Genomic DNA, 576,716 nt, shown 5'->3' on the forward strand with positions numbered 1-576,716 from the left:
ATGCATCCCACCTGGGCTGGTGATCTGTTTCACCATAGATAGTATACATGCTGTTCTTTTGAAACATCCCACCCTCACCTTCTCCCACAGAGTTCAAAAGTCTGTTCTGTATTTCTGTGTCTCTTTTTCTGTTTTGCATATAGGGTTATCATTACCATCTTTCTAAATTCCATATATATGTTGTTAGTATGCTGTAATGTTCTTTATCTTTCTGGCTTACTTCACTCTGTATAATGGGCTCCAGTTTCATCCATCTCATTAGGACTGGTTCAAATGAATTCTTTTTAACGGCTGAGTAATATTCCATGGTGTATATGTACCACAGCTTCCTTATCCATTCATCTGCTGATGGGCATCTAGGTTGCTTCCATGTCCTGGCTATTATAAACAGTGCTGTGATGAACATTGGGGTGCACGTGTCTCTTTCAGATCTGGTTTCCTCAGTGTGTATGCCCAGGAGTGGGATTGCTGGGTCATATGGCAGTTCTATTTCCAGTTTTTTAAGGAATCTCCACACTGTTCTCCATAGTGGCTGTACTAGTTTGCATTCCCACCAACAGTGTAAGAGGGTTCCCTTTTCTCCACACCCTCTCCAGCATTTATTGCTTGTAGACTTTTGGATAGCAGCCATCCTGACTGGCGTGTAATGGTACCTCATTGTGGTTTTGATTTGCATTTCTCTGATAATGAGTGATGTTGAGCATCTTTTCATGTGTTTGTTAGCCATCTGTATGTCTTCTTTGGAGAAATGTCTGTTTAGTTCTTTGGCCCATTTTTTGATTGGGTCATTTATTTTTCTGGAATTGAGCTGCAGGAGTTGCTTGTATATTTTTGAGATTAATCCTTTGTCTGTTTCTTCATTTGCTATTATTTTCTCCCAATCTGAGGGCTGTCTTTTCACCTTACTTATAGTTTCCTTTGTAGTGCAAAAGCTGTTAAGTTTCATTAGGTCCCATTTGTTTAGTTTTGCTTTTATTTCCAATATTCTGGGAGGTGGGTCATAGAGGATCTTGCTGTGATTTATGTCGGAGAGTGTTTTGCCTATGTTCTCCTCTAGGAGTTTTATAGTTTCTGGTCTTACATTTAGATCTTTAATCCATTTTGAGTTTATTTTTGTGTATGGTGTTAGAAAGTGTTCTAGTTTCATTCTTTTACAAGTGGTTGACCAGTTTTCCCAGCACCACTTGTTAAAGAGGTTGTCTTTTTTCCATTGTACATCCTTGCCTCCTTTGTCAAAGATAAGGTGTCCATAGGTTCGTGGATTTATCTCTGGGCTTTCTATTCTGTTCCATTGATCTATATTTCTGTCTTTGTGCCAGTACCATACTGTCTTGATGACTGTGGCTTTGTAGTAGAGTCTGAAGTCAGGCAGGTTGATTCCTCCAGTTCCATTCTTCTTTCTCAAGATTACTTTGGCTATTCGAGGTTTTTTGTATTTCCATACAAATTGTGAAATTCTTTGGTCTAGTTCTGTGAAAAATACCGTTGGTAGCTTGATAGCGATTGCATTGAATCTATAGATTGCTTTGGGTAGAATAGCCATTTGACAATATTGATTCTTCCAATCCATGAACACGGTATGTTTCTCCATCTGTTTGTGTCCTCTTTGATTTCTTTCATCAGTGTTTTATAGTTTTCTATGTATAGGTCTTTTGTTTCTTTAGGTAGATATACTCCTAAGTATTTTATTCTTTTGTTGCAATGGTGAAGGGTATTGTTTCCTTAATTTCTCTTTCTGTTTTTTCATTGTAGTATATAGGAAGTGCAAGGGATTTCTGTGTGTTAATTTTATATCCTGCAACTTACTACTATCGTTTGATTAGCTCTAGTAATTTTCTGGTAGAGTCTTTAGGTTTTCTATGTAGAGGATCATGTCATCTGCAAACAGTGAGAGTTTCACTTCTTCTTTTCCTATGTGGATTCCTTTTACTTCTTTTTCTGCTCTGATTGCTGTGGCCAAAACTTCCAACACTATGTTGAATAGTAGTGGTGAGAGTGGGCACCCTTGTCTTGTTCCTGATTTCAGGGGAAATGCTTTCAATTTTCACCATTGAGGGTGATCCTTGCTGTGGGTTCATATATAGCTTTTATTATGTTGAGGTACGTTCCTTCTATTCCTGCTTTTTGGAGAGTTTTTAATCATAAATGAGTGTTGAATGTTGTCAAAGGCTTTCTCTGCATCTATTGAGATAATCATATGATTTTTATCTTTCAATTTGTTAATGTGGTGTATTACATTGATTGATTTGCGGATATTGAAGAATCCTTGCATTCCTGGGATAAAGCCCACTTGATCGTGGTGTATGATTTTTTTAATATGTTGTTGGAATCTGTTTGCTAGAATTTTGTTAAGGATTTTTGCATCTATGTTCATCAGTGATATTGGCCTGTAGTTTTCTTTTTTTGTGGCATCTTTGTCAGGTTTTGGAATTAGGGTGATGGTTGGCCTCATAGAATGTAGAAGTTTACCTCCTTCTGCAATTTTCTGGAAGAGTTTGAGTAAGATAGGTGTTAGCTCTTCTCTAAATTTTTGGTAGAATTCAGCTGTGAAGCCATCTGGTCCTGGGCTTTTGTTTGCTGGAAGATTTCTGATTACAGTTTCGATTCCCTTGCTTGTGATGGGTCTGTTAAGATCTTCTATTTCTTCCTGGTTCAGTTTTAGAAAGTTATACTTTTCTAAGAATTTGTCCATTTCTTCCAAGTTGTCCATTTTTATTGGCATAGAGGTGCTGGTAGTAGTCTCTTATGATCCTTTGTATTTCAGTGTTGTCTGTTGTGATCTCTCCATTTTCATTTCTAATCGTCCTTTGTTTCTTTAATGATCTTGCTAATGGGTTTGTCTTCAATTTTGTTTTTATTTTTTCAAAAAACCAGCTTTTACTTGTTGATTTTTGCTATGCTCTTTAAGTTTTCTATTGCATTTATGTTTCTGCCCTAATTTTTAAGATTTCTTTCCTTCTGCTAACCCTGGGGTTCTTCATTTATTCCTTCTCTAATTGCTTTAGGTGTAGAGTTAGGTTATTTATTTGGCTTTTTTCTTGTTTCTTGATGTAAGCCTGTAATGCTATGAACCTTCCCCTTAGCACTGCTTTTACAGTGTCCCATAGGTTTTGGGTTGTTGTGTTTTCATTTTCATTCATTTCTATACACATTTTGATTTCTTTTTTGGTTTCTTCTATGATTGGTTGGTTATTCAGAAGCGTGTTATTTAGCCTCCATATGTTTGAATTTTTAACAATTTTTTCCCTGTAATTGAGATCTAATCTTACTGCACTGTGGTCAGAAAAGATGACTGGAATGATTTCAATTTTTTTTGAATTTTCCAAGACCAGATTTATGGCCCAGGATGTGATCTATTCTGGAGAAGGTTCCGTGTGCACTTGAGAAAAAGGTGAAGTTGATTGTTTTGGGGTGAAATGTCCTATAGATATCAATTAGGTCTAGCTGGTCCATTGTGTCATTTAAAGTTTGTGTTTCCTTGTTAATTTTCTGTTTAGTTGATCTATCCATAGTTGTGAGTGGGGTATTAAAGTCTCCCACTATTATTGTGTTACTATTAATTTCCTCTTTCATACTCGTTAGTGTTTGCCGTACATATTGCGGTGCTACTATGTTGGGTGCATATATATTTATAATTGTTATATCTTCTTCTTGGATTGATCCTTTGATCATTATTAGTGTCCTTCCTTTGGTCTCTTTCACAGCTTTTTATTTTGAAAAGTCCTATTTTATCTGATATGAGTTATTGGCGACTTCTGCTTATCTTTTGGTCTCCATTTCATGAAATATTTTTTCACAGCCCTTCACTTTTAGTCCTGTATGTGTTCTCTTGTTTTGAGGTGGGTCTCCTTGTAGACAGCATTATATGTTGGGTCTTGTTTTTTGTAATCCATTCAGCCCATCTTGTCTTTTGGTTGGGGGCATTCAACCCCATTTACATTTAGGTAATTATTGATAGGTGTGGTCCCGTTGCCATTTACTTTGTTGTTTTGGGTTCACGTTTATACAACCTTTCTGCATTTCCTGTCTAGAGAAGATCCTTTAGCATTTGTTGAAGAGCTGGTTTGGTGGTGCTGAATTCTCTCAGCTTTTGCTTATCTGTAAAGCTTTTGAGTTCTCCTTCATATCTGAATGAGATCCTTGCTGGATACAGTAATCTAGGTTGTAGGTTATTCTCTTTCATTACTTTCAGGACGTCCTGCCATTCCCTTCTGGCCTGGAGGGTTTCTATTGATAGGTCAGCTGTTATCCTTATGGGAATCCCTTTGTGTGTTATTTGTTGTTTTTCCCTTGCTGCTTTTAATATTTGTTCTTTGTGTTTGATCTTTGTTAGTTTGATTAATATATGTCTTGGGGTGTTTCGCCTTGGGTTTATCCTGTTTGGGACTCTCTGGGTTTCTTGGACTTGAGTGGCTATTTCCTTCCCCATTTTAGGGAAGTTTTCAGCTATTATCTCCTCGAGTATTTTCTCATGGCCTTTCTTTTTGTCTTCTTCTTCTGGGACTCCTATGATTCAAATGTTGGGGTGTTTCACATTGTCCCAGAGGTCCCTGAGGTTGTCCTCATTTCTTTTGATCCTTTTTTCTTTTTTCCTCTCTGCTTCATTTATTTCCACCATTTTATCTTCTACCTCACTTATCCTATCTTCTGCCTCCGTTATTCTACTCTTGGTTCCCTCCAAAGTGTTTTTGATCTCATTCATTGCATTGTTCATTTTTAATTGACTCTTTTTTATTCTTCTAGGTCTTTATTAAACAATTCTTGTATCTTTTCAATCTTTGTCTCCAGGCTATTTATCTGTAACTCCATTTTGTTTTCAAGATTTTGGATCATTTTTATTATCATTATTCTAAATTCTTTTTCAGGTAGATTCCCTATCTCCTCCTCTTTTGTTTGACTTGGTGGGCATTTTCATGTTCCTTTACCTGTTGGGTATTTCTCTGCCTTTTCATCTTGTTTAGATTGCTGTGTCTGGAATGGGCTTTCTGTATTCTGGAGGTCTGTGGTTCCTTTTTATTGTGGATTGTGGACGGATTTACCGCAGTGGGTGGGTTTAGAGTGATTGGCTTGTCCAAGGTTTTCCCGGTTAGGAAGCCTTGCGTCAGGTACTGGTGCGTGAACTTGATTTCTTCTTTTTGGAGAGCGATGGAGTGCCCAGTAATGAGTTTTGAGATGGGTCTATGTGTTAGGTGTGACCTTGGGCAGCCTGTATGTTGACATTCGGGGCTATGTTCCTGTGTTGCTGGAGAATTTGCGTGGTATGTCTTGCTCTAAAACTTACTGGCTCTTGGGTGGTGGTTGGTTTCAGTGTAGGTATGGATCTTTTGGACGGTCACTTATTGCTTAAAGTTCCATGTAGTCAGGAGTTTTCTGGTGTTCTCAGGTTTTGGGCTTAAGTTTCCTGCCTCTGGATTTCAGTTTTATTCTTCCTGTAGTCTCAGGACTTCTCCAACTATACAGCACTGATAATAAAACTTCTAGGTTAATGGCGAAAAGATTCTCCCCTGTTAGGGACACCCAGAGAGGTTCGCAGAGTTACATGAACAGGAGAAAAGGGAGGAGGGAGATAGAGATGAGCAGGAGGAGAAAAAGGGGGACTCAAGAGGAGAGAGACAGATCTACGCAGCTGTCTGTTCCCAGAGTGTTCTCCGTATCTCAGACACCTACAAGGATTCACAGAATTGGATTGGGAAGAGAAGGGGAAAGGAGGAAATAGAGGTGTTCTGAGGTAGAAAAAAGAGAGTCAAGATTGGGAGAGAATAATCTTCGGTTTAAAGATAGGGCTTCTTTTTTTTTTTGGTAAGGTTATAGTGTAGTGAAAATGAAAATGAAGAGTAGTAGAGGAGTACTAGAGGACTTTAAAAGAAATAAGAGAAAAAGAAAAATAGAAAATAAAAGAGAAAACGGAAAGGAAAAAAAGAAGAAAAAAGAAAAAAAGAAAAAGAAAAAAAAAAAAGAAAGAAAAAAAAAAATTTTTTTTTTCCCCTAATTAAAAAAATCGTAAAAATCTATGTAAATGAAAGTTAAGGAGTAATGGGGGAGTAATAGGGAATTTTAAAGGAAAATAAAAGAGAAAAAATAAAAAAGAAAAATATAAAAAGAAAAAAAAAATTTTTTTTTTTTTCCTTACTTAGAAAAAAAAAGTAAAAATATATCTAGGAGTTTCTCTGGAGCTGCTGCGGTCAGTGTGGGTTCGGCTCAGTTTCAGATAGCTCCTCGTTCCAGCTTACACTTCTCGATATCTACAGGGCCCTTCCGGTGAAGTCGGTGTTTTCTACAGGGATTTTAATCTGTTGCACCAGTCCCTTCTGAAGCGGTTCCCTTTGTTTATTTGGCTTCTGTTTGCCGGTCTCTTCAGAGCCTCATTTCCGCCCTGACACAGGCGGGCGGAGGTGGGCTCTTACTCAGTTAGCTAGTTCCGTTGCGCTGCGGGGCGGGGCTGACGCTGCGGGGAGGGGCTGACGCTGCGGGGCGGGGCTGACGCTGCGAGGAGGGGCTGGCCCTGCGGGGGCGGGCTGGCGCTGCCGGGAGGGGCTGACGCTGCTTTCTCCGTCTGCGCTGCTCAGGCTCCCGGCTGTTCTATATGGAGCGCGCCCCGCGCTGCGCCAGGTTCCAGCCCTCGGGTGTTACACAAAAGTGCGGAAGGAAAAGCTGCGCCTGCTTTCTGTGCCTTCCCCGTCAGAGCGGTCCAGGCAGCGAGGGGCTTGATGGGCGCACTATCCCCAGGTGTGGCACACTCACTCCCTTCCGCGGACCCAGTCTCAGTTTCCGCTGACGCCAGTCGGGTGCGCGCGCCTTCCGCCCTCTGCGTCCCCAGCCCCAGTCCCCGCCCGCGCCCTGTGTCTCGCCGCGACCTTCCCCTCCCCCCTGCCTCCTGCCTCCGGCGGGGCTGGGCGGGTCCGCAGCCTGCGACCTCTTCTTGGGACTTTCTCCGTCCCTTTATTCTGCGAACGGCCGGCAGTGTGTTCCGGCCGGTTAATTTTCTCTCTTTTGGTCTCCCACAGTTCAAGTTGGCACCTCACAGAAGCTCCCTCCGATTGTCCTCAGGGCCCTCAGGCCCGGACCCTAGCCCAAGCAAGGCCGCCTAAGACTCCCTTCCCGGGACGGGTCTCCGTCCTTAGCTCTTTTGTCTCACTTTTTATCTTTTATATTTTGTCCTACCTCCTTTCGAAGACAATGGTCTGCTTTTCTGGGCGCCTGATGACCTCAGCTAGCGATCAGAAGTTGTTTTGTGAGGTTTGCTCTGCATTCAGTTATTCTTTTGATGAATTTGTAGGAGAGAAAGTGGTCTCCCCGTCCTACTCCTCCGCCATCTTGGCTCCTCCCCTACTAGATGTTTTATGTAAGTCTCATGGTATCAAAAAGAAAAAAAATCTCTAATAGAATCACAAAATAATGAGAAAGAGATCAAAGCATAATGCAACAATGACAACAAAACCATAAAATCAAAAGGAAGACATCAATAGAGGTAGAAAAGATCAAGGGGGCTACAAAACAGTGAAAATAATAAAATGGCAATATTGTCATCTACCATAATCATATTAAATGTAATTAAGTCTAATTATCCAATAAAAGACACACAATGAATAATGGATTGAAAAAAATAACTATAACATTCTGCTGTTTACAAGAGATTCACTTTAGCTCAAGGACACACATAGGCTGAAAGCAAAGGTAGAGAAACAGGCTCTCCATGTGAATGTTAATCAAAAGAGAGAAGTAACTACAGTTAGACAAAACAGATTTCCTTTCAAAATTTGCCACAATAGACAAAGAAGGTCAGTACCTAATGATAAAGAGGTCAATTCATCAAGAGTACATGATAATTATAACCATATATGCACTCAATATTGGAGCACTTGAATAGACAAAGCAAATATTAACAGAAGGGACTAATATACAGAAACACTAATAGTGCCAATAGATAACAATTGATGGACAATCCAGAAAGAAAATCAATAAGGAAACTGCAAATTTGAACAACTCTATAACCAATTATGTATGTGACAGACATTTTCAGAACATTCTAACCAATGATAGAAGAATACACATTCTTAATCAGTACACATGGAACATTCTCCAGGATAGGGAATATGTTAGTTCACAAAACAAGCCTTAACAAATTAAAGAAGACTGAAATCATATCAAGTATCTTTTCTGAACATAACGGTATGAAACTATAAATCAATAACAGGAGGAACCCTGAAAAATTTACAAAGGTGAAATTAAACAACACTCTTGAACAATCAATGAGTTAAAGAAGAAATGAAAAGGCAAATATAAAACTATCTTGAGACAAATGGAAGTGAAGTCACAGAAAGCAAAACTTATGGGATATGGCAAAAAAAAAATGTTCTAAGAGGAAAGTTTATCTTGATAAGTGCTTACACTAAAAAAACCTCAAATAATCAACTAACTTTACACATCAAGAAAATAGAGAAAAAGCAAACTAAGCCCAAAGTTAGCAGAAGGAAGGAAATATTAAAAAAAAAAAAAAAAAGGAATAGCAAATAGATCAGTGAAGATAGCTGGCTTTTTGAAGAGATGAACAAAATTGACAAATCATTAGTTACATAAACCAAGCATAAGACAAAGAGGATTCTAAGAAACAAAATTATAAATTAAAGAGGAGATATTACAACTGATACCACAAGAATACAAAGGATCAGAAGAGACTACTATGAAGAATAATAAGCCAACAAAATGGATAACCTAGAAAAAAATGGATAAATTCCTAGAAACATACAACCTACCAAGACTGAATCATGATAAAATATAAAGTCAGAACAGGTCAATTACTAGTAGGAGATCAAAGCAGTAATCAAAAAACTTCCAACAAAGAAAAGCCTGGGACCAGACGGCTTCTTGAGTGAATTCGGCCAAACATTTAAAGAAAAATTAGTGCCAATCCTTCTCAAACTCCTCCAAAAAGAACTGAAGAGGAGGGAACAGTTTCAAACTGATTTTACAAAGCAAGCATCACCCTCATGATAAAGCCAGATAAGGGTATTACAAGAAACAAAAATTGCAGATCAATATCCCTGGTGAGACCTGGCATGCCGCACGCAGTCCATAGGGTCACAGAGTGTCGGACACGCCTGAGTGACTGAACTGAACTGAACTGATCCCTGATGAACCTAGATACAAAACCCCCCAACAAATACATGTAAATCAAATACAACAACACATTAAAATTGTCCTATGCTATTGTTAAGTGGAATTTAATCCTGGGATGTAAAGGTGGCTTCATAAATACAAATCATATAGTGTGATAAACTACATTAATAGAATAAAGGATGAAAATGATATTAATATGTAAATAGATACAAAAACATTATAAACTTCACACTGTTTTTAAACTATATGACAGAACTATAGTAACCAGAATAGTATAGTACTGGCATTAGAAACAGAAGAGTAACCACCTGAACAGAATAGAGAGCCCCAAAGTACACCAACACTTGTATGGCCAGCTAATCTTTTACAAGAACAACAAACACACATAATTAGGAAACATTTATTAAATTATTACTAAATTTATTTAAGTCTCTTCATTAAATGGTGTTGGAAAAATTGGATTATACATATACAACAGAATGAAACTGAATCTTTCTCTTACATTGCAGACAAAAATTCACTCAAAATGGATGAAAGATTTAAGACCTAAAATTGTAAAAATTCTAGAAGAAAACATAGGAAAAATACTCCTTGACATTGTTCTAGGCAGTGATTTTTTTTAAGGTATGACATTAAAAACACAGACAGCAAAAGCAAAAATTAAAAAATGGGACTTAAAACAAAAGCTACAGATATGGAGAGCTGACTGTAAAGTTATATTTGATTTTTGACTACACAGAGGCTTGGCAACCCCAATCTCTGTGTTGTTCAATGGTCAATTTTATATACAATTTTCATTTGTCAATTATACCTTAAAAAAGCCAAAAGAACAGAAAGAAAGAGTACAAATCAAGAGTTTATTCTTGTGAAGTATATAGTCATAGTGAGAGTCCATGACCAGTACTAGAAAAATAAAACATCTGACGACAGCTTGGACTTAGCCCAAAGTCCAAGAGATCAATGCTCTTGCATTAAGACCAGGTTGGTTGTCAAAATATATGCATAGCAACAGGTGTCTGTATATGAAAAATGCCTTTCTACTAATACATGGAAAGCAAATCTAGCAGAATTTGTTTTGTTTTACCATGACAATGTAATACATAAAATGAAGATCTTAATCATGGAAAATAATAATAGAAGCCTATTTAGGATTATAAAAATAATAAAAGTAATCTAATTTAAAGATGAAAATAAGAAGAATGATCTCTATTTAGTCACATTAGTAAAAGTTCCTCAAACAAGAAACTGCCAAATTTCAGGTTAATTCAATGGAAGATGACCTTTCAGTTACTTAAATTCAAAATGAGAATAGTAACATCAGTGAGTGGTTCTCTTCCATTATGTAATTCCTTTTTTTTTTTAAAAAACATTATAGAGACTCTTTACTATTAGACAAAACATTACATAATTCTTGACTCATGCCTCCTGTTATCTAGTAGCTCAGCCATCTCTCAAGGGCTCTGAGTTCAGTGATGGGTCTTATGCAAGTAGAAAGAGAAATGAGAAGATACATCTCCTTCCACTGGTGATAGTTAGTCTCATGTCCTCCCCTACATGGAGGATGGAAGAAGAAAATAGATTTTTCCTGGACATCTGCTGAAAATTTTATCATCTTGAGTCATAAGAAAAGACTTACTCTTCTGAAGATGTGACAGGATTAACTATAGCATTCATATCTCTTTCAAAAAAAAAGGAGCAAGAATTTTTTTAAAGCACCTACTATGTACCTGATACTGTAATCAACATGGTGAAGAATACATAATACACAGGATATGGACAATTAACTAATAATGCTACATTACCAACAATAAGTGAAATAGTAACAGTTAGTCCAAGATAAATGTAGTCAGTTTCAAATTCTGTGGTCAGGGCAAGTAAGGAACTAAGAAAAGCACTTCATAGAACTTGAAGCATAAATAGCATGTAGACAGGTATAGAAGGAGAAAAAAGAAATTTGACCATACAGGAGAAAGGGAAAACCATGAATCATAGTTCAGTGCTTCTAAAAATCACCTTTGTTAATCATAATTGAAATATTTTATGAGGTTTTCATATATGACACGCTTTATAAATGAGAGAAGGCTTTTAGCCAATTGGTAATAAAAAACTGAATTAATTAAAATTTACAAGATCTTTCAGAGAATTCCAAACACTGTATTTTACTCATCTATTTTGAAAAAGATTGGTCTAATTGGTACAGTTTCATCATTTCATCCCATGGGGATAAAGAATGCTTTACTATGGTATAGTATTTATTTCAATGGCTTTTCAATTTTTGTATCCATTTCATTTAATGTTTAGAAAGAACTTGATATCAAAGAAAAATCATAGCACAAATCACAACTGTCAACTCTTATAGTTTTAGGCTTTAAATGACTAAGATAAATTACTCCATCATTGAATAAATCATTACTAATCATAATTTGTGTATGTTCTTGGACTGTGCAATTTGAGACTGGCGGCTCTTCAGCCTGCCCAGAACTAATTGCTATAAATGTGCCAGATGTTGTAAAAATCTGGACACATTTGTGATAAAGCCGAATGGTGCAAATTCGGTATGAAGCAAGAAGTGCATGATTTAAGGGTGTAATCTATATTTCTGACATTACAGGTCAAAGAAATATAGTAAGTATAGAGAGCCTTTATTAATATTGTAAAAGGTTATTTCCCTCTGTACTAAAAGCCAGTTTTTTTTCTTTTATGTCTTGATCCTAATAGATTGAGGTTTGGCTATAAATTTCTATGCTCCCACAAAGGGCATCAGTCTGTGGAAAAATAAGAAATCAAGGTTTAAATTAGAAAACTGTTCTTTTTATTTCAGGTATTAACAGAGACCTCTACACGGTTATACACAAAAATGCATAATAAACTAGAATGTTTCTATTCTTTAAGAGTCCTAAGTCTATTACAACAGAAATAGCACATTAGGACAAAGGGAAAAATAAAACAAAACCAAAACCCAATGCCTTGGCACTTTCTGATTCATTTAGATTTGAGTTGCATATCCCTACATTAAATAATAAGCAAACATTACTTAGAGGTTATGAGTATCAATATTTCCATTTTCTGAGCATTGTTATGGTAATAAAGCCTTTTAGTCAAGGAAAATATGAAGCCATAAAACTTAATGCTCTATTTGAGGAGCAATTATAGCAAATTATAAGCAACTGGGTTGTACAGAACTGCTATGAATAAAATTTTAAAGTATGATAATATACTGTAAGCATTTATATAGCTGATACTATCCATTTATTTTAAGTGTCAGTCTTTTTAAAGATAATTACCAAAAAAAAAGCTGGATTTCTGAAATAATTATCATGTTGATTACTTAGAAGGGTAGGCTTCAAATGAATTTTAGATTAAGAATTTTCAATAGAGTTTGGGTATAAAATACCATATATTCTGTTCCATCTCATTTAATGCAATAGAGACTTTGTGGCATGCTTCATAGTAATATTGTGGGTGTACGTTGTATGTGTATGCATTTACTTTCACAAGACAATTGTATATTTGCTATTAACTATTTTTGACTAAAAGTTGCAGACACTATAGAATTTTAAGCATTTTACTAATTATATTCTCCAAATTAAAATCAATAGGGTATCTATTAAATGACTAGATTCTTGTATATATGAGCTATTATATATACTTTATAAAATTCACTTCAATGGATGTTTTCCTATGTATGCTTTCATCAAACCATAAAATGTTCAAACCAATATGTAACCAAACATACATATATATTACACAATACACAAATTAGTCATATACCATAAATAAACATTGATTATCATCTATATATTAAAACCAATTCCTAAGCTTAATACTGATTCAGTAATTTGAAAAATATTTAAGTTTAACTGTCATTTAATTCTTTTCATGCTATTTTTGCTGCACATAATATTAAAGAACTTTAATATCATTGCAACTTTTAATTACACAGTATATATTTACAATTTATTAGATATATAATATACTTGTTTCCCTACTAGTGTTTTTTAAAAGATATTTTCTCTTTTCTTCTATTCATATAGATTATTAAGGATGATTTGCAGTTAAGAATGAGATATGTTGGCTAGTTATTCCTTTTACTTGATCTTTTAGCACAGCTGTGAGAATATTTTTGCAATAGGAAAATTTAAAAATTATAATGTACTTAAAGGCACAGTGAATCATTCTAAATCTCTAGAGTATTCTGTAGGGTCTTTGGTATTCTAAAATGCATATTAATACATCTTTGTTGATTGCAGAAATGTACAATGAAATACAAGAATGTACCAGACTATAACATAGACATATAACTGAGTGCCTGCCTTCCTTATTTGTTATCACCTTCTCTGAGATATCTCAAGTCCACAGACATTGTTAAAATTGTAGGCCTAAGTAGTAAGTTCATTTGTATAACCTGACATACTGGCAAACTCTGATCAGCTCAGAGACAGGCACTAATGTCCTGTCCCCCTAACTGTCTGCTTGTGAGTTAATTCATTTCACTTAACAATGAAAAAAGAGAAGTTGACTCTGCATTGAGGGAGTACTGTCTCTGAACTGGGGCTTGCCTGGTGGCTTAAATGGTAAAGAGTCCACGTGGAATGCAGAAGACCTGGGTTCAATCCCTGGGTCAGAAATAATCCCCTGGAGAAAGGAATGCCTGCCCACTTCAGTATTCTTGCCTGGGAAACCCCATGGACAGAGGAGCCTGGTGGGATACAGTCTATGAGAGAATACAGTCTCTGAGCAGCATTCTCTCTTGGGATGGGATAAGAGTCAGGGCTATGAAGCCTAGAAACACAAAATAGCCAACATAGTGTTAGAGAAAAAAAAAATGTAAGTAGGTTAAATTTTTATTCAGGAAGCAGGCATACCCCTCTGCCTCATACACACACTCAAAGAAAAACTAAACTGAGCAATCTTTACAAATAAGAACTGGGAAAATACTTCCATTTTTAAATTTTATATTCAGGTTTAAGTCTCCAGGAGGTATGTTTTATTTTCCTTTTGTTTGTTAATAGATATCTAAGAAATTAAATTTTGTTTTCTCAATTACTACTTTTTTACTATAAGTTATTTTTAGTAAGTTTCTTTAAGTTGCAATCACAAGTCCCTGACATAGGAAGAAAAAGACCAAAAATAATAAGAACTAAGACTATAGAATTCTAAGATTTTTATTAAGTTGAAATTCTAAACAAGTTCAAAGAACTACTAACCATATATCCATAGCTTCAAAGTATGGATATGGACTTCCCTGAAATACGCTTCCTGTCCTATGAACCTGTGGTCTAGGTACCTGAAGGCATTTAAGAACTCTTCAGAAAGCATTCAGGGCTTCCCTGGTGGCTCAGCTGGTAAAGAATCTGCCTGCAGTGCAGGAGACCTGAGTTTGCTCCCTGGGTTGGGGAGATCACCTGGAGGTAGGAACCGGCTACCCACTCCAGCAGGCCACGGTGCAGAGAATCGGACACAGCTGAGCGACTTTCACTTTCACAGAAAGAATTCACTCTTGGGTGCTCTCTTCCAGCAATATATAATACACTGTGGTCTAGCCCTTCAGGCAACTAATTTTTTCTTCATAGACTCAGTATTTTCTAGAGTAAGTCTTTGAGTGCTCAGCAGTCACGAGTTCAGCTAAGATAAGTGGAGAATTTCATACCTTAATAAAGGCAGTAACAAAGGAAAACTAGCAGGTACAAAAAGAGACAAAAGTGAGTGTGAGAGAAGGAGCAAACAAGGATCGAGACTCGAGAAAAGGAGGAGAGAAGATCACAAGGGAACAGCAGCGGAGTTTCACGCGTCCACTTCTCCTATAACTTGAGGAGGAACTGCCATATTTTCGAGTCAGTCTCCATAGCAACCAGGCCCTTGTTCACTAAGTACATTTATTCTAGAAGTTTCTGTACCCTGCCCACCCCCAGTTGAATGAGTTCTAAGGAATGAAAATAAACAGCCCTTCAGATCCCAGCTCCTTCACCCCCAGCCCCACCACCCACTCATTCCCAGAGACTTCATTCTGTTGCTCAGGCATTTTATCTTTTCTCTAAAAATCTCTGACCAACCCACATTCCTTGTATGAATCATTGTTTTTCTAGGAAAACCAATATGTAAAGAGTTCAGTTATTGAGAAATAGAAAACAAATTTTGTCTTAACTATGAAATGATTATTTTACATAAGACTTTCAGAATTATTTTTTATATTGCTGTGTAAAGTGTGTGGAATTACCTTTTATAAGAATATACCATAAGATTATGATTAATTCAGAAAAGCTTCTTACATTGAGCTCTTTCATAATATTCTCTTTAGATAGAGCACATAACCAAAGGTCCACTGAATTAATTAAAAATAAACCAAAACCTAAACAAAAGTAGCATCTAGCGGTCTAGACTGTCTATTGAAAAAAGGATCCATCTGGCTTCCTGTTTCATAGCATATCTCCTAAATCCTCTCAGTGTACACACTCTTACTCATCCCCTAAGGCAACTGTACACATTTTATTGGGCAGACCAGTGTTATTAAATGTCTATGTTGATGAGTGTGCCAGGTCACACATTTCTAGTTTGTAGGGATAAAGTTTTCACACAGTACCAAAGCAACCATATCAGGTATTTCAGTCTCAATATCTTCTGTAAAATGGGGACAATTAATTACCCAATAGGGTACTGTAAAGATTTAACGTATATGAGGGTACTTCCCAAGTATAGTTAATATTCTATTAATACTTATTAATATAGATAAGCATTCAGTTAAGAGTAACTCTTACCATTTTTATAGCATATTGTTTCATTTTCATCCATCATACCTGGGTCATTAAGACAGGGATACATTTAGTTAGCAATATCTGAGTCAAACTAGGACTAAGTCATAACCAACCTCTTCCAGATGACTTCAATATGCAGTTAATCATTTGGGTTCTTGAATGATCGTTAAGCCCTTAGAGTTCAGATTTTCAGCTTCTGGTGGAACAATGAGTGAACCTTTGCTCATATCTGATGCTATCTCCTTAACACTGATCAAAGTCTGTCACTTCCATTATGTGTTTCGGCCACCAAGCTAGAATGTTCTTAATTCTTCCTTGTCTTTGCGTGGGAACCCACTAGAACTGTGCACGTGGTTTTACTGTCTACCTTAAGAGACCTACTAAATAATGAACGGACGCGTTTCTTCCATGGCAAGTAATTATTTAATTCTTTGTTGCCTGGAGATAGAAATGGGGAAGAGAAATGAAGATAGTGAATCTAAAATGTGCTAAAGCATCCCAAGATGCCAGTTTTCTATTAGTCTGTCATCTTGACATAACAACTTATACTGGTTATTAACCTGAAGAGACAGGCATTTAAATCTTAACGATCACAATGGAGGAATATACACTATTTTGATGCCATTATTTATATTTCATTTCTAGCCCTTCTTTTGATTCTCACTTATAAGGGGACCAGATTATAATGGTTAAGGTTAATGAGACAATTAACTTTATACATGATACCAATCACACAGATTGTTTTACTGTAATTAACCATGGTGACTTCTAGCAGAGTTCTTTGTACTCATAAATATAATTTTTTCAGGAGTTTTTCAAGGCTTAAGGAAATTATTTTGAAAGTTTCAAAACATATTAAGAAGCCAGATGTAGAAATATTTAATTAAGTTTGGCTATGGGAAATGCAATGAGCATGAATCATGTGAAATGTAAGCTTGTGGTAGTCAGCAGTATATCAGTTTCAAAATAGATAGATACAGGCATTCATGTGAGAGCTTTTAGTGGGCTTCTCAAACCTCCCGTTTGACCTTTTCTTAAGTCAGGTTTTCAAATGTGCCTGTTTTCTGACTGATGTATTCAAAATGCTCCTTTTCTGCTGACAGTGTCCAATTTTGTTGTTTTATGGGGATGCAGCTTGAGAAATCTGCAGACATGACCAGCAGCTCGTGTACAAAAATGGATTTCAGAAATTGAAGAGCTGTAATGTTTCTGGTGTTTTCTCCTCTCACAGTGAAGCTTGTCAGCAACTCATGCAAATGCATCTCATAATTTTCCAGACTCAGACCTTTAAAGGTATATGCACTGGCTAAGATTTCACTTGCTTTGGTGGGACTTCCCCTTTTTACATATCCCTGGGATTTTAAGTGACTTCCTTCAGGTGCTCAAAGAGAGTAAAGAATCACTTTGACAAAGTAATAGGACATCAAGTGGAGGCAAACAATTGCTTAGCTGAAAAATAAGTTATTTTTTTTACCGTTAAACATCTCTAGAGGTTCTTATTTCTATCATGCTGTCAGTGTTGAACAAAGCAATAATTATTTTGCTTTCTTATAATCTTATGAAATTCCATATTTCATTTAATGTTTTTGGAGAATTTCAGTGCTTTCTTCTTTCTGTTTATTTTTTCCTAGAATGACACAATGACACACCTCTGTACACTAGTGTCCTAATTAGTTTACTTCCTGACATAATTTTAATTAGCTTTAGGATATGTCTGGCTGAGTTTTTCTCATTGACAATTGCTCTTGCTTTTTTGAGAAAGAAAATGGTGATATTTATGCTACAACCTCATTTACTTTTTAAAATTCCCTATATCATGCACAAAAAGAGAATGCTTTCCTTTTCAGTAACAGGAGGCAGAAGTTACAGTAAAATAAACAATGGATTTCTTCCCTGATCAGGCCCTTTTTGACATCTGGACCCTGGATGGCAGTCTAAAAGTGTTTGTGGACAGAGGCAATCACTCATTGCATCCCCGTCAGAACTGGGAATTCCTAGCAGTCTGCCGACCGAAGCAATACATACGTGGATGGCCTAGAGGGAGCTGAGCTTGTTTTTTGGGGTTTGTTTTCCTGTTTGTTCAGCTTTTGTTTTTTAATGCAGGAATATAACCCTATGAAGATTTTCTTTTATTATTTTACATGCCTTTTCTACTGTAGTTTTCCTGTTCTCCTAAATTAGAAACACAGTTCTCATTCTATTCAGCAATTATTGAGTTTCCCTGGTGGTTTACTGTATATGAATCATTTGTAAGATGCTGAACATTCAATATATCCACAGTCTCTCATTCCCAAATTACCTGAAAGATATAAAGTAGTAGTTTGGGATTTAAAATCTGTGTTAAAACCCCTTTCCTCCCTTTTATCAGCTGCTAAATTTCTATTTGAATCAGTTATTGAAAACCAACATGCAATCTCTAGCTCCCACTTCTGTTTTTTAAGCACAGAATGGTTAGAGTTGAAATACTGGAAGCAGAAATATTTGGTCTGTCATATGTAACTGAGATAACTATATTCATTTTTAAAAATGTAACTAGTATATTAACTCTTTGTGACCCCATGGACTTTACAGTCCGTGGAATTCTCCAGGTCAGAATACTGAAGTGGGTAGCCTTTCCCTTCTCCAAGGATCTTCCCAACCCAGGGATCAAACCCAGGTCTCCTGCATTGCAGACAGATTCTTTACAACTGAGCCACAAGGGAAGCCCCGAGTATATTAACAACAACAATAACTTCTGATATGGTTTCTATCTGCTCCTTCAGTTTCTGACTCTGAATTCCAAACTTGATTTGAGCCAAATCAAGGGCCAGATTAAGAAAGCATGCCTCAGGAATTTTCAAACAACAGCTATTTGAAATATAATTTTATTTGCCATAAGGAAAGGATACCACATTGTAAAGCAGTGGTGGTATTCCAGATGAACGAAGACACTAGTGATGAGAGATTTAATGTGTTTCAGGAAAAGATATTTATGTCTTCACAGAAAGCTATTAAATAATTTAATAAACAACTAATGCCTAAAAACACAGGGTCTGGGATCTGCCAAATGAAGCTTGGCTCTATCCTCAGACTTGCCTCTTGTTACCTATGTGATCACAGAAAAATTACTTAATCTCTAGGCTCCAGTTGCATCATTTAAGCAATAGGTATGATTATAGCATCTACTTGAATATGGCTGTAAGAATTAAAGAAGCGAAAGCATACAAAAAATTTAGTATAGTGTGTTAACAAAATGACCCCTTATAGACATTACTATTTGTATTATCATCATCATTGCCGTCGTTAAGGCATTCAGATTTGGCTAAAGTTGGATTTGTATGGGATTGTATCAACCTGATTGTGTTCCATTTGTATGAATTACACTTTTTTGTCCATGGCATTATTGAGGGTCACTTTTTGACTTTTTATTATAGCAGGAACTTTTTACAGATCTCTTGATTATTTTGATTGATTCAAGATCATGACACAAAGGAGAGTTCCTGTAGTTGTCAGTCATTGAACAATGCCAGTCAGTCATCCTTCTCATGTCTTAAATCTTAAAAGAAAAAAAATGAACTTTTCTCTTTCAGGGTTCTGTGAAATTCACTTGACATCTCAAAAGCTGAGAAAATTTGTCTTTTCTTCCCTCTCCATTTCGAACATAAAATTAATGACTTTGCAGCTAAACTGGTAAGAGCACTATCACTTAATGTCTCAGACAAAATAAGGGATGAGGGGGTGGGAGTGGGGACAGGGGCACATGTGGGTTCTCAGGCTCCTAAATAGCAAAGCTCTTCATACATGGCTTTACCTTGTCAAGAATTTCAGTGCCTCCGGCTGGAATACTGACACACCTCAAGGTAGATCCCACGTGTTCTCACATAATCAAAAGCACTTGGTGCCATAATGTGTAAATGAGGTTGGCACCCAGGAGTTGCCCCCTGTGAAAATGTCCTCCAGACAGACTGTTCCAACAGCCTGGTGATCCCCGTCCCTGATAATGATGTGGTTGTCCCCAGCCTGCCGCTGAAGGCAGTCCTCTGCAAGGTCACTCAGCAGTGTATTTTGTTTCTCATGTGTTTGCTGTAGCTTTTAAACACAGACCAATTATAGTTACCTGAAATGCCCATGTCTTTCTAAGGTTACCTAACAGAAGCTGCTAAATATCCTTTTACAAAGCCAAGGGAAGGTGGGTGAATCTTACCACAAGTAAGGAATCTATTTAAAACCAGATTCAGGGTTGTCTTTGTTTTTCTGCCTCAAGGCACCATAAAAGGGAGAAAATCGTGGATTGTCCTCCTTATTCTCCTCCCCTCTTTCTTTCTCCCCTTCCCTTCTCTCTCCTCTTTTCTTTGTTGAAATTATTAATAGCATTAAGTGAGATTCTGTATGTGATAACACCTAGCATGCAAAATATACTGAATGAATAATTAATAAACTGTCCTAAAGAAAAGCTCAACTCACATATCACTATGTACTCTGATCAATTAGTTCTCACCGCAGAAATTCTTCTCAGTTTTACACATACATATTTTTTCCTTTTTTCTTTTCCTTTTTTGATAACTGCTTTTCCATATACAAAATTAGACATGGTTATAGTGGATGTCCAAAAAAATTACATCACTTTCCTGAGGACATCAGCATATACAAAGTGGGCTGGGCTGCTAATGTTGCTAAAAAACAAAACAATAAGGGCTTACACCTTACTCATCTGCAAAATCACCTCACTCATAAAGGAATTGTTTGCCTTTTATAATCTCTTCTTGATTTTAAAAATATGTTTAGTGGGTTTGTATGGTTGTATAGGGAGAACAGCATATACTTTGGGAATAAGTAACCTGGATTTGAATTCCAACCATATCTACCATTTATTAGGTACATAACCTTGAAAATGTTAATCTCTCTTGCATATTTTTTTTCTTTTAGAACATATAGAAAATATACCCAGCCCACAGGATTAATGTGATACATTTGTGTGTGTATATATGCTCATCTTTATGATGATTTTAATGAACACAAACCTTAGAGCCTCTATTTGAAATCAGATACCTAACTACCTAGAACATTTATGTCCCACGTGACATTTTGCTGCCTCAAAAAAGTACAAATAGAGCTAGATGACAATGATATTACTATTTTTTAGATATGCATTTATATATTTAAGTGTTTCTGTTTGCACATTTCCTCTGTGATGATGTGATTTTCACTTCTGGATTGTTAGTAAAAATATATAACATCATGTTGAACTCCATTCAATTATGAAAATGTATTTTGAAGGATATCACAATTTCAGTATTGCAGTGGAGAAAAATAAAATATCTAGAATAAATAAGTTATATACTTCTACACAAAAATTTTAACAAGTTTTCCCATTTGATTTGTTTGTACAAGAAAGGAAGATTGTTTTACTGTATAAAGTCAATACCATACATTTCTAGTAGAGTCATACTATATGTTGGTTTAATTTCTTCAATATTAGTAAAGGTGTTGTGCAAGCATGACTGCTCAATCATGTCCAATTTTACGAGGCCATGGACTGTAGCCCACCAGACTCCTCTGTTCATGGAGATTTCTAGCCAAGAATACTAGAGTGGGTTGCCATTTCTACTCCAGGGGGATCTTCCAACCTAGGGATTGAATTCCCATCTCCTGCACTGGCAGGCAGGTTCTTTATCATTGTTCCAGCTGGGTAGCCCAGTGAAGGTTATCAGATGTGGAATAAACTGGTACTTGGGTTTGATCACCAGCTTAATATACTTAAGTATTTGGCAGAGAATCAGCTTCAAAGAGTTGACTATGATTAGACAGAAAAGGAAGCAGAAATAAGAAGAGCCTGAACAATTGGAAGAAACTAAGAGTGTATAAGGTGAACCTTACAAGCAGGTGAACCATCACACAGGGCTTCCACAAGCATTTCACACACAAAACATCACACTCCATCTCAGCCCCAAAGCAACTCCCTAACACTTCTCAACACAGCCTTCCAGGAAGCAGGACCTTTCAACTCCTATTATGCCTCTAGATAAAATTTACCTAGCACCACGATTCTCCAGCATGTGGCCTTTCTGTAGGTCATTACACTGATAAGGGAATGGAAAGAATACGGTGCTTTGGGTAAGTGAGCTGAAGGTTTAGTCCCATATGATTTCCCTTGGAAAATTCACCTCAACCTTCTAAACCTGGTATCGCGCTCCTTCCCACAAAGGGTTGTTGGAGAGATCACATAAGATAATTCATGTGAACATGCTCTCTAAACTCTAAATGCCAGCAGGTTCTCCTGTAAGTATTAAAATCCACATTTCCAGCTCTCATTTTCAGGGATTCTGGTTTGGTATGCCTGAGGTAGGGCTGTAGAATTTTCTTTTTTTTTTTTTTTTTGTATTGAAAGCTTTTATTTTTTTTTTAATTTATTTTTTTTTTTTGTCATACATTGATATGAATCAGCCATAGATTTACACGTATTCCCCATCCCGATCCCCCCTCCCACCTCCCTCTCCACCCGATTTTCATTTTAGGATTTTCCTAGGTGATTCCAGTGAGCAACCTAAGAATGCACTACCTCAAGACTTTGCATACAGATATGAAGATAAACTATGATGATAATAAACATCAGGATCATAGGATGGTGGTGATGGTCATGCCAAAAGTGGAAGACACCTTAATGTGAATTTGGACCAAAGTTCCCTAGATATAAGTACATTTCTAATCAAATTAAATTTCTAAAAAGCTTTACCTGTATAAAAATAACCTTCCGTCTTTGAACTTACATTCCCTTGCATAATTCAAATTCCTTCAGTGCTGAGGGTAAGTGCTTGGGCATCCAGAGATGAAAGACAGAATTCTGTAGGTAAAATTACTCTCACAAAGGCTACATCAATGCCAACGGAATACTGTGCTACACGTCTGCCCCAAAACCCTGCCACTCCTCCTTTGAACTGAGCTGAAAATCAGGTCCTGACATTGAAACAGCACAGAGATCCTGAATGAGATTCATAATTGTTTTTTCACTCTTGATGAACAGATTGTAGGACAGGAGAGAAAAAATTAACTCTGAGATATACTCTCCTTCTCATCCCATCATTGCTATCCTTATGCAAAATGCATCATCTTTGAAGTCTGAACTTACTCTTCTATGAAAGGGCGAGAACAACCATTATTTTGGAAGGTTGTTGAGAAAATTAAAGATAAAAAGTATTTGTATGTTTCTGTATAATACCTTACCCTGATCCTAGTATGAGTATTTGTTGAACTAATATCAAGATTTTTCCTTTCCACTTGTTAATTGCATAGGAGTAAGACAAAGAAAGCAGTCATACTTACTGAAAGATGATGGTATTGAGTATAGTAACTGTAGGATGACTTTGGAGTTGGCTGATCTGTTGGCCACATTTGAGTCTCACATTGGGGGCACATGGTTTTTTCCAAAGAATGTCCCCTGGTACATGCAGAGGCCATGGGAACATTCAAACTGTTTTTTGGTTTTCTTTTTCTTTTTTTCATGGGAAGTCAAAACATGGGGGCAGATGGTCATCCAGAAGTCACATGATTTTACTTTTGAGAAATGAGGTGAAGAGAGGTTCTTAAAAGTGAGAAATAAATAGGAAGTTCTCAGCAGGTCATCTTAGACATTTGTGCAAATATATCTTCACTTCATTGGGGAAAGTGGTCCCAGATTCCAGTATAACAATTTCAAAACACTATGATTCACTTCAAGTCAACAACCCTTACCATTTGTATCACCCCTCACTTTTCAAGAAAGTGATCTACTGTTCTTTCTCTTTTAGATTATATCTAGTACTCAGGAAGGACTGTTTTCTGCCTTACATTATGATTCCAGTAATTCTGATCTGTTCTCCACAGGCTTCTGTTCACTCAGTGTGTCCATAATCTTATAAAACTCATCAGGCAACCTTCTACAATCATCTCCAGCCACAACACACACTTCAGGTACTAAGTAAGTTTTCATTTCAGTCGCTCAGTCATGTCTGACTCTTTGCGACTCCATGGACTGCAGCATGCCAGGCCTCCCTGTCAATCACCAACTCCCAAAGTCTACTCAAACTCATGTCCATTGAGTTGGTGATGCCATCCAACCATCTCATCCTCTGTCCTCCCCTTCTCTTCCTGCCTTCAATCTTTCCCAGCAACAGGGTCTTTTCAAATGAGTCAGCTCTTCACATCAGATGGCCAAAGTTTTGGAGTTTCAGCTTCAACATTAGTCCTTCCAATGAACATTCAGGACTGATTTCCTTTAGGATGGACTGGTGGGATCCCCTTGCAGTTCAAGGGACTCTCAAGAGTCTTCTCCAACACCACAGCTCAAAAGCATCAATTCTTTGGCGCTCAGCTGTCTTTATAGTCCAACTCTCATGTCCATACATGACCAGTGGAAAAACCATAGCCTTGACTAGATGGACGTTTGTTGGCAAAGTAATGTCTCTGCTTTTTAATATGCTATCTAGGTTGGTCATAACTTTCCTTCCAAGGAGTAAGCATCTTTTTATTTCATGGCTGCAGTCACCATCTGCAGCGATTTTGGAGCCCCCCAAAATAAAGTCTGCCACTGTTTCTCCATCTATTTGCCATGAAGTGACAGGACTGGATGCTGTGATCTTTGTTTTCTGAATGTTGAGCTTTAAGCCAACTTTTTTACTCTCCTCTTTCACTTTAATCAAGAGGCTCTTTAGTTCTTCTTCACTTTCTGCCATAAGGGTGATGTCATCTGCATATCTGAGGTTATTGATATTTCTCCTGGCAATCTTGATTCCCGCTTGTGCTTCACCCAGCCCAGCATTTCTCATGATGTACTCTGCATATAAGTTAAATATGCACAGTGACCATATATAACCTTAACATACTCCTTTTTCTATTTGGAACCAGTCTGTTTTTCCATGTCCAGTTCTAACTGTTACTTCCTGACCTGCATACAGATTTCTCAAAAGGCAGGTCAGGTGGTCTGGTATTCCCATCTCTTTCAGAATTTTCCATAGTTTATTGTGATCCACATAGTCAAAGGCTTTGGCATAGTCAATAAAGCAGAAATAGATGTTTTTCTGGAACTCTTTTGCTCTTTTGATGATCCAGTAGATGTTGGCAATTTGATCTCTGGTTCCTCTGCCTTTTCTAAAACCTAAGTAATTTGCCAAAGACATCACAATTCACACTCTCACACACTTAGGTCCTCACAATTGTGTTTCATCTACTGTGAATGAAATTCCAATTATTTTCTTGTCAGTAAACATCTATTTATTGGTGTCACATTCTTTTATTATCCCTGATTTGAAACATTTCAATTCCATTCAGATTCCATTAGTCATCAGATTTGTGTACGTGTGTTTCCATAGCAATTTCCCCCACCCATAGTTTTATCAGCACTTCACCCCATTTAATTACCCTCTACCACACATGTTCTTCTCACCATACTTTAAGCATATAGAGTTCTAGGGCTGTGTGTTATACCGCTGTATACCCCTTGAGCCTAGCACTGTGCTTGATGCAGAGCAGATCACCAGCTAATATTTGCTGAATGAATTACAGAGATGAGTGTGGATGGGTTCAAAGAAGTCTGAACCTCAACAGGGTTCTAGAAACTATCCATAATCCATAGTGCAAGTGGGTCTCTGAGCCAGAAACAGAAACAGCATTGACTTTGATTTGCTGCTTTTTTTTTTTTTTAGAGGGGGTCTTCACTTTGCATTTAAGGTCCTTTGGCTGCATAGCAATTTGCACATGGCTCTCCAGATGTGATGGGACTTCTGAACTGAAGGCCAACAGCCCGGCTGAAGGACCTCACAGCTTTCTATCAAGCAAACAGAGGATACCTCTCTTTGCAACATTCTCAGGGAGGTCTTGATTGCTCCTGCAAAATCAGTTTGTACATGCAAATAAAAAATGATACTAAAATAAGCATTTTTTTTAATGAAAATAAAATAACGTGACAGAACATGATTAAAAACCCAGAAGTTCATGTAGAGGGCTGAATTGCACCATATGGCTTCCAGTTCTGTACCTAGACCCAATGGGGTATGCTATGAAAGTCATTTAGGTGATGGCCTGTTGTGCCCAGTTATAGAAAGGCATATGGTATATTATCCCACATCTTTGCCTCTCTCGAAGTTCTGTTTTTTGGTACAAAGGAGCCTTCGGCAGGAATTTCTTGTTATAGTTCTGTTTGGCTGTTTTCTTTACTATTCACATCTGAAGAATTAAAGTTGAGATGCTTGACTCAGTTTTTATGACAACTACGGTTTTAAAATGGAAAAAGAAAAAAAAAACTGGTTTTTGAGGACTTTGGAATTGGCAATTATAACTGAATATTTCTGATGAGTATTCACCTCACCTCTCCATTAGGGAAAGGGCGTGGCAAATAGAAAGAGACCCAGATCATGTTGAGTAGGAAAGAAAAAATCTAGTCACATAGAGTGGATAATTTCTGTGCATTTAATCCTATTATATGAATGCTGTATAATTAATCTAACTATACTTTACTCTCACACTATGTTGAATAAAGACTGATTTTTTTCTCATGTCATTTATCACCTTCTGTCAGAGCTTCTCCCACTTGTATGTAAACTCTACAAGAGAAGGTATTTGTGTAAGTTTTAATCAATAAATTATCTCATGCACCTAGGAAACTGTCATATACCATAATCGATGCTTGATAAATATTTGTGGAATAAGTAAGTTGTCTTTACTTTGCAAGATGAAGAAACTGATCATCATAAAGGTTAGATAACCACATCCATGATACAGAGCAAGGTAGTCATGAAATTTTAATCTTCACGTGTAATTGCCAAGACTTATTCTTTACCCTAGCATGTTGGAACACATGGAAAATATCTGGTTTGCTTCCAAGTACATCACTTACTAGCTTTTTAATCTAGGGGAATAACTTATTCTTTTGGAATCTGCAAAATGAAGAAATGTAAGCAGATAAAATAGTCATTTAGCTATAGATTATATATAGAGATGGGCATAATTATGCAAACACACACTATATATTTTTCTTCACTTAATATTTATAACAACTCTAAAATGTAGATAAGTTAGGTATAATTATGTCCATTCACATATGTATCTGTAAATCTATATGCTTAAAAACATAAAAAACAAATGAATTAATGAATGTAAAACTCAATGTACTTGATTACCATACAGTTATGGAATCTGAATTGTTTACTGAATGAGATTAACTTTTGGTTTCAGTCTGTCAAATCCCTGTCTCTGACACATATTAGAAATGTAGACTTGAACTTACTATATAAATATCTCTGAACCTCAGTTCTTCCTATACTAAATAGGAATTATGGAGTCTCCTTCATACAGGTGATAGGTTAATCAGATTTTTTAAAAAACTTAAATTGCTTAGCACTGTACATGAAATGCAGTAAATATGCCATAATATTTATCCCTTTTTATTCTATGTGACTCAGGTATTGTTCTTTTTTAAAAAAAAATATAACAGCCCTCATTTCAAAATCAGTGTGACTGACTAAATCCATATGAAGTGATCTAATTCTACCTTTAGATTTGTATTAACTCATAATTATCATTTATGCTGCTGGGAGACCAATCTATTCTGTTTACCAGTTGTTAGATAATTTTTATATTTTTTCATTTGATTAGAATTCCAGGCAGTAAGGACATGTTTGGTAAATTTTCAGTCATCAAAATAAAATCAATTTTCATACTGAAGCAATACTCAAAAAATGACAAATGATAAGAACAATAGATAATTTTCAAGTATCAATATTTAGCCATAAGTTGAAATAAAAGCTTCTGGTTGTGTTTTATGGACACATGTTGCTGACACAATATATTTTCTTTCCTTTTAAATGAAAATCTATGTAATTTGGTGTATGTGCATGTGTTGTATAATTTTAAAATATTTTTTATATAAACCTTTTAACTTCTTTTTCTTCAATCTAACAGAAGTAATGGTCAGCTTTGAAAAAAAATTACCTGCCAAAGGGAAGCAAAAATGCTGAGCATGTTGAAATGCAGACAGTGTTGTTAAATGTACTTGTGTCTGTCTTTTTTAACTTGAAGAAAAGGTAATTTTTAATGAAAGCTGAATAAACTTAAATATGTCCCCAATGTTAAGTTCTTGGTAGGTCTTAACTGTTCTAAAAATGGCCTCTAAGTGACATTTTTGCCCCACTTGTCAATTTTTTCTTTAGATGGTTTCAGCGGTTTAAGAGTTGAGATAGTGCCGCTAGGCACTTTTCAGCAAGTTTGAAGATTTTAACGTCTCTGCTTTGCTGTTTTATTTCATCCTCAGGATTTCTAAAAGTATGAGACAGGAAAGATGTGGTTTGACCATTTGAATGGAGAAACACACTGAGGATACTTATGATCAGAAAGAATACTGTGTACTAATACAACATACAATGCTTACAAAATAACAATACATTAACATTTATCAAGTGGTTAAATAGAAATTTGAATATACAAGAAGTTAGCATCCTACAAATGGAAGCATAGTTTTTGTGACACCATGATGCATGAACCACCAAAACCTTTCATCATTGTAGGCAGAGAACCAAATGTTGGCTGCTCCATGGGTGAAATCTTGGCAATTAGTTGTAGTTGCAAACACATAACTGCAGGTGCAACCCAGCCAGTTAGTCAACAATCTGTTAATGTTTGATGCATACCGCACTAAGTACTTTAGCAATTAGAGACCTGATATAACAATTAATTAAGGTCCTAAATTAAGTCAAGTAAGAAATGTCATTACACTCAAAGATTCAAAAACTAAATATTGCTAAAAAAAATTTAATGGAGACGCCAACAAAAGTAACTTCTCAATTAACACATAGTGCATGTGTGTTAGTCACCCAGTCATGTCCAACTCTTTGTGACCCCCTGGACTGTAGCCCACCAGGCTCCTCTGTCCATGGAATTTTCCAGGGAAGGCTACTGGAGTGGGTAGCCATTTATTTCTCCAGGGGATCATCCCAATCCAGGGATTGAAACTGGGTCTCCTGCATTTCTGGCAGATTCTTTACCATCTGAATCACCAGGGAAGTCCATTAATATGCAGGGAACTTTGTGAACAGTTGACCTATTTTGCAAACTTTATCAATCGAGTTAAATATATGTTGTAAAATTTTTCTGAGTTAGCACCATCATGAATCCTTGAAATAAAGATAAATTCTTGATCACCTAGAGGAATGTCAAGCTCAATCCTTACAATCTTTTGTCATCTATAAATTAAGGAATTTCTCAGTTTTTCACACTTACCCCATCTAACAACACAAAACTGTAATGCTCTTTGAGTGACCTTAGCAAACATTGTTCTCTGCATTTCTAAAGCAGAATAGCTATGAATACACTGAATCTAGAGGAAAGTTTACCTCCCTTCAAGTTACCTTCTACACCATGCCAACTCTTCTGTCTTATAAGATTGTAGAACAATGTCCCTTCACTGGGTTTCCTAATTCCTCAGTTATCTGCCCACTTTCAAACAGGATCTCTGCTTTCTACTTCTACCACCCAGTCAGAGAGGTGTTTAGCTATATTTGAAGGCGTTTCCTTCTATATTCTGAATGGTACAGCACTAGAGCAATAGATCTTTCTCTTACACACACTGTCTCCCACAGTGTGACCTCACTGGGCTCAAGCGTGCTTACTGCCAGGAGCAGGAATGGAGAAGGACAAAGGGCACTGAAAACAGGAAACGCGCATGCAAAATCATGGAGCATCTTTAGAAATAGCCTCCATAATTAAACAAACAAAAAAATTGTCATAGCTAGTGATAAATTCCATTCCCCATCCTGAGCCGTTACTGGGGGGTAAAATGCTAAGATCATAGGGTCTTATGATCAAGGATCTCTTTTAAAAACCAAGGGTTTAGCAAAGACCTAGAATGAAATTGCCTGTGAATCAAGAAGAAATATTCAAGAAATCACAGAGTAACAGATTGTTCTGGTCACCTCACCTTCAACCTATTATTGATGGAGGGATTTCCATGCTAGATTTATGGGGATGGCTGAACATATGGCACCTGACACTGGAGAGATGAGATAAACAGCAGCTTATGAGGCACATACACTCACAGTCAGAGGGAGAGGGACTCTGCTCCATGCAAGGGCCGTGTGGAGGCTGCCCTCCGGAACAGAGTAAGCAACCAGGGACTGTAGGCGATAGCTCTGTAGTTAAAAGAGGGTGAGGTGAATCCCAGTTCTTGGGAGAGGATGTAATTGGCTTGTTTGAATAATTCCACAGGCTGGCAGGGAACTGAAGCCCATTAGGCAGGGACAAGCAGCGCTCTGCCTGATCCTCTGATAAAGATAGTTGTTTGGCAAGGGGACCTTATTCACAGGAACACAGTGGATAGAGGAGCTTGGGGCTATGCTATTTGAGGCTGTCAGATTTTAACAGATATCAAAGAAGCAATTTATACTGAATCCTAGTTTTAAGCCTTACACTATACAGATAGTGTGTGTATATAAGCCTTAGACTATATAGATAGCAACTGTGTCAGTACAAAAGAACAATCATAAAAAATTTATTCATGGTAGGGACTGTGACAATATCAGATGAGTTAGTTGGTCAGAGGAGGATGCTTTTAACTTCTTGAATCATCTCTAAAGCTTTGCAGTTGTAAAATGGTCATGTTTGGGACTTTGTGACTGGAAACTGAACTGCTGTGTTTACCATGTTCTAAGAGGACTGAGTGAAGTGAAGAAAGTGAAAGTCACTCAGTTGTGTCCGACTCTTTGTGACTGGATGGACTATACAGTCCATGGGATTCTCCAGGCCAGAATGCTGGAATGGGTAAGTTGTTCCTTTCTCCGGGGGATGTTCCCAACCCAGGGATAAGTAAAGAATGGTTAAATCCACACTAGAATCACTAGTGAGCCTCACTTTGCACTTGGGAGAGTTTAATTTAGATTCCTTATCAGATAAATAACCTGTTTCATGTGTGTCTTACTTCCTTTATTTTTATGATGGCAGTAGAACTTGTGTGCTGCCATTCCACTGACATTAAAATTGTCTTTCCATTGGCACTATAACGGCTCAGGCCTGACACAGTAATGGCTCCTGTGGGGCCATTATAAGACTACGTCTATGAAAGGAGATGAGATACTTCACTGACATTGTAACAGCTCCTGTACTTGCAAACAGATGGTGATGGCTTCTCCAGGGCTTCTGCGAGAGCATTGGAAGCACAAGCGGTACCTGTACTGCAGCAGAGCTTGCACTGATACTTCTGTAAACTGTTTTTTTCAAATACTTGCACCTAAGTCTTACCTCCAGATATTGATTTACTTAGTCTACAGTTGAGCCAAGTTTCCTGTAGTTATTTTGTTTGTTTTGTGTGTGTGTGTGTGATAAAAATAGGCCCTAGACATGAAGCTGAATGCAAAACAGACAAAAGGCAAGAATAAGAGAAAATAGATACTGAATCATCCGTGAAATGAAAGTTTCAAGAAAGTCTCAATGAGGCTAAAGATGGTCATAACAGAAACACTAAAAAGTGCGTCTCAAATTTAATATGCATACAAATTACCCAAGGATATTGTTAAAATGAAGACTCTGATTCATGACCTCTGGGTGTGACCTGATATTCTGCTATATTTCAAATAGCAAGGCAGCAGAAAATATATACTTGAAAGAAGAAAGGTGTGACTAGGAAACCTAAGGTTTGAATTAGTAGTTTAAAGGTAAAGTGGTTTCAGTTTATGGCAATTTTCAAATATGACCTTAAGTGAGAAAAATGAGTAGGACTTGATACAACATGAAGACACTTATTCCACTTTCAGATTCCTAAATGAGAAGTTTTCAACACTGTAAAACAGAAACATTTCCTCCCATTTAGTTTTTGCTTCTAGTGTCATGGGCAACTGAAGATGGTTGGGGTGAATTAATGTGCTTAGAAACATCTAGCCCAGAAGTATGCTATTAGAGCCCAGACTGTGGTTTGCATACACATTTGTCCATTCTTGCATTAGAACATGGACAATCCTAATTTTTGCCTCATAACATTCATGTTAAGAAGGTACAATCTGTTTGTAGGATATATATTAACTTTAAAATGCACTCCAATATACATTAGGTACAGAAACATACTGTTTAATTCCTCTTATATGAGGTACCTAGAATTTGTTGCTGTTGTTCAGTTGATCAGTTGTGTCTGATTCTTTGCGACCCCATGGACTGCAGCACACCAGGCTTCCCTGTCCATCACCAACTCCCCGAGCTTCCTCAAACTCATTTCCATTGAGTTGGTGATACCATCCAAACATCTTGTCCTGTTGGCCCTTCTCTTCCTGCCTTCAATCTTTCCCAGCATCAGGGTCTTTGCTAATGAAACAGCTCTTTGCATCAGGTGGCCAAAGTACTGGAGCTTGAGCTTCAGCATCAGTCCTTCCAATGAATATTCAGGACTGATTTCCTTTAGGATGGACTGGTTGGATCTCCTTGCAGTCCAAGGGACTCTCAAGATCTTCTCCAACACCACAGCTCAAAAGCATCAATTCTTCGGCATTCAGCTTCCTTTATGGTCCAATTCTCACATCCATAAATGACTACTGGAAACGCCATAGCTTTGATTATATGACCTTTGTTGGCAAAGTAATGTCTCTGCTTTTTAATGTGCTGTCTAGGTTGGTCATAACTTTCCTTCCAAGGAGCATCTTTTAATTTCACGGCTGCAGTCAACATCTGCAGTGATTTTGGAGCCCAAGAAAATAAAGTCAGCCACTGTTTCCAGTGTTTTCCCACCTATCTGACATGAAGTGACAGGACCGGATGCCATGATCTTAGTTTTTTGAATGTTGAGTTTTAGCAGTAATACTAATAACATTAGTACCTAGAATAGTCAAATTCATAAAGTCAGATAGTACATTGGTAGATGCCAGGGGCTATGGAGGTTGGGAGGGGGCATGGGGAGTTAGTGTTTAATGGGGACAGTTTCAGTTTAGGAAGTGAAAAATTCAGGGGATGGATGATGGTTGAGAGCTGCATGACAATGTGAACGTAATTAGTGCCATGAACCATACAGTTATATGTGGTTAAAATAGTGTCCTTCATATTTTATCACAATAAAAAATTAATTAAAAAAAGAATAAGATGTCACAGAAAACAAAAGGTATATTGCTTGGCCAAAAATATGTGCTCAACAAAACATTTCTTCTGCTCACTTCCTTTGTTCACTGATCTTTTTTATATACATGGGAAGGAGAGGTCACCCAGACCTCCTGAATTTTCATTCAGAATGGTGACTACATGTAAATGAGCCTAAGGTTCCAGATGTTGATATGAATTGGTATCTGCAGTTGCAGAACAACACACACTTACCATCTAAATTATAACAACAATTACAGCCGTTGACAGGCAGTTTGGTGAAATCATTGTGTAATAATTTCCATTATTTACAGTTGAGTGGTCGTTAGAAAATGATAAAGAGAAGAGCTATGTTTGTTAAACAAAGCGGAGCTTTATTTCATTCTCCATGCAAACTAGCAAGCTAAAATAAAATACCCTGCAAGATTTGGTTTTTAAATAAATCCTGAATGCAATGTATGTTGAATTTCTTCAATATATTTCCCAGTAATAAATAAATGATATATTTATTTAAAATTGTGAAGATCTCTATATGTTGGCCTACTCTCTTCAACAATTTATATCCAAAGTCCAACATGCTTTTCCATGTGAAAATGAACAAGAAATGTTCACTTACTGATTAGACACTGTTGGCTTGATGTCTAGATACGAGGTATATCATGGTCAGCTCGTCATGGGTCTTCTATAGATAACAAAGGCTCATACATTAAAAGACTTAGCAAGAGCTATTTGGGAGTCCAATATGGGACTTTCATTAAGGATAACTGAAATGGAGACAACCGCTTTCTCTAAATCATTTTACTATAATAATTTCAAAGCTACTCAATGGAACCTACAGGGGCTACCTTTTTTTTCTTTCTTTTTTTTTTTAATATATATTGGGCTTCCCTTAAGGAAATTCCTTTCAATCTAATTATCAAATGGTGGGAATTGAGACAGATGGGAATCTGAATAGTTGTTGTGCTCCTTATTAACTATTTAGCCTTGAAAAATAAACTTTCTGAGACTCAATTTCTTCACTGGTGTAATGTATATAAAGATTTGTTGTGATAGTATTATTACATATACTGTATTTAAATGACTACATATGGTACATGCTTCAACATGTTTTATTGTTTTTGCTTTTTCCCATTCTCCAGATCCTACCTATGACTTGGGATCATTTTTCAAGTTTGGGTGTCCCAGAGGGATATTGAGAGCCATTGGTTGGCAGAAATGAGGTCCAAGGTTCTGCCATCTGTTGCTGACACAATCACAAAATCAAGGACTATTCCCTCATAATGACACCCATGAAAAGAGATATATTTGTAACAAATTAAAAGAAAATATTGTTAGGATATAAAAGTATTTATGAAAATAGAACAAAAAACCATAATTCTTAAATTGTCAATAGTGGGGGAAATAGGGACAGGGAAGACAGAAAATGTATAAAGGGGAAATTTGTTGTTCAGTCGCTCAGTCATGTCCGACTCTTTGCAACCTCATGGACTGCAGCACACCAGGTGAAATAAGCCTGGCTAATTCACAATCAGAAAAAAAAGTTCAATTTTACTTTTTTATCCAAAATTGTTGAGGAGTCCCTAATATATGCCACATACCATTATAGATATCTGGGGTCCAATGAAGAATTAAACATAATTATTCTCATCAAACATGACAACCTCTTATAAAACATAAACACATAAGTAATTGTAATCTCAAAGATTTTGGGCAAGGGATACATTTATGAAATTATAAATACAATTCCAACATCACTTGGTTGAACCAGTAATTTTGTAATAATTGCAAGACTGGCAGTGTACTCTAGAATGGGTGCTCTCCTAGGTTGGGTCTTTGCTTACTAAGCATCATTAGACTGCTCAAGGCCTCACTCTGCCTTTTAAATGCATCAGGTTACCTCCCAAGTCCCCCAAGCTATTCCAGAACCTAAGAAAGGTACAGTGGGAGACACTGACCAAGTGCTTCAAGCCCTTCATTTTCAGACAGTCCTCCACACTTGCCAGAGGAACTGCTGGTTTCTCTGGTTTCTCTCCCCCGCCCCCAACTCTTCCACGGGTTTTTGATGCCTTAAAGGTATGAATTGTGTGTGTGTGTGATTTACCCAGCATTTTCTAGTTGTGCAAAGAAAGCAGAGAATCACTTCTCTGCTACACACTAATACACCTGATCTGGAAATAAAAGTCCTCTTTCACTTTTAAAAATGGAGGGACTTCCCTGGTGGTCCAGTGGCTAAGACTTCACACTGCCAATGCAGGAGTGCTGGGTTTGACCCCTGATCGGGAAACTAGATCCCACATGTTGCAACTAAGAGTTCATATGCTGCAACTAAAGATCCTGCATGTCACCATAAACATCAAAAATCCTGTGTGCCGCAACTAAGACCCAGCATAGCCAAACAAATAAATCAAAATGGAAATATTCAGAGTGGGAAACAACAGCAAAGATATAAAATACAAGGCTGGAGAGTGAGAGAGAGAGAGGCTATCAATATCAAAAGTAAGTCTACAGGGGTTGATGTGTTTGTTACTCAGATAAGAATATTGGAAATACTATTATTTTTCTTCCCATGATCATTTCAGCAAGTTGGAATACTTGGAGCGAAGGCAGATGGACACTGAGGAACTGATATGCCTGTGATCTTAAGTCAAATATCCTTCCTGACACTTGGACTTCTCACTTGTAAAACAGGGTAAATAATCTTTATGTTTTCTCTTGCAGAGACTACATTGATGCCCGGAAGCAAATTAGATGGCCATCACCTCTCTTAAGTTACTATGCCTTAATAAGCACATACATCCTGTGGGAGCATATTTTAAGTTGCTCTGGGATTTGCACCACTACAGTAAGTCAGAATAGATGTTTCTGCGGTATGTAATAACTGACTAACACCCAGGTTGTTCCTTTGTGTGTTTCGGTCTCTAAGTCTTCACACTACCTTGTATCATGATATCAAAATTGGCACATTTTTGCAGGAGAAAAAAATTAACTCTAAGAATTTGGTAAAGAAGCCCCTTTTAGTGAAAGAAATGCATTCTCAGCTAAGAATTAACTTTAAATGTAAGCAAAAGGGAAACAAAATTATCTTAACACAAATAATTCCTATGAATCTACTGTGTTTTCAAAAGTGTTTTTTAGAATTATATAACCATTACAAGATAAAAACAAGAAACACTTTACTTTCCTGATGTCAGTTGATCTGTACCTTTCTTTGTTTTTATCTCCATTTTACAGAAAGAACAAGAAGAGGATGACATGACCAGAATGTGGCAGAAACATTCAAATCCAGACTTTAGTCTCACTCCACTTCTAAAACGTAAAATCCTCATTCTTTAAGCAGGCATAAGTGCAGATCTTTCACTTTTTTTTTTTTTTTGTATTTTATATGTTGAAGCAGACATTATATGCTTCAATAAAGTATTAAAAAGTTTGGATAATATTTTAAAATCTTAAATGGTCATATATTAACTCAATTATATAATCAATTGCTTGTACTCTTCCTCAGGGAATGACAACCCACTCCAGTATTCTTGCCTGGAGAATCCCATGGACAGAGGAACCTGACAGGCTACAGTCCATGGGGTCACAAAGAGTCAGACATAACTGAGGGACTAACACTTTCACATTCCTATAACAAGTTTCTTGCAGTTGTAGCTAAAATGGACAATCTTATACCATGTGTTTCCCAAATAATGCAATGCCTTGAGCTTTTCCCCATGTAGCTGCATAGTCTTTACTCCTATCATTAGAATTTATACAATAAATCTTTCAAAAGACGTGCTTTAATTTGCTTAACTCATCCTCTCTTCCTGTACTTTAATGCTGCTGTTCATGATTTCAAAGCAATTTAAAAATACATGTCACAAATAAAGCACAGGCTAGAATCTTGGAAAAGACAATAATAGATCAAAGGGAATGAAAATTGACATGGCTCCTGAGAAATTATTTTAAAATTTCATCCCAAATTGAACAAAATAACTTACAATTTTGGCCTTCCCTGGTGGTTCAAACAAGGATCCACCTGCTTGTAGGAGACCTGGATTTGATGCTGGGTCAGGAAGAGGCCCCGTAGAAGAAACTGGCAACCCACTCCAGCATTCTTGCCTAGAGAATTCCATGGACAGAGGAACCTGGCAGGCTACAGTCCATGGGGTCATGAAGTGTCAGACATAAATGAGCGACTAACACTTTCACTTTCACTTATAATTTTGCCAGTAACATTTGTAAATCTCTTTTCAGGTTATAATAGTAGTGTAATAGCAAATTTAGAGGTTTAATATAATAACAATCATATTATTTCTCAAGGTTTCTGTGGGTGAGAATTTTAAGAAGAGCTTGACTGGAATGTTTTGGCTGAACTTTCCTATATAGTTGAAGTCAGATTGTGGCTGGAGCTGAAAGAGCAAAGAAGCCATGGTACTGGGCCTGACTGAGCATTTCTTTTTCTTCTTAGGCATCTTTATAGCTTGGGCTTCCTCATAGCATGGTAGCCTCAAGGCAGTCAGCATGCTTACAGTGTAGCTGCAGGCTCCAAAACTGAGTATTCCAGCAAGCAGTGAATAGACTCCAAGTCAAATGGGCTCATAAGTACACACACTACTGATACAAATGAGTTACAAGCCAGCCCAAATACAGAGGAAGGAGAAGAAGCAGGTTCTACCTCTTGATGAGAGCGTGTCAAAGATCTGGAAGAGCATGTGGAGTCCGAGGTGTTATTAAAACTTTGCCCCTAATGGTCACTGGTATCAATCAGGAAAGAATAAATACTGTCTTAAAATACATACTATTTTAAAACCCTTTCAGGTGCTCAGATTGGAAAACATTTTTAACAAATGGAATTCAGAAAAATTGTCTTTTAATGAAAGAGCATTGTTCCAATTCTAATGAAGACCCCTGAGAAATCTCATATCATTACCTCTAAAAAGTGAATGAATCCCTTGCTTTTCACATCTGTTTGTTGTTGCTTGTCGTTTAGTCACTAAGATGTGTCTGACTCTTTTGTGACCCCATGGACTGTGGCCTGCCAGGTTCCTCTGTCCATGGGACTTCCCAGGCAAGAATATGGGAGAGTGTTGTCATTTCCTTCTCCAAGGGATCTTCCTGACTCATTGAACCCACGTCTCCTGCATTGGCAGGTGGATTCTTTACTACTGAGCCACCAGCGAAGCTCATTTTATTCTAAGTGAGTAAACTTATAGGGGAGAAACAAACAAGAAACCATCACACACTGGCTCTTAAGTGGTTTGGCCTTGAAGTGATCCAAGCTAGCTCGGATTATGGTTTCATCACATGGCCCCATTCCAATGCCTTTCTATATTAGGTATGCAGAAAGAAGGGAATTCTAATTGTTGCTGGGTACCAGTGCAGGAGATATAGGAGATATAGGTTTGATCCTTGGGTCAGGAAGATCCCCTGGAGAAGGAGATGGCAACCCATTCCAGTATTCTTGCCTGGAAAATTCCATGGACAGAGGAACCTGGCGGGCTACAAGCCATGGAATTGCAAAAGAGTTGGACACAACTTAGCGACTAAGCACACACACTAGTCTATCACAGATGTGGTGGATCATTTTTCAGTCATGAAATAAAAGTAATAATCTTCTATAATAAAGGTGTTCATAATCCAGTGTTATAAATATAACAATATTTTCTAAGATTACTTTATACCTTTTAATTAGTATGAAACTATGCTGCTTTGGATTTGTGACTCAACAAATATTCCCTCTTCTTTCCTTCTATAGTAAGCAAGGTTTACTATCCTGACCCATTAATTTCAAACACAGGAAATGACTTGAGTTTGATCTCTGGGTCAGGAAGATCCCCTGGAGAAGGAAATGGCAATCCAATCCAGTATTCCTACCTGGGAAATCCCAGGGACAAGGGAGTCTGGCAGGCTACAGTTTATGGGGTCACAAAGAGTCAGACACGACTGAACAACTTACTTATTTACTTACTAAGATTTCTAAAACCAGCCTGCAGTGTGAAGTAGTACTACCCCTGTGAGTCCATCTTAGAGAAGCCAAATCATCACTGACCTGCAGAGTAATGAGTATAATGCAAATATGTGTTTTTATAGGCCACTAGGTGAGGGGTCACTTGTAATGCAGTTATTTTATATCAATAGCCAATTAATACAACATCCAGACCTGAGCATCATTTTTGCTATTGTCCACAGATGCCATTTTCCCCTATCAACAGAACTGATTCAGTTTATTAATTAAACAAACATCAGGGATGTACAACGCAGGCTCACATGTAGGGGGAAAATTGACATGGATAGTGTCAAGGTTTTTATGGCCACTTTTTGTATTTACCAAAACAGGGATAAAGATGTACAATCTTCCCATTAAAAAGCTATGTCAGTGTGCCAGTTGGCTGAAGGCCATGATTTAAGGGAATAGTAATGAATGAGGCAGAAGTAAATGGCCACCATCTGGGTAAAGCTCAAGTGAGCTTGTTTGGACAAGGCTCCAGGGTCAAGTAAATGAAGCGGACTTTAATTTCAAGATGCAGCTCTGAGTGAATAATTCTCTACCCCTGCAAGACACTGCAGGTGTGGGAAGCTGGCAATATGTTTTCAAATGGGGTGGGATGCAGTTGTGTCTTGAAGGTGCTGGCAGTTGTCATGTCTGAAGAACCACGTGAAGTGGCCCCTGGGCCAGGATCAAGAAATGGGGAAGTATTATTAGAGCTTGCTTGAACCAAAAGAAACAGCATGGGGGTTACATTAGAAAACGTGTGTTTCTACAGGGCTTATTAGAACATGCTGATTTCTTTTTCCTCTGCAACCTGGATTACTAAGGGTGATGCTTTATTGAAACACCTGAATTGCTAGGGTTTTGTTGCTAAGTGCTTAAATTGGTGGAGAAAACATAGCTAAACATAAGGATCCTGGTGATTAATGTTTCCCTCTTGAGCAACTGGGCTCTATGCATTCTGAAACAACTTAGGTTGCTAGAATAAACTGAATAATTTTAAAAAGGAGGCAGACATTGTGTTTAAAAAAAGAATCAAGAGGGGAAAATTGGGTCCTACCCTATGCTAGAATTCATATCTGGAGCATTTGACTTTGTGATTTCTGATTGTGTCCTACTGTGTGGTCCAGGCAGACTAATAATCTGTTCAGAAAAAAAAGAAAAAAAAAACAGTAAATGGCTTAAAAGAAAACATCTGTGTCCCCCACATAGTCCATGTATGTGTGTGTATACATATACATACACAATAGTGGCTAACTAGACTGCACATAGGGGGATAGATAATAAATGATTAATACATAGCAGCTAATAATGTGATTTACCACACTCCAAATTTCAGGAAACTATTTCCAAAATTTGACAATATAGATAAAGTAAGCACTTGGTGAGGAATAATGCATTTCTTTTGTCTACAGCAGGAGATGTCTTTCTATGAGAGTAGGTGGGATGAGGGCTGTTGATAAGGGCAGTCCCCCCTGCAATCCTTGAGTGGGAGGGATCAGGGAGCTACCAGGTCAGTTACCAAATTTGGAGGAAGCAAGGGCAAACCTACACAGTTTGTCTACAACCCAGGCAGATGAGGCACACAGGAGGAGGGTGACAAATATTTATCAAGCAAAAATATTTGATACAGGAATACATGAAAGGCCTGAACATACTATTTAAATAAATGAGATTACATTAATAAGCTTTCCCAATGTGTCCAAGCATGTCTTTGTGGAACCTTTCTCCCTACCTTGCTGGTACTGTCTGACTCCCTCAGAGCATCTTGCACTGGATTAGGATTTTGTGTGGAGCTATGTCTTGATCTCTGGAATCAGAGTTCCTACCAGGCAGAAGTCATGTTTCATTCTTCTCTGCCTTCTCAATGATTTAGCACAATGCTTTGCTATACTGTATGTACTTAGGGCATGCTTGTGGGTTTGAAGAGAATGAAACCTATCAGTACTTAATGACATTAAACAGGATTTACAGAGTTATCACATTAGAGGACAGCAGTCACTGCAGCCAGTGTGAGCATGGATAGGGAGAAAGAAGCCCATGTTGGTGCTTGGGATCTGTGCAAATTGGTTTACTCTCTTCTGGAAAAATTGGCAATGTATGTTATGACATACAGGGGTGTCACATGTGGTAAAGAATGTCTCAGTGGTAAAGAATCTGTCTGCCAATGCAGGAGAAGCAGGAGACACGGGTTCGATCACTGGGTCAGGAAGATCCCCTGGAGTAGGAAATGGCAACCACTCCACTATTCTTGCCTAGAAAATTACAGGGACAGAGGAGCCTCGTGGGCTACAGTCCTTGGGATCACAGAATAGGACATGACTGGAGTGCCTGAGCACGCATGCATTTTGACAAATGAAAATAGGCAGGTCCATTAGACTAGTGATACTGCCTCTTGGAGCATATCCTAAGGAAATCATCCAAAGAAGAAAAAAAAAGTTGTGCAAAGAAGTAGCCACTGAATATACCTTCCAAAAATAGAAGTATGAACTAATTGCATTACTTTAACTGGGGAGGGTAAGAAACATTAAAAACAAATAGTGAAGTATATACAAACCATGGGAAATATTTGACTTATACTATTAAATGAAAAACCATGAGTTAAATAGTATGCAAACAAAACTTTTAATTATGTAAAATTGTGAAATACATAATGAATGAAGGCAGTATGTTACAGGCAAAATTTGTGAGATGAAGTATTTTATTGACAACGTTTTTGCTATGATTTCTAAATTGTGTGGAACTGACAGTTTCACTATGATACAAATAATTCAATATAGATTAAGATATATTTAGTATTTTCCACATACTACTAAGCACTCTGCTAACTCTGGTGCTTCTGTCCTGAAGTAGCTTATTCTATAATAAGGAATTGATACATGTCAAAATAAGACAACATATTAATTATTATGTACTATAGTTTTGCACAGGTTCAGCTTAGGGGTGAAGATAGATTCTAAAGACAGGTGGAAGGATGGAGGTGATAAATAGAATGAAATCTCCAAAGAGACAGCAAATGAACTGAGTCTAAAAAGATGAATAATTTTTCAAGGGAGACAGAAGTTAGGGGTTGTGTTCCAGGCAGAGGAACTACAGTTTGGAGGCAGAAATATAATAATGAATTCAGGTAGAGTATGGAAGATGCTATGGCAATGCTATGGCAGGAATATGTCTTGGGTCACAGAGTTAATCTTAGAGATAATGTGAAGTCAGTGAAGTGCTCTGAAAGGGGGGATGCTCTATACTCCTTTATGAGTTGGTCATTCAGGTGTGGCCACAAGAGGAGGGGTTCAGGTACAAAGTTAACCATCCTCACAGGTCTTGAAGACAGGAGGCACACGCCACGCCACACAGGAACACATGGAGAAGACTCCTGAGTATCTTTAGGAAGCAGAAAACAGGGCCTAGGAAAATGCTTTAGATGAAAGTTTTTTTTTTTTTTTTTTCTTACTGAAGTTTCCGTGGGAAAGGCAAGGGAAGAGACGGTAAACTGTTTAGGATTGGCTATGTTTGAACAGTCTCAGCAAGAGAGGAGGCCCCTAACTGCCAGGCATCTGGTTCTGTGATGACTAAGGCAGAAGACCATGGCCTCTATCTGGGTGTGTGGACCAGACAGAAGGGGTAAGACTCTGCACTGGTTAGTTTGCATATCAAAGACATTCTAGAATGGGTTCTTTGCTCTGAGAACTGGCTTGCTCAGGCAGAGACAGTCTCTACTCGGCCAAAAAGATTTAGTCATCAAAACATCATAATATGCAGGAAATTAAATATTTACAATACAGAGAATAAATAGATTTAGACAATAAAGGAGAAAAAAGAAGGCATATTCTTCTAACTTATTGATAAACAATGAATCTGAATTCCTGTTCTCAGATTTCTCTGTATGACATGATCATTGACTCTGTACCTAAGACTCAAATGACACTGGCTACTTTTTTTTCCATTTATTTTTATTAGTTGGAGGCTAATTACTTTACAATATTGTAGTGGTTTTTGCCGTACATTGACATGAATCAGCCATGGATTTACATGTGTCCCCCATCCTGATCCCCCCTCCCACTGGCACTTGTTTAATGTCACTAAAAGGAATAGTTTCCACCTTCTCTTTAAAAGTAAAATATATTTTTTCATGTTTTAAAACTAATCCTGGATGTAAAGGAAATTGTCCTTTTTAACAGAAAAGAAAGGGGGTAATATGTAGTTCCAATAGACTGTACTTTGTATTTAACATCTGCATTTGGATGTCAATTACATGAACCAATCATTTAACAATCCACTGAAAATCAGTCTCAATGAATAATGATTTAAAAACATACGGACTCCAGGAGAAATGGCCTGAGCTTTGCTCTACTGAGTCAAAGGGCTCAAAGAACATTGAATACAAGTTGAGAATTTATCCTCAGGGAATTAAACCAACATTGTTGTATTCTACTGACATTATTTCATATCTTCTTCAAACAACACACAGAGAGAACATTTTAAGCTCTCATTTTCCAAACAGGAAAACTGCATTTCAGAGGGGGTAAACTTTCTGAATTGTATTCTAAACTCCTTAAACTATCAGTACGGAGAATACTCTAGTGCATCTGTGCCTTGAATATCAAGAGTATATTAATGGCACTGTCATTGGAGATGCATACACAATTCAGATCATTGAAGAGACAAAAAAATTATGAGGTGCATGTATTGCTCCAGCATCTGGGGAAAAGGAGATGAATCAAACCTCTGCTTGGGATCTCCCCCAGGGGCCCAAGGGTAAAGAATCTGCCTTCCAGTGCAGGGGACATGGGTTGGATCCCTCTTCAGGGAACTAAGATCTCCCCCATGCTGCAGAGCAATTAAAGCCCACATGTTACAACTAGAGAAGCCTGCACGCTTCAAGGAAGACCCAGCATAGCAAAAATAAAAAGAAAGAAGAAAGAAAATTATTTTAAAAAAAACCCAAAAAACTGTGCTTGTAGACTTCTTGGTCTAATGAAGTGACTGATATGTAAATGAATGGTTGAAATATCTTGATGAGGATAACTGAAATAATGTCATACCAACTTTGATACAGTTATTTATGATGGACCAATACTGTCCAGATAAGAGAGTCATGATTTCTGCTTGAAAGATGGAGAGAGATCAGAACACATTTGAAGAGGAAGTCATACCCAACTAGATTCATCCATAGTCTCTGTAATATCAATTAGCACTGCTGATATATATGGCCTTAATGAGTACCATGCACTTAGCCTCTTTCTCTTTGTCAACATTAGTCAAGTGAAAATATCACCTTCTATGATGAAAAGGTGGTCCCTTTACTGAGTGAGATTAGTTCATATGAGCTGACAATCCGTCACTCTGCATCCATTTCAGGAATGACTAGAAATTATTCTGTTGGGAGAAGCTTGGATGAAGAATTGGTTTGGGGATGCTGGTGCCTGCCCCTCACAACCAGGCATCCCTTTTCAAATCTGGGTTGCCATAACAACCAGATAGCACTTTTGGTCCTAAACACAACAGACTCCTTTATAGTGATGATTATTATTAGTCAGTTTGCACTCCAGGCAGAAATTTGATTTACTTTCCCTAAGGAAACCCACCATATGACATGCAAAATGTCAGAGAGAGAATAACACAAACTGAAAGTATGGACGTACTGTGAAATAAAGCATGTGTGGGAAAATATACCTTGTGAGCCCTTTATTATTTTTAAATGAAAAGTTGTCAGATTATTCAGCCTGAAGTGTGATGTTAACTGTGTCATGCTTGTGAGCTACATAATAGTTATTGTGAAGGCAGAGCTTGTAGATTATCTATTATAGGTGATTGATAAAATATGACACCTGAAAACTTTGAATGTGCATGAGTTTTTGACACTATTCTGCAGGCCTAGAGATTGAACCTAAGAATATATTAAAAATGAGGTGTTTTCTGTAGTACACCAGTCAGAATGAAACATATACCTTCGTTCCTTTGCAACAATTTAAGAATGGGAGAAAGCAATTTCACTCCCAGAATACAAGTGATCACAGTGACTATGAATAAGGTGTCCTGTCCCAACTGTGCTGCTTATGAAAAGTACAATTAAAGCAGTTTCCTTTGCACTCAAACTTAGCCAAACCATGATTTTAACCTTTAATGAGGTCTGACCTTCAGGCCAACCCAGTAGAAGAAAACTTTTGGGATCTCTTGTGTGCAAAAAACAACAACAACAAAAAAAAAAAACACACAAAAAAACTTTCATCTGCAGTACAAGCCAACTATTTCTTTGTGGCATGTTTATCAGTAATGTGCCCCTGCCCAGCAAAATTGTGTCCTTGAACCAGGGATATAAAATGATACTATTAAGGAGCCAAGCCAAGTCTGGTCAAAGAAAGCCATTTATTTTCACTGACCCAGCTGGTCAAGTGAATTTAGGTTCAGCAGCTTGGCTCACTTGAGAATCAAGCACTGCCATCATGCCTGTAATTACAGCATGAAAGTGATTTCCAGAAATGAACGTCGAAAAGGAAACAGACTTTCCCTAGCAATGTTATACTTCAGGACAGGATAGTTGGCAAGGTGAATAGGAGACATGTATTTTCATGTGATTCATATACTAAAAACACTGTCTATTTGTATCCATCAGATTTTTATATAACAAACCACCCCACACATTGACATGATGAACATTAATTATTTATCCAAAAATTTGTGAATTGACTAGGTGATTCAGTTCCCCGGTGGCTCAGATGGTAAAGAATCTGTCTGCAGTGCTGGTGACCCAGGTTTGATCCCTGGATTCAGAAGATCCCCTGGTGAAGAGAATACCTACCCCCTCCAGTATTCTTGCCTGGAGAATCCCATGGAAAGAGGAGCACGGTGGGGCTACACTCCATGGGGTCGCAGAGTCGAACACAACTGACTGACTAACAGTATACTTTCATTTTCTTCTAGTGTAGGCTAGCTGATCTGGGGCTGGATAATCTAAAACTGTTGTGCTTAAATATCTGGGGCTTCAACTGGAACTGCTTGGATGGCTAAGATGGATGGAGCCTTTCTCCATGTGGTTTATCATCCAGCAGGTAGCTGAGTAGACTTTCTTCATATGGTCTTTGAAGGGCTCCCAGCATTAAGACTGGACAAGTTCCAATGCAGAGCAATTTCCAACTTCTCCCTAAATCATGTTTACTACTATTACACTGGTAAATACAAGTCATATCACCAAGTCAAAATTGGAAGGATGGAGAAATATACAACTTTTTGATGAGTGGTCCAGCGAAGAATCTGTGACCTTTTTAAAAATGTATTTCAGCCTTCTTAGAGAAGGAAATAGCAACCCACTCCAGTATTCTTGCCTGGAAAATCCCATGGATGGAGGAACCTGGTAGGCTACAGTCTATGGGGGCAAAGAGTCAGACACGACTGAGCGACTTCACTTTCACCATACTTGAGGATTACAGAATTACTGATGTGTTTTAGCATATATTACTTTAGATTTCCATACAATTTTTTTTCCTTAAAAAGAAGGTAAATGTTTCCAAATGCACTTAAAAGATGAAAACAGTAGCAACAAGTTGATCAAGTTAGACACATAATTATAGCTGCTTCTATAAAATCTCAAGTCATGATTTGAAACGTGTGCAACTGAGTAGTAGAATTAATTGGGTTTACCATCTCTTTGTTTGGTTTTATTGTTCTCTGTGATATAAAATATTTCTATGGTTTGATCTATGTCTACCACAACCAGCTGTTTTGGCAGGATGTGAAAATATTTAGAACGAAAAATTCTCTTGCCCCAATATGAGAATATCAACAAATATTTACTATTATTTTCATCAAGCTATTGTATTCATAAAGAGATTTAAGATTATGTATTAGGAGGTTGTAGGATTTTTTTTTAAAAGGTCACCTAGTGTTTAACAATCATTTGCTGTTTCTTTGATTCAGTATATAAAAATGATTCAACTACAAAGTTCCAGGTCAGAATCTCTGATGAGATTGTATTTAGAATATGGCAGGGCTGGATTCATTTCAAAAGGTACTCATCTGACATGTCTGGAACTTGCACTAGGAAACTTAAGCAGCTGGGAGCTAAAACAACTTGGGGTCCTTCAGCATTTCTTTCTCTGTATGTTTTCTTTATAGACTCTCTCCAGCATGGTACCATTAGAGTGGCTAGATTTCTTATAGGAAATTTCAGGGATCCAAATGGATGTGTCCCAATAGAAAGACAGATGGAAAGTACATCATCTCTTCTAATCTAACATTGCCATTGTCACAGCATCACTTTCTGTATGTTCTATTAATAAAAGCAGTTGCAGAAGTCCAACCAATTTTAAGGGGCAAAGACATAGACCCCAAACCTTGATGGGGGAGTGACACTGTTCTGGAAGGTCATTTTAGACTGAAAATTTTAGTCAATTTTGGTAAAATATGATCTAACACATCTAGGGAAACTTTAAAATTTGCAGCATGAATCTTCAATATTATCCATTTTAACTTTTCTTGAACAAAGCTCTGGTAATGTTATTATGCAGTTTCACTTTTATGGAGTATTTCAAGGTTACCATTGAAGTTACTTTTGTAAACTTTTGTTTACTTCAGTTTCAGTTAACAGAAGAGCCCTAAAAGGGTCTTACCTTATCTGGTAAATAATCCTAGAAAGCAGAAGGGAGGGATTGCAGGTAAATTGGAAAAGAGGTAAAACCAATGCAAAGATGCATGACCATTTTGGTAGGTGACAAGCGCTTTCAAACTTCCCAGAAAATTCTGAGAAGACTTATGGACTCCATGTCAGAGTTGTGGGTTTAGATGACTAAAGGATGGAACATGTATCCATTGGCATTGGTGAAATGTGATGCCAGGTCACTAGTTCCCCTGCATTTCCAGCTTTCTCATATATGAGTGTCTAGTGCACCCCACAAAGGGCATTCAGAGACATGCCAGAATGGAAAATGAGAGCTGTGTGAAGCAGGTTTGCAGTGAAGTACTTTGGGTTGCACTCAAACTGAACTGGTGGAAGACTGCTCAGAATCAGTCATGGCAGGAAGAGGTAAGGCTGAGATAGTTTATAATCTTGCATGAGAAATATATGATACACATTTATTAAAGCTAAAGAGAATCAAATGCTGAGGATTTATTTTGTGCTGGCTATCGTCCCGAGCACTAGGGTACAGAGATTAAAAGGTACATATAGTTGATCATTTGCATACTCTAGTTTGAAATCTTCATGTCAACAAATTATCACAGCACAACAAAATAGGTGCTATGAGAGAAGGATACAATATGTTATTGGTGCCCAAGAGAAACAGAAAATAACCGTATCAAAAGCATGTAAACTAGAAAAGCTTTTGTGAAGTGTTGATGATTGACTAAATTTTCAACAAACAGAAAGATTTCTCTAAGTGGGAAATGGGAATATAAGGGGTCAACATTTCAAGAGAACATTAAAATAGGAACAAGTCATGGAGATTACATGTGAAACAGCAATTTCTGAAATTCTGATAAACCTCTTGACACATTTATGTATGAGTAAATTGAGACAATGGAATTAGTCATTTGGTTAGGGTTACACCCTTTTTCGTTTTACAGTTCAGATGAAAATTCAGAAATCCTATGTGCTAACCCAGCTTTTTTTTTTTTTCCCTATTTTGTTACCAAATGGTAATTTTCAATCACTTATTTTTCCTTTCCATAAGTGCTTAGGTTCATTAACAAACTGAATCAACCTTGTTTTTGGTTTCCTTCTTACCAGAGGAATTAGAAAACTTAATCAAAATTTACAGTGAACACTTTTTAAAGTGATCATTTAGAAAATCAATTCTCCCTATGTAGAAGCATGGAACACAGTTAAATTTTTAACTTAGAAAGTTTGTGTAAACCAGGTTGTAAAAACCCTGGATAAAGTAGTGAACTCAGACACATCTAAATTGATGCTTCTAACACAGGGGTTGGAAGGCACCAAGATGACAAAATCAAGAGAGCTTGGTAGAGACCAGAACTGGAGAATAGCAGTTGGCATGTAAGGACAAAGGTGTGGGCAGGAAGAAATTGGCTTCTGAAGCAGTCAACACTTTAGGAAAAACCATGGAGGATAGTTTTCACAAGTACCTTAGGTATTTCACAAGTATTTCTCAAGTATCTTAAGCAAGTATGCCAGAGAAAGGGCATGTTAAAGTTTTAGGAATAGATTCTTTCATTGTCTGATATTGCTTGGCAATTTTCCAGGAAGTCAGCTACTGCTGGGTCAAACGTGCTTTCTTTCCTAACCCTTCTTCCTTCTCCTTTTTTGGGTTAATGGATAGTTCACCTCTACAAGGGGCTCTGGAATGGACATGGGGCAGACTTTTTTTTTTTTTTTTTCCTGAGCTGCAAGTCTAGAGAGGCATTTCAAAACACTGGGATCACTGTTACCAGAATAAAAGCCCAGATGAATCATGACTCTTCTGGGAGTGAGGCATAACGGGGAGTCTTTCAGCAATTTTAATCCTTTTAAAACATTTATGATCCTTGGAAAAGGAAAGATTGCTAAGCAGGGAAGGACTTTGACTCGGGTACTGCAGAAGTAGGACTTTAGTGGTTATTAGTGACTTTGTTATATAACAGAAGGGAAGAAAGGAGGAGCAAACTGAACTATGCTACTAAGTATAAAAGGGCATTCAATGATCCATGAAGCACATGAGTGCAACTAGAGAATTACTGCTCTTTGGGGTGATTAGAGGAGAGAAGCTGTCCTATGCAGTAGAACAGCAATGATGAAGGCAGAATAAACATGAAAATGTGCTTATCTCTTCTGGATCTCCTTGGTAAAGTTTGTTTTCTGTTATTCTGAAGTAAGGAGCACCTTAATATTACATCAGCCATCTCAACCCACGAAGCCATAACTAACATCAGATTGGAGAAGCCAAGTGTGCTCGGTTCTCTGTAGCACAGCCCACCCGTTCTGAGCTTCTACAGTGTCAATGCAAAAGCACGAGTGGCTAGTATACTTCTTCCAGGCATTTTGCTTGAGACTGAGATTAAAAGAAAAAACAATGTGTGACATAGTCCCTACACTTGCATAACTATCTATTATATGAGGCCTGAATTTTCCATTCAAAAGAGCGTGTTGAGAAAACCAGTCAGACTTTTCTAGAAGAAGTTAGAGAAATGAGGATGATACTACTTCTTACTGAAGGTAAGTTATAGGCTTAATGTGTTATTAGTGTGTCCACATAAATTAAGTTAGGAAGGGCATCTAAGGCAGAGAAAAGAGCATGAACTGATGCATGGAGCCAGGAAAGAGACTGAAACATACGGGGTCTGTAAGTGCTACAAGTGATACAACACTGAGACTTTAAAGCATGTGGTAGGACAGCAGTCCCCGACCTTCTTGGCACCAGGGATTGGCTTTGTGGAGGACAGTTTTTCCACGGCCTGAGGTCAGGGGAGATGGTTTCAGGATGATTCAAGCACATTACACTTATTGTGCATTTTGTCTCTATTTTTATTATATCAGCTCCCCCTCAGATTATAAGGCACTAGATCCTCAAGGTTGGAGACCCCAGGGGTAAGATATAGGAGGGGTCAAAAGGTGAAAGACTTGCTGGCTCTTCCAAAATCTTGGATTTCAGGATTCTAGTCTATAAATTCTGTGTGTCCAAGTCTTGCATTTTGGATGTGCCAATTCAGTCTTCATGTCTAGAGCAAGGAGGAATAACTAGAAATCTCCTATAATGATCCACGTGAACAATTAGGATATGATATAAGGACATAAAAGTGAATGGCTTTTAGAAGTAGGTAAGAGGATGACTTGCCAATATGTAGTAGCTGATATAATTTAAAAGATGAAGGATAGCTGAATGCCCAGGACTATGCTTGTGACAAGGATATTAAGTGAACACTAGAGTCTGCAGGGCTGGCAAGACATGACAGTCAGACCAGAGGATCAATCACAGAGCAGCAAGAGTTGCTAGCATGGCGATGTGGCAACAGCTAAGAACCAAATTTGATGATGTCAATGAGTACCTGCATGGAAAGATGGTAACTAAGGGCTAGACAGGCCATGTGATCTCTTCAGGCCATATTCACTTCCTGTCCCAAACCCACAAAATATGTCCAGCTACTCTGAGACATTTGAGGGGATAAAACAATACATACAAATAAAACCCCAAATTGGTTTTCTTGATCTAGAAATGACCTTAAGTGTCTGCTTCCTGATAGAAAAGGAGCAAAAATGTTTTAAGCTAACTTAAAATTACAAATTAGTGTCTCCCACAGTGTCCAAAAAAACTGAGTTTCAGATTATTAAATTTAGGAAACTAAACAGTGAATCACTGATATTTCAGAACTCTGGGCAAGACATTACAAGGAAAGAGAAGGGGCATTGGGGTGCATCCTCTGTGTGTTTCAGGTTTGACCATCTTCAGTGTTTGGCTTATTCTGACCCGCAGAATCAGTACGGAGAGTGTTCTCCAGGCCCCAACCCATAGCAAAGCATCCACTCTTTCTGACAATGGGTCAGAGTTTCCTGCCTTTAAACTTGCTTCATTGTGAGTCTTAAACTCACCTGAGATTAGAATTACTGAAGCTACTCTTCACACACCCAAAACAGCACCTGCAGGCATCACTTAAAACCCACAGGGCACTTGAACTTGAATCAAAGAATTGCTGCAGGCTGTCCTTTCTTCATCCACATGAATGTCCTTCTGAATCATCTCTCTTACCTCCCAGACAAATCTCCTATTCTCCCTTTCTCCTCTCACGTAACTTGGTTTTAATTTGGTAACTAAACTTTCTTTCTTTGCCTCGTTCTCACCTGGCAATACTCGGGCAGTTCCATGAGTGAAAGACAACATATGCTAAGATTATGGCAGAGCACGGCCTTCTCACACCCCTTAATATGTCCTTCTTGCTTTTGCAAATCATAGAAGAAATTTTCCTTTTAATACAGAATTTTTATGACATGACTGGATACACAAGCATCAATTTAAAATGGGATTACAATTCCTATAAAACTAGCATATGAATAGGAGGAAATATTTGGCTTCCAGTCCTAATTAGACTATGAGAGAACACAGTGACCAGCTATGTGACCTTCAGCAATTAACTTAGGTTCTCTAGTATTTGATTTACTTATCTTTAAAGATGGACTAACACAGGATTTCTTGACTTTGACACTATTGGAATTTGGAGCCAGGAAAGTCTTTATAAAGTGAGGGGCAGGTAGGTGGTGTTCTCTTTATTGTAAGAAGTTCTGATAACCAAAATCATCTCCAGGCATTGCCAAATATCCCCTGGGGAGAGGGTAGGGTGTGAAAAACTGCCCCCAGTACAGAGCCAGACACTGATTAAAGGTACCCATTCCACAAAGTCCTTGAGATATTGAATGAGATAATGTATTAATCTAATGTGCTATTAAATTCTAACAGTTTTGGTACTTCCCTAATGGTCCAGTGGCTAAGACCCCATGCTCCCAATGCAGGGGGCGGGAGGGGGGGGCGGCGGGTTTTGATCCCTGGTCAAGGAACTAGATTCCAGACGCTGCAAGTAAGAGTTTGCATGCCACAACTAAATATTTCGTGTGCTGCAACTGAAGACCTGGCACAGTCAAATAGACAAATTAAAATAAATACATTTTAAATTTTTTAAAAATCTGAGTTTTCATAATCTGGGAGTTGGTTTTAAGATGCTCAAGAATTTGATCATGTTTAAAACTAGCTGTTCATATAGTTCAAGCTATTTGATCATTACAAGAGATATTGGTAATAATGATATTTAAGGATGCAGATCAAAGAGCTACCCAAATGTGAATTTAAGCACACTATGACCTTTGCCAATGCTATGAGCAGAGGGCAAACCAAAAACTTGCACTATCCTGAGTGATGTCTCAGCACTCGTCTGAGAAGGATGCACTTGATCAAATATTTTATACTTTTACAAATGCATAGCCTTCAAAATCAGGCACTAGTCAGCTTTTATGTTTCAACAATAGGAACAGATTTTAAATGAGCAGTCTTGTAATATTACTCAGTAAAACAAATGCTGGAAGTCTGCGCTTTTAAACTTGTCATTCCCATTTAAAAATACTGCAGCTGAAATAGCTAAGCGACTTGAACAAAACCAAAATCCTATAAGGAATTTATTTCAAGAGAAATTATATTTTAGTTTCCTTCCACCTATTTTTATAAATTACTCTTCCCGTCTAAACTCATTAGTGTTTCTCCATCTCTCTCCTCCTTTTCTTCCATCCCTCTTTCTCTCTCTCTCTTTGTGGCCTTTAACCCATGCTCATATTTGCTACTCTGCCTTTTTGCAGCTGTATGTCTGTGAAGAAGTTACCATATGAAATCTCAGATTATTCATCTACAATGTGCAGACTTTAGTGTCTTCACTGAAATATAGTTGTGAGGGCTGAATGTGAAACAAAATATTTATGCTGAATAAAACACTATATATTTTTGAAATGTTAATTTCTTTCCTCCTCTCATTCTTTTTTCTCCTGGTCTCTGAACTTGTAAGAATAACTTGCCTGTTATTTCTCCAGGTAAGTGAGAAGGTACCTTTTCATAATTTATCTGTAGCTCTCTTTCCTAGATTCACCTAAGAGTTATGCGGCTCTGAAGGTAGGGAGACTTATCCACTACAAAGGAAATTTATAACAATATGGATTGGAATTTCCACTGAGGAAAATTATTTTAATCCATGTTTAGGGCAGCAATGCTTCACAGTTAGTTGGGCTTCCCTAGCAATAGAACCTGAGATAGAGACTTCTATCAGAGCACTCTGGTGGGAAGTGTGGTTTCACAGACCAGGAGGAAATGTAGCCAGAAGGAGGGAAAGACATTCCAATAAACTTCCTAGGGAGCAAAATTCATTTCTGGACCATCTTTTCTCTTGATAGGTGGGGTACAGAAGCTCCTTTTGCCCTTTGATGGAAGTTTTACACAATGCTATTGTGTTTATTAGCACATGTATGAGTACCTAAGAGGGTCCTGAGACATTACACAGTGCAGCAGCAACACAGATGTTAAGACACTTATGGACTTGATTGGAGGCCCTGGCACTGCCCACTTTAGCAACAGCGGGCATGAGAAAGAGGTGAGACCAAGAGAATCTTTGATGTGTATAAGTAGTGTTCATCACAGTGTCGATGTCAAGACTTACTTGTCAGTATATCAGTACAACCTGTAGATGCTTCGGTTCTAACATATGGAGTGCTACAATATACTCCGGGATTAATGCAGTAACCAAGAGAGAGAGAGCTTTTGATCTATCTTACAATCTAGGAAAAGGCAATAGCTAATATTCAGTGCTAATGGGGTTTGACAATGGCGGCTCAGTGTTCTTCATTCTGTTGCTGATCACTGTGCAAACAGATCATAAATGTCTAAATATAATTATTATTTACAGTAGATGTTTCTTGGGGCATCACCTTGGAAAAGAAGTAGTAGGTACAAAATTGAGTAGAAAAAGAAGCCTAAGAAGCAATAATCAAGGGGAGGGGGAAAGCCATACCAAGCAATGGATGCTTTTGTAGCTTGGTTCTAGCTGATGTCTGACTAGAGATTCAGAAATTTTTTCCATATGTGAGCTTTTTCTTCTGCTAGTAGATCACTTTTTTTTTTTGAGATGACCTCAGGTCCTGTGCCTGAGTCACAGTTTTGTGTGGTTTATCACTAAAAGAATCACTTCAGCCTAAGCCTGGAGACTCCTGTCCACAACTGGGAACCTTCTTTCGGTGGTCATTTACAGTCGCTTTGCAAAGTAATCACTGCACCAACTGTGCAGTTCACTACTTGGTCTGCTGCATCCTCATGATGTGTTATGAACCTGGTCTTTTTTCTTTACTATCTGGTTAGAGAAACAGCTTTCTTGACTGTGCTACTTATAAGACTGAGATTCTGTAAACGTTCAACTACCTTGCCTCTCCTATGCAGCCTCAATTACTTTCAGAACGATGGTAATGCAGGCCAAAACTGATAGCGAATTTACTTTGAATTAGGCCTTTCATAGGCCTTGTCTCATTCATTCTTCACAACCAAAATATGCCAGGTACATACCATCATTTCCACTATTCCCCTGAGGAGTAAAGTGACATAGATAAAATGACTAATCACTGGTCACACAGCCAGAACACATGAGGCTAGGACTTTGTTGTGTTGACCCAAGGGCCATATTGCCAATTACATGGAAGTATACTTCCTGAGTAACTAGTGGAATTATGTTTTAACACAGTCCTGGGAATGTTTTCCCAGATTATAAAGCCACATTTTATCTCTCCTTCTCTCTTTACATTGTTGAAACAACCCCAAGGATTAGAATAATATTCTATCCACTCCCACTAATCCATCTCCTCCATAACTTATAGGTTATTTAACTGTTATGCTGCTTTGCATATGGCCAAATGTGATGTGAGAAAGGATTATTGAACACTTGGAAATAAAATAATAGGTTGATTACATGTTCTTTCAGGGTCATGGTAGGTATGTTTTAACAGGCCTGTACAAGGATTGTTCAATTTCCTAGAAGAACATACTTTTATTTGACTTATCTGCTTGTTAAAATATTTTGGCCACCTGATGTGAAGAACTGACTCATTGGAAAAGACCCTGATGCTGGGGAAGACTGAGGGCAGGAGGAGAAGGCGACGGCAGAGGAAGAGATGGTTGGATGGCATCACCAATTCCATGGACATGGGTTTGGGTGGACTCCGGGAGTTGGTGATGGACAGGGAGGCCTGGCGGGCTGCAGTCCATGGGGTTGCAAAGCGTCGGACACGACTGAGCGACTGAACTGAACTGAACTGATCTTGATTAGAGTTCAGATACTATAAAGTTACATGTTAATTTATAGACATCCATGTAGAAGAAAAACCAACCCAAATACAATAATGTTTTTCCCCAAAGGACCAGAAGTAGCTTTGTGTTTAACTTATTTGTGTTAATTTATTCTAACATATTTTTATTTTTCTTAAATATTTTTGCTGAACTCGTAGGTAAACTTTTTCCTTAAATTCTGTGAGAGCCTTCTTTACTATTTTACTAGTCACTTCATTTATTAGTGAGTTGAATAAAATCTCTGAACTGTGTTAATTTCAATATGTATAATAACCATAATCATTTTTTTTAACCTTTGGAAAACTCAACCTTAGCAGTGTTTACTTTAGCATTCCTTTTTCATTTATTTGTTTAGGCATACAATCATTCATGTTTACAAGCATTTTTTATTAGTCTTGTGCTTGGTTTTGTAATACCAGACTTGAGTGTTTAGAATATAGCAGTGAACAAAACAGAGTTAAGTCTCAGCTTCCATTGAGCCAAGGTTGCTCACATGACCTGGAAGATGATATAAAACATGTGATGACACTCATTTAGAGCTGTGGGTCTCAACATTGACTAAATATCACTTTGGAAACAATAAACTTAATAATCATGTTATTTTGGGTGACACCATAAGAATTCTAGTTCTATAAGTCTTTTATGGGAGCCAATTATCTTTACTTTAACATGAACCTTAGGCAATTCTGATGCACTTGGTCTTAGGAAATGTATTTTGAGGAAAAAAATCTGGATGTTCACATATTTGAACATTTGCACTCCTCTATTCTGTTCAAAAGCAAATTATCAATTCACAACAAGAAAAGGAAGGAAGGGAAGTAAAGAAAAGGCAGAAGGGAGGGAAGGAAGTCAGTCATGACAGGGAATATGAATTCAAGGATTTTGTTTTTGTTTTTTTCTCCCAAATATTTAGAAATGTAACCTTGGGTAAGTTACATTTCATTTCATCTCTGGGCTTCAGCTATGTCATTCTTAATGAACAGATTAGGCTAATGTTTATTCTAATTTTAAATTCTAGGGACAAGGCAAAAAGTTAAACATAGAAATATCATTTCATGATCCAATATTCGTTATGCATAAGTTAATTTATTAATATTAGAGTTCATTAGTGAATACCAGAATTAATTAATGCAACAGAGATTACGAACTTGTACCAAATTTTGTTTGGTTTTGTTTTATAAGATACGCAACAAATCAGATCATCTACCAGTTAACATTTTATTGCTGATCTTTCTTGCAGTACTGCCTAATGAAAAACAGCTAATTAATATGCTTTTAATAATTTACTGAACCATATCACTGGCACTTAAAAGCAACACTCACAAATAGCTGGAACCATGAGGCATGGGCATGCCTGTGACTTCCAATATTCAGGGAAGATTGTGAATTACATATAGCACCTAATGAATTATTTATAATGGTAAGAAATGAGCTGAAACATGCATACCAGCCATGGGGAAGAGTGAACTGTGACAGCACTTGAAGCAACGGGCAGAATCTGGCTGCCAAGCCTACATGTGACTTTGGAGTTCTTTGTAGGCAATATGTGGCTTATTCAGGCTTCAGTCTTTTATCAAAAAAAAAAATTAAGATAGCCCTTTTCAATTTCCTCTGGGTCTGTATGGTCACTATTTTCTGGAAAAGAATACCATTTTGCCCAATGTTCTCCACTAATTTTATCCATCGTGTATCTTTATCTCAATGTATATTTGATGTGATTCATTCTTGAATTGACAAATGGGAAACTAAAACATGTTTGTGTTGGAACTCTGGATAAAATTTTTTAAGCATAATTATTACTTTTTACCCTATAAAATTATGTACAAAGGATATCTAAAATAGAAAATATCATATCTACTGTAAACTCTTCCATTAGATCAAACACACACTGAGGACAGAAACTAAGATTTGCCTTTGTGTTCTCCCATAACACCTTGCACTTGCTCTTTTCTGCAGTGCACACATTACCCAGCAAATTTACTGAACACATTGAGAAGATATGCCTGGCACTTATCTAAACAATAAAGATACAGAAGTACATAGGCAGAAGAAATTCCTCCTTTGATGCGGTTATTATTGTGGGGGCACAGAGTAAATGTCTATTGAATAGCAGGAGCAATTCTATTAATAACAAAAGATTTTAGCTCTGTCCTGAGAACTAAAGGAAACTCCAAATATCCTATTCCTTTCACAGTCCTTAGGACGTGACTAAATACTCCTTCTTTTTTTGTTCATAACAAATGTTTTAAGTGCATTTACCCATTCTCATATGTATTTTAAAAATAAATCTAAAACATTCTTCAAATAAGTATCTGTGCATGTATCTATGTATATGTATGTATTCTACTGCCAGTGCCCAGGCCACAGTGCCATGGGATGGGAATATAATTGAAAAATCAGTGAGATACAGCTCCTATTCTCAAAGTAGGGACATATATTTGGAAGATGTGATCTCAAAAGAGCAAATGGCAGTGTAACAGCCTAGGGGCAAAATCATAATAGGGAGCACAGCCAGGATATTAGATTTCACTTTCAAACGATTTCAATGTATCAGTCTTCAGGGGTCAGGGGAGATCGTAAAGCACCTTGTGAACCATACAAGGGCCATGTTAGAGTTACTTGAGGACCCTGCATAATTTGCATAAGGGAATGGCAAAATCACATTATTTTTGGAGAATTACTGGTATGCAACATTTCCTGGTGGGCAATAGGTGGGGAAGATAGAGGTAGAGTATCCAGTTAGCAGCCCATTTTAATTGGACCAGTGAGAGATGATGTTCACCAGCACAAGAAAAGTTCAGTGGAGAGAAATAGGGAGATAGAGCCAGAGATAATTTTTTTAATATGGTAAAATATCCATAACATAAAATCAACCATTTTAACCATGTTTGGGTATATAGTTCAGTGGCATTAAGAAATCAAAATAGTTATACAACCATTGTGCTAAATTGCTTCAGTCATGTCTGACTCTTCGTGACCCCATGGACTGTAGCCTGCCAGGCTCCTCTAACCATGGAATTTGCCAGGCAAGAACACTGGAGTGGATTGCCATGCCCTCTTCCAGGGGATCTTCCCAACCCAGGAATTGAGCCCGTATCTCTTTCATCTCCTGCCTTGGCAGGTGGGTTCTTTACCACTAGTGCCACCGGGGGGGCCTGTACAATCATTACCACCTGTTATCTCCAGAAAATGTTCATCTTCCCAAACTGAAACTCTATATCCATTAAATCATAACTCCCTATTCTTGCTTCCTTCTGCTCTTGACAACCATCATTCCACTTTCTGTCTGTATGACTACTCTAGGAACCTCACATTGCAGGAATCATATAGTTTTTATCTCCTGTGTCTTGTTTATCTCATTTAGCATAGCATGTTCAAGAACTACTCATCTTGTACCATGGGTCAGAATTTCATAAGCCAGAAAATATTTCCAAGTTCAGTCAATAGGAATTGACTATTGATCCAATATGGAGATTGAAGAAGAAAAGAAAGAAAAAAAAAATAAACAACTGCATGGCTTCAGAATCTAGGAGATAAATAGTGTCATTCAAAGAGCTAGGAAACAAGGGAAACAGAAGAGGTTGGTTTCAGAGCTAGAAGAGCTGTATTCAAATGTGTTAATATCATAGATTGATTATTATTCTATTTAATAGTCTCATCATCTTATATTACTATAGTACAGATATACTGTGATAGTTTCCAGAATTTGCTGGAATAAAAACACTGCCTATGGTTGCAGTTACACAAGACTTTTAGTATTTATCTCATTGTGGACTAAAATCTTTGCCTAAAATTCCTCTTTACATTTTTCTGGTAACTGACATGGTCTCCTGATACATAACCTGGAATGGACTAGTCACTGCATATCATATCTCAGCCCAGAAAGCTTAGGAGAAGGCAAGCACATGACCAGGGCAGAGAAGTCAGGTTTTCCTCTGGGAGTTTTCTAATATTGCTGAGTGAGAAAAGCTGTCTTGACACATGAGTTCTAGATCTGGTTGTGTTCAGTCTTGGCTTGTCAGCTGTCATGTTACATGCTATCAGAAGGCCTGACCACAGTAAGACACAGCGTGAAACCTCAGCATGTCAGTAACAGAAGAAAAACAAAGAGGAAGAAGAAGAAGATTAAAACCTACAAGACATTAATGAAAGAAATCAGTGCAAAAGACTACACAAATAAATGGAAAGATATTCTATGCTTGTGAATTAGAAACAATATTTTTTAAATGTCCATACTACCTAAACCCATCTATAGATTCAATGTAATCTCTATCAAAATTGCAATGGCATTTTTCACAAAAATAAAGTGAATAATTCTAATATTTGTGCAGAACCATAAAAGACTTCAAATAGACTTGGGAAAGAACAACAAAACTGGAGAGGCATCACAGTCCCTGATTTCAAACAATATTACAGAGCTACAGTAATTAAAACAGTGTGGTACTGACACAAAAACAGACACATAGATCAATGGAACAGAACAGAGAGACTACACACCCACACATAAATGGCCAACAAATTTACAACCAAAGAGCTAAGAATATGAAATGGGGAGAGGACAGTCTCTTCAATAAATGGCATTGGGAAAATTGGACAGTCACATGAGAAAGAATGAAACTGAACCTTTATTACCACATACATAAATTAACACAGAAGGAATTGAAGACTTGAATGTAAGACCTGAGAACATAAAACTTCTAGAAGAAAACATAGGTAGTAAGCCCCTTGACATTAGGACTTGTTAATAATCATTTTTATCTGACACCAAAAGCAAAAGCAACAACAACAAAAAATAAGTAGGTGAAACTGAAATCAAACTAAACAAAAACAAAAACAAATCTTCTGTATGACAAAGAAAATCTTCAACAAAATAAAACAGTAACCTACTGAATGGGAGAAAAATTTTCGAATAATATATCTGATAAGGAGCTAATATTCAAAGTATATAAATAATTCATACAACTCAAGAAACAAAGCAAAACAAAAATCCCATTTTAAAAATGGGCAGAAGATCTGAATAGTCATTTTTCCAAAGAAGACATATAGATGGCCAACAGACACATGAAAAGATGTTCTACATCATTAACCATAGGGAAATGCAAATCAAAACCACAATAAGATAATCATCTCACAACTGTTATAATAGCTATTAGAAAAAAGACTAGAAATAACAAGTGTTGGAGAGGATGTGGAGAAAAGGGAAACTTTGTGCACTGTTGGTGAGATTATAAATTGATAGAGCACTATGGAAGGATGCATGAAAATTCCTTAAAGCATTAAAAATCAAACTATAATATGACCTAGCGATTATACTTCTGGGCTTTTATTCAAAGAAAATGAAAAAAAAAAAACTTCCATAAAAATAATATATGTTCCCATGTGTTCATTGCAGAATTACCATTACCAAGACATAGAAGCAAACTAAGTATTCATCAAAGTATGAATGGATAAACAAATAGCAGGTGTGTGTGTATTTATAAATACATACACACACACACACACACACACACACATACAATCATATGCAATGCAATATTATTCAGTCATAAAAAGAAACTTGCCATTTGGAACAACATGGATAGATGCAGGGGGCTTAATGATAGGTGAAATAAGTCAGACAGAGAAAGATAAATACCATATGATCTCTCTTATGTGTGAAATATAAACAGAGAGATAGAGAGATTAAAAATAAAAAGTCATAGATACAGAGATCTCGGATTGGTAGTTGCCAGAGGCTGTGAGGGGTGAAAATGGGGGAATAGAGGAACTGTTTTGCTTTAACAACAACAACAAAAAAAAGGCGGGGGGGGGGGAAGCAACAGCTGGCATTGCATGACATATGACTCCCTGATTTCAGGCTTTCCTGAGCTAACTCCCTTCCAACAATTATGATGATTAGCTGTTGTCATTTAAAGTCAATAACTGACATGTTTTTCATTTCACTGTTGGAAGCTGAATTACTGTAGCTTTCATCCTGTGTGCTCAGGTCAAATTTTTGTGCCCCCACTCCCTGTGCTTTGAACAAGATCCCTGGCAACCTAGTCATTCCAAGCTCTACTGTTTCCCCACATCCTTGCTCACCCTGAATCTCATTAAGAATTACTTGAAACTATCCAAAAACCCAACACTCAATCATGCCTCTGAAGTCTAGCTTTTCGTATTTGTTCTCCAGAAGGCCCTTTTTTTACTTTGGTGCCAAAACACCTACTTTTTATTAAAGTCATAGCTCAAGTATCACTTTCCCCAGGATTTCCACCTTCAAGATGAGCTAAGTTCTAGCCCTATGACCTCCCACAGATCCCTGAACTCAGCTTGTTATATTTAATGTTGACTAATAAGTTTTTGTCTGACGTACCCTATTCTGAATTTAACTCTGTGAGAGCTTCCATTCATCTCTTAAGAGTCAGCTTCACAATGATCACAATTATGGCCTATCTTTTGGCTGACTTTTAGAGAAGTTGACCTTGCTCAACTTGGTGTAGACTTAGGCTAGATTATCACATCTTCCTCTATTACATAGTCAAAAATGCATTTTTATGTTTCTGCAGCCCCATGACCTAGCACAAAATCTGGTACACAGTGGATATTCGAGGAATGCTGTCTAGACTGAATTTCAGGGTTGACATACCATATGCATATGCAAGTGACCAATTAGGTATAATTTTTCCCCACATATTTTTGAAATCTGCCTGTATTCATCATTCCACTTGAAAACAATGGTTCCCTAAACATGTAATAAAATCTCTGAATCACTCCTTCCAAGATTTGCTTGCTGCGACAGCTGCAGAACTCAAAACTCTATGACAACACTTCATGGCCATGATTCCACCTGGAATTTCCTCCTTCATAAAAATGCAAACCAATAGGGCCTGGTTTCTCTATGCCCTGTGAATGGTAGAAATAATCAGCATCTGGAAGCATCTTGCGTCTGTAAAGGAAAGTTTTCTTGGTCCCTAGAGACTCACTGTTTGAATAGAGAACTGTAATCACAAAAGTCCTTCTATAAATATGTGAACACAAAATATTCATATATTAGGAATTATTTTCAGATAAATTACATACAGAGGTGTTAGTGGCTCCAAAAAAAAGTGTAAGAGGGTATTTTGCAACCAAGCTGATGTCCCTAAGATGACTTCTACTCTGCTTTTAAAGTTCTCTCTGGAGTAGATTAAAGCAACAAATAAATAACCTAATTGACAAATGTGTATTTATGACAATGTGAACAAGCCCTGGAAGATTTAGCTATGCCATACCACTGAAATAGGAAGTAAATGATGCTTCTGTGGTGTCATACACAGATTCTAGGGTCTACACACTTTTGCAGCTGCACATATCAGAGTAATTTCTGTATCAGTGAAAATTGATTCTAGTTGTGTTTTTCAATAAAGAACTCAAAGGGCTGAAAAATGTGCCTAGTATACTTCCATTTGTTTAATAAAAAAAGAGAAGGAAAAGCATATGAGCTTGTAGGTGTTTTTCTCTGAAAGACACTTAAGAAAACAAAAATTTGGACTGCCTCCAGGTAGGGAAACTGGTTATCTGGAGTAGAGATAGGAGGCAATTTTTTCCTATATAACATTTTGTGTTTTGTGAATTTTGATCCATGATGACATATTGGTTACCCATTCAAAAATAAAACAACAACATATCTGGCTAAAAGAATGATGCCTGAACCAAGTCATTTGGGGATTTGTTTTCAAAGTAGCCAGAACACTTACATCTCCCCTGGGATCGATCCTATTTATTTCTCTTCCTCTTAGATGCCACCTGTGAATTCTCTTCTACTGATTAACACTAGATGGACTTATATGATGCCTGCTGCCTTTGAAGTTTGTTTCTGTCATAAACCTTCCCCCTGCTATTAATAATATGGGCATAATCAAAACACCAGCACCAGAATTTTTCAGAGGCCAATTAGGTAAATGCTGCTGCTGCTGCTGCTGCTGCTAAGTTGCTTCAGTTGTGTCCGACTCTGTGTGACCCCATAGACGGCAGCCCACCAGGCTCCCCTTCCCTGGGATTCTCCAGGCAAGAACACTGGAGTGGGTTGCATTTCCTTCTGCAATGAGTGAAAGTGAAGCCGCTCAGTTGTGTCTGACTCTTACTGACTCCATGGACTGCAGCCTACCAGGCTCCTCCGTCCATGGGATTTTCCAGGCAAGAGTACTGGAGTGGGTTGCCATTGCCTTCTCCGAATTAGGCAAATATTTCCTTCTAAAAATTTGAGCCTTACTGACAAAAGGAAAAAAAAAGAGAAAATCTACAGTTGATCTAATGAGGCATCCAATATAGACTGAGTGCCTACTGGGCATGGCTAAGTAATTTACATTTACGGTGGGAGTTATGTTATACTTACTTTGAAAACAGATCAATAACAGATAGAAGGGAGAAAATAAGCATGTTTTAAACCACTACATCTGAGACTTTTAGACAGATGCTTTCATATATTAATTCATTTAGTCCCCTCAAACCCATGTGAGAGAGCTATTTTTATTATTCTTGTCTTATAATTGAGAAGACAGGAGATATTAAGCAACTCATTCATGCATCCAGTCTCTCTGACTCCAAGGCTCTTTCTACTAAACACCCACAGAACTATAAAAAATGGTGTAAAAATAGTAAAAATCAGAAAGCTCATTTCTTTATTTCTGCCTTGTTAGACTAATCCTATTCAGCAAAATGTCACCTCAAATGTAAGATATATTTTATAAAATGCTTTAATGTGTTTATTCATCACTTAAGGGTACATTGGGGAGACTGGAAGCTTGATCTTTATTTTGCAGCTAACAGATGTTGTAACTCAGAAACATGTAATTGAGTACTTTGGGGCAATTATTTTAAAATATAATGCTCACCTTGCCAATAACTTTCCATGTGGTTCCCTGAAATTAAGACACATTTCATGTTGACTCATCAAAGGGCCCCATGACCCCTCCTTTGAGACAATCCTATCTTAAAAAGGACAGTTTTAATTCGCCAACCTAGAACAAAGAGGAAGAATGTCAGGCCTCCTACATATTCAGAACCGTCTGTCACCAGATCTGGAGCAGCTTCCTGAGGCTTTTAAAGCATCTCTCCTATGTTTCCCTTCCCTTACATCCAGGTGTGATTATTGCATCATAAAGCTTTTTTCTCCTTTCCAGAAATTCCAGGATTCTACAGTACATCTGTATCAGGTGAAGAGTTTAATAGATGGTTAAAATCACCAGGGCAATTACTCAGTTTCTCCAAATTTGCCATTCTCTAACACACCTTTCCACCTGCAATTTCCTCTACCAAGCATGCTGCTACTTAGCCTACCCACCCCATCAAATCCTCTTAATCTTCATTTACTCTTCAAGATCCATTTCATCATTGCCTTCTCTAGGGGACATCCCTGACTCCACACCACACCCCGGCCACAGTTATGTATCTCCGCATGTGATCTTGTTGAACAGTATGAAAAAACCCTCTCATAATAGCTATTTCCTTCATTTGTTTCCTACCTCTCCACCTCTAGACTAATGTTATTCACAAATTGCTGTACATATACACACGGCTCAAACTATGCTGTTAAAAATAAAATAATAATCTATGGGGACTTCCCTGGTAGTCAGTGGTTAAGAATCTGCCTTGCAATGCAAGGGATTCAGGGAATTGGTCAGGGAACTAAGATTGCACATACTACAAAGCAACTAAGCCAGTGAGCCACAACTAGAGTCTGTTCACCACACACGAAAAGATCCTCTGTGCCACAACTAAGCTACAGTTCAGTTCAGTTCAGTTGTTCACTCATGTCTGACTCTTTGCGACCCCATGGACTGCAGCATGCCAGGCCTCCCTGTCCATCACCAACTCCCAGAGTTTACTCAAACTCGTGTTCATTAAGTCCGTGATGCCATCCAACCATCTCATCCTCTGTCATCCCCTTCTCTTCCCGCCTCCAATCTTCCCAGCATCAGGGTCTTTTCAAATGAGTCAGTTCTTCGCATCAGGTGGCCAAAGTACTGGAGTCTCAGCTTCAGCATCAATCCTTCCAATGAACACCCAGGACTGATCTCCTTTAGGATGGACTGGTTGGATCTCCTTGCAGTCCAAGGGACTCTCAAGAGTCTTCTCCAACACCACAGTTCAAAAGCATCAATTCTTCGGTATTCAGCCTTCTTTATACTCCAATTCTCACATCCATACATGACTACTGGGAAAACCATAGCCTTGACTAGATGGACCTTTGTTGGCAAAGTAATGTCTCTGCTTTTTAATATGCTGTCTAGGTTGATCACAACTTTTCTTCCAAGAAGTGTCTTTTAATTTCATGGCTGAAGTCACCATCTTCAGTGATTTTGGAGCCCCCCAAAATAAAATCTGTCACTGTTTCCACTGTTTCTCCATCTATTTGCCATGAAGTGATGGGACCAGATGCCATGGTCTTAGTTTTCTGAATGTTAGGCTTTAAGCCAACTTTTTAACTCTCCTTTTTCACTTTCATCAAGGGGCTCTTTAGTTCTGCATAGTTCTGCTCTTTAGTGTCGTCTGCATATCTGAGGTTATTGATATTTCTCCCAGCAATCTTGATTCCAGCTTGTGCTTCATCCAGTCCAGCATTTCTCATGATGTACTCTGTATATAAGTTAAATAAGCTAAGCTCCAACAGGCCCAAATACATAAATATTAAAAAAAAGTATCATTCAATGGTTGAACACATACTTGGTGAGCGAATGAAAATATATTACTTTTTATGAGAGCAACAGAGATGAATTGAGCTTTTACTGTGTACAGACCACTATAATGGGTGCAATGCGGGGCACGGACCCACAGTCTCTGCACAGAACGAAGTCATGAGCATAAGCTGTAGAACCGTATAGTCCTTCCCCACCACTCACACACTCTAAGATGTATGGAACATTCATAAAGTCCATTATACAGCAGTTCCTATCAGGAAAGAGAGGAAAATAATAGTACTCTAACTTCATATGGTTATCTTGTGCATTTAATGATAAATGTGTATTAGTTATTTATTAATGGAGCTAAAATACAGCAAGCACTTAAGAACCCTACCATCCATTTGGGAAGAAGACAAGAGCAAAGTTTAAAAAACAATTATTTTCCTTTGGATCATCTACACTCTCCAATTTAAGGCCAAAGCTCTCCTAGTGGTGGCAGTGGGAAGGAGGGGACAGGGTAGTGGAGGCTGGTCTGTCAGATCCATTCTGCTACTATGCTAACCTTTTGTCCTGATAATAACAACTGCTCTTCATACTCTTTTTAGATGGATGATCATGGTGTGTCTCTTTGCTCCTGAAGGAGTCTAGGTCTCTGGGTAAAGGTTATTATATTTTTAATATTTTATTTTTATTTTTTTAATTGGAGCATAACTGCTTTGCAATGCTGCATTAGTTTCTGCTTTACAACAACGTGAATCAGCTCTAAGCACACCTATATCCCCTCCTTCCTGAGCCTCCCTCCCACCACTCCCTCCTCCTGTCCCTCTAGGTCATCAAAGAGACCAAGCTGAGCTTCCTGTGCTATTCAGCAGCTCCCCACCAGCTATCTATGCTCTCTCCATTTGTCCCCCTCACTTTCCCCACATCCACATGTCCACTCTCTACACTCTCTGCCCTGGAAATAGGTTCATCCATACCATTTTTCTAGATTCCATATCTATGTATTAATATACTTTGTTTTTATCTTTCTGACTTACTTCCCTCTGTATGACAGACTCTAGGTTCATACACATCACCGCAAATGATCCAGTCTCTTTCCTTTTTATGACTGACTAATGTTCCATTGTCTATATGTACCACACATTTTTTTATCCATTCTTCTGCTGATGGACGTTTAGGTGGCTTCCATGCCCTGGCTATTGCAAAGAGTACTGCAATGAACACTGGGGTACATGTGTCTTTTTGAACTACCGTATGACCCAGTGATGCCATTACTGGGCATATACTTTGAGAAAAGACATTACTGACTGTTCATACAGCTTAAGTCCTCAAGGTATCTCAGAAAGACACTTAGGAAACTATACCCAAGGCCCTCACTGACATCATCTTTTCTTTCCTGGGAAAGAAATGGCACCTGGGTTAATTGTAGCCCAAATCCACCTTGATTGGGTATTGCAAGAGCTTAACTGGATATTCAGGGAGTACATCCTAATTTTTTCTTATATACAAATCCATGATTATCTTGTGCCTTTAAAAAACACAAGGTAATAGCCAGCATTTTCTCCACACTCACTTGCCCTACATCAGTGATACTACAACATATCTTGGGTCCAAAGAATCATCTTTTTAAATAGCACATTATATGCAACTTGAAAACCATGTGCTTAATCTATATTCCCTACCGTGAAAATGTGCTTTAAAAATAATATGATTCAATAATATACTGAATCTCTTGTTTCACACAGTTGCATTCAAAGTTCCAGCATCTCAGTGGTAACTGGGGACTCCTAAGTTCTATGGCCTCAAAGTAAAGAAAGTGAATAATGAAACACAAAATACATAAAGATTATAAAGCAATGGATGTGAATTTTCACTTTCTCAATGAACTAAAATATTTTATTAAATCTACACAGCATTTGTTACCTGTATCATTTATTATTATTTTTTTTAGCAAACCTCACTTTAGATATGGGATCTTATATGAATGAACATATAGACAACATGATGATCAAAAAGAAAATATAAATGCAACATTATTTTTTAAAATTAAATATTGTTATTCATTGTTCAGTTGCCCCAGTTGTGTCTGACTCTTTGCAACCCCATGGACTGCAGCATGCCAGGCCTCCCTGTCCCTCACTATCTCTCGAAGTTTACTGAAGTTCACGTTCATTGCATCAGTGATGCCATCCAGCCATCTCATCCTCTGGTGCTCTCTTCTCCTTCTGTCCTCAATCATTCTCAGCATCAGGTACTTTTCCAATGAGTTAGCTGTTCACATTAGGTGACCAGAATACTGGAGTTGTAGCTTCAGCATCAGTCCTTCCAACGGGGGTTCAGGACTGATTTCCCCTAAGAGTGACTGGTTTGATCTCTTTGCTTTTCAAGGGATTCACAGGAGTCACCTCTAGCACATGTAGTTCGAAGGTATCAATTCTTTGGCATTCTACCTTATTTACAGTCCAGCTCTCAACAACCATGTGTACCCACTGGAAAAACCATAGCCTAGACTATATAAACCTTTGTTGGCAGAGTAATCTCTTCTCTTCAGAACACTGTATAGATTTATCATAGCTTTCCTGACAAGAAGCAAATGTCTTCTGATTTCATGGCTGAAGTCACCATCCACAGTGATTTTAGAGCCAAAGAAGAGGAAATCTGTCACTACTTCCACCTTTTCTCTCTGTATTTGCCATGAAATAATGGGGCCAGATGCCATGATCTTAGTTTTTTTTTTTTTAATTTAGTTTTAAACCTCATTTTAGATGTGGGCTCTTATGAATGAATATATAGACAACATGATTATCAAAAAGAAAGTATAAATATTATTTTATTTATATATAATACATATATATATTATATATAATATATATTATTATCAAAAAGAAAGTATAAACATTATTTTTTAAATTTGATATACATCATGGTTTTAAGTTGATGCCACTTCCTAAAAGAGCTGATGATTTATCATAAGAATATGCCCAGTTTGGTAAAAGGAATTCAATGTAGCCTAATTAGTTCTAGTTTATTTTTCCACTGGAGAGATGTATTTACTTTGCAGATATTTTTGAGTATAATTGCCAAAGTGGTTACGAGAGTTTAGATGAACACCAGCTCTCACCACTGTATAACCCAAACTTTCCAGCAGCGCAAACCAAATTGTCAGTTCAGGTGGGTGTACTAGCATTAAGTTTTGGATCCTTTTCACACATACATTTTCAGCTTTATAATGTACGAGTAATCAGTTGGAATAAAAAAATGCAGAAAAGTTTCTAAGCTATTTAGAGTTATGGCTTGTAGCCTGCATTTCATAATCATTATAAACATCTTTTAGTTCACAGGACAATATGTTATGCTTCAGGTACTCAGAGTGAAAATGAGTCAATACTTTTATTATGGTCGTCATCTTCTAAAATAAATGTGCTGCTCCTATAAACATAAAATAAGTTAGTATGAGGAAACTTAAAGGAAATGGATATTCTTAATTTATCAGTTTATTAATTATCTTAGGACAAGATTTTTCAAGCTTGTTTAAATACTAATTTAATTCACATTTAAATTGACTTAGCTTGGCCAGAAAAGACATATATTTTAGGTAACAAACAGAATTTTTATGTCAAAGTTGATCATTCCCACCTGCAATGAATGAAAATTCCTGCTGTTCACAACCCTCACCAGAATTTTGTGTAGTAAATATTCTGGATTTTTGCCATTCTAATAGGTAGAATGCTTTCATTTCATTTTCATATATTTAAATATAATTTTCTAAAAGTTAGAAGATATATGGACTGCTAAAATTTGATTTCACCTGTAATTTCTGTTGTAAAGGAAACAATAAAAGATTTATCCATCCATTCATTAAATAAACATCAATGAGCATCATTTATGTAATACATTTATGTATTAGGATACTGGATTAAACATCCCAGAAATGTTCCTGCAGTTACAGAAAGCTTTATTAAAGGAAGAGATTCAGAAAATAAATGTATAAAACAAATGAATCAAGTATTTAATTTCAGAGAGGTGAAAGTGATATGCAGACAATAAAACAGGGTAATAGAAGCATCTGGTATAGGGGGCAGACACTATGCCTATCTCTGGAAAGGTCTTGCTAAGGACATATTTATTGTAACTAGTTATGAACATGTCTGAGGAAAAGCTTCTTGTGCAGAGTGTAGAAGTGCAAGCACAACTGGGTTGAAAGGACCTTTGCTCTCTTCAGACCAGCACAAATACCAGAGTTCCTATCCTAGTTAGAGTCAAATAGCTTTAGCGTCCAATTAAAATAATGAGATTTGGAACCAAGGAGTCAAAAATCATCCCAAAACTTTATACTTGAAATCCCCAACCACCAAGAAGCAACAGTCTTTCACTATCAGAGTCAATACAATATACAGAGATGCCTATAAATGTTCCAAGGCTAACAAACACACAACAGAAACATGTTTTAACACTTGATAGGTGAAAATATCAAACCATTTATCCAGCTGTGTGTTTAACACATTTTTTGGACGCCTATAATGTGAAAGGCACTTTTTTTCTAGGCAGTGGGGCAACAGGACTGGAAGCTAAAAATTTAAACAGATAAAATTTCCTTTTCCCCATGGAACTCAAATTCTTCTATGCTGGGGCAAACATTAAATAACACAGTGAACTAGAATATGTTGTATGGTAGTAAGTGATAGAAAAATGAAGCAGAAAAGGGGCATACATTGTAGGCTTTTAACTTTTAAACAGGTATTTCAGGAAAGGTATTCTGAGAGGTTCTCTTAACAAGATGTGAATTCAGTGATACATGCAAAGAGCATTCTTGAAAAAAGGGACTGAAAGTGGAAGGTCTTGAGGAAGGAGGAGACCTGGTTTTAATGAACATGCACATACATGACAGACATACAAAAATCCATGCCTACATACATACAAAAGGGAACAAATATAAAATAAATACAAGCATCTTAAGAAATAGTGTGTATTCAGTTCCAGACCACCACAATAAAGAAAGCCACAATTTTTTTTCCTCAGTGTAAGTAGTTATGTTTACACTATAGTCTATTAAATGTGCAAAGCATTATGTCTAAAAAAACAATGTACATATCTTAATTTTAAAATACTGTATTGGGGAAAGGTTCAAAATAGAGGACATACATGTATATTTTTGACTGAGTGGCATTGTTGTAGGACAGAAACTAATATGGCTTTGTAAAGCAATTATCCTCCAAATAAAAAGCAAAATAAAAACAGGAAAAAAAAAAACTCTATTGCTAAAAAAAATGCTAACCATCATCTGAGCTTTCAGTGAGTCATAGTAACACCAAAGATCACTGATTACAGACCATAACAAATAATAATGAAAAGGTTTGAAATATTGTGAGAATTACTGAAATGTAACACAGAGACACAAAATGAGCAAGTGCTGTTGGAAAAAAATGGCACTGATAGACTTACTTTATATAGGACTGACAGAAACCTTTGATATGGAAAAAACCAATGTTCGTGAAGAGCAATAAAGCAAAGCACCATAAAATGAGATATGTTGTGTCTCTATACACTGACACAAACATACACACATACATACTTGCATATGCAGACACATAAAACATGGTCAGTCAAGTTGGAACAGGAAAAAAAAAAAGGAGTATTTGTAGAGCATGTCATATAGGAAATGAATGGGTGATACTTTTGGAGGACTTTACAAGCTATTTAAGGAATTTAGCTTTTACACTGAATGAGATGGGGAATTAATGGAAGTCTTGGAGCAAAGAATGACAAATTCTGACTTGTGTCTTTAAAGTTCTCCTCTGTATTACTTGAAAGCGCAGCCATCATAATTAAATTAAATAGATGTGACATGACAGAAAACATGCAGTCCAGAATGACACCTTAGCATTGGGCCTAAGCAACAAGAAGATAGTATTTGCCAGTGACCAAATAAAGTAGTCTATGGGAGGGATACGTAGTATGAGAAGACAAAGAATTTCGTTTTCTCCATACCAAGTTTGAGACCTGACCAAAAGACATCCACATCTACATGATGAAAAGAAAATAGCAAAAACAAATATGGAGAGAGGTAGGCAAGGGGATATCAATTGCCAGTATGCTTGACTCTCAAAATTTTTCAACTTTTTCTCAAAACAATTTTCAAATTAGGGTTTCAAAGCTAATGCTGAGCAAAATAGCAGTAAATGTAAAAGAACATGTATAATTTAATTATGCATTTACCTTAAACAGGAATCAACTCAGTTGGAAATACGAAATTTCTTGTTTGTTGAAAAAATATTCTTTTTATTTATGTCAAAAAACAGACATAACAGACATATCTTTTCTTTTGAAAGGGTTTTTGAGGAAAGAGTTAGGCATTTGGTGATGCTGATGTCAATTTTAATCACTTCATCTCTGACATACAAATTTCAGGGACTGGCTTTGCATGTCAAGTTCTTTTCCTTATGTTTGCATTCAAAGATTTTATAGCAGAAGCATGAAATCCCTCAAAGTTCCAAATCAAGTCAATAGAAGTTATGTGGAAAATAAGCATCTGACACTTAAGTAAAACGTAATCAGTTTCCAAAAGCATGCTCCTTTACTGACTGAGGAAGACCAACAATTGAATACTGAATAAAGGTGTAATAAACATTTCCATTACATTGTGATTGCTGTTTATTGCTGTCTGCACTGTTCAGGAGAGGGATATATACTACAAAACAGGAAGATCCCCAATATCCATAAGGATCCCAAAAAGAAACAAATGGTATAGACAACTGACATTAAGGTAGTTTCAAAAAGGTGATGTTTACAAATTTGTAGGTAGATTTTGTGATTCCCAGGTAACCCAGTGATAAAGAATCCACTGGCCAATGCAGGAGATGTGAGTTCAATCCCTGGGTCAGTAAGATCCCCTGGAGAAGGAAATGTCAACCCATTTCAGTATTCTTGCCTAGAAAATCCCATGGACAGAGGAGCCTGGCAGGCTACAGTCCACAGGGTCGCAAAGAGTTGGACACGACTTAGTGACTAAACAGGAGGTTTCAGAAAAGCAAAGAAGGGCAGAACGATATCCCAGAACTTGTGAAAAGAAAGAAGGTGATTCTAGACTGAATGGTAAGGGAAGAGAGCATTTAATGGAAGAAGAAAGACTCGATTGTATAGAGGACAGTCGACTTGGGGCAGTAGCCTTTGACAAGAGGATACTGACAAGTCAAAGTGACTGATTAGTGTGGGAACTGAGAAAGCCAACATCCTGGTACCATTTCCTCCCTCCTCCTTATCTCCTCCTTATGCCGTGAACTGCCCAACCTCAACTTGAAGCCAGAGGGCAAGGATGACCATAAAGCAGTGCACGCAGTTTTGTTTCGTGGGGCACAGAATAAGATGAAGGGCAAAAAGAGATATGGAAGAGCAATGGGAAATATCCAGTGAAGCTTCTCCCTAATGGAGCATCAGATCTTTAATGATTTAATGCAGAAAAAGCCACAAACCCTACATGCAGCTGGACAGATTCTCAAATCTTTTCTCAGGTTAACATCAATGTAGCCACCTACCAGTTCTATTACCCATACTCTTTTTTGCAGTGGTCCAGTCAGTTGTGCACTTTTATTCACGAGTCAATTAGTCAATAGAAGAAGATATTTAAGGTATAGGGAATGAACATGTCTAAAATTCAACTTGAACAGAGCTGGAGATCTAGCTGCTATAGTCTAAGACAATGAGTAACTGAAAAGTGGAAGTACTCTTCATGGTATGTCAATGAGTTTTGCCACATGATCCTTAAATTTGAAAGGCTAAAATTTCAATTTCCATTGCAACACTTTGTACCATTGGATCTGTCTCTCTACCTGATACCCTTCGATGATGTCATTTTCTGCTCCCTGCACGGTCCCTTCATTCACTTGTGATGTCTTAGTGAATGATGATTGTAGTTTAGTGGTTTCTCGGCAGGTTGAGGATTTTGGTGAGAAACACCACATATAATTTTAATTGGCTTGCCTACACCCAAATAGCGTAACCATGAGGGCTTCTCCTTTGTTTCTACAAGCCTCTGTCAGTGAATCAGAATGGGATTCTTCATCCTGCCATTTTTGGGAAAATGAGAGAACAAAGAGCAATCCAGAGTATATAGACTTTGCTCAAGCCTCCTCTCAATAAATTCCAAGGGAACGATACCATGCAGAACCTCTTTTAAGTCTGGACCATTCTTACAGTTTGGAGAGTTGGAAGGTGTCAGTCTCAAAAGTAGGTACAGTGCACGGGAGGATATTGGTCAGGAGGGCTGGTGCTGTACCTTAGTTTTCCATGATTTGGCTGAGATACATCATCTATTCCCATAGCTTCTAGGCAATCTGGGAGAGTATTTCAAAATTTAAGTATGCTCCTTTTGGTGTGTGGAAGTCAGCTTAAAGAGAAGAAGGAAAAATCAAGGGAAAGGGAGGTGAATTGCAGAACATTCTCTCAGGGATAAAAGGGAAGATGGTGGTTTCACAGAGCAATCATGATAGTAAAAGGTGGAAAGGAAGTTTAGACAAGAGAAAGAGATTCTCTAGGTCAGAGGAATCTCTGTATGTTGCTTGGACCAAGAGGGCATACTAGACAAGGCTAACAGCAATGGATGGATGCAAACTTAAGACAAACCATAATCAAGACTGTTCTACCTTCCAAGTTCCCTAGAACTTAGAATCAACACAGCATCTGGGATGAACCAACACAGTGGTAGGATGAAGTAAGATTTTAGACACACTTAGAATCAAGACAGTAGTGGGAAGAAGTAAGATTTTAGACAGTTTTAACTTTAATGTGACTGAGTTGCAGATCTGAATTGCTATCCATTGAAGAGAAGGAAGGGAAAAGAAACCAAATTTTACCAAGATAGATACAATTTTCTCTCATTTGGTAAACTATAATTCAGGGCCAGAAATTCAAATGAGTTCAAGAAAGAAACAATGACATTTGTGATTTCACACATGGAAGTTTGTAACTATAGTTAAATCTATTCCCATGTTCAGTCTATCCTTTGAATGTAGAAAATAGTTACGGCGGCCAATAAGAAAGAATGGATTTTCATGATAAAGCCTTAGCCTCTGAGCTTTTCTCTCCTTTACAAAATATAATTATAAGACTATATATGTTGCTATCCCAGAATGGAATATGTTTTCCACTCATGTATCAGAAAGTTACTATTCTTGCCAAAGTTAGAAGATAGAAATTAACTTCCAATGGTGACAGAACACAAAAGACTAAAACAGTTCATATTTGTATCACATAGACATTAGGATTACATGCAAAGAGGCAGCATCCTCAAAGAAAGACAAGAAAAGCTATTTCTGAGTTGAAGAGTAATTAGGGATAGAGATTTCTTCACTCTTGGAAGAAATGTTTCCTTAAAATTACAACCAATAATAAAAAGTGGAAAAGAATACTACACTATGAATTTGAGAATTTTTAAGGCCAAACTGAGAATAAGAATTGTGATTTGAGGAAATGTCTCATATGGACTAATGAGGAACTGCATAGAGCTATAGGGCAAACTGTTGACAAGCAGATGTTCATTGGTGAATCAAAGAAATATAAAAGGAATAGACTAGACTAGAATGTGAGTCAGTTCATTGAAATGCATTTACACAGCTATTTGATGAAGTGGAAATCAATTTTTATTATACATAATTATATTAGATTAACTGCATGTTACAATATGTCTCATTTCATGATGTGGATGCAGTGATTTATATATGGTTTTCATAATATCTTAGTTAAGAAATTGATCACATGTATCAAACTTTGTCCTGGAGAGGAATCTATAAGATTCTAAGAACCCAGCCTTTTCACAATCAACATGAAAAGATTTGACTCCTAGGAGTCTCTTTGGGACAAGTGGGAATGTTGTTGATATTCTGGCATGTCTATCCATTTTCAATCACTTCTTATCTCTTCTATGCTCCATGCTTAGTTGCTTAGTTATGTTTGACTCTGCAACTCTTTGGAATATAGCTTTCCAGGCTCCTCTGTCCATGGGACTTTTCAGGCAAGAATACTGGAGTGGGCGGCCATTTCCTCCTCCAGGGGATCTTTCTGACCCAGGGATCGAAACTGCATCTCCTGTGTGTCCTGCATTAAGGGTGGATTCTTTACCTGACAAGCTATTGGAGAATCCCCTCTTATCTCCTAGACATATCTAATTGGATTTGGAAAAATATGATACACCTAAGGAATTTTGGCTTGAGATGGTCCAAAATCTTCTCCTCTTTTGTAGGTGCTAAATCAGCCAAGTATAACTCTCTGTTGAAAAATGTGTACCTCAAGTGCATGCATAGAAGATGGGTCACTTGAGTCTAGTGAGTCTAGTGGCAATGGTACTGAGCTATTGAACTCTCTACTTTTGAGATCTGCTGATCATTGTAGTCTTAATACTTCTCCTGGAATAAATGGATGACTGGGAAAATGACATCACACACAAGCCCTTTTTTTCTGTGCACCAATACAATTTATCCCCACTACCAAATAAAATGTAAGTACTTGTTTTCCTTGCTATGAGACCTACCCTGGTTGATGTCTAGATCAGGTCAACATCACTTGATTATCAGTTTCCAACTCTGGTGCCTACAGAGTTAAAACTTAGTTAAAACTAAGTGAGGAGCCCACCTAACAAAATATTGAGTAAGCAAATGCTGTACATTTACACAAGCACTGTTTCAGTTAATATGAATAAAACATAGTGCAACCACAGGGATTACTAGGATGACACAATACTACTGAATAAAGTCAACAACCATGTTGATTCAAGGAGGGCAACACCCAATACACAGAAACACATGAATACAAACACAGACAAAGACACTCATACACAAATTCCTTCCATATCTGACATTATCTTTGAATCTCATTTGGACAGTAAATAGGATAAATAATTGCCTTTCCCAATAACTTTTTCCCAAAATACTACCCACTTCACTCACTGCCAGCTATGCCTGTTTCATTTTTTTATGTATGTATAACTGCTTTTTTTAAATATCACAGTATCCCAATTTTTTTTTTTTTTTTTCATTTTTCATCCCGGTGTAGTATCTCCAAAGTGAGTGATTGACTTTTTAAAACATTTTATTTATTTTTTATTGAAGGATAATTGCTTTATAGAATTTTTCTGTTTTCTGTCAAACCTCAACATGAATCAGCCATAGGTATACATATATTCCCTCCCTTTGGGCCTCCCTCCCATCTCCCACCCCATCCCACTACTCTCTGTTCATACAGAGCCCCTGTTTGAGTTTTCTGAGCCATAAAGCAAATTCCTGTTGGCTATCTATTTTAGATATGGTAATGTGAGTTTCCATAATATTCTTTCCTTACATGTCACCCTCTCTTCCCCTCTCCCCATGTCCATAAGTCTATTATCTATGTCTGTTTCTCCATTCTTGCCCTGTAAATAAATTCTTCATTACCATTTTTCTAGATTCTGTATATATGCATTAGAATATCATATTTATCTTTCTCTTTCTGACTTCCTTCACTTTGTATAATAGGTTCTAGGTTCATCCACCTCACTAGAACTGACTCAAATGTGTTCCTTTTTATGGCTGAGTAATATTCCACTGTGTATATGTACCACAACTTCTTTATCCATTCATCTGTCGATGGGCATCTAGGTTGAATCCACATTCTAGCTATTGTAAACGGTGCTGCAATGAACAATGGAATACATGAGTCTCTTTCAATTTTGGTTTCCTCAGGGGATATACCTAGGAGTGGGATTGCTGGGTCATATGGGTTTTCTTTTTTAAGGAATCTCCATTCCATCTTTCTTAGTGACTGTATCAATTTAATTTCCCACCAACAGTGCAAGAGCATTCCATTTACTCAACACCCTCTCCAGAATTTATTGTTTGTAGACTTTTTGATGATGGCCATTCTGACCAGTGTGAGGTAATATCTCATTGTAGTTTTGATTTGTATTTCTCTAATAATGAGCAACTTAGTATTAGAGACTTTATTTTTGGGGGCTCCAAAATCACTGTAGGTGGTGATTTTAGCCATGAAATTAAAAGATGCTTGCTCCTCAGGAGGAAAGCTATAACCAACCTAGACAGCATATTAAAAAGCAGAGACATTACTTTGCCAACAAAGGTCTATCTAGTCAAATCTATCGATGTGACAGTGGGACTATAAAGAAAGCTGAGTGCCGAAGAATTGATGCTTTTGAACTGTGGTGTTGGAGAAGACTCTTGAGAGTCCCTTGGACTGCAAGGAGATCCAACCAGTCAATCCTACAGGAAGCCAGTCCTGAATATTCATTAGAAGGATGGATGCTGAAGCTGAAACTCCAATACTTTGGCCACCTGACGTGAAGATCTGACTCACTAGAAAAGACCCTGATGCTGGGAAAGATTGAAGACGTGAGGAGAAGGGGACGACAGAGGATGAGATGGTTGGATATCATCACTGACTCCATGGACATGAATTTGAGTAAACTCCAGAATTTGGTAATGATCGGGAAGCCTGGCTTGCTGCAGTCCATGGGATCACAAAGAGTCAGACATGACTGAGCGACTGAACTGAACTGAATAATGAGTGATGTTGAGCATCTTTTCATGTGTTTGTTAGTCATCTGTATGTCTTCTTTGGAGAAATGTCTGTTTAGGTCTTTTTCACACTTTTTGATTGAGTTGTTTGTTTTTCTAGTATTGAGTTGTATGAGCTGTTTGTGTATTTATAAATTAATCCTTTGTCAGTTGTTTCATTTTCTAGTATCTTCTCCCATTCTGAGGGTTGTCTTTTCACTTTGCTTATAGTTTCCTTTGCTGTGCAAAAGCTTTTAAGTTTATAATCAGGTCCCACTTGTTTACCTTCTTTTTTCCCCCATTATTCTAGAAGGTGGGTCATAGAGGATCTTGATTTGATTTACGTCATCTAGTGATCTGCCTATGTTTCCCCCTAATAAGAGGTTTAGTTTCTGGTGTTACATTTAGGTCTTTAATCCATGATGTTTATCTTTGTGTATCATGTTAGGAAGAGTTCTAATTTCATTCTTTTACATGGAGCTGTCCAGTTTTCCCAGCACCACTTATTGAAGAGGCTGTCTCTGCCCCATTGTATATTCTTGCCTCCTTTGTCGAAAATAAGGTACCCATAGGTGCATGGGTTTATTTCTGGGCTTCCTATCTTGTTCTATTGGTCTATATTTCTTTTTTGTGCCAGTACCATACTGTCTTGATGACTGTAGCTTTGTAATATAACCTGAAGTCAGGAGGGTTGATTCTTCCAGGTCCATTCTTCTTTCTTATGACTGCTTTGGCCATTTGGGGTCTTTTGAGTTTGCATATGAATTGTGAAATTTTTTTGTTCTAGTTCTGTGAAAAATTCCATTGGTAATTTGATAGGGATCACATTGAATCTGTATATTGCATTTAGTAGTACAGTCATTTTCACCATATTGATTCTTCCTACCCAGGAACATGGAATATCTCTTCATCTGTGTATGTCATCTTTGATTTCTTTCATCAGCATCTTATAATTTTCTGTGTAGAGTTCTTTTGTCTCCTTAGGTAGGTTTATTCCTAGATATTTAATTCTTTTTGTTGCAATGGTGAATGGGATTGATTCTTTAATTTCTTTTTCTGATTTTTCATTGTTAGTATGTAGAAATGAAAGTGATCTCTGTGTATTGATTTTGTTTCTGCAACTTTGCTAAATTCACTGATTAGCTCTAGTAATTTTCTGATACTATTTACAGTATGTCATCTGCAAACAGTGAGAGATTTACTTCTTCTTTTACAATCTGGATTCCTTTTATTTATTTTTCTTCTCTGATTGTTGTAGCTAGGACTTCCACAACTATGTTGAATAGTGGTGAAAGTGGACACCCTTGCCCTGTTCCTGATCTTAGGGGGAATGCTTTCAGTTTTTCACCAGTGAGAATAATGTTTGCTGTAGGTTTATCATATATGGCCTTTACTACGTTGAAGTAGGTTCCTTCTATGCCCACTTTTTGAAGACTTTTAATCATAAATGGGTGTTGAATTTTGTCAAAGGCTTTTCTGCATCTATTGAGATTACCATATGATTTTATCTTTCAACTTGTTAATATGGTGTATCACATTGATTGATTTGTGTATATTGAAGAATCCTTGCATCCCTGGAATAAACCCAACTTGATCATGTATATGAGCTTTTTGATGTGTTCCTGAATTCTGTTTGCTAAAGTTTTGTTGAGGATTTTTGCCTATATGTTTATCAGTGATATTGGCCTGTAGTTTTCTTTTTGTGTTGTCTTTGTCTGATTTTGATATCAGGGTGATTGTGGCCTTATAGAATGAGTTTGGAAGTGTTCCTGCCTCTGCAATTTTTTAAAAAGAGTTCTAAAAGGATAGGGTTAGCTCTTCTCTAAATGTTTGATAGAATTCTCCTGTGAAGCCATGTAGTCCTGGGCTTTTGTTTCTGGGGAGATTTTTAATCACAGCTTCACTTTTAGTGCTTGTTATTGGGTTGTTTGTAATTTCTATTTCTTCCTGGTTCATTCTTGGAAGATTGAACTTTTCTAACAATCTGTCTGTTTCTTCCAGACTATCTTTTTCATTGCCATACAGTTGTTCATAATAATCTCTTATAATCATTTGTATTTCTGCATTGGCTATTAAAACCTCTGCTTTTTCATTTCTAATTTTGTTGATTTGATTCTTCTTTTTTCTTCATGAGTCTAGCCAAAGGTTTGTCAATTTTGTTTATCTTCTTATAGAACCAGTTTTTAGTTTTATTGATCTTTACTATTGTTTCTTTCATTTCTTTTTCATTTGTTTCTGCTTGGATCTTCATGATTTCTTTTCTTCTACTAATTTTAGTGTTTGCTTTTTTTGTTGTTCTTCTTCTTCCAGTTGTTTCAGGTGTAAAGTTAGGATGTCTATTCGATGTTTTTCTTTTTACTTGAGGTAGGATTGTATTGCTATTAACTTCTCTGTTAGAACTGCTTTTGCTGTATTCTATAGGTTTTGAGCTGTCATGATTTCACTATCATTTGTTTCCAGAAAATCTTTGATTTCCCTTTTGATTTCTTCAGGAACCTGTTGGTTATTTAGAAACATGTTGTTTAATCTCCATGTGTTTGTGTTTCTTAAAGTTTTTTTCTTGTAATTGATATCTAGTTTCATAGCATTGTGGTCAGAGAAGATGCTTGATACAATTTCAATTTTCTTAAATTTACTGAGATATGATCTGTGACACAAGATGTGGTCTATCCTGGAGAGTGTTCCATGTGCAGTTGAAAAGAAGGTCTATTCTTCTGCATTTGGATGGAATGTCTTGAAGATATCAATGAGATCCATCCCATTTAATGTATCATTTAAGACATGTGCTTCCTTGTTTTCTGTTTTGATGATTTGTCCTTTGTTCTGAGTGGGGTATTAAAGTCCCCTACTATTATTGTGTCACTGTCAATTTCTCCTTTTATGTCTGTTAGTATTTGTCTTATGTATAGAGGTGCCTCTATGTTGGGTGCATAGATATATACAATTGCTATGTCTTCCTCTTGGATTCACCACTTGATCATTTGTAGTGTCCCTCCTTTTCTCTTGTAATCTTCTTTATTATAAGGTCTATTTTCTCTGATATGAGGATTGCTACTCCAGCTTTTTTTTGCTTCCCATTTGCATGGAATATATTTTTCCATCTTCTCACTTTCAGTCTATATGTGCCTTGAAGTCTGAAGTGGGTTTCTTGTAGACAGCATAAATATTGGTCTTGTTTTTGCATCCATTCAGCCAGTCTGTGTCTTTTGGTTGGAGCATTTAATTCATTTACATTTAAAGTAATTATTGATGTGTGTGTGTGTGTGTGTGTGTGTGTGTGTGTGTGAGTGTGTGTGTGTGTGGTTATGGCCATTTTCTAATTGTTTGGGTTGATTCTGTAGATCTTTTTTCTTCTGTTGTATTTCTTGACTATATAAATCCCTTTAGCATTTGTTTTAAAGCTGGTTTGGTAGTACTGAATTCTCTTAACTTTTGCTTGTCTGAAAAGCTTTTTATAGCTTCATCAATTTTGAATGAGATTCTTGCCAGGTTTGGGTTCTTGGTTGTAGATTTTTCCCTTTCAGTACTTTAAATATATACTGTCATTCCCTTCTGGCCTGCAGAGTCTCTGCTGAAAGATCAGCTGTTATGGGGTTTCCCTTATATGTTACTTGTTGCTTCTCCCTTGTTGATTTTAATATCCTTTCTTTGCGTTTAGTCTTTGTTAGTTTTATTAGTATGTCTCTTGGCGTGTTTCTCCTTGGGTTTATCCTGTATGGGACTCTTTGTGCCTCTTGGACTCTATTGACTATTTCCTTTACCATGTTAGGGAAATTTTCAACTATAATTTCTTCATAAATTTTCTCATACCCTTTCTTTCTCTCTTCTTCTTCTAGGACCTCTATAATTTGAACATTGGTGTATTTGATATTGTCCCAGAGGTCTCTGAGATTGTCCTCAGTTCTTTTCATTCTTTTCACTTTATTTTGCTCCTCAGAAATTATTTCCACCATTTTATCTTCCAGTTCACTGATTTGTTCTTCTGCTTCAGATATTCTGCTACTGATTGCTTCTAGAGTATTTTTAATTCAGTAATTGTGTTGTTTGTCTCTGTATGCTTATTCTTTAATTCTTTTAGGCCTTTGCTAATTGATTCTTGCATTTTCTCCATTTTGTTTCACGGTTTTTGTTCATCTTTACTGTCATTATTCTGAATTCGTTTTCAGGCAGTTTCCTATTTCCTCTTCATTTATTTGGACTTCTGTGTTTCTAGTTTGTTCCTTCATTTGTGTAGTATTTCTCTGCCTTTTCATTATTTTTTTAAAGCTTATTATGTTTGAGGTCTCCTTTTCCTAGGCTTCAGTGAAAGTTGAATTCTTTCTTCCTTTTTGTTTCTGCCCTCCTAAGTTTGGTCCAGTGGTTTGTGTGAGCTTCCTATACAGTGAGATTTGTGGTGAGTTTTTTTGTTTGTTTGTTTGTTTTTCCTCTGGTGGGCAAGGCTGAGTGAGATGATAATCCTGTCTATTGATGATTGGGTTTGTATTTTTGTTTTGTTTGCCATTTAAATGAGAAGTCCTACCCAGGGTGCTACGGGTGGTTGGGTGATGCGAGGTCTTGTATTCAAGTGGTTTCCTTTGTGTGAGTTCTCACTATTTGACACTCCTTAGGGTTAGTTCTCTGGTATTCTAGGGTCTTGGGAGTCAGTATTCCCACTCCAAAGGCTCTGGGCTAGATTTCTGGTCAGGAACAGATTCTACAAGTGGTTTATTATGGCATTAAGTTAGATTAAAACAAATATCCAGAAACTAGAAACCAAAGATGAACCACAGATAAATGCCAGTTACAAAATCAAATAATACTTAAAATAATGGTATATACACATATATGTATATACCCATGAGCAAAGTGAAAACAGTCCAACAAAAATAAAATACAGTAGATTGACCCAGCAAACAGAGGAAATCAAAAATTATATTTACTATTTAAGATAAAAACTAACTAAAGCACAAACTGGAAAACAATACTAAAGCAAGGTGCCAAGTAGGGAATAAAGCAATGAAAACAAAACTAACAAATATGGTGAGAGGGGAGGGAAAAAACTAAAGAAAGAAAGAATAGATATGCAAAGTTAAATAGAGGCAGATGAAGAAGATGAATATTCATTAAAGATTAACTGCAAGGGGAAAAGAGCAGTAGGAGAGACAAAAAAAATACATATTGAAAAAATATAATAGGTTTAAAAAAATTAAAAATCCAAATTATTAAACTGAGAAAAGAAAAAATAATGCAAGAAGAAAGAAAAAGAAGAAAAAAAGAAAAACTCCACAGAACTGCAAAAGGCCAACACAGAGGTAGAGATTTATAACAATAAAAAGTGCGACTGAACATACACATATACATATACACCTGTAAGCAAAATCAAAACAGTCCAGCAAAAATAATGTACAATATACTGACCCAGTAAACAAAAGAAACCAAAAATTATATCTACCAGAACAAAACTAACTAAAGTACAAACTGGAAAACAACACTAAAGCAAAGTGCCAATTGGGGAATAAAGCAATGAAAATAAAACTAACAAATATGCTGAGAGGAAAGGAGAAAAAGAAAAGAAAGAAAGAATGGATATGCAAAATTAAATAAAGGTAGATAAAGAAGATTTATATACGTTAAAGATTAACTGCAAGGGGAAAAGAACAGTAGGGAAAGCAAACAAAAAATAAATGTAGAAAAAATAATAATAGGCTTTAAAAATTAATATTAAAAAAGCAGAAAAGAAAAAATAGGAAAACTCCACAGAATTGCAAAAGCCCAACATAGAGGCAGAAGTTAATAACAATGAAAAATGTGACTGAGGGGAAAAAAAAGTTCAAAAGCTTAACTGGATTTCTTAGCGCCAATAAAATTGACAACTACAGCACAGGGGGAAAAAAGAAAAAAAAAAAATCCAAAAGAATCCACATAAGAAGTCAATACGTGTTTTTCTTGAGTCACTGCTGTCAGAGTCCTTTCCCTCACTGGGAGACACAGTCCAACTTACCGCCCTAGGATGCCCTCCACCACTGTGCTGATCTCTGGACCTGCTGTGGGGGCAGCTCAGATTCTAATCTGGTCCTACTTCTGTATGTTCTTGCCTCCAATATCCACAGCTATCAGAGCTGGTGCATTTTCTTTTGTCAAAGCTCTCGATGGCCTTTTATATATTCCATAGACACAGAGTCTGCTTAGGTGATCATGTGGATTTATTCTGCAGCTTGTACAGCTGATGGGAAAGCTTTGGGTCTTCTTTCTCAGCCACACTGCCCCTGGGTTCAATTGTGGTTTTATTTCCATCTCTACAAGTGGGTTGTCTACTGGGGTTTGCTCCTGAGGCTGCCCTGGAGGACTTGGGTTTGCCCCTGTGAGGGCCAGGGGTGGAGGTGGTGCAGCTGCTTGGGCCACAGGGGTTCTGGCAGCACCAGGTACTCAGGGGGGTTGGTGGCTAGGGCAGCAGGAAATATAGTGCTCTAGAAGGTATGGCAACCAGTATTGTCCAGTACGCTCCAGTATTCTTGCCTGAAGAACCTCCGTCCCTGACAGAGAAGCCTGGCAGGCCACAGTCCACAGAGTCGCAAAGTCATACACAACCAAAGAGACCCTGCATGCATAGATGCAAGAGTTTTTTGCCTATGGCAACAAAAAATGTGTTGCCACCAGTGAGATTCGAGGTGAAGGCAGCGCAGCTGCTTGGCTTGAGAGGACCCTGGCGGCACCAAGCGTTCAGGGACATGGACTGCCTCTGCCGCAGGAGTCACGGCCCTATCAGAGTGTGTTTTTGAGTGTCCTGTAGCTGACGATCAGAAGGCCTCTTTGGCCAGTCTTCACCCGTTCAGGCACTTAGGGAGCTACCTTGCCTGGGGTCCTTCTCTGTTGTTCGGCAGGTCAGGCACATAGAGGGGTCCCCTGACTGGGGTCCTACTCTGTAGATCCGAGCATCAGGCATTTGATGGGCCAACCTCTCTAGTGTTCAGCTGCCGATGCTGGTGTGTGGGGAGAGAGAAGCTATGGTGATGGCTCCACCCCCTACACATGACTCAGCAGTATCACCTTGCTTCCATGGCTGCCTGGCTTTCCTCCACTGGCATTTCCCACCACAGTCTCCTCCCTCACATCCCCTCAATCCATCTCTCCACAGTCAACAGCAGCCCTCACCCTGGGATCACTCCACAATTCCTTAATTCCAGCTCCCAGCTGCTGTATCTTCCAGGAGACCAGCATTCCTGTCTGGGGTATGTATGGCTGCTATGAGGACTGTCTAATTCTCATTCCATTGAGGCTGCCACAGATCAGCTGTGTAACTCTCAGCCTTAAATGTTTCTCCTCTGACCCAGACAGTTGCCCTGATGCGGGGATCAGTCCCTGCTTCAGTTCCCCCACCTGCCGAGGGCAGGTCCAGTCCTACTAACACTCCTGTTTCTCCCCCTAGTTCCTTCATCCTACTGAGTTTTGCATGGTTTATATATTCTTTTCCAGTGTTCAGGTACTCCTGTCTACTCTCAGCTGGTATTCTGCAAGCACTTCTGTGTCTGAAGGTATATTCCTGATGTATCCATGGAGAGAGATGTACTCCATGTCCACCTACTCCTCTGCCATCTTGTTCTCTTGATTAACTTTTAAAACATTCTAACAGTACTCAAATGAGTTAGAATTACTCTGGTGACATGCATTTCCAGTACTGGTTTTCAACTTTGGGGGTAATAACTTCAGGATAGCCTCAGCCCTATGTTCCCAGGACTGATATTCACCTTCCAAATGATTTATCAGATAATACTCTTACACAAATGTAAGTTCTACCCGAAAGGAATTCTAATGTATTATGATAAATATGCATATATATATATGTTAAAGTATATCTATGTGTGAATACACATATATTCACTCATTTACATATACACACATATTGTGTATGTATATATGTGTATGTGTGTATATACATATATATATACATTTTTCTTTACAAAGTTGCTATATGGAATATCATAGGATATATCAAATCTGAAGTCATGGTTAAATCGTTGGTAAAAACAAAAAAGTCTATGTTTTAAGTAGACTTTTTCAGGTTCACGGCAAAATTAAACAGAAAGCATAGAGTTCTTATACAAACCCCTACCTTCCTTCACAAGTCACCTCCCCCACCATCAGCACCCTATACCAAAGTGGTAAATTTGTACCAATCCACAAACCTATATTAATCTTATCCAGATATTTTCACTGTAAGCATCTTTGCTGTAGACATCTTTGTCCAAGCATTTTTGCCTAAAGCATTTTCACTTCTTAACTAATTGACTATAAGGCAATTTTGCCATATCACCAGCCCAGGTGGGATGCATGAAACAAGTGCTCGGGCCTGGTGCACTGGGAAGACTCAGAGGAATCGGGTGGAGAGGGAGGTGGGAGGGGGGATCGGGATGGCGAACACAGTACTCCATGGCTGATTCATGTCAATGTATGACAAAACCCTCCCCCCAAAAAAAATCTTTATTGGTAGTTGAAAAAAAAAAAAGATAAAATAATGAAAAATAAAAGAGGGACATTAAAAGAACATAATGAAACATGAGAAATGAATACAAAATTAAAGACTTGATTGAAAAATGCACAATATTTGAATACATCTAAAACATGCATAGACTCATGATAATACTACACAAGCATCTGGATTTATTCTGAGGGTTGTACCTAAGCACTTCTCTTTGAAGTCTTTTGTTCCTAGCATTATTCCTTTTTTTTTTTTTTTTTCTGCTTGTTACTTTGTCTCCTCATTCAGCATCATGTTTTTTTTTTTTTTTTTTGCTAAAATGTCTTCCTTCATTAAGGGAGATATCAGTTTCTAATTACTAGGATGCTTATTTGTAACTGAGCTTTGCCTTGCATTGTGAAAGCCATTTACACTGTTGTTTATTCTTGGCACCTTTTCACCTGTCTATTAGTAGACATTCCAAAGTATTTGTTAAGTGAAAGACGCTCAGTTGTGTCTGACTATTTGTGACCCCCTGGACTACACAGTCCATGGAATTCTCTAGGCCAGAATACTGGAATGGGTAGCCTTTCCCTTCTTCAGGGGATCTTCCCAACCCAGAGATCAAACTCAGGTCTCCCGCACTGCAGGCAGATTCTTTACCAGCTGAGCCACAAGGGAAGCCCAAGAATACTGGAGTGAGTAGCCTACCATTCTCCAGCAGATCTTCCTGACCCAGGAATCAAACTGGAGTATCCTGCATTGCAGGCGGATTCTTTACCAACAGAGCTATCAGGGCCAAAAAGCTTCAGGGTTTCCTGGTAGCTCAGTGGGTAAAGAATCTGCCTTCAATGCATTAGATGCAGGAGATGCAGGTTTGATCCCTGGGTCAGGAAAATCCCCTGGAGAAGGAAATGGCAATCCACTCCAGTATTCTTCCTGGGAAATCCCATGGATAGGAGCCTAGCAGGCTGCAGTCCATAGGATCATAAACAGTCAGACACGACTGAAGCAACAGAGCCAAAAGCTTCATTCGGGTTTTTCTTTAACATGGGAAACATCCAAACAAACGTTTTGGTCAACTCAGTACCATAGGATATGTCAATTCTATGCCTTCAAACACAAAATAGTGTGTTTCAAAAGAAGGAACCAAGTCTTGGGGGCAAATCATAACCATCAATAAATTCATCCAATAGAAGAAATGCTAACACTGTAATGCATTTAATTTTTGCATTAAATTCAGCTTCTGTTTCATAGAGCAACTTTTCTCTGATATCAGTGATTCTCTGTGTGTGTGTATGTGTTTGCCATATAAAACAAATAGCCAGTTATAGTTGTATTTGCGTATATATTAGAAAAATCATGTGATTCCCTGGCTGTCCAAGCTCTGTGCTTTCACTGCCAAAGGCATGATTCAATCTCTGGCTGGGGAACTAAGATTCCCAAAGTCATTTGATGTGACCAAAAGAAAAAAGCACTGATACTTCCTTTCTGAAATTTTATCATTAAAGATTCAAGATCTAATGTTGAACTTAAGTTATTAATATTTATGATACAAAAATCTGCTGTAAGTCCCTTCAGATTTCCCCATAATTAAAACAGACAAGAAATGCTGCTCTTTCTCATCAATCTATGTTACATATGTAAGTGGTAGAATATTATCTGGATTACTATTACATGTTCCATCACACTCCTAGTCCTTGTATTTCATCAAACCATCTAAACCAGATTCTGTACCAAGAATCAAAATTTCATTTACATGTTCTCCACTACTGAATAGAAAAAAAAAAAAGTTGCACCATTTTAAAGAATATACACTCATCAGGAATCATGTAACCACTACTTTATAGGGCATATATGGGACTTGATTCTTTTTTTGCCCCCTATTTCTAACTTGCATGATAAATTTGGTCAAGACACCATTAGAGAACTAATTGTTATATCTACATTAGCTAAAAACTCAATAATTAATGCTCTGGAAGACTGTTGTGAATTACTAGCCTCCTCTTTTACATTTACTATACCTTGGTAAACTTTTGGTTTTGCTAAGTGAAATAACTGTGTTTCCTGAAGGATTTGTAAATCATATGTTATCATTTGCTAGTATAGTATACAATCTTGCTTTACGCTCTCTTAATTGACACTTCCAGTAAGTTTTATCACAATATTTTCTATGAAGTCAACATATGGAGTTATTATTATCCAGTTTTCAGACCACCTTGTCTACTTGTCATTGTATAGAACATTATGAAGGCTAAGATCTATGTAAAATATAAACAGGAGTATTGTGACAATGGAGAAATAAAGTCAAACTGTCAACCAGTTGAAACCTCACTGTCAAAATTGACTGTCAACCAGTTATTTTACCTTTTAGTACAAAAGTGACTTTCAGGCAATTAGTTATGCAGTGAAAATGTTTGCAGTGAAATGCTTGCAGCAAAGATGTCTATGGCAGAGATGCTTACAGCAAAAGTACCTAGTACCTTTGTTAACACATCATTCCCACTTAAATTCCATAACTTACACTAGGGTTCACCCTTGATGTTGTGTATAGGCTTTCATCAGTGTGTGTACATATATTCCTTGACCTACTAGGGAATTAAGTCCAGATTAAAAAAAAAATGAGAGAGAAAGAGTACATGAGAACATGACATTTAAGTAAGGATGTTTGAAAAGCAGTAAGGATAACGTTGGAAATACATTGTAGGATAAAATTATCATGACTAGTGAATGTCAAGTGGAACATTTTCATGGATGATGGGAAAATGTGGGTTGTCAATTTAATTGCTCTGAGCTACATACGGTACCTTACACATGTTCAGAAGGGCAGAGAAAGCAAGAATAATAAATTAACTTATATTTACTTTATTTCCCTAATGAGCACTTCATTTCCATTTCTCCTGATTCATTTTGTGAAGAAGCATTTTGCTATCTCCACTCAGTTCATTTCAGTCACTCAGTTGTGTCTGATTCTTTGCGACCCCATGGACTGCAGCCCACCAGGCTTCCCTGTCCATCACCAATTCCCAGAGCTTACTCAAACTTATGTCCATTGAGCATGATGCCATCCAAGCATCTCATCCTCTGTCATCCCCTTCTCCTCCTGTCTTCCATCTTTCCCAGCATCAGGGTCTTTTCCAATGAGTCGGTTCTTCACATCAGGTCATCACATTATTAAAAACAAGGCTTCCCTTGTGGCTCAGCTGGTAAAGAATCCACCTGCAATGCAGGAAACCTGGGTTCGATCCCTGGGTTGGGAAGATCCCCTGGAGAAAGGAAAGGCTACCCACTCCGGTATTTTGGCCTAGAGAATTCCATGGACTGAATAGGCCATGGGATGCAAAGAGTTGGACATAACTGAGTGACTTTCATCATTCATCACTGTTCTCATATGTCTTTGGCTTTGTCTTAAAATCAGACTTGTTTACTCATACTAAACCCTTTATGGGATTTATCAATGTTCAAGACATTAAATATAATTTAATCTTCTGTATATTGGGTATTTTCCTCAACTGTAGTCTGTTATTTTATTAGGGAATTTAATAGAAATATGAAACTGTACTTAGGCTGTATTTGGTATCTACTTCTATTATATTCTCCATATTCAATATGTTTTTGTCAGATTCCACAATCTAAAATACTCTCTGCAGGTAATTCTTAATACTAAGAAAACTTCCCAAGAAATTTAATCAGCAAATAGACTATGTCTAGAAAAGTAAGTAATTTTTTAAATGAATAAATCAGAAACATTATACTTGACATTGCTCCATTTATACATATAACACATTAATTTTTTTATCTTATACTGAGACACAATATGTTATGGTGCTTTTAACTTTTATAGATTTCAGAATTTATATCTGAAATATTATTTAAATAATCTGTATTTCAAAAGTTTAATTATAAAAATATTCCTAGACTTGTCAATAATCTTTGACTTAAGAAACTTTGCAAAATAAATACCTTAGTTTCCACATTTGCATTTTTATATTATTTAAGTAAATCCAAAGAAAATAAAACATAATTTTTAAAAATTTTGCAGTTTTCTGTTGGGAGGGTATAAAATGTTCTAAATCCAAACTAAATCCTGGTACTTTGTTCAGAGTGCACTTTTTATTTATCTAAGAATATAATATTGGTTATCAAATTGTGCTTGCAGAGATAAAGCTATCTTTATTAAATATCAAAGTATTAAAAATGGCTGATTGCTTTCTGGGCAATTGCATTATTTTCTCTGGGACTTCAAAAATTGTCTTGAGATTGGAGTGTGTCTCTGTTGAACAATAACTACAGATAGCAATGTTTTCATTTATTGCTGAAATAGAACATTCTTACATTTCATTGTTTGGTTATTACATGAGGAAAAACACATCTTTTCTCCTCAACTGCAGCTTTCCTTTCATGCTTAAATAATAAACTTTACTTAGACTTAATCTTATAAACCTTTCTGTAGGGATATGACTATTCCAACCATAAATGTGCTGCAGTCAAGTAAATAGTTTCAATTCTTTCAGGTTTAAAATATTTATTAATTGATTAATGTGTTCTGTGATGCTAATTAATCAAATTTTAAAGTATCCTTAAGGAGAATTCTGTAGCAGAGATAACAGAAAACCATAGCAAATGAAACAAATACTATCATACAGGTATGCACATTTAATATGGAACTATTTGGAGGGTTCACTTAAGTCTATTTGTTAGCAAGAGCTATAAAATAGAAACGCTTTACTAAGCTTTAGGTAGAAAAATAGCAAAAGTGTTTGCCAGTGCTTCTCATGAGTGCAGAAAACCAGGAAGCTTTGCTGATGTGTTCATAGAGCTCAGTATCCCAAGACATGAAGAGATGGAAAAGAGAAAACAATCTGGAGAAGTAAATGGAGAAAATCCAGTACTATAAATTTCTCTAAAACATTCTTCAAGTTTACCTTACACATTTGTGAATGTATTTTCTTCCATATAAAATTTAGAGTTACTGTATCCAAGTTTTCTCAAAATTTGTGCCAGCTTTTTTTTTATTAGAATTGCATTTAATTTACAGTTTAGTTTGGATAAATCTAAAGTTTATATTAAGTTGAACCATCTATGAACATGGTATATCTTGTTATACATTTGATTCTACCTTTTTGTTATTAATTTTTCTAATTGGGTCAATATGAATCCCTGTATTCATCCACTATAAAATCTTATGTAATATTTTATATTTTGTATGGTCTTCATACACCTATATTTTCCTTAGCTGCTGTTTCCTTGGATTTATTCTCCATCTTTCTGTAGTAGGTATAACTTCCTTTTAAAGTTGATGCAGGTCCTCAGCCCAAAGATCAACCAGTTCACATTTCCTTTACTCTCTCACCAAGGACTGCTACATCAAGGAAACCTTCCAGAGGCTTCAGTGCAGACTCTACACTTCTACTGGAGGGGGCATGAGTTCAGTCTGTAGTTGGGGGACTAAGATCTTGTTTGTTGTATGGCCAAAAAAAAAGAAAGAAAGAAAGAAAGAAAACTTTCCAGAACTGGTATGTTTCAAGAGTCACTTTTGCTGGATATTTTCTCAGCTAATTTTCTACATGTTCACAGATCTGTAGTGTCCAACAGGTAAAATGCTTGCCTTCACATATAATTAACAAGTCTCTTTCCCATCTGGGTTTCATAACTGACATAGTTTTAATACCTAATATCCTAATGTAATATCTGGAACTAATGTTTCCTGCTCACTCATGTTGGAAGACCTCTTGTACTCTTGTCCTCAAGGCAACTCTCTACTACACACACATTGAGAGCAAGCTGCTCTTTGTATCCTCAACTTTTCTTAAATTCTGCATAAAAGTGTAGGATATGTAAATTTCTTGCTTCAGAATAATATCTAGCATGGTGTTTTCATGGGAAATGAGGAAGGGAGGCACTAAATCCATACTAGTTTGTCTAGTAAATATTTATGTTTCTTGAGGAGGCTGTGTTCTAAAATAAGGGAAAACATTGCACTTCACAAGCCATTCTTTGAGCAAACTATCAAAGTAGGCTTAGTTTGCCTGAAAGTGCAGATGAACAAAAATACAAAAGCAAAGTGGAGGAAAAACTCATCAGAAGGGTGTTCCAGAAACAGTGATTTGGGTAATATGAGTCTAATTATGCACCACCTCTTCCAGATCTGTCTCCAGACTCTCCACAAATAAACATATGCATATACCAAAGCGCTAATGAGATAGTGAGCTTGCATCTCAGGAGAGTACTTCAAGTTTAACCTACTTGACATGGTAATGGGATCAAGCTTACGTTCTTAACTGAATGCACTTTCACTTTGCAATAATTAGCCTTTCATATATTCCAGTAAACTTAAAAAGCTTCAGTAAAGATATCTCAAATACTCATATAAGTAGAGTGTTCTTTTCATTGGATTTAATCAAGACTCTTGTATTTATAGATGCATTTGGCAAAGCATAGATTTTATTTTTGGACTTGTTTACCAGTGCTCTTTCTCCTAATATTTACTGTGTGATCTTGAGTAAGGCAGCACTGTTCTAATTGCAAGACGGTAATAATCTTACCTATAATGAGTTTCTCTATTGGAGATTCACTGGCATAGAGTTGACACTCAATCCATTGTGGCTTTTTTGTTGTTGTTTGTTGTTGTTGTTGTTGTTCTTTCTATACTGTTCTCCAGAGTTCTAACATAGCATGCTTCAATAAGATATAAAATATGTGCATAGCTGGTAGAAAGACACTTTCAAGATACAGTTTCGTTGATACATATCATTTCCACATGTACAAGAAAATAGTTTTAACCAAACAGTTGCAAAGGGCATGTGGGTGGTGCTTATCAGTGGCGGTTCATCTAGTAGAGGGGAGAATATGGTTTTTATAGCATGTCTAGTAGTGATTGCTGTAGCCCACCCAGATAATCTCCTTCACTGTTGTTTACCTGAGACAGTAGACTTTTTTCTGTCTCTCAGTATCCTGAATATTGCAAAAAAAAATCCCCCAGATTTTGCATTTTTGTTTTACTACCATGATTCAGAAATTCCATGTTTAGGGCTTCATTGGAGAGAGCTCAGTGTATTTCACCGGGTCAACCTTCTTGAAATCTCAAACTGATGGGCCCTGTGGACTCCCTGTCTTGAACAGAAACACCATTTGGCCAGTCACACACACAAAAATCTTCATATTTTTCCAAAGACAAAAACAATTATGAATAGGTGAATAATTTATTTCAAGTTTACCTTATTACCCCTTGCAAAACTCCTTAACATTTCATCACTATGATTACCAGGGGGTGGTGCTCTGGGCCTCTTTTCTTATAAAGGGGTATTTCTTTTAAATTTTTCTTTTAACTTTTCTCTCTGCTCCTTGTGTGTTCCCACCTAATTCTTTGCTGGTTTGCCATTCTAAGCATCCAGTTCAGTTCAGCTCAGTCACTCAGTCATGTCCAACTCTTTGCGACCCCATGGACTGCAGCATGCCAGGCCTCCCTGTCTATCACCAACTCCTGGAGTTTACCCAAACTCATGTCCATTGAGTCGGTGATGCCATCCAACCATCTCATCCTCTGTTGGCCCCTTCTCTTCCCTCCTTCAATCTTTCCCAGCATCAGGGTCTTTTCAAATGAGTCAGTTCTTTGCATGAGGTGGCCAAAGTATTGGAGTTCCAGCTTCAACATCAGTCCTTCCAATGAACACCCAGGACTGATCTCCTTTAGGATGGACTGGTTGGATCTCCTTGCAGTCCAAGGGACTCTCAAGAGTATTCTCCAACACCACAGTTCAAAAGCATCCATTCTTTGGCCCTCAGCTTTCTTTATAGTCCAACTCTCACATCCAATCATGACTACTGGAAAAACCATAACCTTGACTAGGTGGAAATTTGTTGACGAAGTAATGTCTCTGCTTTTTAATATGCTGTCTAGGTTGGTCATAACTTTCGTTCCAAGGAGTAAGCATCTTTTAATTTCATGACTGTAGTCACCGTACTTCTTCTCAAATTGTGTTACTTGTAACAGAACCAGACAGATATAAGCTACATCAAAACATAATTATTTGACTTTCTGAGGGAAAATTATTGTCAGTGTTATATATGACAAAGTGATGTCTTTTTTTTAAGAAAGACTAAACCTATATTTAGTCATGGGAATACCAAATAGCAATATGCATATTTATGTGAAATATAAAAATCCTATTTTATTTGTTAAAAATATTTGATGGCACATATATTTTCCAAAAATAACAGGTGAAAAATTTTAAACTTTACTTAAGGGAGAAATGTCCATTCTGACCAGATCTTCTTTGATGTATTCCATCTTACTCTTAGGAGAGCTTGTTTGGGCCTGAATGTTTCCTTCTCTATTATTATTAAATGTATGCTTTTATTACTACTATTAACATTTTTATTACTGCTACTACAGAGTTGTACTAAAAACTACAAGCATTCTCTAGTTTAATTTTCCCAGTAATGCTTAATAAGTATATTTATTATTATTTACATTTACTAGAAAACAAAAATAAAACTTAGGAAGGTAATGTAACTCAAAGTATCGGAGTTTATAACTTTACACTACTTTTTAAAGTAGAAAAATGAATATTAGTCATTAAAAAGAATACATTTGAATCAGTTCTAATGAGATGGATAAAACTGGAGCCCATTATACACAGTGAAGTAAGCCAGAAAGATAAACACCAATACAGCATACTAACACATATATATGGAATTTAGAAAGATGGTAACAATAATCCTATATGCAAAACAGAAAAAGAGACACAGATGTATGGAACAGACTTTTGGACTCTATGGGAGAAGGCGAGGGTGGAATGATCTGAGAGAACAGCATTGAAACATGTATATTATCAAGGGTGAAACAGATCACCAGCCCAGGTTGGATGCATGAGACAAGTGCTCGGGCCTGGTGCACTGGGAAGACCCAGAGGGATCGGGTGGAGAGGGAGGTGGGAGGGGGGGATCAGGATGGGGAACACATGTAAATCTATGGCTGATTCATGTCAATGTATAGCAAAAACCACTACAATATTGTAAAGTAATTAGCCTCCAACTAATAAAAATAAATGGGGAAAAAAATTTTAAAATTTTAAAAAATTAAAAAAAAAAAAGAAAGTAGGCTTTAGGATCAAGCCAAGTATCTTAATCAATAAAAATGGGGTAATAATACTCTACCTCTTATTAATGATTTTAAAAATGGAAAAAAGTATGTAAAGCATCTAGGACACTGCTTGTAATATAAACTACTGAGGTAATTTGTTAGCTTTCCTTCTTCCAATAAAACAGTAACAAACTTAAAAAAAATAAGCCACAAGTATGTAATATAAAGCATACGGAATATGGTCAATAATACTGTAATAACTCTGTATGGGGACAGATGTTACTAGACTTATCATGGTGATCATTTCATAATGTATGCAAAAGCCAAATCACTTATGCAGTACATCTGAAACTGACATAATATTACCCACCAACTATATTTCAATCAGTCAGTGTTACTCACATATAAAAAATAAAAATAAATAATATGAAACGAAAAAAAAAAATAAAGTAGAAAAATGAGGAATCAAATAGAAGTCTCTAGGATTCTAAAACATAATTTATTAAGAGTTATATTAGATACGTAGTTGCTATATAACACGAAGAGCTCAACCTGATCCTCTGTGACAATTTGGGGGGGTGGGGGCAGGGATGGGGTGGGAGGCAGAAGGGAGGCTCAAGAAAGAGGGGACAAATGCATACCTATGGCAGATTCATGTTGATATATGGCAGAAACCAACACAACACTGTAAAGAAATGATCCTCCAATTAATAATAAATAATTTAAAAATTTTTAAAGAGTAACATTAGGGTATAACATTGTTATCAACTATACTTCAACAAAAATTTTAAAAGAGTTCCATTACACTATCTCTCAGTACCTTTTCACGAGCCTTAACTATTAAATTAGACAGTTTAAAATTAGTTTATTTTACAGTCATAAGTTAGACAGGCCTCTCCTCACAAATTCCATTTTTTACATGAAAAAGATATTTTAGAAATATCTGTCTTTAAATTTGCACATTAAGAGAGTTGTTCTGAAGTCTCTCAGGTGTTTCAATTGAAATATGACAACAAAAATGAAACAAAAAGTATGACAAAAATTCCTCAGCAACACTATGTTCTGAACTTTAAACGATAAAATGACAATTAATAAATTAATATTTAATTCCAACTAGCATTCTAAATTATATATTGCATCTTTTTTTAAAAAGTAGTTTCTTCACCAGTGTTTAGTACAAAAAATTTTTTTAGTTGTTGCTTTCTAGAGATAAGAACTGATCAGCTGTATTAAATACCATAGAAAGATCAGTTAGGATGAGACTGACTATCAAGACATGGGACAATTTCAACAGGGTCATGATAGCTGATTCCAGATTGGTGAGTGACTAGAACTGAGAAAGTGGTGACAATTAGTGTCTATGATTATTTGATACTGAAGGAAGAAGGGAGGTGATGTGTAATATCTTATGGTCACGGGCAAGTGATTGTAACATCAGGGAAGGCTTGATTGTGCTCGTAAGCAAGGAGGACATTCCCTAGAAGCAATCAGAACCCAGATACATGGAGAAAAACACAGGAGCAGCAAAGAAGCATCTAGAAGGTATCCCAGAGAGGGAAACTGGGTATAGTTTAGAAGCATAATGAAAGAAATATAAAGAGGCATTCCTCACCTCCACCTTGAAAGCAGAAGAAAAATCAGCTTGTGAGTATTGAAAGAAGTCCAAACTGAGAAACCACCAGTGAAACAGACACATGCATAAGCTTACATGTAATTAATCGCAATCACTTTACACGTGAACACTTTACAGTGTTTTACAAGGTTCACTGGATCCTTACAATACCCCTTTGAGGTGGGTAGGGCAGAAACAATTACTGTCCCTCTAACTGTTGAGAAACTAAGGTATTATTGGGCTTCCTAGGTGGCACTAGAGGTAAACAACTCGCCTGCCAATGCAGGAGACATTAGAGATGTGGGTTCAATTCCTGGGTCAGGAAGGTCCCCTGGAGGATCCCACTCCAGTATTTTCTCCTGGAGAATTCCGTGGATAGAGGAGCCTATGGTCCATAGGGTTGCAAAGATCTGGACATGAAGGAAGCCACTTAGCATGGATGCAAGGAACCGCCTAAAGAACATAGATGCTGAAGTAGAATAATATTCCCAGTTTAGGTAAAACTCCTGGTTCCATGTCGAACACAATATACCCCTAACTTGCATGCCCCATTAGGGACATACTGACACTAGACCAAGTCACAGCAAGATGTATGTCCTACTTAGGCAAAGTCCTTAATGTTCTCTGAATGGTTCACGAAAGTCACTTCCATAATAGATGGCATTTCAGCTTTCTCTCTGGCCACATAAATGAATAAGGTGTGATAATGACTTTCTCATTATTTTAGGAACATATTTGCATTTGTAATGATAAAGCTCCTACCAGGCACCAAAACCGTAGAGACAACTGTCTGAATTAATTATATTTGTTTGGCTGATTAGATAAAAAATGCAAACATAAACCACACATTAAACTACTTTAAGATTATTTAATCCTTCACCTGAAAGGGAAATGGGCCTCTGAAGTTGTTCTTTCAATCTCAGAAAATAGATCATTAAATCAAGCAGCTGAAAAAGTCCTTTAAAAATTATGCTCCCTTCCCCCACTAAAATTCTTGCATTTTCTCAAGTGCCTGAAATAAGCATATCAATCTACATAATATCAGGTTTTGTTTACTAATTTGCAGTTACCCTAGATTAGCCTGCTCAGTTTTCATGAGCCATGAAAATTCCCACGCCTCTACGGGAAGTGATGGCTTTAACAGGGTCCATTTAGTAGAGAGCAACTTTGAAGTGGGGATAAGTGCAGCTAAAAATCATCCCCCTGAAGTTCTCAAAGTATACAATTAGCCTTGCAAATATGTTCTGAGCACACCAACTCTTTAATGACCCCTGAGTCCTTAGTAAACAGGGTAGTACCACCAACCTCCTCCTTTATGCACCAGTTGCCAGGTCATCTTCAGTTTCCTAAGTACCAGAAAGAAGTCCAAAAATGACCAATACCTTGTCACTGCTTGGAAACTTTTGCATAAGTTGACTTGCTTATCAATGAAGAACAACTCCCAGAGTGGGAGCAGTGGTCCAAAGCCTTATCATGTCTCCTTTACAACACCTCTGGTACTTGGCTGGCAGTCCAGTGGCTAAGACTCCATGCTCCCACTGCAGGAGGCATGGTTTAATCCCTTGTTGGGGAACTAAGATCCCAAATGCCGCAGGACATGGCCAAAAAAATCACAGTATCTTCCATTCCCTCACCCACCATACTTTATTCTAAAGTAAAAGTCAAATTTATCTTTTTCCTGCTTAAAACCTTTCAAGGGCTTCTGTCACCTATAGGATAAGAATCCAGAATTCTCAATACAGCTCCAATCCAGCTCCCAACTCCATCCACTATTTTCTCCTCTTATCTAGCATTAAAAAATCATTACCAATCTATCTATTGAACATCACATTGGATTTCTATACAGGTGCCATTTTCCATGTTTATAGTACCATAGATACAAATTTCATACCAGTTCTTAAAATATGTAATGATCACTTTCCACTGGGCTTAAAGTCATTAAATCTTCCAAGACTGGAGTGGGTGAGGGAGGAGGGAGTGGTGTATGTGCATGTGTGCATATTTTCTTGGGATATATTTGAACATTAATTAGCAATAAATTAAATTCTGAGTAACATTTTTTTGAGAAAAAAAGGGAAGGCTCTAATTGGGGCCTTCCCTTTTAACTAAAAAAAATGTTACTCAGAATTCAATTATTATTAACTAATTAAATGATTAATAAGGATATACCATTTTAAGAAAGTGAAAGAGTCAGCACCATTGCTAAGAAATTCCCCTCTGTAGACCAACACAGGTCATACTAGGCTCTACTGCAGAAGTGGTTCAGCGATAACAAGAGTAGGATAGGGTAAAAAGTCAGAATAAGGTCAGTCTCAGTTACTGTAGTTAGTAGAAAGAGTGATATGACATCCACAACTACCTCATTTATAGAGTCATAAACCTGGTTAACAGAATATGGTGTCCCTAGGGGCAACATAGATGGCAACCATCATGGCTGTATAATAGAAATATATCTTTACCAAAAAAATAAAAAAGTCAAGGAAAGGAGGATGAAACAGGAAATGGCTGCTGCTCCAATAGAAATTCATGATTCTTTTCCCAGTTTCTCCAGCTGAACCAGTTTTTGTAACTGGGATTAACTGAAAAGAAAAAAAATATATATATATATATATATATGAGAGGAAGTGTCCTACAGTAAGACTGTATGATGATAATTCAGCATGCCATCCCCCAAAGAAATCTGCTGCCATTTTCCTAAGTAATTATCCACTAGGAAAAGGTAAATAATTGAATAATTTGAGGATTGTTGAATATAGGGTACAAAACAATATTGATATGTGGCTACCTGAAGCAGCATCATGTCTTATCAGTTTGATGTGGGCATATGAGGACCACGCAACAGATGGAGTCCTAGCCAAGGAAGGACTGGTTAAGTGGGTATAGTGGGTCCATGTACCCATTTGATGGATATTTCTCTGATTCTTGAGTGTATAATTAGAATAGATATCACTTGTCATTAGCACAACAACCACACTGCTTCCTTGAATGGTGTGTTGAGAGCTATCATCATAGTGGGGAAGGCCAATTAGAAGCCTCTAAAATTGCCTCCCCTTCTCAATGGGGAATGAAGATTGAAACAGTATAATATGCTAGGGGAAAAGACAGAAATTCAGGTTACCATTAAGAACCTAACAGATGAAGGAGATGTGCATTTTGTTGTATCTCTATTTAAATCACTAGCCTGGCCTCTTCACATCATTGGGAGATGACAGTGGACTAATACAATATATTGATCATGCCATGATAATCAGACCAAAGAGCAAGAAATGGTGAACATATTGGAGGCTTTATTATAATATATACATACTAGTTGGTATTACTGGAGAAGGAAATGGCAACCCACTAAACCCTGTGATGATTCACATTCTTTAAAAAATTAGGTATGCTACGATCTGGAGCATACCTGGACATACTCTCCAAAATAAAAATATTGCATCTTGCTTCTCCCATCATGAATAAGGAAGCCCAGTGTTTAAAAACCTTTTAAGTTTTACTATATAGCTTATCTCATATCTGAGAAAACTGCTTCAAGCCATGTACTGGGTCCAGGAAAGGCTAATAGATTTGAGTTGGGTCTAGAGCAGGAAAAAGCTCTTCAGCAGGTTAAGGTTATAACTCTGTACCTTGGACTGTTTCTTCTCTCAGGCCTTATGTTATTACAGACATCAGTGCTGAAAGATAAAGATGCTAAAAGGAACCTACAGGATAGACCCATTGAGAGAATCACAATACAGACTCCTAGGGTTCTGAGGCAAATTTATCCCATTTGTAGTACAAAAGGATAGACTTTTTGAAAATCAACTGTAAATATTCATTCTACTGGCTATGGGAAGAGACAGAACACCAGATCACACATCAGTTACCATAAAACTAGAAGTATCCATCATATGCTGGGTATGTCATATCTACCAAGGAGACTTGTCCAGCAGCAAGTCATCATAGGATAGAAGCAGTAATCTGAGGTAAACAGCAAGAAGGACCAAGGCACAAATGAGTGATACACACACACACAGAAGCAGACAGTCTAGGTCCCATCCCCCTATGACACATCCTCCATCATTGCAATAACTCCCTAAATTCATACTATGCCCATGTAGGATATGCCTTATGAATGACTGATGAATGTCCACTCACTGCTTAGGTAATTTAATATAAGGCAAAAATGGATGACTGCTGCCCTATGTATAGTCCTAGGGAAACCTCAAGAGTGTTGAGAGGTATCCTCCCAAGGGCTGGAAATTTGTGTGAAGTAACTGATGATTCACTTTGTATGAATTCAGAGGTAGTCTGGGATTATAATGGGCTTCCCCAGTGGCTTAGCTGGTAAAGAATCCCTCTGCCAATGCAGGAGATGTAAGAGACACGGGTTCGATCCCTCGGTCGGGAAGATTCTCTGGAGAAGAAAATGGCAATCCACTCCAGTAATCTTGCCTGGAAAATTCCATGGACAAAAGAGCCTGGTGGGCTTCAGTCCATGGAGTCACAGAGTCAGACATGATTGACCATGCATGAATACGTATAATGGGATTAGAATACATACAGACTTGTGCTGTGGTGAATAACTTGGAATACTGGTCAGAAGTCTGGAAGGAAAAAAAATAGGAAGAGACCGAAGAGGATTAGTATAGAGGGATGGAACTAGAATTCATTTTATGCTATGAATGAGCAGAAAACAAGCTACTGTGGTATTATATGTTATTATCTATCAGAGCACCCACTACAAAGAGACCTTAGTATGCATGATAGTTCACTGTTATTATATTGGGTTGACAAAAAAGTTCAGTTGGATTTCTCCAAACCATCTTATGGAAAAACTTGAATAACTTCTTGGCCAACCCAATATATTTTATGGGTTTTTGGCAAATGATAGATATCCATCATTATGGTAGCATACAGAGTATTTTAACCACCTTAAAAATACTTTGTTTTATCTTCATCTTCCACTTCCACCCCTTCAAGCGCTGGCCACCCTTTTAACGTCTCCATAGTTTTGCCTTTTCCATAACGTCATACTGTTAGACTCATCAAGTATTTAGCCTTTTCAGACTGGCTTCTTTCAGTCAGTAAAATGTATTTAAGGTTTTTCCATGTCTTTTCAAGACTTGGTAGCTCATTTCTTTTCAGTGCTGAATGGTTAGCTTTTCACTGTCTGGATTATCAGAGTTTAATATTCCCTGTCTGATAATTCTAGCACTCCTGTCATGCCTTGCTCTAGTTCTTGCTCTATCTCTTCAAATTGTGGGGGTTTTGTTGTTGTTGTTGTTTGCCTTTTGGTATGCCTTCTAATTTTTTTTTGCTGATAGCTGGTCATAAAGTACCAAGTAAATGGGATTGCTGTAAATAGGCCTTTAGTAACATAATAGTGAGGTATGGGGAAGGGAAGGGTTATATACTCCTATGATTAGGTCTTAGTCTTTAAGTCAGATTATCCCTCTGGAAAATGAACTTCACGAGTTTTGTTTTTCTTTTTTTTCCCCTCCCCTTAGGGAGAAAGGATGGCTAGAGTAGGCTGGAGTCAGTATTTTTTTCCCTTCTCCCAGGTCATTTAGGCTTTGATAATACCTAACATCAGGTTCTGGTTAACCAGTTTCCCCTCAGGGTAGGCCTTGATAAAAATAGAGAACAGTGGTGTATTTCAAAATGGTTCCTTTCCCCTTTCTTGCTGCCAGAAGCCCAAGGGGATTTCTCTCTGATATTTAGTAGGGGAATCTGTTTGAGTTCCTGGATGAATAGCTCACAGTATTGTAGGGCCTCCCCTATGAGAGAGTCCCCCTGGAGCTTTTATCTCTCAGACTTGTCTGAGCCTCCAGCAATTCATCAATTATAGTTCAGGGTTTCCTACCAGGCTCTGATTCCTGTAGCAGTTTTCACTGTTGGCTCTCTGCTCTATAAACTGGGAATCCCTGTATTTTCCTGTCTCTTCAATCTTGGGGCCTGCGGTTTACCTCATGTCTTCTTCTCCCTTATAGACCCAAGGAGAGTTGTTGTTTCTTTTAGTCTGTTTAGCTTTCTACTTGTTGGGATGGCATGGCAACTACGAAGTCCTTTGCATGCAAGACTGGAAGACTTGCAACAATAAAAGGGGCAACAGTTCATTTTGGTACATATTTTAGATATGAGTTTAACCTTTCTGCTTTAAGGACTGCAGTCAATACCACTAACTGAGGAGCATATAAAGTGTCTGATCCACTGACATATCCTTTGATATATAATTGAGTCAAAAAGGATCCACTTTACAGTAAAAGAGGTAAGAGAGTGAACATATGACCATTATTAGATCCATGGCTCATTTTTCATACTACATAGGCTGAAGCTGCTTTAGATAAGAGTGATGAAATGGTCCATGAAAGACTCAACAGAATGGCCAGCTCAGGAGTGATACTTTTATACAATTTCCCAGGTATCAGAGTATACGTTAAATCAGGGGTCCCTAAACTCCAGGATCTAATGCCTGGTGATCTGAGGTGAAGCTGATATAATAATAGTAGAAATAAAGTGCACAATAACTGTAATGGGCTTGAATCATCCTGAAACCATCACCTCTGCCCCTAGTACATGGAAAAGTTGTCTTCTACAACACAGGTCCCTGGTGCCACAAAAGGGTGGGCACCACTGCTTGAAATCGATAACCTTTAGAAATTGACGTGCATGTCCTCTTCCTCAAAAGCAAGAATGCACAAGTCTGGGAACTGAAGGGTGAAAGCATGAGTGGCCCCATTTACCAACAATTCCAGTGACCTACTGGGGGAATGGGCTCCGTAGTGTTAGACGTCCTTGCTTCCAAATTGAGCATGACTCTGCCAGGAGACACTGTAGGAGTCCTGATGGATGATAAGCTACCTGGAAACTTCTGGAGTCTTCTGTCAAGGAACCAGCAGGAAAGGCTAACTCTGATCATCAGGAGGCAGTAGGGTTGTTGTTACACAATGGTAACAGAAATTACACTCAGGGTACCCACTTCAGTGTCTGAGTCCTCCCTTGACATAAAAATTATGATGTTAAGTAGACAAGTGCAGAGAGATCAGTCAGAGAAAGGGCACAGACCCCTCAAAAAGACAGTCTTCAGCTTTAACACAAGCTGCTACAATTCCAAGAACTGGCCTCAAGGAAATGGGAACAAACTGACCTTGGAACTGAAGATTAACTGTACAATCAAGATCATGCTGATAAGACCATGGAGATCAATTTCAAGATGACTGTCAGAGCTGACAGTGCTGTTTCGGCATGTAGCCCTCTCCCTCGGCCTATAAAAGCTCTTGCCCATGGATTGTTGGGGGTAGGAGGAAGTTGACCTTTGCACAAGTGTCCATCGTTCCTTCCCTCTGCCCCTGGGTTTCCCAGCATCAGAAATCAGAATGAAAGAAAGGAAGGAAAGAAGGGAGGAAAGAAGGAAGAGGGTCTTGGTCACAACAGCAGGTAAACTTCTACTACCTACAGAGATAATAACCAAGGGTAAGAAAAATAGAAAATAGATGATAGAGGAGAGAGATAAGTATCAATTGTGGTCATTAGATGAGTTGTAGCAGGACATCTATTCACCTCGAAAACTCCTCTAAACTTCCCTGGGAAGATAGGGCCATCAGAGTCCTAAATGAGTTGCTCCCAAAACTAGATTCTCTAAGAAGTGGATCTAAGTAACGCTAGGATGGATCATGGCAAATCTTAGTTCTCCTTTCCCATGTCAATTTAAATATTGTTTCCTAAATGAAACCATCACACACCACTCCATCTATACCCAGTCTACTGGAAATTTTATGTTAGATCCCTGGGTTTTTCATTCATAGTAGTTTTCATAGTCTGTAGGTATTTCTTGTTTATTTGTATTATCTGCCTCTTGCACTACACTGTAAGGTTCAAAATTATATACCAGGAATTAAGTTTGTAGTAACTACATGTGTATTTACATTGTATCCCAGCCTATGTTTTTTTTTTTTTTCAATTAGTATTTAGAATTTTATATGTAAGATCATCATGAAAAGTGAAAGTGTTAGTCACTTAGTTGTGTCTGGCTCTTTGTAACCCCATGGACTGTAGCCCACCAGGCTCCTCTGGCCGTTGATTTCTCCAGGCAAAAACACTGGAGTGGGTTGTTGTTTCCTACTCCAGGGGATCTTCCTGAACCAGGGACTGAACCCAGGTCTCCTGCACTGCAGGCAGATTTTTTTACTGTCTGAGCCACCAGGGAAACCCATAGGCCATAATTAAATCCACCCTGCTCCCAGAAAAATTTATTGTTGGCAATACATCCTTCTTTGACTAATTCTTATACAAAATGGCTGTGAGAATGTGGCCCATAAAAGGATTTGATCTAATCTTTTCACATAAACCACATGGGTAAACACATCTCCTCCCCTTGTGTTGCTAATGCCATAACATACATGCTCTCCAGGCACACCACAAAAGAGATCTGAGGATATGGATCTCAGATGGTGACAAGTCCATCAGACTCTGATATTAACTTTTGTTTAGATCTATGATTGCTCCAGACCTGGAAACTTGCCACTCAGTATGACCTCTATCTATTCTTTTATTTTGTGGTTCCTTTGCCAAGGCAGATGATATTCATGCAATTCCTGGTTGGCTCCTGACCATTGCAAGATTACTTGATGTTCAAGTACATAATACAAAGTGGTGACTTAATATTGTACAAGAATATAAGGGTAAAGAAAATGCCTGTCCTGTTACTGTGTTGTTAAAACATCTTTCCAACATCTCCTTCAGCTGAAAACCAAAGTTAACTCTTGAAAATAAAATATTTCTTGGGCAAATAGTACAATGAATCATCTCGGGTTTACAAAGCTAGACGGTGTGTGTGTGTGTGTTGTGCACACACTGGGTAGTTGAATAAATCTCTTAGTCTGCTCCAGCATGACACTGTAGGACAGAGAGTAAGATCAAGAAATGGCGCAGAATCCTGTGCTAAAGATGAGATGGGAAGTCAAGCTGAACAACTAGAACAGGTGCTTCCATGGAAGCAGAACTAATGGAAGAGACAGACGAGAAACAAACAAACAAAAAAATGTAATAAGAACTTTCACTCAATTAGAGCACAAAGAGAAGCTTCTGGAATTAAAGAACTGAATGGAATTGAAGCTCTTCCACAGAACTGTAAATGCCCTAAGGGACAAAGGATAAACTGTTGCATTGTGTTTGTAAGCCCAGTTCTCAACACAGTATCTGACATAGGAAATACTCAGTAAATGAACTGAATGGCAATGATTTCTCGAGTGAAACCTGTAAGTGGCAGCCCCCAAGCCACAGAGGAACCTGAATACAGCCTGCTCCTATTGCACCTGAAAAGAATCAGGCATATGGCTTTGAACAGCTTACTTTTACAATGACTCCTTCTTTTATAAGACACTTGGCCTTTTGTGAGTGGAGCTACAGCTGTCTCTGAAAATGGCAACATCTGATCCTAAGGCCTAGAATATAAAGCACTTGAAAATGTCACTCATTTAAGGTTACCCTCTGATGCTAAGAGCTTAGGGGAAAAAAAAATAGGCAGATCTGGTGAAGGAAAAGAGCAGTCAAACAACCATTTTTATGAATCATGAAGAACAGGAATATTTGCTTTATGCCAGAGACTTTTGGCGGGGGGAGAGTTCTAAATAGGTTGATCATTTTAGAAAATACATGGTCAGCTGAAGAACAACACTTATGATAGAATTGTTTATCTCTTTCTAAAAGAAATGTAACCAGGGGACTGTGTGATAGATGACTGTTTATGACTCTAAAACATGGTAGGACCAGAATCACTGAAGGTTGTATTAGAGGTGATTTCATAGATAGAAATATGATTAGGGTGATGATCCCTCATCAGACTATCTTGTAAGGTTCAAATTCCCACTCCATTCCTTTTTAATAATATAGCCTCATTTGTAAAATGGGATTGCCGTGGCACATACCTCACTGAGTTATTTGGTGAATTAATGCTGCATATAAAGCCTAGACAAATGATAAAAAAAATAATCATTCCAACCAAGTCAAAACTTCATTTTACTGATTAGCATCTTGAAGCCCATCCATTAGAACATTTCTGAAGCATCTTGAATGCTTTATGTGTCATATAACTGGGAAGGGGGAGAATAATGGTGGAAATAAGAGCATAACCTTTGCCTTGATTAGAATCATATAGTTTTGCGATAAAGCCTGATTACAAAGACTTAGAGATATCTACTCTGAATGGAAGGAAAAGCAAATAGCAAGGGATATCCAGAAGTAAATGCTTAATTCTGCCTGGAGTGGTCAGGAAGAATTTTCTGAGGCAGGAGGAATATGATCTGTGGCCTGATACGTGAGTAGGGATTTGCTTCATTATAATGATGGAGAGGAGATTCTGGCCAGAAAGAAAAGCCTGGCATAAAAGATGCACAGTCATCTCTCAGTATCCAATAGGGGAATGGTTCCAGGACGTGTAGATACCAAAATCTATGGATGCTCAAGTCCCTCATAGAAAATGACACAGTACAGTTGGCATTCTGTATGTGCAGGTCCTAAATCTGCAGGTACGGATTGCCAATGTGAAGACACATTCTGGCCCTCATTTTCGCAGATTGTGTGAGGATGCACCAGAAAGTTCTGCAGAGCTTCCTGTTCTGGGTCTTCTGTGCAAGGATGGAGTCCTTACATTCCGCTCACTAAGTATATTTAACTTTTCATACTGAAGTGATCTCAGATTATCAAAAGCAGTGCAGAAATAGTACCAAGCTTCTAAAAATACATTTCAGATACTTCTCTCAAATGTTAATGTATTATACATTCATAGTCAATATGAAATTATCAAGTTATTAGTGACTGAGCTAAATTTTTAGAATCTGAGTTTTGCATATTTTAGGTGTGTGACTCACTATAGTCTATTATCTCTATAAACTTGGGGATAACTTCTTTGGATGTCTAAATTATATGCTGTTTGGGTAACAAATGTAAAACATTTCCTGGACTACAAAAAGCTTGTAATCAATTGTTGAATGAATGTTATAAAGAAATGGTTGTCCCTGTGACTAATTAATCATAGTGAAGATGCCTCCTTATTGCCTTGGTGGTAATAATAAACATGTCTAACTCACAGAAAGATAAAACTTGTTCAATATCAACATGAAAAAACACAGGACTTTTTGACATGTATCTGGTTGAAGAATTGATGCTTTCAAATTTTGGTGGTGGAGATTTTTGAGGGTCTCTTGGACTGCAAGGAGATCAAGCCAGTCTATCCAAAAGGAAGCCAACCCTGAATATTCATTGGAAAGACTGATGCTCAAGTTGGAAGCTCTGATGCTTTGGTCATCTGATGAGAAGAGGCAACTCATTGGAAAAGACCCTGATGCTGGGAAAGACTGAGGGCAGGAAGTGAAGGGGGTGACAGAGGATGAGATATTTGGATGGCATCACTGACTCAATGGACATGAATTTGAGCAAACTGTGGGAGATTATGAAGGACAGCAATGTCTGGTGGGCTGCAGTCCATGGAGTCACAAAGAGTCCAACACGGCTTAGCGACTAAACAATAACTGGTTCTCAAACCAGCTGATTGAGAATACTAGTCTTAGGCTTCACATAGTATTTCCTTCTCTAGGAATCATTGGATTTTTTTTAATTTGGCTCATACCTTGTAAGTATAAATTCTGATTCAGGTTTGTTTTTTTCACACTAAGTGTATGACATGGTTTTTTAAATAGTCCCCAGTAATGCCCACTTCCTGGCATTCAACTCATATGGTTCTTCTCACCCTCCTAGTATTTGCTGGATCTAGCAAATTTCTTCAGTCAAGTAGAATGTATCCAAAGTAATGAGCTGTCACTTCTGAGGCAAAAGAAGGGCCAATTTTTTCTCTCTTTTAGGATGGCTATGTTCTCCTGCCCTGACACTTGGAGCACCAAGTTCTCCAGCATTTGGACTCTGGGAATTATACCATCAGTTCCCTAGGTTTTCAGGCCTTTGACTTGGACTGAATTATATGACTGGCTTTCCTGGTTCTCCAGCTTAAAGATAGTAGAGAGTGGGCTTCAAGCCTCCATTAACTGTGTGAGCCAATTTCTATTATAAATTTCTTCTTATCAGTATCTACCCATCCATCCATCTTCTATTGGTTCTGTTTCTCTGAACTCCCATAAAGGTATTGTTTACAAAATGCTTTTGATGTTTAGAACCTCACAAAAGCATAAAACCTGCAATGCAAAATAAAAGACCAGGTAACAATCTGACATCATTTAGTATGGTAAGGTAAAAATGCTGTTTTGTTTCCAGTCACAGAACTTTAACTGGCAACTTACACATATGACCAGTCACGAAAACTAAAAACATGGAACTGTGCAGGGTGTCACTGAGGAGGAAGGAGCGGACAGAGGCCTTCTTAGTATCCTCTGTCCCCAAAGGTCTCCTAACAGCAGTTCGCATGACTGATTTACTTGAATACCAAACCTCTCAATATTTTCTCAAAACCAAGAGAAAATTTAGATTTCATTTGTTTGTATTTCATTTGAGTGAAATACTCTACAAGATGTATTGACCACTTTGGAAAAAATGCAGATTCTGAAATTTTATGGGCTTCCCTGGTAGCTCAGTGGGTAAAGAATCCACCTGTAATGCAGGAGAGCCCGATTCAATTCCCGGGTTGAGAGGATCCGCTGGAGAAGGGACAGGCTACCCACTTCAGTGTTCTTGGGTTTCCCTGGTGACTCAGACAGTAAAGAATCCACCTGCAATGCAGGAGACCTGGGTTCGATCCCTGGGTTGGGAAGATTCTCCAGAGAAGGAAATGGTTACCCACTCCAGTATTCTTACCTGGAGAATTCCATGGACAGAGGAGCCTGCAGGCTACAGTCTATGAGGTTGCAAAGCGTCGGACATGACTGAGCGACTTTCACTGAAATTTTAAAGGCTAGCTTGATTTTCCACTTGGCAAAAATGATTTAGGAGTAGCTAGCATTATTCAAGCTACCCAGATTCCCAAAGTTCCTGTAGAATGACATATTTCCTCCCTACCCTCTGTTCTTGATAACACACTTGCTTCTCCATCTCTCCTGCACACCAGGAACCACTACTTAGAGGAAAAATTGGAACACAGCAAACTTCTTTTGAATCTTGGACCATGGCACACTATTTCTGGGAGAGAGAATTCCCAAGATGCTTGGAATCTGAGCATGACGTATGTTCGGCATTTGAGCTTTGTGTTTAATAGCTGGGCAATTTGCACTTTTGGGGAGATAGTACATTTTCCTTTTCTAACCAGTGTCTGTGACTTTTGCCTTGTCTATTGAGTTGGCCAAAAGGTTCACTTGGGTTTTTCTATAAGATATTATAGGAAAAACCAGAATGAACCTTTTGGTCAACCCATACTTTGTAAAGAAACCTCTTTCTGCTTCCATCTGCTCTATCAACCTATAACCAATGACCAGCAGCATTTGGATGAATGGCTTGCCCTGAGATGAAAGATATTACTCCAAAATTATTCTAGAAATTCTGACTTACAAATAAGAATATCCACAGTGGAGTCCTTATTCTTTTTTTTTCTTAAGATATATTTGAGACTCTACATTTCCAGGTCCCCTCTTCCAAGTTGTAGCACGAAAAGTTTGAGTTTATAAGAAATACATTTTTTTGAGAATATGGTGATATTCTCACACGGGAATTATTTTTAGTTTCTGTTAGTTCAGGAATGGTCCAGATTTGCAAAGTGTCTGAAAGACAGTGGTAATAGAAATTCTGTATTTCTAAATCCATTGTTAAAATTACCAGTGGATCTGAACAACCAGATACTTTAGGATGAATTTAGTTTATTTGATACCTGCCACTAGAATTTAAATATCAGTTTCAAAACACTTTTAGAACTAGTAAATTAGCACATTAGGTGAGGTGATTCCTTTCAGCAACTTTTAAGTAAGAATAAAAAGAATCTCAGTATATTATGGTCTGTGGTTTTGAAAAAAATGCTTACATTTCATTATCATACTATTCACTCTCCTTTGCATTTATGAATATTCTAGGAGAAACAGGGCAGAAGTTGGACTTTTAAAAAACTTGATCTTTATTTACATTCAATTTGAATAAGCTTCTATTTAAACAGAGAAAGTAGGTTCCCAATTTTAAAACACTAATGAATAAGAAAAATGAAGATAATGCTATGTTTATTCTATCTGGTGCTAATGTGGAATGCTATTGGAGGTGTTTCTTTGTCATTTTAATCCCAGGAGGCTTTTTTTTTTTTTAGACAATCTCTGCCACCTGTATTCTGTTTGAGATATAATCATTCAATGTCTACAAACAAGTGATAACATTATAATGCATTTCTGTCCCCTTTCATTCTTTCCAAGAGTGACAAATATACTTTTTCTCATATCCAAGAGCTCAGGCTGGGCACCAGTGGACTCATTACCATGCCATTAATAAACAGAAGCCTCCTGAGAGTCTAGCTTTCTCAAGCCCGTCTTTTATATCTTCTATTGGATTTTCCCAACAAAAACCTCGTTGGTTGGTATTTTTCATTTTCACATTCCCTTTATAAAAATGAAATGATAGAAACAAAGTCCTGAGATTAGATTGGTGATACTGAAATGTTTCTGACAGCCAGCAACAATGCTGCCAACCTGAAACGAGATGCTTGCATTATTTATGAACATTAAATGTCACCACTTTCCCCTTCATCAGATAATTTCAGGAGACAGAACCATTTCTGTGGAGGGGGAGAGAGTATTTGTGCATGTGCATTCTCCTCCTTCTCTCCCCTCCCCACACCAGCCCTTCCATCTATCACCCTGGCTTTGTGTCAAATTCTCCTCCCTGGGAAGAAAACAGGTGCACCTGATCATGTTTCAAGTTTCACTACAAGTCTCAGATCAGGTCCCTTGATAGGGATGTCAAGTGTGTTCTAAACCAAAGGGGACTCTCAGCAATGTGAAGTCATTAGGAAGTCAACTGATTTTTTCTTTTTTAAATTTTGTTTTCCATGCTTCCTTAAGAAGTCAATTATCAGAGGGAAATTAGCAGGAGTTGAAAGGAAAAGACACTGTCCCTCTGGCTCCCTGATTTATTTATTGATAGATGGCTGGGAAGGAGGGACTCAGTTAATGAGGGGAATGAACAAGATCCATGTCCTTGGGATTATCAATGTGAGGCAACGGAAGACAGCTACACAGGAATATTTAGCTAACATTTAGCAGGGAGTCTGAGTCTATTCAAAGCTCCAGTAGCTAAGCAGTGATGTATGGATTATTTCATATCAAACTGGCTTTTGTACTCTCATCCACCCAAGTTATTTAATAACCAAGCACCCAGGAACAGGGATCTTTGGGGGGAAGTTTTCACTTAGCGTCTGTCCTTAGGGTTTCAAACGAATCCTAGAGATTTTGTAGTTTAACCATCTGATTATAGATCAGGTGTCTGAGGTCCAAAGAGGTTTCTCTTAGGTTAATGTTCTCACATTTCTGGAGAGCAGAAAAGCGGCTGTCAACAAAGTCTGTCTCTGGTCAAACACTCTTTCAATTCAACTAGAAGTTAAAACATCAACAGTTACTCCTTCACCTACTGCACAGAAGGAGAGCTGTGCTTCTGCTATCACTGAGAATTATATGCATGTTCCAAAGATAGTCATCATAAGCTATTGGGAGTAGGATGGCTCCAAAACCAGGGGAACCAATGGTGTAAATTCCAGTCTGAAGTCAGGAGACCTATATCCCAGTCCTAGCAGGAAGGCAGGCAGGTAGCAAATCCTTCTTTCCTCTGCTATTTATTCTACTCAGAACCTCAGTGAATTAGATGATGCCCACCCACACTGGGGAGGCCAATCTACTTTACTGAATCCAATTAAAATGCTGATCTCATCTAGAAACATCCTCACAGACACATTCACAAATAATGTTTAAGCTGGGCACCCTGTGGCCCAGTCAAATTGACATGTAAAATAAACCTTCACAGTCATTCACCCTAGTCCCGATATTTCCTCCAGGTCCTAGGTTTCATCTTAGGAAGGCAATGTCCATATCTTTCATCTTGTGTGCCATAGAAATTAGAAAATCATAAAGACTATTATGAACAATTATACTGAAGAACATATCCAACAATTTAGAAGTGGATAAATTTCTAAAAACATACAGCCTAGCAGGACTGAATCAAGAAATATAAAAACAATAACAATTACGGATTTTGAATCAGTAATCAAAATCTCCCAACAAAAGAGGTCCAGAATTAGATAGTTTCAAAGATGAATTCTACCAACATTCAAATAAGAACATCAATTTTATTGAGCTCTTCCAAAATATACAATAAGAGGGAGCACTTCCAAACTCATTTTGAGGCTACCATTACCTTGGCACCAGGACAAGACAAACACTATAAGAAAAGAAACAAATAGAACTGTATCTTTGCTAAATACGGACGTGGAAATCATCAAAAAGATATTAAAAAACAAATTTAGCAGTACATTAAAAGGACTATACACTATGATCAAGGGGGATTTATCCCTAGATTGCAAGGATAGTTCATCACACACAAATCAAATCAACGTGTTATATTGATGGAAGGATTAAAAAAAAACACACACACACACAATTATCTCAACAGATGCAGTAAAGCACTTGACCAAATTCAATACCCTTTCATGATAAAAAAAAAACTCAACAAATTAATATAGAAGGAACTTGCCTGAAGACAAATAAAGGCTATATATGGAAAATCCAAGGCTTCCCAGGTGGTGGAGTGGTAAAGAATCCTCCTGCCAAAGGAGGATGACATGAACGTTAGATCCCTGGATCAAGAAGATCCCCTGGAGAAGGAAATGGCAACCTACTCCAGTATTATTTCCCGGGAAATCCCATGGACAGAGGAGCCTGGAGGGCTATAGTCCATGAGATCACAAAGAGTTGGACATGACTGAGCGCCTGAGCATAGCACAGCACACGGAAACCCCAAAGCAACATATTCAGCAGTAAAACACAGAGGTTTTTCTCTAAGATCTAGAACAAGGCAAAGATGCCCACTCTTGATGCTTCTGTTCAAAACAGTACTGAAATTATTCCATTTAATCCTGATAAAACTCCTAGAGTTAGGTAGTATTATTATGCCTAATTTTACAGATAAGTAAAAGAAAACATAATTAGGATGCATTTCTTTAGTACATATACCTGATAGATGTTTGAGAGAGGATTCAGTTTCAGGAAGTTCTAATTTTTGCACATTCCTATCCAACAAGACAATACTTTTTCAAAAAGTCACGATGCTGGACACAGTGTTTGATAATTAATCAATAACTCAGAAGTTATCATGTGTGAGACTTTGTGCAATTTTTCCTAGGAAGAAGCATTTAAATGAGCAAACGTCTAACCTCTGAAGAAGACTTTTTTTTTTTAATATAGCAAAACATGTGGGCACTGAGATAAGTATATTTAATGATAGCCTGTGTGTGTGTGTGATATTTATTTACCAACAGCTAAACACATCAAGTTTTAAGCTGTGGTCTCATCAGTTCTCATAAGCTAAACACCATCAGGCCAGGTCAGGCCAAGTGTTTCTCTTCATTCAACTCCAGGAATGAGACAGGAGTAGGTCTGAATCTGGCCTGATGTTTCAATAGATAAAATTGTTTTATGTGTTTTAGGGGTGAATAGGCTAACAGCAATTATATTCTGCCTCAGATTGTTTGAATACTATGTTCTTCAGCCTATAGTAATTTCTTCTACCCCTATACTTAGTGTTGGTCAATGCCCAATAATTGCATTGCACTTGGGCTGTTCTCACTACCTATTGTGTCTCACCTCTCTGCAGCTGAGCACGAAGTGAAAATGATCACATGTGGGCATGACAAGTAACAACAGCACTAAGCCTCAGAACTAGACTGAATGTCAATGCCTCTTGGACAATGTACTGCTGAGATTTGTGAACTGTGAAGAGCTGAAAGACATAAGTTAATTAGTAGGTTGTTTCACTTAAGCTACTAATTTTTTTATATTTTTTAATGTCTCCTATACCTTAGGCTGACTGCATGCACTTTGGGGAAAGAGATATAATTCATGCCTAGCCAATCAAGTTACTTTTTTCATGGAAGGGGAAGATGCCCCAAAGTAACTAGTGAGATACATTTCTGGGAATTTTGTTGAAGTCAAGAGACAGAAAATACCTTTTTTCCTCCACTGGAGTGGATGATGTAAAAAGGGAGCAACTGGTGAGTACCATGTCATCCCATTTGAGAGCCTTATTTGAAAGGGAAGCCAAAATAAGTGGATAATCTTTGGAATATCTTTATTTTTGAATGTTTTGTTGTTGTTGTTGTTTTTCCTTTTTTAATCAGCTAGTATTAAGTTTGGTTTTCTGTTTCGTTTAACTAGAAAAATACCGAGCCATATAACTGCTATTTCCATAAGAATATTTTACTTTGCATTATCACCTATCTTATACAGTGAGACACAATCAATTGGAAAAGAAACACAAACAGTACACCTTCTTCCTGATATGATTTGTTGTGTGTCAGTTTTTTTGGGCATTGGAAATGACTTTTTGAGAGCTTTAAATGAAAGGGATTCAAACATTTTTAGTTCCCAACCCAAGATAGACATCCATCTCGAAAAAAGAAAAGGGTGTACTCCTATTGACTATTTTCTCCTCCTATCTGATACTTATTCAATGAAGAGGTATACCAAGCAAAGACCACTGGTTTAATGAGCTTGACTGAAATCACTCCCCATATAGTATCATTTTTACTACCAATGGTTATCATATTTTAAGCACTTGCCATATTCCAGGAACTATGAAAAGCACCTTACATATAATATTCTCATTGAATCTTCAAAATAACAGATGTGACAAATCCTATTAATATATATTAGCATTCTACTTTAATGAAATAAATATCAGAGCAGCTGAAGACTTTTCCAAAAATCACAAGCTAACAAGTGGAAGGCTGTGAATGTAATTCAGCTCTGACTTTATAAAACAGATTGCATGTTTATAGCCATCTTTATATAGAGTACACAGAGCTTTTTAACTTCCATTAGCTCATTTAAATTACATAAAAAACCCTCAGGTTTATTCATAGAAGAGAAAATTATTCAATGCATATTTTCATACAGAATTATTTTCCCCTAATTCCATGGGCATGCTTTTTTTTCTTTCCCCCAATTCACTCTCCTCTTCCTGTGCTCTTTAGGTTTATAAAGATGGATTTCCCAGTGACATACAGACAACTTATCCTTAAGATGCCCAGTTCATACTTTATATGTGTTATCTGCATAAGAAGAGAATTGCTTTCCTTCCTCATATTAGTAGATAATTTATGACTCAATGCAAACCATAATGAAGCATATTAAGTGTCAAACTCATCCCATGTTCTATTGACAGACACAAACAAAAAACAAAAAAGGAAGGTATATAAACAAGGTCTATCATCATTTTATCAATATTCACACTGAAACAAAGGAGGTACAATGATTACGGTAATATAAATAGTTAACTACAGCTGTAAAACCCATGCAAAAAAGGCTTAGGTGAAACAAAGAAATTAACTTACCCTGGCTTACTACCAGTTGTATCCCGTTTCCTTCATACAAGGACAATAATCCCTTTGATTAACTCTATTAACATGCCTAGCTCCAGTCTCTTACCTTCCTTCAGCATATAAAAGAAGGCTGGATCCACAGCCAGGATGTTCATCAAGATTCTTGCCCAGCACTAGCATCTGTATGGAAAATTATATGCATTAGAACCAAAATAGATTTGGATTCTGCTTCTGCTTCAATTTTTCATCTTATTCCAAGTATCAAGGATCACTTTCTAAATTGAAGGAAAAAAAAATTGTATCCCATTTGTGCAAAGATTATTTAAATTTTACAGTGAGAAGAATAAAAGGATGAGAGAGACTGACTCATCATTATCACCAAACCTTCTGCCTTCTATACTAATATGCTGTTTTGTTTTAAATTTCTATTGCTCTATATTGGGTACAGATTAGTTTAATTTTTTATTAGAACTGGATGCATTCTGAGTATTTAATAGGTGATAGCCAGGCACTTACATAGTAGGAATTAAAAAGATGATTATTAAATAAATGAATAGAGAACTCATATTGTTATACAACCTTTAGAAGATTTATATATAGTAAGAAGATTAACTGAAGGGAATTCCCTGGTGGTCCAGTGGTTAGGCCTTGACACTTTGACTATGGGGCGGGGATTCAATCCCTGGTCAGGGAACTGATATCCTGCAAGCCAAGCTGTGCAGCAAAAAAAAAGAAAGAAAGAAAGAAAAAAAAAGTGAACTGGAAGATTTATTCACATGGTTTTGGGAACTTTTGTTGTCATTTAGTCACTCAGCTGTGTCTGTCTCTTTGCAACCCCATGGACTGCAGCCTGCCAGGTTCCTCTGTCCATGGGATTTTACAAGTAAGAATACTGGAGTGGGTTGCTGTTTACTTCTCCAGGGGATCTTCTGGACCCAGGGATCGAACCCACATCTCCTGCAAGTCTCCTGCATTGGCAGACAGATTCTTTACTATTGAGCCTCCAGGGAACTTGGTATTGTATTAACAAATGATGGAAGGGAATTACTGAACCGTTAACCCTTTCAGAAATTATTTGTTTCCATTTATTTTATTAAAGAAGCAGGGCAAAATTGGAGACAAAAATAAGTTCCGATCACCAGTCTTTAAGCCATTTCACACACAAAAAATAATTATTATATTATTAACTAAGCATGCCTGTTAGTGATAACTTAAAGTGTCCTCCATTTGTGAATTACCTTGTTAGATTTTCTTTCTCAATATCTGAGACAGGCACAATGAACCAGGTGCTAGGAAAAGATTTAGTGTTTACACATAATCCTGTGAAAATTGTGGCCACAGATTTTGGCCTAATCTGCTTCCTGGGTGGCTCAGAGGTAAAAAAAATCCGCCTGCAACTCAGGAGCGGTAGGAGATGCAGGTTTGATGCTTGGTTGGGAAGATCCCCTGGCATAGGCAATGCCTACCCACTCCCAATATTCTTGCCTGGAGAATCCCATGGACAGAGGAGCCTGGCAGGCTACAGTCCATAGGGTTGCAAAGAGTCGGACACAACTGAAGCGACTTAGCATACATATTTGTTTCTTATAACTCTGAATCTACTTATGTACTGATAAAACGAGCGAAATTCTGTTAATAAGCAATTAGTGAATAAAAAGTGTTACACAGTGGGAAACTATACAACAGTGAAGACAAGGAAGTCACCATATGGGTGAACCTATCCAATTATGTATTAAGCAAAAGAAATGAGAAACATAGACTATTACCATAATGGGGTTCATCTTGCCCCGACGCACAACAGGCAATAGGCCAAAACGCGGAGAGACCGAAGTTCGTGGCAAACAGGGGGCTTATTCACAAGGCAGCCAAGACAGGAGGCAAGAAGAACAAAGGTCAAACTCATCTTTCGGAAGGTAAGGGGGTGGGGTATTTATGGACTAAAGAAGCAAGGTGGCCTGAGGCATGAGGAACGCGGGCAGGTGAGGAGAGATGATTGGAAGCAAGGAAAAAGCGCCTCAGTCGTTATTCTGCACCGGTGTAACTGAGCTACCCGCCGCTGCAGGTTCGAGGAAAAAAAAAAAAAAAAAAGCCAAAACTCGCGCATGCCCAGTTGGAAGGGCTGCGGTCCTATCCGGTCTAAACCGGCTCCGCTCAGATTAGACACACCTGACCTGTAGCACCTGGAAAACGGCTCTGGCAGTCATCTTGTTTGGGCCGCCTGCTGCTTGAAGAATATGTGAGTTTTTATAGCCAAACTTAAAAATGACCTACATTAGTGAAGGCAGTTGCAGGTATAATGAACTTAACTGATGATTACCCACAGTTTCAAGAGTATGTCTAAATTCCTTTAATTTATATTATGTTCAGCAATAGTCCTTTCACTTATATAATGTTCAACAATAGTCTGTGGTAGTGGAGGTCAGGTACCTTTGGGTCTAAGGGGCAGTGACTGAGGTCCTGGGAATGCGTTTCTTCATTAGGTGCTGCTCACATGTGCCTCTGTGCTCAGTCGCGTCCCTGTGACGGCGTGGACTGGAGCCCACTAGGCTCCTCTGTCCGTGGGATTTTCCAGGCAAGAGTACTTAAGTGAGTTGCCATTTCCTTCTCCAGGGGACCTTCTCAACTCAGATCCAGGCTGTACAGCTTGTGTCTCCTGCATTGGCAGGTGGATTCTTTACCGCTGAGTCACCTGGGAAGCCTGCTTTTTACATAAGTGTCTTCACTTTTTGCGGAGAAGGCGATGGCAACCCACTCCAGTACTCTTGCCTGAAAAATCCCATGGACGGAGGAGCCTGGTGGGCTGCAGTCCATGGGGTCGCGAGACAGACATGACCGAGCGACTTCACTTTCACTTTTCGCTTTCATGCATTGGAGAAGGAAATGGCAACGCACTCCAGTGTTCTTGCCTGGAGAATCCCAGGGTCGGCAGAGCCTGGTGGGCTGTCGTCTATGGGGTCGCACAGAGTCGGACGTGACTGAAGCGATTTAGCAGCAGCAGCAGCAGCTTCACTTTATGAAGCAGCTGTTCCTCTGTTCACTTAAAACTTGCAGGGGTTTTTTTTTTTTTTTCTTTTAATATGTAGGATATAGTTAAATAAAATGTTATTAAAATTTAAAAAATAGTAAAGAAAACAAGATTAATAATCAGCTCAGTCGCTCAGTCGTATCCGACTCTGAGAGGCGGTGGACTGCAGCATGCCAGGCTTTCCTGTCCATAACCAATTACCGGACCTTGCTCAAACTCATGTCCAACAGTGATGCCATCCAACCATCTCATCCTCTGTCGTCCCCTTCTCCTCCTGCCTTCAAAATTTCCCAGCATCAGGGTCTTTTCCAGTGAGTCAGTTCTTCACATCCAAAGTATTGGAGTTTCAGCTTCAGTATCAGTCTTTTCCAGTGAATATTTAGGACTGACCTCCTTTAGGATGGACTGGTTGGATCTCCTTGCAGTCCAAGGGACTCTCAACAGTCTTCTCCAACACCACTGTTCAAAAGCATCAGTTCCTTGGCTCTCAGCTTTCTTTATATTCCAACTGTCACATCCATATATGACTACTGGAAAAACCATAGCTTTTACTAGACAGATCTTTGTTGGCAAAGTAACGTCTCTGCTTTTTAATATGTTGTCTAGGTTGGTCATAGCTTTTCTTCCAAGGAGCAAACGTCTTTTAATTTCATAATAGGCCAAAACAATTTTCCATGTTCAAAATATGGGAAAAATAGATTCTAGGGAAAAAAATTAACACAAAGCTTTTGTACAAACTTAAATGTTTCTATCCTGATGAAATATAGAATATATATTTGGAATAAACATTTTTCCCCCAACATATGCAAGTGACATTTTTTTGAATGGGGAAAATGCCTTATTCTAATGGAGTTTATTATAATTTTGATGCTACCAGGTAACATGTGTCACTCAAAAAAAGAATATTTAATAATTATTATTTTTGTCTGTAGTACTAATTAAAAAAGAATAAAAGTGGTGATGTATGATAGCTGGGTCACAATTGATTAGCTGTTTTAATTTTTTAAAATTCTCCAAAAATTTTCTTAGGTTGAAATGGCTATTTATTCTTTTCACGTAAGTTCACAGTTGTTTTCACTTTTATTTTTCTGATAGTATTTAAATCTGAATATTAAGGAGAGTGTCTAATGCAAGTTAAGAGCTAAAAATAGTTAAATGTGTTAAGAACTACCTTAAATAATGAGTGTTGTTAAATAAAAGTCTAAAAGTATATAAACTTTTATAATTTATTTCAACTTGAAATATGTTTTGGTTATATGATGTTTTATTTTTAGTCATTCTTATCTATAATCTTTAAATTCCCAGGAATGTCAAAAGGAAGCAGATGTTGATGTGTGCAGATTGATCCATTGACCTGTGTGCTGGATAGGTGTCCTGTCTCTATCCTACCATTTGAAGGAAATCCCAAAGTTGAATAATCAAGTGACTAGAAAAGTTCCAGAAAAAGAAGAATTTCTCTTCTAACTAGGACAGTGCTTCTCAAAGTAAGTCCTGGGAAACATTCATACTGAGAGAAGTTCATTAGAGCTTTAAGAAGAGAAAAATGATTTTGTGCCAAAAATAAATTTGGGAAGTATTGGGGTAAATGATCTTTTCTTTCTCCAAATAATTTATATACATGGAAAATTACATCCAACAAATGTTAAATACACTTTATATTCAAATGTTGACATGAAATATTTACCACTTGTAAGTTGGACCATGAAGAATTCTGAGTAAAATCCAAGTGTTCTTTTTCTGACAAATTGTATTACATTAGAATTAAATAGCTATATTTATTTAGATACTTAATTAAATTATATAGTTTAATTATATAAAAACTCCCATTTATTTCAAAATTAAGTGATGCATTTTAAAAAATTCCAGAGGTCAAACAAGAAATCCAAGGGAAATGAGAAAATATTTCAGAATGAGGGCAATGAAAACACTTTAATATTTGTGAATGGAGCTAGGGCAGAGATTATAGGGATATTTATAGCTTTCAATGTTTACATAACAAAAGGAGAATTAAATTAATAGATATAAGAACAGAAATCAATGAAACATAGAAATGACAATAAAGCAAAGCCACAATCCACATACAAAGCTTAAAATTAATAAATGCCTATCAAGACAAATCAAGAACCAAAAAAAGAGATAGCCAATTACTGATAATAGGTTTTAAAGAGTTGGTATCACTACAGATCTTGCAGACAGTATAAAGATAATAAGAAAATATTAATATTTTATATAATACTTGAACATCTTGGATAAAATGGGAGAATTCCTTAAAAATAAAAACTTATAAAAGTGGTTCAAATAGAGAATATTTTAATAGCTTTCTATACAATAATATTTTTGAATTAATTATTAAAAAGTTGCACAGAAACAAAACCTCCAGTCTCGAATGCTTTTACTGGCAGATTATATAAAACATTTAAGGAGCAAATAATGCCAAAGTTAGACAAAATAGCTTTTTTTTAAATGCAGGAGGTAGAATATTACCAAATTGTTTCATGAAGTGAGCATAACTCTGAAATTAAAACCTCACAAATATATTGCAAGAAAAAAAATTATAGAAAAATGCCTTAAAATCTTAGAAACAAATAGCCTTAAAATGATTAGCAATTCATATAAAAGAATAATAAATTATGACTGTGGGTGGCAGAATAATGTCTTCTCAAAGATATAAACTGGTAATTCCTGTAAACTGCAGAGTCAGGTTGGGGAGTTCTCTGGTGGCTCAGGCAGTGAAGAATTTGCCTGCAGTGCAGGAGACCTGGATTTGACCCCTGGACAGGGAAGATCCCCTAGAGAAGGGAATGGCTACCACTCCAGTGTTCTTGTCTGCAGAATCTCAGGGACAGAGGAGCCTGGCGGGCTACAGTCCATAAGGTCACAAAGAGTTGGACACAGCAGAGCAACAACGCATGCACACAGGGTTAGGTTTACGTGGCAAAGAGAAATTAAGGTAGTGACTGTTTGCTAATCTGATAACCTTAAAACCAGGAGATTATGTTGATTACCTGCCTGAGTTCTACTCTCAATTCCTTACCAATATATGCAGTGTCAGACATCATATATTAACAAACTATTCTTGAACTTTGTGAACTGATTTTATTTCTGCAAGCCTAGCCTCATGAATTAGTAGAAACATGAGAAGGTAAAAAATAGAAATAACAAATCATTGTAATACATGTCGACTTTAAAAGTGCACAACATGAGAGTTGTGAGTTAAATCTTTTTGGGGGGCAAAATGAGGACTATAGCTCTGGAGACAGCTTTTCAGATAGCTCTGAGAAAATGCTACAAAGAGGCAGGGGAGAAGGTCAGTATATATGTAACTTTGGTTAAAGGGGAGTACATGCAATCAAACATATACTTTTTGCATAAGATTACTGCTAATCACAAGGAGCAGTCATCACCATGAAGGATTTTAGTGCTTTTATAGATTGAGGAGATATAAGAATGGGCTCAGAAAATTGGTTCCTGAAAATATCTAGTTATCTGAAGACCTATCTTGCCAGTTTTTTGCAGAGCACAGAATTCCTCAGTTCTTCTCTCCACCCTGAACTCCTTTCAGGGAGTTTTGAAAATTAGCAGCTGAAGCAGCCCATGATTTAATCCTTGTAGAGGTAGCTGGCAATGCCAATGGCACATGCCAATTTGTAGTTGACATATATAAGATCTTAAAATTAATGAAGAAAACTTAAGTAAATATGGGGCCTCGTTACAATAGATTGGACATTATCTAATATTATATATACTACCAAGAAGGTTATAATAAATATCAAAATGTTTGTGGTATAAAATTAAATGATAAAAAGGCGAACATGTATTATGATCACAACAGATCAAATGATCATAAAACATATCACAAAGGAACATTTCAAGAATTTGTGAAAAACAGAATTTATTCCTTTGCCAATGGAGCTCTGAGCCATTTTAAATATCTGTACCAGTTTATATAATCTTCCTATTTTCTTTAAACAGATATAGTAATTTTAAGATTAAAGTAAGTAATTTAGGAAAATATTTTTTTGAAATGAAGAAACAAAGGCTAAAATTGGGATTCCTTTTGCTGAATATGAATAAACATAGATACAATAAAATAGAGCAGAAGAGAATTCTGAGGTGTCCTAAATTTCATCTCTTACTTAAAAATAGGACAATGAAACAAGAATTTTGACTTGCCCTAAATTTCATCTTTATTTCTGCTAAGTCAGCTTTTACAAGGCAGAAGGTGGAATTTTTGACATATGATTGGCACTTATAAAAGTTACTGCCCACCAATGTATAATTGAAATTAGCTCTTGGAGAGTTATTTTCCCCTCTCAAACTATAAGTATGTAGAGAATTTTCTGTGAATGTGGCAGGGAAAAGTGGGGGCAGTGGGATGCATGGAGAGAAGCATTCCAGAGGGTCCTCAGATTTTTGCCATCAGCTTTATCTTGGGTAACAGAATGAAAAGAAGGAAGAAAAGATTAAAACAAAAACATAACTCTATGTCCTGCTTTTTCTTTATTAACAAAAGAAGTTGCTTTCAAAACTTTCTTTGAACAAAATCAATCTAGGCCCTCCATTTTCATGTTTACTAGTAAGTCAAATTTTAATTTAAATACAATATATATGTATACTTATTTTCAACAGATTTTTTCATGCAGAAGTCATTGATTAAAATAACTGATAGCAAATAAGATCAACCTAAAGAATCTTGACAAGCTCATGTAAATATTTTTAATCTAATAGATAACTTTATTCTGCATAATTTGAAAAGGATAGTCATAAAAGATTCATTTAAATTGATCAAGTTTGATGTGGATAGCTGAAAAACTTTGAAATACCAAATCAAAGTAATTTTACTAAACAGACACTAACAGGTTCATTGGTTCAAAGAAATGAAACACTACTCTATTTTTTGTAGCTTAAAACTTTAGTTAATTTAAAAAATGAGCAGCACAAAATCCACATTACTGATATTTTTACCATATGTGTTTTGCTATGCTTCTAGGAATATAGCATATGTAATCTCATACAGACCTTACCATGACTTTTTAAGGTAGAAACTCACCTTGTGAAAGATGGAACAGAGGTTGGAAAAAAATGAACATAGTAAGTGGCAAGGTGTATCATAGACCTCTAATCTATTGTGCATAGAAAAAAATGGTTTATTGTATATAGAAAAATGTCTGAAATAATTGTAGCTAAATGACTATTTTAGAAATGTATGCATTGATTTTTTTTAATTCTCTGTTCAAAAACTTGGCCACTTACATGTAACAGTATCTATGTTAGAAAAGTAGATTTGGTGTAAGAAGTAAGCTAAAGAAATGAATCTCTTAAGCATTGGCCCTTTGGCACGACTAATTCTGTTTTCTCAGTAATATCTGATAAGGTACCTTACTCATTCATTTGGTCACTAGAAAGATATGATAGTAATATAGCTCCAAAAAGCCACCTTGCACATGCAGAATAATATAACATAAAGAAACCATGTATTTTTTTCTTTTTCCTTTATAATTGATACGCATATATTACTAGAATTAGGAGCATTTTATTAGGTATTTTGTTTCATAGTAATGTTTATTTAATGCATTAAGAAAGAAAATGTTAAAGCTTCCATCTTAAGGAGAACTACACTCTATCATCTACAAGAGTCTGAGAAAATGATTAAATATATAAATTCTCTACTGGATTGTAAGATCCAAATAAGAAAGATTATTCATCATTATCATATTTTCACATAGCACAGTGCTTGAACATTATTAGGCCCTTAATAAACTTGAATAAGTGGACAGCTTGGTGTTCATGTCAAAGTTACTCCTTGCAGTGTGGAGTAAGTGCTAAGGATTGAAATTTTCCTCTTAACACAAAACTGTCATGTTCCTGTGATGTCTAGTCTTTGGGTTTATTTCTGAACACTGAAGCCAACTTTCAGTTTGCATCAAGCAGGTTCAGACAAAAATACCAGCCTCTTCTATCAAATAGTATTGGTGACTAGGGCTTCCCTGGTGTCTCAGAGGGTGAAGAATCTGCCTACAATGCAAAAGATGCGTATTCGATCCCTGGGTTGGGAAAATCCCCTGGAGAAAGGGAATGGCCACCTGCTCCACTCCAGTATCCTTGCCTGGAATTCCATGGACAGGGGAGCCTGGGGAACTACAGTCCATGGAGGTGCAAAGAAAGAGTCAGACAAAACTGAGTGGCTAACACTTTCACTTTATCATAAGTGACTGAATTGATAGAGGTGGTGTCGAAGATCAATAACTATTGAATGAAGATAGCTGGACAATTACTTCACAAAAGAACATTTATTTCCTTATAATAAAATTTAGATATATAAATTTCTCTGTATCAATCACTTTTCTGAACAACTTTCTAGCCTAATTTACAGACATGTGATGGATAATGGGGTTGTTTGCTTGTTTTAGGAGAATATGCAAACTTTGCTCCAAGATGTCTAAGATATTAGAAAGTAAATTTACCAAAAATTTTCTTCTAATTATTTTTGTCAAAATCTGTCTTCTACTTATAAACTATATCTTGAAAATGAAAGTGTTAGTTGCTCAGTCATGTCCCACTCTTTGCGACCTCATGGACTGTAGTCCATCAGGCCCCTCTGTCCTTGGAATTCTTCAGGCAAAAATACTGGAGTGAGTTGCCATTTACTTTTCTGGAGCATCTTCCAGACCCAGGAATCGAACACAGGTTTTCCACATTGCAGGCAGATTCTTTATCATCTGAGCAATAACTCAAAGGTATTTAAATCAGTTTCTACTCTTTAAGAATTCAAACCTTCATATACTGCTGGTGGAAGTGGAGGATGGTACTGCCCCTTTGGAGAACTGTTTGCGGTTTCTTGAAAGTGAAATGCAGAGTTTCATATGACCCAAAAGTTCCACTCCAAGGTTTTTAAGAGAGATAAAACATGTTCACACCATGACACAAACCATCCAAGTACTAACCAGGCCCGACCCTGCTTAGCTTCCGAGATCAGACGAGATCGGGCGCGTTCAGGGTGGTATGGCCGTAGACAGACCAAACGAACAAACAAAAATAAATTATTATAACTAAAAAAGCAAGACCCTTCCTCCCAAAAGACCCCATTTGATTTGATTTTAGGATTCTCTCATGTATTTGCCCAGACATTTGCATCAAGAGCAGTGTTGTGGGGCCTCCGTCCTGTTTGACATAGTTACTTGCCCATCTTCACTTAATGATGGTCATAAAAATCTATGAATCAGAGCAAATGGTCTATGTCCCTCCCCTGCCCCAGTCCTTACAGCACTTGCTAGGGGCTCATTGATTACTGTGGGAACATTTGCTAAGGGTCTGTGGCTTGGGTTTTCAGAAAAAAACTTCTCGAAGGAGTTTTGTTTCTCTTTGTTTTCCCAGTTAAAATGGTATTTAAAAAATGCTTCAGACATGATCTTGCCTTTGAAATAGAATTCTCTGAAGTTGTGTTTAATATCTCAATGTGTGGCTTTTAGAAGCTTTCAGACCCTGTGTCTTTAAACATCCTAAAATCATCTTTACAGGTACTGGCCTTGTAATATTGAAAGGAAGGTAGGTCTGTACTTTTGTAATGGAAATGCACACCCAAGCTTATTCATTAAGGACGATAGATTAAGTACACATAGGACATAAGTGCCTCTGACAGCGTTCCTGTTCAGATGCCAGCTAGGAATTTGGTACTCATTTGCGTTGTGATTCATTGGCCATAGGGGTCTATCACACACAGAGATGATGAAACATTAGAGCCAGGAGGAGCTGTAGAGGGGTAGAAATTTGCACATCAGTAGTTAGCAAAGTAAATGGATCTTCTTTCCTTTTCATAACAACCTCTTTTACTTTATTTTTGTGCCTCCATTCCTGCTGTGTTGTTGGGGGTAGAAAAGGAGATTTTAACTTGCTAATTGAAAGTGCTCTAGGTATTTCTGATTGTAAAATGTGTTTTTTTTTCAAGTAACTCACTTTCTTATGTATGTGTGTGTTAGTTACTCAGTCGTGTCCAACTGTTCGTGACCCCATGGACTATAGCCCACCAGGCTTTTCTGTCCATGGAATTCTCCAAGCAAGTATACTGGAGTGGGTTGCCGTTCCCTTCTCCAGGGGATCTTCCCAAGCCAGGGATCGAACCTGGGTCTCCTGCATTGCAGGCGGATTCTTTACTGTCTGAACCACTCTCTTATGGGTAAATGCTAAAATCTTCAATTTTCTTCTCTGTCTGAAGATAATGTCTGAGTGTATAAAGATGGAGAGCATCAGTGGTGTTTAAAAGGGCATTTGGAGGCAATGCAGATATTAAACTGGGACATAAATAGACATAGGCTGATTCTGTGGATGACTTGGCTGGGACAGTCCCTGTTAATGCCTCTTGTCCTGGTGTAATTATTAATAGTGACTGTTTCACTCCCAAAATGTCTCTGTTTAGACCATATACACGAAGACACCAGAAGAAGCCAGTTATAGAGATAACCTTCTGTGTGTGTCAGAGCAACCACTTTGTGTCAAGCCTTATATTCTGAAATTTAATACATATATTAATATTTCCTTTAGTTTATTCATTAGTTCAACTGACATCTGAGCATTTTTTACATGCAAGCCACTCTTCTGGGCTCTAGGAGATTTGCACTGAACCAAACATCCAGTCTCTGGCATGAAAACCTATGTATCAGTGTCACTGGTTCGTGGTTCACAATTGTTGACTACAGTAAGTTGATGTCAACTACAAATTGGCACTTGACAAGAGCGTTGCCAGTGACCGAACAAGGGCGTTTGCCATCTGTCTCTGTGGAGATGAGCCCTGTGCTCCTGCAGCTGTTGACCGTCAGCACCCCGCTGAGGGAGTTCAGGGCGGAGTGAGGCACTCTGCAGTCTGGTGGGACAGGGCTTTAGGTAGTTGGAAATTTTCATTATCAGATTTTATGATCCCAACCCTTTCATGTCCTCATATCTAGAAAAGCACTAAATCTCTTCATGATGACATGAGATCCTCGTGACTAGCAGAAAACCTCTTGTAAAGTAAGCACTTGATTGCATTGAACTCCCCCTTCACCGAAATCTTATATATTGATCTTCCCCAACTGCCTCCTTTGGCAGTCTTCCAGAGATATCTGAGGTGCTGCCTCCTTGGTTACTGTCCTCATTTTACCCCCAGTAAAACCTAACTCACGACTCTCACATTGTGCATCTTTTTTAGTCAACATGAACAACGTGGGACAGTGTGAGTTAAGTTTTATTGGGGCAAAATGAGCACTGTAGCCCTGGAAACAGCATTTTAGATAGCTCCGAGGAACTGCTCCAAAGAGGTAGGCACATACTGAGGTCAGTATGCATATGAATTTAGTGAAGGAGGCTGTGTGTCATCATGCACACATTTTGGCAGAGGTTTGCTGCTAGTTGTGGGGAATGGATGTCACTGTTAAAGAGCTTTAGTGCTTTTCTGGATTGTGAGGAGATATAAAAATTCAGGCTTAAAAAAACTTCTGAAAATATCTGTCTGAAGCCCCATTCTGCCAGTTTTTCCCCGAGCACAGACTGCCTCATTTCTTACCTTTACCCTAAACTCCTTTCAGGGTGTGTTAAAAGTCAGCAGCTGCAGTGGCTAGTGACTTAATCCTTGTAGAGGCAGATGAAAGTGCCAATTTTTAGTTGGCACATTAAATGATTTATTTTAGAGATGATGAAACAAGGCCTCCAAAAAAAGCGAGTTATCCAAAAAGTCAAGTAATAGGTCATTGAGAAATCCTTAATCAAAATCCCAGTTGCACAAAAACACCTTAATTTTCTGTAACAGGGGTGAGCAAACTGCTGTCTATGAGCCAGATCTGCCCACTGTCCGCTTTTGTCAATAAAGTTTTGTTGGAACATGGCCAGACCCATTCATTTCTGTACTGTTTACAGCTGCTTTTGTCATACAATAGCAGATTTGGGTAGTTGAAGCAGACACCATATGGCATGCAAAGCCCAAAATATCTACCATCCAGCCCTTTACAGAAAACATTCGCCAACCTCTGTTCCATTCCTATTCCTGACAATCTCATTCCAGAAGGAAAAACCTGACAGAGTAGGCTTGGCTATTTACCACCTGTGTCGCCTCTCTGAGATTTAATTCCCTTAGTTGTAAAATGGGGATAATAATTACTGCATTGTTAACAGTGAAGATTAAATTAGCTAATGTATGTTAAACACAGAGCTAGTAAAAAAAGAGAAAGTGGTTATTAACACTTCTAGCTGGATAACTGCTTGGTGAGCTCTCTTCTGTGAAGGATGAAAGTATAAGATGAAATTTTGTTTCTCCTGTTTCTGTGCCCTAACAACCAATGGTTTCCTGGGAGTTTTTGCACATAATTTTCTAATGTGAGGGATACACACAGCACTCAGGAGTAAACAATGAGTCTGGGCTTTAGTGCCGTCTCAGCTCAGCAAGAAACATCTTTTCTTATAAATTTGTAGATCACTGCTATGAGACTTCCACGTTGTGGACTGACTTAATGAGAAAAGAGGAATGAGGAGCAATTACATTTCCATTAAGTGGACAACATTACCCTTGATATGGCTGCTGGAACTGAAGCATCCTTCTCTCCCTCAGGTGTAGTCTTAGAAGAACAGAACTGATTGATTCATTAAATATGTGTTTGTTTTTGCCTCTGAAATCAGCTGTCTCAAAAGATTATTCCACGGTCACTAAAGGACTAAATTCTAACTTACAGTGGAATTGGTAAGTCTGCACAGAGGCCGTGAGAAGTTTCAAGAGAGGTTGGCTCTTGGTACCCATGAAATATCAGCAGATTCCAAAAAGGTGTCTGGAAATTCCCAGTGGGATCCACAGACCATTTGTAATGTGGGAACTGAAAGAAGCAAAGCTATAGACTGCTACAATTTGGTGTGATTCCACCTTAAGAAAAATAAACAGCCACATCATCACAGTAATCAAATTAGCTAATACTTATCTAACACTTTCTATGTACGAATGTCTATGCTATGCTAAGGATTTTATTAACTTTATCTCATTTAGTACTCTCAACCATCTTTAAGATTCAGGCATTACCTTTATATCACCCATCATGAAATTGAGTCAGGAAAGGTTAACTAGTTTGTATTGGATTGCGCAGCTGCTGAACTAGACACACCGCATCTTCCTGTTTACAGAGAACAGTCTTTGTCCATACTTGCACCTCATTTGCAGAGTTGTATTCATGCCTATTTAAGGTTCCTCTGTGACACCTCTGACGGTACTAAGTTTTTTACTTCATCCAGAAATCTACTGACCTTACACCTAATGATTCTCTCAACCACATTAACTAAATGAACATGGGTTTACTCAGGTTTACAAAGAAAGAAACAAACAAAAAACCCAGAAACCAAAACCCATTTTCTGTTGGGGTCATCTCTGGTTTACTGTTCCTATTCTTTCTGTTAATCTTCTGTGCTAATATAACATTTTTTTTCCAAACCTGTTAGTTACTTGCATAAAATTCCTCAGGCTGTTAGTAAACTATGAATAACAGCAAATATTTATTGTACAATAACCCTGTTTTAGGCATGTGGCAAAAGTCTGCCATATAGTATCTCATTTAAGCTTTATAACAATCTTGTGAGATATTATCGTTTCCATTTTCCACCCAAAGAAATATTCAGAGAGATTAATTTGATCAAATTCATATCACTCCTAAAAGTGGAGCTAGTATTCATACCAAGACCTATGTAATTCCAGAAGCTGTATTCTTTTAAACACTTCTCTCTAGATCACTTTAAGAGCCTATTTTTCATTAGTCATTTAAGGATACACCGTCATACACTAATATGCTCTGAAATATGCTACTAATCACTTATTTCTTGTCTCTCTCTGGTGTCCTTCCAGCTTTCTGTCTGCTGTTGTTCTCATTCTGAGTGTACTGTTATGGTTAGCTAGACTCTTCACCTCTGTGTATCATCCTGCCCAGGTGTAGTTAACTGGGCCTTTTGATTTAGTTCCCTCTGGAGGTGGAAATGCTAATTCCCACAGTATATCTACATCTAAAACACCTCCTTTATCATGTTGAAATAAGTACTTCTGTGTAACACCATTTACTGTCCACCCGGCTGCTATTAGACAGTAATTTTTCCTTTTATATTTCCCCTTGTTGAGTGACTCCTCAAGCAAGTTCTCCCCAAAGTAGAGAAGCAATGAAAGACACTGAAACTTATTCATCCATTACTGCAACAGGAAGGAACTATTTTAAAATAGAGAAAAAGAAACAGAAGCAGATCAAGGATGTCAGAGTTTGTGTAACACCTTCATATAGACATAAGAACTGGAATTAAAAAGATCTGGATTTGTATCCTGACTCTCTTACTTAGGGACCATTTGATCTCGGAGAATCAGTCATCATTTGTTATTGTTCCATCACTCAGTCTTGTCTGACTCTTTGCAACACCATGAACTACAGCACACAGTTTTCACTGTCCTTCACTATCCCCTGAAGTTTGCTCAATCTCATGTCCATTGCATCAGTGATGCTCTCCAACCATCGCATCTCTGTCGTCCCCTGCCCTCAGTCTTTCCCAGCATCAGGGTCTCTTTTCCAATGAGTCAGCTCTTCGCATCAGGTGGCCAAAGTATTGGAGCTTCAGCAGCAGTATCAGTCCTCCCAGTGAATATTCAGGGTTGATTTCCTTTCTGATTGACTGGTTTGATCTCCTTTCAGTACAAGGGACTCTCAAGAGTCTTCTCCAGCACCACAGTTTGAAAACATTAATTCTTCAGAGCTCAACCTTCTTTATGGTCCAGCTCACATTCCATACATGACAACTGGTAAAATCATAGCTTTGACTATACAGACCTTTGTTGGCAAAGTGATGTCTCTGCTTTTTAATATGCTGTCTAGGTTTGTCATAATTAGTGAGTCCTAATACTATCTGAGAATATATCCCCTGCACACTTCACTGAGGTGTTTATCCAGTCTGGACTTGCTGAACGCATACTAAGGGCCACAGTTCTTGTGAAGATTGGCTGGCACAGTTGGTATAAGAATCAAAATTTAACATGAATCACCTTGTTGATGTTCAGTCGCTAGTCGTGTCCGACTGTAACCCTGTGGTCTGCAGCATATCAGGCCTCTCTGTCCCTCACCATCTCCCAAAGTTTGCCCAAGTTCATGTCCATTTTATCGGTGATGCCATCCAGCCTTTGCATCCTCTGATGCCCTCTTTGCCTTACCTCTTCACCTAAACCAACACAAAAGCTAAATGCCATCCATCAATCAGTCTAAGAGGTCCTGAGGGATTCTATTCAACTTTTTATTATTAGTCCCATTTGTTTTGAAGAAACTTCTCCAGGTAAGAATTCTCATGGACTCTTTTAAATCCAGGGTAGGCTGGAGAGCCAAAGATTTCTGAGAATATAGTCATAATACCTGGTCTGATAAAACCTCATTTTGTGAATTAATTTAAAAGTTAAATGCCAGAAGGCATAATATAGTCACCACAGCTGGTTAAATATGTAACAAATTACCTTAATTATGGATTAGAATGCAAACAATCAGAAACTGCTAAAAAAAATATGGAATATATGGTCTTAATATGAGCAGTCCAATCGATTGGGAGTTTGTGAAATATTCCATGAGAGGAAGAGACTGCTAATAGAGAGTGGAAAATATATTTTAAACCCTCATTGTGATATTCATGCAAAATGATGCCCTGGTACTGACATTGCCTTGGGGAGAACTGATCTCCACTCACAACTCACATATACCTCTAAGGCAATCTTTGGGGAGACTGATTTCCCATCCTTAACACTTGGCTTTGCACTTCCAGGTAAGCTGCTTTCAAATCAGTTCAGAAAACACCTGTTTTGAATGGTTTTGATTTCAAGTACTTCTTGACTTCATCCTTACTTACTCCATGTAGTTATAAAAATCAGGACAAGAGGGGCACTTTGACACTACTGAGACCAAAGCTTTTATGGGACAGTAAAGAAACAGAAGTTAAAGTATGTTAAGTGACACAAAGCTTGTCCAGGAAGAGAGTCTAGAAAAGCTGTGAATGTGTAATGAAAAACGGTAGCTACTATTTCTTGGACACCTATTATATTGCCAGCACAGGACTGGGTGTTGCAAATATATTATCTCATTTGGTTAGCACAGTGAGTCCAAGAGTAGTTATTGCTACTTTGATTTATGAGAGGAGGGAATTAAAGCTTGGAGAATTTTAAAGCATGGAGAATTGAAGTAACTTCCTCAAATAACAAATAATTTATCTGTAATTTAACATACATGCTTTACTTCTGAACACATCTTCTTTCAGTTCTACTGTTTGCTTCCCTTTTCACATTTATTTTGTAGAAAACAAACAAAAACCTAACTAAACAAAATCATGCCATGAGAACAATAGTCTTAAGAAGTTCAGTATCAAAAACCACCATAAACAAATAAATTGAGCTCTTTCTCCTTATTAGCTAGTTATTGTGATAATAGCATGCAATTTTGATATAATAACTTGATAACCCAAAGGAAGGGAAACATCCGTTAGGATTCTTGTTTTGTTTTTCATTAAAAAGAAACAATATAAGTGTTGAGAAAATTTAACCCTCACTTCGGCAACTTGATTGATGCTTTCTGGAAATACAATTGACTGTATACCTTAGCAAGTTACTGGAAGTTTTGCTCTATTATACGAGACACTGAGGGGGAAAAAAAGAGTTGTACTGTTCCATATTTATTCAGCCATGATTAATATAGTGTTGAATAATAATTTTTAATTTCCATTTCTTGAATATATTTATTAATTTACCTCCTGCCAATATATGGCTCTGGTTGCCACTATTTAGAATTTATTCCTGTTCTTCCTAAGTATCATTTGCATAATGGAATGACGAGGTCCATTCACCAGCAGTTGGTTGTGGGGTGTTGGACAGAGCAACTGGGTTGTAATTAGTGGCATCTGGCCTCCGGTTTCATTAGCATGCAAATAGAAATACCAGAGGCCAGGACAGCCTGGCGATTTCACAACAGTTACTATAATGCATATCTGCTTTTATAAGCATATCAGTGGGATTGCTTTTTCTAAAAGAATAAAATATGTATGTCTGAATCAAGTTGATGGTCTGTCTTTGCATCCTGGAATCTTAAAAAATATATTTTTCATCAAAAGAGAAAACAGGACTATAATATGTCAATCTCAACCTTTCCTTTCCATTTTTAGGCTATTAAAAATGTAATCCAAGCTCTTGTTTCTGCCTGGTCTGCCTCCATTTCCCCAGTGAAATCTTTTCTCATCTCATCTTCTTTATTTTCCCTAATTAAGCTACCTGGTTTCATCTTTATAAAACATGGCACTTTTTTTTCTTTTCATGGCAACATATTACTCAAGAAATAACAATGCTCTCTATTCTCTGTTTCACTGTGTTCAGACTCTTGTCCTTGGTCTTCATGGTTCTGTTATAATTTGGGGTCATTGATGCTGCTGCTGATGGATGGATTGTAATTGGAACAAACCCTGTTGGAAGCTTGGTATGTACAAAGGATTGTTTTATTGTTCTTTGATCTTCTCAGCAATTCAATAAATTGGAACTACTAAAGTCTTTATTTTCAGATTAAGAAGAAAAAAAAACAGAAACCAATAAAAATGAGGTTCTGAAAGGTACTGTAGCTTTACTGAAGCTGTTCAGTAAGTGTTGCACTCAAAATTTGAATCCAAGCCTCACTGTAGAATCCTGTTCTCTTAGATACTTTTCTTTCTTTAAAAAAATATATATATTTACTGATTTATTTGGCTGAGCCAGGTCTTAGTTGCAGCATGCAGGATCTTCCATCTTTGTTGCAAACCGTAGTATCTTTAGTTGCAGCATGTGGGATCTGGTTCCCTGACCAAGGATTGAACCCCAGCCCCCTGCATTGGGAACACTGAATCTTAGCCATTGGACCTCCAGGGAAGGCCCTGTTAGCTGCTTTTCTCTACCCCTTTCCACAACAGATGAGCATTTGGTCTGGAAAGCAATTTGGGCTCTTAAGGTACTTCAAACTACAGAATTTTATCATTACAGAAACATTCTAAGTCTCACAATTTGAAAAATTTGTCAAAGAGACAATGTTGGATATTTTATTTATGTGTAACTAGACATTTATTTGTATGTCAATGTGATTTTACTCGTCATCTTGTGGACTGAGATCACTGTTTGCCGAAGTGTGAAGTGTAGAATCTCTGTTTCATGGATTGTCTGTGGGTATTATATGACAGTGGTGTTTCTTGGTCTATTAAGTTTGGAGATACATGGGTTAAATTACATTAGCAAGTTTTCCCTAGAGTAGAATTTCTAAAAACCTTTTAATATGTTAATGTGAATATACCTAACTTCAAGGGAGACTGAGAATACTGAGTTTGTTTTATTTATTTTTTTACCTTGACTATATGAAATTCTATTTGCCAGCAAGGAAACAGTTGCAGAGGTTGCAGGTTAAGGGCTAAAGAGTAAGCAATATCCTGTTTTAAGTATGAGGCCCTGGACAATGTATTAAAATGTAGCCCTGTATTTCTCAAAGACCTTTGGAATCACTTACTGAATCATATATTATTTACCATTTGATTCATAGAAGTCTTGAAATGCAGGAGAATAAAACATGTCTCAAGTTATTAGTGTAAAGATTAAGGAAGATAATGTATGCAAAGTATATAGCTCAGTACCTAACATAGAGTGAATACTCCATAAAGGTTTAATTTAAATATGAGCCAATTTCCAGAACTTTATATTGTGTTCTTTTTCTTATTTCATACAAGTAATTTCAAAATACTAAAATTAGATTGACAAGGAGAAAAATACCCACTACCGTCATCCTTAATAATCATCTGTAATCAGCAGTGAATTAATAGCAGTGGCCTCTCACTGTTGCTATCAATTACACACATTATTAATGGATTGACAAAAATCTGCCAAGGCATAGATTGTTAACAGGAATTGACACCTCAGTTATTGCTAGTGTCAGACATTAATTTTGGAGGGTGCAGCTATGCCACATTAAAATGCATGTTGTGATGGTTTATATTGTGGGAGAGAAGACTCTTGCTGGAAAGTGGTTTGGAATGCAGTTGAAGGGAAGATATAAAGCAGATGTCTGAGACAAGAGACATGGAAAGGAGATCATTCCCAAACAATGGTTATTCACGCATGCCAACAGCTGTCATACAGCAAAGATTCTGGGCCGTTAATCTGGACCCTCCTAAGTTGGTTAAATAAGATCTAGAACAATCTGAATATTGTAGCTGTTTAAAAATTTTAAGTATTAAATTTTAGAAAAACAAAACAAAACTAAGTTTTTCTTTGTTTAATTCTCAGAGTAAGCTTCTGGGGAAATTGAAGATGAGAAAACTGAGATTGAGTATTTTAAATGACCCTAGCTAAGTTGCACTGGTTGGAAAACAGCTGAGAGTTGAACACATCTTTCAGAAGTGCAGATATTTTTCACTGCACTGTATTATTTCCCTAGAGCTCTTAAGGTTTGGGAGGAATTGATGGTGATATCGGGTGGCAGAAAGAATAGTAATGGAACTTGTGAAATGGTGCATCATCAGGTCATCGTTCTCAGTTGCTCAGTTGTATCCGACATGACTTTAGCCGCCAGTCTCCTCTGTCCCGGGGATTTTCCAGGCAAGAATACTGGAGTGCATAGGAAATGGCTAAAACACAGCTCCCTAGTGCACTCCTGGAGGCGAAGTGCAAGTCTGCCTTCATCCAGCATAATGGGATGACAACTCCATTTCCCTCCCCAGGGAAGTCAGTGATACTGGCTCCACTTTCCATCATAGTTTTACCTGCCAGTCTGGTCTGTTTGATGTGTTGTGATAGCAGCCAGTATTGATACAGAATTGCCTGTGGTGATTGTTCTGACCAGCAGTGGCTGCGTTCTTGCTCTGGTCTCAGCTTGTACCATTATCAGATAGGGTCTTCTTGGAGCTAGAGACGGCCTTGAGTTTTGCACTGGGCTGAGTTCAGAGATGTGAGAAGCTGAGAGCATAGCTTTCACCTGTGTGCATTTGGGAATACCTCTGAGAAAATAAGGGCTTCTCTCATAGCTCAGTTGGTAAATCATCTGCCTGCAATGCAGGAGACCCTGGTTCGATTCCTGGGTCAGAAAGATCCCCTGGAGAAGGAAATGGCAACCCACTCCAGTATTCCTGCCTGGAGAATCCCATGGACAGAGGAGCCTGCCGGCCTACAGTCCATGGGATCACAAGAGTCGGACATGACTTAGCAACTAAACCACCACCACCTGAGAAAATAAATACTTGTAGTCTTTGTAAATATCTTAAAGGAAGTAATTTTTCATCCTCAGTGAGTAATAAAACAACATAAAAAAGCAGGGAGAGTAAAATATTTATTTCACATTGAAAAGATGAAAAAGAATCCCAGTACTTGTTCTGTATATTAACATAAGCAGACAAGGCCATAGAATACTCTTCCCACTCATCCAGTATTCATACTTTAATACATAAGATTCCTGAGAGTCTCAGTTATTATTCTGGATTCTCATCTTTGACCTATTTAAATGCATCTTTTTTAATATAATTCTTGGATAATTTCAGCCTTTCATAATTTGTCTGCTTTTTGTACAAAATATTTATGTGGAATGTTGGATTTCTTGTTACTTGTTTTTCACCATTTGCAAATGTAAAATTTGTGTGCACAACACTGCTAGAATATATTATTTCAAGCACAGTGTTATATATGCATTACCTCCTCATTCTCATACTCATCTGTTAGCCTGCCAGGGCTGCCAAAATAAAGTACCACAGACTGGCCAACTTAAATTACATAAATTTATTTTCTTATAGTTCTGGAAACTGAAAGTCAAAGATTGAGCTGTTAGTAGGTTTGGTTTCTCCAAACCTTTTCCTTGGTTTGCAGGTGGCCATCTTGCTGTATCTTCAAATGGCCTTTTCTCTGTACACATGCATCTCTGGTGTTTCTTCCTCTTCTGATAAGGACACCAGTCATAATGGATTAGTGCCCTATCTTAGAACCTCATTTAACCCTAATTACTTCTTTAAAGGTCTTATTTTGAGACTTTCCTGGTGATTCAGTGGCTAATGCTTCAGGCTTCCAATGCAGGAGGCCTAGCTCCATGCCTGGTCAAGAAGCTAGATCCCACATACTGAGAATGAGAGTTCTCATGCCACAACTAAAACAAAAAAGCTTACACATGCTGAAACTAAGACCAGGCACAGCTATATAAATAAGTAAATAAAATGCCTTATCTCCAAATAGTCACATTGGGAGTCAGAACTTCAATGTGTGAATTCTAGGGGGGCACAATTTAGTCTGTAACATCATCCAAGGAGATAGAATTTATCCCCATCTTACAAAGTGATAATAGTTTATCCTCATCTTCAGGAAGAAGGAACTGAGGTTTGGACAGAATGTCTTGCCAAATTGGCAACTAGACTTAGGCCAGAAAACCAAGCACGTATTCTGTGTGAGAATCTGTGCATCAGAATCAACTAGAGGAGTACACCTAGGGCTTAGGGGCTGAGTTTAATGTGCAGGGGCCAGTGATAGGACTAAAATAATGTGGAGTAAGGATTTTGAGATCCCTAAGTGCTAAAACTCCACCTATCTAGAGCTATAACTGATTCTTATTGCATACGTGATCAGTTGCTCAGTCAGTCCAACTCTTTTGCGACCCCATGGACTGTAACCCACCAGGCTCCTCTGTCCATGGAAGTTTCCAAGCAAGAATACCGGAGTGGGTTGCCATTTCCTCCTCTGGTGGATCTTCCCAACGTAGGGACCAAACCTGCGTCTCCTTGCATCTCCTGCATTGGAAGGTAGGTTCTTTGCCACTGTGCCACCTGGGAAGTCCTATGATTTTTATGAATAGACATTTATTGAATGAGTGCATGCCAGGCAATGGGCTAAGTGCTGCTGTGAGTTGTCGCATACACATACACACACACGCACACAATGAGAGAAAAGTCCTATTATTGTTCTCATTTCTCTGTTGACATTCTAGAGGTTAAGAGGGATTTAACAACTTGCCAGAGAACATGGTGGAAGGGCCTTCCCTCATGGTTCAGTGGCTGGGACTTCATACTCCCTGAGCTGGGGGTCCCGGTTCCATCCCCAGTCAAGGAACTAGGTCCCACATGCCTCAACTAAGAGTTCACATGCCGCAACAAAGATTGAACATCCAGAGTGCCTCAACTAAGACCCAGTGCAGCCAAATGAATAAGTATTTTTTTTGAAAAAAAGAACATGAGGGGAAAGCCAGTATTGAACCACTGGCTATTTACCTTTTAATTCACAAGCCTTGACTCACTGAACCAAGCAGCATCTTGAGCTTGCAGCTTCCACATCCCATCTCAAATTCTCTCAGGAGCTTAGCCAGAGCTCCTGATAAGGAAATTGCCAGGGGCCCCTCTCTGAAACCAAGATGAGATTCTTCAAGAGAAATAGTGAAATGAATGTTAGTTTATTCTTCATTCTATTTGCATGCACAGTTTCACAAGATGAGGTTATCCACTCAAAGTTTCAGATGATTTCTATGCTCAGGACATTTGTAGGCTTTCTACCACATACTAGCCCATCACAGACATAACAGTTACTGTCTCTCATATAGTTTAACATTTACAGTTTTTGCTATCCCAATGCCATCAACTTTCTGATTTATGTATTCTAAAACATTTAAGACCAAGTCTGCTTTCTTGTCTATCACATTGGATGAAAAGGATACATTAGGATGTAAATGGAGATGGTGATAACCAAAGGAAGATGTATTTATTCAGTGCCAGGAACTGAGATAACCTCTGTAATTGGGTGTGTGTGTGTGGGGGGGTGTGTGTGGGTGTGTGTGTGTCTATAATTACAGTTAATCCTCAGAATTCTATGAGTAGATATGATTTACCATTATGCCTATTTTACTTAAAGAAATTGTGCTTTACATGGATGGTTCACTTGCTTTTTCTGTAAGTAAATGGTGATGACAGTTTTGTGGTTAAATTTCTATGACACTACAGACTGTGACATTTGTATATGTCACATATATATCAATACATCCTGTTCATACATTATGTCTCTCTGGAAAAGGTCTGTAAGGAACTGAGGTACATCACAACGATTTCCTTAAATCATAGCACATGCTTATGTGCGAGTATAAAATTTTTCTATTTTTCTAAAATATTTTGAGTCTAGATTATGATAAAAGTACAGGTAATGTTTCTGTTTCACAGAAGAATAGATTCACAACTTTCTACTTTTAATCTAACTCAAGAAATCACTTTCACTCTTTTGCCTTCAGTTTATAAGGTATTAAATGTTTGTAAACACCAGTAACTTTCAGTGAAAATTGACAATGTAGGCATCTGAAAAGTTAATAATTACAAAATGTATATTATAAATAAAAAACATATAATTTTAATACAGTAGCTCACAACACAGTAGCCCAAGTGCTAAATACTTTATGTGACTTAACTCATTTGATTCTTATACAAATTCAATAAGGTAATGAGCATTTTCACCTTACAGATAAGGAAACTGAAGAACAGAGAAATTAAGGAATGTATCCCAGTGGTCTTGCTGGAAGTTGGAATAAACACCAGATCCAGACATCAGCACTGAGATTGCTGCGCTCTGTACTGTACCAACCCTGGTATTAAATTTATCAGATAAAGATTTGCATATGGGGGTTATTATTTAGTTTTAAACTCTCGTGAGAGATTTTTTTGTATTGATTAATGGCCCCCTGTTTACTTGTGATTTTGCAATTCCTCCCACTGTTGGCGTGTCTTTGGCCATTCATTGAATCTGGACCAGCCTTCTTTCTTTGACTAATATTACAACAGTGGAAGGAATGAAATGCCTGAGGACTTGATTACACTTTATCTTGGAAAGCTGCCAGTGCTGTGATGCTTTTTAATGGAATATAAGAGATCACATGGAAAAGGTTCCAAGTGTAAACGCTAACACCGTCTTAGATCAGTTTACACACCTACCAAACAGGTGAGAAAATGCAGATCACAATAACAGTCCATAGCTGATCATAAACAAAAGAGTGTGCCCTGATGAGAAAAGAACCATTCCACTCACCCTTAGGCTTGGGATCAATAATATATGATTATTTTTTAAGACATTGATTTCAGGAGTAGTTTGTTATGCTTCAGTAGCTAACTAATAAAGAAACTGACAACAGAAGTGAGTTAATGCTATTAATGTAACAAAAACTTACAATGTGTGATATCAGCTTATTGGGTAATAATTGATACCTATAAAAAGTGAGCAAATGATTGGAAAAGGCTAAGAAAATAGAAAAATTTTATTATAGGCTTATACATATCATGACCCATTTTATGTAGTAGCAATACAATTCACAAAAGTGTAGCCAGCTATTAATAAATGGAAAAAAAAAGAATAATATGGCTAGGTATCATAATATGGCTATGGATAAGGAGTTCCCCAGGCAGAGTGTTGAAAGTGTCAGCAGAATGTCATCAATTGTGTGTGATAAGGTGTGGAAATAAAGGCATGAAAGAACAAAAGAACTAACCAATTTTCAAGTAGTGTTTAAGAGGAATGTAGAGGGATTTCCCTAGTGGTCCAGTTGTTAGGAGTCTGCTTTGAAGTGTGGGGGATGTGGATTTCATCCCTGGTTAGGGAACTAAGACCCCACGTGTTACCAAGCAGCTGAGCCTCCAGCCATAACTTAAGAGTCTGTGTGCCACAGCTAGAGAGTCTGCATGCCACGTCAAAAGATCCCGAATGATACAACGAAGTCCCACATACTGCAACTAAGACCCAGTGCAGCCAAACTAATAAATAAAATAAAAATATTAAAAAAAAGTATGTAGAGGTTCCAAGTTCTACTATGTTAGATACAAAACTAGCTCATCTTCAGTTTCACCAGATAGTCAAAGATTCTCAAAGAAAAATGCAGGCTTCAGGTATAGATAAAATTAAGGATGTATCTGCAAGACACTGTGTTAAGATCTCTGAAAGAATTAAATTGATACCTACTAGACACTCTTTACCAACTGAGCTATCAGGATAGCTATCAGATTAGTTTTCATTCCAATCCTAAAGGAAGGCAATGCCAAAGAATGTTTAAACTACTGCACGAATGCACTCATCTCACGCCCTAGCAAAGTAATGCTCAAAATTCTCCAAGCCAGGCTTCAACAGTATGTGAACCATGAACTTCCAGATGTTCAAGCTGGATTTAGAAAAATCAGAAGAACCAGAGATCAAATTGCTAACATCCGTTGCATCATCAAAAAAGCAAGAGAATTCCAGAAAAACATCTACTTTATTGACTATGCCAAAGCCTTTGACTGTGTGGATCACACCAAACTGTGGAAAATTCTTCAAAAGATGAGAATACCAGACCATCTGACCTGTCTCCTGAGAAATCTGTATGCAGGTCAAGAAGCAACAGTTAGAACTGGACTTGGAACAAACTGGTTCCAAATTGGGAATGGAGTACGTCAAGGCTGCATATTGTCACCCTGCTTATTTAACTTATATGCAGGGTATATCATGCGAAATGCCCAGCTGGAAGAAGCACAAGCTGGATTCAAGATTGTGGGGAGAAATATCAATAACCTCAGGTATGCAGATGACACCAACCTTATGGCAGAAAGTGAAGAAGAACTAAAGAGCCTCTTAATGAAAGTGAAGGAGGAGAGTGAAAAAGTTGGCTTAAAACTCAACATTCAAAAACCTAAGATCTTGGCATCTGGTCCCATCACTTCATGGAAAATAGATGGAGAAACGATGGAAACAATGAGAGACTACTTTTTTGGGCTCCAGAATCACTGCAGATGGTGACTGCAGCCATGAAATTAAAAGACACTTGCTCCTTGGAAGAAAAGCTATGACCAACCTAGAAAGCATATTGAAAAGCAGAGACATTACTTTGCCAACAAAAATCCGTCTAGTCAAAGCTATGGTTTTTCCAGTAGTCATGTATGGATGTGAGAGTTGGACTATAAAGAAAGCTGAGCGCCGAAGAATTTATGCTTTTGAACTGTGGTGTTGGAGAAGATTCTTAAGAGTCCCTTGGACTGCAAGGAGATTAACCGTCCATCCTAAAGGAGATCAGTCCTGAGTGTTCATTGGAAGGACTGATGCTGAAGCTGAAACTCCAATACTTTGGCCTGCTGATGCAAAGAATTGACTCATTTGAAAAGACTCTGAAGCTGGGAAAGATTAAAGGTGAGAGGAGAAAGGGACAACAGAGGATGAGATGGTTGGATGGCATCACCAACTCAACGGACATTAGTTTGAGTAAGCTCCGGGAGTTGGTGATGGACAGGGAGGCCTGGCATGCTGCAGCCCATGGGCTCGCAAAGAGTCGGACACGACTGAGCAACTGAACTGAACTGAGACACCTCAGCTAGGAAAAAAAGGTCATCTGGAAATCTTAAGGATGTTGATCTGAGATGCTTAAATGCTTGTGGCATGTTTTGAAATCTTTAGTGATTATCATTTCGGCAACTTGAGTTCAATGGGATTAATAGAAGGCTCACAGAATTTTAAGAGTTTTGTACGGGAGAAAAAGAACACAGTTTGGATTAAAAGGGGCCAAGATGACTGAAGTATCCTGAAGTCCTCTGGGATTTCGAATTTGTGTGGAAAAGTATTAACCTGTTCAGTTGTCACTGCGAGTATTTCTTCAGACGGATCCAAGGAGGGTAAAAAAATGGTGTGATGTAATGCCAAGAAAAAAAAAAAAATGCAGAGCCAGGAGCCATGGTGAATAGTATGAGGAGATTAAGTCTTAGGCAGAAGAGCCCAGAGAAAATTCTCCACTCTTAGTATGTGTGCTTGGGGTTGTGACTAATATGATGGACAATATTTTACCAATAAGTGTTCAAAAATGGTATGGATTAGTGATGTGTGTATCTCCTAATCCTTCCTCTCACTTTAAGAAGTGGACTATGCATTGTTTGACCCTTCTACCAAACATATAACCAGACATTTTATTAATATTAATTCATAGGCCTCTGAATCAAAATGAGCCATCTCCAGGAAACTACATCCAGATCAGATATATGTATCATATGATCTTGTACTTGCAGCCTGGTATTGTAATTACAAGACACATCAGGGTGTTTATGGAGGGGTAAACATATTTTGTGTGTCAAAGAGATACAATTAATTTGGACCCAAGATCAGATCACAGTAAATCAATTGCAGTAATGGGCTATAAATAAATGACAGTATCCCTGTTTCAGCATCCTTCTCCCTGAAACGTTCTGGTTTTTGCTCACTCTGCCTCTTGCTGGCCTTATGTTAACTCTGTGAAGACTAAGCCCAGAGAAGTTTGCAGACTCTGCTTGTTCTCAGTCAGGGTTGGGTTGACTGGCTTTTGGCGTCTTGCCTCCACCATAGGAACAAGGCCAAGTCACTCTTCGAGGATGAGTGACCACATGGAGGGAGCTGGGGGTTTCCAGACCCCAGCCAGTCAGCCACTGGGCAGTTTTGCCTAATTAACCAAGAGCTGAACACCAATCTGTGAGGCAACTTAGTCAAGATTGGGAAACCATTTTTCTGAACACATTAATTGTTTATGCACGGAATTTAACCTTAATGGATTGTTATTACTTTAATACTCTATGTTGTAGGGTGGTTTATTTCACAGCAGTAGTAACTAGCTCAACTCTGTAACTGTGGACTTCTTATCAAAACTCACATGACTTCAGTCTTTTTATATGTAATTAGTGGATGTGAAATCAACTTTAGATGGTAATCATATTAATAAATTAACTCAAAATATATAGAGTATCGTAGGAGTCCAGTAAACATTTTAATGGAACAAATAAATGGTTATTATTCAATAAAGATTTTACAAAAATTGGCACTGCAAATGCTCTTTAGTTAGGGTCATTGTGAGATATTTTTTCCTCCACTCCCCTATGTTGGGGGTAAGAAAATGCTTTTGGGTTCTCTCAAAATAGATTATTCTGCCTCTGTAATGGGTACCTGTAGCACTGATTGAAGAATGATGCCATATTAGGAGTCACAGTGGTTTGGGAAAATCCAGGAAACATTTTCTATTGTGATAAAGATAAAGATAAAGCAAAAGGTAGCATCTAAGTGCTTTGGAAAAATAACAAAGCAGAATCATTAGTCTAAAGAAAAAGTAGCACTGTCAGAAATTATATATTACACATTTAAAGAAAAGTAAGAAGTCAAAGTCATTGGCCTAAACTCATGATACCTTTTTTGTTTTTCTAGACAAGTTTACACTAATAATATGATAATCTGTTCCTTAGAGAATTTTTATTTTTTTTCTTTTTTGCATCCAACTGTTATAATATGTAGGGGCTTCCTGGGTAGCTCAGCTGGTAAAGAATCCACGTGCAATGCAGGAGACCCCGGTTCAATGCCTGGGCTGGAAAGTTCCCCTGGAGAAGGGATGGGCTACCCACTCTAGTATTCTTGGGCTTCCCTGGTGGCTTAGACAATAAAGAATCTGCCTGCAATGCAGGAGACCTGGGTTGGGAAGATCCCCTGGAGAAGGGCATGGCAACCCACTCCAGTCTTCTTGCCTGGAGAATCCCAGGAGACAGAGGAGCCTGGTGGGCCATACTCCATGGGGTCTCAAAGAGTTGGACAAGAATGAGTGACTACGCACACACATTGTAATATGTAATAGGCAGAGGTATATAGACTAAGTTTTAGCTTTGGTCTTATTTTGGACTGGTGATGTTTATCCTCTACCTGGTACAGATGGTATGTGACATAACACGAGGAAAACAGGACTTCTATTTTTCCTTGTGGTCAAAAGTAAATTAGAGTACTGAAGACCCAGGGGTTATTGAGAGCCCTATAAAACTCTGTATTGTTGCTGAATAATACAAAGAAGGGTTGTGGTAGTAGAGCTATGGCAGATATCCAGGATAAGGAATTAAGACAATTGTATTAATGAATCGGGGATATAATGTCTCATATATTACTCCTATTATAAAAGTAATTTGACTACATTATTCTCAATTTTCTCATTTGTACCATGGTGAGAGGCAGTCACTGATTTCTAAAGTCACTGAAACACAAAATTTTGAGTGTAACAGTCTCTCTCCCTTCTTTCTTTTTTTTAAAGATTTTTTTGATGTGGAACATTTTTAAAGTCCTTATTGAATTTGCCACAATATTGCTTCTGTTCTGTGTTTTGGATTTTTGGCCACAAGGCATGTGGGACCCTAGCTCCTGACCTGGGATCCAACTCACATTCCCCCAACAATGGAAGGCAAAGTTCCAGGGAAATCCTTCCCTCCCCACTTCTATTCAAGCCTTCTCATTCTGCATCTGTCGAGGCTTTGGATGAGGACACATCCACGTTTCCTAGTGTTGAGATATGAGAGCCAAGGTCAAGGATACAGAGAGGGATTTCATGCAAGGTAGTTTTCACAGGTTATACCCACTTGTAACCTGGCTCACATGTGTTGAGCCTGACAACTGATCGTATTTTGTTTTTGTTTTTCCCAGACTTTGGCCTAGCAGAGGGTATGACACTTGGAAGCATTTCTTGAGTGTGCACTGAAGAAACTAATGTCTTTTGAAAGATGCATAAGCAACACACTAGTGTGTGCCTTGTGTGTGAGAGAATAGAATGGTTTGTGTGAGAACACATAGCAGAGTCCAGCAGACCTGTTCTGAGATTTCTGGGGAAACTTCATAGACGGAGGACATCTGAGGAGGATATTCAAATATAAGTAAAAGTATGACCTGCAGAGGGGAGAAAGAGAACCTTCAAGAGAAAGGGAACTCTAGTAGCTGATTCACAGTGCGAGGCTTAATCACCTGAGATGTCTACACTTGTGACTGGTTCAGAGGTGTGGTCAACATATGTTAAACTGAATGGAATTGAAATATGTCCCCCTCTCCCTGGATTTGAAGGAGTCTCAGTTTATCAGAAATGGATGAAAGGAAGGTAGGAACTCCATTCTGACAGTGTTCTCAAGACTAACTGGATTATTTTGCTTCACCTATAATTCTCTTCAGATTGAGACATTAAATTTGTAACCACAATGTTATAAGGGATGTTTCATGAATACTGTGCATAGTATTAATAGTTTGCCTGTTTGAGGGTATGTCTGCATGTTTTAGAATGCAAACATGTATGTTTAGGATGTGCATGTATGAACATTGTGAAGGCAGTTTTTGAACTTTTTGCTTTTTTAGTGGCTGTGTCTCCAAGATCCATGTCTCCCAACTGAGCGGGTGTTACAGTTGCTCACAGCCTGATGGTCTGACGGCAATCTCTGGAGTAATGCAGAGGCGAGTTCAAAGCCGTGCTGAGTGTGAGTTCCAGCAAAACAAAATGACAGAAGCTACAGATCATGCATGCAGAGTGAGTTGAAAACTAACTGGATATTAACTGAGAAGGTGAGCTTGGCATGATCATGAGTCAGCCAAAGGAGTGGAGCCCCAAGTGCTGCTTGCTGTCTGTCTTTTTTGGATGGTAATAGGACCTCTGAACTTTCATGTGCTGTTTTTTCTTCTTCATTCTCTGAATTTTCCCATGACCTCCTCCTTGCTATTATACTTGTAATCTCTTCCTGTTTTACTGTATTTATTTTTTTTTAAATTTTATTTATTTATTTATTCAGGCTGGGTCTTCATTGCTGTGTGAGCTTTTCTCTACTTGTCAGCAGGGCCTACTCTCTAGTTGTGATGCATAGGCTTCTCATTGTGGTGGCTTCTCTTGTTGCAGAGCACAGGTTCTAGGGTGTGTGGGCTTCTGTAGTTGCAGATCCCTGGGCTCCAGAACACAGGCTCAGTCACTGTGGCTCATAGGCTTAGTTGCTCCCCGGCATGCGGGATCTTCAAGGACCAGGAATAAAACCCATATCTCCTGCATTGGCAGGCAGATTCTTTATCACTGAGCCACCAGGGAAGCCCCTACCCTATTTTTAATGTATCTTTCTTTTTCTCTCTCTCCCTTTTTATTTTTTCTAATGGTCATTTTGTTCTGTTCTACCAGAAAATCTCCTCAAACCTGAAGGAAAACAAATACCAGGAAGTCCACGGCAATGGAATAGCATACTACCCAAAAGGTTTTAATAATATTCTCCTAAACTTCAGATGAATCTAGTGTCTTGGGGGAGTATAGTATCATCCACTTAGACTTTATTTTTCAATACATTTATTTTATTTTATTTATTTGGCTGTACTGGGTCTTAGTTGCAGCACCTGGGATCTTCAACCTTTGCTGTGGCTGCAGGGTCTTGGTTGTAGCATGTGGGATCTAGTTCCCTTGACCAGGGATAGAACCCACGCCCCAGCATTGGAACCACAGAATCTTAGCCACTGGACCACCAGGGAAATCCACATCCCCTTAGACTTTAATTGAAAAAACAGAAATAGCTCTTTAGGCCTGCGGTAAATGTTCCAGAATCAAGAATTTCCTAAAACCCACATTCCCTTATGTTTCCTCTCTGATTCTGTTGGACTATCCTGACACAGCTAAAATTTAACATTCTTGCTGTTCTGGTTCCTAAAGCATATGAAAAACATTTTAGTTCCCCTCCTACACTAAGAACTAACAAATTATATGGAATTTTAATGCTACTGTCTCATAAAAAAGTTCAGTGGAAATGATTAGAATAACTTGGGTTCTTATTTTGAACTAGCTCTACAGCCCTGCCCACTGGAGGCCATGAGATTTGTTTTATCTACACCACTGGGATGCTGTAAGGTTTATGGAGATAATGGATGTGAGACTGCTTGGTATAATGCAATTCAGATACAAGGAGTTGTTCTGCATATATATATTAATTTCATATTTATGCCTCCCTTCAAAATGATTTTATGTAGTTAATACATATTCAGTAAGAAAGTGTTCTATTTAAATCAAAACAAAAAGGGAAAATTTTTTTAAAATAGTTATTTTATCTTGCTTCTTTCTAACCCTTTAGTCCTCTAGGTGTTCTGAAATTAGCCATATAAAGATTCAATTTAACCTCTCAGAATTTTGTGTCCATTTCAGTCATAGCTCTGTTTCTCAAAAGAATTGATCTAGTATATCCAGTAACTGGAATATATTGTCATTTAATGAATAGTTTTTTCCTCACTAATTAGTTTATTATACATTCCTTGTGGTATGAATAAGAAGGTAAACGTTTTCCTTAACTTTTAGGGATAAGAAGTATTCCCTATCATTCCAATGATAAAGGGAAATTAAAAGCATCAACTTAAAAATTCACAGCATGAGAGTTATGAGTTCAGTTTTATTTGGGGCAAAATGAGGACTAGAGCCTGGAAGATAACACCTCAGATAGCTCTGAGAAACTGCTCCCAGGAGACAGAGGGGAAGATCAGTATATATGTGATTTTGGTAAAGGGGCAGTGCATGCAATCAAGCACATATTTTTTCCAGAAGTTTTCTGCTAGTCTGGTGAGCAGTTGTTACCATGAAGGATTTTAGTGCTTTTCTAGATATGAGGAGTTTCAACAAATGGGCTCATAAAATTGGCTCCTGAAAATATCTTAACTAACTGAAGACTTGTCCTGACAGGTTTTCCCTAAGCACAGAGTGCCTGCATTTCAGCTCTCTGCCATCGAACCCCTTTCAGGGAGTGTTGAGGGTCAGCACCTGCAGCTGCTGCATATAGCATATGATATAATCTTTGTAGAGGTAGACGGCAATGCCCATGGCAAGTGCCAATTTGTTGTTAAAAGTGAAAGTGTTAGTTGCTCAGTCGTGTCCGACTCCTTGTGACCCCATGGACTGTAACCCACCAGGCTCCTCTGCCCATGGAATTTTCCAGGCAAGAATACTAGGGTGGATTGTCATTCCCTTCTCCAGGGAATCTTTGCAACTCATGGTTCAAACCTGGGTCTCCTGCATTGCAGGCAGATTTTTTACTGTCTGAGCCACCAGGGAAGCCAAAGACATTTTTTTTAGTCTTCAGAAATAATCTCATGTTTTCCATATTAGGATCCAAGTTAAGTCTCCCATCACATCTCCCTCTGCTCTGTGAGACTCTCCCAGTGTATCAAACCAAGCAAACTTCTTTCCATGCTCCCTAAATTCCTTTCATAATTTCAAGTCTTTTTCAAGACATGCTGTTTCTTCTGCCCTAAATGTCTTTTCCAGTTCTATAAATAATGCTTCTTCATTCTTCAAGAATAAGCCCTTATCAAACCTGCTGCTTTAATAAGTCTTCCTCATTACTTTAGAATTATTTGGTACACTGATAAGAGAGGACTTTCCAGGTGGCTCAGTGGTAAAGAACCCGCCTGCTAATTAGGAGATGACAGAGATGTGAGTTTGACCCCTGGGTTGGGAAGATCCCTTGGAGGAGGAAGTGGCACCCCACTCAAGTATTCTTACCTGAAGAATCCCTTGGACATAAGAACCTGGTGGGCTACAGTATGTAGGGTCACAAAGAGTCAGACACGACTGAACAATTGAGGACACCCACATGCACACATGTGACAGAACAAATAATAAGCTAACTGAGGGCAAAGACTATATTGCTATACGCCCTCATCTCCATTTCCTAGCACAAAGTTAGAACAAGTGGACATTCAATCCTGGTTAGGGAATGTCTGCAGAGAGAAGAATTTGCTTCTATTTCTTTGAGGCGATGCTAATTCAAATAGCTTTGTTAGGGAGAAATCCCCTGCCTATTTAACAGTCTGACAGAATCCTGCAGCATCTGCTAGCACACTAGTTCAGAAAATCTGCCAAGACAATCCTAAAAAGCACCTCATCAGTTGCAACCACTGATTCAAAGACCAGACGTGATTGTTGTGGCTTCATTTAAACCCACTGTCAATGAAGTCTTGAATGCAGTCTTGAATTTAGGACTTTCTTGCAACCAGCCACTCTAATCATAGAAATGGTCATTTGCACTGGAGTGTCATTAACTCTATATTGTTATTGGAGTGGTACATTTAATTCAGCGTTACAGAGTTGAGCAGAATTCATCTTTTGTCACACTGCTGCCCTCAATAGATATTCTTCCTGAAAAGACTACAGTGAAAAGAGTTTGGGACTTGTGAAACTATTGATCCTTAAACCTAACACCCCTGTTTCTGTTCCCCACTCTCTGACCTTCATGAATTTCCCAAGGTGCTCTGGGTCCCATTCATGGGAAGATACTTGAACAAAGGCAGTTTTGTTGTGATTAGGTCATCTCCGCACAGAACACCTAAAAGGTCATTCAGTCTTTTATCTTTGAAACAACTAACCTTCTTTGGAAGTAGATTAAATATGTCTTTTTGCTGACAATTTGTTTCAAAAATAGGAAAAGGTAGAACAATAGGTACATTATGCAGAGTGTTTTTGAAAAAGAACTTTTATAAATTGGTAATTTAGAAAATCAGTGGGTTGCAGACGAGACGCAGCATCCTCTGTTGAGTTTTCCGCTGCAGCAGAAGTGTCATTTGAGTACACTCTTTAATCAAACTTTTTTACAATTTATACCCGGTCTATGCAGAATTGAGTACTTGGGTTGAGTTGATATATTCCAATGCCTCCTATTTCCATGAAATCTAAGATGCTACTTTATCAAACTCATTTTTCACAGGAGGGAGTTCAAGCAGAGAGAGGGGGTGAAGCAGCACATCAAGATCAATGCTGAAAGTGAACACTAGAAATAGATGTTCTTACCCTTTCCTTTGGACTCCATGCTCCTGTTGCTTACAAAGAATGATACGACTCATGCCGTTTTTCACCAAGCTATCCGCACACACCATTTCTTACCGGCTGGCAGCCGTACTCATTGTGGCCACATAGTCAGCGAAGTGCTCTCACTCTCATGAAAGGCAAGACTCTTTCCTAGCACTAAGGAATGGGTCCTAATTGATCTGAATAAGCACTGGCAGTTTTAGTCCCTAAATGCTGATCTTTGCTCTAGGGGTAAGCATGTAACTTCGAGATAATGAGAGTTCAATATAAATGAATTAGGCAAGTTCTCTTCCTGAGTTCTTAAATCTACATGGTAGTATGTAAACTACATGGTAGTATTCTTAAATCTGCATGGTAATATGAGGATGTTTAGAGCCATAATAACTGTCTTGTCTATTAAGGCTTGGGGTCCTTCAGTATATGTATGAGCTAATATAACAAACCTGGAACCACCCACCTCCAGTCTTTTTTGTTAAAGAAGTTAATTAAGTCTTTATAAGTACTTCCCTGGTGGCCCAGTGAATAAGACTCCACCCTTCCAATGCAGGGGACCCAGGTTTATTTCCTGGCAAGGGATCTAAGATCCCACATACCACAACTAGAGAAGCCTATGTGGCAATAAAGACCCAGTGCATAAATATTATTTATTATTATCAAAATAAATAAAAAATTTTAAAACATAAAAGTTTCATAGCTGAAGTCACCATATTCCCTTATATGCAGTTCAAAGCTATTCTAACAGATAGATAAGTCTGAGTACATATCCCGAGTAGAATGGCTTTCATGCTTACGTTGAAAGTGGGGTCTGGAGGGAGATAGGGATAAGTAAGACTTGAGAAAAAAAAGGAGTCTAAGTCCATATATCAAAGGGCAATGGTGTGGAGCAGATGTCTTCCTTCAGTCACAATTAAGAACAGGTTTGAACTGAAATGCAGTAGATTCAGTGCTGGTTCAGGCTAGCTGAAGGTCTGTGAGAAAATCAGACTGGGGAGACAGTCATAAGTAGCACAGACCATAAAGATATTAGACAGAACCAAACTTGTTCCAATAATTTGGTATGAACCAAAGCAAGCGGAAACAATGCTGAACTCTAGCCTCAGGAAGCTTATATATGAACTGGAATTGGCAGTCTGATCCAGCAAATAATTCTGGCCTGCTCACTTTTGTGAGCAAAGTTTTATTAGAACACACAGATAACCCACTTGTTTATGAATTACATACTTTAATGGCAGAATTGGGTAGTTGAGACAGAGACTATAAGGCCTTCAGAGACCACAATATTTTCTGTCTGGCCTCTCATAGATAACATTTCCCAAACCCTAGCATTGAGTGTCCCATGAGGATTTCAGTCTGGAGACACAGAGAGTCCATCGGTACATGATAGATAAAGGAAGGTAGGAAGAAAAGGGTCAAGAAAAATGGAGCTTTCTGTTTGAAATATTTGAATGGGGGAAAAAATAGCTACTACCCCAAATGCTTTTTATCTATTCCAATGACTAACATGACAGTAAATGCTGTGTTTGCATAACTGAATAAAAGGAGAGACAAATCCATAGCTCTGCTAGTATTTTATGAAAGAGACTTTTGATATGTTGGGCATCTGATTAACCATTGGCTCTGGTATTTAGGCAGGTAGCCTAAATAAATTAGTGCACATGCAGAATAGCTCAAGGTGAGAATGTACGTGGATAGGGAGGCGTGAGCTTTGGGTGCTGAGGTAGAGGAAAGGGAGAAAGTGGTGCTGACATACAAAACTCTAGCTTTCTATTTCATCTCATAGATTGCTTCTGGCCCCAAGTCTGACTGATGCTTTACCATTACACATCAATATGATTACATGTACTTTGGATCTAAAATTGCATTCCCCAAACTAAGCATCATCAAAAATGCAACAAAGGAAGAGATGGCTCATGACAATCCAAATGCCTCTACACAGAAAGGAAAATAAACATTTCATTTTCCTGAAACTTGCTATGAAAGCTGAAATTCACATAATGAATTCATAAAGAGACTTTGCTATGATAGGAATAATTTGGCCCTGAAGTATGAGCTGCTTTTATTCATGTAATATATGCCTGACAGTATTGAAGGTGTTCTCCCCTTTCTTTCTACCCAAGTTTATAATATTGCCAAGAAGTACAAAGCCTTATACATGGCTAGTGGCTGAAATGTTACCCTAAAATATTTGATCCAGGGGACAGCATCATTGCCAGTATCAGAAGATGTCTCCTTATGAGTAACTGCAGGCGGGAGTAGAATCCTCACCTGCACTTATACCCACCATCATTTAAACACAGTAGTGGAGGCATTGAGTTAAAATTAAAAAGGCGGGAGCCCAACAAGAGCTTTGTGTTCACAATCAGATCTTTCAAATACTGGGTGATCTTTACAAAAATGTTCTTGTGTGTCCCTCTGTCTGGACTTCCTGCTTCTCCTGTGGTTTGGATAATGCCTACTGACCTCATAAGTGTCATCCCCTTAAGTAAGTCTTTCTTCACTGACCTCTCCTAGTCCCAATGAACCCCAGACTCTCATACCTACTGAGGGCCCCTCTACCTGGGAAAAACATATGTTTTAACCACTGGTTAATGTTCTTGTCTCTCCTGAGATGAGAGACAAATTTTTTTCATGGAATTTTTTCCCCTTACCTCTATCACCAACATCCATTGCAATGCCTTGGCTGTCTGTTGAAGAACAACTTCATACAGAACACCAAAAAAATAGCCTGATAAGCCACTTTTCTCTATTCAAGACTAATCTTTCTTTCTCTGAGATGAAAAGTGATTATGGACCTATCTTCAAAAACAGTGACTCATGTGGCTTTTTGAAACATGATCAGGGCTAGTCTGGGTTCTAGTTTGAGATCTCCCAATAAATAGCTATATTATTTTGTATGAAATCCCTTAACCTCTCTGTATTTGTTATTTTCAATTCAAAAAAGAGAGCATTAGATGGATTTGAATAATGTTTATGATGTCATCTTATAGTCAAATTTCTCTGAAACTGTAAATGTGTATTTGTACAAAATTAGATCATCTTCTCCTTACTCTAGAAATCACTTTTTAAAAAAATAGAGTTCTGTACTTATTCTGATATCACACAGATCTATGACCTGAAGTGTTAAATCATCTATTACTCCTCAGGTTATGCTAAAAGAGAAAGATTGAATTGAATGTCATTGCATTATAAACTTATGTTTTTAAGTTGAAGACAGTAGTGCCCAAAGATATGACAATTTTATATGTTGTTCAGTTGCTCAGTCATGTCCGACTCTTTGTGGCCCCATGGACTGCAGCATGCCAGGCTTCCCTGTGCTTCAGCATCTCTGGGAGCTTGCTCAAACTCACGTCCATTGGGTCAGTCATATCATCCAATCATCTCATCCTCTGTTGTCCCCTTCTCCTCCTGCCTTCAATCTTTTCCAGCATCATGGTCTTTTCTGAGTCAGCTCTTTGCATCAGGCGGCCAAAGTATCGGCACTTCAACTTTAGCATCAGTCCTTCCAATGAATATTCAGGACTGATTTCCTTTAGGATTGACTGGTTGGATCTCCTTGCAGTTCAAGGGACTCACAAGAGTCTTCTCCAACACCATAGTTCAAAAACATCAATTCCTTGGTGCTCAGGTTTCTTTACATCCAACTCTCACATCCATGGACTTCCATGGTGGCTCAATCACTAAAGAATCTGCCTGCTGTGTGGGAGATGTGGGTTTGAACTCTGGGTTAGGAAGAGTCCCCTGGAGGAGGGCATGGCAAATCACTCCAGTATTCTTACCTGGAAAATCCCCATGGACAGAGGAGCATGGCCAACTACTTTCCATGGGGTCACGAAGAGTCAGTCACAACTGAGCGGCTAAGAACAGCACTCACATCCGTACATGACCACTGGAAAAACAAAGCTTTGACTGTACGGACCTTTGTTGGCAAAGTCATGTCTCTGCTTTGTAAAATGCTGTCTAGGCTGGTCATACACTTTCTTCCAAGGAGCAAGCCTCTTTTAATTTCATGGCTGCAGCCACCATCTGCAGTGATTTAGGAGCTAAAAAAAATAAAACCTGTCACTGTTTGCATTGTTTCCCCATCTATTTGTCATGAAGTGATGGGACCAAAGTGATACAGTTTTATATGTATTTATATATATGTGTGTGTTTCAATATATACATGCATATACATACATATATACACATATATGGGGCTTCCCAGGTGTCACTAGTGGTAAAGAACCAGCCTGCCAGTGCAGGAGACTTAAGAGACATGGGTTCAATCCCTGGGTCAGGAAGATCCCCTGGAGGAGGGCTCGGCAACCCACTCCAATATACTTGCCTGGAGAATCCCATGGACAGAGGAGCCTGGTGAGGTATAGCCCATGGTGTTGCAAAGGGTTGGATACGACTGAGCAACTAACACTGACTGACTGATTGATACACAGATATACAATATAAATATGCATACCACACAGTATATATAATACTTTATAAAAGTCCTAATGCTAATTACTATGCAAAATAGGTGTTACTTGAATTATGTTCTATTAAATCTGTAAATTAGATGTAGACTTTCATTTTCTTTTTAGAGGAAGAGATGAAAAACATAGATCTGATACACTACCACCATTAACACAATTGAATGGCCTTAATTTCTCAATAGGATCATTCAATATTCATTTTTTAATTTCTGCATTTACACATAATATCTCTCTGGGGGCCTTTAACAGATTCTACTGCTGCAGTTTTAATGAGAACTATCAAAGGTTACTATGAGATGATGATCTATACTTAATTCATAGATTTCCCCAGACATTTGTGCAATTCAGTGCTGTTTAGAATCTTTTTTAGTTTTATTGTCATGAAACATTTACCCCAATTTAAACTGCATCTTTAATCTTTATTAGCATAATCCTTCCATTCTTAAAGTTAGTATTTTGAGAATTAATATGGAAAAATGATGGCCTCTTTAGGGAATTTAATAACTTTGCTTATGAGGAAACACTGAAAAATCATCTTGTGTCTATGCAATGTTTCAAAACGTATTCTGATCAAATATTTCTATCTAACAAAGCAATATTAATGTTTATCTCTCCAAAATTTTATAATTATGATTTATTATATTTATACAACTTCATTGAACAGAATAAAGCATATCAAGTGCTCAAAGGTGATTGGTACACATTTAATGATTTTTCAGAGGGTGTGTGGGTAAGAAAAAACCAAACAAAAACACTGATATTTTAGAGAAAACCCAAATCAAAATCTAAACAAAAAATCTGAATTATGAGTTTGTGATCATAATAAAATAGTTTTAGCTTATTAAAAAAGACAACTTTTCTCATCTATAGCTAATTTATGAACTCATATTCCTTGATGTTCAAATAAAATGTGAGTTTAAGTATGGTAAATGAACTCAGAGCATTTTTTATTGCTATTGTTTCTCATTTTAGTAGGCATTCAAATGAATCATACCACATATTTTTAAGTGAAATAAAAATTAGGGTGATTTTCTACCGGTATAATTTTGTTTAATATAGGAGTTTAAATTAAATGAAACCATAGATTTCAGGATTACCTAAAGGAAACTTCTTAGACCAAATCCTAGCATACTTATTAAAGGACCCCTTATTTTTCATTTGGTCAGTCCTTCTCACTGAGCTTCAGAACAAACTTTACAATGGGAGAGAAGTCATGTACAATTCTTGTACCATGGACAGAGATGAAAACTGAGGCTCTCAGAAATTAAGGATCTTCAGTGGTTCTCCTGATAAGCAGTAGGATAGTTACAGAATGTGGCAAGGTGAGATTTACATGAGGGCATTTAAGAGAGGAGAAAGGAATATTTTGATTTCCAAATCAGTCATTCAAGCTTCTGCTTTCTTATCCTGTGCATTTTACATGCTCCATCTGTAGTTTTATCTTCTTTCCATAATTCACTTCTACCTAAATTCTGCTCAAAACTGATTTCTTGTGAGACAGCTTGTCTCAACCTGGAAGCCTTAGGTGTTAAAAGATTTGTATTTGAGTTTTTATTTTCTCACAGTTCTTTCCTAGATCTTTGGTGAACTGTTTATTATCTATAATTTTTTCTCTTCAAAATTCATTCCTTCATTGTCAGTGTCCTCAGAAAAAGATGAAAGAAATTCTAGGTCTAGTGATCTTACTTGTCTTATTTATTTAAGTCTAGCTGGCTTGTCTTGGAGAAGTCATTTTCCTCTCTTCTTCTGAAAAATGAAAGCCTTAATAAGATATCTCCAGCGTATCATTTGACTCCAACAATCTGAAAATTTTATAAGTTATATCTCAAGTACACAACTCCTAAAATTTACAAAGCAATTCTGACATTATAAATGCATTAAAAAAGAAATTATCTTTTAGTTTGTTCCAGCAGCTCTATCTTGTTAAAAACAACTCACTTTCAGAAGGCCTATCAGCAGCATCTTTATACTTATTACCTAGGTGACTTTGGATGTATCCTACATGCATCTTAATCATTGAACTGACTTGGAAGATGAATCCACAAAACAGGCAAGTATCCCAAATAGGAATATCAATCCTGGTCTCTCAAGTTGCATATGTTCTTGTCTGGATGTCTTCACTTCTGGCCTGGACTTAGTCAATAGCACAATTTAAGGGAGACACCAAGTTACACCTTCATACTCCTTAGTACTGGTGCATGCTCAACTGCTTCAGTCATATTTGACCCTGCAACCCCATGAACTGTAGCCAGACAGGCTTCTCTGTAGATGGGATTCTCCAGACAAGAATGCTAGAGTGGGTTGCCATGCCCTCCTCCAGGGGATCTTCCCTACCTAGGAAGTGAACCTGTGTCTCCTGTATTACAGGCAGACTCTTTACCTGCTGACCGACCTGAGAAGCCCAATCAATTAGTACTGATAAGTATTGATATTAGTGTTGATACGAGGCTATATTCTATCAAACCCAAGCCACTGACCACCTGAAACTCCTGTCCACAAAGGGGTATAAGGACCTCCCTGGTGGTCCAGTGGATAAGAGTCTGCCTTCCAATGCAGCGGATGCTGCTTTGACCCCTCGTGGTAGAACTAAGATCCCACATGCCTCAGGGGTTACTAAGGCCACTCACCCCAGCTAGAGAGAAGCCCATGTGCACAACAAAGAGCCTGCACACCACAGCAAAAGACCCCACGTGCCTCAGTGAAAGACCCCACATACCACAACCAAGACCCAACACAGCCAAAAGTAAGGAGGATGAATACATATTCAAAAAGAAACTACAGAACCACGCAACCCCCTTTGACTCCTACTATATAGTCTCTGAAATCAATCCCATTTTATTGTACATCTCTGTTAGCTTCAGTCACTGCTAACATCTCAGCCTCTGCCCACATCTGTGCACCATCTACATTGTTTTCAGTCTGACCTGTTATTCCACATGTAAAATCTTTGCCTGTCCCTCCGGATGTCAAGACATGTCTCAACATTATGTATGAAAATTGCTTTTATGTCCTAGCTCTATCTGAAATGTGACTATCTCCTATGGCCACCGCTTCACCTATCATTTATTAAGTGGGGTATGTTTGCACTGTGCACCAAAGGGGTTGCTGGCTGTGACATCTCTGCTTCTATATCCATGTGGAAGTTCCCCAAATTATTCTCTTTCTTCCTACCTAAAGAGCTTCTCTGAATCACACAATATTTTATAAACTATTCTTTATTGCTGACCTTCAATAATCCACCAGTTACTCCTCTTTGTTCACTCACAATCTGAGCAATAGATTGTGATCAGTTTCTCACACTGATGACATTAAATAGATCACTGTTTCTCTCTTCACCACTTTTCTTATCATATCTTGGGTAGCATTATCATGTCCACAGAAGTTCCATTCAACCCATTTACCCTAGAGTTTCTTAACTTTCTTATGTCTCTGATAATTCCTCAACTTTCAATACTTTAGCCATCATACCTTTCAATTTTACACTACAGGTTTTCTCCATTATCTGAAACCAGAGTATTCCTATGAAACCTTTCATAAACTGAAATAGCATAAACCAAAGAAGCAATGCTCTTAGGATCCATCTCGTTATCAGATGCACAAGATAAATGGAAATAAAGCACAGATGCTCAAAGACACAGTTAAAGCAATTGTGACTTGATGCTGAGATACAGAGTGTGGCTCCCAGGGAAGGAGGTTAGTGGTGCCATTCCCACCGCTCAGGGCACAGGCTGCCTCTCAGGAAGACAAATGCTCAACTATGTTCCCTTTTCATCTTTTTTTTTTTTAAATAAAGCTAACCTTTAGCTGCATGACCTCCTAAAACTCTGTATCACTCATCTTTCTTCTGAACATGTGCTCCTGTTTTTCCCTATAATACTCATAGTTTTTCCACTTGAACTCTCTCTTCAATTCTTCCACCCTTCAGGACTCTTACATTCTTATATGTATCGGACTTATCAATTTAAATTTTACCAATTTTCCTTCCTTTTTTTTTTTTCTGTTTGACAATTCAGGATTCCACATGACTTTTAGGCATTGTGTCTCCTTCATCTCCTCCAGTTTGTGTCAGTCTTTCCTTGTCTTTAATGTTCTTGACAGTTTAAAAAGTACTGGTCATTTTAGCATTCTTAAAATGTCCTTCAATTAGGGTTTCTCAGATATTTACTCATGATTAGACTGAGGTTACAGATTTGGGGGAAGATTATCACAGAAGTAATGTGCCCTGGTTATTGCATTATATTAGGAAGTGCAGAGTACTGACATGGATTATTGCAGGTTGCATTAATCTTTATCACTCAGTTAAGGGGGCTACTACTAGGTTTCTTTTGAAGTTACTATATTTCCTGTTCCATAATCTTTTCATTACAATCTACAATGTCTAGTCCACATTCAAGGAGAAGAGAACTAATCTTCACTTCCTCCAGAGAGAATTATCAAGCAATTTTTGAACATATGTTTAAACTATCACAATGAACATTAAATATTTCAGGAGAGAGACATATTTTGAAGCCATGCAAATATCTGGCTTCAACTTAAAGTTTCTTCCTCGACTTTTAGCACTCATCAGTGGATCTTGCCTGCAGAAATTATTGCTATGATATTCAAATGGTGGTTTTATATTACTCCTATATCTTATTGTCTTATTTTGGAATTTTCAATAAGAAATTCTTCTTCAGATTTATTTATGCATGTATTCAGTCATGTTTTTATTACAGTATGGAGCTATTGATATTTCTTGCTTTGGATTAGAGTCTAGTGGTATTGTCGTTTATTTTGTTGTTGAAATTGTTCTTGATCTGTCTTTCTGGAGCCCTTTCATATTGGCTCCTCTAGTCCTTTCGACATAATCTAGTATTGTTGGAGTACTTTCTTATGTCTGACTCCAAAGCATGATGCAGGTTCATTTATACATACTGCCTCCCACTCCTTTCATTGTGAGAGTGTTTAGGCTGTTTATATTTCATGTAGTAATCAATATAATTCAACTTAAGAACCATCTTGCTGTTTTTTTCTGTTTGTCTAACCTGTTCTTTTTTTCTTCTTCTTTTCCCCCTTTCCTCTCCTTTTTTGCTTCATCTAATTGTAATTTTTTTTTATTCCATTTTATTTCTACTACTGTTATTAGTAAACCTCTTGGTTACTCTAGGATTACAATATATATCTTTACTTCGTCTCATTTTACCTTTAAATAATACCTTAAGCATTCATGATAATTGCTATAAGGATAGATGGAATCTCCTCTCCCATCCAATATGTATGTTATTTTCATACATTTTATGTGTGTTTGTGTAGTGTATGTTTATATATATACATTGTGTATATATATGTGTGTATGCATATGTAATATATATGTTTATAACAGTATATATATAAAACATGTTACATATGCATACACACATGTTATAAGACACATTGTAATTGATTTTACTTTTAAAGGTTTTTAAGAATTTTTTTTTAATTTTAAGAAATTTTAAAATTGTGAAAACTTTACTCACAGTTTATTTGCATTATTCTTTATTCTTGTATAGAATTAAATTTCTATATATCATTTTCTATCTGCCTTTGGAATTATTTTTAACATTTTAGTATGTAATTTCTGTAGCAACAAACTCATCTTTGATTTGTCTGATTCTTTTTTTTTTTGGTATCGTCTCTTCTCATAGAATTCTAAGTTGAGCACTTCTTTTACATTTTTTACTCCCTATCTTAAAGTTGTTGTTTCACTGTATTCTGGTTTTCCTAGTTTATGAAAAAGAATCAGTATATAGTTAGTATGCCCCTGTAATTAGTTTGCCTTTTCCCCAAAAACTATTCTTAAGGATTTGTGTGTGTTTTTTTTTCTTTTTGTTCATTTGTGTTTGTTTTAAAGCAAGCCATCTGCAAGTTGAATATGATATGCTGGGTCTGGTTTTCTTTTTCTTATTCTGCTTGGGTTTATTATGATGTTGTGTTTGTGATGTTTTTAGTTTCCTATTGCTGCTATAACAAATTACCAAAACTTAGTGGCTGAAAAACCACACAGATTTATTATTTTACCCTTCTGGAGGTCAGAAATGTGAAGGAGTTTTATTGTCTAAATTTAAGATGTCAGTAAAGTTGTGTTGTATTCTCGAGATTCTAGAGGAAAATCTATTTCTTTTCCTTTTCAGCTTCTAGTACTTGCTCACAAATGCTTTATCTTCAGTGTACATCACATCAAGCTCTGCTTCCATTATTGACCTTCTCTCTCTCTCTTTCTCTCACTTTGACTGTCTTGCCTCACTTTTATAAGTACCTTTGTACTTTCATTGGGCTCACCTGGATCATCCAAGATAACCTCCCCATCTGTGGATTCTTAACTTAATCATATCTGCAGGATTTCTTTGCCGTGTAAGCACAGGTAACATATTCACAGGCAGGTTTCAAGGATTTGGATGTGGACATTAGGGGAAGTCATTATTCTGTCTATCATAGTCATTTGGAAAGAAAATTATTTATTTAAATATTCTGATGCTCTTTCCCTTTCCTTTCTGAGATTGCAGCATACAGCATAAACAGGTTAGACTGTGAGACTGTAACACAGATCACTGCACCCATACACACATGTTTAGTTGTTTTCTTTTTCTTTTTTTTTTATGTAGGCCATTTTTTAAGTCTTTATTGAATTTGTTTCAAAATTGTGTCTGTTTTATATTTTTGGTTTTTTCATGTGGGATATTAGCTCCCTGACCATGGATTGAACTCCCACCCCCAGCATCAGAAGGTGAAGTCTTAACCACTGGACCACCAGGAAAGGCCCATTTTTTAGTTTTGTTTTACTTTGTATATATACATCCTGTATATATATATATATGTATATGTATATTGGCTCTGATTTGAATATTTTCTCTTGTTATACCTTCTAACCCACTGATATTTTCTTCACCAGTGTTGATTGTGCTGTTAATCCCATTTTCACATTTTAATTTCAAAACTTTTCATCATTTGAATTCTCTTTTACTTCTTTTTTGACATCTTTAATTTCCCTCTTAATGATATTCATGTTTTCCTTCAAGTCTTTGAACATATTTAACAACTGTTTTAAAGTTCTCATAGACTATTAAATCATCATCTCTTTCAGTTCTATTTCTATTGATTTTTTCCCCTACTTTTAGGTCATTTTTCCTACTTCTTTACATGTGTAGAAAGTTTTTATTTGATTATAGGCATTATGAATTTTATATTATAGAATCCTGAATTTTGCTGTTCTCCCTTAAGAATGTGGCACTTGTTTTAGAAGTTAGTTGCTTTCTCTGTGGATCAATTTAATTCTCCCATGGCTTTTAAGGACTATTCTAGAGTATTTGTAGCAGTCATTTCATGGAGTTAGTTCAATTCCCACTAGAAGTGGCAGCCTTTCTCAGATTTCTACTGACTGTCCCTTGCATTTCCAGAGATCTCTCCATCCTAGTTCAGTTCAGTTCAGTTCAGTCGCTCAGTCGTGTCCAACTCATTGCGACCCCATGAATCACAGCACACCAGGCCTCCTTATCCATCACCAGCTCCCGAAGTTCACTCAAACTCATGGCCATCGAGTCGGTGATGCCATCCAGCCATCTCATCCTCTGTCGTCCTCTTCTCCTCCTGCCCCCAATCCCTCCCAGCATCAGGGTCTTTTCCAATGAGTCAACTTTTTGCATGAGGTGGCCAAAGTACTGGAGTTTCAGCTACAGCATCAGTCCTTCCAATGAACACCCAGGACTGATCTCCTTTAGGATGGACTGGTTAGATCCCCTTGCAGTCCAAGGGACTGTCAAGAGTCTTCTCCAATACCATAGTTCAAAAGCATCAATTCTTCGGCGCTCAGCTTTCTTCACAGTCGAACTCTCACATCCATACATGACCACTAGAAAAACCATAGCCTTGACCAGACGGACGTTTGTTGGCAAAGTAATGTCTCTGCTTTTTAATATGCTATCTAGGTTGGTCATAACTTTCCTTCCAAGGAGTAAGTGTCTTTTAATTTCATGGCTGCAATCACCATTTGCAGTGATTTTGGAGCCCAAAAAAATGAAGTCTGCCACTGTTTCCACTGTCTCCCCATCTATTTCCCATGAGGTGATGGGACCAGATGCCATGATCTTAATTTTCTGAATGTTAAGCTTTAAGCTAACTTTTTCACTCTCCTCTTTCACTTTCATCAAGAGGCGTTTTAGTTCCTGTTCACTCTCTGCCATAAGGGTGGTGTTGTCTGCATATCTGAGGTTATTGATATTTCTCCCGGCAATCTTGATTCCAGCTTGTGCTTCATCCAGTCCGGCATTTCTCATGATGTACTCTGCATATAAGTTAAATAAGCAGGATTACAATATACAGCCTTGATGTACTCCTTTTCCTATTTGGAACTAGTCTGTTGTTCCATGTCCAGTTCTAACTGTTGCTTCCTGACCTGCATAGAGGTTTCTCAAGAGGCAGGTCAGGTGGTCTGGTATTCCCATCTCTTTCAGAATTTTCCACAGTTTATTGTGATCCACACAGTCGAAGGCTTTGGCGTAGTCAATAAAGCAGAAATAGATGTTTTTCTGGAACTCTCTTGCTTTTTCGATGATCCAGCAGATATTGGCAATTTGATCTCTGGTTCCTCTGCCTTTTCTAATACGAGCTTGAACATCTGGAAGTTCACGGTTCACATATTACTGAAGCCTGGCTTGGAGAATTTTGAGCATTACTTTACTAGCATGTGAGATGAGTGCAATTGTCCTAGCTGATGGCAAATTGAACACTTCTTGGCCCTATCTTTCAGCTGAAAGCTCCATGTCAATGGAGCAATTGTTCTCTCCTGAAAAATGTTTTTTCCCAGACCCTATGAAGTTTCACTCTATGTGCCTACAGATGGCTTTCAGCCAAAGACAGAAGGGGATTCCTTTGTAATCATCTGATATTCTTTCTCTGTATAATTTCCCCTTTTATAACACTCTGTTCAGCATATTCCACTCATCCTGATGCCTCCATACACGTTTTTGTGTCTGAAGACAGTTGGCTTTTACTTGGGCTCCCCGTTCTGCCATTAAAGTCTGAAAATTGCCTCGAGGCATAAAGTTCAGGGTGATTGGAGCTTGCCTCATTAATTCCCCTTGCCTCATTAGTTACAGTCCTGTGATGCATCTTATGTAGTACCTGAAAAGAGTTGTTATATGGTAGTGACATAGAGGGTAAGTCCATGCCCTGACACTTCCAGATGGTCAGAAGCAGAATGTCCTCACTGTTGTTTTTTCAGGGAGTGTATTTTAAACAATCATTCTAAAAGGGCTTAGATTAAGAAGATTTTATATCCCGTTAAAATGAAAACTTTAACCAAAAAATACATCTTATGTTGCTAATACTTTTCCTTTCCCTTCCTTCTCCACTCTTTATTATTCTTATTATTACTATTATTGTTATTTTGCATGGCTGGGTCTATTGTATTATTTATTGCTACTACATGTCTCAAAGCAGTAATTAATTAATTAAATGATTTAATTCAATATTTTATTATCAAATGTTTACCTATTCCCTTTCATCTTTTATACACGTGATTAGAAAAATCATAAATGCTAATACATTTGGTTCTCATATTTAGTGAATGTTGACATGAAACCAAGTGGACATATTTTAGAGAATACTTTCTATACAAAACGATTATTCTGTGATGTGTTTTTGACCCTATATTTATACCACTGTTGTGAAAATGATAGGGTATAGAGTCTTCAGTTTACTTGGGTAACAAGATATTTGAAGCAATTACTATAATAGTATGGCAAATATTACACTTCAAAGTACATGCAAAGTACAAGGGAAATACAGAGGAGACAACAACTTACTTCTTTGAAAGACTAGGAAGGTTTTCACAAGATAAGTGACCCGTGGTGTATAATGAAAACAATTTATAGGAGCTTTCTAGACTGACATAATAGGTATGCACATTTCAGGGAGAAATGTGAAATGAACAGGCCTAACAAACTGTTAGCAAATTAATATGCTGAAGTGCATGGGAGTACTTGTAAGTGAGTGATGGGAGACAGAGCTGGAGTCACAGACAAAAAGACCATGTAATCCAAGTCTTTTGTTCCCTGTTAAGGACTTTGGGCTTCATTTCCTAGGCATAGAGCAAACCAAGGAGGATTCAAAGCAATGGAAGAAAAACGTAGATTTGTACCCCAGTGTTTTCAAATCACTTATGATTTCCATTTTCTCCTAAATGGATAAATATGTTTGAGATGATATGGATATTCTGATATTGTATTATTCTATTAACTCTACCTACCAGACTACCCTTCACACTTCAAGTTCCCACTTGGTTTTGGGGAAGAGTCTAGAAGACTTCTACATAAAAAAGTAGACTTACATGTATTTTAACTTCATGATCCTTAAATATCGATGGCCACTGTCCTAGGGAATAACATATTTTGATGAAAGGGGTCCTATAATATAGATGACTAGAGCACTGGGGTGAGAAATTAGTCTGGGGCAACAATGATTTAGACTAAATGTTAAGGTATTGCTTAAATCTTCTTGACCTATTCCACTGATAAAATTACTAGTGTCTGATCTGATAGTGGATTATTTCTATTGTAATTGAAATATTTTATTCTCTTTGTTACAGTTTTGGGCCTTTCTCATGTTGGGTGTCTGACTAGTAGTCCCTGAGGCGTAGCACACCACCTTTGGGCCTTTCTCATGTTGGGTGTCTGACTAGTAGTCCCTGAGGCATAGCACACCACCAGGTGGTTTAGTGGCTTACTATGTGTGCTTAATTGTTCAGTTGTGTCCAACTCTTTGCAACCCCATGGACTATAGCCCTCCAGGTTCCTTTGTCCATGGGGATTTTCCAGGCAAGAATACTGGAATAAGTTGCCATGTCCACCTCCAGGGGATCTTCCCAACCCAGGGATCGAACCCAGGTCTCCCAATGGCTTACTATGGCAACTATTTTATTAGCTCAAAATCTGTTGGTCAACCAGGCAGTCCTTTGTCCTGAGGCAGTATGGGTATCACGAGTCGGTCTCAATGCACTACAATATCTAAATGGTTATCTGGGAATTTACTCTAACTGGCTTTTCTGATTCAGGCTGAGCATTCTTAACCATTCAAAAGTGAAAACTGAACTTTGCCTTGGTCTCTCAACTTCCAGGTCTAGTCAAGGACTCATTCCATTGGCATATTAGGGATACAAGAGAGCAAGCAAAAGCTTGCAAACTCTCACGAGGTCAACAAATGTGCTATCAAATCTACCACATGGTTTTGAACAAATCAAGATATAACACCTCAGATTCAAATGGCAGAGAAACAGTCATTCTTGATGGGAGAAGCTGCAAGCTTACACTGTAAAGGGACTTGCACATAGAAAGTAAAGTAAGTGTGGCTATTTTTGCAAATAGTCTATCATAGATTTTTTTTTTAAGGAAACAGATATATGGCTTTGCATCTATTATAGGTATCTAGTATAACAAATTGGATTTATAGCCTTCTTTAATATATCACTTTTTTCTCAACTGATGACAACAGCAATAATGTTTTGCAGACTCTGAGCACCTCATAAAGAATAAAGTTATACTGACTCTTTATTTCTTGCTCCCTGCAGGCAATGAGATAGACCCTGTTTTCTTCTCATAATTATAATGCAATTTGCTGAGATTGTTTTCCATCCCAAACCTTCCCACTCTTTAAACATGGTCAGATGCCAATTAATTATCTTAATCTTCTCTTTCCCTTTACATCAAACTGAGTTCTAAATTGACATCCTTTCTAGTTGGATGGTTGGAACTGTTCCCTCAGAAAATAAGGCTCGGGTTAATCTAAGTCACTCGAATGCTCTTTTCTCCAATAATCCAGATGGCTTTTTTCTGTATTCCTCTGGTAAAATGGAGATTTTTCTAACTGGCTATGGAGGGACAGCAATATTAAGATAAACTCATTTTGAGTTTTATAGGTTTTATGTGATAATTATGCTCCTGTCTATTAGCATTTCTAACCAACCAGATCTGTCTCTCCATAGTTATAAACTCAGTTAACCACAGCACCACATTCTATCACATTAATCTGGCAAACCTATCTTTTTGCCCATTGTTTATTCAAGTGAGCTTTGAAAGAGGTTTTAACTGATGGTATTGTATCGTTTATCCACACTGAGACCCATTCAGAGCTGCACAAAAGTCATGACTTTATTAAAGAATCAACAGAAAACTTAAGGTTTTTATACGCAGCTTTAATTTTGAATGAATTCTGTCTAAAAACTAAAAACAAAAAGGGATGCCTTCCTTTCCAAGATCAAAATAAATTAGTTTAGAAGAATACGTGATTTAAGGATTAAAGCATGGGGTTCTTTAACTGTAATCTCAGAAAACTAAACTCCAAAATAATTATAAAATGTTTCAGTTCAGTTTAGTTCAGTCTCTCAGTTATGTCCGACTCTTTGCGACCCCATGGACTGCAGTATGCCAGGCCTCCCTCTCCGTCACCAACTCCTGGAGTTTACTCAAACTCACATCCATTGAGTCGGTGATGCCATCCAACCATCTCATTCTCTGTTGTCCCCTTTTCCTCCCGCCTTCAATCTTTCCCAGCATTAGGGTCTTTTCAAATGAGTGATAAGAATCAGGGAGTTTACTAAGATACTTTCTTTTCAGTCTCTTCTGTAGACTTGATGCATATATGGATATATGTTAATGAAAAAAATCACACAGAGATCCTGCTTCCTGTCTAAACATAAGAAAAACTAATTCACATTGAAAATGGCTACGGCACTAGACTCTGTAACCCACCCAAGATTGTGACTATTAGGAGGGTTTCTTCTCACCACTGTCTTTCAGAAACCCAACTACCACCAGTCAGTTTTCAGGTCATTCCCTCATACCTAGCCAGAACAACTGTGAAGCAAGCTCATTACCTTTCTAACGCTTTCAGCTAGTACAAGGTAATACCATAAAAGGCCACAGTTTGAATTTAGGTAAAGGTGTCCATGTAACCAGTGGGTGACATGAAAGATCAGGCTACAATTTTTTACAACTTACTTGAATCCTCTGGAGTTGTTCAAGTCTAGCTGTAGTTCACTTTCATCTTATAATGGATTTCTGCTCAGCCTACTCATATGATATGTGGTCTAACAGCACCCAGCTTAAGAGAGGGAGTTCTGGCTACATGATCTCTTGATGTCCCCTGGTAAGACTCATCTCTACCTGGAGATACTTTTGAATGATATATAGTTCTCTGCTGCAAATGGCATGGCCTTGCTCTAAACCCAGTCTCAGAATAAACTGAATGGTATCTCCTCAAAACTTATATGTTCAAGCCCAAAGCCCCAGGTGGATATAGGGCCTTAAGGGAGGTAATAAGGTTAAAAGAGGTCATAAGGGTGGGGCCCTAATCCAACGGAATTGGTGTCCTTATAAGAGGAGAAAACATCAAAATTATCTCTATGTAGATACAAATAAAAGGCTATATGAGCACACATCTACAAACTAGGAAGAGAGGCTTCACCAGAAACCAACCATACTGCCATCTTGATCTGAGACTTCTAGCCTCCAGACTGCAAGAAAATTAATTTCTGTTTTTTAAGCCACTCAGTTTATAGTGTTTTGTTATAGTAGCTGGATCAGAGTAACATAAGTATGTTCCATTTGGTTTATTCATTAAAGCCTGTCAAGAACTGCTCATAATGTTCTTTAGGATCATACATGTAATCCAGAAGTTCTGCCTCACTAGAGGAATGAAATGACCTTTAGCAGATACAGCTGAAGAACCATATTGGAGAGGATATCTTCTGGGATAGTGTGCATATTCACAGTGCAATATGCAACTTACACCAATGGCCATTATTTGGCACTAGGTACTCAACTGTCACAATAAATGGGCCCATGAACTAAGAAATGGAATTAGAAAAGACTATACGCAGTTTAGTAATTTGTTCTTGTTCCAACAACATTAGTTTCTGTGTGTCTAGAAGTCTTGGTTCTCAGACAAAGATATAAAATCCCACCAAACTTAAAGCTATGATAGCTACCTAGTCACTTTAGACCCTTCAAGCCAGTAAATCCAAAAGCAAGGACAATAGTTATCACTTGGTAAATGAAGGTGGTTCTGATTTTCACAAGAAGACGGCACTGTGGCTACTTATAGCAAGACCAACTGGAGCTTCAAAGACTGTAAGTTTACCTAGAAATTCTAACTATTCACAATTCTGGAGAAACTGTGATGGGATGGAGGGGATTGAGTATGATAAGCAAGTGGATCTGAGAAAAGCAAGAGATGAATTATAGTAGAGGTGGTGAATCCTGCCTAGATCTCTTTTACTGGCCCAATGCAACCACCCCTCATTTCTGAGCATTAAGTTTGCTCTTGGCTCATGATTGTACTTTTCTCTGGAGAGCTACCACAAATGATCAAAACTTCCTATACCAATATATCTAGGCAAAACTATAACTTGAAAATATGTATGCACTCCAGGGTTCATAGCAGCATTATTTGCAACAGCCAAGACATGGAAGCAACCTAAATATCCATCAACAGAGAAATGAATAAAGCTGTGTATATATACGCATTTTTGTTCTTTGTTATCTTCAGGCACTTTTCTAAAAGGTCCTTTACTCAAAGGATTTAACCTTTTGGTGGAAGATTTTCACTGAAATATTATATATATATATATATAATGTTTCAGTTCAGTTTAGTTCAGTCTCTCAGTTATGTCCGACTCTTTGCGACCCCATGGACTGCAGTATGCCAGGCCTCCCTCTCCGTCACCAACTCCTGGAGTTTACTCAAACTCACATCACATCACATGTATATATATATAGTTATATAGTTATATATACATAGTATATATAGACTTTTCAGGTGGTGCCAATAGTAAAGTACCCACCTGCCAAAGCAGGAGACATAAGAGATGTGGCTTCAATCCCTGGATCAGGAAGATCCCCTGGAGAAAGGCATGGCAACCCACTCCAGTATTCCTGCCTGGAGAATCCCATGGACAGAGGAGCCTGGCAGGCTGTAGGGTCACAAAGAGTCGGAAATGACTGAAGCCACTTAGCACACATGCATATGTGTGTGGATATATATGTATTTGTTGTTGTTATTCAACTACCCAGTTGTGTCTGACTCTTCGTGACCCCATAGGCTGCAGCATTCCAGGCCTCCCTGTCCCTCACCATCTCCTAAAATTTGCCCAAGTTCATGTCCATTGTATTGGTGAGCCATCTAGCTGTCTCATCCTCTGACACCTTCTTCTCCTTCTGCCCTAAATCTTTCCCAGCATCAGGGACTTTTCCAGTGAGTCAGTTGTTTGCATCGGATGGCAAAAATTAGATGACCAAAATACATTACATCAGATTACCTGTACACACACACACATACACACACACACACACACACACTGGAATATTAATCAGCCATAAAAAGAATGGAGTAATGCCATTTGCAGCTACATGGATGAATCTAGAGATCATCATACTAAGTTATGTAAGTCAGACAGAAAGACAAATACCACATACAATCACTAATATATGGGATCTAAGCTATGACAGAAACGAACTTATCCACAAAACAGAAACAGGCTCACAGACCTAGAGGACAGACCTGTGGTTGCCAAGGGCAAGGGGAGATTGGAGAGGGATGGTTGAGCATTTGGAATTAGTAGATGCAATCTATTTTATATAGAATGGATAAACAAAGTCCTACTGTATAGTATAGGGAACTATATTCAATATCCTGTATGATTGAAACCATAATGGAAAATAATGTGAAAAAAAGAATATATATATATATATATATAACTGGATCACATTTCTGTACAGCATAATCCAACACAACATTGTAAATCAACTATACTTCAATAAAGTATAAAAACAACTTCTTAGCTCAGGTGGAAATACCACACCCTCATGAGTAAACTGCATCCAATCACTAACTGATACGGGGTACACAGAATGAGACAACTCTTGTACTATTCATGCCCCAGAGCTCACAATGGGGCTTCTCAGTAGCGAGAATTCAGGTAAACCTACATCTTTGCTTAGCTTCTTCCCTGTTTGTTCTGCTTTCATCTCCTCAGAGAAAATTCCCTTCCCAAAGTCACTTCCCAAAAATCTCTATCTCAGGATCTGCTTCTGTGGTCCCTGAACGAAGATAGGTTGTTGCAAGTATAGAATGATGTGTGTGAAAACATCTTTCACCAAGTTGAACTTTTATGCAAATTTACTTAGGCAAACTTTTTGCACTAGATTGTTGATGACATTATATGAGTTTCGGTTATTTTAATATCACAAATTAAGTACTACTCTACCCACACTAAGAGAATTTTTTAAAATATGTGACTAAAAATAATGCAAGCTTTGGTTAAAAATGCTCCCCTCTGAATCAGTTTAAAAATTATCATAGAATTATCCTTCTTTAGAAGGTTCAGACTTACAGAACTGACTGTTGCAAATCTTTCTATGTTTTGCAAGTAAATTTGTGGGTTGGACAAAACACTTTATGGGAGAGGGAGTAAATACTTTGAAATTTGGACATACAGTTAATCAACTTCAGTCAAACTGCTATTTAGTTGAATATACCACTGTGCCAAATCCTTATGGCATTAAGCCTGCCCTGCAATGACTCAAAAGTGAAAGTGTTAGTTGCTCAGTCTTGTCCAACTGTTTGCTACCCCCATGGACTGTAGCCCACTGGATTCCTCTGTTCATAGGATTCTCCAGGCAAGAATACTGTAGTGGGTAGCCATTCCCTTCCCCAGGGGGTCTTCTCCACCCAGGAATCAAACCCGGATTTCTCGCATTGCAGGGAGATTGATTTCCATGTGAGCCACCAGGAAACAGTGACTCAAAACTAAATCCAGTTTCTATATGTCATTTGAACACTGTGAGGATACAAGTTGAAAATGTCTGTGTTTGAAATTGCATCTAGGATGTGTAGGATGTGCTTTGTCTACTATTTTGCACTGACTTCTGATAAGACCCCTAAATTTTCAAGTTGAGGAAATGAAGGAACTTGTCTTGATCTCAAGGTAGGTTCCAGCTAGACTTTTCTGATTCCAAACTCCATACTCATTCCATGCATCATTACATCCTGCAACAATAGAGTGGAAAATATCCTTTCTGAGAATCTGCAGCTAAGTGAAGTTTTCCTTTGATGCCTAACTTTTGGCAGAAGGGTAGGATTACTTTTCTTTTCTGTCTTTCTGCTTTGAATTTCACTCCTTTGAATTTCACTTCACTTTGAACTTCACTTCTTTGAATTTCCTTTGGAAATCTTTTTTCCCCTCCCCTGAATTGTTCTATATTCACAGCAAAATAGTAACAGTAATAGTATGCAACCATTGTTCTATTCCAAACCTCTGTATGTGTACGCTAAGTTGTTCAGTCAGGTACAGTCTTCACAATTCCATAGACTGTAGCCCTCCATACACCTCTGTCTATGGAATTTTCCAGGCAATAATACTGAAATGGGTTGTTATTTCCTATTCTAGGGAATCTTCCCAACCTAGGGATCAAACCCACATCTCTTGTGTCTCCTCCATTTGTAGGCGGGTTCTTGACCAGTGCATCATCTGGGAAGCCCTATTCCAAACCTGAGCACAATTATAACCATCCTTTCCTGCAAGTCTCATAATAGTGCTTTAAGTTGCTTGTTACAGTCCTTTACAAGGAAACTACCTCTTGGAGAGGTTAGGTTAATTATTGAGGTAACAGTTATCAAATGTTTCAGTGAGATTTGATCCTGTACAATTTGACATCAGAGTCTCCCCTTCTAAGCTATTCACTAGCTAGCATCTCCTTGGTTATTTCTGAAGTAGCTTAAAATAGCTTCATCCGTTACAGCCCTTACAAATCCCAGCATCTTTAAAGGTTTCCTTGGACTCTGTCTCTTTATTTGTTTGAATGATGCTCACTATTTAATGGAACTCTTTTTCCCTTTCTTATCCACTTTTCTATACATCATTTCTCATATTTTTAGCATCTAAGAAGTGTCATGTACTGTTCTTGAAGCTGAAACTAGGATCATGAGTAAGATATTTCTCTTGTGCCAAGGAGAGTAAACATCAGTTTCATTGTCCATTTATGTCAGGGTCTTGCTTTGATTTTGTCACTTGACAGACTAGAATAGGCTTAATTGGCAAAGATTTTCATATCATATGAGATCAAATTAGGGCTTCCCTAGTGGCTCAGATAGTAAAGAATCTGCCTACAATCCAGTTCAATCCCTGGGTCCAGAAGATCCCCCGGAGAAGAAAATGGCAACCCACTCCAGTATTCTTGCCTGAAGAATTTCATGGACAGAGGAGCCTGGTGGGCTGCAGTCCATGGGGTTGCAAAGAGTCAGACATGACTGAAGTGACTTAGCACGTGAGGTCATAAAACTTTTTTTGATTTTATGTTACTTAATTAAAAAGAACTAGCAATTTTCACAAGTTAGCTACCTCAAAATTGTCATTGTTAAAGAGAAAGAATCTATCTTGAAATCAGGGTTTCTCTCCTACTGGCTTCTTCTAGAAACTGTGTTCAGAACATGTGATCCCAGTTGCCAATACCCACGGGGGCTGTTTCTTTGGGCTTTCCAGGTGTGCAGTGGTAAAGTATCTGCCCGCCAATGCAGGAGATTCAGGAGACGCAGGAGACACAGGTTTGATCCCTGGATATAGAAGACGCCCTGGAGAAGGAAATGGCAACCTATTCTAGTGTTTTTTCCTGGAAAATCCCATGGACACAGGAGCCTGATGGGCTACAGTCCATGGGGTCACAAAGAGTCAGGCACAACTGAACAACTAAGCTCACACAACTGTTTATCACTCTATTTTATTCATAATATTATTTGTACTTAGAAAAACTTCATCACGCTCCTATCTAAAGGGACAATGTTCAGTTATGTGTTCTACTATTAATAGTACTATTACTACTCTAAATTATGATTATTATATGTATAAAGTAATAATAATGTTATTAGTATCATTTGGACCTACTAAAAGCCAGACATTTTGACAGCCACTGGGTTGGGTTAATACAGGAGTGGGGAAGTGGGAGGTGCAAACTGTTGGATATAAGACAGGCCTCAAGGATGTGTTGTACAACACAGGGAATAGAGCCAATGCTTTGTAATGACTATATAGAGAGTGCAGTCTTTAAAATTGTACAATTTTTTTAAGTTTTTATCCTTGGAGAGTTAAAGTTTTAATTGAAAAGACAGATAATAAAATTGTGTGTGTGTGTTTGTGTGTGTGTGCGTGTGTGTGTGTGTGTAGCAATCAAAGAGGAATTGAAGATAGTGACAAGGACATTTTAAATAGGGTGATCAGGAAAGGCTCTATGAGCATATTTGATTGATACTTGAAGAAATTCAGCAATACGTGAACTGAGACCTTCCAGATGTTCAAGGTGGTATTAGAAAAGGCAGAGGAACCAGAGATCAAGTTGCCAATATCTGCTGGATCATCGAAAAAGCAAGAGAGTTCCAGAAAAACATCTATTTCTGCTTTATTGACTACACCAAAGCCTTCGACTGTGTGGATCACAATAAACTGTGGAAAATTCTGAAAGAGATGGGAATATCAAACCACCTGACCTGCCTCTTGAGAAACCTCTGTGCAGGTCAGGAAGCAACAGTTAGAACTGGACATGGAACAACAGACTGGTTCCAAATAGGAAAGGGAGTACGTCAAGGTTGTATATTGTCACCCTGCTTATTTAACTTCTTTGCAGAGTACATCATGAGAAACGCTGGGCTGGATGAAGCACAAGCTGGAATCAAGATTGCCGGGAGAAATATCCATAACCTCAGATATGCAGATGACACCACCCTTATGGCAGAGAGTGAACAGGAACTAAAAAGCCTCTTGATGAAAGTGAAAAAGGAAAGTGAAAAAGTTGGCTTGAAGCTTAACATTCAGAAAACTAAAATAATGGCATCTGGTCCCATCACCTCATGGGAAATAGATGGGGAGACAGTGGAAACAGTGTCAGACTTCATTTTTTTGGGCTCCAAAATCACTGCAAATGGTGATTGCAGCCATGAAATTAAAAGACGCTTACTCCTTGGAAGGAAAGTTATGACCAACCTAGATGGCATATTAAAAAGCAGAGACATTTCTTTGTCAACAAAGGTCCGTCTGGTTAAGGCTATGGTTTTTCCAGTGGTCGTGTATGGATGTGAGAGTTGGACTGTGAAGAAAGCTGAGTGCCAAAAAATTGATGCTTTTGAACTGTGGTGTTGGAGAAGACTCTTGACAGTCCCTTGGACTGCAAGGGGATCTAACCAGTCCATCCTAAAGGAGATCAGTCCTGGGTGTTCATTGGAAGGACTGATGCTGAAGCTGAAACTCCAGTACTTTGGCCACCTCATGCGAAGAGTTGACTCATTGGAAAAGACCCTGATGCTGGGAGGGATTGGGGGCAGGGGGAGAAGAGGACGACAGAGGATGAGATGGCTGGATGGCATCACCGACTCGATGGCCATGAGTTTGAGTAAACTCCGGGAGTTTGTGATGAACAGGAAGGCCTGGCGTGCTGCGATTCATGGGATTGCAAAGAATCAGACATGACTGAGTGACTGAACTGAACTGAACTGAACTGAACTGAAGAAATTCACTGTAGCTGGGCAAAGGCACGCTCTCCTCAAGGCATAGTCAAGCATCACCCTTTAGAAACCTCTCTGACGTGGGTTTGTAGGACAAAATCTGTGGCATCTCCTTTGCTCTGTCTGCCACTTCCTTGCTTTGCCCCATCTGATGCCTGCTCATGCTCAGTCACTCAGTCATGTCTGATTCTTTGAGACCTCATAGACTATAGCCCACCAGGCTCCTCTGTCCATGGGATTCTCCAGGCAATAATACTGGGACGGGTTGCCACGCCCTTCTCCAGGGGATCTTGCCAACCCAGGGATCAAACCCATATTTTCTGCATCTCCTGCACTGGCAGGTGGATTCTTTATACTGAGCCACCTGGGAAGTTGGTGCCTGCTGGGAAGATGGTATCATTTAGTTTCATCGTCTTGATGGGGATTTATATAATGAGGAAAAGGGAAACTGCAATTGCCTTTTGCTTTTGTGTTTTGCTGATGAGGCAAGACATTCTGAGTTTGCCACTGCCCGTGGATGAGTTTGGAAATTCTGCCCTGTTGCTGTTTAAAAGCTATTATAAGAAAAAAATAAAAAAGGTATTATAAGGAGTCACATCCCAAGTTGTAGCAGTGTTCTTTATGTTTTGCACAAACTTGATTTTATTTCCTTTCTTTCCATATCTTGAAAACAAACTTGGTTCTTTTCCTCCAGTGTACTGTTTTCATTTCACACAGTAGTTTTTCCCTCCTTGCCGAAATCAGGAAGGAAAACAGATGAGGAGTCAGATTCCATGTCTTAGCATGGTCTGCTTTCTGTTAGAGCCATCTCATCAAGTCTGTAAAAACAGGAGTCCAGGTCCACAGCCTTACTATTCATGGGAAACTGATAGCAGTTTCTCACCACCCCAGTTATTTTTGCAAAGTCATAAGTGTCTGTCTTCACCTCTTTTCACTGTGACTATTTAATTCTTCCCCAAGTGGCAAAGCCTTCAGCACACTCAGAGGTCCTGAGACTTGGTCCTCAGGAAGCATCACATGTTTGCACAGTTGTCCATCCCACAAAAAAACTTAATGATTCATTATCAGCATGGCCTCTGGGAGCTCTGCCCTCTCTCTGTGCCTCCCCACAGATCCTGTTCTAACCCACTGAACAAAATTGCTTCAGGCTGACTCCCTCAGGAGCAAGAGCTTTTTTTTATAAATGGGGTTTTCTTGGGTGGTTGTTTTTATTTCTAAAGCAACAGTCTGGAGGTGTTTGAGAACCATCCTTGACAGTAATTTTTTTGCAGTGTTGTTAGCAATTCTTTTACAGCAGGATATGGTCTCACACAATTAAAGTAAAAGTACTGCTCTTTTTACAAGGATACTTTTCCAGAAATTAGGCAATAGTAGCCTAAATTTCGGAGAAGACAGTGGCACCCCACTCCAGTACTCTTGACTGGAGAATCCCAGGGATGGGGGAGCCTGGTGGGCTGCCGTCTATGGGGTCGCACAGAGTCAGACACGACTGAAGTGACTTAGCAGCAGCCTAAATTTATGAACCTAACTTTACACATCATTCCACACTTTTCAGGGTGCCAGTTACTGTGCTGAGTATTTAAAAGCTGTACCTTGCGTATGAGACTACTAGAAGTTAGGGGCTGCTGTGATCTCTGTTTGATAGATGAAATTCAAACAGGTTACATGATTTTCCAAAATTGCAATGGCAGTTTGCAACGGCAATCTGCAAACAGCAGAACAAGTGCTCTGTTGAATGAGCGAGTTAATCTCAGAGTATGACTTTTTGGTTTGTACCTGGTTATTAATTTGAAGCCAGTTTTTATGTAGAACATAGTACCTGATGTATCTATCCTGGTGTGGCTGAGTAGAAGAGAAAACTCATACTCTTTATGCTCACTGTGCATTTGTATACTCGTTAGGCACTGTGGACTCAGATCAAATTGAAAGAAAAAAACATAGTCCTGTCCAGAAGGATCTTTAACAGTGCTGTGCAAAAAGTATTCATGGTTTCAAGTTAATTTATATTGAGGGATCCCTCTTGTACTCTGATGGTGGGAGGTAAATCCTTATATAAGAGAACAGCAGAAATCATCCCCAATCCCAAGCAGGAGAAAAAATGATATCGTAGATGAGAGATGGTGCTCATGTGAAAACACAGAGACAACACCCAAAAATTAGAAATTAATTTTTCTTTAAAAGTAGGATGCTGCACAGTATTTTGAAGACGGCAAACTCTGAGATATAGGATTAATAGTTCTAAAATGTCTAGTATAATGGGAGCATTTGAGGTGAGTATTGAGTAGATTCAAAAGCCAACCTTAAATGTTTCCTGCATGTAATAAAAGTAGCTTCTAAATAAAAAAGAGAAACCTCAGTTCAAAATATGTTATCTATTATTCATGTGCCACAGAGTTTTAGTGATAAAGTGAATGATTAATTGAATTTTCAAAATACTAGAAAAATTAAATTTTTTTCACTTAGTCTTCATGTTAATTTTCACCAATCATTTTTATGAAGGAATTTGAAATTTACATTAGAACCACAGTTAATATTATTTCTGTTTTTTCTAAACAGTTTTAAAAGTTTATGAAAAAACAAAATGCTTATTATTTTTATTGTATAGCATAGAGTTGTCAGTTTCAATCAGTTATAAAATCTTATACAAGAATTGGAATAAATTGATAAGTGACAGTGTAGGCTCATCCTTTTTGAGTAATGTAATTAAGATTCTAACTCCCAGAGTGGGCAATAGGAGTATATTTGCAATGACATTCATCCTTAATAATCTATATTTTTTTATGTCTACCATTCCTATTTGGGCTTCCCAAGTGGCGCAGTGGTACAGAATCTGCCTGCTAATTCAGGAGACACAAGAGATGCAGGTTCAATCCTGGGTCAGGAAGATACCCTGGAGTGGGAAATGGCAACTTCCTTGCCTGGAAAATTCCATGGATAGAGAAGCCTGGAGGGCTACAATCTATGGTGTCACAAAGAGTCAGACAATGCTGAGAACACACATAGTCCCATACAGTCTATCCTATTTGTTTATAATATGAATTATGAAAAAAACATTATCCCTTGTGTCCATTTATCAGCTTAAAATAACAATGTTTACTTGGAATACAATTATAACTCATTTTACCAACATTCTTGTGCTGGAAACTCTTCATTATGGTGGATGTTGTTCAGTCACTCAGTCATGTTCAACTCCTTGTGACACCAAGGACTGCAGCACGCCAGGCTTCCCTGGCCTTCACCATCTCCCAGAGTTTGCTCAAACTCATGTCCATTGAGTTGGTGATGCCATGCAACCATCTCGTCCTCTGTCATTCCCTCCTTCTGCTTTCAGTCTTTCCTAGCATCAGGGTCTTTTCCAAAGAGTTAGCTTTTTGCATCCAGTGGCCGAAGTATTGGAGCTTCATTATGGTTACCATGATGTATATAATTCTTCCCAGAAGCCACAGCATGGACAACAGCTGTCCCTAGTGTGTGAGAATGGAAACCACCTCTTTGAATTCAGAGATTTATTTATTAATATATAAAGCTTTCGTCACAACCCATTCTACCTTTGCTTTTGAAAATGCTCAGACCTCGAGATTCTTTTTCTGCATATTCCTTATGCTCACCACCATGTGGTGCTTTATAGATTTTGAAACTTCATTAACAATTTCCCTTATTCTACTTTGCATAAGCACGTATTCTAAACATTATTGTTCTGTTCAGTTCAGTCGCTCAGTCGTGTCTAACTCTTTGCAACCCCATGAACCACAGCACACCAGGCCTCCCTGTCCATCACCAACTCCTGGAGTCTACCCAAACCCATGTCCATTGAGTCAGTGATGCCATCCAACCAGTTCATCCTCCTTTGTCCCCTTCTCCTCCTGCCCTCAGTCTTTCTCAGCATCAGGGTCTTTTCAAATGAGTCAGTTCTTTGCATGAGGTGGCCAAAGTATTGGAGTTTCAGCTTCAGCATCAGTCCTTCCAATGAACACCCAGGACTGATCTCCTTTAGGATGGACTGGTTGGATCTCCTTGCAGTCCAAGGGACTCTCAAGAGTCTTCTCCAACACCACAGTTCAAAAGCATCAATTCTCCGGTGCTCAGCTTTATAGTCCAACTCTCACATCCGTACATGACCCACTGGAAAAACATTATTGTAGCAAATAGCAAAAGTGTTAAAAATGCCTCAGTAAGTTCTAGTCAATGTCAGTTTTAAAAGTAAAGGCAATTATTTCTTGATTGATATATTTTTTTCTGCCATTTTACTATCAAGAAATTTCCAGGGTAATTGGTTTAATATGCTTGTTTTTTTTAATATTTATTATTTATTTTGGCAATGCTGGGTCTTAGTTGTGGCTTACAGACTTCGTAGTTGTGGCATGCATGCAGGATCTAGTTACCTAACCAGGGATTGAACCTGGGCCCCCTGCATTGGGAGTGAAAAGACTTAACCACTGGACCACCAGGGAAATCCCAGCATGCTTGTTTTCAAATACATTTATTCATCAATCAAAAGGATCATGGATAACATTGTATATTATCCAATGGAAGAATTTTCCCTCTGTTTTCTAAACAGATATGTGCCAGAATCTGATGATACAGGCACACACCAACCTTGAGTTGTTCTTTATATTTTCTGAGGGCCATTGCCTAATTTGACATTACATAGAACCTTTTTTAGTACTACTGAACATTTTTGCTTTCTCTTAGGCTGTACACAGTGCCATCTATTTAATAATATAACTTCTTAATCTTTACTTTTTGCTTACAATGATTTTAAGATGGAGCTTGTTAAATGACAAAACTCTTTGGATAAGTAAGAAGAAACCATTCTGGAATTGTTAAGTGGGTAGGTAAGGCTTTTATGACAATATTCTCCACATGAGGAGTCATGGTGCTAGTTATTTCTGCCATTTAGAAAGCTAGTTAGTAGAAAACTACAGTTTTGCTCTAATTAAACTAACAAGTGACACCTTAATACACAAACAAATGTCTGTGTTATGTTCTACTCTCTCATACTATTTTCCCATTAAAAAAAAAAAAACCTGTTGTCAGGTTTAAATTAGCTTTCTTGGTTGAAAGCAGCAGTCTTAATTTGCAATTGAAAACCATCCAATTAAACAATAGATTGCCTGGAATTAATGGTAATTGAACAATCTAAATTAAATGGGAGAAATTGTGGACAAGTGAAGGGGAAAATAAACATGGCACAATTTAAGCTTGGAAAGTCACACATTAATGGGATCATGGAACAATGTTTCTTGGGATACCATTTGCCTTCATACACACCTATAAAAGCCTTTGTGGGACCCTACTCTGACCTAAAACATGAGTACCTCAGCAGACATTGAAGCCACTTGAATTGAAGAAGCAATAAGTCCCTATCTTTGCAATGGATTTACTTTCTCTTGGTTAATAGGGCATGGGGAAATATCCCTATGTTGACATCAACCACATAAATGTGACAAGAAAGGGGTATTTTCCACTACATGTACTGTAATATATCTCTATCAAAGGGTCTGCATCTCCTTGCTTATGCAGGATGCATTAGCCAAGACTCCAGAAAATAAGTACCACAGGACACTTATATTGATCTGTTGCCAGGAATAGAGAATTACAGAAATGTAATCTAGTTCTTGAATAATTACTGCTAGGTGTTGGAGAGCTAATTCAAAAAACTCGGCCTTCCACAAAGGGGTCTCTGACTGGGTAATATTAGGTGTTCAAAGCAAAGCGAGCAACCTCTACCTAAAGAAACTGCTATGATCTTTTGCAGTGTAAAATGGACCCCTTACCCAAAATTCAGTTCAGAGTTAGCAATGATGCCACAAATGCACCAAGGTTTAAAATGGCTTATTTTGTACAGCAGAAACTAACATAACATTGTAAAGTAGTTATACTCCAATTTATAAAAAAGTTTGATGATTAAATAAGTGTGTGTGTGTATGTTCAGTCATGTCTGATTCTTTGCGATGCCATAAACTGTAGCCTGCCAGACTCTCTGTCTGTGGGATTTCCCAGGCAAGAATACAGGAGTGGGTTGCCATTTCCTTCTACAAGGGATCTTTCCAACCCAGGAATCGAACCTGAGTCTCTTGTGTCTCCTGCATAGGCAAGCAGATTCTTTACCACTGTGACACCTTGTAAGCCCAGTTATATAATTGAGTCTGTCAGTTATGGAATGAGCAGATTGTCTTCTCTAGCAGGTCAGTAATGGCTTGAGAGAACAAAGACTGGCATGAGTTGTCCTGTGGCTAGGAGGTGAGGCTGGGGTTAGGGCCCTCTGGTATGGCCTGGGACTTTCATGGTTTGACCCTCCTGCTTATACTGAAGGAGCACCCAGGTTTCCTTAGCTTGTCCAGTTATGGGACACAAGAAAAAGAGGCTTACAAGCTTCCTGCAGTTAAAAATAGATTTTTTAGATGGAATCAGAACTCTTTATTACAGAGATTGAGTATTGAAGATAAGCAAAGTCTGCATAGATATGCATCCAATTCTTCTCTTGATCCTTCAAATTGAGCTATCTGGTGATAGACAGCACTCTAGTCGATTCCTTCTTTGAAATAAATCAAATGCTATTATTTATTCTAAGTAACAGTTCAGGTGATCTCCAGCTATCTTTGCTCCTCCTCAACCTGGAAACTGTCTCATTTGCTTCTAACTCCCATATTTTCTCTGAATCCAGACTCTTGGCACAGTATCCACATTAGAAACATCTTATGGGAAGCGAAGTTTGGCAACATCCCAGAATTGGTGCCTGCAGCTTAGACGTCTGCCATCTTTCAGAATCCTCAGCTGTGCTGATCAATTCAACTTTAGTATCTCTACCCTCTTGCCATAACCTCTGCCTTAGATGAAGACTTCTCACTCTATCCAGGTGATACATGGGACTTCCTGGCCAGTGCAACTTTATCCTGAATTGCAGATGATGAATTTGAATACTGAGACTTCTTATGTTTTTGACTACGTCACCATCTCAGTCTTCTCTCTGCATGCTGTCACTTCAGTCGTGCCTGATTCTGTGCAACCCTATGCTGTAGTGTGCATCAGTCGTCCAATCATTCATGTATACTCACAGGCGAGGCAGTCTTATGCATACATCACTATTTTATATTTATAGGACACTCCTCTCTGATAGGCCTAGGTCTTGCATGTCTTGCATCTATCTCTCTTAAAAAAATATTGGATTATAGTTGATTTACACTGTTATGTTAGTTTCAGGTATACAGCAAAGTGTTTCGGCTATACATTACATATATTCATTCTTTTTTGGATTCTTTTCTCATATAGGTTATCACAGAATATTGACTAGAGTTCCCTGTGCTTATAGTAGGTCCTTGTTGTTTATCTATCTTATATAGAGTAGTGTGTGCATGTCAATACCAAGCTTCTGATTTATCCCTCTTTTCTCATGCATGTGTTTGTGTGAGAGAGGAAGAAAGCTCTGATATGAAGAAAGACCTAATGAAATACATGGGGAATGAGACTTATGAAAAGTAATTCATTTGTGGTAATGAAAAGATGTCTTTCTTAGAGCTTATGGCAGAGCACTTTGAGATATTAAGTACATTGTTAGAGGGAACATAAACAAAATTAAAACACAGACATAAAACAGATTACAACAGTGGGCTAAATGGAATTAGAATAGAAAAAAGTATCTTAAAATTTGAAATGTGCTGTGCTGTGTACATTACATGATTCTAAGATAATTAGAATTTCATATTACGCTGGAGGTATCTGTTTTCTATAAAACTGTCTGAAATAGATCATCCAAACATTATGAACCATATATTTATTTTCCAGACTTGCCTATCTGTTAAACCCATAAGTAATGAAATTGAAAATCTACACATGAGAAAACCTTTTAATTATACAGAATAACACAAACACTAAACCAGAAAACAAATTTAAAAAACCTATTTAGAAATAATGTGTGTTACCTTTTCAAAGTGAACTCTGAGGCTGTGCATTTTCCTGGTGGAATTCCTCTCTCAATGGTTTGGTATTAATGGTATTTTGCTTTTTCCTCTCTTATGCCTGATTTTCTTTGGATGGAAAAAATTATTTCCAAATACTCTCCTGTCTTTAGGATATTTATAATGCTGGCAGTTATCTACCCTATATGAGGCAGGCACTTCAGAGTGGAAGTAATATGTCATTTTCCAGTTTTACTACTGATATCTGCTTTCTTTGAAAGAAACTTGGTGGTTATTTGTTGCAAATTGGCTACAGTAAATAGAAAATATAAAAAATGTATTTTGTGGAATAAAACAGGGCTTCCAATAGCATGAGAAAAATATATGCAGCAGGCATTTTACATACAAGATAATTTTTGTGAATATACATTAATAACATAACTCTTGAGTAATTATTTTTTAATTATGAACATTGAACATGGACATATTTTCCCCAAAATATTTATTTCACAGACACAATTCTGTATATCTGTTCCACTGCATTTAAAATACCCTAAAATTTTCTTTTCCCTTGAAACAAATCTAAAAAATATGTGATAAGTAAACCCATCACCTGAGAAACAGATAAATAGCTACAACTGTATAACATATATATGTATATATTTAATAGATGCACTTTAATGTACAATTTATAACAAAGAAATATGAAGATTGACGAAAGGATGGGACTATGACAACTAAGAAACAGAGATCCTGAGACCTGGTTCAGACACAGATTTTTTTTAAAGTAAGTTTTAACACCTTGAAATATCCATTTAATAACATTGTGATTAAATACATGGTATCTAAGGCTGTGGGTGGGCCATGAAAGAAGAGTACTATATTTTTTAATGGAAATTGAGTCCCATGTTACAGAATGAAAGAAAAGTAGTGTTTAAGATGGAAGGGACTCACAAATATGTGATATTACTCTTTTAATGCATAATCGTCTCTTCACAAGATGTCTGCTTGTGTTAAAAAAGAAGGAAAGATAAGCTTCAAGGCACACCTAGAACCACATGAAATAATGGCTCCTCTGTCCATGGCATTTCCCAGGCAAGAATACTGGAGTGGGTTGCCATTTCCTTCTCCAGGGTATCTTCCAACCCAGGAATCAAATCCACATCTCCTGCACAGGCAGGCAGATTCTTTACCTCTGAGCCACCAGGAAAGCCCCATAATGATCACTGGGAGAAGATAATAAAAATAAAAGCAAAACCTACAATAGCCCAGTTTTTTGACTAAAGCAAGTTTCCAGACTTCAGTACAGGGAGAACTCAAACAGAGGTCAGTGGCCTTGCTGAGTTGGGAAGATGGAGTCTGGAATTTAAAGAAGCCAAGTTAACTCAAAGCTGAGCAAGTACTAGAGAGAAACTCCACAGATTGCTCCAGGTATCTACAAAACGATCCCCTTGGATTCTAAAATAAACACTTCTCTGCACATTCATCTGAGGAACTTGAGACTTGAGAGGGAAACACCAGAAAAGAATAAAGAGAACAATCCAGATAGCTCACACATGGGCCAAAAGTTCATGTTTCTACCAGCCAGAGTAGAAAGACCTCTGTGCAGGAAGACCTGTGTAGAAAGACCTTAGTGCAGGAAGCAATGTGTATTGTCCTCAGAATAGTCATAATTCAGAAGTGGAGTCATATTAGCTGCACTGGACAACCTTAACAAAATAAAAATAAAATTCAGAAGCATTAAACAGAATCCCAGTAACATTGTGTATGCTCATGGACACAGAGCAGCAATATTTAAAGAAATATGAGAAATATGGCAAACTTCAGAAAATAAATCTAAGAAACAGAAAAATATGACCAGGAGAAATAACAGTCAATAGAAACAGACCTAACTGACAAAGACAGAGACAATTGCAGATGAGTATATTAAAACACTTAATATTTTCCATATGTCAAAAGAGTTAGAGAAAAGCATGGGGAACTATTTAAATAGAACTGATATAAATGAAAAGCGCAGTGTCTTAAAATTTATATAGTATGAGATTAACATCAGATTAGACACTGCAGAATGATAGTTTAGAGGACTTAAAGATGTAACAGTGGGTGCTATCAAAATGAAACAATGAGAGTAAAAAGGGGTCTCAGTGAGCTGCAGAACAATCTGAAGTGGATGAATGTATATGTAACTGGAGTTCCACGAGAAGAGGACATGGAGCAGAAAAAAACATTTGAAGATCTATCATGACCATGATTTTTCCAAATTTGTTAAAAATTGTTAACCTCCAGGCCCAAAATATTCAACAATCCCCAAGCAACAGAAACATGAAGAAAACCATAATTGGGAATTCCGTGATGGTCCAGTGGTTAGGACTCCACGCTTTCACTACTGAGGTCACAGGTTCAATCCCTGATTGAAGAACTAAGATCCTGCAAGCCACACAGTGTGGCCAAAAAATAAAAAGAAAGAAAGGAAAAAATGACAACAAAATACACCCTGTCAAATTGAATAATCCCCAAAACAGCAATAATAAAACATTTGCAAGTAATAATTTTAAAAGTATCCAGAAGGGAAAAAATAAATATAACATATAAAAGAAGATAAAGAAATGACAGCAGACTTGTCACTAGGAACCATAAAAGGCAGAACACAGTGGGATAGCATCTTTAACATAGTTAGAGATGACGTTTGTAAACTTAGATTTCTATACCCTACAAAAATATCTGCAAAAGATAAGGTGAAATACTTTAACTTTTTTTTTTTTTCTCAGACATACAAAAGGTGAGAGAACTCACCACTATACCACTTGCATGACAAGAACCATTACAGGCAGTGTCGTCCTCAGGATTAAGACAAATGATACCAGATGGAAATTTAGACATATCATAATTAACCAAGTAACTGTGAATAAACAAATAGACTACATGTTCTCCTCAGGAGAGGAATTGGGTGGATGTTGTGAGGGGTTTGTGTAGCAGTAAATGTCCTGATAATAAGAGAAAGCTTTGAATTGTGAACAATTTAAACATGTAATCAATAAACAAGATACACATTTTTTTTTCTTCCATGGACATGTTGAAATTTCTATATAAAGCAAGTATTCCTGAGTTCATATTTTCTTACTTATAGTTAATATCATAATTGTTGCCAAAAGGAACTCTGTACTGAGAGACAGATCAGCATGTTTATCCTCCTTAAAGCTTTCTTGCCTGTTCTTTCTGCTGATTTATGTCATGAGAAATAATCTATACCACTCAGCTTGTATAGTGGAAGTGGGGATCAATATAGAACTATAGGACAAAATATAAGTAATATAAACACTATAGGGAAAGGGCAGTGAGAGAAATTGTAGTATAAGTTAAATTCCTTACTTTTAACAGCAGAGCCTCACTATAATAAAATTATAGCTATATTATTTCTTTTGAAATATTTTTGCTTGTGTTCATATTAATTTATAAAGTCTATTTCATGCTTCCTGTTATGTCCTTTCTTTTTTGTCTCATTTTGCTAAAAACAAATAAACTTATTTTAAATGAAATGATGTACCACTCTAATACACAGGAATACATAGAAACATCTATCAATCTATTTATCCCTTCTCCTGTCTTCATATCTACATGCAAAAATATTTAGCTCAGTCTCATCAGTATTAACCATGGTTATTTCTGGGTGTTGAAAGTTGTGAAAGTTGTTTTCATCTTCTTTTTTTTTTAAATGTTACTATTGTTTAATTTTTCAAGATAATCAGCATACATCATTTTTATTTGAAAGCGGTTTATGGCTTAAAGTGTCATTTAAGACTTGTTCAAAGTTTCTGGGAATAAGCTAGGGCTTAAATTAAGAAAGATTTTATACTTTTATAGTTAAAAGAAAGAAATCAAATTATATCTAGAGAACACTGAAACCTGTTGATGGAATTTATTTGATTTCAAACTTGTTAAGGAAAGCATGTTGAATAGAAAAAGTAAACACCTCAGTGCACAAATGTTGATTTTTTTAAAGTGAAAATTTAGAAATTAAATTATCTAACAATAAGATAATAAAGAAATAATGAAACATAATTGAATAGAATATAATCCAATCATAATATTTATTAATTATATAAATCAATTTGAAAATGCTTAATATAATTTCTGTCAGCATCCAGTCCTACCTTATTGAAGACAGTATTTCTGACCATTGTTGGACTATATCCTGCTATCTGCTCCTTCAAGATACAGGTATCTATTCAATATTGACATCAAAATGTGTGATAAAACCAACCAGGAAATGATTGATCAGATTCTAGGTAACTTAAAGTTCTTACAGTTAATTAATCAGAGACATGAGCAGCTAATAGTGTTAAAACTAAAGTAAGTATGCAAAAATCAGAATATGTGTGTGTGTGAGAGAGAGAGACAGAGAGAAAGACAGAGAGTTTTTTAACACCATAAGAACTACCTGTGAAATTACCCAACCCAGAGGTCCTCAACAGCCCTATTGTTTATTTACTTTTTTTTAAATTGTAGTGTAGTTGATTTGTAATATTTTGTTAATTTCTTTTGTACAGCAAAGTGACTCAGTTATACACATTTATGTACTCTTCTTTATATTCTTTTCTATTATGGTTCATCCCAGGATGTTGAATATAGTTCCCTGTGCTATACATTAGGATCTTGTTGTATATCCATTCTTTATGTAATGGTTTGTTTCTACGAACCCTGACCCCAGACTCCTAGTCCATCTCTCACCCATTCTTCCTTCCCCTTGGCAATGATAAGTCTATTCTCTGTGTCTCAAACAGCCCTGTTGCGATAGATTAGTTGATCATAATCAGCTCATTATGTGTTGCATTTAACATTATTTTGCATGATATAATTTCACATTAATTAGAGCAAATAATTAAAGAACATAGTTGTCATTGTTGTCGTTTTCATTTTTTGAATTTTGCTGTGGTCACTTACCTGACAGAGAAGCAGAAAAGCTTTCAGCACCAGAATTTTAGCACTCAAGAGTAGTATGTTATGGTGAGCCTATGAGTGGCTTTGATTAGGAGGGTGGCTGATAAATTAACACTGAGAACTGATGATCTATCCAAAGGTTTTTTTTTTCCCCCTCTACTGAGGATAAAATTAATTCTCCTACAGGGACAGTGACTTTTTCAAGGACACATGACATAGCAAGTTACTTTTGGTCTATTTTCCTTCCAGCTCTTTGAATTCTCTCTGCCTTGTGTCCATGTAACATTATTGGGATCTGATGCAGAACGTTCAGGACAGTCATGGGAAATTCAAACCTCTAGCAGTGTCCTATGCAAGGGGCATGGGTCTGTTTCCATACCCTAATTATGGATACAACAAAATTGCTTTCAAAGAGGAACATCATTGCTCTCCTTTAATGTCTTCATTTATTCTTTACTTGCCCTTTGGAGCTTCCATTAACTTTTCCAGGGGCTGAAATAATGGGGGAAGAAAAGATGTGCAAATTTTCTCACATTAATGGTGTGTCATGTATACATTTCAACTACTTTTAAGTATAATATGTTTTGGAAGCAGAGATGTCATCTTCAGACAGTAAGCAGTGGGAAGTTGTGAAACCTCTAAGTTAATATTATACTATCTATATTTTTCACAAATCACATAAAAAATTCTTAACATCTGATTAGTCTAAATATTTAATTAGGACTGAAAATATGATAGAGAAAAATAGTTAACACATGGAATTTTCTGACAGATAATCTGTTATCTACAGATTTTTTTATTGATGTCCCTGAAGCTATTGGGATGATGAACCATTTACCAAATCTAAAGTCTATGTGGCTTCTTTGGAGCAGATGGCAAGAAAGTTTGTCAATTGAGACAATTCATGGTATCCCAGTGACATTTATTTTTAAAATATTCATTGTTTATGAGGCCACCACAACACTTTCAGATTTTTAAATAAGATTCAGAAATACTTCAATTTTAGTAGACTGTAAATGTGGCTTGCTATTTCAGGCACACAAATATAAAATCATAAGGGTTTAAAAAAGATAAACTAAGGTGATTTCTGTGGATTAGCATCTTGTCAGTTAGTAGCTGTTAAGCAAGTTAACCTGTCTGAGTTTCTGTTTACTCATTTCTACATGGATAGGATTTAGGTAAAATTTAGGAAATATTTCCAATATTTTAAAAAAATGTGTTATTGAAAAGAAACCTGTATATTTTTCTATGTGTGGAAAGAAGAGCACTGTTTGATATAAATAAGAGGATCAGACAGAGAATGTACCTGGTTTCCATAAATGTGTTTATGAAACATACTTAACTGTGTTAGATAAAATGAGTCCTTTGTTGAGGTCAATGGCTTAATGTGGACCATTGTGTCAATAAGTTTCTGCTAAGAATGGTTTCATATAGAAAATGAGTTTTAACCCGCACCATAGAGGCCTTGAGTAATCTGATTAACTAAGGGGTGAGAAAGTTCATTGTTGCTACTTACGGGAAGTCTAGTTATGACTGTTGGTAGAAAGATTTCCTTTGAGGAGTATGGCTATTAGAAAATAGTAGGAAGCCAGGGATATTTCCTTCAGAGAATGATATAAAGATGAGTTTATTTTTACATTTTTTCGCATGAAAACAGGAGATTAAATACCACTGTTGCTACAGTGGTACTATTGTGTGCTACAAACTAAACGACGCATTACAAATCTATGTCATTTCATCTTTCAAAATACCCTTCGTGTAATGACAATAACACAAATACTAATACTGAACAGTTTTTAGCCACTTCTTTCTGGGCATTATTTTAAAATTTATGCATTCAATGCTCAGAACAGCTCTTTGCCATGCTTAGTCACTCAGTCATGGCTGACTCTTTTCAACACCATGGACTGTAGCCCACCAGGCTCTTCTGTCCATGGGGATTCTCCAGGCAAGAATACTAGAGTGGGTAGCCAATCTCTCCTCCAGGGGATCTTCCCAACCTAGGGATCAAACCCAGGTTTCCCGCATTGCAGGCAGATTCTTTACTATCTTAGCCACCAGAGAAGCCCAAGAATACTGGAGTGGGTAGCCAATCCCTTCTCCAGGGGGATCTTCACAACCCAGAGATTGGGGCTGGTCTCCTGCATTTGGGGCTGGGTCTCTTGCATTGCAGGCTGATTCTTAACCATCGAAGCCACCAGGGAAGTCCCAGAACAGTCTGTAGGATAATCTAATTTAGAGATGAGAAACTGGCACATTATCCAAAAACAAAAAAAAAAACTTAACCCAGAATATAAATCTTATAAGTGGTGGGAACGGAATTTGAACCCAGAAGTTTACTTCCAGAGTGTGTGCTCTTAGCTACAGGCCATAATGCCTCTTAGGCAGTATTATTTCTCTTCTATATTAGTTTATATTTGTGTTAACTTCTATACTGAAGTTCATAGAAGTTAAGTAATGTATCCCATCTCACAACTCAGAAGTGGAAGAGCTGAGATTTGAACTCAGAATGTCAACCATCAAGCCCATTTCCTTTCCTTTGTGAGCGTTGAAAGATAATCTCCATAGCAAGCTTTATAAGGATGTGCTAAAGAAGAAGGCCACTTCAGTGGTTGTATTGACCTTTACTTTTTTTTTAGAATTAATTTTTATTGGCCTATAGTTGTTTTATGATGATGTGTTAGTTTCTACTGTACAGCAAAGTGAATCAACTGTATGCATACATGTATTTCCTCTTTTTTGAATTCCTTCCGATTTGTCACCACAGAGCATTGAGTAGAGTTCCCCATTCTATACAGTATATTCTCATCAGTTATCTGTTTTGTAAATATCATATACATCAATCCCAAACTCCCAACTCATCTCACACCCTTCTTTCCCCCTTGGTATCCGTACATCTGTTCTCTATGCCTGTGTCTCTATTTCTGCTTTGCAAATAATATAATCTAGATGCCACTTACTCAGCCAAAACAGGAACAAAATTAGGTCATTTATAGAGATGTGGATGGATGTAGAGACTGTCATACAGAGTGAAATAAGTCAAAAAGAGAAAAATATATATTGACCTACCTTTCTGGGCAACCTGTCTTTCTAAAGGTATGACATCATTGATACCTCAAATACTATATCTGACCATTGACTTATCACTCATATTCCAACAAACCAAGTCTTCTCATCCTTTACACCTCTTCTTTATAAAGCCCTACTTGCCTTCATTGTAATGCCCAACATTTTTTGTATATTTTTTCTAAACATGTCAGTTATTATCTTCTTAATCTTAAACACTTGCTGTTTACTGAAGACCATTATCTAGCAGGATAATTGATCATATATGTATGAATCTTCTCATTTGCCATTATATTCTTATACCTTTTCTTTCTAATTTAATTCAACTATGAATAAAAGTCATATACTCTTTATCTATACTAAAATGAAAAATATTCTAAGTGCTCTAGCTGGCAGAGTCAAAGGGTTTATTCAGTCTTTTGGATCTTTTTTTACCAAGGTCAGAGTGCTTGGTAAATCAGCCTCTTTCCTGGGGCTCACAAATACTGAGGATAGACAGGTTTCTCATTTTTAGTCATTAACATCCCTGAACAGGGCCATCTTATGTCACCTTTAGAAGACTTCTTACCTCTTAGATGCCTTTGGTGGCATGTAAGTAAGGAAGAATCAGATTTGACTTATAACACACATACACAATAATATACACCACCTAAAATAATTCATTTAAGAATATATAAAGTAGTCATATTTCTCCTGACAGTCTTTAACAGTCAAAAATCCATCTTCATTTTTTCCCAAAACAGTGATAAGTATTGAGGCATCAGGACCAGTTAATATTCTGAAGACAGAATCACGCACATCATGTGAGCTTTAACTTTTGCTTTATAGTGAACTTTGTATAGCTGGTAAGCCACTGTTTGAGTTCCCAGTAAGCTATATGTGTGATTTCTTTAATCAATGATCAAAATCTAAAATGTGTGCGCACACACACACAAATATATTTCACATATTAGTTGAACCTACCAGGGTCAAAATCACCCCCAAGATACCCATTTTGACTACTGATTTCCCCAAGAATACGTATGAAAACTAAGAATATGAATCTAAACACCCAGCTCTGTTCATTAGATTTTCTTTGTGTCACATTAGTTCTTTTGACATTTTTAATCAGCAGTATTAATAGATTTTTATATAATCAGAACTACTCCGAGTTTTTCTACAAAGACAAGGTGCTGCTGTCTGAAAAGGTGAGTCCTCTAGCTTGCTGTTTATTCTTCAAGAGAACAATGCTACTTTTTCCATTTAGACTGAGTTGACATGGGTTAGAAAGCATCATTCAACTTCCCCATAAGTTGCCCTAGAGAAGTAAAATTGGTGTGACAAGTGAAACCCTTTAGAGATATCTGAAAACATACATATCATGGAAATTGTTTCCACATCTTGACATTGTATTATTTATAAGTGTGATGTATGTGTTTGTGTGAGTGTGAAGATAAAAGGGATTAGAGGACTAGTCAAGTCCTTTATTAATTTTCACATGTATAAAGAAATGATAAAGAAAATTAATTACATGTTTCTTTGACATTCTATTCTTGGTCTCTCAGTGATAAAGTGCATTGGGGAAATAGAGGCAGTGTAATAAATACACTTTTGCCAAGACTTGCAGTAGAAACTAATGAAAGAAATATCTGGAGGAAAAGACCAAAGTCATGTAATTTCTGTAACCACAGGAGATCTTTTCATTAGCCTCCTCTTTGGTTCTTAATAGCTTTCCAGATGCATCTGGGGACTGGTACTATGATTATCTCTGTAAAATTGCTCTGTCTCTTTACTGATACACAGAACTTCCACCTGAATGAAGAGAAAAATTTCTATCCAATGTGCTTTATGTTATGATAAAGTTATTGCTGAGATAATGTCATGTTAAAGTTAAAAAAGAGAGAGAGGGCTTTCCAGGTGGCACAGTGGTAAAGAACCCCCCTGTCAATGCAGGAGACTCTGCCAGGGTCAAGAGGATCCCCTCAAGTAGAAAATGGCAACAGGACTAAACAGGCTAAATGCAAGGAAAACAAGATTTAGATACATTATAGTCAAAATGATGAAATCCAAGGTAAAGATAAATTTTAGGAGATGGTGTCTTTTCAACAAACCCTGTAGGAAATATTGAATATTATAAATTAACTTCAACCTAAGTCTTATACCATATAGACACATTAATTCAAAATGGGTCATAAATATCAATGTAAAAATGTTAGCTATAGAACTGTCAGAACAAATTATAAGGGAAAATACTAATAACTTTTGTTGCTGTTCAGTTGCTCAGTCATGTCCAACACCTTGAGTCCCAAAGGACTGCAGCACGCAAGGCTTCACTGTCCTTCACCATCTCCCAGAGCTTGTTCAAACTCATGTCCATTGAGTCAGTGATGCCATCCAACCATCTCATCCTCTATTGTTCCCTTCTGCTCTTGCTTCAATCTTTCCCGGCATCAGAGTTTTTTCTAATGAGTTGGCTCTTCACATCAGGTGGCCAAAGTATTGGAGCTTCAGTTTCAGCACCAATTCTTCCAATGAATATTCAGGGTTGATTTCCGTTAGGATTGACTGGTTTGATCTCCTGGTGGTCCATGAGACTCTCAAGAGTCTTCTCCAACACCACAGTTCAAAAGCATCAGTTCTTTGGTATTCACCCTTCTTTATGGTCCAACTTTCATATCCATACATGACTACTGGAAAAACCATGGCTTTGACTATAAAGGCTTTTGTCAGCAAAGTAATGTCTCTGCTTTTAATTACTTTGGCAAAGGCTAACACTTCTTAAATATAGCAGTAAAACATGATCCATGCAGGAAAAATCATAGATAAACTGAACTTTGTAATAATTAAAAGCTTTTGCTATATGAATGACTCTGTTAAGAAAGTGAAGTAATAGACGGCTAACTAGGAGAAAGTATTTGTAAATCATGTTTCCAATAAAAGACTTGTTTCCAGGCTACATAACTCCTTCCAGGCTACATAACTCTCTACACTCAACAGAAAACAAACAAACAAAAAAACAAGCAAAGAAAAAACATTTAGAAAATGGAATAATGACTAGGACTAGTTAGACACTTCACCAAAGAAAACATGGAAATGGCAAATAAACACATGAAAAGATGCTCAATGTTTTTGGCCAGCAGGAATTTTCAAATTAAAACCAAGTGAGATATCACTATAGACTTACTAAAATATTAATGTTAAAAATACTGATAATGCTGAATGATGGTACATATGTAAAGACACCAGATCTCTCATTAACTGCTGGAGTGTATGCAAAACGGTCTATCCAATCTGGACACCTGATGGGGAGTTTCTTAAAAATCTAAACAAGCACTGCATGTTTCAGCAATTTTACTCCTGAGTTAGACATCCTAGATCAGTTCAGTTCAGTTGCTCAGTCATGTCCGACTCTTTGTGACCCCATGAATCGCAGCACGCCAGGCCTCCCTGTCCATCACCAACTCCTGGAGTTGACTCAAACTCATACCCATCGAGTTGGTGATGCCATCCAGCCATCTCATCCTCTGTCGTCCCCTTTTCCTCCTGCCCCCAATCCCTCCCAGCATCAAGGTCTTTTCCAGTGAGTCAACACTTCACATGAAATGGCCAAAGTACTGGCGTTTCAGCTTCATCATCAATCCTTCCAATGAACACCCAGGGCTGATCTCCTTTAGGATGGACTGGTTGGATCTCTTTACAGTCCAAGTCACTCTCAAGAGTATTCTCCAACACCATAGTTCAAAAGCATCAATTTTTCAGCACTCAGCTTTCTTCACAGTCCAACTCTCATATCCATACATGACCACTGGAAAAACCATAGCCTTGACCAGATGGACCTTTGTTGGCAAAGTAATGTCTCTGCTTTTTAATATACTATCTAGGTTGGTCATAACTTTCCTTCTAAGGAGTAAGTGTCTTTTAATTTCATGGCTGCATGTCTTAAAAGACATCCTAGATAAATTGACTTAAATTCACACAGAAAACGACATGAATGTTCACAGAAGCTTTATTTGTAATAACCCAAACAGGGAGCAATCTAAATGTCCTTCAACAGTTAAATGTGTAAATAAACTCTGGTACATCTATATACAATGGACTACTAGTCAGCAATAAAAAAGAGCTAACTCTCAGTAAATGAAACAAATCAGATGGATCTCAAGGGCATCATTAGAAAAAGTCAACCCCCAAAAGTTATACACTGTATATTTTCTTTTACATGGTGTTTTCTCTTTAGCAAAATTAAAGAAAAGAGATGTTACACTTAAATATAAATACTGGTTTCCTGAGTCTGCTGGAAAAAAAAAAAAAAAGCACAATTTTGGTAGCTTAAAACAAAGAAAATATTTTCTATTACAGTAAGTTCTGGAGGCCAGAATATTGAAATCATAATGACTGAGCTGAAATCAAGATGTTCGCAGAGCATGTAGTGTCCATTGGGATAATTAAGGATACCTTCATCATCTCAAGATCTTTAATTTAACCACACCTGCAATACCTCTTTTGTCATATACTATTCACAAGTCACAGAGGTTAGGATGTGGATTTTTTCGGAAGGCCATTTGTCAGTCTATCAAAACATAACAAAAAAGAAAGTGTATGCAATAACCTAAGAAATTGAAGATCAGATTATATTCCATGTCAATCAACTTCCTGGTTTTGATAATGTATTATAATTATAGACGATTCTGCTTGACAGTTTAAAAAGCTGGGAGATAGGCACATGGAAACTATATAGTTTTTCAGCTTTCTGTGAGTCTATAATTACTGCAAAACAAAATGTTAACCAAAAAAGAGAGCAAGGACAAGCATGCATTGTATGCAGGGCACATGATACAAGCAACGGTTAATGTGGGTCAGCAGATTCTGCATGGAATTGCATCTTCAAAAGAGGAAGAGAAAAAATAAAACCTATAAACTCAATAGTCCTTATGTAGCTACACAGCCTTCAAGGGTGAAAGCAGAATAATGTTTTTAATGATGTTTTTGGATAGGAAAAAAATCTAAGATAAATAACACTAGATTGCCATTGGACCTGCACTATATAGCAGGTGAGAGAGAATGGACCCAAGATGGAAATTCAGATTTCCAGGCAGGAAAAAGAGCATCAGAAATGTTAAATATGTAGGTAAATGTCAAATATTACACATTTCTATGCATTTTATTCTCTTAATCACTTGAATGATGTAGAGTTATATTAAGCAAGATTATCTCTTTACACTGTAAGATTTATAATATAGTTATGTGTAATGATATGACAGTAAGAGCATAAATGATGGATGGAAGAGAATAAGTAGATTATACAAAAATATACAAGATATTTTACATTAATACAGTATAAAGCATTTTTTAATATGAAAAGGAGACCTGTTGCAACTTGAAAGCAATGTCTATAAAAATAAATCAACAAAGTAGAGTCAAATGGCCAACAGAGGAATTAAAAGGGAAAACTTAGAAACAGACACACACAATATTATATGGTAAATAGTCCATCAAAAAAGCCCATCAACAGATTGGATATTTTTAAACAAGTCTCAAGTATGTAACAATATGTTGTCTAAGAGACGTACACTTTATATATAAGTATAGAAAGCTTGAAAGTAAACAATTGGGAAAATATATGTATTTCATCCAGTAACCATAAGGAACCAGGGAAACCAGGGGATATTAATTTCATGGAAAATAGACTTCAAGACAGTGTGTTTACAAAGAGATAATGGGAACATATTAATGATAAATTAATTTTATCATTTTCATTTATCATCCAGGTCAATTCACCAGGAAGACCTAACAGGCAAAAATATGTAGGGGAAGACTAAGAGATTTTAATAATACATGAAGAAAGGCTGACAGAACTCAGTGTTCAATACATAAATCTATAATTGAATGTGGAGATGTTAATATCCCTGTCTCAATAATTGGAAAACTATACAAAAACTTTTTGAAGATTGAACAATATAAACCATGTTTATCTAATCAAAATATCACCCAAATAATGCAAAATTTATATTCTTTTCAAGTGAAGTGGAATGATAACTAAATGATCCTGTATCAGCATATACTGTAAGTCTCAGTAAATTTCAATATATTGTAATCTTACAAAGCATGATTTATGACCAAAAAAATGGATTATATAAGTAAATCAGTAATAAAAAGATAAACAGGAAAATAGTTGGAAAGTGATGAAAATCCTTCTAAATAAATTACTGTACAAATAAGAAATAATAAAAAACATTAGGAACTATTTTGAACAGAATAATAATGAAAATAGAATGTATTTTCAGTTTGTAGAGTGCAGCTAAGGATTGAGTGCTTAAAGGGAAATTTAGAGCTATAAATGCTCACAATAGAAAATAAAAAATGTTTAAAATCAATGATCTAAGTTTCTATTTTATGAAGCTTATAAAAATGAGCAAATTAAACCTAAAGTAAGTAGAAGGAAGAGAATTAATTACAAGAAGTGAAATTAATAGACAACAAATGGTAGAGAAAATTAACAATACTAAATGTTGGATATCTTCAATAATAAAGTTTATTAAGCTCATGGGAATAGCAATCAAGTAAAAATAAAAACTATATAGCCAGCATGTAAGGAGCTTGAAAGTTGCCACTCCATCCTAACAATAAGTAAAAAGGTGGACTAATGGGAAAAATCAAAAACTCTTCTTAGATCTATCAGAGAAGTGAGTTACAGAGCACCCTGCTGTCCCCAGAACTGAAGAGAAAGACAGAATGATATATGGAAAGTCACAAGTTACCAGAGCAGAAACACATAAGCAGAAACTTGCATTGGGAATATCATGTCTGGATTTCAACAAAGAGTATAAGGTACACTAAGAGACAAAAAGCACAGTTTTCAAAAGCTGAACAAACATCAAGACAGAATCAGATATGTTTAGGAACATTGAAATTATCAAACTAGGAATGAAAAAAAAAAAGCCAAACTATTATTTTTATGCTAATAACTCCAATGGTAAAAGTAGATAACAAACAAGAGCAATGGATTATGTAAACCAAGGGTGGTAATTCCAAGAGAAAACAAAATGAAATGGTAGAGTTCAAAAACACTATAACAGAATATGAAGAATGCCTTTGATAAACTTATTCTTATACTAGACACAGCAAAGGAAAGGATCTCTGAGCTTGAACATAGGTAAATAGAAACTTCTAAGATGGAAAAAAAGAAAAAAGAGTAGAAAGACTAAAATAACACAGCAGCAGAATATCCAAGATCTGTAGGACAACTACATGAGGTGTGATATATGCAGAATGGGAGTACAAGAAAGGAAGAGAATCTATATTTCAAGTAATGATGACAGAGAATTTCCCAAAACTGATATCAGATACCAAAGCAAATATCCAGGAAGCTCAAAGGACATTAGGAAAGATAAATGGAAAAAAAAAAAAAAAGAAGAAGAAAGAAAAGAAAAGAAAGGAAGAAACTATGTATGTAGGTATATCATATTCAACCTTTAGAAAATAAAATATGAAGAAAATATTTTTAAATCCATCAGAGCAGGGGAAACACATAATCCATAGAGGAACAAAGATAAGAATCACATCTAACTTCTCCTCAGAAACCATTTAAACAAAAGGAATGAAGAGTGACTTTTTAAAGTAATGGAGAGAGACAGAGAAACAAAAACACCAGCCTAGAATACCGTATCCTGCAAAATTTTCCTTCAAAAGTGAAGGAAATTAAGTCTGCCTCAAACAAAAATTATTGAAATGCATTGCCAGTGGATCTACCTAGAAAGCAATGTTAGAAGAAGTTCTTTATAGGGAAGGAAAATAATAAACTTGTATATATAGACAGAAAGGGACAGCACTCAGGAAGGATTAAGAGAACTAAAAGCATTTATTTTTTATTCTTAATGTGACAAATATCAACAACCTCAAATATGCAGATGATACCACCCTAGTGGCAGAAAGTGAGGAGGGACTAAGTCTGAGAAATATCAACAACCTCAGATATGCAGATTATACCACCCTAAGAGCAAAAATGTGAAGAGGAAAGAGCCTCTCCATGAAGGTGAAAGAGGATAGTGAAAGAGCTGGCTTAAAACTCAGAATTCCAAAAACTAAGATCCTGGCATTTGATCACATCACTTCATGGCAAATAGATGGGGGAAAATGGAAAGAGTGGCATATTTTATTTTTTTGAGCTCTAAAATCACTGCAGATGGTGACTGCAACCATGAAATTAAAAGATGCTTGCTCCTTGGAAGAAAGCTATGACAGATCTAGATAGATTAAAAAACAGAGACGTCACTTTGCCAGCAAAGGTCTGTCTAGTGAAAGGTATGGTTTTCCCAGTAGTCATGTATGGATGTGAGAGCTGGACCACAAAAAGGCTGAGTGGAGAATTGATGCTTTCAAACTGTGGTGCTGGAGAAGACTTTTGAGATTCCTTTGACAACAAGGAGATCCAACCAGTCAATCCTAAAGGAAATCAGTCCTGAATATTCATTGGAAGGACTGATGCTGCAGTTGAAGTTCCAGTACTCTGACCACCTGATGTGAAGAGCCAACTCACTGGGAAAGATGCTGATGCTGGGAAAGATTGAAAGCAGGAGAAGAGGGTGACAGAAAATGAAATGTTTGAGGCATCACCGACTCAATGGACATGAGTTTGGGCAAGTTCCAGGAGTTAGTGAAGGACAGGGAAGGCTGGTATGCTGCATTCCATAGGGTCCCAAAGAGCCAGTCACAACTTAGCAACTGAACAACACCACAATCTGACAAATATCAGTTTCTTTAAAAGAAATAGCAGCAAGTATATGTAATATAAATTACACATACTTATATCTATATCTTGCGTATATGCCTATATATAAGTGAAATGAATGACAGCAATGATACAGAAGGGAAAACAAAAATTATAGAATTATTTTGATAGTATAAAGTACTTACACTATACATGAAGTAGTATCATGTTATTTGAAAGTTATCTGGACTTGAATTAATTGCAATTAGACATAAATGTATATTGCAAACTCAAGGGCAACCAATTAGAACTAAAAAGGAAATATACTGATATATAAGGAACTAAGAGAAAATGGAATCATATTAAATGCTCAATTAAGACAATAAAAGGCTGTAAAAGAGTGGAAGACAAAAATAAGAACAAAGAATAAGGACAAGAAGTAGAAACCAATAATAATTTTGGTAGATATTCCTTCAACTATTTCAGTAATCCCTTTGAATGCCAGTGGTCTAAATGCACAGATTAAAAGACAGAAATTGCAGGGCTTCCCTGGTGATCTAGTGGTTAAAACTTTGCCTTCCACTGCAGGAGATGTAGGTTCAATCCCTGGTCAGTGAGCTAAGATCCCATAAGGAGAACATAAAACAGAAACAATACTGTAACAAATTCAATAAAGACATTAAAAATGGTCCACAACAACAAAAAGCATTTTTTTAAAATCAGAAATTGCAAAGCATATCAAAAACATGATCCCACTAAATATTTTCAAGAAATCCACTTTAAATATAAATTCACATGTAAATTAAAAGTGTAAGTGGAGAAAATTATACCATCCTGACAGTAATCAGAAAAAGTCAGAGGTGGCTATGTCAATTTTAGACAGAACAGACTTCAAAGTAAGGAAAGAAATCATTTTCTTTCTTTTCTTTTTTTCTTTTCCTTTGGTATTCATGACTAGATTGTTTGCATTCTCCTGGTTCCTGATTTCATTTTAATTCTCTGATTTATGTCTAGAGCAGCCATACTGTATTAGGAAATAATCGTGTTTATCAGTCATTCATTGAGAATATGTAGCATGTATGTGAAAAAATACATACACAGACAAGTACATACAGATGCAAACACATATGTGCATTGGCAACAACTGACAGAAGCTTGATCTCTCCAAGATCCTAAGCAGCTCCATTTTGAATGGATGAAGCTATTAATTTAGTTAGTTCAGTCGCTCAGTCATGTTTGACTCTTTGCAACCCCATGGACTGCAACATGCCAGGCCTCCCTGTCCATCACCAACTCCCAGAGTTTACTCAAACTCATGTCCATCCAGTTGGTGATGCCATCCAACCATCTCATCTTCTGTCTTCCCCTTCTCCTTCTGCCCTCAATCTTTCCCAGCATCAGAGTCTCTTAAATAAGTCAGCTCTTTGCATCAGGTGGCCAAAGTATTGGAGTTTCAGCTTCAACATCAGTCCTTCCAATGAATAGTCAGGACCGATTTCCTTTAGGATGGACTGGTTGGATCTCCTTGGAATCCAAGAGACTCTTGAGTCTTCTCCAAGACCACAGTTCAAAAGCATCAGTTATTCGGTGCTCAGCTTTCTATGTAGTCCAACTCTCACATCCATACATGACTACTGGAAAAACCATAGCCTTGACTAGACTATTAATAGATGGTACTATTTAAAAAAAAAATGGTAGAGAAGCAATCACTAATTTAATGTTGAAAAATTCTGTAACTTATTTTGTTCTGTCTTTTGCCTTTAAAAAACATCTCTTCTCTGCTTTGGGTATCATGTCAGTGGGTCTTGAAGCACTGGCTTGTGGTGGTGAAACAATCTGGTAGTCTCATCCTTCCTTCTTTTCTCACTTGAACTTACAATCTGCCTTCTCAGTTCACAGGGCACTGAGTCACAGAAAATCTTGGTGATTTATGTGAAGTCTTACCTCAACTGGTGCTCTCTCTGGTGTCATTCTGTGATGTTGATTTTTTTTTTTTTCTTGCCATGTATCTTGTTATCAAGATATTTCATCTTTTTAAATAATTCTGGATCTTGACACTTATTTCCAGGAAGTTTCCATCTTGCTTCTTAACTGAAGAATTCTAAGTCAACTCTCAAGTTCCCTCCATTTTTGTTGTGGCCTGAATTCTCTATTTTTTAAAGACTTCTTTCCTTTATGACATAAAGTCATGCATTTCTCCTCCCCTGGTTACACTGATAATATGGCATTAAGTTCCATTCTGTTTTGCTATTGATGTTGTATATTCTGATGGTAGTGTTATTACTGTTCTTGACTTTGATGTAGCATAAATGAGAAGTGTAAGTGTCCTCATACTGTCTTTTTTAACTGAAAAAATCAGTGCTAAGTGTGTGTTAGTTGCTTATTGTGTCCAACTCTTTGCAACACTGTGGACTATAGCCCATCATGCTCCACTGGCCATGGAATTCTCCAGGGAAGAATACTGGAGTGGGTTGCCATTTCCTTCTCCAGGGATTCTTCCCAACCTAGGGGTCGAACCTGGGTCTCCCACATTGCAAGCAGATTCTTTACCATCTGAACCATCAGGGAAGCCCACAAAATGCACTGCTATAGTCTATTTTCAAAGCAACCTTAAGCAGCAGGTACATTTAATCTCGTTTTTCATTTGAGAAAACTGAGTTTCAGAGAGTCAAAGGGACATACTAAAGGCATATTATTAGGAAATGGCAGAGATGGGATTTGGTGCTCTGAGCTATCTAATCGTGAAGCCATAAAAGCATATTATGCTAAATAATAAAGGATAGATAGATTACAACAATATACAAAAAGGGTTTTCTCTCTCTTTTTTGGGTAGGTATAATAATTGCAAAATCCTGAAGATATGGATGTTCAGAGTTAAGAAAAGGAAATGATTGATTTTCACTCTTAAGGATAAACATTGACTTCAGTTCCCCTCTCATCACTACATATCTGTGCAATAACATTGATTTTCAGGATGCTTAAAGATTTGTGACAGTTTTAATTATTTTAAACACCAATGTAGCTTGTGTGCTTTAAGCTCTTTTGATGGCACTTAAAATTCTTAATGACATCACATCTACCTTGTAATGAAAACTTGTTTGGCAGAATGAATCTCATTTGTCAGTGGTTTAATTTTTGCTTCTTGTTAAATTAGAAACAATATGCCATGATTTGGCAAGTAAATTATTCATTGTGAGCTTAAGAAAATATCACTTTAAAGTTGTTTTTTTTTTTAATTTTTCCTCTTCAAATATGTAGACATTCTTAGTTTTAGTAGACTTAATTTAAATCACATGTTAAACTGTTCAGATTTGAAATTAGAACCTTACATGAAATTATTGACTGTTGGATCCCACCCCCACCCCAAAAAAAAAAAAAAAAAAAACAAATGCAAGGGCAAAGAAAAGTCCAAACAACACAGTAGTAGGGGCAAAATCATGTTCAGAATCAAACCTCATACCTGCCAGAGACACTCGTAGGGCTCAAATGAAACCTTGTGTGCACCAGGACCCAGAGATCCCCACAGAGACTGAGCCAGACCTGCCTTTGAGTGTTTGAGTGTCTCGTGTGGAGGCACAGGTCAGCAGTGGCTTGCTGCAGGGACAGGGGCTCTGGCTGCAGCAGACCTGGGTCAAGCAACGTGTGGCATAAGACCTCTTGGAGGAGGTCACCGTTAGCCCCACCATAGAGCTGCCAATCAGACAGCCCACAAGCTGAAGAACAATTATACCAAAGAAAGTCTCACACTGTTAAGAAAGTTATAGGACACACAACAGATTTCACAACCTGGTGATCTTGCAAAAGGACTGAGAACCCCCAGGGATTTTGACTTTGGAGGCCAGTGGAATTTTATTACAGAACTTCCACAGGACTGGGGAAACAGACTCTTGAAGGGCACAAACAACCATGTGCACACCAGGACCCAGGAGAAAGGAGCAGCGTCCCCACAAGAGACTGAGCCAGACTTGTGTGAGTGTCCAGGAGTCTCCAGCAGAGGCGTGTGTTGACAGTGTCCTGCTCAGGGGTCAGGACGCTGAATACAGCAGTGTGTGCAAGAGTCATTTTGAAGGAAGTTGCCATTACCTTCATTACCTCTACCATAGTTTGGCCTCAGGCCAAACAACAGGGAGGGAACACAGCCCTGTTATCAACAGAAAATTGGATTAAATATTTACTAAGTATGGCCCTGCCCATCAGAGCAAGACCCAGTTTCCCCCACAGTTAGTCCCTGCCATCAGGAAACTTCCATATGTTCTTATCCTTATCCATCAGAGGTCAGACAGAATGAAAACCACATTCCCAGAAAACAAACCAACAGATCACATAGATCACAGCCTTTCTCTCAATGAAACTATGAGCCATGCCCTGTAGAGCCACCAAGACGGATGGGTCATGGTGGAGATTTCTGACAAAATGTGGTCCACTGGAGAAGGTAATGGTAAACCACTTGGATGTTCTTCCTTTGAGAACCTGTCTCCTGTACAATGTCATGAACCTCTGTCCATGGTTCATCAGGCACTCTGTCTATCAGATCTAGTCCCTTAAATCTATTTCTCACTTCCACTGTATAATCATAAGGAATTTGATTTAGGTCATACCTGAATGGTCTAGTGGTTTCCCCTACTTTCTTCAATTTAAGTCTGAATTTGGCAATAAGGAGTTCATTATTTGAGCCACAGTTAGTTCCCAGTCTTGTTTTTGCTGCCTGTATAGAGCTTCTCCATTTTTGCTGCAAAGAATATAATCAGTCTGATTTCAGTGTTGACCATATCTACATATGGTGATGTCCATATGTAGAGTCTTCTCTTGTGTTGTTGGAAGAGGGTGTTTGCTATGAACAGTGCGTTCTCTTGGCAAAACTCTATTAGCCTGTGCCCTGCTCCATTCTGTACTCCAAGGGCAAATTTGCCTGTTACTCCAGGTGTTTCTTTATTTCCTACTTTTGCATTCCAGTCCCCTATAATGAAAAGGATATCTTTTTTGGGTGTTAGTTCTAAAAGGTCTTGTAGGTCTTCATAGAACCGTTCAGCTTCAGCTTCTTCAGCATTCCTGGTCGGGGCATAGGCTTGGATTACCATGATATTGAATGTTTTGCCTTGGAAAAGAACAGAGATCATTCTGTCATTTATGAGATTGCATCCAAGTACTGCATTTCAGACTCTTGTGGAATATGATGGCTACTCCATTTCTTCTAACAGATTCTTGGCCACAGTGGTAGATATAATGGTCATCTGAGCTAAATTCACCCATTCCAGTCCATTTTAGTTGCTGATTCCTAAAATTTCAACGTTTACTCCTGCCATCTCCTGTTTGACTACTTCCAATTTGCTTTGATTCATGGACTGAACATTCCAGGTTCCTATGCAATATTGCTCTTCACAGGATCGGACCTTGCTTCCATTACCAGTCACATTCACGACTAGGAGGTATAACCTAAATCAAATCCCTTACAGTGGAAGTTTACAGTGGAAGTGACAAATAGATTCAAGGGATTATATCTGATAGACAGAGTGCCTGAAGAAATGTGGTTTGTGACATTGTATAGGAGGCAGTGATCAAGACCATCTCCAAGAAGAAGGAGGCCTTACAAATAGCTGAGAAAAGAATAGAAGCTAAAGGCAAAGGAGAAAAGGAAAGATACACCATTCTGAATGCAGAGTATTAAAGAATAGCGAGGAGAGAAAAGAAAACCTTCCTAAGAGAACAATGCAAAGAAATAGAGGGAAATGATAGAATGGGAAAGACTAGAGATCTCTTCAAGAAAATTAGAGATACCAAGGGAACATTTCATGCAAAGATGGGCACAATACAGGGGAGAAACAGTATGGACCTAATAGAAGCAGAAGATATTAAGAAGAGGTGGCAAGAATACACAGAAAAACTATACAAAAAAGATCTTCATAACCCAGATAACAATGATGGTATGATCACTCACCTAGAGCCAGACATCCTGGAATGAGAAGTCTCGTGGGCCTTAGATAACATCATTACAAACAAAGCTAGTGGAAGTGGTGGAATTCCAGTTGGGCTATTTAAAATCCTGAAAGGTGATGCTGTGAAAAGGCTGCACTCAGTATGCAGCAAATTTGGAAGACTTAGCAGTGGCCACTGACTGAAAAAGGTCAGTTTTCATTCCAATTCCAAAGAAAAGCAATGCAAATAATGCTCAAACTACTGCACAATTGCACTCATCTCATACTCTTGCCTGGAAAATCCCATGGATGGAGGAGCCTGGTGGGCTGCAGTCCGTGGGGTCGCTAAGAGTCGGACATGACTCAGCGACTTCACTTTCACTTTTCACTTTCATGCATTGGAGAAGGAAATGGCAACCCACTCCAGTGTTCTTGCCTGGAAAATCCCAGGGATGGGGGAGCCTGGTGGGCTGCCATCTATGGGGTCGCACAGAGTCGGACACGACTGAAGCGACTTAGCAGCAGTAGCAGCAGCATATGCCAGCAAAGTAATGCTCAAAATTCTCCAAGCCAGGCTTCAACAGTACATGAACTGTGAACTCCCAGATATTCAAGCTGGGTTTAGAAAAGGCAGAGGAACCAGAGATCAAATTGCTCACATCCGTTGGAATGTAGAAAAAAGCAAGAGAGCTCCAGAAAAATATTTACTTCTGCTTTATTGACTATGCCAAATGCTTTGACTGTGTGGATCACAACAAACTGTGAAAAAATTCTTCAAGAGATGGGAATACCAGACCATCTTACCTGTCTGCTGAGGAATCTGTATGCAGGTCAAGAAGCAACAGCTAGAACTGGCCATGGAACAATGGACTGGTTCCAAATTGGGAAAGGAGTACGTCATTGCTGTATATTGTCATAAAACTTATTTTACTTATATGCAGAGTACATTGTGCAAAATTCCAGGCTGGATGAACCACCAGCTGAAATCAAGATTTCTGGGAGAAATATCAATAACCTCAGATATGCAGATGACACCACCCTAATGGCAGAAAGCAAAGAGGAACTAAAGAACCTCTTGATGAAAGTGAAAGAAGAGAGTGAAAAAGCTAGCTTAAAGCTCACCATTCAGAAAACTAAGATCATGGCATCTGGTCCCATCACTTCATAGCAAATTGATGGGGAAACAATGACAGACTTTATTTTGGGGGGCTTCAAAATCACTGCAGATGGTAATAGCAGTCATGAAATTAAAAGACACTTGCTCCTTGGACAAAAAGCTAATGACCAACCTAGATCGCATATTAAAAAGCAGAGACATTACTTTGCCGACAAATGTCTTATAGTCAAATCTATGGTTTTTCCAGTAGTCATGTACAGATGTGCGAGTTGAACCATAAAGAAAGCTGAGCACTGAGGACTGATGCTTTTGAAGTGTGGTGTTGGAAAAGACAGTTGAGAGTCCCTTGGACTGCAAAGAAATCCAACCAGTCAATCCTAAAGGAAATCAGTTCTGAATATTCATTAGAAGGCCTGATGCTGAATGTGAAGTTCCAATATTTTGGCCCCGTGATGCGAAGAACTGACTCATTGGAAAAGACCCTGATGCTGGGAAGGATTGAAGGAGAAGGGGATGACAGAGGATGAGATGGTTGGATGGCATCACCAACTCAATGGACATGAGTTTGAGCAAGGTCCGGGAGTTGGGGATGGATGGGGATGCCTGGCGTGGTGCAGTCCATGGGGTAGCAAAGAATTGGACAAGACTGAGAGACTGAACTGAACTGATGAATTTATTTCCAACACAATCGTATATTTTGTAATCTTGATGAATTACACATAATTGACATAATTTAGCATTCTCTTTGTTATTTTTATGTTTATGGTGTTTGTAAAAGGATTTAAGTATTATTGTTACAATTTTTTAAAATCCTATTCTCTATTCTCAAGTTTCAAAGGAATTCTTCCTATAAGTAAATCTCATTGGAAGTTGAATGTGATATAGAAGTAAGTACTTAGTTTTAGAGCATAAGCTGTAAACTTTAAAATTATCCGAAGGGTTTAACTATATAGATATCATGTTTATATTTTGCATCACCCTTTTAAGATTTTGTTGGAGTGAGTATAATAAACATCTCCTCTTGACAATCAATAGTACAAACTTTATTAGACTCTAGTTCAGCATAGAAGTGTTTATTCTTTGACATCCAGACAAATCTGCCATGGGGTGAATTTTCCAGGATTAACTGTACTTCCTCTATTGTTGCATTATTATACATTTTAGGAGTTACGTTGTGTTCCCGAAAACTTGAGTTTGCATACACTGTACTATATGTAAATTATACCACCAGGAGTTATGCACCAGGCAGACCCATGTCCAGGCATGCAAGTTTATGATCATCTAATGCCATATAAGTGAAGAGAAACTAAAAAACCTCTTGATGAAAGTGAAAGAGGAGAGTGAAAAAGTTGGCTTAAAGCTTAACATTCAGAAAACTAAGATCATGGCATCTGGTCCCATCACTTCATGGGAAATAGGTGGGGAAATAGTGGAAACAGTGTCAGACTTTACTTTTTTTTTGGGGGGGGGGAGCTTCAAAATCACTGCAGATGGTGATTGCAGCCATGAAATTAAAAGACGCTTACTCCTTGGAAGGAAAGTTGTGACCAACCTGGATAGCATATTAAAAAGCAGAGACATTACTTTGCCAACAAAGGTCTGTCTAGTCAAGGCTATGGTTTTTCCAGTGGTCATGTATGGATATGAGAGTTGGACTATAAAGAAAGCTGAGTGCCAAAGAATTGATGCTTTTGAACTGTGGTGTTGGAGAAGACTCTTGAGAGTCCCTTGGACTGCAAGATTAACCAGTCCATCCTAAAGGAGATCAGTCCTGGGTTTTCACTGAAAGGACTGATGCTGAGCTGAAATTCCAATACTTTGGCCACCTCATGCAAAGAGTTGACTCATTGGAAAGGACCCTGATGCTGGGAGGGATTCGGGGCAGGAGGAGAAGGGGACAACAGAGGATGAGATGGCTAAATGGCATCACCGACTTGATGGACATGAGTTTTAGTAAACTCTGGGAGTTGGTGATGGACAGGGAGGCCTGGCATGCTGCAATTCATGGGGTCGGAAAGAGTCGGACATGACTGAGCATCTGAACTGAACTGAATGCCATATTTATACCAGTGTGATACCAAATGTGTTACATATATAGACAGCATGAACTGAACTAATCAAAAACCATGGGAATCCCATATTCAGTATATGGGCAATGCCCATTTGTGATAGATTGCTGCATGATATCCACACAACCTCCTCAACCAGAATATAAAATGCACAGAGTGAAAATACTTAATCTTGGACCATGGGTTCATAGTTCTTTGAGGGAACTATTATTCCCATGAAATTATATAAGCCATTCATTTATAAATTTGAATCTACAAAGCTTTTATTACTTTCTTCAATCTTATGTCTCAAAGTGATAAAAGAGCCCCACCTTAGGATAACAAAAGAAACAAAGACATAGAGATAGGCAGCAAAAATAAATCAAGTCAACTAGGAAATGCAATTTTAATCTCTTTTTCTTTCCTTTCTTTGGCTTAATGTTATGTGTGATGGAATAGCATGCCAAATATAAACGAGCTCTTGGCTTTCTAGCCTTAATATCTACAACAGAAAAGTTACATACGTGTGGACACTATTTCCATTACGTATGTAAAGCGAGCCATGACTGCACATTAGTGTCCTGGCAGCAGAGTGGTGCGTTTTGCATTCATTGTCTTCTCAGCATGAAACAGAGTCTGGATCGGCATTGAACAGAGAAAGACCAGATTTCACCCAACTAAATAGCTGTGTCAAGTAGTTCCCGTTTTATAAACTTGCTGAGTCTTAATGTCCCTCTATGAAATTGACTTTGGTAACTACCCCATTTCTAGAATGTGTCCCAGGCAATACTACATTACTACACATTGTTAGGGGTGACGTTGCTTGCCTCAGACTTTCATTTGGGTTAACTGTAGGTACAAATAGTGCCCTCAAGAGGTGTTCACCAATAGACCTATATCCAGGCATAAAAGTTTGTGATGGTTTCAATTAAAAGAAAAAAAAATGGGCAGAAAACCTAGATAGAAATTTCTCCAAAGAAGACATACGGATGGCCAACAAACACATGAAAAGATGCTCAACATCACTAATCATTCAGTTCAGTCGCTTAGTCATGTCCGACTCTTTCCGACCCCATTAATCCCAGCACGCCAGGCCTCTCTGTCCATCACCAACTCCCAGAGTTTACTAAAACTCATGGCCATCAAGTCGGTGATGCCATCCAGCCATCTCATCCTCTTTTGTCCCCTTCTCCTCCTGCCCCCAGTCACTCTAAGCATCAGGGTCTTTTCCAATGAGTCAACTCTTCTCATGAGGTGGCCAAAGTATTGGAGTTTCAGCTTCAGCATCAGTCCATCCAGTGAACACCCAGGACTGATCTCCTTTAGGATGGACTGGTTGGATCTCCTTGCAGTCCAAGGGACTCTCAAGAGTCTTTTCCAACACCACAGTTCAAAAGCATCAATTTTTCGGCGCTCAACTTTCTTCACAGCCCAACTCTCATATCCATACATGACCACTGGAAAAACCATAGCCTTGACTAGACAGACCTTTTGCAAATCAAAACTACAATGAAGTATTGTCTCACACTGTCAGAATGGTCATTATAAAAAATTCCTACACACAGGAATGTGTGTAGAGAGAGAATGTGAAGTAAAGGAAACTCTTACAATGTAGGTCAGAATGTAAATTGGTGCAGCCACTATGGAGAACAGTATGGAGATTCCTTAAAAAAAAAAAAAAAAAAACTAGAAATAAGTCTACCATATGACCCAGAAATCCTACACTTGGGCATATATCCAGAGAAAGCCATAATTCAAAAATATGCATACACTCTAGTGTTCATTTCAGTAGTGTTTACGATAGCCAGGATATGGAAGCAACTTAAATGTCTGTCAACAGAAGAATGGATAAAGATGTGGCACATATACAATGGAATATTAATATTACTCAGCCATAAAAAAGAACGATATTGTGCCATTTGCAGAGACATGGATGGTCCTAGAGACTGTCATACAGAGTGAAGTAAATCAGAGAGAGAAAAACTTAAATGTCTGTCAACAGAGGAATGGATAAAGATGTGGCACATATACAATGGAATATTAATATTACTCAGCCATAAAAAAGAACAATATTGTGCCATTTGCAGAGACATGGATGGTCCTAGAGACTGTCATACAGAGTGAAGTAAATCAGAAAGAGAAAAACAAATACCTTATATTAATGCATATATATGGAATCTAAAAAAATGGTATAGATGGTTTTATTTACAAATCAAAAATCGAAATACAGATATAGAGAACAAACATGGATACCACGGGGGAACAGCAGGGTGGGATGAATTGGGAGATTGGGATTGGCATATATATACTACTATGTATAAACCCGATAATTAATGGGAATGGCAAAAAGGTTAATGATGGTCTAATATCATAATTATACCAGTATAATAACAAATAAGACTGGCTCTACAAAAAATTATATTCTGTAAAATTAAAACTATGCATATTTTTATTTGCTCCTATGTATATACTCCAAATTCCCTAATCTATGATTTTCTATTATTACTGAGAAATATCCAGTAAAAAATAAGAATAGCAAAATAAGAGCAGAAAAAAAACAAACAGCAACTTGGCAAATAGAATTTGAGTTTGAGCTAGATATGGGAAAGGTGAGGTTAAGAAAGATTTTCCATAAAGATAGAGCAATTAAAATGACAAAAGCAGATGATTATTTAGCAACAACTATGCCACAAGCTATGAGATACGTTCCCAAAAACTTTATAAGTAAACAATGCTAATATACTCACCACTAACAGAAATCTTCACTGAAGAGATAGAAATTAAGAAAGAAGCATGAGACATCACAGGTGAAAGGAATATCATTAACAAAGGTAGTTCAGTTCAGTCACTCAGTCTACTCAAACTCATGTCCATTGAGTCGGTGATGCCATCCAATCAGCTCATCCTCTGTCGCCCCCTTCTCCTCCTGCCTTCAATCTTTCCCAGCATCAGGGTATTTTCAAATGAGTCAGTTTTTCATATCAGGTGGCCAAAGTATTGGAGTTTCAACTTCAACATCAGTCCTTCCAATGAATATTCAGGACTGATTTCCTTTAGGATGGACTGGTTGATCTCCTTGTAGTCCAAGGGACTCTCAAGAGTCTTCTCCAAGACCACTGTTCAAAAGCATTAATTCTTCAGTGCTCAGCTTTCTTTATAGTCCAACTCTCATATCCATACATGACTACTGCAAAAACCATAGTCTTAACTAGATGGACCTTTGTTGGCAAAGTAAAAAGTCTCTGCTTTTTTATGTGCTGTCTAGGTCATAACTATGTCTTGGTCATAACTTTCCTGCCAAGGAGTAAGTGTCTTTTAATTTCATGGTGGCAATCACCATCTGCAGTGATTTTGGAGCCCCCCAAAATAAAAAGTCAACCACTGTTTCCACTGTTTCCCCATCTATTTGCTATGAAGTGATGGGACCAGATGCCATGATCTTAGTTTTCTGCATGTTGAGTTTTAAACCAACTTTTTCACTCTCCTCTTTCACTTTCATCAAGAGGCTCTTTAGTTCTTCTTTGCTTTCTGCCATAAGGGTGCTATCATCTGCATATCTGAGGTTATTAATATTTCTCCTGGAAGTCTTGACTAGTTTGTGCTTCATCCAGCCTGACCCTTCGTTGATATACTCTGCATGTAAGTTAAATAAGCAGGGTGACAATATACAGCCTTGACATACTCCTTTTCCTATTTGAAACCAGTCTGTTGTTCCATGTCCAGTTTTAGTTGTTTCTTCCTGACCTGTATACCGATTTCTCAAGGGGTAGGTCAGGTGGTCTGGTATTCCCATCTCTTTCAGAATTTTCCACAGTTTGTGTTGATCCACACAGTCAAAGACTTTGGCATAGTCAATAAAGCAGCAATAGATGTTTTTCTGGTACTCTCGTGCTTTTTCCATGATCCAACGAATGTTGGCAATTTGGTCTCTGGTTCCTTTGCCTTTTCTAAAACCAACTTGGACATCTGGAAGTTCACGGTTCACATATTGTTGAAGCCTGGCTTGGAGAATTTTGAGCATTACCCAAAGAATAGTAAAGAGAGAGAAGAAATCCTTCCTAAGCAAACAAAGCAAAGAAATAGAGGGAAACAATAGAATGGGAAAGACTAGAAATCTCTTCAAGAAAATTAGAGATACCAAGGGAGTATTTCATACAGAATGTGTCAATAAAGGAGAGAAATGGTATGGACCTAACAGAAGCAGAAGACATTAAGAAGAGGTGGCAAGAATACACAGAAGAACTATACAAAAAAGATCTTCACGACCTAGATAATCGCGATGGTGTGATCACTCACCTAGAGCCAGACATCCTGGAATGTGAAGTCAAGTGGGTCTTAGGAAGCATCACTACCAACAAAGCAGGTGGAGGTGGTGGAATTCCAGTTGAGCTATTTCAAATAATAAAAGATGATGCTGTGAAAGTACTGCACTGTATATGCCAGCAAATTTGTAAAACGCAGCAGTGGCCACAGGATGGAAAAGGTCGGTTTTCATTACAATCCCAAAGAAAGGCAATGCCAAAAAAATGCTCAAACTACCACACAATCGCACTCGTCTCACACGCTAGTAACGTAATGCTCAGAATTAACAAAGGTAAGGAAACATGAAATAATTGACTGCATTTGGGACCCTCAACTAATTTAGTATATTTGGGAAAAACTTCCTGATATATCAGCTAGGGTGTTCCAACTCTAGGTTAGTGTAACAAGCAATTTATAAAATGAAAATCACAGTTTCTTGGGTTTCATAAATTGCTTTACAATTGCTTATCCATTCTCTGCTTTGTCTATCCTCCAGTATCCTCATCATGAATACTTTCATGGATCAGCAACACAGGGACTCTTTGAAGTGATTGTTATATTTTTAGGGATTCTTCTAAGTAAAAACAACAACAACAACCATTCTCCAAACATCACAAAATCAATCTTCTTGAATTCCACTGACGCTCTCAGCTTTAGATTCTCAAAGATCCAATAACTTGTCCTTATGTGACACTTACAGTATCTGCCTGCATACATGGGCACTTAGTCATGTCCCACTCTTTGTGACCCCAGGGACCCCAGAGCCAGCCAGGCTCCTCTGTGCATGGAATTTTCCAGGCAAGAATATTGGAGCAGGTTACCATTTCCTTCTTCAGGGGATCTTTTCAACACAGGGATTGAAACTGCATCTCAAAGAAACCTCTCTCAGGCCTCTATTTTGACATTTTTAAATTGGGAATGCAAAGATAATACAGTGATGTTTGGATAGTGAATTTTAGACTTAGGTATTTATTTTTTCCTTCTCTTGGAAAGCTTTACTCCAGGGTTCACTAATTGTACTTTCTACCCTTTATTAGTTTTTCTCTACCTATTATCAGTGTATTTCATACTGTCAAAACTCTTAACAGCAAATAATCTTTAGAATATTAATTCTTTAAATTGGACAAAATATTAGAATCATTAACCATTTTCATAACTGGTTATCAACTCAGCTGTGTTAAGTTTAGAGGTCAGATCTCATGTTGAGCTATAAGAAAGGCTAATGATGAAATTTATTTTTTCGTTTATTTTGGTTCAACCTCACTGTTAACATTTCACACAAATTGTAAATCAGGCCATACATAAACCACTTTCCAAAGGTTTCAGCCATATGGGTAATTTGAAGACACCTCATAGAACTTATATTCCTAAATGTGGTTTGTATGATAGAACAGAACCAGTAGTATGGTGAGCCCAAAATGATGATGAACACTAGGTGTTTATAATGGTGGAGAGACCTTGCAGAGAAATTGTTGGCCTTGTAGCAGTCTGCAACAGCAGAGGAGAGTTGGAAGTCCAGAAAGCAAGCCTGAAAAACTTGACACCTCAAGGGGGCAAGATTAGATGTAGGAACATCTGGAGACTAAAAGAGAATGGACAATCGGAAGGAAAATAGATAAAGTTGAAATTAGGAGATGAAACTATTGAAAGAGGTAATCTCAAAATTATTGAACCTTTCCTAGGCTTCTATACAAGGGATTCTTTTTTTTTTTATTTTTTTTTCCAGTGGGTTTTGTCATACATTGATATGAATCAGCCATGGATTTACATGTATTCCCAATCCCGATCCCCCCTCCCACCTCCCTCTCCACCCGATTCCTCTGGGTCTTCCCAGTGCACCAGGCCCGAGCACTTGTCTCATGCATCCCACCTGGGCTGGTGATCTGTTTCACCATAGATAGTATACATGCTGTTCTTTTGAAATATCCCACCCTCACATTCTCCCACATAGTTCAATAGTCTGTTCTGTATTTCTGTGTCTCTTTTTCTGTTTTGCATATAGGGTTATCGTTATCACCTTTCTAAATTCCATATATATGTGTTAGTATGCTGTAATGTTCTTTATCTTTCTGGCTTACTTCACTCTGTATAATGGGCTCCAGCTTCATCCATCTCATTAGGACTGGTTCAAATGAATTCTTTTTAATGGCTGAGTAATATTCCATGGTGTATATGTACCACAGCTTCCTTATCCATTCACCTGCTGATGGGCATCTAGGTTGCTTCCATGTCCTGGCTATTATAAACAGTGCTGCGATGAACATTGGGGTGCACGTGTCTCTTTCAGATCTGGTTTCCTCAGTGTGTATGCCCAGAAGTGGGATTGCTGGGTCATATGGCAGTTCTATTTCCAGCTTTCTATTCTGTTCCATTGATCTATATTTCTGTCTTTGTGCCAGTACCATACTGTCTTGATGACTGTGGCTTTGTGGTAGAGTCTGAAGTCAGGCAGGTTGATTCCTCCAGTTCCATTCTTCTTTCTCAAGATTACTTTGGCTATTCGAGGTTTTTTGTATTTCCATACAAATTGTGAAATTCTTTGGTCTAGTTCTGTGAAAAATACCGTTGGTAGCTTGATAGGGATTGCATTGAATCTATAGACTGCTTTGGGTAGAATAGCCATTTTGACAATATTGATTCTTCCAATCCATGAACACGGTATGTTTCTCCATCTGTTTGTGTCCTCTTTGATTTCTTTCATCAGTGTTTTATAGTTTTCTATGTATAGGGTCCTTTGTTTCTTTAGGTAGATATACTCCTAAGTATTTTTATTCTTTTTGTTGCAATGGTGAATGGTATTGTTTCCTTAATTTCTCTTTCTGTTTTTCATTGTTAGTATATAGGAATGCAAGGGATTTCTGTGTGTTAATTTTATATCCTGCAACTTTACTATATTCATTGATTAGCTCTAGTAATTTTGGTAGAGTCTTTAGGGTTTTCTATATAGAGTCTTTAGGGTTTTCTATGTAAACAGTGATCTCTGCAAACAGTGAGAGTTTCCTTCTTCTTTTCCTATCTGGATTCCTTTTACTTCTTTTCTGCTCTGATTGCTGTGGCCAAACTTCCAACACTATGTTGAATAGTAGTGGTGAGAGTGGGCACCCTTGTCTTGTTCCTGATTTCAGGGGAAATGCCTTCAATTTTTCACCATTGAGGGTGATGCTTGCTGTGGGTTTGTCATATATAGCTTTTATTATGTTGAGGTATGTTCCTTCTATTCCTGCTTTTGGAGAGTTTTAATCATAAATGAGTGTTGAATTTTGTCAAAGGCTTTCTCTGCATCTATTGAGATAATCATATGGTTTTTATCTTTCAATTTGTTAATGTGGTGTATTACATTGATTGATTTGCGGATATTAAAGAATCCTTGCATTCCTGGGATAAAGCCCACTTGGTCATGGTGTATGATTTTTTTAATATGTTGTTGGATTCTGTTTGCTAGAATTTTGTTAAGGATTTTTGCATCTATGTTCATCAGTGATATTGGCCTGTAGTTTTCTTTTTTTGTGGCATCTTTGTCTGGTTTTGGAATTAGGGTGATGGTGGCCTCATAGAATGAGTTTGGAAGCTTACCTTCATCTGCAATTTTCTGGAAGAGTTTGAGTAAGATAGGTGTTAGCTCTTCTCTAAATTTTTGGTAGAATTCAGCTGTGAAGCCATCTGGTCCTGGGCTTTTGTTTGCTGGAAGATTTTTGATTACAGTTTCGATTTCCTTGCTTGTGATGGGTCTGTTAAGATCTTCTATTTCTTCCTGGTTCAGTTTTGGAAAGTTATACTTTTCTAAGAATTTGTCCATTTCATGCAAGTTGTCCATTTTATTGGCATAGAGCTGCTGGTAGTAGTCTCTTATGATCCTTTGTATTTCAGTGTTGTCTGTTGTGATCTCTCCATTTTCATTTCTAATTTTGTTAATTTGGTTTTTCTCTCTTTGTTTCTTAATGAGTCTTGCTAATGGTTTGTCAATTTTGTTTATTTTTTCAAAAAACCAGCTTTTAGCTTTGTTGATTTTTGCTATGGTCTCTTTAGTTTCTTTTGCATTTATTTCTGCCCTGATTTTTAAGATTTCTTTCCTTCTGCTAACTCTGGGGTTCTTCATTTCTTCCTTCTCTAATTGCTTTAGGTGTAGAGTTAGGTTATTTATTTGGTTTTTTTCTTGTTTCTTGATGTAAGCCTGTAATGCTATGAACCTTCCCCTTAGCACTGCTTTTACAGTGTCCCATAGGTTTTGGGTTGTTGTGTTTTCATTTTCATTCATTTCTATACATATTTTGATTTCTTTTTTGATTTCTTCTATGATTTGTTGGTTATTCAGAAGCGTGTTATTTAGCCTCCATATGTTTGAATTTTTAACAATTTTTTTCCTGTAATTGAGATCTAATCTTACTGCACTGTGGTCAGAAAAGATGACTGGAATGATTTCAATTTTTTTGAATTTTCCAAGACCAGATTTATGGCCCAGGATGTGATCTATTCTGGAGAATGTTCCGTGTGCACTTGAGAAAAAGGTGAAGTTGATTGTTTTGGGGTGAAATGTCCTATAGATATCAATTAGGTCTAGCTGGTCCATTGTGTCATTTAAGGTTTGTGTTTCCTTGTTAATTTTCTGTTTAGTTGATCTATCCATAGTTGTGAGTGGGGTATTAAAGTCTCCCACTATTATTGTGTTACTATTAATTTCCTCTTTCATACTCGTTAGCGTTTGCCGTACATATTGCGGTGCTCCTATGTTGGGTGCATATATATTTATAATTGTTATATCTTCTTCTTTGATTGATCCTTTGATCATTATGTAGTGTCCTTCTTTGTCTCTTTTCACATCCTTTATTTGAAAGTCTATTTTATCTGATATGAGTATTGCGACTCCTGCTTTCTTTTGGTCTCCGTTTGCATGAAATATTTTTTTCCAGCCCTTCACTTTTAGTCTGTATGTGTCTCTTGTTTTGAGGTGGGTCTCTTGTAGACAGCATATATGGGGGTCTTGTTTTTGTATCCATTCAGCCAATCTTTGTCTTTTGGTTGGGGCATTCAACCCATTTACATTTAAGGGTAATTATTGATAGGTGTGGTCCCGTTGCCATTTACTTTGTTGTTTTGGGTTCACGTTTATACAACCTTTCTGCATTTCCTGTCTAGAGAAGATCCTGCATTTGAAGAGCTGGTTTGGTGTGCTGATTCTCTCAGATAAGATTCATTTGTTATCTCTTCATTACTTTCAGGTTTTTCCAGCTGTTGTGTGTGTTATTTGTTGTTTTTCCCTTGCTGCTTTTAATATTTGTTTTTGTGTTTGATCTTTGTTAATTTGATTAATATGTGTCTTGGGGTGTTTCCCTTGGGTTTATCCTGTTTGGGACTCTCTGGGTTTCTTGGATTTGGGTGGCTATTTCCTTCCCCATTTTAGGGAAGTTTTCAGCTATTATCTCCTCGAGTATTTTCTCATGGCCTTTCTTTTTGTCTTCTCCTTCTGGAACTCCTATGATTGTTCTTTGTTTCACTTTTTATCTTTCTACCTCACTTATCCTATCTTCTGCCTCCGTTATTCTACTCTTGGTTCCCTCCAACGTGTTTTTGATCTCATTCATTGCATTATTCATTTTTAATTGACTCTTTTTTATTTCTTCTAGGTCTTTATTAAACAGTTCTTGAATCTTTTCAATCTTTGTTTCCAGGCTATTTATCTGTAACTCCATTTTTTTTTTTTTTTTTTGGATCATTTTTATTATCATTATTCTAAATTCTTTTTCAGGTAGATTCCCTATCTCCTCCTCTTTTGTTTGACTTGGTGGGCATTTTTCATGTTCCTTTACCTGTTGGGTGTTTCTTTGCCTTTTCATCTTGTTTAGATTGCTGTGTTTGGAGTGGGCTTTCTGTATTCTGGAGGTCTGTGGTTCCTTTTTATTGTGGAGGATTAACCCAGTGGGTGGGGTTAGATGATTGGCTTGTCAAGATTTCCTGGTTAGGGGAGCTTGCGTCAGTGTTCTGGTGCGTGGAACTTGATTTCTTCTCTTTGGAGAGCAATGGAGTGCCCAGTAATGAGTTTTGAGATGGGTCTATGTGTTAGGTGTGTCCTTGGGCAGCCTGTATGTTGATGGTCAGGGCTATGTTCCTGCGTTGCTGGAGAATTTGCGTGGTATGTCTTGCTCTAAAACTTATTGGCTCTTGGGTGGTGGTTGGTTTCAGTGTAGGTATGGAGGCTTTTGGACGGTCACTTATTACTTAAAGTTCCATGTAGTCAGGAGTTTTCTGGTGTTCTCAGGTTTTGGGCTTAAGTCTTCTGCCTCTGGATTTCAGTTTTATTCTTCCTGTAGTCTCAGGACTTCTCCAACTATACAGCCCTGATAAGAAAACTTCTAGGTTAATGGCTAAAAGATTCTCCCCCGTTAGGGACACCCAGAGAGGTTCACAGAGTTACATGAAGAAGGGGAGAGGGAGGAGGGAGATAGAGATGAACAGGAGGAGAAAAAGGGGTACTCAAGAGGAGAGAGACAGATCTACGCAGCTGTCTGTTCCCAGAGTGTTCTCCGTAGCCCAGTCACCTACAAGGATTCACAGAATTGGATTGGGAAGAGAAGGGGAAAGGAGGAAATAGAGGTGTTCTGATGTAAAAAACAGAGAGTCAAGATTGGGAGAGAATAATCTTCAGTTTAAAAATAGGGCTTCTCTTCTTTCTTTTTTTTTTTTTGTAAGGTTATAGTGTATTGAAAATGAAAATTAAGGAGTAGTAGAGGAGTACTAGAGGACTTTAAAAGAAATAAGAGAAAAAGGAAAATAGAAAATAGAAGAGAAAAAGGAAAGAAAAAAAAAGAAGAAAAAAGAAAAAAAAGAAAGAAAAAAAAAATTTTTTTCCCCCTAATTAAAAAAATCATAAAAATCTATGGAAATGAAAGTTAAGGAGTAATGGGGGAGTAATAGGGGATTTTAAAGGAAAATAAAAGAGAAAAAATAAAAAAGAAAAAAGAAAAAAAAGAAAAAAAAAGAGAAAAAAGTAAAATTATATCTAGGAGTTTCTCTGGAGCTGTTGCGGTCAGTGTGGGTTCGGCTCAGTTTCAGATAGCTCCTCGTTCCAGCTTACGCTTCTCGATATCTACAGGCCCCTCCGGTGTAGTCAGCGTTTCCTAGAGGGATTTTAATCTGTTGCACCAGTCCCTTCTGAAGCGGTTCCCTTTGTTTATTTGGCTTCTGTTTGCCGGTCTCTTCAGAGCCTCATTTCCGCCCTGACACAGGCGGGCGGAGGTGGACTCTTATTCAGGTAGCTAGTTCCGTCGCTCTGCGGGGCAGGGAGGGGCTTGCGCTGCAGGGAGAGGCTGGCACTGTGGGGACAGGCTTGCGCCGCGGGGATGGGCTGGCGCTGCCGGGAGGGGCTGACGCTGCTTTCTCCGTCTGTGCTGCTCAGGCTCCCGGCTGTTCTATATGGAGCGCGCCCCGCGCTGCGCGAGGTTCCAGCCCTCGGGTGTTCCACAAAAGCACGGAAGGAAAAGCTGCGCCTGCTCTCTGTGCCTTCCCCGTCAGAGCGGTCCAGGCAGCGAGGGGCTTGGTGGGCGCACTCTACCCAGGTGTGGCGCGCCCCCTCCCTTCCGCGGACCCAGTCTCAGTTTCCGCTGGCGCCAGTCGGGCGCGCATGCCTTCCGCCCTCCGCGTCCCCAGCCCCAGTCCCTGCCCGCGCCGGTCGGGTGCCTTCGCCCTGTGTCTCGCTGCGACCTTCCCCTCCCCCCTGCCTCCTGCCTCCGGCGGGGCTGGGCGGGTCCGCAGCCTGCGAGCTCCTCTCTGGACCCTCTCGGTCTCTTTGTTCTGCGAACGGCCGGCAGTGTGTTCGGGCCGGTTAATTTACTCTCTCTCTTTTGGTCTCCCACAGTTCAAGTTGGCAACTCACAGAAGCTCCCTCCGATTGTCCTCAGGGCACTCGGGCCCGGACCCTACCCCAAGCAATGCCTCCTAAGAGCTCCTGGGACGGATCTCCGTCCTTAGCTCTTTTGTCTCACTTTTTATCTTTTATATTTTGTCCTACCTCCTTTCAAAGACAATGGGCTGCTTTTCTGGGCGCCTGATGACCTCAGCTAGCGATCAGAAGTTGTTTTGCGAAGTTTGCTCTGCGTTCAGTTATTCTTTTGATGAATTTGTAGGAGAGAAAGTGGTCTCCCCGTCCTACTCCTCCGCCATCTTGGCTCCTCCCCCACAAGGGATTCTTAAAAGGCAGGACTGGTTCCATTATATAGGATAATCCGTGGGTAATTTTATATCCTATCCGGCTCATCCAGCACTACTTACTCCTAATAAAAACATAATGAATTATTGGTGAATGCTCAAGTTCAAGTCAAAGAATAAGTAAAGAATAACAGTTTATTGTCAGTACAGCTTAAATGTTTTCTTTAAATTTTATTGGTAAAATACATCATGTGTGATGGGGTTTTCGAAAGCACTATATCATTTAGATTCAGCTTTTAAACAGTGTATATTTGATGTATCATAGAATCCAATAAAAATGCTAAACCAGGCTGTTAAATATTTATGTGCCATTTGTATATTATGTGGGGAGGGGACTTTAATTAGTTTGGTGTAGAAGAGAGAATCTGCATTTCCACAAGGAGAAGAAATGTTAAGATGAATGTTTTAGCCATAACTTCCTATGTAGAATACTTTCAGAAACTATTCAAACAGTACTATAGAATTAAAAACAAGATGGACTAGGGGTAAATATACATATATATAATGAAGATTACTCAATCAATGATACCATGTTATACTGTAATTAAAGCTGATGTGATGACATGTAAATTATGGAGAATTCTGTTTATCTGAGAGCACTTCAAAAACCCTATTTTACAGTCTCAGTCATTCTGGGTTTTGGGGCACATTCTTAAGATTTTAATTAACTGAGTACCTTGCAGTGCCTCAGGAGGCATGTCTGGGGAATTAGAAAGAACTTTAGAGTAAGAGGATTGGGCTTCGGAAAACCCAGCTTTCCCACATTTGAGATGTATGAACTTGTGCAGCATATTCTTTGAGCCATATTCATTTTGATTTATTCATTAATGACACTAATCGTTTTCATGGAGACTGTGTGAGAAGGTTAGAGAAGTTATGGCTTAATTAATAATTACAACTGTGTCTCATAATGGATGTTCAGCCAATGTTCTTCTCCTTGCTCTGGTCTCAGTCATTACCCTATATACATATTTTTCCTCTGTTTGCATTTTCAATGAGTTTATTTCTTCCAAGTCTTCCTGATGCTATGATCATGATTTCCTCTCAGCCCTCAATGCCACAATTTAAAATCAGATACTTAGCAGAATCAGCTTTCTAATGAATCAGTCACTGACCACTCAAACTTTTCCAACTCATGGTTATATTAATTGTTCTAAAGTATTGATTCCAGATAAAGTTTTAATCACTCGCCTATCTATCAAAGTCCTCATCGATGCATTTCTGAACTTAGATTCCATGACTCCCAGCATCTGGTCTTTACTCTAAATGGTGAGAGTAACTATGGAATAATGACACACACTGAGAGCATCACCTGCACACTATTTCCTTCATTGTTTTTCCCAAATAGATAGCTCTCCTCTCATTCTTTGTGAGCCAGTTATTTTATTTTTCTATGACTTAATATCCTCGTCTATAACATTTGTATAATAAATATTTTCTAGCACAAAGTAATGCTAAATGCATATCTGTTGTCACTGTTAGAGATGTTATTAAACTCTGCATGTCCTTAGAACACTAATCCCCCAGGAATATTTCTATAACCGTGTCACTTCCCAATGATCTTGCTCCTTTGAACTATATGACATTTGATGCTATTCATATTATTGTTAATTCACTTGAGTTTATTTAAGCCTTGACCTCCAAGTGAAAAATAATTATTTGAGGGCATGACCCATGAGTTGCAATTATTTTGGACCTCTAGTAGAATTGTGGGTAGAGTGAAGGAGAGAATGAAGAACTAGCTATTATAGGGACCTCACAATAAATACGTGTTTGTAACACAGGCTTAGTTTATTTTTATTGCCATTATAATTAATTTTATAATAGTGTGTTTTATATTTTTCTACATTAAAATAATATAATTTACTGCAGAATCCCAAACCTTTCCCAAGGAAATCTATTTTCCATCTCATCTTCAAAACTTAAGTTGTCTATAAGAAAGGGAACTAGTAATTAGAAAAGTCATTAATTCACTCATTTAGAATTTAAATTAAATTCTAACACTTGTATCAAGTTTCACCATATCTATACAATAACTCAACTTCCCAGGTGGCTTAGTGGTAAAGTATCCACCTGCCAATGCAGGAGACACAGGAGACGCGAGTTCTATCCCTGGGTCGGGAAGGTCCCCCGGTGTAAAAAAGGGCAACCCATTCCAGTATTCTTGCCTGAGAAATCCTATGGACAGAGGAGCCTGGCAGGCTACAGTCTATGAGGTTACAAAGAGTAAGACATGACTGAGCACACATGCACATATGTAATAACTCAGAAATGGCAACAGAGCAATGAGTGTTTCTCAATATTTTTCTTTCTCGTTTTCTCTTTTTTCTAATCACACTATTCTGCAAAGCTTACTATGATTGTGTTCATCCATACTTCCCTCTATATTATGCTGTTTCATTGAACTCAGAAGTCACCATTAGTAAAATTTTAATTAATGGTAAGTTAAACAAGGATAACTGAAATCACCAAGATGATAAATACTCTATGTGGAACTTGGTGTTAAAAACAGATGGGATTAATCACCAACACTGTGGCATGATACAGGTCTTTTTAATTCCCTATTATCAGGGGATTAAATCAGAAGTACAGAGTTCAAATTTTAATAAAGAATAAAGCTCACACTCAAAATAAGAATCCAAACTAATTGGGAAAAAAAACAACCAGCACAGTGCTGGGCTTGACATCAAATGGTAATATTTCTAAAAAATACCAATAATATTTGGTGAAGAAACTCACACAATACTTTAAAAATAGACAATAGAAAATAGGGGGAATCTTGAGAAAGAAGAATGGAACTGGAGGAATCAACCTGCCTGACTTCAGACTCTACTACAAAGCCACAGTCATCAAGACAGTATGGTACTGGCACAAAGACAGAAATATAGATCAATGGAACAGAATAGAAAGCTGGAAATAGAACTGCCATATGACCCAGCAATCCCACTTCTGGGCATACACACTGAGGAAACCAGATCTGAAAGAGACACGTGCACCCCAATGTTCATCGCAGCACTGTTTATAATAGCCAGGACATGGAAGCAACCTAGATGCCCATCAGCAGGTGAATGGATAAGGAAGCTGTGGTACATATACACCATGGAATATTACTCAGCCATTAAAAAGAATTCATTTGAACCAGTTCTAATGAGATGGATGAAACTGGAGCCCATTATACAGAGTGAAGTAAGCCAGAAAGATAAAGAACATTACAGCATACTAACACATATATATGGAATTTAGAAAGATGGTAACGACAACCCTATATGCAAAACAGAAAAAGAGACACAGATGTATAGAACAGACTTTTGAACTCTGTGGGAGAAGGTGAGGGTGGGATGTTGCGAAAGAACAGCGTGTATATTATCTATGGTGAAACAGATCACCAGCCCAGGTGGGACGCATGAGACAAGTGCTCGGGCCTGGTGCACTGGGAAGACCCAGAGAAATCAGGTGGAGAGGGAGGTGGGAGGGGGGATCGGGATGGGGAATACGTGTAAATCTATGGCTGATTCATATCAATGTATGACAAAACCCAATGGAAAAAAAAAATAAATAATGGGGAAAAAAAAAGAAAAAAAAAAAAGAAAATAGGGGGAAAAAGCAAAGTACTAGGAGTTTGAGGAATTCTCAAATGTGAAGATATGAGCAATACTAGGAAATATGACAAGAAATTCTCCATTACAGGGAGATACACATTCCAGGAAAAAACTTCATATTCTCTTTGAAATCATCTGTTCTTTTCTGAGGGCTTATCCATTTGACATGGTGAAAAAGGAACTGGATTAATTATTTAAGAAAAAAATGAGAAGTTTCTTTTATTCTGAATCATTTCCAATCTATAATTTTTTGACAACAATATTGTCAGGCACATAGTAAGTGTTCAATAAAATTTACTTTATTTCTTCCAATGTCTAGTATTTTTCTACAGCATCTCTTTCTACTGCAGTTACTTATACTTTGAAATATTAAAACAAAAGTCAAGTGGCATTAAGGGAAATGTGAGTCATTCTTAACCACATGACAGCAGTTTCCTATGGTTATATTTTTAAAAATTTCAAAGACTAAAGAACATGAGTACAATCTTACGATTGAATGAGAGACAAACCAAAGATTGACAATTTTCCAGCTCTATTTACTCTCTTTCATAATGTGAGTTTAATACTTTCCATAATACTTAATTATGGCATACTCATTCATATTTGATGGCAGGACATTATCCTTAAGTGTTACATTCACTAGTTGTGTGTGTGTGTGTGTGTGTGTGTGTGTGTGTGTGTGTTTAGGAGAAATGGAGGGTAATAAATGAAAGATGAAGCATAGCAAGCCAAAAGACGGTTATGCACATTCATATAGTCATAGTAGATAATATATGATGTGCCAGGAACATAAATAACTTCTAATATGAGGACTGAGCATAGCAGAAAGCCAGTGGGCTATGAAACTATATGAGCAGGATAGAGTACATGCACATATATCCTTAGTGAAGCCAGAATTAGACTGGATATCATGCCTTGCTTATTTTTCAGAAAATATCAATAACTGACCACAGGATTGGAACACAGTCAACTACATCATAAGGAAAATATTATGACCCATTTAAAATCCATGATGTTGTCTCTATTCACAACCATAGTTTACTCCCACTTTCTGGACACTGCCAAATTATCTTTGTTGTCTGACACAAAAGGAAGTATTTTTATAATAGAAATTTGAACGTGGACTTTGGATTCAGATATGATTGTAGCATTTATTTGCTTTCAGATTTTAGGGAAGTTACTTAACTGCTAATCTTATTTAACTCATTTGTAAAATGTCAATAACAGTACCTTTATAGGATAGTGTTGAGGATAACATGGAATATCGGCAAAATATCAAGTCCTTCTCTTCTTCATCATGTGTATATGTGTGTTTTGTATACACTAATGAATACTGCAATCATTGATTTACTTGTCCTTTATGTCTTTACTCACAGCTTTTTGAAGAAAGAAAACAGCATTTTGTTCCCCTTAGTGCCTAGAGCAATGCCAAACTCATGGTGTATATTCAATTTGTGATGTGAATGCTACTGGCTTTGTGATAAAATTTTCCCAATATTCCCCTAAGTTAAATTTCTTTACTCATATTTCAGCATATTTGTCCCACACAGCTTTCATATACATAACTTGGGAAAAGGTAAAAAAAAAAAATTTGCTAAAGATACAAGATAAGTATAAAGATGCTATAGAGGGAGAAAGAGGAGGTAGGATTAATTGGGAGCTTGGGACTGACATATGTATACTATTGATGCTATGTATAAAATAGATAACTAATGAGATAACTGCTGTGTAGCAAGGAACTGTACTCAGTGCTCTGTGGTGACCCAGATGGGAAGGGCATCCAAAGAAGAGGGGGATATATGTGTCCTTATAGCTGATTCACTTTGCTGAGCAGTAGGAACTAACACAACATTGTATCGAAACATGTATACTATCAAGGGTGAAACAGATCACCAGCCCAGGTTGGATGCATGGGACAAGTGCTCAGGGCTGGTGCACTGGGAAGACCCAGAGGGATCGGGTGGAGAGGGAGGTGGGAGTGGGGATCAGGATGGGGAATACATATAAATCCATGGCTGATTCATGTCAATGTATGGCAAAAACCACTACAATATTGTAAAGTAAGTAGCCTCCAACTAATAAAAATAAATGGAAAAAAATAAAAATTTTAAAAAAAGTTAAAGAAACAACAACAATAACAAAAAAGATGTTATGGAGGAGTGTAAAAGTGATTAAGGACAGAGTTTTTCATCAGCCCCATCTCTTGCAGCTTAGGGGCACCCTCAGTCAATAGAACAACTTTCTTTCCTCTGGCTGTGTGCTCTTCTCTGTTCTGCTGGTTATGAACCAATTTCCCTGCCTCATATTTACTCCCAACCAATTTGTACCCTTCTTAAGACTAAATAATTATCCTCTGGCCTTGGACTTGCAGGTGGTTTTAGCCAGTGGAGGCACCAACAGTAGATCTCAGACCAGAGAAGAGAGACATTAGGATATTTATTCTCCTGGCTCCTTTCCTCCTGGGTGCTGTGGCTTAGCAATGACCCTCTACCCAAAAGCAACAGCTCTCATCAGATAGATCTCTTTATCCTGCTACCTCTCCAGGTTTCTTTAACTCCTTCCTCTCCTGACCCTACTTACAAATGAGTGGTAAAACAGCATACTCCCTAGTCTAGATAATCCAGTACTACAGCACTATCCTTTGTTCTTCTAAATTTACCCATACTTTGTAGATACCTGCTTTATTAAACTTTCTTCAAATTACCTAGTTTGACTGTGGGATCTACTGTGTGACTTTAAGACAACCAAATCCCTCTAAACTTTTCAGCCTTCAGATAAGGTGAATTATGCAAGTGTGGTAAATATCTGTGGGTTTAAAATGATTATTTAGGTAAAGTATCTATCACAGGAATTCAGTTTGGAATAAATTAGTTAGAAAGCATTTAACTTTCTGGCATATGGTACCAGCTCAGTAAATGTTAAAATACATTGCTGTGATCACTCAATTACAAACATTGTTTCCTCCTCAGAGCCTATATTTTTATTTATCTCTTATTTCAATGTATTATATGTCTCTTCAAAATGTGTCTACCTCAGTAGTTTTCAACCTCCCTGAAGGATCTGTTCAACTTTCATTCATCCTTCTATCACTACAACTTATCACAGAGTGGAGCCAGACATTCATAAAACTTTTAGGAAGCCTGAATGAATTCACTAAAATTCCTTTGTCAAGACAATCGACACATACAGTTATTACATTTAACATAGCATCAAAAATCACTTAATTTATTGTCTGTGTTTCTACAGAAATAAGACACATACATCTTTTGAGAACAAGAGTATGGTTACAGTCAAGCATCTGGAGGTTTCCTGAAAAAAATGAAATGATTAGGGTAATTATGTCTTTAACTGGCTTATACAACATCTGCTGAAGTGAACTTGAACTATAGAGTAGGTAAAACTTCATAGACTATTTCTTTATCAGTAACAAGACATCCTTCAAGTTTAAATATTTATAGTTTTTTTCTTGGCTAAATGCATTGCTTGTGACGTTGTATTTGAAAATGATTATTTTAATATTTCTTGCAGGTCACAATTTAATAATCTAAGAAATATTCAAAACTTATTCTGAACTTTAAATAGAATCACAGTGCATTACTAAGGTGTCTCCGGAAGAAATGCATAAAGGGAGATTCCCCAAACGCTTAAAAATGTAAATAAAGACCTTTGCTTTTTATAATATCACTTTTCAATCAGCAGACCACATTTTTCTTTATTTCTTTTTTTTTTTTTTTTTTTGAATTTCAACTGCTCTGAGTGTGGCCTGTTTAAGTCATTGCCTCAATAATTGTTCTTATTAATTGGGATAATGCAACTAAATTCTGTGTTACTATGAAGAATTGATAGAAAAGATAAATAAAAATAGCCAGCATAATTCCTATATATGGAAAGTACTTACTAAATATTATTTGTCTTACCCATTTCTGTTGTTTGTCTCATAGTTTAATATAAATTTTAAATAGCATAATCCAAGTTAATGGTAGGGACAAAGAAAATCAAAATAAGCACAAACAAACCACAACTGAGATCAGATTACAGACAATTATGAATTCTGTGGATCAAAATTCAGGAGATGGATCATGGTGAGAGTTGTACAACAATGTGAATGTACTTAATGCCACTGAACTGTACAGTTAAATATGGTAAAAATAGTATGTTTTATATTATGTAACTTTTACCACAATTTTAAAAAAAAACGTTAAAATAGTAGAAAAGCAGATGATCAACTGAAAATAAAATAGTAACACATTCCTAAAAAAAATTTTGTCTATTTAAAAACATAATATTGTTTGCTCTTTCTCGTAGAAGGGTTGCCATCAAGCTTCTTAAGAAGGGCAATAGGTCAGAGGCAGAAACTGTTTCTTTCTATCTCAACATCAGTCATAATCTTCCTGAGTGACTATGACTGAATTATATCTATAGTCTACAGTTTCCTCATTTGCTCCACTTAGACTTGGAATTTATAATCATAACATTGTATGAATCTCTCCAATTTGAGTGGCTCCCTTGGCCTAACAATTGATTCATTTTTGCCCCATTAAACAAACTATGTTTTGGAAAAAAATTAACCAAACATATCCCAGGCCATGTTAGGTAAGTGACTGACTTGGACTCAGAAACCTCTGTTTTTAGTAATCATTTTGTAATCAACTTCTTTTATGTTCTTAGGACTTTTGCTTGGTTTCTGTGAATTTAGATTTTCTTATCTGTAGCAGGAAAGTATATGAAAACAGGACTTTGGATCCCTATCCTCAACTCTTTTTATTTTTCCTACAACAAACTATCATTTTATAATGTAGAATTTTCTCAGTTTAAAGTACATTATTTATAATATAAAAGAGAAATGATTTTCCTTAAAATTTGCATTAGTAGTCTGCAATTAAAAAATACATATTTTTAATCTGTGCATGCTGTCATTAATATCAGTGATATAAAGCCTGTGGGTTCTGACTCTTGGCCAGCTCAACTCTGTCTTTCAAAAACTCAATTCAGTTTTGACTCTAAGACACAGGACAAGAGAAAGCCTGATTAGCTAGAAAAAATTCTTACAGATTCAATAACTCACAAAGGTAATTTCTGAATAAATGGGATATTTCTCCTCTTCTGTTCTCAGTCACAACCCAACCCAGATAATAAACATCCACAATGACAATGTGAAGCCATTTTTTAGTATACACATACATTCAACTTTGAACATTTACTAAAATGGTGAACATGGAGGTTGAGATAAATTATATTTCTTTCTCAAATAACCAAACTAAACTGAGATATCATTTGTTACATAGTAGAGAAAATTAAAGACATTTCCCTCCTAGAAATTGAAACCTAACAGATAAAATGCCCATTAAAATCTCTATGGAGTTATAAAAATGAAATATATTTGCTCCACTTAGGCAATTATAGAGCTACTGAACTAATGTGTTAATTATCACATATGGTTGTGAAGAGAATGTTCTATTATTTCTGAATAACCTTTACTTTTTAATGTCTTTTTTATAATCCTAATGCATACGATTGTCTCCTTTACATTATCCATGCAACATTTGGCTGAACACTAAACTGGTATGAAGTGTAGGTAAACAACTTATAGGGACCAGTGGAAAGCTGATATGACTTTATGTCAGTAATGTGGTCAAAAGTCCCTAGACCACAAAAAATAAGTGTTTAGAAATCCAAAATGTTAGGCAAATCTAGAAGTCAGGTGTTGTGGAAAATAAAGAAATTTGGGAGAATGTGATGGTAAAGGGAGCTTTACTTTATCCCAAGAGTGAAATGAATTTCCTGAACCTCCCTCTTGCTAATTTCTAAAGCCTGTTTGGAATCACGAAAATGGCAAGTGACTTGGACCTTCCAGCTCTTAGGGAAAACAAATGAATCTAAATGCTTCACACTTAATGATATTTGTAAAGGAAAAAAATAATAAAATGCATCAACAGGCCCTGGGCTGAGTCAGCAATTCTAATATTTCTATGTTCAACATGAAAGTCAGCCAGAACACAGCTTTAAATATTTTTTTTAATGACACAGAATAAAAATAATAAATTAAAATTGATTCTTTCCTAGCATGACTGTTTATGATGTTTGTAAAAGTAATTTATGAGATGGTCTGTCTTCCCAGTAAACTTTACTGATTGGTTTATTCTTTGACAAAAGATATGAACAGAACAATTTTGCAATTGCCTAAAAATAATGCTGGATTTATGGCCTGGTCAGAATATAAAAGAAATTTAATTATCCAGAACAGATGGAAGTGATGTAGTCAGCAAAGTCTCCTTTCCGACTACAAATGGACCAGCAAAAACTTATCTTATGAGAGACATCGTGGTAAGCGATGGCAGACTTGAAAGCAAGAAAGGAGAGAGAGATAAAACAGGAGACAGCTGGAAGATGAGGAATTGATAGAAAAGGAAAGAGATGAGGTTGATAAGATTTAACTTCTCCAGAGTCAGTATCTGTAAGCCCTAAGAGCAACTTAAATGTGAAGTCAGTTGCAAGCAGAGCTGGGGTTAGAGACTATTCATCTACAAAACACCTGGTTATGGATTGAATCGTGTCCCCCTAGAAATTCATATATTGAAGTCCTAATCCCTAGAACCTCAGGATGCGGCCTTGGAAGTAGAGTCATTGCAGAGATAGTTATTTACACTAAGATGAGGTCATTAGGGTAGATCGTAATCCAGTATGACTGGCGTCCTTGTAAAATGAGTAAAGGTGCACAGAGACACACACCTGGGGAAAATACCGCATGCCACAGATTAAAGCAGAGACTGGAGTGATGCGTCTAAGCTGAAGACTGCCAGCAAACAAGCTGCCAGAAGCTAGGCAAAAGGCACAGCCCTCAGAAGGAATGTGTCCTCTCAACACTTGGGCCTAGGCTATCTCGAACCATGAAGAAATAAATTTCTGTCCTTTAGCCCCCAGCTCCCCTTTGCCCCCACTGGGCTTGTGGTACTTTGGTAAAGAAGCCCTAGAAAACTAAGGCTCACTCAGAAGCCCCACTGTTGAATACTTAAAAAAGGAAGCTACCAATAAAAACACCTAAAATATCCAAATCCCTCATTCTTTTTTAGGGGACTTTAGGGTCAACAAGCAATGTCTCTTCAGGTCAACTAAGAACTCCTTGTTCCACTGCATTCTGAGGGTACTGATACATATTCCACAGTGAATTCTATAGCTACTGACTTCAAGTGTCATAACTGTATTGCAGTTAGTTCTCCAGCATGCTCTCTTTATACACATATTAAGTTATTTGAAAACAGAAGGTTTTCTTCTTCTAGCAACTAGGAAATAGTAAAAAATGGAAATGCACTTAATCAAAAAAAAAAAAAAAAAAGCAAAGTAACCTAAAATGGTAGACTTTAGAACTAAACACTTTGGAATCTAAAATCTGGCTCTGTCACATTCAACACATACCTACTTGGCCTTAGTATAATTACAAAAATTAGACATTACAGATATAATATTTGCTATACTGCCAACATACAGAAGACAATCAATTAATATAGCAGTTGGTAAATGGTGAATGGCAAAATGTAGGAGAAGGGTTATATACAGAATGTACAGTCACAGTGATGTATCACATCTTGAGTTTTCTGACCATGGACGAGGCTTCACTATCTTGTTTTTCACTCAATAAGTTGTGTCTGACTGTGCAACCCCATGGATTGCAGCACACCAGGCTTCCCTGTCCTCCACTATCTCCTGGAGTTTGCTTAAATTCACTACCTTGAGCCTTGCTTTATTTATCTGGATAAGTATGATGATAATGTATAGCTTGGCAATTAAACAAAAGAAAAAGAGACCTTTGCTAAGTTGTATGAAATCAACAAGTTCTATCAAATCATCAAGTATTAATTATCTTTCCTTTAATATATGGAATAATTAGAAAATTGCAGGTAAGTACACAGGTTGCATACTATTCGCTTTTTTACACTGACTTTTTATAGATCATCTTTATACTGACTTGCTGAATTGTGCCCTCATCATGAGTCTTATTTTCTTAGATCTGAAGAGAGATTTTTAGACATTTTAGCTTTAAATTAAGCCCCAGATCCAGAATGAGGTAGTCCATGAACAGATATGTCTTGAATCAGCCTTCTTTATCATCAAATCAGATTTAGGTAGTGGATGAATGCTGTCATTTCCTTGGTTATATAGTGTATGCTTAGTCACTCAGTCATGTCCGACTCTGTGCGACCTCATGGACAATACCTGCCATGCTCCTCTGTCCATGGGGATTCTCCAGGACAGAATACTGGAATTGGTTGCCATGCCCTCCTTCAGGGGATCTTCTCAAACCAGGGATCGAACTCAGGTCTCCCGCATTGCCGTTGGATTCTTTACCGTCTGAGCCACCAGGAAAGCCCTGGTTATATGGTAAGCCCAACTTGAATTCCAGTCAACAAAACTGATGAATTGGGACCCATCCTAGTCCTCCTTGATATCTCTCTCATGTATGTTAGATAAGACTCATTTTATGCATCTAATAGATTTTTCTTAATAAAGAGTGTAAGCTACATTATAAGAATCCATGGTATTCCACAGAATCCAGACTTGTGTGTCACAAAATCAACCAGAGTCAGAGGTTCTGATGCCATGAGGAACCCTTCTTCATTGTCCTTCATTGATTCCTGCAGAACTGCTTCATTCTTTTCTGGTCAGACTGGCATTCTTTGTTTCCTTGTCTCATAATGCACAATTTAGAGCCATATGTAGTTTCCAGTTTACATACTAAATATTCAGCCACTTAAAAAGAGAAAATAGCCTCACCCAGGTTTGCCAAATTACTAATGAGAAAATTCTCACTATACCAGCTAGGATAATGTTCCTAACTTCAATCCAATTCACTGAGCATATTGGAGCTGAAATTCTGTTTTAATAAAAGCCACTAGTATCCCACTGAACTACATGAATGAGGATAGAAAAGTTGAAGATTTTCTGAAATAAGGTCCGAGAAGGCGATCGTAAAGATATCAGATATTCCTAGTCCCTTTCTATGTCAGGGACCCTGTGTTTAATCATAAAATATTTGGAGGAACAGTTTCCATAGCAACTCCTCATCATCATGAATTGAATTATTGATTTGTCCCACCTCTGGTCATTCTGTAACTTCCTTGTTTGTGAGGATCACTGAGAACAAGGGCTATTATCTGGTTGAATTCTGGCTGTCCAAAGGATACTTGACTTTGGCATGCATTTTCCTCTTAAAATCACTTTCTGAGTTCTGATGCTTGGAAGCAACTATTATGGCTTTTGACACATCAGTATATACCTTGGACCAGCATGATCAACGTGTATTGTTGCATTCATTTTCCTTTCACTATTCTCCTTCTCTAACATCTATTATCTGTTTTTCCAGTCACAGCATGCACTACAGTCTGAGTTTATGATGATAGTAGAGAATCCTTCACATTTTGACAGCACTCTCCTCCAAGTAGCCTTTAGAAACACTTTGTCTCCCTTGACACGTTGTGTCAATACAGAGAGGAGACATGATTCTTCCATTTCCCGGAACACCAACATGCTGGAAAGGGCCTTCCTGCTTGACAAACCCTATGGCAGAGACCAAATTGCATGCTGACTGGTTGGCATGGCTATTAACCTTCTTGCTCAACTCCCATGCCAGCAGGAAAGACAAACAAGGCTTTACCAGGTCAGTAAATATTCCATATAGTATTAGATAAAAGTAGTTACATCTGTGAAAGATTTACATTTGTAGCCAACATAAATTAACTGTCCAAGGAAAATGAAAAATATAGATGTCTACATAATTTACTAGTGGACCACATTGCATAGCTTCAAAGCACATTGAAGTAATTACCAGCAGAACTCTAGTAATGACAAGCAGTTTAGATTCACTGTGAGGATATTATTGCTTTTTATACAAATGAATGAAAGGGTAAATAACTTCTGGAGGACACCCTTCTTTATTTGTATCAAACATAGGGCATCATAAGACAGGATGACAGAAACTTTAGGATGATTCTAATTTCACACACTTTATCAACTTGAAATTATGGAGGGAAGATGCATGTGTTCTTCTGATAAAATCTATTTTGTGAGTTAAATGAACATACATTTCTGAAAAGATAACGACCTCTAGGAAACAGCATCCTAAGTGAAATTTGCCTGAGCTGGTAAAGAATCTGCCTGCCAGTGCAGGAGACAGAGGAGAAGTGGGTTGGATCCCTAGGTTGGGAAGATCCTCTGGAGAAGGAAATGGCAACCCATTCCAGTATTCTTGCATGAGAAGTCTCATGTAGAGAGGAACCTTGCTGCTACAGTCCATGGGTTCACAAAGTTGAACACAACTGAGCATGCTTGCAAGAAGAAATCAATTCAGTTCAGTTCATTTCAGTCACTAGGGCGTGTCTGACCCTTTGTGACCTGATGGACTGCAGCACGCCAGGCCTCCCTGTCTATCACCAACTCCTGGAGTTTACTCAAACTCATGTCCATTGACTCAGTGATGCCACCCAACCATCTCATGCTCTGTGTTCCCCTTCCCCTCCCATATTCAATCTTTCCCAGCATCGAGGTCTTTTCAAATGAGTCAGCTCTTTGCATCAGATGGCCAAAGTATTGGAGTTTCAGCTTCAACATCAGTCCTTCCAATGAATATACAGGACTGATTTCCTTTAGGATGGACTGGTTGAATTTCCTTGCAGTCCAAGGGACTCTAAAGAGTCTTCTCCAACACCACAGTTCAAAAGCATCAGTTCTTTGGTGCTCATCTTTCTTTATAATCCAACTCGCACATCCATACATGACTACTGGAAAAACCACAGCCTTGACTAGACGACCATTGTTGGCAAAGTAATGTCTCTGCTTTTTAATGTGCTGTCTAGGTTGGTCAAAACTTTCCTGTCAAGAAGTAAGTGTCTTTTAATTTCATGGCTGCAGTCACCATCTGCAGTGATTTTGGAGCCCAAAAGAATAAAGTCTGCCACTGTTTCCACTCTTTCCCCATCTCTTTGCCATGAAGTGATGGGACCAGATGCCATGATCTTAGTTTTCTGAATGTTGAGCCTTAAGCAACTTTTTCACTCTCTTCTTTCACTTTCATCAAGAAGCTCTTTAGTTCTTCTTCACTTCCTGCCATAAGGGTGGTGTCATCTGCATATCTGAGGTTATTGATATTTCTCCCGGCAATCTTGATTCCAGTTTGTGCTTCATTCAGCCCAGCGTTTCTCATGATGTACTCTGCATAGAAGTTAAATAAGCAGGGTGACAATATACAGCCTTGATGTACTCCTTTCTCTATTTGGAACCAGTCTGTTGTTCCATATCCAGTTCTAACTGTTGCTTCCTGACCTGCATACAGATTTCTCAAGAGGCAGGTCAGGTGGTCTGGTACTCCCATGTCTTCAAGAATTTCCCACAGTTCTTTGTGATCCACACAGTCAAAGACTTTGGCACAGTCAATAAAGCAGAAATAGATATTTTTCTGGAAGTCTTATGCTTTTTTGATGATCCAGCAGATGTTGGCAATTTGATCTCTGGTTCCTCTGCCTTTTCCAATATGGACTAGAATGGGTGAATTTAACTCAGATGAGCAAGAATCCCTTAGAAGATATGGAGTGGCCCATAGTCAACAAAAGAGTATGAAATGCAGTACTTGGATGCAGTCTCAAAAATGAAGAATGCTCTCTGTTCATTTTCAAGGTAAACCATTCAGTATCATGGTAATCCAAGTCTATGCCCTGTCCAGGAATGCTGAAGAAGCTGAAGCTGAACGGTTCTATGAAGACCTACAAGACCTTTTAGAACTAACACCCAAAATAGATGTCCTTTTCATGATAGGGGACTGAAGTGCAAAAGTCAGAAGTAAATAAATACCTGGAGTAACAGGCAAATTTGCCCTTGGAGTACGGAAGGAAGCAGGGCAAAAGCTAATAGAGTTTTGCTAAGAGAATGCACTGGTCATAGCAAACACCCTCTTCCAACAACACAAGAGAAGACTGTACACATGGACATCACCAGATGGTCGACACCGAAGTCAGATTGATTATATTCTTTGCAGCAAAAATGGAGAAGCTCTATACAGTCAGCAGAAACAAGACTGGGAGCTGACTGTGGCTCAGATCATGAACTCCTTATTGCCAAGTTCAGACTTAAATTGAAGAAAGTAGGGAAAACCACTAGACCTTTCAGGCAAGACCTAAATCAAATCCCTTACGATTATACAGTGGAAGTGGGAAATAGGTTTAAGGGACTAGATCTGATAGACAGAGTGCCTAATGAACTATGGATGGGGGTTTGTGACATTGTACAGGAGACAGGGAGCAAGACCATCCCCAAGAAAAAGAAATGCAAAAAAGCAAAATGGCTGTCTGAGGAGGCCTTACAAATAGCTGTGGAAAGAAGAGAAGTGAAAAGCAAAGGAGAAAAGGAAAGATATTGCCATTTGAATGCAGAGTTCCAAAGAATAGCAAGGAGAGATAAGAAAGACTTCCTCGGTGATCATTGGAAAGAAATAGAGGAAAACAATAGAATGAGAAAGACTAGAGATCTCTTTAAGAAAATTAGAGATACCAAGGGAACATTTCATGCAAAGATGGGCTTAATAAAGGACAGAAATGGTATGGACCTAACAGAAGCAGAAGACATTAAGAAGAGGTGGCAAGAATACACAGAACTGTGCAAAAAAAAAAAAAAATTCATGACCCAGACAATCACTATGGTGTGATCACTCACCTAGAGCCAGACAGCCTGGAATGTGAAGTCTAGTGGGCCTTAGGAAGCATCACTACAAACAAAGTTAGTGGAGGTGATGGAATTCCAGTTGAGCTATTTCAAATTGTAAAAGATGATGCTGTGAAACAGCTGCACTCAATATGCCAGCAAGTTTGGAAAACTCAGCAGTGGCCACAGGACTGGAAAATGTGAATTTTCATTCCAATCCCAAAGAAAGGCAAAAGAAGAAATATGTACATTAAAATATTGGCCCAAGAAAAATACAGGAATTTAACAATTTAACATATGTTATTCTAACAATAGAATTTTAGCTTTCAAATGAATCAAATGTATCCTTCTCATTTGCCCTTCTATTCTAGTAGCAGAACAGATGAACGGAGAAGTGAAGCTTACATTTTGAGAATACAGAGCAAATAGAAGACCTACTCAAAACTAAAATCTTAGTATTATGACTGTTAGTAGAATATTCATTAATTTACCATTCTCCTTAAGAAGAATCATTCAAAATGTCTAGTACACTTCCTAACACATAAGTGGTACTCAGTAAATATTTGTGGAATGGATTAATGAATGGTTGAATATTTATTATCTTCAATGGAAAAATCAAGTTTCAGAGAAATAGAAGAGTCCTCTTACCTAATCACTCTGTAATTCAGTAAGGAAATAGAACTCAATATATTTAGAGCTCTTATTTTAAGTCAGTTATTCCAGACACAATAAAAGTTTTCCTGGAGAATATTTTATTACTGTCACTTAAATGAACATCCACTGTAGTTTTGGAATGTGAAGTTATGAATACTTGGGTCTTTTTCAGTCTAAATGGTGCTTGCAAGACATGGACAACTTTTGGAATTTGACCTTTTCAGCCTACTTTGTTGAGTTGCTTCACTGACTTTGCATATTTTTCATCTTCTGAACTGTGAAGTTAAGTTGAAAGTAAATGTAGATATTCATCTTAATAAATATATGAAGTGAAGAGGACTATCACTAATCTTTTCTTTCTATTCCCAAAATCAAGAAAGATACCATTATGATTCAACTACTTTTATATCTTTGATAATGTTTTAGTAGTGTATAATATCATTAGTTAAAAACTTCCATATGAAGTTGTAACATATGTATGTGTTTGTATATGTGTGTGCATAAATAGAACTTAAAATGACAAATCATGATTGACCATTTCTATGTTTCATTTGCAGACCATTCCCTTTCCCAACAAAATAATTGGTTCTCATTGAATATCATCAGTTTCAACTAATAATATCTACAATGTCAAAACACATGATGATTATTCAGCTAATTAACCAAGAGCTTCTCTAGTGGTTCAGATGGTAAAGCATCTGCCTGCAATGCGGGAGACCTGGGTTTGATCCCTGGGTTGGGAAGATTCCCTGGAGAAGGAAATGGAAACCCACTCCAATACCCTTGCCCGGAAAATCCATAGATGGAGGAGGCTGGTAGGCTACAGTCCATGGGGTCGCAAAGAGACGGACACGACTGAGCGACATCACTTTCACTTTTTCACTTTCTTTAATGAAGAATAGAAATTCCACTGTTAGCTAAGAAAAAAAAAAAAAAAAAAGACTGATATTTGAAAGGGAAATCACGGACAATATCATATGACAATTGTAACAGAGAATCAGTCATCCCAACATTTGCTCTACTGTTTTATTGCAACTATGTTTTTACATGGGACCAGAGCTGCTGAAAATAAGGACCCACTTTCAGCTAGATGATACTACATCAATAATTTTCAATAAGGGAGATTCAAGCAAAAATGTCCAGTAGCAGGTTTTTATAACTTTAGCTTAAAAGACAGTTACTACTCACCTTGGCCCATTTAATTATAATTGTCTTCCTCTTTTTTGGGTTGTGAACATCATGTGAACATGATGGCAAGATTTGGATCAGTTGTACTGAATTATGAGTTAATATTGGAAATAGCATTCAAGAAAATGGGAAGAATAAAGTCAGAAAGATCCTTGTTCCATGAGGAAACTCATGGAGAAGATTGCCCAGACAGTTTTTGAACTACCCTCCTCTGTACCCTGCTTCGAGACTAGAATAAATTATCTATTGAATTTAAAATTTTGTTACATAATGATTCTCTAATAAACAAATTCAATTATTTCTTATAAAAGTCATTTGTATCTAAGAAAAGTTTGTGTCTGTTACTACATTCAATTGGGGGGATATACATATTCATCAATAGGAAGAAATATGCTAAAATATTATTATTCTGGAAGACCTAAGAATTTTTCATTTTTATTTGGAACCTCAATTATTCTTACCTTGCTAGAGTAATATGTGCATAGGGAATAATAACAGTATATTTTAGTCATTTTAAAGGACAGTTAGAACAGAAGTGAGTACTTCTTTCCAGTGAACAATTGTAGAATAAGAATAATCCACTCACACACACACACACACACACCACAATCCAAACTTTAGCATCTTACCATACAGATGTTAGAAATGATGGACACAAATAAGAAAAGATTTTGAAACACAGAGAAAAATAATTTGTCTCTAAAGCATTGGGCTCTAGTGCTCTGTGTTCAATATCAGCCAGGAAGCCTCTGGACCCAATAACCCTGGGAGGGGAAGAGAAGAGAGAAAGAGATAGACAGAAAAGGAGGGATGGAGAGAGGAAGAAAATAATTACTTGTCCCTGTCGTTTTTTTTCTCCTTCAATTCACTGATAGAAATAGTAGCCTCAGCTTAATTTAAGCAACACTCCTTTTCTTTTATAGGTGGAATTTCTGTTTTTCAGCCCCTATAATCATTGAGGAAGAAAAGAGTAAAAGAGAACGTGGGAGATTTAAAGTCTTTTTATCTGTGATAAAGTTGGGGCCCAAGAAATATTGGTTGAATTGGAGGCATGTTTGAATGACTTCATAAATAAATGAACAACTGGGTAAGTGATATCAACAAATTTCTCTACTTTTTTTTTTTTAAATTGGACTCTGTGTGTGTATATGTACACACACATATACATATTTACACATGGTCTTTCCTGAAATAAAAAATATAAATATACATAAATATATAATTAAATTTATATATGGTAAAAAGCCACACTTTTGTGTGTAACTGTATGAATTTAATGTATGTTTAAATTTGTGTAACCATCACTACAAACAGGATACAGAATAATTCCACAACCCCCAAAATTTGTCTTGTGCTGCTCCATGGCAGTCAGTCAGAAACCTATTCTCCATCCCTGTAATTTTGTCTCTTCCAGAATGTGATATACTTAGAATCAGATAATATGTAACAGTGGAAGTTGTTTCTTCCACTTCAGTACAGTTCAGTTGCTCAGTCGTGTCCGACTCTTTGCAACCCCATGAATCACAGCACGCCAGGCCTCCCTGTCCATCACCAACTCCTAGAGTTTACTCAAACCCATGTCCATCGAGTGGGTGATACCATCCACCAATCTCATCCTCTGTCGTCCCCTTCTCCTCCTGCCCCCAATCCCTCCCAGCATCAGGGTCTTTTCCAAGGAGTCAACTCTTCGCATGAGGTGGCCAAAGTACTGGAGTTTCAGCTTCAGCATCAGTCCTTCCAATGAACCCCCAGGACTGATCTCCTTATGATGGACTGGTTGGATCTCCTTGCAGTCCAAGGGACTCTCAAGAGTCTTCTCTAACACCACAGTTCAAAAGCATCAATTCTTCGGCCCTCAGCTTTCTTCACAGTCCAACTCTCATATCCACTTAGAATAGTGCTTTTGAGATTGAGTTGTGTTATGTTTATCAATAGTTTCTTTTTAAATGCTGGATAGCATTCCATTATACCAAAATTTATTTTTTATTTAAATATTAAAGAAAATTTAGGTTATGCCCACCTTTGGGTGACTACAGATAGTACTGCTAGAGCTATCCATATACAGATTTTTGTTTAAATATATAGGCATTTCTCCAGGATAAATGCATGAGTGGGATTGCTGGGTGCTATGGGAGTTGTGTGCTTCATTTAACTGCTGGGCTATCTTCCAATGAAGCCTTTTCACATCAATAACAGGATCTTTTTTTCCTAGCAAAGGTTTTTAATTTTGATAAAGCTCAATTAATAATTTTTATTAATTGTTGTTTTATTCTCATCAATAAGGATACTTTGCCTAACTAAAGTTCACAAAGGTTTTTCCAATGTTTTCTTTTTTAATAGGTTTATGTTTTACATTTAAATAAATCTAGGAGCCACTTAAATTTTATCTATAGTATAAAATTTAAAGTCCTTTTTTTGAATTGCATTTACAATTTTTTCAAAAATTAATTGACTATATTTGTTTCCATTTCTGTACTATTTGTTCTGTTCCCTTGTTCAATGTGTCTACTCCACATAACCTTGATTAATGCAGTTTTTTTTGTGAGTCTTAAAATCATGAAGTCTGAATCTTTTAAGTTTGTTGTTCTTTCTCAAAATCATTTTGGCTCTTCGAGTTCACGTCTCTTTCCCATAAATTTCAGAAACAGTTTTTTATAGTTATAAAATGTCTTCTGAGGTTTTCATGGAGATTGCATTAAATCTAAAGATCAGATTGTGAATAATTGGCATCTAAGCTATGTTGACTGTTCCTATCCAAGAGCACTTTTTTTGAACTATGTAATAAAATATTAATATAAAACTGGTTCTTTGAAAAGTCAAAGTAAAATATCCCACAAGGATCCCTAATTTATGTGGTAGTTGTCATATGTATTTTATATACATAATTTGAAGAAAAAAATTAGGCAATGTAGTAATTTTTGCTTTCAATAGTCATACATAGGTTATTTATTTGACTTTTTTCTTGTTTCTTGAGGTAAGCTTGTATTGCTATGAACCTTCCCCTTAGCACTGCTTTCACTGAGTCCCAAAGGTTTTGAGTTGTTGTGTTTTCATGTTCATTCATTTCCATGCAGATTTTTCTTTCTTTTTTTTATTTCTTCTGTGATTTGTTGGTTATTCAGAAGCATGTTGTTTAGCCTCCATATGTTGGAATTTGTAATAGTTTTTTTTTTCCTATAGTTGACATCTAATCTTACTGCATTGTGATCAGAGAAGATGCTAGGAATGATTTCAATGTTTTTTTTTAATTTACCAAGGCTAGATTTATGGCCCAGGATGTGATCTATCCTGGAGAACATTCTGTGTGCACTTCATAAAAAGGTGAAATTCATTATTTTGGGGTGAAATGTCCTATATATATCAATTAAGTCTAACTGGTCCATTGTATCATTTAAAGTATAGGTTTCCTTGCTAATTTTCTGTTTATTTGATCTATCAAGAAAAAAGTCAAATAAATAACCTAATTCTACATTTAAAGCAACTAGAAAAGAAAGAAATGAAGAACCTCAGGGTTAGTAGAAGGAAAGAAAACATAAAAATTAGGGCAGAAATAAATGCAAAAGAAACAAAACAGACCATAGCAAAAATCAACAAAGCCAAAAGCTGATTATTTGAGAAGATAAATAAAATAGACAAACCATTAGCCAGACTCATCAAGAAAAAAAGAGAGAAGAATCAAATCAACAAAATTAGAAATGAAAATGGAGAAATCACAACAGACAACACAAAAATACAAAGGATCATAAGAGACTACTATCAGCAACTATATGTCAATAAAATGGACAACTTGGAAGAAATGGACAAATTGTTATAAAAGTATAACTTTCCAGTACTGAACCAGGAAGAAATCGAAAAATGTTAGCAGACCCATCACAAGCACGGAAATTGAAACTGTAATCAGAAATCTTCCAGCAAACAAAAGCCCAGGACCAGACAGCTTCACAGCTGAATTCTACCAAAAATTTAGAGAAGCGCTAACACCTACCCTAGTCAAACTTTTCCAGAAAATTCCAGAGGAAGGTAAACTTCCAAACTCATTATATGAGGTCACCATTACCCTAATATCAAAACCAGACAAAGATGCCACAAAAAAACGAAAACTATACGCCAATATCACTGACGAACATAGATGCAAAAATCTGTAACAAAATCCTAGCAAACAGAATCCAACAGCATATTAAAAAGATCACACATCATGACCAAGTGGGCTTTATCCCAGGGATGCAAGTATTCTTTAATATCCACAAATCAATCAATGTGATATACCACACCAACAAATTGAAAGATAAAAGCCATATGATTATCTCAATAGATGCAGAGAAAGCCGTTGACAAAATTCAACATCCATTTATGATAAAAAAAAAAAAAAAACCCTCCAGAAAGCAGGAATAGAAGGAACATACCTCAACATAATAAAAGCTATATATGACAAACTCACAGCAAACATTATCCTCAATGGTGAAAAATTGAAAGCATTTCCCCTAAAGACAGGAACAAGACAAGGGTGCCCACTCTCACCACTACTATTCAACATAGTTATGGAAGTTTTAGCCACAGCAATCAGAGCAGAAAAAGAAATAAAAGGAATCCAGATCAGAAAAGAAGAAGTAAAACTCTCACTGTTTGCAGATAACATGATCCTCTACATAGAAAACCCTAAAGACTGCACCAGAAAATTACTAGAGCTAATCAATGAATATAGTAAAGTTGCAGGATATAAAATTAACACAGAGAAATCCCTTGCATTCCTATACACTAACAATGAGAAAACAGAAAGAGAAATTAGGAAACAATTCTATTCGCCATTGCAACAAAAAGAATAAAATACTTAGGAATATATCCACCTAAAGAAACAAAAGACCTATACATAGAAAACTATAAAACACTGATGAAAGAAATCAAAGAGGACACAAACAGATGGAGAAATATACCATGTTTGTGGATCGGAAGAATCAATATAGTGAAAATGAGTATACTACCCAAAGCAATCTATCGATTCAGTGCAATCCCTATCAAGCTACCAACGGTATTTTTCAGAACTAGAACAAATAATTCCACAATTTGTATGGAAATACAAAAAACCTTGAATAGCCAAAGCAATCTTGAGAAAGAAGAATGGAACTGGAGGAATCAACCTGCCTGACTTCAGGCTCTACTACAAAGCCACAATCATCAAGACAGCATGGTACTGGCACAAAGATAGAAATATAGATCAATGGAACAAAATAGAAAATCCAGATAAATAAATAAATCCACATACCTATGGACACCTTATCTTTGACAAAGGAGGCAAGAATATACAATGGAGAAAAGACAATCTCTTTAACAATGGTGCTGGGAAAACTGGTCAACCACTTGTAAAAGAATGAAACTAGAACACTTTATAACACCATACACAAAAATAAACTCAAAATCAATTAAAGATCTAAATGTAAGACCAGAAACTATAAAACTCCTAGAGGAAAACATAGGCAAAACACTCTCTGACATAAATCACAGCAGGATCCTATATGACCCACCACCCAGAGTAATAGAAATAAAAGCAAAAATAAACAAATGGGGCCTAATTAAATTTAACAGCTTTTGCACAACAAAGGAAACTATAAGCAAGGTGAAAAGACAGCCTTCAGAATGGGAGAAAATAATAGCAAACGAAGCAACTGACAAAGAATTAATCTCAAAAATATACAAGCAGCCCCTGCAGCTCAATTCCAGAAAAATAAATGACCCAATCAAAAAAATGGGCCAAAGAACTAAACAGACATTTCTCCAAAGAAGACATACAGATGGCTAACAAACACATGAAAAGATGCTCAACATCACTCATTATCAGAGAAATGCAAATCAAAACCACAATGGGGTACCATCTCACACAGGTCAGAATGGCTGTTCTCCAAAAGTCTACAAACAATAAATGTTGGAGAGGGTGTGGAGAAAAGGGAACCCTCTTACACTGTTGGTGGGAATGCAAACTAGTATAGCCACTATGGAGAACAGTGTGGAGATTCCTTTAAAAACTGGAAATAGAACTGCCATATGACCCAGCAATCCCAATACTGGGCATACACACCAAGGAAACCAGAATTGAAAGAGATACATGTACCCCAATGTTCACTGCAGCAGTGTTTATAATAACTAGGACATGGAAGCAACCTAGATTTCCACAGCAGATGAATGGATAAGAAAGATGTGGTACATGTACACAATGGAATATTACTCAGCCATTAAAAAGAATACATTTGAATCAGTTCTAATGAGGTGGATGAAACTGGAGCCTATTGTACAGAGTGAAGTAAGTCAGAAAGAAAAACACCAATACAGTATACTAATGCAAATATATGGAATTTAGAAAAATGATAATGATGACCCTACATGCGAGACAGCAGAAGAGACACAGATGTATAGAAGAGTCTTTTGGACTCTGTGGGAAAAGGCAGGGGTGGGATGATTTGAGAGAATAGCTTTGAAACATGTGTATTATCATATGTGAAACACATTGCCAGTCCAGGTTGAACACATGAGACAGGGTGCTCAGGGCTGGTGCACTGGGATGACCCTGAGGGATGGGATGCGGAGGGAGATGGGAGGGGGGTTCAGGATGGGGAACTCATGTACACCCGTGGCTGATTCATGTCAATGTATGGCAAAAACCACTATATATTGTGAAGTAATTAGCCTCAAATTAAAATAGATAATTTTTTAAAATGTAAGAAGATTTTAAAATATTTTAAAATTGTAAGAGGCAAAATGTATTCTATTACATTTGTATAGATAGTTGTCATTTTTGTTGCTCTTAATTCATCCTTAAGTTTCCAAATTTCCTCTTTTATATCATCTTTTCAACTGAATAAGCAAGCTCCTTTGCATCCATGTCTGTGGTAACAAGTTGTCTTAATTTTCGTTCATCTGAGAATATATTTCACTTTCCTTTATAAAGATAGTTTTGCTGAACAGAGAATTCTAGGTTGACCTCTGTCTTTCCTCACAGAAATGCTGTTCCACTCTCTTGTTGGTGGTGGTTTAGTCACTAAGTCATGTCCGGACATGCATCCCCATCGGCTGTAGCCTGCCAGGCTCCTCTGTTGCCACCATTGATTTTCATTAGAAATTTGGACCCACTTGAACCACTTTCTTCTATGTGCAATGTATTGTCTTTCTCTGTCTGCTTTTAATCATGTTCCCTTTATATATATTTTTGTTTGTTTGTTTTCAGGAGTTTGATTAAGATGTGTCTGGGCATGGTTTACTTCAATTTCATTGTGCTTGGGTTTTGCTGAGTTTCTGGAATCTACAAGTTTATGGGTGTTACCACACTTGGGGAAATGAACTGAAAGTGTTAGTCATGCAGTCGTGTCTGACTCTTTGTGACCCCGTGTACTGTATCTCACCAGTCTCCTCTGTCCATGGACTTCTCCAGGCAAGAGTCCTGGAGTAGGTAGCCATTCCCATCTCCAGGAGATCTTTCTGACCCAGGGATCAAACCTAGGTCTCCGCATTGCAGACAGATTCTTTCCCATCTGAGACAACTGGGAACCACATTTTGGAGGTTTTCAACTATTGCCAATTCAAATATTTTGTCAGGACCTATCTCTAGAATCTTCCTATTGAGTCTGCAATGACACAAACATTATACCTTTTGAAACTGTCACACAGGTCCCTGAAGTTTGGTTCATTCAGTTTTAATCTTTCTTCTCTGTGTTTAGACTATGATTTCTATAGATCTACCTTCAATTCCACTGACCCCTGTGTATGTCATCTCTATTATTGAGTCTTTTTGTTGATTTAAACATTTGCATTATTGTGTTTTTCAGTTCTAAAATTTCCACTGGTAAAGATTCTACTTCATGGAAAAATCTACTTTATTTCCATTCATTTGAAGACTGTATTCATGGTGCATAATTATGATGGATAATTTAAAGCTATTATGAGATGTTAGTTGCTCAGTCATGTCCGACTCTTTGTGACCCCATGGACTGCAACATGCCAGGCTTCCCTGTCCATCACCAACCCCTGGAGCTTGCTTAAACTCATGTCAATCTAGTTGGTGATAGCATCCAACTATCTCACCCTCTGTCGTCCCCTTCTCCTCCTGCCTTCAATCTTTCCCAGCATCAGGGTCTTACCCAGTGAGTCAGTATTTCGCATCAGGTGGCCAAAGTATTCGAGCTTTAGCTTCAGTCCTTCCAATGAATATTTAAGACTGATTTCCTTTAGGATTGACTGGTTTGATCTCCTCACAGTCCAAGGAACTCTCAAAAGTCTTCCCCAATATCGCAGCTCAAAAGTATCGATTCTTCAGTACTAGCTTTCTTTATGGTCCAACTCTCACATCCATACGTGACTACTGGAAAAACCATAGCTTTGACTAGCTGAACCTTTCTCGATAAAGTAATGTCTCTGTTTTTTAATGTGTTGTCTAGGTTGATCATAGTTTTTCTTCCAAGGGGCAAGCATCTTTTAATTTCATGGCTGCAGTCACCATCTGCAGTGATTTTCTAGCCCAAGCAAATAATTATGAGATTTAGGGTCCTGTACTCTTGCATGGAAAATCCCACGGGCGGAGGAGCCTGGTGGGCTGCAGTCCATGGGGATGCTAAGAGTCAGGCACGACTGAGTGACTTCACTTTCACTTTTCACTTTCATGCATTGGAGAAGGAAATGATAACCCACTCCAGTGTTCTTGCCTGGAGAATCCCAGGGATGGCAGAGCCTGGTGGGCTGCAGTCCATGGGGATGCTAAGAGTCAGGCATGACTGAGCAACTTCACTTTCACTTTTCACTTTCATGCATTGGAGAAGGAAATGATAACCCACTCCAGTGTTCTTGCCTAGAGAATCCCAGGGACGGCGGAGCCTGGTGGGCTGCCGTCTATGGGGTTGCACAGAGTCGGACACGACTGAAGCGACTTAGCAGCAGCAGCAGCAGCAGCAAAAGTCTTTTAAAGAAAAATTTTAAGCAACCAATCAAACTGGTTGGATTCAGACCACAAATACTGATTTACTTGCTTTGAATTGTTATTCCAATGACAGTTTACTTTTCAAGCCTTGGCTGACCAATCTTGGTTGGTCCAGTATGTGAAACATCCAAGTTTCACTCTGGGGCCTGGCAGTGATCTACACACTTGTTCAGTCTTCAGAATTTTTGTGTTTTTGATTCTGATCAGTTCTACTTACAGTAGTCATGGAAGAGCCCAAGATTTTCCTTTTGTCCACCTGTCTGCAATCTTCTTTTGCCCACTTGTCTGCAGTCTTCTCCATACTCCTGAATTCTCAGTGGTTTCCTTCCTGCTTCTCTGGTTAAAAACCTGAGGATTTAGTGTCCTCATCTGATTGCAAATTCCCATGACTGGGTCAGTATTGAAGGAAAACAGCAGGAGGAAAGAGTATGGGACTGTTCCTGCTGCCACCACCATCTCCCCCTCCTGCTGCCTCTGTTGTCTTCACCATAAGAAGGTGAAGGTTTAACTAGGGTTTGCCTAGGATGGTGCTTGATAAATTAAAAGAACGTCATTCTTCTATCTCCAGCAACATCTTACTCCTTTTTTGAGAAAAGTGTGATAGTTTAGTCGTTCAGTTGTGCCTGACTCTTTGTGATGCCATTGACTGTAGCACACCAGGCTCCTCTGTCCATGGGAGTCTCCAGGCAAACATGGTCGAGTGGGTAGCCATTCCCTTCTACAGGGGATCTTCCCAACCCAGGGTTCAAACCCAGGTCTCCTACATTGCAGGCAGATTTTTACCATCTGATCCACCAGGAAAGTGTTTTTTCTTATCATTTTTCTGTCTATTCCCATTTGCAAATCTTGGAGCTGTGAGGGTCTAATCAAGGAGATACAGGAGAAAAAGAGAAATGAGCATGATGTAACAACAAAAACAAGGAGTAAAACATAACATCAAAAAGAGCAAAAACAAGCTGGCAATTTATTACCCTATGGCCATTTTTTTGTTTTGATTTCCCTACTCTTAACTGCCTGCTCTCATTTATTCTACATCATTCTCTAGTAGCTGCTTCCTTGATTTTTACTAATAATCAGTGAACAAGAGTAGCTTAGTGTGTGTACTCCATCTTAACTGAAACAAAAAACTTCTTACAATAAGAATATATAAGAATCTCACAGTCCACTAGACTGTTATGAGTGGTGTAAGAGAGATACATTTAAGAGAAGTGAGAGAGGAAAACATTATTTTCAGCATCTGGGAAAGGATGCTCTGTATTCTTGATTAGAGTTTCTGAGTTTGATTACTGAAACAAAGATGGAAAGTCATTTCCTAACAGACAGCATTTGAAACTTTCTTGATAGTAAAAGTTACAGAATGTACTAATTAAAAGGGAGAGAGAAAGAAAAAGAGACTCAGAGAGAGAGAGAGAGAGAGAGACAAGAGACTTATTCTATATGAAAGGTTTGAGGAGGTAGTCAAAAATATTTCTCCCATCAATTTTTTTCTTATAAGTATTATTTTCCTTGGGGTATGTTACACACACACACACACACACCTCTTATGTTCTTTTGTTCAAGCAGGTTTATATATATATATATATTTTTTTTTACATATATATTTTTTGTTTAATCTATAGAACTATAGTAAAACAAAAAATGGAAAATTTATTTAGGACAGTAACTAGGGAAGACTAAGAAGAGACTACAATATAAGAATTAAAGAATTAGAAAAACAAATTATGAATGTACAGTTGAATCTAAAGTCATAATTAACAGCTTCAGCAGCTTGTTTAAGCAAGTTTTGACTCAGAAGATGGTGGATAATATGAGATGAGGGTTAGAAAGTGCTGCCTTAGGTAAATCAAGGAGAAGCAGTTTTGGTGCCAGTCTTATCAGAGAGGAAGTTATTGTATGTTCACTAAATATATGCAACTTTAAGAGTTGAAATATCTCAATACTCCATAATCGGGGACTGTTAGAAGACAAATGATCAGAAATAATGTAGGGATTAGAATTCTATAAGCAAGAGATGAGCCTAAGGAGAAAAGGCCATTACATTGATTAAAGCAGATGATCTTTTTATCTTCAGTCCGGGTTGATCATTTTGACAAGAGTGTGAAGATCAATCCAATCGAAAGGGTCAGTACTGAAAAGAGGATAGGCAGTTAGGATGGATGGCAACAGTCTTTGACAGAAGGGGAAGAACTGTAATCTAATGTACTTTTTGTGATTATGAAAGTTGGGCAAAGTTTTGTTAGATATTTAGGCATCCCTAGAGTGACAGACATGGTCCTTTATTGTTATTGATGGTTAAGCAGAGGGAGGAATTAAGTGTGAATTTCAGTTTACCAGTTTGTGAAATTAGCAGATAACACATGCTGAGACATAAGCTAGAGTCCACATCCAACCACCATCACCCCATCACCAAGAAAAGAAAAGAAAAGTAGGCAATGAAAGAACTAAAAGTGAGTAATGGAATAAAAGAAGGGAACAATTGTGATTTTATTTATGGATATTTCAAGATATTTTGAGGCATAATTTTGTGATCTTCAGTAAGTAGATGGAATTGCAGATTGAGATCTCCTAGCGCAAACTCTGGGAGTTTAGTTCTAGAATCAGTAGTTTGTAGTTATAGAAGATTTACATCCTTGAAAGCTGCATTACAGTCGTGGCTCTGAGATTAGGGCAGTTGTTATCCCAAATAGTAGTGGCAGCGTAATTCTCCATGAACCTGGCTTCCCTGGGGTACCAGGGTTAGATGACAGTTAGGATGCTTTATGTGTAAGTGCTAGGGAGAGGTAGATAGCACTGGATGCTCTGGGTCTCATTGTGGTAATTATGATAAAAAACTTCATTTTGTTCATACTGCACAGAACATAAATTTCTCCCCAAAGGAAGGATTTCAAAGCATTTGGGATTATTTCTGGTGCACTATTGTCGATTCATTTCTTATCATACAACTAAGGGAACAAAGAGAATGATTTTGACATTTTTTTTCCTTTTGAAAAAATAATGGTTCAAAAAATTTGAGGACTCTTTAAAAAGAAAGAAGAAAATGGGAAAAAATTGTCTTTAACTTTTTACCTGACTTTTCTACTTTCAACCATTTTAATGACAGTTTCTATCATTTCTGCACAAGACTGATTTTGAGCTCCTATCTGGGAAAATTATATATACCATTAAAATTTGAGCTATGAAAACACTCTGAGTTATTTCTCCCCAAAATGATGCCACTGCTCAAATTTGAATTCAATATTGCATGTAAACTAAGTCCCATTCAAATATAATATGGATTTTAAGCAAAGAAAATTTTCATCACTGAATCAAGATTCTGCTTCTCTATTTTGGAAATAAAGATTGGATGGAGAAGAGAAAATTGTCTATGAATGAGCCTATTCTTCATAAACTTCTAATAAAAGGATGTATGATAAGGTTTTTTTTTAATACCTGTACTAAATCTCATGTACAAATGTCTAGTCAATTACTGCTGTTGGAGGATTTTGTCAACAAAGTAGTTCAGTATGAAGTAATATAACAATTTCCATTACACACTGGGGGAAATGAGGAGTAATGTAAGATACAGTGTTGTTTTATTAACTCAGAAGCCTCATGGCTTTGGACTCTTCAGACTGAAGCGCTGAAAGGAAATGTAGAAATGATTAATTCCATCAGCTGGAGCTTAAGGATCTTGATGATAAGAAATCATTTTTGCAGGAAAACAAGGCAACTGATTATCTGTTAGTCAGAAAAAAGAAAGTGACTATGGTATTTCATACATTTATTTATTTTTTCTTGGAAGAAATGCAAAGCTACTATTGTTGTTGTTCAGGTGATAAGTTCATGTGTGACTTGTTGTGAACCCATGCAGCATACCAGGCTTCCCTGTCCTTCACCATCCCACAGAGTTTGCTCAAATTCCAGTCCATTGAGTCAGTGATGCCATCCAACCATCTCAACCTCTGCATCCCCTTCTCCTCCTGCCTTCAATCTTTTCCAGCATCAGGGTCTTTTTCAATGAGTCAGCCCTTCATATCAGGTGGCCAACATATTGAAGCTTCAGCTTCAGTCCTTTTAATGAATATTCAGGGTTGATTTCCTTTAGGATTGACTGTTTTGATATCCTTGCTGTTCAAGGGACTCTCAAGAGTCGTCTCCAGTACCACAGTTCGAAAGCATCAGTTCTTTGGTGCTATATACTAACATTTATAAATAATATATAGATACATTTGATAATGGTATTATGCTATTTACTGGGGTGCCTATGAAGAAACCAATAGGACACTATAGAAATATGAACTAAAGACAAACATGCACACACACTCACACTCCTGCAATACAGGAAGAAAATCACTCTTTAGAATTCAAGAATCTTGGATTTGAATGATAAATCTGCTGTTGAATTTAGACAACACACTGCCTCTTTAGGCTTGGTTTCCTAATTTGAAAATGGAGCATGACAGAGCCCATCATATGATGTTGATGTGGACATAAAGTAAAATTATATTTAATGTATTCACAAGAATGCCTGACACATAGTTAGCATCAATAAGTAGTGATTGCTTTGCTGCCACTGCTATTTTGTCTTGATTATTGTTATCCGAATAAAGCCTGCATTAATGTTGGTTTTGGTTGTGTAATGCACATGAGCCCAATTAGTTGTATCCAATGAAAGGCATGTGTTGGACATCCAAGTTGGGCTAGTGACATATCACAGACTTGCACTGTAACCAGGTCATAGTGGGGGCAGCTACCAGTGGGATAGTTAAAAAAGAAGATTTTTTAATGCTTTCATCTGATATAGGATTAGTTCCATGGAACAAGTGGGAACTGTGTTTCCCTTAGCTGTCTCTTACCCTTCCCTCCCGCCAAAATGAATAGTAGCCATTAGAATAGGAAGCTTCATGGATGGTTGTGCCAATGACTAAGATATTAAAAATATCATTCTAGATGTTAGCTTGAAAGAGATTTATAAGTAGAAATGGGTTTACAGAAGCATGGCACTCACTTTTACATTACTGTAGGTGTGCCACTTTGCTCACATGGACCAAAGTAGGAATATTGGTTACTAATTCATCTGCTCCTTGAAAATCTCAGGGTGAATTCTTGCTAACTAAAGTATGAAACAGATCAGAGCTAAAATATTGCATTTTGCAGAAACAAAAAAGGAAAAAAATATTTTTAAGTTTATGGGATATGACCCTGTCCCAATGGCTGACAATTTCTCAGATATGGACTATTTTGGTGGGGTAAAAGGAAGGAAATTTACAAAAAGGTGTCATGTCATTACTTTGGGTGAGCTGATTTCTGAAAGCGATCTAAAGCATCTCATGAGCTACTGCTTGTGCCACACACCCATCTTTGCTTCTCATTTCTCTTGATACATCCAATAAGAAATGAAAACTTACTACAGTATGATGGTAACAAACAGGATGTAGGTGGACAGTGTCTACATACTGCATTGTTGTTGTACATGTAATTATAGGAAGAACTAAGAAAGACAAAGGCATGGAAAAAGAGCACACCAGAAATTCTATATAATCTTATGATTATATTCCCATGCTATTCTATCCTGTGGTGCTTCTATCAAAAGACAAATTTTAGCCTACTTTGAAATTATTTTTCAATGTATTTGTCTCCACATTCTCAGAGAGTGATTCCAGTTGTGAGAAACATATTGATTTTCACTGAAATATACTAATATCTAGGTCTATACAAAAAAAAAAAAATCCTGTTTACCTAATGCAGAAAATTAGTATTCTGATTGTATCTTGGCAAATAATAATGAGAATGAAAACAGGGAATCCAAGACCTATGTAGTGGCAAAATGGATTGGATCAACTATTTCTTGCCCAAATGTTTCAATAGGTAAAGTAGGATTAAGACAAGTTTCTGAGACACAAAATATGGGAACTGTTACACTGAAAAGAGAGTGAGAGAAAGAAAATAATTGCTTAAGAAAGGTTTATTGTTAAAAAAGCAAAGAGTATTTCAGAAAGTTTCATCTAAATGTCTACATACACTATGAAAATTGTTTTATAAATATTTTGTGAAGAAATATGTTCATTTAGTGCATATAATATACTAATAGAAAAAAAATATACTAATAGTTAAAGAAGTATGCAAAATGGAATTAAATAAACCATGGTTCATTTGTATGGTCAAGTAGTCTGTAAACAATAAAATTCTGCTATTAAAATATATTTAGCATTATAAGAAAATAATGTGAAAAGATCAGAACACATAGAGATACAGATAGAGATACTAAGACCCTAATAGTTCTTACTATCCAAACACATTCATACATGCATATTCAACATAGTATTGAATGGCAAAAGAGGATTTTCTAAGTTCAGTAGTTCTTGTCTTCTGAATAGTGGGATCATGGAATTAGGGTTGTCTTTTTCATGTCATTCTTCATTTGTTTAATTTTTATCAATCAGCGTGTACTCCTTTATAATTTTTTTAAAAAAACATACATTTAAAGATTACTGGAAGCATCATGAGAGGTGTCAGCCACCAAAAACTTCAAAAATACGTGACATACTTTTAAGGGAAGCTTAATGTACAGAAAATAATCTGTCCAATTATAGAGTTATATTCCCACAGTGAGCATCTTTAGATAAGAATGATCTCATTTACTTTTTCTGGCCCATCAAACAAACTTAACAGATATATGATGACTAAACAAATATCTGTGACTTTTCAAGAAAAAGTCCTATTTCAATAGTCTTTGTTTAACTGAACATAGGAATTTTAATACAGTTCATCAACATTTAAATAAAAGTACTTTCTTTGATGTGCTTCCTAGATGGCTCTAGTGGTAAAGACCCTGCCTGCCAGTGCAGGAGATGTAAGAGATGAGGGTTCAACCCCTGGGACAGTAATATCCTCTGGAGGAGGGCATGACAGCCCATTTCAATATTCTTGCCTGGAGAATCTCATGGACAGAGGAGCCTGGTGGGCTATAGTCCATAGGGCCGCAAAGAGTCGAACATGACTGAAATGACTTAGCAAGCATGCGCTTTCTTTTATGGAGCTTCCCTGGTGACTCAGTGGTAAAGAATCCTCCTGCCAATACAGGAGATGCAAGTTTGATCGCTGGGTTGGGACTATCCCCTGGAGAAGGAGCTGCCGGCCCACTCCAGCACTCTTGCCCAGGAGATCCCACTGCCAGAGCAGCCTGGTGGGCTCCAGTCCCTGGGGTCGCAGAGGAGTCAGCACAACTTGGTGACTAAACAGCAGCTTTCTTTTATGGAAAAGAATAATTGCCATCCAGACAGATACACTTACCTTTACAAAAATGTGGTGGGAAAGATGGAGCAGATTATTCCAACTTCAAACTCAATGGTCTACTCATTTCCCTACAACACGTAATTAATAAGCATTTTCTGAGAATCTGTTGGGTACAAAGTCCTATATGGGACACCAGTTACAAGCAAGAAAGTGCTCTAGACTTTAGAACTTCTCATTACAAGAATTTGCACCTGAGGGTTGACTGCAAAATAGGTACTTTAGGAAAGGATAAAGAAGAAAACTTGGAAAGTCAACCCATATATATATCCTAAGCCCTTTCAGAGAGTCTCACATAGAGGAAACTGCTAAAGCTTCTGGGATGACATTAATGCCATCCCTGTTTCTTACAGGCATAAAGGTGGCTGTTGCATTTGGAAAAAAAAAAAAAAAATATTTATTCCACCCGATTTCTATACTGAATATAAGTCATTCCTTAAGACTGTGAAGTAAATTATGCACTTTCATTCATATAGCTCCCCTGATAAAACTAACATAGAATAGAATGAACCCCCGATCCGAGGATCACTCAACATGAGACGACAAGCCAGTGGCTAAGTATGTCTAAGTTTATCTGAACTCAGACTTTATGAAGATAGACGCTAATTCATCTGTGCCAAAGATAAACCTCTAACAGAAACACAAACTGTGTCAGTCACTAAGTGCTTTTCTCAAAGGTCAGGTAAAAACTCCAGCACTCTCAAAAGTGTTTTAAAGTATTCTTTGCTAGAGAGAGTTGATTTAATTACCTGTAACCTGTCCTCTGGGGACAATTAAAATTTGATAGCACTCTGCACAGACATATTTTCAGGAAAGGAAATGCTAAAGATACTTTCTGTAAAACTCCTAACACAAAAACACAAACTTTTATAGTCTCTCAGTTTAATTCACATGGTAAGAAGAGCTAGATTTATTACTTTGTTCTTGTTTGTTTGTTTAATAAATATCTCTCTTTTTTTTTCCCCAGCAGTGCTACCAGGAATCCAAATGATTCAACAGCAAGAAATATTTCAAAGCTAAGAGTAAGAAGCGGCCATAAAGAACTGAGCTTAATTGTCTTCACAAATCTAATCTGGCTGTTCTCATAATGCCTTCTTTCCTGGGTGCCTCTGCCTCAGACCTTTTGTGTCAAGCAAGGAACAATTAACACAGACTTAGGAGTACAGGTTATGCTTTGGAAATGATACTGTCACATTCTTGCAGGAGTTCAAAAAAAAAACACAAGACTATATATCGGTAGTGATTTCAACAATAACCAGGTGTCATCTGATGTGATGAGCTCATTTGAAGGCTGATGTTTAGCTCTTGAGATTTTTATGACTTGAAATTGATGCCAAGATCATGACTCCGGGGAAAAAAGGAAGTGATCTTTTCACAATTTGGCTTTCAGAAATGGTTCAAATGACTGTTTTAATTAGCTTTTAAGGAAGGGTCTGAGATTAACTGGGAGAAAGTAGATTGGGCAGATTTTCTCCATGGACTTTGATACTAGCATTTGCAAAAATGTGTTCTTCAGAATACTAAGTCTTTGAAATGTTTGTAGTTGAAAACAGAAAAGATTATATGATCAACTGTATTTGGGGAAAGGTGCATTTAAATAAAATCTTACCTTGCTTTATATTCATCATCATTTTTTCTAGCTAAGTAGGCATTATCACTTTATAAAGAAAGGGATAAAATGGGCCATTTTCCAAAATTTAGTTGGTTCCATACCCTGTTTATTGCTAAACATTTATGGAGAAAGGTTCTTCAAATTCAACTCTTGGTAAGGACATCTTTCTATTTTTTAATTTTATTTATTTTTGGCTGCACTGGGTCTTCGCTGCTGCACAGGCTTTCTCTAGTTGCTATAATTGGGGGCCGTTCTCTGTTGCTGTGTGTGGGCTTCTCATTGAGGTGCCCTTGAGCTTGACCAAGGAGCATGAGCTCTTGGGGAACATGAGCTCTAGTTGTGGCACTCAGGCTTGGCTGTCCCACAGTATGTGGAATTTTCCCGCACCAGCGATCGATCCCATGTCCCCTGTATTGGCAGGCAGATTCTTAACCACTGGACCACTAGGAAGTCCAAGGACATCTTTCTAGTCCCAACATTTCCTATACCTTGTGATTGACTCGTGATTGACATATAATACCATGGTTTTTTGGTTGGAAAAGAAGTGTGAACCACGTTACTTAGAATGTAGACTTCTCAGGATTTTGGCAGCCTAGTATTAAAGCATCTGTTTGACAGTAAATAATTTTTTGTGCATCTCCATGGTATCAGAAATTGTGGTAGATACTCTTCAAAATGTGAGAGGAATTCAATATAGCCATATGGTAAAGGAAAATGATACTCAGGGAGTTAAAGTAATTTGTGCAGTTAATTGTGACAAATCTGAAAATTAAACCTAATTCTGATGTGCCCTCCAAAATGGTTCAGTAAAGAATTTGCCTGCAATGCAGGAGACATGGCTTCGATCCCTGGGTCAGGAAGATCCCCTGGAGAAGGGACTGGCAACCCACTCCAATACTCTTGCCTGAAAAATCCCATGGACAGAGGAGCCTGGCAGGCCATAGTCCATGAGGTCGCAAAGAGTCAGACACGACTGAGCATACACACATGCACTGATGTGCTCTCCACCCATCACTGAAGATGAATATTGTTGGGCGTGTGTCTGCATGGTACTTAAGTTAAACATGTCTCAAACCAGAAGCCCACATAGATGCCAAGAGAGCAAAGCAAGTCAACCAGACCACCATCACTTTGCTGTCAGTAGTCAAGACTCACCTATGGACTTACAGAACACAGCTAAAAAAAACTATTTCCAGTCCATTTCTTACTTCACATACTTATGATATGATAAGATACTGAACTAGATTGTAGAATAGGCTTTTCATGCTTATCTACAAGAACCAGATACTGTCTCCCTAAGGTTCATATTTACAGTCCAGTAATTTGTATATTTAACTGACTTCCCAAGTAATGTTCTTGCAGGTGATCTTTGGACCACATTTTAAGCAGTTCTGATATGGACAATATGAAGACTGCAAGACTGCTAATCTAGAAAACAAAACTGGTTTCCAAGATAATCATTTTACAACAAAAAGTCTCTATTGGACACTCAGGAAAAAGAGGTAAAAGTCAGAATTCACTAGATTTTCCCAATGCTCTTAAAAGGCTCCATGTTATATCCCCTTGTTTTTAAAAAGCTAGCTCCAATTAGAGGAGAAATAATCTGCTACCTATTGTTTCAAATTCAATAATTCATTCTTTAAAGTCTTTGACTATGCACTTATTTTCAAATCAATATCCAATTCAGGCTACAAATATTTAGGGGATTAGTAAGAAATGGGCTCCATGAAGAGGACAAAAGGAAATTAAATGAATACTGATCCTGCATTCTAACATCTTAGATTGTTATTGGAAGTAGGAGGACAAGTCACATAAGAAAACCAAGTGTGGCAATTGTATTTTTATAGAACAAAAGTTGCATTTGTCTGGTTAAAGGTTTTCTATCACTCTTCTTCATGCTTTGAGAAGCAGAAGCATGCACACAAAATGTTAAATTTTTGCAGATATTCAAATAGAAGGGAACATTCTAAATGAGCAGAGCTCTGACAACCCAGAACTTTTGGATATTTGGGCTATTATATCAAACAGAACATAAAATAAAACAATTAAACATAAATAAATAAATAAATCGGTTTCTGAATCCCAGGGATCCAGGTCCATGCATTGAAACTTAACAACTGTGGGCTTTTTAACCATAAGGATATTAGTTTCTTATTTATCCAGTGAACTCATACCCATGTTTTGATTGTTATATTCTCCCATCCCCATTTTTCCTAGTTCTTTTCCATTTATGTGAACAAACAAAAGAAATAGTAACAGAAAATCACTAGGGGAAAGTAGAATGTTTTTGAATAGACCGAGGCGGAGCCCTGGTTTAAGGATAAACTAGTCCTTTTCAGCTCATGTCATACTGACAGTTCTCTTGTTCATCTTGCAGGGACACAGATAATATCACAGCATGCCATGGAGACAAAGAACAGCCCTCAGAAAGAGGTTGAGTTATTGATTTTTTTTTTTTAAGTCACATTTCTGTGAAAATGGAGAAGTTGGATTTCTAAGAGGAAAGGTGCTTTCAGTTTTATCCCTCCTTGATTTCCAAATACTAGGAAAGGACGCAGCCATGTGATATGTATTTCAAAGAAATTTTACGCAGACATGCAACCTAGTGGTAGCGATGGGACTAGAATCCACTTCTTATTTGAAGTCTGCTGTTCTTTATGATTTTGCTTGTTTGTTCTTAAGAGTACATTAAATGGGATTCCAATAAGTTGTGGGTAAAATGGTTTCTGTGGGAAAATAACTATTCTTCAATGTCACACCTTCATTTGGGGTAATCTCTGAGAGCTGCTGTGGAATAGAGCGGTACTTGACAAGACATTAGAAGGGGAAGTAGGAAGCAGAAGAGTACAATTTTCCAGGCTAGAACACCTTCCTTCCCTGCCAACCAGAATGGAAGCAATTATAGCTCCTTCAACAGGAAGTGCCCTGAATAATCACAAAGGGTTGGGCTGGGATCCCTGCTCACTCCAGATGTCCTTCCCCTCTCCATAGTGATCTCAGAATGAACAACCTTTAAAAAGATTGAAACAATGCTCTTATCCAATCACTACTTGAAGACAAGCTAAACACTGCATGCTTTTTGTTCATGTCTATATATGGTAACCAGTTTCAATCAGGTAACTATATGATCAACAGAAAAAAAAAACCAACAACACACATTTCCTAAGCTCTTATCTAGAGATAATCATGACTGTGAGTATTTTTATATTTCCTCTAGGATTTATGACTAAATTATGAAGTAGGTAGGAAATGGCTACCCCCTCCCATATTCTCGCCTGGAGAATCCAATGGACAGAGGAACCTAGTGGGATACAGTCTATGGGGTTGCAAAGAGTCAGATAGGACTGAGTGACTCAGCATGTACAATCATACTTTATACCTATACACATACAAACACGCACACACATGCACAAACATATACATGCATGTATACATAGAGCTAAGATTATTGTATACAGTTAATTAGGACAGGACCAGAATTCCAACTCAAATTTTTCTGCCTCCCATTCTGTTTATGTCTTCTCTACACCATGATGTTTTCTCTTCAGAAACAGATTGTATATTGCCGTTTCAAAATTACAGTATACCTGTATTCTCTGCTATATGGCATTTTATTTATTTATTTATTTTTTAGATGGCATTTTAAAGTACTACAATAATTACTTATTTATTTTGGCCATTGCTCATCTCTGACTCATGCTCAAAGATTTAGTTTTAACCTGAAAGTTTTGAGTGGGAAAATTAGAGTGAAATGAAAAAAGAATCATGATTTAAATATAGACTTGAACACTGGCTATGCCACAAAGTTATAATGTAAACAAAGATTAATTACACAAAATCTCTTGGAGTCTCAATTTTCTTGTCTTGAAAATGAAAACTGAATTTATCTCTTACACAATTTTAATAATTAATATTAATGAGAACTGAAATCACCCAATATATATCAGGAATCATTCATATAGCTTTTCATTTTCCATATTTCTACTTCTACACCCCTAGAGTCACTTCACCTTGTTAGTTTTGCACTAGTCTGTACAATTGTACAGTTTCTCATATGCAGATAATCATATCATGCATGAGGTATGAGATATCATGCAAGTCCTCTTCTTATCCTTCCTCCTTCATATTTGACTTGATAGAGCTAATTGTATTTTATTTGCAATTCTGTTGCAACTTCTGTTTTATTTTAAAAGTAAGCATGCTAACTTGAATTTATTAGACTAAATGTAGAAAATATTGGCTCCACTTTAGTCATTGCTATCACAAGATTGTGAATGACAGACCTTAGACACCAGAATCAATAATTTCCTTCTCTTATGTAATTTTCCTTCCATTAGCTCCCTCAGTGGGTATCAGAGGCCTGATAATAATTGTTAAATCAAATCCTTCACATAGGACAGAACAAGAGAAGAAACATTGAAAACAGACAAGGAGGAAGAAAGAAGTCTCCCCATTAGAAGTTCACTTATATTTTTATTGACAGAGAAGGAACCTGCTAACTGCATGAAAAGATGGGTGTTGTTCCAGGCAATTATAATTTTTAAGAAGTATTGTGGAGTCATAAGAGAAGATGGCGTGTTTGAGAAATACTGCTCAGTGAAATTGGAACATATGTCAGGAAGAAAGGGATGGAGTTTGTGGCAGCATCTGGGCTAGATACAAAACAGATAATAAGAAGCTCAGATAGTCTGGAAACCATAGCTCACTAATGTTGGTTCATGTCTGGAATGCATGCATGCTCAGTCATTCAGTCATGTCTGACTCTTTGCGACCCCATGGACTGTAGCCCTCCAGGCTTCTCTGACCATGGGATTTTCCTCCAGGGGATCTTCCTAACCCAGGGATGGAACCTGCATCCGCTACATCTACATTGGCAGATTGATTTTTTTACCCACTGAACCACCTGGGAAGCCCCATCTTTGGAATAATCAGCAACATTTTGAAAAAAACACAGATTTCTAGCATTTACTTTTTGAATTTATGTTTTTGCAGATGCGAGCAAGGCCAAACACACATGCACACGTGTGTGTGCGTGCACACATAAACACATACATGTAAGTATATTTGTATGGATATGTATAGCACATGTAACACATGGGCTTCCCAGGTGGTGCCAGTGGTTAAGAACCTGCCTGCCAATGCAAGAGATGTAAGAGATGCAGGTTCAGTCCCTGGGTTGAAAAGATCCCCTGGCAGAGGGCATGGAAACCCATCCCAGTAATCTTGCCTGGAGAATCCCATGGACACGACCCTGGCAGGCTACAGTCCATAGGGTTGCAGATTTGGACACAACTGGAGCAACTTAGCACATATAACATATATATATTATATCAAATAATATATACAAATATATACACACACTTATCTTCAAGTGTGTTAGTCGCTCCGTCATGCCTGACTCTTTGTGACCCCATGGACTGTAGTCAACCAGGCTTCTCTGTCCATGGAATTCTCCAGGCAAGATTACTGCAGTGGGTTGCCATCCCCTTCTCCATGGGATCTTCCCAACCCAGGGATCAAACCTGGGTCTCCTGCATTGCAGGCATATTCTTTACCGACTGAGCCACCAGGGAAGTTCCCACCAGGAAGTTTCTTCAAGTACGCAGGGATCACTATTACCAGCCGGGTTTCTGTACTGCTAATGTACATATTTAGAGAACCTCAAATAATTTTGTGTCAGAGGGAGAGTTGGTGATCTAGTAGCACTGTGTATGATAGAGCGATATTTTAGGGATATCTACCAGGTGACAAAGGAGATTGTAAGAGAATAGTGACTTAAAAAGCAAGCTCTGGAGTCCAAAGGCTGAGGATTTAACAGTAAGTATCATAGGGTGGAGATAATATATGAATGTATAACTTGTAAAGTATATGGCATAAGACTTGATATCTATTAAGTACTCAGAAGCTAGTGCATTCCTGAGGTATTCACAGTGGAGTTGGAGAAAGGAAATATTTTGAGATATTTAAGAGATATTTTGGTAGTAAATCAGTAGGAGTAAGTCATTAAAGTTGGAGAATGGCTAAACTTAGAAAATTTGGGCATTGAATGATAGATTTGATTGTGTTCATGATGCATGTGAAGTTTTTGTAGAGATGGAGATGTATAGCAGGCAGAAGTGTGAACTGGAAAGTGTGGAGAAGCTGTATCACTGCAGCCATGTTCTTTAAAATCTGTGGATGATTATTTCCTTTGCTCACTAGCTCCACCTTTCAGCCCACGTCTATCGTTTTGTATGACCCTCATAATTCTCCTTCAAATCACAAGCTGTCAATTTTGTATTTTTATCTGTTATCTGTCTACTGATTCTCAAAAGGCAAGTTGCCATGGTTGATGCTGTGTCTAGCTTGTTTGCCAGTGTATTTTCAGCACCTGGGTAGTCCTTGATGCTTAGTATTTGTTGGGTGAATAAATGAATGGTCAGTGTGAAGCAATTTTAAACAAAAATCACAATGTTTAACTAGGTCATCTCCTCTTTTATAACCATAATGGTAAGAAGAATAAAAAGTTATCAGCACATTCTTCCACCATCAAAATCTCAATAGTGTTAGAAATTGTGGTACTTTTATTCTATAATTATGCAACTCAAGTATCTAGACTTACAGTTCCATAATAATTTTGTCTTGTCTTTTAATAAAATGTGATGTATAAATCATCAGAGTGCTGATTATAAAACAAGTAGATTATATAAATATAACTTGTTTCATTGCTATTTCACACTATAAACTTAGTTGCAGTGCTACTAACAGTCAACTTCTGAAAATACAAAGACAACCCTAGAAACAATTTAAGGGATTAATTTTTAAAAACATATGAAATGAAACAAAAAGAACATAAATGTAATTTTCTTACTGTTAATTATTTAAGTCATAAAAGCAGATGTAAAACTCATATTGAGCAATGTATGTTTGTAAGTTCATACTCAGTTCTCTCAAATCAAATGATACAGCCCCGTTTTATAGCTCTAGAAGTACTTTAGTCTATGGAACACTGAACTAATGACCAGATAAAGAATTTTCTGCTAGCTTTAACTTAGCTCTGAAAAGTCATATCAAGTGCAATAAAATTATATTACATTTTGGATTATTGATATTTGTGTTACTTCCTCTTTTTGAATCATTTCTCTTTTTATGTTTCAGCCAAGACGTGATATGAAAAAAAAAAAAACACAGTATCAGGCAACTATACTTGACAAGTGCATCTAATGAGAATGCATCAGTGAGAAAAGAAATATTATCTTAAACATCTTTGAACAAGATCTCAAGAGTGAGCAGGTACTTTAGTTAGTCCAACTACTTCATATTATTTAAATGTAAAGTTAAACCCAGGGCGTCCCTGATAACTCAGTTGGTAAAGAATCCTCCTGCAATGCAGGAGACCCTGGTTTGACTCCTGGGTCGGGAAGATGCGCTGGAGAAAGGATAGACTACCCACTCCAGTATTCTTAGGCTTCCCTTGTCGATCAGCTGGTAAAGAATAGCCTGCAATGCGGGAGCCCTGGGTTCAATCCCTGGGTTGGGAAGATCCCCAGCAGAAAGGAAAGGCTACCCACTCCAGTATTCTGGCCTGGAGAATTCTATGGACTGTATAGTCCATGGGGTCACAAAAAGTTGGACACAACTGAGTGACTTTCACTTTCAAAGTTAAACCCAAGGAGTTGGTATTTCCTCTACCAAATTATATGTTTAGTTAATCAAGGCTGATGCTAAGATTAGAACTCAAGTCATCAGATGAAAATGCTCCAGTTTATTATGATAGAGGAGCCTGGGGAATGGCCATACTAGGAGAGATTAATCTAATATTTTTCCTGTGTTTAATGGGCATTTCTTTAAGGAAGGGAACAAATTAAGTAGCAGTCTCATATATTCACACTGTGGTATTCATCTGCAGCGCAACAGGCCAGTACATTTCATACTTCAGGGAAATAAAAAATAGCTCCCTGTCAGGACAGTGTTCTGGTACATCCATATTATAAATAATATATCCAACCGATTTCCCCATTCCTATGAAAGAAGGTATAATCATTCATCATTTATTTGTCAATCATTCACTCAATGTTTATTAAGAATATACTGTGTGTAAGAAATTTTTAAGCAATTCACAGATGAAAATGTAAATAAAAAACAAAGCAGCTTTGGGCAAAGCAGAATCCATACTGAAGCTAGAGAAATTAAGTTAATTATCACATTGTCAATTATGTAAGTTTTAACTGTAAGTTTTTTTCTTAATTAATGTAGATTTAGATAGGAAGGACACATCTCCTCATATCCAGGAAAAATGTGCTACAATAGGTTTGCCCTACTGCCATGAGCAGCTAGATAGTAAAACAAAATACAGTGAATACAAATGTTTAGATACTAAACAAAAGTCACAGAAATACTACAAGCCTAAACAAAAACTAAAATTTAGGTAAGTCTTATGATTTCTCAATTTATAGCTCAGAAACAATTTTCAGGTCACAAAGAAAAGGATGATACAGAGTTTAATGAGCTTATTGTGTAGAGAATGCAGAGATTAACAGTTTGGGGGTTGGTGGTGGCTGAAACAACTAGAATTTTCAGGTGACAATACCAGAAAAGAGGGAATTACATAGGAAACTCTGGCTGAATACCAATCTCCATACCTGCATAAGATGAAACCACTCAAGGCCAAAGACAGAACCACTGGGAAACAAAAGCCTGTGTTTCACCAGAACTCACAGAAGTTTGGCAAGAGTTGGTGATCCTGGTAGCCAGAGTAGCCAGGGGACCCGTGTCCCCCTAGAAAATGACGTATTTGTAAGATTCTTCAGAGTGATATCGCCATAGTAGTGGGGCAAAAAAAAAAAAAAAACAGAATAAAGGCTTTCTGGAATTGTCATAACAAAGCCTAGAGTGAGACTTGAAAGCCTCAAATTGATCTAAAATTATTTGACTGAAAGAAATATATAAAAATTCAAAATAATATAGCCATTTTGAAAAAAGCATTTTGGTAGTTTCTTATAAAATTAAAATACACTTTCCATATGACTCAGCAACCCCACATTTTAGGTCTTTACCCAAGAAATATAAATATATTAATATGTCACACAAACAAATATGGTTTTGTTTGTGACATGTATAAATGAATGCTCATAGAAGCATTATTCACAGTAGCCACAAATCACACACAATTCACATGCTCATCAATTAGTGAATGTATAAAAGATATACATTATTATTCATATAGTAGAATATTATTCAGCAATAAAATAATGAACCACTAAAGCATGCAACCACATGGATGGGTTTTAAATGTGGTATGCTAAAGGAAAAACTACATACAACATGGTTTCATTTATAAGAAATTCTAGAAATGAAAGAAAGCAGTTGAGTGTTTGGCAAGGGTAGAATGCTGGGGTAGGAAAATGACTGAAAATTGGTATGAGGGATCTTTTGAGGTGCTGGAAATGTTTACCATCATGATTGTGATGAGGATTACATGGGTAAAAAATCATTCAACTCTACACTTACATTTGGTGACTTTTATTTTCTGCACATTATATATCAATAAAGCTAATTAAAGTGGATGAATTTTGTATACTTGGCACAGCTATATAATCTGAAGCCATTTTCTTTTCCTTTCATTTCAGAATATATAGGAGAGTTTTACTTTCTTGGGCTCCAAAATCACTGCAGATTGTGATTGTAGCTTGCTACTTCGAAGAAAAGCTATGACAAATCTAGACCATGTATTAAAAAGCAGAGACATCACTTTGCCAAAAACGTTCTGTATAGTCAAAAGCTATGGTTTTTCCAGTAGTCATGTATGGATATGAGAGTTGGACCATAAAGAAGGCTGAGCACCGAAGAACTGATGCTTTTGAATTGTGGTGCTGGAGAAGACTCTTGAGCATCCCTTGGACTGCAAGGAGATCAAACCAGTCAATCCTAAAGGAAATCAACCCTGAATATTCACTGGAAAGACTGATGCTGAAGCTAAAGCTCCACTACTTTGACCACCTGATGGAAGAACCTATTCATTGGAAGAGACCCTCATGTGGGGAAAGACTGAAGGCAAAAGGAAAAGGGGGAAGCAGAGGATGAGATGGTTGGATAGCATCACCAACTCAATTGACATGAATTTGAGCAAACTCCGGGAGATAGTAAAGGACAAGAAATCCTGGTGTACTGCAGTCCATGGGGTCGCAAAGAGTTGGACATGACTTAGCAGCTGAACAACAGCAATGACATAGAAGTCTTCCTTCTTTCAAACTAATGTCTACTCACTATGGAATAGACATACGTTTTATGTTTCAGAGCAGGCTTCTGCATTTCATATTCTGTAACAGTCTACTGGCTGGGATATTTCTTACAACTATTTTCAGAAACAAGGTAAGTGTTATTTTTCAAAAATGTAAATGATTACATCACTTTAAAACATGACCATGCAGTGGTTTACACATGAGTTAGATACAAAACCCCATGGTATATTGCCATAATTTCACTGTGAAGTCACTCATCAGTTTGGTCAAGAGAAAATAATATGAAGAATTTTAGCTAATATGCTATTACCAAGCATATATTTAGCTCATATCAATAACTCATGTTAATTTACTCATACATTTATTTTAAAAAATATCATTCAAATGAATGGAACACATACCTGCTGAATATATTTTTTTTTTCAGAAGAGTATAAGGTTTAACATAACAGATAGAAAATATATTTGAGATGACAATTAAAAAAAAGAGATGAAAGTGAAAGAAAGTGAAGTCCCTAAGTCGTGTCCAACTCTGTGACCCCATGGACTGTAGCCTACCAGGCTCCTCTGTCCATGGAATTTTCCAGGCAAGAGTACTGGAGTGGGTTGCCATTTCCTTTTCTGGAGGATCTTCCAGACCTCCAAAAAACAAAAGAGATGGGGTTGAACAAATTTGAGAATCACTCAAGTAAAAGTTAATAGTGCATATAAGTTATTTGTAGAGAAATAATCAAGTCCAGATATGAATCTTAAGTTGTATCCTTGCTTCTGGCCAGAAATAGCCATTATGAAAAACCCAATATACTCTTGTTGCTAAGGCTGATTCATATCAATGTATGACAAAACCCACTGGAAAAAAAAAAAAAAAACTCACACACAAAAAAAATAAAATAAAATAAAATAATATTTCTTTTTAAAAATTTTGTGAACTCATTTGGCAATATTAAAGATGTCTAAACAAATCTCATCTGTTATACCTTTATAAACAAGGTATTAAAAATAGCAGTGTGACATTTTATATATAAGCTACAATGGGTGCTAAGATCTACTTCCAGTGTCTACCTCTGTAAACAATAAGGAGGTAATAACCTGACATTATTTATGTGTTCTCCCACTGCATAAAGATGGGAGGTCTAAACTAATTCTAGGGTACCTCTTAAGAATGAAAACTTATCGAAGAAATACAGCAGGCACTGTGCCCATCTTACCTTTAGAGACCCATGGATATATTTTAATTTATTTTAAAATGGAAAAGATTTTAAATGAATAAATCTGGCTGGATTATAGTTGTCTTTATGCAACACACTCATATGAGAAGGAAATGGCAACCCACTCCTGTATTCTTGCCTGGAGAATCCCATGGACAGAGGAGCCTGGCAGGCTACAGTCCATGGGGTCGCAAGAGTTGGACATAACTTAGCAACTCAGTCACCACCATATGATTTTATTTATCATCAGATTCTATCCTGATGGTTAACATTTAAGCAAAGTTCATGGATTGGTGAATATTTGTACAAACAATAAATGAGTGCTGTGTGACAGTCCTGAATCTTCTTAAAGGGTAGGCTGAGGGAATGCCTGCCCTCACGTGCATATTAGCCACTGAATAGCAAGCCAACATGAGAGAAGGATAGTGACAGGAACTGGCCTTGAGGTACCCAAACTGAGTTGCATGATCTGGATTTTACATGCCAGAAGTTGACAATTCCTGACTTTTTCCTTGAACTAGACTGTATTTAAAAAAAAAAAAGAAAGAAAATAAATGGCCATTATCAAACCACTCTTCTTGGTAGTGGAAAAGAATCTTACTCAGGCTGTTAATTATTATTTATCCCACCATGGTTTGTTTTGCTCTGAGTGCTGCATCATACAGTGTCCTTTATGTTCAGACACATTTACTGGGTGTCCCACTGTGCAGTTCTTAGCTTCTCACCCCTTCAGCCTGCATGAAGCTGAGATATGATTTCTTCACTATTATGCATAATCAGAATTACAATTTGTTTGTCAATGATTAATTACTGCTTTTCCCAAGAGACAAAATGCTGAGTGTTTTCATATGCTAATATATGCCAAGCTGCCAGTACTAACTTAACTCTATTCCTAAAACTCACCTTAAGTGAAAGAATATCACTGTTTATTGCCAAAGTTGTCATTTGCCTGGAAATGAAATAAATATCTAAGAAGGATTTCAATGATAGACCTGCTTTTCAGCTGACAGATCACTCCTTGTTATCAAAAGGCAAATATATGTCAACGTGAGCATTACTTAAGACTCATGAGATAATTGCTTCAATTTGCCTGACAATCCGATAATGTCATTTGCACAATTATGAATGGTGTCAACACTGAATGAATGTCCTCGAATGATATTAAAGGTGTGAAGCACAGTTGGAAAAAATAGACTCTTATTGAAGTATCTTCTGTCAGATGAAATCCTAGATAGTTATTCACTTATTTGGAAGTCTATGCCCTTGACTTAAATTTATACTGGATTTATCACCAAATGAGAGAAGAGATCCAAGACTCCAGATAGTCTAAGACCATATGCAGGTTTTCAATCAGTGCTTTAATTTTAAAATCCTATTAATTGATATTTTCCAAAATGCCCATATAGTAAATAGACAGGAATATGTAATAAGCTATGTGATGCTTGTGGGGAAAAGCTTATGTTTTGAAATCTGACTCTTCTCATCTTGAACCCCAGTTCTCCCACTGTTTCATAATGTTAGACATGTTTTATTTTGCTTTTTATAATGTTTATAATTATAGTTTTCTCATTTTCTTAAATGAATTTAATACTACCTATTGCTATGGGATTTTATGGAGATTCAATGCGCTAATAAGTGAAAAGCAATGATTACTATGACTGGCTCAAGTTAAACAATTATTAATGCTATTACAGGTACATTTTATCAAATTCTTAACTTTTCCAAGCCTCAGTTAGTTCATCTATCAAATGGCTCCAATAATAAGTCAGAAATAATGCTAATTTCTTTGTCGTATGATGGTCACACTGTTGTATTTGTCACTCAGTTATGTTGACTGTGACGCCATGGCCTATAGTCCGCCAGGCTCCCTGTCCATGGAATTTTCCAGGCAAGAATATTGAAGTGGGTAGCCTTTCCCTTGACCAGGGGATCTTCCCAACGCAGGGGTAGAATGCGCGTCTTCCACACTGCAGGCAGATTCTTTCCCATCTGAGCCACCAGGGAATCTCAATCATCACATTAAAAACATACAAATACCTTAGTGTATTATATAGCACAAAGATGATTTTGGAAATTTTAAAAAATTTTTCTGTAATTAAAAATTAATATAGAAAATATTATATTTGTCTCATGTGAAGGCACTGACAGGCTTCAAATTAACTGCCGTGCCTTTCTCTTTTTATTATTCACCTGAGCTGGTGGTAGCAGCAGATTCTGCCTGGAGTAATTGTTCAGATCAGTGGTCTATGGCCAAGGACAGAAGAAATGAGACTTTTAATTAATACAGAGTGGAAACCAGAGAGATATAATAGTTGGGGCATCTGCTAGCCTATAAATCTCTGAACAGAAATGACCCTTTATTTGACTACTGTTCAATATTTGGAAATTATAGATGCAACATGAAGTTTATCTCAAATAATACAATCTTATTTAACTTGGAACACTAGCCTACAGTGTATTAATGCATATACAAATGAATTATTATCATAGAATAAAAAAAGAGAGGCTTCACATATTTTATAGAATTCATGCATTCATCACCTAGATGACTACTAAAATGGTAGCAGTTGACTTCTTTTTAAAAAAAAAATTAAAATACCTAAGTATAAAAGAGTGAGAAGACATTTGCACATTTCAACACATATTTGAAAGATTTATAGCAGTTATAGCACTGTTAATTTTCTTAACAGAAGGTAGAGAATCAGAAGTTAAAAGTGTAGCGTTGTAAAAGAAAAAAAGGGAGATTCACTCATCTCATGGAATCTCAGGAATTACAGATATAATATGTGATGGTTGAAGGTTAAATGAGCCACAATTAAGACTCCTATTCTACTCTGCCTCCCCATGTTGGTCTTGATTCAAAGACAAAACACAAAGGGAGATTGGAAGAGGTATAATCATAAATAAAGGAAGTGCTTAAGTGCATTTCTATTCACTGTAGCATGGGATTCCTCTTACCTAGAATCTAATCTTCCCCTGCTATTTAGCTCCCAGGTTTCTGAATATAAGATTTATTGAGCCCATTTTGGAGATTTGGAAGGGTTTTTATTTTGCTTTCAAAAATTGAATACTTTCAAGGGAAAACATTTTAGTTTTCTTCCTTCATCCTTCAGTGAATTGTACCAGTTGACAAACACCAACCACCACTGAACCAGAGCTAATTAGAAAGCATTAAGTGATTTTTCAAGATAAATCATAATTTAATTATCACCATGTAATTAGACATTTGAGGAGGGTCTCCACTATAAAGGTGGAACTCAAGACAAAGAAAAGAAATGAGAAGAAATGAACTCAATCTTTGAGAAGAATATCAAAACTACACATCAATACCAATATAAAATGTTCTTATGGAAAATAAAAGATATATTTCAACCAAGAAATAAGATGACGTTCTTTTAAAGAATGAATTGAGAGGATAGCATGGAAACACATACATTATTACCATATGCAAAATAGATAGCCAGTGCGAATTTGCTGTATGGTGCAGGGAGTTCAAACTGGTGCTCTGTGACCACCTAGAGGGGTGGGATGGGGTGAGGTGGAGGGAGGCTCCAGAGGGAGCGTACGCATGTGTCCCCATGGCTGCCTCATGTTGCTGTATGGCGGAAACCACCACAATATTTGTAAAGTGGTTATCCTCTGATTAAGAATAAATATTTTAAAAAAAAAGAAATGAGAAATAAGCAAGAGTTCTGGGAAATTAAAATTTAAGGAAAAAAACCTTTGCATGTGTTGGACTATGATGTCAGGAAAATCAGTCAAAAAGTAGCAGAAAAATGACCCTGAAAGAACATTAAGGATTGGATATAGAGACATTCCCTGAAGTACATTTTAAAATAGAAAATATTAGAAACAATACAAATGGTTAAATACAGGATAGATTCACACACACACACACATTATGTATGGATAACAAATACATTTAATGGCATGTGACAAGTCTCATACAGAAGAACTGAAAAATATAAAAAATATATCTGTTTCATTGGGTTTTGGAGTAAAAAAGTAACAAATCTTTGGCTTTTTAAAATCTAAATTGGAGATAATTATTATATCAAATTTACTTTGATAATCTTATCTGTAAAATAACAATTAAAACTACTTTTTCAGTTACAGGCCCTTCGTGCCCTTTGTTGCTATTGTTGTTCAGTCAGCAAGTCATGTCTGACTCTTTGCCACCCCATGGACTGCAGCACAACAGGCTTTGTCTAAGAAGGTAATGCAAAAATGCCATCTCTTTACCTGTAACATAACATATTGAGCACTTACTATATGTCAGACATTATGTCAAGCATTGATAGTAGTTGTTGTTGTTCGGTGGCTAAGTTATATCTGACTCTGCAATCCCGTGGACTACAGACTTCTGTGTCTTGCACTGTCTCCGGAGTTTGCTCAAATTCATGTCCAGTGATTTGGTGATGCTATATAAACATCTCATCCTTTGCTGCCCTCTTCTCCTATTGCCTTCCATCTTTCCCAGCATCAGGGTCTTTTCCAATGAGTTTTCTCTTTTTATCAGGTGGCCAAACTATTGGAACTTCAGCTTCAACATCAGCCCTTAATATATAGGGTTGATTTCCTTTAGGATTGATTGGTTGATCTCCTTGCAGTCCAAAGGATTTTAAAGTCTTCTCTAGCACCACAGTTCAAAAGCATCAATTCTTCATCCCTCAGACTCCTTTATGGTCCAACTCTTACAACTGTACATGACTACTGGAGAAGCCAGAGGTTTGACTAGATAGATCTTTGCTGGCAAAGTGATATCTCTGCTTTTTAATACACTGTCTAGGTTTGTCAGAGTTTTCCTTCCAAGGAGTAAGCATCTTTTAATTTCATGGCTGCAGTCATCATCCACAGTGATTTTGGAGCCCAGGAAAATAAAATCTGTCATTGTTTTCATTTTCCCCCTTCTGATTGCCATGAAGTGATGGGACTGGATGCCATGATCTCAGTTTGTTTTAATGTTGAGTTTTAAGCCAGCTTTTTCATTCTTCTCTTTTACCTTCATCTTTCACCTTTTAGTTCCTCTTCCCTTTCTACCATTAGAATGGTATCATCTGCATATCTGAGGTTGTTGATATTTCTCCTGGCAATCTTGATTCCAGTTTGTGCTTCATCCAGCCTGGAATTTCACATGATGTACTATGCATATAAGTTAAATGAGCATGGTGACAATATACAGCCTTGACGTACCCCTTTCCCAATTCAGAACAAGTCTGTTATTCCCTGTCCACTTCCAACTGTTGCTTCTTGACCTGCATACAGGTTTCTCAGGAAGCAGGTAAGGTGGTCTGTATCTTCTTGTATCTTCAAGAATTTTCCACAGTTTGTTGTGATTCACACAGTCAAAAGATTTAGTGTAGTCAATGAAGTGGAAGTAGATGTTTTTCTGGAATTCTGTTGCTTTCTCTGTGATCCAGCAGATGTTGGCAATTTGATCTCTGGTTCCTCTGCCTTTCCTAAATCCAGCTTGTACATATGGACGTTCTCAGTTCACATTCTGCTGAAGCATAACTTAATGGATTTTGAGCATAACCTTACTAGCATATGAAATGAGCACAATTGAACAGTAGTTTGAGCAATCTTTGGCATTGCCTTTCTTTGGGATTGGAATGAAAACTGACCTTTTCCAGTCCTGCAGCCATTGCTGAGTTTTCCAAATTTGCTAACATATTGAGTGCAGCACTTTAACAGCATATTTTAGCATTTGAAATAGTTCAGCTAGAATTCCATCATCTCCCTTAACTTTGTTCCTAGTAATGTTTCCTAAGGCCCATTTGACTTCACACTTCAGGATGTCTGGCTCTAGGTGAGTGATCACACCATCATGGTTATCTGGGTCATTAAGACCTTTTTTTTTCAACAGTTCTGTGTATTCTTATCCATTCTTTATCCCTTCTGCTTCTGTTAGATCCTTGCCATTTCTGTTCTTTACCCTGAGCTTCCTTACATGAAATGTTCCCTTGATGTCTCCAATTTTCTTGAAAAGATTTCTAGTCTTTTCCATTCTATTGTTTTCCTCTATTTCTTTGCAATGTTCACTTAAGAAGGCTTTCTTATCTCTCCTTTCTATTCTCTGTATCTCTGCATTCAGTTGGCTATATCTTTCCCTTTCTCCCATGCCTTTCTCTTCTCTTCTTTCTTCTGCTATTTGTAAAACTGAGAGATTATTGAGACTAAGTGTTCACCAGATAAGCCAGCTTCTGCTAGCATGAAACTTATAATCTAAAAGGAAAAATAGATAAGAAACAAGTAGAAAGCATAAGCACAAAAAGAAAATTATGGTTTGTAAAAGGTGTGTTGAAGGAAAATATAGGTTGATAAAAAAATATCAATGGTCAGGATAAAATATATTTTACCCAATAAAAATACCTCTACCTGATAAAATATAATGATGGTCAGGAAAGTCCTCTAAAGAAAAGTTGACTTTTGACCTGAGAAACTAGATTATGGAGCCATATTTTTTTAACTATTGAAAAAGGAAAAGGAACTATAGATATTAACCTCAGGAAATTCTCAATCTAGAAAGAAAAGAAGGTCAAAGCATAGTTAATGGGAAAGAGGCTTGTGATGATTTTGGAAGACTCAAGAGAAGAGGAAGGAAAGATTTGAATTGTGATCCTAAGCAATGAGGCTCTGTTGGTTTAATCTGAGATTGATATGATGAATTTTATGTAATTTGAAGGTCATTCTGCTTGTCTGGGGGTTTCCCTGGTGGCTCAGATGGTAAAGAATCTGTCTGCAATGTGGAGGACCTGGGTTTGATCCCTGGGTTGGGAAGATCCCCTGGAGAAGAACACAGCAATCCACTCCAGTAATCTTGCCTGCAGAATCCCCATGGACAAAGGAGCCTGGCGGGCTACAGGCCATGGGGTCACAAAAAGTAGGACATGACTGAACAACTTTCACTTTCACTTTTCATGGTTGTCTGGTGAAATAAAGATGATGTGAAGATGAAAGTAGGAAATGTTGAGAAGCTTTTGTGTGATCCATGGAAATGGGATGACACATAAACTCTACCTGATCCCTCACAGGTTAATGGCTCCTTTCTATTCCTGGGATAAGTGCTTTATTAGAAGAGTCACAATGCCATATCCCAACAGAAATCTTCTGCTCCATGTTCTGTTTTGCCAAGAGCAGAGAACATAGCCCACTTTGAAGGAGATTCCAGGTGACCAGGCTCACTACCTGAATACAAATCCCTCCCTGCTAATTTTGCACTGATTTTGGCAATGATGTTCATCAGCAAAGCTATAGGGATATAGAGAAAACACTGAACACAGAGAACTTTGGTTTTATTTCCTCATCCAAGCCATCTTCTAATTGTATTATTGTTGTCATTATTGACTATAGAAAAGCAATTGCTGCCTATTCAATAGAGCTTTAAAGGTCTCATTCTTAGACCTGCTGAAACAGATTTGGAAGGGCTAAACTTCTGGAAGCTACATTCTGATATACTCAACACACTGCTCCCTAGGCAGTTCATGTCATTGGAATATATGGGAACCATTCTTTCAGGCCACATAAGTAGCCAGCTCTCCTGACACAAAGCACTCATACACCTAATTTTTTTTTTAAAGTTCCAACATAGAGAACTACTACCAAGCAATGCCACATTAAAAGTAAAACAGAGTTTTAGACACTTTCCTCATGCTTTTGAATTCCATTCTATTCAGAATTAATTTAGATAACAATCGACAGTATAAAATAGATGAGATTTTCCTCATCCAAATCGTAATGCAAACCCTGAAGAACAAATGTAGTTTCTTTTGAAGCTTGCCTGTCTGATCCTTAAGTAAAATTCAGGAACTTACTTCAAGTAAATGTTTTATTAAAAAGGACACTTTGTGAAGAGGAACAAATGTACCACTCTTGAAGTCAACATAATCTAGGTCATGACACTCTAGAAATCAAATTATTTATTTTGTGTTTGATATACTGGGCCTTCTGCTTTTAGTCTAAGTAGTTAGAATTTGAATAGGTATTCAGCTGTTCAAATACATAAACCATCACTTTAAAGCAGGCGTTAAAGACTACAAAGAGATTAATAAGTCCTGGTCCCAGCCAGTAAGGGGAAGACAGTATAGAATAATGAAAAGGCCATTCCTACCTTGACATTCTCTGATTCTAAAATTCTAATACTGTTGCATGTCCTGGGAAAATCACATGCTCTATTTCAGTCATTTCAACATATAAAATGAAAGTGAAAGAGCACATATGTTCTGTTAGTACATTCTATACACAAGCACTGAGCTTGGAGCTTTATATGTGATTCATCACTTAACCTGGGTAAAAATGCAATATGATAGTATTATTCTAACAATATTTCACATGTGGAAAATGAGTCTTAATATGGTTAAATTATTTGGCCAAGGTTATGCAAAACAGAAAAAAAATCCATTTTAGTCTAATTGCATGGCTTATGCTTTGCTCTGCTCTGTTAAATTATCTTCTAGAATGAGTTCTTTTTAATTTTCTTTTCTGTAGAATTAACTAAAAGCCTGTTTTATTAAATTCTAATGTCCCTCAAGGGTACAGAAAGGAAAGTCTCATGTGTCCTTTATGATTTCTGCTTTGGTGCAGACCCACAATATATTTACACTCTGGTGAGAGGAAAAATAGGATTTCCTTTACAGAGGTCGTAAATAATTCACTTTACTTAATGAAGAATCATGGAATGTCAACTATTAAGGTTAATTTATTCAGGAAAGAGTAAATAATTTTAATCCCTAATGGCAACTCAAATCCATCAGTAGAGACTCCCAGAGGCAATGTGTTGGGAAAGAATCTAGATTGTTGATGAGATTTAGCAGAAAGGATCCTAGGATCAAATAGCAAGTCCTAATATGAACTGAACTGAACTGAACTGAATATGGTTGAAGTAGATGGGTGGACTGACACTTATTATGATAATTTCCAGTTCTTTCCTTTACCACTGTTAAAAACAATATAACAGTTTAAAAAAGGAGTTGCTTATACTAAGCCCCAGTCATCAAATGAAGACTTCAATTAATTAGTTTCAACTCTTCCAGAACTGAAATCTTAAACCTATCACCTTACCAGCATTAACTAGGCACTCTGACTTATAGACACCTGCTATACACTAGAATAAAATAACCTTGCAAGAACCAACGGGCATTTTTGCATACAAATTTCTTGTTCCCGCTCCCTTTTCCCTATAAAAGTCTTTCATTTATATAGTTTCTTAAAGCTCCTTTCTGCTACCGTTAATGCTGCTCAATTATGAATCATCGAATAAAACCAAGGAGAGCTTTAAAATGTAGTCAGTTGAATTTTTTTATGCTAGTAGTATGTAACTTTGACAAAGTATATGTCTTTCATTCCTCATTCTAGCATAATTACAATGGCACTAATATCTAATTCTCAGGGTTTTGAGAAGCATTAAAGCAGTTAAATATACAATACAAGTTATCTATCCCAATGCCCCACCTCTTTGCCGCCATGTCATAAGGGTAAAGGCTTCAGCACAGTTTACAGGAGCTGGAGATATTATGTGCATCATCTGGACTACCATCTGCCTTCACGAATGCAGGTGTCTCTTTTTGGAAAACATCTCTTCCGGAAAGCACTGGTTATATACTTGCCTTGAAGCACAACAATTCTGGAGTTAATCCTGTCTCTGTCATGTAGTACTCTGTGTGTTTGGGTATTTTATTTTTACCTCTGTGAGCCTCAGTTTCCTTATCTACCAAAGGTGGTTTCTAGTAAAACGCACATACTTTTCAGAGTTGTGAAGATCAAATCAGTTGAGGAATTTTCTATCTAGAATGTGCCAAATACCTAACTTAAAACAGACTATATAATAATGTTACTGTAATAACTGATTATAATAGTTTTTATGTTTGTTAGTATCTCTTTTGTTGTTGTTGTTCAGTTGCTAAGTTGTGTGCGACTCTTTGAGACCCTATTAACTGCAGCATGCCTGACTTCCCTGTGCTTCATTACCACCCTGAGTTTGCTCACACATGTCCATTGAGTCAGTGACTCCATCCAACCATCTCATCCTCTGTGGCATGCTTCTCTTCATGCCCTCAATCTTTCCCCACATCACAGTCTTTTCCAATAAGTCGGCTCTTTACATTAGGGGCCAAAGTATTGGAGCTTCAGCTTCAGCATCAGTCCTTCCAGTGAATATTCAGGACTGATTTCCTTTAGGATTGACTGGCTTGACCTCCTTGCTGGTGAAGGGACTCTCAAGAATCTTCTCCCACACCACAGTTTGAAAAAATCAATTCTTTGGTGCTCAGTCTTCTTTATGGTCCAACTCTCAAATCTGTACATGACTACTGGAAAAGCCAAAGCTTTGACTAAATGGACCTTTGTTGGCCGAAGTCAGCTTTGGCCATCTGTTGGCCATCACTGGTCAAAGTGACATCTCTGCTTTTTAATACACAGTCTAGGTTCGTTATAGCTTTCCTTCCAAGGAGCAAGTAAGTGTCTTTTAATTACATGGTTGCAGTCACTGTCCAAGTGATTTTGGAGCCCAAGAAAATAAAGTCTGTCATTGTTTCCAGTATTTCCCCATCTTTTCTTTGAAGTGATGGGATCTGGATACCATGATCTTTGTTTTTTGAATGTTGAGTTTTAAGCCAAACTTTTCATTGTCTTCTTTCACCTTCATCAAGAGGTTCTTTATTTCCTCTTTGCTTTCTGCCATTTGAGTGGTTTACTCTGCATGTCTGAGGTTGTTGCTTTTCTCCTGGGGATCTTGATTTCAGCTTGTGATTCACCAAGGCCAGCATTTTACATGATGTACTCTGCATATATCCTTCCTTTTCTCCTTTGCTATTTCCAAAGAATAGCAAGGAGAGAGAAGAAAGCCTTCCTCAGTGATCAGTGCAAAGAAATAAAGGAAAACAATAGAATGGGAAAGACTAGAGATCTATTCATGGCATCCCATTACGGTCCCATCACTTCATGGCAAATAGATGGGGAAACAGTGGAAACAGTGACAGACTTTATTTTTTTGGCCTCCAAAATCACTGCAGATGGTGACTGCCACCATGAAATTAAAAGACACTTGCTCCTTGGAAGGAAAGTTATGACCAACCTAGACAGCATATTAAAAAGCAGAGACATTACTTTGCCAACAAAGGTCCATCTAGTCAAGGCTGTGGTTTTTCAAGTAGCCAAGCATGAATGTGAGAGTTGGACTATAAAGAAAGCTGAGTGCCAAATAATTGATGCTTTTGAACCGTGGTTTTGCAGAAGACTCTTGAGAGTCCCTTGGACTGCAAGGAGATCCAACCAATCCATCCTAAAGGAAATAAGTCCTGAATATTCATTGGAAGGACTGATGTTGAACCTGAAACTCCAATACTTTGGCCACCTGATGGGAAGAACTGACTCATTTGAAAAGATCCTGATGCTGGGAAAGGTTAAAGGCAGGAGAAGAAGGTGATGACAGAGGATGAGATGGTTGGATGGCATCACCAAATCAATGGACATGAGTTTGAGTAAACTCCGGGAGTTGGTGATGGACTGGGAAGCCTGGTGTGCTGCAGTTCATGGGGTAACAGAGTCGGACACGACTGAGCGACTGAACTGAACTCTGCATATAAGTTAAATAAACAGCGTGAAAATATACAGCTTTGATATACTCCTTTCCCAAATTTGAACCAGTCTGTTGTTCCATGTAATGTTCTAAATGCTGTTTCTTGTCCTGCATACAAGACACCAGTTTATGAATAAACCAGTTTTTGCATCCTTTTCTGTATAGTTCCATGACGTTTAATCACATTTATAGATTTTTATAAACATCATCATAGTCAAAATACAGAACTATTATTTTATCTTGAAGAACCCTATGTTACCACTTTATAATCATTCTCTCTCTCCCTTTGCCTATCCTTGACACTCTCTCACTGGTTCACATTCTTATTGGGATTCTCCAGAGAAACAGATCCAATAGGAAATAGATAGATAGATATTAGGAATGAGGTATTGGCTTAAGTGATCATGACAGCTAAGTCCCTTGATTTGCCTTTTGCAAGCTGAAAACCCACAAAAGCTAGTGATATAATTCCAGTCTGAGTGCAAAGGCCTGAGAACCAGATGTGAATAGCGTGAATCCCAGTCCAAGGCCAGGAGAATATCAATGTCCCTTCTCTAGCATACAGGCAGGAAACAAAAGGAGCAACAATCTCCTTTTTTTTATTTGTTCTTTTCAGGTCCTCAACTGACTGGGTGATTTTGAGCCAATTGGATAGGGCAATTTATTTTACTGATTCCCCTGATTCAACTGTTATTTCCATCTGGGAATATTCTCACAGAGACACTCAGAAACAATGTTTAATCTGGATATCTCAGCCCTGTCAAGTTGACACATAAAATTAATTATCACAACAGCTCTGTAACCCTGACATTAGGTAGGACCAACTCAATGGACATGAGTTTGAGTAAACTCCAGGAGTTGGTGATGGACAGGGTGGCCTGGCATGCTGTGATTCATGGAGTCGCAAGGAGTCAGACATGACTGAGCAATTGAACTGAACTGAACTGAATCTCTTGATAGATAGATAGGTAGTTAGATAGGTAGGTTTGGAGATAAATAGATAGATAGATATACACATGCATGCACATACAGAGACATACACACACATTCATTTGAGAATATTTATTTTTACTTAGCATAACATCTTTGAAGTTCATCCGAGTAATGTGTACTAGTAGGTTATTGCTTTTAATTGCTTTTTAAGTACTTTCCCATATTTATATTAATTATGTCATTAAATAAACCCCACTTTCTATAATTTATAGCATGTGTTTTAAAATCATGTAAAAATATTTACATTGTAATGACTTTGTTTTAAAATATCAACCTGCCACTTCTATTGACAAGGGCACTGTGTACGCTTTAGCAAGTGGTAGAAATTTCTGAAACAAATTCCGATTGATCTCAGCAGCCAGCCAAAGGATGGGCTCCATCTTTATGCCTGTGATGTTTCAGTAGATGTGGTTTCTCAGTGCTTCCCAGAGTTGACGTATATATCTGTGTCAAACACTTTGGAATGTCCTCACTATTTGTATCTTCCTGTTTTCTTTTCCCTTCCTGTTTCCAGAATAGTCTACCTTCTAAGTGGAATAAAGAGGAAGGAAAAGTCTCACCAAGCAGGTAAGGAACTATTTTATGCTCTCTCTTTAAAATGTTTCTCTAAAATATACAATAAAGGGGACAATCCCCAAAAGTTCAGTTTGGACATACATGAAGGGAGGTATTGGAATATGAAATCCAATGTGTGCTACTCCAAAAACTCTGATATACTTGATATGTGTTGAGAAATTATGAAACTACTTAAAGAAAACAAGTAAACAAACAACAATAAAAACTCAGTGTTGGATCTGTTGACACAACTATGCAGGTTATACTTTTAAGTTAATGACTTTCAAACTTTAATTAATAAGTTATTTTGGAGTATCAAGTAATTATTTCCAAATCCCACTCCACCCACCTAGCCCTGTGAAAGCTTTTCACACCATATTATGTGGCTGGTATGTGGCTAGGAGGAATAACTGTAATTACTTATAAAAAAATTCAAGAGGAGATGAAGCCATTGTAAGAGGGAAGGAAAACACTGGAACTAGAAGTTAAGAAACTAGTGCTTTCTGTTCTTCCCATGCGCCACCTCATAGGTTGCTTATGAGAGGTCTTTGAAGTACACATTATATTTCCTATAGTAAACTAGTAAAATCAGGATTAAAATATTATATAATTTGCCTAAGAGCCCACAGCTGGGTTGAGGTAAAACTAGGACTGGAACTTGAACTATCTGACTACCACCTTTGTACCTTTCCTTACCCATCATCCACCACTTATGCATAGGTCTGTTGGCTAGAAAAGACAGATTTTTCTGGGTAAAATTCCCTGTATACAGTTCAAAAAAATTTTTAATAAAAAAAGAAAGAAAACAACCATACCTGATTATCAAAAAAACAAGTTAAAAAACTTTATAAAATTATTGTCAATAGACAGCTAGAATTTTTGTTAAAGGTCTAAATTGGGACACTGGAGATTTAACTTCCTAAAAAATTATTCTCCAATAAAATGAACTAAAGACTCCTAGATTGAATGTAAGAACAGAGAACATTAATGGAAACACTGATAAAACCTGAACAATATAGTTACTTAACAGTATTATTCCAAAGTTATTTGTTTAATTTTGATAGTTCTCATATGGTTATTTAAGATTTTTCACAATAGGAGAAACTGGGTGAAAGATATAAACTTTCTAGTATTCTTCAACTTTTCTGTAAGTTTTTAAATATTTCAAAACAAATTTTTTAAAATTTACAGAGTAGTTTTTGTTAGAGGTCTGGATGGGAAGAGTGGTTGGATTTGAAGGGAAAAGGCAAATGAGAAGATGTGCCTTAATAATGATGTGATGATAATAGTGATAATAATGTGTAGATAATGTGATAATAATAGATGATGATGTCGCAAAGAGTTGGACATGGCTTAGCAACTGAACAACAACAACAAATACACATAATAAAAGAAACACCAAATGTTATGTATGGCATATAGCCCTCATCTGAACTGGGTGACAATGAATTTGAGCTTTCACAGATGTTGGCTATAGATGCTAAGACTTTCACCTGGAACCAACACAGAAGCAGAAGTGAGGGAAAAGAACATGGGCTTCGCTACTCTTCATGAAGTAGGTTCATGAGTCTCCATAGTAAATTAAAACTTCCGTATCACTGAATTATGTGCCCCCTCCAAAGTCTATTACATGATCATTCACTCATTTAATTAATGTTGAGTGTCTACAATATGCCAGGCACTGCATGTATTGATACCAATAAGAGATAAAAAAAAAAAGTAATCTTTTTTTTTCTTCCTATTTGAAAGTACAGATCTGACAGAAGAAAGTAGCATAAACACTTTTTCCCAAATATCCAGCAGGTATCAATCATTTTTATTTGCTGTGGCAGGGTGAAAAGGGTGTCAGCTTTGAAATATTTTTTTTTAAATAATATTTGCTACTTACAGCCTATTTTTAATCATTCCTCATGACCTTAACTTTGTTACCCTATAAACAGAGGATAAAAACCCAAAGAAAAAAAATAAGAGAATTAATAAAGTACTAAATCTTAGGCATTCTAAGTAGAAGATATATTACATAGAAGGCCATTAGTGGGTGTTAGTTACCATTAACACATATTTACTGGAATGAGACTCATTGAGCCCTGACCTGGGTATATATACATATTACTTAGCAGCCGGTCATACGTCATCTGTTGAGTGGGAATGGCAAATGTACCTATTTTACAGATTACTGATTGTCTATTAAGATAACTCATATATAGCATTTATCAAAGTACCTGGAGCACCACATGTCCTGATTAAAGTTTAGCTAGTACTTTTATTTTGGGGTCAATACTTCTTATGCCAGACATAATTGAATTCATCCAAAAATTAGATATGTCAAACTCAGTTCAGGGATGAAAATAAATAAGTTATCTGAAATACAAATCAATTTGCATTATGAAAATTATTAGATTGATAGTCTATGCCTGACATGAAATTTTGGAGCACTGTTCATGAATCCCAATGCTTAAGTTAATAACGTAGTATTCTGCTTTATTTCATTGGCTTACAGATCTGAGCTGAGGTGTTTCTTGCCCCTTGCGTATCTGCATATTCTTCCTAATGTTACTGGGACTCTTCACTCCTATCTGCTCTGTGGCATTCTCTTGCCACCTTTGTATCAGGGAAAAGAGAAGCGGTATCTGAAGAAATAGGTTTCTGCCACAGAGGACTCCAATCTTTCCTGTGTCATTGCACACATCTCATCATCTTATATTGGAATCTGGCCGTGACTTTTAGAAGGTTCTCCCTATGTTGATGCATTTGTGGATTTACCTTTAGCAAAAGCTTCTTGCGGCTGGGGATCCATGACCAGATAATGGGATCCTTCGTCCTTGCTGATTTATGCAGTAACTCGTGAACTGTGTCATTGTGAAGCTTTCATTTCTTCTGCCAAGAACCACTCAGACAGAAATGACTCAAGCTATTTGAAGGAAACTTTAGGAAGTGATCTTATAAGACAAGGGAAAAAGACCTTATTCACTAGTCTTTATTCAAGACTCTTCATAAATAAATCTAATTGAAAATGTCAAAGGTGTTTTTTATATGGGTCAATTCCTTTCCCTTGAATTTACTTTTCTTAAGATAACAGCAAGTGTTTTTTATTATTCAGAAGCAATGTTGAAGAATGTCTGTTAAAGAATAAGATTCAGAGTTAGGCAAACCTAGTCTTAAATCAAAATTCTATCCCAGTTAATAACTACCGATTATTTGAAATTTATTTATCCTAGCACACACTTGTTTTTGCTTTTTTTTTTTTACCTAAATATGGGAATTCTAATATATTTTTATGAGGGTACCGGGAATATTAAATGAAAGCGTGTTTTAAAATATCTTGCCTAGAACTTAGGACACATTCCACAAACAGTGAGTGAATTCCTTTTGGATGAATTTTGTGGATTTCCAGGGAAAGGCCATTCTAAGTATTAATTTGTTAATGTCTTCTGTATGAGTAACATACTCTTGCACATTTTTGTATGGGTAATCTACCTTTATTCTTTTTGTCCCAGGAGGGCATTATTGATGCTGGGGATGTAACACCTTCGGTGTCCAAATAGACACAACTTAGGCTTCCCAGATAGTGCCAGGATAAAGAATCTGCCTGCCACTGCAGGAGATGCAGGAGACACAAGAGACATGGGTTCGATCCCCGGGTTAGGAAGAGCCCCTGGAGGAGGAACTGGCAACCCAGTCCAGTATTCTTGCCCAGGAAGTTCCACGAGCGGAGGAGCCGGTGGGCCACAGGAGAAAGGGGGGCACAGCTGAGCAGCTGGGCGCGCAGTAAGTGCAGCAGAGTTAGTGCCACTTGAACTTAGCTTTTGACGAATGGGATGAAGCCAGCTCAAACATTCTTCCTCTCTCCTTAACTTAAATGTAGCTTCTCAGAAGGACTTCCCTCAATCTTGGCTCTCCTTTATTTTCTGCTTTATTATTCTTTTTGAGCATGCACAAATACAGCATTTGGGAATCCCTTCTCCTCTCCTCTTTTCTCCTCTCCATCTTTTCCCCCTTCTCTCTCTCTTTCTCTCAGCTTTTACTTCTTTTAGGTGGTGGTTTAATTGCTAAGTCATGTCCAACTCTTGCAACCTCGTGGACTGTAGCTTGCCAGGTTCCTCTGTCTGGGATTTTACAGGCAAGAATACTGGAGTGGGTTGTCATGTCCTTCTCCAGGGGATCCTCCCTAACTTCTTTTTATTGACTTTATTTTCTATTAGGCAAGCACCCATGAGAGGGAAGAGCTCCCTCAGAAACTTCTTGCCAACTGATCCTGAGAGATGGGAATGTCCTCCTTAAGAACATAGTACAGTCTATCTTGTTAAATGTTCTAACTCTTTGGAAAGACGAGTTTGGATCCGGATCATCAGTGGCAGGTGAGCAAGACACAGCTTTCCTAGTGGCTCAAATGATAAAGCATCTGCCTTCAATGAGGGAGACCTGGGTTCGATCCCTGGGTTGGGAAGGTCCCCTGGAGAAGGAACTGGCAACCCACTCCAGTACCCTTGCCTAGAAAATCCAATGGACAGAGGAACATGGTAGGCTACAGTCAATGAGGTCACAAAGAATCAGACATGACCAAAAGACTTCACAGTGATACCAGAAAACAGGATGGAAAGAAATTCCCTAAAGGAAACATGATTGTCTTTAATCATTTTTTAAATAAGATTTACAACCTGAGAGATACTGTGGGGTCTGATTTTATGATCTCTGTCATCATAGGAAAATTTGTTACCCATCTTATTGACATGGGACAAGAAAAAGAAGCTACTGATTCCTAGACAATAGCTAACTAATAATCATTTGCACCCTCATCAAATAAGGATGGACTCCTCTAGATTGTAGCAAACACAGTCAGGATTATTTTTATTTGTGTCTTAACACATCTAACTGTCTGTAGATGGAGTCCCTAATTCTCCCCTAATTATTTCTGGTTGTGGAATACAAAGCATTAGAAGTTGGAGTTGCTCAGGTGCAATAAGTCTTCTGAAATGGAACTGTGAATTTTATGTAATCCCAGACATCACACGCATGGTCAGGATTTCTGCATAACCTTGCATTCTGGGGGAGTGTGAGTATGCAGCTGAAAACACCTCCAGAAAATGTACATTCTGTGCATTGGCTATGGATTTAGTCAGGAAAACTGTCAGACCATCAGCATGCAGCCTCTGAGATGGCGTGTCAGACCGCTGTGTAATTGGTCATCTCTTTAATCAGATAGTTAGCTAGTAAACTGACCATCCACAAAGGTAGTCAACCAATCAGCTAGCAAGTAAGTTAGTCAGTCTTCCAGGCAGCTAGTCAACCAGTCATTAAACCTTTGAGATAGGCAGTGATTGAGCCAGTTAGGCACCCATCCCTTTTGCCAATCAATCAGCCATCCTATCAGCCAGTCAGTCCTCAAATCTAAAAATAAAGGACGATTGACCAATATTTTTTCCCCCTGTGGTTCACTGCTTATCATCTCAATATTTTATTCAATCATGAGCAAATTGAATCACTCCATTATAGATTTTTCAACTACACAGGATATTTAAGACAGCACAATGTTGTAATTTCTGATGATCAGAACAGACACTGTAATGAAAAATGTTAATAGAGTCAATAGGTTTGTAGAAGCCATCTCACCATACTTAGAAGAATGCTCGCTTTAGGAATATATATTTATTTTGAGAATAAAGGAGGAATAACTACAAAATTATTGTCATCTAGTTGCTATATCATGTCCTATTCTTTTGCAATCCCCTGGACTGTAGCCCACCAGGCTCCTCTTGTCCATGGGACTCCCTAGGCAAGAATACTGGAGTGGGTTGCTGTGCCCTCTTCCAGGGGATCTTCCCCACCCAGGGACTGAACTTGTATCTTCTGCTCTGGCAAATAGGTTCTTTACAGCTGAGCCACCAGAGAAGCCCTAACTACAAAATTCTCATATTTTTAATTCTGTAATTAACAACATGCCTCTCAGATATTCCATATATGTAGTATTTCTTAACTTCAAAATAAAACAGGTTTACCTTTCAGATACTGTAAAATTTAGAATTTCAGATTACCCAGATATATCTTACTCGCTTGTTTCAAATGAATCCACTTGCCTCTATCGATGAAAAAAATCGATTCAATGTTTGTTTATTCTTAAATTCATTCATTCTACAGTCATTTATGCTCCATATAGTAGACAATGTTTAAAAAGCTCAAGGTTTAAAAGCAAGCAAGAAAAGATCTCTGCTCTGAGGGAATTAATAGACTTTAACAGTGGTGCAAACTCTTAACTCAGTAAGGGGTTCTAATCCTGACAAAAGTGTGAATCTTTCTGTGATCACCCAGGGATATTTCCAGAGGAGGAGACAATGCTGACCTGAGCTCAGAGGAGTAGGAGTTGTTTGCCTGTCCATTAGGAGTGGAGACAGAAATAGCAAGCCCTCTGCGGAAAGTGCCGTGTCCTTTCAGGGAAGTACTAAATGTCCTGTTTTCATGGATCAATCTACATGATAGTGGAAAGCATCACTCAGGAAATGAAGTTTCAGAAGTCAGTGAGCTGACATCATACCTGTTATGTTCTTGTGTGAATTTCATCCTGGAAGTAGCAGACTAACCCTGGAAAGACAAGAGTCTGAGAGCAGGGGTTCCCTACTGTCCAAGGTCCATGTACTGACAATTTTTACTTGGCTGCTTTTATGTTTTTGGACAGTGTTTTTCAAAATTTTGTTGTTGTTGTTCATATATTTCCAAATGAACTTTGGAAACCTCAACCTCTCACAAATGTTTAAATTGATGCAAAACATTTAACCTTCAGTGTAAGCAGTTGTGGGACATCCTTGGTGGTCCAGTGGCTAAGAATCTATTCTCCCAGTGCAGGGGACCCGGATTCAATCCCTGATCTGGAAACTGGATTCCACATACCACAGTTAAGAGTTCACATGCCACAACTGATCCTGAGTGCCCCTGAGGGAGGAAAGGAACAGGCTGAGCTGACTGCATCTTGAAAAAGAAGGAAACTCCATCTTGCACTTTCAGTGAGCTTTGGACCACGTGCCTGGTAGCCATGGGGATAACATACCTACAGTCGAACTGGCCTCCCGGACTGATAAACACCAGATTCCATACCAAGAGTTCCCGTTGCCAAAAAGAATGTGATCACCCAGTACGTAGTCAGTCACCTTTGTCATCTTTATGGCACCCAGGGGTGTAGACCCTTCTGATTATGAATCGTGGCTGTAACCTGATTGCATCTCCCTTTAACACTTTCCAGGCTAGGTTTAAGGAATTTGGGGATGTGCACTTGAGCAGTACACTTAAGGTATATAAGGTTTTCACAAAAGTCAGTCAGGGTCCTTGGCTAAGAGGAGACTCTGCCTTGGGCCCACTGGTGTAATAAACTACACTCCACTATCTGCACTGTCCTTCTGAGTGAGTTTGTTTCCCAGAATGCGTGGCTATAACACCCCAGCTAAGACCATGAACAGCCAAATAAATATTCTTAAAAATAGTTTAAAAAAGAGAAGTGTAGGCAGTTGCAAATTTATCATCCCTGGCATATTTTAATGCTGAATTTTTTTTAATGTAGATTAATCTTTAAAATATATTCAACAATATGAAAATCTTATGGCAAGTTGATAACCACTTTTTTGGGGGTTCCTGAACTCAATTCCAGGAAAGCTGAGCAGTGAAGAACTGATGCTTTTGAACTGTGGTATTGGAGAAGACTCTTGAGAGTCCCCTTGGACTGCAAGGACATCCAACCAGTCCATCCTAAAGGAAATCAGTCCTGAATATTCATTGGAAGGACTAATGCTGAAGCTGAAACGCCAGTACTTTGGCCACCTGATGTGAAGAACTGACTCACTAGAAAAGACCCTGATGCTGGAAAAGATTGAAGCCAGGAGGAGAAGGGGACAACAGAAGATGAGACGGTTTGATGGCATCACCGACTTAATGCACATGAGTTTGAGCAAACTCCAGGAGTTTGGACAGGGAAGTGATGGACAGGGAAGCCTGGTGTACTGCAGTCCATGGGGTTGCAGAGTCGGACAAGGACTAAGTGACTGAATTGAACTGGACTCAGGTCCAATGTGTGGAAAGAGGAGTTTCCATAGGACCAATAAACAGTTCTCAGACACCAGTTGGGTGTCCTGGAAGTGAGCACAACTGTGACACTATCTTCCCAGAGATGGTGTCAGATTCAGTAGGTAAAAGTCTCAGTCCCACAAAGTTGTCCTTCTTCGCCTTACTCTCTCTCCCAGCTTACTTCAGTTCCCAGTCAAAAGCCCAGATAGTCACCTATGTTTCTGATTCACCTGCTAAAAATAACAGCTTCCCTTGATGTCTTCTGCAGGTTTGATTAATATGCTTCAGCAACTTACAGAACTCAGACAAACATTTTACTTCCTAGCTTATTGGTTTATTATAAAACGACATAGCTCAGGAACAGCCAGATAGAAGAAGTGCATAGGACCAGGTATGGTGAAAGGGTGAGGAGATTTCTTGTTCTCTGAATATACCACTCTCCCTGAATGTCTACTGGAAGCTCTCCGAACCCCATCTTTTGGGATTTTTATAGAAACATTATTACATATGCATGATTGATTAAATGACCAATCTGATCTGATTGGCAACTGATTCAGCTTCCAACTGCTTTTCCCCTCCTTGGAGGTCAGGGGGTAAACTGAAAGTTTCAGCTTCTAATCACACAGCTGGTTCCCCTGGCAACCAGCACCCATCCTTAGGTAAGGTCCAAAAGTCACCTCATGAATATAACACGAGCCACTTTTATTAAATTCCAAGTGATTGGGAGATCTGTGCGAGAAACAGGGATGAAGACCAAGTATATATTTCTTATTAAAAATCACGATATCACACCACCATCAATCATGTTATAAATTCACAAGAAAGCTTTTCTTTAACAGAAATTTTATCTTTTTCTACTTGAAAGCACTTCTTTTTGCTATTTTTTAAAAAGTTTAAACTAATGTAACTGTTTATCCTGGAAGGTATTTTATTTTCACCATAGGATACAGCTTTATAATAAAATGCGTTTACAAATATTTTTTTATATTATATCATCCTACAGCTAAACGGGGCTTCCCAGGTGGCCCTAGTGGTAAAGAATCCACCTGACAATGCGGGTGCCAGATTCACAGGTTTGATCCCTGGGTTGGGAAGATCCCCTGGAGGAGGGCATGGCGACCCGCTCCAGTGGGCTGAAGAATCCCCCCGTGTCCTAAGGAATCCCACGGACACAGGAGCCTGGCAGGCTATGGTCCATATGGTCACAAAGAGTTGGGCATGACTGAAGTGACTTAGCACGCTCACACAGCTAAAAGGCTCTAAGAATTTGAGCTCAATTGGATTAATATTGGGCTTCCCAGGTGGTGCTAGTGCTAAAGGACTTGCCTGCCAATGCAGGAGATGCGAGAGATGTGGGTTCAGTCCGGATGGGGAAGACCCCTGGAGGAGGGCATGGCAATCCACTCCAGTATTTTTGCCTGGACAATCCAGTGGACAGAGGAGCCTGCCGGGCTACAAGTCCATAGGGTTGTAAAGAGTCAGATATGACTGAGCACGCATGAATTATTATTATATTGCAATTAATATAAAAATATTGGTATAAATTTTTCTCAAATATATAAAAATATTTTTGCTAAATTGGATTCTTTATATGAAAGGAACTTTTTTATCAAGTAAATCATATGTTCATGGAAGAATATTTATTCTTGGTAGAAAGGGACAGAGACCAGCACCAGTTAAATCTATTTTTTTTTCTTTTTTTAAAACAGAAATAATTCCTGAGTACACACGTACACAGATGAGAAGAAGGGAATGAAAGTTTTGCCACATAAAATCACTCAATTTGGCAAGTCCCTTTCAAGTTGTAACTAAAAACTTTTATACTCTTCTATCACCAAAAAATGTTCAATGATCTCTCAGTAGATACCTCCATCATGTATACCTATAATTTTATTGGGGAAAAAGGAACTGAAAACCATCTGATTTGCAAGCAAATTTATTTTCTAGTTAATGGAGTCATCACTTTTCTCAGTGTCTAGAAAGTGCATCAAAAATTTTCACAGCCTTAACAAATTGTTATTAACTTAACCTGTCTTTCATCCATTTAGAAGCACCTTGTTTAACCTGACCTAACCTGAAAGAGTTGAAAGATTATGTAATATCATTAACTTATAGCATCTTTTCCAATATCACATGAATATCAATATACATAAAAGTTATCTTTGTGTTGAAGTATAACTTACATGTAGTAAGTTGCACTAATGTTTGGTTCATGATCCAATGGGGTTTTACTTTACCTAGATAAAGTCATATGTCTATATAAAACTTTATATGAAGTCAGTATCCTTCTGGCCTCTTTTGCATGAGTGCACACTCAGTCACTCAGTCATGACGGACTCTGCAACTTCATGGACTATAGCCTGCCAGGCTCCCCTGTCCATGGGATCTCCAGGCAAGAATATTGGAGTGGGTTGCCATTTCCTCCTCCAAGGGATCTTCCTGACCCAGGGATCGAACCCACATCTCCTGCATTGGCAGGCAGATTCTTCGCCACTGAGCCACCTGGGAAATCCTCTGGCCTCTTTTAGCATTCTCTAAAGATAATACTGAAGTGCAAGGGAGGAAAGTGTTTTCAGTCAATTGTGCTGGGTCAGTTGGACAATCAAAGCAGAAAAAAAAAGTATTAATGCATCATAGTGCTTGCCACAATTGGAGGAGTCGTTGACAGGATATGACCTCTGGTGAACCTGCTCTTTGGGCTCAGGCAGTCAGAGGCTTCATACACCCTGCCTTTGAAATGTATTAGCTCGACCCGTGGTTTCCACAGCTGTGGCCAGTTTAACAGTAGGGCGTGGTGTGTTATTGAGACAGTGATGTGTTATTGAGACCATCTGCACTGAATACCTGCCTGAACCCTGTTAAAGCGGCCATGTAAGCTTTTAAGATTCTGCTGGCTGGGCGCAGAGACCTACTCCTCTCAAGGTAGGAGGACAAGGATGAGTCTCCCATGTAAGTTCCTTTGCTTTTTATAAACAAATACTGAATTCCAGATATTAATTGTAGAATTACATATGAGAAAGAATACTGAAGCTCTCAGAGGATACATAAGAGAACATCATTACTTCTTTGGAAGAGGATAAGGATTTTCTGAGCGGGACAGTAAAAGTGTTAAGTGTTGAAGAAAAAAGGTGTCTGCATCACATTATATAAAAATTGAGAGCTTCATTGTATTCAAAGGCTCTATTAAGAGAGTTGTCAATGGAAAGAAAAGCCCCAAGAGGCAACTTTACTGTTAGGCAAAGTAACTGCAGGGCTTTAATGGGTTTGCAACCCAAGGAAACCCAGTCAGGCCAGGTATTTTGGGGCAAATGGGCTGTAGACAATAAGGGTAAAAACTATAAACAAGGTGAGAAAGCCATTCAGTCCTGATTGATTGGTGGGGAGCCGTAACAGTTGTTCATTTTTAAATTTATTTTTGGCTCACTGGGTCTCTGTTGCTGTGCTTGGCCTTCTCATTGTGGTACTTCTCGTTGTGCGTCATGGGTTCTAGGGCACACGGGCTTCAGTAGTCGCGGTTATGGGCTTAGTTGTCCCTCGGCAGGTGGGCTCTTCCCAGACCAGGGATAAACCTGTGTCGCCTGCAATGGCAGGTAGATTCTTAACCACTGGACCACCAGGAAGCCCAGTAACAGTTACTGTTGTTCAGACTCTGCAAATGTCCAATTGTTGCTGGATTAAAGTCATAGGGACTCTGTTGTGGGGCCCCAGCCTGACCGTCTGTCTTGCCTCCGTCAGGGGCAGTGTAGGAAGGGTTCTTTTTCCCTTCAGGTTTGAGCCGCTGAATAACGAAACCTAAACTAAGATCAACACAGCACAAACTTTATTCAGTAGCTAAAGAATGGAGAAGCAGGGACTATTTTCGCAGATCAACATCTTGCCCCTGTGGCAAGAGGGATTTAATTTTAAAATGTAAGAACAAAGGGAGAAGGCTTGAGGCTATGACAACCCACTCCAGTATTCTTGCCTGGAAAATTCCATTGACAGAGGAGTCTGGTGGGCTTCAGTCCATGGGGTCTCAAAGAGTTGGACACAACCAAGTGATTGAGCAATAATGGCTAGGCATACGCACTTGTCTTCGGGGAAGGGACAGGGCTTTTTCTAGGGAGTAGGGTGCCACCCACTTTCAATGTTTTGGTCCTTAGTATCTAGTAGCAGCAGCTGGTAGGTGTGACATCTAATATAGTAAAAACATACAGTGAGACTCAGGGTCGGTTGGAGGTCAGATCCATTGCCATCTTGATGCCAGCTGGTTTTTGTTGTTTGTTGCTTCCTCTCTTACCTCTGTACCCTTTAAATTAAAGATTTGTGTTAACTCTAGCTAAAGGTGGGGTTTGGAGGGCTGTGAGCAAAGACCTGAAGCAGCTCTGACAAGAAAACTGTAGGCAGGTATTTCTGCAAAGCAAGACTACCAGATAGTCATTTGTTTTCCTCAGTCTGTTTTTCCCCCATTGCTCTGCAGACTATTATCAGTCATTGTGTTTCTCATGCTAACCCTGACCTCTTTTCTGTACTTCCATTGTCAGAGTGACCAAACAATTTGATAGAATGAGGGACAATGGTCACATTACAGATTTCACATTCAGATGCATAAAATAGTTCTGATGAATCCCTAAGGAAATAATGAACAACCCAATAGAAAAATCGGTATAATACTTGACGGCATTTCACACAAGTGGAGATTCAAAGGGCTAATGAGCCCAAGAAAGGTGATCAGCCTCATTAGGAAAAACTTATGGAAATCACAATGTGGTACACCTGCCAACTACCTGAAAGGCCAGAGGAGTGAGGCAGACAATACCAAATGTTGGCAATGATGGGGGGGGGGCATTAGGGGTGCTCTTGATTTTAACAGTTGGTTAAACTGATAATATGTTGAAGTTAATCATATTTTATGAGCCAAAAATATTGCACTTAGTTATCTACTCAACAGCAGTTCAGTATCATTTATTGGTAAGACTTTGCTTTCCACTTTGTACTAAATTGGTGACTTTGTTGCAAATCAGGTGATCCTGATGGTGTATTCCTAAACAGGTACCATGCTTATTTTGCAGAGATGGGCCGGGTGCCCCATCTGCGTACTAAGCACTGTGGGGAGGGGGAGGGCAAGTGGACCCCAGGCTAGTGACAGAGATGGGGGTCCCAGTGTCTGGAGCTAAGCTACTCCCAGGAGCGAAGAGAAACCACAGAAAGATGAGCATGCTGGAGTGGAGCAGGGGTCTACCTTTGCCACCCATGCTTTCTGAATTACTGTGCTGCTAGGAAAGGTCTTAAGATCAGGTACTGGAAGCCCTTGAATTTGTTCTTCATGATTGTTTTGGCTGTTCTTAGAGTGTTTTCAAATATAGCTGAATTTGGGGAGAATTGGAATTTTTTAAATGTTAATTTAGTTCATTTATATTTTATTTTATTTATTTATTTATTTTTGACTGCATTGGGTGGGTCTTCCGTTGATGCCAGTGGGCTTTTTCTAGTTGCCTGTGTGGGCTGCTCATTGCTGTGACTTCTATTTTCCTACCGTGGGGTCAGCAGCTGTAGCACCTACAGGCTTAGTTCCCTGAGGCATGTGGAATCTTCCCATTCCAGGGATGGATCCAGCATCCGCTGCACTGGCAGGCAGATTCTTAACCACTGGTTCACTAGGGAAGTGCAAGAATTGAAATATTTAGTAGTTTTGAGTCGTTCAAAGGAATTAGGGACATTTTAGGGTTTGTTGTATTTTTTAAAATATCACAATTCTGGCTGCTGTTTCCTACAACTTTGCTAATAAGTTTGAAGTGTAGGTTACTTTATACATTCCTTCTAGCTCCCTGTGAAGTTTATGAATACAAAACTAATTAATGACCATAGAAAACTGGAACTTAATCCTTCCATTTTTCCTTCTGGGTGTTCATGTTTGCTTATTTTTTGTTCTTCCTTTCATCTCCATTCAGTGTGCGTATCTAAATTCCTTACGTGTTCTGGTACTAATTTCATCCAAAATCATAGTGACCCAAGACTGGCCATTAGCATTCTTTCCAGTGCTAAGATATAACCCATATTTGTGTTTACAATAGAGAGCTATAAATTACATTGAAATACCACTCAGTTAGAGTCATTCTCCAAGATTGTAAAGAGATGGATGGCCTCCAGGGGAGGGTTGTCACAAAAAGGAAAATCAAGCCAGCTGAATAATACTGTAAGTCTCTCTCAAAAGCTAGCTCAGCCAAGCAGGGATATGAAAGGTGGCAGCCTTTGAGGAGATGGCTGACAGATTTCATTTGTTGAGGATCAGATCTTGCCTGGTGTCACATGTCATATTTCCCCACCACCCTTTTGGTGTTCAACAGGCACCCTCTCCAGGTGCTGTCAGGGGAATATGCAGAGGCTGCCAGTTAAACGGCAGGTGTGGTTAAGTCAAGTGTATAAAGAAAAACAGCCTTGTTCTCCCCTCTTGCCTGCTGAAAGGTTCAAACAGAATACCTAATTGAGTTACTAATCATATGGGAAGAAAGTGAAACTGGAATAAATAAGTTTGACCCCCTTCTTCCTCCCTTTTTTCCTCTCTTTCTCATCCTTCCTTTCTCTTTCTTTTCCTCTCCTTTTCCCAGCCTCCTTCTCTGTCTGTCTTCTCTTTCTCTTCTCTCCTTTCCTTTTCCTTAATTCTTCTTTAACCCTTCCTATTTTCAGCGTTATTTGCCTTCCCTAGCCCAGCCCACTTACCCGATTTCTATTTCTCCCTTCACCTTGTAATTAAAGTCTTATAATAATATTTTTGTAATTATTTTCTGTTTTCTTTTGATAGTCTGAGATGAATTCTTCCAAAGATTGTCTAAAGCTCATGCTTGCTTCATCAATTATCTTTTTAAAAATGTTAATTTGTTCATTTGGCTGCACTGGGTCTTAGTTGCAGCATGTGGGATCTTGTTCCCTGACCAGTTATCTAACCCAGGCCTCCTGCATTAGGAGCTCATAGTCTCAGCCACTGGACCACCAGGGAAGTCCCTCATCAATTATCTTCAAGAAGAGTCCCCTTGACCTCTTCAACCTTACTTCTCTTGATTTCCTTCTTTTTTTATATCCTGTGTGTGTGTGTGCATGCTGTCCCTCAAGGCACTGTGCTCAGCACCAAGAACTGGAAGATGGGCAAATATTCACTTCTGACCAAGACATCAACTTGTTCCTTCAATCACTTCTTAGTTTAACAATTGAGGGTTCCTATCTGTGTGTTAAGAAGGAAGGCAAAGCCTTCCATGATAAAGATCATTCAGAGTTTACTCAGATTTAATCATAGTATTCAGAGCTTTACAATTTACATATGAATATATATAGATAGATAGATAGATAGATTGATATGCACGTTAAATAAGCATGATTTTCTCTTGCAAGGAAGCAGAAGAACTTGAAGTTTTCTTCGGTCTGAGATTCTAATACCTGGCTCTATGTGTATGAGTTCATGATTCTCGGTCAGCTCCAATCCTGATCCTACCCTATTCTCTTTTCTATTCCCAACTCAGACATTGACAGTGTACTTTAATTTCCCAAAATTATTTCAACAAACATGTTGGAGTCTAATAACCAAAAATTAATATGATGATACTGTAAAAGGGAACCAGGCATCTTAACCAGTTTTCCTCAGCACACCTGAATATACTGTGTGTGTGTGAGCATGCATGCTAAGTCGCTTCAGTCATGTCCAACTTTTTGCAGCTCTATGGACTGTAGCCCACCAGGCTCCACTGTCCATGGGATTCTCCAAGCAAGCATATTGGAGTGGGTTACCATGCCTTCCTCTAGGGGATCTTTTCTACCCAGGGATTGAACCCAAGTCTCTTATATCTCCTACACTGTCAGGTGTGTTCTTTTACCAGTAGGGCCACCCGAGAACCCTCAGTATACTGTGTATTGTGTTCAACTGTTTTTTTTTTTTCTCTCTTACAGACACACATATACACAGTATATATTGTATAAGTCGTACAATAAGTCTGGAGAAATGTTTTGAATAAATGAATAAATCATCTTGCAATAATTATTTTTCAGTGTACTATATTTTGAATGATATTTTGAACAATATAGAATGGACAATTTCAAATTATAAGTGTAGGTTTCAAACATTATAGTTATTTGAGAAAGTTATAGAAACCTTTTGAATAATAGGTTTTCATCTATATTTGTACTAATAATATGCGCCACACATGCCTGAAAGTTTGAGGATCAAAAGCAACCTTTGAAAAAGTACTTGTAAGCAATAAAAGTACTATCATCATTTATGTCATTAACATTGATGTTATAAATATTTGGGAAAATGGCATTAGAATAAGGTTAATTTCACAATGATTAATTTTAATAAGAAAGGAATAAAGCTCAACAGACACGTATGCATATGTGTGTGTATCTATATGTGTGTTTGTATATATTTGTAAATTACAAGTAGTCTCTGTATAATTAGAAGTATTCAATATGGAATATTTATGCAAAATATAAAACTTAAAAGCATTTTTTTCATGGCTAGGATGTGATTATTCCCTACTTAAAATTTAGTATTAAGTTGATCCTGATGCTTTTTTCATAGATGCTGGCAGAAGACATGAAACTGCTTGGTCAAAGACAAAGAACTTCATCACATCACATCAAAGATACAGTGAGTCACATGAGTATCCACATGTTTGTATCAATTCTGCTTGCCCTGAAAATCTCAAGCAGGACATCTAGACAGATGTCTGCATACACAGAGGGTTGTAACACAGAAAGGGAACACTGAACTTAAGAAACCAACCATTTTATAGCAAGCAGGAAACAAGTAGACCTTTGTCCCTGAGGGAAATGTAACCTCACCCCTCAGTTGCTTGCTGTAAACACAATCCTGAGAAATGGCTCAGGTAATGTGTTCAGGCATGAACTGTGGCACCAGCAGCCCATGTAGAAATGAGTGATGCAGGGAGAAATAAATAAATTTCACCAGTTCTTCTGAAACTATCACAACATTGTTAACCAGCTATACCCAATACAACATAGAAAGTTAAAAAAATTGAATTTCCTTATTAAGAAAAGTAAAAGTTGGCTGTACATAATCTGGTATTTACCATAATCCTGGACTTTGCTCTAAAATTTTAAACGCAGACTTAATATAAAAATGACTTTGTTCCAGCCAAGTGAGATTGAGTCCACTAGCATTTACTTAATGCCTACTGTGTGTCTTTCTCTACCTTGGGTGCTTTGTTAGCTAAGCAACCATCAGTGCAAAAGAAAGCATTCCAATAAAAAGGCTTTCAATAATAGCTATTTCAAACAGCCGACTATCTGAGAATAGGCCAGGCAAAAACGAAGCTATTGTCTAGTAGTGATCAATTTCAAGCAGTTTCAAGTGCCTCTGGTGATATCATTCTTACCATCTCATAATGTTTTGCAAGTTGTTAGGAAGAGAACATTAAATCACCTGGTCAGTAGAGCTATTCTCTTCCCTATAACTCATATAAATCCACTGTGTACAGGAAATCATCATTTAATCACTCCAATGCCATTCTCATAAAGCTCTGCCTCTTTCTTTAGAATTATGTTACAGATGTTGCAGAATCTGTTTATTCACACAAAGGAAAATGTCAAAAAAAAATGTACAGCTTCTATCCTGATGGAAGGTTTATGCATGTCTGTGCACACACAAATACACACCCATACAGATTGACCTCTTTCCATCTCTCTCACCCTTCTAACAATCATCCTGTTAGCAATATCTCTCAACTGCAGTTACCAACAAATTATTCTACGGTTTGCACTCTGATGTACTCCATTCTCTTATACACTATTACAGTCTCGGGTAGAGTGATCTTTGAAATGTAAATTCAGCAATTTATCTCCATGGTAAAGCCATCCAATAGTTTATCCTATTTTTGTTGGGTTAAAGCAAAAACTCCTTATTATTTACAATCCCCCAGATTTTCTCGATTAGGAGTCTGAAAACTGTGGCCCATGAGCTAAATAAATTTGCAATGTTATTTGTAAATAAAATTTTACTGGTATATAGTCATACATTCCTATCTATTGTCTATGGCTGATTTTGCACTACTGTTAGAGTAGCTGCAACAGGATGGTAAGGCTTGAAAAATTTTTTAAATAACTTTTAAGTATATTTATTATTTACATAATAATTTATTATGTGTATATATTTATTACATATTAAACATATTCTTTTAAAAATTCTTATTTATTTTTGGCTATGCTGGGTCTTTGTTACTGGGTGTGGGCTTTCTTTGGCTGTGGCAGGTAGAGTCTACTTTCAGGTTGTAGTGTGTGGGCTTCTTATTGCTGTGGCTTCTCCTGTTGGGGAGCATTGGGTCCGGGGTGAGCAGGCTTCAGTAGTTGTGGCATGTGATCTCAGCAGTTGTGGCTTACAGGCTCTAGAGTATAGGCTCAGTACTTGTGGTACACAGGCTTAGTTGCCCTGAGGCATGTGGGATCTTCCCAGACCTGGGATTGAACCCATGACTCCTGCATTGGCAGGCAGATTCTTAACCACTGGACCACCAGGGAAGTCCTGTATTTTTTTTTTTAATTGAAGCATAGTTGGTTTATAATATTGTGTTAGTTTTAAGTGTACAGCAAGTGGTTCTTCTCCATTATAGTTTATTATAAGATATTGAATATATTTCTCTGTTCCATACAAAAATATTGACTTTAATACCCCCTTTTGTTTATCTATTTTCTATATGGTTATATGCATCTGTTAATCCCATACTCCCAATGTATTCCTCTTCCTCTTTGGTAACCATAAGTTTGTTTCTATGTCTGTGAGCCTGTTTCTGTTTTGTAAGTAAGTTCCTTTGCATTATTTTTTAGATTTCACAAATATGTGATATCACATATTTGTCTTTCTCTGACTGACTTCACTTAGTATGATAGTCTCTAGGTCCATCCATATTGCTGCAAATGGCATTATTTCATTCATTTTTATGGCTGAGTAATACTCCAATGTATGTATTCTGGATCTTCATTATCCATTCATCTGTTGATGGTCTCTTAGATTGCTTCCGTATCTTGGCAATTGTCAGTACTGCTGCAAAAAATGTTGGAGTGCATGTATCTTTTCAAATACAATAGAGCTGTTGTATTTTCCAGTTATATGTTTTCTGGATCATATAATAACTATTTTTAGTATTTTTTTAAAGCAACTTCCAACTGTTCTACATAGTGACTGCACTAATTTACATTCCCACCAACCATGTAAGGAAATTTCCTTTTCTCAACACCCTCTCCAGCATTTATTATTTGTAGAATTTTTGATAATGACCATTCTAAACACTGTGAAGTAATATCTCATTATAGCTCTGAATATATTTCTCTAATAATTAGCAATGTTGAGCATCTTTTCTTGTGCCTATCGGCCATCTGTGTCTTCTTTGTAAATGTGTCTTTAGAATTTCTGTCCATTTTTTTATTAGGTTGCTTGTTTCTTGCTATTGAGTTATATGAGCTATTTGTATATTTTGGAAATTAAACACTTCATGGTTGCATCATTTTCATACTTTATCCTAGTCTATAGGTTGTCATTTTGCATTGGTTTTGGTTTTATTGCACAGAAGTTATGAGTTTGGTCCAAACTGTTTGTTTTTGCTTTTATTTCTACCAAATTTGTATTCTATTGCTGCATAACTAACTGCAACAAAATTATCACTTTAAAACAACAAAAATATATAACCTGCTATTCCCAAACCCCACACCATGGTACCCCATGAACATCTGCAACACTGTTCAATGAATTATGAAACATAAACTCTAAAGTGAAAGTGAAGTCGTTCAGTTGTGTCGGACTCTTTGCAAACCCATGGACTATGGCCTGCCAGGATCCTCTGTCCATGGGATTTTCCAGGCAAGAATACTGGAGTGGGTTTCCATTTCCTTCTCCAGGAGATCTTCCCGACTCAGGGATTGAAGAAAGTCAATTAAATATTGATTTTAATATTAATTAAAGGTCTCCAAGAAAGTCTAATTAAATATTTAATGCAAAGTGTTTGAAAATCAAGGAAGGTAATATTGCCAATGCGTCGTTTTTGTTTTTTGGGGGTTTTTTTTTTGCTTGTTTGTTTTGTTTTGTTTTGTTCAAATAGTTCTATTACTAAAAGGAAAACAACCAGCTAATAAGGACTGGAAAAGGTCAGTTTTCATTCCAATCCCAAAGCAATGCAATGCCAAAGAATGCTCAAACTACAACAGAATTGCATTCATCTCACAGGCTAGCAAAGTAATGCTCAAAATTCTCCAAGCCAGGCTTCAACAGTACATGAACCATGAACTTCCAGATGTTCAAGCTGGATATAGAAAAGGCAGAAGAACCAGAGATCAAATTGCCAACATCCGGTGGATCATCAAAAAAGCAACGGAGTTCCAGAAAAATATCTACTTCTGCTTTATTGCCTATGCCAAAGCCTTTGACTGTGTGGATCACAATAAACTGTGGAAAATTCTTAGAGATGGGGATACCAGACCACCTGACCTGCCTCCTGAGAAATCTGTATGCAGGTCAGGAAGCAACAGTTAGAACTGGACATGGAAACAGACTGGTTCCAAACTGGGAAAGGAGTACGTCAAGGCTATGTATTGTCACCCTGCTTATTTAACTTATATGCAGAGTACATCATGAGAAACACTGGGCTGGATGAAGCACAAGCTAGAATCAAGATTGCCGGGAGAAATATCAATAACCTCAGATATGCAGATGACACCACCCTTATGGCAGAAAGTGAAGAGGAACTAAAAAGCCTCTTGATGAAAGTGAAAGAGGAGAGTGAAAAAGTTGGCTTAAAGCTCAACATTCAGAAAACTAAGATCATGGCATCTGGTCCCATCACTTCATGGGAGATAGATGGGGAGACAGTGGAAACAGTGGCTGACTTTTTAGGGCTCCAAAATCACTGCAGATGGTGATTGCAGCCATGAAATTAAAAGACGCTCGCTCCTTGGAAGAAAAGTTATGACCAACCTAGACAGCATACTAAAAAGCAGAGACATTACTTTGCTAACAAAGGTCCATCTAGTCAAAGCAATCATTTTTCAGGTAGTCATGTATGGATGTGAGAATTGGACTATAAAGAAAGCTGAGTGCCCAAGAATTGATGCTTTTGAACTGTGGTGTTGGAAAAGACTCTTGAGAGTGACTTGGACTGCAAAGAAATCCAACCAGTCAATCCTAAGAGAAATCAGACCTGAATATTCATTGGAAGGATTGATGTTAAAGCTGCAACTCCAATACTTTGGCCACCTGATTCGAATAACTGACTCATTTGAAAAGACTCTGATGCTGGGAAAGATTGAAGGCAGGAGGAGAAGGGGAAGACAGAGGATGAGATGGTTGGATGGCATCACTGACTCAATGGACATGAGTTTGAGTAAACTCTGGGGGTTGGTGATGGGCAGGGAGGGCTGGCGTGCTGCGGTCCATGGGGTTGCAAAGTGTTGGACATGACTGAGCGACTGAACTGAACTGAAATAACGGATAGAAGAGTTGAATGCATATTTAGCCAAAGAATGTATTATAAAAGCAAAATAAGGAGATAAAAATGATTTTCAAAATCAATAGTAAAAAAAAAAAAAAGTAAAAAAAAATCAAAAAAAAAATCAATAGTAATTAGGGAATTACAAATTAAAACCACAATGAGCTATGAGTATATAATTTAGTAGTATAGCTAGACCTAAAGATCAGAATTACCAAAAATTACAGAGCAGGGGTTGCCTGGAGTATGGAGTAGTTGTAAAAATTGAGTGAAAAGGGGTAGTGAGGAACTTTCTGTTATAATGAAAGTGTTCTAAGTCTTGATTGTGGTACTTATTTCAGGACTACACGCACTTGTTAGAATCCATCCAGCTATACATTTAAATTGTACACTTTATGGAATTTTCTTGGAAATTATAACTGAAGAAAGATGTTTAAAATGTTTATGCTGTGTTATCTCCCCAATCTTCCTATAGAATTTTTATTTAAAAAATGTTTAGTTTCCAAAGAATCCTTTAAATAATGCTACATGCATCTACATATACATACTCACACACATACATACATGCCCAAGGAAACAGGTAGTTGTGAAAAGCTAGGCTGATAATAAGACTGATAGATTGTAGGCTAGCCTCAGATCCAGGGGAATTCAAATCCACATCCAAGGTAAGGTACAGGGTAAACAAAGTAAAGTCAAATATAGAGAGGAGAATTGAGCAAACACCTGACTGGTAAAAAGAGATCTCTGTGGTTGTGTGTGTGTGTATGTTTGAAAGAAGAATGCTTCAGTACATGATTTTATACTCTTGATCCTTCAGTCAGACAACTACTATTTGAGTGAATTTGTATGGAATTTTTCCCTTCCAAATAAATAGACTTGATTAAAATGGAATGGAATAGAGAAGGAGGGTTTTGAATGCTGAATTTTAAATGGTGACAAAAATCATATGTATAAATATGCATGTATGCATGAGAGTACCATGTGTTAGGATCTGGATGTAATTTGGTAAATCTTGAGTGTTCATTAAGCCATAATTTTTTGTTGTGCTAGTGTGAATCTGGGCTATTCTGAGTGCATTTTTATATTCTCCTACAATTAATTCTCATAATAATTTTTAGATGAGGATGTTGGTATTTCCAGCAAGTTATGTGAAACTCACCTCCGTCTTGTATTTAGAACCAGTATTGAAATAAGAGCTGGGGATGGACATAAAAATAACAGCTTAGTAACCAATAATTGCAGAATGTACAAAAGGTTTTTACTAACCCTTTATAAAACATGTCACCATCTCAAGTATATACTTAGAAATAGCTCACTAGAGAGAAATTTGGAATCTCAGATAAATCAGGGTCCCAAAACATGTCTTGTACAGCAGAAAACCAAGAGGATGTGTTCTTAATCCCAACAGTCTTTGGGTTAGCACGACAAAACCAAGATACATGAACCAAGTAAAGTAAGCCATCCACAGTGAGATCATTGAATCTTTCTCTCTCTTCCCCTCAACACAATTAAAGACTCTGAATTTTCCCATTTTACAAATGGGAAATCTGTGCATTGATGCAGATGGTATACAGAGTTAACATAGCATACAATTTTGAGGTGTACGTTTGAATACCAGCTGATTTATATAAAGATTATACACATGACAATTATATGGTTTTCTTTATTTAATGTGGAGACTTCAGTTTCAAAAGATAGGGTTTGATTATCTAGGCCTGCAGTGCTAAGGTATTGGGATTCCATACTGAAATTATAGAAAGCAATGTACAATACAGTTTGGGGGGTACAGCAAATGACACATTTGTTTTTTAGAAGGAAAAAAAAAGTCACAATAATGTTATACATTCAAATCCAAACTGCTCTCAGTCTTTATATTTTCAAAATCTAACTCCTCCTGTGGTTATGCATTATACATTCCTTCTTCCTTCTGTGGGCATATTACATTTTTTCCTGTGGTGTTTTCACCTTCTCTTGCCTCTCAGGCACATTTGGAAAATAAGGTGATAAATTGTGTGACTGGAATAAGTGAATTTGTGAAGAAAAAGAGAATTCTTTTACCAATTCTTTTCTATGTTCTATGAGATTCAGAGTCAACACTGTGTGGATTCTGTGTGTAAATGGGACAGAGACAAAGAAATTGACCTCTGAAATGAATAAACTATGTGGTATTGTAGTAACTTAAGAGGTAGAGATAAGTATGTGTATATATATATATATATACACATACACACACACACTTTTCCAGTTCTGAATCCCAGTCAGATTCCTCAACTCCACCAATGTGTCCTTCACTGAAAAATAAATGTCATGTTGAATCCTTCTCCAACATCTTGTTTCCCTAAGGGGATTAATTTCATATTAACTTCATCTTGATTGAGTATAGATACCCAATCCAAAAAAAAGAGAGAGAGAGACCACATCTAGCAAGGCTAGCTATTAGCTAGACCAATTCCTTCATTATTCAGATGGTGAAACTGAGTCCTCTTTCTGAATAGACACTAAACTGGGGGCCCAGTCTGGGGCTCAGTTACTCCAGTTTAGGAAGAATCCTGCAGACTCAGTTCAGCAAAAATCCCCTACTCTTTGTCTGACCACGCACTCGCCCTGGCCTGCTCTCAGGTAAAATCCTTTTAGGGCAAAGAATCACTCTAGCCCCTCCCTGGTGGCTTAGATGGTAAAGAAATCTGCCTGGAATGCAAGAGACCCAGGTTCGATTGCTGAGTGGGGAAGACCAGGGAGGAAGATCTCCTGCAGAAGGGAATGGCTACCCACTCCAGTCGTTTTGCCTGGAGAATTCCATGGGCAGAGGAACCTGGCAGGCTACAGTCCATGGGGTTGTAAAGAGCCAGACACAACTGAGCGACTAAATACTTCCACTTAGTAGCTTTCCATCCATCAGGCCCCTCCTTACCCCGGCTATGAAACCCCTGCCGTTGACTATAAAACCCTATTTTTCCTTATTGTGTCCAGAATTACACTTATGTCTACCAAAAAACTTCATTGCAGTAGCCCCTCCCTTGAATATAGTCTTTGCCATTGTCTTTAATAAACATCATGAATAACTTTTCTAAGCATGAGATATTCTTATTGATATGGGCATATCATAGATTCTAGACCTTCTATGCCAACTGAGACGGATTATATATGCATTATTACATTATTATATATATAATATATTACCATTATATATATGCATATATAATTATTACATTCTCTGTGGCCTACATTCTCTGTGAAACTAGTAAAATGGTGAGGGTTTTATATATATATGATATTTACATGTGTATGTATGTGCCTATATGTACACATACATATATATGCACACGTGTGCTTTTCTATAAGTCATGCATTATTTCTTACAAGATATTTTCCATTTAAAACTGGATTTTTCGATTTATGTATGTGAGTATATGCAAATAAAATGGATTAATTTTGTATTCAAGTCCAATATGTGTAAATATAACAAGAAGCTTCAAAATATGACGGTTTAGTTGTCAAATGTATACATCACAGTTACATATAGATTCTACTAGTGACAGAAACTTCATTTGCCTACAGCTTCTATCACAGTCTGCCAAAGATGGGAATGTGGGTGCTGAAAGAAAGAGAAGGCAGCACAACCACCTCCAGCTGTTTATAGAGGGAATGAGAGACCTGTCTCCTGGTACTGAGAAATAAGCAGGTTGAAATCCTACCCTGCATCATTTGTAGAAACAGCTCCCTTGGAATAGCCTCCCTAAGGAAAGCTTATGATCATTTGTGACAGTATCTTGCACAGATGACACATCTAGTGCTGTGATTTTTCACTCCGGGGAGTATGCTCATTAGTGACCATTGCTTTTTGAAATGACTCTGTTGGTTTACAATCTAAGCAGCACCAGGGGTGTTTCCTATTCCCTCACTTCCTCAAGCGTTAGTCAGCTTTCTACTCTGTGGAAGTGACAATGTAAAGTGATCTCCCTTTGTTTTGTAAAATTTTAATTTGTTCATTGTATTTTTGTCATACACTTGTCATACATTTACATCCCTTATGTGACTTTCCTGTTCATTTAGTGTACGTGTTTTTCTTGATTTCCTGTCACTTTCTTGTTTTGCATCCAAACCTTATAAAAATTCAAGTTATTATTTACCCTAAGTTTTAAATTTTGCCAATAACTTTTCCCAACTTGACTTATATCTATCTTCATTTTTTGAGTGAAAATCTTTAAATTTGATACTATTTAACTGAGCAAGTTTTCCCTATATAATTTGTTTTCTTTTTTTTCCATTTCACATTTTTTTTCCATTTCACATTGACTAATGGTATTTCCTCTCTTCCCCTTATAATTCTAAATTTTGTATTTAAATACATAAACCCTTCAAGGTTTATTTTTGTACATTTGAGATATTTACATTATTACTGTTCATATAATGTGAACTTTCTCAGTGTATCCATAAACTAATAGTTCTTTCCTAAATAAGTTTTGATCTCCCATATGGAACAACAGACTGGTTCCAAATTGGGAAAGGATGACATCGAGGCCATATATTGTCACCCTACTTATTTAACGTATATGCAGAGTACATCATGTGAAATGCTGGGCTGGATGATGCTTTTGAACTGTGGTGTTGAAGACTTTGAGAGTCTTTTGGACTGCAAGGAGATCAAATCAGTAAATTCTAAAGGAAATCAGTCCTGAATATTCACTGGAAGACTGATGCTGAAGCTGAAACTCCAATACTTTGGCCACCTGATGCCAAGAACTGACTCCTGATGCTGGGAAACATTGAAGGTAGGAAGAGAAGGGGACAACAGAGGATGAGATGGTTGGATGGCATCACCGACTTAATGGACATAAGTTTGAGCAAGCTCCAGGAGTTGGTGTTGGACAGGGAAGCCTGATGTGCTGCAGTCCATGGAGTTGCTAAAGAGTCGGACACGACTGAGCGACTGAACTGAAATAATCTATCATAAACTAAGTTCTCACACATAGGAAATTCTGTGTTCCATGTTCCATTTTATTTTTTGTCTATTTTAGCCTAATTAATTATTTTTAATAATACATTTAGAGAGTATTTTCAATCAGGTAGAGCACATTTTCTGTTTGCTCAAAATTTTCATGATTGTCTTGAGCTTCCAGGATTTTTCCCTACATAATTTTTTTAAATGCAGCTGAAATTTCATTAGACTTCCAAATATGTATAAATTTATTTGAGAGTGAATTGGCACCTTTATAATGTATCAGGAATTCCCTGGTGGCTCAGACAGTAAAGAATCCAGCTGCAATATGGGAGACCTGGGTTTGATCCCTGGGTTGGTAAGATCTGGAGAAGGGCATGGCAACCCACTCCTGTATTCTTGCCTAGAGAACCTCAAGGACAGGGGGGCCTGGCAGGCTATAGTCCATGGAGTAGCAAAGAGACAGACATGACTGAGTGACTAAGCACACATAATATATTGAGTGATTGTGTTCATCAACACATTCTATCTTTTTTCACTAAAATGCTTTTTTACTTGTTTTGCTATTCAATCCTTTCCATCATCTCAATTGTATAAGCTTATCAGCAGTCTATATAAGCTTCTCAATAATACTTATTATAACCTCTCCAAATTATACTCCCTAAATAGTGCATACCCCACTCCTAGAATTCATGAATGATGTGACATAAACATAATGAGTTCAAAGAATAATGTTATATTCATTCATTAAGTTCCTTAAGACTAGAGTTTGTTACACCTTTTTCTTCAACTAACTGTGACTTTAGAAGAGGCATTATACATCTGTATCTCCATTTTCTTCCCAGTGTCATAGATTAATAAGACATTTGATGGTTTACTGTAAGATTCTGATTGAAATGTCTAGCTGTCTAGAGTGCAGTAGACTCACCAACACTTAGTAATAAATAATCATAATAAAATATACTAAGTATTCTGCCTACTTACTACTTAGTAAACACATTAAATTCTTCATGTTCATGAACACTGACATGAATGTAATAGTAATCAATTTATTTTATATTATCTGTGATGCCATTGTAACTTCTGATTGCTTTAAATGGGTACCCACTAATTCTAGAGGATGATACATTTATAATAGTGTTTTTTAAATAGTTTTTAAAGGCCAGATCTATGATCAGTATTTACATGAAAAATATTGATCAAAGTAAACAAGCACGCTATGTGTTAGATGCAAATATTACCCCTATTTATACATGGTTAAAATTTGCTCCAGTAACTTTCCTTCAGTTCAGTTCAGTCGCTCAGTCATGTCTGGCTCTTTGTGAGCCCATGAATCACAGCACACCAGGTCTCGTTGTCCATCACCAACACGTAGGGTTCACCCAAACCCATGTCCATTGAGTCAGTGATGCCATCCAACCATCTCGTGCTCTGCCATCCCCTTCTCCTCCTGCCCTTAATCTTTCCGAGTATCAGGGTCTTTTCAAATGAGTCGGCTCTTCACATCAGGTGGCCAAGGTATTAGAGTTTCAGCTTCAGCATCAGTCCTTCCAAAGAATATTCAGGACTGATTTCCTTTAGGATAGACTGGTTGGATCTCCTTACAGTCCAAGGGACTCTCAAGAGTATTCTCCAACACCACAGTTCAAAAGCATCAATTCTTCGGTGTTCAGCTTTCTTCATAGTCCCACTCTCACATCCATACATGACCACTGGAAAAACCATAGCCTTGACTAGATGGACCTTTGTTGACAAAGTAATGTCTCTACTTTTCAATATGCTGTCTAAGTTGGCCATAACTTTCCTTCCAAGGAATAAGCGTCTTTTAATTTCATGGCTGCAGTCACCATCTGCAGTGATTTTGGAGCCAAGAAAAATAAATTCAGTGACTGTTTCCACTGTTTCCCCATCTATTTGCCATGAAGTGATGGGACCGGATGCCATAATCTTAGTTTTCTGAATGTTGAGTTTTAAGTCAACTTTTTAACTCTCTTCTTTCACCTTCATCAAGAGGCTCTTTAGTTCTTCTTCACTTTGTGCCATAAGGGTGGTGTCATCTGCATATCTGAGGTTATTGATAATTCTCCCAGCAATCTTGATTGCAGCTTGTGCTTCTTCCAGCCCAACGTTTCTCATTATGTACTCTGCATATAAGTTAAATAAGCAGGGTGACAATATACAGCCTTGACGTACTCCTTTTCCTATTTGGAACCAGTCTGTTGTTCCATGTCCAGTTCTAAATGTTGCTTCCTGACCTGCATACAGGTTTCTCAAGAGGCAGGTCAGGTGGTCTGGTATTCCATCTTTTTCAGAATTTTCCACAGTTTCTTGTGATCCACACAGTCAAAGGCTTTGGCATAGTCAATAAAGCAGAAATAGATGTTTTTCTGGAACTCTCTTGCTTTTTCGATGATCCAGCGGATGTTGGCAATTTGATCTCTGGTTCCTCTGCCTTTTCTAAAACCAGCTTGAACATCTGGAAGTTCACGGTTCATGTATTGCTGAAGAGTGACTTGGAGAATTTTAAGCATTACTTTATGAGCATGTGAGATGAGTGCAATTGTGCGATAGTTTGAGCATTTTTGGGGAATGCCTTTCTTAGGGATTGGAATGAAAACTGACCTTTTCCAATCCTGTGGTCACTGCTGAGTTGTCCAAATTTGCTGTCATATTGAGTGCAGCACTTTCACAGCATCATCTTTTAGAATTTGAAATAGCTCAACTGGAATTCCATCGCCTCTACTAACTTTGTTTGTAGTGATGCTTCCTAAGGCCCACTAGACTTCACATTCCAGGATGTCTGGCTCTAGGTGAGTGATCACACCATCATGATTATCTGGGTCATGAAGATCTTTTTTGTACAGTCTCCTGTGTATTCTTGCCACCTCTTCTTAATATCTTCTGCTTCTGTTAGGTCCCTACCATTCCTGTCCTTTAGTGAGCCCATCTTTGCATGAAATATCCCCTTGGTATCTCTAATTTTCTTGAAGAGATCACTAGTCTTTCCCATTCTGTTGTTTTCCTCTATATCTTTGCATTGATCACTGAGGAAGGCTTTCTTATCTCTTCTGGCTATTCTTCATTCAAATGGGTATATCTTTCCTTTTCTCCTTTGCTTTTCACTTCCCTTCTTTTCACAGCTATTTGTAAGGCCCCTTCCGACACCCATTTTACTTTTTTGCATTTCTTTTTCTTGGGGATGGTCTTGATTCCTGTCTCCTGTACAATGTCATGAACCTCAGTCCATAGTTCATCAGGCACTCTGTCTATCAGATCTAGTCCCTTAAATCTATTTCTCACTTCCACTGTATAGTCATAAGGGATTTGATTTAGGTCATACCTGAATTGTCTAGTGGTTTTCTCCACTTTCTTCAATTTCAGTCTGAATTTGGCAATAAGAAGTTCATGATCTGAGCCACAGTCAGCTCCTGGTCTTATTTTTACTGACTGTATAGAGCTTCTCCATCTTTGGCTGCAAAGAATATAATCATTCTGAATTTGGTGTTGACCATCTGGTGATGTCCATGTGTAGAGTCTTCTCGTGTGTGGAAGAGGGTGTTTGCTATGACCAGTGCATTCTCTTGGCAGAACTCTATTAACCTTTGCCCTGCTTCATTCCATACTCCAAGGCCAAGTTTGCCTGTTACTCCAGGTGCTTCTTTTTTTTTTTTTTTATTAGTTGGAGGCTAATTACTTCACAACATTTCAGTGGGTTTTGTCATGCATTGATATGAATCAGCCATAGAGTTACATGTATTCCCCATCCCGATCCCCCCTCCCACCTCCCTCTCCACCCGATTCCTCTGGGTCTTCCCAGTGCACCAGGCCCGAGCACTTGTCTCGTGCATCCCACCTGGGCTGGTGATCTGTTTCACCATAGATAATATACATGCTGTTCTTTCTTTCTTTTTTTTTTATTGATGAAAATTTTCTATTTATTTTTTTTATTTATTTATTTATTTATTTATTTTTTATTAGTTGGAGGCTAATTTATGACAAAACCCACTGAAATGTTGTGAAGTAATTAGCCTCCAACATGCTGTTCTTTCGAAACATCCCACCCTCACCTTCTCCCACAGAGTTCAAAAGTCTGTTCTGTACTTCTGTGTCTCTTTTCCTGTTTTGCATATAGGGTTATCATTACCATCTTTCTAAATTCCATATATATGTGTTAGTATGCTGTAATGTTCTTTATCTTTCTGGCTTACTTCACTCTGTATAATGGGCACCAGTTTCATCCATCTCATTAGAACTGATTCAAATGAATTCTTTTTAATGGCTGAGTAATATTCCATGGCGTATATGTACCACAGCTTCCTTATCCATTCATCTGCTGATGGGCATCTAGGTTGCTTCCATGTCCTGGCTATTATAAACAGTGCTGCGATGAATATTGGGGTGCACGTGTCTCTTTCAGATCTGGTTTCCTCAGTGTGTATGCCCAGAAGTGGGATTGCTGGGTCTGTGGCAATGGAATGGCAGTTCTATTTCCAGTCTTTTAAGAAATCTCCACACTGTTCTCCATAGCGTCTGTACTAGTTTGCATTCCCACCAACAGTGTAAGAGGGTTCCCTTTTCTCCACACCCTCTCCAGCATTTATTGCTTGTAGACTTTTGGATAGCAGCCATCCTGACTGGCGTGTAACGGTACCTCATTGTGGTTTTGATTTGCATTTCTCTGATAATGAGTGATGTTGAGCATCTTTTCATGTGTTTGTTAGCCATCTGTATGTCTTCTTTGGAGAAATGTCTGTTTAGTTCTTTGGCCCATTTTTTGATTGGGTCATTTATTTTTCTGGAATTGAGCTTCAGGAGTTGCTTGTATATTTTTGAGATTAATCCTTTGTCTGTTTCTTCGTTTGCTCCAGGTGCTTCTTGACTTCCTACTTTTGCATTCCAGTCCCCTATAATGAAAAGGACATCTTTTTTGGGTGTTAGTTCTAGAAGGTCTTGTAGGTCTTCATATAACTGTTCAGCTTCAGCTTCTTCATTGTTACTGGTCGGGGCATAGACTTGGATTATCGTGATATTGAATGGTTTGCCTTGGAAATGAAGAGAGATCATTCTGTCATTTTTGAAATTGCATCCAAGTACTGCATTTCAGACTTTTTTTGTTGACTGTAATGGCTACTCCATTTCTGCTAAGGGATTCCTGCCCACAGTAGTATATATAATGGTCATCTGATTTAAATTCACCCATTCCAGTCCATCTTAGTTCACTGATTCCTAGAATGTCGACATTCACTCTTGTCATCTCCTGTTTGACCACTTCCAATTTGCCTTGATTCGTGGACCTAACAGTCCAGGTTCTTATGCAATATTGCTCTTTACAGCACTGAACCTTGCTTCTATCACCAGTCACATCCACACCTGGGTGTTGTTTTTGCTTTGGCTCCATCCCTTCATTCTTTCTGGAGTTATTTCTCCACTGGTCTCCAGTAGCATATTGGGCACCTACCGACCTGGGGATTTCATCTTTCAGTGTCTATCTTTTTGCCTTTTCATACTGTTCACGGGGTTCTAAAGGCCAGAATACTGAAGAGGTTTGCCATTCCCTTCTCCAGTGGACCACATTCTGTCAGACCTCTCCACCATGTCCCGCATGTCTTGGATGGCCCCACACAGCATGGCTTAGTTTCATTGAGTTAGACAAGGCTGTGGTCCGTGTGATCCGTTGGCTAGTTGTCTGTGATTGTGGTTTCAGGATCTGCCCTCTGATGCCCTCTCTCAGTGCCAACTGTCTCACTTCGGTTTCTCTTACCTTGGACGTGGGGTATCTCTTCATGCCTGTCTAGCAACGCATGGCCGCTTCTCCTTACCTTGGATGTGCGGTAGCTCCTCCCAGCTGCTGCCCCTGACCTTGGACATGGGGTAGCTCTTTTCGGCTGTACTTCCTTTAATGTGACCAATTTCACATAGATTCATCTGAGATATAAACTGAGGTCTGCTGAAATCCAGAACTTCTGTGCTTAAATACTAGGCAGACCTATTAAACAAGATTAGACAAGAGCATGTTCTTTCTGCTCTCATTATTGTGGAAGGAAAGGACGTTTACACAAACTTTTCAACAATTAGTGGGGAAAAGGACATTTGTGGTTTGCTCTCAGGAAGCAGAACATAATAAAGAATAATTTTCTGTTGTCTGAAGGTCCTATTTACTTGAAGATTTTTCTCTCATTTTTTCTAAGAATCTTAGCTAGCCATTACAATTCTCTTCAGCAACTAAAGGGGAAAACAGGCTATCAAATGGAATTTGTTTATGGAAAAGCATTCTACAGGGCTGTCAACTCAGCCGCATGAATTGAAGAACTTAGTGTGTGAGTGGGAATTTAATGTTAACACCCTGGGATCCATTGCCCAGCTGTGGGTTTTGTCAGGCAAACATATGCAGCCGCTGGGAAAATGCATGTGCTTTAGCAAGAACTTTTTAGTCGCAGTTTGAAACTTTCATAGGTCTAAAAGTGTCGTATTGCCTTCGCCTATGTTATGTGGATGACAGGCATAATTCTCTTGTACTCACTGCAGCCCTCATTCATGATTTGTGTTACATTTGATCATAAACTTTCTGACATACTTTTATTAAATTGAATATAAATTACTCACTGAAGATTACACTCACATTGCAAAATGGTAAATATATTTTGGTCAAGATGCCCATTTATCCTTTTTGCTTTCTGTTCTAGTGTTTAGTATATTATTTTCTCCTGCCTGTTCAGAATCATTTTGCCAAAGAAGCTTATATTATGCCACATAACTATACGTCCTTGGAAGGCAGAGACCGGATTGGGATGGTGTATGCACAGTGACCAGGGAGAGGTTAATAAGAGCCAAGGAGGAGAAGTGGGAAGCAAGTCAGCCTTGGGTGAAGGTGACATTAAAGTTTTGTTTGGGCTCAGCCAGTAAGTAGATGGGTTATGCTTTGGCAGTCACTTTCTCTCTGCACATTAGTCAACAGAGACACTAATGGAGGTCAGATTTCCCTACAAAATATCAACAAAAAGTGCTTGCAGATCCTGTACCTCTGATATCCTCCCCAAGACTGTCTGTCTGTTCCCAGCAGTCTTATGTTCTCATTACCAAAGGTCTCTCATTTCCTAACTTGATTGAACTCTTAAGGACTGGCTTTATATCTTGAGGCTCTCCTCTATTGCTATCTTGTTGTTGATCTAAAGGTGGAATCCGTGCCCTTGCCATGATTTCCACAGTCAACAGAAGAAGCAGTAACAACAAAGAAGACATCAATAACAAAGCAAATGCAAATGTATTTTTTGCATTGCTCAAGTGTGGATTATGAAGATTTCTTCTGGGGGATTCCCTAGTGGTCCAGTGGTTAGGACTCGGTGTTTTCACTGCTAGGGCTTGGATTCAGTCCCTGGTCAGGGAACTGGGATCCCACCAGCCATTTGGGATGGCCAAAAAAGCATTCTGGAGAAGATACAATCACATCCTCAAAACCCAATAAAACACACACACACAAATAAGATGAAATATTCTAATATGTTAGTATTATCATACTAGTGTTATCATAGTATTTCTGATTTTAGAAATCCGTAGGAAACAGATGGCCCCAATTATCAGGTTACCTGTCCATGTAATTGTCTTTTTTCCCCTAATTTCTCCACCCACATCAATTACCTTCTCTACATGTTCCTGCCTCACCCCTCGTCTGTACATTTCTCTATTTCTGTTCATCTTTCCTTTTTACCCCAGTAGCATGACTTACTTTTAAGTAAGCACACAATTTATTCATTTGTTTATTATGTGTATTTTCAGTCTTCACCCACATTGCTAGTAGAATTTAAGCCAAATTTCTGTCTTTATTTTTCACTGATGGAGCCAAGCACCTGGGACAGTTCTTTGCTCAGAGTAGTCACTCAGTAAGTGTTTTCTCAATGAGTGAAGCTATATATCACTGTTGGGAAACTCTAAATTCCTCTCCTCTTTCAGGACACATCGCTGTGTGTGCTCAGTCACGTCCGACTCTTTGTGACCCCATGGACTGCAACCTTCCAGGCTCCTCTGTCCATGGAGTTTCCCAGGCAAGAATACTGGAATGTGTTGCCACTTCCCATTCCAGGGGATCTTCTCAGCCCAGGGATCAAACCCGCATCTCTTCAAACCCACATCTCTTGCATCTCCTGCATAGGCAGGTGGATTCTTTACCACTAGCATCACCTGGGAAGCCTAAAAGTCATCACTCAATAAATGTTTGGTCAATGAATGAAGACACAGATCATTGTTGGGAAACTAAATTCCTCTCCTATTTCAGGACACATCACTATATACCATTAAAATTGAAAGTCTTTGTTTTTTTTTTTATTTCCTCTTTGTAAACTAAAAAATTTTTTTTTAATTTTTCTTTTTCTTAACTGAAAGCACTTTTCTTAAAATGCAGTTTTGCCTTAGATAATTTTGTCTGTTTTTAAATTTTTTTTGAAGAGGGCATTTTTTCCTTTTTGGTTAGTACATGTGTAGGATCTACCTTGGTCTATGATTTTCTTTTCAGGAGGCAGACAATAATTTTATGTGTGGTTAGTTTTTATTTATACATGAGCACAGTTTCTGTCAGAGGTTTTTCCTTAGATGAGTGTCCACCTCCTAAACAACGTACTTAAAAGAGTCAGTTTTACTGTTCTGGCCTTATTTTGTTTCTTCAGTCTCCCATGAAGTAACAAAACTCTTAAAGTGAAGAGCAAATGTTTGAGACACAGTACGTAGAAAACTACAGTTACTGATCACCTGTGCTGGAAAACTGGCTTCCAGTAAGAACTTCTCCCTTCCATACCATGTCCAGTCCATCCTACCTGTTACACCACCAGCACATTTCAAAGACCACTCTCCACCGCCTTCATACATATGTGGGCATTCTTTTCTCTTGCATTTGTATATTCTCTAGTTTCAAGGACTCTTAAGTACAGTGCTTAAGATATACTGCTTAGTGAAATGTCAGAAATGTTTTTCCTCATATATGGGATCTAAAAGATAAATGAACAAATATAACAAAACAGAAAGAGACTGATGGATATAGAGAACAAGTTAGTGGGCACCAGATGGGACAGGGCTCACAGGAGGGGCAAGATAGGTGACAGAGATTGAGAGGTTCAAACTGCTGATGTAAAATAATTGTTATAAGCATGTAATGTTCAGCACAGGGAATATAGCCAGTATTTTCTAATAAATTTATAGGGACTTTAGAAAATTTATTAAAAAAAAAAACCCCCTATGTTCTATACCTGAAACTCATGTAATATTGAATTTAAAAACATGGTTTTTAAAATTATAGAAACCTAAGTTCGAATTCTGTTTCTGAAAACTTGTTTTCAATTCTGTATCAAAGTGACTATAAATGGGGCAGGTGACCTGTCTGCTTATACATAATATAAGGCTAATGGCACTGCTTATATCATGGGAGTTTAGTGAGATGTTTGCATGAGACGATACATGTAACCTTCTTAGCAAATCACCTGATGCAGCAAAATCTCATTAAATAGAAGCTATAATTTTTATGGATATGAAATATTCCCATTTGAGTGCTTATTTGCATACCAAATAGTATGAAATTTCATTTGAATTTTACCAGTCATTTCAAACAAGTTTATCTCCTTGCAGTATACATGTGTGCATGCACACTTAGATATGATATAAACATTATCAAATTATTTAATAACCTGTTCTTAAAAATCACATTATGCAGAAATCAGAAAGCTACAGTCTTGGTCATCTTTTACAAAATTTAAAGTCCTAGATATAACCTCCTTGAGGAAAAAAAAATGAAAGTGATTTGGCTAATTCTTAGATGAAATCAGTGGTACTTCATGTGGCTTGGCACTGAAAATAAACGCCAGGATGTAGGTAATCACGACGAGTGTTTCTGGCTCTCTGGAAACCTGGAGACCTGAAGCTGCATTTTGGTGATGCTCCTCATTGATGTATGTGTGCCTTTTGTGTGCTGGGTTCTCTCTAACTCCTATCCTTTTTTCATCAGGTCTATTTATTGGTCTACCTCACAACCTCAGGCTGTTTCTAGCTCTCAGTGTATACCGTAGTCATCAGTGGCATAAATTCTGATGTCAGATGATCTGGGTCCTAGTCATCCGTAAGCCCCCTGTTGTATATATATTACGGCACATTACTTATTTCTCTTTTTGCCTTAGTTTCTTCATTTACAAACTGAAAATACCTTTCAGGATTTGTGCTAAAGAAAAAAATTAGTATACACAGAGCTCTTTGAAGACCAGCCTTACAGAGAATGATGAATAATATAAAATATTATTAATAGTATTATGTATTTTAATATCTGGCATGGCAAAGCTTTACTTTAGCAATGTCACACTGTTTAAAAAAAACAAGTATTCTATTTTTTTTTTTTTGGTACATGCAATGTATACTATTTATTAAAGTTGTTTCTAAATCCCATTAACCCCACTGTGATTATAATTGGAATTATATTAAATCCATTTATCAATTTGTGAAGAATCAAAATTTTATTGGTATTAATTACCCCTGAATCTAGCAAGGACTATAGTATGTATCTCAATTATTAAAAATTTTAAGGCCCCTAAACAAATGTAATATGTACTTTATGTGTGCTCTACATATTGCTTGTTATTTTTAATCCACATTTTACTTTTGTAGATGAAATGTTTGCTATGGTTTCTAATCAGCTCTTGTGAATATATAGGAAACATGCTTTATCGATATACTCATGGTAGCTTAGTTGCTAAGTGGTGTCCAACTATTTGCAACCCCATGGACTGGAGTGGGTTGCCATTTCCTTCTCCGGGGATCTTCCCAACCCAGGAATCGAACCTGAGTCTCCTAATTTGCAGGCAGATTCTTTACCAACTGAGTATCTTTATGCATATTCCCTAAACTGTCGGAATTTCATTTTCTTGATCAGTTTCACGTTGTTTAAGTTGCATCTTGTGAAAAGATTACCACACAACTACAAATATTGATGTTTGACCTCTTTCTCTGCTTAATCCCTTGAGAAGGGAATGGCTACCCACACCAATATTCTTGCCTGGAGAATTCCAGGGACAGAGGACTGGTGGGCTATACAGTCCATAGGGCTGGAAAGAGTTGGACAAGACTGAGTGACTCACACTTTCACTTTTCATCTTTGTATTTTACATCCTTTTCACATAATTTACAGTGTTAGGATAATGTAAGTTAAATTATATATTAGCCATCTTTCATCTTAACCTGATTCAAGTATGATTATAGTAAGGTTTCTTTTCTCCTCCATTAGGTGAAATATAGAATTTCATCACTCAGTATGGCTGAGAAATAATCTATTCCTAATTCTTTTTTTAAGGGGAGAAAATAAAAGATCACAAAGTGTAGCAAATCGTCTAAAGCTACCCAGTCAGCTAGAGGTGTAAGTCTACCATAGCCCATTTTTCTTTAGTTGAGACAGTCCTATCTGGTGTATCTTATTCTGAATTAATCAAATAAATAAGGGTTTCCTCTCACCTTTCCCATTGTGATTAAGTTACTATTTCAGTAAACCAAAGTTTAGAATGGTTAGTTCTATTAACGGTTGCTGAAACAGCAGCAGGGGAGCTTGTATCACTTTCTGGTCTGGGAGGAGATATTCTTGGGTGTTCCTCAGTTTCTCTGGTTCAGTTCAGTCACTCACTCATGTCTGATTCTTTGCAATCCCATGGACTGCAGCACACCAGGCTTCCGTGTCATTCACCAACTCCTGGAGCTTGTTCTTACTCACGTCCATCGAGTTGGCGATGCTATCCAGCCATCTCATCCTCCTTTGTCCCCTTCTCCTCTTGCCTTCAATCTTTCCCAGCATCAGGGTCTTTTCCAGAGAGTCAGTTCTTCGCATCAGGTGACCAAAATGTTGGAGTTTCAGCTTCATTATCAGTCCTTCCAATGAATATTCAGGACTAATTTTCTATAGGATTGACTGGTTTGATCCCCTTGCAGTCCAAGCGACTCTCAAGAGTCTTCTCCAACACCACAGTTCAAAAGCATCAATTCTTTGGTACTCAACTTTCTTTGTGGTCCAACTCTCACATCCATACATAACTACTGGAAAAACCATAGCTTTGACTAGAGGAACCTTTGTCAGTAAAGTAATGTCTCTTCTTAATATGCTGTCCTGGTTTGTCATAGCTTTTCTTCCGAGGAGCAAGCTTTTTTAAAATATGGCTTCAGTCACCATCTGCAGTGATTTTGGAGTGCAAGAAAATAAAGTCTGTCACTCTTTCCATTGTTTCCCCATCTATTTTCCATGAAGTGATAGGACCAGATGACATCTTCATTTTTTGAATGTTGAGTTTCAAGCCAGCTTTTTTACTCTCCTCTTTTACTTTCATCCAGAAGCTCTTTAGTGCCTCCTTGCTCTCTGCTGTAAGGGTGATGTCATCTGCAAAACTGAGGTTATTGATATTTCTTCCAGCAGTCTTGATTCCAACTTGTGCTTCACCCAGCCCAGCATTTTGCATGAGGTACTCTGCATATAGGTTAAAAAAGCAAGGTGACAATAAACAGCTTTGTTGTACTCCTTTCCCTATTTTAAACTTGTCCGTTGTTCCATGTCCGGTTCTAACTGTTACTTCTTGACCTGTGTATAGATTTCTCAGGAGGCAGCTAAGGTGGTCTGGTATGCTCATTTCTTTAAGAATTTTTCACAGTTTGTTTTGATCCACACTTTCAAAGGCTTCAGCTAGTCAATGAAGCAGAAGTAAATGTTTTTTTTCTGGAATTCTCTTACTTTTTCTACGATTCAATGGATGTTGGCAATTTGATCTCTGGTTCCTTTACCTTTTCTAAATCCAACTTGAACTTCTAGAAGTTCTTGGTTTTACATACAGTTGAAGCCTAGCCTGGAGAATTTTGAGCATTACTTTGCTAGTGTGTGAGATAAGTACAATTGTGCAGTAGTTTGAACACTCTTTGGCATTGCCTTTCTTTGGGATTGGAATGAAAACTGACCTTTTCCAGTCCTGTTGCCCCTGCTGAGTTTTCCAAATTTGCTAGCTTATTGAGTACAGAACTTTCACAGCATCATCTTTTAGGATATGAAATGGCTCAACTGTAATTCCATCACGTCCACTAGCTTTGTTCATAGTAATGCTTCCTACAGCCCACTTGACTTTGCACTCCAGGATATCTGGCTCTAGGTGAGTGATCACACCATCATGCTTATCTGAGTCATTATGATCTCTTTTGTATAGTTCTTCTATGCATTCTTGCCACCTCTTTTTAATATCTTCTGCTTTTTTAGGTCTCTGCTGTTTCTGTCCTTTATTGAGCCCATCCTTGCATGAAATGTTCCCTTGATATACCTAATTTTCTTGAAGAAATCTCTAGTGTTTGCCATTCTATTGTTTTCCTCTATTTCTTTGCATTGATCACTTAGGAAGGCTTCTAGTCTCTCTTTGCTATTCTTGGATTTTCCTAACTTATAAAAAAATGAAATTTATACATTTATTGTCACAAAGCAGCTAATAATTAAAGAGAGCTTAGGAATTCTCATAGTCTGTTTTCAAATGACTAGAATTCAAGATCTAAGCATCTTAAATTTCCTTTCTCCCTGAGAGATGAAACAAGGGTGGTTTCCTATAAAATCCAAGTTGCTAGATCCTGTGCAAAGAGACAGATTGTTTTATATTGCAGTTATTTGCTATCCGTTGACTTCAGTTAGGTTCATTGTTATACAACACAATACAGGCACACTGTTTTCATAAAGAATGTATATTATGGCATTGGGCCATCTCTGCAGACTAGTCCCACGGTCTTCTCTGTTATGATTCTAGCTGGGTGGTTTGTGCCTAGTTTGAGGCTCAGAATCTGAAAGATCCATTCTGAAGTTTCACTCCTGGGTGCATGGTCCTCCTAACACTCCTCCTTACAACCTGGGAAAATACCAACCTTTGATTCCAGAGCCGTAAGACATGAAATAGGCATTTAAGGGTTATTATTGCAGGTACAAGAATGGGTAGGGTTCTTGTACAAGGTAGGATGCAAGAATGGCAAACAACTTAAAGTGCTATGGAGTCTTGGCTACAGGGGCATCTATGTAGTTAGCAGATTTTCTGAGTGAGGAGTGGAGTTCCTACATACTCTCTATAGAAAAAAGAAATTCAATGAACTAATGGAGGGCTGAGAGCTGATTCTGTCTTCCTGTGCTTAATTGAAGGCAGACTCAGGAACAGTGGCTTGAAATGTATATCTCCCACTGGAAAAGGAAACAAGGTGTTTGCAGATTCCCTTTTCCCAGAGGGTAGTGTGGTTTACTTTGAGCATTCTAGCCTTTTCTCTAATGGAGGGACTATGATGATTGAAGACACTATTTAGAAGGTTTGGAGAGACAGAAGGCATGCCTGTTCTTGAGATGGGATGGTAGTTATAAGGCTCAGGGGGTGGGGGATGCCTTTTGCAGATGGTATCTCTGCAAAGCAAGTCAATGCTCTTAGGTGTCATGAATCCTGAGCAGGCAAGTGTGACATACTTCAATGCTTGGTATAGACTGTTTTGTGAGAATCATGTTCTTAAATTCAAGTTATTCACTCTTTAAAAAATAGGAAGATTCAGATTGTCATTGTTTTTTAAAAAATATTTATTAGAGTATGGTTGCTTTAGCATGTTGTGTTTCAGATGCACAGCAAAGTGATTCAGTTATACATGCATATTCATTGTTCGTTAGATTCCTTTCTCACACAGGTTATCACAGAATATCGAGTTCCCTGCACTATACAGTAGATCTTTGTTGGTGATCTACCTTATGTATTGTAGGGTGTCTGTGTGTTCTTTCCAAGCTGCTGATATATTCTTCCCCCACCCCCCAGACTGTCAGTGTTAATGTACATATTTCATGAAATAATGCTTTTATAATACAGTCCTTAAGAATCTGAAGATACACACACACACATATATATCTGAATCACTTTGCTGAAACCCAACACTGTCAATACACTGTATTTCAATAAAACAAGTATATCAGAAGAAGCCAGAGCTGTAGATGAGGCACTAGGAGGTGAGGTAGGGTTGATGTGTCATCTGTTAGGCCTGTGGGCTTACAGTTTCATGAATAAAGAATCCTCTTCCATACATGTGGCTATCTCATGCAGGTGGCAGTATATTTCTTTAGATATATCCAATGATTAGCTCTTTGATACTAGACATTATAATTAGCCACTTCAACATTGTTCTACAGAGAAAGGGATGATATAGGATTAAACACTTTAGGCAATCTCTCTTTTTTTTAAGAATAGCTCTTGCTAAATAACAACATTCTTTCCACTCACTACTTTTTCACATGATTTTTCAGCTTTGTGATGTGGTATACACATTTCTGAACTCTGAGAGAGTAGGATGCTCTGTGAGATTGATACACTCGCTCCAGCAATGAACTTGAAGGTGTTGCAAGTATCTGTGAGATAGAAGGGTTCCAGACAGAATGATGTTCAAGTCTTTATGGCGCATGTGCTTTCTGTCTTTATCAAGTTAAAAATGCTTGCACTTAGCAGTCATTTGCATATTATATAGACATTTCCCCTGATATTTTTAATCTTTGACACCTTGTATCATTATTAAACCAATCACCATAACAGCTGCTTCAAAAATGATACATTATATCCCTTGAGTTTATCAATCATAGAACAATCTCAGTCCATCATCACATGAATTATTACAAAACTCTTTGATATGTGTACCAAAAAGGGAAGAGTAGTCTCTTGTCTTTGAACTTTTTAAGACAATTGCATTAGAGCTGAACTGTGAAGCACTCTCATGTCAATTATAAAGACATTATTCAGTGGCTGTGCTCAATCCATCTGACTTACAGTTAACCCCACAACTTTCACTATTAACTTTACTTTCCACTTCTTTTAATATTTGACACTTACATATCCTAAAAGATTGGTAGGATCTTTGAAATAGAATTAGAAATCAAGTAGTACAGGGTTTGCCAGAGTGGAGGATGTGAAACAAGGGTATAAATCAGGGTGAATTTTAGTGGAACACAAGATGGTTTTTGATGACATGCTGGCAAGGCAATAATTAACCTTGAGTCTTACAGTGAGAAAGTTATTCCCATCTCAGCCTTCTTTCATTCCCTCTGGATACATCAAGAAGAATGAATCAGAATGTTGCTAATGTGTCTTTAACACACCTTCAACACTTGCCATTATAGCCAAGACTGGACCTTAATCTCAAAGCCTGGAAGTAGAGCAGGATAAAGGTGTATATTTGTTGTTTGAAAAATTTTGTAATCTTATATTTAAGGTAAGTGAATATGGTGATTTTCCATTTTTAATTGATTATGATAAAAACTTTCCTTTTAAATATATTTATAATTGAAATAGCAATTTGATTTAAAAATATCAATAAATAGTAAAGATAATATGTGAAAAGTGTCCAAGTCACAACACTGACGTTACAGTTGGAGGACAGAGGTTTGGTGTTTTTCAGTGTTGTTTTTGTTTTTTGGCTGTGCTGGGTCTTAGTTGTGTTGCTCAGACTTCGCTAGTTGTGGTGTGCAGGCCTTAGAGCACAAGGGGTCAGTAGTTAAGATGGGCGGACTTAGTTGTGCTTTGTGGGATCTTAGTTCTCTGACCAGGGATCGAACCCAGGCCTCCTCATTGGAAACACATCCATTGGGCCACCGAGGAAGTCCCGAGGACTGAATTTTTGAGTAAACAAAGTTGTTATGGACTGAATTGTGTCCTCTCCAAATTTATTTGGTGAAGCCCTAGCCCTCAGTTCCTAAGAATATGGTGACTGTATTTGGAAATATTAATAGGACCTTTAAAGAGGCAGTTATGGTTAAATGAGATGGTTTAAGTGAGGATTGGGGGGCCCCTAGTCCAGTCTTGCTAGGGTTCTTCTAAGAAGAGTGAACATCATAGTGTGGACACACAGATGAAAAGTCATGTAAGGACAGAGTGAGAAGGTGGCCATCTTAAAGCCAAGGAGGGAGGTTCTGAAAAACTAAACCTACTAACACCTGATTTCAAGTTTTTAGCATCCAGATAAAAGAAATACCTGTTTTTAAGCCACATAGTGGGTGGTATTTTTGTTATGGCAGCCTGAGCTGGCCTATAGAGTGGTCAAAAATTTAATCAGAGCAGGAGAGTCACAATTTGAACTGATGCTTCCTTACTGCTTTCTAATCCCTCCTTAAGAGTTATTGGTGTATTCTTCATTTGTAGAAGCCAGAGTGTCTTGGGACTTAAGACACAAATGTAAATAAGGCAGTCTGTGGCCTCAACTACTTTTGAATGATACTAGTATTGAAAAGAATAATTATGTACAGTCCAAATAAATAGTCCTAATGGGAATACAACTGCCTCTATCAACATCTTCTTGATTGTGGATGCAAATTATAGTTTCTCAGTAATTATAGACCAGTGATGCTCAACTAGAAGTGATTTTGTTCCCTTAGGAATATTAGGAGACATTTTTGGCTGTCATGGCTTGCAGGTGTGGACAGTTGTGCTAATAGCTTCTCATAGGCTGAAGTCATAGAAACTGTTAAATAACTTGTGATGCACAGAACTGCCTCCAGGACAAATAATCATTTGGTCCAGAATTTCAGTAGTGGTGAGGTTGAGAAACTGTGATGTAGAGAGAACAGAATGATGGAGAACAACTCGACCCCAAGTTTGTATGGATTTAAAAACCATTCTCTGTGCCATGTAATAAAATATCAATACAGAATTGGAGATGTTGAAAACATGGTCCCTTGGTTAAAATGTGCTCAGGTTTCTTGTTTTATAACCTTTTTCTTTGTTTATAAGAGAAATTGGGATGAGATGATACATGTGTAAGACAGGTGTAGCCTGATATATACTTTATTATTTCAATTATGTTAGACATCATAGACTGCCAGCTTCTAGAGAACTAGGACTTATTTATCTGTTTGTCTCAAGTCTTTGGTATGAAGATAGAATAAATTATTCAATTAATCAGTGAGTTAATACATGAAGTAATGCTCAGGTTAAGCTTCCTCACTTATTTCCTCTGTAAAATCAAGATTTAACATCTGCATGATGGAGATGGTAGAAGAGAAGCCCAGAATCTGACATAGGTAGAGACAAATTATACAGTATAAAACTATCATACATTTTCTTGATTTTCATAATTTTCAGTTACATTGAGGTGGTGCCTTGGAACACTTGCTTTTGTGAATAAAGATACTTATAAATTTTGGTTAGGTTTTGCACACTTAATTCGTGACTTAGATTGTTGGAGAAAATATCGTTGAACTGGTGGTCATGTCCTTTTCTTTCATCTATTTTCCTCTTTCTAACAGATGGTTGGTTTGTGATCCCACTGGGTGCTCCAGTGCTGCTCATTAAAAATTTCTTGTTTTATAGGCCATGTGCCTTCATACCTCCCTTGTCTCTTAATTAAAAGAGACAATATTCCTTAATATTTGGATACATTCCTTAGGACTTTCCAGCCAATAATGCCACTGAAAGACTTCCACTTATTGGTACTACTAGAAAAAAAATAAGAAATAAGTGTATCTAAGACTTTTTTAGATGTATAATGCAAATCATCCTGAAGTCAACAGACTATTTAGTTTATTATTGTTCTTAATAATTTATTTTAATGACTTTAAAAATTATTTATTGACTGCACTGTGTCTTAGTTGCAGCACACAGGATCTTTAGTTGTGGCTTTTGAGATCTAGTTCTGTGAACAAGGATCAAACCCTGGCCCCCTGGATTCAGGGAGTGTGGAATCTTAGCCACACTTAATGAATAATTTAAATATAGTATACCTAGCAATATCTAGAAATAGAATTATTTCTGTATTTCTCAGTTCAGTTCAGTCACTCAGTTGTGTCCAACTCTGCGACCCCATGAACCAATAATGCCAGGCCTCCCTGTCCATCACCAACTCCCAGGGTCCACCCAAACCTGTGTTCACTGAGTCAGTGATGCCATCCAACCATCTTATCCTCTGTCATCCCCTTCACCTCCTGCCCTCAACCTTTCCCAGCATCAGGGTCTTTTCAAATAAGTCAGCTTTCACATCAGGTGACCAAAGTATTGGAGTTTCAGCTTCAACATCAGTCCTTCCAATGAACACCCAGGACTGATCTCCTTAAGGATGGACTGGTTGGATCTCCTTGCAGTCCAAGGGACTCTCAAGAGTCTTCTCCAACACCACCGTTAAAAGCATCAATTCTTTGGCGCTCAGCTTTCTTTATAGTCCAAATATCACATCCATACATGACCACTGGAAAAACCATAGCCTTGACTAGACAGACCTTTGTTGACAAAGTAATGTCTCTGCTTTTTAATATGCTGTCTAGGTTGGTCATAACTTTCCTTCCAAGTAATAAGCGTCTTTTAATTTCATGGCTGCAGTCACCATTTGCAGTGATTTTGGAGCCCTGAAAAATAAAGTCAGCCATTTCCACTGTTTCCCCATCTATTTGCCATGAAGTGATGGGACCGGATGCCATGATATTAGTTTTCTGAATGTTGAGCTTTAAGCCAACTTTTCCACTCTCCTCTTTCACTTTCATCAAGAGGCTCTTTAGTTCTTCTTCACTTTTGCCATAAGGGTGGTGTCATCTGCATATCTGAGGTTATTGATAATTCTCCCAGCAATCTTGATTGCAGCTTGTGCTTCCTCCAGCCCAGTGTTTCTCCTGATGTACTCTGCATATAAGTTAAATAAGCAGGGTGACAATATACAGCCTTGACGTACTCCTTTTCCTATTTGGAACCAGTCTGTTGTTCCATGTCCAGTTCTAAATGTTGCTTCCTGACCTGCATACAGGTTTCTCAAGAGGCAGGTCAGGTGGTCTGGTATTCCCATCTCTTGAAGAATTTTCCGCAGTTTCTTGTGATCCACACAGTCAAAGGCTTTGGCATAGTCAATAAAGCAGAAATAGATGTTTTTCTGGAACTCTCTTGCTTTTTCGATGATCCAGCGGATGTTGGCAATTTGATCTCTGGTTCTTCTGCCTTTTCTAAAACCAGCTTGAACATCTGGAAGTTCACAGTTCATGTATTGCTGAAGAGTGGCTTGGAGAATTTTGAGCATTACTTTATGAGCATGTGAGATGAGTGCAATTGTGCAATAGTTTGAGCATTCTTTGGGATTGCCTTTCTTAGGGATTGGAATGAAAACTGACCTTTTCCAATCCTGTGGTCACTGCTGAGTTTTCCAAATTTGCTGTCATATTGAGTGCAGCACTTTCACAGCATCATCTTTCAGGATTTGAAATAGCTCAACTGGAATTCCATCGCCTCTACTAGCTTTGTTCGTAGTGATGCTTCCTAAGGCCCATTTGATTTCACATTCCAGGATGTCTGGCTCTAGGTGAGTGATCACACCATTGTGATTATCTGGGTCGTGAAGATCTTTTTTGTACAGTCTTCTGTGTATTCTTGCCACCTCTTCTTAATATCTTCTGCTTCTGTTAGGACCCTACCATTTCTGTCCCTTATTGAGTCCATCTTTGCATATACATATGTGATTTTTAATAAATAGAGAGATATTAAATATTTTCAAAAATGTGAGTTCACTTTTTTGGATACTATTACTTGCCTGGTACTGCTGAGCATGTTATATAAAATATTTCACTTCATTTCCATAACTCTGTATGAAGTATGATTATTTTCCACTTTACAAATGAGAAAACTAAGCTCAGAATTGAATACCTTATATACAGTTACACAGATTTTAAGATATAAAATTTAGATTTAAATTGAGAAAATAATAGGCTTTTCTTGAACTCAGGAAAAGCAACCAATATGTATTAACATACCTAGGTCAGTATCATTTAGACAATATAAAAGATAACAAAAGGAAATTCTGAAGGATATAGGCACGGATGTTAAAACATTATATCAGAATTCTAAAATGATCCCATATCCTTAGATATCACAGCTGTATTTTCAGAGATACTGTTTTCTGTTTGTATGCTGGTGATGTTATGTTACTGTTTCCTACTCTCTATGTGGCAATTAAAAAATATTAAGCAGATAAACTGTGCATCCATCCTCAGCAGTTTAGTCACTAAGTTGTTTCCAACTCTTTTGAGACCCCATAGACTGTAGCCCACTAGGCTCCTCTGTCCATGGGATTTTCCAGTCAAGAATAATGGAGTGGGTTACCATTTCCTTCTCTAGTGGATCTTCCTGACTCAGAGACAAAACCCGCATCTGCTGCATTGGCAGGTGGATTCTTTACCACTGAGGCACCTCAGTCTTCAATTAGAAGCTTATTAAAGGATGAAGAGTTAATAGAGAATTGAGTGCATGGTACAGAATTATTGAAACCCTGGGTTCAAATCCTGAAACATCATTTATGATTTTTGTGTTTTACAAGAGTGACCTTCAGTTTTCTCATATTTGAAAACTACCAAATATTGCTAATTTGTATTTAGGGTTAATGGGTGGTTATTTGTTATATTTAAGAGCAAAGAAATCAGACAACAACGAATGTAGTGTCTGACACATACAGCAGGTGCTCTCTAAAAATTATTGGCCTTTCCGTCATCTCATACATCTAACTTTCAGTTACTTCATAGTCACCTCATTTAAATCCTGCATATATGTTTGGCAAGACGAATTGTCTCTTAATGCAGAAATGCTGCCGGCATGAAGGTAACAAATCTAAAGATACAATCAGGCCGAAACTGGAAATCACCTCTACTCCAACAGGAGCTGTTCAGCTGCTTCTTCTGTATGGATTTTGGACAGATTTCCCTTGTCCTGAGGGAGACACATAGCATTTAAAAGCCTCACCAACACTTGCTGGCTATATATCTTCCTTTTGCTTTTTAAATTTATGTATAGAACTATACCCATAAAACAGGTTAATGCTTTTCAAATCCACCATAACACTCACTGTATATTTCTTGAAGCAGTTACCTTGGGATATCAATGAATTTAAGAGATGGATTTAAATAAATTGGTTAACTGTTGTTGCCAGAGGTGTTAGAATTTATTCTTTGCCTTGATAAGTGAGAAGTTCTGTGGCATGAGACATGGCAATAACTTTGATGTTTCATTTCAGGAAACATGATAGACCAGAAAGAATATAGTCTTGAGAGTCAAGAGCCCTGGGTTCTTATCCTAACATAGTTGACTGAGTGATGAGGGCAAAGGATAAAAGTGGACTTGCACATACAGGCAAAAATCACCAGCTTTGCAATCAGGATGCTTAGATAAAAATGCAATTTGAATCTTTCATTATTCTATGACCTTGAACAGATTTCTTGATATATCTGAGTTCAGTTTCCCTGTCTACAAAATGAGGATAGTGGTAATATCTTCTCCATTTTGTGTGTGTGTGTGTGTGTGTGTGTTTGTGAAAACATAGGCAATACTAGATATAAAAAACTCAGGAAAGTGCTTGGAACAATGGACTCACTCTATAAGTAAGAGTTCATATTGTTGTTGTTATTATCATATTTGAACTCTATTTTCTTTCATAAGATATGAGAGAACTGGGATATTGACCTCTAATAGCATTTTCAACTGTCACATACTATGATTTTTTGGTTTTTTTTTTCTTTCAGTTCAGTTCAGTCACTGAGTCAAGTCCAAGTCTTTATGACGCCGTGGACTGCAGCAGGCCAGGCTTCCCTGTCCACCACCAATTCCTGGAGCTTGCTCAAGCCCATGTCCATCGAGTTGGTGATGCCATCCAACCATCTCATCCTCTGTTGTCCCCTTCTCCTCTACTTTCATTTTTTCTCAGCATCAGTGTCTTTTCTAATGAGTCAGGTTCTTTGCATCAGGTGGTCAGAGTATTGGAGCTTCAGCCTCAGCATCAGTCTTTCAAATGAATATTCAGGACTGATTTCCTTTAAGATTGACTGGTTGGATCTCCTTGCAATCCAAGTGACTCTCACGAGTCTTCTCCAATACCACAGTTTAAAAACATTGATTCTTCAGCACTCAGCTTTCTTTGTGGACCAACTCTCATCCATACATGGTTACTGGAGAAACCATAGCTTTGACTAGATGGACCATTTTTGCCAAGTAATATCTCTGCTTTTTAATATGCTGTCTAGATTGAACATAGCTTTTCTTCCAAGGAGCAAGTGTCTTTTAATGTCATGGCTACAGTCACCATCTGTATTGATTTTGGAGCCCATGGAAATAAAGTCTGTCACTGTTTCCAATGTTTCAACCATCTATTCGCCATGAAGTGATAGGACCAGATGCCATAATCTTAGTTTTTTGAATGTTGAGTTTTAAGCAAGTTTTTTTTTTTTTCATTCTCCTCTTTTACTTTAATCAAGAGGCTCTTTAGTGCCTCTTCACTTTCTGCCATAAGGGTGGTGTTATCTGCGTTTCTGAGGTTATTGATATTTCTCCCAGAAATCTTGATTCTAGCGTGTGGTTCATCCAGCCCAGCATTTCACATGAGTTACTCTGCATATAAGTTAAATAAACAGTTAAATAAACACCCTGTTTATTTACCCAATAAATAAGTACCCAGCCTTGCTGTACTCTTTTCCCAATTTGAAATGAGTCCTTTGTTCCATGTCCAGTTCTAACTGTTGCTTCTTGACCTGCATAAAGATTTCTTAGGAGGTAGGTAAAGTGGTCAGTATTCCTGTAAGAATTTTCCACAGTTTGTTGTGATCCACACAGTCAAAGGCTTTAGTGTAGTCAACGAAGCAGAAGTAGAGGTTTTCCTGGAACTCTCTTGCTTTTTCTATGATCCAGCGGATGTTAGGAATTTGACTTCTGGTTCCTCTACCTTTTCTAAATCCAACTTGAACGTCTGGAAGTTCATGGTTCATGTACTGTTGAAGCCTGGATTGGAGAATTTTCAGCATGACTTTGCTTCCCTCTGAGATGAATGCAATGTGTGGTAGTTTAAACATTCTTTGGCATTGCCTTTCTTTGGGATTGGAATGAAAACTGACCTTTTCCAGTCCTGTGGCCACTGCTAAGTTTTCCAAATTTGCTATCTTATTAAGTGCAGCACTTTCTCAGCATCATCTTTTAGGATTTGAATTAGCTCAGCTGAAATTCCATCACCTCCACTAGCTTTATTCGTAGTGATGCTTCCTTTGTGGATTTCTTAAAAATCCATTTTTAGATCAGATCATTGAAAGTACATAAGAATTTGTCTTGTTTACTACTGATTTTTATCACTGAAAAGAGCATCTGGTGATATGTACAATAAATATTAGGTTTCCCAGGTGGTGCAGTGGTAAAGAATCTATCTGCCTGTGCAGGAGACATGAGTTTGATTCCTGGGTTGGAAAGATCCCTTGGAATAGGAAATGGCAACCCATTCTGGTATTCTTGCTTGGAAAATTCTATAGACAAAGGAACTTGGCTGGCTACAGTCCATAATGGGATTATAAAGAGTAGAGCACAACTGAATGAGTGGGCACACACCTACAATAAACATTAGTTGAATGTGTACAAATTCATGGGCACCAGATAGACCTAATCAAATCAGCATCTCTGCGACTGATACTTAGCGAATTGCTTCCTAATCAACTGCCCCAGGCTATGTAGATGTAGTAATCTGTGGTCTACTCTGTGAAAGGTATAGTTTTAGGGGATCTGAAGTGACCATATAATGTATTGTCAAATACGGGACACTTTTAGGTGTAAACAGGGACTTTGATAAGTATGACTACAAAGCAGGCATAAAGCTAGACTTGATTTATTGTGGGGGGATGTGGACACCCTGAAAGTGGCAGTGTGTCAGTAAGCCAAGAGGAATGAGGATACACAGCTCTTGACTGTCTCAGCAAGTCATCTGTATGCAAGATCTCTAGAAGTTTATTTTCTTGGGCTGAGTTTTATGGAAGCCAGTTGAGCTGGCAAACTTATAAGACTGACTGGACCCAGAGTCAGGAATTTATGTAACTATTACATTCTTACTTAGGAAAGATGTTGAATCAGAAGCAGCAAGTAATGTAGGGGAATTCAATCAGTGATGCCAATTTGAACACATATGAAAAATACACATTTTAAAGGTATGTTTAAAGATCAAGGGGTACAAAACCCAAGAACAACCTATAGTAGATCAGCACTTCCAAAATCCTACCTAGTATTTCAGGGAATTCAATCTCCTTATTGGCACTCGATCTGAGAAAGTGAATGCCTCCCACCAATTATAACCCTTTGCTGTCTTTTTTGAAACTGTTTCTCTCTTGATTCCATGTTCCTCCGAACTCCAAAACACTGAAGTATGAACAGGCTACTTACAAACTGTTTTATTTCATCCTTTTTCATGATCCAGTCTCATTCAAAAAGAGGATTATCCAGGTATGGACATCAGTTCTAATACTGTATTAGTTATCCATACTAGTGGGAAATCGATGCAGTTGGGGGGTAACAGGAAACTGTTTATGGAAAGCACCAGGAGTGAAGCCAATCCTGGCATCAGGTTTGAAGTCAGATCGTGTTTACTTGGGATGCCAAAGGAAAGGCAAAGGAAGTAGGCATATGCAAGCATAAAAGTACAAAATCAAGTGAGCATTCAGGAGACACTCCTGAATGAGCTGGCCAGATTCCCTGGCTGGTAGAAGTTTTTTACATCATATGTACACAGATTTGTGTGTGTGTGTGTCTGTGTGTGTAATTAGTTTCCGGCATTGTTTCTTACCAGGTATAAGTGTGTTTCTCTCTTTCTGCTCTCAACACTATATTTCCTAATGAGCCAAATGAGCACACTGAGAAAGCTTTTTCATGGTCATAAGGCTGAAAAGAAAAGAAAAAAAAAGTGAAAAGTCCACTGCATAAGGCAAGGCAATGGATGATACCCAGACAAGACAGGGATGATTATTGGCCACTTCAGGCACCTGGGTGATCGGTGTTTTCAAACAGAACCATCATTCCACTGCAGAGTCTCTCTGTGTCTAGCAGCTACAAATAGATCCAAGAGTTGCCAGGGTTTCTGTCTTCTAATCTCATTATACAGACCACTAAAATGAGCAAAGGAATAAGTCCCCAAAGCTTTCATGTAGTTAATGGCAGCAGGGGGAAGCCTGCCTTTGATACATACCTGTTCAGCATACCTAACTCACTGTGTGCCTTTCTTTAAAAAGCAATTTAATGGGGGTGTCTTTCTTTCAAAAGCAATACTGCAGTAATGTTATTGACCACTTCAGCATGTGTGTGAGTGAGTGAATATGTGTGCACATGTGTGTAAAAGAGAGAAACAGAATTGAAAACAGTTCCATTTTTAGGACAAATACTGTTGTGTTTGCAAAGTCCGTGTTAGTTGCTCAATCGTGTCTGACTCTCAGTGACCCCATAGTCTGTCCATGGAATTCTCCAGGCAAGAATACTGGAGTGGGTTGCCATTACCTTCTCCAGGGGATCTTCCCAGTGCAGGGATTAAGCCCGGGTCTCCTGCATTGCAGGCAAATTCTTTACAGTCTGGGCTACCAGGGAAGCCTAATAGGCAAACTAGTGTGCCCTATGCCTAGGTTGTGAAGGAATTTACTAGAGAAGATGGCACTAAAATTATTTAGAAGAGGTCTGCACCGGAAAATAAAAACTATGAAATTTTATTGTGTTTCTGTACTCAAAGTGATGTAATAAAATTACTTTGCAAACAGGGAGGCTGTGTTGGTATCCATCTATATTTTTGAGGTTCAGGACAGTGTGTCTTTAGAATTTTACTTTGAAAAATTACTGTTGTGTTTTCATTCATGGATTCCTTGGTTAAACTTTCATGGTAGTAGAATGTTTGTGCAGTGATGTGTATGTTTTAGAGTACTTGAATCATTACGTGGGGCTTTGATTAATGAATTGAAAACTGAGAAACTCAAAAACAGACGGCTTCTGTTTCTCTCAGTACTTCTGAGCATTTGCTGGAAGTCAAATACCATTAATGAATCGAGTGGGTGCTTCTTGGCACTTTATTATTCAACAGTCATCTTAATTGTGAATAATTCCTAAGAGCACTGGAGTGAAATATGAAAGGGATGGATGTTTAAAAAAAATCAAGTTTTCATCACAAAGCTGAGTCTCAGAAATATTTAGCAAAGATCCAGTGTAATGAAAGACAAAATTTTAATTTTAAAATTAGATAAAATTTATTGGATATTCATACCAAATGGGAAACTTTGCAAAAAATGTCACTAGCCATTTGGGGTAAGAAAATGTAGGCTTTTTAGGGTCAGAGACTTTTGTAATAGACTCAAAGATTAGCACACCAGAGACCTAAAGAGAAAGACAATGATAACGATGATAATTGTGACAGCACTTCCTGTGCTACAGAAGCTGTCCAAATATTCTCTGTATAACATTTGATACCATCAACCACCCTAGGAGGTAGATCCTATGGTTGATATGTCCATTTCACTGATGAGGAAACTAAAGTACAAAAAAGGATTTACAGTTTGCCCAAGGCTTCACGATTTCTGAATGAGAACTTGGCAGAAATTGGATTCAGACATACATAGTCTGATTCCAGAGCATGTCTTTAAATCATGCTTTGCTTCCTTTGGTAAATATAAATAGGTGAAAAATAGTTGACAATATAATAGTAGCTAACATATTTCTAGTCGGTCTGTACGCCAGGCACTGTACTAAAGACTGTACCAGCACTAACACATTCAATCCTTAAAACATACCTGGGAGGTAAATATCAGACTGCTGCCTGCCAACCCGTTACACAGATGAGGTAACTGAGGTGTAGATGTTAAATAACTTGTCAACAATCGGTAATCTGAGAGACAGTTGTCTGTCCCGCAACTCCATCTTTGATGCCAGTATTTGTAATTCTATACTTCTGTGAATGAATCTTCGACATGTGTCGCAGAGACCACACATCCAATTCTCTTACGAGGCCAAACTGTACGGGCTGTACCCTATCCAGAGTGAAAGTAGGGGATTGTCAAAGTCACTTCAGGACAACAAGGATGAGCTGGATCTTTCTAGATTGTCTTCACATGGACTAGTGACAGAGCGCTGGACCCATAAGCTGTGTTTAAGAAAAAACTCAGTTAAAATCTGTAAGAGGCCATCCAATCTTGTATTAATTTTTCTATTTAGACCTCTCGTGACAAAGAGGGCAGTGGTGCTGGTTTGAGCTGCTGTAACAAAATACAATAGGCTGGGTGGCTTATAAACCACAGAGAAGTATATCCCACAGTCCTTGATGCTGGAGTCTAAGATCTGAGTGCCAGCGTGATTTGGTTCTGGTGAGATCCCTCTTCTGGCTTGTGGACGGTTAACTTCTCATTGTATCTTCATATGGTGGAAAGAATGCTAGAGAAATGTCTGAGGTTCCTTTTCTAAAGGTCACTAATACCATCCATGAGGGCTCCACACTCTTGACCCAGTTACCTCCCAAAGGCCCTATATTGAAGGGATTCGGGGAGTAGGATATTGACATTTTTAATTGTGTGGGGACTCAAACATTCAGTCTATTGTAGGTGGTATGATTACTTCTGTGTGTCTTTCCAGATCCACAAATTCTTCTCCAAGAAGCCCTCCTTAAACTCCCTTCTCCTGTTAGTCTCATACATTCTTTGCTTCCCTCTGTTGTAACTCTAATCAAATAGTATCCTCTTATTTGGTTATTGTTTGTCTTCTCTGTTCCTCTATGAGGCTGGAGAGGACTTGAAATGTCTATTTTTGTATCCTCTTGACCCAGTGCAATGCATGACACATGGCAGGCACTCAATGCATATTTAAATGTGGCAAGGGAGGAACAAGTTTTCTTGGTGACAGAAGTATTGTCATGTATTAGCCAGTTTTTCATGTATATTCATCAACATTGCATCAAAATTTGGGATCATCATTGCTTGGGACAGATTTTCTGATTAAGGAGTAAAATTATCACATATTAAATTATTCAGTGGAGAAGGAAATGGCAACCCACTCTAGTATTCTTGTCTGGAAAATCCCATGGACAGAGGAGACTGGTGGGCTACAGTCCATGGGGTCACAATGGGTTGGACATGACATTGTGACTGAACACACAAATTATTCAAATACTCATTCAGTCACTCATGGTAATAGCTCACAGTCTTTCAGGCAGTAAAGGATAGCACTGATGATTGAGCTCACATTTCATTAAAACTGCAATTCAGTTTCAGAATGTGGTGGTGAATCCATCCCAAACTATCTCAGCTTTGGAAAAAGTTTCTAATCTCATGGGTGAGAATAGAATGATCTGATTGGTTGGGCTACTGAGGTGACATTAAAGGGACAATCCAGAGTTTGAGATCAGGTTCTATACTGGAGTAAGCCTGCAGCCTCCCTGGGTACCTGTTTCCAAAACTCACTTGCATTTGGCTGTATAAGTTCTGGTCTATTTGTGAACAATTAGTGACATTACATTTTCTCATAACCTGTATTAGACCCCATTCAAGCATGTAATCAGCATTGCTTAAAGCAGAGTGTGGGGAGACTGTTCCAGTGCTACTTTTGGGGTGGGAGGGTCACCCAGCTTCCTCCATGGTCTTAGTATTTACGTGGTGCTTCTTAATAATTCTGATAAGACTTTATGATTTTTGTTGCATGAATACAAAAGAAACTTTGTATCTTTTTAGATAAAGACTCTTAAAAAAAGTTGTCTTTCCTAGGGGAGGTGGGTCCCACCAGGCTATAAAGCAGTAATTTCTCTTAAAGTATTCACAGACACGAACATTTAAGCAAATTAGGCTATTATCTCAACTTCCAAATTAGAGACAAACATTCCTTTCAAGTCAATAGAAAGTTCTGTTTGAGATAATATGGTTGCCTCGGTACTATTATTTCTTTTGGGTGTGTTTTATAACTGTATCCAGTAGTCACAGTGTTTGTATTTTATGCCAAATATCCATTGCATAACCAATCAGTTTGAGCATTTAGGTTAGTTTTCTATTCTACTTTTTTTTGTTTTTACTTCTACTTTTATTTTTGTTTAGGAGCATATTCTTCTAGAGAGCTTTCTTGCCTTCATCCCCACACCTCTGCCCCTGCCAACCAAATCCATTCTATGCTTTAAAATTCTAGAAAATTAAATTTGTGCAAGTTAGAAGATAAACAAATGGCTTAAAAACATTACAATCAAGTATGATAATGGCAAAGTGTTATACTTTTAATAAATGATTAGGAACGGTTGTAATGCAAAGATTTATTTCACAGAACAAAAGCACTTAGGCAGGAGTTTATATTACTGCTATGCTTCAGTGGTGATAACATTGGGACTTCAACCTGCATAGCTACAATGATTAATTAACGGTCTTGTTCGGGATGAGTGAGCACCATTATTGTTCTTAAATAGGAAAAGGCAGATAACCATTACTGATTATTTCACAATTCCCAGTCTTACTTGTTAAAGACTAAAGAATGCTAAAGTAGGTTGTACGATTTCCAAGTTGCTATGAGAAGCAGAAAATAATAGAATTTCTATACCATGCATATAAGATTAGTGAAAAGGTCCAAGTTAGCAGTCAGAATTGTCTCTGAAGGTCTAAATTTAAAATTTATTCATATCAGTAATATTTTAACACCTTTATGGAAAAATAGTTTAGGTTGCTAGTATATGCTTCAAGCTGTGTTTCTCTACCAAAACTACCTTGCATCAAAATAAGTACAGTTAAGATCAAAAACAACAGTCAATGTAATGAAAGTATTTTCCATAAGCATGGCTTTGTTTACTTATTTTTATTTTGTTTTGTTGCTTTCTGGGGCATTAATGAGTTATATCAGGTATTGTGTTCTTAAATCATAACACCACACTGATTCTTCTGATGAAAATTAATTTGGGCAAGTTCTGTAAAAGTGAAAGTCGCTCAGTCATGTCCAACTCTTTGTGACCCCATGGACTATACAATCCATGGAATTCTCCAGGCCAGAATACTGGAGTGGGTAGCCTTTCCCTTCTCCAGGGGATCTTTCCAACCCAGGGATCGAACCCAGGTCTCCCACATTGCTGGTGGATTCTTTACCAGCTGAGCCACAGAGGAAGTACATGTTCTATGAGTTAGATACAATTTCTTTTTGAGTCCTTGAAATGCTTCTACCAAATCTCTTCTGGAAATTCTACCACCATTTTAAAATTAGAGGAGTAAACACTTTTCAGCTTATTTCTGAAGGAATTTCAGCATATTTCTTTGGGATTCTATGACTGGTAGGATATAGAAGTTTAATGCTGTTGATGGACCCTGGAAAACTTCTGAGATGCCCTGACTCTAGAGCAAGATAGGAATGTTTCTTTTGCTTTTGACCACCAGATAGAAACCCTGAATATTCATTGGAAGGACCGATGCTGAAGCGCCAATATTTTGGCCACCGGAGAGTGGCCAAAGAGCTGACTCATTAGAAAAGAGCCTGATGTTGGGACAGATTGAGGGCAAGAAGAGAAAGGGGTGACAGAGGATGAAATGGTTGGATGGCATCATTGACTCAGTGGACATGAGTTTGCGCAAACTCGGGGGGATGGTGAAGGACAGGGAAGCTGCAGTCCATGGGGTCACAGAGTCAGACACAGCTGAGAGCCTGGGCAGCAGCCACAACCAGCCCGTGAGGAGCATCACGGGGTCTGTGACTGACTGAAGCCATAGGCTGCGTAAAGTCAGTTATGCTGACTGAAGTCAGCAAAAGTGACGGCTTGGTAGCTGCCCTCACACTCACTGAAAAGACTCCAAAGAGAAGAATTTGGTGGCTTTTATTTATATTTTTAAGAAAATATTTAATTTTTTTCAGTATTTAGCTCTCTTCATTATATTTTTTGCTATTTTGGAAGAGCAGATTTACACATTGTTATGTTTTCTTAATGCCTGTAAAACTACTGAACCATTTTGCAGATGAGGGAATGGACAGCAAGAGGAATTAATTCTCTAATGTTTCACAGCCAGTAATGAAAAAAAAAAAAAGACTGAAGCGTAGGCCACCGCCTTAAAGCCTAAGACAAAGAACGGGCTTTCCTTCTATAATATATAATATTTCCAGGGAGGGGATGTTACTCTTTATTTATTCAAAAGTCACGCCCTATCTAGTTCCAAAAAGTGTGAGAAACTATTTGTAAACTGAATATTAGGGATATGGGTTGTAAAATAGTCAAACATTAAAACTATTTAATTCAAGGAATTTTTAGAGGAATAGTTCATTCAAGTACATTCATACAGTGGAATTTTGTTGCTAGCATTTCAAGTAAAGAGGTAGATCTGTACACACTCTATTGTACATCTCAAACAAATGCAGGTCATCTGATTAGCTGAGCATGTGATCTTGTTGATGTACTGGATTTGTGTGTATATCTTACTGTTTCTATACATATTCATGAATAGAAGTTTTTGTTTTTAATCTTAGTTTTTATTTTGGCCATTCTGCATGACATGTGGGATCTTAATTCCCCCACCAGGGATTGAACCCATGTTCCCTGCACTGGAAGGTGGAGTTTTAACCACAGGAGTCCAAGGGAAATCCCTAGAAGTTTTGTTTGTTTGTTTTGTCTTTAATGTTTCACAACATTAGTTACTTATAGTTACTTACAGCATAAGTAGTTACTTATAGTTACTTATAGCATGATTAGTCAAATGAACCAGGGCTAGGGGTCCAAAAGATTTCAAGGTACTTAGATTTTAGTCCATATTCTATATTATTTGAATCTTTAAAAATACAGGTTCTTAAAAAAAAAAAAAATACAGGTTCTTGTTCCTGATGCGATTATCTCCCGCTTTATACCCCTCCCTGCTTCCCCTGATTAAGTACTTAGATTTTAGTATATTTTCCATATCTTCAAAGACAAAACTTTCTATAAACCCAAAGCCCTGCAATTGGAGTGCTCTAGCTAGCAAATGGCATAAGCTGAAGAAAAAAAATCTTTGAGAAGTTTGACCTTCCTCTGCCTTGTCCGACTCCTGGGCAATGCTTTCCTAATGAGATTATGGGTATTACCAGTGATACCCAAATCTGGCTATGCTTCAGAGTCATCTGTATAGGCTTTTGGGAGCCACTGATGGCTGTGAGAAGTGCTTTAGTAATTTAATTTTCTGGCTGGAAGGACATTTTTGAACTGAAGTGTATTTTTTTTTTTTAGCTACATCTTAAAAATCATTGACTTTTAGTTATCTGAAGAATTTCAGATTATCCCCTTCAATCACTTAATTTGACAAATATTAAAAGTGAGGTTCAGAGCAGTTAAGTGAATTTTCCAAGGTCACAGAGCAGGTTATTGGAAATCATTGTTGCATGTATCAGGACATTCTCCTGCCTTGTTAGCTACAATCTAATGAGTAAAATTTAATCTCCTTGTGATCCTCGGGTCTTCTGGTAGGCCTGTAATCATTATGAACATTAGTGATTAGCATATAGGAAAGCAAGATGAAAAATGGGTTAATGAGTGGAATTTTTTCATATTTTAATATTTAAGAGAATGGTTTATTACTTTCCCCCAGAACCACTCCTCTTGCCATTTTACCCTTTTCTCCTAAAAAAAAAAAAAAAAACAAAAAACAAAAAACCCATATAGAACAGAACCTTTCTTATAACAAAGTTTGTAACAGGTCAGTTTCTGGAAATTCAAACTTCTGTTGCTTTTTAATTGAACTTAGAGTTTCATTTATAACAAGAACCTAGACATGGACTTCCGTGGTGGTCCACTGCCAATAAAGGGGATGTGGATTCAATCCCTGCTTGGGAACCAGGATTCCACATGCTATGTGGTATGGCCAAAAGATTTTTTTAAAACGGAAAAGAAAAAACCTATAGAAATCTGTCTAGTCCCTTTATCCATTTTGTCCTTCAGATCAAATTTTATAATCTTTTTACAGATAACTAGTTTTTTCCACAACTGTCCCTATTTCAGGGGGCAGAGGTGATCAGGTCTCTAAACAAGTTCATTGGATCTGACATCTCACTCATTAACTTGTGGTTTCTGCAAGTCTACAAAACTGTCATGATTGTGAAGAATGAATATCTATGGGAAGGTACATATCTTACTCCAATGTAATTTTTCCAGACAATACTGAGAAAGAAAGGGCAAAGCATATTTATATGTAAACAGTTTTCAAAAGATGTTGAAACTATCAACTACATGCAGAAGTTAATATATAGGTGTATGTTACTTACCTATCTACATGCTGCTAATTGCAAAAGAAAAATTCTAAGTTTTAAAAATACAGAAAATTAATACTACTTTTTTTGTAAGAAGGAAGATTTTTTTTAAAAAAAAGTAGCCTCAAGTTTTGCTGAACTTACAGTAGTTTCTGTGATGGAACTTTTAAATTATTTGTAAAATAATAAACTATGGTTTCTCTTTTCCACTATTGAATTAAAATGGATATATTTGTCCGTAGATACCTTGGAAGAGCTCATCTGCTAAATCTCAGGGTTATGAGATGTTAGACTGATAGCCTTGTACCAAATGAAATAGACGTTAGGAACCTATATTCATCAATGCAATTTTTCCTTCCTCTAAAATTCCCACTTCTCTTTAGGCTTTGATTTGGGGTGACATGCATGCTGTGACTGTTACAGCTATTACATATGAACACTTGCCTTGTTCACGGCCCTATGTCATGTGCTATGTGAGAAACCAGGGCCACAAAAAAGGTCCCAGTCCCTGGGGCCATCTGAGAATTATTTGGGTCAAACTGACAATGGAAATTAACACACATTTTTTTTTTTTCTTCCTCTATTATACCATATACCTTCTCCTTTCCTATTCTGTCTTCTTGGCTTATTAAGAGGAGTTGCTTATATAAGGCACTGTTTAAAGACAGTTTTAACTCAGAAAACTAATCCACAGATAAACCATAGATTTTTTTAAATTATATTTATTTCTTTGCCTGTGCTAGGTCTTAGTTGTGGCTTGTGGGATCTAGTTCCCTGACCAGGAAGCGAACCCAGGACCCCTGCATTGAGAGCAGCGAGTCTGAGCCTCTGGGTTGCCAGGGAATCCCCTGCCCCATAGAATTTAACAGCATTTGCACACTCTGAATTTTTGCCCATCAGCAATTAACCGACAGAGCTAGTTTGAGTGTTTCAGAGGTGACATACTTGATCTGATATTACCCACACTTTACAAATAGCCCTTTCAGTCTGTCAAGTTAGAGTCTTAGAATCAAACGTTATAGTTTTCACATAAAGGACAGTTTAAGAGTAAATTTAGAGACATATACTACCACAGAAAATGTGGTATTTCAGCTGTCTTTTAGAATTGGACATACAGGGAGTTTGTTCCAGTTATCAGTGTAGAAAGTCACTTTAAAGAAATCCCAATAGTAAGCGGACAAGAGAGACTCCACAGAGGATTGATTACCCAAGAGTCAAGTAACTAGAAAAATCCACCGGCAAGTAATGGCCTTGGTCTGTTTTTCTCCTTCTCATCCATTTATAAATCACCCATTCTAATCAGTGGAGAACAATGAGCAACTGTGCCCAGTGTAGAGTGGTGATGGGACAAGCAGGTCTGTGGGATGAATAATCAGTGATGTTACTGAGACCCACAGGGCATGACATTGATGGAGTGGCTGGATCTCAAGGAACCAATGGCTGTGATGTATCCATGGTTTCAGGAGGCTCTGGCTGGGGTGTCTATTGCTTGTTGATATGCTTTAGTATGTAAAGGCACTTACAGTGTTAATTCATACGTAAATACACTCTAGCTTTTATTCTTTAATCCAAAGAACAGAAAGGGGAGCAAGAGAAGCAAGACAACTTCTTTAAAAAAAATATAAGACTCTGGATTGCATCATTGGATTATGATGGTCTTTTAGAGTAAGAGACTCTAGGAATAGCACTGCTCAGGAGTGAGTCTGCTCCTAGCTACCCCAGGTAAATAATCTGAATAAGAGGAAACCATGTGTCCTCCCACCACCCACCACGAACGATTTCTTCTCTAACTCATTCTTTCATGTGCCTTGACTGGTACATACTCAGTATTTTTCCTTAAGACTCTAATCTCTTGTTGAACTTCAGAATTTTTCTAGATTCAGGAAGTCACATTTTCCCCTTTCCCCAAACTCAAAGTCCTTCTTTGATTTTTTGCTTTCTGTTTATTGACAGTACTTTTTTTTAATTTCTGTGTAAATGTCCATGTATATTTAAGCCTCCTGAGCAGTACTCTTTAAGCCCCAGTGACTATAACAGTGTATTCACTATAGAAGATGCTGACTACATATTTATTGAATAGATGAAGGATTGCAAACTGACCATGTCACACATTCAACTTACCTGGTGGGCACTTTCTTTGTTCCAGGCATAGTTGTAATTGCTGCAGATGTGGAAAGAGATGAGAAGCTTAAAGAAAGTTAACAGAGACATTAGCTTGGCTTCAGTATACCATATGGAGAATCCACACTAGCTCTACATACACTCCCTGTAGGTAGATCTCTTTACCCATGTTCTTTTCCCCTTTCCTTCATGACCTTATGCTAAGATTACATAGCTTTTGAATATTTTAGAACCATAGAAAGATCTGAAATGAAGGCATTGGTCTCTGCCTATTGGCACCTGCAGATTGAACCTACTCTGCCCCTAAAACGTGGAGTAAATTTTCTAGAATTAGCTACTTTTTAGCATTGGTTCTGGAATTTTTAACATTTTACACCCAGCTACTCATATGCTTAGGCTCCTGCCCTTCCTATTGATTCTTTTTTTTTCTGAAACCGAAGTTTGAATTTCTAATTCCATGAGTTTGCATCAGTGATGAGGTATCTCCTGCTTTTCTTCGGCCACCAAACTTACTGAAGCTATAAGTGATGTTAGCCTTGCTGTACTGGGAAGTTCAATGTCCCTCTGAGCTCTGTGACCTCCGTCACTTCTTTCAAGGGTATTCCCTGCCCTCTGATTCAAGGACACATCCCAAGTCCTGTTTGTGAAACTGAAACATGAAATTTGTCATGGACTAGCACAGGTATTTCATCACTCGCCTCCTTGATTCTGATTGAAAGGCAATCAGACAGTCTCTAATGCAGAGGCTGAAGGCATGAGCTTTGAAACTATCTCTGCAGCTGGTTATGTGATCTTGAGTAAACCTCTTTGCGTTGCTGAGTCTTGATGTTCAGATCTCTAAAATGGGAAGTAGTTGGCATACTGGTAGTCACAGTGGTAGTTTTGTTAGAATTAAATGAAATACACATCACACGGGTACACCAGGTGCATGTGTGCTGCAGTTATTATTATTTTTACATTTTTAAGACCTAAATATATGCACTCATCTACCTCCTGTGTGTCCAGTAACTTCATCCTCATTCTTGAAAAACAAAAACAATCCATATAATCTGTTAGTTTCATTGAACTGAATCTAAGTGTTGCCTTTGTTCCCCATCAAGGCAGCATTCATTAAGCGTCTGGTACATATTCCTATCATATCACATGGTCTCCCACTGTGCCCAGTGCACATTTCTTTCTATTGCATGTCTCTTGTAGCAATAGGTGCGAAATAGTTATGTCCACAGGAAAACTTTTTATGGTCATTCTTTTCTGCAATAGTAATAACTTATGGAAGCAAGAGTCATTCCCTTTATCTCTTTAGCACAGTTTATTCGATGTAGTTTTGAGCTCACAGTAGCTGCTGAATAAGTCCGTATTGATCAGTGAATGAATTGCTACCTTTTTCCTAGATCATGCATTAACAGTTTGAGACTCTGGCTTGGAATTTTAAAGATAAAACAGACTATAGACAGCATGACTTACAAGCTCTTCAAAAGGGGTCAGTATATCTAGGCTCTATTTTTCAAGTTCTGTTCCTTGTATCATGAAAATACGGGCAAGACTCTTACATTCTTCAGATTTCAAACAACTACCATAAAAAAAATTGTATTATGTGAGGTTAGGGTTAGTGAATAGTTTACAGTATATTCAGACAGTTATCCCTCTTCATGTCTGTGTTGGGAATGAATTCTGATCCCAGATGTAGCTAACCCAGGAAGAGTACCACGCAAAAACACTGCTGCCTATCCAGAGAGTGAGAGAACAGAGCAGTCTGCATATGCTACATCCTTTTCAGCCCTGGCTGTTTCTATTTCAGTAATGCTGTGTTTCCAGTGTTACAATGTTCCTTTTAAAAAATGATTCCAGTTGAACTCAGAAGGATCATATAGCTTATACAAAGTTATGTATAGCATGTGTAAGTGTGGAGTTCCATATGTATCAAGTTCAACATGGAATATTTGCAGGTAGAAACAGCTTTTTCCTAGCATGGATCAGTTATCTCTTTCATTCTGCATGCCATCAACAAAAAGAGCATAAACATAATTAGAAATTCTATTAAGAATATCTTAAAACAGATTCCTTAATTTGAAAACAAAGATAATGAGGGGAGAGTAGGAAGGAGAGGTTACCAGAATTGGCCGGGTGGAAGCATTTTCAAATACAACTTCTGCAAATCAACAAGAGGCAGAGTCACAGATGTAGAGACAGCTCCTCAGAGGTCAGAACACTTTCTTCTGCCTTGGGTTTGGATATTGTGACAACTTAGTTGTGAACCAGCAGCACCATCTAGAGGTACACAGCAATCCTGCACACAAAATAATGGAGCCCAGCTATTTAAATAGAGCAATGGCCAAGCCATTACTTCATTCCCCCCCCCACCCCCAAGATATGTATATATAATGCCTTACAAAATGCCTGTAAACAAATTTCTTCCCATTCCCATCAAGAGATGACTGCAGTGTTCATTATTGGGAACATTCAAGGCTTCACTTCAGAAGCTGAAACTTCCCTCCACAACTTCTCTACTGAGAGGAAAGTCACTGACTGTCAAATCAGTTAATTCATTTCACACATTTACTGGATACCTGCCATGCCTCGGGCTTTGTGCTAAGCACTAGGGAAACACAGACACGAATACATTACTGGCTGCCCCTCTATACACCTAGCCACACATCCACACTTAACCACATGGATAAATCTTCTGTCTTATCCTTTTAAGCAGTTTTGAGTAATAGGAGTGGGAATCTTTCAAAGCGTTCATTCAATTTAAAAAATATATGTTCTGTATAAAGCCACCAAGAACTTTTACAATGAAATCATAAATTCAAATAAATTTAGAGAGATGAGGGTTCCCTATGGTCTTAGAGTGAAAGTGAAAATCGCTCAGTTGTGTCCGACTCTTTTCGACTCCATGGACTATAGCCTGCCAGGCTTCTCCTTCTGTGGCATTGACCAGACAATTTGCATTCCCTTCTCCAGGGGATTTTCCTAACCCAAGGATTGAACCTGGGTCTCCTGCATTGCAGGCTATCAAATTCTGGCGTATGGGGGAATTCCCTAGTACACTTTTAATTATAATCCAGGGTTGTAGACATCAAGCCCCAGATATTCTCATACTGTCAACATGTGGTGTGGCCCAGAATGATTAATTAGATTTGAATGTTTATCTGGTATTTAAATCAGGCTTTCAGAGAGAAACGCTCTAACTTTGACACACAGGGGAGCTGATTCCAGGATCATCAGTCAGAAGTGTCTTTTTAAAATTGTTTCCACATTTGTTTAACCTACCTCTGTTTATTGTTTAGACTAGATAACACCTAAGGACCACACTACTAGAGTCTAGTAGTGCCAAGTGATTAATTTACCATTCCCATCTTGTCTTTCTCTTTGTTTTTTTATTTGGCTGCTTTGGGTCTTTTGTTGCAGCACACGGGCTCCGTAGTTGTGATGCATGGGCCTAGTTACCTCGTGGCATGTGGGGTCCTAGTTCCCCCACTAGGGATCAAACCCACATCCCTGGCATTGCGAGGTGGGTTCTCAACCACGGGACCACCAGGTAAGACCCAATCCATTCTCTGTATGTCAAATGCATTAACTTTGTAACAACTTGGCCATGACTACATATTAAAATAATTTTAAGAATCATTCTATTAAAATATAGACCTTTAAGTTTGCTTGATGCTTGGAAGAGAAGCTATGACAAACCTAGACAGCATATTTAAAATCAGAGGCATTACTTTGCTGACAAAGGTCTGTATAGTCAAAGCTATGGTTTTTCCAGTAGTCATGTATGGATATGAGAGTTGGCCCATAAAGAAGGCTGAGCACCAAAGAACTGATGCTTTTGAACTGTGGTGTTGGAGAAGACTCTTGAGAGTCCCTTAGACTGCAAGGAAATCAAGCCAGTCAATCCTAAAGGAAATCAATACTGAATATTCATCAGAAGGACTGATCCTGTAACTCCAATACTTTGGCCACCTGATGCGAAGAGCCAACTCATTAGAAAAGACCCTGATGCTGGGAAAGATAGAAGGCAAAAGGAGAAGGGGACAACAGAGGATGAGATGGTTGGATGGCATCACCAGCTCAATGGACATGAGTTTGAACAAGCTCAGGGATATGGTGAGGGACAGGGAAGCCTGAAGTGCTGGAGTGTCTGAGGTTGCAAAGAGTCAGACACAACTGGGTGACTGAACAACATACTAGAATAATTTTAAGAATCATTCTGTTAAAATATAGGCTTTTAAGTTTACTTGTATCCACATTTTGATCTAGGTTTTATTTATATAGAAACATAACATCTGAGAATATTTGTGTAGTGAGCCCCTTGTTAGATTTAACTGGAAATCCATTATATTAGCAAACTCACAGCTGTGAGGCTGTGTGGGTGCAAGGAAGCTGAAAATTAGAAACTTGAGTGGATTTCAATACCTAATTCCACACCAAACATAGGCAAATTAGAGCTGGGGAAAAAAAAAAATCCTTCTAAGTTGAAGGCAATTTAGCTTTCACTCTTTCTCATTTTGGCAGCCCCTGTTTTGAAAGATGCCCAAATGTAAATCTGTGGGATTTAAAGAACTAAGCTTTTTGAAAGAAACTTGTAAAATGCCTGTGATAATAAATATCTTTCATGTATCTCCTCTTCTTTGCACTTCCTTTTATTCCCATGGGAAAACGTCCCATTATATCTCATTTGAACCATTAAACTAGCCTAGTAGTGAATTACCCTGATGACATTCTCAAATCGCCAAACATTCCAAATTTAATGTCTACAGCTCCACTGTGGAGAGCTTTTTACATGTCAATATGATTGTGTCCCAGGTGGCTCAAGTAGTAAAAGAATCTACCTGCCAATGCAGGAGAGGCAGGAGACATGGGTCCAATACCTGGGGTGGAAAGATCGGCCCCAGGAGGAGGAAATGGCAACCCACTCCAGTGTTCTTGCCTCGAGAGTTCCATGGATAGAGGAGCCTGGTGGGCTGCACTCCATGGGGTTGCAAACAGCTGGACATGACCAAGCATGCACCTGCATGTCTGTGACCATATTATCATAATTATGATTATCACTTATATAAAATCTTTCCATAGCACAGCACTGACTTCAAAACAGACTCCAAATTGACAGCACTCATTCGTCATTTGACCTCATGCTTCTCACCTCAAAACTTTTCAAAAGTGCTGAATTCGTTACCTCCTATAAACCCTTGACACCTCTATGACTTTGCACATTGTACTTCCTGGATTGTGGTCTGTGATTGTTGCCAGGATAATCAGCTCAGCCATCACCTGCCCTCTGGAAAAGCTTTCTCAACTGCTCAGGCTGTGTTAGATGGCCCTTCTCTTGGGTTTTTTAGAAACATATAGATTCTACCATGAGAGATGCATAGCATATAAGAAACAAGATGAGGTGCTTAATTCTAATAGTCTTAAAAACCACAGGGTTTATAAGTCTTACCTGTAATTATCATTAAAATGTGAGCTCATCCAAAGCAGAGAATATCCACAATTTTATATTCTGTAATTTTGATCTCAGTGCATATATGTTTAACACATTCATGAATGCTCCTATTTATCTCCGTTTACCATGTACCTCAGTTTCCATCCTGAAACGATTGAGATGATTTTCTATAGGGTCACATTTGTTAATCAAATAATGTCATCTGCGACTCTTAACTATAGTTATTCTTAAAACATCAAGTTCCAGAAATATTAATACAAGCCTGGGGGGAGGGGGAAGTCTCAGGGAAGTTCTGGAATTGTAATGGATGGAAGATACTTTACTTTCAGAGAAATATTAGAAAAATCTTGTAGAATTAGCACATTGTTTATTAGTCATTTCTTAAGTTTTGAAACAAATATAATTTTTATCTTTATTGGTATAATTTGGAACTGCAAAGAAATCAGTATCTTGCTGGTGTCAAGTTTCACTTGTTAGAATATTTGATCACTCTGGGTTAACAAAACTAGTCATAATATTGATATTGTTATTTTCATATGTTTTGTGAGAGAGCTGCCATTTCATCAGTTAAATAAGCCCTGGCTCAAATGCAGGTCAGTAAAGCAGGCAAGCCATCTTTATACTGAAAGATGAATCCTATCAATCAAAACCAATATGAACATATGATGTAAAACTTGAACTTCCCAGTGTCTCCCCTCTGATGGATTTGGAGAGAACACAGTGGTGATAATCCCTTCTCACTTTCTTTCACGATATATGACTCAAATTTGACAACATGGTATATTTTATATTCTTGAGATTCCATTTGGCTGTGAATTTGAAACTAATGTTAATTGAAATTTTCTAATATTTCTCCCTGACTTCCCATACTTTGGTCCTAAATACACTGTCAGATTTCTCAGAATTTATCCTCTTTTATTTTGTCCTCACCTTTTCCACCTTACCCCTCTCTCTGAAATGTACCTTCTATCCATTGATCCTCCTGATCAATGATTACTGTTTATAGAAAAACAATTTGATAATATATATGAAGACATTAAAAATGTTCAAATGCTTCTCATTTTTAATTCTCAGGAATCTATTCTTTTATAATATGAGGTAAAAGTGTTCATCGGTCAGTGTTGTCCGACTCTGCGACCCCATAGACTATAGCCTGCCATGCTCCCCTGTCCATTGAATTTCCCAGGAAAAGAATACTGGAGTGGGTTGCCATTCCCTTCTCCATGGGATCTTCCCAACCCAGGGATCAAACCCAGGGTTTCCTGCACTGCAGGCAGATTCTTTACCATCTGAGCCGCAAAGGAAGCCCCAAATAATATGGATACAGGAAAATCTTTGAATAACAGAGACTTGAATGACAGCTTAAGTTATAAAACAGTTTATAAATTGGAAACAATGAAAGAGTAATGGTGAATTAAATAATTATCAATTCTCAGAGTAGAAAGCTATAAAGTTACTAGAATCTTGTCTATAAAAAGTTTGTCATAAAATTGCCAAAGTAAACTGGAGAAAAGGAGACAAGGTGTAGGAGTATCTTAATTTAACAAGAATAGAATATAGCACACAAATATAATAGAGTAGAATAGATACCAGCAACTTGTAAAATAGTGCTGAAGAATATGACAATGCTTACCTACCCACATTTTCTATAATGAACATTTGTTATCCTTCTAATGACTGAAAGGAAACAAAGTAAGCATGACTAAGAAACCAACATACAGAGTGATAAGGCTTTAGACATTTTGCTGTTGTAGGATCACAACATTCAAGTTAACATCATATTTGGATGTTGTGTCCTAGAACTTAGAAGGATTTTAAGATCTATTGATCAACTGATCTGTCTACCTACCTATCTATATGTATTAATACCTATTTTCAAGTATCCTCCACATACCTGTTTTGAACCATTCATTAGCCATTGTTTTTGCCAAACTTTGCCATTTGTTAAGATGTCTTTATAATACTTGTTTCATCTCACAGAGCTGGAAGTTTATCAGATGAAAAGGGGGTCAACACATCAGGAATTATAAAAGGGGTTATAAAGAAGATAGGGTTAAGAAAAAAAAGTGAACACAGATAAAAGTTCCTGGCATAGAAGAAATCTTTCCTCAATCAATGAAAATTATATCCCCTTGCTAGTTGGGCCCAGTGTATATTTAGGATCCAGGGCATTTTTCCATAACCAGGCAGGGAGCAGGCATTAAATAATAATAGCAATTTAAATATATTCCAGATCCTGATTCTTGGGAGATGCTGTTCTATTTCCTTTATTTTATTTTATGTGCCCTTCCTATGGTAACCTGATGTCATGGATACATGAATGGAATTAGTTGAGGATTTTTCCTTCCGAGTTTGGCATGCTAGTACTGTCTCATGAGGTATCTTTCAGCATCTCACAAAATAAGAAAAGAGATGTACATCAGTAAAAATGAAAAATGGAATGATACAGGTACTTTGTTAGTGTAGATTCTGAGAACTTGAAGTAATATTATATTCATCTTTTATTTTCATCCTCATAGAAACCTTAAAAGGAAAACATGGAGGATTTAAATGCACATTTTAACAATTTGAAAACTGTTCCTAATTGGTTTACTGAAGGCTCACGAATCAGTCATGGTGGCTGCAGTGCTCTGTTAGTAGAAGTAATAATTGTATAGTAATAATCATAGCAGTAGTAGTGATGATAACCAGAGGAGAGTGCTTAATATTTGCTAAGCCCTGTTAGCAACTTAAGTTACATGTGGTTATTATTCCCATGGTGCCAGTGACTAAGCAAAAGCACAAGGAGTTTGAATGAAATATGCAAAGCTACCTAGATTTATTTATAGCAGGATTCAAAGCCAAGCATTTTGATCTTAGAACCTCTGATATGTTACCTCTCCAGAAATGATGGGCTTAGAATAAAACTTCAGTCTAAGACACAGTAGAATGTCACAGTGAAATAAAACTGCAGGAAAGATAGCTTAATGGATACAAGTGTGCACTCTGGAGTCAGACTACACAGGTTTGTAATCAAGGGGCTACTTATGTGTGACTTTGGACCAATGGGGCTATTTTTTGCAACTGGAGTTTCCTCATCTGTAAGATAGTGACGATTGTATAAGGATGATGTGAAGACTGGGTGATATAATCCACATTAATAGCTGACATAAATGATGGGTGTGTTTCAGCAAATATTATCATGATGAGCTTAACACATGCAATTAACCTGAGGCTAGAGGCAATGTGGCCTTATTTATTTTCCACACTTTCTTCTTCTCTCTCTTTTTTTTAAACAGGTGACTCTTTTTAAAAATTTTATTTCACTCTGGCTGCGCTGGGTCTTTGCTGCTGCACAGTCTTTTCTCTAGTCGTGGAAAGTAGGGGCTACTCTCTGGTTGCAGTGCGCAGGCTTCTCGTGGTGGTGGCTTCTTTCGTTGCAGAGCACAGGCTCCAGGCCATGCAGGCATCAGTAGTGTGCTTCGCAGGCTCTGGGGCACAGGCTGTATAGTTGTAGCACATGGGCTTAGTTGCTCCGTAGCATGTGGGGTCTTCCTGGATCAGAGATTGAACCCAGGTCTCCTGCGTTGGCAGGCAGATTCTTTACCACTGAGCCACCAGAAAAGCCCCTTATTCTCCATTCTTAACAAAGCATATAGACATGGTAAGTATAAAATAAATGGATGTGAAAATGTCTACAGTTGGAAAAAATACTGCTATGGAAATGGCTGTAGAGCTTACTGTCAAAGTTCAGTTAAGCCCATATGTAGAGGCATATAGACAACCCAGTGATGGCTTCTGGAGGGGAGCAGTCACCTAAGTCTTGAGTGTGTAGGGAGAAGTCTACAGGCGTGGAGTGCTGTGGCATTGTCCTGTGGCATTCTGTGTCACACCTGTCATAGCAATCATTCCACTTGACTGCAACTGCCTTCTTTTCCTCTCCCTCACTAGACGCTATGTGTAGTTACTGGCTTGCATATTGACTGGAAGCAAGCCGACATTTTTAATAATTTACCAAATAGATGGAAGACACACTTGCCAGTGGACTAGTACAGCTTAGGTTGAGAAGCACTACTGAGACCCTTCTATGTCTTGCATTAGGAGTCATGGTGGCAGGTGGAAAGCCTGCCCAACATGGCACCTGGTATTCATTAGAGACTTTCCGGAGAAGGTGACTCTTGGTTGAATTTTTTTAAGTATTTATTTGGCTGTGCCAGGGCTTTACTGTGGCATGTGGGATCTAGTTCCTTGATCAGGGATCAAACCTGGGCATTCCACACTCTGAACAAGTGTGGAGTCTTAGCCATTGGATGAAGCCCCTCAGTTGATTTTTGAAAGGAGAAGAGAGGTTTGGAAGATATTGCAAGCAGGACATATGAAGATGGCGTTGGAGTAGGTGGACATGGAGTACATCTCTCTACACAGATACACAAGGAATACACCCTCAGACACAGAAGTGCATGCAGAACACCAGCTGAGAGCGGACAGGAGTACCTGAACACTGGAAAAGAATATATAGAACCATGCAAAACTCAGTGGGATGAAGGAACTAGGGGGAAAACAGGAGTGTTAGTAGGACTGGACCTGCCTTCTGCAAGTGTGGGAACTGAAGCAGGAGTCTGATCCCCACATCGGGGTAATTGTCTGAGTCAGAGGAGAAACATTTAAGACTGAGAGTTAAACAGCTGATCTGTGGCAACCTACAGGGCATGAGAATCAGACAGTCCTTGCTGCAGCTATACATATCCCAGACAGGAATGCTGGTCCCCTGGAAGGCGCAGCGGTTGGGAGCTGGAGTTTGCGGAGTGTGGAGTGATCCCAGGGTGAGAGCTGCTGTTGACTGTGGAGAGACGGATTGAGGGGATGTGAAGGAGGAGATTGTTGTGGGAAATGCCTGTGGAGGAAAGCCAGGCAGCCATGGAAACAAGGCAATACTGCTGAGTCATGTGTAGGGGGTGGACCCATCACCATAGCCTCTCTCTCCCCACACACCAGCATCAGCCGTTGAACAGTAGAGAGGCAGCCCATCAAACGCCTGATACACTGAACTATAGAGTAGGACCCCACCCAGGGCTCCCCTTTAAGTGCCTGATGCGCCCGATCTACAGACTAGGACTCCAGCCAGGGGGGCCCCTCTATGTGCCTGACATACCAAACTACAGACAAGGACCCCAGGCAAGGGGGCCCTCTACGTGCCTGAACAGGTGGAGATACGGAGAAAGACTGGCCTTCTGATCGCCAGCTACAAGAGGCTCGAATAAAGGCTCTGTTAAGGCCATAACTCCTGCTGCGGAGGCAGTCCATGTCCCTGCACAGTTGATGCCGCCAGGATCCCTGCAAGCCAAGCAGCTGTGCCACCTTCACCTCAACACTCACTGGGGCAGAGCTGCCACAGGAAAAAAAGTCTTGTGTCTATGCATGCAGGGTCACTTCGGTCGTGTCTGACTCTTTGAGACCCTGTAGACTGGACTGCCAAGCTTCTCTGTCAGAGAAGGGGCTCTCCAGGTAAGAATACTGGAGCGTTTTGGTCAATCCTGGTTGTCATACCCTTCTAGAGCACTATATTTGCTGCTGCCCTAGCCACCAACCCCCCTGAGTGCCTGGTGCTGCCAGAACCCCTGTGGCCCAAGCAGCTGCACCACCTCCACCCCTGGCCCTCACAGGGGCAGACCCAAGCCCTCCAGGGCAGCCTCAGGAGCAAACCCCAGTGGGTGACCCACATGCAGAGGTGGAAATAAAGCCACAATTGAAACCCAGGGCAGTGTGGCTAAGGAAGAAGACCCCAAACCTCCCCACCAGCTGTACAAGCTGCAGATTAAATCCACACAAATAACTAGGCAGACTCTGTCTCTACGGAATAAATAAAAGGACATTGAGAGATCTGACAAAAGAAAATGCACTAGTTCTGACAGCTGTATACATTGGAGGCAAGAACACACGGAAATAGGACCAGATTAGGATCTGAGCTGCCCACACAGCAGGTCCAGAGATTAGCACAGTGTTGGAGGGCATCCTAGGGAGATAAGATAGACTCTGACTTCCAGGGAGGGAAAGGATTCTGACAGCAGTGACTCAACAAAAACATTTATTATTCTTATTTTTCGACCTGTTCTGTAGATTCTTTTGGATTTTTTTTTTTTCATTTTCTTTCTGCTTCTCCCCCCCGCCCCGCCCCTGTTGTAGTTGTCGATTTTATTGGCACTAAGAAACCCAATTAAACTTTTGAGCTTTTTTTTTTCCTCAGTCACATTTTTTATTGTTGTTATATACCTCTGTCTCTACATTGGGTTTTGCAGTTCTGTGGAGTTTTCCATTTTTTTAAATTTATTTTTAATTTTTAATTTTTTAAACCTATTATTTTTTCTACATTTGTTCCTTTGTTTTCTTTTTCTACTGTTCCTTTCCCCTTGCAGTTAATCTTTAACGTATATAAATCTTCTTTATCTAATGCTAATTAACTTTGCATATCTATTCTTTCTTTCTTTCTCTACTTTCCTCTCAACTTATTTGTTAGTTTTATTTTCATTGCTTTATTTCCCAGTTGGCACCTCACTTTAGTATTGTTTTACAGTTTGTGCTTTAGTTAGTTTTGTTTTGGCAGATATAATTTTTGGTTCCCTTCGTTCACTGGATCAATTTATTGTACTTTATTTTTGTTGGACTGTTTTAATTTTGCTTATGGGTGTATATGTGTATATTCAGTCATACTTTTTATTTTTGTTATAAACCCCTGCCTTTACATTGGGCTTTTGCAATTCTGTGGTGGTTTCCTTTTTTTTTTCTTTTTTCTTTCTTCTTTTTTTTTTTTTTTTTTTTTTTTTTTTTTTTTTTTTTTTTTTTTTTTTTTTTTTTTTTTTTCATTTTCTCTTTTTTATAATTTTAATTTTAAACTTTTTAATCCTATTATATTTTTTCTACATGAATTCCTTTGTTTGCCTTTCCTACTGTTCTTTTCCCCTTGCAGTTAATCTTTGATGTATATAAATCTTCTTCATCTACCTCTATTTAACTTTGCATATCTATTTTCTTTCTTTTCTTTCCTCTCAACATACTTGTTTTGTTTTCATTGCTTTATTCCCCACTTGGCACCTTGCTTTGGTTTTGTTTCCAGTTTGTGCTTTAGTTAGTTTTGTTCTTAACTGTTAAATATAATTTTTTATTTACTTTGTTCACCAGGTCAATCTACTGTATTTTTGTTGGACTGTTTTCACTTTGCTCATGGGTATATATGTATATGTGTATATTCCATTATTTTAATTATTATTTGCCTGATTTTGTAACTGCCATTTGTCTGGGGTTCATCTTTGGTTTCTCATTTTTGGTTATTTGTTTTAATCTCACTTAATGCCATAAAAGACCACTTGTGGAATCTTCATTCCTGACCAGACATCAAGCACTGAGCTTTTGGAGTGGGAGCACTGACTCCAAGACCCTAAACTACCAGAGAACTAACCCTAGGGAGTATCAAATAGTTAAAACTCACACAAATGAAACCACTTGAATCCAAGACCCAGCATCATCCAACCACCAGTAGCACCCTGTACAGGACCCCTCATCTAAACAACAAACAAAACAAAAATACACACCAAAACATCAGCAAACAGGATTACCAACTTACTCAGCCTTGCCCATCAGAGGAAAAACAAACAAAACTCAGCACAGATCTCACCCTACAAACCACTGAAACAACCTGAGGAAGGCAGAAACCAAAAGGAAGAAAGAATTCAAACTTCTTCAAGGAAAGAATTCAACTTTCCTTGGAATCTGGGAAAAGGAGACCTCAAACACAATAAGTTAAAAAATAATAGTAATGAAAAGGCAAAGAAATACTACACAAATGAAGGAACAAATTAGAAACATAGAAATCCAAATAAATGATGAAATAGGCAAACTACCTGAAAAAGAATTCAGAATAATGATAATAAAGATGATCAGAAACCTTGAAAAAAAAAAATAGAGAAAATGGAAAAATCAATTAACAAAGACCAAGAAAAATTAAAGAATAAGCATAGAGACAAACTACACAATTACTGAAATTAAAAATACTCTAGAAGGAATCAATAGCAGAATATCTGAAGCAGAAGAACAAATCCATAAGGTGAAAGATAAAATGGTGGCAATAACTTCTGAAGAGCAGAATAAAGAAAAAAGAATGAAAAGAACTGAGAACTGTCTCAGAGACATCTGGGACCATATTAAACACACCAACATTTGTGTTGTCTTCTGGGACAGAAGAAGAAGAGAAAAAGAAAGGGTATGAGAAACTTTTTGAAGAGATTATAGTTTAAAATTTCCCCAACATGGAAAAGGAAACAGCCAATCAAGTCCAAGAGGCACAAAGAGTGCCATACAGGATAAACCCAAAGAGAAACATGCCAAGTCACATACTAATTAAACTAACAAGGACTACACACAAAGAAAGAATATTAAAATCAGCAAGGGAGAAGCAACAAGTAACATACAAGGGAAACCCCATACACTTAACAACTGATCTTTCAGCAGAAACTCTGCAGGCCAGAAGGGAATGGCAGGATATATTTAAAGTACTGAAAGGAAAAAACCTACTACCCAGATTACTGTACCTGGCAAGGATCTCCTTCAAAACTGATTAAAAGTTTTTCAGACAAGTAAAAGTTAAGAGAATTCAGTACCACCAAACCAGCTTTTCAACAAATGTTAAATGGACTTATATAGTCAAGAAATAACAAGAGAAGGAAAAAGATCTATAAAATCAACCCCAAATAATTGAGAAAATGGCAATAGGAACATATATATATATATATATATCTCAATAGTTTATTTATTTTTCCAATAGTTACTTTAAATGTAAATGAATTAAATGCTCCAACCAAAAGACACAGACTGGCTGAAGGGATACAAAAACAAGATGCATATATATGGTGTCTGTAAAAAATTCACTTCAGACCTCAAGACACATATAGACTGAAATTGAGAGGATGGAAAAATATATTCCATGCAAACGGAAGCAAAAGAAAACTGGAGTAGCAATCCTCATATCAGACAAAATAGACCTTAAAATAAAGATTACAAGAGATAAAGGACACTACAAATGACCAGGGTATCAATCTCAGAGGAAGACATAACAAAGGTAAAATTCTATGCACCCAACATAGAAGCACATCTATACATAAGACAAACACAGACATAAAAGGAGAAATTGACAGTAACACAATAATAGTAGGAGACTTTAACACTCCACTCATACCAATGGACAGATCATCAAAACAGAAAATTAAGAAGGAAACACAATTCTTAAATGATACATTAGTTGAGAGGTATCTCATTGACATCTTCAGGACATTCCATCAAAATGCAAAAGAATACACCTTCTCAAATGCACATGGAACATTCTCCAGGATAGACCACATCTTGCATCACAAATCAAACCTCAGTAAATTTAGGAAAATTGAAATCGTTATCAAGCATCTTCTCTGACCACAATGCTATAAGACTAGATATCAATTAAAAGAAAAAAACCTGTAAGAAACACAAACACATGGAGATTAAACAACACATTTCTAAATACAGAACAGGTTAATGAAGAAATCACATGGGAAATCAAAAAAATTCTAGAAACAAATGACAATGAAAACACGGCAACTCAAAACTTATGGGGTGCAGCAAAAGCAGTTCTAAGAAGGAAGTTTATAGCAATACAATCCTACCTCAAGAAACAAGAAAAACATCAAATAGGCAACCTAACTTTGCACCTAAAACAATTGGAAAAAGAAGAACAAAAAACCCCAAAAAATTAGTAGAAGGAAAGAAATCATCAAGATCCAAGCAGAAATTTAAAAGAAGTGAAAGAAGCAATAGTAAAGATTAATAAAAAAAAAAATCTGGTTCTTTGAGAAGGTAAACATAATTGACCAGCTTTTAGCCATACTCATCAAGAAAAAAAGAAAAATCAAATCAACAAAATTAGAAATGAAAAAGGAGAAGTTACAACAGACAATGCAGAAATACAAAGGATTATAAAAGACTATTATGAACAACTATATGGCAATAAAATCGATAACTTCGAAGAAATGGACAGATTCTTAGAAAGTTCAGTCTTCCAAGACTGAACCAGGAAGAAATAGAAATTTTGAACAACCCAATTACAAGCAATGAAATTGAAGCTGTGATCAAAAATCTCCCAAAAAAACAAAAACCCAGGACCAGATGGCTTCACAGGAGAATTCTATCAAGCATTCAGAGAAGAGTGAATGCCTATCCTTCTAAACTCTCCCAAAAAACTGCAGAAGAAGGAACACTTCCAAACTCATCCTATGAGGCCACCATAACCCTGATACCAAAACCAGACAAATACAGCAGAAAAAAAGAAAACTTCAGGCCAATATCACTGATGAACATAGATGCAAAAATCCTCGACAAAGTTTTAGCAAACAGAATTCAGCAACACATCAAAAATCACATACACCATGATCAAGTTGGATTCATTCCAGAGATGCAAGGATTCTTTAATATACACAAATCAATCAATGTGATACACCATATTAACAAATTGAGAGATAAAAACCATATGATAATTGCAATAGATGCAGAAAAAGACTTTGATAAAATTCAGTACTCATTTATGATTAAAACTCTTCAAATAATGGGTGTAGAAGGAATCTACCTCAAAGGCCATATATGATAAGCCTACAGCAAACATTATTCTCAATGGTGAAAAACTGAAAGTATTCCCCCTAAGATCAGGAATAAGACAAGGGTGTCCACTTTCATCACTGTTATTCAACATAGTTCTGGAAGTCCTAGCTACAGCAATCAGAGAAGAAAATGAAATAAATGAATCCAGATCAGAAAAGAAGTAAAGCTCTCACTGTTTGCAGATGACATGATACTGTACATAGAAAACCCTAAAGATAGTATCAGAAAATTTTAAGAGCTAATAAGTGATTTTAGCAAAGTTGAAGGATACAAAATCAGTACACAAAAGTTATTTGCATTTCTATATACTAACAATGAAAAATCAGAAATAGAAATTTATGAAACAATCCCGTTCTCCATTGCAACAAAAAGAATTAAATATCTAGGAATAAACTTACCTAAGGAGACAAAAGAACTCTACACAGAAAATTATGAGACACTATGAAAGATATCAAAGATGACATAAACAGATGGGGAGATATTCCACGTTCCTGTGTAGGAAGAATCAATATTGTGAAAATGGCAGTACTACCAAATGCAATCTACAGATTCAATGTGATCTCCGTTCAATTACCAATGGCATTTTTCACAGATCTAGAACAAAAAGTTTCACAATTCATATGGAAACACAAAAGACCCCGAATAGCCAAAGCAGTCTTGAGAAAGAAGAATGGAGCTGAAGGAATCAACCTTCCTGACTTCAGATTATACTATAAAGCTACAGTCATCAAGACAGTATGGTACTGGCACAAAAACAGAAATATAGAACAATGGAACAAGATAGAAAGCCCAGAAATAACCCCATGCACCTATGGGTACCTTATTTTAGACAAAGACAAGACAATGGGGCAAAGACAGCCTCTTCAGTAAATAGTACTGGGAAAACGGGACAGCTACTTGTAAAAGAAGGAAATTAGAACACTTCCTAACACCATCCACAAAGATATGCTCAAAATGCATTAAAGACCTAAATGTAAGACCGGAAACTATAAAACTCTTAGAGGAAAACATAGGCAGAACACTCAATGACATAAATCAAAGCAAGACCCTCTATGAGTAATGGAAATAAAAATAAAAGTAAACAAGTGGGACCTGATTAAAATGAAAAGCTTTTGCACAGTAAAGGAAACTATAAGCAAGTTGAAAAGACAACCCTCAGAATGGAAGAAAATAATAGCAAATGAAACAACTGACAAATTAATTTCCAAAGTATACAAGCAGCTCATGCAACTCAATACCAGAAAAACTAACAACCCAATCAAAAAGTGGGGAAAAAAACCTAAACAGACATTTCTCCAAAGAAGACACACAGATGGCTAACAAACACATGAAAAGATGTTCAACATTGCTCATTATTAGAGAAATGCAAATCACAACTACAATGAGATATCACCTCACACAGTTCAGAATGGCCCTCATCAAAAAGTCTACAAACAATAAATGCTGGAGAGGGTGTGGAGAATAGGGAACACTCCTGCATTGTTGGTGGGAATGTAAATTGATACAGCAACAATGGAAGACAGTATGGAGTTTCCTTAAAAACAAAGAATAAAACCACCATGTTTGTGTGTGTTAGTTACTTAGTCATGTCTGACTCTTTGGAACCCCATAGCCTGCAGCCCACCAGGCCCCTCCATCCATGGGATTCTCCAGGCAAGGACACTGGGATGAGTTGCCATTTCCTTCTCCAACAGGAACTATGGAAAGAAAGAAATTGAAGTCACTCAGTTGTGTCCGACTCTTTGTGATCCCATGGACTGTAGCCTACCAGGCTCCTCCATCCATGGAATTTTCCAGGCAAGAATACTGGAGTGGGATACCATTTCCTCCTCCACCATATGACCCAGCAATCTCAGTCCTAGGCAAATACCCTGAGGAAACCAAAATTGAAAAAGACACATGTATCCCATTGTTCATTGCTGCACTATTTACAATAGCTAGAACATGGAAGCAACCTCGATGTCCTTTGACAGATGAATGGATAAATAAGTTGTGGTATATATACACAATGGAATATTACTCAGCCATAAAAAGGAATGCACTTGAGTCAGTTCTAATGAGGTGGATGAACCTAGAACCTATTATACAGAGTGAACTAAGCCAGAAAGTGAAAGATAAATATTGTATTCTAACGCATATATACGAAATCTAGAAAAATGGTACTGAAGAATTTATTTACAGGGCAAGAATGGAGAAAGAGACATAGAGAATAGACTTATGGACATGAGGAGAGGGTGAGATGTATGGAAAGAGGAACATGGAAACTTACACTACCATATGTAAAATAGATAGCCAATGAGAAATTGCTGTATGGCTCAGGAAACACAAACAGGGGCTCTGTATAAACCTAGAGGGGTGGGATGGGGAGGGAGATGGGAGGGAGTTTCAAAAGGAAGGAGATATATATATACATGCTGCTGCTGCTAAGTCACTTCAGTCGTGTCCGACTCTGTGCAACCCCACAGACAGCAGCCCACCAGGCTCCCGCGTCCCTGGGATTCTCCAGGCAAGAATACTGGAGTGGGTTGCCATTTCCTTTTCCAATGCATGAAAGTGAAAAATGAAAGTGAAGTCACTCAGTCATGTCTGACTCTTAGCAACCCCATGGACTGCAGCCTACCAGGCTTCTCTGTCCATGGGATTTTCCAGGCAAGAGTACTGGAGTGGGGTGCCATTGCCTTCTCCATATATACACATAGCCATGGCTGATTAATTTGAGGTTTGACAGAAAACAGCAAAATTCTGTAGAGCAATTTTCCTTCAATAAAAAATAGACTAAAAAATATATTGCAGGCGGAAAGGCAAAAATGGAACTTCGTCAAGAGTGGATAATCTGGAGTTTGCTACCAGCGTGTGTGTGTGTGACTTTAGCATGGAGTCCACACTGGAAAAATACCCTGAGATAGGGCATGCAGCTGAGGAATAATGTAGGCACAGGACAGACCACAAAGAACCAAAGGTGCTCTGTACCAATGAGAAAAGGCATGACTCCTACTGCTAAAACAGTTTGCTCAACAATTATACCCACCCTCACAGATCTTTATACAAGAGAGATGGGCAGGAAAATTTTCTTTAAACAAACAAACAAAAAAAATGGATTTGCCAGGTGATTCTGACTTAAGGATCATGTTTGAAAAGTACTGCCTTATGAGGCTCTTAAAAAAGCAGTTGTTAATATTAGCTGGTTTTACTCCCTTTGGATATTCCAAAGCTGTGCCCCTCCCATATACATACCCATAATTAATCCTTTTGTAAATCTTGTAAAATTTGTGACTTTTAAAAATGTTTTCTGAATGCTATACACTGGGTTCCTTTTACAATATCCTCTCTATTTATATAATTCCTTAGTACAGGAAGTTCTTTTTCTCACCAAGTTTCCCATAAGGAAAAGCTTGAGTCATTCTTACCCGCCTCTCACAGCCCTTTGACTTATCTAAGCTTTTAAGTCTCAATCGAAACTGGGCTCAAATGCTATCTCTGCAAATAGCCTGACCTTGCCAATCACTCTTCCTCCTTTTGGATAACATGTGACCCTTCTCACATCTCCTCACCTGCTGCCTTTGACAATCTCACTGGGGGTTTCCCTCGGACTTTGTTCCTCAACCCGGAAAGTTCCTGGTTCTGTACTTTTTCCATTTCCCAGGGTGACAAGCACTCTGTGCTACCTGACTATATTAAGAATGAAATGATCTCCACTTGAAGGAGAGACACATGATGGCATGACATTCAAATGAATACAGGTGGTGGAGGTGAGGCTTCAAAGATACAGTCCAGTCTGCAGACTTCCTTGACAATATAGGTTATTCAATCAGAACAAGTTTAAAAGCCCATGTTTCTATTCTGGCAGCAGTAATTGTTCTTAACAGGCATATTAATGTGTGTCTATTTAAGCAATTAGTATTTTGATTTAGGGGGCATATGGAAAAAGTTTATACTTTTTCAAGGGATATTATTTATGTATAGATGCTTAGGCTAGGAAAGAAATTGAAAAGGGAAGAGACAATACTGAATAATACTTATCTCTGTAAAATGTGATATCATGATTCACTGGAATATAAACTCCATATAACAGGGACATCACCTGTTTTGTTCACCGCATTAGCTCAACTTCCTGGATCAGCTGCCAGAGAGTGGTCTTTAATAAGTATATGTTGAATAAATGAAAAAAAAAAATCATATTAAAATGTCTGGTTCATATGAGGTCCTCAAATGGCAGCCATGGCTTTTACTATAACTAAAACTCCTTTAACACTAAAATACTAATACTTACTATAATAATTACTACTGCTTTTTTTGCTTGAAAATAAATGAAAAGTAGTTCACAATAGCGTGAATACATTGTACTGAATAAAAACAGAAGAGATGTACGTGAGAATTATCAGACACATTAGATAAAATTACAAAGGGTAATTTATATCAGGATAAAATCTACATAAATTTATATAGAATCACTGGGAAGAAAATTTCTATGTATGTGTGTCTTAAACATGGGAGTGGTGCAAAAAGATGTATACATAAGAAAGAGGACTCCAGCAGTGTCATGGAAAAGTACAGTCAATGTGGAAGAAAGAAGGAAAAGTAGAGAAAGAATGAAATAAGTTACAGGTAATGAACTGAACCAAAGAAAATTTTTCTTTGGATTTAAATATCTAATGTTTTATAAAGGTAATAATAGAAAGCATTATTAATTACAGTATTTGCATTTTCACTGGTAGGATGTAAGCAGAAAAGGAATAAGATATATCTTAAATTGAAGCTCTATCTTTATGCTAATTCTGTGGCTTGTTACCAGTTCTAGGCAGGGACCAAGCTAAATCTAGGAAGTCAAGACTTTTGTGTAGGAAAATCTATCAGAGTGTCTTTCAGCAAAATGGCCCTCACTTTGTAAATAAGGTAAAAATTCCATCTGAATGCCACATACAGAGAAATTGTTATTTTTTCTCTAGTAGTAGGTTGCTGTTGAACATTCAGATTTGTAAATTAAAAATCTTTGCATCTGAACCAATTTTGGAGGAGGACGCCTTGTCCAAAAGTTCATGCCAGTTATGGAACCAGTTGTACAACATCCCAAGAAGCAGAAATACATCATGACTCCTTGAATGTCTTTAGGGCCAGAGAACTGACAGTGTCACAGAGCTGCCCATCATTTTATTGACGCTGTCTGAGTATAAAAATGACTCTACTGAGCTGAAATATGTCTCCTTAGATATGCAGCTCATTGTTTCCATCTCCTTCCTCCCATAAAAGACCCACTTTCTCTTAACTCTCTTTCTCAAAGGAAGTAAGTATGCCCAATTCTTTCCACAATATTTAAATGGCATGATTTCTAGAGCCTTTGCCAAATGTTCTTGTTCTTCTCTGTTTGTATTCCAGGTTGCTAACATGCTAGTAAAAAATGAAATGTCAGTGCCTGAAAAGTTACACTCTTGCCCCTCTGTAATCCCTTTACTTCATGGCAATCAAGTTATTCTTGAAGCATAAATCTTATGAGGATATCCTCTTACTAAAACTCCCAATAGCCATGTAACACATTATAGGAAAAGATCAGAATCTTTCACCAGCCCTAAAAGGATCTGCATGCTCTTGGCACACTTCACTTTTCTCTTTAGCTCTATTATGTACATTTATCCCAGTGTTTGGTACATCATGGTCACACTGGTATCTCTGTGCTTCATATGCAAGCTCTTTTCCAACCCAGCACCTGTACACCCACTCTTCTTTCTCCTTCTCCTTTTTTTCTTGTCTTCTCTTTTCTTGGTGTAAATTCTCTTACTTCCTTTAAGCCTTATCTTGACAGCCACCTCCCTGTGATATCAATGGACAGCTACTCTTATATTGTTTTACAGTACCTCCTATTAATCTTTAGTACATTTAAGGTACTATAAAAAGCACTCTTAGTACTTAACTACTTTGGTGTCATTTTTTGCTTAATATCCCATTCACCTGCTGAGCTGTAAGCTTTGTAAGAAATATGTGTATTGTGTTCCCTTTGTATCTTCAGCAAGAAACACAACTCCAGACACATGGTAGAAATTCATGAATGTTTATCAAATATGTCAAAGTTGTTTGTTTTTTTTTTTCCCCCTCACAGAAGAATAGTCAAATCATACTTGCATGATGCATGGGCAGAATTGCATAATGCTTAAGACTTCAGGCTGAGGGTGAAATTCTGTTAACCACCTAACAGCTGTGTGATTTGGGGGAGAAGCTACTCAGACTTAAAATTTTCAGTCTCCTCTTATATACACTTGGGTTAATAATCACATCCCCCTCCTAAGCATAGTATGGCAGTGAGAAGAATTAGTAATACATGTGAATCTCTGAGCACAACTCCCACCACAGAGTAAGCTGTGGTTAGCTATGGTTATTTGTCTTCCAAGAGTCCCATATGGGTTGATAAATACTGAGAGTTTGCCAATAGTTGTTGGATGAATGAATTCCAGTCATAATATATGGATGCTCAGGGAAAAGTCTGAACTGGAGTCAAGATACATGTGTCACTTCTGTTCCCACCAGGGAGTGTCTTTATGGCACCATACAATAGCACTGATGAATGAAAAATTTTGAGCCTCAGTTTCTTTAAATATAACAACAAACAATTTACAGCAGAATCTCTCTACCCTCTCATTGCAATACTGAAATGTTATGGATCAAATGTGCTTTGTAGACAAGACCTTATATCTGTAATACTATTTGAGACACATTTGGAGTATCTACTAGTCTCACAGTTGCCCTCAGGCTCTGTTTATGCAAGCAAATTGAAGAGGAGACACAGGGCTATTACAGAGCTGAATCTGGGAAAAGGGGACTCATTTGACCTGAACTGTCTCCATCAATACCCTTCCCATGGTGATGGCTCAACTCCTCATTTGACAATGTAGACAGAGCCCTGAGGAAGGTTTGAGGGCAAATACAGATTGAGATAGTGAAACTTGCAAAATACATGCTCACTGCAAACTGTTTGATGATAGGGGATTGTATGCTGGCTGAGAGCGTAGTGTTTTGATGGAATGCAGCTTAATTTGCTTAATTCTACTTAACTGGCAATATCTGCCAGTGGTTTTGATTATACAATCAAAATGGAAGTTTTCAAGAAAAGCACCAAATTTATGTATAGAGATTGTGGAAATGGTAAGTGCCTCTGAGTTCCAAGTGTTTTCTGTGTCATATTGCATACAAATGGGAAATGATTTTAGGAGTTAACAAACCATAGCAATGGAATTGGAATTAGCGGACCGATTTTTGAAGTATGGTCTTCCATAGACAGGTTTTTCATGAGTCACCAATCTATTGTAATATTTCCCACATCTCTTGAAACTCTCAAGACTTCTTGGTCTCCATATAAATCTTCAGATATACTGTCCTCCTTACCTCGTTACAGGAATTTACATTGGCTGCTCTATCTGCTTAGATCATTTTCCTATCCTTCCCCTTTTTTGGGGAAGAGGATTTGGTCTAATTCTGTTTAACTTTCAGATTTTAAATTCTCATTCCTCAAAATGGACTTTCTTTGACCTATTCCAGCAACTCTCTTCTTATCTCATTTCAACTTGTAATTCATTTCAAAAAAGGGCTTAGTACAGTTAAAATGTATAATTAGCTATGTACTCATATCTTTAATTTTTTTCTCCTTTCGTTTGACTGAAAAGACTGTGAACACAAGAATTATTTCTGCTTTGCTCAGAGCTGAATGCCCAAGAAAGCTCAGAGTAGGCAGTCATATCTCTGGTTCCTGAAGTACTGAGTGATATGGTACATGCAAGGCCCTGAGAGGTAATCAGTAAAAACATTCTTTGAAAGTTGACTTGGGAAAGGCACTCCTATGAACTCAGTTTTGTGCCCTCAGTCTGAAGAAACTATTGAATAGGATGATTCCCCTTGTTCCGTCTTACAGAGGCAAAGTCTTCTGATTTGTGCAGAACAATTTTTGGTCTGAAACAGGTTACCTTCCTTCATTATTGCCCATTTTCAACCTATTCATGTCTGTAATTCAGTAACAACACAATCTTCTCATATCATGTTCTTTTGAATCCTAAAAATGCATAACAGTGCATTTAGAAGACATTCTAAACAGAATCCCTGAATTTAATTCTGTCCCCAGGTCACTCTTCAGATCAGTAAACAACTGGGCATCTTCAGTCCTTAAGTAAAATGTGTTTCTGTTGTATGTAGAATGGGATGTGATATCAAAGACACTGTTTCTTGGTCTGAATTTCCCAAGTTTCAGATTGTTTTGTAACTGGAGCAATCATGGGAGAGGGAAAAGGAGCATGTGTGGGGAGTTTTTGCTGATGGTGACAGAGCCTTAGGAAGTGTCAGAGGTAAAGGACCTATTGTTAGTGAGAGGTTGCTGGTGGCAGTGCTGTGTCTCTGGGGAGGAGGTTGAGCTTGAATCTTTTCATGGGCAGTGTTTGAATTCAGTACACTGCGGGGTGGATGGGAGCGGGGGTGCTCTCTAACTTCCACACACCTGTTCTCTTTGTGAGATTAAAATGTTTGCTTGGTCTGTCACTTTCATGTTTATTTAATCAGGGCATACTCAGATATCGTAGAAAAGGTGGGTAAATCACACCCTAAACTAATGTGACAGCAAAGGCAAATTATGCTTACCTGAATATCCAAAGCTTTTTTTTGATGAGGCACGTTACATGAAAAAAATGTAAATTTGTTTATTCTTTAGAGATATCAAAATGGCAATTTATGCAAATTAAGTGAATGAGATCCCCAAATACAAAACCATATAATTTTATGATTCTAACTATAATTTAATCAGAAGAAGAGATCCCTTCAACAAAAACCCTTTAGTTAATTTAGGTGTAATAAGAAACATAAAAATATACTGATTTTTCAGTGTAAATTCAATCCTAATATTTACATTATGGAATATTTGCTACTGTAACAAATAAAGAAACAGACTGAGTTAGTGTTAATAGCAATTCTTTCACTATTGCTTTTTCTGGAATTCAAGAACTAAACAGGAGAAAGAGATGCCCCAGAAGGCACCTGGATTTCAAATTTATTTATAGAGGCATTAGTTTAATAAATAAGAACATTTTTATCTTGCCTTACGGGGTTGTCTTGAAACTCTCCTGATGGAAGCAAAGAAAAAAAGAGTTGAGAGGTTTACTAATAAATGAAGAAAAGACTTCATTTGGAAAAGACTTGTGCCTGTTACTCCATTTCAGTGTCCAACAAGCTCAACTGGGACTTAAATGCAAGTCTTTGTGAGTCCATTAGAGCAACAGAATGCCAATGAAAAATAAGAGAGATAGTTATTGCACATGGACCTGAGAGGCACAAAAAATATGATGGTGACTGTTGTGCTAATGTTTGCCAGAGGTGTCCTATGAGCCTGAGCAAAGTCAGTTTCGTTGAAATTTGCTCCTTAGTTGACACAAAATGCAAGTCTCTGGAATGAGATCTGGCTGCTACCTAAAGGGCTGTGGCTGCTTTATCTTAATGTTTTATTGATGGAATTCTGCCGTGCCCATCACTGGGACAGCATCAGGAGACTCATTAGTGAAACTTGCTCTCAGTTCCAAAGATCCTTTACCTGTCCTCTTTGCTGGTTTAAAAAGCAGTAAAGAGAAAGACAGTGATTTGCGCAGTGGCTAAAGGGTTATTTTCTACAGGATGTCATGAACTGCTTTTGGCATTCCATTTTTGTAACTAGTATTTTATTTCATTTTCTACTTTTACCTGTGGTCCCCCAAGAAGGAGCTCTTCTACAAATTGAATCTCTCTCCCATGACAGGTTTTTGTTGTTTTTGTGCCCCTCTTAAGTTGTGGCCAGTGTACACTCTGACTCAAATATGCTGAAGACTTTGTTAACTTTCTGAATAAGCTACTTTGTCAGATTAGGGTAGTATTCAAAAATGCAAAAATTAGGGTTTTACTAATATCATGAATTTGTATGTCCTATGTATTCAGTAGGTATGTTCTTTAAATTTGGGGGGTAATTGTCATCCCATAAACATAGATGATTTAAAAAAAAAACATAGATAATTTTTTAGAAGGATAATTAATCACTGAACTACATGTTCATTTATCTCTCTACTTTTATAGGATTCTCCCTATAAACACAGTCCAAAATTGAAAAAAAAAAAAAAAACCTACCTTTCATCAGGTAATTCCCAAAATTTTACTTCTGAAAATGTCATGTTCTAACACTGTACATAGACACCAAATATTTTAAAATGACAACAAGCACAACATTCAAACAATATTGAGAGCTATAAAACCATACATATCTGTGGATTAATAGAATTTAGGAAAAGAGGATTTAGAAAAAAAACTTGAAAGAAGCATATTAGCAAAGATTTTTATCCTCTTTTTACTAAGAATATTATCTCAGAACTGATTGTAATAGTTCTCCATGTATTACCTGATGGCTCAGTGGGTAAAGAATCTGCGTGCAATGCAGGAGACACAGGAGATGCAGCTTCCATCTCTGGGCTATGAAGATCCTCTAGAGAAAAACGGCAACCACTCAGGTATTCTTGCCTGGGAAATCCCATGGATGAAGAACCTGGTGGGCTACAGTCCATGGGGTCACAAAGAGTCAGACATGACTAAGCAACTGAGCACACACACATATATCACTTTAATAATAAAATTAATTTAATTTTCATTGGTTGGCCTAAGATTCAGGCACCCTCATTTAATAATGATGAAATATTAATGAAACTGAAAGACAGAGTGTCTCTAGAGATACTAGTAGGCATCTGGAATAGAGAGGTCACATCCTAATCCCCAGTATCTGTAAATTTATTATTTATATGGCAAAAGAAACTTTTCAGATGAGGGTAAGGTTACAGGTCTTGAAATAGGGAGCTTTATCTGAATCACATGAGTTCTTAAAACTGAAAAATAATGGAAGAAGAGAGATGTGATATAAGAAATACTAGACTGACTCTTGGTGGTTTTGAAGATATAGGATGGGGTCATTAGCCAATGAAAGGAATGAATAAACCCTCATCTTATAAACAGCAAGTAAAACAGGGACCTCATTCCTGCAACCCCAAGGAGCTGAATTATGCTAACAACCCATCAAGCCTTTGTGATGGGAATATAATTTGCTGACACTTCAATTTTAGCCTAATGAAATTTGTTTCAGATTTCAGACTTACAGAACTGTAAGATAATATATTTGTGTTGTCTTAAGCTTGTAAATTTTGGGGAATCTCTTATGCAGCAATAGATAACTAATACAGTATGTTATAGAGTCATTTGTCTTTTGCAGAGTATCCTTTACAGAGAGTTTTCTGAATACCCATTGAAAAAGAACTTTAATAAGGTTCTATAGTGAAACTATAGTCATCAAATATTCTCCTACATATGAATTAGTCAAACAGACAGGGTTTGAAGCAGAGTCTTGAAGATGGGGTTAGAATTTTCATTCTTTTCTTGGTGTTCCATGCAGTGGATGGAATAACTATAACTATTAAAATAATATTTCTAGTGATAAATGCAAAGAAATAGAGGAAGACAACAGAATGGGAAAGACCAGAGATCCCCTCAAGAAAATCAGAGATACCAAGGGAACACCTCCAGCAAAGATGTGACGATAAAGAACAGAAATAGCATGGACCTAACAGAAGCAGAAGATAAGAGGTAGCAAGAATGCACAGAAGAACCACACAAAAAAGATCTTCATGACCCAGACAACCACAATTGTGTGATCACTCACCAGAGCCAGACATCCTAGAATGTGAAGTCAAGTAGGCCTTAAGAAGCATCACTACAAACAAAGCCAGTGGAGGTGATGGAACTCCAGTTGAGCTGTCTCAAATCCTAAAAGATGATGCTGTCAAAATGCTGTACCCAATAGGCCAGCACATTTGGAAAACTCAGCAGTGGCCACAGGACCGGAAAATGTCAGCTTTCTTTCTGATCACAAAAAAAGATAGTGCTGAAGAATGTTCAAAGTACTGCACAATTGCACTCATCTCACACTCTAGCAAAGTAACGCTCAAATTCTCCAAGCGTAGGCTTCAACAGTACATAAACCGGGAACTTTCAGATGTTCAAGCTGGACCTAGAAAAGGCAGAGGAACCAGAGATCAAATTGCCAACATCCACTGGATCATCAAATAAACAAGAGAGTTCCAGAAAAACATCCACCTCTATCTTACTGACCATGCCAAAGCCTTTGAGTGTTTTCAGTTCAGTGCAGTTCAGTCGCTCAGTTGTGTCTGACTCTTTGTGACCAAAGCGACTGTAGCAAGCCAGGTTTCCCTGTCCATCATCAACTTGCACAGCATGCTCAAAATCATGTCCATCAAGTCAGTGGACTGCTAACCACCTCAGCATCCTCTGTTGTCCCATTCTCCTCCTGTCTTCAATCTTTCCCAGCATCAGGGTCTTTTCCAATGACTCAGTTCTTCGCATCAGGTGACCACGGATAGGAGTTTCAGCTTCAGCATCAGCCCTTCCAAGGAATTTTCAGAGTTGATTTCCTTTAGGATTGATTGGTTCAATCTCCATGCAGTCCAAGAGACTCTCAAGAATTTTCTCCAACACCATAGTTCAAAAGCATCAGTTTTGGTGCTCAGCTTTCTTTATAGTCCAACTCTCACATCAATAAATGACTACTGGAAAAAACATAGCTTTGCATTTATCACTGAGGAGGGCTTTCTCGTCTCTCCTTGCTATTCTTTGGAACTCTGCATTCAAATGGGTATATCTTCTCTTCTTTGCCTTTCACTTCTCTTCTTTTCTCAGCTATTTGTGGGGCCTCCTCAGGCAACCATTTTGCCTTCTTGCATTTCTTTTTCTTGTGGATGGTCTTGATCACTGCCTCCTATACAAATGTCATGAACCTCAGTCCATGGTCCTTCAGGCACTCTATCTATCAGATCTAAATCCTTGAATCTATTTGTCACTTCCATAGTATAATCATAAGGGATTTGATTTAGGTCATACCTGAATGGTCTAGTGGTTTTCCCTACTTTCTTCAATTTAAGTCTGAATTTTGTAATAAGGAGTTCATGATCTGAGACACAATGAGCTCCTGGTCTTGTTTTTGTTGACTGTGTAGAGTTTCTCCATCTTTGGTTGCAAGAATATAATCAATCTGATTTTGGTATTGACCATCTGCACTTCATAGTAAAAGCAATTATTAGCAAGCTTTGTTTTCAACCAGGTAAAAATGTTTTATATATTTCTCTAGACTGACATCTTCTAGACTCAACTGTTGTAATTATACTGGCCTCTGCTTTGTATTTATGTCTTGAGTTGGTAACTTTAAAAAAGCAAACAAACAACAAAGACCCTACAGTTGAAAGACAGAAAGAAGGAAAAGAGAAAGGGAGGGAAGGGAGAAAGAAGGCAGGAAGGAAAAAAGGAAAGAAAGAGAAAGAGAAAGTTGAGCTGGACTGGGAACAAGAATGAAGAAAAGGAAAAACTTCACCTTAAAACAACTCTATGAAGGAGTTTTATCATCACTCGTTTTGTAGGAAAATAATTTAATGATGCTTACAGTGACAGCAGCCTCTTACTTAGCATTAACTATGCACTGAGCACAATTCTAAGTGATATATTTGTGTATATATTTATATAATTTTATGTATAATAAATGAGTGATAAAAAATAATAATAATATTTCTAGATAAACAAACAGGATTACAAAGAAAGTTAACCATGTTGAAATAAAATTATCAAAGTGTTTTAGTCATGGTGTAGAAATGTGAGAGCTTCCTCATTAATATATTAAGTAATTTCTTAAGTGCTATGATTTTTAAGTAGCATTATTATAAACAATATTTCAAGGTGTTTGAAACTCAGTAATAAGATAAGACATTTGTGGCGGCAATGAATGACAGTGTATTAAAGACTCTGTGCTTTGTTTCCTTCATTAAACATAAAAAATACTAAATTAGGTGTAGGTTTTCCCCTCAGAATTCACAGACCTCCTAAATTCTATCATACACCCATGGATAAGAATTCCTCCTCTGTGGACTCATTCAACTCCAGATCAACTGGTGAAAAGTCATCTCTTAGAGATTATCAAAGAACAGGTATATTTTAAAGACTATCAGTTCTTTATCTCTGAGTAACATGAACCTATCACATTTTTATGAGCAAGTGGAATAAGTTTTCCTCAACTCTTATCAGAACAGTAAATTCTTGATAGATTCAACTAAATGGCACCTTCTTGTTTTACCTTTTGTTTATGATGGCTATATTGAATTTTGAAAACTTTAATGATATCATTTTCTTTCAATATCTCATATTAGTCACATGGAAAAGTACCCTAAAATCAGCAACAACAAAATAGGTACTGTGTACTGTGAAAAATTTGGCTTAAAACTCAACATTCAGAAAACTAAGATCATGGCATCTGGTCCCATCACTTCATGGCAAATAGATGGGGAAACAATGGAAATAGTGACAGACTATTTTGGGGGGCTCCAAAATCCCCTGCAGATGTGGCTACAGCCATGAAATTGAAAGACACTTTCTCCTTGGAAGAAAAGTTATGACCAACCTAGAGAGCATATTAAAAAGCAGAGACATTACTTTGCCAACAAAGATCCATCTAGTCAAAGCTATGGTTTTTCCAGTAGTCATGTATGGGTATGAGAGTTGGACTATAAAAAAAGCTGAGTGCTGAAGAACTGATGCTTTTGAACTGTGGTGTTGGAGAAGACTCTTGAGAGTCCCTTGGACTGCAGAGAAATCCAACCAGTCCATCCTAAAGGAAATCAGTTCTGAATATTCATTGGAAGGACTGATGCTGAAGCTGAAACTCCAATACTTTGGCCACCTGATGTGAAGAATTGACTCATTGGAAAAGACCCTGATGCTAGGAAAGACTGAAGGTGGGAGGAGAAGGGGATGACAGAGGATGAGATGGTTGGATGGCATCACTGACTCGATGGACATGAGTTTAAGTAAGCTCCGGGAGCTGGTGATGGACAGGAAAGCCTGGCATGCTGCAGTCCAAGGGGTCACAGAGTCGGACACAACTAAGTGACTGAACTGAACTGAATTGTGGCACAGATACAATAATTGCATTCAAGATGCTCAAATTCAAGTGAAATTAGGCATGTAAAGAAGTAATTGATAATATAGCAGCTAAACCACATGTATACTTTATCAGGTCTGTGAGAGAGCGATAGGGTTAGATGGATGGGGAAGCCAAAATCAGTTAAGTATGATTAGGTACTTGGCCACTTGATGTGAAGAGCCAACTCATGAGACAAGGCCCTGATGCTGGGAAAGATTGAGGGCAGGATGATAAGGGATGACATAGGATGAGATGGTTGGATGCCATCACCAACTCTATGGACCTTAGTTTGAGCAAACTTTGGGAGATAGTGAAGGACAGGGAAGCCTGGTGTACTATAGTCTATGGGACTGCAAAGAGTCAGAAATGACTTAGCAAATGAACAACAAGAAGGCATGTATTCAGAGAACAGGTAATAACTGAGCTGGTTCCTGAAGACCAAATGCCCTCTAGATGAAGATTTTTTCAGCTTCATAGTGACCTTTTGGCCTGAGTAAACCTTTGTCATGATAGACAGTCTTGGGGATTGTACAATGTTTAGTAATATTCTTGGTCTTTAACTACTAGATGCCAATACTTCCCTCCCTCTACCCAAGGCATGACAAAGAAAAAAGTCTCCAAAGTGTTCCAAATGGCCCTGGGGAGCAAAATCATTCCTGAGTTGAAAATAGGTGCTCTAAGACCATGGCACCTCAGAGTGTCTTACAAGTCTCAACAATATTACCATCACCTGGAAACTTGTTATAAATACACAGTCTAAGACCCTGCTCCAGATAAATTGAATCAAAACCTTCATTTTATCAAGATTCCTCAATGATTTGAATGCACATTGATTTTGAGAAGCATTCTTTTGTCAGAAAGCCCTCCTAGAATTAGAAAAAAGATGCACATTGGCAGGGGGACATGACAGAGAAATTCACTACAGCAAGGATAGGACACAAGCATGGAGAATCAAACAAGAGCCAGGAGACAGCATTCCTTGACAAGCTCATAAAAGCAACCAGATACACTCTGGGGAAAAAGTCAGTGAATGGTTTTAAACAGAGAAAGAATCTAAACAGATTTGCCTTTAAAATACAATTTGTGTGTGTAGCTCTACTGTCACTTTAATTGAATGACTATGATAAGGAATTGGTGATTTGTGAAATTTTTTCATGTCATACCTTAAATTAGCAACAGTTAACTTTCTGGTTAATCTAAAAAGATGACCTTTCCCTCTGTTCAAAGCAGCTCGATGACAGTACAAGCTATTGCCAGGGGAAAATGCAAAGGAACATTCAATATTTCTTTAAGAAGGAAGTCATGTATAATGTCTGCAGAGATATCAGGTTAAGATTAAATCTTTATATCATATTGAGGTGGGCTTCCTGCTGTTCTAGAAATTAATTTGAGTTAATCATGATCTTCCCACCCTTTGTCATCCTTTTCTCCATAGCTGAATTAATCCATAACACAGCAGCCCTACAAACTGGGAGGCCTGATTTTTGAGTTTGGCCCGAGGATAGGAAGTCAAAAGCTGGCAGAAGACAGATGCTTTGCCAAAGTGACAAATTTCTTTTCCTGAAGAAATTTGCTGACTGCAATGTTCCAATTGGAGCAGCTTATCTGCCCCTCCAGATGTTGAAATAATGACAGATGCTCAGAGAAAGCTTGACAAGAGGAAGAAAAGAGCCTGCTGAAGAGTCCAACCTGTTTGTATGCGGGAAAATAAAAGTAACACTTACTGAGATCCCTACTCTGGTAAGGTGTGTATATACATCTTTTTTAGCCAAAAGATAGTGTCGCTGTATGCAAATCCACTGTAGGAAATTAGAGGATTTTGTGTTGTTGGAGATGTGGATGGTACAGAATTTGTATTACTTTTTCCCCACAGGATTAATAAATCACTATATCACTTTACGAAATATGAAACGACCTCTGGGTAGCCGTGTTGAATGACAGGACACCAGTTTATAATGACTGGATGTGTATGACTACATTTTTCACAGCTGTGGCAGATGATTGAGTTTCTTATTGTGCATAAAATTGCCAGCATTTAATATTGAAGATGTATTCTAAAGTCATTAACTGGTTACTAGGTATCTAAATGAAGTATAATTTAATATGTAGTAAACAAGTACAAGAAACATCTTTTTTAACAAGTTGAAATTTGGGGCAACTGCACAATAATTTAAAAAAATATTGATCTTTGTGATAGATTAAAGCATGGATAAGTAATAGAGTAAGTAAAAAGATGAATGATTAAGAGTTTGACTTATTTAAAATGCACTTAGGTATATAGTGTTTGAAATGTCAATGATAATTTATGTGTGTGTTCTCACATATGTGTGTGTGTGTAGAAGAAAAAAGCCAAAATTGTACTGTTTTCTGTGTATCTTTTTCTGTATTGTTATATCTTTGGCTTTTTCCTCTCTGATTTTTTTTTTTTTTTTGGTCATCAACCTCCTGTGAGAGAAACTTGTTCTCACCAGAGGAAAACCACCCAGTTGTAAAATATGGTTTGCAAGATGAGAGAAACATTTCTCCAAACATTTCACCTTTCCTAAGAGATTTCTTTGCATCTTACTTGGACTGCTGAAAGAAGATTTTTACAGTATCCTTTGCAGTAACTTTTCATTCATGGCTGAAAAGCACTTAATATGAAATTCTTTCTGCATTGAATTGAAATGTAAATCTCCATTGTGGACCCTGCACTAAACTCCCCAAGTAAATCACTATATGACTGAACCTGAAAACTATATTCCAGGTAGATTAATGAGCATACCAAAGAGGGGACATGGGGAATTCAGAAAGAGACAAGAACTAGAGAGTAGTCAGGGTATAATCAGACTTGGTTTGAAACAGCAAATTCCATTGCTTCCTGATAATGTTTTGGAATGTGACACCTCTCAGGTTTCCCTCAGTACCTCTAAATAATCCATGGAGGAGAGAGCACATTTATATTACATTTGTTTACACATAGAAACAAGCTACAGTCCCAGAACTCTTTGAAGGTATAACAAGGGCTGCTTCACAGATAATATTTTTTCTCAAATCCTTAACTTGGTGTTTAGGGAAAAATACAAATCATTTGAGTCTTCTGAAATTCCACATAAAGTGAGTAACAGAAATGGATAATTTTTTTCCTAATTTCCTGATAAGTAAACCAGACAGTATGCTTATGTATTCCCTTTGCTATCTATTATCTATATTGTTGGAGAAGAGATAGGATATGGGCTATAGAAACTTAATGCTCTTAAATACTACAGTTCCTTCAGGAATATTTGTGTGGCAGGATCTGTATTCCAGAATGATTTGGCCAATTAATAAATCACATTTCCAATCTGTGAAACTTATAATAGTATACTTGTTTCCATACAGTTAGATACCTTTTGGTCAAAATGTATATATTGTTTTTGCAGTTAAAAAAGAAAAACTTATAATTCATTCTTAACCATTTTAAAGTGTATGGTATTGTTAAATATATGCACATTGTTGGCAATAAGTCTCTAAAACATTTTTCATTGTGCAAAACTGAAACTCCACATTCACTGAACATCAATTCCCCATTTCTCCCTCTCTCAGCCCTTGACAATCACCATTCCACTTTCTGTTTCAAAGAGTTTGGCTGTTTGAGATATCTTATATAAGTAGAATCATGCAGTATTTGTCATTTTGTGACTGACTTATTTCACTTAGCATAATATCCTCACAGTTAATGAATGTTGTATTCTATAACAGGATTTTCTTTTGAAGGCTGAATAATATTCCATTGTATGTAAATATAATGAATTTTATTGATTCATTTGTTGGTGGATATTTAGGTTGCTTTCATCTTTCAGCTATTTTGATTAATATTACATTGAGTATGGATGTGCATATATTTATATCTTTAAGATCCTGTTTTGAATTATTTTGGATATATGCCCAAAAGTGGAATTGCTAGCATGTGTGATAATTCTCTTTTTAATTTTTAAGAAACCACATACTGTTTTCCACAGCAGATGCACCTTTTAATATTTTCACCAACAGTGTACAGGGGCTCCCTTTTCTCTTGTATCCTGCAAACATTTATTATTTTCTGAATGTTCATTTGTTTTTAATAGTGATCAACCTAATGGGTGTGAGATGACATATCATTGTGGTTTTGGTTTGCATTTCCCCATTGTTTAGTGGTGTTGAACATCTTTTCATATGTGTGTTGTCCATTTGTGTATCTTCTTTGGAGAAATGTCTTTTAATGTCCTTTGTTCATTTTTGAATTAGGTTATTTTGGTTGTTATTGACTTGTAGGGTTTTTTTTTGTTTTTTTTAAACATATTCTGGGTATTAATCCCTTAACAGATATATAGTTTGCAAATATTTCATTCTATTACATAGGTTGCCCTTTTGAATATTTATTTATTTCTTTGGTTGTGCAGGCTCTTAGTTGTGGCATTCGGAATCTTCGATTTTCATTGTGGCATGTGGGATCTTCAGTCGTGGCTCACGGGGATCTAGTTCCCAGATCAGGGATTGAACCCAGGGCCCCTGCATTGGAAACTCAGAGTTTTAGCCACTGGACCACTGGGAAAGTCCCAAGGTTGCCTTAGTTCTTAGTTTTTTTTAGAATTTCGTACATTTTGAAGCATTATCATAATTTTTATCTTGAACTTTTATGTATTCCTCAATGAAATTGCAATTTTGATGGTGTTTCATTAGACTGAATAAAAATATTCCTTCTACCACTTCTACCTATACCTGTAAGTATATACATTCTCTCTTCTGTTCTCCCCAGTACTTTTTAATCTGTATTGCATTCCCATTTGAATTTTTCACTTTTTCATGAATTAAAATTTATGGTAAGACACATGATGATATTAATTAAAATATATAATTGTATTTAGGGAGTAGTATGAAACTGTCCAGTTTTCTTTTGTATCAATTAGAAATACCATGGGGCACAATATAGTTTTGAAGGCTCAAATTGCATTGTAAAATTGAATACCTTACTTATCATATTATCTAATCTGAAATTCCGGTCACATGGATGATAGGACTGTATGCTTCTTCAGAAAGCAGTAGCAATCTGATTGAAATTTTGGAATATTTTGTGTTGATGGACCAAGGATAGGATATTTAGAATATAATATCTCAGGAATTCCAGGTCTTGTGAAAATTTCTAAAAGTAGTAACAGAAAATAAATCCAAAGAACAACTTCAATTCAATAACAGCTATAGTGATGCATGATAATTTACTGTCTCAGTAACTATCATACATGTTTAATTTGTAATATGGCTTTTAATCTGTGGGTTTCCCAAGTGGCTCTGTGGTAAAGAATCTGCCTGCCAATGCAGGAGACAGGGTTCAATCTCTGGGTCTGGAAGATCCCCCTAAGAAGGAAATGGCAACCCACTCCACTGTTCTTCCCTGGAAAATTCCATGGACAGAGGAGCCTGGTGAGTATAGTCCAATGAAGTCACAAAGAGTCAGACACCACTGAGCAACTAAAGTGAAAGTATAGTGAAAGTGAAAGTCACTCAGTTGTGTCGGACTCTGCGACACAACAGACTTAGTCCATGGAATTCTCGAGGCCAGAATACTGGAGTGGGTAGCCTTTCCCTTCTCCAGGGGATTCTTCCCAACCCAGGGATCAAACTCAGGTCTACCCACATTGCAGGTGGATTCTTTACCAGCTGAGCTACAAGGGAAGCCCAAGAAGACTGGAGTGGGTAGCCTATCCCTTCTCCAGCAGATCTTCCCGACCCAGGAATTGAACCAGGGTCTCCTGCATTACAAGCAGATTCTTTACCAACTGAGCTATGAGGGAAGCCCCAACAACAATTATTACTCTTGCAAGTGAGAGTTCAGTTGCAATGGAATATGCCCATGGCTACAAATATGGTAAGAGAAAGTGAGCTAGTTTGAAACCCGTAAGTTTGGCAGATCTTGTGTTTTACTACCCACAACATTACCTCCTCCTGAGCTTACCTGTTTTAATTGCCTGAATGTATTATTTGATCAACATATCAGTGTATAAATGAAAATTATTAATTGTCAAAAATCTGAGATTAAGGATATTTATATTAACATGACCTTGGAAATTGATGGCTTATGTCTATTTTGCAAATATTTAATATCTAGGAGCAGACCATGCCTATTGGTTGGAAAATAGGATTTTCATCAGAAACTTGGTTTAGAATAACTTGTTTCTTTTATAATGAGGTGAATGGCCAGATTCTCCAAATTGTGTTTCATGAGACCTAATTAAAATCAGGTGAGAGGGCAAGCATGCGTCACCATGTTGTTCTTAATAAAATAAAATCAAATGGGATTAATTAGAGAGAGTGATAGGCTTCCTTAGATTCCTTGGAGATTGCAGAATACTATGACTAATTTTCCTGAATATCCAAGAAAATATAAAACTTGAAGCTTATCTTTTGTCACAAAATGTTCCAAGTATAGAAGTAAACAAAATCTGAATTATTTACTTTTCTCTGGTACTCATTACCTATGGGATCTCAGAATAGTTACACTGGATGGGATTCTCTATTTACAAAGCACCACACTGGAATGTGAAATAGGTTTGTAGCCAGAGTTCTGTGTGGCAGTTATGGCCCTAGGCCTTGGAGGGCTCCCTCATGTCAGAGTGCTGCAGGGGAGCAAACTCTGCCACCCCAAAATGTTTCCTTTCCATGTGGATCATTTCGAGCTAGAAACTGTCAGGCTCAAAAGACTCAAGATGAAACTTTGACCTTCCCTCTAACAGCCTAAAGAATGTAATTAAAGGATCTGTTTCAGGCAGGGAGCCATCACCATAGACAGCTATAGTATAGTTAGTTAGGTGTGCCGACAGGGGTGAACCCAGCAGAGTCTGCTTGTTAAAATCCATCTCTGTGTCCCACTGTCTCTGCAGGGCCCAACAAACATGTGTTTACCAAACATTTGCTTTTTCATCTCCATCTCCATGAGAATTGCCTTCTTCCTCTTTGAAGACCCAAACCACTGCCCCATCTTTCTCTTTAGTCTTTTTTATGAAGGTGAGGCTTTTTGCCATTTTGGCAAGTTACCTAGTTCTCCAGGGTCTCTCCCATGTATGTATACATGTTATTAAAACTTTGTCTGATTTTCTGCTGTTGACCTGTATCCTCACAGTTGAATTCTTAGACCAGCCAGAAGAACCTTGAAGAGTAGAAGAAAATTTCTTCCTCCTTGACTATGATTACAGCTAGTTGGAGAGGAAAGATATATAAATTGAGAGGTTAATTATAAACACTCCAAGGAACTTGGTTTTTGGGGGACTTGGTTTCATAAATGTCTGGGAAATAGCTAGGGTCAAATTGTATAGTTTAGCTAAGTGGCAGTTGCTCTGAACTTAATATGAAAAGTCACACACACACACACAAAATCACTCACAGGTTATACACTGATAATTGTCTCCCTAGTGAACAGAACCAGCTAGGATGAGGTCAGGACATTTATTGTCCAGTGTCAGAGTCTGATTTCACATCCAGACAGGCCACACATGTTGTAGGAACTTGAAATAGTGATGCTGCCTCACTTTGTCTCAATTTCTTCATTTTTAAATGCAAAGAGTGGGTGCAAGTGAATATTATTCAGCAGTGAAAAGGAAACAAACTACCCACATATGCTACAGCATGGACAAACCTCAAGTTACTGTGCCAAGTAAAAGAAGCCAGCACAAGGGATAACATGTTGTGTGATTCTGCTTGTCTGAGGGCCCATAATAGGGAGATTTGTAGAGACAGGAAGTGAAGAGTTGTTACCTAGGGTTGGGAATGGGAACAAAGATTGTCTGCAAATATGTATAAGGAATATCTGGGATGAATGAAAGCTTCTAAAACTGATTTGTTATGAGGATTGCACCAATCTTTAAATTTACTAAAATTATTTAACAATTAAAATGGGTGGATCTTATGATGTAAATTGAAACTCAATGAAACTATTATCAAAAAATAGAAAATTTGATCACCTGGGGATAAATTCCTGAAGGCCTTTCTAGCTCTGAAGTCCTCTGATTCTATGATTCCAAGTATGATTTTCTTGAATTTCACTTTTCTGTATTTTTTTCTTTAATGTTTAAATGAAATTGAGCTATCTCTATTTAAGGATCTGCCCTCAACAAAGATGTTTCTATCTCTTGCTCTGAAAAATGTGCAAAATGTTTGTGTGGTGTTTTTTTATTGTCTTTCTACTGAGGTATAAAAATGCTCATCGTCCTCATCTTACTATATGTCATACAGTTTATTCCAACCAAATAAGCTTCCACTGAACAGAAAAATTAGAGATAAATTTTAGACCCTACTGAATCTTTCTTGTCCTCTAAGTGATATAATTCCTAAGATTTTGACACATTTACACTTTCTAAGATGAGCTGTGGAGGTCTATACCTTAAGAAGATTATGATAATTTAAGTATTATTATTTAGATCTTCTGAAGGGAAGGAATTCTGCTTTATTTCATAATAATCTGCTTCTTCTAGGGGACAATGAACAACATGAACCATCAGTGTCCTTAGTAGAAGTTATTTTTACCTGTTAAAAATAAACATATGCATCTTAGCATTACCCTCTTATTTAGAATATTAGGATTTGTTTGGTCAGCCTTATAAAAAAGAAAAAAAATGATGGAGTGCTCATAGACAGATTTTATAATAACAGACACAAGTGTTTTGTCACCCAAATGCTTCTTTATTTATTTAATGATGCTTGAAATTCCATTTATCATTAATTAGGGATGACATAAAAGTGAATATAACCTTGAATATAAAGTCCAGAGGAGATATGGACTTTAAGTTCGTTCTCTTATTTCTCCTTTCATTTCTTGCTTCTTTCTACACTGCTATAAATTCCATGAAGTGAAGGATGGGGTAGTATTTTTCTTTCCATTCTATTCCTAGCACCCCTCAAATAGCCTGGTTCAGTAGATAGATATTGGTGAGTGAGAAAGTGAACAGTTGACATGACTGTGCAAAGTCACAGGAATGAATCCTGAGAAATCAAACTGTGAATGAAACAGATCTGGCTGTTAGTACCATGTGGCATGAAGGAGACAGGTATGTGACAAACTATGATCCAGGTGAAGGTCACATAAGACAATAAATAAAACATTTCCATTCTCCTTAGTTACCATTTATAGCAGTGAGTCTCATCCTCCTTGCATGTTAGAATCTATAAACTTATAAGGACAACGTCAAAGGCTGTGAACCATACAAGGGCAAACTTAGGATCACTGGAAATGGGATCAATGGAACTGGTATATTTTTTAAACTTCTAGGTAATTCTAATATATATAATGGCTAGATCTGAGGTCTTCTACTTTGCAAACTCATGATAATCCGGTTTGGACAGGGGCCTGACATTTGTGCTGACCTAGAGACTCTGATAGCCTCTTACCAGTTGTCTCTCTCTATTCAGGTGAACTCTGACCTTTCCACCCCAAGCCTCACCCCACATCCTTGCAGACTGCTTACACAGTCCTCAATATCAAGTCATTGATACAGCATTTAATTTGGCAAACAATACTCTACCCAGTCTTCAGAAATAGAAACGAATGCTCTGTGTTCTCCTTGTGTACTTTAAATTACTCAGGAAGTCTGTCGATCTCACTGTCTGTATTTATTTTTAAGGTCATTTTTCTCCAACTCAACAGCTATAATGAGATGTCATAGCGTATGATCTGGTGATGGTATTGGCATCCTAAATATTTTCCTTCTCCCCTCTCCAATTTACTTGGTACTCCCAGAGCAAACTTATCTCCCTATAACACACATCATGTTATCCTCTGCTTTATAAATACACTGAGTAAAGACAAAACAAAACAGAGTTCTTTCAGAGAAGACTGTTAACATTTTAGACTCCTTAAGGTAAGTAAATACAGTTTCTTACATAGTTTGAATCTAGCGCTTAGTTTTTGTTGTTGTTGTTATATTTATTAAAAAAAAAGAACTTTTTGTTTTGTATTGGGGTAAGCAGACTACAATGTTGTGATAGTTTCAGGTGAGCAGCAAAGGGACTCAGCCATACATATACAAGCATCCGTTCTCCCCAAACTCCCATCCCATCCAGCCATCCAGGCCGCCACATAGCATTGAGCAGAGTTCTAAGTCTAGCACATATTTCTGATCTCTCTCTGCCTGCGTTTCCTCTGCCCTGTAAGTCCTTTCCTTTAATTGTATCTGAGTTTTAAACCTCTCCTGATCTCTATGTGCCACACTCCTAAAGTCAGATGCTTTTCTCCCCTACATCCCTGAAACTTCCCACTACCTTTTCAGAAGCAGGCCTGTTTTTCTTCAAAGTCAAGTTCAAGTGCAAATTCCTTTGTGAACTCTTGCCTGCCTCCCTGCATTTTAGGGATTTGAAGCCTGCTCTTTGTTTTAGCAAAGGAAATGAATTAGTCTTAGCCCTTCTAATCCTGATTATGTGACCAGGAAAAAAAGCTTTTATTAATCAGTGGATTTTATTTAAAGCTTGCAATTCTACCCATTTCTCCACAATCACCAGGAATCTGCTTGAATCACTGTTTACTTACAAGAGAATATTGAATGTGGAGGATGGTTACTTTTTTAAACCAAAATTCTGGAAATGAGGTTGAAACTGAGATGCCAGATCTGATGGGTGTAAGTCTGTCTTTGTGTTTTCCAGCATGATAAATACAGCTAATGAATAGTTTACTGTGCTATAGAACATAGGAGAAAGAAATTTAAATGAATATTCAGTGTGATTTGTGGAGAGACAGCTCAGAGATGTGTATCTTGCAGTGGAACGGTTCTTATGAAATATTGTTGCCCCTCAAATATATATACCATTCTGTCTTCTTAACGTATTTTTCTTCAACACTTTTCCAATAATTGTGACTGGAGAATATATACTGTGTAATTACTATAGACGATTTAATACTTTAGCGAAAGCTGCAGCTTTTTTGGCACCTGATTCATAACTTAAGGAACTGCTGGAACTTTAAACAACCAGGGAGCCCACACATTATGAGCAACAGTAACTAGGGAAAGTCTAGGGGGTACGTGGCAGAACGTTGTATCCTCACATAATAAAGCAGGTTATTAGATTTCCTAAAATAAGTAATCCCGCAGGAATGGCTGTATGTTGCTAACTTCATGAGTCACCCTGAAGACCCACTTCTATTTAGAGAGTGAATCTCTTGGATTAGAAGATTTGCATTTAAATGGTCTCTTTCCCCCTTGCAGCTACAGGTTTCTGCATAGGATAATACTCCTCTTTCTTTGTGCTGCACATACAGAAAGGGTCCTGATAAATCCCATCATTGTCATGATCCAAGAGTTTATCAAAGGACTTCGAAGCTATTCTAACAGACCCATTTGAAATAGTTCTTCCTGTATCTCCTTTGGGGAGTTTTTAAAATATATTTAGGATAATTAGCTATTTCCCTGCAGGCTATCGTTATGAATTTGAGAAAGATGCCATCCATTTTCTTAGTAAATTAAAGGAAAACACATATTTGAAAACTGCTAATTTCAGTAGCAAAATAGACACTAGCTTAACATTTGGAACAGTTCTTTCTAATACTGAATGCCTCTTAGTCCACAGTCTTAGAAAATTAACTAAAAAAAAAAAAAATGAAATATAACCCAGAATCGTGGTGTTAAATATTTCTCACACAGAACCTTAGAAACAGCCACTGGGGCTGGAAATTCTCTCTCATATTATACGGTATGACATCCTAATTTTAGAAATCATATGTCCAGTTTGCAAAAACGGAGACTCCTGATTCGAATGTAGAAATGTCTGGGGCTTGTTGTAGATACTGTATCAATACCATATGATTTTAAGACCCTTGTGAGACTTAGTCCAACGTGCTGCCCATTACAACAGCAGGTGCCTGTAACGGAAATATCTATATGAAGTGGATGAGAGAGAGAGAGGAGGAATATCCCATCTCGTGTGTGTGTGCGTGTGTGTGTGTACAACATTTTCAAACTTGATCTAATGGAAGAATATACCCCTTGCTCTTTGTTAGAATATATCAACACATCACAATTTCAAGTCTCACTAATTTCATTTATTAATTTATTATGATTCTACTATAAACACAAACATTTGTTTTCTAAGGGATGATAAATATAACTTATAGAAAAAGAATAAACATGTAAAGGTTGCTAGGAAAACCATGTATAGAAAGAATAGTAAGTAAGGTGGAGGCATCTAATCATATATCAAACATACCTCATGTGTCTCAGTCGTGCTGGACCCTTCGGGACCCCATGGATTGTAACCTGCCAGCTCCTCTACCATGAGATTTCCCAGGCAAAAATACTGGAGTGGGTTGCCATTTCCTTCTCCAGGGGATCTTTGTGACCCAGAGATTGAACCTGTGTCTCCTGCATTGCAGGCAGATTCTTTACCACTGAGCTACCTGGGAAGCCAAAACATACCTCACAGCTTCTTCTTTAAAAAAACAAAAAACAAAAAAACCTCCAGAAAACAATGTAATACTGTCACATAAGTAGAGGAAACAGTGAAACAATAGCTTCCCTAAGAATTCCTAAGTGAAACTGAGCAAGATGCAGTGGGTCCCTCCTCGCTACAGATTCTTTCTGTGTCTCCCATTTCTTGTTTGTAGGAAATAGGCTCCATTCAGAGTTCTTGACCTGCCTTGAATTCCAAAGGGTAGATTCAAACTTGCTAACATGAAAGGCAGGAAATGCGGAAACAAAGGAGAGGCAGTCAAGAAACAATAGTGAGGCTATGGAGCAGGGTCCTGGTTCCTCCTTAAAGAATATACATAGCAGTATCTTTGAGTTCCTCTGCAGGAACTCAAGCCCCCACCCAGGTGGAGGACAGTAACTAAAGGCTGAGAACAAGAGACCTGGAACACCACTCACTTACCTCAGCACCAACAGGTCTAGAAAGTCTGCATGCAGTGAAAGATAACAAATACACTGACCCTTCTCCCCAGATAACTTCCCCTTTCTCTCTTTAAATGCTTTTATGGTCCAGCAGGATCTTCAGATATGGCTCTTGGCTGTGAGTCTGCCTTCTCCCCAGGTTGCTGGCCTCCTGAATAAAGGAAACTTTCATTTCCCACGAACACTTGTTTCTCAAGTATGGGCTTTCCAGCAGCCATCAGCCAAACCTGGGATTGGTAACAGATTCTGGCCCCCAGCATGGGGTTGCTCTCTGGTAGAGTCTTGCTCCTCTGGGTTCCCCAGAGTAGTCAACTGGCCACACAGTGTTCCAGGACAATCTCAGAGACAATTCAGCTGCTCGTGGCCAGCTGGCCCTGAGAGGGGTATTTTCAGGGATATCTCAGCACCTGCTGAAACCGTTAGTTTCAGGGATTCTGTTTCTCCCCTGCTTGGCACTGGCTGTGAATTTTTGCTTTTGGTTGGTGGAAATGGAACTGTGCATCTGAAATGAACTGATGAGCTCCAGGACTGTTGTAGCTACGCGTTCCGGGAAACAAACTCACTCAGAAGGACAATGCAGATAGTGGAGTGCAGTTTATTACACCGGCGGGCCCAAGGAAGAGTCTCCTCTTAGCCAAGGACCCCAACCAGCATTTGTGAAAGTCTTTTATACCCCATGTGTACGTGTCTGAACCTGAAGAAGGAATTCATAGGGCCTGGACTCCATCTGAGGCCTGTCCATGCTGATCGGCCACCTCTCCAGTGGACTCTGAACTCTGCTTAGTGCCTATGGGAACAACAATGGAAGGATACGACCCCCTCCAGACAGGGTAACCTTGAAGATCATATCCAGGTTACTCATCCCCTAAGAGAACACATACTCTAAACACCCCTGCCTCCAGACAGTTATCTATTGGAATGTAACCACAGGCTTATCGGTTATTAACTGGTTGGAATGTAACCGTGGGGTTATTGATTATTAACTGTTTGAACACATAACACGTGAATGATGGTGTTATCGTGACTGTATTTACCCTTCCTTTGTAAGTCTTAAGGAATTTGGGGTGGTGGGTTCAGACACATACACATGGGGTATAAAAGATTTTCACAAATGCTGGTCGGGGTCCTTGGCTAAGAGGAGACTCTGCCTTGGGCCCGCCAGTGTAGTAAACTGCACTCCACTATCTGCATTGTCCTTCTGAGTGAGTGAGTTTCCTGGAAAGTGTGGCTATAACAAACCCACCACCCCAAATTCCTTGAGACTTACATAAACAAAGGAAGAGCAAATACAATCCCAATAACCCCATCATTCATGTGCCATGTGCTCAGACAGTTAAACAATTAGCCAATAATCAATAAGCCCGAGGTTACACTCTGACAGGTACAGAAAAATTATGGCGGTGATTAGTGTATGTGTTCTCTTAGGCAAGGAGTAACCTGGATACGATCTTTAAGGTTCCCTGTCCAGAGCAGGTCTTATCCTTCTGTTGTCATTTCCATAGACACTAAACACAGAGTTCAGAGTCCACTGGAGAGGTGGCTGGGCACGATCAGCATGAACAGGGCCTCAGATGGAGTCCAGTTCTATGAATCCCTTCTTCAGGACCACTGGTAAGTCCACCAGTGTGCATGCGGGCTATCTTCCCTTTGTGCTATTTTGGCACTTTGCCAATTGCTTCTGATGTGTCTGCCATTGAAGGCTGTTTTGTTGAGGAAGCCTTTGTTTAGGACCCTGTTTTGGTCATCCCCTTGGCGGATTTGTGATGGATCTGTCTTTTGGTTTGTGAGTGTGCATTCCATGTTGTATGATGGATATTCTTGCTGCCTTTTTGTAAAATGGGAAGCTGTGATTCAGTTCCAGCTCACAGCTTCTTGAGGTGTATTTTGGGTGTTTGGAAGGATTTTAGCTATGATTGTATGGCCAAAAAAAAAAAAAAAATCTTTTTTTTTTTTTTTTTTTTTTAATAACACTGTGTGGCCACAGTATTCTTTAGGCTGAAGAAAAAAGAAAAAAAATGGTTGAGATGAAAGAATTTTGAAATTCCAAAACTGGTTCCTTTTGCGTATGCAGTTAGAAGATGGCTTGATAAAACCAGTCTTGATAATTCTGACTGTGAGCAAACATGTCTTAGGAGAAAGTTGCATGTTGCATTCCCCCTGCCACCCGTCCCCCCTCCCCCCTCCCCCCACCAAGTCCTTAAAATGTAAATATTCTGCCTTAGTGCTCAGGAACTTATCTGTTATTTTTGTTGTCTTTGAAACTGAAAGAAAAAAAAAAAAAGGAGAGAGAAAGGCCTTTTTAAGCTCAAGCAGAAAAACTGTGAGATTTCTGGCTCTGTGCTTATGTAAAAATTAACTTGTGAATGTGCTCTATTTAATTGACTTGAAAGTAAGTACTTCGAAGTTAAATACTTGTAAATATGAAAGAAACTACCTGGGACTAATTTCAGGTTCACATGATCTGGGTAATAGTACTGAATATTGAGTATTAAAGCTATTTTAAGATTGTTGGTTTGATTAATATAGACATGTCTTTAGAATCATCAGTATTAAGTATAATACTTTTATTATACCTAGGTTTACTAGAAGTGAGATAAGACCTTATTATATCTTTTTCAAATTTTTCTTCAAGGAAAGTAACTTAGTATATGAACCTGACACTGTTTCCCTCAGGTTGGGAATAGAACCCACATGGCCAGGACTCCAACCAGGTCAAAACCCAGTCTGGGACTCTAACCTACATGGCTGGGACTCAAATCCGGCCAAAATCCAGTTTGTGACTTGAACCCATGTGGCCAGGACTGGAACCCAGGCAAAACTCACTTTGGTACTCTAACCCACACAGCCGGGACTGGAACCCAGTCAAGGCCCAGTTTGGGACCTGAACCCACAATCTTTTAATTGGAATCACTCACCTAATGTCTTGACTTACTGAGGATCAGTAAGTCAGAAAGAATTTAGCACAGAAATAATTCAGTGAGAGACAAAGTGATAGGTAAGAAGTGGATTTATTCAGATGCAGAGAGAAGCACGGTCCACAGACAGAGTGTGGGCCATCGTCGAGGGCGAGTGCAACAGCAGAATGTGGCTTGGTTAATTTTTATAGGCTGGGTAATTTCATTTGCTAATGAGTGGGAGGATTATTTCAACTATTTTTGGGATATGGTGGAGATTTCCAGGAATTGGGCCACCACCCACTCCTTGGTCTTTTGAGAGTGCCTTGGAACTGTCATGGCACCTCTGGGTGTGTCATTTAGCTTGCTGATTGAGGATCAAGGTCTAATCAAAATTGACTTATCTGCCATGTTGGACCCATTTGATTCTGTTCAGTTTATGTTGTGTCCTTGGGCTATGTCATTCTTTAAAAAATGGTGCCCTGCCCCTTTCCCTCCAGTTACTAAACTTTCAGTTCAGTCAAGTCACTCAGTCCTGTCCCACTCTTTGCAACCCCATGGACTACAGCACGCCAGGCCTGTTCATCACCAACTCCCGGAGTTTACTCAAACTCATGCCAATTGAGTTTTTTATGCCAATAAAAGATTCTGAGCGCCATCATGAGCAAATATCAATAATATCAGATATGCAGATGACACCACCCTTATGGCAGAAAGTGAAGAACTAAAGGGCCTCTTGAAGAAAGTGAAACAGGAGAGTGAAAAAGTTGGCTTAAAGCTCAACATTCAGAAAACTAAGATCATGGCATCCAGTCCCATCACTTCATGGCACATAGATGGGGAAACAGTGGAAACAGTGGCTGACTTTATTTTTCTGGGCTCCAAAATCACTGCCAATGGTGATTGCAACCATGAAATTAAAAGATGCTCCTTGGAAGGAAAGTTATGACCAACCTAGATAGCATATTAAAAAGCAAAGACATTACTTTGCCAACAAAGGTCCGTCTAGTCAAGGCTGTGGTTTTTCCAGTAATCATATATGGATGTGACAGTTGGACTATAAAGAAAGCTGAGCACCGAAGAATTGACGCTTTTGAACTGTGGTGTTGGAGAAGACTCTTGAGAGTCCCTTGGACTGCAAGGAGATCCAACCAGTCCATTCTAAAGGAGCTCAGTCCTGGATGTTCATTGGAGGGACTGATGTTGAAGCTGAAACTCCAATACTTTGGCCACCTGATGCGAAGAGCTGACTCATTTGAAAAGACCCTGATGCTGGGATAGATTGAGGGCAGGAGGAGAAGGAGATGACAGAGGATGAGATGGTTGGATGGCATCACCAACACAATGGACATGGGTTTGGGCGGACTCCGGGACTTGGTGATGGACAGGTAGGCCTGGCGTGCTGTTGTTCATGGGGTTGCAAAGAGTCGGACACGACTGAGCGACTGAACTGAACCTGGAAAAATTTGAGGAAGTAGTGTTGAAAAGTAGTGGGGATTGAAATGAACTACCTTTAAAACCAGGTTTTGCTGCCAAGTTTATGATTCACCTGTCTGTCCAAAACATTATTCTCTTTCTTGTCTAATACCTGTTCTCTTAAATAGTGAGAAGTATCAAAAAAGGGAGGCAGCCATATTGAAACAGAGCAGGACCCTGTGGGGTGCTCTTGGATACAAATCTTTTCTGTGTCCCCCATTTCTTGTTTGTAGGAAATAGGCTTCATTCAGCCTCCTTGACCTTCCCTGAGTTCTAAAGGGCAGATTCAAACTGTTGCTAATCAGGGAAGAGAGGGAATGCTGGAAGAAAAGAGGAGTTCAAAGAGAAATGTGAAACACCATCTCATCTATAGGCTCATTTATCTCTTTAAGAGCAGTTATACTAATAGTCTTTATCATCTGAACTATGAGGCGGAGTCCTGGTTCCTCCTCCTCAAAGAATATACATAGCAGTATCTTTGAGTTCCTCTGTAGGAACTCAGGCCCCCACCCCGGTGGAGGGCAATCACTCAGGCTGAGCACAAGAGGCCTGAAGCACCAGCCTGTTATCTCACCACCAACCAGGCAGAAGACAGTCTGCACACAGTGAAAGAGGACACTCTGCCCTCCTCCCCAGATAATTGCACTGTGCTTGTGCTTTTCAATCCAGGTGTGGCGGACTCTTTGCAACCCCACTGACTGTAACCTGCCAGGCTCCTCTGTCCATGGGGATTCTCCAGGCAAGAGTGGGTTGCCATGCTCTCCTCCAGGGGATATTCCCAAAAGAGGCATAGAACCCAGGTGTCCTGCACTGCAGGCAGATTCTTTACAATCTGAGCCACCAGAGAAGCCCAAGAATCCTGGAGTGGGTAGTCTATCCCTTCTCCAGGGGAACTTGACCTAGGAATCCAACTGGGGTCTCCTGCTGCAGGAGGAATCTATCTGCTTTCCCCTTTCTCCCTTTAAAAACTCTCATGGTCCAGCAGAATCTTCAGAGCTGGTTCTTGGACATGAGTCTTCCTTTTCCCCAGGTCGCTGGCCTCCTGAAGAAAGGAAAGTTTCTTTTCCCACAAACACTTATCTCTCAAGTATTCACTTCTGAGCAGAGACAGGTGAACCTGAGTTTGGTAACATAAATACATATGAAGTTGAGTATAAGTTAAATATCTCAGAGCACTAATGCAAAGTTGGCCTTTTAAAAATAGATGATAGTGGAGAAACAGGTAACATTTAGGAATATGATTATATTTGATCTACTCACACTGTATACAAGAATAAATTTTATTTATTTTTAAATGTTTAACAAAATGTATATTTATAAATTTTTGTGTTTTTTTTTATATTGGAGTATATTTGATTTAGAATGTTGTGTTAAGTTCAGGTGTACATCAAAGTGATTTAGTTATACATATATACATATATCTGCTTTTTTCAGATTCTTTTCCCATTAGGTTGTTACAGAGTACAGAGTAGAGTTTTCTGTACCGTACAGTAGGTCCTTGTTGATTATTTTATATATAATAGTCTGTATATATTAATCCCAAGCTCCTACTTTATCCTACTCCCCAAACTTTCCCCTTTGGTAGCCATAAGTTTGTTTTCTAAGTCTATGAGTCTGGTTTCTGTTTGTGAAAAAGTAAGTTCATTTTTACTATTTTTTTTATTCCACATACAAATGATATCACATGATATTTGTCTTTTTCTGTCTGATTTACTTCACTTAGTATGATAATTTCTACATCCACCCATGTTGCTACAAATGACACTATTTCATTCTGTTTTTATGTCTGAGTAATATTCCACTGTGTATATGTGACACATCTTCTTTATCCCTTCCTCTCAGTGGACATTTAGGTTGCTTCCATGTCTTGGTATTGTTAAGTAGTGTTACAATGAACACTCGGGTGCATGCATTTTTTAGAATCATGTTTTTCTTCAGATGTATGCTCAGGAGTCAGATTGCCAAGTCCTAATGTAGCTCTATTTTTAGTTTTCTAAAGGATCACCATACTGTCCTCCATAGTGGCTGTTCCAGTTTACACTCCCACCAACAGTGCAGGTGGGTTCCTTTTTGTCTACACCTTCTCCAGCACTTATTGCTTGTAGACTTTTTAATGATGACCTTTCCGATTGGTATGAGGTGATACCTCATTGTAGTTTTGATTTGTATTTCTCTAGTAATTAATAATGTTGAGCATCTTTTCATGTGCTTTTTGGCCATCTGTATGTAGTCTTAGGAGAAATGCTTATTTACATATTCTGCCCATTTGTTTTATTGGGTTGTTTTTGATATTGAGCAGCATGAACAGTTTGTACATTTTGGAAATTAATCCTTTGTGGGTCACTTTGAAGATATTTTCTCCAATTCTGTGGGTTGTCTTCATTTTGTTTATGGTTTCCTTCGCTATGCAAATGCATTTGAGTTTAATTGTCTCTAGTTTGTTTATTTTTGGATTTATTCCCATTTACTGCTTTGATTTGTGTCAGTAAATAAATCAGTTTTATATATGTTTATTTATTTATTTATGATTTATATTTTCCTCTAAGATTTTTATAGTATCTGATCATATATTTAGGTCTTTAATTCGAGTTTATTTTGTGTATGGTGTTAGAGAATGTTCTAACTTCATTATTTTACATATAGCTGCCCTGTTTTCCAGTCACTGCTTGTTGAAAGGACTGTCTTTTTCCATTGTAAAGACTTGCCTCTTTGTTGTAGATCAATTGACCATAGGTGTCTGTGTTTATTTCTGGCTTTCTGTCCTATTCCATTGGTCTGTAAGTCTGTCTTTGTGCCAGTAGCATACTGTTTTGATTACTGTCACTATATAGTTTATTCTGAAGTCAGGGAACCTGATTCCTCCAGCTCCATGGTGCTTTCTCAAGATTGCTTTGCCTATTTGGGGTCTTTTGTGTTTCCATACAAACTGTAAGATTTCTTATTCTAGATCAGTAAAAAATGCCATTGGTTATTTGATAGGGATAACACTGAATCTATAGATTATCTTGGTTAGTATAGTCATTGAAAATACTGATTCTTCCATTTCAAGAACATGATATATCATTCCATCTGTTTGTGTGATCTTTATAAGACAGTGATGAAAGAAATCAATTATAAGAGTATAGGTCTTTTGTCTTAGGTAGGTTTATTTCAAGGTATTTTATTCTTTTTTTTCTTTAGAAAATGGTCAATTTATTATACTGTTTGTTTGGTGGGATGTCAGTGCCTTTTAGACCCCTACTATTCAAGTACAAATGATTATATTTACAAAGTATTTACAATTTCAGTCTTCATTTATATTTTAAAACATAATGGTTGTCTTGTTACAATTGTAAAAAGAAATCATGAAGCTCACAAAAGGGAAAGCCTCTGTCTCAGTAGGCTCTAACCAGCATCTTGCTTCCCGTGGGATCCTCTAAAACCCACTTGGCCTCCACTGGGACAGATGTCTCTGAATTAAAGAAAAACGGGATACCTCCTTTCCATGGCGACCATTTGCAGTTTGACAGTGTATTGGCTGCTGTCTTTCTATTTTATGTTCTGAAGATCGCTTTCAATCATTACCATTGTATTGAGTGGGAACACTATTACACAAGGCAATGCTTTTAACAATAACAATCTGAGGATGTCTGGACAACAATTTCCTAAACTCACACTTAAATATAGAATGTTTAACCTTTAAAACCGAAGACCAGAAAAACAATACACACTGGAAAGAGGACTTTTACCTAAATAACACTGTTGAAGACTATGAGGTCAGTGTTGACATCTGGATGTTACTAAATCGAGTGATACAGATAAAACTATTTTCTGTCCCCTATTTTGCAGTAGGGACTCACTGAAAAAAAAAAAAAAAACCACTTCTTTCACACATACAGTAAGATAAAAGAGGAGTAGTTGCACACTGCATATATTTAGATCCTAGCTCTGTTCTGCTAGAAAGCTTTTGAGAGAGTTTCTAAATTCTCTTCTAGTGTTCCAGAACCTCTATTTAGGCAGCCATGTCTAGGGACTGGTATTTTATTCTTCTTGATGTGATGGTAAATGGAATTATTGCTTTAATTTCTTTTTCTGATTTTTCATTGTTAGTGTATAGAAATGCACCAGATTTATGTATATTAATTTTGTATCCTGAAACTTTACTGAATTCATTGAGCTCTAGTAATTTTCTGATAGCATCATTAGGATTTTCTATATGTATAGAACCATATCATCTGCAAATAGTGATAGTCTTACTTCTTTTCCAATTTAGATTCCTTTTATTTCTTTTTCTTCTCTGATCACCATGGATAGGACTTCCAAAATTATGTTGACTAGAAGTGATGAGACTAAACACCATTGTCTTGATCCTGGTCAAGGAAATGCTTTCATCTTTTCACCACTGAGTATGATGTTAGCTGTGGGCTTGTCATACATGGGCTTGCTATGTTATACTCCCTATATACCTACTTTCTGGAAAATTTTTATCATAAATGGGTGTTGGATTTTGTAAAAAGCTTTTTCTGTATCTGTTGAGATGATCATATGGTTTTTATTCTTCAACTTGTTAATTGATTGATTTGTGGATATTGAAAAATCCCTGAAACCCTAGATTGAATCCCAGTTGATCATAGTATATGATCCTCTTTTTAAACTTTATTTTTATTTTGGAGTACTGTTGATTAACAATGTTGTGGTAGTTTCAGGTGTAAAGCAAAGTAATTGTTAAACATATATCTATTCATTCTCAGATTCTTTTTGTATCATCTCAAAAAGTCTCTGCATACTGCTTCTTATGTGGAAAGAGAAACCGTACAGAGTTGAGAAACTGGATTAATACCTTTACTAGAAGATCATAAACATCACCATGAAGGATAGTCAGATGTGACTGGGTGTGTTTGATACATGAGAAAAAAAGTGATTCTGTTTTTACTGTGCCATTATCTAGCAAGGGATACATAACTTGACTGTAATCCCTGGGAGCACTAAACCACAAACTGAGGAATAATCTACAAGATAAGGGGTGTGTATTTTTCAAAATGTCAATTACATGAAAAATGAAGTTAATGCTGAATCAATTTCAAAATAAATAAAGGCTAAAGACAGGAGCAACTCCTGGTGAAGCATGGCCCTAAATTAGAACTACAATATTGTAAAGTAATTAGCCTCCAACTAATAAAAATAAATGAAAACAAAGCAAAAAAACAAAAACAAACAAACAAACAAAAAAAACTATATTAAAGAGGCAATGCTACAATAAAATATTATTGGAGAAGTGCATATCTAACAAACAAGTAGAAAGAACATAAATTATCACAGCTATATTGAACTTAAAAGTCTTGTACACCATCTGAAATGGATACATTAGGTGAAGTTGACATAATGGGTAATACTATGGTGGGAAAATGGGAACGTGACCCCTTTTCATTGCTTTTCAGGAACCATGCTATGTGCTTTATACCTATTATTCTGGATAATCTTAATGATTGAGTTGAGATATAGACATTAAGGGCAATTGATGCTCAGGAAAGAGAAATAATTTATCCAGTACCCAAGGTTCTTTGAAAGACATGTTGCTTTAGATATTTAAAATAATTTTTAGTTTCTAGGTTTAAACTGATAACTATGTTTCTGCTAAAAGTCAAAAATTTAAAACCCAGTATTTTAAGTGGTATAGATCTCTCTTAGAAAACTGGTCCACAGCTTTATATTTGGCTCACTTATAACTACTTTTGTTATGTTGTTTTTGCTGAAATTTATGTCACTGTACAGAGAAATATACTGTTCTATATAAATGTGTACTTACAATTCAGGCATTCTCTTGGACCCTTAATAAAAAGATATGGTTGATAAAACCAAGACATAAATAATTATGTAGAACAAAGATTAATAGGTTACAGTTCTGATAGAGATCTATACATGTTTTAAATATGAATGAAGTATATACATCTTTATTTCAATGGGAAAGTAAGTCCTCTACCCCATTTAGAAAATTGAAAACATAGGTTCAATTCACAATAGAATATCTAATCTGAAGAATAAAGTAATTCCCACTTTTTAAATATAACTGAGTTTTTTTAGTTATGAAGTTACTTCTTTTGACTTTGCTGTCAACCTCTAGGTGAACTGTTTCAAAAGTTTGCATAGTGAGTTTTCTCATTAAAATGCAAATCAGTTTCCTTAGTGACAAATATTAAATTAAAATCCTAATATAAAATGGAGACATGCCTTAATGGCTGCAAATTTAAATCCAGTCCTATGTTAAGAACTGAGTTACAGAGTTCTATCAGAAGTAGAATAAAGTTTGGAGAGTCGTTTCTCACATTACTTCTTTCCTGGTATAGTGATGTTAACTCTTCAAGGAAGTATTTTTTAAAAATTAATTATTTTTGGCTATGCTGGATCTTTGTTACTGCATGGGCTTTTTTCTAGTTGCAGAGAGCAGGTGTTACTCTCTAATTGCTGTGTACGGGCTTCTTGTGGTGGCTTCTCTTGTCGCAGAGCACAGGCTCTAGGGTGCTCTGGATTCAGTAGTTGTGGCTCCTGGGCTCTAGCGCAGAGACTCAATAGTTGGGTGCATGGGCTTAGCTGCTCTGAAGCATGTGGGATCTTCCCCGACCAGGGATGGAACCTGCGTCTCCTTACACGAGCAGGCAGATTATTTATCACTTGAGCCACCAGCGAAGCCCAAAGAAGTATTTCTAACAAGGAACAAATTTTTATTGTTAATAAATAATTAACTATTTGAAGTAGTTAATTATATTTGAAATTGTATGTATTTGTTTATAACTTTGACAAAGAACATCAAAGAATTTGGCACTGAAATCTCATTTTGCTGTGATTAAAAGGAATCTGAGAGCTTGAGTAAGAGTAGGGTCAAGAATAATAATAATAATTTGACTATGATATCTTATTTCTGAATGCTTTGACATATTTGATAGTGTTTTTTTTTTTTTTAAGTTCAATAAATAAATACAGTATGGTATTCTGGATTGGGTCCTGGAGTGGGAAATGATACTAGTGGATAACTAGTGCATACATATGAAGTCTGGGATGTAGTTTATGATGTTGTATCAGCGAGGACTCTTGTGATTGAAAGTATCTGAGGCTCAGCTTAGTGTACAAGGGAAATGGAGCTTTCATGAGTTCTTCTCAAATTAGACTTGGTATGGTACAAACATCTTTTTCTCTACCCTGCTTCTCTCTCTCTCCTCTCTGGATGCCTCTCTGTTGCTCTAATTTTCACTCCCTAAAAGAAAACCTGTGCAATTCACTAAGATGGCCATTGTTAACCCCAACTAGTTGTCTATTTAACATAGGTATGTTAAAGTGGAGGAAATATATACTTCCTGTCTTCAGTATCTATGTATTAAAACTGCTAAAGTCTATTTTAGTGTATTTATTTATGCCTGAAATGATTACTAACCTGTTCATTTTGATCATCCAAACTAATGTGATCCAACCAGAAGCAGGCAACTACAGGGAAAATAAATTGTCTTAGGAAACTTAATCTGTGCAATCATATCATCAGCATGTAGGGTATCTTTTGTGCCATGTCCCATAGCATCCTGTATATTCCTCAAATTACTCTAAATCACCCCAAGTCTACATTCCTTATAAGATCATTTTTGGCAACATGAGTTATGAAATAATGCCTTACTCATCTTTATCTCTGTGTTTATCCGACATTTGTAACTACAAAATATTTGATGAATGGAGACAGAAAATAAATGTCTGGCTCAAGTACGACAAATGGTTGGAGTTAGCATGGAATATGTTGATATTCATTTTTGCTTTTTAGCATTTAAGCAAACTTATTTTTTTAATGGAGGCATTAGATTTTAGCCCATGCCTGTGTTTATCTGAGTTATAAGTGACATTTAATCTTATGTTAGTTTCAGGTGTATAGTATAATGATTGGCTATTTATATATATATTGTAAATGATTGCAACAATAAGTCTAGTTAACATCTGTCATTACACAGAGTTACAATTATATTCTTGTGATGAGAACTTTTAAGATCTACTCTCTTAGTGCCTTTCAAATATACAATATAGTGTTAATAACTGTGGTCACCAGGTTGTAACTTAAATCCCCATGGCTTATTTAAGTTATAAAGATGCTCATTTTTAACATAGCTCTTAGATGCTATCTCTTCCTATCTTCTTAAAATGATTTCCAAGCCAGGAAGCAAATATAAGACCTAAAGTGATTGAATTCTTTTGAGTTTCTATGGGTAGCACCAGAGGCAAACTGACTTTTTTACTCCTTTCTGTCTCACATGTGTGTGTGCGCACTCGTGCACACACACACACACACACAGACACACACACACAGTCTTTGTCTCTCTCACAAATAAATATTTTGCCTGTTACCGATCTGGTCCCAGGAGAGTCACTGATTGATGGATTGACATGGCTGTTTGGATATTTGTCTCCTTGCTTTGTGCTTAGCCCTATCATATTTTAAGTTTTTTCAAGAGTAAGTAACCTTTATCTTTGTTACCATTTCCTTCTCCTAAACCATCATTTTTCTCCATGCCTTCCTTTTCAAAACGCATCTAGATTCTGTCCCGTAGTTCTTAATTCTTAACACAGATTTCTTTAAATTAAGTTTGGCAAATAATACGGGGAGTTTGTTTTGTTCTTTAGTGGCTAAGTCATGACTGACTCTTTTGCGACACTATGGACTGTAGCCTGTCAGGCTCCTCTGTCTATAGGATTCTCCAGGCAAGAATACTGGAGTGGGTTGTCATGCCCTCCTGCAGGGGATCTTCCTGATCTAGGGATCAAACCTGTGTCTCCTGCATTGGCAGGGGGATTATTTACTGCTGAGCCACCAGGGAAGCCCAATACTAGAAGAAGACTGTGTAACTTCTCCTCACTACTGTAATCAGAATGTTGAAAATCTGCAGTGATTATAATCATCCAGCGGGATTGCTGATTGTACCAGGGAGGCAGCTGTGAAGTTCTAACTTCCGGTCTAATTCCTAAAGAAAATGTTCAGAGGCAATACCTCATGTGTAGAACATAATGCTTTTTGCCATGTCGCCCTACCATCATGAATTCAACTTGGTGGACCATGTTTTATAATATAACAAAATGATTTATAGATTGGGCATATAGGTTGATAGCCTATGGGGTGAGCTGTACTCACAATCTGCACAATGGAAATATTCTATATAAAACCTAACAAAATTAACCAGAAGTATTTTTTTTCCTGAATTATTCTGTTATGCTAGACTCAAAGGAAGACTTTCTCGAACAAGAGAAAGGAAGTCAGAAATATAGAGAAAAGCAGATATAAATAAAATCTGTTTCACAAAAACAATAAAGTTAACATTGAGGAAATTGAAGATCAGAAACATTAAATAACTTACTTCATTTGCAGATCTGGACAGTGGAAGAGGCAGGATTCAACTCTGGGAGTCCAGTCTGGAACCCATCTTTTTAATGTCTGGTTTAGGAGAACTATGCATCTGCTCCTGAGGTTGCTGGAGCCAGGAGTCATTGGAAAAGGAGCACAGTGGCTAACATGTTTGGTTTCCACGAGCCCACACCGTGTTTTCTCACCCTCAGCCCCTTATGTTTTAGTCAGCTCCGGCTGCCCTGAGAAAATGCCGTTGACTAGGTGGCTTAAACAACAGAAATCTATTTCTCTTAGGTCTGGGACCTCTGAATCTCAGTTGCTACACGTGGGTTTTCTCTACTTGCTGCAAGCAGGGCCTACTGTTCCTTGTGGAGCACAGGTTTCTCTTCGTGGTGGCTTCTCTTGTGGCAGAACATGGGTTCTAGGCATGTGGGCTTTAGTAGTTGTGGCTGCTAGGCCCTAGATTACAGGCTCAGTAAGTTGTGTGCAGAGGCTTACTTGCCCCGCGGACATGTGGGGTCTTCCTGGACCAGGTATCGAACCTGTGTCCCCTGTGCTGGCAGGTGGATTCTTAACCACTGGACCACCAGGCAAGTCCCAACTGGTCAGATTCGGATGAAGGTCCTCTTCCAGCCTGCAGACAGCTGTCTTCTTACTGTGTCTTCACTTGGCAGAGAGCGAACTCTGGTATCTTTGTCTTCCCATGTGGACACTAGTCCCAACATGCCCCTCCCCTTCATGACCTCATCTCTGTATAATTGCACCCACCCCAGATAGCATCTCACTGGGGCTTAAGGCTTCAACATATGGATTTCAGAGGACACAGACATTCAGTTCAACGCACCTTGTTTCCATAATGGCTGAACAATCAAGCTGACCACATCTGAACTAATGTACATTCAAAAGAGTGCAACTCATATGGTGGTGATTTCAGTAACATCACTTTTCTTTTAAATCCTGTGGGTCGTTTTTGTAATTCTTCATGGTAGTGATAGGGTGAGGAGGTTGTTATTTTGTTTCATTTTATTTTAAATGTAGACTTTTTCCTTCATAGCTGCTACGTAGACTTTTTCCTGCTGTAGCTGTTTTATCCTCTTGCTGGTTGGGCCCTACAAAATGTTTACCTTTGGAGAAAAAAAATAAGCAAATAAAAGGAACAATACTAGGCGTGATAATTATGACACCTGCGTGTATGTGGAAGATACTTCATGCAAGACACTTTTAGCTACCATATATTAATGTGCTGATCATAGAATAAATTAATCTATTTTGTTAATGTCATCCTATCCTGGATCCAAAAGCAGAAAAATTCATACTTAGAGAACATGAGAGAGGAATAGTGACAGCATACACCCATTAGTGAAGATGGTCAATGGGATTTACCAGATGGTGAAAAAGAAAATGTGTCAGAGATGAATGGATAAAGAGGATGTAGTGTGTGTGTATGAACATTATATATATAGGCATACCTATATATAATGGACTATTACTCAGCCATAATAAAGAATGAAATAATGCCATTTGTAGCACATTGTTGGACCTAGAGATTATCATTCTAAATGAAGTCAGTCAGACAAAGACAAATATATGTTATCACTTATATGTGAAATCTAAAAAAAAAAAAATGAGACAAATGAACTTATTTATAAAATAGAAATAGACTCACAGACATAGAAAATAAACTTGTCTTTACCAAAGGGGATAGCAGAGGTGGGGGAAGACATAAATTATGAGTTTAGAATCAACAGATACATACTACTGTATATAAAATAGATGAACAACAAAAACCCATTTTATAGCAAGGGGAACTATATTCAATATCTTGTGTTACCCTATAATGGAAAAAAACTAAGGATAGATAACAATCACTTCTCTGTACACCTGAAAACTAACACAATATTGTAAACCAACTATTTTTCAATTACAAACAAGAATGTGTCAGTTCAGTGAATATTACCTACAAAAATTCCATTTTTATCAAATTTGACAATCAGGAGAATGAACTTTAAGCACTGTCTTAATGACTTTGGTGACAAACCAGAGTAGATCAGCATAGAGAAATCTGAGAATCCAATCTCCTCTGTAATGAGAACTTTTATTACCAACAGCATGATCAAAATGTTTAAACTCTCATGAAAGCTGAAATGTGAAGAATAAAACATCAGTGGTTGTCAACAGGGATGATTTTTAAATCAAGATCATTAACCAAACTGGTTTCTGAAAGAACTGAGTATAAATGCTGCTGCAGTAGCACATCAGTTTAGAAGGGTGCTTATACTGGAAAAAAAAAGAACATTGATTGATGATTGAAGAATTCAAGCTCAAAAATATTGACTTCAAACTTTTAAGTAGATGAACTCCACTGGGGAGACGTACAGAAAGAACCACTGATGGGGCTCCAGATTCTAAGCACAGTCTTTCCCTTGGAGAAGCTGAACTCAACTTTGAGCTCATATTGAATCCACAGGAGCTTCAAGGGAGTTCAGATTAGCACAACAGGGGGTTAAAGCAAGATCAGATTGTGGCCTTTTAATGCTCTCTGTGCTCACTGCCTCAGAAGTCTGTGGGGATGCTCTGTGTGGAGGAACTCAGTAGGGGCAGTGAATAAGGAGACTGCATCTGTATCTTTTCTGTCCTGGGTGGCAGGCTGAATTCCCGCATAATGAATGAGCTAATTTATCATTTGGGGCTCATTATCAGAAAGCATTGTGTAAGCAGATTATTAATAATTCAAAGTTTCCAACCTTTCAATAACTCCAAAAGTGCTCATTATATAACCCTGTCTTGAAACAGTCAGATAAAACCAGGGTATGAAACCAAATCGTTCATTTCCTACTTTGAAGCCTCATGCACATATAAGCTCTGACCCCAGTGCTGCCCTGCATAAAATATTACCTACTTCATAAGATTGGCTCAGACAGTAAAGAATCTATCTGCAGTGCAGGAGACTCGAGTTCGATCCCTACATCAGGAAGATCCCCTGGAGAAGGGAATGGCTTCCCACTCCAGTGCTTGCCCAGAGAATCCCATGGACAGAGGAGCCTGGTGGGCTACAGTCCATAGGGCCACAAAGAGTTGGACACAATAGTCTTGAGTATCAATGTGATAATGTACTTATAGTGCTTACATTGGTTACCAGTGTGAAAAGATAGCTGAACAGATGCTGTATGCTTTCTTTTTGGATTCAATCTGACATTACTAGCAAAAGTAAAATGTTCTTTAAAGTCAGAAGAATAAAGTAAGTTGAAACTTGATCCATTCGATTGTTTTAAATGCACTAATTTTAAGACAAATAACCATAGAGTGACTGTATTGTTAAAGTTCTCAAAAAACTAAAATGGAGATATCTTAGAATGTGGTCAGATTGATGTTATTTAAATGTGTTGATGTATCTATGTGAGTGTGGATGTTTTAGGAACAATTCCAAGGATTGATAAAAGATTGCATTTGGGAGTTTTCCCAAATAAAATTTTGGGGAAACAGCCAAACTTTTTTTCTGGTCTTAATATTTGGGAAGCTACATAATCTCATGGCTATCAGTTAATTCACATGGCTTTTGTTGGTTGCAGTGAACAATGATACTATGTTGGGCTGGGTCATTGAGACAGCAAGACTGGGGGAAATATTAGAGTGCTAACACTGTATTCAGTGGAAACAGTGTCAGACTTTAATTTTTTGGGCTCCAAAATCACTGCAAATGGTGATTGCAGCCATGAAATTAAAAGACGCTTACTCCTTGGAAAGAAAGTTATGACCAACCTAGATAGCATATTAAAAAGCAGAGACATTACTTTGCCAACAAAGGTACGTCTGGTCAAGGCTATGGTTTTTCCAGTGGTCATGTATGGATGTGAGAGTTGGACTGTGAAGAAAGCTGAGTGCCGAAAAATTGATGCTTTTGAACTGTGGTGTTGGAGAAGACTGTTGAGAATCCCTTGAACTGCAAGGAGATCCAATCAGTTCATCCTAAAGGAGATCAGTCCTGGGTATTCATTGGAAGGACTGATGTTGAAGCTGAAACTCCAGTACTTTGGCCACCTCATGCGAAGAGTTGACTCATTGGAAAAGACCCTGATGCTGGGAGGGATTGGGGGCAGGAGGAGAAGGGGCCGACAGAGGATGAGATGGCTGGATGGCATCACCGACTTGATGGGCATGAGTTTGAGTAAACTCCGGGAGTTGGTGATGAACAGGGAGGCCTGGCATGCTGCGATTCATGGTGTCGCAAAGAGTTGGACATGACTGAGCGACTAAACTGAACTGAACACTGTATTGGAAAGGTTCAAAACCAGGACAGGAAGCATGATGAGAGAGAAAACTGAGTCAATACGAGATGAGAATCTCTGCAGTGTTAAACTTTGTGTTCTGGTCACCTCCTCACAGTGAGTTTGAAGGATACACAGCAGTTCAATATGGCTTGCATATCTTTTGAAGGGCTACATGAAAAAACATATCTTGTAGGGTCCATGAAGACAGAAAGGAGCAGAAATTTGTGTATAGCCTATCCCAAACTGCCACTTAATACTGGCCAAGGTTTACCCCATAGGGAATGGACTCCACTGCACTAAATTGTGGCATATGAGCTTTGGTGGCCACTTATGACTGACTCCCTGGTAGCTCAGACGATAAAGAATCCTCTTGCAATGCAGGAGACCCAGGTTCAATCCCTGTGTCCGAAGATCCCCTGAAGAAGGGAATGACTGGCCACTCCAGAATTTTTGCCTGGAGAATTTCATGGACAGAAGAGCCTGCTGGGCTACAAACCATGGGGTTGCTAAGAGTTGGACATGATTGAGCAACTAACAGTTTTCACTGAAAGTAATAAAGGCAGTTCTATATGGATAGGACTTGACATATGGGGCCCAAAGTTTCAGATTTGGGAAACCCAAAATGAGGACCATTCAGAGGTTGCCACCATTTCTCAGTTTCAGTGGCTTGTCTCAGAAATCTTTCCATGGTGCCTGTGTGCAGAAATATCTAACAGTTCTATTATTGCACAGATGGATCAAACAGTGTAGTAAGTACATCCTGATAGATTAGTGGTCACTTTTAAAAATACATGTAAATCGAAAGAAGATATAACAGTATAATTTCATCCTTAACTAATTATAGTTACTAATATGATGTGTGCTGTACAGTTTTCAAGCCTTGGAATTGAACTGCATATCATCATTCTCATTTATTATTCACATTGATTTTCATGCTGCTTTTGCAGCAATAAGATGTCACCAAAAGATATATATCACATAACCTCCCCTCCACTGGGAAATCTTTCCATTCTCTCCTCCAGGGCCCACTCCCTTGGCATTCCCACTCTCCCTGGGGCTTTCCTCATCCTACAGGACAGTACAGAGGAAAAAAAAAAAAGAATAATGTTTAAATCATGAAACCCATAAACCTAGGATTTATAGTTTGGGGTAAATGTCTAACAAATGCCAACCATTGGTTAAAATTGTAAAATATCCTATAGAACCCCTGTGTAGCCTCATAGCACTCCAGGACACCTTTGTGTGTGGTATGAGAATCTCAGTTGTCAGCAATAGCAAAGGAAGCAGGTGGCATCTTATGAGCTCAGGATAGGTTATATAGAATCTGAAGTAGCTCACAAAGTCAGTCTGTGTTGTATCAAAATCCTTTCTACATTTTCAGACCAAAGCCTTCAAAATTATCAAATAACCAAATATCAACTATATAGCATTGTAGAATATAGAATCTGTTCTGTATTCTCTTTCAATAAAATCTTAATTGTTTGGCTATAGGAAGAGATCTGAAATCCTATGTTTTCTCACATATGAAATGAGACTTAGTTGTAGACACTCACTCCTTCATGAATTTTTTGGGAGTATTATGTAAGCTGTTTCTTTAAAGTACTTTCCACAATACCTGTGTCTTAGGAGCCCAATCCCTTTCATACTCCAACCACTAATATCATCTGTTAGACTCTTTCCCTAGAACTGAATTCCCTTCACCTGGAATAGAGGCAAAATTAGTCTAGGTAAGAAGAACAAATTCTAGATACTTTGGGGAGGTTGTCCCCTTACCCACATCTGTAGCAACTTGGCCTCAGTGTTGCTGAAAACCATTTAAACGTTGCTTGAAAATTCCAGCTGTTTCAGTTATGGCAGTTCCCCAGAGCAGATAAGGTGCTGCAAAAAATAGACATGGTCCAGCTAACCTCAAACTGCAATTCTACATGCAGTTTAAAATTATAGATAACTGAGTATATTCATCATACTTGTCTATTAGCTTTGTCTCAAGTATTGACTTCAAGTCTTATGAATTTCAGCAATTGATCATGTTCTTAATCCCATGTATTAGATGATCACCTAATGGATTTGTTTGTGTGTGCTGTTGCTTGTCTTCTTGCCTGGGATGTCATATGTCAACTTTAGCTCTCAGATTACAGAGTAGGGCAGCCTTTTCTTGTCTACTGCCTTAGTCAGAGGCCATCTCTAGACCCAATCAGGACTGATCATTTGAAGGATATGACAACATGCCATGTTGTCATTACACACACACACGCACACACACACAAAATGATGAGCCAGACATGATGGGTAGCATCATATAGTCTTATTTGGAAGGAACCACACTGGTCAGCAGGCCAAAGTTCAATTCAATTTAAGAAAGCCTGTCAACTGCACCCAGATATGCCCAGTAAGGAGAAAAGAGAATGCGTGCTAAGCTATTAAAGTAAATCCCCTGAAGGTATTGATTAGCTGAAAGATATTGTACTCAGAACCTGTTGCCTTAAGAAATTGCTTTAAACATACAAGTAAGTAAGTCAATAATTGTCTTTCAGATTTCAATTTCAAAAAGTCAATATTGAATTTCAAAAAGTCAGTAAAATAGAGAATGTATACTTCCTAGGTGGTGCAGTGGTAAAAAATATACCTGCCAATGCAGGAGACACAGGTTTGATCCCTGGGTTGGGAAGATCCCCTGGAGGAGGAAATGGCAACCTGCTCCAGTGTTCTTACCTGGGAAATCCTATGAACAGGGGAACCTGGTGGGCTATAGTCCATGGAGTCACAGAGTTGGACACGACTTAGTGACCGAGCACACACACACATAATACCTAAAAAAAATTTTGGTGTAGGTATATGTGTGCGTGTCAGTGAGATAATAAAGAGACAAAGGTTGGGGGTGGGAGGAAAGATATATCTTAACGTATATAATTATATATATATAATATATATTATATATATATAAAGGTATATATATATATATACCTTTTTCTTTCCTAGTGGAGCTTACTACAGGTGCTATTCACAGAAGTTCAAAAAGGAGCCAACACAAAACCAGAAGCAGCCATGTAGAAACTTGCTGCTAATATAGCTGGATGACAGACTACAAATTTACTTTTCTAAAAATATTAAAATTCCATTTCTTCGATCTTGAGTTCAAATGAAAAAAGTCCTGAGTTCTTCCTTGTGAATGAAATTTTACTTCCTCTGGTCTTGATCTACCCTCAATGGTCTTATTCCAAAGAGGCCCATTCACAGAAGCAAAATGAGCTATAGGCAGGTTGACCATATTTATATACTTGCTTTATTCCTCTAATATACACAAATATATTACATATTCCATTCTACTTGAAATACACTGTCTAGTGTTTCTCACTAGACTTGTTAAGCCTCTTTTGGGCAGCAGTCTTTATTTTGTCCCTTCCTTGATTTAATAAGATTGCAATATCAGAAAAATACTGTTATATTGGTGGTGTATACCTTTTATGTTATATTGTTTGGTGTGTACCAGTTTACCAAGTGCTTACATGTACCTTAGGTGACTGATGACATTTTCCATTTATTTCAGTCAATGGACTATGTGCCATAACTTACATTTTATTGATGACATAGCTGTGACTTGTAGAAGCCTTTCATAAATATAATGGAAGGGTTGTGATTCAGTCAAGTTTCCATGTCCACTGTACATTTGGGTACACTTAATTTATCTCAACACACGATACCCTAGCACTGTCTCATAATATATATCCGTAAATGTATTTAGATATACACAATAGAAAATTTTTGATATTCCTTATGGTACTTTTCTCAGAAAAAAGATAGGTAATATTTTGAAGAAGGAACCACGTCTTCAAACATGAATTCCCAACAATGATAAGGAAGATGCTTGTAGAGTGTGAAACTGCCCTAGTCTCTCCAGTGTTCACTTTTCCTGGGCTTAATTATACATGAAATATGCAAATCACAACTTTCTGAATGTACACAGATTCCACAAACAAACACAAGTGCATTTTCAAGAGCGACTTTAATTTTCCTTCTTTTCATCCTAATTGACAACATTCATAGAAGGAGCACAGTTTGAGCAGTAAAAAGTCGGGAAAAATTAACTACAGAGACAGTCTGAACTGTATAATATGTTTCCTCTTTCATTAAAAGAATGAAATATTGTCAGTGCCCTTTATGGTTTTAATTAAGTATGTCAGTATAATACTTAACTGAGAGAAATATGCAAATGATTGTTTTTTTTTTTATAAGGCCACAGCTAAATAAGCATAGCGCTCTGCCAGTACCCATCTCATTATATGTCTATGCAGAAGTCCTGTGCAGATTAAGTTATTGTAGGTGTTTCTTTTTAACCTAGAAAGTTATTCCTTACATTTTCATGCTTAGGGATCTGCATAAGAATACTAGCAAGTTTGCATTTTTTTCAGTATTATCATGCAGTACTCTTCTTAGAGAAAATGAATATGATGAATTCCAATGATAAGCATATTCCATGTTTGTGATCATAGAAGCCAAAAGGGAACTTTGAGGAATAGATCAAGATGCCTTTCTATCTCTCCTTGAGCATCAGTCTAAGCATGCTTGATTGAAACTTGCAGAAATGAATGTATCATATCCTTCTAGAATTTAAGAAGACCTGTGAGATACTGACAGACTATGAAGACTTAAAAAAAGATACCTTGTTAAACTTCTAAAGAGTTGCTCTGCCTAAACCATCATGGCAGATCCATGTTGCAGACTCTAGTGCCTGTCTTCTGGTTGCTCTCAAACACCCTACACTCCACTTAAGCCATACCACTAACTTTTCTTCAATGTTGTTTTTCCCTGCTTTTATCCTAAGCATGTGCAATCGTCTTTAATTAATAATGTCTTTTCCTTTCTCTTCCTCTGGACATTGTACTTTTCCATGTAATTTAAATACCCTGTCTCCTCTGAAAGCTTCCCCTCAGTGATCACCTGTTTGTGCTATTTTTAACCCTTTACACTTATCTGTTGTCATTAATTGGTTTTGTGATGCCATCTTCAACCTCTTCACACCCACTGCAAAATTGTTGTTTCCTTGCCATTCTGAACCTATTGTTATTTGTCATTTCATGGTTCATTGTCCCCAGTCCCATGGAAACCTAATAGGCATTGTTGGCAATTTAAAGTTTCTTTGTGTGACACATTTATTGGTAAATGTCTAAGACATATTTTTGATAAAGATTGTTATAGGTATTCTTTGGGGGAAATATTCAGATATTTACTGAGCAATCTCTTAAACGGGATTAAAGTGATTTTCTAAGTATGCAGAGGAATAAAGAATAAAGAAATATGCTCTGACCTTCACTATTTTATTTATTTATTTTTTTTTTATTTTTTTTTTTTAAGACACTTGGGGTCAGGGTAGCTTTTTTTATTTTTTTTTAAATTTTTTTATTAGTTGGAGGCTAATTACTTCACAACATTTCAGTGGGTTTTGTCATACATTGATATGAATCAGCCATAGATTTACACTTATTCCCCATCCCAATCCCCCCTCCCACCTCCCTCTCCACCCGATTCCTCTGGGTCTTCCCAGTGCACCAGGCCGGAGCACTTGTCTCATGCATCCCACCTGGGCTGGTGATCTGTTTCACCATAGATAGTATACATGCTGTTCTTTTGAAATATCCCACCCTCACATTCTCCCACAGAGTTCAAAAGTCTGTTCTGTATTTCTGTGTCTCTTTTTCTGTTTTGCATATAGGTTTATCATTACCATCTTTCTAAATTCCATATATATGCCTGACTTCAGACTTACTACAAAAGCCACAGTTCTCAGACAGTTCGGTACTGGCCACAAAGACAGAAATATAGACAATGAACAGAATAGAAAGCCACAGAGATAAATCACGAACCTATGGACACCTTATCTTTGACAAAGGAGGCAAGGATATACAATGGAAAAAAGACAACCTCTTTAACAAGTGGTGCTGGGAAAACTGGTCAACCACTTGTAAAAGAATGAAACTAGAACACTTTCTAACACCATACACAAAAATAAACTCAAAATGGATTAAAGATCTAAATGTAAGACCAGAAACTATAAAACTCCTAGAGGAGAACATAGGCAAAACACTCTCCGACATAAATCACAGCAAGATCCTCTATGACCCACCTCCCAGAATATTGGAAATAAAAGCAAAAATAAACAAATGGGACCTAATGAAACTTAAAAGCTTTTGCACAACAAAGGAAACTATAAGTAAGGTGAAAAGACAGCCGTCAGATTGGGAGAAAATAATAGCAAATGAAGAAACAGACAAAGGATTAATCTCAAAAATATACAAGCAACTCCTGCAGCTCAATTCCAGAAAAATAAATGACCCAATCAAAAAGTGGGCCAAAGAACTAAACAGACATTTCTCCAAAGAAGACATACAGATGGCTAACAAACACATGAAAAGGTGCTCAACATCACTCATTATTAGAGAAATGCAAATCAAAACCACAATGAGGTACCATTACACACCAGTCAGGATGGCTGCTATCCAAAAGTCTACAAGCAATAAATGCTGGAGAGGCTGTGGAGAAAAGGGAACCCTCTTACACTGTTGGTGGGAATGCAAACTAGTACAGCCACTATGACCTTCACTATTTTAAATAGTTGCTTGCAATTTAAAACATTCCTAACCATACTATCCATAATTACCTAACCTTTCCTTCATCCTGAAATGCTGCATTCTGTGTGAATCTGATAAAGGTTAACTGAAAGAAAAGTAGAAATTATTTACTCTCTGATTTAAAAATCTCTCTATCTATAACCTCATATAAAAGCAAACCCTTCTGTTAATAGTGAATGTAAGTCATTTGTGAAATTATTTATTTTTCTTGTTTCTATACAATGAGAATACCCATTCCATTATTTTCAGACTGAGATAGAAATACTCTTTTCTGGAATGGAACCAGTTTCTTGAATCCAGAAGGGGCTGTCTCATCTGCGTTCTCTGCTGTGTGCCTTCTCTCAGCCTCAGTTGCTCTTCCTACACTTCTCCACCTGGGTGACTCCATCGTCTATCAAGGCATGGCAGCTGTCACTCCTATCTATCTTCCCTGCCTGCCCCAAATATCAGAATGAATGCTTTTAATCTATGCCCCAGTAATACGCTCTTCACTCCCTGATTTCATTCAGTTATTAATGCTTCCACTGAACAAATATTTACTGAAAACCCCCTTTATGTTTGGAACTGAGGGTTCACTGGTGGATGACAGCTCCCATGATGTCTTTCCAGATGTTCAGTCCGGTTTAGGGTTTCTCTCACTTAACATGTTTCAAACAGTATTAATTGTGTTTGTCTGCCCTGTCAGATTCTGTACTCTGTCCTGGAATGGAGGCTGCATCTTATATTGCATCCTGAGCACCTAAGTCCTGAGAAAGAAGGCAATCAGTCAATTATTTACTAAACCGGTGCCCAGAGAAGCTTGCATTTGTTTAATCTCTCTCTCCATCCATTGACCAGTAAAGATTTGGTCAACTCCACAATTCTGAGGGGTCCAGATAGAATTGGAAATATGTTTTAAATCTTCTTGCAATGTAGTATTCTGCATAAAATTGGAGCTTACTAAATATTCTTTATTTAGTTAAAGGCCACTCTGAATTTTGCTGCATGCTGTAAAACATATGAATGAGTAGAATAACTGGTAAGGCTGTTGCCTGTCACTGTTTTTGAGTTCTGGGTACCTCCCATTGAGTATTTAATCACAGCTCAGTCCTAATGATGTCAGTTCTGAGAAAGTAAGGCCTTCTGTTTGGTGTTAGGGCATGACTATTAATGTGGACAACATGGGTCAGTGAGCAAGTATATATGTGCAGGTTCCAATAACTTGGTTTCTATTGTTAATACCTCTTCCCATAATTTGTCTCTTGCTCCAGTAATTAATAATAAGAGCAAATGTCATTCAATTAATATTTAGAAGATATTGAAGATGCCTCAAAATTTGTCCTTCATGGGCAGGAGTGACACTATGCTTGTTTGGAAAGCAGGGGCATGTCCATTCTAATGTTTATAATGAGAGCTCAGCAAGAAAGTGGTTGGACCACTAGTGGCACACATGACAAAAGCCTTCTGGAGGGAAAAATGTCCCTCAAGGTTCCCTAGTCCAGTTACTTCCCAGCGGACACCAAATGCTTGACATTAGAAAGGAGAGGCATTCTATATAGTAAGAAAGTTAAAGGACCTAAAAATCAATTCTTACTGAACTTAAAATGTAAAAGCTGATGCAACTGTAAGTACTTATATTTTAATTTGCCAAGTAATTAAGGAATTATAATCATCTATCACTTATACTATCTCTTTAGAATAGCACCTTAGAAAAATTACATCTGTTATTACAGTTAGCAAAATAGAGTTTGCAGCTCCTAGTTGACCCAAAAATGGCTAATGTTGTGTGACCTAAAATGAGTAAAGCATCCATTTTTCTACTATCATATATATGAAAAAAATCTAACCTTAAACAGGGTTAATGGACACATGATGGTAACATATCACAGCAGACAAGATTGTTTGGCAGACCTAACTCCCATTCTCTAATGCTTTTCTCCCTCTAATGCTACTGCCACTTAAATGGCTGGAAAAAGCTGCTTATGCACAACTCCTCCCTCTCTGTAAGTCAGAGAAGGGTGACATATTTCTCTAGAATTATAATTAACAGGATGCATTCTAGAAACAAATCTTTGAGTTTTAATCCCATCTCACCCACTCACTAAGCTGTGTGACTGTGCAAAACATGACTCCTCTTTCTTCTGTGGAATAAGAGATAACCAGAGCGTCTACCTCATCTGGTTACAGTGAGGTAGGTATTTGAATGAGTTATTATGTGAAATATACTTAGAATGGCCTGTAGCATATAGTAAGTGCTATATGTGTATAAGCTATTATTATTACTCACCATGTTCTTGTTAATCTTGGCAAAGAAGGTAAATTGGAAATCTGCTGTTTTTGGAAAGCTTTTACTTTCCTAATAAAATCAAAAGTTGTAGCTGGCACTATACTGCCTCCCTAATGCCAGTCATGAAACTGGAAATGATACCTGCATCTGGAACAGATGGGTGGACGTTATGAAAATGTAAGCAATGGGGAAAAGCTCAAGAAAATTAGAGATAAGCAAAATTTGAACTCAGACCAACAGCAACATCCTTTTGGGTGTTTAAACCACTGTAATCAAGTTTTACATTAGCCGAAATGCACAGCCTTTTTTTCAATGAGATGCTGGTGGATCTGATCTGATAGCTAAGTTTTCTTACGGCCAGAGTTATGTAAAATGTTCTCTGCTTCTCTAAAGGATCAAAAGATGGAGCACATTTTATGAAGTGCTTCTATAGCTTCTGGAACACTTAGATCTTTTCAGGTCAAAAGAGCTTGTCCCTCAGTTAGCATTATGTCTCATCACACATTTTCACTGTGGCATTAATTGTCCAGATCTTACATGTGGAGAGAGCAACATTATTTCTAAGCCCCTGAAGAAGTCCTTGGCAGTTTTAGAGACAGACTGTCTTTGTATAGACTATTTGATATTAGCTATGACATTTTTACTTTGCAGTGGAAATGTACACATTGATACTTGTGGTAGCCAGCCTCCCCGACTCCCCCCACTAATGCCTGCCTCCCAGTACTCAGACCTTGCAAGGATTCCTCCCACATTTTACCAGTGTTTGTCTGCGTGATCAACAGCACAGAGAGCAGTGATTGTGTGTCACTTCGGATTAGGTTATAAAAGACCGCAGTTTCTATCGAGGATGTTCTCTTCCTAGCCAGCTCTTTCAGATCCCTCACTGTGGGCAGAGCGAGTTGCCATGTCCTGCGGACACTTAGGCTTCCTATGGAGAGCCTCCCTTAGCAGGGGACGGAGTCGATGGTCAGCAGCCAGTGAGGAAACGAGGCATGGCAACCACATGGATGAGCTTGGCAGTTAATTCTTCAGCCTCAGTTAGACCCTGAGGTGACTACAGTTGGGCCAAGCCAGCAGCTTACTGTAACCTTGTGAGAGACTCTAGACCAGAACCACTCAGTTAAGCCACTCTATTCTGACCCTAAAACCCTGTCTGAGATAATAAATGTGTTGTTTTAAGCTACTAACTTTTTGGATTTCCAGGTGGCACTAGTGGTAAAGAATCTGCCTGCCAATGTAGGAGACATAAAAACACAGGTTTTATCCCTGAGTCAGGAAGCTCCCCTGGAGGAGGGCATGGCAACCCACTCCAGTATTCCTGCCTGGAAAATTCCAAGGGCAGAAGAGCCTGGTGGGCTACAGTCCATGAGGTTGCAAAGAGTTGGGCAGAACTGAGCATGCACACACACACACAAGCTACTAACATTTAGTTTTTTTTTTGTTTGTTTTTAGCAGTAGATAAGAAGAGTTATCTAGTTATATTACAGTAAAAGTTGAAGGCATCAGTCTTACGTGGTATGTCACAAGAATGAGTTCAAGGTTGCCAATTCCCCAAGAATGTTCTATGAAATCTGAGTAATTTTTTTTAAGGTATGTATATACATACATATATATGTGTGTGTATTCATCAGTATGCAGGCATAAGTGTAGTGGCAATCTATGGACCTTAAGTGACAGCTACTTTATGTGAGAAAAGAAAGGCCACATAACTGGAGGCAAATGCCTTGACTCAATGAGGCTCCAGTTATAATACAAAGAGAGGTGAGGAGTTTTTCCTTGCTTGGTTTCAGAGTCCTTTATTTCCAGAAGAGGCCAAAAATCCTACTTCATGAAGACGTTAGAAAGTATAATAACATGAAAAATATAAAATATCCAGGTCATAAATTGGTACATATCCAGTACCCTATAAATGTATATCTCCTTCTATAAGAACAAACCTTGAAATACAACTTAATAAGAGTACTAAACTACTTTGTTCATATTTAAAAATCATTGTCATTGTATATCCATTTAAAAATTACTTTATTTAAAAGCTATCAATAATGTATTATATATATATAACACATATATATATATACACATATACATACACACACACACACATATATAGCCATGCTATAAAGGCAATTCATTTTCATTCATATATATTGAATGTTAGAGACTTACTCAAGTAAAACATAGTTGTAGTTTAATCTAACAGTGATGAATTACTGGAGTGAATTCATGCAAACAGGGAAATTGAAATTAAATTCATCACACCAAGGAAAACACTTCCTACCCATGTAAATTAGGAGCTTTTCCGCTAAAATCAATTTGTTTTGGTAAATTATGCAAAAATCCTCAAAGGGCTTAGGTAAGTAATTTATTATACTCTTGGCTGTTTCATAATGTTAGGAAATAAAATGTATTCACACAATATTAGATGGCATAAGCTGAGAGCTTTAGTGACAATTTTTATTACAATTAATCTAACTTGACTGCACTGTCAGAACACCCACATTATATGGGACATATAATTTTTGTGCCAGTGCTTAGAAGATGCTACATTAAAAAATAAAGAAAAAGCTCTGTCTTTAAGAGTGCCAATTATTTCCTGAAACATTTTATGGCAAAGGTCAGTAATTTCAATGAAAAATGCCTTGAATTCTGTAGTTCCAAGAGAGGAAATTGCCTTTCTAGCCAATATGAGAATACAGGTTTGCACAAGACTATTGTAGAATTCTTGCTGTAATTCAAAGAGAATGTGTTTGTTTAGCAGATGATATTATGCTAGTGTATCACCAAATCTAATATGCACCTGTAGTCATATAGAACATCCAATAAATCTCTTTTAGCAAAAGGGTAGAAGTGTTATCTTTAAAAATCTCTCTCTCACCCTATATCCAATTGTTTAGGTTATTGGAGTCATTTTAATTCATCTATACTTACAACCCTCTAGTCTACTGTGTGAGATCAGTTTTAGAAACATCATTTCTTGTCCAAACTGCACGAAATAGGCACTGCATGGTCTTGTATCTCCCATCTAATTACCCCCAAATCCCTTCCCCACGTGGTAAAATGAAAGTGAAAGTGCTCAGTTGTGTCTGACTCTTGTGACCCCATGGGCTATACAGTCCATGGAATTCTCCAGGCCAGAATACTGGAGTGGGTAGCCTTCCCCTTCTCCAGGGGATCTTCCCAACCCAGGGATGGAACCCAGGTCTCCCACATTACAGGCAGATTCTTTCCCAGCTGAGCCACCAGGGAAGCCCAAGAATACTGGAGTGGGTAGCCTTTCCCTTCTCCAGGGGATCTTCCCGACCCAGGAATTGAACTGGGGTCTCCTGCATTGTAGGCAGATTCTTCAACTGAGCCATCAGGGAAGCCCCCCTACAGGGTAGGCAAAATCATGTTACCAAACATGAAGCTGGTATGACACTCCACTGCTGGAGGTTACTTAGTGGCTTCTTGTGACCACAGTAGGAATACTAACCGTATAGAATACCACATAAGACCTAGTACATCATTACTTGCCTTGTCGTAATCCTTCCTTCAGGCCCTTCATCCCTATCCCATCAAATTCCTTGCCTACCCTAAAACACATCATGAATTTTTCAAAGTATATTACTAGCATAACCCCACCCACTGAAGCATGCTCTACCTTTTGCATGGCACCTCTCTTTTTAGATCACTAAAATTTAGAGGATTTTACCCTTTTTGGCTTCATATTTTTAAAGCACCTAAAATCATAATCATTTGTTTGTTTTTCTGTTCTCTCTCCAGAATACATAAACTTCATAAAGACTAATACATAGTTGGTTTTATTAGTAATTTTATGTGTATGTGTGTAAACACATTTCAAATACTATAAATGCTTTTATACTAGCTGGTTATTTCCTTGATACTTCTAATCTGCTTTACTTTATTCTCCACAAATCTTGGAACTTCCACAAACCAAGATTTCCATGGTATGGTCTTTTGCATCCAATTATTTGCTCTCTTGGTCACAAAATTGGAAAACTGAAAATCTACTTTTAAGTGCTTTAAATATATATCATATAATCATGATAATACAATGGAAAAATGATAAACATTTTGGAAATTACCCTGGAACCATCTTAGCTTATTTTCTGATTAGGATCATTTCACCTATGTAATCTTGTGCTTTTGATATAGATGGTAGCTGATCTATTTCTGTGTACATTGGAAGCATCAAGTAGTTTTAAAAATAAATGGCCATCTACTGGCACGAAAACAGAAATATAGATCAATGAAATGGGATAGAAAGCCCAGTAATAAACCCACAACCTATGGACACCTAATCTGCGACAAAGGAGACAAGAATATACAATGGAGAAAAGACAGCCTCTTCAATAAGTGGTGCAGGGAAAATTGGACAGCTACATGTAAAAGAATGAAATTAGAGCACTCCTTTTGTGTACAAACATAAACTCAAAATGGATTGAAGATGTAAACGAAAGTGCAGACATTATAAAAATCTTAAGGGGAAAACATAGGCAGAACACTCCTTGACATAAACCACAGCAAGATCTTTTTTGACCCAACTCCTAAAGAAATGAGGATAAAAACAAAAATAAACAAATGGGACCTAATTAAACTTAAAACCTTTTCACAGGAAAGGAAACCAGGAACAAGACGAAAAGATAACCATCAGAATGGGAGAAAATATTTGCAAATGAAGCAACTGGCAAAGGATTAGTCTCCAAAATATACAAGCAGCTCAATAAAAAATAAAAAATGTGCAGAAAACCTAAGTAGACACTTCTTCAAAGAAGACATACAGATGGCCAACAGACATGAAAATATGTTCAACATCGCTAATTATTAGAGAAATGCAAATCAAAACTACAATGAGGTATCATTTCATGTTGATCAGAATGGCCATCACCAAAATTCAATATAGAATAAATGCTGGAGAGGGTGTGAGGAAAAATGGAAATTTTACATTTTCACCCTCATGCACTGTTGGTGGAAATGTAAATTGGTACAGCCACTGTGGAGAACAATATGGAGGTTCCTTAAAAAACTAAAAATAAAACTACCATATAAGCCAGCAAACCCATTACTGGTCATATACTCAGAGAAAACTATAATTGCAAAAGATACTTGCACCTCAGTGTTCATTGAAGCACTGTTTACAATAGCCAGGACATGGAAACAAATGTCTACCAACAGGAAAGTAGATAAAGAAGGGGTGCTACATATATACCATGGAATATTACTCATCCATAAAAAGGAATGAAATTGAATCATTTGTAAAGACATGGATGGACCTAGAGATTGTCATACTGAGCCAAGTACATCAGAATAAGAAAAATATGTTAACATACATATGTGGAATTTAGAGAAAAGATACAGATGTGATCTTATTTGCAAAGCAGAAGTTTAGATGCAGATGTAAGGAACAAATGTATGAATACCAAGGAGGAACAGGGGGTTGGGATGAATTGGGAGGTTGGAATCGACAAATATACAGTGTTATGTATAAAATAGATAACTAATGAGAACCTGTTATATAGCACAGGGTACCCTACTTGCTGCTCAGTGGTGCCCTAATGGGAGGGAAATCCAGAAAAGAGGGGCGATGTGAGTCACCTCGCTATACAATAGAAGCTAACACTGTAAAGCAACTATACTCTATTAAAATCTTTAAATAAAATAAATGGCCATCTTTGAAAGACCTGATGGTTTCAAGTAACACTGGCATCCATTCTCCATATGATCCTTATGATGATATTGGTGTTGAGACAGGCCAAGATTCCTCTCCTCTAACCTACCTCCTAACATCAGGAGTTGAAGCCGAAGTTAGATTCATGTCATGATTCCAAACATCATATTTTGTGTTCATCAGATTCTATCAGAAAGCCACAATCTGCATGTGGATTCAACTTTACTCCACATGTATACCACTTTAAACAGTCAGTGAAATTTCACAAGTAAAATTGAATCATGCTACAATAAGGGATTATTTTATTTCAAGGAAGAAATTGGTACATCTTTAAGTAATGCAAATATCCATTTTTTGATCATTGGAATAACTGCAACACATTGCAGCTTACTTCACAAGACTGAAATACTGATACGGCAGTGCTTCATATTCAAGGAGTCTGGAGTTAATATCAAGTACACAAGGATTTTGTTGCTTTTCGGTAAGGGTTTTCTTGTTGTAGGGCTTCCCTGATAGCTCAGTTGGTAAAGAATCTGCCTGCAATGCAGGAGACCCCTGTTTGATTCCAGGGTCGGAATGATCCACTGGAGAAGGGATAGGCTACCCACTCCAGTGTTAAGGCCTGGAGAATTTCATGGACTCTATAGTCCATGGAGTCACAAAGAGTCGGACATGACTGAGCGACTTTCACTTTACTTTCTTATTGTTGATTTGTATTTTCTGGTTGATTTTATCGGGTAGTTAATAATTTTCTTCTTTGCCATGTCATTTATTACTATGGTTATTTTCAGAAGTGTTTAAGATCGAAATATTCCTTCTTTCAGAATTACTCTGACACATATATACATATATATATACACACACACACACTCATATGCACTTTAAATTTGATTACTCCATATGAAATTGCATTTTAAACATTTAAAGAAACACTAGTTTCCATTTTGAGGTTTCCTTTTAATCAATATTATTTTCAGGTTTCAAGCTTTCATTGACAGTAAGTAATGTGTTTAAAGGATGTAATGCAAAAATAAAAGCCTTAATGTTACCCAAGAGACTGTGCTATTATGGGTAAAGTTATTACTCTATTTAAGTGGCATGGGAGGCTTTCTAAAACCCAAACCTATGGTTTTTATTCCACACTTCTGGCTTTTCAGCTGCTCTCATTAATCTTGCAGTAAATGATGCAAATACAGGACTTGCAGGGTGCATCCAGTCTGCTTATTCTCTGTTTGTGGTCCCCAGTGGGTGTGAGGTTGTAGCAATTAAGGCGGTGTGTGTGCTGTTTTGAGGCACCACAAAGATAGATTAATTAGGCTGCAAATAGTCCCAATGACATTGCCAACAGAGCCTTTGATGGGCTCAGTCCGAGGTGGTTGAGTCTGAAGATGTTGATGGATAGGTGATCTCCCAAGAAGGGAAGTGATGATGAGAAGTAAAGGGGGAGCATCTGGTGCCTGTAGCAAAGAACAGGCCATGGCTGTCGCTTCCAGAAACCAAAAAGCGACGCATTCATAAAAACATGATTTAACAAGACTAATGCAAAATAAAGGGAGTAATAGGAGGACTAACAACCTTAAATTTCTAATGATAAACCTCACAAAGCAAACTCTAGTCCCAGATTAGAGTAACATGCAATCCAAGTCAAATATTTATAGATAAAGCCTACTAATCTTAACCAAACATTTTATTACTTGTATTTCTGATAACTCACTGCTGAATTTTATCTAACATTTGAGAGAGCAAAGAGAGAGTGAAGAACTTCCCAGTCCACAAATGTAAATAAAAGCATTTGAAAGAATTCAACACTCATTTATGGCAAAGTTTTCAGACTCAAGAAGAGAGAAACTTTATCAAAACTTTTAAAAGGGAACTTTGTACATAGCCAACATCATAATTAACTGATTTCTGGTCACTTTTCCTCTACTAGCAGGAGCAAGTATTGTCCAATAAGGTAATCATTAGCCACTTGTAACTACTGAGTATTTGCAATATCAGTAGCTGAAATTAAGATGTGCAGTTAGTATAAAATATACAATGGATCCCAATAACTTAGTTTAAGAAAATAATGTAAAATATTCTACTAATAATTGTATAGAAAAGTTTATTTTAGATACATTTCATAGATTAAATTTGGTTTTAATTTCATTGTTTTTTGCTTTTTAATGTGGCTACTATAGAAATGAAAATTACATATATGGTCACATTATTTGGTTCACATATATCCATTGGACTGCACAAGTTCTAAAGTTTCAGTTTAATTTGGTACAGCTCTGAAATGAGGTCTGATCCAAAGGGATTCTCAGCATTAAAACTTTAAGACGTAGCTTGTTTTGTGTGATTTCCCTTTCCTTATGTTGGAACTGGTTCAAGTTGGGATCTCAGTTTATAACTGATTACAAAAGCCTTTGGGCCTCTCATTAAATTGTAAAATTTCTTTCAAAATTATTTTCAGGCCAAAACTTTCTTTCTAGCTCCACCTTTTATGAAGTATGTTCTAGTATTTTATGTCCTCAAGAAGTGGTTCTCTTTTTCCCCAGTTTTCTTTTATACCTGCCTCCCTTTGCACCAACTATTTCTTTTAGGCAAGAAAATTCTGTGCTCCCTCAAAAACCAGCTTGACACATCTGTGAGATCTGATCACACCTGCTTCTGATCCTTCCTGTCCTGACTCTGAGCCTGACTGTGTAAAACAGACCTTGTTTTTCCCTTACCCCATATCCCAGTGAGATGCCCTGTATCTGACCCTGCCCTGATGCGCTCTGTGACCCCTACGGCCACGGGACTTCCCACTTGCCTCATTCTTAGCACCTAACTCAATGTGCACATGGCGCTTGTTTCCAGAATTAATTTTCATTTTTGTATGCTATGTGTGTGTACTTATTAATTTATAAGAGCAATTTGTGAAGATATGAGATATTCTTGGGCTTATTTAAAATGCCTCCTTGGAGCTGGAGTCTCCTCATTAGCAATGCACCAGGGTACTAATTGCATGGGACACCATCGATGTATTGTGTCCTATTTTCTAAATCCCTGGGTGGAAATACAGACAAGGGTTCCATCTAAAATAAACAGAAGATATACAGACATTTCCTCTCATAACTACCAGTCTGAGTAGGTGGAGTAGAATTTTCCTACCTCAAAAAATATTTTTCCTGATTTGTTGGAGAATCGACAAGATGTGGTTTTTATTTCCCCTGACTTGAAACTTTTAGCTTTAATTTGACTTAAGAAGCCTCCCTTTAAGGTAGCATTAGTGACTTGTTCTTTAATGTTATTAGCTCAACATACCTTTTTGAGATCAAGTTTTGATAAGGAATAGAAGTTGTACATCTAAATGGAGAGATGGGGCCTTGGAAGACAAAATGAGCTACTTCTCAAACTTGCTTCATATCTACCTTCCAAGTTCTAGTTACCCCAGCACCTGTAGGTACCACAGCCCTCATGACTCCCTCCATCCACAGCCCTTTCCTCAAATGTTTGCCCACAGTAGCCCTCCATTTAATTCCAATAGTTAACCTCCTGCAAGTGCAGAATGACCGCGTGACTGAAAACCCAACCAAGACAAAGGACAAAGTCACTTGGGCCAACTATGCTCCCATCATCCCATCCCAGCATCAGTTTTACCATCAAACAGTGTAAAAGCTCCGAAAAGTTTGAGTTAACTGTTCTAACCTCTTTATGTTACAGATGGTGAAACTCTCCCAGAAAAGTAAAATGTTTTCCCAATATTAACCCATACTTAAGCAGACTTTTAATTATAAACAAGTTATTTGGACACCCGACCCAGCTCTTTTTCCACTACATTTTGATCTGGAAATTTTTTCATTTTCACGTTGTGGACAAAGTCAAATGCCTTCAGTCATTTCATATCCTGTCTCTTCTCTTTTTCCAGGCCATCTCTGACTTCATTATCACCTTTGCACACTGCAGCTGCAGTTCAAAACTGGTCTTGCACTGTAAATGACCAGTCCAATGGAACTGCTTTTCCTGTTCAATGACAGGTGATGAGATAAGAGGAGGGTAGGCAGTTATAATGACAAATATTAGTCACCCATAATCTTATCAAACTACAAGGAATGTTTGGGTGTATAGCCTCCCAGAATTTTAAAAATAATATGATATTGCTTCCTATTATCTTATTAAAGTGTTTATAGTAAAATTAATATACCTGGGGATGCTGCCTCATGTTTTATTTTATAATCTGCAGTAAATACTTATTTACTAAAAATCATATATACACACACACACACACTTATGAGCATATATATAACTTACATATGTTATATAAAGATAAGGACTTCCCTGGTGATCCAGTGGTTAAGACTCTACACTCCCAATGCAGACCCTGGATTCAGTCCCTCGTCAGAGAACTAGATCCCATAGGCTGCAATGCTGCAACAAAAGATTTTGTATGCCTCAACTAAGACTGGCACAGCCAAATAAACAAATATTTTATATATATATATATATATAAATATACTTTATATGCACACACACACATATGTACATTTACATATAAACATATACAAACTAAAAAGAAACAATGGCAGCCTTTTCTGCTAACCTTTAACTGTAACAGCAGTTGTTTGCGGGGAGGGAAATATATATACTATATATATATATATAAGCATCTAAACTTTATACGGTAATAGTTCAGCAGGTATCATTCAGCAGAAACTCAGTAGAAGAGACTTCCCCTCTGTTCCTTTTGAGTGTCTACTGGTTTGCAGTTTCTCTCACTCCTGGGAAGAGGCCAACGTGGTTTCCCTGATTTGGCCAAAAGAAGAAGTGCATGGTAGCATCCTGCCCACAAGATGGCAGTGGCGAGACAGTGTTTGATAACAGAGGTTCTTGGTTGCCCCTAGGTTTTTTGTTTTTGTTTTTTTTTTTAGGCTTGTTTGGTAATTCAGTTTGTGTCTGTCTATCAGAAGAGGATAAGGGGATCTCGGAGGCAGACGGCAAGTGGAAAGAGCATTAGTGGTAAATTTCTTTATAAGAAACAAAAGACAGCTGCTTTTCTGTATGTCACACACTTACTCATCTTTTTCTTGAAGTGAAAATATTTTCTCATCATTGAAGGGCTGTGTTTAATAGCTGTGTACCCCTTAGCAGAGACATGTCCTTATAGGGCAAGCCCCCTCACTTACCCTGCGCAGATAAAAATATTTGAAAGTGGTATCCTTATTTGTGTTTTGTGTTTTCATTTTACTAGTGAGAATACTCTGATTTTAGTTAAAATTTTTATACAATGTAGACATTGCTCTGCTGCAAACCAATAATTACTTTCTTCATTTACAGTAACATTCATTACAGTGATGACTATTTGGCCAGTGTCGAAATTCTCGTCTTTATTTGAGTCATAAGATAACCAGATTTTCAATAAATAGCTTGCCCTTTGCCTGTGTTGCAAAAATACAACCACCTTCATTTCGCCTAAAAGGAAGCCAAATACTTCTGCTCTCTGTCCATATCTCTTCAAATGTGCCAACAGATGGTACTGCTGTTAGCTACAGTTATCAAAATATCTGTTATATATAAGTAGCACATGAGATAGTGTAAGTTGATTTTTATAGAATGGATTTATGAATGGAAAGAGAAGTGATGGCCATTGTCAAGTAACCACCATAAATTAAGGATCAAGTCAATTAAAAATAATTCAGAATTATTTTAAGTTCATAATGGATATAAATGAAACTCTGCATTATTGAAATGTCTGAGAGTACAGAGGTTTGTACAGAATATACCTATTGCCTATCAAAGACATTCTGTTCTCAAGATAGACAACTTTCTAAGAATAAACTGTTATTTTGGTTATTTTTGTGTTTTAAGAAGACATGTTGGATTTCCTGTCTAGAGGAGAGGTGCCTTATTCCAAGAATATGCTTGCTTCCCTTCCTTCATTCTCTCACTGCCCCTCCTTCCTCATTTCCTTCCTTCCATCTGTTCATCCTTTCTCCCACCTACCTTTCCTCCTTCTTTATCTTTCTTCTAAAAAACATGGATAAAACTGTTGCGTGCTGGAAGCTTGTGACACTGAGACTCAATGCTGCGAGGGGTTGTTATTCATATCAACCTTACATTGTAGATTTGTGGTGGAGAAACATGATATTGGTGGACTTTTTGAGAAAGTAATATTTAAAATGAGATTTGAAGAAAGGCTCTGATCATTAAAAGGGTGTGTGTGTGTGTGTGTGTGTGTGTGTTTGTCTGAGGAGGCTAAACTTGTGTGACTGTTTAGGCCTTTGGGGCTACATGAGCAAAATCTTTAAAACTGTCTGGAGCTTTGCTTTTTCCACAAAATGAAATGGTATCAGGGGTGTCTGGGGCCCAGGAAGGAAGGGAGAGAGGCTGTAAGCTGAGTCTGAAGGAGCAGACCACGTAAGATCACCGGCCTTTAAAAGCAACAGGGGACCCTGTCGGATTGTAGAATGAATGTGTGTGCGTGTTCATGTCTATACGTATGTGTACGTGCATGGCATACAATGCCTTGAGCTCTTCCTTGGGAGTCTGGAGAACATTGTTGCTCTCGTTCAGTTGCTAGGTCATCTCTGACTCTGTGACCCCATGGCCTACAAAACGCCAGGCTTCCGGACCCTTCGCTGTCCCCCAGGGTTTGGTAGATCCATGTCCGTGAGTCAGTGATGCCATCCACCCGCCGCCGCCTCTGCCACACTTCTCCTCCTGCCTTCAGCCTTTCCTGGCACCATGGTCCCTTCCAATGAGCTGGCTCTTCGCATCAGGTAGCCAACGTATTGGAGAACATTAAAAGCCAATATAGCTCCATGCATTGCCCACAACCAAAATAAAAAATTCAGGAAACCAAATAAATACAGTAAATTAAATGATTCTTAATAAGTAATAATAGAGACACCTAATTCCAAAGCATAATGGGATAAAAGTTGTTAGGCATTTAAATCACATGATGGCTTAAAAATGTTGAGCTAATCTCTGTCCTGAGTATGCACATATATCTCTAGTAGGGCTAAGTTATTAGTACTGTTGTTCTCAGATGATTAGAACTTGTAACTAAGGTTGAGAACCACTGATCCAAGGAAGATGCAGGCACCTTGCTAACTAAGAATGACTCCTTCCTTGAGATGAGTTCAGTGTGTCCTCGTGAGGCACGTACTTAAACCGAACAGTGAGAGGAACTGGCAAGCCTGCAGCTCAGCCTGGAGCTGAGGTTGTAAGGGAGAGACAGCTGTGGGTGGCACTCCTGCCCTTGTGAGCAGAGGCAGCCCTGACTTCTCCGCCTCCCTTCCCGGGATCTGAGACCTCGGACCTGCACTCCACCCTGCAGCTGAACACCGCTCACAGTGCAGATCAGCTCCCGGGGAGTGAAGGGGGAGGGTTTAGGGAAACTGATCACTCCGTGGAGAGCGGGTGTGGGGAACTGGGGGCTTTGGGGGCAAGGGTATACATATGGTTTTTCAAAGGATGACTTCAAATGTTAATTATCTGTATATGAGGGAGATGGCCTTGGAGTCTGGACAAATAACAAAAAGCAAAAACAGAGAAGGGGAAGGTGAGAGAGGGGAAGAATACAGATAAACAGACAAAAAAGTAAAGAACAACCCAGAGGCAGTATGGAAATGGTTAGCCTTGTAAACTGATCAGCTGCAGACACAAGTTGGTGAGTCTGATCATCTGCCTTGAGAAGGCTGGCTAGGGGTCTCCAAGTGTAAAGCTTTCTCCAAAAGAAAAATTGGGGGACTGTAACTGTGATGAGTATGTATGTGACCCATGCTCTGTGTGGCGTCCGCCACTGTCCTTCCCTTATCACCTCCACCGCCACTACTGTCCTCTTCAGGATGTGATAACCGATTCACTGGTGTCCCTTTTCTAGTAGGGACATATCTCTAGGTCTCCTCCTTAATGGGGGCCTATTTTATCAAAGGTCTTCATCAGAGACTGCAGAATAAACTTGACTTCTCACTTCCTGTGTTTGATTATTCCCTGAAATTTCTCAAACCCAATGATAAACAGTTTGCATATACCTGACTAATCTAGTGGGCTGTCTCTGGAATTTTGGAAGGAAGAGGGAAATAAGAGGAGTGGACCTGCCATACCCCATTTTTTTTTATAGGTTCCTCATGAAAGAAGCAACAATTTACCCAGGGAGTTAAATGTAGTTAGAAATGATCAACTTTAGACAGTGCAGTGTGGTTCATAGCTCACTAAGAGAAACAGGAAAAACCGAGACAAAAGGTGAGTGCCTTGATATGTCTGCAGGTGTGCGAAATAAAGACAAAATCCCATGCATCCTCCTGTATGTTAAATCACAGGTGATCCAAGCATGGGACATTCACCACTCATACTGTGAGGTGGCAGTGTAAGAGAACAGATATGTTTTGAAAAACACGCCTGTCACACTTTTATGTCAGTCTACCCACTCACAGCAGGAAGAAGGTCTTGGTGTCACGTGACCATCTTAATCATTTTCCTTATATATGGTATCTCTATGTTCAGCAAAGAAAGGTTTTAGGCTCAAAATTTCAGATAAGCAATGTTATCTATCTAATATTTAATAATCATATTTTGGTTATATCATGTTTATTTCATTTTAAAATAGGTATTTATCATTTGCCAGAGTGACCTAAAATTAAAATAAATTTACATAAGTTAAATATTAGTCAGTAAGAAGAAAATAGTAAATAATTAGCAGTAACGTGGTATGTGAATATGGGCAGGTTTGTGAACAACTGAATCCTCATTATGATGCTGGGTCAAAGCAATTGTTTTCTCTGCTGACTTTGTGTTAGAGTCACGTAGGGAACTTTAAATATACAGATGTTAGGATACCACCCTAGGCCAATTAAATTAGAATTGCTATGGAGGGGAGACTGGATACTGATTTTTTAAAGTGATCTTAATGTGCAGCCAGTTTTGAGAACCACTGGGTAGGAGATGCTAAAGAATAAAGAGTAATGTCCTCCTCACCCCCCACACACAGACTCAGAGAAAGCCGCAGATCAATGGCTACAAGGTGATATCACATAAAATTTTTACGTTAAATATAAAGCTTTGTTTTTAAAGAAATAAATTGTCATTCAAAATAAACTGTTCTCCCTGACTCTCCAGATTCAAATTCCTAGGCTGCTTAACACATTCTACTGGGACCCAGCTCAGGTTCAGCCATTAGCTTAATTTGTCACCTTGGGCAAGCCACTTGACTTTTCTGTGCACCAATTTCCATTTTTATAAAATAAAGGGGGAAAGGATATTTGACATGGATGATCCCTAAAGACCCTTCCAGCTGCAAATCTTTATGGTTCTTTATTTTAAATGGAAAGGACCAGACAATTAGTTGTTCCTCCTTGGTTTTGCTTTAATGATGATAATTAAAAATAGAGTCATAGATGTGGTGTGTGAGATTTTCCGTTACTTTTTTTTATTGGAGACAGATTTTGAAAACTAATTTTTTTCTCTCCCTGAGCTGACAGTTCAGCCAGCAAGCAACCTTTTAAAAGCCTGACTCAGAGCAAGGAAACCAGCTTGAGTATGCACACAGAAGACATGGTTGACCTAGTAATGAGGACTGTGTAAAATCACATTGATTTCCTTTTTTGACCTCCCTTTCCATTTAACCATTTGTCAATACTGGAGAGAGAAAGCTGCAGAATGTAATTTTTCAGCAACTGGAGACAAGACAACTTGTCCAGGAGAAGGAAGTTGGAACACGATTTTTGACATGGACTCAGAACTTTAAGTGACTTATCTCAAGTTTTTTGCTGAATATAAATCTTTGAGTTCAAACAAGTATTCTGCATCCAGAAAGACCTGAATGCATGACTGGCCTTATTCCCTTTTTGCCTCCAAGCCTAACCTGGACTCCTTTTCCTTTTTTTTTTTTTTTTTCTCTTATCTAACTCCAAAATGTCTTTCAAGACAGTTTAAGGGTCACTTCTATAAAGTAGCCCTTAGTAATTCCAATAAAATCTTCACCCCTTGACAGAGGTAAGCACCCCAATAGTGTCTTGTACCTACCAATAACCAGGTACCCATATCACTGTCTCACAACTATTGGGTTTATTTGTCTCAGTTACGAGATTGCAAGGTCTTCAAGGTCATGGGCATATCCATATTCATCTTCATTTCTCCAGGAACTGACACAGTGCTGACACATAGTGGAGGTTTCAGAAATGATAAAGAACTGGTAGTGCTTACAGAATGCATTCCTCTAAGATAAAAATGTCCCCAAATTCATGGAATCTGTTTTATTTTTATTTTTACTATAGAAAGAATATGCTTACTGGACAATCTATTTGTAATTTATTCTGAAGTCCATACTCAATTCCTGAATGTGTGATTTCCTTTTTCTAAACTTAGAATTGAAAAGCAGTGACCCACAGGTAGCATATTACGAACCAACATGGATCAACTGGTTGAGCCCGGCTATTGAGTTAAAGATTTCATACATATATTAAGGCTAACTAACAGTTTCTTGATCATTAGCAATATTCACCAAAGGTACTGATAAGAAGATTGCCAATAAATAGACTTTAAGTTCACCAAATTAATGGAATATCAGCAGTATTTAGATAGCTGAGATGTTTGAATAGCAATAGCCTGGACAAGCATTTTAGAAGTAGGCCAGTTACAGATAAAACATTCCAATTATCTGAGTTACTCTTTGGGACTACTCTGATTTATATACAGCAATGCTTTCCTATTTAAACCAACTTTTTTCCAAATCCATTTCACTCTTGTGTGTGTATGTGTGAGTGAGTGTGTGTGTGTGTGTGAGAGAGAGAGAGTGCAGCTAAGAGGGTAAGAAGAGAAGGCAAAATATTTATTACCTAAACAGATGATGCACTTGCAGTATAGCATGACCCCTTAGAAAGCTAATATGCTGTTTTGATAGAAACACAGATGTTAGCTACAGTCTCCTTTACCACTTAAGGGTCAGTAAACTTCAGATTAAGATTCTCTGTGATATGGTAATTATCTCTTTACCTATCTGTCTCTCCTGTTAAGGGAAAGAGCTATGCAAGAGCAGAAACTACAAACCATACCCATCTTTGTTTCTCCACCGAATTTATAGACTATACAGTGTGTGTGTAAAATTAGACATGCATATTATTTCCTGAATCCATGAAAATGAATATAAAATATTATTTACATCCTTCTAACATCCCAAAGTCTCTCTTCTATATACAGTATGTATTCCTATGTGGGGCTTTAGTGATAAATGTGTTTCAGAGTTTTGGAGATCATCTTTTCAAATTGAACCAGAACTTCTAATCTTACCTAGTTTTTCTCAGTTTGATATTGACCTACTTTAGGCTAAAACACTATGCAGGGCAGAAAATCCTGGTTTGGCTGCTTCTAAGAATGGAAGATGCAGAAAGTGCAAAATGCATTGCAAACATTAGTCTTTTAAAAAATGAAGAGCAGTGATGAAAGAAATACTATAATTCCCACCCCTTTACATACATATGCACACTATAGATAGAAGGTGAATCAACAGATTAAATACATAGATGTCCTTTGAGAGGCAGACTTTCCTGTTTCCCTGTAAAGTTTTCTCAACCTCACCTTAATAGTTACACATAGAAAGATTCAATAACCCTAAATATGCAGCTTAAAAAGTGCTTGCTTACTAACTGAATATATCCATCTACCTGGTATATGTGTTTGGTAATCATGTTCATGAATTTTCATTGAGTGATTATTAGTGGAATTGCTAGGCTTTTGAGGTTGTATATTTTCAGCTCTTGGCTGTTTCTTTGTTAAGTACTGATAGCATGCTTCTAAAGGACAGAGTTCCCCTAATTCAAGGAAACAGTAATAAAACTTATAAATTAGGTATGAGTGTGACTGGTTGAAATCAATATATATATGTATGTATGTGTGTGTGTACATATATATATATATATATGCTTTTTTTTTTTTAAGACTTTTATAACAGATCTCAAGGACTATTTATTCAGAATGTTGGTGGGAATGAAGAAATGTCCTTTACTTTGGAGATAAAAATGAATACCAACTAGGGGAAAAGGAGGTTAGGAAGAGGCACTTAGACGCCTGGAGCTAAATTTTAGTGTGTGTCCAAAATATGATCTATTTCTTGAAAAATGTCAGGAAAAGAAACTGAAGGAAGGAATCTACAAAAGAGGATGTTGAATACATAGTGACTTTTAGGATTTCAGCATATCTTCAGGTATTGCGGCATTGGTGGAGTGACGAGAACAACATCTTTCAATTATATTTAATTCATGATGAACATCTTGAAATAGAAGACTGGTGGGAGTAAAACCCTGTTTTATGCCTCATGAAAGGAGCACCACATATTTACGAGTGTGATTAAACAAATAAAGGAAACATAAAACAAAATTCCTTCCAAATTCTGCAGGGTCATGTTTTGGCTTATGTTGCTGAGTTTTAAAAATATATTTCTAGAGTTGAAAAGCTCAAATTTGTATTGTAAGTTAAACTGCATTATTATACATTTGCATTACTGTGAACCTCCACCAGAATAGAGGAAATAATGAACACTCTTCATGTGATTAAAATATCAAGTATCTAGTGTATTTCTCTAAAAATTAATAAAGACTAGTCTACACAATTGGTTTTATTAAATTATCATACAGATTGATTTGTTCAACCAAATGTATGATTTACAGTCTCCTGCAGATGGCTGTTCATTTTGCTTGATTTTAGTGCTTAAAAAAATAGGCATTTTATCCTTTTAAAATAAGGTTAGTCCAAATGGACAAATAATTCTTAGAAAATACTGGTAATTCTGGTGCTTTAAATAAAATGTTACATGCATTTTTGAGGTAAAAAGTTTCCAGAGTTGGTTTTGTTCTTCCATGACAAAATAACAGGAATAAATAGCTCAGGACCCATGAGTGTGATCAGACAGCCAGTGCCTGGAGGATTTGAGTAGAATAGAGCAAATTTTACCTTATCTGTCTTGTAAAAAGAAATCCAGCCTTTTTTTTTTATGATAGAAAACAGTAAATTGTTATATATCCAACCTCTTCTTTCTGCCCATATGTAACTCCTTTGAACAGAGTCCATGCTGGATAATGTTCAAGTGTTTATTAACATATATTTTTGGATCTCTCAGTAGAGTACAAGTTCTTAATTCTGTTATGGGTGAATCCTGCCCTCCAAGAAATTTTTATTGACATCCTAATGCCCAGTAACTCATAATATGACCTTCCTTACAGACACAGTCTTTACGGAGGCAATTAAGTTAAAATAAGATCATTAGTGTGAGCCTTAATCCAATATGACTGGTTTCCTTTCATGATGGAGCAAAAACAGAAGGGAGACATATAGACAAGGAGAATGTCATATGAACATAAAGACAGAGATCTGCAAGCCAAATGAAAGATGTCTGGAACAGAATCTTTCCTCACAGCTTTCAAAAGAAGCTAACTCTGCCAACAATTTGATTTCACATTTCTCACCACCAGAACTGTAAGACAACAAATTTCTGTTGTTTTAGACACTCAGTTTGTGGTATTAACTCTAGAAAATTAATACACTAACTAACTCAATTTTATCCCTGGGTCACAAGTAGTAATCAGTACTTTATAAGATTTTACTAAGCAAATAAGTGAATGTAAGCAAAGAAACGAATGAATGGATTGATAATTTTTAAATGTATCATGAAGTTGATACATGGTACATTGACTTGAAATATAGGGAATTTCATATTTTTTTAGAAATCATTTTAAAAAATAAATTAGCAGGGGCTTCCCTGGTGGCTCAGTGGTAAAGAATCCACCTACCAATGCAGGAGACACAGGTCTGATCACTGATCTGGGAAGAGCCCACATGCCACAGAGCAACTAGGCCCATGCACCATAACTGTTGAGCCTGTGCTCTAGGGCCCGGGAGCTGAAACTACCGAAGCCTGAGCACCCTAGAGCCTGTGTTCCGCAACAAGAGAGGCCGCCGCGACGAGAAGCCCGTGCACCACAACTAGAGAGCATCCCCCACGCGCCACAGCCGGAGAGAAGCCTGTGCGGCAGCAAAAACTCAGCACAGCCAACAATTAATTAATTAATTAAACATTTAAAAAATCAATTAGCATTTGGTGTTTTTCTGAGATTAATATATTTTCTAAGGGAGAGATGGGAGATGACATTTGTTGGATTTAAACTATGTTTCATGTAACATTCTAGGCTCTCTCTGTGTACTTTTAAATTAATCTGAATGCCAAATTTTCACAGAAGGTATTATCATTTCCCTTTCACGGAGGATATAATAAGAGTTGTAGGTAAAATGAGTCACCAGAACAAAATAAATTGAAATGTCTGCATCTGAATGAAAAGCAAAGAAAGAAACAAGGGGTCTTGTCTATCCTCAAATCTATTTTTCTATCTTTCCAATTCACTTGGCGTATAAGACAAGATAGTTAACCTTATGATCAGTAAAGAGACAATTGGAATTTTAAAATGGCAATGGTAGTAGAAATCTCACAGAAGACTTCTAATAGAAAATAATAGTTCCCTTTCACCATTTAAAATGTAAATAAAAGGGGAGAGCACACAGTAGTGGATGATGAGCTTGCCACATTCTATTGACCTCTTTTAGTCATTTTGTTAACAAGAATCAATTCTACTTTTTCTTGAAAGTTCAGCAGCAAACAAAAATGCCATTTTCATTTATCTAAGAACCCTACAGTAATTATTCATATTTTAAAATGCTTTCAAGAAAAGGCAGAAAAACCTCATTGTATTTGTTTGGAGGACCAGATTTTATATTCTGGTTTTAAAGTTTAATAGCATCAGGACTCTCAGAACTTTCTTCACTGTTTTCTTCATTTGAGAAAAGGTAGAGGGAAGAATATTCCCTGCCTAAAGATAAATGGAAAATTTTGTATGTAAGTAATAGAAAAGACAGTCAACTTTTAAATTACCCACTAGAAACAAGAATTTAAGTTTTTTTGGTCAGTTTTCAGTTTTCATTCCAGTCCCAAAGAAAGGCAATGCCAAAGAATATTCAAACTAACGCACAATTGCACTCACCTCACACGCTAGCAAAGTAATGCTCAAAATTCTCCAAACCGGGCTTCAACAGTATGTGAACTGAGAACTTCCAGATGTTCAAGCTGGATTTAGAAAAAAGGCAGAAGAACCAGAGATCAAATTGCCAACATCTGTTGGATCATAGGAAAAGCAAGAGAGTTCCAGAAAGACATCTACTTCTGCTTTATTGACTACGCCAAATGCTCTGACTGTGTGGATCACAACAAACTGTGGAAAATTCTGAAAGAGATAGGAATACCAGACCACCTTACCTGCTTCCTTCAGAAATCTGTATGCAAGTTAAGAAGCAATAGTTAGAACTGGACATGGAACAATGGACTGGTTCCAAATTGGGAAAGGAGTAAATCAAGGCTATATATTGTCACCCTGCTTATTTAACTTATATGCAGAGTACATCATATGAAATGCTGGGCTGGATGAAGCACAAGCTGGAATCAAGATTGATGGGAGACATATCAATAACCTCAGATTCGCAGATGACACCACCCTTATGGCAGAAAGTGAAGAAGAACTAAAGGGCCTCTTGATAAAAGTAAAAGAGGAGAGTGAAAAGCTGGCTTAACACTCAGCGTTACAAAAACGAAGAAAATGGCATCCGGTCCCATCACTTCATGGCAAACAGATGGGAAAACAATGGAAAGAGAGATTTTATTTTGGGGGGCTCCAAAATCACTACAGTTGGTGACTGTAGCCATGAAATTAAAAGATGCTTGCTCCTTGGAAGAAAAGCTTTGACCAACCTAGGCAGCATATTAAAAAGCAGAGATTACTGACAATGGTCCATCTAGTCAAAGCTATGGTTTTTCCAGTAGTCATGTATGGATGTGAATGTTGGACTATAAAGAAAGCTGAGTGCCGAGGAATTGATGCTTTTGAACTGTGATGTTGGAGAAGACTCTTGAGAGTCCCTTGGACTGCAGGAGATCAAACCAGTCAATTCTAAAGGAAATTAGTCCTGAATATTCATTGGAAGGACTGATGCTGAAACTGAAACTCCAATACTTTGGCCACCTGATGCAAAAAAATTGACTCATTGGAAAAGACCCTGATGCTGGGAAAGATTGAATGCAGGAAGAGAAGGAGACAACAGAGGGTGGGATGGTTGGATGGCATCACAGACTCAATGGGCATAAGTTTGAGCAAGTTCTGTGAGTTGGTGATGGACAGGGAAGCCTGGCGTGCTGCAGTCCATGGGGTCACAAAGAGTTGGACATGACTGAGCGACTGAACTGAACTGAAACTTGCTGGAGACAGTGGCTACTGAGACACCCCAGATGATCATAACATATAAAGGTAATATTGTTCACTCCCCAGTTATTTTACCAAAGATCCCTTGAAAACTTTTAGCTATTCTGCTATGTGATTAGGGAAATATTTTGATAATACTGACAAAACTGAAACACACTGTAGAGCTCAGGTCTGAAAATTTGGAAACTTTTAGTATGATGGGGGACCACATTCTAAAGGATTCAAACTGGACACATATTCCACTTGAATAAAGTTACAGAGATGCCTTGAGGCAGTCCAATAAAACATTATGGGGATTCTCTTCTATCACATTTGAAAACGAGTGAACATTAATTTGGCCTTTGTTGCTCTAAATAATCTCATGTAATTTACCTATTGATTTAGAAATACAGGAAGAAGAGGAACCATTATTAACCTAAGTAGTTTTATTTTCTGGGCAGTATTCCCAATAAAAAGTCTGGCCTTGGGCATCCAATCATTTTGTTTATTTGTCTTTAGTGTGTTTGTTTCTTTACAGCCTGCTTATCTTGGTGAGGAATTACTTTATTTTGTGATTTACAGATAAGCACTTATTTAATGAATTGAAAATCAAAGGTTGTGAGTGAAAAAAACAAAAACACTTCAGAACAGACTTTTAAAAAGGAACAAATAAATGAGCCTGCGTAGACCACAGCAGTGAGGTACCTGTGACCCTATTCTGAATTACTTGACAAGAATTAGTAGAATGTGGAACTTTGGTGTTCTTGGTTTTGTTTGCTTCTTTTAAACATCTATTTCATTTATATTATTCTATTATTATATCGCTGATAGTGGTGCTGGTAGTGATGCTTTCTTTTGCTTTTCTAAAAAGTGCCTGAGAAAACACCCAAACTTGCTTTGTCACCTGGTCTTTGAAGAACCTGCAGCCCAGGAAGAAAGGGTAACATTCCTCTCAGGTACCAACAGGGCAAGGTAAACTTCAATGCCTTTCCCCTTCAGCAAAGACAGTCAGTATGTGGGTCCATCATAGTTGCCAGTGGTGATTAACTGGTAGTAGTTGAGTAGCATGCTTTTCCAAGGGAGATTCTGTGATATGTGAGCAGATCAGGAAATGCCATGAAATATTATTAAGTAATGTCTCCCATTTATGCAGGAGAAGAGTCAGACATATGCTCTATATGTCCATCCCAAATGACATGATTCTATATCTCTTTCTGGGAACAAATACATTTACCCAATTATTTCTAACTGTTGGGCTAAATTATCTTTAAGTTTTTCATTTTCTATTTCTTATATGTACAGGGTGATATGGCACTGGTTAGGTAAGCTAATTATATTAGATAAAATTCATAGATTTTTGCCCTAAGCTAAAAATTCAAGATAAATTCACTATTTGCTATCTGAATTACAAATGTGCTATAATAAAAACTTTCAAAATTTTGAGAGCTTGGATTTTACTTGTTTTTGGACTTAGAACTAAATATTGTATTTGTCCAACATACCTCAGTAAAGTAATGGCTATCCCATTACTTCCAATGACTATATTATCCACATGGGTTAAGATGGGCATTTTTGTTTATAACAGACAGAGTAGAAAAATATAAAAGTTCCAATAAGAACTGGACTCAATACTGCAAATGTACCTTTCAATTATGAGGTTCTACAGTTAAACATACCTATCCAGGTGAGGAGGTCACTATTTATGTGTTGCTGGGTTTCTAGGCAATGGTTTTCTCTGGAGCAGCCACTTTCAATATACTAGGGGTTTTATACAATTTCATAATTTATTTCCTACAATTTCATAGTTTTGTAGGCTTTCCACATCAAGGGAACAATTGACCTACCCCTTCTTTAAATACCTTATTCTTGAGTACCTATTATATTGTTATATGCCCGGAGTACAGTGGCAGATAAAAACAGATACCATCTTGACTTTCATGGAGTTTGTATTCTGTAGATTTAGGAAGGTATTCATGACCAAAAGGAATCAGTTCAGTTCAGTTCATTCACTCAGTCGTGTCCGACTCTGCGATCCCATGAACCGCAGCATGCCAGGCCTCCCTGTCCACCAACTCCCAGAGTTTACCCAAACCCATGTCCATTGAGTCGGTGATGTCATCTGACAATCTCATCCTCTGTCATCCCCTTCTCCTCCTGCCTTCAATCTTTCCCAGCATCAGGGTCTTTACTAACGAGTCAGTTCCAAAGTATTGGAGTTTCAGCTTCAGCATCAGTCCTTCCAATGAACATTCAGGACTGATCTCCTTTCAGAAGGACTGGTTGGATCTCCTTGCAGTCCAAGGGACTCTCAAGAGTCTTCTCCAACATTACAGCTCAAAAGCATCAATTCTTCGATGCTCAGTTTTCTTTATAGTCCAACTCTCACATCCATACATGACCACTGGAAAAACCATAGCCTTGGCTAGACGGATCTTTGTTGACAATGTCTCTGCTTTTCAATATGCTGTCTAGGTTGGTCATAACTTTAGATTTAGAAAGGTATTCATGACCAAAAGGATAGCTGGATGCAAATACACTGTGTACTGTCGGTGCTCACCTTTACCAGCTGGTGCAATCATCCATCCTCTCTCCTGAGGCTTTTGAGAACTAGGTGCCCTCCTCTCAGAGCTGACTGTGGCCATACGGAGCCAGTTAGCTCCAGAGTCTAGTACAGCCTCTCTCAGACATGACTGGTCAACCACCAAGGTTTCAATGATAAAGAATGTTGCAAAAAGCTGCTTCCTGAGTACAAGGGAGGACTAACTCTGTGGTGAACTTTGTACTCAGAACCTTCTGAAGAATAAAGCTTGTCTCTAGCTGAGTCTACATTTTTTATTTTATTTTCTTCCTTTTATGTCTTGCCTCCCTCACTTCCATTGTCCCCAAAAAACTATATAAGCAAAAATTCATACCTGCCTCAGACCATACGTATGATGAAATATAATTGCAGTTGTGATAACTCCGACAGTATGTGTGGGTGTTCCTTTCAGAACATATCAGAGGTGGAGTTTGACCTGTAAAGTACAAGAAAGGCTTTCTCCAGGAATGGAAAGTGTAACTGAAATGTGAAGAATGCTTAGGAAATATGCAGGTAAGTTTCCCAGACAGAGAAAAACCTATGTCATACAACGGTTGGAAAGTGTCATGGTACATTTTAAGAAGACAGATTGGGGTGATGAGGTGATGAAATGTGTGCTGAAAGCAAGATTGAAGAGCAAAGGAGGGCTAGAGTCTTGAGGCTAGTAGTAGAGATTGGTTTTTTAATTTCAGTGTTGAGAAGGCATTGAGATTCTAAACTAGGATAACATGAACTGATGGAATTGAAAGTTCATTTAGCTCCTGTCCAACCCTTGGGCTTGCTCTCTCATGGTGATCTCTGAACCAGACAAAACATTGCTCAGATGTGAGAATAACATATGCAAATTATGTTAAAATATTTCAATAAAATGCCTGATTGGTTTTGCACTGCTCCTAAAAAACAGAAAATTTTAGCAAGATAGACTGAAATATACCAACACATACATTCCTCCCTGGTTTCTCTTTGCTTTTCCCATAGTCACCTTTTCCATCAGATATTCAACAGACCTAGCATTCAACTGGCTGTAAGCATCTTCATGACCCAGATAATCACAATGGTGTGATCCAGCCTAGAGCCAAACATCCTGGAATGTGAAGTCAAGTGGGCCCTAGGAAGCATCACTACGAACAAAGCTAGTGGAGGTGATGGAATTCCAGTTGATCTATTTCAAATCCTAAAAGATGATGCTGTGAAAGTGCTGCACTCAATATACCAGCAAATTTGGAAAACTCAGCAGTGGCCACAGGACTGGAAAAGGTCAGTTTTCATTCCAATCCCAAAGCAGGGCAATGTCAAAGAATGATCAAACTACCGCACAATCAGACTCATCTCACACGGTAGCAAAGTAATGCTTAAAATTCTCCAAGCCAGGCTTCAACAGTACATGAACCGTGAACTTCCAGATGTTCAAGCTGGATTTAGAAAAGGAAGAGGAACCAGATATAAAATTGCCAACATCTGTTGGATCATCAAAAAAGCAAGAGAGTTCCAGAGAAACATGTACTTCTGCTTTATTGACTACGCCAACGTCTTTGACTGTGTGGACCACAACAAACTGGAAAATTCTTCAAGAGTTGGGAGTACCAGACCACCTGACCTCCTCTTGAGAAATCTGTATGCAGGTCAGAAAGCAACAGTTAGAGCTGAACATGGAACAGACTGATTCCAAATTGGGAAAGGAGTACGTCAAGGCTGCATATTGCCACCCTGCTTATTTAACTTATATGCAGAGTACATCATGAGAAACGTTGGGCTGGAGGAAGCACAAGCTGGAATCAAGATTGCCAGGAGAAATATCAATAACCTCAGATATGCAGATGACACCATCCTTATGGCAGAAAGTGAAGAACTAAAGAGCCTCTTGATGAAAGTGTAAGAGGAGAGTGAAAAAGTTAGCTTAAAGCTCAACATTCAGAAAACTAAGATCATGGTATCCTGTCCCATCACTTCATGCCAAATAGATGGGGAAACAGTGGCTGACTATTTTTTGGGGCTAGAATTTTTTGGGGCTAGAATCACTGCAGACGGTGACTACAGCCATGAAATAAAAAGACACTTACTCCTTGGAAGAAAAGTTGTGACCGACCTAGACAACATATTAAAAAGCAGAGACATTACTTTGCCAACAAAGTTCCATCTAGTCAAGGCTTTTTTTTTTTTTTTTCCCCAGTAGTCATGTATGGATGGGAGACTTGGACTATAAAGAAAGCTGAGTACCGAAGAATTGATGATTTTGAACTGTGGTGTTGGACAGGCTCTTGAGAGTTTCTTGGATTCCAAGGAGATCCAACCAGTCTATCCTAAAGGAAATCAGTCCTGAATGTTCATTGGAAGGACTGATATTGAAGCTGAAACTCCGATACTTTGGCCACCTGATGTGAAGAACTGACTCATTGGAAAAGACCCTAATGCTGGGAAAGATTGAAGGCAGGCAGAGAAGGGGAAGACAGAAGCTGAGATGGTTGGATGGCATCACTGACTCGATAGACATGAGTTTGAGTAAACTCCAAGAGTTGGTGATGGACAGGGAGGCCTGGCGTGCTACAGTCCATGGGGTTGCAAAGCTTTGGACACGACTGAGCAACTGAACTGAACTGAAGCATCTGCTTATTAGGCAAACTTACCCACCTAGAGTTCAGGACGTAGACTCTTTTCTCTTCTTATTCTGTCTTGGAGCTATACTATACAGTCATCCCTCTGAATCCATGGGTTCCTCATTCATAGATTTAACCAATTGGGGAATGAAAATCATTTTGGTGAGTAGGGAGAAATCCAGAGAGGTCTAAAAACTAAAGTTTGCTTGCACCAGCAATTATTTATATAGCATTTAGACTGTATGTACAACTATTTACATTATATTGGGTACTACAAGTAAACTAGAGATGACTTGACTTCCCTGGTGGCTCAGACTGTAAAAGCAGCTGCTTATAATGCGGGAGACCCGAGTTCGATCCTTGGGTTGGGATGATCCCCTGGAGAAGGAAATGGCAACCCACTCCAGTACTGTTGCCTACAAAATCCTATGGACGGATTTAAGAGATGTCTTAAAGTATAGGTGAGGATGTGCACAGGTAACATCAAAATACCATGCCATTTTATATAGCAGAGTTGAGCATCCATTTGGTATTTGGGGGGGTCCTGGATCCAAGTTAACATGGATACCAAGTGGTGACTACTTCCTTTCTGTTTGCAAACCCATACACATTGCCAAGTATCTCCTTTCTATTTTTATTTTCCAGGACAAATATTAAAGATTCTTCAAAATGTGTGTCTGTTCCACCAGTATTTTAAAATATTCTTGGTTCCAGGAGGCAAATAACAATTTAAATGACTGGGGGAAACCCCATGGATAATAGATTGAGATATAGGAGATTCTTTAGATATAAATGGATTCTGACAATTTTCTTATATTATCTCAATGATTACCAAGAGGACACTGTCATCTTTTTTCCCATTACTTTCTTACTAATCACATATTTGTAAATAGAGACTTATAAAAAGAAAAGTAAATAAACCAATCATTGAGTGATATTGAAAAAGACTAATATTGTAGTTGAAATAACATTCTAGTATTGATAAAAGCTCAAAGCCTGCTCTGAATTTAAGGAAAGTTTTACAGTATATTTGCCTTCATGATTACATGGCACACCAGATTAGTGTGTGATGTGTGATGGTGGGCACTTCAAGGAAAGATCCATAATGGCCTATAGATTGCCCATTGGTGCAAACATTGATTATTTATGAATCTTGGGATTTTTTTTTTTTTGCTCTAGTAACTCATAGTCTGATAATAATAACTCTCCACAAAATCTGCTGAATATAGAAGACATATACTCGTGAGATGCTCTTACTTCTGAAATTTAATGAACTCAAAGATTTGTTGTTGTTAAAATAGTTAGGTCATCTTTGGAATATACCACCCCCATATTACAACCAGAATTATTATCATGGATATAATATCCTACTGACCTCACCACAGAAACTAGAATTCATGGAATTTTTTATTTTAAAAATCCTCTTAGATAAATCTTATTTCAACCTTACTATCAGGAACATGGTGTGTTTTGGCACTGACGCTCTGGAGTTGATATGTAATTATTCTTATCAGTAGTAGCCATCAGCATCATCCTCCGTAAATGTATATAACTAAAGCTATCTCTGTATCTGGGGCTTCCCAGGTGGCACAGTTTTAAAGAATCTGCTTGCCAGTGCAGGAGACTCAAGAGGTGCGGGTTCAGTCCCTGGGTCAGGATAGGGATCAAATTCCCTGGAGTAGAAAATGGCAATCCACTCCAGCATTCTTACCAAGAAAATTCTATGGACAGAGGAACCTGGTGAGCTACAGTCCACGAGGCCTCAAAGAATCGGACATGACAGAGCACACACAGACAGATACATCTATTTCTACATATCTATTCAGGATCCACCCATGCATATATTAATGTGTGTGTGATATACACATAAGCATTTATAATTATATCTTATCTAATTAACATTATAGCATGGATATTTGCTCAAAATAAAAAAACTTAATTATCAGGTTTAATGACATGTTATCTACTAATAACCGATATTATTAACCATTCTTCTGAATCTGAAATGTTAATATTTTTTAAAAATAGAAATAATGTACCAAGAATGTATTTTATGCACTTAAAAGAATTTCTGTATTTTAAACATTAGAATAGAATTATCAAGATAAAATGTAGAATTGTTTCATGATGCTCATTATCTGGAAAACTTGCTTTATAAATGAGTTTCACTAATGAGCACTTTCACAAGCACTCAGTTCATGTGAATGGCCATACTTAAACATTCATTATCCCACTTTGAAACAACTAATTTAATAAATAAGATGTAGTATTCATTTTTGATTATAGTGATTTTAAAAGTTTTTTCCATCCCTTATACCAGTTAAGTAACCATGTTTTAACTGTCTGGTATTTATCCTCCTATAGTTGACAATATAATCATACAGGAACAAGTATAATTTGTCACTTTTTTATGTTGCTAGTATTTGAATGTCTAAACAGATGGGTATATATACACACACATGCACAGACAGATATGCATACTCCCTTTAGAATTTCTTCTTCTGTGAATAAGACCTATACGCCTGTGAAAGTTTCAAAACACCTAAACAAATTCTTAGGCATTCTTCAATGGGAGGATAGAGTGTGTGCCCCATATCCTTGAATCTGGGAGGACCTGGGGAAACAGTGGAGATAGTGGCTGACTTTGTTTTTCTGGGCTCCAAAATCACTGCAGATGGTGACTGCAGCCATGAAATTAAAAGACATTTACTCCTTGGAAGAAAAGTTATGACCAACCTAGATAGCATATTAGAAAGAAGAGACATTACTTTGTCAACAAAGGCCCATCTAGTCAAGGCTGTGGTTTTTCCAGTGGTCATGTATGGATGTGAGAGTTGGACTATAAAGAAAGCTGAGTGCTGAAGAATTGATGCTTTTGAACTGTGGTGTTGGAGAAGACTCTTGAGAGTCCCTTGGACTGCAAGGAGATCCAACCAGTCCATCCTAAAGGAGATCAGTCCTGGGTGTTCATTGGAAGGACTGATGTTGAAGCTGAAACTCCAATACTTTGGCCACCTGATGCAAAGGGCTGACTGATTGGAAAAGACCCTGATGCTGGGAGGGATTGGGGGCAGGAGGAGAAGGGGACGACAGAGGATGAAATGGTTGGATGGCATCACTGACACAATGGACATGGGTTTGGATGGACTATGGGAGTTGGTGATGGACAGGGATGCCTGGCGTGCTGTGGTTCATGGGGTCACAAAGAGTCAGACATGACTGAGTGACTGAACTGATCACTGCCTCAGCTCATAAAATATAGCTATATGAATTCCAACCCTAGACCATAAAGAAGTCATACAGTTTTCATGTTGTCTACTATGACACTTTTTCTTTGAAATGCGACAAGCTGCCAAGTAGGAATTATTAATACAACTACTTTGAGTCCACCCTGCCAGGAACAGCAGATAGGTGCTAAGCCTCCTGAGTCTGTTATCCAGCCGTCACAGTTCAGGCACCAGACATATTGGTAAAGAAGCTGCACAGAAATGGACCCACCATCCCCACTGTTCCAGCCCTCTAGCGGTTGAGTCACTCCTAGTCATTTGTGGACAATTGGAAGCCAAGAAAAGTTGACCTTCATTGTGCTCTTGCCAAATTCCTGACTCACAGAATTTGTGAGCATACATAAATTGCTGTTTAATACTGCTAAATTTGGGGGTCTAAGTCTGGGGGGGTCATTTATTTGTGAAACATCATCCTGTTTTCATTTTTATTTAGCCATTCCCTTTTCTAGGGGATCTTCCTGACCCAAGAATTGAACCTTGGTCTCCTGCATTGCAAGCAGATTCTTTACCATCTGAGTCACCAGGGAAGCCCTTCATTTTTATACTGGGAGTTTAAAACAAATTCCAATTCAGTATCATTTTAGGTAATTTCTCTTAGAATAAATGTGCCATTAACAAGTTAACATAATTAACAAATCTTTAACACAAAGCCTAGAAAATAAAACTGGTACCAGATTTCCTCTGATAATATCTAAATGGGTTGCCCTGGTGGCTCAGATGGTAAAGAATCTGCCAGCAATGAGGGAGACCTGGGTTTGATTCCTAAGTTGGGGAGATGCCCTGAAGGAGGGCATGGCAACCCATTCCAGTATTCTTGTCTGGAGAATCCCCATGGACAGAGGAGTCAGGCAGGCTCCAGTCCATAGGGTGGCAAAGAGTCGGACATGACTGGGTGACTAAGCGCAGGCCAGGACAGTATCTAAATAAGTGGATCGTAGAATTGCCAGAAGAGGCAGATGGAAGGAAATAGCATTGTGTACTGATTCATTAGCAAATGTGTCCTAATAAGTAATGTACAATTTAATTAGATGCTTTCCCATTTGTAATCCCCTTCCTTAAGAAAGAGCTAATAAGGGAAGGGAGATCTGAAGGAAATAAAACACTGAAGACAAAAATGAAAGGTCTACAAAAATACCAAATAGACACAGTGGGGTTGATGAAGGAACTCTGGCAAATATGTAAAAAAACGATGAATTTGGGATTGAGTTCTTGAAACTGCCACACACTGCTCTAAATTCGGATTGCTTTAAGGATGGGGCTACAGAGTAGGGTGATTCATCATATGACATAATTGAAAGAACATATTTTTAAATTTCCTTCTAATTCCAGGTATCTGTGAATTCAGTTTTGTGAACTGAAGTTCACAGGGTGAGCTGTATACAAAATAATTGTTTCAACATGCATGTGGAGGGCCATGCTTCACATAGAAATGGAAGCACAGGTGATAGTATTTTATCAGGAAATCTTCCAGTTCAGTCCCCTTAGCACATAGAAACTGTACATGCATTTCAAATGCCAGTGTTATGTCTTACTTTCCCTTCGTTTGTGTTGTTCCCTTAGTTCACACTCTAAGGGGCTGGAGTGACAATGATATATATTTCATCCTTGGAGGTAATTGTGTATCTCATCCCAGCCAGTCTAATACAGGATTTCTGAATCATTTTTTTTTCCCTGGTGGTCTATGATAATGATATCAGTGATTTTCAATAATCCATTAGTGTGTGAGCACTTGAGTTAAAGCAGTAATTACCTGTCATTCTCACACTAGCATCACATGTGATTAACATCTTTATCTGGTGACATTTCCATCTGGTAAAGGTAGAGAGAAAATAAACTGAAGTCGAAGATAATAAACTGAATCTGATAACTTGGGATGCAGATACATCAAAGAACTTGAATGTAAACGAAAAGCTATATAATTTAAGATTTACTTTGCTTTAAAGGATGAATTTAGCTTCCAAGGTTATCATAGGTTAAACTTATAAACAGAGGTAGGTTGCAGAATTTTGCTGAATCTGAACCTCTGACTTCCTACATAAAAAAAAATTTTATGATAAAACAATCTGCTAGTTGAGGCAAAGATAAATTCCACACCATGAAGTTTAAAGAAATAATTCCACATATGTTATATGTAGTCCAGTGATTGCATTACTTTATTTTCAACTTTTAATTTTAAATTAAGTTTGAATGATATATTTGGGGGAAATTGAATGTGCAATCACTAGAACTGAGAGAGATTTCAAGTCCTACTACCTGTTTCAGAAAAGCCACAAAGTCCTTCTGAATTGACTCTTTTATATATTGAAAAAAATGATAAATATCAATTTCACAATTATAAATTTCAAACAAAAGCAGTGTTAAAGACTCTCCCACATAATCTAAGATAAAACTGGTAAGTATGGAAACCACAGTGAGGCAAAAAGAGATCAGGGCTTTATCCTCTACTCTGAGAAAGGTTTGAAAATGAAGAGAGGTTAGAGCCATTGCCTATAAGCAGTAGCGGAGTTCTTGCAGGTAAAACTCAATGCAGAAGTTTTGCATTTTCCATCTAATGTCCAGTAAATATACTGATCTCCTGTCTGCATTACTACAGAAAAAAGACATACATTGAAACTACATCAGAACAAGATGACTTTGGAGAGGAATAAATTCATCAAATTACACATTTACAAGATACAATTTTAGTTAAGAAAAGGGAGGTGCTAAAATAAAAGACTGAATTTGGGCACATTTTTAAAAGAACTGGTAAGACTTATGTAAGTTATAGTTGTAGACACCTGGAGAACTGAGCCACTGGTGAAGTTACCTGAAAAGAACCAGATCACCTCAGGTTAAAGGTTCATGGAACATGGGTGCATATGAAAGACTTGGGGCTTTGGAATCATTCAGATCAAGGTATAGTTTCTAGCTCTGAAATGTAATAGATGTGTGAATTAGGACAACTCACTGATCACTCAGTCTGTTTCTTTATAAACTGAATGTTTAATCTTCCTCACACATACCAGTTCCTATGGATCTCGTCACTACCCTCTGTCCGAACAATCATGGAAAAGTTCACCCAACAGAAGCATGTATTTTAGGGAAAATTATACTAAAAATTTCTGAAGCTAAGAAATGAAAATTCTCTTTATTGCTCATTACATATGCAATGTTTTATCTTTTATTTATGTTCTTAATATTTTAAAAATAATTGTCATTCATCAATGAAGTTTGAAAAAAAATAACATAGGAACAGAAACGAAGTTCTCCCTTTCACCCAGAGCAAACATTTTTAAAAGTTTCCTAAAATTTCTTCTGCAAAAAAAGTGAGTCATGGTGCAGTGTGTACATATGTATTTATTTATATTACTCATATAGTGTACACTATTCTGCATCTTGATTTTGGTATAAAATATTTAGGAAAACAGCTTTTTCTGTCAGAAAAATTTATATCTTATTAGCAATTAATGGTTTGTAGGATGTATTTATCAGATCTTAATTTAGATATTTAAAAACCAGCAGAAACGAAGAACATACTTCAACCAAGCACACAGGTTTGGGCTTCCAATATTCTTGGTATGACTTTACTCAGATTGTGAGTGGGGCTTGATTTTTATAGGTGTAGTTAGAATTGTGATGGAAAGTAGACTCTCCCCATCTATCACTTGACAGAAGACTTCTGTGTAAGAAAAGGCTGTGAGGTGCAATAAACAATGAATTAAATTCAAATCACATCTCAGCCACTTGTTTTTTGTATAAGAGGACATCACTGAAAAGATATCTCACTTCCCTAAGTCTCAGGGCTTTTTTTTAATATTTAAAAAAAGGGAGCAGGAGAAATCTATTCATTTTTCTTTTCAAAACAAGCTACAGGGTTGGAGAATGTATTTAGAAATCACATGAAGTGAAGTGAAAGTCACTCAGTCATATCTGACTCTTTGCGACCCTACAGACTATACAGTCCATGGAATTCTCCAGTCCAGAATACTGGAGTGGGTAGCTGTTGCCTTCTCCAGGGGATCTTCCCAACCCAGGGATTGGACTCAGGTCTCCCACATTGCAGGCAGATTCTTTACCAGCTGAGCCACACAGCTAGCCCACAAGTCACATAGCCAAAAACTAATATGTAGACTATGTAAAGAAACATCCAAACTTAATAGCAAAATAGTCCAATTAGAAAACAGGCAAAAAATATGAAAATGCATTTCACTGAAGAGGATAAACAAATAGTGAATAATCAAAAAATATTCAGCAGTATCATCCATTGCGAAGTAAGGTCGCTCAGTCGTGTCGACTCTTTATGACCCTGTGGACTGTAGCCTACCAGGCTCCTCTGTCCATGGGATTCTCCAGGCAAGAATACTGGAGTGGGTTGCCATTTCCTTTTCAAAACCACAATTAATCATTACTCTATCCTCATCAGAACAGCAGAGAAGGCCATGGCAACCCACTCCAGTACTCTTGCCTGGAAAATCTCATGAACGGAAGAGCCTCCTGCAGTCCATGGGGTCGCGAAGGGTCGGATATGACCGAGTGACTTCACTTTCACTTTTCACTTTCCTGTATTGGAGAAGGAAATGGCAACCCACTCCAGTGTTCTTGCCTGGAGAATCCCAGGGACGGCAGAGCCTGGTGGGCTGCTGTCTATGGGGTCGCACAGAGTCGGACACGACTGAAGCGACTTAGCAGCAGCAGCAGCAGCAGAACAGCAAAAAAGAAAGAGACAATCCACAATGAATACTGGTGAAGGGACAGAGAAATTGGATCACACATGTTGCTAGTGGGAATATAAAATGGCATAGCAACTCTGGACACGTGTTTGCCAGTTTCTTTTGAAAAGAAAACATGCAAATACCATATGATCCAGTAACTGAACTTGTAGGCATTTATCCCAGAGAAATGAAAAGTTACAGTTACAAGAAAGCCTGTGTGTGAATGTTTAGAGCAGCTTTATTTGTAACCAACCTAAACTGGAAATAATTTTATGTTCTTCACTGTGTGAATGATTATATAAAACCTGGTACATCCATACCATACACTACTAGTCAGCAATAAAAAGGAGTATACTACTGATATATGAAACAGTCCGGATGATCTCAGAATTATACAGAGTAAAAAAAGCCAATTTCAAAGGTCACCTCTCTGATTCCATTTGTAATCATTCTTGAAATGACGGAACTATGAACAATGAATGGTTGTTAGCTTTTAGTCAGGATGTGAGGCAGGGAGGGAAGTGGATGTGGCTGATAAAGGACATGAAGAATTCTTACGAGATGGAAACATTCTGCCTCTAGACTACAACCTTTGCAATGTTACCATGAGGGAATGCTGGGAGAAGCCTTCATGGGGTCTTGAGCATTCTATTTTGCAACTACAGGTGATGAAATTATCTCAAAATGAAATCAACACATTGTAAAGAAATTTTCCTACAATAAAAAAAAAAATAAAACTCATGTAAAAGGCATGATCTTATAAGTCTACAGCTCTGAAATGAAAAATAAAATTGAAATTTGAAAAAAGTTTAATAAAAAAATATAGTTCTGCTGTTCTTTGCTCTTCTGGCCTTCATGGTATTTGATGAGAAATCTACCATATTCAAATCATGGTTCCCTTATATATAATGTGTTATTTTTATGTGGATGCTTTCCAAGATTTTTTCCTTACTTTTGATTTTCAACTATTTTGTTGCAGTGTGTCCAAGGGTGGTTGGACTCATGCTAGTCACTATTTCAGCCTCCCTCCCCTCACAGCATACAGCCTGCTTTTGTATTTTCCTCAAAATCCTTAGGTATATTATTTGTATATTTTGTATAGTATCTGTCGTGGGCATCAGAATTGTTTTGATGGAGATGAATGCTGTTCTGACGGAACTATAAATTCTGAATATTGCTATTTTAATATTTTTATACCCTTAGTCATGTCACCAGAATATTCTAATCTATAATTTATATAATAAATTATATATGTTGTTTTATATGTTAACATAAATATAAATACATATGTATTGACATAGATATATCGATGTACAATATAAATACGCTTATGTAAATACACATACACACATATATATTTAGCTATGTACATCATCAGATAACTAATCCCTCACTCCTCTTCCTGCACCTTCACAGTAATGTACAAATTAGAGCTTGTCAGACAAGTTCCTGGAAATGAATTGGAAACTCTTCTAGTAATCTTTTTTAGTCAGTTATGGCTGAGTGATAGCAAACTATTTCAGATTCATTTGCCTAGAAAATCATATTTATTCTATCCTACTTGTTAAGACCTCATGCAACTAAAAGTTTTAGTGATCTTTCATCTGTCTTTATTAGAGTTGCTGAGGGGAATTCTTTTGCTTTTTGCTTCTGAGGCACAGGACCTGCATGAATATATAAAAAAAATTCTTCTTGCTGAAATAAAGAACACCATCAGATGGCATTTAGGTGGTCCCAAGTACCCAGAAAGTAGCAACACATGTGACTCCTTTTAAGGTCACTCAGAAGACCTGCTCCCTTTATTTCTCCATCCAGCATGCCCTAAATGCGGGCTTCCCAGGTGGCGCAGTGGTAAAGAATCCGCCTGCCACTGCAGGAGACTCAAGAGACATGGGTTTGATCCCTGGTTTGGGAAGATCCCCGGGAATAGGAAATGGCAACCCACTCCAGTGTTATTGCCTGAGAAATCCCATGGACAGAGGAGCCCGGTGGCCTACAGTCCATGGGGTCGCAAAGAGTGGGACACGACGGCACACATGCGTGCACGCTTGCGCACACACACACACACACACACACACGCACATGCGTGCATGCGCGTGTGATGCCCTAGGTGCCCTTGCAGCTCTGCCCTAGACAGTGAGCTATATTGGGCTATATTCCAGGCACAGAGTTCAGAGAGGCTGGCTTTTCAGATGGCACCCAGATCACAGATAAATTAGCTCCCTGCTCAGAGCATAAATAATCCCCTTAATTGACAGATTAAAATTTCCTGTGGCTCCATAGTGTTTTGTAGTCCTAAATGCAAACTTGTTAACGGGCACAGCAGCCCTTTCTCACTGCCTCTGAATTCTCCAGGGTTTTCTATTAAGCCTATCTTCATCTGACATCATTTTCTGTAGGTTCCTACCCACGCCCGGCTCTTCCATGCCATTGTGCCTTAGGAGAGATCATTCTGGTGAACTTCCTTTACTGTGTTCACCATCTCTAAGCTTTGCCCATGTATGATACTTCTGAATGATAAGTAATGTTGAGTATCATTGCAAACTGCATAGTTTTAAGCAATAACTAATATGATTGCATCACAGTTAAATTCAGCACAATTTTCTGAATAACATAACCAGGTACTATGCTAATTTCTGTAAATATGATCCCCTCATTCTTTCATTTATTCCACAAATATGTACTGAGTGCCTACTCTGTGACAAAAAGTTCTAGATTCTGAGGTTATGGTATAGAACACAAATACCATCCCATCATATAAACACCCTTCTCTTAAGATTAGAAGCAAATAAAAATATAATAGATAGTAATACATGCAATGAAGAAATAAAATTTCAGTAAAATGAGTTTTTCTCAAAGATCTCACAGTGTGAGGGAAGTAGATTTATTAGTAAAACCTAATTAAATGAAATACAGTGTTACTGGAAAGTAACTATAGAATGCTATGAAAAGCAAATTAGAATAACATAGACTAGTTGTTGGATAACAGGGGTATGGGGAAGTTTCCTGAAGAAGCTGAATTGTGAAGAATGTGAAAAAGTTGACTAGATGGAAATGATAGAGTAAGACACTCCAGGATATGGGACTGGCAAGTATTAAATGGGGCATAAATTCTCTCCCAGAGTAGAATGAGGAACTCTAAACACAGTCGTATTAAAAGAACATTATTTGTGAGAAGAAGTACAGCACCTTTTCAGACCTATAATGTAAGCATTTTGTGGCAGGGCACGGCTTAGTTTTCATGATTTTTTTTGTAACCAGCCCTAAGATGAACATTAAGTTATTGAACATCTAAACTTGTGTTTGAAAATTTGAATTTCTATTTGTTTTCCTATATATGAAGCTTCACTTCACCCTGACGGATATTGATCCTCTTTTATTTTGAACATAGAATTGAGCTCAGGAGCTTCACGTGGGAATTTCTCCTGCTGTAAGAATTTAATTAAATGCCCAAAGAGTTAATTAATTCAGAGAGTATTGCTCTTTGAATGTATACTATTTTATAAACATATCTAGGTAAGCAGTGTGCCTCCATGTCTCTCTCTCTGAAGCTAGATTGAATACTGTTATCATCTAGAATGCATAAAATGCACATCATTTATTGTTCACTCCAACCTTGCGTATCATTATTCAAATTTAACTAAATGAGGAAGCAGACTCAGAGAAAATAATCACAGTCATAATGGTAGGAATAATAGCTACTGCTTATTGAATAATTAGTATGTATTATCCACTATTCTAATTCATAAATATTATCTCATTTAATACTTACCATAATCACATCAACCAAACAGTATGATACCTATTTTATAGATGAAGATGCTGTCCATGTAAATAGTACAGGGAGAGAGAACTAGCAAATGATGAAGCGCAGAGCCAAACCCAAGGCCTTCTCCCTCCAAGGGCTATTCCTCTTGCCCTACCACCTGGTACCTTCCTGATGCTGGGAGAAGGGGATGGGGAACAGATTTGCATCTGTCTTTATATTAGTGCCAGAGAGGTAGGACGTTTCTGCATCCTTAATAAATAATAATGCCAGATCTTCAAAGTTAGCTGTGGAAAGCATTGAGGGCTAAGTGGTCCACGCTGTTACACTTCAATCTCATAGATCCAGCCATTTTCTTGGAAATATTCTGATCTTTGCAGTCATTGCCTATTGATGTCCAGGAGATTCTGTTCTCTAATATATTCTTTCTCTCTCTCTCTCCCTTCCCTTGTTCCACCCTCACTTTTTCATATTTCTGACCTGGACCTTTTGGTTCCAAGAGCATACATGTGAGAAGTTAAAGAATAAAATTTATATGAGTAGAGAAGAAATGAAGAGAATAATAACAGAGCTTTATCTGGCTGCTATGGTATGCTAACCCATGGATCGTTTTTAGCCTAGTTTCTGTTCTGTCTCCACATGGTATAATAATGACTTTGCCTGAGAAAAACACTAAATCACTCTTTTAGATTCATTGAATTCTCTTTCCTTTCATCTACATCCACAATTACATTTATAGCCATGGACTAGCTTGTAGCAAGTGTAGTTATTACCAAGGATGATTTTATCTTTCAAATATGTTCTTTCCTTCTTCAGTCCATTTTGTCATATTCATCTATGTCTTATCCGATTTAAACTCAATAAGTGTTCACCTGCCATTCTTTTATAATTTTACTTTTCTGTAGGAAAACCACCATAAATTACAATATAATAGCTATGATATCCATAATAAAAGGATGTTTTCATTAGAGTACGTAGTAAATATTTGAATAAGTGAAACAGTGAATGGACATGGACGGATAAAGGGAAGAATGCTTTGATGGCTGAATGAACGGGGAGCAGCCTGGCAGCGGTGAGGAAGTCACTGCTCCTGGGTTGAAACTCATTCCTGACACGTCTGCTCCTCACTCCACCACCTGGGTCACTCCTCTATGCCAGGAGCCAGCCACAGGTGGTGCAGGCTTTCTAGGCAATCTTTCTAAATGCTTCCTCATCTGCCCTCGCCTGCGCTCACTCCTGGTGTGAGCAGCCTCATCCTCTGGCTGTGATCATTTGCTTCCAGACAAGCTGTTTTTCTACTTGTCAAGTAGACCAGCATTACTACACTTGCACAAAATGAATAATCAGCACTTTGAGGAGCCTTTTTTTTTTTTTTTTCTCCTGAAATGGGTTTATTACGAGTTTATTTTTCATCGCCTATCAAACAGATGTTGCCAGCTCTCTGAGGAATTTTCTGTGCTTCCCAGTCTCTCTCGCTGGGTGGATTGCCAGATGCTCGGGTACACTGCAGAGCTGCGCGTGCATGCCAGGGAGGTGAGTGGATCTGCCTCAGCCATGGGAAAGGGAACCAACGTGTTGTTGAGCCTGGTGGGGCAGGGGGGTGGCTGCTGCTTTAAAATGGAAAAATGCAAACAAGTATGGAACAGGTGCAGACCAGTTCCGACTGCTGTGGAAGCAGCCTGGTGCAGTAGGGAGAGCATCGGATTTGGAACCAGATTTGGACCTGAGTTGAAATCCCAAATGTACCACTTTCAGTCTTCTGTGAGTTGAAGTCTTTGCTGCTTCTTTAAAGTATAGATTTTAACATCCAAGTCAAAGAGTTGCTGTAAGGATTATATATGACTGTGGTGTATGATTAGCAAGAAAGAATACCTGATTCACTCTTTTCTTAACTGATACTAACTTGATTTTCTAATCACACTATTTATTAATAAAGTATCCCAGATATAGCTGCTGTCTGTCTGCCTATCTGTCAATCTATCTCCCTATCTACTCATCCATCTATAAAGTTCTTATTGTTTTAAAAGCCTAAAATTTATGGGTCACCATAGTGAATCCTAATTAATAAACAATCAAGTTACTTTGTGTGTGTATGTGTGTATTCACATTGTCACAGTGAATATTTTCACACACACATATATCCTGGTGCACTTGTTTGATAACTACTTTAAGAGAAAAGTCTGAAACAGAATGTGCTAATCCCAAGGTTTATACATTTACATTTTATTTCATATAGCCAGATTTTTTTCTAAAAGCTATATCAATTTGCATTTTCACCAGAAACACCTGAGAACTATATTCCCACAACCTAATAAGCAGGGAGGATTTAAAACATTAACGAAATATTTTAAATGTTTCCCTTTGCATTATTTTGTTAGGTATTAATAATGAATGCCTTCCATATTCTCACTGGTGATTTGTCTTATTTCCTTTTCAAATTGCCTACTGAGAGGGTTGTGATTACAATATCTTTTTTTGTTTTATTTGATGAGAACTGAGGCTGCTCCAAAACTAAGTTGGAAGGTGACTTCACAACTGTGGCAGAGAAAGTTAATGCTCCCCAAAAATCCATGTGAAGCTACATTTCTCCACTTCCCTTGCAATTTAAATTAAAAAAATCTTGTTTTTATTGTAAAAAAGAATCATACATGAGTATCATTGCTGCAAGTATATTGCTATAACTTAAAGATTAGTAAAATGAATAACCTTATAAAAAACAATTCAGATTGAAATGATTTTGCTGAAATAATGGCAAGAAAAATTATGCAAAAAATATATAATTATTGCATTTTCCAATCCTACAGAGGTATGTTGTTCAGTCACTTAGTCATGTCTGACTCTTGACCCCAATAATTGACCAGTAAGCTTGTATATAATAAAAGTATACAATGTGATGATTTGAATTTGAGAAATAAGCATACTGTATTGAGCCTCTGAGATGTGTTTCAGTTTGAATTAGGCGTTCTTATTTTAAAATGGCATGGTGAAGCCGCCAAAGCTGTGACTCAGTGATTAATGAGAAATTATCTTGGCTTAATCAAAGGCAGAATGATGGTTTGTGTAACTAGTTGTAAGTACATAGTTGTGTGTATGTGTGCAAACAGTGTCACAGTGAATCCAGATTAACAACACCAGACTTAGAGATGACATCACTTTATCGCCTATGTTTCCTGGGATTTCCTAGTTACAAAATTATTTCTAAGTTCAAGAACCTTTCCTTGATGCCTGTTCTAAAATTGAAGCTATGAAAAATTTTGAGCTGTTTGTCTATACTGTATAGATAAAACAAACCAGAACAAACAGAGAAATAAACACACACACATACACACACATGATGGCTTTGGAACCACAGAAACCCAACTTCAAATTCCAAAGCTATGCTTATGACCTAAGAAATTGCCGGTAAAGTTACTCAACTTTCTCCAAGCCCCCTTTAGCTCATCTTTAAATGGGAGATGGGGGGTTGCTCTCAGAAGATTTTTAATTTTTTTAAAAATTGAAATATAGTTGACTTACAGCATTGTATTTGTTTCAGGGATACAATTTTATTAGTTTCAGGAGAACAGTGCTTCAGTCTTTCTATACATTACACATTGAAAAGTTATTATGAAATACTGTCTCTGTTCACTGTGCGGTACATTACACCCTGTGACTTATAACTGGGCGTTTGTACCTCCTAATCCTTTGTACCTATTTTGCCTCCTCCTCCCCCCACCCCCCGACAACTACTGATTTGTTCTCTGTGTCTAAATCTGTTTTTGTTTCATTTGTTCATTGATTTTGTTTTTTTAGACTCTATATAATAGAGTGGAATCATACAGTATATTGCTTTCTCTGTCCCACTTGTTTAGCATAATACCCTTCAGGTCCATCCATGCTATTGCAAATGGCAAGAGCCCATTCTTTTTTATGACCAAGTAATATTCCATCATATAAATGGAATATATACGTATAGATGATCTAGATACATGAGACATTTCTAAGAGTTAATTGGTCTAGTGAATGTAAAGCCTAATACAGTGTGTTGTATAATGGTTAGTGCTTAGCATGAGAAGAAGCCTGTGTTTCTTTATATCCCATTTTACTTTTGGTGCCTGCTCCAATCCCATGTGATTTGGACATGTTAGATTAATTTTGACAGAAAGATAAAGAAATATATAGCCAGGACATGGAAGCAACCTAGATGTCCATCAACAGATGAATGGATCAAGAAGTTGTGGTATATACATGAAATGGAATATTACTCTGCTGTAAAAATGCACAAGTTTGAGTCACTTTTATGAGGGAGGTGAACCTTGAGTCTGTTATACTGAATAAAGTAAGTCAAAAAGAGAAAAACAAATATTGTATATTAATGCATATATGTGGAATCTAGAAAAAAAGTACTGGTAAACCTGTCTTACAGAGAAGAAATGGAGATGTAGATGTAGAGAACAGATTCGTGAACACAGACGAGGAGGAGAGGGTAGGAAAAATTCAGAGAGTAGCATTGACGTGTATACACTCTCATGTGTAAAAGAGATGACTAGTGGGAAGCTGCTGCACCGCCACAGGGAGCTCAGCCTGGCACTCTGTGATGACCCAGAGCGGTGTAATGGTCCGGTCCCATCACTTCATGGCAAATAGATGGGGAAACAGGGGAAACAGTGGCTGAATTTATTTTTGGGGGGCTCCAAAATCACAGCAGCTGGTGATTGCAGCCATGAAATTAAAGGACAATTACTCCTTGGAAGAAAAGTTATGACCAACCTAGACAGAATATTAAAAAGCAGAGATATTACTTTACCAACAAAGGTTCGTCTAGTCAAGGCTATGGTTTTTCCAGTAGTCATGTATGGATGTGAGAGTCAGACTATAAAGAAAGCTGAGCGCCGAAGAATTGATGCTTTTGAATTGTGGTGTTGGAGAAGACTCTTGAGAGTCCCTTGGACTGCAAGGAGATCCAAATCAGTTCATCCTAAAGGAGATCAGTCCTGGGTGTTCATTGGAGGGACTGATGTTGAAGCTGAAACTCCAATACTTTGGCCACCTGATGCAAAGAGCTGACTCATTTGGAAAGACCCTGATGCTGGGAAAGATTGAGGGCAGGAGGAGAAAGGGATGACAGAGGATGAGATGGTTAAATGGCATCACCGACTCAGTGGACATGAATTTGGGTAAACTCTGGGAGATGGTGATGGACAGGCAGGCCTGGCATGAACCCCTGTTCATGGGGTTGCAAAGAGTCAGACGAGACTGAGCGACTGAACTGAACTGAACTGAATGGGGTGGGGGAGGGAGGCCCACTGAGAGGGGTTATGTATATAAGTATGACTGATTCATGTGTATGTATGGCAGAGACCACCACAACTTTGTAAAGCAATTATCCTCCAACAAAAAAGATCAGAACTTTGTATAGTGATTTTTCTGTCTTTTTTAGGGATCTGTATATCTGTTAAGGATATTTTCTTGTTCACATCACAAATATAGAGTTCCCAAATGTGATTTTTATCTCGTTTCTCTCTCACACTTTTTTTTTTTTTTTTTTTTTTGAGTTCACTAGGAGTAGATTTCTAGTCAGGAAACCTCAGTTTCAGCTCTAGTTCACACTTAACAGCTGAATGTCTTTGCAAAGACCACTTAATATGCAAAACAGGACAATAATAACCACATTGCAACATTACTGAAAGATCACATGAGAGCATGAGTGGCAGTTTAACTGGCAGACTCAAAACCCCACTTACATAAATATATTTCCTTTCACTGAAAAATTTATTTTACTACTATTTTCTATGTCAAAGTTCTTTGTGGAGGAGTATAAAGGCTTCATGATGGATTTTTTTCTCTTATAATTTCTTTCTTTTTGACTTATTTTGAATAGTATATTTCTCCAGAGTACACCATTGGTTTTCCCTAATTTCAAATATCAAACTATTCTCCAAACAGAATTATTGATCAATTTAGATATTTAATGTTAACTTTAAGAGTTTTATTGTGTATAATGCTTTTGTTCACATTGTTTCTGATTGTATGTATAATTCACATTCAGTGTAGAAGGAATCAGTTATAAAGGAGGAGAAATTAAAACCCATAATTTAGGTATCACTGAAGTGTTTTTTACTCAGTATTTTTGAATATAGACATACACACATGTATACCCACATATATCTCAGACATTCTGATAACAGTATTGATGATATTCTGCATTGTATTATTACAGAAGTTGCCATAAGTACATATATCTTTCTTAAGTTTAGCAGCTGTCATGGGATTGCTAAAGGCCAGAACTTGCACACTCACATCCAGCAGAACTTCAGCAGAACCTGAGTTCACTGCAAATTCAGAGAAGAAAGAGAATGCAGTGAAGAGGTCTGAATATCATGCAGATATTCTCCTAAAATAAAAGTATCCTATTTTACTAGCGATGTTCTCTTAGAAGTCAGTTCTTCAGAATGCTTATTGCCCTTGGAGACACTGGCTCTCCTGCTACTCCTAGGTCACTTGGTCTCCTAGCTCAAAGTCCAGAGTGGTGACTCAGCTGGCACTGGGCCACCAACTCACTTGGACCAAGGAAAAACCGAAGGCCACCTATTACAGCATCAATACCCCACAAGAAAAAAAAGCATCTCTGTAGAGCAAAGGTTAGCTAATCCCCGAAACAAGCAAATGTGATATAATATGTAGGTACAGCAAAGAAAGAAAAAAAAAGTGAATAAATGTTTGTATCTCCTCCTGCTATACAGAGATTTGAAAAGTTACTAAACAGTAAAAATCACAGCACTGAAGTTAACACAGAATTTTTACCTCACCAGCTTCTTGCTACCACATAAAGTAGAAGTGGTAACATCTGTTTTCCATGCAGGTAGCTAGTGCTTCCCATGTAGGGCAATTGGATCCCCACCAGGTGAGCAATTCAGCTGCCTGCTTTCTCTTTTCTAGGTGCATCTTTATTCAAATATTGGTGATATGTAGAAATAAATGTGCTTACTTTTCATTTCCTATAAGTAAACTTTATTTCTTCTCTTTTTATTTTTCTGGGCTCTAGCATGGATTAATACACATAGAGTATTTATCTCAAATTACTTTTCCATTAATTCTTTCTTTCTACTGAAGAAATTTTTTCTGGCCAACAGAAATCTTTCATACCATTATACTTGGTATGTTATGTCATGAATTTATAATCTCATTGAAAATGTATTATATGCCTAGTAATATGCTGATAACCTCAAATATTTTGTGATACATATGGTGTTCATAGCTTAATAATATCCCTCATAGAAATGAAGTGTGAAGTTGTGTGGCCAGTGTGACGCTGCTGAGTTCTCACTCTGCTCTTTTATTTCAACTTGCTCCATGTTCAGCATATTTACCAGTCATTTCAGAAATGTTCTTCAGTGTTACACCTTCCTTTGGAAGGTAGTTTACCACATGTTTGTTTTTTAAAGAATTCCGATATACAATTCTTAATTTGCACACAGGGCCCTATCTGAGAACTTTTCACCAAATAGAAGAGGGAGTCTTCCATGTGTTTTCTTAATTTCATATTCACTGCCCTTGTTTGGGTCATCATTATCTCTAGCCTGAAGTGCCTCAACAGACAGAGATGTTCTAATTTTAACATCTGATGCAATTGGACTGCTGTGTCTAGGAGGTTTGAAATTTTCTTGCAAAGGAGAGAAATATTCTTTTGGGGAACTTGTGGTTTAGAGAGTGAATCCAGAAAGTTGGAGGATTTGGCATCATCTAAGAAATTACAATTATATAGTACTCCAATGGGCTCTCTCATCTCCATTCTCAATTTCCCTCCCACAAGGTACACAATGGCTAAATTAAAGTCCATGAAGCGTGACTCCTGGCTGTCAGTGGAATAATTTGGCTACAGGATAAATTTCATGTCACCCAAGGCTCATTCTGAATCCATTAATCATGTAAACATCTTCTAATCCTAGCTCCCTTCTCTCTTTCTTAGATACCAGTTGACCATTGAACAATACAGATTTGAATGCATGGGTCCAGGTATGTGGATTTTTTTTCCAATTGTAAATACTACGGTATCACACGATCCTCAGTTGGTTGAATCTGAGGACATCGAACCAAGGATCAGAGGGTCAACTGCAAAGTTACATGCAGATTTTCTACTGTACAGAGGGTCTGCATTTCTAACCCACTTGTTCAATGGTCAAATATGCTATGTATTTAGAGAACTTGTGATCTTCATGTTATATCCAATATTACCTTTCACTCGCATATATTTGATATTTTTTGTGATACTGATCATATTATTTTTCAAAAACTAATTGATCTTCCTTAATGACTGAAATATGGCCTGTGTAACTATGGACTATGTCTTTTTATCTTTATGATCACCATGCTTAAGTGGGATGGGGATCATGAGTAGCCAACTAATACTGGGTATGACTCACCTATGAGTTAAGTGCTTTACTTACATCCATTTCTATTTATTCCTATTTATAATTATTTATTATATGAGTTAAGTGTTGTCCTTATATCCATTTTTAGCCTCATAAGCACCTAAAATATAATCGCCATATCTAATAAAGACATGGAGACTCTATGTATTTAGTGTGGTTTAGCAATTGACAACATGTATGTTTCAACTCATGTCCTTAAATTATGACACTAGTGCCAAATGCAGTGGCATGAATATAGCAAGTGTTGAACAAAGATTTTTTGAAAAAATGGACCCAGCAATCCTAAAACCGAGCACATACCCGGGGAAAACCATAATTGAAAAAGACATATGCACCTCAATTTTCATTGCAGCACTATTTAAAATAGCTAGGAAAAGCAACCTAAATATCCACCAACAGAGGAATGGATAAAGATGTGGTGTATATATATACACACACATATATATATATGTATATGCAGTGGAATATTACTCAGCCATTAAAAGGAAAAAAATTGGGTTGTTTTTCAGAGACATGGATGGATCTAGAGACGGTCATACAGAGTGACATTAGTCAGAAAAGAATATTAAGAAATATATATGGAACCAAGAAAAATGGTGTAGATGATCATATCTGCAAAACAGAAACAGAGACATGGATTTAGAGAACAAACATATGTACAGCAAGGAAGGGTAGGATAAACTCGGAGATTGGAACTGACATATACCCACTACTGTGTGTAAAATAGATAACTAATGAGTACCTACTGTATAGCTCAGGGAGCCCCAGTCAGTGCTCTGCGGAAATCCAAACAAGGGGATACAGGTTGATGTAGAGCTGTTTCACTTTGTTGTATAGTAGAAACTAGCACAACATTGTAAAGCAACTATTCTCCAGTAAAAATTAGTAAAAAAATAATGAGAAATATTGATATACCCTATTTATTTCACCCTAACAATTGCTTCATGAATAAGGTTTCAAGTGTACAAATTTATGCAACATATATCAAACCTGAAAGTGGGACAAGAGTTTATTTCCAGCATTTCATCCTTGTTTATATTAATATAACTTTCTCCACCACTGAGTCAACTTGATTTTATAAGGCAAATAATAAAATCAGATTTCTGCTGGAGTGAGGCCACTTCCCTAATTTGCAAATGTAAATGTTGCCAGGTGTTCAACTCCCTTGTTCTAATAAATAAATAATTAGAAAACATGATTAATATGAAGCCTCACTGACTAGCTGTGCAGAGTGTTCTTGGAGAGCAATACGGGAATTGATCTGGGGGTAGAATGTGTGCTTAATGCTGTGCTTTGAGTGGTCCTGGCCAGAAAGCATCACATGCCTGTGCAGAGCCTGAGTGCCCCGTTTGGGACCAGAACAGAATTATGGCCCTGGGAGAGGCTAACAAAGATCCCCTTGACTTCTAGGGGTAGAGGTTGGAAGAAGCATCACCTGAAATTGGTAGCTTGTTAGAGTTAGGTTGTGTCCTGAGTCAAAATAGGTTTGGTACACAAACCTGTCACTTCCAAGATATGTGGAATCTGGCAAGTTAGCTCCGCTTCTCTTTTCTTCTGTTTCGTAAGTTTTCGGATATATAACAATACCTGTATCAGTTGTAAACATTGAATGAAATTGTGGATGTGTAAATGCCTGGATCAGAAGAAGTTCTTTTTAAGTGTAGTCATTGAGTCCTTGTTTTCTTTATCTAAAAAATGGAATTAAGTTTAGAAGACAATATACATTATACTCCCTTATTTAAAAATGCAATACTTATCAGCATATTGAAGTATTTTTAAAATTCCTGCAGTAATAGATTTTACAAAAACTTAACCCAGTAATCCACAAACCTGTTCTACCACAAGAACTTAAATGATCATTTTCTAAACACTTTCTGGGGAATATTATCCTATCTTAAGGAAGGCTGTAATGAATAATTAAGATTCCTATAAATAAACTACTATGACATTACTGGCTACATAATAGGATCAGGTTTCCCCTCCTGCCAATTGAGAAAGTTGACAGAAATCCAGATCATTAGAGAATCAAAAGATGCTATCAGTAAAAGAATCCTGCAAATTCACATTGGGTTTGTTAATAATTGTTGCACTCTAAATCCTCTATTCAGGGCTCCCAATTTTGTGTTGGGTTGTGACTTCCTTTTGGAGTGAGGAGATATTTTAACCTCAAGATCTAAAATGAGAAGGGGATTTATCCATTAGTGCAATGTGGAACATTATGTTAAAAAGGGACAAATAACTCTTTACGTCGCTATATTTATGACCTTGTGATAGTCTTGCTCCTTTCATCTGGAGTTGGAATGTATTTATTTAGCCTTTGAATCTGTGTTTTGCTATGTGACTCTCACTGGAACATGGTATATTTGAAAATGAGAGGCAAGCAAAAACCTTGAAAATGTTTGCACCTTGGAACTTTCCCTCTGTTGTCTACATCCTCATGCCATCTTGTGAACAAGCCCAAACTGAATTTCTGCAGAATGAGAACCGCATGAAGAAAGGCCCTAGCTACCCCAAGTCATCCCAGATGTTTCTGCTGAGAAACAGGGTATCTGAGAATCTAGCCCCAGAAAAGTCAATTCAAACCAGAATAATCACCCTATCAACCAAGTACATCATGGGAAATGATAAGTGGGTTTTATATCACCGAGCTGGGGTAGTTTTCATGTTCCAATAGGTAACTGATACAACCAAATGGTCATGAGTTCTTTGAAGATAGGTACACGTCTAGCACATTTTTAGGATGCCAGTAACTTTAACATCAGTTCAGTTCAGTATAGTCGCTCAGTTATGTCCAACTCTTTGCAACTTCATGGACTGCAGCACCCCAGGCTCCTCAGTCCATCAACAACTCCTGGAGCTTGCTCAAACTCACGTCTATCGAGTCGGTGATGCCATCCAACCATCTAATCCTCTGTCGTCCCCTTCTGCTCCTGCCTTCAATCTTTCCCAGCATCAGGGTCTTTTCCAATGAGTAAGTTCTTTGCATCAGGTGGCCAAAGTATTGGAGTTTCAGCTTCAGCATCAGTCCTTCCAATGAATATTCAGGACTGATTTCCTTTAGGATTGACTGGTTGGATCTCCTTGCAGTCCAAGGAACTCTCAAGAGTCTTCTCCAACACCACAGTTCAAAAGCATCAGTCTTCATCACTCAGCTTTTTTATAGCCCAACCCTCACATCTATACATGACTACTGGGAAAACCATAGCCTTGACTAGACAGACCTTTGTTGACAAAGTAATGTCTCTGCTTTTTAATATTTTGTCTAGGTTGATCATAGTTTTTCTTCCAAGGAGCAAGCATCTTTTAATTTCATGGCTGCAGTCACCATCTGCAGTGACTTTGGAGCCCAAGAAAATAAAGTCTGTCACTATTTCCATTGTTTCTCCATCTATTTGCCATGAAGTAATGGGGCCAGATGCCATGATCTTAGTTTTCTGAATGTTGAGTTTTAAGCCAACTTTTTCACTCTCCTCTTTCACTTTCATCAAGAGGCTCTTTAGTTCTTCACTTTCTGCCATAAGGGTGGTTTCATTTGCGTATCTGAGGTTATTGGTATTTCTCCCAGCAATGTTGATTCCAATTTGTGGTACATCAGCCCAGCATTTCATGTGATATACTCTGCATAGAAGTTAAATAAGCAGGGTGACAATATACATCCTTGACATGCTCCTTTCCTAATTTGGAACCAGTCTGTTGTTCCATGTCCGGTTCTAACTGTTGCTTCTTGACCTGCATACAGATTTCTCAAGAGGCAGGTAAGGTGGTCTGGTATTCCCATCTCTTGAAGAATTTCCCACAGCTTGTGTTGTGACCTACACAGTCAAAGTCTTTGGCATAATCAATAAAGCAGAAATAGATGTTTTTTCTGGAATTTTCTTGCCTTTTCTATGATCCAACAGATGTTGGCAATTTGATCTCTTGTTACTTTGTTTTTTCTAAATCCAGCTTCTACATCTGGAAGTTCATAGGTCACATACTGCTGAAGCCTGGGTAGCTGAATTTAGAGCGTTATCTTGCTAGCGTGAGATGAGGGCAACTGTACCATGGTTTGAACATTCTTTGGCATTGCTTTTCTTCAGGGTTGGAATGAAAGCTGACATTTTCCAGTCCTGTGGCCACTGCTGAGTTTTCCAAATTTGCTGGCATATTGAATGCAACACTTTCACAGCATCATCTTTTAGGATTTGAAATAGATCAACTGGAATTCCATCACCTCCACTAGCTTTGTTCGTAGTGATGCTTTCTAGGGCCCACTTGCCTTCACATTCCAGGATGTCTAGCTCTAGGTGAGTGATCACACCATTGTGGTTATCTTGGTCATGAAGATCTTTTTTGTACAGTTCTGTGTATTCTTGCCACCTCTTCTTAATATCTTCTGCTTCTGTTAGCTCCATACTATTTCTGTCCTGTGATCCACTTTCATGGCCCAGCACAAATCCTATATCAAAATACATGGGTTTTTTTTTTGCCTTGCTTTTATTTTTAGGTATCTAAACTGGGTCTCATACCTACTTTTTGTTGAGTTATAATTAACATCCAATATTATATTAGTTTCAGTTGTATGGCCTAGTTTTGTGATTTTTTACACATTATAAAATGATCACCACAATAAGACTATATTCCATCTATCACCATAATAATAACTCACTAAATATCATACAGCTCATTACTGACAGTCAATGATCTAGTTGTGATCTAATCACATCTAAGTATTTCTTTCTCTACATTATAATATTCTACTTCTAATGCTGTCTGCAATACCAAAATTGGGGGGACAGCTCTTCTTGGAATTATAGTGCTGGTCTCATACCCTAGATATCTATTTTGCAATTTACAATAATTAACAACTAATGTTTCATAAGCTGAGGGCAATCATCCCCTTATCTGACTGCTTTAGAGGTGTGTGGAGGGATGACTTCCGAGTTATAAGAAATTCAAGGTGTACACACTCTATTGGGCTTTCCTGGTGGCTCAAATGGTAAAGAATCTGCCTGCAATTCAGGAGACGTGGGTTTGATCCCTGGGTCAGGAAGATCCCCTGGAGAAGGGAGTGGCTGCCCACTCCAGTATTCTTGCCTGGAGAATTCCATGGACAGAGGTGCCTGGCAGACTACAGTCCATGGGATCGCAAAGGGTCAGACACAACTGAGCAACTGACACTTTCACTGTTACATGGAAAATAGTGTGCTGATGAGTAATTTAAATGCATCAATAGAATTCTCTCTTCAGAAAATCTTATTATCATCAAACATATAGATGTCATCTATACAATTGTGCATCAAATAATTGATTTACAAATGTTTTACATCATTTTAATTAGGCCTCTTCAAATGAAAAATGATATTAACATAGGAATAATTATCTTTATCTCTTGGTATTTTTTCCAGAGGGTTTCTAAAATATAGTAATAAATATTTTCATCATTGCCATAATCATCATCATTATCTGTGTGTTTCACATAGACTCAGTGGATTAATCATTAATGATTATACCATTGGTGATAATATTTACATCTCTAGGGACAGTACAGAATAAGTGCTCAGAGTATTTGTTGAATGAGTGAATGAAACATGACTATTATAACATCTCTACTTTAATGCTGGCAGTTGCAGTTTTATTGATTTTATAGTGTTTTAATCAAAACCCACATAAAGCAATTAGATGTTAAATAATAGCCTTAGGGCATTTTTTAAGTAATAATAAAATGAATTTAGAATGTGAAATAAATTAGACCTAAATAAATGAAACAATTTGGCCAAAATTATCTGCTTTATGGTATAGGTGAAAAAATACATGGACCCAGAATTTCTAATTTATAGGCACAGACACATAGAAGTATCATGTTTGTGTTCATTAAACAAATACTGTAATTTTACTGGGTAAATTATTGAAAACAACAGATGACAACTGACATGGAAGAAACTCATAAAATTATAAATAGACTTAAATGGGCAGCAGTTATCAGTGAAAACAGAAAAGATGTTTTCCCAGATAGAGAGAATGGGTTGTGGAGAGATATCGAGACTGAGAGAGTAATTCAGTTTAAATCTACAAAAATCTAGTATGTATTGCTACAAAATGCCCCCCCTACTATTTGGATTGTTTTTCAATGGAGATGAAATTCATATTCAGATAAGACATATTCCACCAGAATTTAATACAATGTTGTGAGACATTAGCACTATTAAATGTTTCAAAATATTTATATCACCCCAAAAGTAAACCCCATACATATCAACCCCATGCCCCTGATGCTCCAATAACTGGCAATCACCCGTATGCTTTCTGCCTCTATACACATTTGCCTATATTCTGGATATTTCAAGTAAGTGGAATCATACTACATATGACCTTTAGGGTCTGGCTCCTTTCACTTAGCACTATGTTTTAGATTCAGTCAACTTGTGGCATAGAGAAAGAATGTGTTCCTTCTGAGACTCAGTTATTTCCCTTCCATGTATGTGCCACATTTTGTTTATATGTTTATCAGTTAATGAACATTTGAGTCATCCTCACCTTTTGCATAGTGTAAATAGTGCTACTATGAATATCTGTGAACAAGTATTTGTTTGAGTCCCTGTTTTCACTCATTTGGTATATACCTAGGAATGGAATTCCTGGGTTGTGGGTTGTACAGTAATTGTATATTTTTTCAAAAAAAGGTCAAACTTCTTTTTTAACAACGGCTGCAACATCTTATATTCCAACCAGGGGTGTTCCAATTCTTCCACATCCTTGACAACACTTCTTATTTTCGATTTCTTTAAATGATAGTCATTTTAGTGGGTATACATTGACAGTTCATTGGGCTTTTGGTTTGTACACCTCTAATGGTTAAGCATCTTTTCCTGTGATTTCTACCCTTTAATAGACCTTCTTTTGAGAAATGGCTCTTCAAGTACACTGGTAAAATTATAATTGAGTTGTTTGTGTTTTTATTGTTGAAATGTAGGAATTCTTTATAGGTATGTTATTGTCTTTGTCAAAAGTCAGTTTATTTTTATATGAGTCTGTTTCTGGCCTTTGTATTATTATGTTCCATTGATCTACTTGTCTATATCACCACTTCCACAAAGTTTGATTCCTGTGGCTTCATAGTAAGACTTGAAATCCGGTAGCATCAGCTATCTGATTTTGGTCTTTGTTTCTGTATTGTGTTGGCTATTCTGGGTCTTCTGTCTCTCCATTTAAACTTTAGAATCAGTTCATTGATATCCACAATATAAGTGTTGAGATTTTGATTGAGATTGCATCAGACCATACTGAGTCTTTCTATGTATGAACATGGATTATCTCTCCATTTACTTAATTCTTTAACTTTTTCCATCAAATATGATAGTTTTTTTCTCATACAGATCTTATATCTATATTGTTAGATTTATATCAAAGTATTTCAATTTCATTGAGTTCCTTAGACATATAATTTTGTGTATTTTATAAAATTTAGGACATCTCTAGCCATTATTTTGGCAAATATTCATCTTGTCTCTTTCAGCCTCCCCTCCTGGGACTCCTACTATGTGTGCATTAATACACTCGATCTTATACTGTTGGTCTCAGATTCTATTAATTTTTCATCACTCTTTCATTCTACTCCTCAGACTTGATCTTTTCAAGTGGCCTATCTTTATGCTCACAAATTCTTTCCTTTGCCTGCTAAAATATGCTATTTAAACCTTCAAGTGAATAGTGAATTTTCATTTCATTATTGTATGTTTATATCTCCAGAATTTATATTTCTTTTTATAATTTCCATGTCTTTACTGGCAGTCTCTATTTATTCGGCTGTCATTCTCCTTGTTTCATTTAGCTCTTTGTCTATGATTTCCTTTAGCTCTTTCAGCATTTTTCAGATACTAGATTCAAAGTATTTGTTTAATAAGTTTAATTCCATTACTTCCTCAGGCACCATTTCTATTTCTTTATTCTGTGATTGGGCCATACTTTGTTGTCTTTGCATACTTCATAACTAGTTGTTGAAAACAAATTTTAAAATATTATAATGTGTTAACTGTGCAAAACATATACTTCTCCTTCCTCAGAGTTTGTCTTTTTGTGGCTTACTGTTTTATTTTTTTTGTCTGTATGTGTATGATTTAAAAAAAATTTTTTTTTAATTTCAGTGAAAGAAAAGAGAAAGTCACTCAGTCGTGTCCGACTTTTTGTGACCCCATGGACTATACAGTCCATGGAATTCTCTAAGCAAGAATACTGGAGTGGGTAGCTGTTCCCTTCTCCAGGGGATCTTCCCAATCCAGTGATCGAACCCAGGTCTCCCGCACTGCAGGCAGATTCTTTAACATCTGAGCCACCAGGGAAGCCCTTTATTATATGTAGTCTTTAAAGCTTCTCTTCCTCTAGTTTGTGTTTTGCTAGTGTTTTGACAGAGAATTTTCTGTATACCGGGGGTCAAAAAAACAAAGAAGGTGAGAGTCAAAGAGAATAGTCAAATAGATTCCTACATAGATACATCCACCCATCCATCTTTCCTGGTCTTTGTAGATTGACTGTGAATCTGGACACAACTTCAGTGCTTCACAGACCATTTTAAACTCAGTCTTAGCCTTCCCTTGCTGCTTATTCTGAGCACTAAGACCAACCAGAGGTCAAAGCTCATTAACTTCTCAGGTCTTCTCTAACCCTGTGTCTTGCTGTGAGTAGGCACATTCCCTTCCAAATTTCCTGATATATACATCTGATTGCCAATGACCTGATGTCTAAAGAAAATCTCTCCCCAACTTTCAGTGTACCTCAATTTCAATATTGCCTCTAGTGACAATGGGTTGTTATTTTGGTTTACAACATTTTGAAATATTTCGCTCTGCTCTTTAGTTTCTTTGCTACCCTGACAGAATTATGAGTTAGCTTCTCTTCATAATGATTTTGAGGGCAAAATTACATGTGGAAATTGATTCAGAGTGCAGTCTTTAATATATAATATGAAGGAATGTAATCTTAGTAAAAATGTATACAGAACTCACTGGGAAGTTGAAGCAATACACATTGTTAGTGATGTGGAAGTGTTAATCATTGTCAGAAAATGCTGCACAATAAAGACATACTCAGTAGCATACAATTTGTTACATGTTCATAGGTGTAAAGGACACCCTGCGTAGCTATGCTCCATGTATCTAACTGTCAGGATCAGGTAAGAGGAGAAGTAGCTACTCATGATATTTTTAAAAGGAATATATTAAAGGCTCAAGAAAGCAAGTCAAAATGTGTACATAAACTTCCTGTTTTTGCTAACATCCGATTTGATAAACAATTCACATGGCCGAGCCCAGGTTCTCAGGGTGGTTGGTATATTCTGTACTGTGAGACCATGGCAAGGGTGTGAATTTATAAAATTACTAATGAAACTTGAGAACTTGAGTCTGATAATTAAACCTATATGGATAAAGAAGGACATTATTGTTTGATCAGTTCTGTTCAGTCACTCAGTCCTTCTGACTCTTTGTGACCCATGGACTGCAGCATGCCAGACCTCCCTGTCCATCACCAACACCTGGAGTTTACTCAAATTCATGTCCATTGAGTCGGTGATGCCATCTGACAATCTCATCCTCTGTCGTTCCCTTCTCCTCCTGCTCTCATTCTTTCCCAGCATCAGGGTCTTTTCAAATGAGTCAGCTCTTTGCATCAGGTGGCCAAAGTATTGGAGTTTCAGCTTTAACATCAGTCCTTCCAATGAATATTCAGGACTGATTTCTTTTAGGACAGGCTGGATGGATCTCCTTGCAATCCAAGGAAATCTCAAGAGTCCTCTCCAATGCCACAGTTCAAAAGCATCAATTCTTCGGTGCTCAGGTTTCTTTATAGTCCAACTCTCACATCCATATATGACTACTGGAAAAACCATAGCCCTGACTAGATGAACCTTTGTTGGCAAAGCAATGTCTCTGCTTTTTAACATGCTGTCTAGTTTGGTCACAACTTTTCTTCCAAGGAGGAAGTGTCTTCTAATTTCATGGTTGCAGTCACCATCTGCAGTGATTTTGGAGCCCCAGAAATAAAGTCTGTCACTGTTTCCAATGTTTCCCCTTCTATTTGTCATGAATGATGGGACCAGATGCCATGAACTTCGTTTTCTGAATGTTGAGCTTTAAGCCAACTTTTTCACTCTCTTCTTTCAATTTCATCAAGAGGCTCTTTAGCTCTTCTTTGCTTTCTGCTATAGGGGTGGTGTCATCTGCTTATCTGAGGTTATTGAAATTTCTCCTGGCAATCTTGATTCCACCTTGTGCTTCATCCAGCCCAGTGTTTCTCATGATGTACTCTGCATAGAAGTTAAATAAGCAGGGTGACAATATACAGCCTTGTACTCCTTTTACAATTTGGAACCAGTCTGTTGTTCCATGTCCAGTTCTAAATGTTGCTTCTTGACCTGCATACAGATTTCTCAGGAGGCAGGTCAGGTGGTCGGGTATTCCCATCTCTTGAAGAATTTTCCACAGTATGTGGTGATTCACACAGTCAAAGACATTGGCATAGTTAATAAAGCAGAAGTTGATGTCTTTCTGGAACTCTCTTGCTTCTTTGATAATCCAACAGATGTTTGCAATTTGATCTCTGGTTCCTCTGTCTTTTATAAAACCAACTTGAACATCTGGAAGCTCACATATCACGTTCTGTTGAAGCCTGGCTTGGAGAATTTTGATCATTACTTTGCTAAAATGTGAGACGAGTGCAATTGTGCAATAGCTTAAGCATTCTTTGGCATTTTCTTTCTTTGGGATTGGAATGAAAACTGACATTTTCCAGTGCTGTAGCCACTGCTGAGTTTTGCAAATTTGCTTGCATATTGAGTGCAGCACTTTCACAGCATCATCTTTTAGAATTTGAAATAGCTTGGCTAGAATTCCATCACCTCCACTAGCTTTGTTCATAGTGATGCTTCCTAAGGTCCACTTGACTTTGCATTCCAGGATGTCTGGCTCTAGGTGAGTTATCATACCATCGTGATTATCTGGGTCATGAAGATCTTTTTTTGTACAGTTCTTCTGTGTATTCTGCCACCTCTTCTTAACATATTCTGCTTCTGTTAGGTCCATTACCATTTCTGTCCTTTATTAAGCCCATCTTTCAATGAAATGTTCCCTTGGTATTCCAATTTTTGGAAGAGATCTCTAGTCTTCCCCATTCTTTTGTTTTCCTCTTTTTCTTTGCACTGATCACTGAGGAAGTCTTTCTTATCTCTCCTTGCTATGTTTTGGAACTCTGCATTCAAATGGAAATATCTTTCCTTTTCTCTTTTGCTTTTCACTTCTCATCTTTTCACAGCTATTTGTAAGGCCTCCTCAGACAGAAATTTTGCTTTTTTGCATTTCTTTTTCTGTCTCCTGTACAATGTCACGAACCTCCATCCATAGTTCTTCAGGTCCTCTGTCTATCAGATCTAATCCCTTGAATCTATTTCTCACTTCCACTGTATAATAATCGTAAGGGATTTGATTTAGGTCATACCTGAATGATCTAGTGGTTTTCCCTACTTTCTTCAGTTTAAGTCTGAATTTGGCAATAATGAGTTCATGATCTGAGTCCCAGTCAACTTCTGGTCTTCTTTTTGCTGACTGTATAGAGCTTCTCCATCTTTGGCTGCAAAGAATATAATCAATCAGATTTCAGTGTGTAGAGTTTGGTGATGTCAATGTGTAGAGTCTTCTCTTATGTTGTTGGAAGAGGGTGTTTGCTATGACCTGTGCATTCTCTTGGCAAAACTCTATTAGCTTTTGCCCTGCTTCATTCTTTATTCCAAGGCCAAATTTGCCTGTTACTCCAGGTGTTTCTTGACTTCTACTTTTGCATTCCAGTCCTCTATGATGAAAAGGACATTTTTTTGGAATGTTAGTTCTAGAAGGTCTTGTAAGTCTTCATAGAACCATTCAACTTCAGCTTCTTCAGCATTACTGGTTGGGCCATAGACTTGGATTACCGTGATATTGAATGGTTTGCCTTGGCAACGAACAGAGATCATTCTGTCATTTTTGAGATTGCATCCAAGTACTGCATTTAGGACTCTTTTGTTGACTATGATGGCTACTCCATTTCTTCTAAGGGATTCTCACCCACAGTAGTAGATATAATGGTCATCTGAATTAAATTCACCTATTCCAGTCCATTTTAGTTCACTGGTTTCTAAAATGTCGACGTTCACTCTTGCCATCTCCTGTTTGACCACTTCCAATTTGCCTTTATTCATGGATCTAACATTCTAGGTTCTTATGCAATATTGCTCTTTACAGCATTGGACTTTGCTTCTATCACCAGTCACATCCACAGCTGGGTGTCGTTTTTGCTTTAGCTCTGTCTCTTCATTCTTTCTGGAGTTATTTCTCCAGTGACTTCCAGTAGCATATGGCCACCTACCAACCTGGGGAGTTCATCTTTCAGTGTTGTATCTTTTTGCCTTTTCATACTGTTCATGGGGTTCTCAAGGCAAGAATACTGAAGTGGCTTACCATTCCCTTCTCTAGTGCACCACATTTTGTCAGAACTCTCCACCGTGACCCATCCATCTTAGGTGGCCCTACATAGCACGGGTCATAATTTCATTGAGTCGGACAAGGCTGTGGTCCAGGTGATCAGATCGGTTAGTTTTCTGTTATTGGGCTTTTCAGTCTGTCTGCCCTCTGATGGAGAAGAGGCGGCTTATGAAAGCTTCCTGATGGGAGAGACTGACTGAGCAGGAAATTGGATCTTGTTCTGATGGGCAGGGCCATGCTCAGTAAATCTTTAATTCAATTTCCTGTTGATGGGTGGAGCTGTGTTCCCTCCCTGCTAGTTACCTGGGGCCAGACGATGGTGGAGGTAAGGAGACAATGGTGACCTCTGTCAAGAGGTCCCAGGCATGCACTGCTGCACTCAGTGCCCCAGCCCTGCAGCAGACCGCCACCAACCCACGCCTCTGCTGGAGGCTCCTGGACACTCCCAGGCAAGGCTGGGTCAGTCTCATTTGGGATCACTGCTCCTTTTCCCTGGATCCTTCCTGGTGCACACAAGATTCTGTCTGTGCCCTCCAAGAGTCTATTTCCCAGTCCTGTGTAAGTTCTGGCAGCTCTGTGGTGGGGTTAATGGCGACCTCCTCCAAGAGGGCCATGCCATACCCAGGTCTGTTGCACCCAGAGCCCCCGTCCCTGTGGCAGTCCACTGCTGACCTGTGCCTCCACAGGCGATGCTCAAACACAGCTCTGTCTCGGTCTCTGTGGGGTCCCTGGGTCCTGGTGCGCACAAGGTTTGTTTGAGCCCCCTGACCGTCTCTGGTGGGCATTGGCTTTGATTCTAAATTCGAATTTGCCCCTCCTACCCTCTTGGGCTTCGCTGGTGGCTCAGATGGTAAAGCGTCTGCCTGCAATACGGGAGACCCGGGTTCGATCCCTGGGTCGGGAAGATCCCCTGGAGAAGGAAATGGCAACCCACTCCAGTACTCTTCCCTGGAAAATTCCATGGACAGAGGAGCCTGGTAGGCTACAGTCCATGGGGTCACAAAGAGTCGGACACGACTAAGCGACTTCATTTTCTTTCACGGTTTTGGTGGGGCTTTTCCTTTTCCTTGGGCGTGGGGTATCTCCTCACCTTGTATTAATAGTATCCCATTAAGTTTTGAGAATAGTGTGGTTTTCTTTAAGTAGTATTTAACATCCAAATCTGGAACTTTATCAACTATGAGTTTCAAATTAAATATCACTTTAGCCAGGAATATTGACATGGCTCATAAAGCAAACTAACATTCATTGACTATATGTACTCACAAATGTAAGTGACACTAACTGTAGATAATTTGCGTTCTTCCCAATAACTCTGCAGGCAGATATTTTACTGGTCTTTTTATGATGGGGGAAAATAATTTCGAATAACCTATCCAGAGAAACACAATAATCATATTTAGCTCACCATGTGCTAGGGAATGGTATAAATATTTGACATGGACTAACTCACTTAATGGTTGAGCTCTTATATAGTCAAGAATCATTATTTTCCCCATTTGGTAAAGAAATGGGTGGACCTAGAGATGAGTATATGCAGTGAATTAAGTCAGACAGAGAAAGACAAATGCTATGTTATTTCACTTATATGTGGATTCTGAAAAATAATACAAATAAACTTATTTATAAACCAGAAACAGATTTACAGAAACAGAAAACAATTTAGGGTTACCAAAGGGGGAGTGGGGTAAAGGATAAATTAAAAGTATGGGATTAACAAATATACATGATTAAATATAAAAAGATTAAAAAACATGGATTTATTGTACAGCATAGAGAACTATATTCAATATAATAACCTATAATGGAAAAAAATCTGAAAAGGAATATATATATATATGCATATGTCATTTTGCTGTATATCTGAAGCTACCAAAATATTATAAACATGACAGTGCAATACAAAACACTTGGAAAAATTTAAGGAAAAAAAAATTAAGGCACAGAGGTAGTATGTGCCTGGTCCAGGATTATTCAGCAAATGAGTGAACCACAGGCAATGTCACTGTAAAATATAAGTTTGTGAATATAACATGAAGGTAGATTAGTCAAGTTCCAAATATTTATCTTACTGAAAACCAAGCAGGGAGGAATAAGTTGCCAGGGACTAGAGGTAATTTTCAATTGGTTGTGTTTATGTGCACAGCATGGCTCATAGTTTCATTGAGTTAGCCTACATGGCATGGCTCAATGAAATTATGACCCATGCCATGGAGGGCCACCCAAGACGGGCGGGTCATGGTGGAGAGTTCTGACAAAACGTGGTCCACTGGAGAAGGGAATGGCAAACCACTTCAGTATTCTTGCCTTGAGAACCCCATGAACAGTATGAAAAGGTAAAAAGATAGAACACTGAAAGATGAACTCCCCAGGTTGGTAGGTGCCCAATATGCTACTGGAGGTCACTGGAGAAATAACTCCAGAAAGAATGAAGAGACAGAGCTAAAGCAAAAACGACACCCAGCTGTGGATGTGACTGGTGATAGAAGCAAAGTCTGATGCTGTAAAGAGCAATATTGCATAGGAACCTAAAATATTAGATCCATTAATCAAGGGAAACTGGAAGTGCTCAAACAGGAAATGGCAAGAGTGAACATCATCATTTTATGAATCAGTGACCTAAAATGGACTGGAATTGGTGTATTTAATTCAGATGAACATTATATCTACTACTGTGGGTGAGAATCCCTTAGAAGAAATGGAGTAGCCCTCATAGTCAACAAAAGTGTCTGAAATGCAGTACTTGGATGCAATCTCAAAAAAGACAGCATGATCTCTGCTCATTTCCAAGGCAAACCATTCATTATCACAGTAATCCAAGTCTTTGCCCCAACCAGTAATACTGAAGAAAGTGAAGTTGAATGCTTCTATGAAGACCTACAAACCTTCTACAACTATCATCTAAAAAAGATGTCCTTTTCATCATAGGGGGCTGGAATGCAAAAGAAGGAAGTCAAGAGATATCTGGAGCAACAGGCAAATTTGGCCTTGGAGTACAAAAATGAAGCAGGAAAAGGCTAACAGAATTTTCCCAAGAGAACGCACTTGTCATAGCAAACACCCTCTTCCAACAACACAAGAGAAGACTCTACACATCGACATCACCAGATGGTTAACAACGAAATAAGATTGATTATATTCTTTGCAGTCAATGATGGAGAAGTTCTGTAGAGTCTGCAAAAACAAGACCAGGAGCTGACTGTGGCTCAGATCATGAACTCTTTATTGCCAAATTCAGACTTAAATTGAGGAAAGTAGAAAAAACCATTAGGCGATTAAGGTATGAGACCTAAATCAAATCCCTTATGGTTATACAGTGGAAGTGACAAATAGATTCAAGGGGATTTCATAGACAAGAGTGCCTGATGAACTATGGATGGAGGTTCGTGACATTGTACAGGAGGCAGTGACCAAGACCATCCCCAAGAAAAAGAAATGCAGAAAAGCAAAATGGTTTTCTGAGGAGGAATTAAAAATAGCTGAGAAAAGAAGAGAAAGTAAAGAGCATGAGAAAAGGAAAGGTAAGCCTTTATGAGTTCAGAGTTAAGAATAACAAGGAAGGATAAGAAAGACTTCCTCAGTGAACAATGCAAAGAAATAGAGGAAAATAGAGTGAGAAAGACTAGAGATCTCTTCAAAAAATGGAGATATCAAGGGAATATTTCATGCAAAAATGGGTACAATAAATGACAAAGAATGTTCAGACTACTCCAAAATTGCACTCATCTCATACACTAGCAAAGTGATGCTCAAAATTCTGCAAGCCAGGCTTCAACAGTACTTGAAATGTGAACTTCCAATGTTCACACTGGATTTAGAAAAGGCAGAGGAAACAGAGATCAAATTGCCAACGTCTGCTGGATTATCAAAAGAGCAAGAGAGTTCTAGAAAAACATCTACTTCTGCTTTGTTGACTACACCAAAGCCTTTGACTGTGTGGATCACAACAAACTGTGGAAAATTCTTCAAGAGATGGGAAAACCAGACCACCTTACCTGCCTCCTGAGAAATCTGTATGCAGGTCAGAAAGCAACAGTTAGAACTGGACATGGAACAACATACTGCTTCCAACTTGGGAAAGGAGTATGTCAAAGCTGTATGCTGTCACCCTGCTTATTTAACTTCTATGCAGAGTACATCATGCTAAATGCTGGACTGGATGAAGCACAAGCTGGAATCAAGACTGCTGGGAGAAATATCAATAACCTCAGATATGCAGATGACACCACCCTTATGGCAGAAAGCAAAGAAGAAGTAAAGAGCCTCTTGATAAAAGTGAAAAAGCTGGTTTAAAACTCAACATTCAAAAAACAAAGTTCATGGCATCTGGTCCCATCACTTCATGTCAAATAGATGGGGAAACTGTGAAAACTGTCACAGACTTTATTTTCTTGGGCTCCAAAATCACTGTAGATGATGATTGAGGCCATGAAATTAAAAGATGCTTGCTCCTTGGAAGAAAAGCTATGACCAACCTAGACAGCATATTAAAAAGAAGAAGCATTATTTTGCCAACAAAGGTCCATCTAGTCAAGGCTATTGTTTTTCCAGTAGTGATGTATGGATGTGAGAGTTTGACTATAAAGAAAGCTGAGCGCTGAAGAATTGATGCTTTTGAACTGTGGTATTGGAGAAGACTCTTGAGAGTCCCTTGGACTGCAAGGAGATCAGACCAGTCAACTCTATGGGTAATCAGTCCTGAATATTCATTTGAAGGACTGATGCTGAAGCTGAAATTCCAATACTCTGGCCATCTGATTTGAAGAACTGACTGATTGGAAAAAAACCCTGATGCTGGGAAAAATTGAAGGCAGAGCAGACGGGGACAACAGAGGATGAGTTGGTTGGACAACATCACCCACTCAATGGGCATGAGTTTGAGCAAGCTCTGGGAGTTGGTGATGGACAGGGAAGCCTGGGGTGTTGCAGTCCATGGGGTCGCAATCAGTAAGACACGGCTTAGCTACTGGACTGAACTGATGTTTATGGATGGATAGAAATTACGCTGAAAGAGATTATATATATAATGGCTCTTAAAGTACCCAAATTCTTTGAGAACTAAACAACGGTTCAAGAATAATGACTAGTTTTTAAAAGCAGTCCACAGAATTGAAATGCTTATGCCCTTCCATCTCTGTCTCAAAATGATCAAGTTCATTTTTAATTTTGTTTCTCTCTCTGATTTAAATAAGTAGACTTTTAGCTACTTGCTATGTTGTTCAATGTGTGAAAGTGTTATTTGCAGATCTTTGGAGCCTGAGTAGAAAATCCCCCATTAAACTTGAGGCCTGGGATCAGTGCCTGGTCTTGACAGTAGATAGTTATGTGATTGATTCTTGTAAGTGCAAACGTCACTGTGGTATATGTGAGAGGTGCCAGGAGTCCTAGGCACTGTCATCAGACTTCTCACATATTCCCAGAACTTGAGTAGTGGGGAATTATATATGCACACATGCACATATACATGCACACATATACACATATGTGTTACACACACACACATACATAGAGTTTTGAGTTTTGCAAAGGTCTTAGAATCAGGACTCAATCTGACCTTCTCTGCAAGTAATGTTGATGAATGCCATTTCTATAATGAACAAATGTGGAGTGTCAAGTCAGTATGGAGATTTTGTATTAAGCACTCTCCTTGTCAGCCAAAATGTTATATAGTTCCCTGGATGATGATGATAATGATATGCTAATAGTAACAGTGCTAATAGTGGTAAAATATCAATAATAATATAACATTTTACTAGGGACACTATATAAAATGTCTCTTTTAATATTTCAATAACTCTTTAATTTAGGATTAATATACCCCTTTCAACTATAGTAAAACTATGCCCCAAAATTACTCTCCCAAAGACATGCAGCTAACAAATATTTATCAAGGTCTAGAAAACAGGCTTAGTAGCTTGTTCTACAGTGGTATGGTTTAGCCATACTCTTATCTCCAGGAGTCAGCACATGATGTTTTAAAAACTTTGTGCTACTTAATGTCTTTTCCACCTCCTTCACCTTTCATTCCCACCAGCAATCCAAGCACTACTTGTAATAGATGTCTCAAGTTGCCATAGGACTGGGCTACCTGTTCCACTTACCTGCATTACCCGTTAACTTATCTGAGCTTTCCTGCAAGATATAAATTCCTTGAGAGCAGAGGTTATGACACCCTTGTAAATCCTGTGCATACTGAGTGGCTTAACACATATTTGGTGAATAAATTATTACATGGATTTTTGATGGCAGCTATTACATAATAAATCCATTGCATGAGCCAGGTGGTTAATCCACTCATCACTAATCCTCATAATAGCTCTATAAAGAAAGTGTATTTTTAAAAATATATATTTTACTACTATCATTACTGCTACCACTACTACAACTATTATTATTATTGGCATTTTAAAAGTGATTACAAGGTCAGAGAGTTTACGTACCTGGTTCTCACTCACACTGACAAATAATTGACAAAGCTAAGAAGATTGCATGACTGTAACTTTATCCCCTACTGAAGTAGCTTTTGAATTTGCCATATTAATGTCAAGTGACTAAGCCATGATGCTTTTTAACTTTGCTTGAGTTGCTCCTGTTGCTCTCCATCTTTTTCAGTCCTAGGTTGGTGCTATTGAGAAAGAGAAAATCTGTACTTTACAAGAGCCTTTGTGAAAGCAGTCTTATCTTTCATCTCCTTGAGTTTCCTGCATTTGCATAATTGTTTTGACTCTGCCATCTCTATTGAATCCTCTCTCTCGTCCTAAAGTTAAAGAGCAGGGGCAGATGCCCATGTGCACACTCCATTCATGAGTGGCGCTTGGCCACATCATTTCTCAGTGGCTTTTGTTGTGCTCATCTGTTCGGGAAGCCTGGTTCTACAAGGGCTCATTTTCTGATTAATTGCATTCTCAGATCCTCTAAGAAGACTGGTGCACCTGCTCTCCACTTCACCGTCTCTTCTGGTCTCTCTAGAAATAGCCAACTTTGATTACGTGAAAATCTTCTGTAACTGTAATATGTGCCTGAAAAGCAACTGGAAAACCTCTGTTGTGACTATTTTGACCTGAGAGAGAGGCTATTTTAGGACTTGTGTGTAGTGACAAGAGAAAAAAAAACAAAAAACACCCATACCTTCTTGCCTCTGTGTGTAATTTAGTTCAGCAGATAGAATTTGATCCCCCTGATGTCTGGCAGAAATTGTATATATGCAAGTTGCACAGTTAACACACTTTTAACATAATTTTTAAAATGCTAGTCTAGTACCAAATAGCTGTTTTCTAAGAAATCATATATTATTGCTGAGAAAGTAAAGGGAAAGACTAGAATTATGACCCCATTTCTAAATAAAAACTTAAGATGAAAAGAAAAAAAAAACTGGAAAAACAATCATACACTAATCAACACTATAATCAGAATAGTCACCATATAGCACAATTTATTTCAGGGATGGGGTTATCATCTATTTCTTGACTTCTCACTTTTTCCAAAAATTTCTCTAATGGCACTTACTATTTCCGCTTTGTATTCTAACTATTCTTGTTAATGTTGTCTTACTTTCACTTTTCTCTGAATGCCTGCTTGACGAGTATTTCTTTTAGGGCAAATCTTATATCTTTCTTTATTATATATTTTAAAAAATCATTTCATGTCCCTCCATCTTAGGGCATGGAACAGGTGGAATACCAATAATTGCTCAAGAAATAAGTAAATAAATGTGCATTTACCAAGGATTACATGTACATTAATTTATTCCTTTGTTAATTCATCAAGACATCTTAAATATCTTTTATGAGAAAGTACTATAATAGATGTTAAAAATGGAAGTTTAGAGCAATTAAATAAAAAGTTACTAAGACTTGTAATAGCCTTTATATTGACATTACTTAAATGCCTTATTATTTATTCATACCCAGTTACAGAAACAATGTCTTCACATATTGCCTCCAAATACAACCTGTCAGTGGTAATAACTAGAACAGGTAGAATGACATTTCTGAGAAAACTGTCATACAACTTGGCAAGTATTTCATGAAAAATACCATTTTTTTCTCATGGGATGAATCATGGATGTGTTAACATAGGAAAAGTAAATGTTTTATGTGTACCATCTGGAGAATATTTATAAGATTATATTCTTTTATAACTTTTGTGTTTATTTTTTTGAAAAGAGGGCTCAGTATAGTCAAGTCATGCTATCCAAGCATTTAGAAGGGAAATTGGAAGTCAATGACTCCAATTCCTCTGTGAAATTTAAATTCTTACCATACACATATTTGAATACTCCAATGACAGTCAATTCACTGACTTGTGTTTCAACCTCTTTCAGTTTATGTCAGCTTCTTTGAGAAACTTTGATTTCTTTATTATTGCCAGTTCTATTTTTTACAATAGCAATATGAAGACAACATGGATATCTCACAAAACTTTTGATATCATGGTCATTGTAAGAGTTCTAAGATTATATTTCTGCCTTGACTCAGTTTTGCTAATTTTGTTCAGATTCTTTTAAAAAGAAAAAGACATTTTTGACTGTCCATAAGACCTTTCTGGCTGGCAACAGAGATCCTATTTGATTCAAGCTATGCTTATAGTCTGAAATAATTTAACTCTTAGTGGGAACTTTCATTTCCCATTTCAGTTTAAGCAGATTTCTTATAAGTTCACTGTGCATTCAGAGTAATAGTTGTTTCTCTAGCTTTCCCTTTGGAACATGGGTCTTTCTTGTTCTTTTAGAGTCTCTAATTAGCTCATCTGTTTGAAAATTAGTCAACCATTAGGAACAAATCTAGTTTTGTGTTTACTCATCTGTTTGTTTGTTTGCTTTTATGAATCATATTTGTAATATGGCTACTTGCTTTTGGTAATCTCAGATCATTTCTTTCTTTTCCAAATGGAGAGAAAGATTTTATTCATCCACTATTATTCTCTACATTCATCAAGTAACAATACAAGTCTTCCCCTTTTTATGTGAAGCATAACTCTTTGTAAGAGTGTCAAATATGTTATATGGGAAAGAGAAGAAAAGGATACTAGAGACTTCATAATTTCCATCAAGTGAGTGCATATGACAGAACACAATGACTCTTAGTCATTTTTGAATGAACTTATTCTCTGACCCTCTCCCTCTATCTAAATACTATACAGAGAATATTTAAAAGGTATTAAATGTGGCTCTATATTTACATCTATCCTATATGTAGCTGAAAGAGTTAGAGACGTCCCCTCACACGTCACAGGGATCTATGAAGCCTGAGTGTTTTGCCTGCTTCTTAGTAACTGACTGAACACGGTCAAGTCAAAACTATTGATTCTCAGTTTCTCTAAAAAGAGAGGTAATGGGTTCATTAATTTTCTTGAGCTCTTGTGTTTTAACTTGCATACCCCTGTGACTTCTCAGGGTTGTTTCAGAATTGTATGAGATTAAGTTAAACAAAAAACAACACTGCAAAAACAGAATTTTTATCAGTTGAAAACTAGGAGTCTCCTTCATACATAGTAACTCAGAACTTTTCAGATTTCCTTGCATTGTGTACAAGTGACAACATCCTGTTGTCATCCAAAGTCGGGGGTCCTTTTTCTTCCAACAAATAAAAGTAAAAAAATAAATAATAAAGCCAAAAGTTCTTGAGAAGGTGGCTACTATTAAGTAAATTTACTTTTGGAGCCTTACAAAATGCAAGCCCTGTAGGCTATGACCATTTGCCTTTTTAATCTTCATATTTTCTTCCTCAATGAACTCCCCAAAATCTGTCTGTTAAGAGAACTGTATCTGTTCATTGTTATACCTAGATTATTAATTGCCTTAATATCTAGATTGGCCCAAATAAATGGGTACATCTTTGCATAAGGTACTAATGTCACCATTTGAAAAACATTTTCAGCTATAAGCTCTTCATAAAAGTAGGATAAAAAATAATTCTGAATTGGTTGCATTTAGGCTACTATTTTTTCAGTGACTTTTCCTTCACTCACGCATATTGTGGGGTATCCTATGGTCACAGGCTTTCTACTTTGTAAATGTGAGTATTTTGTTAAATATTTTAGTGAATATGCACAGAGATTTTTATAGGTAGGACCTAAGATGATGGAGATGTCTTTGTGTGTATGTATTTAATCATACATAAACATAGACAGAAGAGTTCAAAGAAAACACATGTAGCCCTAATGCTACTTCAATGCTGAAGAGTATTTTGCTAAGCCAAGAACTTACAATGGAGGAGAGTCTCTTCAAATAAACAGTGCTGGGAAAACTGGAAAACTACATGTAAAAGATTTAAATTATAACATTTTGTTACGCCGTATATAACAATAAACTCAACATGGTTTAAAGGCCTAAATATAAGACCAGAAATCATAAAACTCCTAGAAGAAAACATAAGCAGAACACTCTTTGACATAAATTATAGCAAAAAAAATCTTTTGATCTGTCTCCTAAAGCAAAACAAAAGTAAAACTAACTAAGTGACACCTCGGCTAAATTTAAAAGCTTTTACACAACAAAGGAAACATTCTATAAAATGCATAGAGAACCTACTGAATGGGGCTAAATATTTGCAAATGATATGAAAGACAAGTGTTTAATATATACAATATATAAATAGTCCATACAATTCCATATTAAAAAAAAATTAGAAAATGGGCAGATGACCTAAACAGACATTTTTTTTTTTCAAAGAAGACATACAGATGGCCAATAGGTGAATGAAAGGATGCTCAATATCGCTAATAAGAAAAATACAAAGCAAAACCACAATGAGATATCACGTCACATACATCAGAATGGCTGTCATCCAAGAGGCCACAAATAACAAATGTTGGTAAGGATGGGGAGAAAAGGGAACCATAGTATACACTGTTGGTGGGAATGTAAATTGGTGGGGCCACAATGGAAAACAGTATGGGGGTTTCTCAACAAAATAAGAATAGAATCACCATATGATCTAGCAATTCCACTTCTGCGAATATATCTGGAAAAAATGAAAACACTAATTCAAAATGATTTATGTGCCCTAATGTTCATTGCAGCAGTCTTTACAATAACCTAGACATGGAAACGACCCAAATGCCCCTCAGTGGATGATGTCGGGTCTATGGACATTTGTATGTGTACACACAATGGACTATTACTCAGCCATACAAGAGAATGAAATTTTGTCATGTGCAATAACATGGTTATTGCATAATACCTGAGAGGTATTATGCTTAGAAAAATAAATCAGCAGAGAGAGGCAAATACTGTATGTTATCCATATATTTAATCTAAATAATAAACAAAGGATAATAGCAAAACAGAAACAGAACTACGTATATAGAGAAAAGAACAGTGGTTACCAGCAGGGAGAAGGAATAGGGGAGGGACAAGATAGTGGTAGGAGATTAAGAGGTATAAACTACTATGTATAAAATAAATAAGCTATAAGCATATATTGTATAGCACAGAGGATATAGACAATACTTGATAATAACTTTAAATGTAATATAATCTATAAAACTTTGAATTACTATATTGTATGCCTGAAACTAGTATCATAAATCAACTCTACTTCCATAAAAAAAATTTAAAGAAGAATATTTGCCAATTCACTATACATTTTGCTTCTTATTTCTAGAAACAAAATGTTTTTCTATTCCCTTTCTCTTTAAGGCTATTAGTTTATAATCAAAGAAAAGACATAAAATGGCAAGGAATTTATCCTGGGTGTCATCATGTTGATCTAACAATAAAAGCACTTCGTTGAGGGACAAAGAGACTAGTGGCAAGAACAATACTTCAGGTATTTGTCAAAACACCAGAAAGGTGAGTTTTAGTATATGTAAATTATACCTCAGTGTGTGTGCGCGCTTGGTCACTCAGTCGTATCCAAGTCTTTGCGGCCCAATGGACTGTAGCCCGCCAGGTTTATCTGCCCATGGGATTTTCCAGGCAGGCAAGAATACTGGAGTGAAGTGCCATTTCATACTCCAGGATATCTTTCTGACCTAGGGATTGAACCTGCATCTCTTGTCAGACAGATTCTTTGCCAGTAGGAACACCTGAGCAGCCCCTATACCTCAGTAATGTATCCTTAAATAAAGCAATAAAGAACAAGAGAAGAAGAGGGTGAGTGGTGCCAAGTGTTTATGTATTCAAGGACATATTCAATTTAAGATTGTTTATTTCCATAGTGCCCAATCTCATTCCTACTTGACATCATCTTGGATCACAGATTACTTTTGAGATTGCTAAGGCAATTGGCTTTGCTCAAGGTAACCTTAGCACTGTAACTACAACCAGGGCTCTCCAGTCCAGAGCATCTTTGTTTGGCACTGAAATTTTGGACACATGTTTTCTAGGTTCTCACAGGGCACTTAAATTTTCACTAAGTGGAAACACAGGACATTGAATAATGAATATGACATCCCTGGACAAAAGAGATATCAATTTTTGAATAAATATAATTCTCATCTATCAGGAGAAAAGTTTTGAATCTCATAAACTATTTCTTTTTATTGCTCTTCAAAAGGTTTCAAAGGGATGAGATTCCAGTCACCAACAGCACCAAACAACCTCCATCATGCCTCTTTATTTTGGCTCTTATTCCTGACTCATCCTTTCTAGTCACTCAATCTCCTTTCCTGGCATAGCTTCCTTTGACTCAGGTTCTTCTTTCTAAGGGGTAGCCAAGTCGATGGCAGAGAGGGAGAAGGACTAACATGCAATAGGAACTAATTTGGTCCACATATTCTTTTTAAATTTTATATGCATTATTGAATTCTCACATTATTATGAGGTAAGATTATTATTCCTACTTATCAAATTTAGGAATTGAAACTTAAAGAGAGCAGTGTTTCTCAAAGACCATGATTATTATATAGCTGATCCTTCTGACTTTAAACTAGCATTTTCCTGCAAAACTGAATTGTCTCAGGTGGAAATATATCTACTACTCAGCCAGTAGATTTTCTCAATCTGCAAGTATACCTCTTTAAAAAACCTGTATTAATACAAGGCATTGATTAAAAAAAAATTAAAACTAAAATTAACTCTCTCATTCCCCACCCCCAGAAAAGTATAAGCATGCACAATCATTCTATGATTCCTCATATTGGTAGGAGTAGGTCATATATGTTATTGTTCCAACAGCTCCTATAGAAAGCTTGTCTTTACACATATTAGGGTATCTTTAGTTAGATTCCTACTTAAAACTTAGCACTGAGTAAAATTACTAATATATTGTCACATAGCCTATTATATTTAAAATATTAATCATCTCAATTAGTATATAAGTTATTGCAAACCTAAAAGAAGTTAAGTGATTTGAAGGCCTCCATTGCTAGTAACTTACATAGAAGGAAAGAACATGTAGCATGTTCTTTCAAATGTTCAATTTATCTGGCCCAAATCCTGTGCTGTTTGCAGGCTTTGAACATTTATTTAATTGGAATCAACCATGACAACATTTGACCGCAACTGTTAGAAAAGCTGTTCTCAATATTGATTTTTATTATTTTCTTTACAAGATGAAAATTCTCTAACATTATGAATATTATGAAATGTAAGAACTTGAAATAACGAGTTAATGTTCCAAATTTGATGGTATCTAACATAAATGTAGCCCCTTATATTTATCTCATAATTATCCTATTTCTTGTTTGCTCATTAGCATTCCAAAATGAAACTAATTATGATGCAAATAAAAATTTTACCAGAGCCCAAAATATCCCTCCTTAGGTCTCATAAAGAGACTAATGAGACCTGGAGTTTCTTCTTCCTCGCTCAATAAGTGGATCACTTAACAACCTCCTCAATCTTCTACAGCACTTTAGGGGCTTCAAAGAACTTTCATATAATAATTTGACTCTCATAACAATCTTATGTGGTGGGAAATGTAGGGAACATTATTGCCATTTTACAGGTGAAATGGATACTATATAAGCTAGAGTACCTGTCAAAGAATAGAAGAGTATAAATACATTGAATATCTTGAAATTTTATTCAGTATATTCCAAATAATAGTTGTATGCATTACTGCCATACACTGAGCATTAGAAAGGTGGTCAATTAGTATATTATTGCTTATTGGCATTCCTGTAGCTGGCTTTTTGTATCCATGACTATTGTTTCATACTGGCAAGGACTGATTAATCCTCACCAGTAGAGTTCAGTGATTAAGAGTGAAAAGTCAGAACTGTCAATGGCAGTGGGAAAGGAGATGTGTATAACCCTAAGGAAAATGACTAATGTGTAGAATTCACAAATGTCTAATTAAGAAGATTGAACACAGGACCCGTGACACACAAAATCAGACAGATCTTGGTACCATGACCATATGGAGCTAATAGAGGAAAGGGAAGCAGATTCCAACTTTCTGTTGAAAGAAAAAAGAATATCAGGATCCTAGCCAGGTAGGCTAATTTCAGTTTCAGTAACATCATCTGAACCATGATCATTATCATCACCAATTTGATGATAAAGAATAGTATCTTTGAACTATATACATAACTATACATACCACAGACCCTTTAATACCTCCAACCATCTACATGTTAACTTCTAATATCCTTCAACATTTTCCACAGCTTATGTTTTGTACACCTATGTCGTAGACTCAATGAGGTAGGTAACTATGTGTTACATCATCAAGTTGTAGTCAAGATGACAGAAGTTAAGAATGGTTATGGAACATATTCAAGTGTCTTCAGCTTCTAAGAGGTGAATCAGGACTCAGAGCTCTGTTATCTAATGCACAACTGCCACTTCACACAAGGAACTAGAGACTTCAGCTATAAACAAGAGCAGCAGCACCTGAATCCTGTGGACGAGGTTTCACATAGCGAGTAATGTGAATAATTGTGCGATTTTGCTGGCCTGTCTTAAAAGAGGGTTCAAGATACTGTACCAAGACAATGATTTCAATTCCAAACACTTCACTCACTTTCACCTGCCCATACATGCAGCAGTGTAAAAGGAATTAATAAACTGTCCCTTGCACTTGTCAGGATTTTCTTAGACTTGAACTCTGGCTAAAGTTCTGCAGTAAGAAAATTAATATCTAAAATCAAGTAAAGTTGCATGAGCCAATTACGGGTTTTCTAGATATGACATGCTTTCAAGTAGTAAAGTATAACAGCTCCTTGGGTTTTTATCCACAAAGCTTCTCAATTGAGTAGACGATGTGAGAAATTAAAGTCTGGGCTCTAGCCTCTTTTATATAATATTCATTAAAATTTTAAATGCCCATGATAGATTTCTTTGTTAGCATTTTTCATTACCCTTTCTTTATGGTCATTCTTCATTCAATTTTCAATCTATGTGACAGTCCTTGCAGCTAAGGTAATTTGAATTAAATTTTCAGCAAGATCTTTTTTGTATGTGTGTTTGTAAATTGCTATCAACTTGTTTTATTACAATCAAGATATTTTCCATCCACTCTATTCCTCTATCCACTAATTTAGTGAGTTTATCAAAAAAGCAATCAAGTTTGTCTGGCATAACGTGTTCTTTATAAATTTAGCATGGCCCCAGAGAATGTAATCTGCTATTTATTAGCAAAGCAGGCACCAGAAGCATGAGTATTTTTTTTTTTAAGCCACACTCCTCCAGGGGACCATTGCACAGACTGATTCCTGGTTTGAAAGGGGAGCCATAATCTGTTCTCTTTAAAGGCATGGGGCCCCTAAGGTAAGGGGTGAGTCTCTAGAAACTCACTTAGAAATTTCAAGTTTTGAAACTGAATGGATTTACAAAGGACTGTATCCTAAGATTAAATCAAAGGCCTTGAAGTGTTATAACATGGCATCTGAAAATCTGCAGCTGGTCAGAACTAAAGCTCACAGTCAGTCCTGTTAAAACCTGAGGGGGGCTGAAAGGGCTTGCCATCTGCCATACATTTTAAGTATTAACCTTTTAATTGACTTCATCATACTTTTTTATTGGACCTATTTAACTAACTTTTCTTGACAAAATTAATTTTGTTAAATAAACTTTGATATCCTCCCTTTTCCCCTGTGTGTATTAGAATAAGGAAGGACATAAATAAGTGCAAATAAATAAAGCATTTAAAAAACTCCTGGTAAATCAAGTCAGTTTACATGTAGATTAAATAAAATAGTTCTTCTGAAAGAGCCTGCAAAATTAAAGTACACTTTCTCCAAATTTAGCAAGTAGATGGATTGTTTAAATGCAGTTTGGAATTCCATTCACATAAAATCAGAATTACAGATTCTGATCCACCAACTTCAGAAGTAGTCATCTTTCAAAATCATCTCTCAAGGTGAATTTGACAAAGATGTCCCTAAAGCTACACTTTGAGGAAACACACATGTTTTAAAGTACTACTGAATTGGAAGAAATTATTAATATGCACACACACACACATATATATACACACATACATTTATGTATTCACATATCTTTTATTCTGCTGCAGTAATATAATTGTTAGCATTTATGGAGTACCAAGACACCCTATTAAAAATGTGACATGCATGGCAGTTATGCACACTCTTTCTACTGTTGCTTTTTGGCCAGAAAATAGTGTGTGTGTGTGTGTGTGTGTGTGTGTATATATACATACATACATACATACTATATAAAATATATAAACATATATATATGTTATATATATTGATATATATATATAATATATATGTGTGTTATACATGTATATATATATATATATATATAAAAATAATATATATAAAATGGCCCCAAACTATTTTCAGTGAAGAATGGGATATATCATCTTCCTCTGAACCTGGGAAGAAGATTGGTGAGTAACCCTGCCCAGTGTCTACTGACATCCTGAAATAAACTAAATCTGTACATTCCTAAAAGCAAGACCTCACCCAGCCTCTGACTATGAAGAAAAATACAGAAGAGCTAGAGAAACATGAAATACCATCCTTGCAAGACCCATTAGAAATAACTTAATTCATTGTCAGCATTTAATTATGAGAATTTTTTTTTCTATGTTCAGGGGCCCATGTATGAAAAAATAATCAATATCACAGAGTTTTTTTTTTTTTTTTTAAGTAGGAAAAGATATCCAAGTCCTCAGACTAAATATATGCATTCTTTCAGAAAATGGTATAATTATATATCCATTCAACGTAGACAACTTGAAAAAGTTAAATCTTGTTTCTAAATCTGCAAGTACTTGGAAATGTTTGAGAGCTCATGTTCCTATAGCAAAAACAATTTGATTCCATAATCTCTGTGGTTCACTTAAATCTATAAAGACATAATTATTTTCCAGTAAATGGACACTTACTTAGGAGAGAAAGCAATGGGCCATTGTCTTAGTCAGTTTGGACTGCAATAACAAATTACCAGTGACTGGGTGGTTCACAAACAATGAAATTTTATTTATCATGATTCTGGAGGCTAGAAATCGAAGATCAGTGTGCCATCATAGTTGGAATTTGGTGACTACCCTCTTACAGGCTGCAGACTGCTGGTTTCTAGTTGTAGTCTCACATGGTAGAAAAACAGAGGTTGAAATCAAGCTTTCTTAAAACTCTTAAAAGGGCACTAACATCATTCATGAGGGTTCCACCCTCAAGACCTCATCTAATCCTAATTACCTCCCAAATGTCCTGCCTCCAATTCCATAGCAGTCATGTATCTATAACTTTTGAGTTATAACTATAGGTAACATTGTATGCTTAAAAAATAATTAATGGATTTAAAGTTGCAGCTCCAACATGTAAAGAAACTCCCATTTTTACAGTAAGAAAAAGCTGGACAAACTGAAAAATCAACAACTTTTCTCAGACACACAAAGACCTAAAGTTTCAGGGAAAACCATCTTCATGTAATCTGGAGAAACAGGCACCTCTAGAGAGCCCTGCCTATCAGGTCAAAATTAATAGATTCACATACAGACAAAGGAGCCTGGGGGCTACAGTACATGGGACCACAGAGACTTAGACACAACTTAGAGACTGGACAACAGAAAGACATATAATTATTTTGATGAATTTCTGGGGCTAAATGTGAACTAGTGTGAGACAAAAAGAGACTCCTGGGGAATTCAGTATTAAGAGGGCCTCTACACATTACTTTGCCAACAAAGGTCTTTCTAGTCAAGGTTATGGTTTCTCCAGTGGTCATGTATGGATGTGAGAGTTGGACTATAAAGAAAGCTGAGCACCAAAGAATTGATGCTTTTGAACTGTGATGTTGGAGAAGACTCTTGAGTGCCCCTTGAACTGCAAGGAGAGCCAACCAGTCCATCCTAAGGAAATCAGTCCTGAATATTCATTGGAAGGACTGATGTTGAAGTTGAAACCCCAATACTTTGGTCACCTGATGCAGAGAGCCGACTCATTTGAAAAGACCCTGATGCTGGGAAAGATTGAAGGTGGGAGGAGAATGGGACAACAGAGGATGGGATGGTTGGATGGCATTACCGACTCAATGGGAATGAGTATGAGTAGACTCCAGGAGTTGGTGATGGACAGGGAGGCCTGGCGTGCTGCAGTCCATGGGGTCGCAAAGAGTTGGACACGACTGAGCGACTGAATTGAACTGACACTTTCCTAGACTTTACACCTAGGAATATCATCAAATTATCACCATGGAGATTCTAGAATAGTTCCCTCCTGGATCTAGCAAAGAAAGAGTAATAATAAGCACTGTGAAATATATTGTCTTCTTAACAAAGGTCCACTCTTCTGAATACAGTCTTTTCCACAGCATTAGCCCTCCTGAGGCCATACCTCTAGGGAAACACTTGTGAAAATCACAGCCCCAAAACTCAGGTTGTCTAAAATACTGAAAATCATAAGGTTGTAGAATGCTCTCATTCTTTCCCCATGACACTACCACACCAATGGGGTTCCAAAGTGATAAGGGTGGTTTACAGATGAAAGAGCTGCAGGCCACAGACTCTCAATAAGGAGGAGTACTTGGGGAATTCCAAAGGCAAAGGAAGAGACTCCCCACTTCCTGCCAAAACACAGAGCAAGCAACAAGATTAATAGCAGAAACTACAGGAATCCAAAGGCTCCAGCACCTCAAACTGCACCAAACAACTGAACATGTACAGTGCATGGCTTGCTGAGTGGCAGAAAGAAAAACAACACAAACAGTGTATGAAGATACAAAGCAATCATCAGAACTGTATTCAGATACAGTTTTGGAAACTGTATTTCACAAGGGGCAGGAGGGAAGAATAGGAGATGCTCTGTTATAAGGATCCTCTACAAAATGTGAGGCAGTAGAGTAATATTTAAAGGTACACTTAGATTTGATAAAACTTTCTTTGTAAGCTATCAGCAGTTCCTTAAAAAGTAGATAAATAAATAAAACAAGTAGGGTTAATACAGCAAACATAAGTTAAAATGGAAGCATATAAAATGCTCAGTTAAAATAAGAGAAAGAAGAAAGAGAAGGGAGAATAAGCTCATGGACACATTTAGAAAGCAACTATAAACATAGATATTAATCTAACTATATCAACAATGACTTTAAACACAAATAGTCCTAAAAACACAAATTAAAAGACAGATTGTCCTATTGGATTACAAAAATGAGAACAAAAATAAAGTCCAAGTAAAAATCCACTTAATGTAAATATTCAGATAAGATAAAGGCATATGGAGAAAGATGTATCAGGTGTGCCTTAATCAAAAGATAGTTAGAGTAGCTATATTAACATCAGAAAAAAAGAAACAAAAAACAGATTTTAGAACAAAGAAGATTATTAAACACAAAAAGGAGCATTGCCATGACAATAGAGGTCAATTCTCTTAGAAGACATAATGAGTCCACGTGTATATGCACCCAACAACAGAGTGTCAAACATATAAAGCAAAAATGAGTAGAATTTAAAAGAGAAATAGAAAAATTCACTATACTAGTTGGAGTATTAACAGCTGTCTGTCAATAATTTATAGATAAATCAGAAAATCTGTAAGAATGTAGAAACCTGAACAGCACTGTCAGTCAAATTTATCTAATTAATGTTTACAGAATATTCCACCCAATAACAGTAAAATACACATTCTTCTCAATCTTACATGGATCAATCACCAAGATAAAATTGCATTCTGTGCCACAAAATAACCTGTACAAGTTTAAGATAATATAAGTCAAACAAAGTATGTTCAAAGATCACAATGAAATTAAACAAAAAACAAAATCTATAAAAGAAAGATAGCTAGAAAAACCTCAAATATTTGGAAATTTAACACTCTTTTAAATAACTCTTGGGTCAAAGAAAAAGTCTCAAGAGAAATTAAAAGTTATTCTAAATTTAATAAAAAAGGAAAACACACCTTTTCAAATGTAAGATGCAGTAAAAGTGGTGTTGAGAGGGAAATGTAGAGCACTGAACTACTATATTAGAAGAAAATAAATATCTCAAATGAATAAGCAACAAACCTTATGAATCTAAAGAAAGAGCTAATAAAGTTTAAATCAAGCTGAAGACAGATTAAAATCAGAGGAGAAATCAATGAAATTGAAAATTAGAAAACTGTAGAGAAAAATAAATCAGTGAAACCAAAGCCTGATTAATCTTTGAAAAACTCAGTAAAATTGGCTAATTCTTACCCAAGCTAACAACAACAAAAAATACAGAAGACACAATTTACTCATGTTAGAAATGAATGAGGAGGTCCTCACTACTTATGCTTTAGATGTTAAAAGAATGAAAATGGAAATTCTATGAACTCTGTATTTAAAAACTTTATAGTTTAGATGAAGCTGTTCAATTTCTCAACAGAGTCTACCAAAATTCACACAATGGAGATATAAAAAATGGAGAGGTATTCCCTGTTCATGCAATGGAAGAGTCCATACTGTTAAAATGCCAGTTATTTCCAGGTTCATACACAGATTTAATGAAATCCCAATTAAAATGCCAGCAAGCTGTTTTGTATACATTGACTAAATGATTCTAAAATGTGTATGAAAGGGCAAAAATCTATTATTACTCAACAAATACTGAACTAGAAAATCCAAGTTGGAGGACTCATATTCCACAACTGTGAGACTTATTTTAGACTCAGTAATCAAGAGAGTGTGGTATTAGTGAAAACACACACATAGATTAACAGAATATGAAGTCACATAAATACAATCAACCTATTTTTGATAAAGACACATTCCCTCCCTTCTCTCATTTCCTTCCTTCCTCTTTTTTTTTTTTTTAAATCTCCATTCCATATAGAAGTATTTAAAAAATTATCCCTACTATTCTACATCAACTACTAGTAACATAATTACTACTAGTACTTTTAAATAATTTAGATGTGAGGAAGTCTACCTTGGATATAAGCATAATTTTTAAAAATATTTTAACATAGGAAATGTTAAAAATGCTGACAAACGTTCATATAGTCAAAGCTATGGTTTTCCAGTAGTCATGTATGATGTGAAAGTTGAATCATAAAGTCTATGTGCCAAAGAATTGATGTTTTAGAACTGTGATGTTGGAGAAACTCTTGGAGAGTCTTTTGGACAGCAAGGAGATCAAACTAGTCAATCCTAAAGGAAATCAGGCCTGAATAGTCATTTGAAGGACTGATGCTGATGCTGAAAGTCCAATACTTTGGCCACCTGATGCTAAGAATTAACTCATCAGAAAAGACCCTGATGCTGGGAAAGAGTGAAGGCAAGAGGAGAAAGGGGTGGCAGAGGATGAGATGGTTAGATAGCATCACCAGCTCAATAGACATGGATTTGAGCAACTCTGAGAGATAGTTTGCTCAACTATCACTACGACTTAGTAGTGATAATAACTGAACAGCAACAACAAAACACAGGAAATGTATATTTTGTAAATTAAACAACTGTTAAATATCTATACATTTTCATCATGGAGAGGTCATGGAAAAGTGTAGAAGTATTATTTTGCATACGTGGATTCAAAACAATGTTACAGATAAAAGAAAACTATAATTCTCGACCTACCAAATCATCGTTTTTGAAAGACAGAGGATTGTTGTATTTATTTTGAAATACTGAGAGATTATCACCGTTCCTAGTGAATAGTTCTGTTGAATTAATGCTTGTCAAGTAAAAAAGTGAAAACAATTAAAGTATTAAAGATTTGTAGAATTAGTTTAGCTTATTGGTTATGAGTAGTTATTTACATTGTTATTCTATTTTGGGAGTTTATAGTATTCAGCACCAAGTTAGATTTGTGTTCTTTTGTAACGTTTAGTTTAGACTAAGATAGCATCCCTTTATCCTTTATTATGAAGGAATGGTTTGCATTTTATGGTGTGCTTTTTCATCATACATTTTTTCTAATTATTACTCTAATATAGTGTGACATTTTTGTTTCCCTCTCTATTTCACCAGAGGGGAATCAGAACCTCAGAGAAGTTCTCTAGTCCAAATAGCTACTGCATTTTTTCGGTTGGGCTGCTATAACAGAATACTATAGATTGGGGTGGTTTAAGCAACTGAAGTTTATTTCTCACAGTACGGGAGGCTGAGAAGTCCACATTCCAGATTCACTATCTGGTGAGGGCCCAGTTGCTGTGTCTTCACACTGAGGAAGAGACGAGTGAACTTTTTTATCAAGGCACTGATTCTTTCATGAGGGTTTCATTCTCATGACCAAATTACCTCCCCAATTTTCTACCTCCAAATATCATCTCACTGGGGATTACGTTTCAACATGTGAATTCTGAGGGAACAGAAACATTCAGGCAATAGCAAGTTTATTGCATTAGAATTAGATTTATATTTTAGCTCTTTGGGCTAAACCATGATATATTCCAACTAGGTTAGAATGGTAAACAATTATAGTACGAAAACCAAACAAATCATCAACTTTTTTTTCCATTTATTTTTATTAAAAAAAACATATAATTATTTTAATTGGAGGCTAATTACTTTACAATATTGTAGTGGTTTTTGCCGCATATTCAAATGAATCAGCCATGGGTGTATATGTGTCCCCCATCCTGAATCTCCCTTCCACCTCCCTCCCTATCCCATCCTTCAGGGTTTTCCCAGTGCACTGGCTTTGAGTGCCCTGTTTCATGCATCAAACTTGGACTGGTGATCTATTTCACATATGGTAATATACATGTTTCAATGCTATTCTCTCAAATCATCCCACCCTCACCTTCTTCCACTGAGTCCAAAAGTCTGTTCTTTATATCTGTGTCTCTTTTGCTGTATCATATCTAGGGTCATCGTTACCATCTTTCTAAATTCCATATATATGTGTTAATATACTGTACTGGTGTTTTACTTTCTGACTTACTTCACTCTGTATAATAGGCTCCAGTTTCATCCACCTCATTAGAACAGATTCAAATGCATTCCTTTTAATAGCTGAGTAATATTCCATTGTGTGTATGTACCACAGCGTTCTTATCCATTCATTTGCCAGTGGACATCTAGGTTGTTTCCATGTCCTAGCTATTGTAAACAACGTTGTGATGAACATTGGGGTACACATGTCTCTTTCAATTCTGGTTTCCTTGTTGCATATACCCAGCAGCGGGATTGCTGGGTCATGTGGCAGTTCTATTTCCAGTTTTTTTAAGGAATCTCCACACTGTTCTCCATAGTGGCTGTACTAGATTGCATTCCCACCAACAGAGTAAGAGGGTTCCCTTTTCTCCTCATCCTCTCCAGCATTTATTGTCTGTAGACTTTTTGATAGCAGCTATTGTGACCAGCATGTGATGGTACCTCATTGTGGTTTTGATTTGCATTTCTCTGATAATGAGTGATGTTGAGCATCTTTTCATGTGTCTGTTATCCATCTGTATGTCTTCTTTGGAGAAATGTCTGTGTGGTTCTTTGGCCCATTTTTTGATTGGGTTGTTTATTTATCTGATATTGAGTTGCATGAGCTGCTTATATATATTTGAGATTATTTGTCAGTTGCTTTGTTTGCTATTATTTTCTCCAATTCTGAAGTCTGTCTTTTCACCTTGCTTATAGTTTCCTTCATTGTGCAAAAGCGTTTAAGTTTAATTATGTCCCATTTGTTTATTTTTGCTTTTATTTCCATTACTCTGGGAGGTGGGTCATAGAGGATCCTGGTGTGATTTTTTTTTAATCATAAATGGATGTTGAATTTTGTCAAATGGTTTCTCTGCATCTACTGAGATAATCATATGGTTTTTATCTTTCAATTTATTAATGTGTATCACATCAAATCATCAACTTTTAAACTTGTATACACAAGCTGGTATACACCTGATTTCTGGTTTATATTCAAAATCATCATGAAAAGGCAGTTTATCCTTTTATTTGAATTCTGTAACTTTTAATGTCATCTGCTATTTTGCATGGATGAGCTATTTTCAAATAACACAATGTATCTATTACACACACCACTTTTTACAGGTCGCCTGAGGTATTCAGTACCCTAATGACTTTAGACCAACTAAAATATAGACATAATAACATTAGAAATGGATGGTTTCATATATGATATTTTGATTAAATCAGAAAATTATATTATAGTGCTTTCTAAAAAGAAATGTCCACTTATTTTTGAAAGAAATCCCACCCAAATACCCCTTCCTTTTTGTTATTTCCAATGAACTCTTTTAATTATGTTACATGAATGATTTAAAACCAGTAATTTTATGCTAGCCCAATTATTAAAATTAGATGGGCATCATGTAACACTATAATGTATTTAGTGAGTGTTGGTAGAAAAGAACAGTATAAACACTAATGATATATATTTTTGCATAATGTTTTCAGCATATTCAAATGCTTTATTCTCAAAAGTATGTTTTTAAATACAATATAAAATTTCAGTATCCTTCATGGAATTACGGGCACTATAGTGCCTGACAAAGATTATTTGGTACATCTCAAATCAACCTGCAGATATAGTTAGATAAACATTTGGGAAATAAAAATCACACAGTTACTGGTTTTTAATAGTTCTCCCTCTTTCCAGAATTTAGTTCCTAGAGAACACACACACACACACACACAAATGCATGCTTTTTTACTTTACTCAAGAAACCTATTCCCTATAGCTTTCTGAGAGGTATCATGGTGTCTATTATCTTGTTGAGTTTGAGTGCTACCAATAAAATCATCTCTACCTATAGCACATAAGAGAAAGGAAGAAAGAAAGAAAAGAAAAAGCACACTCTCCCAAAAGCAAGCTTAGTGTCAAATGTCTTTGGAATATCTTTTGTATTATAGCAACAAATATCCTCATGTATCTGTTTAAAGTCCCAGTCACTCTATGGTGTATGGAGAAATTTTACATATCACAACTCAGATGTTAAAAAAAAAATATCAAAGAATATTTGCTATCATCTTGCTCTATATCTCCCAATCTCTTTTCTGTATGAGATGACAGGAAAAGTACAGAGAAATTTAAAATTACAGGATATTCAGTATTTTGTTATTTTGATTTTTTTATTCCCTCTCAATCACTGATTTAATCACATAGCTAATTATTTAAATCACTACTGATTTATAAGTAATTATTTATTCTCTGTTCTTAATTCAGTACCATAAATTTTTATTGCATTGCTCTGTTTCACTCCCTAGATCTGCTTACTGGGGACTCTTCCATGTTAGCTCCTATATCTTATTAACATCAGTTCAGTTGCTCAGTCATGTCTGACTCTGCGACCCCATGGACTGCAGCACACCAGGCTTCCCTGTCCATCACCAACTCCTGGAGCCTACTTAAACTCATGTCCATTGAGTCAGTGATACCACCCAACCATCTCATCCTCTGACGTTCACTTCTCCTCCCACCTTCAATCTTTCCCAGCATCGGGGTCTTTTCAAATGAGTCAGCTCTTCACATCAGGTGGCCAAATATTGGAGTTTCAGCTTCAGCATCAGTCCTTCCAATGAATATTCAGGACTAATTTCCTTTAGGATTGACTGGCTGGATCTCCTTGCTGTCCAAGGGACTCTCAAGAATCTTCACCAACATCACAGTTCAAAAGCATCAGTTCTTTGGTGCTCAGCTTTCTTTATAGTCCAACTCTCCCATCCATACATGACTACTGGAAAAACCGTAGCTTCGACTAGACCGACCTTTGTTGGTAAAGTGATGTCTCTGCTTTTTAATATGCTGTCTAGGTTGGTCATAGTTTTTCTTCCAAGGAGTAAGTGTCTTTTAATCTCATGTCTGCAGTCACCATCTGCAGTGATTTTGGAGCCCCCCAAAATAAAGTGTCTCACTGTTTCCATTGCTTCCCCATCTATTTCCCATGAAGTGATGGGACCAGATGCCATGATCTTAGTTTTCTGAATGTTGAGTTTTAAGCCAACTTTTCACTCTCCTCTTTCACTTTCATCAAGAGGCTCTTTAGTTTTTCTTCGCTTTCTGCCATAAGGGTGGTGTTATCTGCATATCTAAGGTAATTGATATTTCTCCTGGCAATCTTGATTCCAGCTTGTGCTTCATCCACCCTGGCAGTTCGCATGATGTAATTTGCATAGAACTTAGATAAGCAGGGTGACAATATACAGCCTTGACATACTCCTTTCCCAATTTGGAACCAGTCTGTTGTTCTATGTCCCATTCTAACTGTTACTTCTTGACCTGCATACAGATTTCTCAGGAAGCAGGTCAGGTGGTCTGGTATTCCCATCTCTTTAAGAATTTTCTGCAGTTTGTTGTAATCCACACAGTAAAAGGCTTTGGCATGGTCTATAAAGCATAAGTAGATGTTTTTCTGGAACTCTCTTGTTTTTTCAATGATCCAGAAGATGTTGGCAATGATCTCTTGTTCCTCAGCCTTTTCTAAATCTAGCTCATTTTTAACGCATTTTATTTACTGACAATACAAGAAGATGCTGGCTTAAGCTCAGTTTGTATTTTTTCTTGTCCTAATTCTATGATCAACATGGAGTATTTGTTTCTTTTATTAAAGAATCATATATAGAAGCCACAATCTAGACATTGGGTATGCTCAAGGGTTCTGAGGTGTCACTCCTTCTAGGACCTCTAAGAGAATAAATGTAGGAAAAACGTGTGGGTGTGTATATATATATACACACACACAAATATTAGTTTTTCATGTCTTTGTATACCTATTAAATATGAGTTTATATTGAGATTATATATATATATATGACTAATTCATGAACATATTATTCACTCTACCATTCTCCTTACTTATATGATGTCTTTTTCTGACAGTGAGAAATCTAGCACTCAGTAGCTACATTATATTCACTCTTCTTCTTAAACATAGTATAAAAACAATGGCTTTTTTATAAAGCCATTTCAGAATTTTTAAATAGTACCCTGTGATAAACAGATGAATAAGTATATTACAATGTTGATGTGAAGTTCTTTTTGTCATTAATCTTATATTTTGAGGAAACACTACTTTAAATTTATTTAGGTTAGTGCTTATCTTCTTTACCTCTTTAAATATGCATCTATTATGTAATACAATTAGATACATTTTTCAGTGTGCATTAAACCCTGGATGCTCCCACCCCAGTTGCACAAACTTGTTTTTGTTTTGTTTCTTTAGTTCTAGGAACATTTTATGTAGACTTGCAAAGGCAGATTTTCTGCATAGTCTAACATGGTATTTGTAAATTGAGACAGTTTCTATTCTTCATTTCCAATCTGTTTTTCCTTTTTCTTTCCTTATTATACTGACTAGGATTTCCAGTGTGATGTTAAATAGGAGAAGTGAGAGAACTCATTTGCTATTTACTAAACTTGGTAGAAAAACATTCAGTGTTTCATTATTGAATATGATATTAGCTTTAGATGCACTGTGTTAGGTTTCTCATAATTTTATATGCCTATAATCTTATTTTTTTATTTAAGAATATGGTATATGGCAGTAGATACTGAAGTAAATATTGTTTTTTCATCTTTATGACTGTGAGCATGTCTTTCCTTCTGATTGGCCTTGGTATGTGTTGATTTAATCAGGGACTAGACAAGGTTTGATGTTTTCCTTGCACTGAAGGCAGGGAGGAGGCTCCAGACTGATTGTTCTCTTCTGGGTCCTTGCTGACTCCTCCAAGGTTGCCTTCCAAAATGAAATAGCAAAGGGCAGTAAAAGCTATGGCCACAGTATTCTCTACCTCTTTCCAGTATGAGGTGGAGTCTGTGTTCCTTAAACTTGAATCTGGGCTAGCTATGTTACTTACTTTGGTCAACAGGAATAGAAAATGGTACTCTTAGGTGTCAAGAGACCTTGTAACTTCCAGCCTTGATGCTCATGGGAACTCTGCATGAAACACGCTATTCTGCTATAGCAAGAGTGATGTATGACCTAGTTCTCTCCTTCCCTGGCCAGCAGCCAGCCAGTTGCCAGTCAATTGTAGATACTTGAATGAGACTTTTGATCATTGGATGAAAGCAAATACATGAGTCAATCCAGCCACAATCATAAGAAAAACTGTCTAACTGAGCACAGCCAAATTACATATGTACAGAATTGACCTCAGGGATGGATAGTATAAGCAAGACTCTGATTTCCTCCCTTTTCTTCTATTTTTCAAGATAGGGAACTAGAAGGACTTTACTCCTGCTATTTGATTATAAATCCCTAGTGTTGTATCCTCTTTTTCTTTAGTCTACTGCTCTTCTCTCTTGATTAATGAGGCAAATTTTCATAATACTGAAAACTCTGGTATTTATCCCCACAGACTTCTTTCAAGACAATAGACTCACTGTAGACAAATCTGTTTATACAATTTAAAATTCAGACATTATTAATGGACCATTGGTTTGAACTTGATGCTCCAAAGCAGTAAAAGCATTTATTTCAGTGGTGGAGAAATCTGGGAATTCACAGACTAATGATTCAAGGAGCATTGATTCAGTATCAATAGGTATTACACATTTTATCATTTACTAACCATAGTGATTCATTTCGACCTTTTCTAGTTATATCCATCATTAATTCATTACTTGTCATTCTATTTTCTTAGTCTGCTGTAGATATTTATTCTTGTTTTTTATAATGAACTATTTAAAGTGACTCATAGTTATCAGGATATTTGTTGCCAGTAACATTTTCTCCATTTGTAATGGCTACTTCTTTATACCAAATGGGTTTCCCTGGTGGCTCAGACAGTAAAGAATCTTCCCACAGTGCAGGAGACCTGGGTTCAACCCCTGGGTCAGGAAGATCGCCTGGATAAGGAAATGGCAACCTACTCCAGTAACTTGCCTGGATAATTCCATGGACAGAGGGATTCTGGTGGGCTACAGTCCATGGGGTTGCAAAGATTTGGACATGACTGAGCAACTAACACTTTCACTTCCAGTTTATACCAACTGTTTGGAAACTTATTATCACTTTTCTTCTTCTTGATAGAAACCCCTTACATAGAACATTTTATCTACAAAAGTGTAACTGAAAGGAGAAGGGGTTGTCAGTTCTCTAGTATTGACTTTATCAAGGGAGTAAACTTTGAAATATCTACTCAGTTTCTGGTATTATAAAGAAATATTTCTTTCAAAGTCTCATTACCATTAGGGTAAAGTCTTCACTGGTTATTTTGTGAGGCTCTATAGCATTGGAATGCTGACAAACTTAGGAACATAACTAGTTCCATCTCATTACACTAAATCTTAAAAGTATATTCACTCCCTCACACATACAGAGAATGACAAATATTCATCCATTTTATTGTGGTGCTCTTCTCTGCCTTGTCTTATTTGATAAGGTCTACACATATTTTCAAGATAAGAACAATCCAGAAAAAGCTTTTTTTTTTCTCTCCTGTTTGACCTTTTCAGGTTCACAATAAACTGTTTCTTTGTGATATCAGAACCTTTGCCCTTAGCTTTATAATTTCATAATATGGTGCATTCATTCAAGGACAGAGCCTTTGTCACACTAGTCTTCTTATAAAGATACAAGAACCAAGACCATGACTAACTTGCTTTTGATTCTCTTCCCATCACTTAACATAGATACTGACACAATAAAAAATCAAATACTTGAGGAGAAGATTAGGTTGTGTATTACTGATGTGCAGAGATGACTCACTGGAAAAGACCCTGATGCTGGGAAAGATTGAAGGCAAAAAGGGGAAGAGGGTGACAGAGAATGAGACGGTTAGATGGCATCATCGACTCAATGGACATGAATTTGAGCAAACTCCGGGAGATAGTGGAGGATAGGGACTTAGTGACTGAGCAACAATAATTACATATATACAAAATAATCAAAACACAGAAAATACAGCATGTGTTTCATTAAATTAATGGATCATTGATGAAGAATATATATCAAGAAAAGACTTCTTTATAGAATAAAAATAGATTTTCAATTAGAAAGTCATAGAGAAAATTTGCAAGAATTCCATTTTTAAAACAGTTATCAAAACATAGTATATGAAACCTTAGTTATATTTGGGTAAAATCAAATGAAGTACTCTAGTGGAGTAAAAACAAAGTCAAAATACATACACATCACTTTAGATAGAAATATTTATCATAGAGCTAAGACAAATTACCTTAAAATGTTCCTTAAAAATCTTAATACATAAACAGCAAATATTAAATCCATATCACATTAATTACAGACCTTAGCTCATAATGAAATGGATTTTAACATTATCTTCTCTCTGTGCACATTATAGCTAAAGACTGATCAGAATACACTCTCCTCAGTAGTAGAGAATTATTAAGTTCATAGAGCACAACCATTTTTTATAATTCCATAATCCTTTGTTCAAGTCAATTCCTCAGACATTTATTGAACATTCACTTGGCAGAGTGCATTGTTTTAAGTACTAAATATTTAGTCTGGTTTGAAGACTAGAGCAATAGTGACTGAAATTTATTTCCAGCTCAGGTATAAGAGACCTGAAAAATTCTAAATGTGAATCTAAAAATGCTGTTATACTGCAAAATTCTGATAGTTTCTATACCTTTAAAATGTCATCAGTAAGAAAGAAATAGCTATCTAAGAATAAAGTGCAGGTGGTAGGGAGGGAGAGATGTCCCTCAGATCAAGTATATATTAGCACAAAATTAAAATTTGTTGATAGTGAGGTTCACCAACAAATGGACTTAAAATGTCAGATCATTTGAGGTGTGTAGTAATCATGGGTTGGCAAGAAAGCCTGAGAAAGGAAATTATGAAATACATGCTGCATTTCAGGTAAAAAGCACAGGCTCTTTATGAAGCACTATAGCCTTATCCCTACCAATGTGTTCCTATGTGTTGTTAACTGATTAAGGCTCAAAGATTTGCTATTTATCAGTATAAAGCAAGGCAAACATTAGAGGTCCAACACAAATATGATTAGAATTAGCAAAATGTCAACACAGAATCTTAGAACAAATCTCCTAATTGCAGGTGTTAGATTATAGTGGATGCTCTATTATTCTTACTAAATGAACATGGAAATAGAAATTACCTGGCATAAAAATGCAGGAATTAAGAATTTCCCCATTAGATCACTTGATGCATATTTAAAAACTACTTACCTGATTTTCATACTGCTATATTTGGAAAAAGACCTGTTTATCACTACCAGTCTAACAACTCATCTACCCTCAGTCCATGGAATCTGAGATAGTTTTCCTCCCCTTGCCATCCCCACTCCAGTTAAGAGAAGCACACATTTGGAGAATCAAAGTCTGATTCAGGCAGAGACATATGTTCTGAAATAGTCCAATGCTATTGGCTAAATATTTTTGTTTCCCCCTATGTTGAAGTCCTAATCCTCAATATGATAATATTTAGAAGTAGGGCCTTTGGAAGGTAATTAAGTCACAAGTGTGGTATCCTTATAAGACATGGATAATGAAATTGTGGTACAGATATACAATGGAATATTATTCAACCATAAAAAAAGAACACAGTTGAATTCTAATGAGGTAGATGAACCTAGAGCCTATTATAAGGAGCAAAATAAGTCAGAAAGAGAAAAACAAATATTGTACATTAACACTTATGTGTAGAATCTAGAAAGATGGTACTGATGAACCTATTTGCAGGGCAGCAGTGGAGACGCAGACATAAAGAGAGAATAGGCTTGTAGACACAGTGAAGGAAGGAGAGGGAAGAATGAATTAAAAGAATAACAATGAAACATATATATTAACATATGCAAAATATATAACCAGTGGCAATTTGCTGCATGACTCAGGGAGCTCAAACCTGGTGCTCTGTGACTGCCTAGAGGGGTGGGATGGAGTGGGAAGTGGGAGGGAGATTCAAGAGGAAGGGGACATGTGTATAATAACGACTGATTCATGTTGATGTATGGCAGAAACTAACACAATATTGTAAAGCAATTGTCCTCCAATTAAAAATGTAATTAAAAGAAAACAAAATATAGAAAAATAAAAATATAAACAAAAAAGAGATACATGAGAGAGCGTGCTCCCTCTCTCTCATTCATGCAACCACATGAGGACACAGCAAGAAGACATCCATTTACAAACCAGGAAGAGGGCTTTCACCAGAACCTGACTACCCTGACGCCCTGATCTCAAACTTCCCAGTCTCCAGAACTGTGAGAGAGAAATTTCTCATTAAGAGACACAATCTGTGCTATTATCAGCTCAAGCAGATTAAGATATTTAGCAAAAATAGAACAGTACTCAGAGATGAAAAGGTCTGCAGTCAGAACTTAAACATCCAGCTTACCATTATCAGACAAAGTCACAGAAGGTGCCAGGTGAAAATATTGTTTCACTTTATTTGCAGAAATGGCCAAAATTATGCTCCTCCCCATATCTATTCCTGTTTGTAATTTTACTTTACCACTCCCACAATCAACAGGTTTCAATGACCCCAACCCCTTCAATGTAGGCTAGTCTTGTGACCTTCTTTGATTAACAGAATGTGGTATGAGTATCACTGGACCAAGTTTCAACCCTCATCCTAGGCCTCAAGATGACTTCTATTCTTCTTGCTCTTGCTACCTTGCCAGAGTTATGTGATCAAGCCCAGGATTAGCTTGCTGGATGCTGAGCATATGGCTCAGTCATTCCTTTAACTTCAGCAGACAGCCAGCAACTGGTGTACCCAGCAGCTTCACAATGTAACTATGACCAAAAGATGACTTTAGCTGAGATAAGAACCCCTCAGCTAGCCAGACCAATTACTGACCTACATAATCATGAGCTGTGCAAATGTTTATTCTTTTAACCACTAAGTTTTGGGGTAGTTTGTCATGTATTAAAAGCCGATACCTTAACCAATTTAGCAGGAAAGAAATCATATTCTTAATGGTATTGCTTATCTCTGAATCCGGTTGCTCTTTGACATTTTATTTTCATTAATAAATTCCTTTTATTCCTTAATCTAGTATGAATCAGATTTTTCTGGCAATTGCAACAGAGAAAGGATCCTTGTTGACTCACCCACTGACCAATGTGTGTGATCCCAGTTTCCATCCCTTGAATCTGTTCTACCCACTACAAACGTGAACATAATCCTCTGCTGCATAAAATGCCTTTGTGGCTTCTTATCTCCTTTTTAGTGTATTTGAAAGTATTTGCATGGTCCTCAGTTTATACTCTCTATAGGTCTTGGCATTAATTAACTGTCAACAGTGAGCTTGTAATATATTCCCAGACCCTAGGAATGCCGTCTTAATCACTGCCATTGAATGCACCAAAAACTGTACCATACAATCATACTTTTAGGAATGATAGTTTCTTTACCATAAATGTCCTTCCATATTTGTCTCCTTTCCTGACTTTTAATTTTTTCAAGAATAATCTTCTTTAGCAAACATTTAACAAACATCATGGGCTTCCCAGGTGACACAGTGGTAAAGAATCTGTCTGCCAGTGTAGGAGATGCAAGAGATGTGGGTGCAATCCCTGGGTTGGGAAGATCCCCTGGAGAAGGAAATGGCAACCCACTCCAGTATTCTTGCTTGGAAAATTCCATGGATAGAGGAGCCTGGCGGGCTATGGACCATGGGGTTGCAAAGAGTCAGATATGACTGAGGACACACAGTAAACATCATAGGCTTTATAAAGAGACCATCCTCTGTGCTCTGATTGGGTGACATAGCTTTTGAGCCATCTGATGATGCTACAGTCATAGGAGATTGTGCTTGATGGATTTCTTTCTTCCTAGGACTTGAACCAGGGCTCCCCAGATAAAACATATTCAATGTGCCTCGATGCGCACGCACACACACACACACACACACACAACCAAATGATTTTGTTCAATGCGCCAAATCATTAACTAAAGTTGTACCTTAAAAATTTTTAATCTTATAATGTTTTGGTCATTCCCTTTACCTTTCCAATTAAAATGGATATTGCAACTACTGATAAAATTACCTAACAATTCAACTCCTGAATTATATTAAAATTTTAATCCAAATGAAAATATATTTGGGGTATAGTCAAGGAGGCATATCTATGAAATAGAAATTGCTACCAGGCACATTTATTAATTTCAGACACTTAACATATAGCAAGATCTAAAAAGACTGTAATTGAAATCCAAGAGTTAATTGTTCTCTGCCTGTGGTTCCTTGAACTGATCTGTGTATAACTGTGCTAGATTTTCCTTATTTTGCATTCTTATCTTCATATAAATCAACATCTGTGCTTCTTTAATTAGGATACTCTACATTTGTCACACTTTTGATTTTTAATAATTTTACCCAATACTCTATGTTGATTGCATTTTTTATTACCACAAAATTAGACTTTTCTAAAGTCTGATATCCTTACAGTGTTATGCCCTTGCAAACATTTCTTTTTATATGGAATTTGAGAAGTCTTTTGAGACGGTTAGATTAGTGTTAAGTGGAGGTAGTACACACTCAAAAAAGCATTAAGGGAAAAATCTTATGTGGAATTTTGGCATAAAATGACAAAGGAAAAAGACAACTGGTGCTTTTAAATGATTCGATACAGTTGAAAGCTAATAGTAGAAAATGATATTTCCATCATTTAGGGTACAAATTAAACTCCTCATTGTATACTATCTGAATGTTAAACATACTTTCTAAAATAGATACATATTTATAAGGAACAATTCAAGCAAGCTTCTAAATTCTATGCAAAAAACAATGTGTATATTTTTGCCATAAAATAGAGCTTCAAACTGTTTGACTTTATATTTTCATACTTTTTCAAACTTCTTTCGTTGTGAATAGAGACAGAGTTAGGGGGGAATGCTGTCACAAGCCAGTAAACAAATAGCCTTCATTTATAATCAAAACATATTAATGTGATTAACTTATGCCTACTGATGACTCATAAGAAGTACAAATCTTATTCTACTTTTTTTTCTTCCATAATTTAGAATCACTAAACGAGCTCTTATCTCTATTAGGCTATAAGAGCTATTTCATATTAAATTGGAATTTTACAGAATATTGGTTTTATTTTTTGTCATCTCTTCATACAGCTTCCATAGCAGGAGTATCTGAAAATAGAAGTTTATTAACACTAAATTTCTTATTTTCCCCAAGTTTGAAACCGTTCAACAATGGCTCGACAGCACACTGGAGGAAGACCAAGTTTGGATTCAGGAACCCTGGCCTGTTTCAGCAACCTAGGGAACGTTTTAGTTATTTCTGAGTCTGCTTCCCCCCACTGCAAAGTGAACACAATATCACGAGTGTTGCCCTTAGTGCAGAATTGTTTTAAAGATAATCAGATATAAGGCACCTGTCAATGGCTTTGAAATATACAATCCCTTATCGCATGAAAAGGGTCATCAGAATTGAAATATTAGAAAGCATTTTGTCTCTCTAAAATTTGTGAGTCATGTGATAACTCCCAGGATGTTGGTCAAAAAAGGGATATAAATGTTAATGCCAAAGCAGAAAAAGCAGATCATGACTTTGTTCATAAAATATATCACTAATTTCTGTGAGTGAGTATATGTATGTATATACATATATCACAAGAGTATAAAAAAATCAGATAATATTGAAAATATTAATACTCATTATTGCAACAAAATAATGGGTTTCTGGTTCAACAATGCAACTGATTCACCTCCAAAGTAGTGTCTCCCAAACTCTAATAAAAGGAAAAAAAAGTTAATAAAAATAAGGCACTTAAATTTGAAATACAAGCACTAACAGTGTAATGCCAGAAACTAGAAAGGATCCTATGCAATAAACGTCATCATTAAAATTTATTCAGATATTGCCATAGAAGTTGGAAAAAAAGTGAAAGTGTTAGTCGCTCAGTTGTGTCTGATTCTTTGTGACCCCCATGGACTGTAGCTTGCCAGGTTCCTTGGTCCATGGGAATTCACCAGGCAAGAATACTGGAGTAGGTAGCCATTCCCTTCTCCTGGGGAACTTCCCAACCCAGGGATAGAACCTAGATCTCCTACACTGAAGGAGGATTCATTTGGGCCACCAGGGAAACCTAAATCAGGAAGGTAAGGTGGCTAATAGTTCTTCAATCACCTGTCTCTAGCAACAACTAAGTGAATTGTTCTCTCTACCACTAGATGGTTATTGCGTGGGTTGCTAGAATTCTGTTATGTCTCCCCAGTCTATACTATGCTGGCCTACTTGAAAATAAGTTAACTGAGAAGGAAGTAACCTACTCAGCCCTGCAAATTATTTTTTTGGAGGAAAAACTGAATCTAGAACTTTTATCTTCTTTATCCATTCTTGATGCTAACACTGCAGAATAAGAGTCTCATTTGCAGCTGGTTTTAAAAATAATAACAATAAGGTAAATGGAAACTTTTACCCCAAATATATTCAGAAACATAGCAGATAAGCACCTATTTGCTATCTTGATCTCATTTCCCATGCTAGAATGAGCCTGTTATCTTTTTTAAAAAATAGATTAACTGTGTAGGAAATGACCAAAAGTACCAAAACACTAAATTATTTCTAACAGTAATGCCAATTTCCAGTTCATGAATTCAATATTCTATTCTTGTTCAACTTTCCAACACAGAATCCCTTGCTCAGTCGCAAGTAGCATGAGTTTTAAGGCTAATGCAGAGATTATAAAACAGATGACATTTAAAAGCCCACTCCAAAGTAAATATTTCATTTGAAAGAGGAAACAAAAAGGAGATATAGTCACAGGTGAATGATAGTTTAAACACACACTTATGTCTACAAATGTCATCATTCATGCCATTTATAATCATTGGAAGCAAAATACTGATTTATCTATCTCCTTTCCACGCACTGCCAACTCCTACAACTACATAGTCAGCATGTCAGATTTCTTTAAACATAAAGTTAAGCAGGACGACTCTGCAATCAGACTGTGAAGGTACTGCATTGTGTGTGTGTGTGTGACCCCATGGACTATACGGTCCCATGGAATTCTCCATGGACCCCATGGACTTTGTGACCCCATGGACTATACCATCCATGGAATTCTCCAGGTGAGAATAATGGAATGGGTGGTCGTTCCTTTCTCAAGGGATTGTCCCAACCCAGGGATCCAACCCAGGTCTCCTGCATTGCAGGCGGATTCTTTACCAGCTGGACCACCAGGGAAGCCCTACATATATATATATCATATATATATATAGTCCTGAGATTTACACACACACATATCCTGAGATATCAGGCTTATATATATTAGATTTATATATATATATATATATATATAATCTCAGGAATATTACTTAACCTCCAGGTTCCTTATGTTTTCTCATCTGGGCAATAGGGATAAGAATAAATCTCACTTCGTAGAACTTTTTTGAGGACTAAAGGATTTAATAAATGAAAGTCACTGAGAATTATGGCTGAAAGTCCAAGTTAAGGTCTCTATAAAAGATACCTATTCTTTTATATTCCCAGAACAACAGAACAATATCTGGCCAGTTCTTTCTTTTCTTGATACTTTATCTTTTTTTAAACTAAATGTTTTGAGTTTTGGTTTTGACTTGCCTTCCTCATCTTGCATTTCTCTCATTTTTCTGAGAATCATGAAATGGTATGACACTTTGGAAAAGTTATTTGAGTAAGTTATGAAGACTTGCCCCCTCTTTCATACTTGAGTCCAGAAGGCAATCAAAGAAAACATATTGTAGGGGAAAGCAAAAATCACAAGACCAGATCAATGTGACTGAGTCTTCAATCGGCATGTGCTCTGAAAATGAGATGTTCCCTTCTAAGCATATGGAATAGAACCTGGTGAAAGCAATAAACATGGAACTATATTCTCTCTCTCTCTTTAAAATACAGGTTCAAAAAAAATAAAAAAAAAAAAAAGAAGTTGGGAAAAAAAAATAAATAAATAAAATAAAATACAGGTTCAGCCAAGGAGAAGCAAGCAGAGGTGAAGGTAGTCTCTGAAAGTTAACCCATGCCATGTTAAGCAGATATTATGTCTCTTCAGCTATTCAAAACATGGTGAGTACAGATTTGACAGTTTGTTAGTCACGAATAGTGTGTCTTTCACATCACAGTGCGTTGTTCGGTGCTTTTTAGAGAGCCCAACACATGTTACAAGCTCTGTGAATGCTTGCACAATTAATGATGTGTATTATTAAGAATGTGGCTATAAATATTTTGACCTACCTACAACATTGTGAAAACCCTTTGTAACTGGTACACTTGTTGCCTGTGGTATCAAAGGTACCATCCAATATCCAGCCCGACTTCTTACTGTATATGGTTTTAATACACCATTTATTTTACTTCTCTCTCAGTGGATTTATCTTCACTCTAGTCCTTCAACAATCTAGGCTTTGGGTAGAAACTAGTAAGCAACAATAACAGGAGTAATCCTCCTCCACTATAGGCTCATATAATACAATGAAGTTAGTAGTTCAAATATTCTTCTTTGTTTTTTAACTATATGTATTAGTTATTCATGGCTGTGCAGCAAATTACCTCAAAACATATTGTCCTAAAGCAAATATAGATTTCAATATTATCGGGATTTGGGAAGCAGCTTAACTAGGCTGATCTAATTACAGTCTCTCATGAATTGAAATTACAATGCCAGTTGGGGTTGTGATCATCTGAAGGCCAGACTGAGGATGGAGGGTCTGCTTCTAAGATGGCTATTAAATTGGTGCTTGCCATTGGGCACGAGGCCCCAGTTCATTGTGAGAATGACCTTTTATTCTTTTTTTAAAATTAATTTATTTTTTATTGAAGGATAATTGCTTTGCAGAATTTTGCTGTTTTCTGTCAAACCTCAACATGAATCAGACATAGGTATACATATATCCCTTCCCTTTTGGACCTTCCTCCCATTTCCCTCCCCAACCCCTCCTCTAGGTTGATACAGCGCCCCTGTTTGAGTTTCCTGAGCCAAACAGCACATTCCCGTTGGCTCTCTATTTTACATATGGTAATATAAGTTTCCATGTTACTCCTTCCATTCATCTCACCCTCTCCTCCCCTCTCCCCATGTCTATAAGTCTATTCTCTTTGTCTATTTCTCCACTGTTGCCCTGTAAATAAGTCTTCAGTACCATTTTTCTAGATTCTGAATACATGTGTTAGAATACAGTATTTATCTTTCTCTTTCTGACCCACTTCACTCTGTATAAGTTCTAGGTTCATCCACCTCATTAGAACGGACTCAAATGTGTTCCTTTTTATGGCTGAGTAATATTCCATTGTGTATATGTACCACAACTTCTTTATCCATTCATCTGTTGATGGACATATAGGTTGCTTCCATATGGCAGCCCACCAGGCTCCTCCATCCCTGGAATTCTCCAGGCAAGAATACTGGAGTGGGTTGCCATTTATTTCTCCAACGCATGCATGAGACCCCCATGGACGGCAGTCCACCAGGTTCCTCCGTCCCTGGGACTCTCCAGGCAAGAATACTGGAGTGGGTTGCCATTTCCTTCTCCAAGCTATTGTAAATAGTGCTGCAGTGAACAATGGGATACATGTTTCTTTTTCAATTTTTGTTTCCTCAGGGTATATGCCTAAGACTGGGATTGTTGAGTCACATGGTGGTTTTATTCCTAGTTTTTTAAGGACTCAACATACCATTTTCCCTAGTGGCTGTATCAATTTACGCTCCCACCAATAGTACAAGAGTGTTCCCTTTTCTCCACACCCTTTCCAGCATTTATTGTTTGTGGACTTTTTATGAGAGTCATTCTGAATGGTGTGAGGTGATATCTCATTGTAGTTTTGATTTGCATTTCTCTAATAATGAACAATGTTGAGTATCTTTTCATGTGTTTGTTAGCCATCTGTATGTCTTCTTTGGAGAAATGTCTATTTAGGTCTTTTCCCCACTTTTTAATTGGGTTGTTTGTTTTTCTGGTATTGAGTTGCATGAGCTGCTTGTATATTTTCTAAATTGATCCTTTGTCAGTTGTTTCATTTGCTATTATTTTACCTATTCTGAGGGTTGTCTTTTCAACTTGCTTATAGTTTCCTTTGCTGTGCAAAAGCTTTTAAGTTTAATCAGGTCCTGCTTATTTACTTTTGCTTTTATTTCCATTACTTATAGCAGATCTTGCTTTGATTTATGCCATCAAGTGTTCTGCCTATGTTTTCCTCTAAGAGTTTTATAGTTTCTGGTCTTACATTTAGGTTTTTAATCTATTTTGAGTTTATCTTTGTGTATGGTGTTAGGAAGTGTTCTAATTTCATTCTTTTACATGGAACTGTCCAGTTTTCCCAGGACCATTTATTGAAGATGCTGTCTTTGCCCCATTGTATATTTTTGCCTCCCTTGTCAAAAAGAAGGTACCCATAGGTGCATGGGTTCATTTCTGGGCTCTCTATCTTGTTCCATTGGTTTATATTTCTGTTTTTGTGCCAGTACCATACTGTCTTGATGACTGTAGCTTTGTAGTATAATCTGAGGTCAGGAAAGTTGATTCCTCCAGCTCCATTCTTCTTTCTCAAGACTGCTTTGGCTCTTCAGGGTCTTTTGTTTTTCCATATGAATTGTGAAATTTTTTGTTCTAGTTCTGTGAAAAATGCTGTTGGTAATTTGATAGGCATTGCACTGAATGTAGATTGCTTTTGGTAGTATAGTCATTTATACAATATTGATTCTTCCTACCCAGAAACCTGGAATATCTCTCCATCTGTTTATGTCATCTTTGATTTTTTTTCACTAGTGTCTTATAATTTTCTATGTAGAGTTCTTTTGTCTCCTTAGGTAAGTTTATTCCTAGATATTTAATTCTTTTTGTTGCAGTGGTGAATGGGATTGATTCCTTAATTCCTCTTTCAGATTTTTCATTGTTTGTATAGAGAAATGCAAGTGATTTCTGTGTATTGATTTTGTATCCTGTAACTTTGCTAAATTCACTGATTATCTCTCATAATTTTTTGATACTATCTTTAGGGTTTTCTATGTACAGTATCATGTCATCTGCAAACAGTGAGAGCTTTACTTCTTCTTTTCTGATCTGGATTCCTTTTATTTATTTTTTTTTCTTCTTCTCTGAAAGCAAGGGCTTCCAGAACTATGTTGAATAATAGTGGTGAAAGTGGACACCCTTGTCTTGTTCCTGATCTTAGGGGGAATGCTTTCATTTTTTCACCATTGAGAATAATGTTCACTGTAAGCTTATCATATATGGACTTTCCTATGTTGAGGTAGGTTCCTTCTATGCCCATTTTTTGAAGAGTTTTCATAATAAATAGGTGCTGAACTTTGTCAAAGGCTTTTTCTGCATCTGTTGAGACGATCACATGGTTTTTATCTTTCAATTTGTTAATATGGGGTATTGCATTGATTGATTTATGTATATTGAAGAATCCTTGCATCCCTGGAATAAACCCAACTTGACCATGGTGGATGAACCTTTTGATCTGTTGCTGAATTCTGTTTGTTCAATTTTTGTTGAGGATTTTTGCATCTATGTTTATCAGTATATTGGCCTGAAGTTTTCCTTTGTCGTGTTGTCTTTGTCTGGTTTTGGTATCAGGGTGATGGTGGCCTCATAGAATGAGTTTGCAAGTGTTCCTTCCTCTGCAATTTTTTGAAAGAGTTTTAGAAGGATAGGCATTACCTTTTCTCTAAATGTTTAATAGAATTCTTCTGTGAAGCCATCTGGTCCTGGGCTTTTGCTTTGGGGGAGTTTTTTTTTTTTTTTAATCACAGCTTCAATTTCAGTGCTTGTAATTGGGTTGTTCATAACTTCTGTTTCTTCCTCGTTCAGTCTTGGAAGATTGAAATTTTCTAAGAATCTGGCCATTTCTTCCAGGTTATCTCTTTTATTGCCATATAGCTGTTCATAATAGTCTCTTATAATCCTTTGTATTTCTGCATTCTCTGTTGATACCTCTTCTTTTTCATTTCTAATTTTGTTGATTTGGTTCTTCTCTCTTTTTTCTTGATGATTCTGGCTAAGGGTTTGTCAATTCTGTTTCTTCTCAAAGAACCAGCTTTTAGTTTTATTAATCTTTACTATTGTTTCTTTCATATCTTTTTCATTTATTTCTGCTTGGATCTTTATGATTTCTTTCCTTCTACTAACTTTGGGGTTTTTTTTCCCCCTTCTTTTTCCAGTTGCTTTAGGTGTAAAGTTAGGTTGTCTGTTTGATGTTTTTATTTCTTGAGGTAGGATTGTATTGCTATAATCTTTCCTCGACCACTTATTCTTAATTATACCTGGAACTTAATGCTTACTGCTTAAATCCCTACTCATACCAATTGTACTTCTAAAAATCAGATTTTATACCTATGTATTTCTCTCTTCAAGAAACTTCATAAATGAATGGAAATCATAAAATGCAAAAAGACTATAAGACATTGGATAAAATAAGTACATTAAGGTCTTACAAATTGAGGAAGGCTTTCTTATCTCTCTTTGCTATTCTTTGGAACTCTGCATTCAAATGGGTGTATCTTTCCTTTTCTTAGCAAAGCATCACTATGAACAAAGCTAGTGTAGGTGATGGAATTCCAGTTGAGCTATTTCAAATCCTGAAAGATGATGCTGTGAAAGTGCTGCTCTCAATATGCCAGCAAATTTGGAAAACTCAGCAGTGGCCACAGCACTGGAAAAGGTCAGTTTTCATTCCAATCACTAAGCAAGACAATGCTAAAGAATGCTCAAACTACCGCACAATTGCACTCATCTCACACACTAGTAAAATAATGCTTAAAATTCTCCAAGCCAGGCTTCAACAATATGTGAACTGCAAACTTCCAGATGTTCAAGGTTGTTTTAGAAAAGGCAAAAGAACCAGAGGTCAAATTGCCAACATCCGTTGGATCATCAAAAAAGCAAGAGAGTTCCAGAAAAGCATCTATTTCTGCTTTATTGACTGCCAAAGCCTTTGATTGTGTGGATCACAATAAACTGGAAAATTCTGAAAGAGATGGGAATACCAGACCACCTGACCTGCCTCTTGAGAAATCTGTATGCAGGTCAGGAAGCAAAAATTAGAACTGGACATGGAACAACAGACTGGTTCCAAATAGGAAAAGGCTGTATATTGTCACCCTGCCTGTTTAACTTATGTGCAAAAGCATCATGCAAAATGCTGGGCTGGATGAAGCACAAGCTGGAATCAAGATTGCTAGGAGAAATATCAATAATCTCAGATATGCAGATGACACTTGTAGCAGAAAGTGAAGAAGAACAAAAGAGCCTCTTGATGAAAGTGAAAGAGGAGAGTGAAAAAGTTGGCTTAAAGCTCAACATTTAGAAAACAAAGATCATGGCATCTGGTCCCATCACTTCATGGCAAATGGAGAAAGAGTGGAAACAGTGGCAGACTTTATTTTCTTGGGCTCCAAAAATCACTGCAGATGGTGACTGCAGCCATGAAATTAAAAGACGCTCACTCCTTGGCAGAAAAGCTATGACCAACCTATACAGCATATTAAAAAGCAGAGACATTACTTTGTCAACAAAGGTCCGTCTAGTCAAGGCTATGGTTTTTCCAGTGGTCATGTATGGATGTGAGAGTTGTACTATAAAGAACGCTGAGTGCTGAAGAATTGGTGCTTTTGATCTGTGGTGTTGGAGAAGACTCTTGAGAGTCCCTTGGACTGCAAGGAGGTCCAACTAGTCCATCCTAATGGAAATCAGTCCTGAATGTTCATTGGAAGGACTGATGCTGAAGCTGAAACTCCAGTATTTTTGCTACCTGGTGGCAAGAGCTGACTCATTTGAAAAGACCCTGATGCTGGCAAGGATTGAAAGCAGGAGGAGGAGAAGGGGATGACAGTTGGATGGCATTACCGACTCAATGGACATGAATTTGAGTAAACTCTGGGAGTTGGTGATGGACAGGGAGGCCTGGTGTGCTGCAGTCCATGGGGTCGCAAAGACTGAGCGACACGACTGAGCGACTACCTGAAGGTCTTACAGGCACTTATTTCATACAAATCACCAATCCTGAGGGGAAATATATTCACTTAATGATTTTCAAAGAAACAAAAAACACATCCTAGTTGTGGAATAGAATTTACAAATATCCTACACTGTAATCTTATTGTTGGTTGAGTTTTCAGTTTCCTACACTGGATTTTAAACCTTTGCTAGCAATGGTTAAGACAGTCTTCTGCATTTGTAATAAACTTCAATGGCTCCGTTAAATTGTAGGTTTTATTAATTTAATCAGTAACTATTTATTAAGAAGAAGCTGCAACAAATGTGTTCACCATACAGACCAAAAAAAAAAAAAAACCCAGAATCCTGCCCTGGTAGAACCTACCTTCTGGCAACAGTACAGTGGTTATGAGAGTGAAGATGAGAAATGACTAAGTAGTTAGTGTTTTTAATTAATGTGTTGCAATGTGATAAACATTATGGAAAAAATAAATGTAGAGGTGGGGTAATATGAATCAGAAAAGCAGGCGAGAAGGAGTTTGCAATTTTAAATAAGATGTGTGAAGATAAGCCTCACAGAAGTGACATATAAGAAAACCTTTCATGGAGTTGTATGAGCCAAGCAGGTTGGAGAGGAAGGATATAACATCCACATAGAGGTATTACCTAGGGTGAAGATCTTAAGAATACAGAGTGACTGAAATGTTTGAGTGACGTAAGAAAGGTCAGTGTAGCTGGACCAAAGTTAGGAATAGGAAGAAATAAGATCAGGGAGGTAATGCAGGGGAAGACTACACAGGCTTGGTAGGCCATTATTACAAACTTGACTTTGTCTATGAGGAAAGTGAGTCATTGCTGAATTTTGATTAGAGAAATGCTTGACTGCCTTTCTTATCTAAGGATACTCTTAGCATTTAGGACCAATATGGTAGAAAAGGGGTCATATTTACCTTCCACTGCCCCAAAATGTAGATAATCATTATCAAATCATCATCGTAATACATAAAACAAAGAACTTTACAACACTAGACACAATGCAATAATAGCGATCACTGAAAAGTGGAAAACAAATGAGGTGAGCCCTGCTACTGCACTAGCTCAGTGAATTGACAAACTTGGACCAAGCATCAGTGAGCTATGGCAAAAATCCAGGAGACCCAATATATTTGTAAAGTGTTCCACTAAAATGGAAAAGGGATATGAAAAGCAAGAAAACAAAAAAAGCCTACAGTTTCCAAATTTGATAAAATGTAGAATGTAATGAATCCAAGAAGCACAGTAAAACCCAAGAGAAATGTTATAAAATGTTATACTGACACATAGTTTTCAAGTTTCTAGAAGCCAATGAAAATTTAAAAATTGTAAACATCCAGATATAATTAGGCACAGAGAGACAAAGATTAAGATAACAATTGATTAGCCAATTTCTCACTAGAAAAAATTTAAATGAGGATACAGTAGAACATATTTTAATCTTGAAATAATGAAAAATAAACTAGAATTCTATACCCAGTTGAAGTATTAATATAGTCCCTAAAGGTGAGCAATATAAAGACTTTTTTAGATAAACATAAGTACTCATTACTGGCAGACCTATATTACAAACATTGTTAAAAAAGTCATTCACATAGAAGGAAAGTATCACCAGATGAAGGCAAAAATCTATGAATAGGAATGAGGACCATTGAAATGATAACTACATGTATAAACATTTAAGAAAGAAAGATACCAAATTTACACAAACTTTTTTCAGATATCTAAACAAAGTGACTTTTTTCCAACTCATTTGAAATTACACTGATACTAAATCCAAACAAATTCATTACAAGAACATTGAATCCAATAGTCTATAAAAGACTAATGCATAATAATCAAGTGAAATGCAAAGATGAGTTGTGCTTTGGAAATTAATAATGTAATTCATTTTAATTCATTAATAATTAAAAATAACAATAAATGGACATCTTAATACAGAAAAATATTGACAAAATCCAACATCAATTTCCAAAAAAAAAAAAACAAAAAGCCTCTCAGAAAATTAGGAACAGAAATGAACTTCTTAAAACATTATGATAAAGGTAATTTGTAAGTGACATTATTCTTAAAACTAAATTATTTTACTTTTTAGGATTTTTCAATAATTATTAAACAAGGATTAGTGTTAAGTCAAAGTTAATACTTAAATTACCTAGTTTGGAAAAAATAATTTCATTATCTTACTCTAATTGCCATGAGAAATATCAATACCCTCAGATATGCAGATGACATCACCCTTATGACAGAAAGTGAAGAGGAGCTAGAGAATTTCTTAATGAAGGCGAAAGAGGAGAGTGAAAAAGCTGGCTTAAAACTCAGCATTCAAAAAATGAAGATCATGGCATCCAGTCCCACTATTTCATGGCAAATAGATGAGTAAATAATGGAAAAAGTGACAGGCTTTATTTTCTTGGGCTCCAGAATCACTGCAGATGATGACTGCAGCCACAAAATTAAAAGACACTTGCTCCTTGGAAGAAAAACTGAAAAACCTAGACAGCATATTAAAAAGCAGAGACATCACTTTGCCACAAAGGTCCATCTAATCAAACCTATGGTTTTTCCAGTAGTCATGTATGGATGTGAGAGTTGGACCATAAAGAAGGCTGAGCACCAAAGAATTGATGCTTTTGAGCTGTGGTGTTGGAGAAGACTCTTGAGAGTCCCTTGGACTGCAAGGAGATCCAACCAGTCAATCCTAAAGGAAATCAACCCTGAATATTCACTGGAAGGACTGATCCTGGAGTTGAAACCCCAATACTTTGGTCACTTGATGCAGACAGCCAACTCATTAGAAAAGACCCTGATGCTGGGAAAGATTGAAGGCAGGAGGAGAAGGGGGTGACAGAGGATGAGATGGTTGGAGGGCATTACCAACTCAGTGGACAATGAGTTTGAGCAAACTCCAGGAGATGGTGAAGAACTGGGAAGCCTGGTGTGGTGCAGTCCATGGGGTCGCAAAGAGTCAGACATGACTGAGCAACTGAACAACAACAAAATCAGGAACAAGATAAAAATGTTATCCATTCTATTCAACATTGATCTAGAGTTTCTACTTAGTGCAATAAATAAAACAGAAAAGATTGAAAATGGAAAGTATTAACATCAGATTAATAAGAATTTAAACTCCTGAGCTCCCCTCGTGGCTCATTAAGAATCCACCTGCCAGTGCAGGAGACACGGGCTCGATCCCTGGTCTGGGAAGATCCCACATGCTGTGGAGCAACTAAGCTTCTGTACCACAACCACTGAACCTGTGCTCTGGAGCCCAGGAACTGCAACTACTAAGCTCGTGTGCCCTAGAGCCCATGCTCTGCAACAAGAGAAGCCACCACAATGAGAAGCCAGCACGCTGCAACTAGAGAGTAGCCTCTGCTCCCTGCAAAGAGAGAAAGCCCACACAGCAACAAAGACCCAGCACAGCATAAATAAATACATAAAATTAATTTAAAGGAAGAATTAAAACTCTCTGTGATGGCATAAGAGAGTGGGATGGGAGACAGGAGGGAGACTCAGAGGGAGGGGATAACTATCATTTGCATTGTTGTACGGCAGAAACCAACAAAACATTGTAAAGGAATTTTCCACCAAAAAAAAAAAGAAAACAGAATTAAAATTGTCAGTATTCACTGACAACCTGATTGTCTATGTGAAAAAACTAATGAACTCTACAATATGTCAGTAGGAAAAATAAGTGAGTTTAGGAAGTTTATAGGATATAAGCAATTATTGAAATATTAAAAAATATAAGAAATTGAAGAAAAGCTAAATTTACAGAAATATACCATGATTTAAAAAAAAAAAATAGGATATATCTGTAGGACTTTGGTCTTACATGTGATGCCAAAAGCACAGCTCTTAAAACAAGAAATTGGGAAATTGGGCAGCTTATCTTCAAAACACGATTAGGAGAATAAGAAGACAAATAACAGACTGGGAGAATAACTATGGAAAGCCCATATCTGATAAAGGAACTGAATGCAAAATATGTTAAAAAGTGTTAGTCATTCAGTTGTGTCCAACTCTTTGTAACCCCATGGACTATGGCCCTCCAGGCTCCTCTGTCCATGGAATTCTCCAGGCAAGAATACTGGAGTGGGTAGCATTTCTCTTCTCCAGGGGATCCTCCCAACTCAGGGATCAAACCTAGGTCTCCTGCACTGTGGGCAGATTCTTTACCATCTAAGCCACGAGGAAAGCAAAAATATGTAAAACTCAAAACTCAACAACAAGAAAACAATAAAATGGCAAGTATTTGAAAAGAGGCTTCTCCAAATAAAATATACAAATGTCAAATAAACACATAAAATTATGTTCATTATAGCAATGCAAATTTAAGCCACAATGAAATACAACTGCACGCACAGTAGAATGACTAAAATTGGGAAGATTAGCTGTACCAAATGCTACATAGGATATTTAGCAACTGGAGCCTTCAAAGCCTACCAGTGGGCATGACAAACAACAGAACCAACTTAGAAACTTTTTAGCTGTTCTCAAAAAGCTGTATGTACACAACCATAAGATTTAGCCTCTCCACTTATTCTGATATTTACTCAGTGAAACAATGGCATGTCTTCATGTGAAGACTTGAATACAAAATCACCCACTGTATGATTCAACTTGCACAGAATATTACAAAATGCAAACTGATCTGAGGATATAAATCAATTCAGTGATTGGTTGGAAAAGGAAGAAAGGAAAGAGGAGAATACCAAGTGGAAACCTCTGAGGGTGATGGGTACATTTACTGATTTTTGTGATGCTTTTACAAATGTATTTTTATGTTAAAATACCTAACTATGTATGGGGTTTCCCTAGTGGCTCAGACAGTAAAGAATCTGCCTGCAATACAGGAGACTTGGGTTCAATCCCTGGGTTGGGAAGATCCCCTGGAGAATAAAACGGCAACTCACTCCAGTGTTGCCTAGAGAATCCCATGGGCAGAGGAGCCTGGTGGGTTACAGTCCATGGAGTCACAATTAGTCAGACACAACTGAGCGATTAAGCACAGAGCACATGTTAAGGAAGACAAAGGCTGAAGCAAGGATTCCACCCAGAAAAGCAAATTCAGTAGCACACGTAAGGAATTACAGTGGTTCAGATCAATATGGAAACACTGGGGGTAGAGCATAGTGGTAATATTCTAGATGTTTGTTAGAAGAGCCAGTATGATTTTCTAATAGATTGGATATCAGGTATGAAAGAGAGAAAGGACTCCAAAATAACTTGAGCATTAACTATATATATGTGTGTGTATATTAAATACATATGTATATAATATTATATGGACTTCTCTTGTGGTTCAGATGGTAAAGAATCTGCAAAGAAGGAGACCCAGGCTCAATCACCATGTTGGGGAGATCTATATACATATGTTATAAATATTACAGACATGCATGTATGTATAACATTATACATATTATATATATAGAGAGAGATGTAAATGAAGCAACTGAATAAGAAAGGTTTTGTTTTGGGGGCTCACCAGCAGTTCAGCTTTTGAGAGGTTAATTTTACATGTCACTTAGATACTAAAACTGGGATGTTTAGAGGACGGTGGCTGTACATGTTTGAAGTTCAGGAGTGAGGCCTTGATGATAGATATAAAATTGGCAGTTGGCATAGAAAGACATAATAGTAATAATAGTAGTCATAATAGCTACTGAATGTATTGAGTGTTTACTAGATCCAGGATAAGTGTTTTAAGCCCATTTCCAACAATCTTCTCAAAGGCCTGTAATGCCAGTACACTGATTTTGGCCTACATTGTACAGATGAATAAACTGAGCCTGAAAGCTGTTCAATTGTCCAGGGTTGTAAGTGGAAGAGAAAGAGCACATGATACACTTCTCTGAAAACAAATTCCTAACCCTTAGACTGTTCTCCTACCTACTGTCAATCATGTATTTCCAGCACTAGATTGGGATGATGGATAGATGCATGGACAGATAAAGTCATTTGTATTAACTCCAAGCAAAATAACTATTAGCAAAAAGCCCCAATGCTCTAAGAAGGCAAGGGAGGAGTAATCAATTCTGAAGGAGGAGATTTGAAAAGTCAACATCAGAGTTAGGATGAGTGCTACAAATAACAGGATGTTTCTCGGTATGAAAAGAGCTTGGCAATGTGGGTGCAGGAAGAGCAATGACTTGAGACATTAAATGACCCGTCAAGATCAGACAGAGATAAAATGTGAGATGTGGCTGGGCTATAGACAGAAGTGGTGGGAGATGCATTTAAAGAGATCCGAGGGAAACCAGTGTGCAGTGCCTGGCGTGGTCTGTGAACACACTTCTCAGATCTGCCGTTGCCCACTGCTGGAGGTTAAGGCAAGACTGTATAGCTGACACATCGTCACGCTTAGAGAATACGCTTACGTAAAATCTGTGACCAAACAACTCTTTAAAACCCAGGGAAGTTCCCCACAACCATCAATCACTGTCTATTTATTTATAAAATTAAGAGAATCTGTCACATATAATATGCACCTTTTAAGATTTCTGGTCATACCTTACTGTAACTATAATTACAGGCTTCATTGAGAGGAAAATATGAGATTTTCAAGAACTTACATCTGCTTATTTAACATAATACTGTACTCTGAGATAATTCTTTCTTTGTAATGTGACAGATTTTTGCTACATTATAGTATTAATATATGTTAAAATATTTTAGTATATGTTAAATTAATATATTGAATATTTTAGTAACTGAAATGACCTAAAATTTATTTTTCCCATTTTTAAGATGACAGCACTGAGACCCAAGTAAACTATGAGATCATTAATTATTTGTGGAAATTAGGGTCATTTTAGAATAGTAATCCTTCACTACTCAAATTTTCTCTGACCTGGATCTAATAAAACTAAACTGCAGATTTTTTCCTGTAATTGAAGCATTTTGGAAACTACTTAACCAGGCTCACAATGTATGTGGATTGCTTACACATTTTCTGTAGTCTGACATGGTTGATAAATAAGAAAAATTAAATTAAATTTAAATTAAACTGGCTGGTTATTTACTATGCTGGGCACATTGCCTTAGATATATACTAGGTTTTTTTCTTATGTTTATACAAATACAGATATTGTGTCCTTGAATTATTTCAATGACTTTATGATATAGGTATTCTTAAGTAGTCTCATTTTATGCAGGAAGAATCTCAGACTGATTTTAAAAAAACAACATTCATGGTCATACAGGAACTCATGGACAAAATGTCTCAGAGTCTGGACTTCTGTAGTTGGTTTGTCTAATGGCTGAAACTTTTGCTCTGAAATGCTACTTAGGGTGGCTGTCTTCATAATCCAGCTCAAAGGTAACAACACTGCATAACTTCCTCCTTTTCTAACCTCATGAATAAAAACAACTCTTTCCTTTTTTGTTGGAAGAATAGCCAAGAAAATAAGGGCTAAGAGTAATATCTGCTTAAATATTACTTAAATGTTTGCATGCTATTTTTTCTTAGTATCATTCTCATCGGTTGAGAACTTCATGGCTCAGTATATGGGGATACTGCAAACAGCCTTCATCTCTACCTGGGTTCTATGTTCTATTTAGTCAAATTCAGTTCTCATGAATTTCACTTTTGTGGTAACTACAATGTAAATTTTCTGCAGTGTTATTATTTTTTCTTTTGTTTCACAAAACAGGTTACATGAGTATATGTTACATATACAAAAATTTACCAACCCAGCTTATTTTATTTCATTGCTACCATTCAACCATGACATTCAGACTTTTCCTTTTGATAATCACTTCTTGATAAATGATTCTTCCCCACTTAACTGGAATTGCACAATGGCTTAAAATTCAAATAAAGAAAAATGGTACACCTGTTACTTCCCAAATGCCAAGAATAAAATTGTCACCATATTTTTCATATTGGAATCTGTGAGACCTGGTTATTGGGGGGAAAATACATAAAATATGATGAAATAAAAATTTTTAAATTATTAATGTATAATTGCTAAACTGATTAATCAAAGAAAGTAATGATTTCAGGATATTTGCATTTTAGTATGTGCAGCCCACAGTAAAACTCAGAACTGATAGGAATATTCCTGAAATTTAGTTATGCACATAGTATAAATTCGCCAGAGGCCAATGTAAAGATTTTGATTATCTTCACATTTGAGGGGTTGGGTCATCTATCTTTGGCCACTTTGCTCATATTACCTCCCCCATTTGGTAGGAGAAGTGGAGAAAATGGTTTCCCTGACTCATCCGACTACTACACTAACAATACAGACCTTGGAGTGGCTGGTCTGCCACCTTTGCAAGGTGAACTAGAGGAATACAGAACTATTGGACTTAAGGATGCAGAGAAAAGTGAGATCAGACAACGCAGAAAGGAGAGCAGTTTTAAAAAATGAGAGTGGGTAGGTGCAGAAAGAGCTTGTTGCTGCCATTGTTCATATCTTTTACCTTCTCTCAAAAACATTTTATGGTTTTTGAAGCAAGAATCCTGCCACCAAGAAATAATTATTCTAAATATGTTATGCCACTGGAGGGCACTGTGGCATTGCATTTTGGTCAAATGACCTTTTAAAACTCAACTGGGGAAGAAGAATCTAGTTTTCCAAAACCCAGGATGCGCACACAAGGGTACTCTGGGGTAATGTCTGTACATGTGGATGGGCATAGCTGTGTGGACATATAAATCAGTTAGTGTCCCACCGAGGCAGCTCCGGGACCAGAGATTGCTTTCCACACCCAGCCTTCACTGTGTGCTTCAGAGATTTCCTTTACTGGTTGCTCAAGCTGAACTATGATATTATGATTTTCCAATTGCAGTGATAATGGATCATTTTTGGCATTTCCCACTCATTAGAATATGTGCCAGTGTGATGGATTAATTTAGGGGCATTTTCTGTCCTTGGTATAATTATTGGGAAGGGAATGAGAATGGCTGCTGCCCTGGGCAAATTACAGATTGGGTCCAGGACTCAGACGTGAAACAGAGAGAGGGGCAGAGTGAGGGTGAGGGAGAGGGAGAGAAGGAGTGAGACAGAGTGTTTGTTCATAGGGCTTAGCTGAGCAAAGGTAGAAGTCTCAGCTTGCTGCCTGAGATCAGAACCAGTGGCAGGTCACAATGGAATGCAGTGCTAATATTGGAAAATGTTTAAATGTATGCTAATAGAGCTGGATCCTCTCATGCAGTAATTTTCCTTTTTATTAAAAATCATCTGCAATAAAAATCATGGAGCCTTTTTATTTGCCAATTGCATTTCTTTTTACATTTATAATTCTTCTGAAAGAAATATCAGACCTGACAGGTAGTCCTGTTTCTAGAATACCTTCTATCAGTAAATGTGTTTGATAAAAATATATTGAGCATCTATACTGCACTCAGCAAAATTATAAGGATGGGAAATACAGAATGTCTCAGGAGAGCTACTCCTGGCCTTCCTCAAGACATTCATTCTTTTAATAAGTTGAAATACTTTCTAAAGCAAATGAGCAAAAGCATGATATGAATTGGCTTCTTCTGATATCAAGTTCTTCATCTCCTAAATTTATTTAAAAGCTATGAAATTATGATTCTACAATTTTTTTCTAGAGTGAGGGAAGCTGGGATTCAAAGGCAGATTCCATCCTCACCCATCTGATTAATTAAAATTGTCAATCGCCTTGGAAAAGTCCCCTATGGCATAGGTGAAATCATAAGCATAGCCTTAGTTTTTCACATGTATATGGGGAGAAATTTGAAGTAATTTAATTACCAGGGAAAAGGAAAGACAAAGTAGACAGTGTTATAGCATTAAAATATACAAGAATGTAGGAAAGAATGGCTTATTTAAATATTAATAAATGACAGCAAATGTTTCCTACAGAGTCATATAAATGGGGAATAACGAAGGCTTTGATGGGTTTGTAACAAGGCTGTGTATATCATAAAATTTGGAATATGAAACATATACAGGCTTAGAAGATGATCTCAGTATCTCAATGAATGGTGAGAGAGAAAATACAAATGACAAAACTGGACGCATGGACTCACACTGAAACCTCTGATAAACGGTGCTTCTGTTTCATGTAAGAGGATTCTATAAATTACAAAGGAAGAACAAACCTGGGATCAGTAAGAAGAGGTTAAGGAAATGGCAGCTCAAAAGAAAAACTGAGCTAGTTAAATGAAAATCTGAAAGGAAATATGTGAAATTTTATAAATAAGTCGAACTGAATGGGAAATTTTAGAACAAGCTGAGAAACTGATTTTAGAAACAACAACAACAAAAAACATTCGTTCTTCAGAAACCTCCTCAGCAGGTATTAAGTGCCCTCTCTTTGGTAGTACCAAATAGAGACAAGACAAACCTTTGATGGAATGTTGCAAAGAGAATTTTAAAGTCAGCTAATGGTTTAACTTATTTCTTTCTTTAGGTAACATCGGTCCTAATGCCATTAATATTTTTCATTTAGACATATTTAAATGCAAATATTAATGTTTACATGCAAATATTTCCATTAGACTTACATTCAAATATTTCCATTTAGCCATATTTACATGCAAATATTAACATTTCAGTCATAGTTTTAGGCACTGTTGATACCCAGATAAAGAAAATCTTTAAAGAAAGAGATATTCATAGACAGATTAAATATACCAATGAGAAGTGTGACCAAATTGATCATAGGTTTAATGCAATTAAGTTCAAAATGTACGGGATTTTTTGAGGAGTTTGACAAGTAGTTCAAAATTGTATATGAAAAAGCATAGAAGTAGAGGTTATTGTACAGTATTGACACAAGGATTGATAAAGTGACCAAAGCAAGACAACAGATACTATAGACACTTATTTGGGGGATATGTAAACTTAACAAGTCAATAGATGCAGCACAGTGATCACTGGAGAAAGATGATACCACTTAATAAAGTGCTGAGAGAACAGGCTACACATATTTTAAAGTTAAACCGGACCACTATGTCACGAAACACACACAAACTCACTCACACACACAACAATGGCACAAGAAATTAAACATAAATCCAAACACCTAAAACCCTTACAATAAAATATAGAAGAATACTCAGATTGTCTCTAGGAAGTAAAAGGATTACCTTAGTAATTCACATAACTCAATTTTGGCTTCTCTTTTTATATGTTTTTTCTCCTCCCCCTGAACCTGCTCTATGTAAATTGGGCTAACCAGAAGAGCTGTTTTTTTCACCTGTGGTTCTCACTCCAGTCCTTGGACATTCCATTTTTCTATTTTTGCAGGCTTTTTCCTTTCTTTGTCTTTTAGCCACCGCTATTTTGGACTCCTTTTTCCTATTCTAACCACCTAACAGGTGTTAGGAAAATGCAACTTACAATCAATTTCACACTCTATAGGTCAGTAAAAAGTGGAAATCTGATAATATTGTTGGATGAAAAAATATAGAGTGGTATAAAATGGTAAAATCATTTTAAGAAATGCTTTTGTATTATTTCACAAATTTTAGCATTTATATCATTTATGACCTTACAATGAAATATCTAGGTAAAAACTTTAGAGATTTTTGTTCATAATAGTTAGGAGCTAGAATAAAACAAATATTTAGAAATGGTTGATTCAATTATGATATACTGACTCAGTAGAATATTATACAACCATAGAATAACTAGGTTACAAAAAATGGGTAAACTTATTCTCATAATATTCAATGAAAAAGGAAGTCACCTGTGATTATGTCCATTGTAAAAGCACATTAATAAAGCTCAAATTAGCAAACTAAAAAATTTAAAAGACATTTTGAAATGTCTGGAAGGAGAAATTCTGTTTTAACATTTTTATATCAAGCCCACAAAGAGCAATTACTACAGTGCCTCTGCACTGGACTTGCTGTAGATTTTATTTAACCAAACTCACAAGTACTTCTAAGACTACAGACTGTATGAACAAATGGTAGTGAAAAACAATCAAGGATCCAACAAACTACTTCTAAGAAAAACAATGTCTAAACACTTTGACATATGATTTATTAACACATAAGTCACTGGCCTTAACTCATGTGGCTAACCGTTGTGTAGAAATCTTTGCATATATACTTGTGTTAGTCTGAGTTCTCCAGAGAAATAGAGCAAACATGATATATCTACATAGGAAGATATTTATTATCAAGAATTAGCTCAGATGATGATTGAGGTTAAGAAGTCCCAAACTCTGCAGTCAGTAAGCTGTAATTCCAGTCCAAGTCCAAAGGCCTGGGAGAGTGTAAATCCGCATCCAAAAGCTAGGAGGATCAAGACACAAAAAGAGCTAATGTTTCATTTCAAATAGAAAGGCAGAGAAAGACCAATATCCCAGCTCAGAAGTCAGGTAGGAGTTCCCTCTTACTGGCAAAAGTGTCAGCCTCCTTGTTCTACTCAGGCCTTCAATCAATTAGATGAGGGCCACCCATGTTTACTCAAGTCTACTGATTCAAATGTTAATCTCACCCAGAAACACCTTCACAGGCACAGTTAGAATACCCTTTGACCAAATGCCTGGGCATCTGTGATCCAGTCAAATTGACTTGTAAAATTGACCATCATAATAATAGCATACACTGCATGGGAATGTGAGCTCTCTTGACTGATGGCATGGACAATAAATAATAGAGGAATTAATGGAAGGAAGGGGCTTTCCAGGTGGTGCGCATGGTGAAGAATTTGCCTGCCAATGCAGGAGACTCAAGAAATGTGGGTTCCATCCCTGGCTTGGGAAGATCCCCTGGCAAAGGAAGTAGCAGCCCACTCCATATTCTTGCCTGGAAAATTCCATGGTTAGAGAAGCTTGGTGGGCTACAGTCCATGGGGTCACAAAGAGTCAGACACAACTGAGCAAGCAACTTACTTACTTACTTAAGGGAGGGAAAGCATTATGGAGTTAGAGATCATGTATGGACCACAACCATCCCAAGAAAAATAAATGAAAGAAGGCAAAGTAGTTGTCTGAGGAGGTTTCACAAACAGCTGAGGAAAGAAGACAATCAAAAGGCAGGAGAGAAAGGGAAAGATAACTGAATGCAGAGTTTCAGAGAATAGCGAGGAGAGATGAGAAGGCCTTCTTAAATGAACAATACAAAGAAGTAGAAGACAACAGAATGGGAAAGACTAGAGATCTCTTCAAGAAAATTAGCGATATCAAGGGACACTTCATGCAATGATGGGCATGATAAAGGACAGAAATGGTAAGGATCCAACAGAAGCAGAAGAGATTAAGAGGTAGCTAGAATACATAGAAACTATACAAAAAATATTTTAATGACCTAGATAACCACCATGGTGTGGTCCCTCACCTAGAGTCAGACATCCTGGAGTATGAAGTCAAGTGGGCCTTAGGAAGCATTTCTATGAACAAAGCTAGTGGAGCTGAACTATTTAAACCCTAAAAGATGATGCTGTTAAAGTTTTGCACTCGAGAGGTCAGCAAATTTGGAAAACTCAGCAGTGGCTACAGAACTGGAAAAGGTGAGTTTTCATTCCAATTCCAAAGAAGGGCAATGCCAAAGAATTGGTATTGTTCAAACTACTGTACATAGCTTCTGCTTTCATTGAATTATACATTTAGGTGAATTAAAATAATGGAATAACCTGATTGATAATTAAAAGTATCATCATAGTTATTGCTACAGACTATAAAACTGCTGTATAAAAAGGTTTACTAGTTTAAATGATATAGGCAATGAACACGTATACTAGACTATAACATAACCAGTGGGTGACATTTTGAAATTGCTATTTTCTGTGTGTAGAACAATATAACTTCATAGTTGTAATTTTTTTTTACCTCTGCAGATATATATTATTCTTCAAAAAGAGCTATAATAAAGTAAAATTTCTGCATTTTAGGAAGGAAATGGAAATAATTAAATAATAAATAAGGGAAACTCTGGTTATAAAGAATAAACAAGATATATAAAACAAAGAATAAAGAAGAAACATAAATTAGCAATATACTTTTCATAGAGGTGAAAAATCTTTTCTTGACATGGCATTTATCATAAAGTAGACCAACATATGTTCTATAAATTTATTGTATAATTATTATTAATCTCAAACTTTTACAGAATGAATTAAATCCTCATATAGGCTTTATATTTGTGTATAATTTCATTTTTAGCACATGTGGATAGCACATCTCTATCCACATTTATGACGAGTGAGAATCAAGGAATTGTATTTGAGCAGTGGTAGGAATAGTGAGTCATGATCTTTCCTACACTGAGATACTCTAACTCAGAAACAAAGCATATGACCCATATTACTGTTCCCTCATTAGGCAATGAGCATGTGATTTGAAGTAAAGTTGAAAGATGATGTACAGTGTGATAAAGTTACTTCTGCTGGGTTTGGTTAGTCAGTTACAATATTATATAGGTGAATCTATAAACTAATGTTTCCTTTCCTTAATCAGCATATTTTAGGTACACACATTTGAGAAATTTTGTGACAGTTATGTGGGGAAAAAAAAAATTGAGCTTTGCAATAAGTTAAGTAGATGGGAAGAACCATGTTCCACAGAGAGGGCAAGATCATTTTAAAGAGGTCTGGACTGGGAGTCAGATGATCTGGGTTCTAACCCTGGCTATGTAATTTACTTTCAATTGGTCTTTGGTAAAATATGTAACAATTTTAAATGACGTTTCCTTTTATGTTGAATGGGGATGAGAACTTCTTTCCTAACAACTACACAGGGCTTTGTGGGGGAGAGCTGTGATGCCTGTTAGAAACTAAAGCATGACATGAACATAAATCTGTCTCCCTGTTTGCATCTTACCATCCTCTACATCTACACTGGCAGATAGTCCATTTCTTTGTCCAACACTTTGTCCATTAGTGTTGCACAGAGAAATACAAACTGAATTTATTAATTTGGAGTGAAGTTGTCTTTATATCTCTTTCTAACAAACACACCTTGTGTGCTGTCTGATTCTAAGAAAGCATTTCTCCTTAAATAATTGTTGTTGAGACAAAGGGCCTTGCAACTCATGGAATTGCAAACACATTAGACAAGCATGCTCTCCAACATGCTGTCATAGTTAATCTGACCTTAGAAACAGACATTGAAAAATACAATTTTGAAATGGAAGAAAAATATGTCTCTATATTCTGGCAGTCTTGTGCTCATATATGAATGTGAACAGACCTTTGCAGATAATATTATCAAAAGTTCATGAGCAATAATTGTAGTCTTCACTTGATTCCCCATTTTGCCTGTTTCTCTCAAGATTAAATGTGAAAAATGCATCTGAAATACATTTAAAGGTCTAGCCAGAAAGCATTGTGGAAAATAGATTCTTCAAAACTGTTTTCAAACTCAAATGAAGACAGTGCATGAAGAGGAGGAGATGATTATAAAATCTGTCATGAGAAATCCATGATTGAGCTTCTGTATATATAACTGCTAATGAGCTAGCAGGTGCTATATGTTCACAGAGTCTGAGGGAGTGTATGAGTGTGTGTGTACATGAGCATTATACACGTGTGTCTAGTTCTCACAATCTGAGTCCTTATTATGTCTTAAATCTTTTGTCATTGAATTCCTCTTTCTCTCTCCAGCCATACCTCTCACAGCTTCCCCTGTCTTATTCTTTCTTCCTTTCAGTTCTATGAAATACCCCATGCTCTTTTGCTAATTGACTTTACCCCATGTTGATCCTTCTTCCTGGGATACCCTTCACTTTACTCATTTCTACTCCAGCTATCACCTTCAAAACCATGTTTTTTTCCTAAGAGGCATTCCATAGTCTTCCAACTCTGATGTGGGTGTCTTTTCTATGCTCTCAAAGTGCACCTACCACTGTGATGACATTCATTCATCACCAATGACTGGACACTTTCCTATATCCTCCATTAGACCATAAATTCCATGAGGAATAGTATGAAACTTTATCAACCTTTGTATTCCTAGTGCCTTAAACACAGAGAGAGCATTTAATGAGAATTTATGGAATGAATGTATGAAAGAATTAAGGAATCAAGGAATCTGGTCAGGTAAGTTAAGGCCTGATACATTCTTCTTAACAAGGATTGTAAATTAGAAGAAAAAGAAGACAGGAATCTTCTTCTCTGCTAGTACCGGCAAAAATATTTCTATATTTTTTGCAAAGTGTCTGTTCATAAGAACATAAAGCCAACAATCAAGAAAATTTGAATGGGAAATGTAATTCCAGTGATCAGGAATTATTCTAATGGTCATGAAGTTTCTGATGGAAAGAGATTAACTAAAACCAAGGCATTGCAAAATCTCCACAGGCTGCTGTCATATCAATACTCCTGGGCTCCCTTGGAGGAAATTGGCATGTGGGTTTGAGATTAGAGACAATGTAAGCATGATGATGAAACTGATTACTTCCCTATACTTCATTGATTTTTTAATCAACATGAAATTTTTCCCTAGTAGATCAGACAGTAAAGCGTCCACCTGGAATGGAGGAGACCTGGGTTTGATCCCTGGGTTGGGAAGATCCCCTGGAGAAGGAAATGGCAACCCACTCCAGTATCCTTGCCTGGAAAAGTCTATGGACAGAGGAGCCTGGTAGGCTGCAGTCCATGGGGTCGCAGGGTCATAACACAATGTTTTATTACTACTATTTCTATTTTTAAAGCAAACTTTACAAATTTTAATGGATATATATTCATCTTCCTTTCCATGACAATTACACCTTTAGCAGAGTTTATACAGAATCTCACTATATGTTTAATACACACATACATGTATATTTATAGTTTATATATTAACCACTTTCACCACTATGAGAAAGATATTATACATCCTGGTATGCATGTGAATGTTTGATCCATCACATAATTAAATCCAAGGGAGTCTTAATCTGCCAAGAGCTAGTGACTTTTGACAGAATACTAGGTTTCCCTTGAACTTAGTATATTTCTCCACAGATGAGGGAATTGAACCAGCTGATCATCTAAGTAGCTTTAAGTTGTATGATCCAAATCCTTTGGAATGAGAATTCATGTACAAATTTTACTTCTCCACTGTCATATATATTACTCCTTTCTGAAAAAGGTTCAAAGCTTAAACTGTTTATTGATTTATACATTCATTTATTCAGCATTCATTATGTTGCCATCATAGAGTATTAAGAAGTAGTAGTAGCAATATATTACTATTGTTTCTACTTCTACAACCACTAGTAGTGCCAATAACGTTTATTGAGTAGGCACTGTGAGCTACATGTTGAGCTGAAAAGCTTTATACATATTAACACATTAAGCAGCAGTGGTATTTTGCAGTCACTGTATAGCACTCCCATTTCAGTGAGGGTAGGAGTTTAACCTTCTTCATCTCTGCTATTATCATTTTTACTTTGGAAATAATGAAACAGAGGTTTATATAATGTTTCCAAAGTTAAAGTTTTATTCAATGCTATTAAATGGCTGAGCTGGGATATAACAAAACCCTCGTGCTTAATCTTTAGGATACTAATATTATGGTATTTCAGTATCTATTTTGATTTTATTAGATAAACATTTTATTTTAGAATATGCTTAGATTCACAACATCTGCCTTTTAGTGTTGTATATATTTAAGAAATCTGTCTGTGAGATGCTAAACTAGGATTTCATTGAGAACAGGAAGCATCTTCCCAGAACATAACAAAATTTCCAAAATATTCAATAATAAAAATACATATTCATTGTGTTCCTTATATCTAATGAAAAACGACTGAACAAGCAAAAATAAAGAACAGCAATAACAACAACAAAAATAAAAAGTACATTAGAGACAAGTCTTTCCTAAGGCAGAAGGTAGAAATGGTCATTGACAGACATCAGGGCTTCATAAATGGAGAGGAGCCTGTGACTGGAAGGCAAGGTGTAGGTCTTGGCTGGGCATGGGACACATTTGGGTAAACGGCCTATGTACCCAAAATCAAATAAAGCATTTAAAAGATACAGGCCACTTTTGATATGAACAATTTATTTATAATTTTACAGTTGTAAAAATCTGCTTGTATCATCCAGCTCTCTTGTGAAGTATAATTTAGTACTAATTAACAAAAGGAGGTTTTAATTGATTAGACATTTGGTTGTGAGCACTGGCATGTGACTATTGTATGCTGTGTGCCATTTGTCTTCCTTGCTATTCATATTAATGATTCTATTAGCCACACTGAGAGTGTCCTCATAATTTGTCTGCATATTCTCATAATTTATGTCATCCTTTCAAGGGGGAAGCCCAATGCTAGCAAAACATGGCACACGTTTGTTACTCAATGCATCTTTCCTAATGCCTTTAAAGCACTTCATTTGTAAAATGCACTTTTATTAAGATGTAGACAGTTCTAGCATTTGATGTGAAAAAATAGGGTCTGTCAGATCTGAGGATCTCAAGTATAATCTGTACTTTTAAGTGTCTTTTTCCCCCAAAATTCATGATTAAAGTTCAGTAGATTTTAACATCTCTTAGAAAAATGACTTGATTCTTTAAGAAATCTGACTGAAATATGCTTGATATAGTACTTACAACATGTTGACAGCATAAAAAATATGTGAATTCAGGAAATATGAAGTAAAATATAAAGAGAGAGAAGTTAACTTACATTATTCTAACCTAGTATCAAGCTCACATCATGAACTATTGGGTTACATGTAAGGAGCAAGACCCAAACAAACTAACCCACCCTGTTCTCAGTTCTACCTCTTCTTGCATGCAGGAACTTGGGCAGAATTAACCTCTTTGCACTTCAGGACTTTTCTTTTTTAAGTAAAATTTTCTTTGTTATGAGTTAATATCTTCTATAGTCTGATGGACAAAAACAAGAGAGGTTTTTCATCCAATATTATCATTATAGATTCACTGTGAGCAGATTCTAAAAATACTAATTTACATATAGGAGTATATGTTTAGATCCATTATTAAATTTAAAATTTAGCTCTGGAATGTTGTAGAAGCACTGTTTTCTCTGACTTCATCATTACGTTTTGTTTCATTTTGTTATTATTTAACTACAAGACAAAATCAAACTTTAATGTGAGCTGTTTCTGATATCCCTGGGGGGAAAAAAAGTAACAAATCCTGTCCAGGAACCAAAGGGAAATATATTTCTTATCACCTAGGCTGTAAGGTTCAAAGGTGACAGTACACATATGCACACACATACATACATATTTATATTTTATATCAGATTGGCTTACTATTCTGTTTCAAACTCTCTCAATGAGAGCTAAAAAATACTATTTCCAAAACATGTCTAATTTATGAACATTTTATTACTAGTCCACATTAGATCAATGAGAGCAAGTGTTTAGCAGTTTTATAGTATTTTTCCATCAGTATACTGGCTGCAACGGTGCTCAGTGTGGCCAAGAGGAGCTACCCCATGTCCAAGGTAAGGACCGGCGGCTGCGCTTTGCTGGAGCACCGTGAAGAGATAACCCACGTCCAAGGTAAGAGAAACCCAAGTAAGACATTCGCACTGATAGAGGGCATCAGAGGGCAGACAGACTGAAAACCACAATAACAGAAAACTAACCAATTTGATCACCTGGAGCACAGTCTTGTCTAATTCAAAGAAATTATGACCCATGCCATGTAGGGCCACCCAAGACAGACGGGTCATGTGGAGAGTTCTGACAAAACGTGGTCCACTGGAGAAGGGAATGGCAAACCACTTCAGTACTCTTTCCTTGAGAACCCCATGAACAGCATGAAAAGGCAAAAAGATAGGACACTGAAAGATGAACTCCCCAGGTTGGTAGGTGCCCAATATGCTACTGGAGATCAGTGGAGAAATAACTCCAGAAAGAATGAAGGAATGGAGCCAAAGCAAAAACAACACCCAGATGTGGATGGGACTGGTGATAGAAGCAAGGTCCGATGCTGTAAAAAGCAATATTGCATAGGAACCTGGAATGTTAGGTCCATGAATAAAGGCAAATTGGAAGTGGTCAAACAGGAGATGGCAAGAGTGAATGTCAACATTCTAGGAATTGGCAAACTAAAATGTACTGGAATGGGTGAATTTAAATCAGATGACCATTATATCTACTATTGTGGGCAGTAATCCCTTAGAAAAAATGGAGTAGCCCTCATAGTCAACAAAAGAGTCTGAAATGCAGTACTTAGATGCAATCTCAAAAACGACAGAATGATCTCTGTTTGTTTCCAAGGCAAACCATTCAATATCACGGTAATCCAAGTCTATGGCCCAACCAGTAACGCTGAAGAAGCTGAAGTTGAGTGGTTCTATGAAGATCTACAAGACCTTCTAGAACTAACACCCAAAAAAAATGTCCTTTTCATTATAGGGGACTGGAATGCAAGAGTAGGAAGTCAAGAAACACCTGGAGTAACAGGCAAATTTGGCCTTGGAGTACAGAATGAAGCAGGGTAAAGTCTAACAGAGTTTTGCCAAGAGAATGCACAGGTCATAGCAAACACCCTCTTCCAACAACACAAGAGAAGACTCTACACATTGACATCACCAGACTCTACACACCGAAATCAGATTGATTTCTTTGCAGCCAAAGATGGAAAAGCTTTATACAGTCTGCAAAAACAAGACCAGGAACTGACTGTGGCTCAGATGATGAACTCCTTATTGCCAAATTCAGACTGAAATTGAAGAAAGTGGAGAAAACCACTAGACCATTCAGGTATGACCTAAATCAAATCCCTTATGACTATACAGTGGAAGTGAGAAGTAGATTTAAGGGACTAGATCTGATAGACAGAGTTCCCGATTACTGTGGATGGGGGTTTGTGACACTGTACAGGAGACAGGAATCAACACCATTCCCAAGAAAATGAAATGCAAAAAAGCAAACTGGCTGTCTGAGGAGGCCTTACAAATAGCTGTGAAAAGAAGGGAAGTGAAAAGTAAAGGAGAAAAGGAAAGATAAACCCATTTGAATGCAGAGTTCCAAAGAATGCCAGGAGAGATAAGAAAACCTTCCTCAGAGATCAATGCAAAGAAACAAAGGAAAACAATAGAATGGGAAAGACTAGAGATCTCTGCAAGAAAATTACAGATACCAATGGAACATTTCATGCAAAGATGGGCTCAATAAAGGATAGAAATGATAGGTACCTAACAACAGCAGAAGATATTAAGAGGAGGTGGCAAGAATACACAGAAGAACTGGACAAAAAAGATCTTCATGACCAAGATAACCACAATGGTGTGATCACTCACCTAGAGCCAGACATCCTGGAATGTGAAGTGAAGTGGACCTTAGGAAGCATCACTATGAACAAAGCTAGTGGAGGTGATGGAATTCCAGTTGAGCTATTTCAAATCCTGAAAGATGATGCTGTGAAAATGCTGCACTCAATATGCCAGCAAATTTGGAAACTCAGCAGTGGCCACAGCAGTGGAAAAGGTCAGTTTTCATTCCAACCCCAAAGAAAAGCAATGCCAAAGAATGCTCAAACTACCACACAATTGCGCTCATCTCACACACTAGTAAAGTAGCGCTTAAAATTCTCCTAGCCAGGCTTCAGCAATACATGAACCGTGAACTTCCAGATGTCCAAGCTGGATTTAGAACAGGCAGAGAAACCAGAGATCAAATAGCCAACATCTTTTGAATCATTGAAAAAGCAAGAGAGTTCCAGAAAAACATCTATTTCTGCTTTATTGACTATGCCAACGCCTTTGAATGTGTGGATCACAATAAACTGTGGAAAATTCTGAAAAAGATGGGAATACCAGACCACCTGACCTGCCTCTTGAGAAATCTGTATGTAGGTCAGGAAGCAACAGTTAGAACTGGACATGGAACAACAGACTGGTTCCAAATTGGGAAAGGAGTACGTCAAGGCTGTATATTGTCACCCTGCTTATTTAACTTATATGCAGAGTACATCATGAGAAACGCTGGGCTGGAAGAAGTACAAGCTGGAATCAAGATTGCAGGGAGATATATCAATAACCTCAGATATGCAGATGACACCACCTTTATGCAGAAAGTGAAGAACTAAAGAGCCTCTTGATGAAAGTGAAAGAGGAGAGTGAAAAAGTTGACTTAAAGCTCAACATTAGAAAACTAAGATCATGGCATCTGGTCCCATCAATTCATGGCAAATAGATGGGGAGACATTGAAAACAGTGTCACACTTTATTTTTCTGGGCTCCAAAATCACTGCAGATGGTGACTGCAGCCATGAAATTAAAAGACACTTACTCCTTAGAAGAAAAGTTATGACCAACCTAGACAGCATATTAAAAAGCAGAGACATTACTTTGTCAACAAAGGTCTGTCTAGTCAAGGCTATGGTTTTTCCAGTGGTCATGTATGGATGTGAGAGTTGGACTATAGAGAAAATTGAGTCCCGAAGAATTGATGCTTTTGAATTGTGGTGTTGGAGAAGACTCTTGAGAGTCCCTTGGACTGCAAGGAGATCCAACCCATCCATCCTAAAGGAGATCAGTCCTGGGTGTTCATTGCTAGGACTGATGTTGAAGCTGAAACTCTGATACTTTGGTCATCCTATTCGAAGAGCTGACTCATTTGAGAAGACCCTGATGCTGAGAAAGATTGAGGGCAGGAGGAGAAGGCAACAACAGAGGATGAGATGGTTGGATGGCATCACCGACTGAATGGACATGGGTTTGGGTGGACTCTGGGGGTTGGTGATGGACAAGGAGGCCGGCTGCAGTTCATGGGGTCGCAATGAGTCAGACATGACTTAGCGACTGAACTGATACTGATACTAGTCTCATTCTAATTTTTATTGGATTTTACAAGATTATCAGCCTAACACTGAGTTAGAAATTAAGATAAAACAGAACAAACAACTTGTCCTTCTCTCCAGCTAGTTTGAGACTCACTGACTTGACTGCTCTCCAAATCTTTCACTCCAAGAGGTTCACCTTGTCTCTAGCTCTCTTTGACTTTCCAGTGAGAAAAGTCTCACTCCAGTTTCCTTTTTTCCCACCAGAATATAGTCAAAGTGACTTCTCCTTCCTTCTGTCCCTTGAAAGTTTCAAGGTTATTCTTGCATTAGAGCACTCTGTGCACATTGCATTATATATGTATGTGTGCACACTTGTGTATGCATGTGCATGGGTGTGTTTCTGTATGTAATGCTATTCCCAGAGGCTATCATGGCTCCCCAACATTTGATCCTTGGTGACCATTCAATCTAGAGATACCATGCTTCCCACCAGTCTTGTTCCCGCAGCTTGCTTTTTACTACATCATATTTTTTTATAGCATTCATCAGGCTAAGAATTATCCCATTCACTTAATTGTCTCCCTATATCCTGATTCTTCATTCTAAAATAGGAGTTTCATAACATAACAGTATACTTTCATAACAAGGTGTACTTTGTTACTCTAACCTTCGAGCCTAGGATAGTGTCTGGAAGATAACAGGTGCTCAGCAGGATACAGGCTGTGTGTTAAGTATTGAGTGTTTATATAGCACTTTACACTTCAAAAAGTAATTTCTTTTGTAGTATCCAATCTAATCTCATAAAGCATAGAAATGTTATTACAGCCTGAAATAATCTAATATCTCTTCATTAATGTTCTTCAAAACATTTACTTTTACCTTCATTATAACTCATTTGATTGACTCTAAGATGAAACATAAATCATGATCATATCAAATCAACAAATCAACATAATAAACAAATCAACATAAAACAATGTTGAGGCTGATAACATAGACAAGACAACCCATCCAGGACACTGGAATTCTGCTGTTTGAGTTTTGATAAATTCTCCCAAGGTCCATGTTAATTCCAAATCCCTCATAAAAATTAATGTTAGGTCCACATTTCTAGGGTTTCAAAGGTATTCAAGGAGATCACATATCTAAGTTTATCAAACAAACAGTATCGTACATGATATTTTCTAAATTCTAAATTTTCCCTTTAATCAGAGAGTATAAAGTTTGTTATTAATAAACAATTAATACTGTACTTGTTAAAATTTTTAAATTTTATATATGCTGTTTGTTTACAAAGGAAAACTGTCTCCCTTTTAGCAGTTATAAAATTATATATAAATGCTAATCATAATATAAATACATATATATACACACACTTAAAACAGATTTTATTTTTATCACCAACTCTAATTTTACCTGCTGAGAAAGCATTTCTCAACCTCAAGCAGTTTTTACTTAACTTTGAAAAATATTGTTCACTGGTGGGGCCATAATTGTAAACTTAATATCCCATCTAGAATTCTTAGGGATTTGCGGACTGCTTAATTTGATGATTTGGGACCTATTCATAATTACAGTAAAAAATACATGTTAGAACACATTTTTGAATGACACAGTTATTTAATGACTGCCATTTCCATCAGCCTGAAATAGCATTATTGTCAGCATTTAGAAAGATTTATGGACATATTAAATATGATACAAAGACAGAATGCAATCTATATGGAATTTCCGCATATCCACCCTGGTTCCTGTTGCACATCCAAAACTTTATGGCTTTCCTGATTCATGTCTTTATTAGTTTAGTCCATACCCTGCCTTAAAACTGATTTAACAGCGGCATTATCAAAATCTATTTGAGTTAAATTTGAGAAAACAGAAACGAAGAAATGAACTGGCCTATAGTAAAACCTATTCATGTATTAGTTAGACTTTAGAAATGTTTCCCTGGTGAGTATTTTAAATGACTGGGCTAAATAAAAGTCTACAGAATTGCTTCTTCTAACTCAATCAGATATCCTAATTTTCTCAGAAAAATAATATATTTATACATGGGAAAATATAAAACATTTTGAATACATTATAGGAATACTCTTTGGCAAAATCTCTCTGCCTTATTAAACAGATAATGATTTATTAGTTCTGTAAATATTTCCTAAGGGCCTATATTGTGGACACAAATGAGATACAAGATATTCGAAAATAAATCAGTCTACTCTGTAAATGTGCTCACAACCTACTTCTGGTTACAATAAGGCTCAAGTGCATTACAGTGGAGTAAATCATTGAAGTGCATAGAAGGATACTTGATCTGGTCATAGAAATTATCACCATCCTGTGATATTGGCTCTTGGCTCACAAGTAGGCATTTGCCAAGCAGAATAACAGGAGGGCATTAGACAGCATACCAGGAAGTGCAATTCCAAATAGTTCATGCTGACTGAAAAAATATACAGATACAACTGGTCAGATTGAGAGGGAAGTGGACAAAAGTGGAGTGTACTGGGAATTCATTTTCAACTCTCCCATGAGAACAGTTTAAGATGGTAAAAGAAGACTATCCAAGGAAATGAAGGAAGGTCCAGGAAAGGTCTCATGTGCTGTGATTAGGAGTTTGGACCTTTATCCTCAAGAATTGAAACAGGAAGCTGGCAAGACTAATTTTGCATGTTTGAGCACTCACTGTAGCAGATTTGAAATCCAGATATGCTTTTGCTTTTTCTTTCCTGTGAACCTGAGGTCTCACAGTTCTTTGCTTTCTCCTGTCCTCCTATATATGTTCTTTGTGTTTGGAGTCATATGAACACAGATATTCTCACACGATCTTCCCTAAGACTATTTTCAAATTCACCATGAATTTTTTTTAAGAACAGAAAAGAGATTGCATTTGAGAAAGAAACAAATTTTGCCCCTCTACTTTTATCCCATCAAAAATTACACAAGAGCAGGAAGAAATGGGGAGGAGGTTTCCAAAAGTGGCTTCATTGTGACATCTGCCCTTGATGCATAACAGAAAGTGTCTCCTTGAGACGATATACAATGGGTAGAAGGATAGAGTGAAAAGAATGTACTGCCTCTAATATACTGTGATGTTGCCCTGAAAATTTTCATTCCTGGGGAGTATATTTATTTTTTCCAGGAGCAGTAGAAATCTCTTGTGTTACATATGTGTCTGTATGTATGTGTATAATATCCTTAAATAATCCTGAAAGTATGACACATGTCATACATAATATATACATATATAAATAATAATTATATTTAATATAATCTAATTATTAAGAATAATAAGATTTCTAAATATTCCAAAATGATATTTCATTCTTTCTCTTGCATGTATATACACATACATACATATACCATTGCATGTGCACAAATTTCTGTGAAATGCAGACTAGTAGAAATACATACACACACAGTAGTCGTACTTTGTTGTTGAACAAACATTTCTATGGCAGAAATCAACATTTTTTTTTTTTCTTTTCAACAAGAAGGCAAGAAACTACTTGTCCTTCCAGATATATAAGCTGGGATTAGAAAAGGCACAGGGATCAGAGATCAAATTGCCAACGCCTGTTGGATCATGGAGAAAGCAAGGAAATTCTAGGAAAAAAACATCTATTTCTGCTTCATTGACTGAAAAAGCCTTTGACTGTGTGGATCACAACCAATTGTGGATGATTCCTAAAGAGATGGAAATACCAGGCCATCTTACCTTTCTCCTGAGAAACCTCTTTGCGGGTCAAGAAGCAATAGTTTAGAACCTTACATGGAACAACTGACTTGTTCCAAACTGGGAAAGTAGTACAAGGCTATATACTGTCACCCTGTTTATTTAACTTCTATGCAGAGTACATCATACAAAACGGTGGGCTAGATGAATCCAAAACTGGAATCAAGATTACCAGGAGAAATAACAACCTCAGATATGCAGATAATACCACTCTAATGGCAGAAACCAAAGAGAAACAAAAGAACCTTTTGATGAAGGTGAAAAGAGAGATGAAAAAGCTGACTTAAAACTCAGCATTCAAAAACCTAAGATCGTGGCATCCAGTACCATCACTTCATGGCAAATAAATGGGGAAAAAGTATAAGCAATTACAGATTTTATTTTCTTGGACTCTAAGATCACTGTGGATAGTGTGACTGTAGCCATGCAATTAAAAGACACTTGCTCCTTGGAAGGAAGGCTATGACAAACCTAGACAGTTTTGTCAGAGCCATCGCTTTTCCAACAAAGGTCCATATAGTCAGAGCTATGGTTTTTCCAGTAGTCATATACAGTTGTGAGGATTGGACCATAAAGAAGGCAGAGTGTTGAAGAATTGATACTTTCAAACTATGGTGCTGGAGAAGACTTGAGAGTCCCTTGGACAGCAAGATCAAACCAGTCAATCCTAAAGGAAATCAACCCTGAAGATTCATTGGAAGAAGTGATGCTGAAGCTCCAATTCCTAAGCCACCTGATGGGAAGAACCAACTCATTGGAAAAGACCCTGATGCTGAGAAGGAATTGAAGGCAAAAGGAGAAGAGGGCAGCATAGGATGAGATGGTTAGATAGCATCACCGACTCAATGGACATGAATTTGCACTAACTCCAGGAGATAGTGAATGACAGGGAAGTCTGGCATGCTGCAGTCAATGGGGTTGCAAAGAGCTGGATACGACTTAGCAACTGAACAACAAAGAAGAGCCAGTTTGCACTCAAGTGTTATGACAATTCCTCAAAGCATATCAAGCCTTTGCAGAACCCTATCAGTGATGCCTTCACATATGTTTACTTTGCATTTAACTCTGAAATCTTTGAGTTTGTCAGAGGTCTAATAGGAATCTCTGTCCCAATCAAAGCATAGGCAAAGAAGGACTTGAAAGGTGGCTTATGTCATCTTCTATTTCTGTCCACTATCTCTTCACTTAACTGACACATAAGAATTTCATACAAAATCCTGTAATCACGCCCTGTTCACCAGAACATAGATCCCCAATTATATTCTGAGCAGTACTAGGCCACCCCCCCATAATTCATCATTCGGCATCTTATATTTTGGAAATACTCCCTGAAACAAAATATTCTCTTTTTAAGCATTCACAATTCCAAGAAATAAATCCTCAATAATGACATTTTATTTTACCCAGAATTTTCCAATCATATTTGACTACAGAACCTTTCTTCACTGTATTTACGTACATAGCTCCAAGTGATAGCATGAAAATCCATTTTTAGAAACACTGACCTAGAAAGTAAAATAGTCTATTAGTTTGTTTACAATGGCATTCAAGGGCTCGTATAGTCTATTTTAATCCTTCTTTCATAACTTCGTTTCCCCTAAGATTTTAAAATCTGGGAGAATAAGTTTCACTGTTACAACTTCCGTCTATCATTTATATCAGCTCAGCCTTCAACCACCCCGGGGTGACCCCAAAGAGTCACAGTGCACAGTGACCTTTACAGTCTCTAGAACCTCATTGTTCTATCCCTCATCTGATGCTTCATAAACATCTTTCTGTCTCTTTGCTAAGTGCTTAAGAAAAAGTGAGTATAACAGGTGTCAGGCAGTAAGGCCACAGGAGGCTTTTGTAGCATAGTGATAGACAAAATTATGACTAATTTTGATTATTTCAAAAAATACATGTGGTGAAAAAGCATATGCTCTCAATTATGGCTGAGAAATGACATGGTTTGCATAACAGAAAATAATTCATAATGTTGTAAGTGATCATAGTGGTCTTGATTTTTTGTGAATTCATCATACATACATTGAAATAGTAAAGTATCACTCAGAGAACTGATCTGAAAAATCAAGTAAAATCAATGGTGTGAGTGGGAACATCTCAACTTTTAAACATTTCAACCCAGAAATTTCATAATTATAATAATAACAACTAGCATTTATTATTAAGGACTATGTATGACTTCCCTGGTGGCTCAGACGGTAAAGTGTCTGCCTACAATGTGGGAGACCTGGGTTCAAGCTCTGGGTTGGGAAGATCCTCTGGAGAAGGAAATGGCAACCCACTCAGTACTTTTGACTGGAAAATCCCATGGACAAAGGAGCATGGTAGGCTACAGTCCATGGGGTCGCAAAGAGTCAGACACAACTGAGCCACTTCATGCATGACTGCAAGGAGTTCAAAACAGTCAATCCTAAAGTAAATCAATCCAGAATATTTGTTGGAAGGACTGATGATGAATCTCCAATACTTCGGCCACCTGATGCAAAGTACTGACTCATTAGAAAAGACCCTTGTGTTAGGAAAGATTGAAGGGTCTTTCTCTAGGAGAAGAAGCGGCTAACAGAGGACGAGATAGTTGGATGGAATCACTGACTCGATGGACATGAGTCCATCTTGAGCAAGCTCCAAGAGGTGGTGAAGGACAGGGAAACCTAGCATGCTGCAGTCCATGGGGTCACAAAAAGTATACAACTGAGTGACAACAACAACAAATATTTGACTCAGTGTGCTGTCCTGGAAGAACATACAATACTTCACTTAATTCTATTAGTGTTTGTCTTTATTTCCAAAATAGAAAAAACTAGGTTTCCAAAGTCAAATACTTGGCACAAGGTCATAGAACAAGTAAGAGTGGAGCTAAGATTAAGAGATCATAGTCTTAACCGGTAAGCATTATTGAATGCTCCTAGCAGTATCCAATCTATTGTATAAATCTGTTTATCCTCACCAAGCCTATCACAGCATTGACCATGTCCCAGTTAGCAAGGAACTAACAGATTTATTCATTCACAGAGATATAATGTCTTAGTGGAAATGCTAGTCAATGAGAGATACAACAATTGATACCTATTTGGTCACCTGTTAGTTCTAATTAGCCAGAATGCAATACTAAATCCATTGTTTCACATCACAGCCTATTCATTCCCAGGAGCAGAAAAATATGCTTCCATAGTGTATTTGGAGTCCACAGTATATCAAATATGTTTATTAGGATATGTTGGGTGCCAGAATTCATTTAGCTGAGTTTTCTTTTTTTAATGCAGTAATAGGGGCTATTAAAAATTACTATTTTTGAAAGCTGATGTAACCTTCTTACTTACTTGGTTCTGGTCCAAATTGATACAAAGAACAGGGCACAAGAAGAAATGAGTAACCTAAATCTTACCAACATGTCCATGGCAGGGCTGTGACATTAGTTTCTCTCAGTAATATTCATGGGGATAATTTTAGCTTCTAGTCTTTAGAATGCCATACTTTGTGAGGAACTAGAAGTCTGAATAAAGTATCAAGAATACCATGATGGGCAGAACTTCTACGTCACATGGAACCATGAAAATGAATTGGGAGGCCATTAAGACCTAATTAAGATAATGAGTCTAATATCTCTAACTATATTCTATGTAAGTTCTTGAAGGGGGAATTTTTGTTATTCTATTGTTATATTGTTGAGCACTCAAGGAGACATTGAAAGTTTGCATGGCAGAAAATTACTGTTTTGATCTTCTTTAGCCAAAATAGGTATCAGGACTTTAGGAAGAATTTACTGGAGACAGTATTAAAGGAAGTTGAAAATTTTGAAAATTTTTCCCAAAGGAGGGAAAAATTGGTTGAAGGGCATACAGTGTGAATGAGATAAACTGAACTCAGTCCTCTAATGCCCATTTTCATCTGCTTTTGTTTCTTTTCAAAGTATTAAGATATAAATAATAGTGACCCCTTCTCTTCATCTTCCTTGTCATTTTATTTTATTATAAACATGTTTAATATATTTTAACTGTATAACAGTACAGTTTTAAGTGATTTTAAATGCTATTTATTATTATTATTTAATATTCACTTCTACTCTGGAAGGAAAAAACATCATTTTGTAGATGATTTAGCTGAAATTCAGAGAAGTTAAGTTTACAAAATCTGCAGTCTCTCTGGAGTGTCTTTTGGTATGGATGTTGCATTTGGAGCCAGCAAAGCCCAGAGGAAAACTTCAGGAACAAGTGTAACAGAAATCAGAGCATTTCTATAACTTAGCAAGAGACAAATAGAGGATGACCATATCCAGATCAAAGCATGAATTAAATTAGCTACCAACTAAAAATCAGCCAGTCATGACAGGAAAAATCAAGCACACGAGGGACATTGCTCTGCAGACCAGATGAGATTCACAGCATACCACTTAAATTCACCCTCTGCCAAGAGGCCACATGATCCTTCCTTCACGGAAGAATCTTGGAAGAAGAAAGGTGATGGGTACAGAAATCACTGATTTCTAAATATAAATCTAAATACTATGTAATTACATTGTTTATTTCAACCTCCTCTCTCGCTCTAGTCCCCATCATTTGGGGGGAAGTTGGTAGTGCTATGCACATTAGGAAGTCCAGATTCCTATTAGATCAGTTAAATTATGTAATTTATACTTTCTTTTCCCAAACTTAATCTCCAGGTTAAGCTGTATTCTCCTGCTTGTTCAACAGCCAATGGTGTCAGTCTTTTTACCGTAATACTACACAATTTTTCAAATAGATCACAGTCTATAGAAACTTGCTGCACTTAAGTATCATGATTTCAGAACCTCCGAGTCCTATTTTGTTTTTCCTCTAAGTTTACCTAATTTAATACTAAAAACAACATTGATGCATTCTGTTAATGTGGACCAGAGATGATGATAATCATAAAAAGCTAAACAACAAGAGAATATACATATTCATTAAGATACCTCCTATGTTTAAGGAACAATTCATTTATTCATCAATTAAATTTTGAAACACATTTTGGGTATTTCAATAGTAAAGGGCCTTAGATACCTAATCACTTCTATGCATGTGTTGTATTTGGTTTCAGAAATTACATAGAAAATGGCCCTATTTCTATGGTGGTAAACATTCTGCAATAAAGAAAGGTATCAAATCAACAATTGTATACCTTAAATTTACACAATGTTTTACGTCAATTATATTTCAGTAAAGCTGGGAAAAAAAGATTTTTTCTATTTCTATCCCCTGTTTTTCATTAATAGGACATCTATGTGAGGTTTTAAAATTATTGTTTTTAAAGGTTTAGATTTCAGTTAATAAATGTTAAGTGGGCTTGATTGATCAATAATTACCTATGAATACTAACAGGGACGAATAATGGTGTTTTCTAAATGGAGAAAACTGTATATGCTTAAGGCTAGCTGTCCCGATATGCAAGATACATATTCCTAGGCATTTCTCATTTTATTTACATTTGTATAGTGCCCAAAGCCTGATACTGACAGTGACTATAACTTGTCTTTTATAAAGCCAAATATCAAATTGAGTATCGCTTTCTAATTACTTGGAAAACATTTTGTTTCTCATGTCTGAGATTTTGTATCTATCCTATAGGACCAAACACAGACAAATGGATATAACCCATGGGAGTCCTACAGAAACTACACAGATTTAGTCCAACATTTGAAAATCATCAACATCATAGCAGAGCAAGAAAATAAGTGTTGACTTTATTTCTTTAAAACAAAAGTGGGGGGAAGGTATAGGGATACAGCAACAGTGGAAACTTGGAGAGCCTTAGAGACAGTCCTTAATGACATCTCATCTCACTCACTGAGGTTCAAGAGGCCAGAGTCCAATCTGAGTTTGTCTTGATTGTAGCAAAGACAACCCCCTGCACTTTCCCATATGCCACCCTAAGTCACTGTGCTTGGGGTGTTTCTCCTGGATGGTACCACAGAGACTGTTATCATTACATCTAAGAATGCCATCTTCCTTACTGAGAACAATCTCAAGGTTAATTTTGAAGACTCGAACAGAAGACTACACATGGAGTCATAAACTGATTGAAAAAATGAACCCAGAACCAATGGTTACAAAGTGTTTTTTATCAGTGAAGAAGAGAGGGTATTATACTTTCTGATGAGTAACACCCTCCTCCAACTCTGCCTTGTATTTTCTTACTAAGTAACATGGAAAATAACCATAACCCATACCACTTTAACGACAGTTGAAGGAGTCATAAACATGATTAACTTTATAAAGTGCCCCCTTCAGTTGTTTATCAATAATAAAAATTAACTGATTTTTAGCTAACATTTTGTGAGTAATTTTTATGTTCTAGGAACTATGTTAAACATTTTAGGAGTAGCAGTTTGTATAATTTGCCTAATAAGTACAAGAGGTGGACACCAATAATACCTTAAATAGAAAACAAAAATAAGGCACAGAAAATTCTACAGAAGCAACTCACTGTCACTGTTTGGATGGTCTTTCAGAAATGTTGCAGGTTGAGGAAAGAAAATAGGCTCCAATATCCTTGCAGTTAGTGAAAATGAGCTGCCCCCAGGGAAAGTGAACAGCATTTATTTCTGATGAAGACAGACGGGAAGTACTCAACCACCTGGGCTTTCCTGTGGCTCGGATGGTAACGAATCTGTATGCAATGAGGAGACCCAAGTTTGATCCCTGGGTTGGAAAGATCCCCTGGAGAAGGGAATGGCAACCCACTCCAGTATTCTTGCCTGGAGAATTCCATGGACAGAGGAGCCTGATGGGCTACAGCCCCATGGCATTGCATGAGTCAGACACGACTGAGTGACCAACACTACCCAACCACTAGCACTCAGCAACCAAGAATTCCAGCTACGAGGAGAATGGGTGCCCCAGTCTTCAGGGTGGGTCTCAGTAATGCACTGCAGAGTCCTCCTCACTGACAAATGGACAAGCTCTAGTTGTACAATATAGTCATGGACAAACTAATGACTGAAGGGATGTTTGGAACTTACTTGTCTGTTTATCATCTGAAGAGGAATATTTATTCAGTCCTCCTAGGGTACCATCACGCTCACTGTGTTCAGATTTCTGACTTCCATTTGAAGTAAGAAGCACAATCCGAATTATAAGAATATTCATATATTCCAAGTGATGAATATGGAACATGAGAGACACCCAGTGGAACAGGAAATACTAGGCGTTTAGTGAAGACAACTCTGGCCACCCAAGACAAACAGAAGAAAGTGGGATTGTTTCAAAATATCACCACACAAATAATGACCTTAGAGACAATGCTGAAATCAGAGTGTAATAAACTGGAAAAACAGAGAAGGAAGAGAACTGCCATATAATGAGGTTTGTGCTAAGTGTTTTACTTGTATTGTCAAGCTTAGTTTCTAAAACCCTTGAAATATTAGGCCGTTACAACCCAATGAGGACATACAGGTTGAGAAAGGTAAAGTAAGCTGTCTAAGGTGACACAGCTTGAACACAGATAATGTCTAGTTCAAAATTCGGGGATCTTGTCTATAGAGGTTATAATTACTGTCTTTAAATTTCATGTTTATTACTAAGCAACCATGACTGCAATATTTGACACTAATCGTCATGAGATAGTTAGTCGTAAAATATTACTCAGTGGGTTTATTTTTGTATTTTTTCTTCATATATTATCTAATAAGCAAATCAAAGGGTGGTAAATCTTGTTTTACATATGAGAAGGTTTAGGCTTAGAAGAGGGCTCCCTTCCCATTTTCTATTCTCTGACTTGTAGTGTCATTCATTAGTCCTCTGAAAGGATGGAATTCTCAGCCTCATTTTCCACCAGAGATGACACCATTTTGAATATGTCAGACAATTTGGGTTGGATTTAACTGAATGAACTAAGCAGTGTCCACAGAAGATGATACAGAGTCACTTGGGTCCATTCTCTGATGACACCTTCTGTCCAGAATCACACATAGAAGGGTTTTTAGAACAGGCAAACATTGACTTGTCAAAGGTCTCAGGTTGGACATTGCAGATTCAAATTACAAACACATTGTCAACCACTTGACATATTTTTGATACAATAGCTGTGGCTCTTGATGTGCTGATAGAGCAACCCTTTCTTAGTTTTTCAGAGTTCTTATAAAACACTTAAGCTCTGCTTCTTCCAGATGATGGGAAGGAGGTATAACCAAGGTCAGATGAAATCCGGGATAGTCTTCTGCCCCAGATAGTAACCACATTGGTCTTTCTTTCTGCTCCTGGATTCTCATTGAGTGATACTTGGCAGCACATTTTTTTTTTTTTTTTTTGGTTCTCCTAAAAGAAAGGAACATGAAGGAAACATGTCTCCTACAAGAAGACATGCTGCAGTCCATGGGATCGCAAAGAGTCAGACACTACTGAGCGACTAAACTGAACAAGAAGGGAGTATGGTGGGGAAAGCGCTTGTGTTTTTCTTTCTCTTGCACCTTTTAGTTTACATAAAATTCTTTTGAAGTCAGATGACCTTCACTTTGATCATTTCCAATTTCATTATATATGGCAATCTCTGTCTTACATTTTTTTAAAAAATTTTCTATGTCAAAGGATTTGTGCAAACTTCAACTATTCTCCATTCAGATAGTCACTTCAGGGAAACATTAATCTTTTATCAGTCAAGTAATTCACATGTTCTCTGGAACATGTTCTTTCTTGCCCTCTGTTCTTAATGGTAAATATATCTCTTTATCTATTTAAATTTATATCTACATCTCTATTTACAACTGTGAGAGAGAAAGAGAAAAAGAGAGAATGCAACTCTAGAGCTAGAGGAAATATTTATATAAGAACAGAGAAATATGAGAATCTAAGAATCAGAAGTGTACACTAGTAGCATATGGAGAAATCAGCTTTGAATTTTTCTTTGGCATGGAACTACATAGCAACAGAATAGAGAAATACAATTCTCCTCACAAGTCACTACAACCCTCATATTAGAAGTCTAAAATTGGGATTTGGGGCCAAAGCTCTCATTCATCCATCTGCCAGCCCTTCCATCCACCCATTTCCTCATTTAATATTCAGAGACACTAGCTAGATTCTAGCTACTAGTAGATCATTTCATTGCTTTGATTTGGTTCCTACATGCATATATCTCCCTCAGAAGATATTATTAGGTCTTTAGACCATATTTTCGGAGAAGGCAATGGCAACCCACTCCAGTACTCTTGCCTGGAGAATCCCAGGGACGGGGGAGACTGGTCGTCTGCTGTCTATGGGATTGCACAGAGCTGGACACGACTGAAGTGACTTAGCAGCAGCAGTAGACCATATTTTAACTACAGATTCTAGAACAATGACAAATATGCCAGAAAAAAAAATTATCAAAACTGTTATTTTGTTGTTGTTAGGCTATTTTTAAATAACTTTTTTAAAAATAACTTTTTTCTTCTCATGTACTTTCTCTCTGGACACTTTCAATCTTTTCTAAAATTCTATAATAATCCATTCAAGTAGGCTACAAAAGTAGTTTTCATTTTTATGAATAATCTTAGGTTTGCCATATACCTGTTATAAGGTAAGCTACATATTCTTATTAGATATATCCTCTGAGGGTTTCTTTACTAATTAAAATGGGTTATTCATTAATTATTAAAATTATGGATTAAAAAGACAAACTGTCGGTAACTTAACATCAATTTTCATAGATGTCAATCCTCACGAAATACCTGGAGGGAAGAATCATGAAATCACTTTCAAGGAAGATAAAACTAGGCTACAAGACTTAGCCTGTGCCTGTGGCTAGGAAATTCACACATGATGGAGCTGAGAGTTACCTCAGATTTGTCATTTCCAAAGTCTTCACTTTTTCTACCAGACTAAAGAAAAGAGAGCTGTTTACAATTGGAGGAACCATTGCTTGTCATCTGGCTGGTTTCTACTTCAGTTCAGTTCAGTCTCTAGGTCGTGTCTTACTCTTTGCGACCCCATGGACTGCAGCACGCCAGGCTTCCCTGTCCATCTCCCAGAGGTTACTCAAACTCACGTCCATTGAGTCTGTGATGCCATCCAACCATCTCATCCTCTGTCGTCCCCTTCTCCTCCTGCCTTCAATCTTTCCCAGCATCAGGGTCTTTTCCAATGAAAAGTCATTGCTGCCTAACAACTGGTAGTTATAATGGCTGTTTGTCACAGAGCCTGCCCTGGTGGCTTCTGTCTGTCTCAAGCTGCTGGGCCATTATATCTGTGAACCATCTCCTCCTAAAGCAGTCAGTACCTCCAACTCTAAGTGTGTCCATGTGGAATTTTAAAGGCAATGCCTCTTTTCTCTCTGCAGCTGACCCCTCTCTCTTCCAATTATGCAAGTGGCTGAGACCTACCTTTGCAGTAGTTAGTCATCTTAAATTGGAAAATAGTCACAGATCATAAACCTCCCACATAAATTGTGCTCAAATAAGATGTGCATAGAAATTTAGGTTCTAGACCACATTTATTTCCAAGTTGCACTGTGTTCAAAGCATCTCCCCCTGGTTCATGTAATGAATCCTTATTTGTTTAATGACAGTGATTAGATGCTTTAAATTACCAGAAATAAAATCCATTTCCCTCAGCACTGGGCATATAGATAAGAAACTTCAGTGGTGTATTCTCTAGGCTGTTTTTTTTTTTTTTTATAATGGTACTAAATACATAAAAACAAGCATCTGTTGCAGCAATTTAAATGTTTTCTCCTTATGTACTGCATGTACATTAAAAACAGAATGTGTTATTTAAAATATTAGTTATGCTCATGGATTAGAGTCTTTATTTGTAAAATAAATAAATATCCACTGACTGAATACAGTGGAGTATATCTTTCACACTCAGAAAGGCACATCTTTAATTTGACTCTGTTTTCCATTTATTATTCAGGATCATGTTTCAAAGTACTTGGAAATCTATGAGAGTCATACCTTTCCTTGCTTCAGGTGATTTTCAGGAAAATAACTACTTTTCCTTGAGCTATCCAGAGATTCAAATGCAATTTTGACATTTGCTCCCTTGAAATAATGGTGCTGATTACAATTAAAATTAGAATAGAAATTGAAAATTAGAATGACAAAAAAGGTGGCCCTGGAGTTCATAAAAATGTATATAAAATAGGGTCAGAGAAGAAAAGAATAGTTGGAAAATAATATGCTGACAGTGATTTTAGAAATGAAATGTTAATGAGTATAATGGAGGCTTATATATTCCATGTAGAATGAGGTGACTCTTACCTTATTATTTTGGGCGTAGTGACATTTGATGTGTAAGAAATTAGATGGAACATGAATTAAGCTGTTCAAAATAAGAAAAGTCAATATATAGATATTATCTGAGATTTCTTTCATTAATTTTACAGCTTACCAGTTCAAGTGAAATTGCAGAATAAAGCCAACTTTATAGACATGCCATTTGACCCAAACCCCTCAGAAATAATCACTTTTAACCTCTGTCACCAATCTATAATAAAGTGCTTTGCCTTTGAATTAGCCAATAAGTGCTTTTCACTCTTATCTTCCACTTTGTACACTTTTGTAGGCATATATTAAATGTCTGGGTAACAGAATTCCCTACTTTGAAGACTAGCCTCTAGATGTCAGTTTAGTGAAAAATGTGCTAATTAATAAATTAACATTTACCTTTTTGGCTCAGACAGTAAAGCGTCGGCCTGCAATGCAGAAGACCAGGGTTCAGTCCCTCTGTTGGGAAGATCTCCTGGAGAAAGAAATGGCACCCCGCTCCAGTATTCTTGCCTGGAAAATCCCATGGATGAAGGAGCCTGGTAGGCTATAGTCCATGGAGTCACAAAGAGTTGAACATGACTGAGCGACTTCACTTTCTTTCACTTTCAAATAAAATATGTGGTCTCATCCATATTCAAGCACTCTGCCATTCATTTATTCAGATAATTTAAACATTGTATTAGCTTATTGCTATATAACAAATTACTATCAATTTAGCAGCTTAAGTCACTATGTATTTATTACCTCATGTGTTCTGTAGATCAGAGGTCTAGGCCTGGTGTACTTGAATTCTCTGTTCAAGATTTCAGAAGACTACAGTCTAAGTGTTGCCCACAACACTGCTCATCTGAGAGGCCCAGGGTCCTAAAAGGAGTTCATTCAAGTTGCTGGCAGAATTGAGTTCCTTGCAGTTGTGATACTGAGGGAGCTTTTCTCTTCCTAGGTGCTAAACAGGGACCAATTTCTAATACTGGGGCTCAGTTGCTTCAGTAATGTCTGACTCTTTGTGATGCTATGGACTGTAGCCTGCCAAGCTCCTCCGTCCATGGGATACTCCAGGCAAGAATACCGAGTGGGTTGGCATGTCCTCCTCCAGGGGATCTTCCTGACCCAGGGATTGAACCTGTGTCTCCTGTGTCTTCTGCATTATAGGTGGATTCTTTGCTACTGAGCCATTGGGAAAGCCCAATGCTGCCCATAATTCCCTGCCAAATAGTCTCTAAAAGAAGTTCACAATAAGACCATTTGCTTTCTTTCAAGCCAGCAAAGTATTTATTTCTAAGGCCTTCCTGTGGGACCAGCTGGAAGAGATGTTCTGCTTTTGAAGGGTTCACCTACTTAGGTCAGCATAGTCTCATCATAGGATCAACTGACTTCAGACTTTAGTAACAGCTCCAGAATTCCTTCAGAGCAGTGCCTAGATTAGTGTTTGATTCAATAAGAAGATTATTTACACACACACACACACACACACACACTAAAGGCCTGGCTTTTATGGGACATCTTAGAATTAAACCTAACTTAAAAAATACAAATAAATGTTCTTTATGTAACAGAAATTTCAGAATAGTCTTTCATTGGGAAGCAGAATGGCCATGTATGTATACTTACCTATAACTTGTGGCTCAATTTTTGTTTTCTAAGTTTCTGGCGTCCTAACTGTATGCATGAGTCTTAAGAATTGGGTTTTCATTTATCTTTTATTATTCATCACTGATCACATAAATTCTTTGCCCAATGTCATTTGAACAAATGCAGGTTGATGAAAAAAGGTATATATATATATATATATATATATATAGACACACACAAGTATACACACACACACACACACAGACACACACATCATTGTTGTTGTTTAGTTGCTAAGTCGTGTCCAACTCTTCTGTGATTCCATATACTGTAGTCTGCCAGGCTCCTCTGCTCATGGGATTTTCCAGGCAAGAATACTGACTGGAGCAGGTTGCCATTTCCTTCTCCAGGGGATCTTCCAAATCCAGGCATTGAACCCGTGTCTCTTGCATTGGCAGGCAGATTCTTTACTGCTGAGCCACCAGGAAAGCCCATATATGTACATTACATGCACATATACATGTATACACACACACACTTGGACTCAGACTATCCTGGGTTAACATTCAAGATCTTAGGAAAGACTTTTTGCTTCTATAAGAGTAAAACTGCATATCAGAGGATTATAGGTGGGATGCCTATATGTCTTGGTTTACCCAGGAAATACTCAGCTCATCTCTGTTTTTCTGGTGATATTATTAACAGTGCTACCTTTTATTCTAAAATACATCCATGTTTGGACAATAAACATGATATACTTATATGGCTGTTGTGAGGATGTACTATGAAAATGTGTGTAAAATCTTTCAGTGTGTTTGTAGAAGGCATGCAAAGACTTAGTATAGATGATCCTTTTTCACCAGCCTGGGTTTGTGTAAATGCCATTGTACAAAGGATTTATGTGTGTAAACACTATGACCTGTTCAATGATGAATACTAAAAGATAAAGAAGAAGCTAATACTTAAGGGTTATGAGATAAAGCCAGGACATCAGAGAATTAGAAAACAAAATTAAGAGGCAATGTTGTAGACAACCAAAGTTTAATTTGGGAATATATAATTGAGTGATGAATTACTTTTTTGGGAGGATACTATATGAGAGCACTTAAGAGAAAATTTACAGTGATTCTTGAAAGATGAATAGAATTTCTATCAGTGAACATGAAAAAGGGGGGTACTTCAGTCTGAAAAAAAATTAGATCCATCCCAGACAAAGGTTTAGAAATTCCATGTGGATCAGTTCAGTTCAGTTGCTCAGTCGCGTCTGACTCTTTGTGACCCCATAGACTGTAGCACGCCAGGCCTCCCTGTCCATTGCCAACTCCCACAGGTTGCTCAACTCATATCCACTGAGTCGGTGATGCCATCCAACCATCTTGTCCTCTTTCGTCCCCTTCTTCTCCTGCCTTCAATCTTTCCCAGCATCAAGGTCTTTTCAAATGAATCAGTTCTTTGCATCAGGTGGCCAAAGTATTGGAGTTTCAGTTTCAGCATTAGTCCTTCCAATGAATATTCAGGACTGATTTCCTTTAGAATGGACTGGATGGCTCTCCTTGAAGTCCAAGGGACTCTCAAGAGTCTTCTCCAATACCACAGTTCAAAAGCATCAATTCTTTGGTGCTCAGCTTTCTTTATAGCCCAACATTCACATCCGTACATGACTACTGGAAAAAACATAACTTTGACTAGACAGACCTTTGTTGGCAAAGTGATGTCTCTGCTTTTTAATATGCTGCTAGGTTCATCATAACTTTTCTTCCAAGGAGTAAGTGTCTTTAAATTTCATGACTGCTATCACCATCTGTAATGATTTTGGAGCCCCAAAAAATAAAGTCTGCCGCTGTTTCCACTGTTGCCCCATCTATTTGCCATGAAGTGATGGGACCAGATGCCATGATCTTAGTTTTCTGAATGTTAAGTTTTAAGCCAACTTTTTCACTCTCCTCTTTCACTTTCATCAAGAGGCTTTTTAGTTCTTCACTTTCTGCCAGAAGGGTGGTGTCATCTGCATATCTGAGGTTATTGATATTTCTCCAGGCAATCTTGATTCCAGCTTGTGCTTCTTCCAGCCCAGGGTTTCTCATGATGTACTCAGCATATAAGTTAAATAAGCAGGGTGACAATATACAGCCTTGACGTACTCCTTTCCCTATTTGGAATCAGTCTGTTGTTTCATGTCCAGTTCTAACTGTCGCTTCCTGACCTGCATACAGATTTCTCAAGAGGTAGGTCAGGTGGTCTGGTATTCCCATCTCTTTAAGGGTTTTCCAGAGATTGTTGTGGTACACACTGTCAAAGGCTTTGGCATAGTCAATAAAGTAGTAGATATTTTTCTGGAACTCTCTTATAGAACTCTAATAGGGTCTAGTGACAGGTGGAACCAACAAGGTGAAATTTGTTCCACTTAGTAAAAGATCTTGACAGCTGGGCAGGGAGTTAATATGTTTTTAATAGTTGACTCATGGTCTGTCAAATGATCGTAAGATGCAAGGATTGAAAGAGGAAACAAAGTCCAGAGAAACCTCCAAGAATTTGAACAATGATGAGTCTTGAATCAAGATAGTAGTGGCTTAAAGCAAGAGGAAAGGGCAGAAATGCGAGAAGTGGAAACACACAAACACCAATATATCAAAGTCATGCCTACATATATGTTTATATATCAATCACTAAGGGATTTATGAAGGGACCTATGTCAAGATTCAGTAGTGTAAATAACAAGATTTAAGGTAGCAAATTTACAGAAAAAACATTGTTCAATTAGTGAGATTACAGCCAAGTATATCAATTATTATGGGAGTGAAAGGACGAGAAAATGTGGGAGAAAGCCAACCTGAGTACGATTTGCACTTTATTAAACTGATGAGTCAGTGTGACTAAAAGCATAGTAAAAATCTGACCAGGAAGAGATAAAAGTGGCCTTTAAAGCAAGCCTTTCTTTGTCTGATGGCTGTGTTTCTGTCAACAGGGTTCCTGCTTTGTTACCAGCACTATAATTGTAAAAACTACAGCAAGTCATTGGAGATGGGGCTACACTTTGTCTAGCTAGCTCCACCTTGGGAAAAGACACTGGAAAGTGTGCAAAGGAGGAGTGCTTCATGGAACGCTGAAAGAAAGACTGACACAGAAGCATCGAAGTTAACTTGAATCCGCATGTTTAAGATATGTAAAGCATTATGTATACAAATACACGTACATCTGTACATGTGTGTTGTATATTTAAATCTATATTTATGTTTAAATATCCTCCAGGCAAGAATACTGGAGTGGTTAGCCATTCCCTTTTCCAGGAGATCTTTCAGACCCAGGGATCAAACCTGGGTCTCCTGCATTGCAGGCAGATTCTTTAGCATCTGAGCCACCAAGGAAGCCCTGATTTTAATATATATGCATTTATATACTTATATGTATGCATATGTATTAGTGCCCCATCAGCTCAACTAATCATCAATATGATGGAGGTACAAGAGGATAGGGTAAATTCAAATACAGTATCTGTAACCTCAGTTTAGCACAGCCTAGAAAATCCATTGCTGAGATTATCCTTAGCCCAGCCAGAATCGCAGTTGAACAGAGGGTCAGTACTATATACATCCTCAAGTCTGTTAAGTATTCTATTTAGCTCAACCATTTTTTACCCCATTACTTCCAGTGATCCAAGGAGAGTATAGGTTTCAGCAGCCTCCTTGATTGCCTTTTTTATACTCCCAGGAAGTGTAATGGTCTCTCTCTGCATCTGGTAACTGATACCATTAATTAAACCTGACAAATTAATGATAGGCTATATTAACCACATTTGTCTAAGCACTTCACAGATATCTCCTGCTTCCAGTGGGAATCATTTAGGCTAAAGGAAAATATTTAGAATCTTGAATTCACCAGAAAAGTCCAGAAAAGTTCCTAATCTCAGAAGTATCTCCAGTAGGATTTAACGAAGGGTTGGGCTAAATCTATTACATGCATTTCATCCAAAAACAGCAAAATCTATCAACTACAGATCAGCCAGATTGAAATCTCATCCCAGCAGATAAAAATCAGTAGTTCCCTATTACTTTTTAGCCAGACAAAGCACTTCAGGTTCTGCCTTTCCTAACATATGTCTGTTTCCTTTCAAAAAAAAACTATATTTCAGTCTTGTTCAATTACTTGCTTATTCATGAGTATGTCTTGAGGGGTAATGCCAATTTCAAATTCATTTCATCTAGATAAACAGAATTTGGCTGTGCCTGTTTGTTTCATCTTTATATCACCAAAGTGTGGCAAAGCAAGGAATATACAACTTTATTCTTAAGTTGTTCCGATGACAATATTTAGGTGGTGTTCTGGGAAAGCACTGATCATTCATTCATCCATTTAACAAACTACGAGGTAGGTGCTAAGCCAAGGCCTGCGTATCAAGGTCACCCAGCAAAGGATGATTGGGGACAATCCCGGCATGCAGAGAGTTCCAGCTCCTCTCTGCTCAGGCATAGGTTGTTAAGAGAGCAGAGATGGAAAAGCTGAGGGGGATGGGGGCAGGCACAGCTTCAGGCTCTGAGGAATTCTGCCTCAAGAAGAAAGGAGTCAACACAGAATTGGATGATGAAGCAAACATAGCTACTTATCTGAATCCAGTTAAAATGTAGTATCTTTTCCCATTTACCCCAAGGTCAGAGATAGTTCAGCATGTCGTACAATCCAGTGCTAGATGCACTGACTCCATAGCTTAACAGGGAAGGACTTATGCATCACTGAAGGATCATGTTGGTTTTCCTTTACTTGGACACAGGACAGCTTAGGAGCAACAGAGGGGAGGAGTCTAGTCATGGTCCTAAACAAAAGAAGAGTGATAGCTATCAACCAGTAAAAGATATGTGATTATAAGGACTTCTTTTCAGTAGTACTCACAGATCAATGGCAAAGTTCTAAAGCAGGTTGCCACTCAAAGCCTTTCAGAATCTAAAGTGGTGAGTTAAGACGTGATTTGTGATTTGGAGTGTGTGTGTAGGGATATGTGCCTTCACACAATGAAAAAATAATTTTTTCCCTGTAAAATAGAAGCATTAATACTGATAGCTCCCTAACTCAAGCATCTGCAGCTCTACTTCTCCAAGAGTTTTCTCCAGCACCCCTGAGGTTTGCTAAATTGAAAGCAGCTCCTTATTTTGAAATTTGGGAAATCAACACCTGGGGGCAACCCTCTGCCTTTAGGGAGTGGGAATTGCTGAATAAATGGCTCAATCTCCAGTTCTCTGGTTTTATAATGCTAAGCGTGCTTCACACTGATTCTCAACAGGTCCTCAGTGTCTTCGAGCTCCAGTTACCCACAGCGGTAACTAACGAACCTTTTATTACCTTTCTTTTCTCTCTCATTTTACTCCCGCCCTCCCTTGTAATTTTTGATCACCTCCCAACTGAAGTATCTGTACTCAAGACCTTATCTCAGTGCCTCCTTTTGGGAAAAGCCTAACTAGGATGGGAGTTTTCCCTCATCTTATTCCTTCACTTCACATAACGTTGTACCTATTCAGAGATTTTAATTTAATATTTTATCATTGATTCTCTTATCTGTTTCCCTTACAAAAATTTAAACCCCTTAAATATACGAACAAGATTGTATGTAGCATTCTAATTTTGATATCATTGTACTCAATTAAAGGTTGTTGAATGGATGAATAAAAACATGGATATATAAATCCATGAGTCGTTCTCTGCCTTACTATTTCTGGGACCAAGATAGCAATAATTCAGTTAAGGATAGCAGATGGTGATTTCTGTTTCCTCTGAGGACTTAGGCCTGGCTCACCATATGCCACTTTTGTGCCACTTTTCAAGAAGCTGAGAGGAAACTATTAAACAATATTGAAACTTGGTAGTTGTTCATATAAACAGTTGACCATCCCAGGTACGTTCAGACAAGAATATTCACAGAGAGCTTGTTAGACTAAGGCCCTCAGGGAGTATTTGGGAAGGTTTGGGAATATGAGATAAATAAGGTAGATCTGGGTGCCAATTTTTCCACTGTAGGAACTAACGCTCTATTTGGATGACTTCTTCCATCTGAAATATTTAATAGCCGTTCAACAAGTTGGAACTGACAGTAGACAAAATGTTTTACTGCCATGTGTCAGGTAGCTTGATGCACTTCATGCCTGAATAAATGCAAAATGAAATTTCAGCTGAAGGAGATGGTACAGCAAATGGTCCTTCTCAGAGAAGGGAGTAAGAGGTATGTCGCCCATGGAGAAACGCATGGTGACAATGTGTCCGATTCATATTTTAATTGCCAGAATAAAATCAAATATCCATAAGTTCAGGCATGCTAATGAACAAGAAGCAGAATTAGATTTTTCTCTGCCTATTAAATTTTCTAATGTTGAGAGAAGCAAACAGAGCACTGTGGATCCAAATATCACCCTGAGGTGTTACAGGCACTAAAACTCGAAGATTAACATTGAACGTTTTTTTATAAGACCTTTTTGAAATGACACCGATTCTTCACCAACATGGTTTCCCAGAAAGACATATGTTAAAATAAGTTGCTGAATTTTTCTATTAAATTTCACACATTCTGTAGAGTAAATCTCACTTCTGATACACTTTTTAAAAACTGGCTTGGATAAATATTCCTGTTTACCATAAGAATTTACTTTGTTACCACTTCTTTCTTTGGACTTTTCCTGGTAGCTCAGACAGTAAAGAATCTGCCTGCAATGTGGGAGACCAGGGTTTGATCCCTGGGTTCGGAAGATTTCCCTGGAGATGGGAATGGCTACCCACTCTAGTATTTTGCCTGGAGAATTCCTAAGTCACTATGATTTCAGCTTAAAAAACAAACACATATTTCATGTTTTAGTTTGTCCAGGTGTCCTAGTTGTGGGGATAATACACAATCTTGAAATGATAACAATAGCTCATAAATTCTCTTTGCAAAACATTCTGCTTACTACAGAATTTTGAGTATTATTGCTATAGATTTGTTGTTGTTTGAGAAGGTTAAGAGTGAGATACATTTTGAATATATCATTATTCCATGATGTTAAGCCCATAAATATTGAATGTATATATTCTCTGGGTGTTCCAAAAATCACTGTATTGATATTTTCCTCCAAAAAGACTTTCCTGAATTATGCAGGTTTAGGAAAGTGACAGAGGAAGATGAAAGGGCAGCACCCTGTCTGGACATCCATATACTCATATCCAAGCAGGGATATAGAAAATATAAAGCAGTGGAGTGTACTTGGCTATGCAATTGTGATAGAGCTCAGGGTGTGATGGGTGAGAAAAACAAAAAATATTGCATATTTTAATAACGCAATTTTTAAATTCTGATCTTACATATTTACTTTAAAAATCATACATAGCTACTTAAGAAATCCCTAGTGATCCAGAAGAAAACATGGTAAGGTCTAGAAAGATTGTGTGCCTCTGTGTGTGTGTGTTTATGCATCTGTTTACTATGTTAGAATAGACAGCAGAGGACAGGAGTAATACGTTCCTTATCCTCTCGGTGTTTATGTCACAGGATATATAAAATAATAAAGGATGCATGGCTGACAAAACAGGAAAACTCATAAGTATGAAAATCCAGGTAATGCTGTGTTCTATAATGAAAATCTAAGAATCTAATTTTCAGAATGACTGGAATTTGGGAAGCTAACAAGTGGGGGAAAGAGTGTATCTGTAGGATAACCATATATGCTACCAATCTTATATGTTTATATATAAATACATAGATCTAATAAAAGTTATATATGTATAATTATACAGCATGACTATTTTATATGCATATACACAACTGAAATGATATAGTCAAGCTAATCAACATATCATATCACATAGTCACCATTACATTTTTGTGGTGAGAAAATTTTAAACCTATTCTCTTAGCATATTTCCAGTATTCAATTCAGTATTACTAATTATATTTATCATGCCTGTAGATAATATCTGTAGACATTTGTCTTACAGAGATGCAATTTTGTCCTCTTTGACCAAAATTTCCCCATTTCTCACCCTTCCAAGCCCTTGGTAAGCACCATTCTACTCTTTGCTTCTATGAGTTCATTTTTTTAAGGTTCCACACATATATGTTCTTGGATTGGAAGAATTAATATTGTAAAAAAGATTATACTACCTAAAGCATCTACAGATTCAGTGCAATCACTATCAAATTACTAATGGATTTTTTTCAGAGAATTAGAACAAAGACTTTTATAAATTTTATGGAAACACGAAATACTCAATACCAGATAGTCAAAACAATGCTGAGGAAGAAAAATGGAGCTGGAGGAATCTGGCTCCCTGACTTCAGACTGTACTACAAACCTAGAGTTATCAAGACAGCATGATACTGGCACAAAAACAGAAATACTGATCGATGGAACATGAGAGAATGCCCAGAGATAAACCCATGCACCTACGGTCACATAATCTATGTCAAAGGAGGGAAGAATTTACAACAGAAGACTGTCTCTTCAATAAGTGGTGCTGGGAAAACTGGACTGCTACATGTGAAACAATGAAATTAGAACCCTACCTAACACCATATACAAAAATAAACTCAAGCGGGATTGGAAACCTAAATTTAAGGCCAAACACTATAAAAATCTTAGAGGAAAACTTAGGCAGTACACTGCTTGAAAATAAAAACAAAAACAAACAAATGGGGCCTAATGAAACTTAAAAGCTTTTTGCATAGCAATGGAAATTATAAGCAAGACAACACAGAGTAGAATCTTGTTTTTTAATAAAAGCTGAGAACATTTTGATTGGACAGTATCCCATTACTATATAAGGTACTAGCTATTTGCTTATATATTTGTAAAGTTTTAAAATTATTTTTATTTTTTCACCTCTAAGTTGTCTTTATATTTATCTTCAGAGGTTCTCTTTATTTTAGTTAAAATTGAACATCATATCTTGCACTGGACATCTTTGCTTCCACCCATCAAGTTTTGCTGTTACTATAACATGTTATATTTTTATGTATTACATAGGTCCTAGATTATTTTATAAATATTTTATATACTTAATATGTAAATCAGTTAGGAGAAGAAAGATATTCATGTAAATAATCTTTCACAATTATGCAATTACATTCATCAGTGCTGTGGTTTTGTTTTTTCACTCATGTGGATTTAAATTACTGTTTGCTTTTCCTTATTTCAACTGGAACAACTTCCTTTACCTTTATTCTTTAGTATATCTTATAAGTTGCATCTTCTAGCAACACATTCAGTTTTTCTGTACTATGAAATATATTTAATCTTCATTTCAAAAGATAGTTTTGCTGGGTGGATGTTTTTCCATTCCTTATAGTAGTTTGAATATGTCTTAACATTCTTTTTGGCCTCTGTTTTGTGTAATGAGAGGCCAAATCTTGATTTTTTCAGAGTCCCACTGTACATAATTAATTGGTTATACCTTACTGATTTCAAGATTTTTCTCTTAGTCTTTCCTTGTCTTATGGTTGTTTTGATTGCATATTTCCTATTAATCTATTTTTAAGTTTGCTGAGTATTTCTTCAGTTAATTAAGATCCACTTTTGAACCCCTCTAGGATATTTTTTGCCAACAAAGGCCTGTCTAGTCAAAGCTATGGTTTTTCTAGTAGTCATGTATGGATGTGAGAGTTGGACTATCAAGAAAGCTGAGCACCAAAGAACTGATGCTTTTGAACTGTGGTGTTGGAGAAGACTCTTGAGAATCCCTTGGACTGCAAGGAGATCCAACCAGTCCATCATAAAGGAAATCAGTCCTGAATATTCATTGGAAGGACTGATGCTGAGGCTGAAACTCCAATACATTGGCCGCTTGATGCGAAGAACTGACTCACTGGAAAAGACCCTGATGGTGGGAAAGATTGAAAGCAGGAGAAGAAGGGGATGACAGAGGGTGAGATGATTGGATAGCATCACTGACTCAATGGACATGAGTTTGAGCAGCCTCCAGGAGTTGGTGATGGATAGGGAAGCCTGGCGTGCTGCAGTTCATGGGGTTGCAAAGAGTCTGACACAACTGAGCAACTGAACTGACTGAACTGAGGATATTTTTCATCCTGGGTAATACATTTCACATTTTATTACAGAAATCTCATTCTGCCATTTCTTGAATAGACCCTCACCACATAAGAGACTAGGTAAAGAGGGAGAGCTCACGAACTCTTGGCTGCAGTCACCTGCAATTTAGCCTCTTCAATCTGAAGCTGGAAGGTTAACCTATTCCTCTCAGCAATTCTGGGAGCTGGGTGAAAAAACCCTGTCCTCTAGGCCACATTATCTGAAGCTGAGCTTCTATTGTTTTGACTTGGGAAGAAAATGAGGAGGCAGTGAATCACGGCTCAACTTTATTGATTCTTGCTACCTCACTAAGATTTTATAAAATGTTCTTAAATATATATTTTTTTCATTTGCTGCAATTCTAAGACAAAATTCATATACTTTAAATGTTTACTTTTCATAGTTTTCACCAGTGTCAGCCATTTTATAGGGGATTAGATTCATGGAACTTCTCACTTGGCCATTCTAGAAGTTGTCACACAATAGTTTTCTTTTGTTATTCATCTAATGTCTGTGTATATCAGGTGTTTAAGGAATGTTTTTGAAGTGAATAAATAAAATGAACAAGCCTGAAGAACTCTAATAAACTGCCTAGCGTTAAATGTTAATGAAGTTGACTGGCCCCACATACAAGGGCTTGAAATTATAGATATATAATGCCAGGTTACATTTTACTTTGCTTGAAAATGATATACGTAGGCTCTGTTAGGTTTCAGTTCTAAACACTAACTATAGCTCATAATCTAAGGGTGCCAAAAGGGCAGATCTGATCACCATGAAAACACAGTATCTCTCCTCTCTACATTTTGTTCCATCAATAAGAATCTTTCTTTGTGCCTTTTAGAGAAACCGGTGTCATTATCAATTCAAAATGGAAAAGAATGCACAAAGGAGAATGAACACCTTTCTCCTTTGATACTGTGTTAAGCAAAACTTTATAAAGAATCTTTAAATGCTAGTTCTAGGAAAACAACATTTTATTTGTATTTCTTCTGTGAAAGGAATCTGTTTTTGTTAGGTGTCTGGCATTATTATGCCTAATACAAAGTCTGAGAATTAAGTTCCCCAAATAATAAACAATTCAGCTAATAAATTAAATTTATTCAGCTAATAAATAAATGGAGTCTGAGTTCTAATTCAGGGATATCTGTAGTCAAAACATATTCTCTTTTCCATAATTATGGCATACCTTTCCAGTGGTAGCAATAAAATAAATATGAAGTATCCTAAAACATGTATTTCTGCTCTTATCTTTTGTTTCTGTTGTAGTACATAAAAATGAGCTCCTTCAACTATGAGACTAAAGCACACTGGGGCTGAATAAGCAGTGTTTAGTAATACTCTTAGCTTTTTACATTTCTGTTTTGTTTTGTATTTTTTACTTTTAGTTTATCTGAAATCTGGTATTTGAATGGCCAAAGAAAGGATGATTTCTTTATTATAGACATTTAAATAAAAACAATTCAAACACATTTTTATTACCGATCTTCCTACAGTAAGGAAACAGACATGTTTAAACATAACAGCATACTGGAAAATAGGTTTAATATTAGATGTGCCTCACAAAACTCAGCTCGCCTACTTGTCTGGCAAAGACCTTGGATAATTACCTTTTTTGCAACACCTTAAAAGTGTCTTTTGTATTTTGACTGCAGTCTTTTCTTTTCTCATATTTGTATTAGGAAACATTTATGAGCAAACTGTGTTGATGGGGGAAATGAGTCAATATAAATGTGAGATCTTCTTATATTACAGTCATTTCTTAGTTACAACTGCAAGTTTCATTTCTTAATTACAACTGCAAGATTCATTTAAGTCAATCAGCTTCTCAAGGTTTGTAAAATCCTAGGATATGGCAATGATGCTTCTCAAATGATCATCTCTCAAATAATAAATTGACTGTTAGCAACTTAATTTCTACCTTGTTTTTAATGTAAAATAATCATATGAGTTTTGAAGAAACCATGTTCAAAATTACATCACTGATTCATGCACAGGTAACCACTTAACTTGGGTCTCCTGCATTGCAGGCAGATTCTCTACCAACTGAGCCACGAGGAGAGCCCTTTCTTGTCATTGTCCATTAGTAGAAGAGGGAGAGTTTTCATTATTCTAGACTTATCAGAAAAATAAATTCTCCCAACTCTTCCATAGTAATTTTAGATTCATTTCTGTTTACACTTAATAGAATTGTTATACACTTATAAGTGAATCACAGAACTATCTTCACCATTTGTACTTTGAAAGCACAAAATCTGAACTATATAAACTTTATACATAACAAATACAACCTATACTGAATTTATTTGCAAATCACAATTATAGTTCCTGCTGTTTATATTTTATAAAGCTCACATGTGCTTCATGTTACTCAATTAGCTTGGAGTAAACAGAGCATGTCCAAAGGAATGATATCTTGACGTGAGGAGAGTTCCAAGTGAGTCCTACAAAACAATCATCAAAAAAAAACTTTTTTTTCCTTTTTATTGGAAACAAGAAAAAGACTGGATAGGGATTGTAACTCTCTTAGAAAATCACAAAAGTTTTCATGAGAAAGAATGACCTTTTATTTTGGTGGCTCCAGAAAATGGAGATTAGGAAGAGGATACTAATCCAAAATAAACACTTGTAACAACCAGAATGGAAAAGATGTCTAAGTGTTTCAGCACACTGTTTATGTATATTGGGTAGGGGTAAGATATCAACACTGCGGTCCTAGAATTGGCCAACCAATTCTTTACCTATTTTTGTTAAAAATTAGATTTTCAATGCATTTTTTTTTTCTTCAAGCACTAATCCCAGGGCAGAAATCATGTGTCTTGCAGATCCAGACTTACATGATGAAACCAAGTTTCTGTTCTCTTTCTCTTATTTCCTTAAAAATTAAAAATTTTCTCTTGCCTCTTTTTTCTCTGATTTACTGCAACATTTCCACCCAAGAATTTTGTCTCTTACTTCATTTTCTCTCTTAGTAACATCAAAACTTGTAAAAAAATGTACTATTTCCTTCCATGAAGCCTGAACCCTAAGCTTATTTATATGAACTGTCTATGTACTCCCGATGAAATTCACATTTTCAATCATCAGGATGTTTAAATTACTTCAAACATCATGGCTATATTCACGTATATAAATAAGATGCAATATCAGCTTTGTTTAGTTAGAGTCAGCATAATCACAGCCCTCTAACAGGATTTTAAACCAATGATATTATTTAACTTGTATAAAAACTAACAGAGACAGATATACCATTTTAGTAGAAGGTATTAAATACAAAGGCTCGGCAAGAATAAATAATTTTCCCTCCTGTCATAGGACTGCTTTGACCCCCAATGATATTCTGTTCCCACAAGCCTGTCACATGGCATAAGCTCTAGTGGCTGGCGGGCTGAAGGTTGAAATCATCTACAGATTCATGCACTCACAGACCTGATGGTTTCTTTTGACTACTTTCTCGTGGTGTCCTTAAAATTTAGCTGGGTCTGTTAACTGGAACAGAGACAGTGGCTGGTGTAGCCTGGGATTCCTTACAACATGATCTCCTGATATCAAGGGCTGAGCAAGGGAAGAGAGAGAGAGAAGGAAGGTGCGGTGCCTCTTATGACCTAGCTGTGAATACCATACAGTGTCACTTCTGCTGCAATAAGTTGATTAACGTGGTAACATTAAAGAAGAGAAATAAACTTCCCATTCCCTAGGTACTAGAAGAGCATGTGATGCTGAAAAATAACTGTGGACATTTTAAAATGTATATTCTGTTACAAATTTATTCAAGGCCCAAAACACTTTCTCTACATTCTGAATTGTTTATGTTCTTTTTTTTTTTTTTCCTTTTTCACTTGTTGATAGAGACCTTGGAGAGTGAACAGAATCCAAAAGCCTTCCAAAAGTCAAATCTGGCTTGATTAAGTACAGTTATTAGGTCTTCTTTGGGAGTTACCTTGACAAGTCTCACCTCCCTTAGAATCAACCAGCATAGCACTATATTGACTCTGCAACTCTGGCTTTTAAAATAGCTAGATTTGCACCATATGCTCACAAAAAACACAGAGCATTAACATTTAGTCCTCTGTGATATATTATGATTCCATTGTGATAAAACATTTGATGTGTAAACACAACTATAGTTAAACTTTTATACTTGTGCATTGCAATATATCCATAGACTATGTTGTCAATCATTGCATTACTCCCTAAAGGGATGACTTTTATTTTTTTTTAAATTTATTGACTGTGCTATTTATCCTTATTTTTTTAATATCAGCTCAGTAAAGTCCATGGTTTTATAATCACTTTTGTTTTAAAGGTGTTTCCAAAATGATCAGTGTGTAATAATCAGCGTAATATTTAGTATCAGGGCTAAAGTGATTTGATAAAACAAACAAGCAAACAAAACCAAGTATCACATTATTAAGTTTATGAAATCATGGTAAACTTTATCACAGAAATCTACACATTGCTTGTAATCAATATGGCACATTTATAAACTAATATTTGATTCTCAGAATGTTTGCTGTTTTGGAATTCTTCCAAACACATCCCTTTATTCACTTTCTTGCATCCTAATACTGACCATCCTTATTGGTCAGTGTTCAAATAGTTCCCATATATGAATTGGTACCTCATGAAAATGTATATTCTTGAGAATTCTACTTCTGGGAAGACAAAGTAGACATACTTTTTCCTATTTCTCCTCCTAAGTACAACTACAATCCTAGGATATTTTATACCAAACATTGAGACAAGAAGACAGGTGAGCTAGGGGACTCAGGGCCCAAGGAATGTCACATTGGTGAGTTCCTTGGGTTCCCTCCCTTTTAGCCTTTTATATCCCAGACTTGGAGCTGAAGAAGCCAGCCCCACAGAAATATCAATGAGCACAGCCAAAATTTACCAATAAACTTGCTCACCAAGTCCAACCAGAGACCAGGAAAAGGTCAGCCTATCAAGAAAGAAAACTCTTAGACAATGATCCATCCATTCTACTCAAACATACAGCAAAAATGGGGGGTTCACTGCCTTCCATACCAGGAATGGCTGAGTGATCAGTCTAGACTTCCATTCTTTCCAGGCTGTAATGAAGCGTTCCAACATCCTCACCAGGGTGGTGTCAAAGAAGGACATGTAAAGAGTCTAGAATTTCCCCTAGACAGATGGTAACTTTCATACCCACATCACAACATGGTGTCAAAGGAAACAATGTGACCAACCTAGACTTTCAGACCCTAGTCTCCCAACAGTATCAAGGCATTCCATTCCCTCCCAGCAGGGATGTTATCAAAGGAGACCTAGCAGAAGTTTACCACTTTCAGCATCACCAAGTGGTAACAAGGCCAACACCTCCCCCACATGGTATCACATGTAATACCAAGAATTAATAATTCCACAAATTGAATCAAAAACAGAATCAGTAGATGTCAATGCTGAGAAGATTGATATGTTAGAATTAACTGACAAAGATTAGAAAGTGACATCATAAAAATGATCCAACAAAGAATTATGAACACACTTTAACTTAAAAAGGAGCATGCATAAAAATGCA

The sequence above is a fragment of the Cervus canadensis genome, chromosome 18 (genome assembly GCF_019320065.1).
Source record: "Cervus canadensis isolate Bull #8, Minnesota chromosome 18, ASM1932006v1, whole genome shotgun sequence".
Classification (NCBI taxonomy): domain Eukaryota; kingdom Metazoa; phylum Chordata; class Mammalia; order Artiodactyla; family Cervidae; genus Cervus; species Cervus canadensis.